Raw genomic sequence first — 487,974 nt, 5'->3', positions numbered from 1 at the left:
GAACGCACTACTAATGACATCCGCATCATTTTGACTAAAAAATCATGTGATAAATTCCGGACGAATAGTAAATATGTCACATAAATTACAAATTTCCGGTTTTTCATGTTACAAGAAAAAGCTTAGGATAAATGTATCACAGTGGATATAGTTTAGATATTTTACGTCACAAAAATTTTTAGGGCAAGTGTCCACTAACACATAGATTGGGTACGTCTTACTCTTCGTCAAATCTTGCTCTTGCCATTTCTCTGAAAATTCTGATGCTCCAATTGCAGGGTTGGACTTGAATTATAGCTCAACTTTTCATTTTTCTGTACTGATGTCTTTCTTCGTTGCCTCTGTGGAATAGGATTGTCCCCTAGCAGAAACAATTCTAAGGGGCCACTATGATTACATTTTCCCAAGGCCATTTGAGGGAATAATTTTCAGTGCATAAAGAACAATATGAAAAGTGAATGAATTCTGAGTTAGTTGACTTAGACAGACCTTTTGCTGCAATCTCCGCCGCGTTCGATCGTAGGAATTGCCATCGATGGGAAGAGAAAGAGCAAGTACGTGGTCGGGGTGGGCATTGGACAAGTTTGTCCAGCGGGGAGAGGTGCGGTTCAAGTTGCTACACGTCCCAAAGATGGTTGTGGGGCGTGAGCGTGCGACGTTAAAAGACACGTGAATTCATTGTGTAATTCTTACGGGATCGATCGGTTAATGTATCTTCGTGATCAAAATATCTCGAGAAAAATGTCAAAGATTCTCACAATGTAACCTTCCTCCCTCCGCATGACATTTGTCGCGAACATCGCACCCCATTAACAACCTATGGCATATAGCTTTGATTAGTATCCTACCACGCAAAACTTTTAGTTGATATAAGGGCACGACGAAGGATAATTTCATGAAGGATGCATAATTTGGATAAAGAGATTGGTCACAAGCTTTCAACAAGTTACCATGGCGATTAGGGTTGAGCATAATAGATCGACTAAATTAGGAACCGCCCGGACCAAAGTGGACTGGCCGATTTTGTCTGCACCGGAGGGCTCTCGAGGGGGAACTAGACCAATGAATCGTCCATCTAGACCGACAATTTTTTCGATTTTATTATTTTTTAAATACAAAACCTAAGTCCGACGTAAAAAAAAAAACAAAACCTAATATTCTAAACGCCTCAACCCTAATCGGCCCGAGCCCTCACAAGATTGAGAGCGAGCGACTAGTGAAGAGCAATTGGTAATTATCCGAGGCCCGCAACCCTAATCGCCATCTCCACTCTCAAGCCACCCTCTCGCACGACGTCCCCAAATCGCATGCCCTCGACGCCTCTCACCATTACGTATGTTGCTAGGCCGAGCTCGGGTACATTCCCAATTGCATTTTCCGTTACCGAGAGTGTCCCTAAATCTCACGACTCGATAACCGTTTATCGGTTCCACTAGACCGCCCGGGAACAAGACCAATTCGGACCATGCTTACCCCTACTATCAAAGTCATCCTGTTGTGGCTCCTCCACGGTATGCAGCTGCTCCATCACCTTGGCAAGAACCACTGCTAGGCTTTCTTGAAAGATGTCATTTCATATTTTATTTTATTTATTTCTTTGTTAACTAAGATTATAATACAATTAACTAGGGGAAACTACCAAAAAAGTCATACACTTATTTTGCGACAATTCAGGTTTAAATCTTTTAATTGTGCTGATGTAGTTTTAAACTTTATGCATTTGTGCCCATTGAGTTAATCCGACCAATTTTGAGATGAAATAAATGACGTGAACATCGATCATCTTATGTGACGTGATTGGCGCCGACGTGAATATTATTAATAATTTTTTTATAGAAAAGATTGAATTTTTATTTAATTTTTTTCTTTCATTTTAGCCGATGAGGGTAACGGCCCCACCGAGAGCTGGTGGGGCCACGGACGAGGCAGCCCCCACTGGCAAAAAAAAAAAAGTAAAGAAAATAAAAAAAAAGAAAAACTAATTAAAAATTTATTTTTTTCGAAAAAAATATATTCAAAACATCCATGTCTACGGCGGTCATGCCACATAAGACGGACGGCGCTTATGTCAGCGATTTCCGTTCTAAATTGACCGGATGGACTCAATTGGTACAAATGCAAAAGGTTTAGAACTAACTTAGCATAATTAGGAGGTTTAGAACTGAATTGTCATCAATGCAATAGGTTTAGAATTTTTTTAGTACTTTTTCCCAAATAATTATTTTCTTTAATCAGAATATTCTGTCCTTAATTTGCAGTCTTGCGGCTCTCTGCTGTTGTCGCCTCATCGACACAGTGTGGCTACGAACCATGGACATAGTTCAGCATTTGCTTGACATTCCAATGAGAATAAATTTGGGATTTTCGTGTTTTGCGAGTGACTTTATTAATCATCCATGCTTTTAATTAATCTACATTAATTAACTCGTCTTCCTGATTTACTTGCCATATCTTGGTAAAGATATCCGAAGTACATACGCGGAATCAAGAACAAATTTTGATTGTAGATGCAAAGTGGTCATTTACTGTTCCACGCTGACATAACTACGTGAGAAAGGGACCTACGGGCCCACTGTCTTTCTTCTTTCTGAAGTTTCTCATAACTAAGAGAACGCTAAAAACAAAATTTATATTTGCTTCCGACGTTTTCAAGTTGGATTTAGAAGAAAATTGAAACTTCATACGTGATTTTTCATGATGTGTTGATATTGATCCATTGATTCGGACAAGAAGCAAAAGAGAAGGCAAAATGTGCAAAATCCCAAACAATACATCAAACGGATCACCACAAAGTATGTTGAAAATGAAACACACTCAATCTAATTAGAGTATCATCAAGATTCAAGATGGAAGTCAAATGAACGAGATTAGAAAGATTACCAAATCGAGGTGATAGCCAATCGGATCACAAAACCAAAAATTGCCCCACGAAAGCATATAAAGTTGTAATGCACCTTCTTGTTTTTTTCAGTACACCGTCCAAATAGGTGTATGATCTCTACATTATCTATACTGTGGAATTAGGATTATAACAAGTTCCTAGAATCTTAAGAAAGAAAAAAAAAAATGTCCTCTCCCCTAATCAAAAACATAACTGGCTTTCATCCAACGATAAAGAGTTGTTACTTATATAATTCTTGTTCTCTGTCCTTCAAACAAGTTAAAATCCTAATTCCACACTAGCCGCATGGGATGATGTTGGCCCGCCGTGCCTCGATCGAGAATGCGGTGATTGGTTTGCTACACCTTGATTGAGAATCTTGAACACACTTGGATGACTAAACTACTCGGTTAATTAAGGTTTGGCCAGCCACCTTTGCAGCCCCTCATCCCTCTTCGAAGAAACCTCCATCACTTTTGCATGACTCTCCACATTTTCTATCCTTGCAACGCCTTATGGGGCTTGGCAATGCAAGTCTTGAATGATGTGAAAGGAAAACTGTGCTTTGAAATCCGTTTCTCCAACTTGCTATGAGATTGTCTATGAAAGTGATCCAGCAAGAGGAAGCTCCGCTAAGTCAACCGGTTTTTTATTCTACCTCTTACATATTCCAGCTTTCTTAAATACTTATTTATCAGGGATGCGTTCATTTTGTAGCTTGAAGAAGGACAGAGAGACTTTACACGGGGCCAGGAGCACAAATACTGCATGCATATGTAAGTCCTATCTGAACAACACAGAGTCACGCAGTGCACCATGGCCGACCCAAAACAGAGTTAAAAAAAAAGCCAAAACAGAGTGAAAAAAGGAAGAAAAGGACCCTGCAATAGGCATTCAGATCTCGCATCTAGGTCTAAATAGAATAGAGGATTGGCTTCTCAATTTTAAAAAACTCACCTCAAATCCTCCATCATTTGAGTTACTGGCCATCACTTTGTGGAATATATGGGTTTCCAGAAACAATGCAATCTTCCGGAGACAAAAACCAGAGACGAAGATGACAGTGGAATCTGCTGTAGCCATGCGCAAAAAGCTTCAAAACATGGAACCCAAAATGCAAAGATTTTCACTCAAAACCCACAAAGCTCACCTGCTACTTGGCAACCTCCGGAGCAGGGCAACCTCAGTTCGGTCAAGTACACTCAGGCGAAGGGTTTCTGTCTGTCTCTCAACAGTGGAAGGCCTCCACAAAGTGGACCAACGTCCGTGGCCCATAAGGAATGTGCTAGAAGATTGTTGTGAATTGTTGGCCCAACTTTAGGAAGTTCAAGTAATATATGCACTCCGTAAAGCGAATCGGTGCACGGATTGGATCGTAAAGGCCTATGGACTCGGGTCTCTTTTCCCTAACTGGCTACCCAAGCCCCCCAATCCCTTTGGGAATTGTTATATTTTGATGCTAGCAGTACTATGACCCACCAAAGTTGCAAAAATAAGTCCAACTTGCAGAGTTGAAACCCAAAACCAACAGCAGATCAAAGTCACCTCCACAGCGGTATTGACTTCAGTTAGGGCACAAACAATAACCGTTCTGTGCCCCTGTTTCTATTCCAGAAAGTTTGGAGTAAAAATCCATTTGGTAATGCAATTTCAAATTTCTATTTATGGAACAAAAATATGTTTGGAACATAAATGAGAAGTTAAAATTTTCAGCAACATAAATGAGAAATGAATTTTTTTCATCGCTCATTACCTCTCTCTAGCGTCCAGGTCACCGAATGTCGATCCGCCGGTCAACCCTTCGTGGCTCCGCCGGCCGCCGATAGCCGCTCCACCATCCGTCGTTTCATTGATCGCTGCTCCATCGTCGGCCTATCAATTGCCGATTGCCAATCTCTGGTCACCACTTCGCCTATCTCGTGGTCACCGCTCCACCATTCGCCGGTCCGCCGATCACCGATTCTTGCTCTTCCTTCTACCGGTCACTGATCACCGGTTCGCAGTCTACCGGTCCCCGATCACCGATCGCCGATCCGCTAGCCACCATCCGCGGATCGCCGGCAACCTTAATATTTTATGCTTGTTATCAAACGAATTTTTTTCCGGAAACATAAATTTTGTGTCGTTACCAAACGCGTTTATTTGCTCAAAAACTCGTCCAGAAATTAAAATCTATTTCTGGCCAAAATTTGATTTTCGAAATAGAATGGTTTTCGTTCTTGCTGAAAGAGTGCAAAAAGTAATTCTAGCAGTTCCTGGATAAATGGTATATCCAACGCACATGCAGCTTTCCTCGACTGGTTCTTGGCTGTAACTGATTTTTCCTGATAAAACCAAAACCTATGTCTGCTTGTTAAATTACAGCTGAATCTTTATAAGTTCTGAATCCGAAACCAAACTCCAAGCTTGACGGCTCTCCTTTCTCGGCCAAAGTTGGACTATCAAGGTTTGAATCTGGTCCAGCTTTGGCCAAATCAACAAATTGAAAACCAAGAACAAGACTTGATGATCCGCCTACTGGAACTTCGTTATGGTTTGTAAAGAAAGGGATGGGTTGATTAACTTTATTCATCCGAGTCTTTTCTTTTTCAAAAGATTGCCCTTTTGATTTTGAAATCTCCATTTGGCAAGTCCTTCACAGACAATACTCCGGGACATGGAGCTTTCGAAGAGTCTTCGGACCAATTGAAATTTAGGTATACTTGGAATGAATCTGCAAGTTTGATTCTTCATCTTCTTTTTTGTCCTTCAAAAGACAAGTTGGTCAGCTTTTAATAAATGAAATCGACCCACCAAGAGTCCGAATATTCCTTCCTAGAGAAATCATTAGGCAGATCAACAAGGTCAAGAAAGGGAATCGAAATCTCCCTTCCGACACTTGAACCTTATCCACCTATCTAGATGCTTCTATAAGCGAAAACTTAAGTTTGTGATTGTTGTTGTCGAGAAGTATATTCGATCCGATATGATTTACGGATAGTGAAATGCACTCACGACATAATGACAAAACCAAAACCATAAGAAAAGAAATAAGCACAACTGATCACATGGTTATGAAATTCATATCGCGGATGAAGAAGGCAATTGTGTAAGATCTCGAATTGACTTAATAGAGCATGTCAATAGAGATGGTCCAGCCTTGGCATTATAGCAAGGGGACCCTAAAGGTTGTCCTTGTCCCAACTAACAAAAGGACAAGCAAAGGTTGGAATAGGGATGGAGTTGAAATAGAGCTTTGATTAGTAAAATTTGTTTTTAATACGAGGCCCCCCCATATGTATACACGTGAATATACATATGCACACTTGTATGACGTAAAAACTTAGGGAATTGATATATAATACGAACGATTGAAGGTACGTTTTTTGAAGCTATAAAATTGCCGAGCAAATAAGGTATGAGAATGGCTAAAATATAACTTGGGTAACCAGAAAGAGGAGTGTTTTCGTGGACATTTATTCTTTTGCGAGACTCTCATTCATTTGGTGTGATCAATTTATGTATTCAGTAGCATATTACGAGTTAAAAATACCACCTAGTAATTAAGTAGGACTCATGCGTTAAGTAATGGGCATATGAACATATGTTGTGATTAATTCAAAGCAATTGTTTGAATATGAAATTTGTCAAATAGAAGTTTGGTCCGAGGTCATATTATCTGTAAATAGCTACGTCTCAAGATCTTCCATGGCAAATCTAAGACAGTTGTTAAGAAAATGACGGGACAATTGCGAGGATTGAATGAAAGATTGGCCTCGCGATGCACCGTTCAAGAGGGAAGAAGAATCAAAGAAACAAGTTTGAAAAGTCGTCTCCTCGATCCATACCTGCAACCCAAGTTGAAGCGACGTTGACGTTTGACCAAGTTTCTGCATTGACCCACACGTGTTAGGTGCCGAGCCCGAGGCCCACACCGAGAGACCCCAAAAGCCAAAACAATTTCCAATTATTCACACCAACTGTGGAGACAACGGCCGTGTTTGGGTTAGTATTGGGAATTGATATTGGGGCTCTAAAATTTCTTGGTAAAATGTAAATAGTATTTGATTCATTTTTAACTCATTTTGAAAAAATACAATTACATCTCAAATATTCTCCAAAATCCTTTAATCAAAAGTACTTCTAGAGGTACTTTTCGGCTAAAAATCTTTTACGAAATACAACTAATTTTTTTCTTTTAAATTTGTCACCTTAGCTTGCCGTCATTCGTCGCCACCGCCCCCCACAGGGCGCCGTCCGCCATCGCCGCAAACTGCCGTCCATCGCAGCCGACCGCCAACGACCATCGCTGCCCACTCGCCATCGCCCACCGCCGCCCACCACCCACCGCCAACTGCCGCCGTAGCCACCACCGATCGCCGCCGCTCGCCGCTACCACCAACCGCCGCCACCAACCACCTGCCGCCTCCCACCACCGCGGACCACCGTCGACCGCCGTCGCTCACTGCAGCCGACCGCCGCCCTCTCGCCGTCGCTTGCCGCCGCCCACCAACCGCCGCCGCCGCCGCTACAGATTGTCGCCGCCCCCCGCCGATTGTTGCTGCTTGTCGATCGTTGCCCGCCGCCGCCTCCCACCACCAATCGTCGCTAACCATCGCCTAACACCATCGTCGCCGCCGATCGCCATCGCCGATCGCTTTTTTTTTTTCAAAAAGTAAAAATACTTTACAAAGTTCATTTTTTACCAAACAACATTTACGTCAAAGTTGTTTTCCAATGTGTTTTTAAAATACACTTTACTAAACACTATTTACATTTTGGAAAAGGCCTTTAGCCCAAAAGTATTTGCATTTTTTCAAAGTCTCTTGGCCAAATCTTGAACCAAGCAAGCCCAACAACCCATTTCTACTCCCAATCACTAACAAAAAAGATCGGGTGATTGGAAAGACGAGAGCAAAAGTCAACAAAGACATCAAATTATGCCTATGGAATGATATAAAAATTTCAACCTTGTATATGTGTGACACATTTACCCTCCAAGATTCTATCAATAAGCAACGTTAAAAATCTACCTATATAAACGCTAGAAAGCAAGCAATGTCGACATAACTTAAATGAAATTAAAATGACATTATTTTGACTAAAAAATCATCCGACATAATCTTGAAGGAAAATTTCGAATAAGTGCTTGAAGTGCGCTCATTTTTTCAAATAAAAACCTAAAATGGATCTTGTTAAAAATAAGGGCTTGAAGTGTCACTCATTATTTTAAAAATAAGTGTTCTCATTATTTTAAAGAAGGATCTAACCAAATGACATTTTCATTATTTACTTTTTTTCCCTTTTCTTTTCCTCGTCTTTTTTTCTTTGTAGGTGATCAACGAGGGCCTCGCAACGACGCAACCCATCCTATATAGGGCAAGGTCGTCCCTCATGGCCATCGAGGGTGGCCTCGCCTCGGTGACCATAGGATAGGGAAGGCCTTGTCTAGGCGGGGCAAGGCCGCCCTTGCGAGTTGCCAACCGTTATTTGGGATTGACCATCGATGAAAAGGAAATAAAAAAAAAGTAAAGATAATAATAAAAAAATAAATAAAGAAAATGCTTTTGTCAAGCCTTTTTTGGAATAATAAGGACACTCCAGGCTTTTATTTGAGAAAATAATTATATTTCAGATCCTTAATTGGAATTATCCCAATAATGACGGGTGGTAAATATGTCACATAAGTACAAACTTGAGGTTTTTTATGTCACAAGAAAAGATTTATGATAAATATGTCACACTAGGTATAGTTTAAAGTTTTTTATGCTACCAAAAATTTCAGGCAAATGTGTTATAGCAAACATATATTGGGATTTTTTTGTGATTTTTTTTTAAAGATAAAAGAGAGTAAAAGAAAGAGAAGAAGCTTCCATTACTCTTAAAGTGTATTTCCCCAATCAAGAAAAGGGAAGGCATCCCAACCCTTGCACGTGCCGCACGCCGGAATTTTTTTTTTTTGGTCGGAGCCGCACGACGGATTGACTTTGGTTCTTGTTCCCACCATGGATGCGACATCTTCCTTAAATAATATGGTAATACCAAGACATAATTGAGTCTTCGGATGGAAGGTAGCTTCCTGGGTAATGTGAAAGACCAGGGCAATTTGGCCATTAATTTATCTCGAATAAACCCAGATAAAATTAGAATTTAAACTATATGTAGTTGTTCTCGTCTCCCATAATTTAATGCTTTGAAAAATCGAAATATTTTATGCACAATATGTGCTTGGACCACTCATTCATAAGATTCCTCACGAGATTTTCTTTATGGTAAAGTGAGGCGACGGGTGTTTAATGAAATATTGATTTCGTTTGTCTACACAGATGTTCAATTGAATTTGTCGCATCACGTATGATCGAGGACCATCGTTGCCATTAGCGTCTACCGAGAACAAAGCGAGGGCCACCCCCCCCCACAAGAGAAAAAACAAAACGAGGAAAAATCGTAAGACGCGACGAGGAAAGCGAAACGAACAGAACAAACCAGTCCTTAAACAACGTGAACGAACTATAACATCACACAAGTTGCCTTCCGTTCAACGACCCCGAACTGGTTTATCCTCTTTCAATTAATGGAAAGTGAAGAGGAGGGTGTGATTTTCAGAAACGAGATATTTCCTTGCGGCTCGCTTTGTTTCTGTACAAACTAACATCACTCTGCGCGTTGCGCGTTCGTCCTTTCTCTGTGCATTTTCCGCGTCCAATCGTTGCCTCCCCTTGGTTCTGGTGCATCAAACTCAGCTCGGCGACGCCGAAAGGTTGTGATCTTTCGGATGTTTGGGAGAGAAGTCTTGATGGGTTTCTTCTTCCTGTCTCCGAGGACGTGCAAAGTTTGAAGCTTTGAAGTGGTGGATTGCTGGTATGTCTTCTTCTTCGTCAAATCTTGCTCTTGCGATTTCTCTGCAACTAATGTGTGCTTAGCTGTACTGTTTGCTTCCATTTTCGTGTGGCTTGTGGAATTCCAATTTGCTCTCTGAATTTTGTTTCTGCGCTCTCTCTCTCTCTCTCTCTCTCTCTCTCTCTCTTGCATATGGTATTTTGAGTCTATATGTCTCCGTTTATGGACTCATGAAGGATCATTTTCTGTTCTCTCTGAAAATTATGATACTCCAATCGCAGGGTTGGACTTGAATTATAGCTCAATTTTTCATTTTTCTTTATTTATGCTTTTTCGTTGTCTCTGTGTACTATTTTTGTCCCCTAGCAGAAACAATTCTAAGGGGCCATTATGATTACCTTTTCCCAAGGTTACTGAGGGTATGATTCGGTGCATAAAGAACAATATGAAAAGTGAATGATTTCTGAATTAGTTGAGTTAGTTGACTCATAGAGACCTTGTTATTCACCGGCCTTTTCTACAGTGGTTATGAGAGATTTTTGTTAATATCTATTTTTCCACAGAATTTTTGCTGTTCAGAAGAGACTAAGTATATGAGAAATGGCGGGGAATGAGATCACTCGACCACAAGGCCTGCTTGTGCTGCCATCTCCACCGCGGTTGATCGTAGCAATAGCCATCGATGGGAAGAGAAAGAGCAAGTATGTGGTCAGGTGGGCATTGGACAAGTTTGTTCCGCAGGGAGTGGTGCTGTTCAAGTTGCTACATGTCCGTCCAAGGATTACAGCCGTGCCTACACCGAGTAAGTCATATCAGTCCCTTTGAATTTTCCGGCCTCGTGGATTGGTAGAAAATTTAACATACAACCTTTTCGTTTTGCCATTACAGTGGGGAACTCCCTTCCTCTTTCAGAAGTTCGAGAAGATGTAGCGGCTGCTTATAAGAAGGAAATGGAGTGGCAGGCCAATGACATGCTCCTTCCTTACAAGAAAATGTGTTCTCAGAAAAAGGTTTGCATTTTTGGCTTCTTATGCGTTTCCTACTCCATAAATGTAGTGAGCAGGAATTTGATTCCCTTTTATTTCGCGATGACAGGCACAAGTTGACGTCGTGCTGATTGAATCTGATGATGTGGAGAATGCCATTGCGGAAGAGGTCCACAAATCTGCTATTAGTAAGCTTGTTATTGGAGCTGCTTCTCGTGGAATGTTCACGAGGTACTCCCTGCTTGATAAGGTTTTAATCGAGTAGATCAAATAGTAGTCTTATTTGTCATTCTTGAGATACGTGGATAACGACCAAAATTATGCTTTGATTTCAAATGTCACATCTCTTGTTTCTCTGAGATTAATAAAGTAGTAGTTAGCAAAAAAAGATGCATAAGGTAGTGAATTCGAAGTGGTTTGGTCTTAGAATAAAATTGTGAGTTATTCCTTTTCGTCAGATTTGTTGGATAAGTACCTTAATCAATCCTTTTGCTCATTATTTTCACAGTTCTCTGAATTATTAGCTGATCTGTTCCAAGCCATGCTGATTGCCCCTGATAGAGTCAATGTAATTGCATATCTACACAGACTGGAAAAGAGAAACTGAAAAGACAAGGTTATATTTGCAGGAAACTCAAGAAACATAATCTGTCTTCAAGAATTTCAGCTCGCACCCCAAGTTTCTGCACAGTATTTGCTGTTTCGAAAGGCAAATTATCTTCAATCCGCCCATCGGACTTGGAGTCCAACGCAAGCATTAAGGATGATAGCAGCGAGACAAGTTGCTCTGCCAGGAGTTCTACATCTTATACTTCCAGCTCACGAGGAGGTAAACTTTTAGGGGAACTACAATAACATCTCTCCAATGATGACATTATGAATTATGAAATGCAATTAGACAAAGGGCAAGGATTGCAGTGATAGGATAACATGTCTGATGAATTTCGCTTAATTGTACCGATGTAGACAGCCTTTTCTGTTTTCCCTTAATTCTTCTTTCTGCAGATAAAGTAGTTGCAAGACTTTATAAAGTGGGTAGAAAAATTTTCTGTTGGCAGACAATTGAAAATATCTCAATTGCCTCTGGCGTGACCTTGAACACCTTGACTTGCCCCATTTAGTGGGGGCGACAGCTCTGCTTCACAACAATTATTCATAATGAATAGAGTGCTTATTCACCAATATACATTATCTATCTTCCCACATTTTTTTCAATGTTGACTTCAGTCTTCTTTTGTGATGCAGACACCAGCTCGGTTACTTCACACTCTCATTGCCACTCTCCTTCCTTACCCATGCAACGTTTTCAAGCTCTGTCCACTATAAACCAATCCCTACTTAACACAGCCAAGCTTTCTACTCAGACTAACCATTCTAAATGCCAATCTGTGCAAATCAAAGAAGGTGATGAAACTGATAATGGTTCTGAGGTCAAAAGTACCATGAGGCGAACATCCAGTGTCCAAAGCTTGATAACACATGCACAATCTTGGATCTCTGATCAAGCATCCACCTCAGATGTGCTCACTGATTATGCTTCATCGGAAAGTCAGGTATCTCTTCCTTCTTTTTTCTCTGTTTCTACCTAAAGTTGATTTTGCGAGTTAATATGTTCAAAAGGCCTTCCCGTTCTATCAAGGATCATGCCTGGGTTTTGTAATTATTGCTACAAGAAGATTCTTTACCTTATGTAGTGATATGTCACCAATAGTATTTTGTCTTCTTTCCCAGCCAAAAGCAAGGTTTAAGCCAGGGAATTCTTTAATGTGTGAAAATAATCATCTTTGCATTGCAGGCTAATCTCAACTTTGAGCTGGAAAAGCTGAGAATTGAACTTAGACATGCTCGTGGAATGTATGCGATGGCCCAAGGTGAAACAATGGATGCTTCCCGAAAGGTGTACCCTCATCTTCCTTTTAACTGAGTTTCAAGCTATCTCGTTCTTTCATTATAAGGTTGTCTTTGATTTTTCAATCTATTGCAAGGGCCCAGACAAAAGATTAATCCGTGCTATTATCTTTTTTGACATCATTTTTGACTGACAGTGGTATTATCTGGTTTAGTGCATTATATTCAAAAACCTTTACAGCTGCTTTCTTGAATGCAATGCGAAACTGCTAGTATCCATTTAAATATGTGAATAGCGAAGTTCATAACAAAAGCCCAATCGCGGCCTGCGCTTTTGACTATGCTGCAGTCGCACAGTTGAATGTGAAAACTTTTCTTGTCCCCTGCTTTATCGGCTGTAACATGCCTTTTTGCCTTGCTTAGCTAAACAAGCTCAAGGACAGACAGATGGACGAAGCCATGAAATTGGAGGACATAAAATCCAAGGAACACAGAGCAGAAGAATTAGCTAGACAGGAGCAGGAAAAGTATCATGCTGCAAAAAAGGAAGCCGCATATGTGAAGGATTGTGCTGAAAGAGAGGCTTCCCAAAGGAAGGAGGCTGAGTTGAAGGCTTTGCATGATGTGAAAGAGAAGGAAAAGCTGGAGAATGCTCTTTTGGACCAGGCGCTGCAATATCAGATGTTTGCATGGGAAGAGATTGTTTCTGCTACATCATCATTCTCTGAAAGTCTCAAGATAGGAATGGGAGCTTATGGAACTGTCTATAAATGCAGTTTGCATCACACAAATGTGGCAGTCAAAGTTCTTCACTCGAAAGACAGTCACAAGTCAAAACAATATCAGCAGGAGGTATGAAGTTGATGCATAGTCCGAAGCAATACTCATTTGTCGACATGCTTTGGTCTAGTAATTATGTTTCAGTTTTGCAGCATTAGTTTTTCCCATCTGTTAGAAAGTGGACTTAATAGTTCTCTTTTCTCTTCTAAATCTACTTCTCTCCACAGTAAGGATTACTGTTTTTTTCTTTGCTTTTTTACATCAAATGGCAATGATTTCATAGTGTAATATTGCTATGTACAGACCAAAATTGCTTATAGTTATTTTCAATTTTTTTCAAATGCAGATAGATATATTGAGCAAAGTGCGTCATCCACACTTGCTTCTTCTCATTGGTGCATGTCCAGATCATGGTTGCTTAATTTATGAGTACATGGAGAATGGTAGCCTGGAAGAGAGGCTTCTTCACAGAAACCACATGCCGCCAATTCCATGGGTTGCGAGATTCCGAATTGCGTGGGAAGTGGCATCTGCTCTGGTATTTCTCCACAACTCAAAGCCGAAGCCAATAGTTCATCGAGATCTAAAGCCAGCAAATATATTGCTTGACCATAACGATGTGAGCAAGATTGGAGATGTTGGTCTTTCGACCATGCTCAATGATGACCCCACTATATCCACCACATACAATGATACAGGTCCTGTGGGGACACTTTGTTATATGGATCCGGAGTACCAAAGGACTGGGAAGATTTCTCCAAAGTCCGATGTTTATGCTTTCGGGATAGTGATATTGCAGTTGCTGACTGCAAAACCAGCAATAGCATTGACTCATTCTGTGGAAAGAGCAATAGAGGAAGGATCTTTGGTTGAGATCTTGGATGAAGAGGCTGGCGATTGGCCGCTTGAAGAGACGAGAGAATTGGCCATGCTGGGTCTCAGCTGTGCTGAACTTCGGAGAAGAGACAGACCCGACTTGAAAGATGAAGTGCTTCCAAAGCTGGAGAAACTGAAAGAGACTGCTCACGAGGCCAGAGATGCTGCCTCCAATGTCAAAATGTCGCCTCCAAGTCATTTTGTCTGCCCAATACTTAAGGTTAGCTCTTCTCTCCTTAGTATCTTCGTTGAAGGCAATAAGCGTGTGGAAGATAGAATGACCTCTTCAAGCATCCCCCACCCCAACCCTGGTCCTATTTTTCTTTTCATTGAGCTGAGATGTCCATATTTATCGAGGTAAAATAATTGCATTGCACTCGCCAAGAGCCATCAAAATAGAGAAGTTTAGGAAGTTGTTGATTTGGAGAATTTAGCATAGGTTTAGGAAATTAGGGGGTGTTCCCGTTTTAGTATATCTTACTGTTCTTAAGGAAAAAAAAGGAAGAGAGTGAAAAGATGACTAACGAGTGATGAGACGGTTTTCAAAGCACGACTGTTACAAAAGCTAGATCTGTCATTGTATTTTCACCACATCTGAGAGAAACTGTCGGTCTGAAATTGCTGTCTCCTTTCACAGGATGTCATGGCCGACCCACATGTTGCTGCGGATGGATACACTTATGACCGCAGGGCAATCGAGAAATGGCTCGAAGAGAAAGACAAATCCCCGATGACTAACTTGCTGCTGCCACATAAGAATCTGTTACCGAACTACACTCTCTTATCTGCTATAATGGAGTGGAAGTCTAGGGTGCCGTAGTCGGGGAGATGGAAGTAGATGGCGCAGTTTTTCGAGTTATGGTTCGAGAATTTTGGTTTTACTGGATATAAAGATCTGGCCTCGTGTAATTAGTCAGGTGGGCAATTAGGAATAGGACCACGTGCAGCCAAAAGTCTCAGTTGCTTCCATAAGATAAAAAGAAAACGAGACTTCTTCAGCGGCATGTCATTAGCATTGTACATCTTCTTACTTGCAGTTACTGTCTGGTAATCGATGGAATGTATGTCATCCTTCTTTATTACATTGACGTGCCTCCTGGCCACAAGACATTATACGCTCACATGTCCTAGTCCAGGACTCATGTCGTCGTTGTTTGCCGGAGGTGAACTTTAGGAAGCTACAGAAAAGTCAGTACTTCACCGGTTATGGAATATTTCTCTCTGCAGGCCGGCCGACAAACCAACCGGAGGAGGTGACTCACAAGTCACGAGAACGAGATGTTCTGGCTTCAAATTCTTAGGGCTTGTGAAGACAAACCTCCAGGCCGTGAATGTGATGTCTGTTTTTGTTTCCATGGTATTATACGAAATTACGAACCCAAAAGATAATTTACGAAATAAAAAGGTATCCTGCTAACATAATGAATGTTACTGCAAAAACGAAAATGTAATTGTGGATTGACGTAACACAACTTTTGATGAATTACAAGGAGTTGCGCGAGTCATGCGATTTGAGTAATCGTCAAATTAAACAAGACTGCTACAATGATTGTACTTCAGGGTTGCTATATTTAATCCTAGGATAGAGACAATACTTTGTTATTACGAAAGAGCTTTTTCGTGAAGATATAATCATGATTGTTATTTTAAGGGAAAAATTACCAAAAATTCATAAATTCATTATTCAATTCTAAACATTTTTCATTTGGCCAATTTAGTCCTAATCTTTTTGACAATCAGCTAATGTAGTCCATCTGGATAATTTGGACCAAAAATCATTGACATTGATACTGCCTTTATTATGTGGCACTACCAACGCTAACGTGGACAATTTTTACAAATTTTTTTGTCAAGTTTTAACTAAATTTTTTTTTATTGGGCCCTCACTGGCCACTGGACGAGGGCTCCCAAGTCCTCATTGGTCTCTGGTGCCGGTCACGCTTTGGGCCCTCATCGGTTGCGAGCGAGGCTATCCTCGCCTAGATCCGACGAGGTCGACCCTCGCCTATGGCCAACTCAAGCGTATGATTTATACAATGTTGAAAGCCGAGAGATTTTTGTTGTCTCCGTTAAAGATTAGGTTATTTGTATGAGATGGAAAATAGTTCGGAGCTTTGGTGGCATTATCCTTTAGTTCAATTAGTACTGTCATTTCGACAAAAAAAAAAAAAAAATCAGTACTATCACGCATTCATTCAATCGTATGACAAGAGTAACGTGTCTCCTAATCCAATCACAATAGCTAACCATAAGCGGACCATAAACACCCCATAGTTTCCACGATTAGCATGATTCATTAATCACCCAGAAGAATTTTGAGTCAGCTCAGCCACAAACAACCGAACATTCCGGTCCGATGAGCCGCCATGGCCCACTGCTTTCTGAGCAACCTCTTTCAACGATGCTGTGTCGTTCCTAAACTCCTCAGACCGAGGGCCGGCAAGGGTGGCTTCAGTACATTTATGCAGTTCTGGAACGGATCTTGGCCTGATCCCTAATCTTGAACACATCCTCTATGAGCTTCGCATTCATCGGCAGGTCGGTCCACTGCAGATAGGCTATCAATGGCACGCCCTAGCATACGGTTTCGAGGATCGATCGAGTTCCGTCCGCGGTGAGTGACGAAGCCAGCAACGGCCGGGTGAGATAAGACACTTGGCTGTGGACACCATGGCACCACCAGACCTTGGTCTTTTGTTTCTTCTTGAAACCCTTGCGGAACTTGTCCTTCCCCATCTTTCGAAGGCCACTCCGGAGGCTTCACGACCCATGGAAATGGATGCTTAGCGTTCTTTAAATCTGTTGATAGAAAAAAAATCTTAAGATACCACATTAATTCGTTTATAAGCATGCATGCATAACAATTAACTGGAATATTGCTTGGTTGATAAACCGGGATTTTCTTTGTTTCCCCCTCATATGGAAATAACTAATAGCATTTGTCATACGATATATTAACCACACTTACGGAAAACTTTCCATTGATTGATCATTTTTCTCCAGAGTATCTATTTACCAATTACACTTTAGAGCATGATCGTCAGGACTAGTTTAGTATAATTTGTTTAACTAATGCCACAGAGTCGTGTACCTTCTAAAGACACTGAAGTTGAACAGTTAAACATGTTGATGATATTCGATACTTGATAAGAGTTTGTCACATCACTTGACATGCTAATTTCAGAAATTGGTCTTTGATTACCTAGTATTATCCAACGAGTCTATGCAATGACTTTTTAATATGCTTTTGCGGGACAACTTTCCACCCACAGGCAATCGAGATTCTCAAACCTGTGGCTACGTTCTTCATTAGCTCAGCCGGAAGGACAAGAATGCTACCAAACGGCACGTAAATCACTGAGGATTGTCTTCGTCGATCCAACCACTCGATACACCTCTCGTTGGACCTCCTCATCTCAACACCATCATCATCATCTTCTTGGTCTCGACCAAGCATCGATGGATGAACCAGCGGACCAACTGGTCGTATCGGACACAACTCGGACATGGTGCCTATAACATCTCTTTCAAGCTCGCAGAATGAATTTGCCAACACCCACTTGAACTTGTTCATGTTTAGGGCCAGAAACGACTCGTACAACGGCTTCTCAACGCGGCTGAAAGGGTTGTTCGAAAGCACAAAAGATGGAAGGTCTTGCGCTTCTGGGGGGTTCCCGTCATGTTGTTTGATCAGGATCGAGTGATTAGCGGGCCCAAACTTGGCCAGGGACTCCATGTAACGGTCAAGGTAGATCCTCCGGTCAAAGTCGATGCTGAGGCCGTCCGCGTAGTGAAGAAGCTCTATCCCGGAGGTGGAATCGGCAGAGGCTGAGGAGGATTTTAGCATGCGGTCGCGAGCTATTTCGGTTGTGGCGAGGTTCACGATAACGCCCGTGGAGAGTAGCTTGGTGCCTAGCCTGAGCATGGGGTTCATGTGGCCTTGAGATGCGATTGCAACCATTAGAACATGGTGTTGCTTCTGTGTCTCATCCATCAAAGCCACGAACACAACAATCACACAAAGGACAGAGACAGACAAACGAGAGAGTTTATTGTGTGAAACGAGCATGTGCACGTAAGGCTACTATTTATATTGCATGGCGTAGGAGATAAAACCGCACGAAATGACGCAATTGAATCAATTTGAACTATAGAAGAGAACATAAACATCAGCAAATGTGCGTCGTATTAGGTGAATCTTGTGTGTTTAGAAAAAGATAGCCTGATGAGAGAGATTTCGTATTTATATTTCATTCAACCTGCTCCCATGTCCCATTTACGGATCGATTGAAGTTTGTATGTAGACAAAATCTTTTGCAGTTATTGCATCATACATTGGTATGAGGGCATTATCGTTATTTCGTTTATAGATGCTACGTAATTTCCTTGATCATGAGTGTTAAAAAAGTTAATCCATTTGTTGTCCAAATGTTTCTTAACATCCTGCTAAACTATTTCTTACAGTGAACTAGTTAGACACGTAACAAAAGCCGCAAGCTTCTTTTAAGCTTCCAATTTTAAGTAACAAAAGCTACTTAAGTAGCAATTCCTTTAGCCTTACCAACTTTTCCTGTCGTCTTGCTTTTTGTCCTTCCTATGGCTTCTTTTCCCACCCTCCACCAATTTTAATTGATTCTAGCCATGCCGTATGAATTGTGAATCTCGAATCATTGATCCAAGAATCTACATGCCACAAAATAAAATAATAATATAAAACACACGTATAGATCGAACACGTGAGGACAAAAAGGGTTTTGCCTATATTTATTACATAAACCTTATGCAAAAAAGGAATTAATGTCATTCTACTTTAAAAAAGAAAGTAATTTCTTATGGATTGGAGGGAAAATTGTTTAAAAAGTTATAAATTTTTTTGCACTTTTACCAATTCAGTCCTAAATATTTTCACCTTTTGTCAATTCAGTTTCATTGGCTGGAAATCGCTGAATTGAACGAAGGCGGTCCTACATGGCATCGATATGGATAATTTATAATAATATTTCGTATTTTTTTTTTATATTTTTCCTTGTTCTTTATTTTTTTCCCTCCGGCCTCGACCTCCGCTTGTGTTAGACAAGGGATGACCTCGGCAAGGGTCGCAATGCTCTTCTAGTTCTGCCAAGGGCCTAGTCGGGGGCCAGGCCGATGAGTCAATCCATTTTGGGAAAGCCCTTCCTTCAAAAATTTTATTAAAGAAGCCTAGGACGGCTTTGCTCTTTATAGTGCTACACTACAAACTTTCATATAAAAAATCTTAGACTCTTTGATTCACATTTCATTTCGTTTGATGTGTTTGAAAAAAAATTAAATAAAGATATGAAATGCTTTCGTTTTCTTAAATAAAAATTTGACATGAACTTTATTTTAAATAGAAGCATGAGTTGGATACTTTTTTGAATAAGAATTTGAAGTACAAAGGCGTTATACGCCCAGGCATTGATACCTATATTTATTACATAAACCTTATGCAAAAAGGAATTAATGTCATTCTACTTTAAAAAGAAAGTAATATCTTATAGATTGGAGGGAAAATTATTAAAAAAGTTTTAAAATTTTTGCACTTTTATCAATTCAATCATAAACCTTTTCACATTTTATCAATTGAGTTTCAAATTAGAGGGAAATAGCTAAATTCAACGACGCCCGTCCTACATGGCATTGTCGGTGTTGATGTGGATATTTATAATAATATTTCATATTTTTTTAAATTTGTTTTTTTTTTCCTTTTTTTTTTTCCTCCGATCTTGACCTCCGCCTACATTAGGCAAGGGATGAACTTGACAAGGGTCGCGGCACTCTTCTAGTTCATGTAAGGGCCTGGTCGGGGGCTAGGCCGATGAGTCAATCCCTTTGGGAAAGCCCTTCCTTAAATTTTTTTTATTAAAGATGCTTGGGAGGGCTCTACTCTTTATAATGCTACACTACAAAACTTTCATATAAAAAATCTTAGACTCTTCGATTCACATTTCATTTCATTCCCGATGGTTTTAACCGGTTCATGACATTAATGGGTATCAATGTCCGGGCATATAACGCCATTTTACTTCATGCTCTTATTTAAAATAGTATCCACTTTAAGCTTCTAATTAAAATAAAATTCATGTCAGATTTTTATTTAAGAAAATGAAAGCATTTCGTATCTTTATTTAAAATTTTTTCAAAATTTGATGGCCAATTCCACTTGACTAACCTAAGCCCGACCCATTCAAACGTCGGACAAAGCAAACCGTGTTTCTTAAAACGATTTCCAAAAGGCAACCTCAACTGGTCGTTTCAACCGTCCAAACTTAGCACGCGTGGGCATATTCCACGGTCTCTCATCTCATCCCCCGGGGAATATTATATATAGGAACTTTCGACGTTCGTGGTCGTTTATCTTTTAAAATATAACTGAAAAATCACCAACAATTTCTGATTTTCGCTTTTAAAAAAATCACTTTCTCCTGGCTTCCGTCCTTCCGTCCGTCCTTGGACACATCATTCATCAGAAGCAACCACTCACGTGTTGCCACATCGGAAATTCACTCCCGCTGGACAGGAATCTTTTCCACGTCATCGCCTTCCCTCTCCTCCTCCGACTTGCCTTTTTTCAATGTCGAGCTGCAAATTCGGCCATCTCTCTCTCTCTCTCTCTCTCTCTCTCTCTCTGCCGTTTGCTTAATCCACACTCAACTCATTAGTCTCCTCTGATACCCAAACGGGGCATTCGCTCTTTTCTTTGGGCTTTCCCTACAAGAAACGCACATCTTCCTTCACATACCATCTTTGAGGCAGAGACCCAGATTGTCCTTTCGCATATCCCTCGTTCAAAGCCTCGTCCTTTCCACAAGTTCCTGTGAATTCTCCCATACCCATTATGCTTTCCTGGAGACTTTTCCTCCTCTTCCCTCTTCTTTCTCTCTCTTTCTCCGAAGAAACTCCCGCTTCTCACGTGCTTCCTCGCCCTTTGATCATCGAATACCCCGCGAGCGCGAAGGAGCTCGACGGAGAACAGGTCAGGTTGCAGTGTGATAGCTGGAGATTCGCTGTCGAGGCCAACAATGTCAATCCGTGGAAGACGATTCCGCAGGAGTGCGCGGATTATGTGAGGGCCTACCTGACGGGCAAAGCGTACGGCTTCGATCTCGATAAGGTGTCGAACGAGGCTGGAATCTACGCGGGCAGCGTGGAATTGAGTGGGGACGGGAAGGATGCGTGGATTTTCGACATTGACGAGACTCTGCTCTCCAATCTGCCTTACTACGCCGAGCACGGTTTCGGGTAACACTTTCGTCTCTGTTCTTTGCCCTTTTGTCCCCGATTCTATTAAATAATGCGGAATAATGATTACATTCATTTGCTTTCGACGAAAATGTTTGTGCCTTTCGTACGAAATACTTGCATTCAAGTGTAAATTGAATATTGAGGAGGTCTAGACCAGATTCCAGAGGCCAATAGGGTTGCATAATCGGAGTTCAACGCAGTTTCTATTCAAAAATAGAGAGCTAAACTTTGAAATAAAAAAGCTAGTGTCTTTTTGCATCTGGCGTACTATTCATCCTTGAAAATGTTTTCTTGTTTCCTGCTGAGAAGTGATTGATTCCTGATTGTGATTGTTAGTGGGAACTTGAACTTGTAGCTTGGAGGTGTTTGATCCGGTCGAGTTTGACAAGTGGGTTGACAAGGCGGAGGCCCCAGTGATACAGCCAAGTCTGAAGCTCTATGAGCAAGTGTTGGGCTTGGGTTTCAAGGTCTTCCTGCTCACTGGGCGTAGTGAAAAGCAAAGAAGTGTCACTGTTGAAAACCTGATCGATGCTGGGTTTCAGAATTGGGACAAGCTCATATTGAGGTTGGTAATATCTTCTTCTTCTCTAATGAATACTTTGACTACTGTAGTTTCATTTATGTTATTTTTCTGAAGGCAGCTACCCATTGTGCATTTATGAGAGTATATTTCTAGGTATTTTGTGCAATCGTAAATCAAGGAGAGATCCATGGAATTATGGCTTTTCCTGTAGTTGTGTGCCTTATATCTCATATGTTCAGTCTGCTCGTTATATGTTGTGTTTGGATCATTGTTGTCTATGCTATCTCTTCTTGAAGGACATGATTGCATTCATGCACACATTGGCTGTCGAGCTGCTTTTCATTCTCTAGGATTGTGATTGGACTTGTCGATAACTTGATATAGTCTTCTTAGCAATAGAAACATGCGTAGGTTCGTGCATCTGTTTCTTGCTAATTATCGATTGGTTTCCACAAACTTCTGATTACCTCTTCCTTCTGGTGGTGGATCTGCATCCAGGCAATGACTTTTTAATTACTAGTTTTGAGCGGTGAAAATAACAAACGAGTGGCTTAAGGCATAGCATTTATTTGATTATCATCAGATCCAGTGCCACTATAGAATTTATTTTATACATTCATTGTTGTATGGATTGCACATGGATGAATTCGGTTATACAACTATTTGTAAGTACATGCTTCTAGAAAAATTTTATACTGGCAGTGGGCCTAATAGTAATTCCAATTTAATCTAGTTTCACTTATGGAAAGTAGTGTATCATGCTGATAATCCAGCTCTGTGAAATGTGCGAGGTGTGGACTATTGCTTGTGTGGATATGGCTTATGGAGAATGAGCTTACTTTACACTTCAGGAAATCTAGCAACCATCATCTCGGTTCAATGGTTTGAGCAGTTGTCTAATTGTGGATCCGTGATAACATAGGAGATTCTTCTATAATTTGTTGGGTTTCCACTTGTGTCTCAGAAATTGTCTGTTTCTTTAGAAACTGTTCTGCAAGTATCCATGATGCATCTTTGTTGCCTTTTTCTTTTGATTTGGGCTTTGAACTCTAGCTTGACATCCTTTATTACTTTGCTCTGTAAACGTCGAGCTGAAGTTGTCCATGCTAAATCATCATTTTGCCCAAATTGATGCAGAGCAACTGATGATCACGCCAAACGAGCAGTGGTGTACAAGTCGGAGAGGAGGGATGAAATGGTGAGGGAGGGATACAGGATTCTTGGGAACTCTGGAGACCAATGGAGTGATCTACTGGGTTCCTCTATGTCGATTCGCTCCTTCAAGCTTCCAAATCCCATGTACTACATTCCCTAACTGTGGTTGCTCTTTACATTCTAATGATGGTGGAAGCAATCAAGCATGTTAATCTACTTCAGCCAATTGGCTTATTCCATGTAAATGCAACAAACAGATCGTAGTCACTTTCCTATGCCAAGCACTGTGCATCCTGAGCTCTGAAGTTCTGTTAAAGCCAACAAATACAAGACTGATGTACCAGTACAGCTTCTGTCAAATATTCTTACAGCACAATCAGCTTAAATTACAGATTATTTTAATATATTGAAAATGTGAATGTCGACAAAATGAAAGTTCTATTCGTCAAAAATCATCTTTTTATGCGGGCTCTGTATTTGGTCCGACAAAGCTCGAGAGAATGTGTCCCGTTCAGAGCACGAGGTTCAGAGCATGGACCGAGGCCTCTTCTACTACAACAGTAGACGCTAAAAGAAGAGAGAGTTTTGACTTTTCCACGGTCCATGTTCGCACTCTTGCTTATTATGGTTGGCGCTAATGTCGAGGAGACCCGCATGGATGCATTGTCATACTTGTTCTCATTCGAGACGTGCGCATGCAATTTTGAATGTGGTACATATGATCTTGTTAAACTGGAGTTGAAGATTTGGATCTGGGTTGTAATGACCCCGTGATTAAGATTAGAAACCTACATTTCCTAAACATTGATTCAGCCATTTTGTCTTGTTTCCAGCACTTTGGGCTTGGACAATGTACTGAAGTTGATGCGGCACATCGTACAATTTCTTTCTTTGGCAAATTTGTCCGGATTCAATTCGTAGCTGGGAAGTCTAGGCCGTCCCCCTCGAGGCGATCATTTCCAACGCAACCCAAGAAAGAAATTGGCGGCGCAAATAAATGAGCTGTTCGTAGGGCCCACATTGGGAGCAATTATGGGGACTGTAATTGGGCCTTTTCCCAGTCCAGCATGATCCCATTTGTGGGCCTCCACGTGGGCGGTCATAAAGTTGTGGCCCACTTTCCTTCCCCCATCTGAAAAAGGGCAACCTCAAAGGCTTCGAGAAGGGTGAGAGAAGTTTAAATCACTGACCGTCATTACTCCTGCCTCTCTCTCTCTCTCTCTCTCTCTCTCTCGAGCTATCTCCTCTGCTTCTTTCTCTTCTTCTTCTTCTTCTTCCTCCTTTTTTTTAGTTTGTTGTAGTGAACAGTATTAAGGCTTAAGCTATTTAAGGCGTCTTTCTCTTGAAAAAGTAGGATTACTCGGTGGAATATCATGATCAGAACCACCACGTGGCGCCCCTGAGAGAGAGCTCTTGAAATTAGAAGGTGACCAATTATTGTCATTACAGTTATGGGGGTGGAACAGGGCATGAGGTTGTTGGCCAGGCACTTGACGGGCATGTGTATGTGAAACAAAAGGTCCGGTCCGAGTTTTCTCTTCTTCACCCCCGAAATTCCATTTGCATTCTTGGCCTGAGAGGCTTTTGACCAATGCGAGAGTTATTATTGGTTTTAGGGCAGAGCGGAGAAGAGAAGAAACAGTGTGAAACACAGCAGCTGGAGATCTGTCATGGCCAAAGAAAAAGAAGCAGAGGTCTCTGTGTTTCTTTTTGTTCTGTCTCTTGCTAGTGGGTTGAGGTCCTTTTTGGTTGCCATGTCTTGTCTGAGAATGGAAGCAGCTATCTTGGGTTCTACAATCCCACACAAAGTTCTTTTCCACCTTCGTCTTTTTGTCTCCACCCATCTCTAGATTCTCTCTCTCTCTCTCTCTCCATTCCAGTTCCTGTTTTCTCAGCAGATCCAGAAACGTTTTTCCAGTCCTAGCAACTCCCAACCCGCAAATCACGCACAAAGGCCATTAGCATCGACTCAAAAGCTTTGACTTTTTTGCTTCACAGGAATACCCATCCACATCGTCCCATGAAATGAACCCCAACCACTTCCTCACCCTCATTCTCGCGCTAACCGCCGCTGCTCTCCTCATCATCCTCTCGCTTTCCGTCTGCATTTATCACAAAGTATCGTCGAGACACAGAAACACCGCCGACGTCGAGACCTCGAATCAGAAAAGCGCAGACTTGGGTCGCGAGTCGTCGTGCTCGTCGGAAGACCTGATCACGTTCCAAGGAGGCGAGGGCCTGACGATATGCGACATCTTGGAAGCCCCGGGCGAAGTGATCGGGAAATCGAGCTACGGCACTCTGTACAAGGCGATGTTGCAGAGGAGCAACTCCGTGAAGCTGCTGAGGTTCCTGAGGCCGGCCTGTGCCGTGAGGAGCGACGAATTCGGCGACGCGGTTCGCTGTTTGGGGAGAGTTAGGAGCCCTAATTTGGTGCCCCTTTTGGGGTTTTACGGAGGTCCCAGAGGCGAGAAGCTTCTCGTTCATCCTTTCTACAGGCGCGGGAATTTAGCAGATTTCGTCCGAGGTATTTAACTTCATTTTCTCTCCGACTTTCCATTTTCCTCTTTCTCTAGCTTTGTTTGGTTGGTGAGAAAATGCATGAAAAGTAAGAGCAAAGTTCCTCTCTCTCTCTCACCCGCATTCCCTCGGGTTTCTGGGTGACCATTCTGAAAGGTTGCTGGGCTTTCTTCATGAAGACTTCTTGAGATCAAGTGTTCAATCAACAAGAAAATGGACTTCAGTCGAATAATGGCAAAAAAAAAAAAATTGGAACTTTTTCTTGTGTAGTGGTCCCGGAAAGTGTTCATTGATCAATCCCTGTGGATTTGTCTTGCATAGGTTAGCCGTGTCTGGATGGTTGATCCGCCGTGTCATGTAGCGACACTGCAGGTTTTGCTTTTCCCGTTTGACACGTTGTTGCCTTCCCTTCAAGGGATTTGGTTCTGCACGTACGGTCCCATCTGTCGAGAAAATCTAATTCCAGATTGAATTATTCAGTTGGGTGATTGATTTGCTGCTTTGCTTTTGAACGAGGCCTTTGCACTCAAAAGAGAAGCTGTTACACTCTTAGTTTTAATGGAATGTTTCAAAGTATAGACAGACAATCTATAGTATTAGCTTTCTTAAAGTTGGATGTTGACAATTTGAGTGCTTACAGCTTGTTTTCTCCATGTTGGTTAGCTTTTGATTCCTGAACGTTTGTATTGAGTTGAAGCAATTTATGTTGATATGGCAGATGCAAATGTTGGGTCTCGCAATTGGGGAGTCATTTATGGAATTTCTGTTGGCTTAGCCAGAGGACTGGATCATCTTCATACAGGTTCTCAAAGACCCATGATCCACGGAAATCTGAAGTCCAAGAACATACTTTTAGATCGAAACAACCGACCATACATCTCCGATTATGGCCTCCATATACTCCTTGATCCAGCAACTGGTCAACAAATGCTCGAAATCTCAGCAGCGGAGGGATACAAAGCTCCTGAGCTTATCAAAATGAGAGATGCTAGTGAAGAAACTGATATATACAGTCTTGGGGTCATCTTTCTTGAACTAATTACAGGGAAAAGCCCGATAAATGAGAAAGCATCCCCTGATGAAGAATTACATCTCCCAAACTATCTTAGAAGGGCAGTCCTGGATCATAGGATCTCAGAACTATACCATCCAGACATCCTACTCATAGACAGCTGTGGTGAAATCAGCGCAGTCACAGAGGAACACATTCTCAAATTTTTTCAACTGGCTATGGCGTGTTGTTCTCCATCTCCTTCTTTAAGGCCGAATACGAGGCAAGTCCTGAAGAAACTCGAAGAAATCGGGAAGTAGTTGTTTGAAAGAAGTCGATCCCCCTGAACACAAAATGTTGACGTGCCTCTGATTGAAGCTGGATTGGATGTTATCAGGAATACTTTTTCCTGAATCTAGCATGCGAATGACTCCACTTTTAAGTAGCAGTGATGAGTTTGAAGACATTGACATTACTACACTTTTTAAATGGGTATCGCCAGGAAGCGATTAGTGCTGATGAACACTGAAGAAATTGGAGATATCTATCGTTGATAGCGTGGTAAATCGGCACAGAGGATCGTTACCTCGGTCTGATGTGGGTGGGATGTCCATGGTTAGGTGTTTCAGCGGTTCATTTTGAGTTATAACTGTTCTGGGATTGGTGATTCTTCCGCTAATTCTGTCGTGCTTTGGCGGTGGAAGAGCTGCAGCGGGTTATACTTTACTGTTGTGATTACAGATACAGGATATTCAGTATGTCATGCATTTTCTTTTCACTAATACTGCTCTCTCTCTCTCTGTCTCTCTCTCTCGGTATGAGAGAGGTCGTTGGGGGGTGCGGGTCACCTTTATTTTCATGAGCCCGGTCTTATCCGGATCCATAGTGATGGGCGGTATAGAATAGACACTTGTACAGTCGCGACAATTGGCGTCGTTGAACGGCCTATGAGCCAGGCCTTAATTTGTCTAAAACCAATCAGATATAATGGTTCAATCAATAGGATCGAGACCGGACAGCTAAGGTAGGTTAGGTAGATCAATGAACACCAGAGCCCATTAGCCATTGCCAGAATTTATGAGTACTTATTGTCATGATGCGTGTATGCAAACGGTCTTTCCTTATTTTGTCATTTTGATACCGTCAACGTTACCATTTCATGTTTGACTTTCCAATCTGCATACACGAGTTCACTAACAAATGATTCTACAGCCATTAGATGACGGGATCCATGTAAAATTCACTCGAACTCCACGTTATCAATCCTCATGATTGATCAGTCCATATGGTATCCCGATCCAGACAAAAATTAGAATTTTGTTACACAGAGAAATACATATCCCACTAAAAACGCAAGGTGTAATAGTATGCAGATGAAATAGTGAAACAGGGAACACTGCATCACGAACTTCCCTTGCAATCTTTTCAAACTACAACAGCCATGCAGACGGGAACTGTCCAACATCATTGAACTGTTAGTCCTGCTGACCTTCAAAATTGCAGGGGCTAGAGTAATAAACAGAATATTGACATATTAACAACCTAATCCATTACAATCTTTTTGAATCATTGGCTCAAAGACCATGCCTACAGCAACATGCATTAGCCTTTGAAAAGGCTGCCATCAAGTGAAAAGATCAATAATCATAGATATTGACGAAGGCTTTCACCACTCATAGATTCCATCTCCTTCAAAATCTCTTGCGCAAGAGATTTAACTGTTGGCTCCACATCTTCAAGCAATTCCCCTAGAAAAGGTATTGTTTCTGGCAGAAATATGAGATATTCCTCTTTCAGGTTCTCGAGAAGATACTTCACGATTCTCAGGCCCAAAATACGAGATCGGACCTTCTCGCTTCTGGTTTGCATCAGTACCTGGGAAAGAAATATTTTGGAGAACACCAAACCCGTAAGCATAAGCCACTGCAGATGTGCAGAAGAGAGATGAACATCTACACTGCTTCATTGTGTTCACTCTTCACATGGACCATAATTAAAATATGAAGATATATAGAGCATAATGGAGCACTGTGCCTTTCAGAGAAGGCAGTTTCTCTGACAAGCCTGTACTTGGATAAAATTCTAGCCATTTAAGAAGTACTTATCATCTATCCTGCTGGAGGAATCGACATTCATGTAAACGAAACAAAGAAGCCTCCATGATCTCCCCGACAAAAAAGTGTTCTCTCTAGTACCTAACAACTTAAAACCACTTACGTATCAAAACAAAAACTTGAATATTCCGAGTTGTTAAAGAAACATGCTGCAATTGGTCCAAATCAGTAAGTTATCAAGGCTTAACAAGCACAAGATGCATTTATATAGAAAGAGAGCCAGGACAACATATTTTCCGAAGGCTCACCTCATGATTCAAAGGTTTCCAGAGAAGGTCAGATCCAGCAGTAACAGCCATTTGACCAGTGCAAATAACTACTAAGTCATCAACTTCTTTCACTGACGGTACATCAGGGTGGTCTTCTACCGAATGTGGCGGTTCAGCTCCAAGCTGAGATACAATAGGTTTCAGCAAAACCTGTGGAGAACCGAGAAGCATATCCTCAGTAGACATAAGTGGCAACCCACTAAGATGTACAAGACAACAAGATGCCAATTGGAAAGGGAAACACAACTATCTCTCACCCTAACTTACAATCTCAAAGATAGAATAACATAGGAAGGTAATATGTATGTCTATAAGATACTTCATGGAATAAAAATAAACCTGAAAAGTTGAGGAGTCGAGCAACTTCAAAGACCCAGTATCATAAAGAAAACACTTGTGCAGGGCTGACAAGACTAATGCCCTTATCTGCCACTTCTGCAGTGATAGCCCACTGTTTGCCTCTTTCACCTTAACTCCAGTTTCGGAAATTTTGGATTTCTTCTTTTTTTGCTTCAAACTCAAGGAAGCTTCCTCAGCATCGGCAAGATGGCGCACACTACTCTCCAGCAAGTACTTAAAGTAAGGGACAAATAGGGATCTGTACATGAAAATCATATCTGAGTAATGAACTGTAAAAAGCATAATGAATTACTTATTAACTGTTTGCATTAGATTTCACTAAACTCTCGTGTACTTAAAACAAACTAATATTTGGTTCCCCTAAAATCTCAAAACACCAAATACCTTGCCAATATCCTCTTAACTGCAATCTTGTGGAAGTCAAAATCAAAATACTAAAGGAACATAATCAAATCTCAGAAACAGTTAAAAAGAATTTACTGAAAGGCTTATAATCTTCTAGAAAAGCTTAGAAGAATAAAGACCTCATTCAGAATTACTTAAAAAGAAAGAAAGAGAAAAGGTGCTTATCCACCAGCTATTAAGTGGACAAGAGCAGCAGTTTGGCTCTACTCTGTGCCTACAGGATTTTTCTAACCGGAACTCCAAACCTCTATCCCACAAACCCAATCACAAAATAACGATAATAGGTTTTGAGCAGGTGGACTATCCGATTTACCAACGCACTGCAATTCCTATCTGCCTTAACTATTTAGCAAGTCGAACATTCTTGAGGAACAAGGACTCCCTTTCTTAAAGAAACAAATTGAATGTGAAAAATTCACAGCTACCATCTTAAGTTAATTTTCACCAGGACAAATACCATTGAACATTTATCTGTTACTCACCGATGATTTTCAGCAAGCTTATTTACCAATCCATACATTGATATCGCCCTATCCAGATTTCTGCCTCTATTTTCACTTTCATCAACTTCCAACTCTGCCCATTCCACAGTCCGGATAAAAAGAGGCTTGAACATCGTTTCTGTGAGCTTCATTGTCAGCAAAATCATTGAATTGATTACACTTTTCTCGATTGCACTGATATTCCTGACCGAAAGAGGGCGTTGACGTCGAAGATCAAGAGCGCTCAAGCATAGATCAAAGATTCTCTTGTAATAACCAGCAACAGATGTTCTATCCATTGTAGCAACCATGTGTGAAAGCATTTCAAATATTATTGTCAAACTGAAATCACCCGCCACAACAGCACCAGAGTACAGATTCAACAAAGGCGGCAAAGCAAGGCGAACCTGGAAAATAAAGAGTTATACTGTCTGAGGCTTATCTGGAAACAACCACGGTTAAGCACGAAGTGTGATAAGAAAACTTACAGGTATTTTTTCCGCAATGAGCTTTCGAACAGTCTCACCTTTTGTTCTCAACTTGATGTCTGATCCTGATACCAAATCAGGATGCAGAACAAGAAATTTACAAATACTTTCAAGGTATGGGTTCAAGAAGCCACCAAGCTTGTCTACAACAGCCTCCACAGGAATGAGAATTGAAAGCAAGAGATCACTAGGTCTCAATGATCTATTAGAAGCATCATCACCAACTTTTCTTTCTGCATTAAAACTTGAGATGTTGTCCAAGGTCCTCATAACATTCTCCATCATGCTGGGGAGATGAATCAGTGCCTTTGCCCCAAGCACATTGATTAAAGTACCTGCAGTACGAAGGCAGCTGGAAGATACTGTGGCATCTGGTGACTTTATATTTCTGACGACAGATGCAAGGAAATGGTTGAAAATTGAATAATTCGAAGGAAATCGGTTGGCCAAAACTTCCATGGCTGAAACTGCTGCAAGTTTCAAGGATGTGTTGGAATCTCCCACTGATGCATCAAGTAACTGAATAATGTCCAAACACATCTTGTTAAGAGCTTCAAGTGCACCCTCATCAAGGTGAAGCCAACTACTTGTCAAATTTAAATAAAATTCTCTTTTCTCCTTTCGTTTTGATGGAGTTGAGCCTAGATGCTTCATACTTTTGGAGAATAGCACAAGAGCCTGCACAACAGTAGTTAGTTAATCAAAATACCAGATACAGGAAATTAATTATAAGGAAAATGTCGCTGCATATCAATGTCATACTGGAAACTGCATCACTTTATTAAACAAAATGTGCCATTTGTAAGGAGTGACAATTACCTTCCTTTTCACGCTGTGGTCTGCATTATCAAGCAATTTAATCATGCCCTTAAAGTACGATGAAGGAATCATCGCAGTTGTAGTAGTTATTATGACAGAATTCAGATGATACTTTATGCCTTCTCTGATGAAGGCAGGAGCTGCTATTTCCTTCTTAGTATCAACAAGCTGCCATAAGTAAACAACCTGCTCCATAAGTTCCTCTAGCGTTCCCTGTAAAGTCAAAGTAAATTTTCATCTAGTTGTCTATATGTCATAGAGATGTTTACAAGTGCTAGTTCATGTGCCATTTTGGCAAGTTTCAACAAACAATAGGACAAAGCAGAGAGGATATTTGCTCAGTCAAAAGAGTGAAATAGTAACATGCACTCAGTCAAAAACATGCATAGGTAACGTTTCCAGGGTCATAGTATCTGGCGGTGCTTATTGAAAAGTAGTTTCTTGAAGGCACATTTTCTAATAATTTACTGTTAGTACACCCTCTTTCCATCGGCAGATGTTCTAGCTTGTAAAACTTATGAATGTACAAATTTTATTCATGACACCCAGGTCACTGAAGAAAATTACATGGCAGACATATCAAATCATAGAAGCCCATTATAATTAAGAGAAAGCCAGGGCACCGTAAATCACAGTCACAGGGAGGAAAAAAAAATCAGAAGAAACATATCACTACCTGAATAGTCCCTAAATCATCCCTTGACTCCAGAGCAAAAGCGAGTTCCGGATCTTGCAACTTTTGTGAAATAAAAAGCATCACAAGCAGCAAATCTACAGGCCAAAAAGTGCCCGAACTTTCCCTTCCAAGTCGTCGAAGCAGAATTACGAGAGAGGGCAGCCACATCATGCACGGATAATGCTCACATAAATGCACAGCAAAAGCATACTCCCACTCCATCTGTATCATAGCCATAAAATCTGGCGAGGTATAGGCTTTATTATCTAGCTCAGTCAATCTTTTCCTGGTGATTAATGACTGGAAAAGAAGGAAAAGCAAAGAAGCCAGACTTCTTTCTCCCAAGGTCCTGTGAAGAACAAAGTTTACCATGAATCCTATATTAATCTCATGCAACTACCCAAAAAACCTGTCAATAGTACCTCATGAGATGAGTAACAATTGACAGCCTCCTCTTTTCAGCAACTTCAGGCAATATATTGACAAAAACCTGATAACCAAAGAAATCAGGACTCTAGACTGACAGCATATATAAAAAAGACTGCCACAGAAAATGCGCAAAGTGCAAGTCCACAAGGTACCTGAAGCAATTGGTCAATGTCATTTGTCTTAGACAGCCAACATGGTAAGAGAGAAGACATAAGCTCTTCAAAAACACGCAGTGAACTACTGTCAACCTGCGTATGGATAAATTTACATGACAAGCCAATCTGGGCCAAAAATAAAAAAATCATCACAGGCAAATCTATTAACAAATCAGCCATTGGAGCTCTCAAGCATCCCAACATGTCCCAACATGTTTTTCCTTCACAATATGAATTGAAGCTAAAGGCAATGCCTATACAACTGAGATGAAACATCAACAAACCTGTGTAATTGCTGATTCTCCCGCAACAGTCAGAATATCCTGTATGTGATCCAGAATTTTGTCAGGGATGAGTTTAGCAATTGTGGACAAGAGCTTGAGAATGTGGTTGTGGGTGACTCCATCTTTAGCTGAATGAGCACATCTGATCAACAACTCGACGTCAATGCTGCCAAGCATTTGAGCCTGTCACGAATAAATAGCAACAATTAAGAAAACACCATCACGACTACCACAAAATTGATCCCAGCCTGAAATCTTATACCAATCCAGAGAGGTTCTAACCTTAGACTGAATAACGCCAACTGACGATAAGATATCTTCCAGCACCAAAAGCAGATTCTGCTGAACGTAACACGCTGAGCTAGTCGTACCTTCAGAGATCCCAGAGGCAGCTTGAATGGACCTCTCATCCATGAAATGTACCCATTCGTCCGAAAATGTGTGGCCCAGAAGCTTAAACAATGGACTTATTAGACTCTCCCTACAGAGATTATGTAGGATACATTAGTCCAACAAATATGCAGGGACAAATATGAATTCTAGGGGAACAAGGTCAAAGAGTAATGCACAAATAGAAGTCTACAAGTAAAGGGAAAAGAGCTGAAACCTGTTTGTTATGTCTTTTTTCATAAGCAGAATATCAAGGAGGGAGATGAGGAAAGAGAATGCATTTTTGCCTTTACTGAGGACATCGCGATGCTTTTTCAGAATGTCATAGCGTGCTGACCTCCTTTTCTTTTTCTGAGATGTTATTGGAACTTCAAATGTGGACAAAGAGAGAAGCATTTCAGACACAGTAGAACCAACTACCTGCAGCACCCATAGAAAAATGTATATAAGTTCACATTGCTCAAAACAAGTAGAAAGAGATTCCCAAGAAACGCCATCCATAACGATTACATCCACAGAATTCAAAACAGAAAGAATACAACAGGTATTTCAACTGGTTTACCAAAGTTGTTGGAAATATCCAAGCACACTCAAATGGTATAATCAAGCTAACATCTGGAAAAGCAAATTGCAGAAGTGAACGGAATTCTGATAATTAAAAGACACTGATATAACTAGTTAGTTACTCTTCATCAGAAGCAGAATATTGGCATGGTGTTGCACCAATTTTTTCTAAAAAAAAAGTTGTGTACTGATCCTTGGAATTTTAATGATACATCAAAGACAGCATGATTTACAGATTAATAAAAAAATTCTCTTTTTGTTTCTGCCAAATATTTATTATTGAAGCTAACTGTTTTACAGAAAACTTGCTTTATTGGAACTAATATGATATCCGTAGTTCAAATCCTTCTATTTTGCAATTTTTTTTCCATTTTATTATGTGCTTGTCCCATCAGCCAGATTTCCATTTTCCTCTCAACAAATAATCTGTCCAACCCAAAAATCAAATTTGAATGGACGATACATAAATCATTTAAGCACTGATTATCCCGTCTCTTTTTTAGGTTCATTCAATTCACATATCATTCGTAACACAAATAATTGTATTAGGTTTGCCTGACTAGATTGTTGTACCTACATTGATAGTTCATCAGACAACTCACGTGCTGGTCAATGCACACAGCCAAATGCATGCTCCACAAATGCTAACGAGCAGATGCTTATACGGAAGACAACAAAAATCAGTGATAAAATCGTACTTATTCCTAAGCTTTACACTCAGAAACTTTAAATGGAGATACCAATATATTTCTGGCATCTTGCAAACACGAAGGGCAATAAGTTTACCTTCTCGCGAGTCATTTCCATGTATAGGTTCGTACATAAAACATCTTAGATATCCAAATTTAGGTTTATCCTCCTAACAAAATACAAACTACTCGACAACATAACTTATTCATACTTGCAAACTTGCATATCTATTCCAAGAAGCCACCCATCCATTCTATTAAAATAGTCAAAATATACGAGCATCATTTTGATTCACCCAAATAACATGGAGAACACACATCACACAGGAGAGAGAGAGCGCACATCTAAGCGTAAAAGGGCCTCCTTAGTTGCAATTTGGATATCACTATTTCCTTTGCGAAATAATACCACAAGCACAGAAAAGAGAGCCTCCTGCAAAGAAAAACCAAAAAAATTGAGAATCTAAGTAAATGAAATTGACCATTAAAATATACCAATCACTATTTTCTGTCATTGATGAACTCAACAAAATCTCAATGAAAGAATAAAACACAGGAACTTATGGACCTTATGATGACTAGATTCCCAAGGACAACCACCACCATATCTATGAGTTGACACAGTTCTGCCAAAAGATTGCAAGGTGCAGGCATCATTTCTTAAAACGTTAACGGTAGCTTACCTACAGAATTTGCAAGCACTTACTTATATTTTCATACTGGGACATAAAGAAACTTTCGGCAACTTGTGGGCTGTCTGTACTTGTTATATAAAAGGAAGAGGATCTCCTATGTTTTAAGAATTCTAACCATCCAATTTGCCTCTTTTACTCCTATATATATTATCTCAATCTTAAATAGTATAAATGTAAGGGTAAATTTGGTAACAAAGCACAAAAAGAAAAACCTTCTTCTATTATATACATATATTTGAATGATGAATTACATTTCAGTCAGAAGGTACCAAGGGGGTACCGCCCTATACGGGTTCAAAAAGAAGTCGCCCATATAAAAGATTATGCACAAAAGACTGTTTCTAACGTTCCAAATAAACTGTATGAAACTGAATTTTCCTAACATACCAAAAGTGAAGAGTGTAAATCTAATTATACGTTAAAAATTCCGTCAAAATACATTAATTTAAAGTACAAACAATATTAATTTCAAAATCTCCTATATTCAACGCCTATCATACATGTTAAAAATTGAATATTGAAGAGGAAAAGTATGAGCACCTATACCTATATATTTCTACGGATAACAGCATTGCTTGCAAAAATTGACACTACATAATTCTATGGATCACACCGCAAGCTTTGCATAAAAAAACGTTGATATAATAGCTAATGGCTAACAAGCACCATCAGCCAGGCCAAACAAAAAAAAAAAGCAACACCAGGACAGTCAAAGACAAGAATGCAGAAGCTTGTCTTATATGTGAGAAAACTAAGGAGGACCACCCCTTTAGAAAATCACAATTAAATCGAAACCTCTCATATCTACCACAAAGTAGTGCGAAATTTTTCTGTGGCCCAAAATTTCAAATTATAATATAGGCCAAATACCAAAAACATGCCCGAGTTTCCACCTAGATATTACTTACATATATCTGTTATCTAAAATACAAGTTACACAACACAGCTCCACTAGAATGACTAAAGTACCCCTCTTACAAACAAAGATCCAAAACACCTAACTGCCAACCACATACCCCTCCCACAACATCTCAGCTCTCAGCTCTCTCTCTCTCTCTCTCTCATGGCCGTGCAATGTGGCCCTGTGACCAAGCCCTTTCTGCTCTGAGCTAGCGGCATGGCCGCCAGAGAGAGAGAGAGAGGCGTGGCATCTTGTAGTCACCAGCTGGGTTGACAGATGAGCTGCGACAAACTGTGATGGTGTTGTGCAAAGAAGAAACGAAGAAGATGTCATGGCCGAGAGAGAGAGTGATTGATGGGAGCTGGACGCATCACTGCAAATCATGTGGGTTTTGTTGGTGAGTGTATTTTTGGAAAAGGAAATGGACAAATTGTAAATAAATGCACAATTTTGCTGAAGTAAGAGTGTAAATACATATTTTTGAAAACAGAAGTATTTAAATAATATTCAAATGAAACTGAGAGATTTTTTTTTGGTAATTTCCCTACAATACATAGAAAAGGCATCATAAACCTAGCAGCAATGACAGATCGGGGGCAGTCAATTTGAAATTTCCAACAGGCATTGCCTTCTGAAGGAAACATCAAAGGCAACTTAGGACATCTGATTCTATTGAATTTGGATAAAATGAGTAGACATCTGATTAGGGATTTTAAAGCCAAAGCGTTTGATGTGATCAACCCAAAGCATGTTATGAGCAAATAATGTAGGGCAAATGCAGCTTAGCAGCAGAAACAAACAAAATACAAATGAAACCAGTAACTTAGATATCGAAGCACTTAAAAAGTCCATTAATCCATTGTTAGGCCACATACTAAAAAGTGACCTCCACATGAGAAGCACTTTAAATAAATGACCTCTCCCAATCTAATAATGAAGAGAGAGAAGGTAACAAACCTGCATTTCCATGGTCAATCCACCATAAATCCGACTATTCAGCTTACTTAGAACAGCTATACAAGGCAGCACAACTGCAGTATCTTCAGCAAAAGACCCTTCAAACTGCATAGGACCCAAAGCAAGTTCATCAGCACTTAAGGGATGGTTTCGATATCTTAACTATATTTTTGGTCAAAGGATAAAGATCGAACAACTTTTGAAAATAGAATAGGGCCTAAAGAGTAGTGGAATAACCACTCCACAGTTTGTCTTGCATTATGCCTATTCCAGTCTATGTCCTCATTTGATTTGGTATAATGGTACAGAGAACTATTAAGGATTAGCATCACAATACAAGAAATTCCCTAATTAGCTTGTTTGCATGAAAGTGATAAATTCCAAGTAATGAATTATTAAAGTCCAGTTGGCTTCAAACATGCACATGAACATCTTGCACTGTCAACCTAACCAAGAGTTGAAATTAAAATCCATACTCTTCATCTTATCCATCAATAACATCTAAGCCTCACGGATATTACTGTAAGGTACAAGAGAGTAATAAATCTACCTGGGCATGATGCGGATACAAATTGTCTAGAACAACTAACTAAGCTTTAAACTAGAAATGAGGGTTAGCTATACGAATCTTTTTATGTCATTGAGCATGCTCTTTCAAGGAATGAATGTCATTACAAATGTGAAAATGCATGAAATTAAGTTGACTATCAATTTCTAACCAAAACGTATATGCCTATTGCAGGGACATGTACTTCCCCGTAATTAACTCCATCTACCTTCACATGGCACTACCGATAATAAGAGAGGACTTCTATTGAGGCGCATGACATTTTATTAGAATATGAAAGTGGTTCCCCCACAAATGACATCTAATGAGCGAAAGGCTGTCAGTAATTTCTCAAGTTTCACTAATCATCACAGAATAAATAAGTCTTCTAACCAGCAAAAAAGTAAACTTATGTGCATGAAAGAATAAATGACTAATTTTAAACTTAATCAGGTTAAAGAGAAATATAAACAGCTAAAGATGTGATCTATTGAAAAAAATTGACCTCATAATTCAACTTTGAAAAGTCTTAAAAATTTAAATGTTAGAAGAGATGTATACATCACAAGCCCGAACATCATCTTACATGCAAAGCCTTCAATAGATGATCCTCAAAATTGCGAATTCCGGCTGTAGAGGACATGGTACAGCTCTGATGCAAGCATATGACACAATTCTATGGTTAATTACCTAAAAAATAGATGGATAAAGAAATAAAGACAAAAGATCACGTAAAAGTATTAGTACCAGTAGAAGGCATAGGATTTCAACATCAGCCTTTGACAATCTCTGGTATGAATTATCCCTCTCAAAGTAATATCGGTCACGAGATTCCAGAAGTTTAGACAGTAAGAGCTCAACATCTTTAACCTGCATGAGTGCTTCCCCTATTCCTCTGAGCAAGGACAGTATGACAAGCTGTCAAAAACAACAAACAAGCCAATTACTCCTCTTAAAAAATATCCATTTTAAAGAAAGCAAGATAACATGTGAAGCAGATCAAACCTTCCCATGCGATGAGAGCTGCAAAGCAGACTCCAAAATGAAATCGAGGATCTCTTTTTTGGTAGATTGAGTTAACCTGAAAGATTATATCAAAGCTAACGTAGCCTTCCAGAAAAAGAATAGATAGAATTTGAATTTATAGTACTTCACTGAAGGGCAAGAATGACATCAAGAGCTGTATATTAAGGAATTGCAATTACCTATTTCCTACATCCTGTGGCACCAACAGTTGGTCAACAATGCCCAATGGGCCAAGCAAAGCTGACAAAAATGAAGCAAGGAACTTCCTGTCTGACAGGATAAGCCTTTTGTGCTGAATTATCAAACCCAAGAGCTCCTCAAGGAACCGACTCCAAATGGCAATGGTCCCTGAAATTTCATTACGAGGCGCCGCAAATAAAACTAAAGCATGCAACTTCTCCATAAAGAAAAGAGGAACAAGCGCACCAAAAGTCCCGAGACCCAAAGTGCAATCAAACCTCAACTTTCAAATAGTGCAAACAAGTCCTAAAACTAGTAAAATATGCACGATCAAGTCTCTAATTAGGTTGTAATTTCTAGGTGACTGAAAATGCTAATATTCTTTTATTATTGTTTTCTCATTCCTTTTAAGCATTTTTTTTTTTGTCGCAGTTGGCACTAATGTGGTGGCAAATAGATGCCACATCGGCCTGATAGATACCTAAAAACAGATAGAGAAATCCCTAAATTTTCAATTCTTTTTGTTTCCCTCCCCCATTTTCCATTTCCCCTTCCCCTTCCCCTCCCCTCCCCTCCCCCCCCCCTCCTCCTCCTCCTCCTTCCTCGATCCAATTGAAAAGAGGGGGCAGGGCTGCCGCCACCTGCCACTGCTGCTAGCCATCATCAACACATCTCCATCCACCACCATCATTTTCACCACTAACACTACCCTTCTCACCCATTCTAGATTCGTATGCAGAAGGTTGAACATATAAAGTACATCACAAAACCCTAAACACCGTCAATGGCAACCACTCCTACGAAATGTTGGAAATCAAAAGAGCAAAACCCTAACAATCAAATCCCCTTTGTACGTATTGAGCAACTTTGTCATCTTGCCGAAGTACCTATTAGATTGCTATGGAAACTTTTTGGGGCGATACTTGGCTTGATTCTGCGTAATATGTCAAGAAAAATAACATAGGAAAAAGGAACTTTCTTCAAAATAGGAGGAACTGTGCAATTGCCGTGAGTTCCGGTAATTCATCTAGTAGAAATGAGCTTGAGAAGGTAAACCACCGTCAATGACGAGTTTAGGTACCCACCCGGGCTATCACAAGGAGCTGCAAAAATAGCTATCCACCACACACAATATGTTCCCTTCAAATTCCCCAAATGCAGCGAGCTCTTCAGGACTATGGCTCGATATCAAGAGAAATGTCATCATTTGGAAGTTTCTAAAGTAAGACTGGTTCAAATTGATTTCTCGTGCTGGGTGTGTGAAGGTCGAGGAAGAATGGTTAAGGAACAACATTTGACTATGAGAGAGACAGTGTCTCTTTGGCATTAGAATTGGCGGTGGTGACAATGGATGGAGGCTTGTCTAGACAGTTGGAGGAGGCGACAATGGGTGGCGGTCGCCTTCCAGCCACCCATGGAAGAGGAGGAGTGAGTAGAAAAAAAAAGAAAATAGAAGAGGGAAACAAAGAAATTGGAAAAATTAGGCAATCACTCTATTTCTTTTTAATTTGCTATCAGGTTGATGTGGCACTTACTTGTTGCCATAGAAATGTCCTAAGAGTTGCACAATACAAAAGAGAAACCACTAAAAAGTGCCACAAAAGATTTTTCCTTCATTGAGAATTGGATTTGATGGAGAGACTTGGTTGCACAATTTTTACAGGTTTTAGTACTAGATTCTGCAACCTAAAGTTTTAGGACTTGATTGTAGTTCCGATACAAGTTCTTACATTTTTTTTTTGGTAAGGAAAGTTCTTACATTTTTCATATACTTATCCGGAAAAAAAACAAAGCGTAGAAGTGTGTGTGCTTGTGTGCACATTTAAGCACGTGTTTTCATTCTATTGTTCATGAGATAGAGCATAGTTTTTAGTGTTCATGTTAAAGGTCTATACCATTTTTCTTCCCAGACAAGTCAACACGAGAGCATAATGTGTATAGTCCCTCAATGCAGTTCATCGCAGCAATCCTTATATCCTGCAAGAGGGAGACAACAAATTAATGACATGAATAAATAGTCCCAATTTCGGCTCTTTTAAGACCAGAAATCTCTCTTGGAGCATATTCTAAAACCTAGCGGAGACTTAGAAACAGAGGTAAGTCTATTTCATGAAATCTCAGACATATCTAAAATTGAAAATGAAAATAAAAGTTGGAAAGAGGAGAATATGGGGAATCTCATCTCATTCGATTCCTAGCTTTCATTACCCACTGTTTGCGCCGATACTTGCTGCATATTCTTATTGTGCGGGTAAAAAAATATTGGCAACAGTACTTAAAAACACTCAAAAGACAGAGAAAGCTACCTGGCTCTCACTGGCCAATGGAACAAGAAGTGACGGAAATTTGCCTAGAAGTTGCAATGACAATGCATCCTCTGCTTGACCACAAAGATGGGCAAAACAGAGGAGACTTTCAACTTGAACTGCAACCGGATAACCTGCAGTGTAATGAACAGCATAAAGACATGCAAATGAACCTACCATGCAACTTTATAGATGGACGCATACATTTTCTCCAGACATAGTTTTGTACTTTCGTGTGGCAAAACATCTTATGACCGAGTACTAAATCTGATATCTAGCAAAGACCATTGTTACCCATGTCACACTGACTATTGAGAATCAAACCCAAAATTTCACTGTTGGATAGCTCTGATAGGCGGAAAGAAAATAGGAACACAGAAAAGCTACTAGTCAAGGATGTGGTACAACAGGAGTAGACTTTTTTTGGATGTCCATTAGCAGTAAAAATGATTATTCATTGGTATTTAAGACCACATGGGTATTAATACATTTGAAGCACGGCTTAAACACTTCATTTGTATGTAAAAACAGACCTATGATTCTCGACCATATTCCTAGATTAGAAATAACTCATTTTAATGATACATTCTATAGAACAAAGACGGGCATTTTAACATTAGTGTAACAAGCATTGAATTTAACACTCTAGATTGGTAGACAACAAAGCCTGCATGTTCCATATTATGATTTCTAAAGAAATAGTGTATTCCAGTATTTTTGGCCAAACCATGTTAATTTTGATTGTAGTTGCAAAGATAGACGGAGTAAAGACTTTCACGGATTATGTTCTTTTATCTCCATAACTTTAGCGAGTAGGTGGACATAATAAATTTGATAAAGAGGCAGAACGTGCCAAATGGAAGGAAAAAAAAACCACAAAAGGGTTAATTCATGAAACACCACAGATCCTAACTTGAGCTTCCACATCTTGACCAGCATTAATGGAGTTTAATGCCAATTTAATAAATAAAAAACAAAGAAGAGAGAGAATTTATAGAAACAGGCACGATCATTGCTACCAACGACAAAATAACAGCAACAAACTAAGCGTTATCCCATTAAGTGCTCAATAACTTTCTTATGGTCTCTTCCATGTCTTTATAGGTCTTCCCCTGCCCCATCAACTCAATTCTCTATAACCAATCACATCTCTCCACTGAAATATTTTAAGGCCTTCATTACATGAGACCTAAACCACCTTAAATGACTCTCTCATTGTATCTTCAATTGGAGTCAGACTTCCCATTTCTTTTCTCGAGTACCGCACATCTAAGGTACCTCTACTTCACTCATTTTGTGGACATGTTGATTCCCCCCACCACACCAAATATTATGTGCCATAAAGCTTCACATACCCTATTGCCATCACGCGGACTTTTCCTATGAGATTAAGTGGGCATTTTGACAATCACATGAAACAGTAAATGTTTCTTCACATCATTCATCTTGCTTGTACTTTGTAAGCAACATCTCATTGATTTCTCCATCATTTTGGCAAATAGATCCAAGATCTAGAGTCTCCAAAAGACTAAAACGGCATTTGAACTTCTATTGTCACAGAAATTATGCTCCATATATTTTGTCTTTGACCTATTTAGACAAAATTCTCAGACGCCTTGGTTTGTCTACATGTAGGTTCAAACATGACATGGTGTAGCATAAACCTAGTTCTACTCCCATTAGTACCCTGGTGGACGGCGGTGACTATGGATCAAATCGAACATTCCATCGTGGTTGTGGAATTCCAAAGGTAATGCCCAATGGGATCGCCGACGTTGCTCACCCCTGCCCACTCTTTTTTACTTATCAAAGGACCTTGACTCCAACATTTACATTAAAAGTTTGACTTAGAAATTCCAGAAACATAGTTGCATTTCCAACCAACTGCAATAACCTCATTTTTTTGCCACCCATGTAGGTTTTTTCTTTAGGTCTCACCTAGCTCATGAGTGTAGCAGAGTATTTCAATGTCTAAAAGTATATCAATTTTTTTTACCCAAAAAAAAAAAAGTACATCAATTTAAGGTGGAGTTATCAACTTAAGAGAAAGCTCCATCAACACTATAACATAACGCATCGACTAGATGGCAGAAAGATGAAAATGCAACATCCATGTTATGAATGAATAGCTTAAGAAAATAGTGAAAAGGCACAAACAAAACCTTCTTCTGTGAAAAACTGAGACAGAAAAGTGGCTGCACAAATCTTGCAATTTGTGACGAGGTAATGGAGATGCTCCCTGAGCACCTGTCTCTGATTTGAATCTGCAAGTAGGACAAATATCTCCCGAAGCTTGCCAACCCATTGTACACCTTCATGCTGCCAGGAAACAACTCATGATAATCATTGCTAGCCACTAACAAATTAAACTGTTCAAATATAGAAACCCGCATGACCTGAGGAAAACAATAAACATAAGAAATATGTAGTTACCAACCGAAAAGAGGTCAGTAGGAACTACTGAAATAAACGCCTCCAGCATTCTCCAAAATATACATATTAAGATCTTTCCATTCATTTCTTCTATATTGACATCAAAAAGCTGATCCAGGAATCCTATGCAATCTCTTCTCCATATTTCCACGTTGTCCTGTCAATTCATGAGTTACAAGTGTTTGTCAAAAGAAATGTCAAGATAGGTTCCATCATTAAGTATCATTATCTTATCTACTGTGCAGAATTCCCTCAACATCTTTTCAGGGTACTTTTGAGGAACCTAATCAGTAAAAGATGCTGAAAATTGCCAGATCATATCAGCCCGTGGGATAGATCTCATTTGAGAACCCAAACTCACATTCCCACCACTGATTCCATGAAACAATTGGCAATGCCCATAACGTGAACTACAACTGCCTAAGTTGTCGGAAATTCTACAGCACAAAACAATATTACTTAGAACATTGCTGAATCTCAATCCTAAACACACTCCCCATTTATGGTTCCCATTGCATCGTTGCCCAACCTTCCAACTCATTTCAAAGAACCCTGGAAATGGTTTGTTTATTATGGTGTGCTTACGTCCCATGACTGGAAATAGAAATATTATAATGCTACTAAAGCATTGTTTGACACACAAAAATTTTCATTTCTATCAGTGCAAACCAGAACTATTGTACTCATTGTCATGTCAACACAATCAAACTCTTGGTTGATCATATCAGGGTACTTCAACACAATCAAACTCTTGCATTAACATCTCAGGGCATTTACGACTTTTCTCGCATTAGAAGAACATATGGAAAACTTTAACTGAGTTGACATGTCAGTGAAAGGAAGTAATTTCAGCTTGAAACAAGTGACTGCTGACAGATATTAATGCTTTTTCAAAAGAAATTTAAGTGGTACAATTCCCAAAAAGGAACATTAAAATATTCTTGGCTCTAGAATTGCTCCAACAAAAAAGAATGTGAACACGACATTGATGTGAAGTGCAGATATAACCATGTCAGCTTGCAGGTAAACATTATAGTTATAGGGCAATGTACAATGAATTCACAATTGAGGTGTATTCCAACGTTTAGGATAAGATGAGAACATTTGTTGGAGGTTATAACTATAATAACGATAAAATATTGAACAATAATGCAAAATAGTCACTTCTACCTCTCCTAGATGCAGGCCTTTGGAGGATTTAAAAGCTTCCCAATTACTTTTCAGAACTGGTAAACAAGCTTCCAAGAGGTCCAAAACTCGGTTCCCATCTGACATGCACCAAAATTACAAAGTCAACTACTTAACTACAGTGACACATTTCCACCATAAGTAGATTATAGACAATCTCCAATATCACATCAAGACCTAGTTCAACATTTTATTATAAAAAATGTTCACAAACAATAGAAGGAACAAAGAATTCGCTCAAACGAACAATATAACATACACAGTGTCATAAGTAGAATTTAGAAATTTATCTCCATAATACCGGTGATACATACCTTTCCTTTTCATCTCAATTGACTGCAAGAGAACCAAAAAGAAAAGTGTTTTTGACATCATGAAATCATTACTATTTTGGACAAGGAACGGCAAAAATTCTTGAGGTTGTTTTGAGAATAAATCTGCCAAACTATCGACCATCCTCAGATTTGCAGAAGATATGCTTCCAGCTTCCAATTTCTGCATTTTTAAAAAATGCACGTTTTAATAGCCACATCTCCCAAGAAGACCAATAACAATCATGTGCTCCCTCCCCTCTCACCATTTGCAGCTGTAACAAATCCCTCCTCTCCGGTCTATCTGTATAACCTTTTTTTACTGCCACCATAAGTTAGTGATGGACATTGTCCTTTCAGGCCATCCCTATTAATCAATGCTGTAATTACAAACTTATAGTTTAAAACCTCTCCCCAGGCTACGTTTACATTCATACGGGAGAAAATGTAGAACTATGCTTAGCTCATGCCCATTAGCACGAGGGGAACATACATGCAAGAGCGTGCCCAAATGCGGATGCATGTCTTGCTAGTCTTAAAGTGTTATCTTTAGTCAAGATATTCTTGCATGGCAAATATGTCCTTTTCTCATGATTAAACTCATCTCAACCATATAAAGACAGTCATCCAATGAAAAGGTTATTGGCAAGTGTGCAATACTTTTAGACCTAATGCATGAACTATGCATACCCATCAATCAAGTCATGTATCTTCCATGAAAAACCCAAAACTACATCAATCCAGACCAAAAGGAAAAATTGCAATTGACGATGTGCCACCTCTGAGCTGGGTAGGCTGGGTAGATTTTGATACAAGGGCCACTTCACTTCCTTCGCTAATTCCAAAACCCTCAAATTGTACATCTGTGTCTGCAATTCGTAATATATTGAGAGAGGCAATACATATCTACTCACAAGGAGTAAGAATCAAACTATTAAATACAAGATGAAACATAAATATGACAAGGACTATTGATCAATTGATAAATAATAAAGATGAAAACCTTGGGCGTGATAAGGAGCAAGGGGAACATCAATGCAGCCAATTCCTTTGCCGAATCCAGTGAACCATCACACATAGTTATCAAGTGCTTCAAACATAGGATAACAATATCACCAGCTAAGGCACTGTTATTTACTGAGCCTGCAGGCGGAAACGGAGACTGTCAAGCATCAAAATTGAGCACTTTATATTCTATACCACTAATGCAGTCCATTTGGCCCATGGGTGATAGAACTAGACTTCTCCTTTTGGTGGGGTGATGATCCTGACCTAAACGGTGCCTGTCAAGCACCAATATTTTGGCTGCCAAATATACTTTAAAAAAAGAAACCCAAGACACCAGAAGAAACATCTGGGGACTCTTTATCAGCTAGAAAGTTGCTGTTCTCCCGTGTGATTATTTCCATAGCAACCAGATAAAAGGGAAGATTAGAGATTTTTTACCAAGCACCAAAATCCTACTCTCCAACATCTGGATAATGAAACTAAATGTGCACAAGCTACTGACACAGGATCAGAGTAATACTTGGAAATGATGAGCTTCATGTACCTCCAAATCCAACAAATGAAGGTCGTAGATAAACAATTCCCAGCAAATACAGACATGAAACCAACTAGAAAGGCCCTGAATCTGATAAGTAGTTGTTTTTTCTCCATACTTACTCGATACAAGAATTCCTATGCATCTCCGTGTTATAGAACACAATGCTTGAAGAAGATCAGTCCGATTTACCACATTTGGCAATTCATTAAGTAATAGAGCTGCTTGAACAATAGATAAGTCATTATCATGCAGCTGGCGCGAAATAGCATCTTGAATTGTTTCAAAACCCTGCATAATGGAGTGAGAAAAAAACATTTTTAGTCAAAGACAAAATCATATTTTCAGTGTGCAGCTCCTTTTGCAATACCAAGCACCAAAAATCACAGATCACATAGAATTGCTTTCTCCAATCGGCTCCACCAAAAAATTATCCAGACAAAGCACTTCCCTATAAAGATGCATGTCATCTATAGGAAAGCAACCTGAACCAAGAAGAATATTCTCTGACCTGGAAACTCAATGAAACTATTTCATTGATTTATGCAGAAAGTAATTTGCCAAAAATTACTGGGAACAAACTAAATTCGTGAGGATCTATGTTGCATACAACAGTGCAACTTATGAAGCCAATAAAATCATGTTTTATAATGCTGAAAGATATGTAATCATTTCTACTTTTCTTCAGTTACCTATCAAAAGCCAAGATTACCTCCATATAGTGGCTGAAATATGAATTCTCAAGTATAGCAGGGGGTGCAAACATGTACAACATTTGCAAAATGAGAAATGGAAGATGAGTAAATGGAGAAATTGGCAAGTAGGCGAAAGCTGAGCAACCCTAAACTATCATTTTCTGTTGAGGTACTGCGAAAGGTCCATGCATAGAAGACTGAGAGTCTGTTGGGTGCAATTGTAGCTCTGTTGTGGTTGTGTTGTGTTGCGCTGCGCTGTCTCCAAGCACATGCATTCAGCAACACATCTTTTAAAGGTGTTGTGCTGAGACTACGAAGTGCTTGGAAAAGCTGCTGCGAAATTGCTGTGGCTATCAAAATGGCGGAAAAGACCTATCGCATTGTTGTAGAGTTGTTACCAACGTTTATTATTAGAAATTTTTGCAGTATACCATTTTTCACCATTGATAATACTGATAATGATGATCATGTTGATATTGTTATTATAAATATTATTATAAAATCAACATAATAATGTTATTAGTGATTATTTCAAATTCCCTTCTTTGAAAATATATTAATGAAATTTTTAAATAAAAATGCCTTGGAAAGCCAAAGCACCCCATCTCACCACTGTAGCAACTGCAGAAAAGCCGTAGCAAGCACAAACAAAAAAATTGAACAGCTTTGAAAGCTCTACAACATTCAGAAGTACTAAAAGTGAATGGCCTTCAAAGCATGACAGTATATCTCTAACAGCAATCAATTAAAAATATTCCAATCTAATTGAAAATTCTGAAAGACTTACAAATGAGAGAGAGAGAGAGAGAGAGAGAGAGAGAGAGAGAGAGAGTTAATCCAAGACAATTACCAGATTGAGATGTATAAACTTATCAAGCCAAAAAAGAAAATATTCCCACTAGCCATTTTTTCAAATATCTTTGGATTGACAACTTGAGTTGCAGAAAAATAAAAATATTTACGCCTACTAGTGTACAAATGTATCCCTGTAGAACATTCAATTCATGTAAACCAGTTAAAGGGAAGACCACGACATCTTTCCGTAATTCACATAGTGGACCTGGAGGGAAATCAGAAACAGGCACCTACTCTTTCTAATTATTTCTTTCCAGCCAGTGATGATGTTCATTAACACAGGACAATGAAGCAAATTTCTCTTTGCCAGAAAAGTAAACATGATATGCCCATAAAGAATTTTCAATAATTACTACCTGTGAATTGATACTATCAGCTTTTAGGATGCCAGAAACATTCAAACTAGACAATGCAGCGCATCGGACCTCAACCTGGAAACAGTTTTATAAGAATGAGGATAGCATCGAAAGATAATATTAACTGTCAGCACATATCTCCAGGAAACAATTTCGAAACCTTAGCTTTCGGCCAAAAATTACCTTAGGATGGTACAAGGAAAACCAGATTTTTGAATCCAACATAGGCACAGACGAACTCAAATTCCCATCTAACACTTTAGACAAAACCTCAGATATCGACTTCTGTTTTCCCTGATGCAGTCTTGTATTCTATAAAAAGAAAAAAGAGAGAGATATGTAAAATACGAAAGGACAAAGTGCTGTAAAAAAAAAAAATGCAGAAAAGGGAATTTAAGCACAGACCTCGAGGAACTTTCTGATGGAATCATGCAGCTCAGATGGATAACTCTTCAAAATGACAACCAAGATTTTTTTGGCCCAAACTCCTACAAAGTGTTTTTGTAGTGCCCGTAAAACATACTGCAATAACTTGTTAAAACAAAGAATGGCGACAAAGAACAACGGAGTGACGAAGTCCTGAACATCACAGGAGATCACCTATTTCTGATGGAGAACTGTCATTTTTCTGGGATAACTTCAGGCATGAAAAGAGGACCTTGGATACAAAACAATCAACCACATTGCCTAGAGGAACTGTCTCAACTATGGATACCAGTAGGGAACAGCAGGAAGCGTCTGAGAAACTGCCAAAATCATTATGGGTTGAGTAAAGCAGCATAAAAGAGATAAACAGAAACTTGGAATGGTTTTAATACCTGTACTCGAGCAGAGACTCCAAAAACAAGACAAGAAATTTATCTATGTTGAACTCTCTGGATAATTGTGATAGAATCCCCGTAATATCCCTTCAAAAGAAAATTCCAAACAGATCTAAGATTAATGTCAATGGAAGCACTTCTGCAATGAAAGAAAGATCAAATGAGTACCTTATCTCCTTCACAATCTCCAGTGCTTTCTTCGGAAACACATCCACAGACTGTGACTGTTGAGTAACATATTATTAAGCGAGAGCAATGACACCAGCAAGCATAGTAGGAAGCAAGATGAAGTATTAAACATAATCGAACATACAATTGAGACATAACCACGATTGCATGTACAGTGTTCATCACATGCAACACAACAATCGTGCCCCCTTGCCAAGACCAACTATGCAAACATTACCTATTGTTGGTTTTTTCCCTCTTTTTTCTTTCCAGGTAGCAGTCTAAGAAGGTGTGTAAAAGGTAGAGGGGAATCAGCAATGACAGTCATGCATCTTTGTCACTTAATCACGTCTTGCTTCTACTGCTATATCGGGAGTTACTCCACGTAGTGCTTGACGTAAAACAGATAGCAGATTTCTTTCTGTCTTTTGTTGAATTTTCATGGCTCGATAGATAATTTGATAAGCTAATGATTTTTTCTGTGTTTCAGAATACGGTTAACCTACATGTTAACTAATCAATTCATAACATCCCAAACAATCGATTGAAGTGAAAATATGCACATATTGGTGTAGATGAAAGCAGGGGAACGGATGGAATTAAAACGGATATAAGTAAGAGTACATCATCATTGTGAAAGTAAATAATACCTGAAGAAGATTGATTAGAGCCATAAATGATAACCGAACCCATTGTAGCCCCATAGCATCTTTTACCTCCTCTCTAGCTATGTCGGCAATTGATCGAATCAAACTCTTCACAAGTTTTGGAGACAAAGCAGCTTTTTTTGCCAGTAAGCTAACGATCATCAGGGCACTGGCCTGTGGAGCGGGGGGAGAAAAAGTTTTTTAACTTGCAAATTAACCGCATTTTATCTAAACCGAAAACCAAAAAAATAAAATAAAAAAGGAGATTCATGTCTAATTAATCAAGTCACAGATAAAAGTCATTTGCATCTCCAAGAACATCAATCTACAAAAAGATGCTTCCTATCACCAGGCTGGACTAAAATCTCCTCTATGCACAGAAGCCCCATTAACCACAGAACTTCCTCATCATCAGTTTCTAATAGACCTTAATGACAATATATGTTATACCTGCTAATAATGTGTGGTGTTGGTTGGCACCCCTTTGGTGCCATTTTGCACTGACGTTTTATTTATTCAAAAAAAAGTATGTCACCTGCAAATGCTTTATTTAACTCTAGTGTTACCTTGTGTTCTGAACCGCCTTTCATGCCAGGCTGAATTCCAGAAATCACAAACGGGAGAATCCTTTTCACAACATCGCTCTCAACAGCTGCAAGAGAACCCACGGCCTCGATCACAACTGCAGTGCAAAAGTTCACTACAATGCTTGAAGGATGATGCTTTTTGGCGGGAGATGCCTGCAATTAGAACCAGCGATATGATTGCAACATCACCAGAGATAGTGCTGAGTTTATATGCTTGGAACCATGGGTCCACATGTTTCGATAGGAATAAAACAACTTACATAATTGCACAAAACCTCGAGAATACCCATGTCTCTTATACACTGCTGCACTACAACCTGCCTTGGTGGAGGTGCACCGGAGACTTTAACACCTTCCAGGAATTTCCATTTCGTATTCCTAAATACCATAGAGACATATGAATCCAAATTGCGAGACTTTACTTGCCTGTATAAACATTTGAGAGCATCTATTGACCTACCCCAAATTAAGCAGCTGCACTATTCGGACAAATGCATGGGTGTCGTGGTATGGCAATGCGCAAAGTATCAATTCCTCCATATTATACACGTGTATCCTACAAAGCGAAGCACAGAGCAAACACAGCACATAAACACAACAGGGAGAATAAATTCCCAACATGATCAAGCAAGCATCAGGTCACCCGTGCGTACTTATATCTTCGTATCAAATACTCAAGCGTTCTAAGGGACGAAACCAGCTGAAGATAACTGGAAAGCAGCCGCAGGAATGAAGTGATAGACACGTTTATTCGTTCATTCTCCTCAGGGTTCATCAACTCTCTGTCCAGCTCTTTACTCTTGTGGCTAAACAAATCATTCTTGTAGTTCCCAAACCGTTGGTCGGTATTTACAAGAACCTCGAGACCTGGAAAACCAACCAAACGCGTTCCAATTAGCGTAATCTTCCAACCGTCAGTCAGAAATCTCGACCGCAAACCAATAATTTAAGGTGACTGGACGAACCAGAGAGAGCTATGTCATGTATGGTGTCGATGTCGATATCCGAGGCCTCTTTGGGATTGAATAGAACGGAAGGGCGAGTGAAAGGCCTCTTGAGCGGCTCCGAATCAGCTTGTACGTAGGACTTGATCGCTTGTAGCTGGGAGGACAGTGAAGCAGCCATTGTCGTTCTCAGCAGAATTCGAGCCGCCAAAGTACGAGGAATGAGGCCAGACTTCGAGTGGTTTGGCCTGAGTTAGCAAAGAGCGAAGGAGAGGTTTCGGTTCAGCTCGGACACTTTGATGTCGGTGTCGGTCATCGCCCAGTGTTCATCACTAGGGTTTATGATACCTCAAACTATGAAGTATAAAGATAAACCCCACCGAGGTCAATGGAGCAATGGACGTGTTCGGACTGCGGTGTAATTATCAAATTTTCTCTCATTTCAATCCCTAAATTCGCGAGTGTTTACAATTTAGTCCATGAACTTTTGCTAACATTATTGGTCTTTTTTTCCTTGATGACCATCAAATGAAAAAAAAAAATGGTATATCTCATTGGAGAGAAACTATGGAAATATGACCATCAAATGAAAAAGAAAAGTGACCAATAATGTCAGCTACATAATGTGCTCTTTGGACAATTGTATCGCTAGTGTTTGAGCTAAATTTTAAAAGGGATAATGATCATGCTTCAAACCTACGAGAGAAAACTTGACATCCAATACTATGATTGGACACGACTTTTACAAGAAAAAAATATATAGTAAGTGCGGACAGTTTGTTTGCTTCTCAAAAAGCAAATGATTAGAAATATATTTTCTTAAAAATGGTAGCTTACAACTGCTTACAAAAATAATTGAAGGAAAAAATTTCCATCACCCACAAAAAAATATTTAGTTATAAATTATTGTCGATAATAAAAATAAATTTCCTTTAATTATTTTAAACGATATTAGCTATTTTAAGGAAATATTTTTTCAATTGTAGAAATAAAGGGAGCCGTAGTTTTTACATTTAATGGCAATTCCAAGTCCAGCCCAACTTTCGACCAAAAAAAGTCCACCCCAATTATTATCAACCCGAGTAATGTGGCCGGGAAGAACCCGGCCCAAACTCCGTTTCCGTTAAAAGGACCTTTTTTCCGTTTTCCCCTCTCCGTCACTTCAAATTTTCGGCTCGCGAAAACTTGCAGCTTCCGGCAAATGGAATGGCCAAATCAGCTGCGATAAAGCCAACTCTCCCGGCCACCTTCAATGCTTCAGATCGAGCCGCAGTCGCAGATCCATTTGCCTCCAAAAGCTCTCGGGCTTCTTCCACCTCCCGGCATGCCTTGACTGTCCTCGCATGGCCCCAATCCACTCCTCAGCTCGCTAATCCGTCTTGGAACTCCCTTCAAACATGAGTTTGGAGCTTGGGAACTTGCTCTTCATCTGTTACTGAGGAATTCGGGTTTCGTTTGGCGGAATGGAGTTCACGGAAGCGTACAAGCAGTCGGGTCCTTGCTGCTTCTCTCCCAACGCGCGCTTCATTGCCGTCGCTGTTGATTATCGCCTCGTTATACGTGACACATTGTCGCTCAAGGTATCGTCTTCTGGTGTGACGTCCTATAGTTTAGCTGCATTTCTGTGGGTGCTGTGAGGCTGGATCTTGTCCCAGACAGGAGTTTAACGAGCATATGAAAATTCAACTACGCGAGTGCTTTGCTTGTTTTTGGGAATTTTTTGATAGGGCAGATTTCCTATGATTCTGGAGTGGATCTCATACTCAGTCGCAGTTTCCTAGTTAGTCTCTGTTAACCATTGTTACCCGAGGTGGCTTGAGCTGAAATTAGGAACTAGCGTGGTTTAAAGAGTGATGATCTGATAAAAGGGCCAAAATCTATTCAAAATGGGGACTATCTATTGTTCAAAACCCGTGTTAGTAAGACTGCCAAATGCATTTGTTAATGACATTGGGCTGCCAAAGACATTTGGTTGTGATGACTGAATTCATGAGAGTTAAGAACGTGGCCGTTGTTATACACATCAATGTCATATGTCTGGGCGCTGTTTGACTTAAATTTTTTTAGCTGCTTTGCTCGAATTCTTATGGGGATGCTGAATATAGTCTACCCATTTAATTTGCAGGTCGTACAGTTGTTTTCATGCTTGGATAAAATAAGCTACATAGAATGGGCCCTAGATTCTGAATACATACTTTGCGGTCTCTATAAAAGACCAATGATACAGGCATGGTCGTTAATTCAACCTGAATGGACATGTAAAATAGATGAGGGTCCTGCTGGTATTGCTTATGCTAGGTGGAGCCCAGATAGTCGGCACATACTGACTACGTCTGACTTCCAACTTCGGTTGACAGTTTGGTCATTGGTCAACACAGCATGCGTACACGTGCAGTGGCCAAAGCATGCTTCCAAGGGGGTCTCTTTCACTCAAGATGGAAAATTCGCTGCAATATGCACAAGACATGATTGCAAGGACTACATCAATCTTTTATCTTGTCATAATTGGGAGATAATGGGTGTTTTTGCTGTTGATACTCTAGACTTAGCTGATATCCAGTGGTCACCAGATGATAGTGCAATTGTCATATGGGATTCACCTCTTGAATACAAGGTAACATCCAAATTACTTCATCCCTTTGTTACAGTTCGTAACTTCTGCCAGATGCATCCTTTCTTGTTAGCAGCGTTCCGCATCCATGAGGTCCCTGTTGAGTGTGAATATGCAACCAGATACTCTGGACCTAGATTTGGAATGTTGAAGCATTACATATAACCAATTTCTTCTCATCACAAACATTTGGTGGTTAACCCATAATCAACCTGTTCGAACCTCACGTGCAGGTCATTTCCATTATTGCACTGCACCCTTGACTTGTTTTCTTTGGACTTCACTGCTGATAAATAAGTGGTATCATGAATTCCTGTCCAAGAATTCTGTCTAGAGATTGATTTTGGATGAATGAATGATTTTTGTGTCATTTGTTGTGTGATGTTAAAATTCAGCTTGGGAGAGAAAAGTGCAAAGGTTAAAACTGGTGTTCTTTGAAACAGGTTTTAGTATACTCACCAGATGGGAGGTGCCTGTTTAAGTATCAAGCCTATGAAAGTGGATTGGGAGTGAAAAGCGTTTCTTGGTCTCCTTGTGGACAATTTCTAGCCATTGGTAGCTATGACCAGATGTTAAGGGTCTTGAGTTACCTCACTTGGAAAACATTTGCTGAATTCACGCATCTATCTAATGTTCGTGCTCCATGTTGTGCGGCCATCTTTAAGGTGCTTTCTTCCCGACATATTGTCAAATCTCAAATGTTGCTCATTACAACTTTGCGTCTTTGATAGACATATTGACTACATGAGGTGCACATTCTAATCTGTTACATGGGTTGGCACACTGTTGGTGCCATTTTGCCATAAAAGGATTTACTTGTAAAAAACATCCTCATTCATCTTATGTGTAACGATGTGCATACTTTATGACTCAAGTCTTTGATAATGGCAGGAGGTAGATGAGCCCTTGCAGATTGGCATGTCTGAATTGTCTTTAAGTGGTGATTATATGCAAGGCAATTCTGGTTAGTCTCTAATTAGTCTTTACAGATGCATGACTATGTATGTTATTTGCCTTCTTGATACTCCATTGTGCTCAATCAACTGTCTCATTTAGTGCATGGATGTCTCTTTATGGAAGCTTGACGAAAGCTCTTTGTTATGCATGTGAAATTAAACCAATCTGAAATTGAGATTCCCTACATTATCAATGACATGTAACTGTATCATAAGGCCAAAATGATATGTGAGCTTTGGTCATGCATACGTGCTTTTGAGCTGTGATATTAAGTTTAGACATTTAGAGTTAAATGGCATTCCATCAACCCTTGCTGGTGTTAGTGAGTTCTTTTGATTTCAAAATCAGTTGTGGTAGCTAACATTAAGAATCTGCTGTCAAATATTAAGATTTGGGGAGAGGTGATTCTTAAGTTGAACGTCTTTTGATGCTTTAGCTGCAGGGGAAAAATTACAGAGTGTAAATGATATTGATTGTGTCCTGGATTTTGTTGTAGGTAAGGAATAGTCAATTATAACGTCAAATAGGAATTAACTGGCAAGATCTCCTATTATGCAGTTGTTGCAATTCGATTTGATTCACAGTTTGAGAGCTATAGAGGACTGTCTCCTATTTTGGTTACAGACGTCTAATATACCAAATAGCCTGATAATTTTCTTTATCAATTAATCTCGTTTTTTGCTTATACATTTGGTGGATTTTATCACATATACTGAAGCACTTAGTTGATTCTTCCTTTTATTTTCAAAACTAAGGAGATGCTCCGGAGGGACATTACAGTGTCAGGTATGATGTTACAGAAGTTCCAATTACTTTGCCTTGCCAGAAGCCTCCAGCAGACAAACCGAATCCCAAACAAGGAATTGGTAAGTGTGCTCTTATTTGCTAATTGATTACATGCGAAGAAGATAATTCTTAGATCAAAGGAAAAGAACCATGATGTCTTCCATACACATACATCATGAATTTGATTGATTTTCTTCGTGGAAATCCGGCAGCAAGGTCCAAGAGTTTTAGGTGTAGGGCAATAAATTTGTAATAGGCAGACGCTATTCAGAAGGCATGAATTATGGTTGAACTATTGTCTCTTTGTGATCTAGGCCTTCGATGTATAGGCTTACTGCGAGGCTGCATCTTGTGTTAATGTACAGTCTTTTGGATTTTTTGATGAGTATAGACTGGGTAGTGTTCCGATGGTTGTTGTGTCATGAACCCTATATGACCGAGGAAGTCTTGTGGCCATGGTGGCTAATGTATGGCTCCCCTGGAATATTTATCAAACTTCATGTAGAATATCATACTTATCCATAATGCAATAGACAGGGATCTATCATGCAATGTTTTCAAGGAATAGGTTGTCAAGGGAAGAGTGCTTCTCCATCACTATAGTGAACTCCCGCAGGGATACTATTCTTTGAAGAAGAGATGCTGTCAGAGCACAAAGAGCACAAAGATCAATGGGATCAAGCCCCAAATAAAGCTGTGCATAAATTTGCCTAACTGCTCGAAACCTATTTAAGAGTGGTTTTATTGCAGGTCTTATGTCGTGGAGCAATGACAGCCAGTATGTATGCACTCGCAATGATAGTATGCCCACCATTCTTTGGATCTGGGACATGCGCCATCTTGAACTTGCTGCCATCTTGGTTCAAAAGGATCCTATCCGAGCTGCAGTTTGGGACCCTACATGCACTCGCCTCGTCCTTTGCACGGGAAGCTCACACCTGTACATGTGGACTCCTTCAGGTGCCTACTGTGTCAGCGTCCCCCTATCTCAGTTTAATGTAACAGATTTGAAGTGGAATTCGGATGGGAGCTGTCTTTTGCTCAAGGACAAGGAGTCATTTTGCTGTGCTGCAGCGCCACTGCCGCCAGATGAATCTAGTGATTATAGCTCAGACGATTGAGGCGTCAATGTGTTTTCTCCAGAGCGACATGGACTGTGCAAACTGCAGTTGTTGGTAGGACTGTATATTTAGGCATGTTAGATCTACCGGATAGAGATGACTTTCCGGCGTTGTATAATTCTTTGTAGTTGGGATGATTAGCTTATGTGAGTTAAATTAGTGACAATCGATTTGCCGATTTGAATTCTGGCCCTCGTCTTTTCCTTTTGAACTGTAGAAATGCCGACTTTTTGGTTAATGTTCAACTGTTTGCCGGTATTCGATAGAAGGGCCAAAAAATCTATATGCTGATATGAATCACGTTTTGACAGTCGTGGCACGCATTTGATATGTTAAAAGCTGAATCAGCTCCAGGCCCAATTAAACTTAGATAAAAAATTTTGTTTGAAAATTTTGTGCCGTCCACACCATGCCAACAATCGAGAATTATCGACTTCCATGACTTGACCGGGAGCCTTGTGGTCCCAAGTCCCAAGCTCTGTCAGCGTTCCCATTTATTCCCTGTGGACCACAGGACGAGCCGTGTTACACTAGGTTTTTTTTTTCTTTTGGTTTTTTTGTGTCAAATGTTACACTAGTTGAAGGCAAGTAAATTTCACATTTTATTCAAGATAATTATGTAAATGCGGTCTCACTTCATCCTATTTCATTAAATTCGGAATGTGATATGGTTTTGAAGGACTAGATATGGATAATATCCATAAGATTTCATTCTGAACAAAAATATATATTTTTTTATTTATTTGATTTATTCCAGGATCGGAATGGGAGATACACTTTGCACCATAATTTTGAATAAAAGAGATTTTTAAAAATGACATATTGATTCATTCAATCAAAACAAAGAAAAAGTAATTATCAAGTATTAATGCCAATATATATATATATATATATATATATATATATATTGTGAATCCATTTGGCTACATATCGTTTGAATAATTGGGGTCAATAAAAATAAAATAAGTTCCACCCGGAAGATGAGAAATTAGGTGAAAGTAGAGGGGCCTGAGATCAAATTGTCCAAGTCTACGTACCATCTTTCTAAATTTTCGGTCATATTTTCATTTTGGGCTCTTTTTTTTTTTTTTTGGGTGACAGAAGTTCATGTGATCAACCGATCCACGCTTCCGAGTTGGCTCCCTCCATAACAATCCCCATTAATTCATGCACGACTTCGAATTCGCTCTCGCCTTCCGTGGAAGGGAAAAGCTAGGGTCTTCTTCATCTCCTCCTTGTGTTTTTCCTCCTCTGCGTATGACTCAGGGCGTCTGGCGAGATAGCTGAAAGCTTTTGCACCGAGCCGATTATTCATGGAGCTTTCAGTTTCCTTCTTCGCTGTGAGGTCCCACAGCTGTGTTCCCGCCGTTACAGCCCACTCTAACTTGAAGTTCCAGAGAAAACCGTTGACTCTGCGCAAAAGAAGAGCGATCAGAGCTCGGGCGTCTGATCCGTCTCAGTGCCAGGAAACTGGCAACGGCTTCGTCCTCGAAGACGTTCCTCATCTGACCAATTTTCTCCCGGATTTGCCGGTAATTTTATTCTACTATTGAGGCTCTTTTTGTGTGTTGGTATCTATTTTCCAGCTCATGTTTAGCTTTTAAATATTCGTGCGGATCATTCTATCGAATTGTTAGGATGTAGGGGAAGAAACTGCTGACTACCGAGGAATTTAGCTGAATTCGATAAAAGATGAGGTACTGAGGCTCTTACAAATCTATTGTAAGGGAATTCTGTCGTCTAATTACTAATTAGAGAGTTGGCATTTGCGCAGCGGTCAGCGATTATTTTCTATTGTCTCGTAGAAGAATTCAACCTATAATATTACCAACTTGTATACTGTATTCCTTACAAGGCACTTATGATCATTTAGAATCAATCGATTATGTTTTAGCTAATTCATTTGATCTTATTTGTAAATGAGATTGCAAGAAAGTGTGCACATGTCATTTAATAGGAAGAAAAAGTTCTTAAAAAACATTACGAGGTCGGAGACCTGAAAGTTGGAAGGTCATCACTGTAAACACATTTTATAACACAAAGATAAAAATTGATATTGTAGCAATAGAAATTAAGGAGTAACTAATAATTTTATCATCTAGGTTTATGTCCAATGCAAAGAACATAATTGATATCGTAAAGGATGAAATGACCATCCAGTTCACCACCTATATTTAGTTATCATGGAATTAATGAAAATCCATGCATATCATGGGCATAATACTAGTCTCTAAAAGATAATCGTTTCTGTTTTTTAATCTTGTGCAAGCTAAGGTGTTATCACTTCAAACAATTTTGTTGATCTAATTACTGCGCATGGAATGGAACTTCATTGACTAAAATCACATATATCTTCGTGATGTCTTGTATTGTTGGTTTCAGTAACTTCCTTGTGAAAGGGTTGATTAGACTGGCTCAAATTATCTCATTTTAGTCTCCTTCGTCACTCTCTATGTTTGACATTGACAATTCATCTATGAGAAATTCTCGGTGTTTGCAGTCATACCCTAATCCACTACAAAAAAGCCAAGCTTATGCCATCGTTAAGTAAGTGAACCGCTACTTCTTGATTTTTTTTTTTTTTTAAATTTCTTGAGTTGCAAGAACCACAGTGATAATGAGAGTTTTCTTTCTGGTCATGAATAATAATATGCGCAATACTCCTTTTTGCTAGGCAAACTTTTGTCAGCTCGGAAGACGTAGTTGCTGAAAAGGTGAGCTTGTGATACTGCCCCAACTCCATCCTCCCGGTTCTATCTCAAAAACTAATTGTAAGTTCTTTCTCCAGATTGTTGTCCAGAAAGATAGTCCCAGGGGAGTGCATTTTCGACGTGCAGGGCCTCGAGAAAAGGTGTTCAATTCTCAGTGACAATTAGCATGTCCTTTTCAGCAATTGAGTTTGTTAATATTCAGATCTTTCTTTGGATGATAGGTTTATTTCAAATCAGAGGAAGTTCGTGCATGCGTCGTGACATGCGGAGGTTTATGTCCGGGTATAAATACAGTTATTCGTGAAATAGTATGTGGTTTGAACGGCATGTATGGAGTTGATGATATACTTGGCATTGAGGTCAGTCCCACATAGAGCATATTTACCGTCGTTACTCATTATAACATTCATTTGAGAATTTTATTTACATCATTGTAAAAGAGAAAACTTTAGTTCAACTCCAGAGGCATACAACGTCTATATGTGCAGTAACCTTACACAAGCAGATCAATTTAGTTGGAATAGTCATGTCCAGCAATTCCTTGACAAGTGGATCTTCCACTTTCAATCAGGTTGATTGTGTAGCCATTGGGTAGATGTGAGATTTGATTGAGAGAAGTGTCCCTAATAAAGAAGGAAAAAGAAGGACGAAATGAATTGTCTGCATTTTGTCATATGCCCATTATTGGCTTGTTGGATCTATTTGATGAATCTTGTTAGTTGAATGATTCGCAACTGTTGATGCTTGTAGGGAGGATATAGAGGATTCTACTCTAAAAATACGTTTCAGTTGACGCCTAAGTTTGTTAATGACATCCATAAACGAGGTGGCACCTTTCTTCAGACATCGCGAGGGGGTCATGACACACACAAGATAGTCGATAACATTCAGGATCGTGGAATTAATCAGGTTCATATGATTTTACAATTCCCTATGGCATTGACTGATTGTCAAGCTACTTGAACACATGTTATGGATCTCTTCCTCATTTTAGGTATACATCATTGGTGGGGATGGTACACAGAAGGGAGCGGCTCTCATTTATCAGGTGATCAGTCCTTCAATGTCAGTTACTTCTGATTTGCACTCAATTACAGCATGCCATATTATTTTTACTTGTATTTCAAGGAAGTTGAGAAACGAGGTCTTCAAGTGGCAGTTGCAGGGATTCCCAAGACTATCGACAATGACATAGCTGTAAGTACTAATGAACTCCGTTGCAATAATTGTTAAAGCACCTAAGTAAAGATTAGGTGGAAATTTAATTAGTTTTATACCCATTATAGGTTTCTTATCTCTTCTAGAATTGACAGTTGTCGGGTATTACGAATAATTTGTACTGGAACTGTATAAGGTAGTTTGTGACTTCATGGAAGTTCTTGGCAAAAGGTCGATTGCATATAACGGAATTAATGTAGAAGCGCTTTGACCCAAGTCAACTACCAATAAAGCTCAACCTCTAGTTGGTGAATAGCCAGCATGCCGCATGTACAGCAAACTTAAGGTGGTGCTTGTAAAAACTGACGATTTGGTAAATATTGCACATAGGTCATAGACAAATCCTTTGGCTTTGATACTGCTGTTGAAGAAGCCCAGAGAGCCATAAATGCAGCTCATGTTGAGGTTGAGAGTGTGGAAAATGGAGTTGGTGTCGTCAAGCTAATGGGAAGATATAGCGGTAAACATTTCTGTGATTCAAAATAAAAAGTGTTTAACATTTTTATCAGTTGTACAGGTTTCCTATCTTGTGAAGTATTGATATGGTTTCTTTTACCTTTTTAACTCCTGCAGGTTTCATTGCCATGTATGCCACTTTGGCTAGCCGAGATGTGGTATGGACTTAGTGCTAGGGCTGTTCGATTGACTAGTTGCGTGATCATTTTTGTTTGTGAAATTCTTCTGATCTTTAGCAAACTAAAGAGTCTGGAGTATAAGGGTCTGAATCTGGACAAATTGATTATGTATCATGGAAAGATGCCTCGGGTGACATAATGACTTCAGTTTTCATAGCATGAGAGATCCTATGTTCTTCAGAAAAGAGGGAGGGCTTAGGATCAGGTTCTTTCAACAAAGGGAACACCATCTAGTGGAAAAACATTTCTCCAGATGCTTGTCGGTTTTAGGTCGTGCAATATCACCCATTGGCTCCACATGCGTATTATGGTGTTTATCTTTCCTTTGGACCGGCATCAATTAGTTTGCCATATGTTCTCATGGGAAAATGTAGTATGCTTTATGGTGGTTCTAGTAATTTTATTCCTTGCACAGTGCTCTGTGAACCTTTATTGTACTTGCGATTAGAAGCTTACATGATCAGTTGATAAAGTTTGTGAGTGTAACAGGATTGTTGCTTGATTCCAGAGTCTCCATTCTATTTGGAAGGCCAAGGTGGGCTTTTTGAATTCGTTGAGCAGCGGCTCAAGGAGAATGGGCATGTGGTTATTGTATTAGCAGAAGGAGCTGGACAAGAATATGTAGCACAGAGCATGTACACAGTCGATGAGAAAGATGCATCAGGAAACAGACTGCTTCTTGACGCTGGTCTATGGTTGTCCCAACAGATCAAGGTGAAGCTGAAAAATTTCTCTCCCTCTATGAGATGTCTAATTATTAGCAAATAATGAAGTCATCTGACTGAGAAGGTCTCTGGAAAGACTTTACTGATGCAATTGGCAGAAGTTGCTAAAGATAGACATGATTTATGCTTTTTAGGAGTAGTACTTGCAATCATGGAGACTGACTTTATGTATTCTTAACTGTCATTAGAGGGTGGAGAAACGAGTAAGTTTAGCCATTAATTTCTGCTGTTCGGTTATTGAACCTATTTTCGGTTGCTTCAGGATTGTACAACTATTTGTTTGGTGCATTGAACAGTTCTTTTCACATTCTTCTTTTACTAATACTTTAATTTATACATAATAGGACCATTTTACGAAGATTCAGAAGATGGCCGTAAACATGAAGTACATAGGTACTTGTCACACTCTGTTGTGTTGTCTTCTTAGCAATTTCTGCTTAACTGCAGAACTGAGCATTCTCTGCTTCTATCTGTAATCTTAGTCTGGATACATATCAAGCCGCTCTATGCGATGGCCTGATCCTCTCATACACATCTGAGATGTTCACTTACATTTTGCCTCTGACAAGTTATGACCATCACTCTCTTGGTGGCAAACAATATATTCCATCAGATAGTTTAACATGAATTTCTTCTGAATAGTAGCTATTCATGAATTGATAGTTGACACTCCATGTTTATTATTTTAATCGCATATATGTGTCCTTGATAAGGAAATGAATAGGATAATCAATATAGAATTCTGTGGGACTATTGCCACTATGCCAAAAATGTATATTGTCAGTGAAGACATGGTTAATATTTAGATGCTTTAACACTCCTCCCTTATGCGTAGGTTGTGATTTAACCCAAAAATGAAGTCTGGAAACAAAACTAATTATTTTGGGTTAGGGGGACAAATAAGATACTTGGAGAAATTTGAACAGAGGACGTCCTACTTTTTCACCTTCGAGCAATGTCCAATCCAGAAGTGTCAGTTATCAGGTTGAAAGAGACTACATAAACATGTAGCCTAGATAAACAATTGATTTTGGATACTTCGACTATTAGTTTGATATGGTTGTCATTGTCAAATAATGATGTTCAGAAGAGTGTTCATTAGCAATTTGGTATTGTATCGTTGGCATGCGGGATTGCTTTTTTTCTCTATATTTGAATTTGTTCTTGGCATGTTGGAAATTTTAACACTGGATGAACTCTATCTAAACAGATCCAACATACATGATCCGGGCTATACCAAGTAATGCTTCAGATAATATTTACTGCACTCTTCTTGCCCATAGTGCCGTGCATGGAGCTATGGCTGGGTACACAGGATTCACGGTCGGGCCTGTAAATAGCAGACATGCCTATATTCCAATTTCAGTGAGCACCTCTTCTCCTGCATTACCCTGAAAGGTTTAAAAATTGGCCTGGAAATTCATGCATCAATTGGTTGAACATAAGCCTTGCTCGTTCAAGATGTTCAATCTTCTCTGTTTTAGATATTAAGAAGCCTTTCTAGTGATTTTAGTGTGATGACTAGAAACCTAGAGGATAGATATTAGCTGCTGGACAACTGGATGATACAAATTTCAGATGGAAAACTTATTCAAGATTTTGGATGGTGCTTGTAATGGGTAGATCAGTTGTTGATATGGACCAAAACCTCATGTTCAAAAAATAATTCCTCTTAGCATGGAAAAGATTCTTAATGGAACAGACGGAGTGAATAATGGATGTTATGCACAATAGTTCACTTCTTCCCCATCAAAGCATTTTTTTTCCTTTGATTCGACACAAATTCTGTTTGTGGGGATGTCCTTTTGTTTCTCTGCATAAAACCATGTAAATGTCATCGCAAACAGGTTATAGGTGCCATTGTTTCTTAATTTCTTCTTTATATGATCTCTTCAACAACTTGTTCATAGAAATCTTAAGGTTCGTGTTTGCTCTTTTGTCTATTGGACATGGCAAATATGCTTTCTCCATGGATTCTCACTTTTATTGAAATACTTTTCCTCATGCAATTGCTTGGTCTTGCAGCGAGTCACTGAGACTCAAAACATTGTCAAATTAACTGATAGGATGTGGGCTAGACTTCTTGCATCGACAAACCAGCCTAGTTTCTTAAACAGCGATGAGGTGATGCTGGGAAAAGTTGATAGAGCTATAATTGAGGAGATCAACAACAGGAAGATTACATCTATATAGACTTCACATCATTCACTCTCGGATCCAGTGGTCATAAGCATCTCGATTCTTCATGTGCTAAGATTTCATGCTGAAGACTTCTTAAATCAGCGAACATTTGCACTGCAGCACGTCATATTAGTTGTAGATTGTCTTCCGGTATGAAGTCTCTCTGTAAATGTGAGAACATGTATTGCAATAAGGCTAGATAAATTCGATCTGTGTAATTTCCTACTAACTAGGGCATCCACGTACAGGCCGATCTGAAGCATCACGAAGAAGAGCTTCTGATTTTTTCAGTGCATGGGGGGGTTCAAAAGAATGTACCTTCCACGCTAGATCCTATAATTTAATTGAAAGTGTGATTATTGTGCAAACTGCTCTTGGACATGCCATCAGAAATCATAATACAGAAATTTAACGTAATTCTGCTCACCTCAGTTAATGTGTCTTAATCAAGGATGCGTATATGTGATTAAAATAATAGTTACTATTCACGAATGGATAGTTGCCCTGAATCATGAAAGACTGGTTTATCATCACCGACGGTTCCGTTATTGCGGCTAAGGTTACCTCTAGGCTCTATCCCCCGCCTGCTTCCTTGCGTGTAAACGCAATCGGTGAACGGATGCACAACAAACTGTCTGGCCATTATGTTTCCGGTGTCAAGTTTCTATCGGCGCTTCTTTTATGTCTGACGATGACAAGTGCCTGAAGATATCTAAATAGGAACGCTGTCCCATCAGATGATTCGAGTTCCGACTAGATATTGGGGTGCTCCATTGTTCCTGCGTTCACTCTTCTCTGTCCGCTACGAGCGACCGACCGGTCCATCGCAAGTTGGTCAACTGAATTAAAAGCTCATGCCCTCCCGTGTTCACATCTCAGGAGTGTCCTTGTCAGATTGCGAGGTCCGGCAATGATTTTTCTCCGAACACATGGACCCCAATGATGGCTGGCGGAAGATCTTCGGCTCCCCAAAGTCGGCTCCAGACACCAGACTCCCTACGGACATCTGTTTTCCACTCGAGATACCCATGTTTTTCATATTTACTTTGGGTAAAAAATTTCCAAGCAACCGGCCTCGGGTCCCATCTTTGACAAGCAACATCCGTACTTGTTGCGTACTTGCAACTCTCGCAGTGTCCGTAGTCTCCTTCCCTTTTTTTGTTAATTGTAATCCGAGACGACTGATTCTGCAATTCCATAATGGAGTGAAGTGGACAAAGGTGAGCCATGGTGGGGCACCACGACCCCCATGCAGTCGCAACCTCTTAATTCAACCCTGCATCCTGGCTTTTTTTTTTTTTCTCCTCATTTCATTAGGTCGGGCATTTGACATTCCGAGTTTAGGCAACTGATGACATCGTTCGATTCCATGTATTTCGTGCTACAGTCGAAGCAGCCCCTCACCGATCAAGTACCTGTTCAAACCTTTCACCGACATGACGGGATATACATGCATGCATCCATCTTCAGCAGCACCAACAGAAGAATGATGCTTCGAGCAGATAGTTTCATGACCCGTGATTTAGCTTCGGCATGCCATCGGACAGTGAACAGTTGCTATAAGACCCGGATAGACGTATGACTAAATTCACCGTTCAAGTGACGTTTTGTGATACTAGCACTTTGAAAGCAAGTCGATTTATGTGCATTGGATTCATATTCAAGTGAAATGCATGACGATAATGCCGCCAATATAATAGTAAACAAGTAGAAGGAAAGTCGTCTCGGCATGTATCGATTAGCTAGAAAATTCGAGCGAAACCAATGAAAAATTTCCATCGTGCATCTAGTGCAAACGAGACTTTGATAAGAGGCGGGCACTGATTTCTCTTGATCATTTGTACAAATTGATGGGAACCTTGGAATATAAAGAATGTATCCAAAGACCAATAAGACTTGTCAAGTCACTCTCAATGTCATCCTCACCTTTTAATTTTCTTGAGAAACACAGCCATCTTGTCATCATCCTCTGGTTTGAGGCATTCAACATATACTCATCTTTCCACTTCGTTTTACTTGATTTAAAAGCTCCACCTCTCGACCTCAATCACCTTCACAACAGCAAGAAATTACTCTCGACGAAGAAATTTTTTTTTGTTCATTAATACTATTAAATTTACATGTAAAAATTTCAGCTAACAATTTAAACTTTTAGAACGTTGACAGTGATTCCACACAATTTTGCAAATACACCGATCCAATCATGCCATATCACTTTAAATTAGACATAAAATTGCGAATGAAAATTTTTCAAGGAATTCTAGTCATCCTAGATAATCTTAACAAGCTCTAAATCTCAGCGATGAATTTTTCATGGCAAACTTAGTTACTTAGTTTAAATCAGAGCTACGCCATTTCTAAGTCCGGCCCACCTTAAGTAATCATGATCACTTGACAAATCTGCATCTTAATCACGCCCGGTTCGCTGTGTACATTCATAACAGATAGGACATGATCAAGTTGAGGAATTTGGGATATTTTCTGACCAAATCGTGGATTCCATTCATCTGCACTTTGGACAGCATGACTTGGGGCAATATTTTACCACACCGAGCGTAGAAAAACCAGTATGACCCTGACCACGAGGGTCTATCGGCGACTTTGCATGATTCCGTGACAAAAAAAAAAAAAAACAAAGGAGGAAAATACCATTCGCTCTTCTAAGGTCGCTTTCAACACGAACAGCAATCGATAAAAGACAGTCGGGTCGTACGTTTGACACCATCTTTGCTATAAACTATTCAACAGCGTACTGTCACGGCTAATCCCTCGTGCTCCTTCAACGACCACCCTCGAAAGTCTGAAACGAAATGTTTCCGACTCAGTCATCACTTATTTTCACGAGTCAAGACACCAAGTCGGTTCAACCATGTTATAATCCTCCGCCTAACTTATGCTCACGAGCCCTAGGCCGAGCCAATCGTCGCTTACCCTAATAGCGACGTATTATATTATGTACATAGTCCTTATATGCATGCTCGTTGTTTCGCGGAAATTTTACTACTATACAACTCGAGACGAAATTGGAAACTACACAGATTGATAATGACTTTTAAGCTGCGTTTGATAGTCGGAATAAAATTCAGAATAGGATAAATCCTGCGTTTGGTGCTTGCCTATGACAGGATATAGTGGGATATAAGAGAGATATAGCATGGATAAAATTATCCCATGGGAATGTGAGATAAAAGTGGATATGATTTCTAATAACTCCAATGCATAAGTTTTTTTTTCGAATATCGATTTTCTCAAACTAATAAAATTAAAACAGTGTTAATATAAACAATATTTGATTTCTACTATAAAAATTTCAAAATAACAAAAAAAATAAAAATAATTTCATTATTATTTATTCCCATTTTTGTTTATGTATTAGAATTTATTTCTATCTTATAATATAAATTATGTATATACATAATTTTTTATATTAATTACGTACTTTAGTTATTTTAGTAATTTATAATATTAGTATAGTTTACTATTTATTAAAATGTTATTAGAGAATGATGGAAGGGGAAAAATAAATAAAAAGAAAATAATTGAAAAAAGAAAATGAAAAATAAAAAAAAAATTAGCGATAAAAATGATGTAGGCAAGAGTTTCACAAGGGAGTCTTATCATTTTCTTTTGTGCAATTTTTAGGTTCATTTATACTAATATGTTATTCACACCAAACAATAGATAAAATACAATGTGAAAATATCCAATTTTATTATTGTTAGTCCCCAAACAATTGATAGGATATAGCAAAATTCCTAGATTTTATATCATATCCTATCTAATCCTATCCTATCTAAAAATCCCGACGATCAAACGTAGCCTTAGGGAATAAACCCAAGCCGATCTGAAGATAGGAAAGAAGTGATCGTGTTTGTGGTGTTAGGTACGTCTTCGAAGTCTTTTGTTTGACTTTCAGTAGATATTTTGGCTATGATACTTACAGGTTCTTCATTTATTTCGTGGAGAATGATCAAAACAGGAGGTGGGAATTCCTTGTTTTGATCTGTTGTTGTCGTGGGGTACGGATGCGAAACCATAGAGTCCAGCAACATATAAGCTCATTCAGACGGAGCTACATATGTATTTTCAGCTGACAGCAAATATCGATTTGGGTGGAGGCAAATCCAAGATGTCAAAAGCTACGGCTATCTTTTTTATGAAGACATGAATTTGTTTGCATTATGCTGCCACATCAGTAAATGGAAAAATGCAGTAAAATAAGAACTTGGGAGGGACCAAATCGTGATAAGTTGAAAGAGTACAAAATAAAAATAAAAATAAAACCTTACAAAAAAAAATAAAAATAAAAATAAAAACAAAAAATCCGCGACTAAATTGAACCTTGGATTAAAGCAAAAGGATTAGATTAAATAGGATATAAAGATTAGGGATTGAATCATATTGAACATTAGACAGAAACAAATAGGGATCATTTTTTTCTAATCTTTTTTATCATTTTTTTTTTGTGAGCAATAATTGTTGCTTTTTGAGATGACACTCCTCGTGATAATTTTCTCGGATTAGCCATGCCACGTTTTGATAAAAAGTTTGAAGATCCAACCTCACTTTTGATGATGGTAAAAGGATCAAGTGTATTTTTAAGTCCATCAATATCTATATGACATGCGCGCCAGATAGAGCACATTTCAAAAAGCATCTTAGAATATTGTTCGCATTGGCGATAAAATAATAAGAGCTTTATTCTTTGACCTGAATTAGAGAATTCAAAGGGGCTAATCTCAGTAAGAAATTGCCAAAAAAGGAGAAAAGGAAAAATGGAAGCAAGGTGTTGATCATGGATGTCGGCTAATGATGAACTTGTTGGTATTAGCCCGGTAGTACCTGGACAAATCAGATTTGAAGATCTGGTGGCTGCCCACTCCTCTGACTCAATTTCACTCCTCCTCCTCCTTCTAATAATCTTCTTTATAAGCAAGCAAATGTTTAGGCAGTATTCAACCCAATTTCATGTGCAATTCAAAGTGTGTACATATGTGTTGCCACTTGCTTTATTAGGTTTTGTAAACAGACAATGTCTAGCCGTCCTCTGGCCACATCCACTGTATCTGACGTACCTTTAGCAAAAAACAAGGAAAAAAATAAAAAAGTTTGAATGGGATTGTGGTAAACAATGTCAAAACATTGACGGCGTTCTTGTAATAGAAGAAGGGAGAAAATGTCAAACTTGGACACGTTCTTTTGCTTGGGCATGCACGTTTGATGCTCATCGTCGGTTAGCGGGGGAATGTGTTTTGTTGTCAGGACATGCCTTAGATATTGCAAAACCCATTGGATCGTCAAAAAGAGAATTGGTTTCTTTAGAATTCTTGGACGCCTACCACCACGACTATTTTTCTACACACGTGCTTCTGCCTTATTTCAGAACTAGGCAGCTAATTAAAAAGCGAGAATTTTGCGAAAGCCTGAAAATTCCTCGAGTCTTTCGTAACTTGTTTTGAGTTTTCTACAGTTAATGTTGCTGAATGAGCACGGAATGGAAGCGGGTCTAAACATGTTTTCGGACCCACCCTCCAACCTGGATTAGCAGGCCGAGAGAGGTTATCGCTTTGCGAAATTACGTTTTTTGTTTGTTGTTTCCACGAGCACTGATTGGCCAAATTAAAAGGTGCGATTCATATAACTTTCGTCCATTGCAAATTTTTTTTTGGATATGATCCACTACCTTGGCTCCTCCCATCGCAAGCGTCACTTGGGTCAAGAGATTCCTTCGATAATATCAAGCTGCTGGAGATCTCTGCGGCCCAAATCGTCTCGCTTTCGCGTTATTAAATACTTGGAAATAATTAAAAGTTGCCTTGGAGTGAAGGTAAAGGACAAAATCAAATTCATCAAAATCAAATTCATTAACTCCTTTTTATATTACTCCTAGGAAATTCAATGCCCTCCTTTTTCATTCTTAAACATTGAAAAAAAGAGTCAAAGTTGCTACATTTATAACCATTTAAACAGTCCAAAGGGTGGGCTAGCTTTTGGCGGTTCATCGGTCCCCATGTCATGTACAATTACAATATACACACTAAAAGCGTTGAATGTATGTTTAAATTGCGGGCATATAAAATGACAATATGCCCCTGATACTATATAACAGAAAATGACAAAATAAGGTTATATGATCGAGGTCAGTAGGCTTGGGTTGGAGATGGAATATGCTAGACACAGCCAAAACGGTACAAACTTGACTAGATACATAGTAATTATATGATAGAAAAAAATGAGAGAATAGTACTAATTTCAGGATACTAAAATCGACAATTTGACGAACTTTAATGTGGGTGGGGCCTGAATTGAACACGAATGTGGAGCTGTCCAACATGCAGATATGGTTGGTGAAAATAGTGGATGATATGTTTACTCCATTGTGCTTTTGGTCCTACATCTCCTGCTAGCTTAGTCAATGCCTACCATTATTTGTTTATTATGTCATTACCGTCCAAGCTGTTTTTGTGGACATATAAGCAAGCATTTGTAACTTAAGAACAAAATTTTAAGCTCTTGCCTTCAAGGGGAAGGGGCGCATACAAAAAAATATGTAGTTACTTTGCACGTGCAAGCTGTATGTAGTTGCACTTTTACAATACAATATTGCTAGAAAGGACTTCATCGTGGGAAGGTGAGCACCAGTTTAGGGTTTAACTTGACCGGACCGATCCTACCCAGCCGATTTCGATACAATTTTAGGACCTACAAAATAGGTTTTAGATTTTAATAATTGAGAACTGTTCCCGACATGGTGGGTTTCAGGCTGCAGTTCTGGAATCTACCTATCTTGGAACCTACCCACTCTAAAACCACTGACCCCAAATTTACACACCTTTCATACTCGTCTACCGGAAGTTCTTGCACTTTAGGGATGATGCTTATATGTCCTACAATACTGAGAGTCGCAATCGCTTTCCCGGTTAAGTGGTTTGCTCTGCAACTTCTGGTGGTATCCGATTTGTCTCCAACTTGGTGAATGCCTGGGGACATGGATTGTTTGATCTCCACTTCCTTCAAAGAATTCATTTCGTTCAGCCGCCGATGGCTCTCAATACTCAACAATAATGTAGCAATGTAGCCGAAGATGCCTTAGTTTTTTATCTTGTATGGATTGTTACTTTTGACAGATAGGATTTTTTATTGTTGCTTTAACTTTCATTTTGCTCTACTAAGGGATGAATTGGACACTTCCCAATTGCTATATATTCCCGTTTGTTTTATACCGTGCTTCTCATCGTTTTTGTTGCTCTACTATTTTATTGTAACTACTATTTGTCTCGCTTGTAAATAAGGATATGTTTTACTAAAGTTTATCCATTTAAGAAATAAAAAAATTGAAAACAAAAAAGGAATTGACTAGTTCTCGAGTAGACCATGGAACATGAGTGGATCAACAAGAGTTGTTCCAAGGTCTATAGGGCGTGGGGAAAATTACCAAAAAATTCATAACCTATTGTAATTGTGCTAATTCAGCTATAAGTTTTTTTTTTTCCCGTGAAGTCTTAAATCTTTTGCGATTGTACCAATTCAGTCCACTTTACCGACCGGTGCCAACATGGCGTCGCCGATGCTTACGTGGACAATTTTAATAATATTTTAACATTTTCATTTTTATTTTTTCTCTTTCTTTTCTTTCCCTATCTAGTACTTATTGTACGGTGGCCGGCGAGCTCCATCAAGGGTCGCCGAGGTTGCTGACCACCGAGCAAGGCCATGGCGACCGAGGGCGAGGCCCCCTCTCTAGATCTAGGAGAGGGCAGCCTCGCCATGGCCTCGCCCATAGTCACACCCCCTCGTGAAGCGCAATCGTGGGTGACAGCGCCGACGGCCACGACCTCACCCAGCTTGGGCAAGGCTGGTAGGGGGTTGCAAAGCCCTCGTCGGTGACTCTTGCTGGAGCGTGAGGGCCATAATACATCAGGATAGGGAAAAAGGTGGGAAAAGAAAAGAAAGAGAAAAAAAATCATCATTTACATTCAGAAAGCCGTATGCTTTGGAAGAAGTGGCTCTATTTCATTATATTCCATCCATATCACCGTTTACAGAAAGTGGAAATGGAAGCGGAGCAGTTTCGAAGTTGCGGTCAATAAGGTAGGGATTATCAAAACACCAAATAAAAATATTAAAATATTATTAAAAATTATCTACGTCAACGATGGCTGTCAAAGTGGACTAAATTGGTATTATTGCAAAAATTTTAAGACTCAACTAACAAAAAGAAAAATGTTTAGAACTGAATTGACACAATTACAATAGGTTTACGACTTTTTTTATACTTCTCCCATATGGTATGTTATAGGTTCAAAATACTAGTAACTAATCTCGACAAGGTGGGCACTAGGTTCCAAATATGGAACTTACTCACCTTGAAACCGCTTCCCCCTAAACCGAGGATAGTGGCGTTGACGGGCGGGTTTTTCATAGTAGAATGCTAGACTCAGTGCATCCGCAACACGCCATTTATGCCAGATTAAGCACAGGACGCTTGTTAAATTTTCAAACTAATATTCCCTTTTTTTTTTTAATTTGGTAAAAAAAAATTCCCCCTTTAAAAGGCGAAATTTTATATATCTCTATAATCGCTTGACAATTGATTAACTACTTTTGAAGAGTGAAGAGTATCGACTAATGGTAGTATTCCAATACAGTGCCAAACCACCAAAATAGCCCACGGATTGACTTATGATTAAGATGTCATGCTTTTTATTCCTTTTTTTTTGGCATTTTTTTAAAGATAATCTACGCTTCATGAACTGCCCAAAAATAAAAAAAGGGAATAAAAAGCATTGACTCTTTATCCAATTGAAAATGAAAAAGTAAAACTAAGTTAAGAATGAGTAATGCGAGAAACCAAAAGGAGATCTCTCCCTATCTTACAAGAAAGTTTCATAAGATGAGGTGTTTAACTGCAATATTCTCCATTCAATCAAATGAAATAAAACCAGAGCCTACCAAGATTGAAAAAAAAAGGCTTTGGTGGGGGCAATTGCAAATAGGATTTCTATGCAATGTGTGGGTGTGCGAATGTCGTGGCTTATTTATGCTTCCCCATAAAGAAGCAAAACCCCAGCATGGCCACTCAGCAGCCATTCCTGAACGATATTCAAAAGTTGCTGCACTTCATTTACCACGGTATGGTCTAAACTTTAGTGATTGTGATGATTGATTCAGCCAAAGTGCCGTCTATTGAACCAGCCGAACGAGTTTTCCGCGACATCTTCGCCGACCGGTGTGCTTCGACCCTGCGGCGGCTAACCCTCTTGTTTCCATCCAAGAACGGAGGGAACTAAGTGGTGATCTTAATTGACCTCGTCCTCGTCGTATGTTTACAAACTAAACTAGGGATAGTTATTAAATTAAAAAAAAAAATCTTAAATCTATTGCAATTGTGTCAATTTAATCATAATCCTTTCTTTTTTGCTAATTGAGTCCTAAAATTTTTTTGGATTTATACCAATTCAGTCCATCCGACCAACTTTAATCGGTCGCCGCCGACCGGCAATTTTTAGTGATAATTTAATATTTTTTTTCAAATTATTTATTTATTTTTCCTTTTTTTATGCTCCTTCTTCCTCTAGCCGTTCGCCCGACCGGTGATCAGCCACCGGTGAGGGCGTGGTCGAGTCTCACCGGCCCTCGCCTGCGGCAGGCCATGTGGATCAGCAACATAAGAAGGACAAGGAGGAGAAAAAAAAGAAAAAAATTATAAAAATAAATAAATATTAGAATATTATACAAAATTGTCACGCCATCGCAGGCCCGTCAAAGTTGGCCGGATGGATCGAATTGGTACAAATGCAAAAGGTTTAGAACTCAATTGGGCACAAAAAAAAAATTAAAAATGAATTGGTAGAGTTGCAATAAGTTTGGGACTTTTTGGGGGTAATTTTGCCAACTAAAACTAAACTGAGCTGCACGTTATTATCCAAGGTCTCTCTTAGTCAGTAGCGAGACTCTTTTTAAGAGGGGTTTGGCAGTCAAGTCTTACGGATGGCGTTTAACATAACAATTATTGGGCACCTCATCATGAACCATGATGGCTCATCTGTTGAATTCTGCAACGTTTACTACTCAAAATTTCCATGATAGCATCCCCCCCCCATTTTTTTCCATGAAAATGAATGATGGAGAGAGTCCAATGTAGACGACGTCAGGAGGCAATGACGAGAGCATCGACCCTTTTGCCTTTTCTTTTTTCACACACGTTTCACGAATTCCACTTTTGCTCCCCCACCACCACCACCACCACTCGCATCCTCCTCAGTTTGAGAGACCTTTGGCTAATTTCATGGAAACTCCCTCCTCGCTTTTTTGTCCATTTTCTCCACTCGGCTCTCCACAACTTTTACTTCATGATGAGGACAAACTACTCGATTCCAATATGCCCATCAGTTGCGCATGTTGAGGCAGTGATTAAAGGACTCTTTTGAGCGAGTTTCTCGGGAAAATTATCAAAAAAGTCTTAAATCTTTTGTATTTGTGTCAATTCAATCCTAAAATCTCCCCTCCTCCTTTTTTTTTTTTTTTACAATTGAGTCCTAAACATTTTGCATTTGTGCCAATTAAGTCCATCCAGCCAATCTAGGCTCGCTGCCGCCGACGTGGATAATCATTTATAATATCTTAATATTTTTTTCGAATTATTCATTTATTTTTTTCGTTTTTTTCTTCTCCTTGTTCCTCCAGCCGGTCACTAGTTCGCCAACCAGCCAAAGGCAAGGGCCGAAGAGATCTACCTTGCCCTCGCCATGAAAAAGGAGAAAAAAAAAAGAAAAATAAATAAATAATTCAAAAGAATATTGAGATGTTACTAAAAATTATCTACATCGGCGTTGGTCGGCCATAGATGGCCACATGAACTGAATTGGCATAGATGCAAAAATTGTACGCATCAATTGTGAAAAAAAATGTTTAGGAGTAAATTGATATAATTATAATATATTTAGAATTTTTTTAATAATTTTTCCCGAGTTTCTGTGTCCTTAAATAGACCTAAATTTGATGAGCATGAACCTATGTTTTTTTTTTTTTTTTTTGGTCGAAAGCATGAACCTATGTTAAGGTGAGAGATGGCGCAAAAAATTAGATATATACTAGCAATGCTGAAAGTCTTAATCATATCTACTAAACTCAAGCAATATAACAATAGGGTATAATCTCATCAGGAATTGGCAAATAATAAGTTATGATTGGGTGTGTCTAGTAGTGTTTTCTTTTCCAATTTCGATATACTCATTTGTGTTGGATGTTGAATCCAACCCACTGGTTCAAATGTACAGTTTTCGATTTACCTTGTCACTTCACATATCGATTTTGATAAACTAATTTGAGATTTTTGTTGATACGACATACTCAACAAGCAGTGAGAGTAGGCCACATCAGTTAGTGTATCGGTCTTTCGCACCGGTTTCTCTGTCGGTATCGATATAAGCATAGTTGTATCGTTAAGGATAAAAGTTTTCTGTTACCTCGTGGGGTTCAATACCATATGTTGTGAGGTCACAATTCCTCAAAGTTAGGCAAACCATGCTTCCTGAAAGGAGAGTGATATTATCTACCGCAATTACAAGGAGTTGAGTAGATACCATGCTATATTTTTGCCTAACCAACTCCATTATTTAGTAATGTGTTGTGCACTTTTAGAATTTTACAATGAAGTGGGCCTCACTCCTGTCATGTAACTTTCTGTCCCCGTGTGTGCGTGTCATGCTTCTCTGTTCTTTCTTCTCTCTGTTTTAGAACGGTGAAGCTTCCTTGTTTGCACTTGCAAATTCTTCTCCAAAGTCCACTATATAAAGCTCCACCACCCCCAACATCCCCCATATTCTCTCATTTCCCCTCTCTCTCTCTCTCTCTCTCTCTCTCTCTCTCTCTCTTGAAAACCAGAAAAAGATGAACCAATCCGCCATGTTAGTAGCTGAAGAGACCATCTTTGCTCTGCCTCCTCTGTATCACCAGCGAAACCATCCCAACGACGGCGTCTCTGGGCTCAACCCCTGCCTCACCCAAGAGCACTGGGGCGACCTCCCTCTCCAGCTCAACGACTCCGATGACATGCTCATCTACAACTCCCTCCACGACGCCCTCCACTCCGGCTGGTCCCCTTTCGACTCTGTCATCACCACCGTCCACCCCCAGCCCCGCCCCCTCTTCCACGCCGCTTCCCTCCCCGCCTCCTTTGCCCCCGACGGCCACGCCTTGTTGCTCCACAACACTTTCGCCTCTTACAGCTCCGAGGTCGAGGTCTCCGACGGCTCGGTCAATTCGGAACGGCGCGAGGGCGACTTCACCGGAGATTACAGTCTTCATCGGAGCGCGTTTTGCAAGGGACGCCACTACAGGGGAGTGAGGCAGAGGCCGTGGGGCAAGTACGCCGCCGAGATACGCGACCCCGCTAAGAACGGCTCCCGAGTCTGGCTTGGCACCTACGAGACGGCCGAGGAAGCCGCTCTCGCTTACGACCGAGCCGCTTACCGGATGCGCGGCGCCAAGGCCTTGCTCAACTTCCCTCACCGGATCGGCTCCGGGGAGCCCCCGCCGGTCAGAGTTACCGCGAAGCGCAAGGAGTCCGAGACTAAAGGCGCCACGGTTGGCTCAGCCAAGAAGCCAAAAGGGGCACCGACGGCAGCGGCGGCAGCCAAGGCCGACGGGGAGCGATTGGATGCATTCCCCTTTGGGGTCGTGCTACTGGGCGAGGAGCTACTGGTTAGTTAGGCTCGTTGCAAAATCCAAAGGAGCGGCGAAAAAAAGAAGGCGTGAGCAAAAGGGTCGGTCTGTTTTGTAATCCAAACTACCAATTCCAAGCACCGTGTTTGGGAATGAATACTGTAACTGAGGACGAGTCTGTCGGTCGGTCGGTCGATCGGTCGTTCGTTCGTTGATGAACAGAACCGATGCCCGAGATGGCGGCCGACATAGGTGAACTCATGTTCCTATTTCTGCAGGAACAGAGGCAATGACATGAACACCAGATAGTCATCGCATCAGATTGTGTCATTGTGAAGAATCAATGCCCATCATCATCTCACTTTAAGAAGTTAGACTTTATTTTCTACTTCGTTCATTTTTTCGGAACTCCATAAGTTATATATATTCCCAATTTTGCTACAGATAAATCGAGCACAGGCCCGTGTGGAATTCGGTAGGTTATAATTCCAAACAAATTTGCTCCCTTGCACAACTGTTTTCTGTCCATGTGACCGCTGAAATGATTGATATGATCACAATGTCTTTCACGAGATCACGAGTTTGATTCATATCGTCTGTCAACCTCTGAAAAAACTCGTTTAACGTTACCTTTAAGTCGTTGTTGGTACTAAATAGCTATGGTTCTAAGCCGAACAATCCCTGGTGGATGTAGGGCCACGCCAGCACTATTTCACCCCCTCCCATGCATTTACCTTCATCACTAGAGGTACTTACACGTTACACGTCGTATCCAATGGAATAAAACTTTTATTATTGTGCATATTTTGTCTCGCCAAAAACTGACATTTACCCTTCGTTTTCGGTGTTTGGTGAGTCGAATAGAAAATGTCGGGTTTCCGAACAAAATATAATTTCATGTCAAATTTGAGATTGAGGAAAAAGCTTATTTTAATAAGCAATTGAGATTAGGGGTTCCGTACCGCACAACGGCGGTGTCTCTATCATTATCGCCAGAGAACGAAGCGAGATCGATGTATTCACCAGGTGAAGGCGATTCAAAAAGCAAAATCGCTCAAGAAGGAATGATAATCCTGGCTTAATTAGTGATAAGGATTGATTAGGAAACGAAGTGGTCCCTATTATATAATCAAACTCCACGTGCCCATTCATTCACCACCTCCAAATCATCTTACCCCCTTCCACACTGTTGTCCCAAATCGTTGCCATCGTCCACGGTCAATCTGTACACGGGCCACTGCGACTTTCTTCTGTACACATTGCTCATGTGGTTCATTTTGACTTTTAGCAAGTTAGGCATTGCTTGATAACGTTTCTAATTCTCTATTTTTTTTATTTTTTTTACTCTTCAAAAAAGAAAAGGAACAGAAATTTATCTGTGTACGTCAGTTGATTCTTTTGTTATCGAGCACATATCGGTGGTCGGGGAATAGATTTGGATCAGAAATAAGAAGTAAAAAAAAAAAAAGTAGCTTCTTTGTTTATGGGAACAAAAAAGAGAAACAATATCATTTTAGAAAAAAAAAAAAAAAAGCTCAAGGTAACTTGATGCTCGTCTTTACAATCATGAGTCCAGCCACGATCGCCAACAACCGTCGCTCAAACCGCCGGTCATCGCTGCTGTCGGTCGCCGTTGCTGATGATCGCACGTCATCGCTTTCGGTAACCAGTGTAGCCAATTGTCAACCATTGCCGCGGTCCCCACCTCTTGCCCGTCACCGCTCACCACTACCGATCACCACCGCTAGTATATTTTTTTAGGATCGTACCAAACATATTTCTTTTCTTTTTCTATTTCAGGAATATAAACTTTGTACAATTACCAAACGCGTTCTTCCGCTAAAAAACTCGTCAAGGGAATAGAAATATATATATATATATATATATATATATATAAAAACCTATTTCTGATAAAAAAAATTGTTCCCGGAACAAAAATGTTACTATACGCACCCTTATTAAACAGTTGCACATCACTATGTTATGATATCACGCTGTAAAATTTTGGAATATGCTTCTTTGATAAATTTTTTATCTACTGTAAGAATGACAGCATATTATGAACCAACAAAAAATAGATAACAAACAAGTAAAAATTGTTATGGGTCCACAATATACTGTTATTTTTACGGTCATCAAAAAATTGTTATGTTGGCAAAGTCGTAAAATCTTATAGCTTGTGATTTTGCCCGAATCTTTTGAGTCGCAGAAGATCTTTGTTTTGATCCCGACACTGGCCCCGCTGGGGACGAAGAAGTCTCCTGGGGTTTCTGTTGGATGCCGAATCAGTGCGGCTTTCCTGAGTTGAGAAGCGAGACCAATCTTCTTCGGCGTATCAGCTTAGCAGTTTCGTAATACGTGTTTTGAAGTTCCATCACTTCGAATCGAAGTTGATAAGCACTCAAATCTTTTCTTGTGGAGATTATTGAGATTTGCATAGCGAACGTCGCACCTTCTATGCCGTGAGCTCTCAAATCTTTTCATGAACGTTGTCCCGATGAAAGGGGCTGTCGACAGGGAAGGAAAGGGTAGAAACAAAGATGAGCGATGGTCTTCTGCAAACTTGTCTTTTAGTACAGGTACGGCTCCTACCATCCCACGATAGATGTGAACGATCGCCATGTTTGAAAAGAATAAAGCTGGTGGTTGGATGGCTTGATTTCACACCCATAAAGAAAGACAAATGCATAAATAAATCAAATATTATGAAAACAATGTTGTTGGTCTTCCCTTGGAAAGTTTGAAAAGTGCCGTCTTTGGCCGTTGATTTAGAGAGTGACGACTGCCGTTGACCGGCCTTTATTATCCAAAGGCATGGAAAATTTGAAAAGTGCTACTTTCTTTGTTCTTCACTAGCTATGAACAGTGTTATTCGAAGGAAATACCCAAGAACCATCCTTGACGAAATGAATTTATTTAGATGTAACCATTCTTAGAGAGTTAAAGTGGTTCTTATTACAAACTTAAGATGCTAAAGATTATCGAAGAATTTATATGCAAAGATTTCGATTAAGCTTCTTCATATAGGAAATCTTAAAATCTTGTTTTATTTTCTCGACGTCGAATGAGATGAGAGACTGTTAAATAGTTGGGATACTCGTTAATCGTGAAAACCACACGCTAAACACTTTCGAAATGTCAGACATATATAGATAGATGCATGTTGCACGTTTTTTTTTTTTCCCCTACAATATGTGAGCTTCCTACGTAAATTAAACGCAGCCTTAGGGTTTTAGCGACACACCTTTCCACGGGAAAGAAAATCAGTGAAGAATGCTTTTGAATGTAGTAACTTATAGACCTCGCCTAACCCTAAGCCAGCATATAGCATTGAAGTATCATCAGGAATTCCGCCAAGCAGACAATTTTTTTTTTTCCCAAAAATCATAATCACATGACAGTATCGTGGCGGTTCTTGACCAAATCACCGGATTAGACTAGAATCTCAGCTACGATAATGTTCAGAGGATGCATGATATATGTCTTTGTACCTTATTATAGATGGCTACGAGTTTCGCTTCTCTATTACATTCCACGACAAATGAGACATAATCAGTTTTGGCTCCATTTATTTCGCAAAAATTATATGACAAAATTATCGTCTGTATCGCTTGAAATAATTAGCCCCTGAAATATATTTTTATTATCGACAATGAATGGACATAGAACTTCTTCTAGTCAAGACTAGATTATGAGGCATAATCTATTTTAGCTGTTTCCAAATAATTCATTTTGCGCGTTTTCCAATCTCTTGTTGCCGCCCGTTAAACGTGGTTACACCGTAAGGCTTAATTTACACTCAATGTGGAAGTGTTGTATAATATGATTTATTGGCTGGCCCATTTTCAAAAAGATTTGTCAATCACAATCGATATAAGAAAAGGTAAAACTGGGAAAGGAAGACCCATAGCCATAAAGACTAGACTTTGTTTTAAAGTTGTTCATCATTGCATGCGTAAGGGAAAAGGCGTGTGGAGTTAGCCATAAACCTTTCGGTAATTCACTCAAAACCCACTAATCAACTCAATTACATAGTTCCGTCGACAGAAGATTTGGGGAGAAGTCAACGTTGGAAACTCACCAACTTTGGTCTGTTGACTTAGAACAGGAAAAGAACAGCAGGATCAGGTCGTCATTATTATATAGAGAGGAAGTAGTGTTTCGTGACATTATACAATATGACTCGAGTATTAACGAATTCATTATTCTGATTTCTTTTTCTTGCTCGAGTGTGCAACCTAGTGGATGTACAACAAATCCCTCACACAACTGGCGATTAGCGATTTGATTTCTTTATGTCTTTCGTGGAGTTGGAGGAACTTTGTCACGAAACCGTATCGGAATGGTGAAAATTGAACTGACTTAAGATGAAGGAGATGGGAAATGAGGAAAAAGCAAGAACACTGTCCATGCACAAAAGCACTATGATAACTAAACAATGTTTTGTTACTTTGTGTTTGGTAGGAACACGTGCTCGGGAAAGGAAAATAGAAGACTCGCATGGCTCTTCAAATGGGATAGTTGTTTTGGACCCAAAAAAAAAAAAAGTGGGATAGTTGTCCAAAAAGTCACAAATCTATTGTACATTGGCCAATTCAATCATAAACTTCTTATTTTATCAGTTTAATCCTAGATCTTTTGATAATTGACAGGAAAGAAAGTCGCTTGGTTGGGGCGAGGGTCGCAACACCTCGCTTGGATTTGGTTGAGGGCCACGACTCCTTTGCCCGGTTCTTAGCAAGGGCATCAGGCCTCGCCAGTTACCGGGGCATAGTGCCGGCTGGAAATCTAATAGAGGGAAAAAAAAAAAAGAGAAGGAAAAAAAAAGAAAAATGATATAAAATTTTAGATAATTTAAAAAAGAAAAGTAAAAAATTGTCCACATCAATATCGACCGTACCATGTAGAACCGCCGGTGTCCATGTCGGCGATTCTAGATATAATTGGTTAGAAGGATTCCATTGGCAAATTGTGAAAAGATTTAGGACAAAATTAGCCTCCATTAATAGACTTAGAACTTTTTGAACAATTTTCCACTCTTCGAATACATGCATGCCCTTTTTTACGCACCGACAAACCTGCTATTTGATAAAAAAAAATTTAAATCGAGGAATGAATTCAAATCAACTATAGAAAGGCCAAACAAGCTAGTCCATAGGTCCCCATACGTACAACTTACCTATTTATATATTAGATTATTCTTTGCTTTTCAGATATGAGGATTGCGTACAAATTGGACAAAATATTGAGGAGATGTTGGATAGGCAACGGCATCTGATTGTCAAAGTATAGACTTTCTTTCACCACACATGTGTTGCTTCAGGAAAATAGAAGGGAAAAAAGGCTTACAGATCTCCATCGTGGGGTTATCTCGGTAAGGTTGTTTTTGGACGTAATGCTCCCTAAAGCATAAGCTGTTCACACAACATGACTTTATTTCGGATGATACGTAATTGGATCATTAATTACTTTGAAAATGTCTAGAGGACCAACCTCTTTTTGCTAAGTGCAACTTTTTTCTTGGCAAAGAAAATCGCTTACTTTCCAGTTCTTTTTGGTGGGCCAACACGACAGAAAATACCAAGGACATGGCAAAATCAAAACAGAAAACGCAATGATACTCCCCCAAAGAAACCGAAATGGACGCCACTCTACAACCTCTTGAGATCGCTTTGACTTTCCTCTCTCATAGCTTTCCAAATGGGCCGTGGAGTGGGGGCAAAGAAGCACTTCCGAGTCAGTGCGGACTATACTTCCAATACGGACTTTCGGTATGAACCCAGTGGCCAGCTCTGTGTCTGGTCAACACGTTGACAAAAGCGTCCATACGTTTGTGTCTTCTGATCGACTCCCACAAGCTGTCGGACTGATTAATGAGCTCCATAGCTGGTGCCGGCCAAGGACGATAGAGGGCAGTCTCACCCGGCATGGCCCATTTATCGTCTCCAATTGCAGCACAGGCCGACCCAATGATCTGAATCGGGATTGCTAGAGACCATAGGGGGAGAGAGTCGTGGTATGATAAAATGATTGCTTTGTTTTTCGACAATGTGTCTGATGCTTTCCATCAAACGGATTACTTTCCATGTAGATATAACATTGATGACTTGTCAAAGTTGCACGAAGAAGGACAGAGCATACTTACAGATACAATTGGGCCCTGGGATGCCTCACACTAAATAAGAAAAGAAAACCTCCGAGAAAATGGATGCAGAGTCTCCCCAATGAGAGTTAGATAATTGTCTGCATTTCTATTATCCCTCTTGCTCCACGCTCATTGGCCATGGATGTGTCGCCATGGATTTCCTGTCTAGCTTTCCATGCGATCTGACCCTTGATTCTGGCATTGTTCTAGGGTGATATTGCAATTGTTCATGGTGCGGGCATCAAGCAAGCCATGATTCCAAAGCTTGATCATAAAGAGTCGCCAACACCTGTCATATCAGCAAGCAATGTCGTCCGCTTCAGACATCGAGTTTTTATTATACTTGGCAAGTCATGCTAAGCATTTGACAGTAGCTCATGGGACACGTTTTCTAATTAAAATGATAAGTTTCATGTTACTGCACTAAAGGAGTTCTAAGGCATACTCATTAGCAAGTGCAAACATCCTAGTATGTCTCCTGAGCAGAGAGACTACGCAACTGGAACGGCAGATCAGAGCATATCCCACCTGCCCGACTTATTGAAAATCTGACATGGTGCTAATTGGTTTTTGTTTTTTTTTTTTTTTGTTTTTTAACAAATCCATGCTTTTATTTAACAGTTTGTCCCCAACCGCAATTCATGGATACATCAATCAGTGTGAAACTCCAAAAGAAAAATCAGTATGAAACTAGCATCTCTATGCAGGCAACTACAAAGCACCACAAACTGAGCACTGTGAATCAAGAAGAGCCGGCCAAATACGACAAACTGAGTCAGCTGACTATAATTACGTAGAAGAGTTTGAGAATGCCAAAAGAAGAATATCCTCACAGAAGCTGCAGAAAAAATACTGACCAAATAAGTGCAGGTGCACGGACAAGGTCATTTCCATGCAATTTTGAAAATGCCTCACATGCCCAAGGAATATGACCATCTGCCAGCACCCTGCAATCGAGTCAAGAAGGCCGTATTAGGAATTAGGCATCCAGTACAAGAAGCATAATCATCTAAACCCAATCTGACTACTCGATGTCATATGCAGAAATGGAATCAAAAGGGTGGAGAGAATAAGGACTCGATAAGGTGAAATTAACAGATTTACTCCGTAATAATCGTTTCAGCAGTCCAACCAATGCAAAGTGTCAGTGCAGTCTGTAAGAAAGGTTTTTTTAAAACCCATGTTTTCTTTTTAATTTAATTTATTTTTATTTTTTATTTTTTATATTCTTTCATTCGATGGGTTTGTGAAGTGATTTTGATTTCAAAAAATAAAATAAAATAAAGAAGAATCCAACGCGGCCCAAAGAGTTGGGGCACATGTAATTCGGGCTCGGGCCAGGCCGAGCTCGGTACTGTTAAGTTTCGGGCCGGGCCAAGACCTGGCCCGACCCAGCCCATTGACACCCTTAACGGACATGCATTAGCATGTTTGCACTCCAAAAGACCTTATGATTACAACAAGTGTTCTAACTTCTATGGTGCAGAGGCATCACAGGAGCAAGGAAACACACAAAAGCTCCTGAATGGAGCAACGAGCGATGTAACCTTACTGAATTTTTAAGGACTGGTTAAAAGTTGCAATGGATGTAGGTTCTACCAGATGTCCCGGAGATTCTTGACTGATTCTCATTCTCTCAGAAGAAGCAACGATGCTTTAACTATTTCTAGCAAGAGATGAGCACATACTAAAATGGTGGATGTCTTAGCTAGTTGAGCCCATAAATTTCTCAACAAACATACATATGCCTTCTTTACCTGCTTATCCAGATTCAAAGGATTTTTACAATGTCTCGTGAGAGCTATTAAATCGAGAGGCGACCAGAATGTCAGAATGTTGGAGCTTACGGTTATTTGAGTTTCAAGCAGTTGTTTCCGAGAGTTAGATGATTGGAAATTATTGAAGTTGAAGACTTAAATGATCAAGAAAACTGTCACCCCATTGACATTGCACAATTAAATTTTAGCAAAATGACAAAAATAGTCCCTGGGACTAAGTTGAACATGTTCCAAAAGTTGAGGGACCATATTGGTCAAATTAAAAGTTCAGGAACCACAATGCGCATTGGGTTAAAGTTCAGGGACTATATTGCACATGAGGTCAAATCAAATTTTTATCATTATCTAAAAAGTTGAGCAATTTGTGCTGCTTTGAGCAGGAGGTAAATATGGGAATGAGGAAAATGACCCGAAACAACAAAAGATATTAAACTCAGAATAGGAGAATAACCTTTGCTTCCTCACGAATGAATTCCATAGATGCATCATTTGCTTCTCATCTTTGGTCACGTCCACAAAATCATCAAGCATCTGCATAGACATAGCAGTGTCAACTACCGAATGCTCTAGAGTCCAGTAAAGCCTGAAATAATGCCAAAAAAAGAAAAAACCGCAACAACTAAGATGCCCGAATTATATGCCGATCACAAAATCAAAGGCCAGAATTAAAAAGATTTTCATGGAAAATAAGAAGGAACAAGGACAATGTTATAGTGGGCTATAACCACTAGACACATTATGAGGCCCATTTCATGCAGCCCCCAACTGAGAGCTGTGATACATGTGAGATTTTGGTGAAACCATTGTCAACTGTTTAAAAAGCTTAAGCTATAAGATGAAGGCATGGTTTAAAATTTAATTATTTTAACACCACCCCTCACGCTTGGTCTGGGTTTTTTGCCTAGTATTAAGTGAGAAAATATTTTATTGGGGAGGCAAATAGGGGCCAGGAAGATTTGAACTAGGAACCTCCTACTCTGATACCACGTTAGATTTTGATGGGACCACTGCCAACTGTTCTAAAATCTTAAGCTGTTAGATGAAGTTAATTGTTCTATCAGTACACATATTACAACTTCACATATAAGTCAGAATTTAAACACTGAAGCAGGTCGTCCTCCTTGCTTTTGTATTTATTTAACTCTGAAGCTGCTTGACAAGAGATGCATTTCCAGGACATTGACAATGATTTTAGTTCTTCAAACCAAAAGATCATCGCAAAAGCTTCAGGACCTACTTAGAGAGCTACAACAAGAAATCCCTGTACAGCAAATTGATAAGGCAAATAATGCCACACAAATATATGGATTATGCAATGATCACATACCCTTCGATCTTCAAAGTCAGCCACATCATCATCAACTTCATCCTCACTATCTCGATCAGACATCACTTGTTCAACTGCCATAGGCTTCAAGAACCAGGAAACAGGGGTTATAAAAAATTCAAATATAAACTGATCCACATGGAATAGAATTAAAAAAAACTCATGTCTTTGGATCACCTGAGCTCGATGTGAATGAAAGAACTGCCGCTTTTGCAAGAGGAGACGGCTGCAAAGGGAAGTCCAAATTTAAAATAGCACTCAATTAACAATCAACATATGTACTATCATTCAGCACATTCCTGATGCAAAAAGTATATCTTTCATCCTTCTGATGTTAAAGTACAATCCAAACTCTAACTGAAATCACATCCTATTAACTTTAACACTTTATCTAGCAATAACAAGCTTCTTTGAGGTAAAAGATACAAATTGATTATTCATTAAGGAAACTAGTGAGCTCCATCAATAGTGTATCAAGTGGATAACAAATTCATATTTAAAGTAACAAGAAGAGAAGTAAATTCAGACTCCTCTGCTTTTAAAGGTCAACTATGTCTCCCTGTTCCAAAACAACAGCAGCATCATGTGTAATTTGGTAGGGACAATTCCACTTTTACTCAGTAAAAGTGGCAAGCGCCGGAAGAGGAGAAAAAAGTTAGTAGGGACAATTCCACTTCAGTCGGCTAATAAGTGCAGTACGTGTAATTTGGTCTTTCTTATTATTCGGCATGATGAAATCCTACCTTGCGAAATTTGTGAAGTCAAGTTCTCCCATCATTGACAGCTAATATGCTGACATGGCGTGCTAATGTGGCACTTAATAAAAATTCACAAAACTCATTTAAATAAAAGAAATCAATATAATCTAGAAAGAAAGGGTAAAAGGAAATCGAGAGAGAACCCTCCCCGTCATGCAGCCTCTCACTACTTTCAAGTTTCAAGCATTAACAGCACATAACCTTTAAACAACTCACTCAACCCTCAACACGCCCAGCCTCTCACTACTTTCAAGGTTCAAGCATTAACAGTAGACAACCTTTAAACAACTCACCCAACCCTCAACATTCCATTAACCTGTAGAAATGAAAGAACCAATTGAAGGCCAATACTCCTCCACTCTCAAGTTGCCCAAGCAATAGAGCCCCTTGCCTTTCTACCGCACTTCAGAGTCAACGTAAATAACCACCCCATTCAACTCACCAACCTAATCAATGACCCTTCATTTCACCGCCTGCCTCTTCTGCAGTCCCTCAAGAAAGCTCTGAAAGGACAACAATCTATCCCTGACCCAACTTGCAAAGAGACCGACTCCCTCCCCCCCCCCTTCCCCCCTTCCTTTTCTTTTTTCATTTTACTTTCCCTTCTAGATTTCGTTTTTACATTTTAGTTTCCCTGCTACTGAAAATTGAGTTTCTTTGGATCTTTCCAATTGTCACTCCTATTTTTTCTATATTTCTAATTATAAAATCATTGGGATGCCCCTAATGGTGGCCAATGACAAAATGACCTGATTTGGTAAAGGAGAGGACTCAATTGCATAAAAAAGAAGTGGGCCAAATTGAACAAACAACACAAGTTAGGGGACTAAAAGTGGACTAATTCCTAATATAGTACAAATGAGGGCAAGCTAGGAGGAAAATTGGGGAAGAAAAAAATACTTTCTCGGCTCAGATCGCTCAATCGATAACTTCCTCGTCTTTGCGAACTGAAGCATCGCAGGGGGTGCAAAATTGTTGGCAGACATTGATTGAACACAATCAGTGTCAGCATATGACTGTCCTGTGGCACTTGTCACTCCTGCAACATCAATGTAACACTGTAAAAACTTTTGACATTGAACAAGCAATATATCATTTCGGCAGTCATCCTAAGTTCCTAACCAACCACGTGCCTTTTCACCTCTACTGGAATAAGCATCTGTTAGATCACATAGGAAAAAGGCTTCAAGTATTCTGAAAGGGGAAAACAACACAAATAGGAAAGAACCAATAGTATAAATGTTTCTTTTCAGCAAAGGCTGATCTACATAAAAAAATTTGCACCAGAGTCCATACCACACCTACTAGAGACCTATGAATCCTATAAAGGAAAAGGGTTCTTAAGAATATAATTGAAGTAACATGAGATAGTTCTTGTTGCTTTAACCACAATAAAGTTCCTAAGTATGACAGACCATAAATTTCATGGAGTTTTCCTTTTCCACGGTATAACCCTCTCGTAGAGAAACAAGAATAAGTGCTTTCTTTGTAAAGATGCAATATGAGGGATTATAGCCCGTTCAGCAACAGAAATTTAAGATTTGTCCAATTGATGCAAACAGAAGATTAGCAGTAGGAGAGCCCAAACGTACATGGAACTTGAAAACCAGAAGAAGTGTGGTAGTGACGATACAAACACCACATGAAAGGGAATTTGCCAACATGTATATTTTGTCGAATTATACATTGTCTAGGGTTGATAATAAGAGGTGATGTTAGGTTGATTACAAAGCACAATTTCTGTCCTCTAAAATTACTAATCAACCAACGCCAGAGCAATTACTCCAAGCATTGACCAGATAATGGAGTGCCTCACACCCATGTAACGCCACAGAAATCATTGCAGATGTATAATGTATAACAACAAAGGAGAAATGAATAAAAGTGAAGTGTGGACTCTAAATTAACTAAAATAGTAGTTATCCCCATGATATTCTCTATAATAGAAAGAATGGCATCGTGAAAGTGGATATCATTCAAAATTGTGCAATATCAATCAAAGGATGATGTCCCTTACAATCCTTACAAGTTTTTAAGATGATACAATCACAAGCACAATCCTTTTGCTAAAGATTGACTCTTGACAATAATTGCTTTCCTGAACTAATGCATAAGCACCTCAGAAGTTTAATTCAATCAATTGACGAAGATCTAATGTCAAGCTGGTCAACCTTTTCATTTCTCTGGTATCGAAAGAAAATTCATGACAGGTATGGATATATGTTTACTGTAAGCTTGTTCTTTGGTCTGCAAATTGCCCATTGGTGTTGGAGCACATCAAGCCTCCTATTACAGGTTGAACTTCTCATAAAAAACGCCAAAAAAAAAAAAAAAAAAGCTACCAAAAACTTCAAACTATGCCCACTGTGACACATTTATCCCAAACTTTTTTTTGTGACACATAAAACCACTTGTATGCATGTGACACATTTACCCCATACATTTTTTTTTTTTTACCAAAAACCCCAAACTATTGGTGATGCTAAACAAGCTGAACTATCATTCCATCATAATTCTCAAGGAAGAAAAGAAAATATAGAGGAAGAAATATCAAATGCACACTTTCAGCTGCATCAAGTCTCGTGTACCTGAAGGCAACTCTGATTCCAAGATCAGTGGATAGACATGCTTGGAATTTTGAACTAGGTGGAGTGATCTTTTCCTCTTGAATGGCTTTAAGCTGTATAGATAAAGAGCTCAATAGTGATCAAAACCATGATGCATTAACTGCAAGGACAATTAGTGGGTCTCACCAGCGGAAAAACGTTTGCAGCCTTGGATCCATACCATCGGCAACAATCTAGGAAAACACACACATATAAATTCCATGGTAATGGCTTTTGCCAAACAAAATTTTAAGGAATGCCTTCAATATTTGCAAGCATTTCAATCACATAATGTAGAACTACGATAAAATGTCGTAACACGAGAAGCTAACTAAATGAAGGTCCTCCAACACGAAAGCCAACAATTTTCTACACAGGAGATTGACAATTAGTGCTGCTCATTTACATTACGAGTTCTATTTCCAAAATCTGACATTCAAGCCATTATTTATATTCCATCAACATCGACAGTTGATTATTCTGCTTTTGATGTGAATTCAATCGAAGTTGTATAAGCATCGGAGGAGATATCGTGATGAAATACACATTCACACATCTGGCTTTCCGAAAGCAAATATATGACAACAAAACTGATATTAAGGAACAACGTTCTGTCTCTATCTCTGTAAGTCAAAGGACCAGACATTGGTGTATTATCTCGTAGAGACGTATAATATGCCTTGCGCCTTTATTGGGTCCTTTTAACGATTCATTTGAAAAATGCTCCACAGAGAAGACATGTGAAAATGATTAGGCTGAGTAGCCTGCCCATTGGTAGAAGCGTATCCTTCCAGTGCCTAAATTGATCCTGGCTTATATTGTGAAAGCACATGCACACTGCTGCCTCTCAAAAAGTGACAATTAGTCTACTCAACCCTTTCCTGCGCTGCTGATATTAAATCGCAGATCTGCCATTAGGCTTATGTCCTCATATTTTGGGCTCTCTCTTGGAAGAATAACATGACCCAAGATAGTTCAGAGGACATTACAGATCCTATGAAGAAGCTTCTCACCTCAGACCTCCAAGGATCTGTTCTTACAGACACATTAACGGCCTGGTACTCTTCAGTTACCTACATCATAGATGCAATAGCTGTTTTCATAATTGCCAAAAATTCGGGAATATCAAATATTGAAAGCTGAAGTTTACCAACCCAAAACTCAAAATTGAAGAGATCATGTGATGACAACAAATGATACCTCAGACCCTGTTAAATACATAGATTTGTAAGTAACCTACCAACAAAATGACATAATTGAAAGTGTACAAGAAGACAAAAAAAAGTGTACAAGAAGTACCACCTTGAAACTTGCGCACTTGACCAAGCAGAAAGGACAGGAGAAATCTTCGGTCACTGCAATTTAGATAATGGGAAAGAGGAAAGGGACATGACGCCCATCGGAATCCAAATGAAAAACAATCACAGAAATGAGCAAGCACAAGTAGAAATGACGGTTTAAACTGAAAAGATCTAGAAAGTTATGTCACCTCCTATAGTGTCTTCTTTTTGTATTGACCCCCAAAAAACCCCTACTATAGTGACCATTCTCCTAAAGAGAACTAGCCTAATGGAACCCAGAAAACAGTCCTTAATGCTTTGAAAATATATCCTTCGGCAACCCAAAAAAAAAAGGGAAAAACCAACAAGGATGATGAAATGAAAGGAGGCTCACTGACACACATAAGTATGACTACATTCTTTAAGGAAATTAAAGTCCCAGCTAATTTTGCCAAGTAAAAACCTTCAACCATCTTTCCTTTGGCCATAAAAGATCACTAAACCAAGCTTGATGACTTCAGGAGTTTCAGCAAGCCAATTTATTGGATCAATTAACATCTTCTTCCATAGAAACCTACAGCACTAAGTTTTCTGTGAGACCTGCTTGAACGTTCCTTTTTAGCTAGATGGAATTTCATAAGGTCCTCCACCCCCCCCTTCCCCCCACAAAAAAGTCAGGGGGGCACAGTCGATACTAAATCTTAAGCGTGTATGATCAAGAGTAGTGAAATTTTAATTGCAATTATTCACAGTAAGCACAGAGCTCTAATCTTTCACCGAATAACAGGTACTGTATTTTTCCTCAAAGATACCATTTCATACAGAATTAACTGGTAGACCATATATGGAAAAATAGCAGTTGATTTTTGCAAGTATAAAGCGCACTACACTGAAAGCACTGCACATCAACATCTACTTTAGATAAACATTTACACTGATGTGCTTCCGAATATTGAATTCTAGACTTACTCATAACAAGAAAATCTCATAAATCAAGAACCTATCTAGCTAGATTAAAGGAAAAGAACAAAAATATGCTCCAATCCCTATGCTCCTGTCTGGCACCATATTAAAGACTGTATTGACAGGTATCACCACAAACATATAAATTGCATTCCCTACTAAGTTCAACAATCGTTAATTAGGCTGGACTTTGCCCACATGGCTCTTGCTAATTCCACATGGACAAAAGAGGAGAAAGAGATATATATACCTTCCGCCCTTTGCAACTTATTGTTGAAATATCTGTAGTTGAAAATAACATTGCCGGCCCTCAAGCTAGAAAATTAAAGAAGTGAGATAATTAACATAGACCTTAACAAGCAAAAACAATTTATCTCCACTCATATGTCCAACTCGAGTCTTAATTATTCTTGTTTTCACAATGCAAATGGAACAGAAAAATGATGCACATATAATTTACGCTTGATGTATCCACAAATGCACCAATTATAGCCAAATGATCTCGTGTCTTTAGAAAAATATCTCTTGGTACTGTTCAATCCATAGCAAGTGCATGAATACCTGATGCAGAAAGTTCTTACTTAAAATTGGAATTTAGATGGATCATATTGAGAAAAGATAATAAAGGTAGTTGCAGCTGCTTGAAGAATACAAAGAAATAGCCAAAATGCAGATGCCGCAGAGGAAATGGTGTATGAGTGAAGCTTTATTAACACAAGAATCCTAGAACTTCTAAGATTGGATATATAGCTTATCAATGGTGAGTTTTGTGACAAAAGGCCAAATAGACTGGCAGACTAATGGGATCATGGTGCTAATTACCAAATTAGCATGATTACCGCATTATATGAGAGAATGATGAAGAGATGACATCATTGCACATGGATGAATTATACGGTGATTTCTCCTTTGCCCCAACCTCTTCAGCAGCGACGATTACATGTAGACGCTCTCGTGCACTCTGTTCGAATCAAACCGGCAAAAGGATAAATGAGATCTACAACATCTATTTTACAGTCAGTTGAGAAAACTCCAGACAATCAAGTAGATAAAAGGGGTGGCACAAACCAGAATTTCAGAGCTATATGGAACTTGCACAGATATGTGTCTGTCCTCATTTAAGTGTCTCCACTGCAAATGGATAAAAAAAGACACTAGATGTTGTAGCTTGATGATTGTATGGTAGATGTGAAAATAGCACACTGTTTCCAAACAAAATAGGACGACTGAATATCAAGGACAGTAAAATAGCAAGAGAACTGGCAAACAATTCACCCAAATATCCTTAAAAATCTTTAGCCCGACTTATCAATCGTATGTATGAACAGGGTTGCGCAGTTTTCAGAGTCTAGCACTCAAATGTAATGCATCAACATCAAAACTCATCGTTTTCTAAGGGCTTGCAGAGGAATATTATCTAGACAAAATAATAGCCATGGTCAGATCCAAGATAATACAATAACAGCGAGTGGCATCAAAATGAAGCAGCATTTTATTGAAAAAATCCTTAACGGAAAGAGATCAATCATAGATTATTGACTCTCCATATCCCAAACCACCATTAAAAACTAAATGGAGAAGCTACAAAAATTGGAACTAAAAAGGCGGAAGTCAGCATCTAAATAACATATTTTATTCTGTCGGCTCCGAGTAGCAAATAAGTACATACCTTGACCAAGCAAGTGTGCATATCAACAGAAAAGGTAACCTCTGCTCTTTGTCCTAAACTCAGGTTCGGTGACTTCTCCCACAATAAATAAAGAGATTTCATCGGTATCTTTCCCAAAACACAGAATCCAGGAGCATTTCCTGTAAGAAAGTATAAAGCAAAACTTATACCCAGACCTAATAGAGTTGTCTTCACAAAAGAGATAACCAACTACTAAAATCAAAGATGCCCTCACTGTAAAAAATGGAGAAAATTGTTATATGATACAGTATATTGTCGAGACCAAGGAAGGTCATTGAAGATTCAGACATTCCCCTTATAAGCTACTTGATCTTATTATAAAAGAATAAGCTACATACTCAACAATATCAAGAAGCAAGTTTCATAGAAACATGCGATTGACTAGCAACTAGAGGCTACGATTATGATATTGTGTAAAGAAACTTGCACGTAACAGATAGCTTACGTTGATAAGCTGCTACATCCAGTTGAGTTTTGGTTGTATCATTTCCATAAAGAGATTTTTCAGGTCCCGCTGCAAAATAATTGCACTGAGATGGGATGACGAGTTCCGAAGGATTCATCTCTACGAGTTTCTTTTCTCAAGAGGTTATCGCATATTTACAATGTACAATTATATAACAAATGATGATATGAGATCGAATTAAATGACATCTAAGAAGACCTACCATAGCACACAAGCAAGATGAAAAGCGAGCCTAATTTGGCCTCCAATGCTAGTTTATTGATCTCGGGAAGAATAAAATTTGCCTGACTATGGGTATCATCCTCAGCTCCCATGAAACTGGTCAAGACACACGCACGGCTATAGCGATATTCTGCAGAATGCTTTAAGGTGAAAATAAAACAAAAATGCATTAGAAATAAAAACGAGAAAGCATACCAGTGCTTTCAGATGATGTAAGGCAAGACTAGTAATTAATCGGTCATAGAAAAAACAAATGAACTACCTCCAAACTGTTAACCTCTGACTCTAATCTCGCCAACAATACATACATAGGAAGCACTCTTCCTGATTGAAAACCATCAGTTGTAGTCCTTGGCAGAGAAATTGTCATTTGTACCCTACATAAAAATTAGAGCATTGTAATATAGACATAAATATGCATCTCCATGCTGAAAGTTCAACATATCAGAGAAGACCACGCCATTAGCAAACAAATATTGCCAAAATCTTTGGCAGCTCCATTAAAGCATAAGAAAGGGGCAGTTCAATGGCCAGTTATTATAGAATAAATTTCCATGCGACCAGAAGTTATGAATATCATATGGAGATTCCAAGGAAAGATAGTTGAGCTGTAAATTATTCTGCTCAGGTTATAGCTTTTTCTAATCACTGCAAAGGGAGGAAAAATTGAGAAAGGTTTGACTACGATGAAAGTTTGCAGTGCCAGGATGCACTTGAAACACGATATCAACATGCTGATACCAGATGATGTATGTTAAGTCCCAGTACGTTATGATTTTTACAAGCAAAAAGTTACTAATTGATTTTTCCACCAAAATTAATGACATTAGTTCAGCTTTAGGAAATTATGAAACACTATGACATGATTGCAAAGTCCATATGTGTAGGTTTCTAAAGGTTTGTATTGTTCAATTAAAGAAACGACAAATTTACTCGCTAAAAAGCAAAAACATTAAGAGTAAAACTCAGACCCAAGAAAGAATTATGAAAATCATGCCTAGTGTCATGCACATGTTTTCCAAAGAGATTCCTTCATGATCCAAAACGAATGGCAAGTTGTTTTTCCATCCACAAGCTAACAGTTCCGTGCATGGACAGATCTAGAACCTTTTTGCAGGTGGGGCAAACTTAGAACTGATTATAGAAACCTTGTTCATTGAGAAATAATCAATGTGGCGCATTCATGATTAAAAGATTACATTGCTGAGTATAATATTACTTCAAAGTTGTTTAAGTATAACGATAAAACATTCATAACTATCATGAATAAAACTGTCCATACAATACGCTGTATATGGAGGCAAATTGAAATAAAATGGCGGGTAATAACTTATCTAAGTCGTTTTTCACAAATTTTGCTGTAGCAATATCATAAGATGTGACAACTTAAAGTATGTTGACAACTTTTAATGAAAGTAAGTGGAAGCAGATAGGCAGTTGCCCTGGCTCTCTGTGTGAGCACGTGTGTGTCACCATAACATGGAGAGAGAGAGAGAGAGAGAGAGAGAGAGAGAGAGACTCAAGCTCACCATAACTTAGCATATATTCTTCTATAATACATAGTGTTCCCCAAAGGAAAAAAAACGTAGATGTTTCTTGTGATTGAAGAGCCGGGATGAATTAAGTCATCCACCTAATGTCCATGATAAAGGGGCATGCATCAAATAGCTTCTTGTTTTGCATTGGATGGGCATAACTGAAATTGCTGCTCTAAGACAAAGTGCCTAACATGAAGTCTTAGAACCTAAGCACTTGATGATATCATATGCCACTTATTCCACAAACACTAGAGTCTCACCAAAAGAAAAAAAGAACAGACAGTAGAAGGATGGAATTTCAATATAGAGGTAAACAACAATAATCAGACACTGCCAAAAACCTGTAAGAGGTCGTACCTCCTTCTGTGTTTCACCTGTATCTTGTAGCTCAGACATCTCTGAAGAAACAGTGGCTTTAAAAGAAGAAAAAGCCTGGTCAGAAATAGTAATAAAGCATGTGCCCAAGGGCACATTTAAGAACCAAAACCTATATACCAAGACTCTCATGATGCATTGGTCGAAGCTACACTTCCTTGGAACAATGGTAGACCCAGCATGAAAGTTAGCAGGCATGTGGGGAAATTTCAAAAAACAATTAAAGGGGTGCAAGTTTGAAAACAATCTATCGGAGTAATTATCGTGAATGTCTTGAATAAGGAGTTAGGAGGTGGCGACGGCCACTCCTTAGGGCAATTCCAATTTGAAAAATACCCTGAGAATTGTAATGTGTTAATCCCCAACATGCTTGGTATCCATCTTGCCTCAGTACGCAAAAGCATTTCATTGCTATAAAATTTAATTAGATATCCCATATCTAGTGTGGCCATAAGACATCCTATATAATACACCAACAGGAGATGATGCATCTAAGCAACTAGGTATAAGTCAATCAGCTCCATTACATTTCCGACAGCACGGCGCTGGAGAATGTTGTAGAGTTCCACAGGCTTGCAATAGATTGAGAGACTCTCTTCAGCAGAAAGTTCCTCTTCAGCAGATAAATGCACCTGGGAGTCTTGACGGCACATCTGATCTGCACTTCTTGAATATCTGCAATGCCCAAGATGGTCTTTCTCAGTAACAATGCAGATGACTACTCAACAAATTTTTGTTTAAGGGAGTGAGTGAGGTGTAAAAATCAAAGGCATCTCAGGCTTGAAAGCTTTAACGTGACAAATAAGCTGCACTTTTAATCAAAACAAGAGCTTGACAATGAGAATAGCAAAGGGCTAGAGAAAAACGATGTCATCCAAATGCTAATCTGAAGCTCAGAAAATAAATAGACGTGGATGACCAAGAACTAGGATCGGCATTTTCACCAACATAGAGTTCATGGCTGCTTAAACCGCGAACATCCGAATGCAACCATACTAAACCGGAAAAAAAAAGGAAAAAAAAAAAATAACAAACAGACAAGTGACGATGAGTGAAGAGAAGCATACGAAGTTTGACGAGCTGCTAAAGGGATGCCTGGCATTATCCAGCTACGAAATTTTCATGCATACGCTCCTCATAGCTTACTCCTATAACCTGCACTTGGGACAGCCACAACACCAGCAAACGCTTCCGTCAACTTCTTCGTTCTAAAGAACAAGTTTCGGGGATTTGAGCTGGAACCGAAACTCTGATATCCCACTGTTCCATAGCAATTTAATTCCGAATCTGCCAAGCTTAAATCGCGAGAGAGTTAAATTTCTATATCTGGTTTACCTAGTGGTTGCCCTTGCACTTGCCGCCCGGAGACCGGTGAAGCTTATCTTGCATCCAATGTCACGCCGCGCGAGGATTCTCCTTACGAAATTGAGCTCAAACTTGGTCTTCCAATGCAGAAATTCAGGCGGATTTGTCTTGTGTGGAGAGCTCTACGAAGTAACGGAGCTGAGACGAATTCCCGAGAAGAGAGCTTAGCCTATATAAGCCTAGTGAAAAAAAGAACGGAAAAGAGGAGCAATCTCTGTTTCAGCTGGAATTGGGAGTCGGAGCGGTGGAACAAAGAGATTTAGCGAAGGTCACCATCACCACAGTGGGTGGCGAGTGGGCCGTACAGCCCCCGTATCGCGGCTGGTCATGCGCTAGGCAAACGTCCCGGGTAGCCCATGCAATAATGGGCTTGGCCCATTAGCCTGACTGTCTTTGGGCCCACGATTGTGGATGAACTTTGTGGGGCTATTTTTAGCCTAGTTCTCTAACAAACCCTCGTAAGTAGGTCTAGTCCCGATCCTACTTCGAAACTTTTTTTAGTTTAACGAAGAACCCAAAACTCTAGCTCCAATCTAAACCTGTCCTGAACTTTCTCCTTGTCAAAAAAAAAAAAAAATCAAAATTTTAGGCCCAGTACCAAATTTGCTTCGAATTTTGTTTTGTCTAAAAAAAATCAATAACTTTCAATCAATCTATTCTCAATTCCAATCCCTCCTTGACGTGACACATAAGCAAAGGGGCATGGAAAATTACCTTCAAAATGAAGCCATTCTAGGATATGAAAGTTAGGGACGACTGACATTGATTTTTGAATGATGGTCAATGAGGACAAATTTGAGATTAGAGTGAAAATTGATGATTTTTCTCTTAAACAAATAAAAGTTCAAGATAGATTTGGGACTGGACCTAAAGTTATGGATGTTTTTAGACGAAGAAAAGTTCGAAACATATTTGATTGGACCTAAAGTTTGAGTTTTTTTAGCCAAAAAAAAGTTCAGGACAAATTTAAGATTGGATCTAAAGCTTGTGATTTTTTAAGGAAATAATGCTGGCTATTTGATTCTTTTAGCGTCCAAGGCTACACAATTTGGGATAAATACATGCTCTCATGTGCTCGAAATGACTTCATCTCACTGCTGAAACCTTTGAAGAAGGTTTGTCCATCTTTCAAATTATAACTATTGGATTGGGTAACATGGATTACACAGAACGCTCATTCTATAAAAACTCAAAAGAACTAGAAAATTGCTTTCGTATGAGGTGAAACCATATACAACTCATTCCTATCGCATCAAATTGATCGCAACTCCCATTGAGAGGACATTTGAATGTTTTGGCTGTAAATGTTATGATGCTCACCGTTGAGCCTTCTTAACTAAGATAAGGGATAATTGTTCAAAAGTTCTAAAACTATAGTATGGTAGTCAATTCAGTCCTAAAGTTTTTAATTATGCCAATCTGTCCTAAACATTTTTATGATCTGACAATTTAGTCCTATATTTCTTTTTCTTTTTTTGGGTCAAAAGTCATATAATTTTTTAATTGTGTCAATTTAATCTTAAGCATTGTGAAGTTTTGTCAATTTAATCATAAATCTATCATTTGAGTAATTGGTTGAAAGGACCATATTGACAAATGGTCAAAAGGTTTAAGACTAAATTAGAACAATTAAAAGGTTTAGGACTGAATTGCCATCGTACAAAAGATTTAGGACCCTTTGGACAAAATTCCCACTAAGATAATCACGAATCCTTGTTACCAGGCCGTACGAGATCAGATCGTGAAAGGAAAACTCTAAATTCGAGAAGGAAAATGGCTTTTAATTCATCAACTTTGTTAAGTCTCCTAGTTTAACCATCGCTAATTCAATGAACTAACCATGTTCCGACAAGTGCCAATCGTGCGAATATCTTCCGTGCGTCTTCCCAACAACCAACTAGGAATGCGAGGATCGCTCTTCCATAAACATACATAAAATCTCGAGCACGCAGACATCGCAACATCAAACACCAGCACTTATGCACGATGTAACTCGACTTCTTGTTGAGCCAGACACTGTTATTCCATCACCGCCAAACTGAAGCTCTCCAACAATTCAGCAAGAACACGACCCAGGACTCAGTGGTGAGGTTTCCTGGAATGCTTGTCCTGGTGGTGAACGCGATCTTGTGGATGCCTCGAGGTTGAGGCCGACCTCGAGGAGTCAGCATCTCCCAGATCGAGGAAAGGCAAAAGCCCGGATTGGGTCCCATCAACCTCTGTGTCGATGTCGCCTTCGATCGTCAACCCTTCGATCCTCGCCGCTATCGAGTCCCCTCTACTTCCCACATCCACTGCTTCTGCCCAACACATACACACACATACCAAGGAGGACAAAGAAGAGAACTGTGAAGCTAAACTTTACAGCTTCAATGGGTGTGTGAAGGTCCTAGTTTCTTGTTCGACCAAAAAAAAAAAAAAAGTTCCTAGTTTCTTGTACCTGGATTGGAAAAGAACCAGAGAATGGCCGCGCACACGAGCAGCACGAGAGGTATTATGTGGACAGCGTTCTCAGCAAGCTTGTTCCGCGTCTTCTCCTTCCTCATCATCTCCGACGCTGCGTCGTAAGCGGGCAGCTCGTTGCCCTGGAACGATCCCATCCTCAGGATCGTCGACGCCATAGGCGGCGCATGCATGTAGTCATCATCCGACACTCTGCTCCAGCTCGACGACCGGTACATCCTCGTGAAAACGAAAGCGAAACCGTGTGGATGTGGAGATGAAACCGTGGAAGCGCAAAGGCAGTGCGGAAGAGGAAGGAAGTTGGCCGGGTGAGATTTGGTTGTTTAAGATTCGGGAGAATTGGTTTCTTCTCGCTCGTTACGAGGTTGTCCTGATCTCCGGAAGCTCGTTAGATCCAACCTTTGACTTTGTCTTGGCATCGCGCGCACACTGTTGGATCTTCCACTTGCTCACTTACACGTGTTTCTTTCCTCTGCTCTCTTATGTTAGATCGTTGACATGCCGAGGATTTCAATTACGTAATCATTAACAAACGTTGAGTACGCCTGTATCTATTAGTTTTTCTTATCACATATAGTTTGTATGCAGCTCCTTGTGTTGACATGATTCGATGTTGTCATAATCTCTTGAAGATCGCATGTCGTGGATATTATTTATATTAATGTATCTAAATTAGATTTAGAAGACACTAATCCATTAACATAAGAATTATATTCTGGAAAACTGCAAAAAAAAAATCTAAATATATTACAATTGTATCAATTCAGTCATAAATTTTTTTTTTACCAATTGAGTTTTAAATCTTTTTTAATTGTCTCAATTCGATCTATTTGACCAGCCGGTATTGATGTGGCATCGCCGGCATTGACATGGCCATTTTTTCAATAATATTTTAATAATTTTTAAATTAATAGTTGTTTTTTTAACAATTAGGCGAGGGCTCGCATGCCCTTGTCTTGTGGCCGGAGGCCTCTTGTTGGCCCTAACTAAAAAAAAAGGGAAATTTTTCAAAAAAGGACCGAAATGCCCTCGTTTTCTTAAATAAGGGCCTAAAGTGCTCAAATTGTTTCAAAAAAGGCCTAGCTGAAGGGTATTTTTATCTTTTAATTTTTTGATTTTTTTTAATGTTTATCTTTTTGCCTTTTCTTTTCTGTTTTTCTTTTTTTTCCCCTTCCCTCCCCTCCTGTTCATCATCTCCCCCAGCACGTCTTCTTCATGGGGATGTCCCCGGAAGACCTGCACCAATGCCTTCAATTGTTGGAGCCTCCTTCTCCCACCGTCGATGCTGGTCACCACATCCACAAACTAGTGGCGTCGTAAATGCTACTGCCAACATCTTGATCAAATCCAGCAAGACCGACACCTCCTAGTCGCTGCCTGGGCACCGTGAAACTCTATTTTCTGCGCTGCCACTATCGTCCTCAATGTTGGGCTCTACTGGCTGCTTTGTATAAACTAAGTTGCTATGACGGATCCTGGTGACCCGTATGAGCCGCGATGCTACTTGCTGCACAGTGATGACACCACCTCCAGCCGCGTTCCTTGCATCGCAACCAACGTCGGAGCTTTTACTCTCTCTTTCATCTCACTCAACTCTACCGTCAAGCCCCATGGTTTCTTGGCTAAAAGAGACGAGAGAGGACGGGCCATATCAGCTCTACGGTGAGTGGCAACGATAGCTATAGGTCGAAACTCGAACGCGCGCGGATGAGCACTGGGACTCCCTCCAACTGCTTTTCACCAACAACGCCATTGGACTCTTTCTTCGGTCGCCGTCGTGCAGACGTTGTTGGCGCCTTCCACCAGCACACAACTTTCGTCGTCCAACCCAGTATGGTCAGGCCCGAGTCATATGGTCGACCCCTGCACGATCCATCCCCATTTTCAGACACAAAAAAGGAAAATAGATAAAGCAAAGAAGTTACAAATTCAAGCACCGAGTACAAATCCTTCTTCTCCTCTCCATCTCACGATCTCATTTCCTCGAAATCCCATCTCACCTCTATTTCACCTCACTCCACGACGCCGCATTAGCTCGAATCGCGACTGCAATCCATGGCGTCCTCCACCGCGATTCCGCGGCCTTCAGCATCCTTTGTCACCAGCAAGGTGAGTTTCAATGCCGGTGTCTTTCATCCTCACCAGCAAGGTGAGGGGACTATCGCCTAGGCGAGGGTAGCCCTACGCTGCCCAAGTAAAAGCGTTTGTGGCCGCGATGACTAGCGTTGATCGCGGGAGAAGGTGGCTCTCACAGGTAAAGGCATTGGTGTAGGTCTTTCGACATGTCCCCACCAAGAAAACGTGCGGGGGAGATGATGAACAAGAGGGGAAGGGAAAAACAAAAAAAACAAAAATAGAAAGAAAAGGTAAAAAGAAAAACATAAAAAAAATTTTAAAAAAAGTAAAAGACAAAATTGTCCTTCGATTAGGCCCTTCTTTGCAATAATTTGAGCACTTCAGGCTCTTATTTAAAACAAGATTCAATTCAAGCCCTTATTAAGAAAACGATGGCACTTTGGGCCATTTTTTAAAAAATTTCAAAAAAAAAAAAAAAAAAAAAAAAGATAGAAAAAATTATTAAAAAAATTCTAAAATTATTAAAATATTATTAAAAATTAACTACGTTAGCGCCGGCCAGCCAAATGGACTGAATTGGGACAATTCCAAAAGGTATAGGACTCAATTGACCCAAAAAAAAAAAGTTTTGGATTGAATTAGCATAATTGTAATAATTTTAGGACTTTTTTGCTAATTATCCTAATTTTATTATTTGGGCCAGAATTAACAACTATCATTGTTATTGTCATTGTTTCAAATTCCTTAAGTATGTGTCGTCTTTAAGTAGCTCTGTTTTCTATTTTTCCTAGCAAGAGATTGTCATGACACCATCCAAACTAAGCTTTCAAATAACCATGAAATCATGGTGCTAGGATTGATTCTTTGATCCAGCAATCACTTCTTTGCGCGTAAAATTAGGAATTTCATACTAGTCGGACACAAGAAAGGTATAAAGTAGAAGGTAACAAGCGAAATGTCGACAACTCCTATTCATATGCTTTATCGTGAAAAGAAAGAAAAAGCATTTGCCAATGCATTATGGATGCAGAAGCTGGGCAAAGAAAACAGAGTTCAGGATCCAGCAGCTATTGATTGATCATGAGAGTACTGATAAAGCTCTTGCCCTCTCCAAGGTCATTGCTAGCAAGAAAGTTCAGAAGATCCCTGAAGCTACTTCCCCGATACTTCTTCCCATGCACGCCGACTAGTTCCTCGGCTGGTTCCACTGTCTCGTTCATGCCGAGACTATGCAAGCTAGCAATGGAAATCCGGGTCTGCTCCGAATTGAGGACCGCTCTGTGGACGACGCTTTTGTACAGACCGTCACTCAGGACCTCCATATGGTCGCCCACATGGACTTGCAAGGCGCCAGGGGTTTTCGGGATCGACTTCCAGGTGCAGTCCTCGAGGTCCATGATCTGAAGCCCAGGGGAGCCCTGGAGAACAACGGTCAAACAAGTGTAGTCGGAGTGGGGCGGTAGTCCTAGCGCCACCTCCGGATCTGGGCACGGCGGGCAGCAGTTGACCGCCATCACTTGCATCCCCTCTTCCATTTTAGAGGTCAGATAAGAGGGTCCTAGTCCCAGACCCTCCGTGATGGCCTCCATCAGCTTCACCGTCAAGTTCCTCGCTTCAGCGCAAAATTTCCCCATCTTCTCCCTAATACAATCATGAGAAACGATATCAGCTGGATATAAACTTAGAGTCGCGGCCCGTCGACTCGACTCGAAGGCTCAAACTACATGGAACGTTTGCATTCTACTTGTCCTGATCGGCATGTCCGAAATGCGTCCAACTGTCCCACTCCTAAATGCATGCATTTTGACCACAATCGAATTCCGGGCTCTAAGCACCTCAAGATTTAGTTACATGATGTCAATAGGACTATCGTTTTAAAAAGCTTTAGTTGGAGCACCGCTCACTCCTCATTACTCTACTTTGCTTCACCTCTAACGTTATGCAAAATGGTTGGCTTTAAGATTGCGGTAGCGAGTGCGAGTGCGAGTGCGGCTATGAATATTTATGTGACGCGAGCACACTTTTTGCCTCTATGTTCTGAATCCCAAAAGGAGTCGTCCGTGACTACATTCTTCTCACCGTTTATTTAATAGTAGCGAGACAACCTCCCAGAGATACAAAATCAACATGTCAGCTGTCAAGCGGCGGCACCCTTTGTATCATTTAAGCATATGACCGAAAACCACACTGTGCCACACGACATCACCCTGGCCAACACGTGACATGTGTCCTCCTAGTCCGGTCGGTCCGAACGTATGGCCCTGTTCATTTCCATACGCAAGGAACAATTCATCCGCATTCATCGAACGGAAGGTGAAAGAGACGGTATCGATAATGAGGGGGATTCTCTGGCCAATGACCCATCCAGTGCTCCAGCGGATGCGCGTAATGCTCGAGGAAGACCCTCCAGAACTGTATTTTGTCGATCCCGTCCTTCAGACTCGTCGCGTACCTCACCGGCTCGTGCACGTTGCTCGACATGTACTTCATCTTCTCCTCGGCTGGCAGGCCTAAAAAGCTGGATGCTGCATGAAGGGCTTCGTCCATCACGGTTTGGCAGATACCGTGGTTCACAATCTCTTTCCACACGAAGCGTGCGTCGCTATTGAGGTAATTTAATGGTCAGGACACTTAGGAAAGCAAATTCTAGTATGGAACAGAATCGTAACACATCAGCTTATTAACGTCCAATAGTGGATATATTTATCAATCTTTACTATCTGCACACATCCATGCTTACCTGGAAGAAGCCGGAGCAGCGACAAGCATTCCCTATGTCCTTGAAGACTGCGGGCCGTCGCGCAGGATCCTTCCACAGCCCGCCTAGATCAATGAGAGGCACGTCGGCCGTATCAGGAAATAAGCTAGGGCGATCGCTAAGCGGAACTTGGTAAGCGTCCCGCACGTACTCAAGACCCTGCTCTTGAGCAGACTCGCTGGTCTTCCACGTGTCTTTGCTTTCTCTAGGAAAATGGAAAGCAGGAGACTTTGCTGGTTTGGACGTACGTGGGGCGGGCGGGCATTGCGAAACACAGCTAATTTAGGAGGAGTTGCATTGAATCGGTACCCGGGGGTTACCCCTGCCTTTATTATACGCCACGCCCGCAATCTGGTGTAGAGTCTTTCTCCAATCCTGAGGATGGCTTCTCTTCCCTAGTGGGAAGAGTCTTTGCATGATAAGGGACAACTGGCTGTGAGAGATGTTGGGTCTGTCATTTCAAGGGCTTTGATTGGACGAAGTGGAAAACCGGAGAGACTGCTCAAAGAAAAGAGATTCTAGTCACAAGATAAAATAGGGAAAATTGTCCAAAAAAAAATCTAAACCTATTACATTTTTATCAATTATGTTTTAAACCTTTTAATTTTGTCAATTCGATCCTAAATATTTTGTATTTGTGTCAATTCGGTCTAAGCCTTTTTTTTTTTTTTTGCTAATTAAGTCATAAACCTTCTACATTTGTGTCAATTCAGTCCATCCAACCAATTTTGACCGATCGACTCTAGCATGGACACCGGCCGGCACTAATGGGATAATGTTTGATAATATTTTAATATTTTTTTCAAGATTTTTTTTTTTGTTTATCTCTTTCCTCTAGCCAATGAAGCTTGACCTCGTTGGCCACTGGCGCCGGCATCGTTTGGCGAGCTCGGCCTCGCCCGGTGATGGCGACACCATGGCCGAGATAGTTTCGAGCTCACCTAGATTTGGCAACACCATGGCTATGCAAAGCCGAGCTTGCCCGGCGACGGCGGCAACGGCGGCGACGGCGACGGCGACGGCGACGGCGGCGGCAACACCGGTGGCCGGAGATGGCTAGAGGAAGAAGATGAACCATAAAAAAGAAAAAATAATAAAAAATAATAATTTGAAATAATATTATTAGAAATTGCCCCGTTAGCGCCAGGTGATCAAAGTTGGCCCGATGGATTAAATTGGCACAAATACAAAAGGTTCAGGGCTGAATTGACACAAAAAAAAAGGTTTTAGGATTGTATTGATATAAATAGAAAAGGTTCAAGATTGAAATAACAAAATTAAAAAGTTTAAAATTGAATTGATAAAAGTATACTTTTTTGATAATTTTTCCGAAAGTCAATTGTTTCCTGGTGGAGTTAAATTCAATCTTGTGTGTTGTTATGAGACTTGGCTGAAGTGTTTGACATTCCATGTGTGGAAGACATTTGTTAATCCGAGGGGATGGTGAGTGGTCAAGATACAAACAAAAGTGTTCCATCAAAAAGTTTATTCTCGATTTTGTGTGAAGATTGATTCCGCGGTGATTTCTGACAGGAAATGATTTGTCTTTTGAAGTAGTGATCTGAAAGTAAAAGGCTAGAAATGACAAATGTGCATGGAAGATGAAAGGACAAATTGTGAGTGTATCAATTCAAAACATCTGGGAAGTTATGCATTCATGATACCCCAATAATTAAGGAGAACTTGAATTTAGTTAGGTGTCCTCGTAAAGTAAGGAAGTTCAGGACCCATCTTAAAAGACCTAGTGCCGGAAGGCAGATGAGCTAACCGCAGCCCTCGTTTCATAAGGCCAAAAGATCTGATGTTGCCAATATTTATAGCCCAACAAGTACAACCACTCACAAATTTAACACTTTTAGGTATGATTGTAATTGCATTCTCGAGAGTCTAGCTTCGTTGCAAGGAAAATTGTTAAAAAATCCTAAACTTTCGCATTTTTGCCAATTTCAATCATAAAAATTTTAAGTTTATTAATTTAATCCTAAAAAATTTCACATTTTGTCAATTCAGTCCTATTAGTTGGAAATCACCGAAGCCGACACCGGCTCTCCTACGTGGCACTGCCACATCTGATATCGACAACTTTTAATAATATTTTAATATCATGTAGTTATTGATAATCAAGCCAAGCAGTTGTCGATCCTCTCTACATCGAGTTATCTTCCTCAACCTATCTCAAGTAACGGATCAAACTATACTATTTGTCTCTTACAAAGAGTTGGCTATACTAAACACGAAGATAAATAAAACGTGATGGATAGAAATAATTGTAAGATAGTAACCGAATGGAAATGGCTTTTTTTTTTTCCTTGTAGGGCTTGATGTGTCTCTCATTATTGTTCATGATTACTGGATTTGGTGGTTAACAATAGGATAGATCAAGGCAATAGTTTCTCGAATCCTAAGCTCTCAGGACGCCAAAGACAAAGTTTGGGCAGCCCCATTCCCAGACATCGTGAATATTCACCGTCCAACCAAGTCCCAAGGTAGTCGCCCAAAACACACGAGAAGAGATGACAGCGAACTTTTCCCGCCACTTGTGCAAGACGATATTGACTAAGAAGTGGGGAACAAGTTATTTGATGCACCCAGTTGTGAGCGATTTCAAGTTCTGTACAATCGTATAAGTTTCACCTGGAATTTAAAAACTATTCGGAACCTATCCCGTCACGGGTTCTAGGGTTGGTTCCAAGATCTAAACAGGTTCCACCTATATTCTTAATTGAACAATTGCGATCAATCATCACATTTAATGATCGTCATTTATTGCTGCAATCCTTCATCATATTTCATATTTATATATGCGAATAAATATGAAATATTAATGAAGTAAAAATTTCAATCATAAAAATCGTCGAAAATGGAAGCTCGGATTAGCGGTTCCCAATTATACAATTATCATTGGACACCGTGGAATACTTTAGAATCACGCGAAGAACTATACCAAGAAAACACAAAAACTTATTACTCGTTACATTTCAAGTTCGGGTTCCATTCCACCTATTTGGAATCTGGAATTTACTTGTCGAAATAGGTTCCCCTAGACATGGCCATATGGAACCGTAGGCCCGGAACCGCCGGTTTCGGGCCGGTTTCGACCCGTTATTTAAAAAAAAAAAGATATGGGCCGGTGGAGCAAAGAGTCGTTGGGCTATCCGCCTGCCCCACCGGGCCCCCTACCCCCCCAAACGGCTCTCCGGGCCGTTTGGCAACAGCCCAAAGAGCCGTTTGTTAAAAAAAAAATTGAATTATTTTTAATTCTTGCCTATAAATACATATCATCCCCATTTCATTTTTCTCACAAATCCTCTCAACAATTCTCTCAAATCCTCTTAATTCGCTCAATTCTTTCAATCCCACCTCAATTCTCTCAATCAGATTTCCGATCAATTCTCTCAAAAATGGCAAGTGGAAGCAGAAATGCTGGAAAGGGCAAGATGACTATGGGAGATTCCGAGTATCCCATTCCCGAATATGAGTATGCATGTTGGGAAGACAACGACGATAATATCAACATTGTCTCGATTCCGAACGTCGAGTATATCCCAACACAAGAAAGTCTTCATCCTCCTACTAGTGTCAAAGAAACGTCAACGAAAAATGAGTTGGAACGGAAGGGTCGAGATAGTACATCTGACTTGTGGCTATACTTCGACAAGATACATGATGAAAGCGAAAGTAAGTATAATATAAATTGTAAATATTGTTCGCAAACATATAAATTTACGAAAGGAGACGGTTACGGAACATTCCGTCGGCACCTGACGAAAAAACATCCAACGTAAGCGGGGATCGACAATACGCAACAACAAATTTCCGGGTACGCCAATTCTAATACTCATCCTTTATTCCGTTACACCGATGCACTTTATAAACAAACATTAGTTGAATATGTTGCCCTTGATCATGCTCCGTTTACTACTGGTGAAAATTTTAATTTGAAATATTTGATAAATACTGCGTTGGTTCCGCAAGCACCAATTATTCCAAAAAGTACTCTTAAACGTGCAGTTTTTCATCTTTATAAAAAAAGAAAAAAATCTTTAGCAATATTTTTTGCGGAATTCAATGGACGTGTGCATATAGGTAACGATATTTGGAGTGATCCTTGGTAAATTCATTATTATATGGGTGTCACGTGTCATTGGATATGTGACGATTGGACCATTCAAAAAAGACTTATTGCATTTTGAGTTTTTTATGAAAAACATTCGGCTCATAATATTTATAAAATAATTAAGCAAGTTTTAGAAGAATATAATTTGATAAATAAAGTATTTTCAATTGGTTTTGATAATGCCGTCGCAAATACCACTTCTATTCCCGACTTAGAAAATATTTGCAAACCTTCTTTTGGCGGACAATTTTTTCACATTAGATGTACTTGTCATGTTTTAAATTTATGTGTACAAGATGATTTACGAACTCTTGACACTTCTCTCGCCCTACTAAATGGTGCAATTAAATTTTTATGGAGTCGTGTCCATTTTATGAAATCATGGGAAAAATTTTGTAAACAACATGAAAGAAGGGCAAAAAGATTTCCAAAAGATATTCCAACTCGTTGGAATTCTACCTACGAGTTGCTTCGGCAAACTTTTCATTACAAAGATTTATTATCTATGTTTATTTCACAAAATATTCCCGAAATTACTTTACTTCCGCAACATTGGGACGTTTGCAAAAAAAATTTAGATTTTTTGAAAATTTTTAATGATGCTACTAATACTTTATCTAGTATTTATTATCCTACTACGCATTTATTTTTAATAGAGTGTGTTAATATTGGTAGTGTTTTTAGTAAATATGAAAATGATACTGAATTAGCTCAAACTATTTTAGTAATGCAAGAAAAATGGTTACATTATTATATTCAAATTCCTCTTGTCTATTTAGTTAGTATTGTTTTTTATCCACGTATTAAATTAGACGGTTTACTAGATTATTTGAACGTGTATTATCATGATTGTTTACATTTGGAAGATTCAATAGATATTTCAAATATACAAGGAGATGTTAAAGAATCTATAGTAGTATTATATGGAGAATTTTGTAGTAGATATGGTTTAAGTGATTCTGGATCTTTACAATCTATTGCCTCACGTAGCGAAGGTGGTAGTTCACTTAGTAGATAGTATAATATGCTCAAGAGTAGACAAAAATAAAAATAAAAATGGGCAACAGGTAGTATTTCTAAATTAGAAAAATATTTAACCACTCAATTTGAGTTTTGTAATGCAGAACATAGTACATATTTCGAAATCCTAAAGTGGTGGAAGAGTCACCAAATCGATTACCCAGTTCTCGTCCTCATTGCTCACGAGATATTAGCAACCACTTCTTCAACGGTTGCATTTGAACAAGCATTTAACGCTGGAGGATTAGTTTTGGACTCTCGCCGTTCAAGATTAAGCCCAGAGTCCGTGGAAGCTCAAGCTTGTGTTGACGATTGCACGAAGGCGAAATTTCGACACCAAGAGCTGGTCGATAACACGAATTTTTTAGCGAGAATTGTGGAGATACCACCACCACGGGTACCACAACAAGTAGCGACGATTGATGATGAGGTAAGTTGGGGTTATCAAAGGTAAAAGAACTACATGGGCTTTGATTCTTCTATCCCCAAGAAGATATGTAGGCGCGTAATGATAATTCATTAAGTTCAAGTACATTCCTCCTCTCTTTTTTTTTCCCCACATTTTATTACAATATACAATTTGATTATATTTTATAATTTATAATTTATTATGTTTATTTTATTATTTATTATTTAAAAAATTAAAATTAAAAAACGGAACCGGAAGGAATCGGTTCGGAACCGCCGGTCCCAAACCGGAACCGGAACCGTTATTTCCAAGGGCCGGTTCCGATTCCAACTTTTCGTGAAACCGGAACCGGCCATGTCTAGGTTCCCCATCGATCCTATTCCTAATTCAAGTTCTATCTTGAAATCATGCTCATCCCTAGTTGCACCCGTCATTCATCTAGTTCCCAAATTTTCAGCAAAAAACAGATGCTATGTCATCTTCCCTCCCTTCACATCTAAGCCAGTGCGGTTGTCCAGTGAATGAACGCGTTACACAAACCGTATCCTTCATTTGACTTATCATCCTCACGGTTCCCAGATTTCTATTTGAGTCCTGTGTCGTCTGTTGGAGTGAGTGGACAACGGTACATGGGAAAGCGGACTTGTGTATGTTTTTTTTTGGTAAGGAAGACTTGTGTATGTTTATGGTCGAAAACTTGAGAAACTCGACTCATCGTTGTAGCGATGCGCAAAGCGAAAACATCATTTTTTTTTTAATCTCTAGAGCCTATATAGAAATGTTGAAGCACCAATTGAGATTTGAGAAAAATTATCAAAAAATAATAAACATATTGCACGGATGTCATTTCAATTGTAAAACTTTCAATTTCGCTCATTGAATCTTAAATTTTTTAGCGACTTGCTAATGTAATTATTCACTTCCTAGAAGGGCCGAGAGGATCATCGGGGCCTTAGCTATGGCTAGCAACCATCATTTGGTGCCAGGTCTAGCTGGTGAGGGCTTCATGAGCAAGGATTGTGGCCCTTGTCAACCAGATCTAGCCGTGAAGGCTCTCGTATGTGGCCAACGATGATCACCAACCATCGTTATGGCCTCGACGACCCCTGTCGACCCTTCGGGAAGTGAAGAGTGAAAAACACAAAGGAGAAAAAAGAAAAGAAGAGAAAAAGGAATCACAAAAAATCCAAAATATTTTTAAAAAATTGTAAAGATCTTCCAATTACATAAGACAGGCTACGAACACGTCAAGGATTTCCAACTAATTTTGGCCCGGAGGCTACATTGACAAATCGTCAAAAGGCTTGGAACTAAATGGCCAAACTAAAAAAATTTAAGACTATATTGATATCCATACAATAAATTTACAATTTTTGGTAATTTTCCCAATTTTCATTTGGTGGTCTTATTTTTTAAGTGAATTTTCAGATGTTACAATTTTTGTATGCGGGCTAAAGAGAGCAATAAGGTGGGTTACGATTGATAATAAGAGAGCTCATGTGATGTTCAAGGAGCAGGTTTAGAAATGTTTCGTGGTTACTAAGATTCAGAACTAGCCCGCCTTCAAACTGATGTTAACTAAATTTCGAGGGCAGAATATAAACTTAACGTGAGGAGAATGTAACATATCATGATCAGGAAAATTATCCAATACTAGGTGGTAATCAAGGAAATGGAACGGATGTCCATTAGTAGACTATTTCCTATTTAATGATCTTAGTTTCTAAGTGGATTTTGGATGCAACAATTTTGACGACAATTTTGACGACAACCAATCATAAGAACGAACATATACAAGAGCGGATGGATACAACAGAATCAGTAAAGGAATGGCGCCAGAAAATTCCTCTTCACATTAAACCCATATTACTTTTGCAGGGACGTTACCGACAATCAAAATGTAAGAACAAGACTATCTATATCAAAGTTAAACCATACCAGAACCATGTAAAAACAGTATCCATATACTTACAGACAAGGGTTAAATTTCTCACAAGACGAACTCGAAACATCAGCCCTCTTAAGCAGTGAATTGCAGAGAAGCTTATTTAACATAAACTGCACCTCAATCGCTAACCTGTGACAACTCCAAGCCTGACGTTAATGCCAATCTCTTTCAGCCATAGCAACGAATAGGATCATTGCAACCTTTATCAGCAGATTGTTTGAAACCAAAACGGCCTCCTTTAGAGAGATACTGCTGGTGGTATTCTTCTGCACGGTAGAACTTCTTGGCAGGCAGAATTTCGGTGACAATGTTTCTATTGAGGACTTTCTGCTGCTGCTCCATGGATTCTCTAGCTGCTTTCTCCTGTTCTGGGGTGTAGTAATATATTCCTGACCTGTACTGAGTGCCCACATCATTCCCCTGCTCAATGCATCATTAAACCGTTAAAATCTGGGAGTCATACTTGTTATACATGCAAAATAGCCAGAATAAATGGTTCTAACTAGTAAATTAGCATTTCATGCCCAACATTCCTCAATGACATAGCATTAAACGGAGTGGTATGGCACCATGTGATTCATTTTGATGCGCACCAATACTAATGAAGAGATGAGTCGGTAAGAAGACCAACACTATAGGTCAGAGAATACACAGCTAAAGAAAAGACATGCAGCCTTAGAAGTGGTAAAACTTGCGGAGATAATCTGGACATCAGAGGATCACGAGCAGAACTTAGCACTAACTAATTATCAAACTCCTCAGCCATCTTCGGAGTAGCTTCCAAACATCAAACACCTTCAAGTCGGTAGCTTGTCAAAACACTTCTCTAAGTGCTCTGAATGTAATAATCGACCGCACACTTCATATCACTGTGAAACAGAGTGGGGAAAGCCTCATATGGACCCATCTAACCCACTGTCCTTAGCAAGATAACAGTAGACAGACTCATCTAACCTCCAGTTCAGCAAGTTTTCAGGTAAATCTTCTCATAAAACATCATTGCGAGCTTGCTGCCAGAAGAGTGCGAAACATGAGTTAAGTTTTATCATTGCTTTGACCAGAGAAGAAACCCGTAGAAGGGCCATGCTATTATCTTTAGTCATAACCAAAGCATAAACCAGACTCATCGAAGGAGGAGCACAAAACCTTGTAGCTGAACTGGATGAGCGATCAGGTTGGTAAAGGAAACAAAGACAATAGAGCCATCGAGAGCTGCGATGGCGAGCACAACAATTACAGCATCACTATATCATGTGTTCAGAAGTAGAACGACCGCGGGTCAACACGTCGCTGTTTTCCACAAAGCGACAAAGCAGACGACAAGCACCCTGCAAACTCACTCAGCGAGAATTCAATCACCCGACCAACCCTCGTAATCAGCGAACCAGGAACTATTCCACCTCCAATTCCATCTCAACAATCTACGAAACCTCATCGAAGACGAAAAAAACAAAGAAATTCTCGAAGCCCAATGAAATTCACCTGACGATTGAGGGTGGTGGGGTCGTGCCGAGCCCAGAAGACATCGAGAAGATTCTCGAAGCTGCACTCTTTGGGGTCATACTGGACCCTCACCACCTCCGAGTGGCTCGTCGTCCCGCTACACACGTCCTCGTAGGTCGGATTATGCAAGAACCCCTGGGTGTAACCGACCTCGGTCTTGGACACGCCGGGGACTCTCTGGAAGGCCAATTCGACGCCCCAGAAGCAACCGGCGCCGAATTGCGCGAACTGCTGGCCCGGCGCCGGGACGTCCTCGTCGGGACCCTGAGCGATGGAGGAGTCCATGGACGAGGGGTCGGGGGTCTTGGGCCCGAAGCCGAGCTTGTTGAGGATGTTCATGGGGGATTTGTAGGAGGAGACGAGCCGCGAGTTCCGGGGGCAAGCGGGCTTGGAGAGGGAGGGCGGGAGTTTGGAGAGAGAAAGGAAAGGGTTGGGGAGAGAGAGAGCGGTGGCGGGTTTAGAGAGGGAGGAAGAGACGAGAAGCAGAAGGGAAGAAGAAGAAGAAGAAGAAGAAGAAGAAGATGCTCTGCAGGCTGAGGTGAGCATTGTGGTGGTTAGAGGGTGACGTGCGGGGCTTGGTTATGCCGGGGCTGGGGATTGGAGAGAATTGCTTTCCTTACTTGTTTTGCTCTTCAATATTTACACCAATTCCCCCTTTTCCTTTCATTTTTTGTTCCATTTATCCGGTTTTGGTAATTTAGCAATTGGCCGTGCCGTGTCGTGTGTAATAATTCAATTTGTCTTTTTGGTCTGCTATATATGCTCCGACTCTTTGTAAAACACGCTAATCGATTTCTACACTTATGATACTAGCGTTTTCACCCTAAATTTCTTTACCAACAAAGTCGCATGTCTATTGACATTCGATTTGTTTTCGAAAGTGGAAAACATGATGATTGCAAGATAAAAGCAAAACTGTTTATCAATGGGAAGCGGATCAAGGTGTCAAGCTCATTTTGCTTCTTATGGGTCAATGGTACCAAAGCGTGGAATTAGGCTAATAAATCCTTTATCAATTTTAAAAAATACGGTTGTTTCCTCGCTAAGTTAACTTCTTTTCAGTTGAATAGGAAGTCAACGAGGGTAGATATTAGAGCTATAATCCAATCGCATGGTTTTTTGCCCTTTTCTTGAAAATCCTTTGGAAGCAAGGAACGGAGCCGCATGGGGAAGTTCTAAAACACGTGACGTGGCCTACGCTTTCGCCAATCAGCGCGTATTGCCTGCAGCGCAAGAGAATTGTTGGTGGGAACCCACAGCTGCGGCGTCGTTTCAAAACTAATTTTCCTTGGCATGGGCAAGAAAAGTTAGTTATCTGCATGTTATTCGCTGAAACGTTCAAACATATATCGAGCTTTAACTTCATCCGCATTCACCTCGTGAAGAGAACAGAGAGAGAGATTCTAGGGACGATCAGAGAGTCGCTAACCAGCCACCAGCCAGACATCACAACTATTTTCTGATGCTACAAACTGTTCTTGGTAACTAAGTGAAACAAACCTCACGGTACATGTTCATGAAACAGAAACAGATGTTTCTGCTGGATATCATCCTCATCTCCATATGTTTACAGACCTCTAATGCTTACAGGTCCACATGTATCAAACACAGAGTAGTAACTAAGCATCCACCAATTTGAATACCTCACTCGTAGATCCAAGGATGAAGGCTGCTTTGCCAGTTCACGGTCCCGTTGGGGAACCACAGAGCAATTTCCTTCTTAGCACTCTCGACAGAATCGCTTCCGTGGATTACATTCCTGAGGTTTAAAGGAAACACGTGAGGAATGCTCATAAATAGAAGTCAATTCCGAATACCCGTTATCCCTAGCCCTCACTCCAAATTGGTTAAAATAGAAAGAGCAACAAATGATTTCGCTACATTGGCCAGCATACAGGGTAAAGTTTCTTGATCCTGCACAATCCCTGGTAGAGCAAATGAGAAATCAATTCCACTTCACCAGGGCGCCTTACGTATGAGTGCAGATCTCCTCTATCACAAACGTAAAGAAAACTCGAATGTAGAAACATCACTTGTTAAGATCTATATTTGCATTTAGGATCACAAGCAGATCCAGAAAATCTATTATGGGACAACGAAATTTTGATTGAAGTATCTCATCCATCCATGTCATGAAAAGCAATACTGATGCCAGCTGGCACATTTGCAAAACAAACTCCATGAAAGAACTCCTCTTTTTTCCTCTCCTCTAATATAGGCAAAGTTAACAGCTGTAGAGTTGGGAATTTCCATGTCCCCCAGTTTAAAATTGCTCAATCATTCACTTGGGACCCATCACATGTGAAATGCATAAAAATTTCAAAGACCAATCTAAAAACCACCTTATAACTGAACCTTTTAAAGTCTGTCTGTCATATGCTTTGACATAGAAGATACAACGAACAGCTCGGAATGAATTTGCATCAAGAACACCAATCAAACAACTGGATCAAAATAGACAACCGGACATTAGTCCATGCAGAGGAGACATACCTGCCGATCTCCACCGCAAAACTGCCACGGATAGTACCAGGATCCGAGGCCGACGGGTTAGTAGCTCCTATGATCTTCCGACCTGTAGTAACAACATTTTTACCTTCCCATACCATAGCGACTACAGGACCAGATATTATGTACTCGACTAAGCCCTCAAAAAACGGTTTTGATGAGAGATCCTCATAGTGTTTCTCAGCAAAAGGGCGCTCCACGCTAATCAGCTTCATTCCTATAATCCATTACGCAGTCTTTAAGCATTAAAACTGGGTTCATGATAATGATGAAGAAAGTAGATTATAATACTGATAGCAGCCATTACCTTTTAAATAGAAACCTTTCTTCTCAAATGTGCTGATGATCTCACCCACCTGTACCAAGCATAAGACATCACTAAACGAGCAGGAGTGATATCCTCTGCACAATGCTAATCTCAATCTCCCGCAAGTAGAGAAAAGTTCCAAGGCAAATGAAATACATGCACCATCGAAAAACTAAAACTAGAAATCATTCACAAATTCAATGGGATATCATAAAAGCCATCTCAATAGATTTTTCACGTGCCTATGCTCAGAATAAGGAAAAGGCTCGATGTGATCATTCAACAACCTTCAATCATGTGGCGTCACCATTCCCATACGACTCTAAGCAACTTTATTAAGGCAATCGACCCAACAAAAGCATTCGTACGCCTAGAAACGACATAATACTAACATCACAGCTCAGAATGGGGAGCAACTGGTCCAACCGCGAATGTCCAAAAAAAAATTGCCACGAATTCCAACCATTCCCCGGGCCAAAATCACCCATTTGCATGATATATATAGCACATCCTAATTTGCCGATTAACTACAAGATCTCACTTTGCTTCCAAATCAGTACAGAGACTGAGTTGGGTTCGACAGGGCTCAAATTCATTGAAAGAGAGTAATTAGAACAAACCAAGCCTCGCTGAACACCGTCGGGTTTGATCATGATGAAAGTCTGCTCCATCTTCACACTTCACTGAACCAAACCCACCGAGACAGCGTGCACAGAACCCTTCGCTGTTATGTATGTCGCGCAAGCAGAAGGGGGTCGGGATTAGAGGGTGTTGTATGCATACCAGGTTCATGTACTCTGGACCAGCTTCTTTGCAAGCCAAAGTCGGGCCGTTTCTGGCTTAGACATTAGAGACGTCGTTGTGGGCTTGTGCAATGGTCATCAATGGACTGTGCTCCATCTAATCTCGTTCTCTTTGTATCTCAATGGCAGCCTACTGAAATGGTCAGAATTGGACCCCAAAAAAAAAAAAAGAAATGGTCAGAATTGAAAAATAAAAAGGGAAAATTCACAAAAAAAGAAATCCCAAAATTACATCCACTGACTGACTGACATATTACCATATATTTTCTTGTGACACCATAATTCCTAAAATTATATCAGTATGACACATTTAGCCAAAACTAAATTTGTAAATATGTGATATATTTACTCTCCGTCAAAATTCCATTCACAAACACCTCTAAAAATCTCAAATGAAACGGTAGTGATGTGGCATTCCATGGCAAAAATATGTCAACCTATAATATGTTTTTCCCCCTTGTTTTCCTTTTTTTTTTTTAACTTACACCTTCGTTATCTTTTTTGTTTTGGCCGCGGCTAGGTCGATGGCAATAACGACAGTAAGGGCAGCGGCGTCGATGATGAAGATGGAGGAAGGAAAAAAGAAGTCTTGACAGAAAATAAATATGAGGCAGAGTCTAAGTTTAGGATTTTGGTATTATAAAAAAAAATAAATCCAGGATAAATGTATCGCATTGATATAAGTTTAGAGTTTTTTGTCTCACAAAAATTTGAGGTAAATGTATCACGTGAGTACATATTTATATCAAGTACCCGATACAATTTTGAGATTTTTAGTATAAAAAAAAGTTTAAATACATGTGTCTAAGTGGGCATAATTTGGGGTCTTTAGCAACTTATACCACATAATTGTGCGCTCTGCAAGATCGACTTGAAAGGAATGGATCGATGTTATATTCTCCCCTCAAATCCTATAAGCAGTCCATCATGGGGCTTTATAAGAGAAAAATAGTCGAAAAATATGAAACATCGATTCGCTAGAAACCAATGCTTTGTGTTTCGGAACACGAAGGGAAAGTGGAGGAAAATGGAGGACGAGGGAGGAAAAGGAAGTCAATTTTGCAACTTTATGTTGAAATTGCCTTTCTTTTTCTGCACGTTGATTTATTTCTTAGTTGTCCTTGTTTTTAGGAGTTAGTGGAGTAGTTGGAGATCATGGTTGTTATGGATCCTATTTTGGTGCTATTTTTGTTATGTGCTTGCCTATTTAAAAGGCTTCAAAGATTTGAATAAGATTAAGCCTTATCTCTCCTTCCTTGAAGATATTTTTTTTTATCTCTCTATTTCTATTGCTTACGAATCTACAAGTGGTATCGAGCTGTGAGACCCTAAGAACAAAAAATAAAAAAAAAAGCGTGAGGCGGTAAATAAGTTCTTTCGTCTATTTTCTTTGTTTACCCAATGGCGACAGATTCCAATTTTGTGCAAGCAGCCATCCCACGCTTTGATGGTCACTAAGATCATTGGAGCATGCTAATGGAGAATTTTTTACGGTCAAAGGAGTATTGGCCGGTCGTTGAATCTGGAATTCAAGAGCCACCAGTAAGCACATCTTTGACAGATCCCCGAAACGTAACCGGAAGCTAGAAAGTCGAAGGATCGAAGGCAAAAAATTATCTCTTTCGGGCTATCGATCGTCCCATCTTGGAAACTATTCTTTGCAAAGAAACTTCCAAGGATATTTGGGATTCTATGAAGAAGTATCAAGGTTACGTCGGGGTGAAGCGTGCACAGCTTCAAGCCTTGAGATGGGATTTTGAGACATTAGCAATGAAGGATGGAGAATCAGTCGGTAGCTATTGTGCCAGAACAATGGAGATCAGCAACAAGATCCGATTCCATGGCGAAAAGATGGACAACGTCACCATTGTGGAGAAGATTTTGCGTTCCCCGACTCCAAAGTTTAATTATGTTGTCTGCTCAATTGAAGAGTCGAAAGACATAGATGCACTCTCTCTTGATGAATTGCAAAGCTCCTTATTGGTCCATGAGCGGAAGATGAACCGAAGTTCAACAATGGAGGAGCAAGCATTGAAGGCTTCTACTAATACTCATTCCTTCAATTTCGGAGGAAGGGGTAGAGGTAGAGGTAGAGGAAGGGGAGATAGAGGAAACAGAGATGTTGGCAAGAATTTCAAAGCCAATAATGACCAATATCAAAGCAAAGGGAGAGGACGAGATCTTGACAAATCCAAGGTAGAGTGCTTTAGAAGTCATAAATTTGGCCATTATGCATCCGAATGTTATACTAGACCGCCTCATGATAAAGAAAAGGGAGAGAGTTCAAATTTTGTTGAAAAGAAAGAAACAGAAACATTGTTGATGGCTGTTCAAGATAAAAAGAATCCCGAGTCGGATATTTGGTATGTGGATACAGTCTGTAGTAATCACATGAGTGGAAGTAAGTCTTCTTTTTCTTATCTAAATGAAGATTTTCATTCTACTATGAGTTTTGGTGATCACTCTACTGTGAAAGTGATGGGAAAAGGTGATATTAAGATAAGAACCAAGAATGGTTTTGTGGAAACGATCTACGATGTGTTGTATGTTCCTGACACGAAAAGTAACTTATTGAGTGTTGGTCAGTTACAAGAAAAGGGTTATGTTATCACTATTAAGAAGGATGCTTATGAAATTTATGATTCTGTTAGAGGTGCTATTGCAATTGTTCAGATGAGTTCAAATAGATTGTTTCCATTAAAGATTGAAAGTATTCAATCTTGTCTGGTGGCTGAAATGAAAGATCCCTCATGGTTATGGCATTTTCGTTATGGCTACTTGAGTTTTGGTGGATTGAAGACCCTCCAACAGAAAAACATGGTAACGGGTCTTCCTCAAATTACTACTCCTTGCCAAGTGTGCGAAGATTGTGTTGTTAGCAAACAACATCGTTCTCAATTTCCCAAAGGAAAGTCATGGAGAGCAAAGGATGTTTTGCAGCTAGTGCATTCGGACATTTGTGGTCCAATAAACCCATCTTCTAATGGAGGTAAAAGATACTTAATTACCTTCATTGATGATTTTTCCAGAAAAACTTGGGTTTATTTTTTACAGGAAAAATCAGAAGCATTCTCCACATTTAAAAGCTTCAAAGCTCGTGTTGAAGATGAAGCGGGAAAGGCCATTAAGACTCTTCAAACGGATCGTGGTGGCGAATATTGCTCAAAAGAATTTGAAGTTTTTTGTGCAGAGCATGGCATTTGAAGAGAGCTTACGGTCGCATATACACCACAACAAAATGGTGTATCCGAAAGGAAAAATAGAACCATTCTCAACATGGTGAGAAGCTTGTTGGCAAGAGGAAAAGTTCCAAAGACTTTTTGGCCAGAAGCGATAAATTGGAGTATTCATGTTTTGAACAGAAGTCCAACTTTTGCTGTTCAAAACATGACACCGGAAGAAGCTTGGAGTGGCAGAAGACCAACTGTAGATCACTTCAAAATCTTCGGATGCATCGCATATGCCCATGTCCCGGATGACAAAAGGAAGAAACTTGATGACAAGGCTGAAAAATGCGTCTTTCTTGGTGTAAGTGATGCATCCAAAGCATATAAATTATTCAATCTACTGATAAAGAAGATTGTGACCAGCAGAGATGTTGTTTTTGATGAAGAGAACATTTGGGATTGGAATAGGCAGCAGCCTACCCAAGTTCTTTATGACAATGATGCTGAACAGGAGCAAATTTCAGCGCCCCATATTCCCGAAATTCCATCAAATACAACTTCTACAGCTGAAACCTCACCAACAATTGTTGAAGTCAATGAAGAAGAGGGTCAATCTCTTCGACGTGTTAGAAAAAGGCCTACTTGGATGGAAGACTATGAGGTAACTGGAATTGAAGATCCAATTACTCACTTCGCTTTGTTTTCAGACCGTGACCCTACAACTTTTGAGAGTGCTTTCAAAGAAGAAAAATGGCGAAAAGCGATGGATGATGAAATCGATGCCATTGAAAGAAATGAAACTTGGGAGCTATCCGATCTTCCTAATGGTCACAAAACCATTGGTGTAAAATGGGTCTTTAAAATAAAGCTGAAAGAAAATGGTGAAGTGAACAAATACAAGGCACGCTTGGTAGCCAAGGGATACAAGCAGCAATACGGGATCGACTATACAAAAGTTTTTTCTCCGGTTGCAAGACATGACACAATCAGATTGGTGGTTGCATTGGCGGCGCAAAATTCTTGGCCTATTTTCCAACTAGATGTCAAATCGGCATTCTTGCATGGGTACTTGGAGGAGCAGGTATTTTGTCGAACAACCTCCTAGTTATGTTAAGATTGAAAATGAGCATAAAGTTTACAAATTGAAGAAAGCCCTTTTATGGGCTAAAACAAGCCCCACGAGCTTGGTATAGTCGCATCGAGACTTACTTTCTTAAAGTTGGTTTTTTGAAATATCCCTATGAGCATACACTTTTTGTTGAGATTGGAGATAAAGGAAAAATGCTCATTGTCCGCTTGTATGTTGATGATCTAATATTTACGGGAAATTGTGATGCCATGTTTGAAGAATTCAAGAAGTCTATGATGGATGAGTTTGAAATGTCTGATCTTGGTATGATGCATTACTTTCTTGGCATAGAAGTAATACAATGGAGTGATGGGATTTTTATTTCTCAAAAGAAATATGTGGGAGAAATTCTGGAAAGGTTTCGGATGAAAGATTGCAATCCCGTGAACACTCTAGTTGCATTTGCCTTAAAGCTACACAAAGATGATGAAGGGAAGAAGGTGGACAGCACACTTTACAAACAAATTGTGGGCAGCTTGATGTATCTAACCGCAACAAGACCCGACATAATGTATTCTATGAGTTTAATCGGTAGATATATGGAGAATCCCACGTAAATGCATTTGTTAGCCGCCAAGAGAATCCTTCGTTACTTGCAGGGAACTAGAGACTTTGGGCTGTTTTACAAGAAGGGTGAAAAGTCCAATTTGCTAGGGTTCACTGACCGTGATTATGCAGGAGATCAAGATGATAGGAGAAGCACTTCTGGTTATGCCTTTATGTTTGGGACGGGTGCTATCTCGTGGTCATCTAACAAGCAACCAATTGTCACCTTGTCAAGTACAGAAGCTGAATTTGTCGCTGCAACAACTTGTGCTTGTCAAGCTACTTGGCTAAGGAGAATTCTTGAGGAGCTGCAATTCAAGCAACCAAGAGCTACTAGAATTTTTTGTAACAACAACTCAGCAATCAAACTCTCGAAAAATCCCGTGCTACATGGAAGAAGAAAGCACATTGACGTGAAGTTTTATTTCTTGAGAGATCTTAGCAATGAGGGAACAATTGATTTAATCTACTGCAGGAGCGAAGATCAAGTTGCTGATGTATTTACCAAAGCCCTCAAGATGGAGTCATTCGTAAAGTTCAGAAGGTTACTAGATGTTTGCACGTTGAAAACAGTCAAGACTTTAAACTGAATGTTAGCAAACATCAATTTAAGGGAGGAATTGTTGAAGTTGTCTTTCTTTTTCTGCACGTTGATTTATTTCTTAGTTGTCCTTGTTTTTAGGAGTTAGTGGAGTAGTTGGAGATCATGGTTGTTATGGATCCTATTTTGGTACTATTTTTGTTATGCGCTTGCCTATTTAAAATGCTTCAAAGATTTGAATAAGATTAAGCCTTATCTCTCCTTCCTTGAAGATATTTTTTTTTATCTCTCTGTTTCTATTGTTTACGAATCTACACTTTAACGAGGAAAAAGGGGAACATCAAATTTTGCTTTTGTCACTTTCTTTCATCTATGTATCCAAAGCCTCAAAGTCTACTGACGCAGCCTCTTTTCCCCTCACCGTCCTCAAACTTGAATGCATATTTCGAGCATGAGCCAAAGAACCGTGACAATAAAAGAACACGCTCTTTCTTTCGACAAGAAGTGCAGATGTTCGAGGGAAGAAGAGGTTGCCAGCCAAATTAATTAACTTAAGAGGTTGCCAGCCAAATTAATTAACTTAAAAGGCATCGGTTTACTCTATTTCTAATTGTGGGTTTGTCCATAGCGTCAGCAATAGAGATTATTAGCCTCCCATCCTAATAATAGACTTCGATGTATCAAAACACATGGTCTAGACATACTTGCCATCCGCTTCAATGGTATCTCAGTTAATAGTAATTAGAGATTGGAGCTTGCAAATTCAATTTTATGAATCATTGAGAGTCCAAAACGATGAACAGAGTGCTCCGAAGTTTTCTGGCATGCAAACAAACAGTTCTCTGCATAGGAGATACGAGAAAGAAAAGACATTGCACCCGGATTTTTCCACAAATTCGAATTTAAAGCGTTAGAAGATAAGAAAATCTATAGCACTAGGAATCATTTACATCCGACTTGAAACATGCCCTACAGGGATCAAACAACTTCAATGGCGCAACTATATTTTGCCCTATTTCGTAGTAATTAGTCTCATGATGGGTAAGACAAAACCAGTCAAACCTTTTCCGAATTAAGAATTGCACCTGCAGGTGATCAGACAATAGGAATACCACCAGGTCCTCTTAGTGATGTTTACTATGAAGAACATCCTTCAATTACCTGTCTTGTCTCGTGTTCAAGATTCCAATCAAGCACAAAGTTATGCAGTTTTATTGAAGAAAAATGCCATACATCACTAAGTGGATCAATCAGACATCATCAGAATGGAAATGTTCTTCTCATCCACAGCAAATGCATGCTGTGTAGGAAGGTGTCCTAAGATTTTTCCACATTTCATCACTTGATGTTACCGACCCACGAGACGGAAGAACAAATAGCACAGGGACAGAAAAATGCGTCACCGAATCCAACTTGTCCTGTACCCTTAACCCAGAAAACAAAGCTGAAGACACATTGGACAAGGGTTCGATGGCCACATTTCAGGCGAGCAATTGAAATGCAGATTTTACTGGTATAGCTGATTTTATGACTTGGAGTATGAAAAATCATCTCAAGTCCAAACAGTTCATAAAAGAATAGCTCCTGGGGAGATGGAGATTGCAAACTAAGATGATGTTAATGTGAATTCCTAAAACGCAGTCCAAAAAAAATTTGAACTTCACATGTATCACTAGCAGATTCAGAAGCAACTTAGTTTAGCATCACTCGATAGACATTCTCAGATCAAGTGTTGGATTATTTATATTTTGCTTCATCCCCATCTCCAACAGTGAAATCATGTCGTACAAAACCAAATCAACAACACCAAAAACTCGCAAAGACAGTATTTTATCATTATGTAACCGAAAACAAGGTTGAAAATCGAAGAAACATTCATAAAAACGAGATCTTTATCGGGGAAAATAAGAGAGAGCTACTCAGTGGTGGCGATTAAAGCAATAGGTTCGATTCTGCCAGCGATCCGTCTTCAACTTGTAGGTCAGAAGAGGGAGCTTGTTATCATCATCGTAACTCCATTTTCAGTGAAAGCAAAATCAGATCAAATTGAAATAGTCTGTGCACGGAAAACTAAAACCTAATGATAATCCATTTCTACCAGTAAAAAATTTCAGCAGAGATCGAGCAGAGAGAGAGAGAGAGAGAGAGAGAGAGAGAGGAGGCTCGGTTCAGCGGGGTTGTCGACACGCAAAGCAATCTCGAGAAAGAGAAAGCCCTGCATTCCGGTCTGTTGAGCTTGAATTTATGGAGTCGTCATCGCCATCTCTCCCTTGCCTTCTCACAAAAACAAAGCAATGAAAAAGAGAACTAGCTATCAGAATTCAATGCACCAGAGGAAAAAAACCCTTGAAGCACTCAAAGACGCGACAGTAGATAGATATCCGAGAGAGGAGACTCGGAAGCAGCGATTGAAGAAGAAGGCGGCATGGTTGAGTAGTATTTATAGAACGCAGCTAGGGTTTTGAGATTCTGAAGACTCCCTGTGAGGCGGACGGAACTTCGAAGAAAATTGCTTTTTACATTTTTTTTTCTTTTTCGTTTCGTTTAATCTGAATTTCGTGGCTTACAAAAGTCGACTTTTTCGAAGTTTGAAAAAGCTTCCGACCTCCGACCCAAAAAAAAAAAGGTTCCGAGCAAAAAAATAAAAGTTTAAAAAGGGTTTTAAAAAAATTAAAAATGGTAAATCACACAAATAGTTGATAAAATTTTTACTCAATTTTCAAAGTGATCCATGAACTTTAATTTTGTTCAATATGATTTCTGAACTTTTGAACAATGAGCAACGTCATCCCAATTTTTAATTTGTTCAAAGCGGTCCATAAACCTTTATTGCATGTTCAATTTAGTCTTTTTAGAGACTAAATTGAACATGCACCAAAAATTTATGAACCGCGTTGAATAAATTTCAACTTTATGGATCACATTAAATAAATTAAAAGTTTATGGATCATATTAAATAAACTTAAAATTCGTGGACTATTTATGTCATTTATTCTATGCAAAAACTATTCACTCTCGGATTCTCATATATTACTTACGCCGTTCTTTTAAATATTTTGTAACATTTTAGACTTTGGCTAGAAGGGAACAAGTATTTTTTATTTTGTTTGAATAATTTACAAATAAAGCCGTCCCTGAATTTATGCAAATTTTCTAATCTTAAACTTGCATAATTTTTCTACTTAAATATCTTTTAGGATGCGTTTAATTCACGAAGAAAAATGAATGATTTAAAAAAAAAATTAGTACGAAAAAGATTGCTCGAATAATCTATAAAAACTAGTAAATGAATAATGTTTGCATCATCCACGAAGGTACTTAGACATAAATTATTGCTGATATTGATTAATCATTACAAATGATGTAAGCGATCATTTTTAAGAGAATATTTTTCCAATCATTATTTTTTTTTTTTGTGAAATAAACTGAGCTTTAGTATAAAAGTGATTTTTTTCCTAAAAATTATTTTGTCTTGCTTATGAAAAAAAGTTATACAAGATTAAAACTAATCGAAATCTTATATTTCGATCTTAATACATTAAGAAAAAAAATACATGCACTTTTCATATGAATATCCACATGACTGCGATTTGTTTAAGTGTTTCGAGTAAAATAATGAGTCGAGTTATTATAGTCGAGATATTTTAAAAGGATGAAAATAAGAGTCACTTTAAAAAGGACCCTACATTCTGTTCCTTTCTTATTAGGGAAAAAGCCACCAAAAACCTCAAATTATATCCCTTGTGACACATTTATTCCAAATTTTTTTTTGTACCACTAAAAATCCCAAACTTTTATTCATGCGATACATTTACCCCCAAATTTACACTAATGTTACGCATTTACCCTAAACTTTTATTTGTGACACTAAAAATTCTAAACTTGTATTCGTGTGACACATTTACCTTAAAATTTAGAGCAAATATGTCACAACCCTACAATTTTGGGATTTTTTGTGTTACAAAGAGATAATTTGAGGTAAATATGTCACATTGACATAAGTTTGAAATTTTTTGTGTCATAAAAAAATGTTTGGGGTAAATATGTCACACGAATACAAGTTTAGAGTTTTTGGTGTCACAAGAAAAAATTTAGGGTAAATGTGTCACGGTGAATATAGTTTATGATTTTTTGTGGTGTTTTCCCTTTTTATTGAGCATGCTATTTACGGAACCAGATTATAGAGGAGGTGATATATTATTTTTAGACCAAATAACATAAATAGTCATTACAACTCCATTCCATTACAATTTAATAACTGTTGTATTAGGTCTTATTATATTACTACAATTAGACGGGTTAGAAGTGTCCTCTTGACCACAATATAATCTATCAAGATCGCTGTGCATAATTACCATTACAAGGATACACTAGAAGTCGAGAGGATCATAATTGATTAGGACAAACGTAGGAATCACTTATATAACGTGCCGTGAGAATATGGGTTTATGGCCCATTGACCCGTGCCATTAGGATGCAAAAAAATTATAATTTGGCCCTTTGAGATTGGGGTTGGGATTTAATTCTCCCGATTCAGGAGTGCATGCGCGTATTATGTCATTTTCTTTGCATCTAATATTGTTTTTTTTTTTTTTCGATTTTAGCCTCACGACAACACAACACAATACAAATGAAGCGTGGCCTGTTTTTTCGTTTTCCTTCCCAATAACTGTTTCGGATTAAATGTTTTATTCCATGTAAAGATCACATGACATCTAAACTAGGCCTTATAATGGCTAACTTAATTTCCAACAAATTCTAAAGCACCATTACAATCGTGGACCAAAACTAGCGTAGCTTTCTCGTCATTCTCTAATTGTCGGGGAAGGTTGCTGGTCACTTTCTTCAAGTGGTGGATAATTCGTAAGTGGATATTGCGCGATGGCTCAATTTGTGGCGTCCGCTAAATAAAAGCAACAAAATTTCTTTTGCTTACGTGGCAGGCACCAAATTTTCAACGTCACACCACCACCAAAAATAAAAAATAAAAAACATAAAACATAAAATATAAAAGAAAAAAAAAAAAAGAGATATCCACCCCCACAAAAACCAACTGCAACTCCGTTTTGTGCTCTCTCTCGTCTCTGTCTTGCAGTGAAGCCATGGCGATTTCGTCAACGTGAGGACGGCGAGAGAGAAAGAGAGAGGTGGACTGTTTCTGGTTCACTCATGATCTGCTCCGGTCGTCTTTTGGCCGGTTCCTTTCCGGCGAAACCTCTCTGTCCCTGCAGTTCGTCGTTTCCCAGCTCCAGAGTCAGAGGACTGAAGCCCGGCTACTGCTCCAGATGGCGATCCATGGCCGCCGATCCCGACTCTTCTTCCTTCGCCCCTCCCGTCGAGTCCGATTCTCCTGATAAAACCGCCGCCGGGTATGCCTCCCTCCTGCTCCTCCATGTGTCCATCATGTGTATGTCAGTTAGCTACGCAATAGCAATGGCTATGGAACCCAATCATCGTGTCCATCATATGTATGTCAGTTAGCTACGCAATAGCAATAGCTGTGGAACCCAATCATCTGGTCAGTTCATGTTCGTATTGAGTCCGAGCTGAGGCATGAGCTTTGTAGGCAAAGGTTCGAACCTGGTGGATTGATGAGATTGAGATTCGATGAAGATTCCGATGCAGTCCATAGATCATCTGTCCGAGAGTGACGTAACCTACTTGTTTTACTCTCACCGGGCAATGAAAGGAGCTTCAACTTTCCATTTAGCAAGCAGAGTTAGCTCGATTCGGCTCACGTTATGCTATTTATTACCTGCTGCCAGCTTCCAGGTTCCTACCTTTGAATAAGCTGAGCTATGCGACCAAAAGAAAAAGAAAAGAGAGAGAGCTCAGCTCAAGCGAGTTTCGGGCGGGGCAGTTTCCATCCACACTCTATTTTCTTTACCTGCAATTTTATGGAGGAGACATTGGTTTCTTCTGCGGAAGTCATACTCAAACTCTTCGCACATGATGATACTTAGGCAACAAATTGATTGCTGCAATTGGATATTAGGTTCCATGACTTGCCTGTGCAGATTTTGTATCATAGAAGGGCCCGAGACAGTGCAGGACTTTGCTAAGATGGAACTGCAAGAAATCCAAGACAATATCCGAAGTCGGCGGAATAAGATCTTTCTACACATGGAGGAGGTAAATGGGACAATGCTGCTTTCATGGGGGAGATACTTTGGTTATTGATTTATAGTTCCGGTCTTGGACATGTGCATGTGCTGCTAATGTTTGTTCATTTTCCATGTGCCGACCTGCTTTAATTGATGTCTTGTATTTAAATCTTTCAGGTGCGTCGGCTCCGGATACAGCAGAGAATTAAAAATGCCGAACTTGGTGTATTACAGGATGAGCAGGAAAATGAGCTCCCAAACTTCCCATCATTCATCCCTTTCTTGCCCCCTCTAGTGAGTTCTTCATGTCTGTAGTAGCAAGTTTTTTCTCCCCTTCTCCTTCTATTTTCCATATGCGGGAAACAGTCGGGATGCTTATCAAAATATTGCATTGTTTATGGATGCTTGATTACAGAGTTCAGCAAATCTCAAACAGTACTACGCCAGTTGCTTTTCTCTCATTGCCGGGATTATTATCTTTGGTGGGCTTCTAGCACCCATTGTAAGTTTTTCTTTTTCCTCGAAGCACCCACAGTAAGTTTGTTGAATTAAATCCCAAGAATCTGCGCTTGAGCTAGCTGCCAGGAGTTGGATGATTCTCATTCATGGCTCTAGTTTTCTCTTTAGTTTTTATTGTCTGTCCATGACCATGACCCATTGACTGTGTCTGCTTTGACCAAATAGCTGGAACTTAAGCTGGGACTGGGGGGTACCTCTTATGAAGACTTCATTCGAAGCATGCATCTGCCTATGCAGTTGAGGTACTAATTAATGTCTTTGTCACTCTTCTGATGCCAAATTTCTTTGTCACTTTACCACCTTCATCTCTGTACACAACTGTAGAACCACAAGTTCTGATTGGCTTTCAGAGGTTAGATGGAGCTGAGTGTTCTAATGCTCAGTGATGTAACACGAGTTTGTATAACTTTGCAATTTGAAAGTTTAATAAGCATGTCAGGCTAGTTTCCAAGAGTTATTGTAGTTCCTGACATGTTACAAGTATCCATTTAGATCTTTGTGGTTAAGGAATTGGTGTTTCTCAAATAAAAAAAACTGGTCGAAGAATATTGATTTGCGGATGAAGAATTTATTGATCTCTTGAAGGTTGTGATAGAATGACAGGAGCAGATATCTTTTAGTTGTGTCAGTTAAATGCTTTGGTTCGCTTGTGCTTTTTCACTTTCTGTGCTCACCTGCATCAGCTGCAAATTTCAGTGAGGTTGATCCTATAGTAGCATCCTTCTCTGGAGGAGCTGTTGGGGTGATCTCAGCTCTGATGGTTGTTGAGATAAACAATGTAAAACAGCAAGAGGATAAAAGATGCAAATACTGTCTTGGGACTGGTATAGTTGTGATCTGATCTCCTTCTACGTGTCGTTTTTTATCTCCTTTTTCACATGATTTGTGATTCTTGATCTGCTACTGGAAGCAAATCGAAGCATGGAAGTCATGCCTAAATTTGCCTTTAGATGGATGACTTTTTGGTACTCAAGAGGCTCAGTCTAGTGGGATGACTTCATTGTTTTCTCTCACGTGCTTGGTAAATGCAGGATATCTTGCCTGTGCTCGTTGTTCAAGCACAGGGGCCCTTGTTCTTATCGAGCCAGTCTCATCAGTCAATGGTAGCGATCAACCTCTGTCAGCTCCTAAGACAGAGAGATGTTCAAACTGTTCAGGATCCGGAAAGGTTAGCCTTCTACGATTTGTGACATGATGGTTCCAGTATGAGATGTGCTGTGTCATTTAGAAAACGGACAAGCCAGAGTTTCAGCTGAGCATAAAAGGCTTGCTCTGATATCACATGATTGCTGCTCATGTTATATGTTGAATAAACCGCCAATAAAAGCCTTGTTTGTACTTGTCGCAGGTTATGTGTCCGACCTGCCTCTGCACTGGAATGGCTATGGCCAGTGAGCATGACCCAAGAATAGATCCCTTCGATTAAGGATAAACTGCATTTTCATATGGGAAGTTGAATTGTGTGTACACGAAAGTGATGTCTGTAACACTTGTAAGCTGTATCATATGTGATATTAGACTATTCCTTAAAGAAAGGGTAAGGAAGATTGCAGATGTAGCCTTTAGCTTGAATCTTATTTAACAGACTCGTGAGGGTCTTCTCACATTTTCAATTTGCCTTGGAACATTGTACTCAGTAACTCTAAGCAGCCTTGCTCTTCTATAAATATAGTCAAAGGATGCGTTTGGGCGTTTGGATTTCTAATCAAGATAAAACTGGATGGAATAGATACAAAATCAATGAAGTTAGATTTTGGTGATTTCTTGTGAATCGCAATAATAAAGTCGGATATTTTTTTTTTATTATATCTTGTCCATTATTTGGCGTGAATAACGTATCAGTATAAATGAATCTGAAAATGCATGAATAGAGATTTAAAAATCTCCCGTGATTTGTTGCTAAAAAGCCACATATGCACAAACAAGGACAACCACCATTAGTCAAATCATGAGTATTGTACGGTCTCAATCACAAAAAACAAAAAAGATAATTGAAGCTATTAAAAGCCACAAGTTTGACTATGGCAAGAAATGCAAACAAGTTATGGCAAGATCAACGGGATGGATTAGCTATCATATGCCAATTCTAGTAGAAGAGAGAAAACATGATCACTTATTACTGCTTTCGTGGAATTTTAACGTAAATCAGAAAAAACGAGCTTTAACTTTCTCACTGTTTTCGTGAAGAACTGAAGAACTAAAGAACTATGGAGTAATCAACATAAATCAACGGTGCAGAGGGGAAGGAGATGAAAAGGCTATTTTTTTGCTTTTTTTAGAAATTTGCGAAAAAGAAATATTCATTCATATCAACAGGAGTCCAACTCATTCCCAGAATTCATGCTATGTATTATACTTGAAAGAAAGAGGTTGATCTCTTGCTTCTCTCATTATACCATCATCTTCTAACTGAGCCCATTTCTCTTCAATTCATAGAGATAAATGTGGGATTAGTGTCAAGTTGTCAATAGTGAATCAAGGAAGAAACGACTCACTAAGCTGGGATCACTAACTAACAATAACATAAAACTACTAGGATAGAAAATACTAATAGAATAGCAAAAATTTGTCTTTTCTAGTGCCCCTTGTTCTTTGAGAATTAGTAAGATTAGTTTTAAGTTTGAATTTATTCATTTAAAATCTAGGTCCATCTACTTCTTTTTTTATTATTTTTCCTCTCTTTTTTCATTTAATTTATTTTTATTTCTCTTTTATTCCCTTCCATTGTTCCTCAACAATTTTTTTATTAAACAATAAACTATACTAATAAACCCGAAATATGTAATAAATAATATATTACAGAATAGAACTAAATTCAAATATATAAATAGAAGGAAAAAATTTAAAAGGAAATTGTTGTTATTTTTTCCTTTTGATATTTGAATCTTTTTATTTTATAATTCAGATATTACTTATATTTGATTATATTTTAATTTTGAGTAATTTAATAATTTTGCTATTCGAGGAAAAATAATTTTTCTATTACAAATGCAGGAAATTTATCTTCCTTCATAGGATATTTTTATTCAGGTTATATTCAATATTATTTTGTCTTAGGCACCAAATATTTTATACTGCCTAGCAAATGTAAGAATAGAGATAATGGGGGCTTTTCAGGGGCTAATCAATTCGATCATTTTGATAACTGAAGTTAATACGAAAGAGACGGACAAACTAGAACACAAAAACACAAAACACATGATGAGAGAGTGCTAAATCAATTTCAGTTTGGAGAAGTGAGCAAAGCCGCCATTGCTTTTGGTGTTTGGAGGCCGCGAGAGAGAGTGAGAGAGAGGGAGAGGGTCTCAGCACCGGCATCGCCAACAGAAAATGGACGCACTGAGAGACACTTACGGAGACGACTCCGACTCCGGCTCCTGCTCCGGCTCCCGCTCCCGCTCCCGCTCCGGCGCCTGCCCCGCGCCTCCGCTTCTGCCTCTACCTTCTCCTGGTCTACCCCCGCCCCCTCTCTCCCTCCTCACCCCTCCCAATTCCCTCGGTACGTCGATCTCATCTTCTTTCTCCATTCCATTTTTGCCCACCACCTGTTTGATAATATGATTCTTTGGCTCATCTCACCTCAGATTCCTACCCAACCGGCCCGCCGAGTCGAGTCCGGAGCTTCCCGCACGTCGAAGGCAATTACGCCCTCCACGTTTATATCCCCGGTCATTCTCCATTCCCTCTCTCTCTCTCTCTCTCTCTGTGGGGTTGCTGCATATTTTCCTTTAGCTGAGTTGTTTTCCTTTTCTTGTTTTCGAATCAAATGATGGCAGTTCATATATCGGGTCCGCAAAGAAAGGAAATCGCCCTCTTCTTGAAGAAAGTTGCGTCTGTGGTTCCTGGTCTTTTTGTGGTTGATGCAGACGTGCCACTTGAGCCTCTGTGCCGAGATGATCAGAAGCTCGAGCAAGTTGCTGTGGGCAGGGAATTCCACATCAGTTTGGGCAGGACTGTGCCTATCCGAGTCCACCAGATCGACTCCATGGTTTCCATGCTTCGCCAGAAGCTCCAGTTTCACAAACCGTACGCCCTTTTCTCTTTTGTCCCACCCTCTTCTGCTGATTTCTTCTTACATTCTTTGAGGTGATTCCGGGATTCTTACTTGATAGTTCTCTTTTGTTCCGAGTTTATATGAGACTTCCCTTTTCTTGTGAAGCAGGTATTGGATTGATTTTGATAAATGGGAAGTATTCGTCAACGATGACAGCACGAGATCTTTCCTTTCGCTCGAAGTCATGAGCCGAGGATTAGCTGAGGTATGTTGGTCAGCGTTCCCAGCAGATTGTTTCTCTGTGTCTAGCACCAAATCTTCTTGCGACTCCAGAAAATCTGAGGTTCCTGTGCTTTTGAGTTTTGAGTACGCTACCGGTGCATTTAGTCTTGAATGCTAGGACGCTACTTCCAAGAGTTCCTGCTGGCCCCTGATTAATACATTCTACGGTATTTAGCATCAATGGTCGCGTATAACTTCATATGCTACAGGTACGAACGCTCGCAAATGTGCTGACAGGTGCCATGAGTACGAGCATGAGCTTCTTTAGCTCTCAAGTAGCTTTGTTTCATCGAGTAAACTCTGCTGGCCAAGTGCTTGAATCGGGAACGTGTTCGTTCCACTTGTCCTCTCAATGCAAACGCTATATTACCTTACCTTTCTATATGTTTTTGTACTGGATTTTCTTGCTCTGCACTTTCTTCTAACAAGAGATGTATATGGCATGTCTTTTGCTGATACTCCTTCAGTTGTGTTTCTTCTTCCGACACGAGTTCTAGTTTTCCATGCAGAAATGATGGCTGAATGCGTGCGTAAGATGAATTTATAACCATCTACTAAAGTTGTACTTTTGTCGGTTGTGCAATGAGGTCTCAACTTTGTTACTAGCTTTGCATCTTTGGAAGCATCGCAGGCAGTTCTGCAGCTGAGCATTCTCAAAAACCTGTCTTCCTGACTAGCTTTCCTCTTCATCATTGTGTTTATGGAGTGAGATTCATAAGTAGCAGAGAATGTTACGTTCGCTGATTGTACGCTTCCTTTGACGTGCATTTCAGATTACAAAGCAAATACGAGTTGTCAATGACGTTTACAGGCGACACCATCTTCCTGAGTTTTACAAGGTTAGGTTAATTCCGATTTGTCTTTTCAGTCTTTTTCCGTTCTTTTAAAGTTGCAATGCCGTGCTTATATAGAGATGGCTTGAATTGATGTGTGATTGCGACAATCGAACAGGATCCTCGCCCTCATATATCTTTAGCTTGGGCCTTGGGCAACGTCAGTGGGTCGTTGCAGAAAGCAGTTGAAGCGATGAAGAGGAGCGCAAACTTTGGAAAACTATCTCCGAAATGTATCTTCACCAGTAAATTTAGCGGGATAGAGTGCAAGATTGGTCACAAAACATACAAAATATGTAAGCTTCCAGACGAGTGAAGCAATATCGACTTGGACATGCTACTTCATGAAAAAGCAGTGCCATGGATGTACTGGCTGCACTAAGTTATGATAAATGGTTTACGAAGATAAATCTAGTTGCCCCTTTTTCGGCTCACAGAAAGCTAACTTTTATTAGCTCGTGAGTAAGATACAACAATGTCAGAAGTCTTCTGACCCAAAGAAAACATCATTCGAGAAGCATAGGCTGCTACATCAGCAAAGAATAGTTAGAAGAGCCTACTTGTATTGATCTGAAAAAGAGAACCAGCTCCGGCAAAGCGTGGCGACATTATTCCTTTGAACGTCTCTTCCAGGGATGGATTGCTTGCTTTAATATAATACTAAAATTGTCCAATGAGTATCCCAAATCAGAGGAACTAGAACTCCAACATAATGAGCCCCAAGATCAGGGAAACAATATTCGGTCACCGTTCTTCCTGCTTGACTGTGTTATGCAAATTTCAGAGCCAGGTGAACCAAACCGAATGATTTATGATTCAATAAAAATGGGCAAAGGACCAAAAAATGAGGTTTATAGCCCTGGAATGGATTCGAGATTGTATTTCTCGGAAGATGAAACTTCAGCCTCTCGAATTTCTAGCAATTTCGGCTTCTGGATTGCATCAAGAGTTTGCAAATAAGTGTAGGAAGCACTCCGACTCGATGAGGGGCCTGGATTACTAATTCTGCTAGCCAGAAAACGGCGAATGAGGCCCCTAAGGAATGGAGCCATGGTATCTGGCTCATGTTCCAAGTAGTACATTACTCCTCCCATACAAGCACAGAACAAAGCCACCTGCAGAAGTTGTGAAACGGGCATCAATTCGTAACGATTTCCTTCCAAAGATTCATAAGAAGTAGAAGGAGAAAGCAGAAATGCAAAACTCTCTAAATAATGGGACATTAGCGCATTCCAGTTTCATATCAAGCACTGTCAGATACTCTTCTGCACCTGATAAGTTTATGTTGACACCTGCTAAGAAGTACTACATACAGCTTAGATAAACAGGAGATACCTCAGCATTCTTGATATGAGGAACCAGATGGCGGTTTATTAAGATATACCATAAAGAATCTCCAGCGCGTGGCAATACATACAAAGCAAGTTCACTACGCCTAGCTTTTTTCTCCAGCAGGACAGAAAGAGCAGAAGCTCCACCAGCAAGCCAATACACAAGCTTGTGGTCCTTTGATGCGATCTTCCTATGTAAACATATGACTCCCTTGCACCATCAAACATTTATTAGAACATTCTCCCCAAGTTAGAAAAATATTGCAAATTAAATAAGTGAAAACCTACCTGAAAAATTCCAACAAAAGCAGACAAAAAAGCCGTTGACCGAACAGCACCTTTAAGAGCCAGCCAACAGGTACGAGCAGGTGAATCCATGAACTAGAATTTGTTTGAAAAAAAACAAAAAATTTAGAAGAAACATAATGTTGGTCCTAAAATGTCACATAAACCTTTGCTGATAAAGAAATACAGAATAAACAATTTTAACTTCCAAAAGCTGCATGACATTATCATGTTAAGGCCAAGGAAACAGTAACCAGCCTAATCATCTTGATGATGATAACCATCAGATTCATCCAAATTTTGGATAATGTTAGAGTACTAAATTTTGATCACATACGTCACATAAAAAGTTGCTCGTATGGAAACACAGAACAAACAATTTTACCTTCCAAAACTTGCATCTCAATATCATGTTAAGGCCAAGGAAACAGTAACCTAACCATTCCGATGATGACAAGCATTAAACTAATAGATCAGAGGAAAAAGGGATAGAAATAAGAGTACTATATTGTGCCTTCATTTTTTAGTTTGAACTGTTTAATGAGTTGGAAATGGTTCCAGACATTCAACAAGTAACAAGAATCGGAGTAAAGAAGTAATGACCGAATCAGCTTGGAGAGGAAGTTGTACCTTTTGCAGGTGGAGGACGACAAATGGCACGAATGTTAATGAGAAGTAAAGCGGAAACGTCTTCCTAAAAGTAGCTGAACTTGCATTCGCATTGTGAACCAAACAGGAGTTTGTGTGTGGATGAATTATGGAGCATGGAATTATTGAGGGGAACTCTTCCAACTTTACATGATTGGACACTCCCTTTTTAGCCAAGTATGTCGACAATGAGGCAATGTCCAATGGCGAACCCCTACAATTATCCCTTACAGCTCTGTACACAGGCTGTGCAACTGGCCCGGTCTTCTGAATAAAATCTTGATATGATTTCGGCAAGCTTTCTGGGTGCATTATGAAGGCATACATTACCTAAAATAAGTTATAAAAAGTCAATAAAAAAGGAGAAACAAACCAAGAATGAAGTCCAACACCATGACAGAACCTTGAAAAGTAGTTAAGGAATGGAAGCTGCTTGTATAAGAAAACCGTTTTGTTGATTCCATGTGCTTATTCTTTAACAAGTGAAATCTATCGGCACAAATGTTTAGTATTGGATAATGGGAACTTCTTGAAGTACGTAGTCACTTATTATTGAAGGTAATTAAAAGACACTAACAAGATCGGCCATTCATAATGAAGATATATCATAAATCACGATCATATCCAATCAGGATTTTAAGGGTTTTGGCCAGTTTGAGACAACTGTATTTGACGAGTTGTGCATGTTAGAACTCATCGAGATTCTTCAGCAATTGGCATTGAATCAATAAATTGTAAAAAAAAACAAATCATCATGGATCAGACAAAGCTTCAGGAAGCTTACATCCTGATTACACCACGAGTCGCATCGTTTTGCATATTAATGAAACTAAATTCAATATAATTATGCGATTTCAACAGCGTCATTTTTCAATGAAAATGACAGGAAAAGCATAACACACTATACATACTAAGATGTACCGCATTCATTTCATCGTGGTACAAGTAACAATATGATGAAAAACTTGACATTTTATTACCTGGGCGCATGCTAGGGAGAAAAGCAAAGAATCTCCATGTCTCCAGTGGCTTCCCCAGAAATGGAACTTGTTCTTAGACTTTGCAGAATTATAAGCACACTGATGTGGAATTTAAACATCAGATATTCTATCAAACTTAAAAGACGAAAGAATGAACGGCTAACACCAAAAGAATTCTAAGGCATAGACAGTATACTAATCTATTACGTACTTGGGCAACCCTGGCCAGAAGATAGAGAGCAAGTGTACGCCTGCGGTTTGAATCATCCAATGCTAAGATAGACAAACCCGCAATTGAACCTGATAAAACTCTGTTCCATCATGCCCTCAAACAATGTTACAAATAAGGAATTGGCTCTCAACATCAACATCAATATCAACATCACCTTTATCCCAGACTATTTGGGGTCGGCAATCGATGAAGCCAGAAATAAATAAAATAGAAGCAAAACCGATTGAGGAAAAAGAAATAATTATATAAAAATAGAAATAAATATATAAAAATAAAAATATATAAATATATATGGGGAAAAAGGACTAAATAGCTTCAAATCTTAAAGAAACAATAGTAGATAAATTGCAAACTTACACGTTCAGGGGTGTCTCTTTCCTTCTCAACTTTCTAAACAGACACCGAAGAGCGTGATAAGAACCGGTAAACCCACCAAACAGCAGACCCACTCGACATGCTTCTTCTCTTACTATCAGATCTTTCTCGGAAACAAGTTGCTGCCAAAAAGTACATAAACCAACAGAGAGTCTGTAAGCACGTAAAAAATATTGGTACCATCACATGGATATGTCAAAGAGACAAAACTAGTGCAAATAGTAGATAAGGGAGGAGAGGAGACTCTCCAAGAGACTGGATAAAGAAAGAAAAGTTTCAGCCAGGTGGCAGTGTGGCATAAAAATAACCCAGAAGTTACAGCTAGCAGATGATGATAACAAACAACAGTGTCAAAGTTCTCATGTCAAGATTTACGGATAATAGTCCTGATCTTGCCATAAAAAAAGCAATACCAGTGTAAACTCAAGTTTTGCAACAAAAGACCGAAATAAATTTACCACTGCGGAAGGTACTTCAATCCGAATTAAGCAAGAGGGGTACCAACTGTTTATACATCACCAAGTTGCCTAGAATCCCCTAATGGGTATATGCCAGTCATCCAGAATGCTGATACTGCTGAGGTCAATGTTTTGGAAATTGCTTGATGTAGTCCAAACGAAATATATGTACCTAAAAAGCACCTTGATTTAACCAGTGGATCAAATATAACATGCCAATGCTCAAGTTGGATTTCTCTGCGCCATTCAGTATGCCATGTTCTTGTCTCTCAGAAGACAAGATTCTGTAAACTCAGCACCAATTCACAGAAATTGGATTGGGTCCTAAGAAGAGTAATGGCTCACATCCAGAAAACAATATTACCATATAACTCAAGTAGACTTCGACTACAGTTAGCACAATGATACTATGACAACAGACTGCATCAGTTTTGGATGCCTAAATAAGAAATGGAGGCTTCTTCATGTTTCGATGGGAAAGAGATTTTAGCCATCGTCTCGGCCGACTAGGCAGTAGTACATACTTGCATGGTGCTATCCTCCGGATCTAAAACCAGTAGCTCTAGTAGAAGCACATTCCCGAATGTAATTAACGAGATCCCTTAATAAAAACGAAAACAAAAACACATGATCAAGTATTAGTAATCCGAACAACCATTTCCTGTCAAAAGTAAGCCGGAACTGAATCCTAGTAGCCACGGGAAACTATGTTCTAGGCAGGCGGTGACGACTTAACCAGGCGGAGAAAAGGAATCGGATCCTAACCTTGAGATCGAGGAGCGAGGAATAGGACTGTCCCTTGGCGAGCTTGAAAGCGCGAAGCAGGATGCCGATCCCAACCCTAACGCCGTAGGAGAGGAGGAAGCTCTGGCAGAGGTTGCCGATCGCGTTGGCGACGCAGGACTCGTCGGGAGAATGGTGGCAGGGAGGGTGGGAAGGGAGGAGGGCGCTGCCATCGACGCAGCCGCCGCAAGCGGCGGCCCTGCGCTGGCGGCGCTGGAGCTCCTGGATGGCCTCGCGGAGGCGGTCCTCGGCCTCCCGGAGGCGGCGCTCGGCGTGGGAGCTGTCGCCGGGAGGGGGAGGAGAAGGCGGAGAGGGGAAGGTGTCCGAGAGGGAGTGCATTGGGGTTTAGCAGGGGAGGGGAGGCAAGGATTTGGCATCTGCAAATCGGAAGTGCAACGAGTCGAGTCCACCCAATGCGAATGCGGTCATGCTTTTATCGCGCACTCAGAGAGAGAGAGAGAGAGAGAGAGGGACGATGAAATGAATGCCCATTTTGCGTCCGCTTTCGGAGTTTTCCTTTCTGTTTCGTTTTAAAATCAATTGGTGATTCGGTTTTGCTTAGAGATGAGGGGTTATTTATCCGCTGCGACGCGCCGGCGGCATCTTTCATTGGCTGAGCAGGAACGACTGATGATCATCACCGTCCGTTGCATCGATACTAAAACTCGAGCCCCGACGATCAAATGTTTTCTCTCCATTGCTATATTCTTAATTCTTATAATTATTATTCTGCGGCCATGCCATGTATTGTTGTTGGATCCTTCGGTGAACCCATTAATATAAATCACAACTCATATTATCGACATTATTTAATATCGTTAATACTTTTCGAAGGAATCGTTATTCAAATAATGGATGAAATCAGCATGAACCGTCAATATCGTTTCATTTTATGATTACAATAATTATGTACTCGAGCCTAGAGAGTTACCGGGGCATCATTCTTTAGAAGTTTTAATTCTCGTCGTTGATATTTTTGCATGCCATGATGTGCGGCATTTTCTTGCTGGATTCTTCGATCAATCCATTAATATAAATCACAGCTTATGTTACCGGCGTTATTTAGTACCGTTAATATTTTTAAATTTACTCGTGTAAAAAGAAGAATCATTATTCAAATAATTGGTGGCATCAGCATCAACCATAAATGTCGTTTCATTTGATTACCCTTAGGCTGCGTTTGGTCGTCCGTATAAAACTCGGGATATGATATGTTTTATCCTATCCCGTGTTTGATAGGTGTCCCGGATAGTATAATGTCGGATATAGGGGGGATATAACCCGGATAAAAAAATCCTAGGGGAGGGGGTAGGATAAGGTCGAATAGGATTTCTCTTATCCGTCATATAAAAGCTAACTTTCTTGTCTCATTTGTTTTTATTTTCATTTTATTTATTTTTTTTGCAAAGAGGTTTGAAAATCTAATAACATGTGTATATTTTCAAGTTTTTTTTTTGTATGAGAACATTATTTTTATAATAATAAGATCGGAATATTTCATGAGCATCACGTAGGGCATATATGTCCTTTATATTGATATACAATTTTTACCAAATGCGGGATAGGATAGGATATGAGAATATCCGACTTTAAATCCGTAGTTCACCAAATGATGGATAGGATATGGCCAAATCCCTAGATTTATTATCCTATCCTATCCAATCCTATCCCGACCAGAAATCCCGACGACCAAACGCAGCCTTATTGTATACTCTGCCAAAGAGGTCTGAAACGCTAGTCCAAACGTCTGCAAACCCCGCCATCACATCTTCTCTGCTGAAGAATCTGACGCGCTGACACTTCCAGCTTGATCTTCCCATGAAGCTTGCCGTTGCTTGTCGTAGAAAGTGGCCTCATCTGCGAGCTTCCTCAACATTTGGATGTCTTGGTTTCGCCTGAAGAACAGCACGGAAACCACAGTTGCAAACAGTCCTGCCTTGCACAGGACATCGCCCGTCTGGCCTACCACCCCCATCCCCGTCAAGGCGTCCACCATGTATGCTGTGAAAAACCCGAGCATCGCAGCTCGACCTGTGTAGAGCGGGAGACAATTCACAAGCATAAGACAGCCTATAGGAACTCAGGAGAGAATCGCAATTGATCATTTGTTGTGACAGGCAGTCATTCCAACCATTCAAAAGCTCAGCTTCGGGGAGATGGGACCACCGGATCCATGCCCACCATGGTATTATGGAGCTCCTGAACACCACAGGATCTTCATTCGTCGCGGCTTCTGGATACACTTCAATAAACCTCCTCCTCGCTTCTGTGAAGGGAAACATGAACATCCAATTATGCAGGAAATGCACAGGTAGCTGAACAGTGACTGCTTTTCTAACGAGTACGCCCAATCTTGACGAGCTCAGTACTTTGTTAACTAGCATTCTGACCCAAGGAAAAAGTAGACTGGATTCAATTATCTCTCACCAGCAACGATGACTCCGTCCCAATCCATCTTTCTGGCCTTGACAAACATGTTCAGATCCTAGGAACCGTTCTTCCATCGCTCATCCTTGAATTTGACGGCGAAGGATTCTAAAGACTGAACCTCCTCTGATTTATCCCCAGCAACCTTGAATATATCTTCTCCTAAAGCTGCATTATCCTCATGTTCAGCAATATTGAGCATGAGCCCTTTTCGCTGGACCTTCCACATCCACGATAACGTGCAGTGATGCAGAAATGGCAATGGAAGAAGCCATGGCTATCAGGAGCTAAGATGGTTGTTCCTTCATTTTTGTCTCTTGTTTCGTTAACTCTCTTTTACCGCTTCACTGGATAGGAAGCATGTAGTGAAGGCCCATGCTGAAAATAAACAAGATTATCTTCAAACCGCTGCTTGTGTCAGCAAAGCTATACAATCCTGATCTCCCCTGCCTTTTCTTTTCTTCTCTTTCCCTTTAACCTTCTTATCCCAACTTTGTTAGGTATTGTCTCCCCGGCTGCCAAGACAAGAAACTATAGATAGCACCATAATCAGTAGCCAAGACATTATAGAGGAGTTTGATAGCAACTGGTATCTTTGGGGATATTATGGTCCACTGATTTGAAAATCAGTACGTCTCACCATAGCTCAAGCAGAACGATCGAGATCGGCAGGAATGCTGAGTCTCGTGGATCTTCAAACTTGTCAAGCAAGTCGATGTGCATAAACGGTTTTTGTTTGAATGAAAATGGTGCCACTCTGATATCAGCTCATGCTCATACTCTTCTTATTTCTCGAACAAAATGTAGCGGGCATCCCATGGAGTGATGCCCGCCAGCGAATACAAAAGGTTCTGAGGGGGAAAAAAGGAAAGCTATATGAAAATAGAGAAAAAAATGGCCCTTCTTGGGTGGTGAAAATGACTCCGGTCAGCTGTGATTTCCAGATGCTTCCATTGCTGGGATATCTCCACAAAATGTTACTGAAGAACAGAGATGCGAACAAACAAGGACGAAAACTATGCTTCCCAACCCCTTAAAAGGGTGGCTCGGGCAACCCTGTTCACCCCAAGTGTGAAGGCACCCATCCTCAAGTTGCAGTCGTGAGTCTGGCACATGTTCTTGATGTTGTAGAAAGCTCGAGTCATGTATCTCTGAAGCTCGCTGTTCACCTTATCTTCATCCCACATGAAACCTTGGATGTTCTGCAAAGAAAATAAGCTACTCAAAGTGACCCGGAATTCATCAAAACTTAAAAGTCTGTGTTCAAGCATGCAAGCAGTGCAAGAAATTTGCACAAATTGAAATAACAATCTATTAGAGTTCCCACTTCCAAACCTAGGAAATAAGGCGAAACAAGTTAAATGCAGTGAGCAGCACTTTTATTCTATTGCCATCCTTTAAAATGAGAAAAGGTTGACAAAGTACTTGCTAATCTAATTTTAGGTTTCAGAGGAGATCTAACTACTTAGCTAGGGAGGTTGGAACATAAAAGATGAAAATGATCCAGAATTATCCTTTACCTGAACCCACTCAAAATAGCTAACAGTCACTCCCCCAGCATTTGCATATATATCAGGGAGAATCACAACTCCTTTCTTCGATAATATCTGCATTGATAAGTAGCAATACAATCAAACTCATTAGAGATCTCCCACACCGAAATCTTAAAGCGAAGAACGAACTAAATTGTACCTCATCTGCTTCTGGATCAGTAGGATGGTTGGCCGCCTCGATTATGAACTTGGCCTTTACATCTGCTGCGTTATTCCTACAGATTGAATTAATACACAAGGAAACAGGTCAGAGTTTGTCGAAACACTACCTGCACTTAACTAAAAGCCAAATCAACAGCATCTGACAAACCATTTTAATTTGCAAAAATCACTGTAGAGTACAGAACAGTTTCACTAAGAGAAGTAGCACACCTGTTCAGAACTCCCCCTAAAGCACAAGGGATAAGAACATCACACTCATGTACAAGCAGTTCATCAGGATTCATGAAGTCTCCACCTTGGAAACCTTTCAGACTGCCAGTGGTTTCTTTGTGCTGGAGCAATTCAGGAATATCGATACCCTTTGGATTTCTAATTGCACCGGTGATGTCACTGACTGCTATAACCTTACCACCTCTCTCATGAATCAGCTTTGCTGCCCAGGACCCCACATTTCCAAATCCCTAGAAATTTAGTGTGCAAAGGAGACATCAATATCTGAAGTAGAGACCAAGGATATTTTAAGAACATTCAGGGAAGTAAATGAATAATGGCTAATCACCTGAATAACAAATGTCATATTTTTGATGGACTTCCCATGCTCAGCAAGCAAAGCTTCCGTACCAAAAACAACGCCACGGCCAGTAGCAGCCTCCCGGCCTAGCGATCCACCAAGATCCTGAGAACCAAACTCGGATGGGTGAGAAAGAGTTCTGCTGTAAAGTTCTTCCTCATCAAGAAATAATCAATCTCGAATTAATTGTCAACAAATTCCATCAGTTTCCAATTCTTACAATTGGTTTTCCTGTCACGACAGCCGGTGAGTGACCGTGAAATTTTGAGTACTCATCCAAAATCCACGCCATAGTCTGCATGTTCTCATATGTCATTACCTTAAACCAACTAAATTAAAGATGGTATAATGACATAAGCAGAGAAGTGATGACGCATGAACAAGGAGCCAAACCTGAGCATTCGTTCCCATGTCAGGAGCGGGAACATCAGTGTGAATTCCAATGAGGTCATGAATCTTCTGAGTGAATACACGGGTTAGGCGTTCCAGCTCACTCTTAGTTAAATCCTTAGGATTGCATCCAATCCCACCCTTTGCACCTCCATATGGAATATCTGCTACAGCCGTCTTCCAAGTCATCAACTGGGCCAGGGCATTTACTTCATCCGGGTCAACCTTTCAAAGAATATCAAGAAACCGTTAACTACAGGTTTCAAATCTATTAAGATCGGCATTGCACAATGCGACAAGCTGGAGATGGCTCGCATCCGGCACAAGAGAGCTAGTTAACTGTGGAGCGCATTCGTGAAGTAAGCCGTGAGGGTAGTTGTAGAAATCTCTTGGATAAACATTTCATTGGCTGCCAAGGTTTCTCCAATTAAGTAATAAACCTAATGAAGATGGATGACGGGCATCTGAAAAGTTACCTAAGTGGGGCATTTAGAAACAGATGGATTCAGACTATATGCAAATCAAAGTACAGGAAGAAGAAACAAGTAATTAGAAGCTGTTATGTTTCTTTAAAATAGCATGAAAATCCAAATGAAGCCACCGCCAAAAGATACATAAGCAAGGCTGTCCTCTTTTAAAAAAGAGAGTATCAAAATTCTCGATGCTGCTTGATCACTCATGAATGCAGCTGTTCTTCCTTCTCACAGCTTATTGAGTACCATTCTCGATTAACCCTCTCTTAAATGATTAAAGACTTCCACAATTAGGATAAGGTTAGGCCACATTTCTATGATAACCCGGAGAAGTCCTGATTACGATGCCTAATTGCCATGAAATGACCGCAAACGACCGGAAAACTTCAACCAGGAGAACACATTTGATGGGGCCCTACAACGAAAAAGGGCTGGACCTAACTAACTTTCAGAAGAAAAGACGAACAGGCAACGCCAGCAACGAGACAAACGATCATCGAGCTCAACCTGAAATCCAATTGACTACACAGACAAATAGGCAAGAAAAAGAGCCAACACTCCATCACAGAGTCACAATCTCCGGCGAAACAAACAAACAAACTCGCGAGAGCGAGAGGGAACGAGAAAGTCAAAAAGTCAACGAAAAGCGGAGACTCTCCATTTGGGCGGTACCTCACGATGATATCTGATCCCGCCCTTCATGGGACCGCGCGAATTGTCGTGTTGTACCCTGAACCCGACGTACGACACCAGGCTCCCGTCGTCCTTGGGAATCGTGCACTCCACCTGATCAGAACCCGACGCATTCCCACTTAGTCGCATTCTCAAGAACACCCACAAAAAGAAAAAACGAAAAGGAACCCGTGAACTGGGCAACAAAAAAAGAAAGGAAAGAGAGAGAGGCAGAAGAGAAAAGAAGGAACCTTGATCTCCCTAAACGGGATCAAGAGACTTTGCTCGAGCTTAGAATCGAGCCCGAGAATGCGAGCCGCGTGGCGGAAGTTGCGGTTCGTCGCGGCGAGGGCGTTCATGGTCGGTTCAAGTCAAAGAACAAGAAGGACGGGGAAAACGGGAAGAGAGCGCAAACAATGGAGCAAGAAGAAGGACCCAACAGAGAGAGCAAGAGAGAGAAAGAAATCTCAAGATTGAAGGAGAACGCAACCGGCTTTGGCGAGAGGAAAGAGGTGGGGGAGAGACGGTTTATATAGGGAACCGGAGAAGGAGTGAATGGGACGGTAGCGTGAGAGAGAGAGAGAGAGAGAATCTTGGAAATGGCAGGTTAATGACTATTAGATAAGCTTCCCATTACGAGCGAGCAAAGCCCTCGGCAAACAAGCTATCTGTCTCAGTCCTCGGATTTACGGGATTGCCCCTGCCAAGTGCCATGCCCTTTCAGAGTTTTGATTCAATAATCCCAATCCCCACACGGCTAATCACTTTTTGCTAAATCAACACATCTTGCCTTCATATTTCGTCTTGGTTCCACCTTACGGGCATTCTTGCACATTTAATGCGTTCCTGAGGTTCTAATACGTAATACCATCAAAGCACAATTTTTCCAAGGTTGGGGGCTCGGCAAGGAATTTGTAATAATGGCAAAGCCGTTGTTGCTAATGGCGTTCGGCTACATGTTTCCTCTTGAAACAATTCCTCGCGTGGCGCAAAAGTCGGGTTAGCAAATCAGGTGCACACACTGTCAAATCACGGAAGTTGTACCCAATGTGAAGGCTAGGAAGAATAGTCAAAATGCACTGTCTTAAGAAGGAAAGCTAAAGTAATGTTCTTCGGATTTAGGTATCTTGCGAATGAGATGTATGCACTTGAAATGCACGCATTTTTGGAAATTACATGTTTAACCTGCTACATTAGATGTTACCATCTAAAGTCACGCTGATTATATGATAAGACAAAGTTAAAGGAAAAAAGAAAGAAGAGAAGAAATAAGTTACGCCTCCTTGCTGGTTGGGAGACTCGGAAAGGGCAGAAACACGGGGGACAACAGATGCGTGGAGAGATTGGTTTGGGGGCATCCTAGCTGGTTGGAAAAATCGGGACCGTTGACATCTGGGGGAGGTTCTCATCGATTCAATGTCATTACCGCATTAATTTTGATTGGTTTGGACAGCAGGTGCCACGTCAGATTACTAATCCTATTTATTATTATGCGGCTTGCGCGGGGAATGGAGGGCGGGCAAAGGCAAACCTGAATTTAACTTCACTGTCGCCGCGTCCGGGATGTATCAGCGTCACGTGGACCTGACCGAGTCAAAAGTGAGGGGCTTTACTGGCTCTCTCTCCCTCAGTTTTGACTCAGGTAAAGGTCATTACTATGATCCGAGGTGGCAGCCTCATACATTGCCACGTCACTCTTGATGTTCTCATCCAAAATTCCTAGGATGGATTGAATACGTTTCCCCCGAATAAATTGTTTTAATGTGGCATTGGCATTGGCATTAGCGCAGAGCTTATTCGCATAAACTCACGCGAGTCAAACAGAACATGAGAACGTGCACGATTCACAACAGCCTCTGCTTCATTTAAAAAACAAAGAGAGAAAGAAACGTGCATCTGCATTTCAACATGTCTATTGTGAATTGTCTTATCTCTTGGCTTACACTCCTCTAGAGAAGTGGAGATGCATCCACCCACCGGCCACGTGATGCCATGCGTACTTAGCCAGGGAAACGCTACATTGTCATCTCTGCTTTGATCCTATCCAATAATGTCGATTGCTTACGATTGCTTCTTTCTAATTTGGCTGTTAGGTTGAGATGCTCTTTCCTCGTAGATAACGAGAATTGTAAACAAAAGTAAGGCAGCCCGCTTTGCTGATTCAAGACAAAAAGGGAAGAAGCTCTATGCTATGACATTCGTAACATGTTCAGAAAACGCATTCACCCAACTGCACGTGACTAGGGAAGTGAGCGCCCATCAAATCGAACATCGATCATGTAAAATATCAACTGGGCATTTGCGGTTGATCTATTCGAGCGGATTCATTTCATCAAACACGAGATGAATGACTTACAATAGCGAGTCTGTACCAAAGTTAGACCAACAATTTTGAGGACAGCTCATAAATTTCCTCTCAAAGAGAGTGAAAATCACAGGTGAGGGGTACCATCAAGCAAGCAACGCCAGCTCCAGAAGTTTAAATCACGATCTGAGCAACTAAAATGCTATCACCTCTTCAATGCAAGACCACAATGCTGTTTATCAACAAGGTCAGCCCCACTGCAGAATGTGCATCGTCACAAACTGCTCCACCCAACACTCCCATAGTCACCTTTGACCCACAAAACAAAAAGTCTCATTCCGGGGAACAGCCTGAAAAATAAGTCAAGCAAAACACTATCTAATGTCCTTGATACGATAAATTTGGAGCCAAAAACTGGGGCAGGAACCAGAATTTGGGACTGCACAGAAATTAGGAGACGGATTATCCTAGAAAATTCAGTTCAGAACTCCCTTTGGAGCGCAGACACATGTGAAGACAGATGGCTGAAATACATAGCTTGATCCATCCAAAGTATCAGAGAGATTTCTAACAAGACCCCAAAAATTATGAAAATAGGCTAAAGCACACTACAAGTGCCAAAACTTGCATACAACGCTCAAGCTCAAATATTCATTAAAAAATAGGTCACGTCGGATTTCTAACGAGCCACGTCAGCTCAAATCGGAGTTGGCACTGAAATGAGCATTTTTCAAAAAATTGGGCACTTAAGTAATCATTTTAAAAGTTTTGGCACTGTAGTGATCGTTTTTAAAAAACTTTAACACTTAAGTGATCGTTTTGAGAGATTTGGCATTAAAATAAGCGCCGTACACAAGTTTTGACACTTGTAATGTACTTAAACCTATGAAAATACTACTTTCTATAGGTAATTGTGGAGGCAAGAGTAGATTCTGTCTAAGTCCGGAAGGCATTAAAAACATTGAACGCAGTATACAGCTAGGACTTTTGCGCATGCATAGAAAGGAAAATATCCACGTCTTCAACCAGACCACACGGTAGTAATTCAGATAGCCAAAAAACGGTTCATTCCCTAAAATTTTCCAATGAGAAATAATCAGAGAAATATTTTTATGATTAACTGTGATTTCAGGAAAGCAAACTCCTCAAATTCTTTAAAGCAGCCCTGGTAGAAAGAGTAAGCCACCTCCTTGATGCGTGGTTCACAACCTAAAGACCGTCCGCTACAAAAGTCCAAAAGGTCCAGAATGACTCTTACAATATCTAAAACTGGAGCTACATTCTAATGCCAATGTTTATAACTTCAATCATTGAAACTAAGACAATAAATAAAATTTGACAAATATATAACATATATTTGCACCGTTCCTTGATCACGTGGCAACACTAGATGGGAAAAAGGGGGCCATTTTGACCCCAAAACTGCAGCCCTAAGCCTTTCACACTAAGTGGGTACATCTCAGATCGGCTTATGCCATCTCACTTTATCTATTGTCATATCCTCTGAAAAACACCCCCCTTTTGCAACAAAAAACAAAGAGAAATGCACAAAATGAAAAAAACCCAATACTTGCACGCTTTTATGGTCACGGCCAGGAATGTGGAGACCCAGATACTATTAAAGCTCATCGAAACTATACTGCTTAAGTTGAGAAATTTCCAGTCATGCGGCGTCACACTAGGTTGGCCTTAAATAAAAGTGACGTTATTGGCTCTTAGAATCTTTTTTATTAAATATTCATGGCCATAATGGCACATTTCTTTGATAGGCCAGACACCATAGGACATCTAGCTGAAAAGTACCATGATGTTATATCAATAAGGATTAATCAACTGCCTGACAAAGAAAACTTGCAATCAAGTGAACGTTATAGAACTACCGAAAACATTCAATTCCCCGTATTTACTCTACTTGATGATGGCTTCCTGAAACCTATGGAACTGGGCAGAGTAATAACACCTGTTGTTGCGACTAACAACCATACCATGCAAAATCATAGGAGTGAGCAGATAAAGGACAAATATGTGTTACCTTCAGATTTTTGACCAAAAAAGATTACAGATTACACTCATCCAACAGATTCAGATCATAATTTTAGCTCAAGAAAAGAAGTGTGGCACTTAAAAGATGCAACTTCACTATATTTCAAGAAACAAGCACTGCACAATAAGCCCAGTGAGCGCTACACTGGGAAGTTATAGAGTCAAGCTTAAATTACAGCAAGGGGACGTAAAATTGATGGTCACCATTTAATTGAACTCTGAAAGGTAAAAATGAACACTATGATGTGATTTACCTCGATGAGCGCCTACCCGTCTCTTAAAATCTATACAAGTTTAAGCTTCCTTCCTGCACATATGATACCACACACATCAGCATTCAAAGCATTCATTATTTGAAGATTCAAGGGGGGGAAAAATGCATAAACTGCTAAGATAGAGGCTGAGAATCACGGGTGCATACTTTCTCTTCCTCCGATCCACTGCAGTATTCCTCATGTCATTTTTGGCAAGAGATGATCCAGGCAGAACTCCGTACGGCATGGGAGAAAGGGCTGGAGGGGGAGGAGCAGTAGCTGCAATTGTAGCTGACATGGGAGGTGTAGGTGCCTGTGGTGGAGCTGGAGCAGGGGTTACAGCTGGAGGTTCTGGAAGAGGCCTAGGCATTATGTGCTTCAAACGGTTGTTTCTGTAGTTCTTCCAGAAAAAGAATTGCTGCCGATGCGCCAATTCCTAAGTACGTTAAACGAGCCAGAATAAGTCAGAATCCATCAAACATGGAAAGATTTTCATATCCACCTCCTTTTACAGTTATCAATTTGCCCGATAAGGACATGACCTATTCTAACGGATTAGAAAAAGAAAGTGACGGTAAACCAATGTGATGCAGCATTTAGCAGATGCGGTTGAGATATTTTGTTTTTCTTTTTTCCTCACGGAGCATTGCAACCGTTTGCATTGCCAATTATAAAGGTTTAATACTAAAATCATACGAAAATGATGCATACATAAATGCTTGTGCTCTTTATTCAAATGAACTGTCAACGGAGAGCTATAACAATGAAAATAGACAGAAGCAGTTGCTGAATGAGAAGTATCACAAACCTTGTTGCCAGGGTGTGCCATCGCATTGCGGAAGTTTGCCTTCTGGAGAAGCTCCAGAAAAAACAAGCAATGGGGGTACCTGAGAATCGTCAACTATCAATTCGACAACACAGTCCAGGAAAATAGCAAATAGCCTGTCTCTCTCTCTTAAGCTCACATTATAAACTTGATGTACTCGGGGCGTTGCCAGTACTGAAGATACTTCAAGTAACCAATAAAAGCCTCATCTTCAAAGTATCGGTTCTGAGCCAAATCTGCAGTTTCTAAAACCCTAGTCAAAAGCGCAAATTCGGCCGCCAAAACTCATATTGCACAAGAACCAAACAGCTAAGGAGAACTGAAAAAATTGAGCCTCGAAGGAAAGCAGGTGAAGCACCATTACATACAGTGAATATAGGTGGGATTCGCCAGGCACTGCACGAATTCGAGCTCAAGCAAAAACCGTCGTTGCCCACCATCTGGATCCTTGAACACGTTCTTGGGTCTACAAAATCAAATCGAAAAAGGCTCAGCCTTTGCTCTTCTGTTGTCATCTAAACAAGAACACGAGCTCGTGCCCTCGAGAGACCGTAGACGAGAAGAATCACGGCTTACGAGGATGGAGAAGTGGATGAGTCGTCACTGTTCTTGCGGGAAGTCATCGGATTGAACCGCCTGAGATGAGAAAGGTGACCGTGAGGAACGACTTTGCATAGCTGTATAGGGGTCGGGCCTTGGGGTGGCTTTGCCGGGTATAAAGAACGGTTCAGTCCAGGCCCATGGAGCGCCCAATACTTTTTCCTGCTTTATTTTGCATTATATTGGAGGGTAAATGATTTATTTTTCCATGACCTGCGAACTCATTTTAAATAAGTAAACCTAAACCATAAATCCTTGATATTAGAGTAAAAAGTGACCAGTAATTTTTTTTTATTTTATATGGAGAGGCATGATAGATAGATTCACTCTTTTCACTCAAACATTTGATTTTAACATTTTAAATTTATTTATGTCCTCGCGTGATCAATAATATCAAAAATTTTCTATTTTTCCAATCTTTACAACAATACGTGAGAGAAGTTGTTTTCACTCATTATATCACTAAGTCTCCATTCATTTCGCTAAAAGTGTTTTCCAAGAAATCAATTTTTCAAGAAAATGAGGAAATGATATTTGATTGAAACCCGAAAATGTCTTGAAAAATATTTTTTGCCATTTGATAAAGAAAAATAAATTTCCACCGTACATGCCTTTTAATATATTTTTATTTATAAAGAATTAAATCTTTTAATTATTTTATTTTATCGTTTTTCTCTTTTATTTTCCTTTCATTTCTTGTTCTGGCAATCGGGTAAGGCCTAGCTTGAGACCGATGAGGCGAGCCTCGGCCTTGCCGAGTCCGGCAAGCAGCCTCAAGTGAGCATCGTCTTGCCGGATCTAACTAGGATGGTGATGTTTGACCTTGCTCACGCCGATCGCCGATCATGGCCACGATTGGCAACCAACCTAAGAAGAAGGGAAAAGAAAAAAGTAAATCAATCAAATTTTGAAAAAATAAATAAAAAATGAAAAAAAAAATAAAAAAAAAATAGAAGAATGAAGATGTGCAAGAGAAAAAATGAAAGATGATGAAAATATTTTTCTTTTTTCAAAAAGAGAAAAATATTTTCCTCACTTTTAAATGATTTTTTCCATGGATTAAAAAATATTTCCTTTGACTAGTTTATTTTTTGCAAACCAAATGCCCAAAAACAAATTTCTGAAAGTGATTTTTTGTAAAACAAACAGAGCATAAATTAATCACACTTACTAATAAATAGGCAAAATTATTGTTAATTATTCAATTGCGATTTAAAGTGGTATCTCCAAATTTGTTTGCTTTCTTTTCTTTTCTTTTTTAGTCAAGAAATTTATTTTAATTAGGAAAGTAATGACGTTTGCTAATTGTCAATTTCTCCTATTTACCAAAAAAGCAACTTCTCAGTCGGTTCAACCATTTGTCCCAAGCGTCTGGGATCTTGATCCGGAAGCCGCTCAAGTCGTCTTCATCCTCATCCTCATCCTCATCCTCATCCTAATCACCTCTGTCGGAAGGAACAGGAAAGCACAACATGAAGGGCTTTGGTCTTTTGGAATCACTGATTCCTGAGACACCGACCGACCGAATTAGTTGTATTCTACGTATTCAGTTCTCTTTTGTCTGGGACAATAATAGGTTCCCAAAGGATGGGAATTTGCTCAGATGACATGGCGTTATCTACTCAAAGAACAACTCAGAGAAGAGATTATTCTCAGTCTGAGAGGTGTAGAAGAAGCATATGCATCATCACTGCTGAATTAGGAAAGCCAACCAGAGTCAAGCAAGCACCGTCTTAAGGAAAGTATTGCAACCGTGAACTCAAACCGAAATTCAATGCCAAATCAATAAACCTTGGAAGAAAGGAAATCAAGAGTATGAAATGGGGGCTCAGATGGTTTTTGCTCACTCCGCGAAGAGAATTCAAACGAACCCTCTTCTCGTATGTCAGAGGTGTAGAAGCCAAAGCTCATCATTGCCCATCGTTCATTCAATTCAATTCCCACCTACCATCTTTCTTCTCACAAATCAGATCCGATTGTAAATATCTGCTGGGCAAAACATAACACCATCATTGAAGGACAGCTTGCCCTAAGACTGACTGAAAGTAAAGGAAAATCTTTCACAAAGCCCCATAAGTAAAAAAAAAAAAAAAAAACAATTGTTGAAGACAAAACTGCGAGGTTCTAACTTAACACCATAGCATTTGAGTAAATCGAAGGACGGCTTCAAACCATTCAGTTTTTTAAGGTTCATCAGCAACAGAAATGCCTCAAAACATCAGTCAAAATCCCAGGACAAGCAAAATTCAAAGGACCACCCTCCATCCATCATCGTCCGAACAACAGCGAAACAATCATCGAACCCGTTCTCCAATCTCGCACATACTAACCACTCTATTTTACGCGCATGGGAAAGCTTGGAAGTAAATAAATAGCATGTGAAAATGGAACATGCAGTACAAAGAGGACACCTTTCGATCATCTCGCCATCTTTTGTGGAGCTCTCGGGGCGATTTCATTCGTCACAACCCTTTTTATCGACATTGGAATCTGATCTGCAGAAGTCAAGTCTCTCCTGGTGGGTCTGCATTTATCGTCGCCCAAGTCGCCGGTTGTTTTTCCAGATTCATCCACCAAACCTCTTCTCCGCTCATGAAAAGCCATGTGGCAGCATGCCACTGGCCTCGTACAGTACCAGTGTCAAGTGACTAATGGCGGATATCAGCGCCAGAGACGTCTACTACTACAGAGATGTTTACGAGATCAGAGTCAGACACAACATAATCAACGAGGCTGATTCCAGCCATCTAAAGAGTTTCCACTTTGATTTTATAAATGAATTTTCTATTATCTTTTGTCCTATTGGCATGTGAGGGTACTCAAACTTGTGCATAAGATCAGTAAACACCAATCGCTGTAAATACGTTCCATTTGTTCCATTGAAGGATTTTCTTTCGACGCGTTAAATTCAAGGTAGAAAATGACGAGAGCATGCAAAACACACCATCAACCGTAGCATTTACCATCTGTAGGACCGATCTCACTGTGTGTTTAGAGGATGGTGATGAGACCCTTTATTGAAAAGGATGATTGCAGTACTTAACACCGAGCACGGCGCAACCCGAGGGGTAAACACGTGTAGCATCAGGATTCCGCGAATAATTGTAAACCTCCCATGACAAATAAGCCCCTAACACGCTGCACACTTCCAGCACGGAATCGTCGCTCTGGATCATACGCGAAGAAGCATTTTTTATCTTCAGAATGCTAGGTAAAAGTAACCGACAATCCATTTGGAAATTAGAACGTTCTTCTCTAATGTAAAACAGTCCCTGTAGCTTGCTATCTTTTCTCTGAAATGTAAATAAACAGTTCCTCCATGGGCCACAAATTAGAGAGAAAAATTCGAGGACCTTATCCAGGCAAATCGCCACATGAATGGTTTGGTTCACACATAGTACAATAACTGCTACAATTTCGGAGCCCACGGTCGTTGATGCCCTCTTAGCCACCACAAACAAGATCAGTATGGCCTATATCTCACTGGCCGCCGAAACCTTGGTACCCTCCTGCCCAAAGCATAAATTAGTCACTGCATTCAGCAGAAGTAACATTCTCTTTACGTACCACGGATGTGAATTTCCTTACCCATAGCTATAAGGAGAGTAAACCGGAGCACCCGGGACAAATGGCCTCCGAGATCGAAAACCAAATGGATTGGGTCGCCTTCCTCGGTATTGTTTCATTCCAGGAATGTTAGTTCGCTTAGCAGAGACCTGTCAACGATTGAAACCATCAAAAGTGACCAACCAAATTGATCTTAGTGCAATTTTATATCCACACGATCTATTTCAAATACCTTTAACTGGCGACCATGCAATTCAGATTCATTGAGTAAGAGAGCATTTTGAACAGCATCAATTTCAACAAACTCGACGTAAGCAAATCCTTTGGGCTGACCGAACTTGTCTGTTAAGATTGTAACTCTGTTAACCGTTCCACAGGATTGGAAGTGCTGCTGAACTTCCTCAGGAGTACATGCATAGTCTACCTGAAGACGCAAGGCATAAGATACTAATAATTGCATAGGAAAGTACCAAAGAGTCATCCATAAATCCATCCCGCGCATCTAGTTCAGAAGACATCCAGACGTAAAAACAGACACAAAAAGGTATGCCCTTCCAATAAATGGATACATTCAATGACGGACATGGCAACTTAATAATTAAGCCTGCATGTATTATTATGCAAAAGTTTGACATCTCTCACAATCCAAACAATCGCAGCAATAGAGACAATTCCAGAACCAAAACGCTGAAAAGGTCATAACCTAGCAATTCAACTTTTATCAAAAGAGTCATATATAACAACAATTGAGAAGTAACCCATTAATGTTTAAACTAGTTACAAGGTGGTTAGACGTATTCCCCATCAGCCATAGAAAGCTCTCGCCAACATGAAAAACCAATGGCATAGCATTGCATAGATAAAAGTGATCAAAGGGCCAAAAGGAAGTACTAGATTTCCATCACTGATTTTCTTATTTTCAGCACTGCTATCCCTAGAAATATACACTCCATAAATGAGCATTTCAATCAAAAGGTGGAGCGTTACTAACATGCATTGCATAGATAAGAGTGATCAAAGGGCCAAAAGTCAGTACTAGATTTCCATCTCTGATTTTCTTATTTTCAGCAGTGCTATCCCTAGAAATATACACTCCATAAATGAGCATTTCAATCAAGAGGTGGGGCGTTACTAACATACGACTAGACACATGATAAATCGAAGAGCATAAATAACAAAAAAGAGACGAGACTTGGAAAAGCATTTGTAGATGGTGAGCAACTCACATTGCCAACATAAATTGAGCGTGAATCAACCTCCTCCTTCTCAGCCATAGTCGCAGAGGTGCTAGAGGAATCTTCACATATGCCGAAACAAAAGCATTAAGTTCAGAAACACTCCAAAATCCTTAACTGATAATAAAAGGCACATCAAACCAAAGGAAATCTATTGATCCGCACAAAAGCAATCATTTCATGGGCCATCCTAATCCTAAGGAGATAAAACCAAGTAGGATCACATCAGTTTCAGCAAAGGCATAGATCTTAAATAAGTTGGTGGTGCATTCCATATTTACACTTTGCAAAAGAAAGCTATGTGGACATGACAGTTTGGTATCAAGGGCATGGAGACTAGAGGAGAATTAAACATCTACCATTTCCCTATAAACTGTCTTACTCTCCATTATTAAATAGCCTTCTGCTTATGAGACTCTATATTTACCGTGTAAGCATTAGATAATGCTAAAGAAGAATATTATGTAGGAATTGTTCAATTTTTTTTTTTGGTCGAAGGAATTGTTCAATTTCAGCATCATAACTTCCACAACTATTGCAAATGGCAGCATCTACAAACTCCACATGTGTGAAGAACACGAGACTCTTTCACATTTACAAAGATGCACTCGATGGCTTTATAGTTCCTAAGCTCTATTATTTCTATGTGGCAGAAAATAGCGAACACCATGGCGTGAATGAACCTTCTAAATTTTAAGTCATACGCAGGATTCATGACCACTAATTCAAGTTAAGGCCTCCCGTAAAGTTAAGAACAATTAACACGAAATGGGACGTGCGTCCCGTATTTTTCTCGCTTAGTCACAGAAACATGCAAACTAGCGAAAGTAAAGGCTGTTAAGCAAGTTAACGTAATGAACTATTGATTGAACAGCCTGTGGAGTCACATTTTGCATGCCTTTGGCATTCTATTACGGGATAAATCAAGACAAATTTGGCATACGCTGAGCTGAACAATCTAGAAAAAGCACAAATGGTAACTTATCATTAATGTCGATTCATTCCGGTCACAGGTAATTCAATGCAAAACGGGAACAAGCGACAACAAAAGGAGGGAAAAAGTATCTAAATAGGAGCAGTGTTTCCAACTAAGCAAAGCAAACCCGACATACTGCAGCGCATTTACTTGGTTGGGAAACCTTTCTAGGGACGACCAGCCTAACACGGAAACCTTAACAGCTTTACATAATCCCTTAAACCTACTTGCTCATTATATTTCTTGGTTCTTTGTGGCTGAGTTTTGCTTGTGACATGATTAAGCAGAAGGCGATGCAGACATTAAACAGCTAAAAATATAATATTGAGCCCAAAAAGACTTGCATAGCCAAACGCACAAATCTGAGACTAGTATTGCAAGCAGCCTGATGAATAATGAAACAACGGTCTTCCAGCTCCATAAAGTGAGGCATGGAAGAAGCCTACTTTCGTAGACACGCACGCACATAGAGATAAAGAGGAAAGACAAAGGGTTAAAAAAGAGACCTTGGACAGCTCCCATCTCCTTCTCGACTTTAGCCTGCAATTCGCGGAGAGCGCCAGCCTCTTCATCGATCTCCTTGAGCCTCTTCTTCATGTCCTCCAAGTCCTGAGTCAAGCGCCAAGAAAAATCAGTCAATCTGGAGACAAAGCATCACACACACACACAGGGGGTTGAACGGATACCTTAGAGCTGGAATTGGGGGCAGAGTCATCTTCATAGTAATCAGCATCACCACCGGAAGTCATGTCGACATCGCCTTCTATCTCTCCTTCGTCTGGGATTTCGCCGCCGTAGTCTTCGTGCTCGTCTGCTTCGTGCTCGCGATCCATCTCTCTCTCTCTCTCTATCTCTCTAGCTCGGAGTGTTGTTGAGCTCGCGTTTCTTCACAAGCTTTTGGGGTGATGGTGGGTTCTGTTCTCTAGCTCATTTGTATTGAGCAGCGACGAGTCTCTGCTCTCCGAGTTGCGTTTCGCAGCGAAGCGATTGCGGGATTAGGGATCGAGATGGCCGAATCGCAATTTTCAGGACACCCCGCGGGCAAATCCGGTCGCCCACCCTAGTTTGACCTTTTTGACCGGACATGTATATCTCGCTCCGGTACGATTTATTTGCAGGAAAAATCCAAAAACAAGGCCCGAAATCTTCTTATTTTCTCAAATAAGGGTCCCAAATGATTTCTATTTCAAATAAGGGCCTAAAGTACCCTCATTTTTTCAAATAAGGGCATGAAGTGAATATTATTTCAAATAAGGGCTTGAAGTCACCATAAAATTTCAAAAAATGGCCTGATTTTAAGAGCATTTTCGTCTTTTTATTTATTTGATTTTTTTTATTTTTTTATCCTGTTTTACACTTTTTTTTCCCTTCACTCTCTCTCTCTTTCCCGATGCGACCAGGCCCTCCCCTACTCTTTCTTTTCTTTCTTCTCCTTCGTCTTCGTCTTCTCCTTCTCCTTCTCCTTCGGGAAAAGTACACTAGAAGTGTCATAACTTTTGTACGGCGTTCACTTGAATGCCATAACTTTCAAAACGTTCACTTAAGTGCCATAACTTTTAAAAATCGTTCACTTGAGTGCCATGTTGACGTGGCAGCCGGAAAAGCAGACGTGACAAATGGAAAAGTTCTTGTAGAAGCCGGAAAAGTTACCGTAGCACGTCGGAAAAGTTACTGAAGGTGCTGGAAAGATGACGTGGCACTCCGCAAAGCTGACGTGACACGCCGGAAAAGTTACTGTAGCACTCAAGTAAACGATTTTGCTCCGACGTAGCACTCAAGTGAACGATTTTTGAAAGTTATGGCACTTAAGTGAACGTTTTGAAAGTTATGGCACTCAAGTGAACGCCGTACACAAGTTATGGCACTTCTAGTGTACTTTTCCCTTTTCCTTCATTCTGTTGCTCACGACCACCCCTCCATCTATAGATGTTAGCCACCCGTCCACCTCAACCCACCTACGGCCGCGCCGCTCGACCGTCGGGCTAAGCCTCTCGCCGCCGCCGCCACCATTCCGAGCCCCCGCACCCGAGGCCGAGAGACCCATGTACCCACGAGCTCGGTGAGGTTCGACCCCTATCTCCTTCTCTGCTCACCGCCACCAATCGCCCACTCAACCGCCCACTCAACCGGCGGCTCCACCTCGTGCCACCAGCCATATGTTCAATCGCCGCCCCGCCTTCCCCTCGCCACCGGAGCCGAGCTCGAGAAGCTTAGATCTGCACTCGACCTAGTACCTTGAGCCGTCGCGCCACCGAGAGGACCCCGCACTGCCCTCTACGAGACTCGACACCACCCTCAACCTTCGTAGTTGCGACCCACTGCTGCCCCGAGGCCATGCCGTTGCTTAGGTGACCCCCGCCCGGGCCCGGGCGACCACCCGCGGCCCCCGATCCGGGCGGGGGCGGCCGATCCCACACAGATCTAGGAGAGGGCCCGACCTTCTCTCGGTGACCCTTGCTTTTGGCTAGTGACGCCGGCCTTCGCTGCCCTCGCCGACCCCCTATAAGCAATGCGTCGGCGGCCACACAGGCGTGAGGGGGAGCCCTCCCGCTTGTGCGGCTTTTTTTCCTTTTTTTTTTAAATTATAAATAAAAAAGGAAAAAAAGAGAGGAAAATGATAAAAAAAAAATTAAAATGTGAAATGACGAAAGTGCCATTCAAGGCAGACCCTTTTTTGAAATACTGCGGCTACTTCGGGCCATTAATTGAAACAGACCATGTCACTTGGACCCTTATTTGCAACATAGTTCACTTTGGGCCCTAATTTGAAAAAACAAGAGAACTTCAGGCCCTTTTTTGGATTTTTCCTTTTATTTGCATGATTGCACTGAAAATTAAAAAACTTTTAAAAAATAAAATAAAAAAGAAGTAATGAAATGCTCTTACTTTTTTCAATAAGAATCCGAAGTGATTTTTATCTTGAATAAAGACTTCAAGTGCGATTATTGTCTAAAATGGAAGTCTAAAGTGGTCATAACAGTTTTAAATAAGGTCCGACCTCGTCGACCCGCTAAAATTCCAACCGATCAAGGGTATTTTAGTCAAAATAAAAATATAACCTAATTTTTATTAAATTAAATGAAAAATTAAAAAAACTAAAACTAGGGAAAAAAAAAAAGAAACACAATCGGGGAGGGTTGCCTTCCCTACTCTAGCAAGGACCTACCGGCCCTCGCCTCCGGTTGTTAAGGTCGCCGGTGCCACCGGCATTGGGGCGGCGACCACACATTAGAGGGGTTTTTTTGTTATTTTTTTTTAATTTTAAGTTTTTCTTTAATTTCTGAAAAATTGAAAATAGGAAAAATAAGTAAAAAATCAAAAATACAAAATGATCGAAATGCCCCTATTAACTAGTGAGTCGGGCTTTTTTTTAAGACTGATAAGGTTACTTCAGGCCTCATTTGAAATAACGAAAGTATTACAAGCTCTTATTTGAAACAGGGTCAATTTCGGATCATTATTTGAGAAAATGAAGGCACTTCAAGTCTTTTTTTTAAAATTTCGCTTGAAAATTTTAAAGCTTATTACGAAAGTTTAATTAATTCTAAAACTTTTAAAAAGTATAATTAAGTCCTAAAACTTATCATGAAAATACAATAGAGTCTTGAAATTTTTAAAAAAATGCAATCAAGTCCTAAAACTTATCAAATTAGTTCAATCAAGTTCTTCCAATGACTGTATTTTTTGAAAATTTTAGGATTCGATTGCACTTTCGTGATAAGTATTAGGACTTAATTACACTTTTTAAAAGTGTTAGGACCCGATTGTATTTTTGTGACAAGTTTTATAAATTAATTGCACTTTTTGAAAATTTTAGAACTCGATTGTACTTTCTTGATAAGTTTTAGGATTTCTAATGCCATTATCCCGATTTATTTATTTGAGTTCGATCACACCATTAACCATATTTCCCTTTGATGAATTGATTTTTCTTGATAATTTTCTCAGGAACTATTATGATATTAGCTTATAATTCGCGTAGTAGCGGATGAATTAATCATATTACACCATATAATGTAAACAAATAATTCAATCTCTTTATTTATATATTTGATTTCCATTTTTATAAGAGGGTCCATCCTTACGAAGTAACACGGGAGTATAATCAAATTAGTAAAATTTTTATTGGTAAAATCTCTATGTTAAGTCGAGTAAGGAGAAAAAGGATAGTGAATATTTTTCAAACATGTCACAATTTGTTCATGAAAATTGTCCAAAAAATCTTAAACCTATTGACGTTCAATTCAGTTTTAAACATTTTCAATAGTGCCAATTTAGTTTTGAACAATCCGACAATTTGCCAATTTAATCTTTCCAGTCAATTTTGATTGGAAATTGCTGACATGGATACCGACCATCTTATGTGGCACAACCGTCACGAATGTGGAAAATTTTTATATTTTTGATTTTTTTTTCGAATTTTTCTTTTCTTTCTTTGTTTCTCTTTCTTCCTTCACTAGCGCCGACCACTACATAGAACGAAATGAAAAGGGAAAAGGGACAAAAAGAAAACGAAGGACAAAGAAAAATTCATAAAATTAAAAAATTATCCACGTTAGCACAGTTCACGCCGCGTAAAATGGACAAGTGCTAACTAAACCGAACGTCAGTAATTCCCGACTAAAATTGGTCGAAAGGACTACTTTGACAAAATTTCAAAAGGTTTAACACTAAATGGGCACAATTGAAAAGTTTAAGACTAAATCGAAAAATTATCAAAAGGTTTATGATTAAATTACCACAATTGAAATGTTTGTAACTAATTTGACCGCTATATAATAGATTTTTTTAACTTTTTGGACAATTTTCACTAATTTGTTCAATGCTACGTAAGAATGAGTGAAGGAGGTATGATCTTGTAAGGTCTGAGTTCTAAGAGTCGAGAAAATATCTTGTAGTACAAAATACACCACGTCAAAGTGGTAATGTAACTAATCAATCACTGTCGCTGCTGTCACTATGGTGTGATATATCCAACGATGACTAAATGCCCTTTAAATCATTAGCCTTAGCTTGGTCCCAATTTTGACCCAACCTTTTTTTCTTCGTAAAAAGTACAAACTTTCGGCCTATATCCAAATTTTGCTCTCTCTAAGTTTTTGTTTAATGATCATGTCCTTGAAGGTGCGATGTGTCATTCCACGTGCACTTGGCGACTCACGGTTGTGCCTATGCGAAAAGATCGCACATAGCTCGAGTGTTTCCCCTATTGTCGGATGCCATGACTGCGAGTTCAAAGTTCCATTTTTCTCGGTTTCTACTTCTAGACATGTTGGATAAAGGCGAGTTGCTCATTCATGCCTCAGTTTGTCCTGACTTGGTCATATCTTTAGTTCACTTCGATTTTTATCGTCTAAATCCAAACTTAAATGTTCGCGTTTCCTTCTCTTCATGAAACTGGGGATCGAAACCTCATGTTTTTCCATCACAAATTTTGCAACGCAGGTAGAAAAACGAAAGCTTTGTGAATTACAAAATGAGAGAACGTGCAACGGCAGATAATTGGGTCAACGCCCAAATAAACTTTGGATGGACAACATGAATAAATATCAGACCCGACATATACACCCCTTGGATTTTCCTCAGAAACACTCGGTTGTATCTAGAACGAAGATCATCCTAACTCCATCAGAAGCAGGGAGCTAGTTGAATTGCACTTTGGCGGATCCGATGTAATATTTAGTCTGACCGTCCGAGCCACACGCGCAGGCACTCCACATGCTTCGACCACTGAAAGGCCGACGTGCCATTGGTGGAGGTTGAAGAGGGGCTCCCAGTGAACCTCTTCCAGTCGTGGAGGACTGTCGTCAGATCGGCAAGTTTGGCTGCAATCGTGCGGCAGCAATTGGCGTGGACCGTGATCACGGCCCCGATGTCTCGGCTGCTCTCGCAGAACCCGCTAAAATACAGAGTCTCCAAGTACCTGACACCGAATCCCAACCTCCGAAACATGCCTTCCTTCCTGATCTGCCTCAAAACATCTTGTTCCTTGATTCCTGAGGAAGCATTTCTCCTGGCGTACCAAGCGTCGAATATGGCGATGCTCCCGTTATTGGATCTGACCATGTAGAACCCGGTGTTTATGGGGTTGCCCTCGGACCAGGGGTCATTGAACACATCGACGCTGACCTGGAAATCCACGCTCGGGTTCTGGTTCAGCAGCGGGAACGGATCTCTTAGCCACATAATGTCAGTGTCCTGCAAAGAATAGTCCCGTGTTATGATATTGGCTTTGCACTACAATGAGTTATAGAAGTTTTAGCTTCATTCTTTCTTGATTAATGATGCTCGGCTGCTCGTCTCCACAAAACGTGAAGGAAACTGCACTTTCTTTTTCTCTAAAAAAAAGCAAACTAAAACCAAAACTTCATTTATTTCATGCTTGTGCGGCCAGTGTTGCCTCTGGTGCCGGAAGGCGGAAAAGGGTACCAGAGGTTTTCGAGAGGAATACTATACCGAGTCCATGAATATTTCCCATGAAATGGTTGGTTTTATCCTTGATTTAGGTGCTCAGCTAATCAAAGTACTTCAATACAGAACCTTTCGTGATTAAAGGTTGAGAAAACTGATTAGCTGCCAATATAAAATGTGTACAGAGAGAATGTAACATGGATCGTTTTCAATTGGTGGATCAAATCAGGAGAGAGAAGGGAAGAAGGCCAATTACAGACCAATTTTCATTTTTCAAGCAGGAAAAGTGTTAAAAGATCAGGAGGAGAGCAGAAAAATGCTTCTCCTAATGACTCAAGGAAACAAGATTCATGTTCATGATCGGGTGAGCGAGGGTCGCATATGTACCGTGAATATGAAGCTGTAGCCTCGTTTCAGCACATTCCCAAGGAACTGTGTCCGAATCCACATCATCCTCAGAAAACCTGGGGACATGTCCACGTTCTCTCCATCCAACCCATCTTCTGTTTTGAGTTGGTAGCAGTGAAGTCCTAGAAACTTGCACCTATCGAAGGACGTACTGTCTGTGGCCACGATCAAGAGGCGGCGGATTAAGGGCCGAGTCCCCTCGCCCAGCCAAAACCCGTCCAGGAACAGATCGAGCATCGACTTGTCGCCTTCGACGTAAGCTTTGTTCACCACTGTTATGATGACTGTCTTGTTGTTTCCCGCTGATGCGTCGGCCAAGACTTTCCCCAGCTCATCCTTGTATCCTCCCGCCTGAATATTCCAAGAATTCAAACAAAATCATTCATTTGGCAATTATCTAGGTACATTCTATGTACGTGTACTTATCTATTTGTTAGGATATAAAATACATTTGGCCTCTACGTAACGGACTGGACTCTAATACGATCTCAACAAAAGATTTTTCGAGATGCATTTGCAACTTTTTTGTCAAGCAGACGAACACACGAGAAAGTGAGAAGAGAATACAACAAGTGAAAAATGAACAGGAAGAAGAAGTTGACAGATGGAAATGGAAGAATTATAAATTTTTACTGATTTGGAGAGAGGGAATTGCTGCTCTTGGAATGGTAAGAGAAGGCCAGAAGGAGTCCAGTTGATGAGCAAATATAATGTTCCGACCAACAAACCACAGATAAGAGCACACTGGTTGATCCGATCCTTCATGAACTCCATGGCTGATCTAAATCGCCTCGTGCTGGCGAGAAAGCTAACCCTAATATCAGTCGCCTTTCAATAGCTCCCTCGTCCTCGTCGACACATATCAACTTTGCGTAGAAGATAAAATATGGAGGGTACCTCGCAGACTCGTATGCATGGAGCGCCTGATTCATTGGATGATAACTAATACTCAAATGAAGCCCTGCCAATGAGGTACAATCTTAATCTTGTGTGTGAACTTGAAGCAAAGTCACATGTATCGCTCCATCCTAGGAAGCCCCAAACACGCCTGTCTTGATTTCTCAGTTTCCGTTTGCTTTTTGCTCTCCTCGTTTGTTTTTGTCTTATTTTGTCAACTGGTTCTCGAGAAGTCTCTTGAATTTCTAATTGCTTGTTTGACGGTGAAAATTTAATCCCAAAAAAGAGATTAAGCAACGTTCCCTATAAGATCGGATCAGCGCGATGATGAATAGATACATAGATTAAACTTGTCAACTCCAGTTTATCTCTTTCCTTCCACTAATTAAGCAGCTCATGACTGCCGATTTTGATGGTTTCTAAGGTTATTATACACATCGTATTGCTTCCAGGTTTGTCAACCATGCATTTTCCTAGCTTTTCTAGATTAAAAAAAGATGGGTTCTCTGCAAAAAGACAAACTCTATTCTATAAATTTATTACAAGTGATCGGAGTTTTTTTTTATTATGTCGAACTCAAACTGCTTCCCAAACGGGCATTCTGCGTAAAATAGCTATTCAATTCGAACTTTGCTTACAAAAGGTCTGCTTCGCCAGCACTCAAAGTAGGGCTACAACTCCCAAAGTAAGGAGCTCTCATAACTCATAAGCAAGTTGAATCGGTAAGATCGCATGGAACATCATTAATGTAATCTTGTTTAACCAACCAAAAAAGAAGAAGAAAAGCTTAATTGATTTACTTGATTAGGATTTGCCTGCCGAAGATGAGGAAGCTGTCTCCAAGACTTCTACTTACGTAAAGGGCGTTGTTTATATGTAGTGTTTTTTTCACCTAGGATACTTGTCAAGCCGACTAGACATGTTATAAAAGTTAACATTTTTAAGATAATGCCAATGATCCAGTGCAATAAACCTACACAACGATCGAAACCTGTAAATATTGTCATTTCATATTCACAAAAGAAAAAAATAGGTACAGTTTAATAATTTTCGTTTTCCTTACCAAAATACTGTTATTAATTCCAATAAAACGGATAAGTCGGGATGTCAAAGTACTAAAATTTTCTTGTTATTCAAACTTGGATAGGGAGTGGTCGTCATAACTAGGGGAGGCAGCTAAAGCGTATGACTCATATAGACAATAGAACCTACAGACCAAGAATAATACTTATCATATTGAGATTAGTTGACTAACGAAATGACGAGATACAATCTTGTCGAGTATTGAGCTATGATCAATGTCAATCTATCATTTGCCACGTCGTTTAATGTCCATTTACAATTTATTAAATTGCCTATTTTAAATTATGTCCCGAACAATTCAAAATAAAACTTGTCTCAGATAATGACATGAGATGTTCACTTAGTTTCATATAAGGGCTTGGCTCACCGGCAAGCAAGCATTTGCCTCTGACATGCTACTTTCTATACCATGATCGTGGGAATTTTCGTTCCGATCACATTTTTTTTTTTTTCTGTTCATCTTCTTCTTGTTTTGGTTCCAGGCCATGGCACAGCTGGTGCTTCATCTTCTTCCTCCTCACTTCTGCTTCACGATGGTACAGTCAGAGGCATTCAAAACCACCATCCTGGTCTCCTCTGCTGGCTCAGCCTCACACAACCCCCCTATCCGATCAGATTGCGCTGATTGTCGGCTGCCCACCGGGGCACCCCTGCACCTGTGCAAATCCATCACGGCACTAGAGAAATAGCGGAACTGATGATGGACCTATTTACATTGTAAGCATCAACAAAAATTGCTGTTTCGGTATGCCGAACGGAACCATTTGAAGCCCGCACGCAGTACACGCACTCCAATTCTTCGCGGTGTCGGACTCTGCTGAACACGAGAAGCAACATATGGTTGGGGAACAGAACCCTATCCTCGACCCTCGGTGCCGACGAGAGCGAACGATGATGGCAATCGAAAATGGGGTTGCTGGCAGAAGAAGACAAATGCGCTAAGGTGGAGGCAGCGAAAGGATGTCGAGGAGATGCCGAGGCAGTGATTGGAGGACAAACAAATGAGGACTCGGAGAAGATACAATCATAGGGGAATACAGTGCAATTGAGTCGTGATGACCTTAAATTCACTAGTAGTTCTAAAACTTATAATCAAAGTGTAATTGAGTCTTAAAACTTTCAAAAAGTGTAATCAAGTCATCAAACTTATCAAATTAGTACAATCAAAATCCTTTCGTTAACACCATTAATTTATCTAACGGAAATGCTGATATGTCAATTTAAAATTATTTTCTCTCTCTTAGGTGGCTTTTTCTAAATTATTCTCTTTTCTTAAGTGGCATTTCTTATTATTTCCTTCTTTAAATTTTATTCAAATTTGATTAAATAAATATAAAAGGCTAAATTTCTATTTTAAAAAACAAAATTGGAAAAGAAAAGAAGAAAAAACAGAGAATGGCAAGGATCGTGGGTGTTGCTGCCGCCGCCACTCCTCATCGATGGAGGGGCTGGTTGAGGGTGGCCGGCTTGCCTACCCAGTTTTGCCTCACCCATATCTCGGCACATAGCGAGATGTTGCGGTGCATATTTCTCTAGTCGGATTTCGGGTATGAAACATCAATCGATCAAGTGTCGATACATTTCTTGCGATGAAAATTTCTTGCTTTCTTCTTCTTCTTCTTCTTCTTCTATTTGTTATGCTGCATTCTTGTTACTGGCGAGACCTACCTAAGTTTGTCTTACCCAGATCTCAGCACATATCGAGTTGATGCAGTGCATATTTCTCATGTTGGATTCCGGATATGAAACATCAATCGATCCTATGCTGATACATTTCTTGTGATGAAAATTTTTTGCTTTCTTCTTCTTCTGTTTTTTATGCTGCATTCTCGGAACTGAAATAAAATCGATGATCTTCAACGGAATGTAATTCTAGGTATTTGAACATGGATTCGTCATAGAGAAGTGACGCTGGAGAAACAGCTCACTTTGCATCGTGTAGATTGGTCCATATGCGCTTGGTATTGGGATCACACCATTTCTCAAGAAGGCCAGGTTCTTCCTCGCATATTATCACAAGCGCATTTCCTCTCATGTATTTGTAACGGTACAGATGCACTACTTCTTTTGGGTAAATTACTTGATTCCATTTCTCCGAGTACTCCTTTCTCTTATGGATTTTACATTTCCTTTTACGGGTGATCGCCGACGAGGCTCGCCCGGCCGGCGTTGCCTAAGTCCGGGCTATGTACCCAGATTTTTGGTAGGCCTCGCTAGCCCTACCGGATGCCCGAGAGGCCCCAACCGGGGCTGGCGATTCGACCACCCTTGCTGTTTTTTTTTTTTTTTTTGTCTTTTCCATTTTTGTTTTGTAAATAAAATTTTAGCTTTTTATATCTTAATAGATTTTAAATAAAATTTAAAGAAGGAAATAATTAAAAATGTTGCATAAGAAAATAAAATAATTTAAAAAGTCAACTAGGAGAGAGGATATAATTTCAAAAATACCACGTTAACATTTTTCGTTAGGCAAATTGACGGAATTAAGGAAGAATTCGATTATAGTAATTTGATGAATTATAAATTTTAATTATATCTTTTGAGGTAAATTTTATGACTTCAAATGGACATGTCCCCGTAAATTTCCTACTCCAAAATTTAACCTCAAAATGACATCAACAAAACCCTCGATTAAAGATTCGCTTGAGGAGGGGGTAAGTACAGTACAAGTGCCATAACTTTTGTACAGCGATCACTTGAGTGCCACAACTTTTTTTTCAATCACCCGAGTACCATAACTTTTCAATATGAACCACTTAAGTGCCATCGGCGATTTGGGTCACCGGAAAATCCTACGTGGCATTAAAATAATGTAAATCCAACCTACGTGGACTGCCGGAAAGTTGAATAAGCAAATAAAATGGAAACGACGTCGTATGCTTCAGATTGAACGAGACAAATCAATTGCTTCAACAATTGGGGCAAAATCACTTGAGCCCTAACCCTACCGAGATCTTTCAACAAATGGGGGAAAATCAAATTCTCGCAAAAGGAATTCATAACCCTAACCCTATCAAGCCGAACTCAACAAAATCGAAATCTTCAAATTGCCCAAAATCAAATCGTCAAAGTCGCGATGGGAAGTAGAAGCACGGCAAGTGGCTTTCGAGTGTACAAGCAAAGCCAGGATGCAGCTCTATACTTTTGCTATTGTGGGCTGCGAAGTCCAACAAGAACGGCTTGGACGAGAGATAATCATGGGAGAAGATTCCATGGATGCGCCAATTATAGTGCAGACTTCAATTGTGGATATTTTAGGTCCATAATCTCTATTTTGCTGATCTATCAAGTTTTTCGATGTCTTTAGCATTAACATGCTTTGGATTTAGGGTTTATTTGCTCGATTTTGAGGGGATATGTTACTGTGCTTTACCCCGCTAATGCAACAAGCATAAATGAAATTGTGTACTGACTTTCTTGTAGGTGGGTTGACTCGAAATTCTCAAACCGAGCAACGGAGGTTATCTTGGAGCTACTTCAAAAACAAGATGAAGGTCGACATGTATTGACAAATGAGTTAGACGATGGGGACTCAATGGAAGCAGAGATAAAGGGTCTGCAATATTTGCTAAACCACTGGAAGAAGGAATTTTCAAAGATGAAAAATCAAAGAGATATTTATCGAATGATTGTTATGGTGTTGTTGTTGGTGGGTTTGTTTTGGTTTATGGGCATATGTAACCCTACTAAAGAGAAGGTTTTTTTGAGTCTATCGTAGTTGAGGAACAATTATATGATGATGTCGTATATGAACGTGATATTGTTCTTGTGCCAAGAATTGTTGTTACAATTATGTGAGTTTTGAGGATGCCAACATGAATGCAATAATGCAAATGCAATGTCAAAATAATGTGCAGTAAGATTAGAAGCATCGTCCTCATTTTTTTTGTAAAGGTGTTCGAGATGGAATGAGCTCCAACAAGGCATTGAATGATCGTTTGAATGCCATAGATTTAGTTAAATCGACCACTTAGGTTAGTAAACTTTCACAAAGTGGCCACTTAAGTACCATATCTTTTTAAAAGTGGCCACTTAGGTTCCTCAATTTTCGAAAAGTGACCACTTAAGTTCCTCAATTTTTGAAAAGTGGTCACTTAAGTTCCTCAAATTTTAAAAAGTGATCACTTAGGTTCACTTTTTTTTATATTGCTGCTTCACCCGTATCAACTATAAAATACTATTTTTCTTGATACAACAAGCTAATCCAACTACAAATACTATTGCACCATTACATAATCATTGCTACTCAATGGTACCGCATATTCTTTAGGGGTGAGCGGTTCCAGGTTCCGGGTAGGTTCCACCTAGAACCCGGAACCTACCCGCTAGTACAAGTTCCCGATTTTTTGGAACCTAGAACCTACCCTTTATACCCTGGAACCTGGAACCTACCCCGTCACAGGTTCCGGATCCGGTTCCAAGGTACCCTAGAACCTGTCAATACGATTCCTTTTGCATCAAAATAGAAGAAAGTCTGAATATTTGGACTGAAAACAAGCATAAAGTCTTCCCACAAAAGTTTTACAAGAATATTCTCAACAAGAGTCCTTTGACAGCAATGAACAAAGCTCACTTCGACAAAATACTTGAAAATATTGAGATGACAAACTATTACTATCACAAGAAAAGAGCTTAAACACAGTATGCTTTGAGACATAATTTCCACTCTCCGACCCGAAAGATGATCAACATTCAAACTTGCAAGACAAAAGTAAAACACCCCACTTGGATGCATTCTGTAATGGCCAAAAGAAACATTCTTTAAACGCACAAAAGAATGCGGCTCAATCTTCAATAGAGGAAACATAAGGTTTTCTTTCGGCTCAAAGGTTGTGAAACAAGTCAAGGAAAAATGGCCTAAGCATCCAAAACATCCACTCCGAAGGAAATTGCCAAAACATCCAAAAGGCCCAAAACATCGATATGCAAATAGCTTATCACGAGCCTCCCTTTCGATCACATGAGACCCGAAATCTAACTACCCGAAACCAAACAAAACAACAAACTAATATTAGTTTTAAAGTAAAATTACTGTTAACTAAACTGAAACGATTAATAGGAAGCTTCACCACATATGGCAATTTCACTTCAACTCGTAAGCTTTAATTACCGAGGATAATGTCATCATTAAGACAATCCATATCTAAAAAAAGAAAAAGAGAGATTAAATAGAACATTCATTCGAAATATATATAAAAGAATTACAATATATAAACATATAAACATCACTTACCCGGCTCAAACATTTCAGCATTCTCAATGCACTCTTCAATGTTAATCGGCATACGAGCAGCTCTTAACTAATCTTGAGTGCAAAGCAAAGCTTCCACAACTTTAGGAGTCAATGAACTCCGAAAGCCATCAAGCACACGACCCGATGTACTAAAAGTCGACTCCGAAGCAACGGTAGTGACGGGAATAGACAAAACATCTCGAGCCATAAAAGATAGAATTTTATATTTTGAGCCGGTAGTCTTCCACCACATTAAAAGATCAAGATCAAGTCTCTTCATCTTTATCTTGAAGATACTGGTCAAGCTTAGATTTGTTGACATCGTGTGCTTTTTTCTTTGAGAGCATATAGGTTCTTCGCCAAACTTGGATGTCATACTTGTTACTAGCTTCATTACCAACGAAATTGGAACTACTACTACTAGCACTTGGACTTTGGCCACCACAGTTTTGCTTGCTTGAAGTAAAAGATTGCTCATAAAATTCATATAACTGCTCCAATGCTTTTTGCACCTTATCATACATCTCATTGATTCTCGACTCATCATCATAAATTTGTCGATAACAGAAACTCACATAATTCAACTTCTTTGTAGGATCCAACACAATGGCAATCAACACCAACATATTCACCTTATCTAAATTCCCATAATATTTGTCAAATTTCTCTTTCATTGTCTTTCCCATAGGTCCAAGCTTAGGAACTAAAGAATCCGATGCATCTTTCAAATATTTGTACAAAGCGGCTATCCCCTCGAAATAACCATTTGAAGTAACATATGAACTCCCCGACATCACTTTGGTGGCTTTATAAAATTGTTCTAGAAAATCGGAAAGAACAATGGCATTTTTCGAATCATCATCTTTGGGAAGATCATGGTTAAGCTCACCTACAAAAGACAAATTCTCTTCTTCCATCCTTTCAAAGGCTTTTCTGAATTTTATGGCGGTGTTTAACATGAGGTAAGTGGAGTTCCATCGAGTGGCGACGTCAAGACAAACCGAACCTTTATAAGTGATCCTTTCACTCTCAATGCAAGATTGAAATGATTTGGCTCTCATGGGAGAGCTCATCACATATTTAATCACATTTCGGATACGTTCAATAGATGCAGCCACTTTAGACAAGACATCTCTAACAATCAAATTCAATATATGAGCAGTGCACCTCATGTGCAAGACTTTGCCATCTAAGATCAATGACCCTTCTTTTGAAAGTTTATCCTTCAAATAACCAATTGCAACATCATTTGAACTTGCATTATCTACGGTGATTGTGGACACCTTTTTTTCTATTCCCCACTCGTAAATGCATTTCTCCACCATTTTCCCAATCTCCCTACCCCCGTGACTATGCAACACCACAAAATTGATGATCCTCTTATGCAACTTCCAATTTTCATCAATAAAATGTGCAGTGAGACACAAATAATTCATGTTTTGAATAGAAGTCCATGTATCGGTGGTGAGTGCGATCCTCGAATTATACTTACCAAAGTAAGTCTTCAAGCAAGTTCTTTCATTAAAATATAACTTCATGCAATCTCTAGCCACCGTAAATCGTGATATATGCTTGAAAAGAGGTTGTAACTCACCGATATACTCACGAAATGCAACACGCTCCACCAACGAAAAGGGATGTTCATCAACTATGATGAACCGAGCAAGCTTTTGCCTACAACGATCTTGATCAAACGTCCAAGTCGATAAGACACTACCAGTACCAGGATCTCCCCCTACCTTGCCATTTACGTTGTTATTACGTGGTGCAAAGAATTTCTGCCTCTTATCTACATTGCGAGGAAACTTCTTGCGTGTTACCAAATGCTTCCTCATCGAAGAAGTACCATTAGAAACACTGTACTTTAACCGAACCCCACAATGCATGCACCTCACGTTATTTGCTTTTCTAGTCTCCTCATTTATGATTTTCGCAAAATGATCCCGGACATCAGACGTATTTTTCTTATCACGAGGAGGAAGACCAGCACCAAGTACCTTGTTTGTTGCACTCGCACCCATGGTCGAGGATGGCTCTTCTCCACCTTCATTGGTTGACAATCCCAATTCGGTGTCCGGAGTCATCTCCTCAAGTCCATCCACTTCCATCGACAAGTTATCTTGATACATTAACTTCACACATAAAAGAATAAAACTAGTGAATTGGGATTTTCCATAAATGCAATGCCCAATTACAACCAATAAAATACTTTCTCCTTACCAAAAAAAAAAAAAAATTACAACCAATAAAATAGGAACACTAGAAAAATCATGATGTAAATGCAAAAATCTGCGCCTCACCACTTATTACTTCTCCGTCGGTTGGCAAGCGTGATGAGAAGTGCACATGCAATCTCTGCATACGCTTCAAACCATAATACAATATAGACTGCAAATTTTTCTTATAGGTTCCATGCACGCAACCTGCATGTGAGAGACGAAGAGACAAAGACACAGAGCAGTAAGCATCATTTAAATCACGCATTCACATACACCGCAAAACTCAGCTTAAATCACTAAGATGAAAATCAAGTGACATAACCCATGTCCTGTCTTTCCCAAATAAACTTCTATTCTTAATCACTAAAAGATGTTACTGTGCATCCACAACTCACGGCTTAAGAGAAAAGGCAACCCAAAAGCCATTCATTACATGCATCAATTCTTTGAAATATTAAAAGTACTGCCTTCTTTGGCTTGCAATGACTAAAATTTCCCTAAAATGTTTCAAAAAGAAGAAGAAAATAACCCCTCCTTGAATCCCCATGAAAACAAATTACTCTAGAATAATGTAGAAATATCCTTTCTCTTCTCTCCATCAACTCATGTTGCAAGAACCACACGGGAATATGATACATCGGTCTCATTCCCCATCATCGCCTAAACGGATATATCTTTAATTGACCTATTATATTTACATCTTTTGCTGGAAAGAGTCAACAGAAAGAGCAAAATTTTCAAATCTGATATAATGATTGACATAGTAACTCAAGAAAATTAATCTAAGAAATTGAATAAGTAAAGCAAATGACTGGTTTGCAGTCATGGGTTTCTTCAAAAGAAAGTCTTCAGATTGACGGTGGGAGTGCACGTAAAGTCCGCACTCCTTATTCATACGATAAGTGCATACGATGCTAATCACTAAAGAAATACACATTATGGACCAATTGGGAAAAAAAATTGTTTCATATCCAACAAGTGTACCTATAATAAAGTAGCAATTCAAAAAGAAATGGAAGAGATGTGTGAAAATTTCAATTTACTAACTTCTGCACATTAATTATTAAACAAGCCACTCAAACCTGTAGACGTAGGAAATGTCACGCCATCATGGTAAATGGCAATGAGATTAATTCTGGGAGAAGATAAGTACACTATCAATTGCAACCAAATTAAGTTTAGATGCATGGTTAATAACAACAGCCATATTACATTTTGACAGAGCATGAGTGCGAAGTTGTTCATGTCGTGGAAGAAACCGACTAGTGGAAGCTGAAATGAGTAATTATCCTACAGAAAGCAAAAATATATGCTATTCTATAAAGATGATAAATGGAATGTTACCTTAGCTGGAGAAGAAGGCACTAAAGCATCCAAAGCATGACCTTTTGATTTGGAAGTAAAACTTCTAAGGAGGAGATTGTCCACCATATTCCCCATTATTCTAAAACAATAGACCAGTAAAACAATCGGATGCAGCAACATGATTAAAGTGCGGTTCATTACCATCAGATGCAGCAACATGAAACATACTAAAACAATCGACCGAGAAACTATATAACTTACCTTCACCGTCATAACCATCCAAGTTAGAAGGAGATGGCAATTCTTGATGGTGATTCGGATACGCGCTTGTGCTCTTTGGAGCTACATCATTGACATCCAATTGATGATCATATACTTCGCCATTGTCTAGAGTCCGTGGTGAGGCAACATCCCCCGTATTAACCTCTGATTCCTTGGTCAATGTTGTGGGGTTTTTCGGGTTCTCAAATCCCAATGCATTGAGAAGTTCAAGAGGTTGCGTTGCATATGTAGCATCTCTATCAGTCGAAATCAATATGAACAGAAGACAATTGAGTTGTGCATGTATTAGATCGGAAAAACAGGAGAAAATTGTGCCAATGAATTACGAAAGTCTAAAGCACCTAAACTTCGAAAAGTCGGAGGAGTAAAGGACAAAATTGAAGAACAAGCCACCGAGTTTGTTATCCATTCGGATCGAAGCACCCAAAAAAAGAAGATTGTTTAACAACCTTCTACAGCTTCCCCTATTCATCCAAGCTTTTTTTTTTCCTCATTTCAAAAGAAGAATGCCCTTTGCGTCAGTCATAAGGAAGGTATTTTATGCCTAGAAAGAGGTAGAAGTCGCATTCACTATGTGAAGAAAAATGTCGATCGTAGAAAAACGTTGACCTAGAAAATGTAGACTGTAATTTCAGAAGTGTGGTACCGAGAAGATGCAATTGATGTTGAGGGAAGGGTCGTCGTCGACTCGTCAAAGGGATGGGGAGGGAGTCGAGCGCGAGCCCGGTAGATGGTGAGCGATGGCCTCTCGAGGGATAGCGGGCGAAGGGTCGTCGTCCGGGGAAGGCAACGAGAGACCGTCGGAGGGAGGACGTCGTCGGAGGGGTGGGTGCCGAGGAATGATGAGGCGATGGACAGAGAGGCAAGGGTCGTCGGCGTCGAGGACTCGAGGAAAGGGGTGGGGAGTGAGAGGACGAAGTGAGAAAGAGGCGTGCGTCACCGCGTCCGGTCTCCAAGTCTCGTTCGTGCAATTCAAAGAAGAGGAGTAGAAATTAGAAATAAGAAAGTAAAAAGCTAGGGTTTACCTTTTGTACATTTCAGTTCCGGTTCCGATTCGGTTCCGGGGTAGAATCGGGAACCGGAACCGGAACCGACGGTTCCTAGAAAGGCGTAACCGGGAACCGGATCCAGACATGTCAGAACCGAGAACCGGACCGGAACCGTCGGTTCGATTCTCCGGTCTCGGTTCTACCCTGGAACCATGCTCACCCATAATATTCTTATATCATCAACAATAATAACAGCCAACCAAGTTCAATTACATAATGTTACCGATAAACACACCAGCAAAAAATGCAACAGATTGCTGCTAAACACATGTTCCAAACCAAAATGCAACATATTGCTGCTTGACCAAAATGCAGCAATATCACAACTTAACCACATTGCTGCATAACATACATCAAATCAAGTTGCAGCATCAAACACAATTCTAGCAACTTCAAATTTCTAAAAGAAACATCAACAGCAGACATCATCTCAAATCCTCCCATCGGTCAAGTCGAACAACTTCATCACTTCCTTTTTTTCTCTTTAAAAGGCTTCACTTGATGCATGATCCTAGCACTCTTCCGAATTGGAATTATATTCACACGCTGTATTGTCATCTCCTTTTCCACTGTTTTATCTTTTGGAGAAGCCACCTCGCTTGGATGTTCGGGTACATTTGTATTGTCTCTCGTTGAACTCACCGTCCGTGTTGGCACCGTGGTAGCAGGCCGTGCATTGACATTTGTAAAATCATTTGACTGCCATGGAACTAAGCTTGGGGCGGGAGCTTCTTTTGCAACTGCCCTTTTTAACCCTTTGTTTTGGAGGTGGCATTGATTGTTTTTTTTTCGCTTGTGCTCGAGTAACCATTGGTTGGTTTATCGGTGCCTCTTCTTGGCTTCTTTGTATCGGTGCGATCGATTCTTGAGTTGGTCCTCCTTCAGATATCAAGACCTCTGAATTTCTTGAGTTAGTCATGCCGGGATTCATATCTGTCAACCCACGTCTTGTCCTTTTTGCAATTGCACCATCTATATGTTGTGATGCATAAGTTTGAGGAACATTTTCAGCTGGTCTCTTTTTAACTCGCGAAAAGACAGAAAGCAATGAAGTTAATGCCTCAAGGATTTCTAGTCAAAAGTAAAGACAATAACAAATAGCTTACCGGATATTTCCTCCTCGGTTGTACACTATTGGACCGAGTTTGCCCTGGAATTGGAACCGCATGGCTGCTTGTGTCGCCCTGTGGTGCCCCCGCAATGCTTTCACGAATGTCTTCAGCCGGTCTCCTTCTAACCCGCAAAAAAAAGAGAAAGCAATGAAGTCATTGCTCCAAGGATTTATAGTAAAAATAAAGGACAATAACAAACAGCTTACCGGATATTTCTTTCTCTGCTGTACACTTGTGGACCGAGTTGGGTTTGGAGTTGGAACCGCATGGCTACTTGTGTTGTCTCGCGATGCTCCCGCATAATTGGCTTGTGTTGTCTCCGATTGTTGTTGTTGGTGGTGCTGTTTTTTAGCTCGACAACCAGCCTTATTGTGCCCTTCTCCATGGCAAAATGAGCATCGAATTATTCCACCAGCCGTGCTCATTTTGTTACCACTTTTCTCAATTTCCTCCAATCTCCTTTTCTTTTTAGGCCTGCTAATTTGCTTCTTCAATGGTAGAGGTTTTGGGGGTAGATGGTTTGTTTCCTTCCAGAATTTGCTACTCCTCGGAGGCTGCATCATGAACCGATATGCAGCCGGATACTAATTTTTCTTATAACGATCATCAACATAATCCTCCGCATTGAGGCTCTTCAACTGAATGGCACATATAGCATGTGAACATGGTATTCCGGTCAATTGCCATGCTCGGCAAGAGCATTTTTTCCTCTCCAAGTGGACAACATAATTGTCACCATTATTCTTAATCTCGAAGCCATCGTCCCCATTCCAAATCGGCTCGCAAAACCTACTACCCCGTACACTCTCCTCCAATTTCTTTACAATTCTAGGCCCACATTGTGTAGGCTACTTTGTACATCCATCTCTCTGCCTATGTAGCCTAGTCATGACCATCACTCTGATGTCTTCCAGCATACTAATTATTGATTTGCACCTGGCTCCTATAATCGTGCCGTTGAATGCTTCACAAAGATTGTTATCAACGATGTCGCACTTGAATTCTTCGCTAAAAAAGGCCTTACACCAATGTTTTGCTTCGGTGCGAAACAAGGCTTCAAAGGCTTTAGCAGGCAACTTATATAGGGCTTGCTTGTGAGCTCTAAAGTTTGTCATGTTAGTGCTTTTTGCAATCAACCAAAATTGCTTCCGTAGCTCATCGCCTCTATACTTCTTCGCCCAATTTGCATATATGTGCTGAGCACACATTCCGTGCTCAGCATATTTCATCAATTCAGCTATAGCTGGAATAAGCCCCTAGAAAACCAGCAAACATTAATAGCATACATAAAATGAGTATCATTAGAAAGACGACAGTTCAATCACAGTCTCACCTTTTGTTGATCGCTCATAAATGCCCAACCACTTCCGTTGGTTATGTCAAGATCAGCCATTAGATTTTTCAAAAACCAAGACCAAGTGTCCTTGTTCTCCGACTTCACAACAGCCCAAGCTATTGGAAACATTTGGTTGTTTCCATATCTTCCAATTGCTGCCAATATCTCTCCTTTGCATAAACCCTTCAAAAAACAATCATCTAACCCAATCACTCTTCTGCAGCCAGCTAAAAACCCTCTTCTGCATGCCTCAAAACATATGTACATCCTGTGAAATCGTGTCTCATGCTCATCTAGTGATGGCTCCTCAACCTCGACATGAATTCTACTTGGTGGATTTTGAAACCGACACTCCCCGGCATAGTTCCAAATCTGTGCATACTCTTGCTTGTACATGCCCATCAATTCACCCATCACCTTGTGCTTAGCTCTTTTACACCGATTTTTAGACACGTTCACTCATACTTCCTCTCTGACTAGTTGCTTCAATCGAGTACTGTTTAGCTCTGGCATGGCCTTAATGATATTGAAAAAGTGCTTGGCTAACCACACACTTGTCACTCTATTATTACGAAAATCGATACCACGCTTATGCTCTTCCTAGAGTGACCGGATTTGAAATGAGCCAGTTCTTCTATCCAATGCAGCATATATCATCCATGGACAATTATCTTGTGCACACTTCACCATAATATAGTTCTTCGTATTTCTAATGAACTTTAGATTCCTCTGCTGAGTGATTGAATACTTTATGATAGTCTCTCTCAATTGTTTTGCATTATCAAATCTCATTGATAAGCAAAACAAAGGGCTTGCAGAATTTGAATCTTAAGAAGGGTACTTACTTGACCTTTTCTCACTTTGAAGCGCACCATCTTCATTGTCGTCTAAGCTGCCACAATCATTCTCACTACTTTCCTCATTTTCTGTATCATCAGCATCATTGACAGCAGCTCCATCTTCCCCGCCTGCAGAAGTACCCTCATCAACCACCCCAACTTGTCCTTCTTTCCTTTGTCGAAATGCTCTTACTTCTTCTCTTGCTTGTGCAATGTCTACATCATCAGCATCACTTGGGCATTGTGTATGCAGCAAGATTTCCTCATCTTCATCACTGGACAATGCAACTTCCCAAGAGTTCACATTTATTCGAGTCGATTCTTCAGCTCTTGTGTTTTCATCATCAGATATGCCACCAATTCTTTCAAGTTGCTGACACAGCTCTAACACGCGAGCCGTATGGAAAGCCCGATTGTCCTCTGCTTGTAGATTTTTTTCTAAAACAGATGCATCCCCATCCTAGGTTTCCACATGAGCTTCCAAAATTGCTTCCTCACCTCTATTGCCATCAACATACACAGACACCTCTTGACCATGAAGAAATTAGTAAACAACATCCCTAACACCACTATCATCATGTAAGAATCTCATTCCATCCTTCAGACTTTGACCAGGTATTGCATAATATAGCTTAGTAATTTTGCATCGCAACCGTTGCACTATATCCTTCTTAAACTCTTTATAAGACAATCGACTCACATTGATGAGGACAAAAGCCACATCTCCACCGACATATTTAGTCTCATTATCTCCAATTACAAACTTCCCACCATAGAAAACTTTGACCGGCGCAATCGTATCGCTCATGGTAACATTGTTGATTCAAAAAATAATTATTTCTATAACGGACACCACAATGCAAGCTATGTTGACACTGCATGAAAGATAAAATATATTTTTTATATAACAAGGACCACAACACGTACCATGTTAATAGTGCAATATAAAAGAAATAATTTTTATAGCATTCTCTATCATCTGCTAACAATTTTGCTAGCCTTTACAGCCAATTACAATCGGTTTTTTCCCCATCACAGGGACCACAACAACAGAAATCTTTAACAATGCAGTTATAGAAAAACAATCTTTTTTTTTATAATGGGGACCACAACCCTCGACACTGCATAAAAGAAAGAATAATTTTTTCCATGACAGACAAGGACCACAACAAAGCAAAGACACGACAACTTCAGCACTTGGTCCCCACTACCCCATCACAATCAGTAAACAACAATCTCGTTGTCGGCCAGTGGACACAAAACGACATAAGGTACAACTCAGAAAATGAAACTCACCTTTATACTATGCCAGCGAGACCCTAATTTTTCCCTCCAATGGATCGCCTTTCTCACCTTTTCTTTCGCTTTCACTCACTATCAATAACGCCAAAATGAATAAACATGTGTGTCGTTTATTAATCTCTTCACACAAACAAAAAATCACTTACCTTTGCTTGTGTCGATCCCGGTTCGTCATGCGACAAACACTTCCTCTGCCTTCAGAGACTCCGACATGAATCACAAGAATAGAGTAGGGCCTTCGATCGATTTGCTTGAGACACTAAAGATTGATGAAGATCGGAGCCCTAATTTGATTTGGCGAGCGTCGAATCTATCGGACAGAAATCGATTTGCGAGAAGGAAGGTTTGGAGCCCTAATTTTCCTCGAGCCAATTTTGATCGTTCTCTCTCTCGATCTCGAAGGTAGGTTGAAGAGTTGATCGTGCGGCATCGTTTTCTCTTTAAGAGGGACACGTTGGAGAAGAATTTGCACGGTGGACTTGTAACTCTTTTTTTAATTTCCACGTCACAATAAAACATTAAGTAAAAAGTCCATGTAGGATGCTTTGCCGGAGATGGCACTCAAGTGATCCCTTTTGCTCCGATTTGGTACTTAGGTGATCGAAAAAAAAGTTGTGGCACTCAAGTGATCTCCGTACAAAAGTTATGGCACTTGTACTATACTTACCCCCTTGAGGAGAGTCATGGGGTAGGAATGGGGATGGTCGGAGAGAAGAAGCCATGCCGAATCTCGGCGAAGACATCGAAACCTTAATCCTCCTGCGGCTTCCCGTGAAATCTCTGCTCAGATTCAAGTGCGTGTGCAAGCGATGGAGCCCACTGATCTCCACTCCCCAATTCGCCATGACCCATAAGCAGATCGCCGCTTCTTCCCCAAGAATCCTCCTCGCCACCAACCCGCCTCAGTCCGTGAACTGCGAATCACTCCGTGATGATGCTCGCGCTGGTCATGAAGGTATGCCTCTAACCCAGCTTCAGTCTCCGATTGAAGCTCCCCACGGTTGTCGCGCCCACATCGTCGGATACTGCAACGGTTTGGTTTGCTTAGAGTACGACGATCATCGAATTGTTGCCTTGTGGAACCCGGCAACAGGAGAGTCTAGAAACATCCCAAACGGTAGTTACAGGAATCACCGAGCGACTATTTGTGGACTTGGCTATGATCTGTCCACCGATGATTACAAAATATTGCGGCGTTGTGGCATTACAGAGATGCATATGGGCTTCCGGAATATAACGTGTTTGATGTTTTCGACCCAAAAACTGGTTCCTGGAGGAGAGCTCATAACAAGCATGATGACCTTACGTATGGCGCGGGAGTGGGGACCTCTGCGAATGGTTTCCTTCATTGTCTAGCCACGAAGAAATATTCTTTTGAACACAAGAAGATTGTTTCCTTCAGCATGAGCAGAGAGAAGTTTGAAGAGTTGCCGCTGCAGGAGGCCGATGAAGCACGGTGAAGGTGGTCATGTTAACGGAACGGATGAGGAGTGAATATATTTTAGGATTGTCATCGTAGTTGTCTTGGAAGAATATATGTAGTGTCACTCCCTGGAATCAGACATCAAAAACTTATTTCTATATGAGGACAAAGTACGGAGCAGGAAAGTTTGCATTCAGTTCGATCGGCTAGAAATGCTTATGTGAAATCGTGGCCAATGTCATCACAAAGAGTTTCGTGAAGAAGGATAAATTAACCTTCAGAATGTATGTTGAGAGTCTAGTTTCACCTCATGGAGCAAAGCTGCAGGATCAATATAGCTCTCGGGGTGGAAGAGCCTACGGAGAAAAGTGACTTCACCGGCGATCATTCAACATGTAAAGAAGGGGAAACTTCAATTATCAGTAAAAGGTACTGTCTATCTCATTATGACATTTGTTTCAGATGGACAATATAACATAAAGCATGCTACTGAAAGTAGGTTTCAAGTTTAAGTTTGTATCTTGTCCTGCAGGAGAAAAGCTTCCTAGAGGGCTAGACATGATGTGGATGCCAAGGTCGATGTATTGCGAAGTCAAGGGCACCTGAGTAACTACTTTAGGCATTTTGTTCGAATCTCAATGATGTCTTTTATGTGGGTTTCCATGTCTGCAATACCCCCAACCAATCTTGGGTTCCCGTTTTGCGATTTCGCAAGATTGGTGTTGGCCAAGATCCACAGATCGTCTTGGTGGAACAACCAATGCCGCAGCAGGAGCGAAGAAAAGGAGGGAGACCATAGCAATCCTCCAAATATGGAGTTATGAAACACTCTTCTTTCGATAGGTTTAAATCGAAGCGGGCTTACCAACTTATGATAGTAGTTTACATAGACATTAAGGGAGAGACAAAGTCGGCAAGGCAGTTTACCACCGCCACGTGGGCGACTGGCCACCAGGTCCTTGCTATGTTTTAGCACGCATCGTCAAATCCATGTTAGGGGCAAGCAGGGGAGTCTTGCTACCGACATATTCATCAGGAGAGAGATATGAAAAGCCAAGAAGGAGAAAGGGCGGAGAAGAAAAATAAATGATGCCAACAATAAGAAGAAGAAAAGTGGGACCCACAAAGGAAAAAAGAAGAAATAAAATAAAAAATATTAGACCAAATAAAATAAGGGGTTCACGTTTCTTAAATTATAATTGAAGTGGTGGGTCACACAAGAGATAATATCCTCAAAACATTAAAATAAGGAGTGTTATAGCCAAAAAAGGAATGGAAAAAGCATCGCCCTTTGTCAATTTAGTCATCTCGGCTAGTTTTGATTGGACATCGCGAACCATAATGTCAACCATCTTACGTGGCACAATCGGAGCGAACGTGGACAATTTTTACACATGACAAGGGAAAAGGGGAAAAAAAGAAAATGAATACAAAGAAAAATTCATAAAATTACAAAAGTTGTTCACGCTAGCAATGACTATGTCGCGTAAGATGAACGGTGCTAACTAGATCACCACGTCAGTAATTTTTGACTAAAATTGGCTGGAATGACTAATTTGACAAATTTTCAAAAGATTTAGAACTAAATTGGCACAATTGAAAATTTTAAAATTAAACCGACAAATCGTCAAAATGTTTATCATTAAATTATCATAATTGAAAGGTCGTAACTAAATTGGCTGCCGTGTAATAGATTTTTTTAACTTTTTGGACATTTTTCACTAATTTGGTCAGTGCTATGTAACATTGGGTGAAGAGGCATGATCTTGTAAGGTCTGAGTGCCAAGAGTTGAGAAAATATCTTATAGTACAAATGCACCATGTGAAAGTGGTAATGTAACTAATCAATCGCTGTTGCTCGTGTGCTATGAATCTCATTCGACTTAACATCTTGCATACATGCATCTCATGTTTTATTGGTTTGTACGCTGCCACTATAGTACGATACATCCGACGATGGCTAAATGTCCTTTAAATAATTAGCCTTAGCTTGGGTTCCAATTTTGACCGAACCTTTTTTTCTTGGTAAAAAGTAGAGACTTTCGGTCTATATCCAAATTTGGCTCTCTCTTAAGCTTTTGCTTAATGATCATGTCCTTGCAGGTGCGACGTGTCATTCCACTTGCACTTGGCGACTCACGGCTAGGTCCATGCGAAAAGATCGCATATAACTCGAGAGTTTCCCCTATTGTCGGATGCCACGATTGCGAGTTCAAAGTTCCATTTTTCTGGGTTTCTACTTCTAGGCATGTTGGATAAGGCGAATTGCTCATTCATGCCTCAGTTTGTATTGAATATGTCATATCTTTAGTTCATTTCGATTTTTATCGACTAAATCCAAATTTAAATGTTCATGTTTCCTTATCTTTATGAAATTGGGGATCGAAACCTCATGTTTTTCCATCACAAATTTTGCAATGCAGGTAGAAAAACGAAATCGAAGCAATATCTTTGTGAATTACAAAATGAGAGAAGGGCAGATAATTGGGTCAACGCCCAAATAAACTTTGGATCGAAAACATGAAGTAATATCAGACCCAACATATACAGTCCTTAGATTTTCCTCAGAAAAACTCGGTTGTATCTTAAATGAAGATCATCCTAACTCCGTCAGAAGCAGGGAGCAATTTGAATTGAACTTTGGCCGATCCGATATAATATTTAGTCCAACCGTCAGTGCCACGAGCGCCGGCACGCGACATGTTTCGACCACCGGAAGGCCGATGTGCCATTGGTGGAGGTGGAAGAGGGGCTCCTGGCGAACCTCTTCCAGTCGTGGAGGACTGCCGTCAGATCGGCGACTTTGGCTGCGATCGTGCGGCAGCAATTGGCGTGGACTGTGATCACGGCCCCAACGTCTCGGCTGCTCTCGCAGAACCCGCTAAAATACACGGTCTCCAAGTACCTGACACCGAATCCCAACCTCCGAAACATGCCTTCCTTCCTGATCTGCCTCAACACATCTTGTTCCTTGATTCCTGAGGAAGCATTTCTCCTGGCGTACCACGCGTCGAATATGGCGATGCTCCGGTTGTTGGACCTGACCATGTAGAACCCCGTGTTCATGGGGTTGCCCTGGGACCAGGGGTCGCCGTTGAACACGTCGACGCTGATCTGGAAATCCACGCCCCGGTTCTGGTTCAACCGAGGGAATGGATCTCTTAGCCACATAATGTCAGTGTCCTGCAACGAATAGTCCGGTGTTATGAGATTGTCTTTGCACTACAATGAGTTATAGAAGTTTTAGATTCGCTCTTTCTAGATCAATAATGCTCGGCTGCTCGTTTTCCACATAATGTGAAGGAAACTGCATTTTCTTTTTCTCTACACAAAGCAAACTAAAACAAAAAATTCATTTACTTCATGCTTGCGTGGGCAGTGTTGCCTCCGATGCCGGAAGGCGGAAAAGGGTAACGGAGGTTTTTGAGCGGAAAACTTTGCCGAGATCGTAAAGATTTCCCATGAAATGGTTGGTTTTATCCTTGATTTAGGTGCTCAGCTTATCAAAGTACTTCAATACAGAACCTTTCGTGAATAAAGGTTGAGAAAACTGATTAGCTGCCAATATAGAACTTATTATTATTTCTTGTTTTTGTCCTCTTTCCTCTTGTGGCCAACACAGTTATGACTGGCAAGGGTGTCCCTTGTTGCCATAGGCAAAGGCCGGCGAGGCTAGGCGTTGCTCACCTTGGCCCAAGTGACGCCCGGCGACCCCGCACCGGCCTAGGCGACGCCTGCCCTCACTAGCCTCCGCCCTTGCCTCGGCATTAGCATGTGGCGGTGAGGCCATCCCTCGCCAATCATAGGAGGAAGGAGAAGGAAAACAGGAAAAAAAAAATCATTAGAATACTATTAAAAATATCCACATCAGCAGCGGCCATGCCACGTAGGTCGGTTGGCGTCCATGTCAGCAATATTCATTCAAAACTAGTTGGAAGGACTGAATTGGCTCCAAGTCAAAAGGTTTAGGACGAAATCGGCACAATTAAAAGATTCAAGACTAAATTGGCGCTAATGTAATAGGTTTAGGTCTTTTCTGAACTTTTCCCTTTTTCAAGTATGTGAAGTATTAAGGGAGACATTATAATTTAGCAAAATTGAGAGATCAAATACCTATTGAATTAGGATTTAGCAAAATCATTCAAGAAGCCATTTATCCTTTTTGGTTGAAACCATGATCAAGAAAAATCTTTGGAGATCATGTGAAATATATTTTTCTTGATGCCAAGTTCTAATTTTGAAATTGTCGTTTGCTATATGAATCTAAGTAAATTCAGGAATGAGTGATGCACGATATCTTTCGCCTAATAATCGATGTAATATTTTGGAGGAGAGCAGAAAAATGTTTCTCCTAATGACTCAAGGAAACAAGATTCATGTTCATGATCGGGTGAGCGAGGGTCACATTTGTACCGTGAATATGAAGCTGTAGCCTCGTTTCAGCACATTCCCAAGGAACTGTGTCCGAATCCACATCATCCTCAGAAAACCTGGTGACATGTACACCTTCTCTCCATCCAACCCATCTTCTGTTTTGAGTTGGTAGCAGTGAAGTCCTAGAAACTTGCACCTATCGAAGGACGTACCGTCCGTGGCCACGATCAAGAGGCGGCGGATTAAGGGCCGAGTCCCCTCGCCCAGCCAAAACCCTTCCAGGAACAGATCGAGCATCGACTTGTCGCCCTCGACATAAGCTTTGTTCACCACTGTCATGATGACTGTCTTGTTGTTTCCCGTCGATGCGTCGGCCAAGACTTTCCCGAGCTCATCCTTGTATCCTCCCGCCTGAATATTCCAAGAATTCAAACAAAATCATTCATTTGGCAATTATCTAGGAACATTCTATGTACTTGTACTTATCTATTTGTTAGGATATAAAATACATTTGGCCTCTACGTAACGGACTGGACTCTAATATGATCTCAACAAAAGATTGTTCAAAATGCCTTTGCAACTTTTTTGTCAAGCAGACGAACACACGAGAATGCGAGAAGAGAATACAACAAGTGAAAAATGAACAGGAAGAAGAAGTTGACAGATGGAAATGGAAGAATTATAAATTTTTACTGATTTGGAGCGAGGGAATCGCTCCTCTCGGAATGGCAAGAGAAGGCCAGAAGGAGTCCAGTTGATGAGCAAATATAATGTTCCGACCAACAAACCACAGATCAGAGCCCACTGGTTGATCCGATCCTTCATGAACTCCATGGCCGACCTAAAATTGCCTTGTGCTCGCAAGAAAGCTAACCCTAATATCAGTCGCCTTTCAATAGCTCCCTCGTCCTCGTTGACGCATATCGGCTTTGCGTAGAAGATGAACTATGGAGGACACCTCATAGACTCGTATGCATGGAGGGCGTGATTCATTTTATGATAACTAATACTAAAATGAAGCCCTGCTAATAAGGTACGTTATCTTCATCTTGTGGGTGAACTTGAAGCAAAGTCACATGTATCGCTCCATCCTAGGACGCCACAAACACGCCTGTCTTGAATTCTCAGTTTCCGCTTGCTTTTTGTTCTTTTCGTTTGTTCTTGTCTTATTTCGTGAACTGGGTCTCGAGAAGTTTCTTGATTTTCTAATTGCTTGTTTTCCGGGGAAGATTTAACCCACAAAAGAGAATAACAGACATTCCCTATAAGATTATATAGATTAAACTTATCAACCCCAGAGTTTATCTCTTTCCTTCTACTATTTAAGTAGCTCATGACTACTGAGCTCGTGAACCCCAGAGTTTATCTCTTTCCTTCCACTAATTAGGCGAATGAGCTGATTATATGGGCCAACCGAGGAATATCTGCTTGGAAAATTCTTGCCATGTTGCTTGCTTCTCGAGCAAAGGCTCTACATAGTGCTTTCTCGGCTGGACAAATTGTTTTAGTTTTGCCAATGCTTTGCGGAAAGTACACCAGATACAAGTCTGCAGCTTAAGAGGTTCGCTCGATTATAGCTGACTTGTTCTCGGTCTGTTGGCGAACTGCCTGGACCCCTAGAAAGCACATCGATGGTAAATGGACTTTATCTCTACGCAAGGGAATTCGGGAGACTCAGCAAGTGGTGTGCCTTTCAGTAGTTACTGATGCAAATCATTGGATTGTGGTGCTGGAATGTTGTGCTCTGATGTTGCTAAGAGGATAGCTAGCCTGAACATAGGTGATTGCTGTGAACTCAAAATGCCTCATTCCTCACCCAATCAGTTAGAAGAAGAAGCCAGCTGAATACGAACAGCTGCGTATTATTGCCATTTATACGCATGGAATGTATGAATACGATACAAGGCAAAGCAGAATTTGGCAAATGCGAGAAAAACCTAATGAATGCACAACATTTGTTTCTTCAACCCTCCTGTCGATACATCGGACCTTGTATGAGCAAGCAAATGCTGATCATTGGAATGAGGGGTCTCGGTTGCAGTCGCTGGTGTTGTTCTTGCGGCACCCTTCTTTTCCTCCACAACACGATTAAATCCATGCGTGTATCCATCGGCTGACGAAAGGTTTGTCTCGTCCCAATCTCCGAGTTTAGGAATGGTTGTACAGTGATTAGGCTGATAAAACAGAACACGAGAATCAGAACCAATTGGTTCAAGCCACATAGCAACAAAATGCAGGAACGTTCTGACTTCTAGAGGGCAACTGTTAGTCTCTTTTTAATTTCCTCGGATTCATCAGATACTCTCCATTAAGAAAAGCAAACATAGTTGAGAGATTACTGTTTTATCTCCTCGGGCAACTGTTTTGAGACGAGCTCTTCTCGGAGTCATGGGAGCTGCGCTATGTCCGCTACTTGTGGATGGGTACCTCTTCTCTCGCACTGGAGAAGACATTCGACCTCCTCCGCCCCCAACACTGGTCTAATGTTGTGTGAAGTGAGAAGAGGACTGGATGCACTCCGACCGTGGATTTTTCCACACCGATCTGTTTGGGGAACTCATTCCACCATGGTGATGAACAGGCGATTCAGCACCCTTTCATACCTAGGGTCTTGATGCAGGGTAGTCACTGAGCCTTCTTCGCTCAGCTTCATCTCCACTTCGGTAGTGCTTGTGCTTTGGCATTGCTGTCTCTGGCTCTGCAACTTTCTGTGAATCCCGGGCAACCTCCTCCTGGATAGAACAGGTTTTAGTACTAGGTTCACTAGTTGTATACGTTTCGTAATCGCTATGAGCACCATTTGGGTTTTCCTTTTCTTGCTCTCTCAAAGTAGGTTGTATAAGGAACGGTATCTGTGTCTTCCCAGTTTCCAAATGTCAGCAACTGTGAGCCGCAAGAACACCAGATCAACGCACGGGTAAACATACAACCAAAAACCCATAATCATTTCGAGCAAGAAAACAGAGGACTGTTCAGAAGCACATAAGGGAGAAAGAAAGCACTGACCGCCATTAGTTCTGCTCAGAGAAGCTTCGTTTTTGAAGGGAAGAGACTCGAGCGAACGAGGAGGAGGTGGTGGTTCGACAAATAAAGAGTGAACATGACAGGGAAAGTCTTCTTCTTCAGATCAGTGAACGACATGAAATGGTGATCCGGGTTACAGACCACGTAGAGAATCACGGCGGATCTCATGCGCCCCGGTCTTCGTTGACTTCCTCCTCCTCCTCCTTTGCGCTGGAGGTACACGTCAGCATTCCGCGGAGATTCCATAAAGGTGCATCACTTGATGATGTCATCATAATCCTATTGTCCGAGAAAAGTTGAAAGGGAAAATATGCTCGGTTTGCTTCGCGGAAACTATATGGTTAGAAAAATATTATTCAAAAAATAACTATTTATATCATTTCAAATGATTGATCACTACAAAATACTTACACTATCGATAACAACTTATCTCTTATGCATTTTCGATGAAAATACTTTTCGTTAATTCAATTTTCGTGGCGATACAAGCGATTATGTTTAGAAAAATACATTCATTTTCCACTAAACCAATGCAAGTAGCCTCGTGATTGGTTGAGGGAAATTCTTTATAATGTATAGAGCCAACCAATGTCTGTATTGTGAGGGAGAATCATAGAAGAAGAGGGAAATTCTTTATGATGTACAGAGCCAACAAGTGTCTATATTGCGAGGGGGAATCGTAGAAGAAGAGGAGGGAAAAAAGGAAGGAGAAAATAGCCAGAGGTTCCACTTTCAATCACATGCTCTATAGAACCATTTAAGGGTGGGTTTGGTTCGACATTTGGAAAGAGCTTTGGGGGAATGCAAATGCTGAAAGCTAATCTTGGGGCTTCTAGCATTGGGCTTTCAGCCTTCCTAAGAGGAATATTTGGCCAAATGCTCCTTCGAAATGCTTGCCAAACGGTTCAACATTTTTCAAAGGAGCATTCGGGGCCAAATGCTACTTCTAAATGTCGAACCAAACTCACCCTAAATTTGGGAGATTTACATTGAATCATATGCTGATAACTCTACTTGTCCGACCAATCTTCCTTATATTTTCAATTAGTCTTCCCAAGTTCTTCGATAAAGATCCCTCCGGGCCAACACTACCTGAACTCAATGCGGAAATCCTAGCCGTCAGACTTCATAATCTCCCCATTCTTGTCTCCATCAATGTCCTTACCATGGTCTCGACCATCGATCTGTCGCAAATATCCTTCATGTCAATCCCCATTTTCCATACTTCACTCACCCACCTACTATTAATTTGTTTGATCTCCGATTTGAGGCCAGCAAATCATGGGGATTCCTTCCTGCCGCCATGCTCTCTAAGGTCGAGTCCCACCCGCCGTGCGTCAAGAAAGCCCTCATCGCGGGGTGGGGGGAACCTCTTCTTACAGCGCCCAATCTACAATGCATCGTCTTTCGCTTGGGACTTTCAGTTCGGAAAGTAGGGATTTCGCATTCTCCTCATGCTCTCCTGAGGTTGCGTCCTCCCTTAAGACCCACAACAAGGGTCTGCCGCAATCGACCAGGCTGCGTCGAAGTTCCATCAACTGGTCGATCATGATCTTCGCCAAGCTCCCTGAACGACGCATAGGCAACCGATCTCGATGCTTGCGAGTCGAGCCACATCATGCAAATTTTGTCTTCGATCCGAAGGCTGCCTATGGATTCAGAGAGCGAAACTGACGAATGCCCGACGTTGGATCTGACGGCTAGGGCATGGAGGGGCCCGATCGCATGGACATCGGCGAAAACAATGGCGAGACGAGAGAGCATCTGGGCTTCGAGGGGATTGAATGGGTCGAGTATGAGAGCAGAAGCTCGGGTCATGGCAGTGGCTTCATCTAGGAAATAGCGATGTAAGTTGATCTCAATCTGTGATTTGCATATACTTGGTAGGTCTCTCCGTCGCAGGAGGCCTTCGGCTCCCGGCGCGCCATGGAACTCCTTGTCCAGATCATCATCTGCCCACAGTAAAGCAATAGATTCACCTCATTTTGGAAATTTCCTATCTTGATACTTCAAATACATAAAAAACGCAGTGAGGTTTGAGATCGATGCACAATTGGTAGCTCCAATGGGCAGCAAAGCACGGAGTCATAATTGGCGGGGCGAACGGGTCGTCATCGAAAGTAACGGCGGCTGCTGCTGCTAAGGTGAAGTGTAGCCATGACAAAGTGCCTGAGCATGTTAGGGGAAAATGGCAAGTTGGTCAAAACAGGTTTGTCGTGTGATGGATTGTGGGGCAAATGCACAAAAATTAATTCATTAGTTAATTAATTAAGGAACTAAATGCGTAGAACTGATCAGAAAAAAAAAAAAAAAACATGTCCTTATATTCACTATTCTGTATTGAGACATAGTCTTAATCGATCTTCAAGGAAGTTGCACGATCCGCTAGGCAAAGGGTGATGCACACGTGACTTGACTATAACAACATATACACGATCCGCTATGAATGATCATCAATAGCTATCTTCTACAAGGATCATCACTCCCTTATTTCGAATTATCCCTTAATTTAATAAGTCATTCTTTAATTTAACTAGCCTAGCATTATTTGTAGGCTGATGGTATTAGAGAAGATCTTGTTGAAGGCTAGAGATGTTCTTATCCAAATCTTTCGTAGGATCCTCAGTTTAGTGCTTCTTTCTTCTTCTCTTCAATTGCGATTTCTCATTTAAATCCTTTCACTTGTATGTATCGTCCTCTCGCTCGTCGGAAAAGATTACGTGGCACCACGTAAGAGTGACTTTATCATTAAAAAGAAGCGTCCCATTATTGGCGATCCAACTAATTGGAGCAACTTGAACGACGAACTAGATGTGGCGAAGGGCTGTAGTTTTGATGTGAAGAATGGGGCATGTGCTCCTTTCGTCTATGTTAGGAACGCAAAGGATATCAATCTTTCTGCTAAAACCACTTGTTGAAGCAGGCGTGGATGGACCGCGCGTGTTGAGAGAAAGGGAAAGACGCTTTGGCAATGAACGGGAAAGGAGCTTCGTGTGTCGTTTTTTTTGGCTTCTCTTGTTGGCTCTCCACTTGACGATCGTCCAAGAGTTAACGCTCCAAGATTCGATTGGATACACGTCTCCTGTCGGATGTTGCATCAAAACCTTCGATCTTTCCTTACATTTGCTTTCTCGGACTAGGTGTTGGTCCGAGAAAACGACTTAAAACCAAGATTTCCATCTATTGGTTAACTGGGTTTGGTCTTAACTCGGCATTTTTCTCACATAATATTTTAAGTAATGACATAGGCATACTTTATTGCAACTATGTCCAGTTTGGTATGGGTTTTTATCACACTGGACGACTCATTCACACTGGCTTTTGTTTAGGTCTGTTGGAGATATGGTTATCTCTGATTGATATGATGAAGATACCTTGATATTGATTGATATCGTATATTTGATACGATTGGACTTAATTGATTCACTGGAATATTGTATATCAAGGAATTGATTTTTTCCTTTTTCTGTATATTTCTTAACTAGATTAATTAGACTCCTTGTACTAAAAAGAGGGTTGTATTCATAATTTTCAATGTGTGAAAGCAATACAAATCTTCCTCCCTTTAGCTTTCCATCGATACTCATATTGTGACATGGTATCAGAGCCATCCTTCACTACCTAGCTTCTGCGCCACCATTTCCATTTCTTGTTCCTTCAAAAAAAAAAATTTCACGCCAAACCTTTGAAGGAAGATTTTCTTTTTTCCACAATTCGCTTGATCATGCCAAAAAATCAAGCCACAAAATCTGGAGACTCCCAGGATCCAGAAGCTCTTTCCAACGTCCAAAGAGTGGATGATTTGTCTTCGGATCAACATCCAACCATGGTGGGAGAAAACGAGACACAGTCCAATGAAGGCCGACAAGATCCTATTATGCCCGGTACAGGGCAATTTTATCCAGGTCCATATGTTCAATGGCCTTTTGCAAATCAAAATTTTTCGGGTCCTTCTGGTTTTGGGACGAATCCATACCCGACCTATGGACCCGGGTATTTTCCTTTCACAGGCATCCCGGCGGGCGACCTGAGCCGGGAGATCCCCTGTACACATCCACGGTTGATGGACCTGAGCTTCGTCTCATCTCACAGCTGCTCTCGGGGCCAGAGAACTACTCCGTCTGGTCGCGAGAGCTTCGGCGAGCCCTAATTACGAAAGAGAAGGAGGGGTTCATCGACGGAACTGTCCTCGTACCATCCGACAAGCGATTAGCACGACAATGGAGGAAGTGTAATCAGCTCGTTCGGACATGGATCGGTAATTGTCTTACCCCGGAGGTTGCCGCCGGACTACCTCCAACCGAAGACGCGAAGGCTATTTGGGAAAACATACGAGAAATGTATGGAAAGCTTGATAGGGCCAAGATTTTTGGCTTAACTCAGGCCCTATCGGAGTTGAAACAAGGAAATCTTTTGATTTCCATGGTTTTCAACAAACTTTCAGGGCTTTGGAATGAGCTAGAAATGGCTGAAGAGAAATTAGAGGGACCAGATGCGACTTTAGCACAATATCAAGCAATCAAGGAAAGGGAGAAGGTAACTCGTTTTTTGCTTATATTAAATGAGAGTTACTTACCATTTCGCAGCCAAATCCTCGCCATGGAGCCCATCCCCTCACTCGGCCGAATATATCAGCTCGCGGTCTAGGAAGAATCGCAATGCTTAGCCTCCTCGGAATATCTAAAAATCGGAGACCGCGTTATCCTCGCAGCCAAGGCCACGCCTGAACAACGGCTGCTTGCGGTGAGGTCCGGCAATGGCGGATTCAGCGGATCGCCCACGACTCTAGGGCTCTTAGGTGAAGAAGACAACCTAATGTCTTCTAAATGGAGTGGCCCTAACATGTTTGCTCAAACTGACGGCCCTGGACTCGTGAGATCTGACAACTCTAACAACACCTCACGATCAGACAATGGAGGACTCATCTTCGCCGCACCCAAGTCAGATGGTGCATATCACCCCACATCAACACCCATGGGGAAGGGATCTAGCGGTCATAATTACGCCTCAAATAAATCATATGCCCAAAATTCCAACAAAGGCAAAGGTAAATTTTGTGATTTTTGCAAGCGTCCTTATCACACTAGGGAGACTTGTTGGAAGTTGCATGGAAAGCCAATAGACAAAGAAAGAAAGGAACGAGATATCTCCATCACAGCACATACCAAAGTTCATCAGCCTATCAATGAAGATCAATTCCAAAAAATTATGAGAGCTTTAAGACAATTGGGAACGCAGGATAAGACGAACAGTTATGCAGGTATTTCTCATTGCTTAAGCTCCATTTCAAATAAAGCATGGATTATTGATTCAGGTGCTAGTGACCACATAGTTTGCGATGAACGTGTCCTTTCTGATATTCATGATTCATCCCCTCATAGCTCAGTACGTCTCCCAAATGGAAACAATATTTTCGTCACAAAAATTGGCGATGTTTCACTCAACCTGTCCATCATGTTGAGAAATGTTCTACTTGTTCCCGAATTCCAATTTAATCTCATTTCGGTTTCCAAACTCTGTGAAGACAATTCCTATCGAGTTATCTTCGATTCTGATGTCCGCTTCTTTTAGGCCCTTTCGATTGGGAAACCGATGAGCTTGGGTAAAATTCACGAGGGACTCTATTTTTGGGCCACACTTAGTAGAAATCTTGATGTTTCACTTTTTCCCTTGAATAAGGGCATCTTGTGTAATGCCAACATCAATACAAATGTTATTCTGTCTCATCAGCGTTTAGGCCATAGCGCCTCTTTTCCTCATCCAAAATGTCCGATTTGTCCTCTAGCAAAACAATCAAGATTACCTTTTTCGAAGAGCACTTCACGTGCCTATACATCTTTTTCTCTCTTACATATGGACATTTGGGGACCATATCACACACCACACCGTGATGGATCTCGATTTTTCCTCACAATTGTGGATGACTATACACGTGCGACTTGGATTTTCCTAATGCAATCCAAGGGTCAAGTCATTTCCCATGTTAAGAATTTTCTTGCCTTAATTAAAAATCAGTTCCATAAATCAGTGCAAAAGGTTCGAACCGATAATGCACGTGAATTCTTTAATCTTGAGTGTTCCTCTCTATTTGTTTCAAATGGCATCGTCCATGAAAGTTCATGTGTCTACACACCCCAACAAAATGGGGTGGTCGAGAGAAAGCATCGTCATCTCTTAGAGGTTGCTCGTGCCATCAAATACCAAGCTTCCATTCCCGAAACGTTCTGGGGAGACCGTGTGGTCACAACAGCATACTTAATCAATCGAATGCCAACTCGGATCCTAAATGGACGAACTCCTTTCGAGCTACTCTTTGGCAAAAAACTAGATATACATCACCTCCATGTTTTTGGCTGCTTATGTTATGTATCTACTGTGGGCTCTCGGGACAAATTGAGTCCGCGTGCCCTTAAGTGCATATTTATGGGATACCCTACTCTTCAGAAGGGATATTGGGTTCTTGATCCTTCGACCGGACGATTCTTTGTTAGTAGAGATGTTATTTTTCATGAAGATATTTTTCCTTTCCAAAATGAAAAATCTTTAGAGGAAAAACAGGAACAAACTATCAATCATCGTCAGTTCTTGAGTGAAGAAGATTTATCACCTTCACAGATGGTTATGGTTCCTCAAATGTTGTCTCCCATGGGATCCGTAGCACCTAATCCAGGTTTGTCGGTAGAAATGGACAACGAGACACCAATATCAGAGGATTCTATAACTCATTCATCACAATCTTCGGATCATAACCCTCCAAGACCGCTCGATGCTAATCCATTTGATCATGTTCCTCTTCGACGTTCAAGCCGCGCAACGCGACCACCGACATGGACGAAGGACTATGTTTGTTCTACCTTGAACTCAACCGGTACATACTATCCAATCTCTTCATATGTTAGCTATGCTCGTTTATCACCGGAACATATGTGCTGCATTAGTAGAATATCCGAGGAACAGGAACCATCCACGTACAACGAGGCTACCAAAGATCTCCGTTGGCAACAAGCAATGAAAGATGAGCTACAAGCTCTAATGGAGAATAAAACATGGGATGTCGTCCCTTTACCACCTCATCGCCGGCCCATTGGGTGTAAGTGGGTGTATAAAATCAAATATAAAGCAGATGGTTCCATTGAGCGGTATAAGGCCAGACTAGTAGCCAAGGGGTTTACACAGTGAGAAGGTTTTGATTATCAAGAGACATTTTCCCCAGTAGCAAAAGAAGTCATTGTTCGCTCTTTTCTCTCAATTGCTGCCCTTCGTGATTGGCCTTTACATCGGATGGATGTTCACAATGCATTTCTTCATGGAGATTTAGATGAGGAAATTTATATGGATCTTCCACTGGGTTTACGCAGACGGGGGGAGGATCGAGTATGTCGTCTCCGCAAATCCCTATATGGACTCAAACAGGCTTCTCGTCGGTGGTATGCTAAATTTACAAATGCACTCACAACTGCAAAATTCAAGCAATCAAAACACGATTATGCCTTATTCACATGGAGTCGAGGTACATCATCCATTTACTTGCAAATATATGTTGATGATATACTCATTATGGGGAATGATGAATCTGCCATCAAGGAATTCAAGAAGTACATGCATTCCACTTTCCATATTAAAGATTTGGGACCCCCCAAATATTTTCTCGGGATTGAAATTGCACGATCGGATAAAGGAATTTGTCTTAGTCGGCGCAAATTTGTCCTAGAAATCATATCCGAAGCAAGACTATCAAGCTCCAAACCAGGTGTCATTCCTATTGAGCAGAATGCTAAATTAACGACGACCGAATATGATAAGGGATTGTCACCAATGAATGAAGATCCTTTACTCAAGGATCCTTCTACATTTCAGAGACTTGTTGGGAAGCTTATCTACCTCACTATGATCGGGCACGATATATGCTATGCTGTACAAATTCTCAGTCAATTCATGCATGACCCAAAACAGTCCCACATGAATGCTGCATTGAAAGTAGTAAAGTACTTAAAAGGATGTCCGAGATTAGGTATACTACTGTCTCGAGATAACAGCATGGAGATGACGGCATATTGTGACACAGATTATGCTACTTGTCCCTTGAGTAGAAAATCGATTACGGGATTCTGCATCAAATTAGGAAGCTCACTACTCTCATGGAAAACGAAGAAACAATCGACCGTTTCATTATCATCTGCTGAGGCAGAATATCGAGCAATGGCAAAAACTAGCAGTGAGATTGTCTGGATAAGAGGATTGCTTGGAGATCTTGGTGTATGGGTAAGGGAACCAACAATTCTATTTTGTGACAACGATGCCGCTCTTAAACTTGCAAGAACTCCGAGTTTTCATGAAAGAACGAAGCATATAGAAGTAGATTGTCATTTCATCGGAGATAAAATCCAAGATGGGGTGATCAAGACAAAAGGCATCGGGACAACCGAGCAACCTGCGGACATCTTCACCAAACCTCTTTGTCAGAGACAACATGCATATCTACTAAGCAAGCTAGGCGTTCTCGATGTGTATAGACCGCCGGCTTGAGGGGGAGTGTTGGAGATATGGTTATCTCTGATTGATATGATGAAGATACCTTGATATCGATTGATATCGTATATTTGATACGATTGGACTTAATTGATTCACTGGAATATTGTATATCAAGGAATTGATTTTTTCCTTTTTCTGTATATTTCTTAACTAGATTAATTAGACTCCTTGTACTATAAATAGGGTTGTATTCATAATTTTCAATGTGTGAAAGCAATACAAATCTTCCTCCCTTTAGCTTTCCATCGATACTCATATTGTGACAAGGTCTGATACACGATGGGAATTAGACTAATAATGCAGGTTTTGATTGCGTAGCATACTGGGTCTTCGACAGCTCATTCCCTTCTTCTTCATACCTAATAAATGGAGCTTCCCATCCACCAGTTAACATCCATGCGATCTCTTCTCTATTCCAGTCACGTGAATGGCATCGAGTGCTGATCCGGGGAGAGCGAATAGAAACTATCAAGTAACACGTGTCGCGCTCTGAGTGGACTATTTAGCTTAAAAATCACACGAAAGCTACTTTTATAGCCAATATAGCTTTTATTGCATCAATCACGGATCGATCATACCACTTACATCAGTTACTTAAGGAGTTCAATTCCTATTGAGGAAGATCTGTCATTGGTCTCAAAAGAAATTCATTTGGCACTCTTTTCCGATTTAGATGAATATGGGAAAGTGATTCTAAATAGGGTCTAACCAGAATTATTACAATTTGGCTCAATGACATTCAAAAATTTCTGATGGATGGGCCCGTGTAGACACGTGTCGTGCTTTGAATAGACTGTCTCATTGCTGACTTGACAAGTTTGGCTTGTCTAATATTTCCTCGAAAAAAGCGACATCCGCCGCGACCAGCGGTTGGGAAAACCGCATGCGAGTTGCTTTCGGAGGACAAATCCAGCATTAAATTTTAGAAGAGCTCCACGTCATTTAGTTCTTAGATATGACATAACGTTTCACAAGCAATACAAAAAATACAAGGAGTTATAGAAAGCATTGAGTGTAATTTGAGTTCTTAGCCTGGCTAGCTTAGACACCAATTCAGAAGGTTAAACAAGTAGAGGATAATTGCTACGCCCTTCATATAAGAGATGGTAATTTCAGCTGTTGTGCATTAAGTGTGATCCCACATCGCTTAAATACGCACTTATGACGTGTCTTGCATATACGCGATCGTACTTCAATCCTAGATTTAGTCCTAGATACGGCTCGTATGCCCGGATGAAATTCGAGGATCGATTACAATACCAGAGGAGAAATTAATTTGTTAAGTGGTGTAACGAAGAAGCTTATGTTAATGGTCAGAAATTGAGAATGTACTTGTTATAATATTAACGAGCGGAAACTAATCGGGATCTTGCAAATAAGTCAATGCGAAAAGCCTAGAGAAATAACGATGAACGATAAAGACATTAGAGATTACGTGATTCGATCCGAGTATCGATACCTACATCTACGGGAGAGCCAATAAGAATAATTCATTGTAATAGAAAAATTAGAAGCAGTAGCTCGCGCCCGATCGAAATACCAGAACGTCCCTTACGTTCTTTTCTCTTTCTCGTGCGGTTGCTCTTCGCCTTTTTTTTCTCTTGTGCGGCTTCGGTGTTGTATCGTGCGGCGTCACTCTGCACACACTTTTTCTTTTGTCCAGAGAAAAAAAGTAACCTAGAAGCAACTCACGCCCTTTTATTTTGCTTCTCTCTCTCTCTCTCTCTCTGACAAAACTTGGCCCCACAATTTCATATATGGGGCCCACAATAACATCATAACAATAATACATGTGTGCCCCCTTTTCCGTCCTGTGGCGCCCAATATCAAGAAGCCGTCAAGAAGCATATCTTGATCGATCAAACCGGTCAAAAATTAATAATGCTTATCTTCTCCAACAGAATATAAATAAATTCCTTTTTTTTTTAGTGAGATTTTGGGGCTGAAACTCGAAATATAATTTAACAGTACGTTTAAGTGATGAAATGTCTTATTTTTTCAATTTGTATATATGGCAAATTATTTTTATTTTTAAATATTTTGCACTCGTGTTAAGTTTGTCGCAATAACTAAAGACGCGTTTCGATGCCATCGAGGGAGTCAAAAGTAGGAAAGTCTGTGTCTTTTTTCTGCAAATCCGTGGCCTTTTCCGTTTTCCCTCCTCCCCTCTCCTTCCGATGAGCTTCCCAGCAAGGACATGACTCGTTCTCTTTTAAAATAATAATAATAACAATAATAATCGAAGACTTTGACTAACCAAAACCACTTCCTCTTCATCATCTCCTCCCTCCTCCTTGTTCTCCTCGTCGAGCTTCTCTGAGATTTTGGTTTGACAAGGCTCATTCCTTCCGCCGTCTCCCTCCATTGCAGAACACCATCTTCACCTCTCTCTCTCTCTCTCTCTCTCTCCCTCCCTCTGGGCCAGTCGTAATGTTGCTGGTCGACTGCTCCAACTGCCACACGCCATTGCAGTTGCCACCAGGTGCTCCCTCCATCCGCTGCGCCCTCTGTCACGCCGTCACCCTCGTCGCCGATCCTCGCTCCCTGCCTCCCTCCTCCTCCCACTCGTCCTCCTTCCACCACCACCACCACGGTCACCACTATCCTCCTCCTCCTCCTCCTCCTCCTCCGCACGGTGGTCACCGCTATCCTCCTCCTCCTCCGCACGCTCCGCCGGGCCCCCCTCCCCCGGCTCACGGCGGGAAGCGAGCTCTGATATGTGGCATCTCGTACAGGAACACCCGGGACGAGCTCAAGGGCTGCGTCAACGACGCCAAGTGCATGAAGTTCTTGTTGATCAATCGCTTCAAGTTCCCCGAGTCCTCCATCCTCGTGCTCACCGGTGCGTTCACCCCTCCTTTTTTTTTTTGGCTTTTGTCTCTCCTTCGATAAGAATATGATCGTCTCCGCGTTCAATTGCTCCGCTCTGTCGGTGATGCTTCTGAATGCATTACTAATCCGCGTTGACCGTCTGCTTCCCAGTTTCTTCTCTCTTCAATAATTTCTCATTGAGTTTGACCTGGTATAGCACTGCAATGTCGATCGATAGAATATTTGTTGTAAGAAGATATGTGATAACAAGCTAAACGAATTACAGATTCGCTTCGGATTCTAGTAGCTTTCCAAATTTCTGGCTCCTTATTGATCTTCATCCCTTTGGATTCTCGACTATGAATGTATGAAGCAGGGTTAATCTTCTCTTTGTCTTAGTCATGTTGCATGATGATCGAAAAAGATTTGCAGTCAGTCGAAACTATAGGAATAAATTCCCGAAAGATAGTCCGAGTCTATGTGCTCTGTTAACAGCCGCTTATTGTTTCGAGTTGTCTATTGCTTAATCTGGAATGGCCAAGTGGGGCCTCATTAATCTGTGGAACTAAACTTTGCAGAAGATGAGCGTGATCCTTTGAGGCGTCCGACCAAGCAGAACATGAGAATGGCGTTCCATTGGCTTGTCCAAGGTTGCAGGCCTGGGGATTCTTTGGTATTCCATTTCTCTGGTCATGGATCCCAGCAGAGGGACCGTGACGGCGACGAGGTGGATGGTTTCGATGAAACGCTCTGCCCTTCAGATTTTAGGACCCAAGGCATGATCGTCGATGATGAGATCAATGCAACAATCGTCAGGCCTCTTCCTCGTGGGGTTAAGCTTCATGCCATCATTGATTCTTGTCACAGTGGCACTGTGTTAGATTTACCCTTTCTCTGTCGAATGGACAGGTTTGTTTGTCCTTCGCATGGTTCTTTCCACAAAGTCTGTAGATTTAGCCATCCAGAGACGAACTTTGTTTGTTTTCTCTTGTAATGCAGAAGAGGTCAGTATATCTGGGAGGACCATAGGCCTCGTTCAGGAGTATGGAAAGGGACAAGTGGGGGAGAAGTGATTTCTTTTAGCGGCTGTGATGACAATCAAACTTCTGCCGATACTTCGGTAAAACTTTTGGAGTTTGGCACTTTAATGGCTTTCTAGGAATGCTGAAAAATCCTTGATGATTTTGTAACTAAGTAAAAGGGATCGCAAACTTAGTCAGGCCAATTCTCTGTGCCAACAGGCTCTTTCCCAGGTTACATCAACGGGTGCTATGACTTATTCCTTCATCCAAGCCATTGAGCGTGGACATGCCGCCACATATGGGAGCATGCTGACTGCGATGCGGTCTACCATTCGGAACACCGGCGATGAACTTGAGGGTGGACTTGTAACTTCTCTCATCACGATGCTTTTGACTGGTGGGAACCTCAGCACACGACTAAGACAGGTATGTTATACTACAGCAGCATCAGCTGTTTCTTTGTGAAAAAAGTTGCTCTGGGGCCTCTTGCTTTGCACCAAAATGAAGTGCTGGAACAATACAAAAGAGAAGCTGTCTCTGATAATTGAACCAACTGAACTTAAAATGGACAGGTGAATTTTGCTCTAGAATGTGCCTGAGGTTTTCTGATTCCATTTTGAAACCAGGCATCTCATGGCGAGTAGGACTAAGATTACTTGTATAGCTTTGGTTGTCAGATTCAAAATTCGCTCTTGTGAGATGGTAGTTGATCTAAATCACTTTTATATAAGTCATTCGAAAACATAACATGAAGCGCGTTGGTGCATATTTCGTTTTATTTTATTTGGTTGAAGCATCTTCAATGTACTAATATTGTCATGGAAAGATGAGGGAGATCCTTAAAGCTGGTTACAATATGTGGAAAGGGCTAGAGAAGTTATTTCATATGCACACGAAATGCTCAATAATTCAGTTGAAACGTGAGATTACATTATGGAAATGGAATCATTCAGAATCGTATGGAGAGTTTTCTCCTGTTCTGGAAAGGGTAAGGCGGTTGGATGGTCTTCCTCGGTAACTCATGATTCCTACTAGGTAAATTGGCTTCTTTGCCAAAAGACCTTTATCTGTAAGAGGTTCTGCTTGATGAACTTGTTCACAGTTGTGAATGGTTGTTGAAAAACCTATATCATCTACCAGCAAAAGGTTAGCGATGCTTTGACCACTAAAGCATCCTCTTATCATCAGAGCACAAACAAAGTGCTGTCTGAACTTGTTTTTTTTAACATATAGGCTTCTCCATAATTCTTGCTTCCACCATGCCTGAATCGACGAATCAAAGTAGTGGACTTTGTTAAATTCCTGTTGCCTAGTTCTTCTGCATGAATCTCACAATCTCGGAGGCTAGACGCTCCTGTGCTGTGTTATACCCATTACTACCACCATTGCACCCTCTTAATATTACCCCTCCAATTTTGCAGGAACCTCAATTAACTGCGAATGAGCGATTCGATGTGTACACAAAGCCCTTCTCTTTGTAGCGTGGCGGACAGAAGGCTTTATCAAGCTGAATCAGTTCTTATTCATCGTCATCAGCTTGATGGCATTACGGCTAACTTGGTTCCCACCTAGACTGAAATTTGTCTTTCAGTTGTTCTGGATGAACGAGCTGAGCGTTTTCTAGCTTGTACTTAGTGACTGAATCTCAACGTGTGTTTCACGTGAAGTGGATGGCTGTTGTGGGATTTGAGTAACAGGAAAGGGTCTAATACCTTCTCCTAAAAGTCTTAGTTGAGGTGAAATTTCGCAGTGCCAACAGGAGGAGCAATGCCGTGCATATCATCAGCTCGAGATGTTTACAATGCTCTAAAGGCAAAGAGATAAGAAGAGGAAAAGGGGGAGGGCAGAAAAATTTGAAGCTCGAGATGAAGGTGTTCTCTTCAACCCCATGATGTTTGTGGCAGCTCCCCTCATAATCACTCGCTTGTTCAATAGTGCACCTACTTAGTAGTTTGAATTTAGGGGGCATTGGCTACCATGTTGCATTTGCTTTCCCCTCAAATTTATGAAGAAACCTTTTACGTATTGGAAAGTTGTTTGATAAAAAAAAGGTCCGACTTTGCTTTCGCATTCGTATTACCATTCCTATGCTTTTGACTTTCGAATATCTGACATAAAATTGAAGTGGCTTGTGAATAGTTACGAAGTAAGCAAAAAAAATATCATTTCAAATAAATTCTTTATTAGAGTATCGAGTGACCAAAAAAGTGGCTAAAGTATTAGCCACTTGCGAAGGCCGTGTCCCCTTTTTTCGAAATGCCTCGAATGATTTTTACTTATAATAAATTTTCAGGTTTTAGGATTCAATTTTTTTCTTTTTTTAACACGGAATCTCCAAGACTTACCATAATTAACTGGGAAAATTTCAAAAAAGGGCCTGAAGTGGTCTCATTTTCTCAAATAAGGGTCTAGAGTGAACATCGTTTCAAATAAGGGTCCGAAGTGCTTTAATCGTTTCAAATAAGGACCTAGTTGAAGGACATTTTTGTCTTTTTAATCTTTTAGCCTTTTCTTTTCTATTTTCTTTTTTTTTTCTCCTCCCCTGCCCTCCCCTCCCGTTCATCATGTCCTCCAGCATGTCTTCTTCGACAAGTCTTCCATCTCGCACGAACGGGAACTCCTACTTGTTGTGCAGCACGTGCGTGATCGCCGCGCCGCGAGGTTGCTCATCGCCAACGTCCCTCCCACCACCATGCACCGCGTCCGCCCGTCCACCGACAGCATATGCACCGGCTCCCGGATGCCAGGCTCCGCCGACGTGGCCCGACACACCTCCCGCAGCTGGAAGTCGGTCGAACCTATCCATTTCCGGCGCGTCCGCACGCGAGAACAGGAGTGGTGCCGAGCTTGTCAAGTCGTAGCACGGCACCCGAACCGGCTTCGGCGTGTCCCTCGATGTCGGCTCCCTCCCCGCCCCGTCGCCGAAGGACTCCCTCACGAGCCTCTCCGGTGCGGCCGTCGCCGACGACGTGGAGCGGAGCCCCCCCCGGGCAAGAACCCGCCCGAGCCGGAGACGGGCCGTGAGCGGTAGAACTTCCGACCGCGGACGGCGAGATACTTCCACATGTCGTCTTCCCAGAAAATCGGGCGGGTGTAGTCCTTTGTGGCGAAGAGCATGGCGGTAAGGATGCCACCTACACCGGTGCCCGCGGCGACGTCAAAGTAGTCAACGATGCTAGCGTCCGGGTTGTCGGACTTCGACTTGAGGGCGTGCTACGGATAGGCGAGGGCTTTGCCGGGGAGCATGCCTCGCATGCCGCTGCGATCAACGGCAAGGGTGCGGATATTGCCTCGTTGGTTCTTGACGGCGGAGGGGTTGTTATTGTCTGCGTCGGCGTCGGCGGGTGGTTTTTGGGTTCATTTGCTTGGGGACCCAGAGCTTGGGGTCGTCGTAACCGAAGAGGAACTTGCTCTCGAGGATTGAGAAGATCTCGTAGGCGAGCTTTGTCGGTGTCGATGCTCGGCTCTTCCGGCATCTCCGATGCGTTATTGTTATTGGTCGCCATCGGAGCGCCTCGTTTTTACGGTTTCTTTATCGCTGGTCCACAAAATCTCTCCACCATTCGGAAACACCCGACGAAATCCCTCCGCAAGACCGGCTCAAAGCTTCACTTCCGCAAGACCGGCTCAAAGCCTCACTTCCGATCAAGCCATTCGTCATGAGGGAAAGAAATGAAGGAACGACCCAACCCTCGGTCTCTCTCTCTCTCTCTCTTTCCCCGAGTGCGTCAGTAGATGGAAGACGAAGACCACCGTGCATTCAAGTCGGAAGAGATGATGAAGGGGAGGGGAGGGGAGGGGAGGAGAAAAAAAGGAAAACAGAAAAGAAAAGGCTAGAAGTTTAAAAGACAAAAATACCCTTCAGTTAGGCTCTTATTTGAAATGATTTGAGACTTTCAGCTCTTTATTTGAAACAACATTCATTCTAGGCCCTTATTTGAGAAAAAGAGGCCACTTCATGCCCTTTTTTGAAATTTTCCCTAATTAACTGCATGCGATTCTTTTATTGTTTTGTATATTCGACTAACATACTTTTTTAACTTTTAAAGTTTGAAGGGAAAGTCATTAGAAAGCAATTTAACCTCGGGCCTAAAAAATTTTGGAAAAGAAATGGAAAAAAAAAAACAAAAAAGAACAGGAAAGAGGAAAATTTGGGTGGCATGAGATGAGATGAACGACAGACGGTCTTGTCATGATGACGTGGCAGTTGCCCCAGCCAGTCAGCCGGAGCCACTATTCCTATCCTTCTTTTTGAGTCTCCCTTTGCTTTTCACACCAATTGAGTTCAAGTCCAGCCACACTCTCTCCTCCTCTCTGCTTCATCCACTGACTGGAATACAATTTTCGCAAGCCATGGCCGCCACCACCCCAACCCACCTCTCATTCTGTCTGCATCGCCCTACTCTTTCTTCTCCTTCTCATCCCCGTCTTCTTCGGCGCCCTCATCTCCTTGAGCTCCGACCCCCGACCCCGGGCCGCCTCGCCGTGAGGACGCACGCTACGGGATCGGACTTGCTGGGCGATTTCGGGGCGAGGGACCCTTTCCCGGCGGAGCTAGAGAGCGGTTTCGGAGATAAGGTCCTGGGTAACCTCAACACCGAGCACAAGATCTTGATCCCCGTTGCCTCCGCTCTCTCTCTTGCCGAGCAGGATTTTTCCCCTGTTTCCCCTCTCCAGTCCCCCATGTCCCTCGACGACGCCCAGAAGCTCCTCAAGAAGGTTGAATTTTCCCCTTTGTGATTTTTGTGTTAATTGCTTCTCCTGAGCTACTGCTGCTACATGCTCATATCAAGTTCCAATTTTCACAAATGGAAGAACATTTTTGAAGTGTCGGTGTATCTGTTGACACTGTGGTTTCTCCCATTAGGTTGTTGGGTGGAGACTGTTGGAAGAAGAAAGCGGGCTTAAACTACAGTGCTTGTGGAAGCTGAGGGATTTTAAATGTGGGGTTGAGCTGATTAACCGGATTTATAACGTGGTCGAACCTGCTGGTCACTTCCCAAGTTTGCACTTGGAGCAACCCAATCAAGTTAGAGCTGAATTGTGGACTTCTTCCATTGGTATGACCGTTATTGTTTCTATATTCTTATGGCCAACGGCCTGCTTCGGCATTGTGCAATGAGATGGCTACATGTGATGATCGTAAATATACCCTACTGTGGTGGCCGCAAGATGCGAAACATGGTGTAAGTAGCTGTAGAGCAGTTATTCAAGCACTTTGCAAATTGGGACGTACATAAGAATTATATAGTGATGGATGAGGCACTTTTTTTAAGCTACTGTATCATTTTAGAGGGGAGCTTGAGAAGCATAGTCACTTGATAGGGAGCTATCGACTTATTTTTTGCATGCATGACTGCTTGGGCGACGGGATAAGAAAAACATGATGCTTCTAGTTCTTACTGTGAAGATTGGATTGATGCCACTCCATATGAAATGCACAAGGTTTTCATAGTTAATCCTCCTAGTTTCCGTTTTAGATCGTTTCTCCTGTTGTTTAATCGCTGTATGTTTCCCAATTGCATGGGCAAAATGCGATGCTTGTCTTCACCTTTCGAGGTTGTCGAACTTAATAAAGTTGGTTTTATCGTATACCTCATTTAATAGGTTTTGCACTTGACAATGCAGGGGGTTTGAGCATGAATGATTTCATCGTAGCTGCTAAAATTGACAAGATCAAAACATCAGATCTGGCACCTAAGAAGAGAGTATGGGCATAAGTCAAGAAATTTTTGCACTATAGGAGAAGCGAAATGCTCAAGATAAAGTTTTGCGCCATCCAGTTGATGAGGGGCGGTTCTCCATTGTAAATTGATTCGCGGACTGCTGATCCATTCAATGCTCAATCAGCAGATAAACATTGTGATTCCCCATTATTATTCTTAGATTGGTGGAAACATTGACAAATTTCTTTTCGTTTTGAATGTCTATTCTTAACCATGTTTATTTTTCCTTCTTTCCCTCCAATCCTTTTGATATTTTGTCCAAATTAATCGGCAAATCCTGTTTCTGCCTGGTGAATACTTGAAATGGTTGTCCTGGACCAAGGGAAGTTGTCTGTTCATACCTATTCAGGTTGTAAGAAGTTTGTCATTCAAATGCAGTATGGGAATGAACACAGATGTTGCTTGGATTGCACTCTGCTCATGCAATAGCAGTAGGAAATCCTACTCCTGTGTTGGTACAGGCTTCATGTACGATTACAGCGGATGGAGAACTTATGTTGTTGTTCTTGTTGGAGATGCTCAATGAACTTGTCATTTTTCAGCTTCAGTCTGACCTTTTGGAGATGTTCTATGGTAATGCAACATTGCTTGTCTAAGGAACAAACCCAAACGCAGCGTTTAAGTCGACATATTTGAAGTTAAGTAAGATATTCTATTTATATCGACTCAGGTTCTGTCTTAGTTCGACGAGAAGCAATATTCAAGAGGTAGAAAACCCAACGTACAATGTTTGGATGGAAAAATACATTGGAAAAAGTTTAAGTAAAGGTTTGAAGTGTTCTCTTTATTTCAAAGAAGGGCATTTTTATCATTTCATATTTTAAAATTTCTTTTTCCTTTTCTTTTTGCCCATTTGTTTTTCCTGTGTTTCGGCCGCTGGGACACTCTGCCTCTTCCTCTTCCTCTGTCTCTGTCTCCTCTTCTTGCTTCCATTTTAGGCCTCGCCATCACCGACTAGGTAGGCACAAGCTCTTGTTAAATGGAAGAACTCTCTCTTCCCTTGGTCATTTCAATAAAATATTTTCATCTTTTTTTCCTTTTTTCTTCTTTCTTTTCCTTTTTCCCATTTTTTCATCTTTGTTTCGGCCGGCCACTGAGGGAGGCCTGCGAGGGCTCGCCGGCCGCGGCGAGGCGTCCCTCGCGGCTGTCAAGGGGAGCCCTCGCCCGATCGGCCCGTGAAGCGTATTCGCTGTGAGGTTGAGGGTATTCAAGGTTCACTGGGTTGGCGTACATATACTCAGGAATTTAGCTGGTCAATGTGTTTTGCAACAGGTCGAGGTATGTCAGGTTCTCGAAATCGGCCATGAAGCTCGGGAATTCTCTGTCGAGCAAATGGAGGAAGAGATTGCTCCCCAAGTCCAACAACCTGAGCTTGGAGAGATTGTCGATGGAGGACGGTATCGGGCCCTCGAGATTGCTGTTGCTAACTTCAAAGCTGGTCAGGTTCGGGAACAAAGCGAAGTCAAGCGCATCGAGCGTGCCTCTAAGGCTTGAGCCGAAGAGGCTGATCGCCGAGACTGACCCGCCATTGTTGGAGGCAACGCCAGTCCAGTTGCAGAGATGGGTCAGGTTGGAGAGTGACCATGAGCTCAGAGAAGGTGGAGGAGGGGAGAGAGAGTTCTTCCATTTGACAAGAGCATGTGCCTCTGTGGTCGGTGATGGTGACGCCTGAAATGGAAGCAAGAAGAGGAGATAGGGGAAGGGGAAGAGGAAGATGAAGAGGAAGAGAGTGCCACAGCGGCCGAAACAAAAGAAAAACAAATGGAAAATAGAAAAGAAAAAAGAAATAAAAAAATATAAAATGACGGAAGTGGCCTTGATTAGGACCTTTTGTGAAATAAAGAGGATAATTCGGATCTTTATTTGAAATAAAGTACATTTGAAGTCCTTATTTGAAAGAATAAAAACACTCGGAATTCTTATTTGAAATTTTCTCAGGACATATGCACTGCAGTTCATGGCTCATCATTGTTACAGCAACTGGCTTCATAAGCCCATTTTCCTCAACGCTCGTGTTCTATCGTTTAACCCAAAAAGTAAAAAGACCTCGCGTCGATATAAATTGGTGAAACTATATCGCGTAGGCTTCGATCTTCGACTTTACGACGCTAGGAGAAAGAGACGGGAGCGATGGCCGCAACTGCAGCTGTTTCACCGCCATGCGCCCTCGTACCTTGCCAAGGTGGCTTTTTGTAGCGCGCACGACTTTCTCTAGCGAACCACCGCTGCTCTAGTGCTTCGAGTTCAATCAGTTTTTTGCTTCACTCGGTGTGATGGGACTGATGACGGTTGAATTGTAGGACTTCGTGGAGCTCTGGTTTCAACCCGTAACTTCCATGCCACAAAGAACCAGGTCTGCGTCTGCTTGCTCCCAATGTCTCCGCTTTCGACTTTGACGCGCTGATGTGCGAACCAACAAGTTACTCGCTTAAAAATGAAACAGAGTACATACGAAACTTGATAGGTGAAGGAACTGAGTATTCTTTTGTTCGCCTTCTTATTTGGCCTGCCCAACCTCAAGGACCCAGAAGGTTCATTCAATGCAAATCTTTGTCACGCCCCTGCCCGCGAATAGAATTTTGCTTGGGGAAACCAAATGGGCGAAATAAAGTCGTACTCATTATGTTCGACGAAATGCTTTTTTGGTGACAGCTCTTTACGCACTCGGTGCTAACTGAGCTCGTGCCCGACGGTTTTTTTCTTGAGGGATTTGGGGTTTTCTTTTGCTTGTCCTCTGTATTTCAACTGGAGTATACCCTGGCAGAATAAAGAAAGAGGAGGAAAAAAGAAGCTGGAGTCATTGCAGGATTTACCCCAATAACCATGTTTTGTGCTGCAGAGACAACGTGGAAGGGCTGTTGCTGCTCCAATTTCTGCTAAATTTGACCTGAAGCCTCCACCTTATCCGCTGGTATGGTTTGAACACATCTCTCTTTTGTTCTTATTTTTTTTTTTGGTAAGGTAACTCTTTTGTTCTTATTTAGTCCCCATGGCTTGCATAAACCAGTAGCACTTCCTGCCTTTTGCCTTGTGTTGTTGTGTTAATGGGATCGGTTTGCTGATTTGACGGAATTTATATATGTATTGTCAGTTGGTCCTTTGTAACTAAGCTTATAAATGTCGCACAATCTGTTGCACCAGTGTGCTCTAATCATGGTGATGGCGTTGTTGCTTGGCTTCACAGTCGTTGTGGCTGAATATACTTTCAAACAGTGCATATAACTGAGCTTGACTTAGAGCCTTGGGGTGCCGCCAGTTTGTGTTTGTCAATGTTAAGGCTTCAGATGTCAATATCTCTGCCTCAGGATGCTCTGGAGCCACACATGAGCCAGGACACGATCTCATATCATTGGGGAAAGCACCACCGGGGATATGTTGAAAATCTAAACATGCAAATAGTCGGGACTGACCTAGACGGGATGTCATTGGAGGACATTATCATTCTTTCATACAACAAGGGTGACATTCTTCCTGCTTTCAATAATGCCGCACAGGTAGTAGATTTTAAGTGGTCCTTAAATTGTTTACTTTGTGATGTATCATCATATTAATTGGAACTCCTCATGTATAGTTAATCCTTCCACATGCTTGTGTCCTCAGCTGGGTCCATAGTACTTACAATAGGAGAAGGTAATTATCTCTCAATCTCGTGAGGGGCAAAAGCTAGGACACATTGGGGTTTCATTTTTTAAAGTAGGATCAGTACTTCAAAATTCTTGAAAGAGAATGCGGCTACCAAAATTGCTCAAGATAGGATCTTCCTGTTGCCTAATGGTGAATAAATCCCTTGCAGGACAGCTAGCTTGCCCAATTAGGTATTTCGTATACTAGAACTTTCATATTCACTCTATGGAATAAAGCTGGAGAATGAATTTACATTACCAGAATAGTTTTCTCCTCCTCCCTTTGCCCCTTGAAATGCATTCACCAGTCGCACCTTCTGAGGACTTCAACTTGATTATTTTCTTGCATAATCTGCAGATATGGAATCATGACTTCTTTTGGGAATCAATGGTACCAAATGGTGGAGGAAAGCCATCTGGTGACCTTCTAGGACTGATTGAGAGAGATTTTGGTTCTTTTGAAAATTTTAGTGTGAAATTCAGGTCAGCTGCATCTACACAATTTGGCTCAGGTTGGGTGTGGCTTGCATGTGAGTGGAATTTTTTCTTTTACCTGCCTTAGCTGGTGTGCTCCTGTAACTTTCACCTCCAAATCCCTATTTATCTAAAAATCATGTTGGGTTTTGGTTACTGTGTAGACAAAGCAAATAGGCTCAATGTCGGTAATGCTTCTAATCCACGCCCTTCCGATGAGGACAAGAAGCTAGTGGTGGTGAAGAGTCCCAATGCTGTGAATCCCCTTGTCTGGGATTATTTGGTAAGAACGGTCCGTAAATTTGGTGTCTGTTATTATTCATTGCACTACCATAGATTAATATAATTCAAATGTCATGCATTTATAGATCTCATTCTTTATTTCCTGTAATTTGTTGTGTATAGTATCGCTGCTCTTCTTACACACGTTAATTTCTGTTCTGGCAGCCTGTTCTAACTATTGATGTCTGGGAGGTAATCATGTTTAATCTTACTTACTTTCTTCGTTGGAAGTAATTTATAGATTTCTTTCCCAGCTGTGAGAGCAATTTTCTATTCGAATACTAATCCTGGTATGAAATTCTCTCAACAGCATGCCTACGACCTTGATTATCAGGTACCATAAATCCGCATTTTGGAAGTGGCTTATTTGTGTTGATCTTGTAATGCATCTCTGGGGCCTAAGTGCATCAGTTTCATCTTTTCACAGAGTCGTCGAGCTGATTACGTATCAATGTTCATGGAGAAGCTAGTGTCATGGGAAACTGTGAGTGCCAGACTAGAGATGGCAAAGGCTCAAGTTGCTGAAAGAGAACGGGAGGAGGAGAAGAGGAAATATGGGGAAGACAATGTAAACTCCAGCAATGAAGCTGTTGAGATGTATCTGGATAGCAACATCGAGGATCCAGCGGAATGACGCCATGTTATCGTTTTGGCTGCAATTGTATCATTATGGTCATCAATCGCTTGCAGATTGGGAAGAAAATAGATCAGTCTGAGCAAGCAGAGGGCCCCTAGATATATCAGAATCAGCCTGTATGGATACCTTGTGCCCACCTTGAAACCTCGCAAGAGAAGCACAGAGACGATAAGCCTGCAAGGCGCTCGTGAAGGTTGACGTGGATTGGTTTTGTTCTCTTTGAGATCCGAAGATGGAAAATGCCCAACAGCACTTGATTTTGAATGTTCCTATGGGAGTTGTGACAAGCCTAGGCTAAACTGTATGACTGTTCATCTTACCAGTTCCGATTGTTACACGGGTTAATAACTGTTGCACTCGACCATTTGTTCAAGATGCTGCTATTAGGAATCACGTTTTAAGCAAGTAATTGACAGACAAAGGACTAGGGACTAAACAGTTCACTACTCACGTTTCTTTTCAAGGGACGTTGAAGCATGAAATCAGGATTATCGTAGAAATGACTGAAACTAATTGAAGGTTACAATGACGAAATGCCATCCAAATCCGAGTGACACACTTCCTGAATTACTAATTAGATAACAAGAGGAAGACCTTACACAATGAGGGACAATCATTATCAATGTGGGGAATTTTTACCCTGGATCCAGATTCGCTGGTTGGGTGCTCCACCACCACTGATTTTCTGGCTTCCTATGTACCGAGTCTAGGAAAGTATTTCCCATCTGTGGTTTATCAGGAGGACGCCTCCTGAAATGACATATACACGTGCATCATGAATAAAAGGGTGTCTGAGTATCAAGTCCAAAAGCTGCAGTGGATTTGCAACAATATTCAGCACACGACATCTCATCCTCTTCGAAGTCAAAAAACACTAGTTCCATCCGCCAAGTACATCCAAAAGAAAAGGCCATCTCGTAAGTAGTTCAAAGTATGGACTTGCCATTGAAATGTCCAGAAACATCATCGTGCAAGAATCTATGATCTATTTAGAACTTCCGAGAGGCCGCTCCTACATCCCTCAACTCCCATGATGGTCTAGCCTCTTTAGCAATATCACTCTTGATTGCCCCTTGAATTGGCTTGATGATGAAGAAATACTGTCAACACCCCAGGCAAAAACAATGAACACATTCAGATGTCACGAATTAAGTACACAAGCAAAATGAAAACTGAGAATTGCATCCAAAATCCAGGAATTGATGAACAGGTAAGAAAAGAAAACAAATTAATAATGTACTTGAAAGACCTACTTGGAGTGCAAAAATCAAAGGGATAAATTCTTTCCATCTTCTATTGGGATTCGGCCCTTCAATCAATTTCTTGTCCACCAATATAGCCTTGCTTCCATTCAACGCAACATCTGTCATCTTTTTCACAAGGTTAGGAATCCAAGCAGTTCCATCTGGAAGTATCTGCAGCAATTTACACGACAGTACTATGAACTCAAAGAAAATGATAAACCCAAATACAACAGAGAAGCAAAATAACAGGATAATAGAATTCCAGGAGGCAAGTACTACCTTTTCATCATCCTCATTTTTGTTGCATCTCCCACTGTTCTCAACCAAAACAACAGGAACAGAAGACCCCTACAAGAAAACAAGGAAAATACAAAATGAAAAATACAAAATCTCCACCAACCAATTGATAATTCATTAAACTGTGAATTCTGGCAAATTTACCATTTCCACAAGTAATCCATAGCCAGACACATCATGATTGAGTTGACCAGATTTGGAAGCAAATTTTACTATCCAACAGCAGTCACTCATGGTCCATAAAGTTCAATTTCCCCAGAAGCAAACATAAATGAGCATTCGTTTTAAAACTTTCACGTGTAAGAGACTCCTTATCCTAGAACCCATGGTTATAAGTCCATCAATCAGAGTTCTCTATTAAGAATCATGAATCGTCAAGCCTGATGACCACCCCATCAGCATCATACATGTAAGCCGTGAAACGACCCAGTAAAAGTGATCAAAGTAAAAAGATCCAGTACAACAGTGAGTAGAGGGTACAAATCACAAAGGAAAATTAAGGTCGACAAAGGAAGGCATAACTAGAAAAACCAATATAAGGATAAAAAGAAAGATGATAGAATAGAAAGCAAAAGTACCCATGTGTCTTGCTTCCTAATCCGGGCGCCCAACTTAACAATCTTCATAAGAGCCTCCGATCTTTTATAGAAGAATAAATCATATTCCAAACCATCCGGTGGAGAAAGTTGGGCATGCGTAAGAACAACCAGCGCTCTGCGCCAAATTTCTTTACCAAAGCTATCAGTGATGGCTTTAATGACCTGCTTGTCCAAGTTATCCACCCGGTAAGCATCCAAACGGTCCACATAGAGGAGGATATCAATCGTTCTGTCCAAAAGGAAGCTGCTCGACATACCCAACCAGGAAAAATTACCATTGCAAACATGAAATTATATGAACCCCATAGAGGTTAGTGAGACGAAGCAAGGTGCAACCAACCGTTTTATGATTTCAAGGGTTTGATCGTTGACATATCCTCCTTCAATGAGCCCAGGAGTGTCGATGATGTTCAATGTAAACCCAGCCCTCGAGCGTGAGATCATTACGGGTCTTGGCCCCTCCGACTGTACATAAAAGCAACCAAAAGTGGTCACAAGATTCAAGTGTTTGTATGGAGCGAAATGGTTAGAATGCAGGGAACTACCTGGAAAGCACTAACAGCAACAACTCTTTCGCCGATTATGGAATTAACGGTGGAGGACTTCCCAACCCCTCCTTTCCCCATGACAAGAATCGTCAAGGTGCTCACGTTCTGCAACAGAGTCATACATAAGCAGATAAGCTAACTCCGAGTCAGAGAACTAGGAAAAAAAAAAAAAACAAACACAGAGGAACTTGCGCATTAGGTCGTCCACTACTAGACCAGGTAACTAGGAAAAAGGGACAAAAGGGACTACGAGCCGATTGCTGTCCAGAAACGAAACCTCTGATAGCTGGACATTCGAGTTCAGCACATGAGGAGGAAAAAAAATCAACAAAGAACATGGCAAAAAGATGAAGGGGGACCTCGTGCTTGAGTTTGCCGAGCAAGTCGAGCAATTTCGTCTGCGTGGAAGCCGGGAATTGCTGAATTCCGACCCATTCGCGGATCAATTGAGACGCCATCTCCAACAACTACTCCAGACCTCGTCCTCTGATGCTCAAAGACACAATAAGAGATGCAAGTTTCAGAAAGGAGAAAGTGACGCCAGAATCGAGAACCATTATTCATAAACCCTAAACCCCGAGAAAACAACAAACAAGAGAAATCCGAAGGCGAGTGAAAACGAGAGAGAGAGAGAGAGAGAGAGAGAGAGAAAGGTACCTGAAACCGAAAGCCAGGGATTGGGATTGGGATTGGGATAAGGAAGGCTTTTGGCTTCGCCTGCTCTCCTTCCTCCTTGTAGAACCCACCCAACAACGCTTGCTCCGACTTCTTTCTCACTGGCCGCACCCCAGGGCTACATTCGTCATTTCAGGCTCGTAACGGGCTTCTGTCAATTCGGTTTTGCTTCTCTCCTCCTACCCGAAATTGAAGCGGGTCGGGCAATCCTCTTTATTAGGCCCGATTGCGTGACATCCTCTTCGTTAAAATGGGTCCAAAATTCTTCTCGGTTTTTTTATTTTTATTTTTTTTGGTGAGCTAGGAAACTACTGAACAAATAACACAAGCTATATAAGCATATTCATTAGCTGTTTGCGTCTACTCTACTGTGTAGGATAAATTTAAAATTAAATTCGCTAGTCTTGTATCATTTTTTGTGGTTAAAACAGTTGCGTAGTTCAATACATGGATTTTTTTTATCTTTTTCATCGAGTTTTTATTTTTACCCACTATCTTTATTTAGTTGACATACCATCCTATAGCCGACACGCGGTATCCAAGATTCTATTTTTTCAACTATGATATTTCTCATGTGTTCAGCCTCATAGTTCAATCATCGATAGCGATTTATAGGCTGCAATTAAATTTCGATTAAATTTTGCATTTTGAGTTATCGAATAGATTTATTATTCCTTACTCAATAAATCTAAAAGGTTTCGATCGGAATTAGTCTTTGGATTACGGTACTTCAAAATTCAAAACAACATGAATTATATCTTTCAAAAACCATATATTGTCTAATTTTCATTAAGCCCCTAATTATATGCTTTTGCAAAATTGCTGAAATTACAACAATGTAAGAGTTGAGTTTAGCCTTGTGGATTCCCGGACCCGAATCGCTTGGGCCCCGATGACTTGGGCCCCTCGAATATTTCCAACTTTTTCCTTTTTTTTTTATTATGGTCAGAACTTTTTTCTGTTGATTGACAGAGAATCCGTCGTTTTTTCGTTTTCGTCTTCTTTCTCCTGCCGTGGAAGTTCCATGGGCAAGAAGGAGAATGCTCAGGTAGTGCTGGAATTCATTGACGCTGAGTGAAATGGACAAGAGTAATGCAACATGCTCGGAACATGAAGCTGGTCTCAAAATGGAAGGTTTTATCAGCTGAATGATCACTTGTTTTCTGTTGACAGGGCAGAATTCGTATGCAACCGCATAATTCCTTCCTCGCTGTTCACGCACAGGTGAAGGATGTTTTCCTGTCTAATTTCTGCTGTGCAGTCCAATCCAAGCTCGTGTCCTAAATCCTCAATTTCTCGAACGACGGATCCCATGATTCGCATGGTTGTTCTGTTTTGCTTCCACTGTTGGTGTAGCTCATCATGACCGACACTCAAGTTCATATTCAACTGTGCTTGTTGATCTGTTGTTGTTCAAGACAGCGACTGCTCTATTTTGTCATCACCACCCCAATTTATTTGTCCAGTTATTCAGGTTGTGGACGTCATATTTCAATGTGTTAAATTTTTTGGCTTTTTAACAGGTTGGTCAGGTTTTTTGTTCACCTATGGAACGACCACTATGCCAGCCGCCGATTCAGTGGCAGCTCAAACGGTAGAGCTTCCGAGTTGATTCGTTGGTAGGTAGATATGTTCATTATTCATCTAAATCCAAGACCAAACTGGTAATTTATTTCTGATGGAATTCTCTGATGCCAAAAAAAGAAGAAGAAAGATTGCTCAGTCATTCGTGCTTATTGCTTGTGACTTTTAATGGATGACGGCACAAATAAGAGTTTTCCGTTAATGTTCCCCTGGTGATTTCATATTATGCTCACTACATTCTTCATTGTTTGGCTTGAGGTTCCATTGCCTGAATCATAGTCTATGTAGAATTCGATGATTTTGCAAGTGTAGCATGGAAGGTTAGGTGACTCAATAAGTACGTGGCATTCTATGCTTTTAAGTTTAGTCTACACCGTTTGTTCTTCGTAAAAAAACGAGCTGAGACATCATGAATCATCTTCTAGTTTGACATTTGTTGTTGTTGGGGGAACAGACATGCAGGCAATTAGATATGGATGATATCCACACGATTGCTTGATCCTCATTGCGGAACAACAGCTTGATATCGCCTCCTTTGGTTTGTAAGCTGAGCAAGAAGTAGCCACGGGCTTCATGAGCTTCTTCCAACATATCCAAAATTCTGTCTGTAAAATCCAAGAGCATCAGGGGACAGAGTAACCAATAGTTCTGTAATTGCCAGGAATTTTAAGGTAAATTGTTGAACTGAATACTTAATCATACACTCTTTTGATGTGAGAACCGCTCCCAAATACTTCCTTTTGAGACTCAATAACAGCTGCCTGTGTTTCAGATGGACTGATACTAATCTTTGCCTCTTTTGCCCTGAGTGAACACTTGGACATTGGTCATAGTACTACATATATGGCACGGAAGACAAACAATAGGGAACCACAGTACAGGCATTCTACCAGAAGGAGTGATTACTGGCATTGCAGTCCCGGAATTCAGCAGTTCTTCAGTCTCTTCCAGATAGGAATTTACAATGGTTCTTGTTCTTGATCTGAGTATTGCAGCTCCTCTTAAACCTGGAAAGGATCAATTGCATAAATACATCTGTTGCTGGGTGTCAAAGGAGCTGAACATGTTTCCATGTATAACATTTGTGAGGATATGGTGGTTATGGAATCATTACACGTTGCAGCTGTGGCTGTTAGTGTGATCATGTCAGCTGGTGTTTGGTTCGCAAAACCAGAGTTGATGGCAGAGGCAACCTGGTCTCTGGGTGCCCCTGCTGACTCCGCTGCTTCTGCACAGACAGCAGCCACCAGACTTGTGGCAAAAGAAAGGACATTTCCCATGTCATTGTCATAAGCCACCGTGCTCCTATTATTGTGGCAGTTGATATCATCTACGCCTGTGATGCTGCTGCTGGTGATGCCAGCGATTGCTGCAGCCAAGCGTGCAACAGATAGAACGGCATCTACTTTGGCTGTGTGCAGTCGAAGCTCCTCTTTCTTCCTGTCGTTGTACCACTTGAGTAGGCTGGCCAAAGGTTTTCTTTTTATCCATCCCTTTACATCCTTCAAGTTTAGCCGAATTAAAAGCAAAACGTTTAATGCAGTAACCTAATGTAACTCTGAAAAGATATAGAAGTGCTTCACCATCATTACCCTGCTCAGATCAACTGTTGGATGCTTCTTATGGACAGCTGGGTGGGGCCTCTCAATTGCAAATAATGTCTGTGAAATATTCATGTGCGACAAAAGAGAAAAAAAGAACGTTAGTTGTTCACTTCAATTTCCCATGCATCTAACATGAACATTAAATGTCACTCAAGCCTATCATTGTAGTCTACCCAAGAACGTGGATTAACGTTTGAAAGTGAACAAAGGACTGTAAAAGGCTCAAATTAATCAGTTGATTGTTGATATTATCGGCTAGAGCCTGATGATTTTGCGAAACTGCTGCTTGGAGGCTTGTTCATGTCCTAGTTAAGATTTCTTATTAGGAAATCTGACCCCTCGAGTCCATGGTTGGTGCTAACCATAGTTCAAGTGAGCCAAATAGTAGCAATATGTCATGATAGAGTTTTGCTATTGCGGTTGCATGCAAAAGAAAGTGTTTCAAGTGTGTAAAAGTTCATCACTGGTGCGACAATTAACTCATACATATGCCCTAAACTTTTGGCGAAGTTAAAGTTGTTCGGGATTGTGAATAGTACATGTTGACGGGATTTCGTAATATGAATGAACTGACATAGGATTATATGTTACCTGTAGGCTATCCATTCTACTGACAGTACTTTGTTTGCTTTGACTCCAATTGTTTCTGTTGCTTTCAGAGTTTTGTGCGTGCTTCCTCGTAGTATGAACATCACAGAGAAAGGTACTTTCTTTTGTTTCCGCTGTTTCTGATTCTCCATCATGATCTCCTGTTCTATAACCCTCATTTAGCTCCTCATCAGGCTTTCTTTGAAAGCTGCTATCCTCTAGAGGAATTAACAGATTCTGTGAAGAGAAATCAGTGAAATCATTTACGTGATAAGAATGACTATATTTTGAATTTTTTCCCGGCTGGATGCCAAAATAGTAGAGCAATGCTGAAACATTTTCTGAATGAGAAGGACTAGCCCCACCCGGAATGATTTTGGTGCTCTCTTTCATGTATCTGTACTCATGTCTCGTTGGAAATGGCTGAGAATTGTTTCGAATGAGCGTAACATGGGAAGATTTCTTACATTTGACAAGAAAATGCTTAGGAAGTCAGAGGCTGCTGGGCTCCATGAGCGAGACAGATACTCCATGGTACTAATTGGACTGCCAAGGACGTCCAGAGACTGGCAACAGAATGAAGGTGGCTCTCTCCTCGCGTATTGATTTCTTCCTGTCCAGAAAGCATCTGGCAACTCCCGTTGCTGAAAAATTTCATGGAAGACAAAGAAAAATAAGGAAATGTTGAAATGACTATGCTGTCTGAGTGAAACAAGCTGCCATCAATTGTCAATCTCTGCACTTAACTTACCGTATAAGTTGGCAATTGGTGCTGAGTTTTGAATGCAACCCTTCCGAGCCTATTGCTTCCTCGTACTTCCTCCATTTCAAGGTTAAACTTCTACCATCAATAAGATTCCATCATTCTTTGCTTACTAAACTCTAAGGTCTGCAACAGGCAATGTCTACCACTTCTTAACAACAGTGAAGGTCTATATGCAAGAGGACTTGCATTTCCACCATGCCCATCTCATGCACCTCCACACGAAAGTTGCATTACCATCGGGAAAAAATAGAAAGAAACCCACAAAAGAGAAAATGATAGGTGCTGTACCAGATGAGGACTGCATGTGAATTCTAGAGTGTCGGGCCTGAGATGATTTAGTCAAGGGGTTGATGTAGAGCATGGGCAACCTGACAAAGATGTACTCTGCACCAGTTGAACTTCTGTATAGTTAACTATAGCACAGGGTAAGGTGCATCTCAACTCTCAGCTGCCCAAAGTTATTGTGCAGAACCAGTTTTCACCTGATTAATTACGCTATTTACAAGTTTAAAATGTTGCCATTAAGGAGGAGGATTTGTTATAATATATGAGTGCATACACTAGAGCCTATTCCCACTTTACAGGAGGCATGAAAAAATGGGTCTGATACTGACTAGTCTATCTGCTTCTGATTTCAGATTTAGTCACGCAGAGTATTAATGAACAATTGCTACAGAATTGGAAGTAAAGAAATAAAGGATCAAACAAGTGAGGGTAAACTTCTCACAGTGACAGAGCCGAAAAATGCAAGGTGAAGAACTATGATGCTAGCACTATTCCACAGGAGTCGTCAAGTCGGAGAAGTACAACGGAGACATGCTGTAAGTGGAATGTCTTGTGCCTAGAAATCCTGCTTAAAGCTCCAGCATTCTTTTATAACTGTGCTTAGGCGTTCCAATTGGGGAAGGCGTTCCATTTACGTCGAAAACCTAACCACGAGAAGATTAATAATTGGTAGTGAGGATTAGCATTTGGAAAAGAAGATCATGACATTTTTAGAAGGACTCACAATGTCAACGTTGCACAGTTTTCCATCTAAGAGAGAACTTCAGCTTAATGTGGAAAGTGTATTTTCCTGCTTCAAGAAATGCTTGGGACCACCTCAAGAATGGAGATTTGCACCCTAAACTGACGGCCACCTTGTCTATAATATTGTATTGACTGTTTTTAGCAACTACCACCAATCTTCGAAGTTGTACGTGACCAACATGCCAACTTGTTCAAGCATCGGGATCCATCCAATAGACATGGACCGGGGATCTATGCACTGGCTAGTGCAGGCGTTTTCCCTGTGACTGATTAGCTTCTTCTGGCGCTCCAATACCCAGCATCCTCCTCCATTTGAGGTTTAGACTGTTACTGTACTACATACTCTTTTGCAAAGTGCGATCAAACTAGGAGCTGTAAAGATTGGAGAGAAAGGCATGGCTGAGCTCTTTTCCCTTGGCAACAAAGAAAACGAGATTGATCGATATCAAAACGTGTATTGAGTACGTAATTGGTTAGCTTGTGAATCATCTTTTGTAGGGGAGAACACGATCATGTCAGTAAGACTTGATAGACTCCTCGGGGGTCTCTCTCTGTCTGGCTAAGTGCATGATCCTAAAAGATAAATGGCTGATATATGGTGCAGAAGAGATTAGCATAGGCCGAGCACCTCACAAGCCCACATGTCTCCCACACCCGACGGAAGATTGCCCTCTTTAGTCAACCTTAAACCCCGAAGAATTATCTCCTCCTGCAAAGAAAGCATTCTAAATTGCCAGTGTTCCCATCCACTGGGCCATGGGGCGGATGCTAGCTCATGCCTTCATGATCTTCCTCCTCTCAACTGCTAGTTCTTTTCATTTTGAACTTTTCTCCTGGTTTGTCATTTGCTTAGCCTAATTACACAACCCATCACATAAAAGAACGGGTAGATCGGCTCCTTTTCACCTAATAGAATCCAACTTGTAAGGTACTGGTAACAAAAGACACAACTTCTCTTCTCCAGTTATCCGTAGTAAGGAAGGGAGAAGGATCGTACTAGGTTGAACTGTACTGATCTGTCTGAACTTACCAAGATTATTTTTTTGTCCATGTAATCAGTTCAACAAAATTGCATGACAGCCTTCAAGGTTACATATTTTGTCCAGCTTAGGTTCCGGTCAAATTCAACATTGAAGTATGGTGAAGTGCACGCTTTGATAAAATGTCCAAGTGGGATTAAAGAGTACGTTCTCAAACTCAGTGGCTTAACTCAACTTCTGTCGGAGCAGCTTCACATTAGCGAATAACCAAACGGGATCAACTACAAAACTTATTTCATATTCTCCATCTTTGACGCACCAAAAACGATTTCAGAGCATACAGGACCAAGAACAGTACAAGGTGCAAACTACATAAACGTTTCATAAATCGGTTCACTCTGATGAATGTCCGGATAATCTACTTTTTCTATACATCCGCAGCTTTCCTCACTTTGAAATAAGCAAGAAATTAATGTTCCCAGCTACATTTGGAACTTACACCGCAAATCATGAACGCTATCAAAAGTTTCATTTACATCACCAGGGCTATACATCTGCGGACAGATCTTATGTCCATTGAGGCAACAATAGTGCTCTTGAAGGTTTTCCTTGTATTACATCCGAAGAGAGTCCCTTGGGCAAGACTAATGCACAAGAAGTTTGCTTTCTTTGACACCCAGCAATTGCCAAGTCCTCGACATCAGATCTCTTTTTTCATGCAGTTTGTCCAAACGATTCCTCTGGAAAAAGAAGCCTTTCCAAGCACCCATTTCATCTGTTCTCAGCATTGGATACACTTCGTATACTGGAATTGTGGAGTTTCCAGCCAGAGGCAAATTATTGTCCAAGGCTTGAGACATATACACAGATGAATGCTTCTTGACTTCAGAAGACAACTGTGGTCCTTACGGGATGGTGACTTAAGTCTCCTCCAGCAGTTGACACTTCTTGGATTTGATCACTCACGTTTGGAGTTGCAACAAATTCACGCGAAAAAGAGGTCCTAAACATGCACGAAAAAAATGTTCATTAACCAGATGAATTCTTCGCCTTGCATTCTTCACATCCTGATCTCTGTTCATATTAAAGATGTTCATTAACCTTAGTAGCAAGAGTTGGACATAGACAATGGAACATCACTCTCCAGGAGTCTGGAGGATAGAAAGAGTCCTAAGGAACATGAGTCAGACAATGGAACTCCTCCTCCAATAAGAGAACATGTGTAAATGATCCATTTTCCCACAGAGATGTATCAGGACATATTGAAACCGGCTATATATTTCTCCTCAATCTTACGCATGACCTTCCTAACAATTTTTCTTTTGCAGCCTCTCATTATTTTCTGTCCTCCTAAGCTCAACGATTTTCATCTTGTTCAGTTTCTCTTTTGCCCCTTCTATATCAGCTCGAATGGCTTTGTCCCTCCTATCATCCGACAACAAAGCCAACCTAGAAAATTTCTTGGGGCTAATCACTCCAAGCCTCTCAGTTATGTCCTTAAATGCAGGAACAATGCCACGCCTTATGAAACATCCATCAATAAGTTGCATAGAATTGAACTCGGGAAGAGAAGGAGCGTCTCTTAACTCCAGGTCCAAGCAAAATGGGGATTCCTTCAACCACATCCTCAGAGAGTGGGCCTTAGCTACAAGAAGGCCGGACCTGGTCTTACATGGCAGGAATGGAGATCCCATCTCCCACAGAAAAGCCTTGAGAGTGCTGTTAAGAGAAACCAGGTTGTACTCTGCGGTGCCTGTTATCAAAACTACAGATTTTGGGGATTCAGGGTTTCCCTGCAGAGATGCATCCTGCAATAGAAAGCTCTCAACACTTATTTGAATAGGCAAAGGAAACTTCATAAACACCATAGCAAAAATTGGCAATTGAAACTAGTCTATAACACATCGCCCCCCCAAAAAAAATAGTCTATAACACTATCCCACATATTATTAGACAGCAACTTCACCGCAACAACAGATATGGTGAGTCTTCCACGGCCTTTAGAGGCGTTGAAGATAACAGATACTCTCAACCTACAGAGAGTTTAGTTCTTCTATGACTTTAGTTTTATGTGTATCTACAAAACTTCTGTGCAAAGTGCAGTCTTGTGTCAGATCAGTTTCTGATACTAAAAACATTGAAACAAAAAATGTCAGCAATAATACATGTATAGATAGGCTATGCAAAGCTATACGTGACAAACTTCAAGTATCTTCAACTATCAATGCGAAGCTATAAGCGATAAGTTTCAAGTATCTTTAACTATCATTAACTGTATTTCAAGCAGGCGTCAGCAATCTTCTGAAATTTACAATATATATTCAACAAAGCAGGTATATATATGTTTAGTATAGATAATAGTTCCCTGGAAGAAGCAAAGAATGACAGAGATTCATATCTACATCCGCACACACTGTTCGATTTTGTAGAATGTGAGCTATTTAGCAAAAAGCAATAAGAGAGAGAGAGAGAGAGAGAATGTGCCTGCATGTTGTCAAGCCATAAAGTAAGACCAACAAGAGCTGAACCAGCAGACAGCTTTCTAAAATCGGCCCCCCAATCCTTTTCAGCTACCCTGCATCAAGTAGACAATACGGCAAACTGCTATCAGCAGAAAGAAATTCAACCAAGTCCAGACCTGTTATTGTGGGAGATATTCAATCAATCAATCAGTTCAGCCACAAGTTTTAACCCCCATAACCCGTCCGGTGTCAAAACTTAAAACTACATGAACCAAAATACTGGCAACACCCAGCAACTAGTTTTATTCCTTGGAAGAAATCTGCTTGACCTATATGTTTAATGAAAAAGGAGATTCTAGAAAAGGTGATGACAGTACAAAGCACCTGAACACATCCTTCCGGTAGATACTTTTCTTCATCGCCAACTGAAAGACCCAGGAAGCAGTGGCACGAAGCTCAAATGCCCACAGAAGATCCTCTAAAGCGTTGACAAAATTAAAAGCAGCATTGTCTTCCAAAGGATGTAACTTCTCCAGAAAAAAGTCTACCTCTGAAACTAGTGACTCGCCCTTTCCTGTGAGAAGCCTTTGAAACAAACGCAGCCAAAGCATAACATTCTTAAGTTCATAAAAGGGGAGAGTGAAACCTAGCATTGTCATTTCTCATATCTGAGCAGCAATTAAGTAATGATTACCTGATGGGAAGATTGAATCCAGCACATTTCAATGCATTCAAGAGATTAATGGCCTCGCATGCATGCTGGGACAAACTTGCAGCCCTCACGAAGCATGTCCATATCCTGTGGTCGGGTTCCACCCCCTCACTCTTCATTTCATCAAGCTTTTGAATGGCAATGCTATAGTCACCATTTTTCAGGTAAGCATCAATAACTGAACTGTATGGTAATGTACTCAGATTTATTCCTGTTACTTTCAAGTTTTCAAGGACTCTTTCAGATTCCTGAGGATGTCCAGAGCTTCCATAAGAAACCATAAGCAAGTGCATTGTGGCGATTGTCGGCTCTACCCCAGCCTCTTTCATCACTAACAGCAAATTTTCAGCTTTAGAATGATCTCCCAAGTCTCTGTAGAGTTTCAACATAATGTGGTAAAAGGAACGATCTAATTTGTACCCTTTCGAATGCAACTCCGTGAAAAGTTCTTCGGCTTGTTCCAAGTTATGCTGCTTGGCAAAGGAAGAAATCAAGCTCTTGTACGTGGATAGCTTAGGTTCCAAGCTGAGCCTTCTCATTTCATGCATCAACACTATACCTTCTTCAGCCCGACGGTCTCTGCAGTACATTACAATCAAAGTATTATATGTCTCTTCATCTGGCTTAAGGCCAGCTTCTTGAATTTTCTGGTACACTTGAACTGTCTTTCTGAAGTCCTCAATCCCTGTGTACAATTTAAGCATAGAATTCCATATTGAAAGATCAGGTTTAAACCCTGTATCTACCATCTCGGACACCATGGCTTCAACATCCCTTACTCTTCTCCCTTTGCACAACAATCCGATCATGATCCTGTAAAGATGCATGGTAGGAACATAACCCGCTGCCTTCATTCCAGCATATATCTTCTTCACTTCAAATATGTTTCCAGATTGAGCAAAAGCATCAAGCATCAAAATAATAGAACTCTTGCTTATCTTGAAACCCATATCTTGCAACTCCTCGATCACCACGTAAAGTTCATCCAACCGCCCATCAGTGATTAAAGCTTGCAAGAGACCATTGATGGACTCCAGTGTAGGAGCAGGGCCATCTCTCATTAACGTATTGAAAATAGCCCTCGCGTGCTCGTAACAACCACTGGCAGCATAAGCGTGTATCAGTGCATTCCAAACCTTACGATCTACCGAACGTCTCATTCTAAGACCTCCCACCAAACTTTCTGCTTTCTGCCACAGCTTCACAACACCATATGCCTCGATGATACTAACATATATTGAGTTATCATCAAACAAAATACCTTTTCTTTCTGCCTCATCAACAAAACAATGGGCTGTCTCGGGGAAGCCCATTCTACAATATACAAGTGCCATGATCTCGTACAGCCGCTTTGACGGTGCAATGCAGTAGAACCTCATGTCCGAAATGACCTGAGAAGCTTCAATAAAAAGTTCATTGTCTAAACAGCATTGAACCAAGGACTCATAAAAGATATAACTTCCACTGAATGAACCATATGCACTAGTTTCACTATACTCTTCCAGGGCAGCATCTATTTTGCCTGCCTTGCAAAGCATAATCACCAGTGCTTCACTAATCAGTGCATTGGATCCGGCATGCTCCCTCAAAAACTCAAGCAAGTTTAATCCCTCTGCATGCCTGCCTGATGAGCTATATGAACTCAATATAGATAACAGATCTGTGCGATCCAATTCATGCCCATCGCTGATTGCTAATCGTAACATCGTAGCAGCAAGATCATAGCATTCCCCCCTCACGAGAGCTGAACAAATGACTGATGGGTTCATACAACACAAGTCTCCCATATCTTTGACCAACTTGTCAATATTGTCCACATCGTTCTCCCTCCTAAGACCATGCAGCATGACCTCATAAAGGGCACGATCAGGCCTGAAATTGCTAGATAGCATTTCCTGGTATAATACCATTGCCTTCTTCGTCTCATTGAACCTGAAAAGTATGTCCAACATAACTGAATAAGCGAGATAATCGGGTTTTATCCCCGCCCTACACATGCAGTTGAAGGTCTCTTCAGCCTCGACACGCTTCCCTGCCTTAGCATAGGCACAGATTAGGGCACTATACGTGCGCAGCGTGGGTTTAATCCCCGCGTCCAACATCTGTGACATAACATTTGCAGCTTGCGCTATTTTATTTGCTTTTCCAAGTGAATCAATCAGAACAGTGAAAGTAACAGCATCAGGGTTCCGGCCAAGCAATTTCATGTCTTCATAAATTTGCAAGGCCAGATCAGTCTTGCCCTGCTTACCATACATGTGGATAATAGTGTTGTACGTCATCTCATCTCTCCCAAACCCTTTCTTCACCATTTCCTCACAAATCTCCTTGACCTTCTCTACTTTCCCTTCTCTTGCAAATGCATACAACAAAGAGTTATACGTCACTGCATCAGGGAAAAATCCCTTGGACTCCAGTTCCTTAAACAACTGTTCAGCCTTACTTGATTGTCCACATCGACCATACACTGATATCATGGCATTGTAAGTCCACAAATCAGGTTGACAGTTATGTGCCTCCATGTCATCATATACTTTCATTGCCTCCTCCAAATTAGACCCACGAGAACACGAACTTATAAGAGTGTTGTAAGTTATTATGTCAGGCCTAAGACCGGACCTCCTCACCTCACCTAAAAGCTCAGCAGCTAAACCAGGCACCATAGAATTTGACTTCAAGCGGGCATTCACCAGAGTATTGAAGCTCACGAGATCTGGCTCGCAACCACGTTCGTGCATTAAATCGAGCAGTTCTTGGGCCTTACCAAACCTCCCGGTCCGAGCATAAACACCCATCATTGCATTATAAACCTGAACAGTATCACCCACGGAATTCTCGGCCCTGGTGAAAATCTCGACAGCTAACGCCTCTTGATTAGCCTTTCCCAGCACCGACAAGATGGTGGCGAGCATTCGAGCGTTGGGCGAATACCAATGCCGCAAATTCAGCCATTCATAGACCTCCAACGCACGTTGCCAGCTGCATTGGCCGACCCATTTGACCACAAAGCAAAAGTCAGTGGGGGTCATCTGAACCGGCCGATCATCCAACACATCGGCCACGAACTCCTCGGGCTTCAAAGCAAGTATTCGATCAGTGTAGAATTTGACCCTCTCTCTCCAGTCTTTGGCCCTCTTGAGAGCCAACTTGTTCATCTTCTTGATCTTGTTCCTGCTGGGATGGCCTAACCCGTCCTGCGAGAGCGACTCTTCATTCACGTCCAATGGCTCCACCATATCCAAACTTCGCCTCTCCTCCTCACTCTCGCCACCCGGAACATGTTCGAAATTGGGTTTGTCAGTAGCATGATAGAGCGAAGGTGGAGCGACCAAGAATTGAGAGCGAGGAGTTAAACTCTCGGGGAGCTTAAGGTGGGGCCATCTGACGGACGGGGAAGCTCGGCTGTAGGTGAACTTGGAAGGGTTGTCGTCGGCTTGGTCAGGGTCAGTAGTGAAGGAGGAGGTTGAAGAAGAGCAAGAAACAAATTGGGTCATGGAAGCCGAATCGAAGTGGGCTGTGGAGGATGAAGGTGATGCGAAAATCAGACGGCCAGTGCAAGCAGCTGCAGTGCCCATCAATGGATGCTGCAACTGCTTACAATCCGGGGTTGGTGAATTCAATTCCCCCGCTCTAGTTTCTTCTCAAGTAACGGGACGCTGCGTTATCCATCCAGACGAAAACTAAGCTAAAGATAAAATCTTTTGGGTTTTGGAATCATGGGTCGCTGGAATCTGTGAACATCTCTCGAGATATTTATGCCCCGAAACTTTCCGGGTACCCAAAGAGAAATCAGGCCCATTGTTTATGGCCTGATACTCTGTCCTGTGAAGGGAAGTGAGCAACTGAATTGGCTTTGCAATTTGCATATAAACCATCTCGAATCCTGATGCTTCCATGTGATATTTAAAGAAAGTTGTCTCTACCTTGCTGGTTCCTTAATTTATCCATAAAGCCGCATCATTTGTCCTTACGTCCTCCAATAATTGTGCCTTATTGGTCGTCCTTCGAGAAACAACGCTATAGGAAACGCGAGAATATTAGATGGCGAATTAAATATAAAGGAGGCACATCCCAACATTTCATACAGGGATTCAGGGGGAAAACAACAATCACATAGGTCCGATACGTAGCTCCTACTTCGACAGGTAAGAAGGAGTACTCGCATGCTAGCAAAGCTCAAATCCACAGCTTCAGTACTTGACAATATATTACAGCTGCAAACAAGTTATTTTTCTTAAGGATGCCACCGAGGTGGGTTACATAGGATAGCTAGTGGTTGAACTCGCTTTCGATGTTAATGGTGAGGAGGCTTCTCAAGATCCTCGAGGCTAGTGGGGCGGAACCAGGCTGTGTGCTCCAGCACCGAGCTCTCGGCATCCCCAGGATTGGGAAGCTCGCCGTGGGCTCGGAGGTGATCGTCAGTCGCAGGGCCAAACACCCCAGTCTTGGGGTGTGGAGCCCAGTACTTGTCAGACGGAGCCTCGATCACTTCATCGGGGACCACGCTCGGCGCGACTTGATCCTCGGGGTTCTTGTCATACACGGACGTGTGAGCAGCTCTCCTGCAACCAGGACACAGATCCCCGTGAGTTATCGGCTTAATTAACATGCACCGACGTTTACATGCCATAAACAACACAAATGGATGCTTTGAATGGCAAAATGAAAGTTCAGGAATTAGTCGATAGTATAAGTTCTTGTTTCTTTAGCGGGCAAGTCTGGTAGGTATGAGATTAGACCGAGAAAGAAGGCTCGTCAACATTCCAGGAAAACAGAAAAGGGGACGAGAAAAACTAAGAGAAGAGTCCAAAAACCAATCCAGAGCACGCGGAGTGCCCGAGGCAGGCCACATTCGCATTTAGAAATTAGGATATAAACTTATACGCCCCCACCATCTTTACTTCCTCGCCTCCTCCGTTTGAAGCTGTGAAACGTAGACAAGCCTTCATCCTCAAGTTTGTCTGTAGCCTCTTCAAATATTTCTGCTGTTAAAGTGGGGACAGTGTGCCGCATGGGCCGATTAGGATGTTGATATTATGTTATATAAAATAATCAGATGGTGAGTCACGACCAACTACCATTCTTTCTAATTATTGGTTGATCTGCAATAAAATAAGGGGGAGTCCTTTTTAAGGAGCCGAGCCCATAAGTGAAGGAGAAGCTCACCGTCGCTACATGTGGATAGATATCCAGTCTCATCTTGCGGATGCTGACATTGCCCACCTCCTATGGTTTCTTGCTCTTTTTTTTTTTATATTGTTTTGGAGTTTCCCATTCCGGTATACCAATTTTGACCCTCCAACATTAGAAAATGACAGATTTGACCCCTCGTAGATTTAAGCCATCCATTCGGCAATAGCCAGACAGAACACATCTTAATTGACTTGTGTGGCGAGACTATGAAGAGGGTTCTCCACGCAGGAAACACGGGATTGAAGGTTGAAAAAACTCCGAGTCAGGACAGAGGAAAGATGTCCTCCACATCGGAGGTTACTAAAAGCAGCAATCATCAGACCTTACTCCTCCTCAACTGTATTGTACAGGGCCAAAACGGGAAAGAGGACTTTTAATTGCTTTTGTCCAACAAGCAATTGAGCAGAAGAATCAGTTGAAGAACACTAAAATCCACGAGCCATGCGTTTCTTAAACCAGAAATTTATTTTTCTTTTTCTTTTTTTTTTTTCAAACATGGAACGAGAATTAGAAAAATCGATTCACTGGGAGATGCTCAAGAAATCAACAGGCGATTTGATAGGTTCAGCAGACTCTAAGCAAAGACAAGACCTCGCTTTTCCCAGGTCAGTGAGTAATGATAAGCTAAAGAATTTAGGCTCCATGAAGGGAAGACTGTAAGAGCATGAGAGAATAACAGGCCAGCTAGATACAAACCCCGAATCTAACGGAACCAGCAGACACTCGAAGCTACTTACTACGTCGCAAGATGAAGAAGATGGAGAGAAGTGGATACGACGGAGAACATGAGAGAGAGAGAGAGAGAGAGAGAGAGACCTGAGAGCAGGAGAGGAAGGATGTGGGCTGGGGGAGATGGGGCTCCAGATCCGAGAGACGACTCGCTTGCCGATTGCCGCGATCCCAGAACTCCTCGAGATGGCGGCCATACAAAAAGCTCTCTTCTCTGCGTGCTGAAGAAGAAGAAGAGGAAGAGGAGGAGGAGGAGGAGGAGGAGGAGTGACCGAGCAGTTTGATACCCCACTCAGGAAGCAGGCCCCTCGCTTTATATTAGATAAAAACCCAACCGCCGTGCCATCCAAAGGTTGCCAGATCCACCTACCCCAGTCCCCGTACTACGGGCCACGGCCATGTGTTGGCCGGCCTAGTACCCTTCAAAAAATTCTATCGCAACCTTATCCATCCGAAATTGCCCTTGGTGATTTTACGTGGCATTTTCACTTCCTTTACTTTTTCCTCAAATTTTAGACCCAAAAAAAAAAAAGTTTTTTCCAGGTGAATTTTCATTTCAGCCCAAACAATATTTTCTCAAGTTTGAAATTTGGATAAAAGCTAGAGCGATCAAGGTTGACTTTCTTCAATTACTTTACTTTTAAGAGTTTTCCTTCCTTGTCACTCTGGAATTTTCTATTTTTTTTGCTCGATATTCAACATGCTTGAAGTATTCCTTCGCTCGCCGTCAAAAAGCTAGCGCTCGAGGCAAGTTGAAATACTCGAACAGCTCGTGTTTGAAAGTTTTCCATCTCTTAGTTGTCAAGGAGAAATTTTGGATAGATGATTAACGAGAGCAAATTTGCGACTCAAGTAAAAGCTGATTATTTTTTATGAGACTAAAAATAATTTTGGTGAAAATCAAGACTGAACGGTAGAATTGGTATATGATCTAAAGTTTAGGATTTTTTACGGGAACAAAAAAAAATTTAAGGTAGGATTCGGACTAAATCTATAGTTAAATATTTTTTAATGGACAAGAAAAAATTTAAGATGGAATTGAAATTGGATCTCTAGTTGAGGCTTATTTAGGGTAGTGAGCCTTAAAAAAAGGCCCAAGTATTCTTAATTTCTTAAATAATGATCCGAAGTGGATATTATTTTAAATAAGGACGTGAAGTGCTTAAATCGTTTCAAAAAAGGCATGAACCAAGGACAATTTAGCCATTTAATTATTTTTTATTTTTTCACTTTTCCTTTTCTTTTTCTTCTCTCTTTCCTCTTCTCTCCCCTCTCCATCTCCTTCGCCACCGCCGTATGCACTGTCATTGCGGAACCAAAAAAAAAAGAGGAAGAAAAAAAAAAGGGAACTTCCAAGGAGTGGAAGGATCCTCGACGCCCCTCAAGCTTTGTCGTTCGATGACCTTCACCGAAACCGATCCTTCTCGGACCGGTGACGCCTTTTTGCTGCCCTGTTTCTAGACATGGGGGTCGTTTTGAGCGAACCAACGCGGAAAGAGCTCATAAAGGCGGGGCGGGTTCGGTTGAGAGGCCGAGAAGACTCAAGAAGAAGGAGACAGAGAGAGCTCGCTCCAGGATGGAGTTTTGAAAAAGAAGAGAAAGGAAACAAGGCTCCCGCTCTTTCTGGTTCGGCTTCGCATGCCCCGTCTTACCTCCACACTCCCATGCTTCAAACTTCACATAGTGAAGGATACATAATCCGATCTAATACATACTCAACAAACAATGGAAACATGCCCAATAGATCACCGGATTCACCGATCGACGAAGATACATCACGAGGACATACCTTATTGATCACCGATTAGATGCCCTTTGCAATCTCGGAGTTTTCCTCTGTCAAACGAGAATCGACGATGGGAGGAGCGTTCTGCGTTTTCTATTTTCTTGAAGTGACAGAATGAAGTAACTGGGGGGAGAATGAAGGAGAGTACGTCGCTTATTAACGTAAAACCAACCAACGTGATTCTTCACGTTTGAGCAAATAATCGCTCACTGGGGTGTGGTTGCCCGCATGGGCGCACACCGTATCTCCCGTAGACCCCACTTTAATATATTCAATCTAATATCTCTCACTCGCCCATGTAGGACAAACAACTCCTATTTGTCCACGGAGGACTAATAACTAAACTTTTTATCTTCGCAAAGTTCATATTGGCAAATAACCCGTGCGACCAAGATACACTGAGAGCTCGTTGTCATATATCCGTTGGGAGTATATGACAACTCTAAAATTGGACATAAAAAGAAATGAATTATATGTTGTACCCTAGATCGATCAGTCACATATAAATTTCTCACTAGATCTCATTTTAAAATTGACATATTATATTCACAATTATGATCACACCAAATAATCATAATTGACCGGTCTGTGAATATAATCCATAATGTGACTTAAAACTTCAAATCAATCTTCCTCGTTCATTAGATCTCTCAATCTCGGTTCGGCTTGCTTTTCTAGAAATGTCCCTTTAGATCGAATCAATTTCATGACCATAGGCAACACTCTAAGATAGCAAACACTAAATAGAGACCTTGAGAATAATGAAAAGTCATGAGGGTACTAAAAATGAGGAATTTTATCCTCGAGAGTCTCACACGGCACAGAGAAGTTGAGATCAAAACTCTTGCCTACTCTCATTGGTCGATAGTGCATACGTAATATGAAATACGTATTACGGTATGTTCTCCTTCCCTATGGAGCGTATGTCTTTCTATTTTAATACCGTACGGATGCTCATCTTGACACACTCGGTGTCCAACTTGAGTTCACGTAACAACTCCAGCCAAGAGTTTTCCATCGAAACTCTCATCCGGCATTTAAGACAGATAAAGCGAAATGTGTGGGTTATTTCACTTCCGGACATTGTAAGTAATAAGTCCTCATCTTAACATCGTGTTAAAGCGGTATTAGTATTTTAAGCTTGAGCTCTCAATTATCACCTAGATAATAAGCTTAAAATTACCTCATCTCTATTTACTACATAATAAATAGAGGCGATTACCCGTGTGAGTGGGCTAACCTCTCATATGTCCGACATACCTTTTCAACGTATAGTGCACCAAGCATTAATATGCATGAATATCAAATAAACTTATAGACTTTAATATTGATAAACAACATCATCAATTATTGACGTTCGGGGAAAAAATACAAATATTCAATACATTAATCTCTACGCAATCCTAGAGTCTTTATATGACCAAAGAAAGCATCTCTAGGAATTGGCTTTGTCATGGGATCTGCTAACATTCTATGCGTAGATATATACCGTAGGTTCACCTCTTTTCGTGCTTCCATGTCCTTGACATAGTTATACTTAATGTCTATGTGTTTGGTCTTACTATGAAACTTGGGATCCTTAGTATAAGCCATTGCTGCTTGACTATCACAATAAACCTTCACAGGTTTTGCAGCATCTCCCGTAACACCCAAATGATCCATAAATCTTCTAAGCCAAACACCTTCTTGTGCTGCCGCCGATAATGCCACGAACTCGGCTTCCATGGTGGATAAGGCTATACACCGTTGTTTCTTACTACTCCACGATATGACGCCATTATTCGGTAAGAATACATTTCCGTAAGTGGATTTTCTCTCATCCAAATCTCCTCCCCGGCCAGCATCGGTGTAGCCCTCTAGGTGCAGATCACTTCCTTGATAAGTTAGCGAGTAATCGGCGGTTCCTTTCGAATACCTCAAAATTCTCTTAACGGCAATCCAATGTGCTTGACATGGATTGGATTGATATCTACTGACCAATCCAACTGCATAACAAATATCGGGTTTTGTACACATCATAGCGTACATGAGACTTCCAATAGCACCGGCATATGGAACATTTTTCATACATTCTTGCTCTTGTGGAGTCTTAGGACACATTCTTCGGCTCAACCCATTACCTTTCGCAATAGGAGTATCAATGGGTTTGCAATCTTGCATACAAAATCGTTCGAGAATTTTATTGACGCACGTCTCTTGCGAAAGAGATAATGACTTTTTCGAACGATCTCTCGAAATCTTAACTCCGAGAATGTATGTAGCTTCACCCATATCTTTCATTTCAAAATTAGAAGATAGCCAACTTTTGACCGTCTTCACAAACTCCATATTATTTCCAAAGAATCAATATATCATCAACATATAATGATAAAATTACAAAGTGACCTTTGGACCTTTTGATATAGACGCAATTATCTTCATTAATTATTTCAAAATCATATGCCACTATGGCATTATTGAAGCGTATATACCATTGTCTTGAAGATCGCTTAAGGCCATATATCGATCTCAAAAGTCGACATACCTTTTGTTCTTGGCCCTTTTTAACAAACCCAACAGATTGTTCTATGTAAATCTCTTCATCTAATTCTCCATTGAGAAAAGCGGTCTTTACATCCATCCGATGTAATTCAAGATCCAAACTAGCCACTATTGCTAGAATGAGGCGAATCGAGGTAAATCTTACCACGGGAGAAAAAGTATCTTCATAGTCGATTCCTTCCCGTTGGTTATATCCTTTCGCCACAAGGCGTGCCTTATATTTCTCAATTGAGCCATCAGCCTTACGCTTTATTTTGAGAACCCATTTGTTCCCAATGGCTTTGCGTCCTTTCGGAAGATCAACTTGTTCCCAAACTTGGTTTGATTTCATTGACTCCATCTCTTCTTTCATTGCTTTCATCCATTTTTCCTTATCGGGGCAAGATAGAGCCTCATTAACATTTCTTGGCTCATCTTCATCCAATAGAGCGATCATGAAAGCTTCCCCTTCAATTTCAAAGCGTCGTCGAGGAATGCTTTTGCGACCGGTTCGTCGTGGAGAAGATTGTACCAAGGGTACTTCTTCCTCCAATACGCTCCCACTCGGACCAGATAATGGCATTGATTCATCAAGTGATTGCAATGGAGATCGGTTTGTATTCAACTCCCCACCTCTCACATTGCTTCCACTTGGATCATTATGTCCAACGATCTCATTATCTTGATCTAATGTCTCAAATAGGGAACAATCTTCACCTATTTCGCCCTTTCTTGGAAATTCATTCTCTAAGAATGTGACATCTCGTGATTCAAATTCAGTCACATTTCCACTTTCTTGCTCACCTATGAACACATATCCTTTTGAGTGTTCCGAGTATCTTATGAAGATACTCTTTTTGCCTCTTGGTCCTAATTTTCCATATTTATGTGAGGACTCATGAGTATAGGCAAGACAACCCGAAGGTTTGAGAAAGCTTAAATCGGGTTTTCGACATGTCCACAATTCATATGGGGTAGAAGTGAGCGATTTGGAAGGCACTCGGTTAAGTACATAGGCAGCGGTTAATAAAGCATCGCCCCAAAAGGCAATCGGTAAATTAGCTTGTACCATCATGGACCTAACCATTTCAAGTAGGGTTCTGTTTCGTCTTTCGGCAACACTATTTTGTTGCGGAGTGTATGGAATAGATAACTGTCTATCTATTCCCTTTTCATCACATAGAATTCTGAACTCATCGGATAAATATTCTCGACCTCGATCGGATCTCAAAGCTTTTATTTTCTTATCTAACCGATTTTCCACTAAGGTCATAAATTTCTTGAAGCAACTAAATGCTTCTGATTTATGAGATATCAGATAGACATATCCATATCGAGTATAATCATCAATAAATGTGATGAAATAAACAGCACCATGCGTTGCCCTAACATTCATCGGGCCACAGATGTCGGTATGGATTAATTGCAATGGAAATTCAGCTCTTGTCCCTTTTCCAAATGGCTTTCTAGTTGTTTTTCCCATTAGGCAATGCTCATAGGTAGGCAATTCAACTTTCTCAATGTTGCCTAATAAGCCATCTTTGGCTAATCTATTCATTCTTTGTTGGCCAATATGACCAAGTCTAGCATGCCATGTATTCACATCATTCTCATTAGAATTAGAATATGCAAACAGGGAATAACATACATTCACACTAGTATGTTCAATATCCAATACAATAAAGCCATCCGTGAAATAACCAGAACCATAAAAGGTCGTTCCTAACAGCAAATCCACACCATTGTTGTGAAAATTCATACTAAAACCAAGTTTGACTAATACTAACACGGAGACGAGATTTCGACGAATCTCCCGAGCGTACGAAACATCATGTAGAAATAAAGTGCGTCCACCACGCATGATAAGTTGGCAAGTGCCAATTCCTTTTACTTCTACTCTGGAATTGTTTCCTACATAAATCCATCTCGCTCCACTTGGAATTCGTCGAAATTCCACGAACGTATTTCGATCTCCGATGGTCCGTGGCTCCCGAGTCTACAATCCACAAAGGATGAGATTCGATTAAAAATACAGAACTTGATACGTAACAAACACTTTTAAGTGTGTTTAGGGTTTCTACTTTCTTCGGCTCGCCACGATCGCGAGCGAAGTGACCCTTCTTGCCACGCTTGTAACATTTCATCCTCGAAATGTTCTTCTTCATGGGACGTTTCCCTTTTCCATGCTTCTCAAACTTTGGTTTCTTGCCGGATGGTTCAACTCTTTTGCTCGTCCACTTCTTGAACTTTCCAGGATGCTTGCGCTTGAAGCCCGAAGCTCCATGTGAGCTAGATCCAGAAACATATACATCGGATTGTATCTTAGCCGCCGGAAGGCGGTCCTCCTCTAGCTCCAAATGGCGCACAACATCCTCAAAGGTTGTGACGTTCACATTGTGGGTCGGGTTCACCTACATGTGTTCCCAATTGTGAGGCAAAGAGCGAATTACAGCCTGCACTTGTTGTTCATCGGACAACACATGTCCAGCATCCTTTAGCTCACTAATCATGTTCGACATCTTCCTCAAATGTTGCTTTATATTCCGCCCATGTGGCATCTTATAAGTGTCGAACCCGATTGTAAGTCGCCTCGGCTTGGTGACGATGAAGTCCGACCAAATCTAGCCTTCAATGCATCCCACATGTCTTTAGCATTTTCATGCTGCCCGAACTCCCTCATGATGTCATTATCCATATTACTCAACAACGTAATGCGAGCAGTTGAGTTCTTTTTCTTCCAGGCGAAAAGGCTTCTTTGTCTCTTCAGTCGTGTGCGGTATTACCATCCTCCGGCTCTGTCATGGTCGGGTTAAGAGCTTCTAGTGCCTCTAGTTCTTCAAGCACATACTGGATTTTCATACTCCGGATTTCATAATTTTCGCCATTCAATTTCTCACCCTTGTTGAGCTCAGCAACAATATTCTTAGATGCCGTTGCCATAGTATCTGAGTATAACATTTAGCACATATTTAAAGTCTATTTGTATGCAACAAATGCAATCATATTCATGCATCTCGATTATACTGGTATATAGTTTCAAAAAAAAGAATTCTAAAATCAACAGTTCACTAAGTTCCCCATCATCATCCAGATTTTCTTATCTAAAACCAATACCAATACAATCATCACTTTGTGTTCGTCATACGATTACTAAAACTTGTGAACACTCCCACTCGAAATATATACACATAACATAATGCATATACAAAAATTATCAATACAACAATCACAAGTCCCTAAAAGTCTCCTAAGACATACAAGAAAGGAACTAGCTAAAAATAAAAGTCTAAATATAATAACGTGTGATCCTCCTAGCTCCGGTTACAACATGAGCATATGTAATTTCCTTGGTACAAGGAAAAGAATAATTAAGGTCTCGAGGAGGATTATGAATTAAATCGGGGGCCAAAATCAGCTCCTTTGGACAAAACCTTTGCGGACCCTTGCCTTTTCGCTAAGGTGCATTACGTCCGCGCCAAGACATATTCATTGCAAGCGATGACGTCTTCATCGCTCCGATCCTTATAAAATCGTGTAAGAAATGTAGCACGGATTTCTTATATGTGGCAGCATCATTCCACCACGCGCTATTCATCAAATCATGCCATTCTACGGGTATAATGTTACGTAGTGCATAAAATGCATCTACTAGGGTCATTTCTTGTCCGACCCATACGATTTCTTGGATCATTTCGTTGACCTTAATAACATTGGTTATAATGTCAGAAGCATTATCCCATTTATAAAGACCCAATTTTGTAATCTTTTCCCTTAGAGCTTGCTGAGCTTGAGCTCTCCTTGGCCTTTGGGGTGTTCTTGCATTTCGTCTTACCCATTGCATTGTTCCCGCAACGAATGCAGAACACAAATGGATTACGAAATATCCAATTATTGTGTAACTATTATGAACATATCATAATAAATAAAATAATAGGTAAAACAAGACCCCTTAATATTGACCAACCAGACTTTTTTTTTTTTTTTTTTTTTTTTGGTCAACGGTCAACGGGTCAACGGTCAACAGGTCAACGGGTCGCGGGTCAAAGTCAGACCGGGTTGCGGGTCACGGGCCGGTCCAGCAAAAAGGAAATGGGCCGGCCCACCCTTTTTTTTAAAAAAAAACACAAAAGTGAGATCAGGCCGGGTGTTGGGCCGGATCTGGCCCAACACACCGCGGCCCCGCCCCCCGTGCGCCGCACGTGCGGCGCGTGGCCGCCGCGCAGCGGCGGCGCCCGGCGCGTGACCGGCCGTCCGGCCTCCTCCGGCGACCAAATTTTCGCCAAATTTTTCGTCTTTTCGAGACGAACACGATGGTATATTCATAATTCAAAAATGGCGAACAAAAATGGCATAAAAAGGGACGAAACGCCACGGCCCCGCGACACTCCGCCCCGTCGCGGAGCGTGGCGCGCGTGCGGCGGCGTCCGGTGGACTCTCGGGGCCGGCGACCACTCAAAACGATCGTCTCGACGAGCCCGTTCTAATGGTATGTTCAATTTACTATTTTGACGAACAAATCATAATCAAAACGCTATGAACAATAACTTCGCGATTATGGTTAAAAAACTTCAAAACACACCATATCAACACAAAACAATCGGGAATCAAGTAACACATTGCTCTGATACCAATGAAGGATACATAATCCGATCTAATACATACTCAACAAACAACGGAAACATGCCCAATAGATCACTAGATTCACCGATCGACGAAGATACATCACGAGGACATACCTTATTGATCACCGATTAGATGCCCTTTGCAATCTCGGAGTTTTCTTCCGTCAAACGAGAATCGACGATGGGAGGAGCGTTCTGCGTTTTCTATTTTCTTGAAGTGACAGAATGAAGTAATCGGGGGGAGAATGAATGAGAGTACGTCGGTTATTGATGTAAAACCAACCAACGTGATTCTTCACGTTTGAGCAAATAATCGCTCACTGGGGTGTGGTTGCTCGCATGGGCGCACACCGTATCTCCCGTAGACCCCACTTTAATATATTCAATCTAATACATAGCAACAACAAAAAATGAGAGTGAGAGAAAATGAGCAGTCCCAAGCATCCCGACGCAAGCCCGGCTAGCCGATCCTTTGCGGCCGTCCACCGATGCTGCCCAAACGACCTCCATCGCCTCCATGAACCACTGTGAACGAGCGAGTCAGAGTCCTCTCTTCGGCCGACGCCTATGAGAAGCGCTTTTGCGTACGAGATGGGAACTCGTGAGCATTCCATACCGGAATCCGCGTAATAAAATGCAGCAACAAGGGTGCTATGAACGGCTAACGAAAGAATTTCCATGATGCTATCATGAAGTCTTATAATGTAGTGTAATTATCTTATGGCTTGACTAGCTCCCAGCTCAAGCTGTAATGATCCACACGTCAAGTCAACCTAAGGATGAAAATGCTTAGAAAATTATGGCCCAACCTGCAACTGCGACCGGGCCTGCCGTGGTTGCAGGACGTGATGTTTATGATAGCAACTACGGCCCTCTTTATCTTATACCAGTTTGGTCCTCCATGTTGTCCGCTCATCATGGACAGCTCTAAAGACTTCACTGTGACGAGATTCTTGCAGCCGCTTTTACCAACTTTTCAATTTCCTATGAGAAAAAAAGGCCACAGAGGGCCTCTCCGCCGCCTCTTGTTCGATGCATCGAGCTTGGACGCCCCGTCTTGTCCCTTCTCTTACCTCCAGCTCCGGCCCTGTCTCACGCCCTCAGAAGCGAGAAAAGGCGAAGATCGGTGGGAAGCAGTTGGGCAGAGAGGGGTTCTAGGGCAAGCTGTGATGGTGGTGGCGAGGGCGAATGGAAGAGGCGAGGTGCTGGAGGAGGGAGCTTTAGGGTTTCTTTTCTTTTTAGTATTCACTCACTGTGTTTCGGTTCGGTTCGGGTATATAGATATTTTCATGTACTCCCGGGACGGTGAGTCTTGTGTGTATAAAGTCTGCGAATTAATGAAGTCCCAGCATTGCAATTTCCAGGCGTGTGGCATCCAGTCTGTATATGGCAAACTAACCAAACTGTTTTGAATTAGTTTTGCAATTTGCAAATAATCCATCTCGACAGACGGTGCTCCCAAGGGATAAAAAATGAAGTCATCTCTCCCTCGGACATACCGCATCATTTGTCCTTACATCCTCCAAATGATCGGGTCTCATTAGCCGTCCTTCCAAAGACAATTCTACAGAGGAAACACGAAAACATACAGATGGCAAATGAAATATAAAGTAGGCACATCCCAACATTTCATACAAAAGTCCAGGGGCAGTACAACGATCCCATAGGTACAATCCGTAGCTCTTACCTCGACAGTTTAGTAGTAGTACTTGCATGCTAACAAAGCTTAAAGCCACAGCTTCAGTACTTAATATATATTACGGTACCAGACAAGTTATTCTTCTTAAGGAAGCCACCGAGTTGGCTTACATATGATAGCTAGTGGTCGAACTTGAACACTGCAAAGGCTAGTGTTCGACGTTAATGGTGGGAAGGCTTCTCAAGATCCTCGAGGCTTGTGGGGCGAAACCAGGCTGTGTGCTCCAGCACCGAGCTCTCAGCATTCCCGGGCTTGGGAAGCTCGCCGTGGGCTCGAAGGTGAAGGTCAGTCGCAGGCCCAAACACCCCAGTCTTGGGGTGCGGAGCCCAGTACTTGTCGGATGGAGCCTCGATCACTTCATCGGGGACCGCGCTCGGTGCAACTTGATCCTCGGGGTTCTTGTCATACACGGAAGTGTGAGCAGCTCTCCTGCAACCAACACACGGATCCCCGTGAGTTATTCGTTTAATTAACGTGCACTGATATTTACAAGCCATAGTCAACACAAACGCAAGCTTTGAATGGCAAAATCAAATTTCAGGAATTGTTGGATTATACATGCAGGTGAATTGGCTGAATTTTCTTGTTATAGGGAAAAGTGTCATCTGCCTCCCTGAATAGAAAGATAAGTTCTTGTTTCTTTCACGAGCAAGTCTGGTTGGTATGAGTTTAGACCGAGAAAGAAGGCACGTCAACATTCCAGGAAAACAAAAGGGGACCAGCAAAGCTAAAAGAAAAGTCCAAAAACTATCCAAAGCACGCGGAGTGCTCGAGGATCGTCGCATTCGCATTTAGAATTAATCCCTACTTCCTTGCCTCCTCCATTTGAAGCTGTAACACGTAAACAACCCTTCATCGCCAAGTGTCTCTGCAACCCAGAAATGCACCCTCTTTAACACAATTGTCGTTAGGTAGGGACAGCGTGCCGCGTGCGTCGATTAGGATGTTGATATTATGTTACATATAAATAATCAGATGGTGAGTCACGACCAACTACTATTCTTTCTAATTACTGGTTGATCAGCATTAAAAAAAGGGGGAGTCCCTTTTAAGGAAGCCAAGCCCATAGGTGAAGGAGAAGCTCACTGTCGCTACATGTAGATAGATATCCAGTCTCATCATAAGGATGCTGACATTCACCACCAACTATTGATTTCTTGCTTTTTGGTACCATTCTTTTTTACCTGTCCTGAGAGCGAGCTTTTCGCCTTTTTCAACGCTAGAAAACAGCAGATTTGACCCCTCATAGAATTAAACCATCCATCCCGCAATAGCCAGAAGGAACATCTTAACTGACTTCTATGGTGAGATTATGAAGAGGGTTTTTCCACACACAGGAAACAGGCGATTTAAGTTTGACGAGCCCAAACAGAAATCACGACACCGTCGCTATAACTATACAGGGCCAAATTGGAAAGGGGGAAAAAGGCACCCCGATATAAACCGACAAACCCCTTGGAGGACTTCAACTGCTTATGTCCGTAAGCAAATCCAGCAGAAGAAGTATCTGAAGAACAATAAGATCATGGAGCCATGCCTTTCTTACTTTAGAATTTCTCTGTTTCGGTTTTGAATCGCGGAACCAGAATTCGAAAAAACCATTTCACCGGGTCATAGTCTGACATCGACAAGCAATTTGACAATCTGAGCAGACGCTTTAGCTAGACTGGACCTCGCTTTTGCCAGGTCATTACTAATGAGCTAAAAAATTTGGATTCCATACAATTCATGTTCTATTCCAGATGTTCCACGATGAATTGGCTAAGAGCAAGAGCAAGAACAAGACCAAGGAAAGCTTATAAGAGAGTGCAGGAATAACAGGCCAGCTAAACACGCCCCTGAATCAAGCGGAACGAGCAGAACTCTCGAAGCTACTCACCACGTCGGAATATGAAGAAGATGAAACCAGCTACAAGTCTACGACGGATAATATATGAGGAAGGGGGAGAGAGAGAGAGAGAGACCTGAGAGCAAGAGAGGAAGGAGCAGGGTTGGGGGAGATGGGGCTCCAGATCTGAGAGACGACTCGCTTGCCGATTCCCGCGATCCCAGAACTCCTCGAGGCGGCGGCCATACAAAAGCTATCTTCTCTGCGTGCCGAAGAAGATGAAGAAGATGAAGAAGTAATGGATCGAAGAGGGAAGATGAGTGACCGTCCAGTCAGGAAGCAGCCCCCTCGCTTTATAGAGAGAGAGAGCGAGAGAGAGACGGGTGGGTGAAGCCCGATCCAAAACCCAACTGCCACTGCCATTACAATGCAAAAGGTCGCTAGGTCCTCCTACCCCAGTCCCCGTAGTACGGCTCTGTTTTCCCCGGGTACCGTCCCCACTTTCCCCCTTTCGATCGCCGCCGTTACTTGACGAGATTTCCCGCCACGTACATCATTGAATTGACTAACGGAGGAGGCGATACAAGGGCAACAAAAAAACAATAAAAAATTTCGTGTTTCTTGATAAAGAAGAACAACGCGGAGTGTGTTTCCGGGAGGCAATTGTAGGGAATCGAGAATGTGGAACGGAATATGCTGGGACGACGTCCCTCATCTTTAACGGCGTTACTTTTGGGCGGGAGTCGCTGTCGCTGTCTCTGTCTCTGTCGCTGTCTCTGTCTCCTGGTGGGTCAATTGCATTATTATAAAATAAAATAAAAAAAGTGTTTTTTTTGGGGGTTTCAAGTCATGGCCACCTATGACCAAAAAAAAAAAAAAAGTCATGGCCACCGTATTTAATTGACCAGGGGCAGCGATGGAATTGGCAATAGGGCATGCCCCCAACCTTTCCGTTCCCATTTTCATATCATATCACATCATGCCTCCTGAATTTAGACAGCGACATTGCAATTCTATTTTTCCAACCACACTTGATATTATCCACCGACTTTTTTTTATTTTTCATCTTTCATCTTTCATGACCATAGTACCTTCTTGAATTCTGGACACGTGCCACCGCCAAGAGAGATGCTTGGCTTAATTTGATGGGGCACCTTGAATTGGTCACCTTCACCTTGAATTGGTCCCCAATATTATGACAATAGCATCTCCCTTTATCTTTGTAGATCTTGCTTTCCAATTTCATATTAAATTTTTTTAAGATGTGATATTTTACCAATATATAACGGTAGCGGAACGGAGAGTTAAATCTGTTGAGATGCACGAAACTTACTTAAGATAGCCTGTGATAACACTTAAAATGGTAAAAGCAATTGCATCACCTAACTTCCGATCAAAAAATAAAACTACATCGCCTAACTTCCAACCCAAAAAAAATAAAAAAAATAAAAAAATACATCACCTAACTATTATGGGATTGATTTTATAGACATCGAAGTACCGCGGATAAAGTTACTATTCTAGTGACCCATTTTTCACAAGGTAATGAATAAAGTAGGCGGATGTAGGGGGAGTTAGGAAAATTCTTGAAAAGCAACGTTGCATCTCAAAATCCTTTGACCGAAATAAATGTTATCGTGATAAAATTCCAAAATTTCGCCTACTCAAAATCCGAAGCTGCTTTATATATATGGTTCCGAACTCGCTCCGAATAAGAAGTAGCAAGCTTATGAGACTCACATCCCCAAATGGAGAGATCGTTCCTTTCCCTGAAGACACGAAAAGGTGAAAAGACGGAAAAGAAAAGCAATTAACGGAAGCATGCTGACTTTACCAGTTCAAGATAGCTTTTCCCCCAAATGTTATTGCATCGCAGTTCCTTCCACGGCCTAACAACTTCCATAGTTGCCTAACAAAATCACTCGTCGAGGAGTGCGGTGCCGTGCTGGCGAGGAAGGGTGGAGGGGCAAGTTGTAGACGCAATTCAAATCAAGCTCTGAACTCGTTACTACCGGATTGGTCCTCGACTAGCCCAAGGTTTGAGAAATCGGTAATTTCCGTGTTCGACTTGAACTCGCGGAATCGCACGGAATTGCATGAAACGAGACTTGCTTCGTGCGGAAGAAAAAGGTTCGATTCTGTAGCTCAAGGCATCCGATGCTGTCTTACTAGATAAAAAAAAAAGGAGTATCTGATTAGTTTGGGCTTGATTTGACGTTTGACTTTTGTGATATGTGCACTTTATTGGTTGATTGGAGGGAATGAGACGATGATGAGGTTGGGCCAAATTTAAGTTGATGGGCTCGGGTTAAGAAGCTGCCTAGGCCCTCGAGTCTCGCTGATTTGGAAAGATTGGGCCTCATGATTTGGTTGCTATAAGATCGCAGGTAGATGTGGAAGTATAGTATCGTAAAGTAATAAGAAATTGACTTCGCGAGACCGCAGGAACAGCTCACATGTTTCCATATATGTCCGGTTAATAGATTTTAGATTCATTACGGTAATCCAAAATCACTTTAAAGGGAGTATAAAGGGAAATGCTTCCCGACAAGTCTGTCAGTGACAATACAATCTCAACCGTAGATTTACACATCATTGTCGCCTATCTTACATAAACCACTCATTGATTGAGAGATGGCGCAAACAGAAATACTGATAGCGTTGTCAGACCGTGAGGCTAGCAATTCTCGTGTGTAAGTATATGGAACAAAATCACCATTCTTTTCTTATATAGATAGTGAGGTTATTAGTGGTTCCATTGCCATTTTATAAATTGGACGTCCTGATGGGAGATTGTTCGGCGACCAAACACAGACCTACTTCGAGAATCTGGTGCTCCCTTCATCAACATTACTTAGAAAACTGAAGCAAGTCCAATGGCGATGAAGAAGCTCTCTTCCCCTTGCCTACTCCTCATCTGTTTCGCTCTACTCATCACATCCTTCTGCGCCACCGTGAGGTCCTCTTCGTCGAGACAGGGTTTCACTGCCCATCTCATCCACCGCGACCACATCCACCACCCCGGCAAACCTCCTTCGCAGCGCTATGCCGATGCGTTCCGACGCTCCTTTGCTAGGGTCCAACGCCGTTTCGACATGTACGTTCCTATCCCGCCTTCATTCCATCTCGACATGGCTCAGTCCGAAATTCTCCCGGATAACGGCGAATATGTCCTCAAGGTGTCGATAGGGACCCCGCCCTTCGATGTCTATGCCATCGCCGATACCGGCAGCGACCTCTTCTGGGCTCAGTGCCTCCCTTGCGATCAGTGTTACCCTCAGAAAAAGCCCAAGTACAACCCGCAATCGTCCTCCACATACCGCGACGTCGCTTGCCCATCCCAGCAGTGCCACCTCCTGGACACCACCTCCTGCGCTCCTCCCTCCAATACGTGCAACTACACCTACGGATACGCTAGTACGTCCCTGACGAAGGGCGTCCTCGCGACAGAGACGCTGACCTTCGCATCCACCGTGGGGCCGCCAGTGAAGCTCCCAAACGTAGTGTTTGGCTGCGGCCACAACAACACCGGCGTCTTCAACGACAACGAGATGGGGATTGTCGGGCTCGGGAAAGGCCCCGTCTCGCTCATCTCACAGATAGGCACGTCGTTCGGGGGCAGGCGGTTCTCTCAGTGCCTAGTCCCCTTCCACACCCCGCCAACCGTCACGAGCAAGATGAGCTTCGGCAGCGGCAGCGAGGTCTCAGGGTCCGGCACAGTCACGACCAGCCTCGTGGCCTTGCAAGACCCGACCTACTACTTCGTGACTCTGGACGGGATCACCGTTGGGAGCACCTACCTGCCTTTTAACTCTTCTGGGGCGGGCGCCATCACGAAGGGGAACATGTTCCTTGACTCAGGGACGCCTCCGACGATCGTGCCGAGGGATTTCTACAACAGGTTGGAAGCAGAGGTGAAGAGAGTGGTGAAGTTGCCACCCATCGACGATCCTCAGCTAAGGCCGCAGCTGTGCTACGGGAGCGACGTGCTGGCGAAGGGGCCGGTGCTAACGGCGCATTTCGACGGCAAAGCGGACGTGGAGTTGAAGCAGACGAGCACGTTCATAGAGGCTAAGGATGGCATATTTTGCTTCGCCATGACTCCCACTGACAGCCCAGGTGGGATATTCGGCAACTTCGCTCAGACTGATTATTTGATCGGGTTCGACCTCGATAGGAATACTGTTTCTTTCAAGCCAACAGACTGCACCAAGCTTTGAACCCTCTTCTTTTCATTTCGTCATTATTTGGGTGAATAAATTTACTAAAAAAAGATTTATTTCTCAACCTGAAATCTTTCTCCCATGCGGAAAAGGCCATGATGTGATATGGTCAAACAATTGACAGATGCCCCAATGTGGACACGGTCGGCACACTCTCACCCAACTCCCTGTCTGAACTGATTTGTTGCTCTTGATCTAGAAAATCGTAACGGACTCTACAGAATCTCAAGCACTTGATTCCTATTCGTCAATTCCTGGATTGTAGGCCCATCTTCATAGAAATTTGTTTCGCAATCAGTGTTACCATCCAGCTTTGAATCTCTGAGGGGGGGAAAAAAGACTGTCAACTCAAAAACAGCAAATCCATGCAAATTACCTCTGTTGATATTATAAAACACGCGAACAAAACAAACTTACTTAATCAAAATGAAATCTAGAGATGATTAGCGAATCAAATCGAACAATTAATACTGACCTTGATTTGGAATTCATTGATGGAGGAACGTGCAGTGAATAATCGAGCTTGTCGTGGCAATTGACGATTATGTTTTGCATTTTAGAGTTGACAGAGACAAGAAGTGCTTTCGCGTTCAAGATGGAATTTTGTCGGCATAACCGTACCGCGAGTCGTAACTAATACAGCAACATGTATCGTGGTACTATCACGAACTCCTTTTTATGGAATGTGAAAAGGCTAGTGGCATCACTTGCTCCGGGCTCAAGTTATAGTGGTCTTCGACCGAAAAAAAGAAGAAGAAGGAAATCCACTCGTCAAGTGCACCTCAGGACGGCAATGCTTAGAGAATGATGGCCCAAGCTCCGACTGCGGCTGGGCCGAGAGGAGGGTGGTGATGAATCGTGGTCGACCCAGACACTGCATTGTCAAACCACCAGACGGTGGCGGCCGATCCGCCGTCGCAGCACTCCTGCTTCCAATTTGGGCTAAATCAGTACGCTATTACGAGCTTGCAACCTCGTGCACTTGTTACAGCTCCTCCTCTTGCGGGGCTGCGTGAAGATCCACGTGCTCCGGTGGATGAATAAATATTACAGCTGCAAAAAAGACTGGGTCAGTTACTGGCTTAATTAACATGCACCGATGTTTCATACCAGAAAACACAAATGCAAGCTTTGAATTGCAAATGAACCTAGATTAACACCATCCCAAAATGAACCTTAGGATTTTGTCCATAATATATGATCTGCTTCCATCAATAGTTAGATAAGCTCTTGTTATTTCTGGCTACACAATCTCCCAATCAATGAATGCTTTATGTAAAACAAGCAAAGATTGTATGTGAATCTATGGTTGAGATTGTACCGTTCTTGACAGAGTTTTTCTTGAGCTCGAAAACTCCTAATTGTTGAGACAATGGGCAGATGTGGAAAGATTGGCCATGTGTAGCCATTGAAAAGAAGTATAATTACTCACAAATTAAAATTGGAAAGATCATGCACAGCGGCAGCTCACATATATTTCCATATGTGTCGATGGATGAATTTCACACTCCTTACCTTAACCCGAAACCACTTTTAAGGGGGTATATTCATTGAAAATGTACGTACATGGAACAAAATCACCGTTCATTCCCTTATGTGGATCGAACCACATCACATTGGCATTAGCACTTTATAAATTGGACAAATCTGATGAAGACTCTATTGTCGGTCGACCAAACACAGACCTCATCCGAGAATCTGGTGCTGCCTTCATCAGACATTATTTAGAAAACAGAAGCAAGCACCATGGCAATGAAGAAGCTCTCTTTCCCTTGTCTACTTCTCATCTCTTTCGCTCTACTCATAACGACCTTCTGCGCCACCGCAAGGTCACCGTCTTCGAGACAGGGTTTCACTGCTCATCTCATCCACCGCGACCACATCCACCACCCTGGCAAACATCCTGCACAGCGTTACACCGATGCGTTCCGACGCGCCTTTGCCAGGGTCCAACGCCATTTCGAGATGAATGTTCCTATCCCGCCTTCGTTCCATCTCGATACAGTTCAGTCCGAAATCCTCCCGGACAACGGGGAATATCTCCTGAAGTTGTCGATAGGTACCCCACCTTTCGACGTCTACGCCATCGCCGATACCGGTAGCGACCTCTTCTGGACTCACTGCCTCCCCTGCGATCGGTGCTACCCTCAGAAAAAGCCCAAGTACAACCCGAAATCGTCATCCACATACCGCGACGTCGCTTGCCCGTCCCAACAGTGCCACCTTGTGGACAACACCGTGTGCGCTTCTCCCTCCAACACGTGCAACTACACCTACGGATACGCCGGTGGCCTGACAAAGGGCATCCTCGGGACGGAGACACTGACCTTCGCATCCACCATGGGGCCGCCAGTTACGCTGCCGAACGTAGTGTTCGGCTGCGGCCGCAACAACACTGGGGCCTTCAGCGACACCGAGATGGGACTCGTCGGGCTCGGGAAGGGCCCCGTCTCACTCATCTCACAGATGGGCACGTCGTTCGGGGGCAGGCGGTTCTCTCAGTGCCTGGTCCCCTTCCACACCCCGCCGACCATCACGAGCAAGATGAGCTTCGGCAGCGGCAGCGAGGTCTCAGGGCCCGGCACCATCACGACCAGCCTTGTAGCCTTGCAAGACCCGACCTGCTATGGTGTGACCCTATACGGGATAAGCGTCGGGAGCACCTACCTGCCTTTTAGCTCTTCTGGGGCGAGCACGAAGGGGAACATGTTCCTCGACTCGGGGACACCTCCGACGATCGTGCCGAGAGATTTCTACAACAGGTTGGAAGCGGAAGTGAAGAGAGTGGTGAAATTGCCGCCCATCGACGACCCTCAGCTAAGGCCACAACTATGCTACGGGAGGGACGTGCTGGCGAAGGGGCCGGTGCTGACGGCGCATTTCGACGGCAAAGCGGACGTGGAGTTGAAGCAAACGAGCACGTTCATAGAGGCTAAGGATGGCATATTTTGCTTCGCCATGACTCCCACTGACAGTCCTGGTGGGATATTCGGCAACTTTGCTCAGGCTGATTATTTGATCGGTTTTGACCTCGATAAGAATACTATTTCTTTCAAGTCAACCGACTGCACCAAGCTGTGAAACCCCTTCTTTTCATTTTGTCATTATTTGGATGAATAAATTCACTAAAAAAGATTTATTTATCAACCTTTAATATTTCTCCCATGCGAAGAGTGTCGTGATATTGTATAACGATTGGCAAATGCTATGATGCCTTCCTAGTCATTAATTACTGGATTGTAGGCCCTTCTTCAGAAGTTTATGTTTCGCAATCTACCTCCGTTGCTATCACAAGACACGTGAACAAAGCAAACTTATTCATTCAAAATGAAATTCCGAAAATGATTAGTGAATCCAATCAAACAATTAAGACTATCTCGATTTAAATCTCATTTACAGAGGACGATGTTGCTATGCCATTGTGCCATCGGTAGTTCTTTCTTAACGATCATAGATAGCCAAGCTTGATTGGCAATTATGTTATGCATTTTGAAGTTGACAAAGACGACAATTGCTTTTGTAATTCGACACGAGAATTTGTCGGCATACTATACACATGTATTGTGGTACTATTAATGGCTAAAGAAAAAATAACTAGGATACTATTGTTGAGATAATAACATGGAAACATTAACGGATCTTGTAAATAAGTCAATGCGAAATTACTAGAGAAATTATATGGAACAATAAAAGACGCTAGATATTTACGTGGTTCGGTCCGAAAGTCTGTACCTACGTCCACGAGGAAACCCAAGAATATAATCTATTATGCTCGGAGAATTAGATTTATAATCGCTCATGCATTCGAGTGTTTCCCGCACCTAAATTAAGTCCAAATTAAATTCATAAGTATCATCTCGCAATCTCTCGCAGAGAATTCACTCAAAAAACTCACTGAAAAAAATGATACTCATCTTTTTTACTTTACGTACGGTGGAACCAAAAACGCCATTGTCGTTCTTTTCTTCGTTCTACGAGTGGCTTCAAGAAATGCTCTGTACGGCTTCCTTTTTTTCCTTCGTGCGGCTCGGAGCCACTAACTTATTTATTCTCTTTCATGCGACTTTAACCCACGGAACCGTCCACCGCAAGATTTGGTGAAGAAAACCAAATCTTGGTCAATGGGTCAAATCGCATATTCTTCTTTCCTGTTTTTTTTTTTATCATTCTTGGGCCCACAAGATTCCTTTTCATACGGCTACCTTGTTGCCCTTGCGTGGCTTCAAGAAGTCAAAGGAACAATTCCTTTGTTGACCGACCAATCACAGGACAAGGCAATCAAGAGACTAAGTCTACTCAACAGAAAACAAAACTCCGCATAAATATATTGATATGACTTCAAAAGCAATTCTAATTTAATCGGAGTACTTTGGATTTCGTTCCTATCAGTTAATAAAACCGATATATATCCTTCAATCACATTAAATTCCGTAAACGATTCAAATTCGAGATATTAATTTAATAATTATAACGAACTCTTTTTATGTTATGTGAAAATCCAGTGGCATAACTTGCTCCAGCCTCAAGCTACGGTGGTCTAACTCGTCCAGTCAACCTAAGGACGTAAATGCTCAACCTGCGACTGGGACGACCGCGATAGCAGCACGTGATATTAACAGTAGCAACTACGACCCTCTTTTCTTGTTCCAGTTTTGTCCTGGATTTTGTACAGCTCCGAAGATTTCACTGTGACGAGATTCCTCCAGCCACTTTAACCAACTTTACAAGTTCCTCGAGAAAAAGATAATACAGAGAGAGAGAGATTGTTCTTGCGTGGATGTAGCGCTAGAGAGAGAGAGAGAGAGAGAGAGAGATAGATGGAGAGGAAGGTGATGGTGATATGTAGCGTCGTGGGTTTCTTGGGGCTCCTCTCAGCTGCCACGGGTTTTGGCGCAGAAGCCACTCGGATTAAGGTACTGCTAATCCATCGCTCATTGCTCTGAGCTTCTTTATCTTTCTGTTTTTGTTTCAACAGGGTTCTGTTCTGGATGCTTAATTACTCTTCTTCCTCGGCATCGGTTTGATCATTAATGTTAATGCGTTTCTCAACGGGTAAGCAAGGTGTTTATGGTCCTTCATAGAAAATCTCAGGAACATGTGCGATGCACTCGAGATTTTTGAGATTATTAAGCGATTATTGTTTCTACGACAGTTTTAACTGATCTTTCATGCGCACACACGTTTTAAGTGTTTAAAGATTTCAACTTTGGAATTCTATTTGTTTGCCCATGTGTTCTTTCGATTTACCTGATCCTTTTCTTTGTCATTACTTCAACTTTTTTTCCTGATTTCTTTGTTTCCTTGGGTTTTTTCTTTGGCTGTACTCTTTCGTTATTTAATACGACTCCTTTCTGGGTGGGTTTGTTTCTCAATTCTGTTCCCCGTGAGTATGAACAACTCAAGAAAACACCTTAGAAGATCTTGTTATCGATTAGTGTTATAAATGTACTATTTCACTACAGATTGCAATTTTTTTAATTCCCATTTTCCTGGAGTTCTCAGAAAGGAAAATGTAGATGCAAGTACTATTGTCCTGTTCAGTCTCTTCAATCAAATACTGGAGTCTCTCAACTCTTTTGATCCAAGTAATTTCAAGTTTTACGTCACACTCTGCCTGGATTAATTTTTAAGTTGTGTTTTGCAACTGCTGGGGGTCCTGATGAGACATTTGGACAAAAAAAAAATGAGAATATTTGCTGGAACACCTTGGTAGTTCTGTTTTAATTTTTGCAGAGCCTTCTTTTATCATGAAAACAAAATTTCTGCTGTCGAGGAAAATGCCTTTTTTGAAAGCATATTACAGTACATTGTGAATTTGTTCATTCACTGAGCAAAAGACAGTAATCCGTGAAACAGCAAATGCTTAATTGTTATCAAAGGAGGTTAATTGGGGCAAAGGGAATGCTTACAGCTGCTAAATAGGAGTGAAGTCTTACAATCTTTGAGAAAATGCAGCCTAGAAAATACAGCAGCTAAATACAGCATGACTATCTAGTTTGTTTTAATTAGTGCTATATTGTCAGATTTATCCCGTAAAAGAGAGTTCTACTTGCTAACTTGTAGTTTTAAAAGTTGCACATTGTCCACCGGTATCTTATGGCAACAACTATCGTAAGAAATTTATGATACTTTTTAAGTTGATCTTATGAGCTCTAGAAGTCGGAGAGACGTGAAATTGGCATATTTTAAGATCTAATTGAACCTTACAACCTTGATCTTCCCAAGAATCAAAACTGTAGTTTGTTGGTTATTGAAGGTCTGATAATTGGAATTTCGCGCATTTTTCAAGTATGCTAATTAGATAAAGTTCCTGGAGGTGTTAAGCTTCTGGGCCACACGATAAGCACATCTAAGCCGAAAATTACTACTTGCTTAACCAAGACGAGAAGCCTTGAATAATGTGAAAAAAGAATCACCTACAAGTAGCCTTTACCTTTGCGATGGAGGAAGAACATATCTTATGGTTTGGATCGAATGAAATTTGTGCTTCTATTGCTTGGTATCAGGCGCTGAGCCAAAACAAACTTCCGATTTTTGTCTTGATTGCTGAAGTTTGGAATTGATTGGAAAGCACAAGTTGAAGGATCTTCAAAGAGTGTTCCGATGTTATTAGAGGAGCTCGGGTTTGCAGAGATAACTTGTTGCACAATTGTTAACAAAGACGGATGATTTAGGTGCTCGTAGCGCAACTTTATAACTACAGGGTGGCGACTAGAATCTAGGTCCGACCAGGGGCATGTGCTCTGGACAAGTTTGGACCATTCATTGCAGTTTCCCCTAGTTTAATTTAGAAATCCATGGCTTCTATCAATTGTGATTGGCTTGAGGACACGTGATATAAAGTATATTGAATAATGGAATGTGAAGTGCCACCTGTACAGTAAAGTTTAACCTTTTATGCGACCAAAATTTGTTGATCAATGGATCTTCTACACCATTGTTCTCTGTGATTCTTTGTCCATTCTGCCCACTTAACACAGATCAGAATCCTAATATCTTATCAGCGGACAATGAGTCTTGTGTGTATAAAGTCTGCGAATGAATGAAGTCCCAGCATTGCAATTTTTATGCATGTGGAATTTGGTCTGTATGCATACACATGCATGGAACATGTTGTCTTTATTCGTATTTCTCAAATAATTGATGGTTGCTTACCAAAAGAGAGAAAATGATCAATAGTTTTTCCATTGATCAGGGTTCTGAAGTGCATTCCACGGCTCCTACGCAATGTGTGTATCCCTGGAGTCCAGCTCTGCCACTTGGGTTAACTGCCGCTGTGGCTCTTATGATAGCTCAAGTAATAATCAATGTGGCAACCGGTTGTATTTGCTGCGGAAAGCACCCGAATCCATCAAATTCTTACTGGACAATGGCATTGGTCTTCTTTGTTGTTTCCTGGTAATTTTCACTGGAAATTCAGGGATTCAAATCTGTTCCGTATTCCTTCATTGCCTTTGCATGAGTTTACTTTCAAGAGCGGTATGGGAAATCCAAGCATGATGTCATGGATTGGCTTCTCACTTTGCGGAGTATTGAAGTGTTTTAGAGTCTATTCAATCGTATCTACTACGGAAAACAATGACTTCATGTGATTTTGGTGCAGCTTGCGACATTCTACTTTTTCCTTCAATCTATTGACAATCATTTGCCCTAGATGGATGTTCCTAAGCAGTGGCATAACTGCAATTTCCCGGTTAATTAATAGTTTAATTACATTAAACATGCTTAGAAGGTAATGATACTGATTCCTCGACAAAATTCTCAGATCTTTAAGCTGACTAGATAATCCTTTCTGTGGCTCAGCTAACTGGACCAGGCACTGGTCTTCTTCGTTTTTTGCTGGCATCACTCACTGGAAAATCCAGGGATCCAAATCCATCTAGTACTCCTTTATTGCCTTTGCACGAGTTTTCTTGCAATATTGATATGTGGAATTCGAAACACTATGTCATCAATTGGCTTCTCGCTTTGTGGAGTATTGAAGTGTTCTACAGTCTATTTCATCTTATCTGATGTGGAAAGCGATAACTTCATGTGATCTTTTGTTGTGGCTCAGTAGTACTACCGGATATCCCTAAGTAGTGGTATGACAGCAATTGCCTTGCTAATTTATAGTTTAATGACATTAATCATGCTTAGAAGGTATTGAAACTGATTCCTTAACAAAATTCTCCGAGCTTTAAGCTGGCTAGATAATCCTTGGTGTGGTTCAGCTATTAGCTATAAGAATAGTTTGAAGGTGTATATAGAAAGTGATCACTGGAGGATAGAGTGTTCTGAAGAATATTTTTAAGTTATTAAGGATGCATCAGGTGAAGCAGATTTTTTTTTCTTATAATACATCTCTATCCTCTGAAGTCCTCCATCAAACGTAGATATTTTTCTGTTCCTGTTTCTCTTTGGAGGGAAAGGAGGCCAGGATAGATTTTCTTCCTGAGTTCACGGTAGATAATCACTGGATAGATGTGGGGAAGATCATATTTTTATGCATAAATTAGATGAAGTCTAGTATTTTTCATGGTCATGGCCAGATTCATTTTGAAGTAAAGGCCAAACAGACCACACTCCTCCTGGATGCCGCTCCCACGGGTCTTTTTCTCGATGTAAATGACTAATGACGCCATGCATCTACCAGTCTACTTTAATTGAAGTTTGGACATATCTTGCAAATTTGGAAGGTGTGTTTGGACATGCTGCCATTGGACTTCGTGTGTTTGCATTCACGGTACACAAATCACATTGACTGAAGAGCTGATTGATGTATTATGTACTAATGTAATGCAGGTTCACATTTATCATAGCGTTTCTTCTGCTGCTCACGGGTGCTGCACTCAATGATCAACACGGTGAAGATAGCATCTATTTTGGTAACTACTACTGCTATGTTGTCAAACCAGGTGTCTTTGCCGGAGGTGCTATCCTATCACTTGCTAGTGTTTCCCTTGGGATTTTATATTATCTCTCCCTAACGCGGGCAAAGGATGATGGGCGGCTGTGGGGTACCTCTGCTTCTAACCAAGGTGTTGGAGGTATTGCTTTGGGACGACCCCAGTTTCCACCACAGAGCAGCACTCAGGGACCCGTTTTTGTACACGAAGATACATACATTCGACGGCAATTCACTTGATCTGCAATTATTCATATTAAGTTCTCCGTTGGGTGATGGTGATGCAATTATTTGTATTAAGTTCTCTGTTGGGGTGATGGTGATGTTATTCGCAAGTCACTGTAAATATTTTCTTGGTGATATAAATCTTGCTGGTTTTGTGTTTGCGGGTGACGTTATTCACGAGCTAGTGTGCAAATATATTCTTGGTGTATGAATCTTGCTGGTTCTGTGTTTGGTGGGTGGCTTTGGAAGTTCATAATGCAATCGTTAGGGAACAAAAAAATTGAACATGACGAGTAGCTGTGATTCTAAGAAGAAGAACGACAACTGTCAAAACTTGAATTCACAAAAACTAATACATGAAATGTCACGCGTCAGTGACTATATCCATTGGAAAAAAAATTATGGTTGACATCATTTTGACTATAAAATATACAAATATACACTGGGAACACTCAAGGCGACTGCTACTGAATATTCTATTCTTGAGCACCCATCGCTATGTTTGGTCTTTAACCATTCACAATACGTGGACAATGCAATGGGCTTCTCGTCTCGTGAAATCCCGTTGTCTGGCATCTTGAAGTGCTTGTAAGTTAATCACACCAGCAGTGGTGACTTTTCATTTAGCGAATGCGATTCAAGTGAGCAAAAGGCTCGGGATTAGCTTTTGGAGCTGGTTTAGCCACTTCCGGAACACCAAACACATTCCAAAACCTGAGTGTTTCATCCCCTGCAGCCGATGCTACAGTGCAACCATCCGGACTCTGACAGGAAAGAGACAATGTTACCACTCGAGGATCTAAATCTTATCAGAAAGTAGTGAGTGCAGAAACGCAATTTCTTGAACCAGAGAGTAGAATTTGCAAAGGTACCTGAGCCATGAAAAGCACTCTAGAAGTATGACCAGTCAGCTCTGCCATCTTTACCATTGAAGGGTACTTCCAAAGAGTGAGCTGATTATGAGTAAATCCATGAGAGCTAAGCAACTCTCTCTCATTCTTGTTCCATAGCAGAGCACAGACCTGGGAACCGGTATCCAGAGAGTTTAAGCACGCGCCAGTGTGGGTGTTCCAAAACTTTATGGTTCGATCACCTCCACCTCCACCAGAAGCCAGCAAATTCCCCTGGAAGGGACACCAGGCAAGGGCTTTAACAGCGGCCGTGTGTTCTTCGAGCCGGTGAAGCCATTGGGTGGGTGAATTGGAAGATGCCATGGACTTGTCCCAAATGTGGAGGACGTTATCATTCCCTCCACTAGCTAATTGCTGTCCTGATGCTGACCATTTCAACCCACAAACCTCCTGGGTGTGACCCCTGTAGGTCTCAACAATGTGAGATCTCACTCTCACATCATTATTGACGATCTGTCCATCCATTCCTCCTGTTGTAAGGATGTGATTGTTCCATGCCAGAGACCCAACCCGAGATCTGTGGCCACCTCTCAAAGTCCTTAGCTGCAATGAAATTCAACCAAATTGGGACACAACTTATCAGGCAGGTTTCATGAGATGATTCTACAAACAAAATTTCATAGTGAGAAAAACACTGACCAGTCTATTATCACTAGAATCCCATAGCTGTACTTCAGAATTGTTCAACCCGACAGCAATGTGGCGACCATCTGGGGCCCAGCTGACACTGGTAACTGGGCCGTTTTCTTCGTCGATGGTTACAAGTTCTGAGGTAGAGCTATCTGAAGCATTCCAGAGATAAACTGTATTCCCCAGGGCAATTGAAAGTTTATTGCTGCTTCCCCAGTCCAACAAATTCAGGTAGTAGTCATCCACAAGGTCGGGAGCATCCAATGTCCTTTCTGAGGTCTGTTAATAAGATCAACGATTTTAAGCTTAAGGGTTACTTCATGAGAAACAGATAACAAAAAAACGAAAGAAAGAATTATTCTTACCTGAGGAATGTATCGGCGGGGTTTTGTTGGCTTGGCAGGCTGGGCAGAAGCGAGTTCATGTGGGATCAACTCTATGGGGGTTGGGGGCTTGTTCTTGAAAGCAAGGATTCGAGTCCGGTTCATGTTGAGTGTTTCTGCCAGTAGCTTCTGGTAGGCCTCTCTAGACGGGGAACTCACCGCTGGATTCTCCTTCCCCTTCCTCCCTTCAGTCAGCATGTAGTGCGCATAATCGAAATCCATGGCCGATCGATTAGGTATAAATCTGTCCAGCTGGTGTCACAATGAACAGACAAAACTTTATTAAAGGATTCCTAATCAAATACGTAGACTTATAATGAAAAGTCATTCCCAAAATTGATTACTCCAACGCCCACCCAACCCAATACCGAGACAAAGAACCGCATGAAGATGAATGTTTCGTTTCCTTACGTTTTCTCGAGAATTCCTCCTCTGCAGAAACTGTTCTTGAAGCGGGCAACGAGTCATATTCGATGAAGAGTGGGCAGATCCTGCATCCATACAAACACGAACACCAAAAAAAGGAAGCACAAGAAAGGTGATATACAGAAAATCAAAAGGAAAAACGAAAACGGAAATCCTGTTGTTCGGATTACGCAAGGGGGGCGAAGGGGAAGTTCTTGCGGAATGGAGCGAGTGATAAAGACCTCACAGAAGAAAATAACAAAACCTGCAACACAAAAAGGTGATTGAATACAACAACCAGATCTTTAAGTATGTGTATGCAGATGTGAATCGTTTTGCAAGAGCCCTAGAAAATGCAGAGTAATTGGAAACTAGGGTTTTCCTAGAGAGTTTCCCGCAGCCTGCGCTTCACAATTCAAGAGCCCGCAGAGAGAGCTGATCCGTGGCGTCTTCACAGAGAGAGAGAGAGAGATGATTTTGGTGAATTGTGGGGAAGATGATAGGGGCTCTATATACGAATTGATCGGTGAAGATGGAGACGACTAGGGTTTGCTTTCTTTCGATCCTCGTCCAAACCCAGAAGGCCAACAACGGCTACATTATTGTCTAATAGCCGTTGAGTTGTTCAATTGACGAAAATGACCTCCCCTCGTAATGTCGTATTGTCCCCGCCCCGGTACGCTGGGCTTTATCTTGTTACTCCTCCACAAACAATAGAAGCAGGACAAGTCAACACGAAAAAGGTGGTTGAAAATCGATTCGATAATGTCAGTTAATTCTTTACGGTTAGCATATCGTCATGATAAATTTTTTCTTTGAATAACTTTTCTTTTCGAATTTATATCAGAGATTTCATTTCAATGCCTCCTCAATTATTTTAATTTCTTTTTTTTTTTTTTTTGAGAAGTGCTTTCTATCGAGATAAAATAATTCTTCTAGAAAAAATGTCTTATTCTCCACTGCCTTGATAAGGAGGAGGGTCTTATATGACTAGAATAAAAAGACCTAGTTCTCATAATTAAGTGCAATTTTTTTCCCTCATGCTTTATCGATTCGTGAAAAAGTTGTAAATTTAGACTACGAAATCACCCGATAAGTCAATTAAGCAGAGATCGAATCAAATGTAATCGTTCAATCTTTATGTAATCAGATGCGCAAAGAGACGTGCTTTGGGCAAATCTAATTTCAACAATCAAAAAGTTACCGGAGATTCGGGATGTCCCACAATTAATTCACTTGCAAATTGACTGACTTTTCAGTTCAATATAAACCTCCTTACAGTCCTTGAAGAGATTAAAAAACAGTGCTGAAGCAAAGACGATGTGGAGACAGGATACGAACCAGGAAGCTTATATACATAAGGAATTATGTCACAAACGTATTACACATAACAGGTTGGTGTTGCTGACATAGCAAACCACCGTAATCCCACCCTTCATCAAAACTGCCAAAATAACTTTCAAGAAAGAAAGAGAGACGAAACCATTACATTTCAGAGGGGGGCGTCTCTCAACTATTATTATTGTAGCTTGAAGTTTCAAGCGTTGGCAACTTTGCTCATGATATTGGATGCATAAGTGGCAATCGTGGATTCTGGGGAATGGCGTAGCCTTCCGATCACTGCGAAAAGCTCCGAAGAAACGAGATGTTGTCTGCACGGCAGGTGCACACACATTTTCGCTAATGAGAAAAGAGCTATTTTTAAAGGCGACTCGTTGACAGCATCTTTTTTACTTGGATTCATGGCCGCAGCTGAGCAGTCCGCCACCAACTTCAGCAAAGCCTACAGTATGGAAAACAGTATTAAAAGTTCTATTTGCTCAGGAAACAAACATCGTCATACAGCAATAGGAAAGGACCACATAAAGGTTCTATGCAAATTTCCACTGCATTGCGTTATATCTAATAAAGGAACAGATGTTGCTGGGCTGCAGAGAACACCTTTCTATTAATGGCATCGGATCACGATTCTGGTGCTATTTAAGCAAACCAATGCTTTTGTTATTTCTATCCATGTCAAGCCATAACGGATAGAACAAAACCAAACAACAGAGAAGCAGGTTTTTTTCAAAACATTTCTGCAATTACTATTTGACAACTGTAGTACTGAAAGAAATCTTCCGCTACAATTGTTTCATTAATATTCATGCCAATAGAAGCAAAGGATGTGCGTACCTGCATGGCTCCCTTATCCACTATGTCTTCACATAGTTTGTTTGAGTTGCGAACGAGGTTGCTTAAGGCACCGGCAGCATTTGCTTTGGTCTTGTCCTCATCTGCTGAAAGCAACACAGCTGCTAGCTGAGGTATGGACCTCCTGAGTTCTTCATACAACATATCATTGTGATATGCTGCATTTCCAATCTAGAAGGAGAACATTCAAGACAATCAGTGGGGCAAGCAGATTAAGCATTTGACAAAGAAACAAATTCTCTTACAGCAAAGCAAGCAAATTTTCTTGTTCGTCTGTCTGGATCAGAGCAGCGGTCAATGAGGAGATCAACTATATTGTGTCTTGCCTACTCAAAAGTACCGAGCAGTGATTCAGTTGGCATTGCATTGAGAGCTCACAAAGAGAAACTTGTACAGAAGTCAGAGAAAACTAGATCTCATTTGTTAGTTCATCATAAACCACCCAAAAGACACTACTTACTAGCACATTATAGAAGTAGGCGCTGTGGCGACACATGTTACCGATAGCACAACAAGCCTTTGCACGAATATTTGAATCTTCATGTATAAGAAATTCCTTCATAGTTTCCAGGATACCAGCTCCATTGATGTACTCATAGAAAGCCTGCAAAGTCTCGGTTGTGAAAAGGCGAACAAGATCAATGTGCTTGTAGCTCGTACGCTAGTGCTTGAGATTTGCGAGAAAAGAACCATGTAGTAATGAATTGGTCGTTCTTCTTTCTTATGTTATGTTAGACAAATTGAGATTTTGAATTGAGCGAAAATAGTATTGATAAGTCGAAGATATCCCTCAAAATAAATTATAATTAATCAAAAAATAAGATATGCTTAGAAATGAAATATTTTTTACTATTCTACTGGGTGACTGCCAATGCTTCGCTTCCTGTGGTGACACCAAGCAAAAGGAATCAGACACAGAAGGGTATTCCAATCCAAGCCTATTTTTTCCAACCAAACAGAACCCCTGTTCCATCATGAACACAGAATTCCACTTTCTTTATGGCTATATATTACCAAAGAGTTATTGCGTTGGAAGAAAATTAGAGTATACAAAACTGCAGTTAAATCTACAGGAGCAATAATATTCGAGCATATGGTATAGATGGAAGTGTGTTGGAAGACACAAGGAAGAATGAGCATGGCTTGAGACAGAATGGCGATTGATTGACATCCTTCGGGATGACAATGACAACTCTCGACACTAGAGTCCAAATAGGATCATATATAAAGAGTTTGGGTACTCTTGCAACTACCGGGTCGGGTTTAATTCGATCATTGAATTTCTATACTGTCTTCACCCTCCTGAATGATCAAATTTGGCACCAACCTAATCCACTAGCATAGGTTACCCCAGGTAATATATTTTTCCTTACACTTCTGCCAACTAACATGTATCTGGAGATATTCACAGTCCAAAGGACTTGTGCAAAAATTTGCTAGGCCAGAAAATTAAAGGGGCATGACTACACATCTTTAGATCAGGACTAAAACAATGTCCATCGCTGAGAGAAATGGAAAGCATAATAAATTAAAACAGCCAATTTAGAGATATGTTAACTTTTTATGCTGGGACTGGCGGAAGAACCAAGCAGGCATCAGGCATTTCTGCAGGGAATTGATCCCTAAGCATACATAGACATATCATGTAATGACATGCTAATGTACTCTGCAGAGACAAAGGCAATTCTGTGTACTTGTGTGGAGCAACTAATCCTAATATGTGGAGAAGTTATGATTTAGGTGCAAAAGTGGGCATCAAGATTTCCTTGTGGCAGCAGAGTCAACCCCTAGCATAGAAAGCTTTTGCGTGTCACGACAGGATAACCACTATGATGAAATCCGTGTTCAAATTACAAGTGAACTTGCAGCAATTGCACGATAAGGAATCAGAATCTGACCTTATCCATCCGCGCTAAATCAGATAATATCATCAAAACATCCAGTATGACCTCTTTTGGACTTGACGCACTGAGTAATATTCTCATCCTGTTTGGATGTAGCAAGCCCTTGCCCACAAACTGGATAGCAAGAGATCTATGACCTATCATTTTAGCAATAAAGGCAACTGGTTTTCCAGAATCTTTCAGCCCAAGATGCTCCAAGCAACGCAGGATGATACCAGGCACACCAACCTGTGACACAGAAGAATGTGTATTGTCACAGGTCTTTCTCATACTTTTAGTATTCTACAAACACGACAACAAAATATAATTTCGCTTAATTATATAGCTATCCAGACGTAAGAAAGCAATATTACAGAAAATGCCACTCTGTACTTCATGACAAAAATACTTAAGCGTATATGAAACGCCATAGACAGAGAATCTAATTTCATAAGAAAAACTTCCTCGTCTTTTTCACAGTGTAGAGGATAAAATATTTCCTTTGTGCGTGGATGTAAGTCAGAGAGAGAGAGAGAGAGAGAGAGAGAGAGTGACCTCTAGAAGGATCTTAATATACTTTCCCATGTCCTCTTCTATCGCCTTCGCCATGTCTCTGTCTTCTGTGTATTTTCTCCCCCCAGGTAACCCCATATTGAGGAGGGATCCACTGTTTATGGAAGCAGTGGCTGATGCCAATGTGGGAGTATATTGAACAACAACAAAAGGGAATGCTAATAGATCAATTACTGCATTAATTAAATCTCTCACGCCCTCCTTCCCTCCCCCAGGCCCACTCCAACACCTCACAAGCTGAACATGTGCATCAAGTACCAAATACAAGATTACATTGACGAACTCGGATCTAAGCAAAATCTGACGAAATACGGGCGCTCCACCCCAAAGACAATGAAATATTGAGGAAACTGTCCATAAAACTCCCATCGGGGACAACCCAACTTCATTGTTTGCATTATCAACTTTTCCATCAGGTGCATCTGACAATTTACCTAACAAATTGAGTAGAAGCATGTGAATACCATCTGAACACAAATGGCGAGCAGATAATTGCTCACCCCTCTTTAGCGTCATTTCCAGCAGACCAACAAATCCATCTCTGATCCCATGCCAATATGATAGAGTTTCATCAACCCCTCCATGTTTATTCATCCGGGATGTGTTGAGGTAGTCACACAGTACAGATGTCTGAGGGATCAAAGGTGAAGCAATCCTGAAGACCAAGGAGTCAGAATTTGCATTTTCAAGAGATAGGATGGAAGCAAAAGCCAACATGGCTGATGCAGAATGCGGTTGGCATTTACTTCTCACTCCTTCATCAGAAGAGAAATAACTCGCAAGAACTGTGAGTCGAGAAGCTTGCTTTGTGGAAGATGATGTCAGAATAGACACTGCAGAATTTCTTCCAGACATCTTCAAACATTGTGCTGCCATGGCCAAGACAAGGGATGCCTGCTGAACCATAGCAGTAGGATTATGTAATTTGCTCTTCAAATTCTTTGTTTCCCCTGTTTGGTCATTTTTGCTTGAGCATGAAGCACAAAGGCCTAAGAGGGAGAATATCTCCGAAATAATGGTACCATCTTCACCACCACTAACAACAGTGGTGACTGGTAAGGAGCTGGGCAAGCCACATAGAAGATTTGGAATGATTCTACTCTGCAGGCAACACCTTGATAACAGCTGAAACACAATTAACACAAGATGACCTCTTACCTACACAATCTTTGAGAGAGAATAAGAGCTAAAAGTTTCAAACAATTCATAAAGGCCTAAAAATCTCATATAAGCAACTTTCCTCAATTAATCATTGAGAAAGAAAAAACCATTTTCAAAGAAGGGCATCTATACCACTATTTAAGAAAATATACTTTAGGTCAGGAGACAAGCACCTGAATAACAGCCAAAGCTGCAGTCTCAAGACGCTGATGAAGTGAATGATATATCGCTATCTGTACAGACTTTGACTTGAGGAATGCCTTTGTCACTATATCGATCATTCTTGTAGATTCCTTCCCAACCAACAAACCTTGTTCACTCTCTTTGATGTCAAGCCGGAGCAAAGGACTCTGTACAGCATCCAAAGGATACAAATAAGCATGTTCCTTTGTAAAGAGGGTTTCGAGGGCATCAATCAACAACCACAGTGCTCTGCTTCCTTCAGAAACAGCTCGCAGTAAATTTGGGGAGCCCGAGGATAGACTTGAACCAGCAATTTCTAAGCACAGACAGAGCTTTTCCACCAGTCCAGATGCTTTGGCATGATCCGCTATATCTTTCACAGTTTCAAACACCACAGAGGGCACATATTCTGCATCATTGTTGATATCTGAAGATGCTTTAAGAGAATGGGCCACCCTAGATAACACAACTGTAATGCAACCTATAGACTCATTCAAAATTCTTCCAGATGCATCTTCATTGCATCTAATAACCTGCATATTCAACACCATCATATGGCAGCTTGCAGCTTGCGCACTGGTTACAATTCAGAAATGCCAATAAGAAAAGTACCTGTGAGAAGATATTAACTAAGGTGACCCAGTGCTTGAAGTATGAATTTGAAACTGCATTTCCAGATTGGTCAACCAATACTTTGATAATTGCCAAACCCTGAAAGGTAAGACACAGTAGTGAATACTCTGCATTTAACTAAATTACTCAGAAGACAAATAACAGACAGAAAAGGGATACTCACGTGTAATTGATGAATTTAGCAAAAGGAAAATGTAACAGAAGCATTGCTGCTCACTCAGGACCAAAACAAAAAGACCAAACTGAATTGTTGAAGAATTTAACCAAACCATTAGAATAACAAAGCAGGAACGCAGGAAAAGAAATTGAAGACGAACAATAGAAGTATATAAATTGTGCATCTAATAGCACTAATTACAACATCTAAGATAAAATCATCGAGCCAAGCTCTGATACTTGAATGGCATTTGAGAGCTGAACTCTCTCTCTCTCTCTCTCTCTCTCTCTCTCTCTCTCTCTCTCTCTCTCTCTCTCTCATATATATATATATATATGTTAGTTCAATATGTTGCTTCTTATTCGTTTCGGAGGATTTTCTTTCTGTTTCTTTTTTTGTTTCAGAGAGGGGGGATGGGCAGCTGGGGGGCTGTATGAGGTTCAGTCAGAATGGAGCGACTACTTTTGACATCACTTCATTTATGGTAACCATTTTCATCATGAGACAACATGTTGAACTAACATGAAAGTGTGGCACAAAATCAAGATAAAGTTTAGCACTGATCAACCTTTGTTACTAAATCATTAAGCTCAACTGACGTCAAGCAAACTACTGTTGCCGTGAATTCAAGAACTTCAGTAAGTAGTTCATCATTTAGCCCCTTGGAATGGATGGCTCCAGCTGCAACTAAGTTAGAGATAATCCTCAGTGCCTGGTTGGACCTTACAATGTCTTGATCGCTGCAAAATTTGGGCAACTAAATCAGCATATTGTAAGAAAAATATCACATGCTGAAACATTATCAAAATGCAGTAATTGAGCTATGCAGTGACTTAACCTGCAAAATCTTGCATGACGGAGCAGCAGGATACCAGAGCAGTAATCACAATAAAAGTTTCACAAGACACAAGCTAACAAACATATCAGCCGTTAACTTTTATTTATGTAAGCATCAGAACGGTGCATTGCGAATGTGAGATCGCTCAAGCTGAAGAAGAGCAATTCAATCTGTTTTTCATTGTTCAGGTAGTAAGTTCACATTTTTCCAAAAAAAAAAAAAAAAAGAGACTTACATAAGCGGCACAGAATAAAGAACACAAGATATAGTAAATTCGCAAGAACCAGACGATCAAGATATTTCCACATTTAATCATACAAAGGCTCTATTGAGATGATGACTCTAGGTTGCATTATTGACATCAAATAATAAGTATCAACATGAAACTCCACCATCTAAAAGAAGAAAAAATCAGCATCCAGGATGGAAGATCTTGAACAGAAGCTGGTATTGGCATCTTGTACGATTGGAACGTCATCCTACTTCCTATATAGGAAATTTGTACTCATACAGAAAAAAGCTTGTAGTTTACTTCATGAAAGAACAGAATTTCTGTTTTCCAGATTGGACATTGTCAATGACAATCCATGGACCGTCAGTGTTTGTCACTAAGTACATGCATGAATTTAATATAAATTGCGATCACTCCTTTGTGGCAACATGCCTGTGACATACGCTTCTGGGTATGGAACAAGAGAAGTAATATCAAAAAATAAGAAGTCCTTATGGATTGACTTTCTTGCCAGTTAACATTTAAACAATCATGACTACAATTACAGCAGAAATCCCCATTATCCATGCACATTTCCTAGAAAATATGCAAATCTAACATGCATCAGCATGTGCTATTGGATGCATGAATAAACTCGGATATCACAAAGGTTACAGATGAAGTACCTCTGAGAACTTAATTCTTTGGACCATCTCTTTAGAGGTAGCAAAATAACAGCTAATGCTTCACTATCTTGACCAATTACTTTTGCACCTTTGACTGTACGGGAGTTGTTCTCTAGCTTGTCCAGTGCTTGACAACCTGAACATCAAAATACTGTTGCAATCAGATGGCTGAAGTAGTTGCTAATGAAAAGCTAGTTGAAATATTAATTCAGTTGCCAAAAATTTTAACCAATATAAATCGTAAAGGTAGCTTCTCAAAATTCTAAGCCTAAGTCGCACAAAAAAATAGCCATAAATAAATAATGGCCTTAGATGATTATTTGGACCCTCAAACAAATGACATATAGCTGACAGTGAACACACCATGCAAAGTTGAAGAGCATATGCTTGATGAGAGCAACAAGTATTTTTCAAGCAAATTTTAACTCTGTGCCTGTTGCCTAGGCCTTCAAGCGACTATGTCGAAATACATTTAACTCATTCGGCTACTACAAGCAAGCTTTTTATGTACAGAAAGGGTACAATTTCAGGTAACTCTTCTCTAGGGTAAGTATTACATAGCCATTTTCAAATGTTTTCCTTTTGTTTTCTTTTTGTGTTTTTTTTTTTTTTCCAAAAGCAATGCTCCACCGTCGTGTCATATGTAGTTTACCTTCACTGAGTTTTTTCACTTATCACTCAATTTATCGTCTTAGTTACTTCCACAATGTGATGTAATTTAGATATGTACGTTGAGAACAAAATCTCAGACTCTACTCATTAGTATCTTAGAATTTCAAAATTGAGCAGACAAATTGCAGGAAGACGTGAAATTATTGTGTTGCTTCTCTTAGCTGGCACAAGAGCAACTATGGTAAAGTGTGCTTTACCTTTCTTTTCAGTATCGTTGGGACTTGCAAAGCCAGGGAACTCCTCTGTAGGAGAGCAAATGCGCGTTGCTGAATTAGGAGCATGTATCTCCTAGAGTAATACAGAAACTCAGCAGCCAATCAAAGATGATAAGAATGACAATGCCCAATTACTTTCATGGGTCCACAATGGAATATGCTTCTTGACAGGGTGGGACCTAACTATTAAACATGGATTTTCATAGAATTTTTAACAGTTGGGTATATTTATACTAATAGAGGAGGGCACTAAAAATTTCTTTTGTGAGATGAAAATACTGCAGCCTTACAACTTCAAAAGAGATAGCAAAATACCGTGGCTTCTTCTTCAACGGAGCAGTCTTTGACAAATGGATGCTCAAGGAGAGCAGGCCAAGTCAACCGATTCTGAGGTGCCTACATTCCAAGGCCGAATAGTAAGGCTAGAGTTTGTAAAATCGAAATGTCTCACCAACCATAATGTCATAGTCAATATCCAGCCCAACATCAGACTACCTTACAGAGCAAACCTTTCAAGAAGCTCTTGAAATTTGCACCCATGTTGTCAGGATATTTTACTGGATCCTGGCATGTAACATGGATTCAAGCATTAGGGTAAGTCTTTCACAAATACTAACATGATTTGATAGGACAAAAGAATCACCTTAACAATGTGTCGAATGAGAGCATATACTGAATTAGTATAAAATGGAGGTTGGCCAACAAACAACTCATACCTGTTACAAGGAAAATTCCAATCATTTAATTAAAATTAATTATATTTCATTTTCCGTTATGACAAGAAAGCCAACCTTAGATAAATAAAACCTGAGCCTGAGAAGTATACACTAACTCATCAAATAAATAAGACGTGACCGAGACCCGGTGGATGCCAAATAGGACATTAGTTACTCTTGATGATTTGAAAATCAAACACATCATGTGCAAAACCACACGTGTCCATCCTCAACACTAAGCCAATCCCACATGGCTAAAGTACCTCAAAGACAGAACTATTTGTTGTAAGGATGTTAATAGAAAAGAAATTCATCAAAGACTGAAAGCTAAAGGAGTTGAGCACAAGGAACACGTACAGTATAACTCCAAGGGACCACAAATCTGCAGTGTGATTATAGGGCTGCTCCCTCACTAGTTCAGGAGCCATGTACAATGGAGTACCTGAAATGCAACATGCTCATTTAATTGCCCCCTGCACCAATGATCAAGCTAGTTGTGCAGTATTGTACTAGAGGACAGACCAACCTTTTATTGATCTTAAGACAACAGTATTCATAGACATTGCTCGAGCAAAACCAAAATCGCAGAGCTGTGGCAAGGAAAAAAAATCACATGAGAGGTATGGAATCGGCAAATTGATAAGCCATCATCAAGAATAGTCTGAAATTCCATGCGAGTACATATTTGAGCTGATAAAGGTTTATGGACTTTACGAAATAAATAGATTTTTAGGCAGTTATATGATCACTACCAGTTGGATCCTTGTCTGGAAACAAACTAAAAGCTGATGGGAACCCTAAAAAATGAGTGCAAGGAAACCACAGGACTAAGCTATATCAAAGCCCCTTTTAATGTCAGCATCAGCACATTATTTGTGCCTGTTATATGTTTAACTGGCCAACTCAAAATGAAATTGCAGAGTTGAGAATCAGATTATGTTCCTCGTTCCCTTGCATCTTGTTAGATAATGAGGCAGGTAATCACTTTGCTCCGGTTAGCACGGTAAAAGGCATAGTAAGGAAAACTCCAGATAAAAGCTTTAGCGATAAGAGATTTGTCAACCTTAACAACAGAACCAGCACCGATCAATATATTTTGCGGCTTCATGTCACGATGGATAATACGGTTGGAATGCAAGTAGTGCAAGGCTCTAACCTGAATCAAAGGTATAGAAAATTTTACATCAAATTAAGGGGAAAATTATAATAGTATAGAGCCACATAAGTAGAGCCCCTTGATAAGTACCAACTGCTTTGCAATTGCTTGAACTTGCTCTTCTGGAAGACATTTATCATCCTCGAGAATCTCAAATAATTCACCCTGCAAAGTAATTCCCACGATCATGTCTTTGACATTGTTATACAATCTCTTGTCGATACTGCCGTGGATATGAATCATGTGAACACAAGATAGAGGAAGGAGGAAGAGTGTATGTTTACCTGTGCAAATTCGGTAACAACGCAAAACTCTTGTGGACTCTCAAAAGCATCGAGCATTTCAATGATATTTTCATGCTTCAACTTCCTCAGAATCTACAAGGATGTGCACAAATATATACAGATAAACGGATAGAGGACAAAGGGGAGAAAAAGGGAGAGTAATTCAACTTTGTTTAAAGAGATAGTGCTTGCTATGAAGTACCATGCTATTTCATATGTTCGTATTGTGTTTTATGTGATTAACTAGGTCTCTGTATTGGTGACACCTGAAATTCAAAGGCCATAGTTGCATTTCCGTCACCCATAAAAAAGCGTTGCTTCTTTTGAGCCGTGATTCCAGAACGAACCAACCAAAAGTTCCGTCTTTCCTATCTACACTCCACGACATTAGTCAAGTTTTAGTCAAGTTTCAAGAGTTTCGGGAGTTAAATTCACTGGAATGACATTATAAAATGCCGTATCTTGAGAATGAGTAAGAATCCAGGGGGACAAAAATTGAGGCCCCCAGTTTAGCAGGTACAAGAGAGAACAATAGTTCTCCATGTTGGACTCATCTGTGGTATCTTGTAACCAACATCTAAATGATGTTACTCAATTAAGAAGTTGATAATACCCAATAAGGACAAGAAGGACAGACTTGCAAAATGCATATTATTTTCCATGGGAACATGTTTATGTGGACTGGGATCAGACTGCCAATCCAAACTTCCTATTGATCCTCTTTGGTACAACATCAGCAACGAGAGCATTTATATTAGTACCTATGTAATGCCTGCTAACTCTAAACACAAACTCCATCCAGCTAAACTAACACTTTGGCGTCAACCTGTAGTGAAACGCAGATTCAACATTAGCCTAGCAAATCCATTACCTCAATTTCTTGCCTTAAATTGTGGATATCTTTTTCACTTTTCCCGTGCTTCATGATGAATTTCATAGCAACAGTCTGCAATCATTTACCACGAGATGTCAAGGAGGGCTCCAGCTGGGTAAATTAATTGGGGAAAAAAAAAGAAAGAGGAAAAATGGCACGATGAGGTGAACATCCGACCAGTACCTGGCTCGTGTATTTCTTCCGTCCCTTGTATACCTTGCCAAAAGAACCTTCTCCCACGAGCTCAATAACGTGGTAGTCTTCAATACCCATCTGGCGTAGTACCTGCGCACGTCATCGGATGCAGTAGCATGTTAGCATCTATTCATCGAGGCTAAAAGGCAGACACATGCCGCATTGAGCTTACTAGCAGCAGCTGCAACTACTCTGGGTGGAACTAAGCAGGGTTTAAAATAGAGAATGCTAGATTGGGAGGACCCTTTTCCTAAAACTGAGGACTGGAACGTCGCTATGCAGACTCTACCAATGGAAAGCCGCAATGGCACGAGACCGAAGGAGCGGGACGAATTTGAACTGGGATTTACCTAATTTTGGTAGGATCCTGCACCAAATCGCTGGACGACCTCGACGAGGATCCAAAGCCTCGCAAGCGGTAAATTGAGGTCGAGTGTGCCGAGAGAATACCTGAACGAGAGCCCAAATGACGAAGCTTGTTGTTGATCTTGCTAGTTTCCTTTCGAAATGACGGGAGAGAAAGCTGTCGTTACTCCTCGTCGGGTTAGAGAGAGAGAGAGAGAGAGAGAGAGAGAGATGAGGTTTTGAAAGTCGATGTGGGGCTCGTCGCCTGCAAAATTTCCCGCCCATTTGAATTTCCTATACTGGTGGGTGGTGGCGGTGGGTGAAATTGTGTCATCGTGTGAGAAATTACGCAAGAAAAGTGAGTGAATTACTCGATAGAGTAGTGCAGGTATCGATAGGATTTAAGTGTTTTGACCGTTGGTTGATTGGTGATTTAATATTTTATTTTTATCTTTGGGAACTTAAAATTTAAAAAAAAAAAACCAACATACAAATCTAGTGCTCGCCGTTGGAAAATTTAGACGGCGCAAATGTGATATGACGAATGAACAAATATTCTACAAGGAAGATACGTCGAATTTTTGACATCCGAATTCTATCGATAATGGGCTCGAGACTATTGGGACAATTTTAAACGTTGAAGTCTTTAAATGATTAAAATAAAATTTCGAGCCCTAATGGTAGCCAGTTACCAAAATTGAAATTTGTTTCTGCACTTACTTCTCTAATATATAAATCACTTATCAATTGCAACATATGCGCATAGCACATAGCATACACGATAGCGTTGAAAATAAAAATATGATAGAATCAGACAACAACAACAAAACCAATTGTAACTTATAGAACACATGTTACAATAACTTGTATATGAAGCTCTACTTTTTAAAATGAGAAGGTACTCCCAATAACGAGCAAGTATACTTATCGATATTTCATACAACCTCTCAATAATTTATTACTTTTCCTTTTTATTAATATTTTTCTAAATGACTTAAACTGAGCATCGACATATATAAAATAATTAAAACAACTTGTTGATTGATCAGAAATGTTATTCAATTTTTACTATTACAAAGAAAAATTATGAAAAAAATAGCTAAAAACATTTAGTGAATCTCTGAATCTCGGATCCCTCCACATAGTATCTTCCCATCGGGGAAGGAGGAGAATAGATAACTTTGCAAATCTTATTTTTCCCAACAAATATTTTATAAATATAATTAATGTCACTAAGTGCTTTTAGTACTTGCAACAAATTATAGGCGAAATATCACAAAACACAAGAGTTAAAGAATAGAGAAGTTCCAAACTACTACTGATTGTTAGGTTGAACGTATCTATACGTCTCAGCCATAAGTGTCATTTGGCTCCTATATTTTTGGGAAATTTTCAAAAAAGAGCTCGAAGTGCTATCATTTTCTCAAATAAAGGCCCGAAGTGAACTTTGCTTCAATTAAGGACTTGGAGTGTCTAAATTGTTTCAAAGAAGGGCATAGCCGAAGGGCATTTTCGCCATTTACTCTTTTCATGTTTTTGTTTTTTGCCTTTTCTTATATGTTTTTTCGTTTTTCTTTTTCCCCACCCCTCCCCTCCCCTCCTCAGGCCATCACCTTCCGCGAGACCTCCTCCCTCCTTGAGAACTCCATTAGCGACACCTCCGCGTCTACGCCCCCATCGACGAATGCGCCGATGGTGCCTACCTCGGCCTCCCCTCCATTGCCGCCGACAAGCCCATCCTTTGCCTCATTTAGGAGCAGATCGCCATCCTCCACACCCGTGGCTCTTACGAGCATTCCGACGCTGCCTCCCTCATCTCCCTCGCCCGGGACAACGACCGCCGGGGCAAGTTCATCCTCGAGGAAGGCGCAGTCGGCCCCCTCCTACGGCTCCTTAAGGAGGGCAAGTCCGAGGGCTAGGAGAAAGTCGCGCGCCATCGGCCTCCTCGCCCACGATCCCAAGAGTGTCGAGCACATGATCCACGCCGACGTCTATCAAGTCTTCGCCAAAATCCTCAATGAGGGACCCATGAAGGTCCAGTCCATCACTGCTCGGGCCGTCTCCGAGCTCGCCGCCCACTAACCTAAGTGCCGGGACCTCTTCGTCCCGCAAAACATCATTCGCCGCCTCGTTAGCCACCTCACTTTTGAGACCGTCCGGGAGCACAGCAAGTACTCCATGCCGTTGTTACGTGAAGAGAGTTCTACATGCGTTCGGTGGCCACGTGAGTTACAATAAAAAAAGGGTTAATACCATGGAAAACCCCAAACCGGTACACTTGTGACAAATTTACCCCAAATTATTTTTTTGATCACAAAAAATCCTAAACCTGTACACCCGTGACAAATTTACCCTAAACTGGTACACATGTGATAAATTTACCCTCCGTTAATTTTCATTAAATTTAACTATCAAATTGTTGATTTAGTGACATGTGATAGTTGACGGGTATACCAATATGGGGTTTTAACCCTCTATTTGTTACGGGTTTATCAATTTGAGATAGGCGATCTTCGGATCCGACAGGTACGGTCTCGTGGAAGGCAAAAGTATTAGAGACGAGGTCTTCGAGCCATCGCATTTCTTTGTAAGATCGAAGACTTGCTTTACGTATCATTGTTACCGAGGTTATCCCCATGGTCCCATGGTCGGGATCTTCGCCATTGGCTGCCCTAAGGCTTATCTATTTATGTCAAATCGCGAACCTCCTTCCTTCGGTAGTCTCTTCTTGTACGATGACACCATCCATAGCGCACGGATGGGTGGAGCACCAAGGGTTGTGTCCTCCCATACCGTAGCGGACCAAAAGCCAAAACAAAGTGACGATTTAACGGGGGTGAATTTGTCACATGTGTACCCGTTTAGGGTATTTCGTGGTCAAAATAATTAATTTAGGGTAAATTTGTCACAAATATACCGGTTTAGGATTTTTGGTGGTAAAAAAAATAGTTTGGGATAAATTTGTCACATATGTACCGGTTTGGGGTTTTTCGTGGTCAAAAAAATAGTTTGGGGTAAATTTGTCACGGGTGTACAAGTTTAGGGTTTTTCATGGTATTAACCCATAAAAAAACAACGGTGTGTAAACAAAGAATTCAAACATAACTTTAGTTCCTTTAGATGGTTGAAGAAACATGGATACAGATGTAACAAAGGGAATTGGCCTTGAGTGTGGCGATGGTATACTTGTGCTGTGGAGGCATGTGAAACGATCCGATCTTGTCAAGTCCGGTATATACTGTGCAAGTGCGTACAGTTGCTTCGACCTCGTGAAGTTTGCCGTCGCCACCGCGGCCTTCTTCCCAAAGCGATCGTGGCAACGTCGTTCGGGTTTTCTAGAGAAGTTGCATGGACCGGTTTGGGTTGGTGACATTCTCGACATCGAACCATATCAAATTATGGCAGAGGATGGGCTCGTTGGCGACGATGGGGAGAGGCCGAGGTAGGTGCCATCGGCGCAATCGTTGGCGGGGGTGGAGGAGCCCATGGAGTTCTCGAGGGGGGAGGTGGTCTTGCGAAAGGCGATGGCCCGGGGAGGGGAGGCGATGGGAAAAAGAAAAAAAAAGAAAAACTAACCGAGAAGGAAAAAAAAATCAAAATAGTAAAGGGCGAAAATACCCTTCGGCTAGTCCATTCTTTGAAACAATTTAAGCACTTCAGACTTCTATTTGAAACAAAGTTCACTTTAAGCTCTTATTTGAGAAAATGATAGGTCTTTTTTTGAAATTTATCCTTTATTTTTTAAACAATAAATCTCAAATTTATCCTTTATTTTTAAACAAAATAAATAATGAATTTAAATAGCTGAGAGAAAAGAGAGGGAGAAAGGGAATCATTAGAATTTAGATAAGTTTGAGGGGTAGGTCGGTCTTTTTGCACTTGAAGATTTTTCATTTACATCCCTCAGCACGATTCCAACCGGGTCATCATCTAAATTACGATTACGAGTAGGGGTGATCGGTTCCCGGTCCGGTCCGGTTCCCTTCAAGAACCGAGAACCGGATCGGTGGTTCCGATTCTCAATTTTCCGGAACCGGGAACCGGACCACCGGTCCAGGTCTGGTCCGAGCGGTCCCGGTTCGGGCGGTCCGATTTGCTCACCCCTAATTAGGAGGTGGTTTGCAATTCACTTTTTTTTTTTTAATGAAAAGGCGCGTAGAAGTTAATGTATATTTCCCGGAATATCTCCCATTGGCATTAATTCGCCCTAAGGAGCAAAATCACCCATCCCTCGCTCCGCTACCATCGCCGACCGCACGCCGACCAGCCACCCCGCCTCCACCGGCAGCCACCACGCAAGCTCTTCCACCGCCGAATATCAGCGAGGTAGCGCCGCCTCTTTCGCCGGAGTCCTCTTGCTCCTTTAGCTCACACTCATGCCATTGGCTGGGTTTCCATGTGTTCGAGAATGTTCTTGTGTGTTGTGATGCAGACCATACATGCGACTGATTCTGATGATGCGTTCTTTCCACCTTCAAGTTCAGTTTCTGATACTCTTTTTTCCCCGCCTATTAGTTCTCCGATTTCCTCTGGGTTCAGGCTGTTGTAGGTGTCGCTACTTCATCCTTTCAAGAGTTTCGTTCTTCTTCCGTTCAGGTTTCCACGTGTGAAAGGGGATCCACAAATCAAGAAGCAAAATGATAACGAGAAGAGTGCTTGTTTTTTCCCCTTACATCTGCTCATTTACATGGGTTCTTGCTTGTACATCCCAATGTACCGATCTGAAATTGAACGCTGCTTCGTGAAAAGGCTAATGGTTTTATCTTCTTGTACTTAATGCTTGTGTGCTTGTACACAATGGGCCACACACCGACAATCATGGTCGTATGCTTTTGGTCTCGTCGGCCGGATATGTACCTCAATTCATAGTGTCAAGGTGTCTCATGTTCTCACCTTCTCACCATGAACCTCAGCATCTGTATCCGCCGACACCCTCCTCTTTTAGTTAGAGATCAAAGGAGGTTCTAGTATAGCGTTATCCCCATTAGACCCTGCAAACTCCTATCGATCATCAAGCATTGATACTTAGCAATGGAACCGAAGTGCCTTCTCATCAGCCAAGAAGTACCACAACATGCTAGATTGTCAATGTTCTTTGTCAAACAACCACGGTCAAGTTGATATTATTTGTCCTATATCTTACAGATGCAGCATGCTCTTAAATTTTATGGACGAGATTGGGATTCTCTCCACTTTAAGCACCTTGTTATGTATTCACTTGCATCGATGTTATTGCAAGTGTATATATCCCATGAGTTTTGCATGAAGCTGGACATTTTGTGTCCAAGATGCTTACTTGGCTCTAATGTTTGTCAGCGTGTGTCGTCTACAGACATTTAGAAGCATGGTGCGGGCGCTTGATCTTCCTGAGGAAGAAGCTAGAAGAGTTATAGAAACAATTGCATCCTCTGGGACATTCTGGTATGCAAGTGTCTTGGCACAATTTTCCTTTGAACGATCCTGTTTCTCATTGCACACATGATCCTACCTTTTCACATAACTGACCACAGTCACCATTCTTATCTCTCTCTTGTCAATGCTACTTTATTAAATTGTTAATCAAGTCATTATGATTGTTTGATGCATGTTCAGCTTGGCATGTTTTCTTGTAGATGAAATGTCTTGTCTTAGTGTTTGGATGACAATAGAAAAGGTTGTCTTGTTCCCTGTTACGCTGTTGCTATTCTTCTGGTTCTGCATATTTTGCGTCACCTCCATCTACGGTACATAAGAGATTCTTGTTTCTCGTTTTGCTCCCCTTTTGATGTTCTTCTAATTTTGTCATCACTGGGTTGGTTGTCGTCATTCACTAAAAGGGTAGGAGATAACAGATAAAGTTTCTCAATTTCTTCAACAACGTAACCATTCTCTGCAGAATAAAGAAAAATCAGAATAATTCATTTAAGAAGCTGATCACGAAACTGACCACAATCGATGAACCTTATTGGTAAATTTAAGTATAGATGTAGGAGATTTGCTGTCCTCTCCTCCTCCAACACGTCAAAAGTTAATTGAACTTATAAATGTTTAGCTTCTTCAGAATGAATGTTGCCTTGACTTCTGTGGAACTTTTCACTAATCTCTCAGGATTGAATGGGATCAAGTGAAGACTATTCTATCTGTTAAACTGAAGCAGGTATGGGGAGGTATGTGAGCGTCGAAGATTGCAGTACTTATCGGCCTAGGTTTGAATTTTTAGGCTTTAGTTTCAGTTTATGATTAATACTTTGATGTACTACGAAGGTCCTGTCAGATTATCCGGAAGCAAAGATGACCACTGAACAGCAAAGTGCTTCTTTGGGAGAGACTCACCAAGAGTTGGTAGAAAGGTTGGGTGAAGGTAAATTTTAAACATCGATAATTTACTTGGCAAATATGGAAATGCATCAGCTCTTCATCTGCTGTTGATGTGAATTCTCAGCTACTCTTGCGGTTGAGTTAGTTGATGGTTCTTTCGATATAGGCAGAACATAGTTAGGATTTCTTTCTCAGAGCTTTCTCTCAAGTGTTTGCACTTGATATTGAGGTTGTTCTGGGATTTCTTTTTTAGCTTGGAAATGCCTTTTTCTTCTTATAATTTGACAATATATTCCCTTGCTGCTGGTCTTCTGAACTGGCTTGTTTGAGAAGAATACACTGTAATGGTATGATGCTATGCACTCCAGTTACCAGTGTAAATAGCCTTTTTGTTTTTTGGGTTGTTTTGTTTTGGGGAGGGGGGGGGGTGTTCTTAGGTGGTTGATTCAGCATGTTGGCCTGGAATATCCTTCAATTGACTGATATGACTCAGTACTTCCTGAAAATCTTGAGTGGTATAGTATTTCGGTTTAGTGCTTCTCTATCATGGTTAGATATCATTTCTCTCATCAGAGATTGTCGTGATGTCATCTTTTAGTATGTCGTGCATCTGAGATTTAACACTTTATTCTGTAACAAGGTGTCTCTCCTGTAAAGTAACTAGAGCTTTTTGGGTGCTTATACTTTTGCTAGGTAACAAGCCTCCATTGTTCTTTGGCTCTGCCTTTAGTGATGGAAGCAAGTTTGTCACTTTAATTGGATTTTTGTATAATTACTGTGCGATTGAGCCCTTAAGGTGTATTTAGTATCTGATGCTAGTATGTGCTTTACTCTCCAGCTCTTCTAAGCTTTGACGAGGGTCCACCTTTCACCCTTCAAAGGCTATGCGAGGTATCACCTATTTTTTTTTTTTTTACCTTATTTGTTTGCTATTGCTGGTAGCCAATATATATGATTCTACTCTTCCGATTCTTTGGTGTATATGGTGTAATTTTTTTATAACTTTTGTGGTTCTCGCTTAAGGCAGAGGGTTAGTAGGTGAACGGCTGTGTTTGTCATGATTTTTTACTGGTTTTTGTTGTTTCCTGTGCTACAATTAATTAGCCTTGCAGGAATTAATTTCAAATCTATGTAATGTACTTTTTATTGCCACCTTTTTACAGATACTTCTGTCTGCACGGAGCATATATCCGAAACTCTCAAAGCTTGCTTTAGCACTTGAAAAGGTTTGTCATCAATCATGCTAAAAGCTGCAGGCTACTTCTGCATATACTATCTATGGGATCATCTCATTTTGAACGACTGTTGTGGAAACCCCAATCCTCTTCCTCCAGGGATGAAGCTTCATCTGAGATGAAATGTTGGTTAGCGAATACTTTATTTGATTTGCAACTGTGAGAGTCTTTGATTGGTTTCAATAAGGATATCTTCACTGCTCAGCTAATCTGTCATGGCCATGCTCCATCTCTTATTTAATTGGCCTCTAGAAAGATATTTTTGTGATGCTAAAGTTATGTTTTGGTATAGAGACTATTAGATGAAGCAAAATGCTTTACAATTTGATACTTCTATGCTTTAGAGGTTGATTTTGATATTTCATCTCCCTTAAAAGCTCAGGCTGTTCTACTTTCTGGCTTTTGTTTTTCCATTGGCCTTGTTCTTTTTGCTGGTTCTGCTTTAACCCTTATCTCTGTAAACAATTTAATGCATGAGCCACCTAAGAGGTGGGGCAGAGCCTATAGCATCTCCTTAAAACAATTTGGTTGAACTGCAGATATGAGTGGCGCATTGGAGGATATCTTTTGAATGACTATGACATTGTTTAGAAAACAATAAAGCTTTTTCACGAGAAATATACTCTTCTCTACTTTTTAGACTCCAAAGCACCTTGGTCATTGATTGGGGTAAGAGACGTAATCAGATGTCCACTTCCCCTAGAACTTTGCCTTTCACTGGTGTTGCTTGTTCTTTATATCATCAACTCTCAAGTTGCTTTCCATTTTCGTATTGCTAGGTGTAGGAATGAGTATTCCATTCACAACTCCAGTCTGTATCTCATCATATATTAACGTCTTACTGACCTGTGCTTACTGCTTCTGCATGCAGAATCTTTTGGTCACATCTATGTTGACAAGCGGTTCCAACCAGCAAATGATGATACAGGACTCTGATAACATACAGGACTCTGATAACCCAGAGAAAGCCAGTGAAGAGGGGAAGTTGCAATCTAATCTAGAGCAAGATGGAATTGATGTCGTCATGCGGGACACAGGTGAAACAATGGCTGCAGTGGAGGAGGCTCATGTTGATGAGGGTATATCTGCTGATATGGATACCTTGGGAGAAATAGGAGGCCCGTCAGAAACTAGTTCTTCCCCGCCCATTAGCTCCTAGTCAATTTGTGGTTTCAACCCGGTTCATTTCTTCTTTCTGCACAGTAAGTGCTGAGGCTTGGCCAATATCATGGCTTGGTGAGAGTGGGCTTTGATTATGGATGGCATCTTTTCTTCCGTGTTGCTGCGGTGAGGGAAACCACACAGTGCGTTCTAAGACATTGTAGATGATGCTGCTGACGGTTCTATTTGAAGGAGGATCCCCATGCTTTAGCTTACATTAGTCGTACTTGTAATCTTACCAATTTAATGAATTATGAAAATGGCAATGTTGGTACATATGGAGATGCTCTATGCTTATCTGACCTTTTTGTTGTGTGGGGACAGTGGAGGCAGTTGTGATTTTAACTATTAGAATTCATTTTTGGCATTACATATCTTGTTCTTATCGAGGGGCTTTTTCTGTCTATATGATGCAACTTTTGATAATTTTGGCGGAACATAGTATGTCAGCTTGCAGTGCGAGTAGCTGACTATCACCCGATTTGGATTGAAAAACTGAAATTTCACATTGAATAGTGTGGTGAGGAGTAACCCATTGAATGTTTGGGTATAAATACGGAGGTCAATTACTGTCTGTTGGGTTAAAATTGAGCGGCACCATCGTTTTTGGTTCGCAATTTGAAGTTGTTATTGATAGCAGTGGCCTCAGGGTGTCATGGTCGAGCTCCCGCTTACCAAACGGGTGTTTAAACCAAGCTGAGGAACGACACTTCCATTTAGGTTTAGTCTAACATAAATTAACCAATCCAAAAGAGTCTTTGATGACTATCCGTAAAGACACTATCTTACTCTGGTCAATGTGATTGTCTCTGAAGCTACTAAAACCTTGTTTGCTTTTCAGCTTCATCTTCCATTCTTACATTCTAGCTCGGTGTAGAAATCCTCGCAGTTTTTGTCAATGATTCTTTGTTGAAACGGATTAGCTTTTCTAATTCCTTGGTTATCCAACTCCAATGGCAAGGAACTCATGACACCATGAACCAATTACCCACCCAGCAATACCAGACTAAAAATACCAAAAAATCAAGGAGAAACGCTAGAGAAATCTGGTTCATTCATATTTGATTGTCAATATATATTACTTCTGATGTGATCAACCTAAAATATTAAGAAGCCATGAGCAGGGAGTTGCCTACATGCTAAATGACAAGCTAATTCTTTTATACAAAAGTGGGGTCAAACAACACATTGCTACTTCCAACCCTTGTGAGAACTGCAACTTGGTCAGCATCACCACCGGTGGGAAGGTAATATATTGAAGACTACTTCAGACTTTCAAATATCTCGGACACACATCACGAACATTTTTTTGTTAGAGAGAGAGAGAGAGAGAGAGAGAGAGAGAGAGTTTATACAAAATATACACAGTAAAAAGCATCTACGGTATGTCCAAATCCCTGATTAGTCAAGGGTATACAATTCAGCAACCTGATAGTGGCTTTGCATATGAGAAGTACACGGGACTACTGAATTCCAACAATACACGAGGCGAGGAATAAGCAAGCTTCATTCACCTTTTAATGACCGAAAAAATTCAGAGAAAGCTCTTCAGTGACTTCCAATGAGCAACTACAGGAATGTCAGATTATCATTTTGCAGACCTGAGACAAACCAGCAGAAAGCTCTAAAATATCATCTAGGAGCAAAGTAAGGAATTTCAATTAATGGCAGGAAGCAGGCAAGAATTTCGACCTTAACTACTAGAAGGATGAGGTTCCAACAGAAGAGAACCCAGCCGCTCTCATCTCCTTTAGGGTTCCTGATAACCAGTCCAAGCCCTCATAAAGCCCGTCTCCCCTGAGTGCACAAGTCCCCTGTATGTGCCATTTTCTGTTCTTAAGATCAAAGAGACCCAAGCCTTCACACACTTCCATTGGTGCCATGGCTCCTTTCTAGAAATCAAAGATAGATCATAAGCCTAATATCACATCTTAAACACTTTAAAACAATCTAAGCTTATTGCCAGAATAACACGAAAAATCACGAGGCGGATTTAACATAACTCGTTGTTTGCCCGTTCAGATCAATCACCTAAAAGGATATACTCTAGCAGCTAATTCAGCAAACAATTCATTTATGTGCAGACCAATGTGAACTTGCTTCCCTTAACTTGTTAAATCCGCCTAAGGAATTTGCAAAAGGCATATATTACAGAACTTGAACAGTTATTTAACGTCTCATTAGCAAAGCAAAGTTCCTTCTCCAACCCTCAGAAATCTTGCAGTTTAAACACTGGTTCTCCATTCCCCGCATCTCTTCCAAAAATAGGCAGATTAGACTTACCGTATCCATCATTTATGCACTGATTTTTCCCAGAGATCTCCCAGTACAAGGATAGAGGTCTACGAAGTCATTGGTGAGAACTCGAAAAAAGGACCTTGAATACGGATGTGTCAGAGGACTTGATACCAAATAAGGTAAGTCTAAAAGGGTAATCACACATATCCCCCTCAATGAAAATATACAAATGTTACTATTACAGTATCAATTCAGCATCAATTAATATATTTGCAAGAAGCAATGATAAACAAGGAGATTGTATGTAACTTCACCCACTAAAGAAGAAATGCTACTTGATTTGAAATGAAACCCAAGAAGACAAAATCGCATGATTTATTTTCAGATGACGCATATCTATTCGACATACACAAATAGATTGTTTCAACTGAATTCGGAATATACGTAACTCTAATTATTAGTATTAAGGAGAAACCTAATCAGAGTCTAAGCATGAAAAGACAGTTATAGAATGCACCATGAAAACATTAAGTAAACAGCATTTCCTAGTCGAGTAAGTTACAGCCCAAGGATAGCTAACTAAATGCTAATTCTCATGCAGGCAACAACATAGTACACATTTATCTCCCAGCAACTTTGCTTCACCGAGTTTCAGGGCCAAATTTCAAGCCCATTTTAATGTAGACTGATTTTCTTTTACATTAACTTCTAATGAATCCACCAACAGATGACTACAAAAAATAGAGAGAAGACATTACAAAACCAAACCGGCCTAACTAAAAATTCAAAGTGGAACAAGATACCCTGGCCTCTTGCAATGAAGAGGTTCATGAATGCTTGATAAGAATATGAAAACACTAATGGAACATACCATGTCTTGTTTATTCGCAAACACCAGGATGGCACTGTTGAGCATGAAAGGATCATTGATAATAGCCTACAGGAAAAGCAGAAGCTTAAAAAAAAAAGGCATTAATCATGTAAAGCAACAGTCAATATGTCAGCCATCTCAACAAAACCTGAAATTCTGCTTTGGCCCTTCCAATTCTCTCCCTATCCAGTGAATCAACAACATAGATCTGCAACAAAGCATTTAACAGTTGTCTCAACACATTTCTCATCCACATGCACACTGCAAAACTTGCCCCCATTAAGTTCTATATTACGATTATATAACAGAAAATACCTTCCATAGAATAAATTGTTAGGACAATCAGCCAATAAAAAACACCTTGGAAGTAAAAAGGCCAATATGCAGCTAAAAGAGCGCAGATTTACCAGCCCATCCGTATTATTAAAGTAGTGCCTCCACAAAGGTCTGAGTTTCTCTTGCCCACCAACGTCCCAAACTGTGAATATGACATTCTTATACTGTACTTTCTCCACATTGAAACCTAAGAATAGAAAAGACGATCAGCAGTTTTCCAGTTCCATCCAGAACAGTATCAATATGTCGATGATGTAACATGGCATGGTGGAAACCCTCAGCATGCCAGAACAGAGGGCACTTTTGTAAGTCCTAGAAACTAAATAGGCAAGTTAGCGACGATGAAAGTTCCAAAGGAGCGGATATGTAGTGTATCAATGGAACAGTTAAGGGGCATACTCAATGAAACCAGTAAATTTATCTAGATGGCAACAAAGCGGTTGGCATTTTTGCTACTTCATATAGACATCTCAGGTGCCAAAACAACAGAAATAAGAGTTTTCATTCCGTAAAACAACTTGGAGGATATGTTCTCCTTATTTCAAAGGGATGTCATAGTGACATCCTCAAGAACAGCGAGATCAGGTTAAAGAGTAAAACCTATTTTGAGAGCAAGCTAAGCTGGTTCATAAATGACGTGATTGCAAACACGATTTCTGCTCTAATTGGAAAAATGCCAAAAGGTGCAAATATTGGAAACATGAAATCCCAAGTGTAGGGACTTGTGCATGTCCAGGAAAATTTTATTTCTAAGCAAAGGTGGAAGACTCAGATTCAATTGATGAAAGAGGTAAAAGTCGTAACATTTTGGTAAAAGTCTGTTGTGAACAGTTAACACCGGTTTTCAAACTAAAAGGTCACTTCTCTGACGAAATAGAAGTGAGGTCTCAAGCACAACAAACAGATCAGATGGAAGAAAATTCCTGCCCTTTCATGCACCGGAAGATGGATGAGTCTTTAAGAAATGAAGTACACGGTCCAAACTATGCGTGAAGAAAGTCTTAGCAAAAATAAGCACCGCCTGCCAACAATCCTAAAGGGTAATTCCGAGGCTAATTCCAAATGAAACGACCATCCTAATGTATGAACAAAGAAGATGGACCTACCGATGGTAGGGACAGTTGATAATACTTCTCCAATGTGCAATTTGTAGAGTATGGTGGTTTTACCAGCTGCATCCAGGCCAAGCATCACAACCTAAGCCACCTCAAAGAAAAAGGCTATTACCCAACAAACTTATCGCGAAATGCAGGAAAAGGAACAAAAACACGACATCCCCCACCCAGTAGCACGATTATCAATCTAAAACTAAGATGGCAAACAACCGGGAATATGCGTTCAGAAAGAAACGATAAACAACCCAATTTCACAAAAGAGGAGCTGGCATTAAAGCCCAACCAACATTCCAAAATATCTCTAGTACCCGAGCTGATACTTGATCAATCGAAACTTGTGCAACTAAAAATTTGTCATCACCACAAAAGCATAATTCCTCTCTAATCATGTCCATGTTAGGTAAATTCGAGATGCGAGAAAAACAGGGAGATTCTGCAGATTCCGTGCTTGCAGACTACATCTATGGTAGAAACAGAAGTTAGAATTCCCGTCTCCTAATACGCAGAGAAAAGGATCGGTAGAACAATCATTCGGGACGACAGGTGCAGAGATGAGCACAGAAGACAAATAAAGAAGAAGCGGGTAAGAGAGTACCCGCATCTCGGTGTTGCCGAAGAAACTATCGAAGAGCTTGCGAAAGGCTTGACCCATAGTATTTGCCTCCTCCGGTCAAGGTCGATCAGGTCGGCGTTCGGAGACGGCAACGAGTCGATGGTTCCGAAGAGCCGCAGCAAGCTTGCGAAATCCGAATTCGCGATGATAGATCGACTCGGACCGCCGGAACCTGAGGCACGCAGACCCAGCTCGTCTTTCTCTCTCTCTTTTCTCTTTTTTTCCTTTCCCCGAGTTCTTTCCGGGAAAAAGAGATGCTCTCTCTTCCGGGAATTATTTTATCTTTTTTTTTTTTTTGGGCTCTTTTGAAATGGAAATATGCATTTTCCTTTCAAACTTAAAACCTCTTCTTAATTAAAACTATTAAGGTTGAAAACAATCGTTGTTGTCGGTCATGTAATGAATACTGGAATGGACTGTTGAGATAATTTACGGCGGTGCTTTCTATAGATTGCAATTCAACTCCAAGTATTTATACACTATTGTTATCGGGGAAGATGGATGGAGGTCGACAATAGAACATGTTTCGGTGTCTTGCCTTTGTCTCCTTTGTCGGAAAACTGCAATAGAAGAGATATATAGGCATAGCCTCTCAACAACATTTACTAAGGAAACTACACAAGCGATATATGATTTCCACAATCATGCACAAACTAATTTGCAATCTACAAATCATCAACTCTGTTGCCTAACGGCTGTGGCCTCCACTTCTCTCCAGTCATCTTTTCGGCAGCTGCGTCCGAGATTCTCAGCACCATTACGATGGTTGCATTGCTTCCAACTCCATCGCAATTATCATCGCTAGCTGTACCCACATTTATAGGCAACCGCGACCAAAATAGCAGGTTTCGTGTCCTGACAATTACCTCACTCTCACTTCCTCGACAGTTATATTTAGGGGGCGAGCATGATTCCAAGATAGAATCGAAAATTGAAGAACCGGACTGATGGTGGAACTTGGAACAAGTGCTTGTGTTTTTCTTGTTCTATATTTTCACGCGATCCTATAGTATTCCATGACATCCGATGATGAGTGTGTAATCTAAAATCACTTATCCGAACTTCCATTTCCGGCGATATTTATAACCGAGGATTTTACTTTATCAATGTTTCATATTCTTCGTATGTATAAATACGAGTTGAGGTTAATAGAATTGTGGGAGCAAATGAATGATTCACTGCAACTATTCAATTAATAATATAAGTAGAACCCGAGTGGATTGTGAAACCGATCTTCGAACTTGTAACAGTGTAGGTTATTGATTTCGGGACATGGAGGAGGGTAAGTTTCAGGTTTCAAAAATTGAAGAGCCGATTCCGATGGGTAAGTACTAGGTAGAATCCGGATCGACGTGGAGCCGCTTGCCCCTAAAATATATAGGTTGTGATGAATCATCTAGGCTTGTCAACTAAGGGCTTCCAACACCTTGCCGCGTTGGAACTGAATTGTCTCATCAAAGGATTGCACTTTACCGGACTCAACGACGGTAGTTTGTCTACTCTGCTGATGGGCAAAATGGATTTGTCCATCTGCCTTTGATTCAAGTTGAGAAGGCGGTTAGCACGGGATGGATCCTCCAGTCGCAACTTTCAAGCTCCTGTTGGGACCTTGTATCAAAGCCCTAACATGTTCTCCCATCCAATCTAGTTTTCACACCCGCGCCGACTGAATTTGGAACTTCCTTCATCCGTAGCTACCATGATTTCTTTCATTTGTTAAAAGCTGGGTTTCAATGAGAAATGGATTGCTTGGGTTAAAATACAACATGTTTCAGTGAGAAATGGATTGCCTAGTGGAACTTCTGAGACTTCTTTTTATGTTTCTCATGTCTCTCCTTAAGACAAATGAAACGGACTTGAGTCTAACGACCAAAGAAAAAAAATTTGTTTAAGGTAATGGAAAAGTCATTTGTCTTCTGAAATGTTTTGGTTCACGAACTCTTATGGTATGGTCTCGTAAGATTGTCGCTGTCCGATATGCGTCCGACTGGAAAATTTTCCTTTTTGCTGGCTCAGTGATGCCCATGAAGCTTTGACTGGGGATTCAACCTCCAATCAGGCGGTGGCTATGGGGGTTACCACGTTCCGTGTAAGATTATTCCAACAACCGTTCTTTCGCTCATCTCCACCTAAGCTTAGCTTATTACATTTTGATTCCTGAACTTGGTGTGCTACTGCTCTCAAAGAACATCACTTTCTAAGCCATTGTTGCTGCGGTAGTCACTTGACAACGTGGTAACCCCCATCTGGATCCCCTCTACTCTCCTTGGCTTTATAATCGGCTTCGTTTTGCTCATGTCTCATCCCTCACCCTTTCGGACACGCTCAAGAGTTTTTCACAACAAACTCGTAAGATGAGCACCACAGGCAGCCCCCACGTTGCCGTCCTGGCCTTCCCATTTTCGACCCACGCGGCTCCCCTCCTTGCTGTGATCCGCCACCTGGCGACTGCCACCCCGGACACACTCTACTCTTTCTTCAGCACTGCCGATTCCATAGCCACCATCTTCTCGGCTTCCAACAACTTACCCAACGTGAGAGCGTACGACGTGGGAGACGGGGTGCCGGAGGGCTATGTGCGGGTTGGAAAGCCACAGGAGGATATCGAGCTGTTCCTGAAGGCAGCCCAGGCCAACTTCAAGAAGGGGATGGAGGAGGCGGTGGCCAAGACTGGGAGCGGGGTGAGCTGCTTGGTCACTGATGCCTTCTTCTGGTTCTGTGCGGATATGGCAGCGGAGATGGAATTGCCGTGGGTGGCCTTCTGGGCCGCTGGCCCTGCCTCTCTCTCTGCCCATCTCTACACCGAGCACGTCAGGCATACTCTTGGCACCGGCAAAGGTATTTAAGTGAATTTATGGGGTGAGAACTATATTCTAGTTCACTAATTCTTACGTGGTATCATGACATGATGTGCGATATCTTCCCCGTCACATGCCATTGTCCGTTGGTTCATTCCTGCAGGCATTGAAGGGCGAGAAGATGAGACCCTGCAATTCATCCCAGGAATGTCGAAGGTGCGCATCAGGGACTTGCCGGAAGGAGTCGTGTTCGGGAACTTGGACTCGCTCTTCTCCCGCATGCTCTGCGACATGGGCAGAGCCTTGCCAAGAGCAGCTGCGGTGTTCTTGAACAGCTTCGAGGAATTGGATCCAACCATAACCGCTGATCTCAAGTCCAAGCTCAACAACTTCCTCAACGTTGGCCCCTTCAATCTCATAGCCACTCAACCACGTGCTTCCGACGAAAGCAGGTGCATATCATGGTTGGCCGGACAAGAAAGGGCCTCCGTTGCCTACATTGGCTTTGGGTCAGTGGCAGTGCCTCCTCGGGAGGAGATTGTGGAACTAGCAGAGGCCTTGGAAGCGAGCCGGGTATCATTCATATGGTCTCTCAAGGACCATTTAAGAGAGAATCTGCCAGAGGGGTTTCTCAAGAGGACTGACACAAGAGGGATGATGGTGGCATGGGCACCACAGGAAGAGATACTGAAGCATGATGCGGTTGGTGCATTCATAACGCACTGCGGTTGGAACTCACTCCTAGACAGCATAGTGGGGGGAGGAGTGGCCATGATATGTAGGCCGTTCTTCGGAGACCAGAGGTTGAACGGCCGGATGATGGAGATGTGGGGGCTTGGGGTCCAAGTTGAGGGGGCTGTGTTGTCTAAGAAGGCCGTGTTGAGTTGCTTGCAGCTTCTTCTGTCCCAAGAAAGGGGGGAAATTATGAGGGACAACATGAGAGCCCTCCGACAACAGGCTGAGAAGGAGGCAGGACCAGATGGGTCCTCCACTCGCAACTTCAAGCTCCTTTTGAAGCTTGTATCAAACCCCTAACATGTTTCCCGGCCCTACCTATTTTGCACCCACAGCAACTCAATCTGAATTTCCCTTTGTTTCCGCCACCGATAGTTCCATGTAGGGAAATCAAGAGTTTCCAGCATCATTTTCATTTGTAAGTCGGGCACCCGCTCTCTTAATATGAACCAACATGAACATATATGAACCACCATGAGCATAAATGGGAGATGAAGCTGGAACTGAAAATACCAGGTCTATGTATTAATTAATGTCAAGGTACAACCACTCCCCAAAAATTGACAGGGTGATCAAGTCAATTCCCTCAAAACCCAAACATTCTACAAATTATAAACCAAAAAGAAAGAAAAAGGATATAGCTGCACAACCCGTTACCACAGTTCTTTTACCACGAATTATCACTATAATAGAAAATGAGAAATTTCCGGTCTGCCTCTCCTCCTATTCAGAGACACAATCTAAGTCCAGGACTAAAAACCCCTAAATCAGTACCTAACTAATCTACACAGCCGCCACGAGGTGAACAAGGCAATGTCATCACCAGCACCTATGACTTTGCACACCCACTACCTTTCCCTTGCCAGTTCAATTAGCGGAAAACTTCGGGCGGACAAAAGAGAAACAATCCATAGAGTGAAAAAGAACGCTAAAACCGTTGGCCTCCTTGTTTTTGGTAAGTTGGTGAAGGTGCCTCAGCCAAACTCGAAATTCAAAACATCTGAAATCATGTGCAACCTATGAGTCCAACATCTCGTCCTGTATCTCATTTGGGGCAATGAGCCCTGGAATAGAAAGCATCCTTTGTCGCTCTCTTTCCCTCTGAGCAGCGGCCTCTTCCGCGTAGAGGTCCTTGTTATCCTGTGGAAAGCGCAGGCTTTACAAGCAGGAAGAAAATATAACCATTCGTGATATAACACAGCCAATGGATAGTACTGACTACCTGAGCCGAAAATTCTTTTGATTGGACAAGAAAGTCTCTGATGTGATTCTTGAATGTGGAGAGGTCATTTGTCGACTCCAGGAGACCGTTCACAAATTGAGTGACCTGAAAGATAATTCCATCAATATCCTAATATCTGACAAGATTCATCAAAGCAGAAATTGACTGCAAAGGTCCATCCCATAACATTCCAACATCAGCCCCCTGATCCACTATTTTCTAGGATGGTGATGCCAAGCGACAGACAACCAAACTCTTGCTTGTCAATATCCAAGCCCGAACTTTTTGACGTCATCAACAACATTCCTTGTTGATGTACTTCAATGAACTTTTTCTTTCCAATATTCGAGTTTTGATAGTACAATAGTGGATAGAAAGATCATGACTCCCTCATAACTGTTCCATCCACGATAATTTATTGCAGTCAGAAGAGTCGGCAACCTCATACCTCTGCTACAGTCATGTTAGGAAATGAAGTGTCCAACAGCTTTATGGTGTATTCACGAACAAAGACTGCATTATTTGGATAGGGATAAGGAACTGTTGAGGCATCCCATAGAGGTTCTGTCAATGCACCACTCTCCACCTGCAAAAAAATCTCTTAGCCAAGCCATAATTCATTTATCTTCGATTGAGTGAAGGCTATAAAGCATCATTTACCAGACAAAACAGGTGTTGCAGGACTAAAACGTGTAACTTGAACCCTGGTTTATGAAAAGTGTCCGTTAAAACAGCAAAAATCTCTTGCTCTATCGTCAGAAAGTACGTCCTGTAGAACTGATTACAGAACTCAGAAGCCTGCCACATCGCAAAAAAGTACAACATCAACATCAACATCAATATCACCTTTATCCCAAACTAGTTGGGGTCGGTGGTTGATGAACCTAAAACCGCATCGCAAAAAAATAAAGAAAGAAAAAAAAATCAGCAGTCTGCATGATGCAAAAACACTGCATAATAAAGGACGTCGCTCGGATAGACCCAATTGTAACCAAAATCACATCATATATGCTATTTAGCAGAAGGAAGATGCAGTCCAAACATCAACAGATTAAAAGTCCAGACATCTCATGATAAAGCATCCAGGCACTTCATAAGGTGCCATAATTCAAGAAAAAGACCAGCAAACCTGAAAGTTCTTCAGCATCTCCAACAACAAGTTTAGCCCAGTTTCAGCAATATTTCTCTCCGTGTGCCGAAAAGCCCAGATGATAGAATCCATTACCAGCTTAAGTTGCTAAAGCAAACCAAAGGCAATTCACATCAATCATCAGTCCGTCAATAGAGCAAACAGGATATTCTCAGAACACTTGAGAAAAAGGAAGCGAAATAGATTAGTTTCATAGATCCACCTGACTTGACAGTCTAATTAATGCAGGGAAACAGTGTGCAGCAATGGCACGGAGTAAAGAAAAAAACTTCAGCCGATGCTCAGGGTAATCTTCAAAATTTTTGGTAATCATCTGCAACAACAAAAAAGTTGAGTAATCAAACAAACAAATAACCAAGGTAAAATTTCGATCTAAGCTAAATCGCGCTCGACTTTAAAATGCAGAAATGAAAGTCCACAGCATTAGGTACAATTCCCAAACGCACTAACCATAATTACAATTTCCAATTTAAACATACATAATTTGCAGCATTATTTAATCCTTCAAGGAGATTGACCTGCTTTAGAAAACTCATGGGACTCACAATTGCTAGTGAGAATTGCCCTCTCAGTCGTGAAAGGCGCCCGCAATACGGCTTTTGGCATATTCGTTCTGGCTTGGTAATGACAACTATACAAACTCACACATTGGTCCAAAACAAAAATTCCTATACATTATTCACCGAATTATATAATCCTTTAAGGAGATTGACCTGCTTTTATTTATTCCCAGCTAATGTTCGTCTGTTACCATAGATCCATGGCACATGACTCAAGCGGCACAAATTTTACTTAGAAATTGCACCTTGCATGAGCTTCATTACAAGTAAAAAAGGCATCAACACACAAACAAGCACCAAATTGGAGCATATCCCACCTCTAAAGTGCATTGGAAAACAGCCTCAAAAATGCGAGGCACATCCTCTATCATGACACCCTTGTACCTATATGAAGAAAAAAAGGTCATCAGAAAAAGGAGAATAGATAAGTCCCTGCAAAAATCCATAAAATGGGTGGAATTTATCTACCACACCATCACCATTATTTCAACAATAAGAAATTCCATAAGCAAGACCAGTGATGTTGATGAGATTAACAAACTGCAGTAGACCACATGGGAATCAAATGAGACATTGAAAACAGCAGAAACTATTGAAAGCTTAATACAGCAAAAGACAGAAAGAAACAGTAGTCGATTACACAACAAGCAGAACTATTAATCTATCTGGGAACAAACAATTTTAAGAAAGATCAGCCAGGTATACTCATTTTCTTCGAGGAAAATACATTCCAATGTGTAAACATCTATATTGACTATCACCCAAAATTCTAAGACCTCAATGGTGTGTAGTCAATATATATACATAGCCTCCAACTCAAGAAGTCAAGTCATGCAAATGATTATTCAAAACCTGGTCTTTCTTTGTTGCTGAACCATTTGTCAAGTGATTCACCACCCAATGCTAGACACAACATAAAAAAACACACTATTTGCTTTTCTCAAGAAAAGGACAAAGCCCAAAATGCGCAATCCGTACACCCCATTTGCTTTCTATTGCACAAGGTGTGAAAAAAAATCATTAAAACCTCTGCTTGTTCTCTTTCTTTCCGAAGAATTACAAATAAAAGTACTAGTTTGTGCAATTAACAGTCATGTGATGCAGTTTCAAGCAGTCAAAAGAATTTTGCTTGGATGCTATCAATAACACAAGTGATGAAGAATGAAACTGTACTTATTTATGATAGTCGCAAAAAGTGATAAAACTTCGGATTCTCTAGCATCAGGCACATTCCTCGCGTAGTCCCCGAGAATAGGATCCATCATTGGAGGGACAAACTGCTTTCCTATTTGTGGTTGATCCTCAGCCTTGTCCAGAAATGTCTCGATCAGCTTTAGAGTTTCCCTCTTGACCGATCTATTTCCAGAAGCACAACATAACAAACCAACCCCAAATGTCTGTTGTAACTTAAAAACTGGTGCATAGATGACCTTACCGTAGAAGTTTGACAAATGATGATTTGGAAACAAAGGGCCCTCCCCCTGCAATGGTACTCGATATAAGCTCACTGTACATTCTGTAGCAACAGTGAGCAATGGATGAGTACCAAGCATCAGTCTCAAAAAACAAAAGTGGATACTGCAAATAAAGCCAAACTTTTATTCTCTCCAAACTTTAAAGATATACCTATAAACATTAAGCATGTCCAAAAAGATCAATGAAATCTGTGACAGGAAGAATGTTCCAAGAGAACTTGCAACACTTGTATTTGTCTGCAAAACCAAAATAGAAAAGGTAAACAAGGGTGGCTTAAAATATAAGGAAACACTAGCAAAAAAAAAAATGAGCATAAACAGTGGCCATCCAACTTTTAAAATAACGTTTTTATTTTTTATTTTTAAAATAACGTATTGACTATAAAAAATCTTTTAAAATAAAGTACTCCAGAAAAGGACCAGAGTATTTCATTCTATCTTCGAATATTCACAAGTAAATCCTAATGGCGCAACTTCTACTCCAACAGAGCAAGTTAACTTTTGAATTCAATGCTTAGCCAACTTCCGTAAAAGATATACTCCGAAAATACTTTTCATGCAATCTCACATAACACTGATCATGTATTTAATTTACAGTCTTTAACCGGGACACTGGATCAAAATTGCACATGATAGAAGTACCAGATGATAAGATACGTAAGTTGCTTAAGTATTTCAGAAATCCTCAACCTCTATAAGTAAAATGTTACAGTAGAGTTGCAGAAAGAGGAGAAATTAGATAACGTTTGTGCAATGACCAGTGAAAGTGCATTTATAATTGAGAAAACAAATCAGCTATATGAAGATACAAAATGCCATATAGATAGACGTAAGCATCCCATGAAGGATTTTGTCAGCCTTGCCAAAGTAACTCCATAAATGTCCAATAGGTCTGGAAAACTATAACCACTCTATCCAACCAAGTAACTTCCCATTAATATCTTTAACCAGATTAAAGAGACCAAAAGGCTCGTATGCAAAATGAAAAACACTACAAGGGACACTAGCCATTATCCTCCTTTTCTCATTGCCAAATCTTGCCACAGCAGCAAGGCTAAGATGCCCACAGCACTAGTTTAATAAGTATGTCATCAAATACCGATCAAGTACATTGGTCGCTGGTGAAATACATCAATGCATCAATTGGCTAGAACTTTATAAACTAATAAGAGCTTTCTCTAAGACAAGGCACCTGCAATATATTGAGCACAGTCCTTATAACATCTGGATCCTTTAGAAAGTCTACACTTTGACGCGCCTGGCTTATAATCTCATTCCATTTCTGCATACAAACCTATTAGTTATCAGAATGCCAAAAAATAACGAAAGAAGAAAATTGTGTCAAAGTCCCTTAGACAAACCCGATTGGGGAGGTCCATCAACCTCTGGAGATACTCATCCCTCTTCTGGGGATCAGGTTCGGCTTGAATCATATGTCCGACCTGAAGTTAATAAGATTAGTACAGAAAAGCAGCTGACCGAAAAGGTCAATTAACACAGAGATAAGGGATGCTTACTGATTCATAAAATGAGTGGATCTGGTGGGGCTCAAGATCTGCAATTGTTGTTGCAAGGCCTGTTAAAAGCTCAGATACAAAGGGTTCGTTTTCTCCAACCTGAAATGCAAACTTCATGTCCATCAAACCATTCTACCATGCGAAAGAGACGAATTGCACAAAATATCAAAGCCTCTAACCTGTATAATAACAAATTTCCGCTTGCATTTCTGAACAATCTTTAAGAAAGTATCACAGGCCATATCCTGAGCAAAGAACAAGATTTTTTAGCATATGCAAGAGGCCATAGAATATCCACTATCAGCATATATCATTGATTCACAATTCCAACTACATCTCCGAAACAACTCAAAAAACTGTTTTATCTCGTTTGAATGGCATATTGCCATATCATAATCAACAAAAACATAACCTGCACTCCAGGATGGGTCTCATGCATGAACTCGAACAACTTATTTACAACAGTCTTCAAGAACTTCCAGTGGGCTCTTAGGAATCTGGGATACTGTCCAACAACATACCTGAAACCCGAAAAAGAGCATAAATATGGCTATTGAGGAACCCCAGCTTTTGTTTTGAACCGCACCCCCCCCCCCACCAAAAAAAAAAAAAAAAAATTTGTATCTGCACGAATGACATATTCTTCTAACAGTCAGTTTACCTCATTAATCACTGATGACAAGAAATAAGAGCTCCCTTCCAACTCCACAACCCCCCCACCCCCCAAAAAAAAAAAAAAAAAAAAAAACCCTCAACGTATGAAACCCACTTGGCACATATATTAACTGGTAATTGGAGAGGTTATATAGTGAATAACGAGTACGGGAACAAATTAATGTCATGAACTCATACATGATATTACTGGCGATAACAGCTTTGTTGTCCTTCCCTTTCGTGATTTCACACAAATTCAGCAAATCACGGATGACCATCACCAAGAATCTATTTTCCTGCCAACAGCCAAAAAGGAGTTGAAACAAAAAATGCACACACATGTATCGTAGCAAATACTAGCATTAAAGACTACAACTTCCAAGAAAGAGCAAAGTTTTCATGAATACTTCTCTGAACAAACTTTCTCAAAAGAATAACTAAAACAGGAGAGTGAAATAGATATTAGCCCGACGAGAAACAACTCTCTCTTCTATTTATCTAAACCTTTCAGCATCTTCTCATAGTCATATCCTCATCTGATAATTTCCCTAGATCGCATGGAACGTAAAATGCCATCGATACATCTCTTTACTGAAGATCCTTACTGGCAATTCCATTATTCTACATTGTATCATCAAGTTGGCACACTTGCTCAAGCAAGACGCCAAAGATCCAATTTGACATCCAGATTCAGAAATTACGCACCGACAAGAAAAGGCATAATGCCTCCTAAATGACGAGTCGTATAATACCTTATAAGAGGAAGGAGACGATGAAAGCACACAAGAGAAAGTGAGACATGAGATTACAGCCTTTCAAATTATTTTATACTCTGTTGCTTTTTTCACAACAATATGCTGACCGATGCAACATTCAAAAAACTCAAGATCATGTGAAACCCCAACCTAGCAAAAGATGAAAAATCTTCCAAGACAGGAACTAAGAGGGGATTTGGCATTATCATGGATACGAATGCTGCAAAAATCTGTGACTTAAAAAGGTTAAGCTACATAAGAAACCATAAGATAGAGATGTCTTTAACTAGAAGGCAGCAAATACTTCGTTTTTTCCCCACTTCAAGAAGAGTTCAAGTAATACCTGTTCTTCCATCATGGACCCAGAAATAGAGCCGATTGCCCAGCACAGCGTGTTTAAGTTATTCCATGACCAATCCTCACCACTCAGCTGTTTACTTAATTTCTTCAGCATCTATAGCCACCAGAAAAGTAAGAGTTGATTAGGACGAGACGCACCAGCAAAGGTGAAAATTACAAGCATATCGTCATTGAATGAAGATGTATCAACTGCACGTATAAGTCACATAAAACAATACCTGCTTTTCAGTGTCCTCGTGATCAAGGTGTGACAAGTAGATCAAGGTCTCTCTCATTATCTACAAGCAACAAACAACTCATTAAAGCTTGATATATTGAGTAATCATGCACGATCATCTTAGTTAAAGTAATACTCAACAGCCCACAGCCGAAAACTTAGACTATACAAACAACCATCGGTCGAAGCAGTTTCTCCCATAAAACCTAAAAGATTCTAGGCATCAATCAAGATCTAGGGAATCAAGAGGAGTACAATATTCGGAAAAGTGAAGCCAGTGGCTTGACTTCTGCAGGGAATAAATATACATCACCTTGTACTGGACGAGAACATCATTGTCTTTCATTGTCTCACGAACAATGTTACCATTTTCATCTTCAACAATGAGAACTTCTTCAGGCTTGGCCATACGAGAGATCATGAGCATTCTAAGCTTGGACATAGGGGCAGCATATAGCTGCCGCCGCTGCAGCAGTTGGGAACCTAGGCCATCAACCATGCCAGGAATCAAAGGCATCTGCCAAATACAGATGAAGTCATGATCTGACATGACTAACCACTCATTGCAATTTAAGCTGAACAAATGTGATTTGCAACCTCAGTCCACAAATTATAATTTTTTCAATGCACCACCAATGACATTATGCTGATGTCTAATCACAAAATTTCAAATGTTAACCTGCAATCCCATCATATTCGCCGTCACAGCGGGATTGTCCAGATTATTGTGTGCCTCAAAAAGCTCCAGGACCAAGGCATTCCAGTAATCCAGGCAAACCTGTTAAATCAAATGGTGGGCAAACATCTGAAAACACAATTTACCTAAAAATTGAATTTTCAAGAATGCTACCCAATGCAATATAGAGCACACCTTGAAGACTTCAGTGTCATCCACATATGAGATGTTTATAAGGTACTCTAGACCCAGAAGCAAGGATGCCATATTATCCTGAGTAGACTCCAATATCCTAATGTGAACCTGCAAGACGAGTGCAAAGTAAGGCATAAACATATCATAATTCGTAATTGAGAAGCTATTCCCACATTGTCCTATAACGAGCGAAAGAGAGGACAGAGACTTGAAAAATAAGGGACCAGAACGATAATTAACTGAAGAACAATTGCCTGGCCTAACCACATCTCATGCAAGTCACTGCCGCAATTAAATATTTAGACATCTCCACATGGCATGGAAAAGAACCTACCTTGTAGAATGAGGTGAAAAACAAAGCCAAGTTTTGGATAAATGCCTGAGAAATTGAACATCAAAATTGAATAAGTTGCAACAAAACATAATACACCAATCAATGATAACCTTTTAACCTCACACAAAGAATATTCACACCTGCTCCTCACTAGAACCATGCGCATAAGCCTCTGGGATGTTTGTAGTAGGAGGAAGAATAGCCTGGTAACATTAAAAAAAATCACCATAGAAGGTCAAGTAGTAAAAAAAAAATGAAAAGTTCTACTTTTCATCCCTGAATTTTCACGCTTTTTCTTATCAAATACTGTAGTTCTAATCTGTCAAAGTAAATCCTTCTAATTTCACAAATTTTCTAGTTAAGTGCTCCAATGCTAAATCACGCCAAATCCAGTTGACATGGCCGTAAGACGACGTTGTAGTGTGACGTGAATGAAATTTTTTTGATGTTTACATCCAAATGGGGTGTCCGCATTATTTAATCCATCATCTTACTCCAATGTTGTCTGTATTGGCTAAGTTTTTCCACAAACGTCCATGTGGGCATCCGCATATATTATCTTCATTATACTTTGGCATTGTCCAATGGCCACATCAGCTAAAATGGGTATGAATCGGTATTAGAGGAACTTAATTAGAGAACTTGCGGAAGTCGAAGGACATGATTAGACAAATTAGAAGTACAGGGACACGATTAAAAAAAGCAAGAAATTTCAAAGGACGAAAAGTAGAATTGATCCCAAAAGAGGAAGCTGAGGACCATGTATATGAGATGTTTGTATGAGAAGTCCAATAGGTAACTTCCATGGATCAAACACTGGAAAGTATGCTCACCTGTAACTGCACCATGAATATATTATACATATTCACATATTGCACGTTATAGAAATCTCCAAAATTGAGGGCGGCCACCTGCATAAAACCCATAAAACAATAAAACAAGCAAGCATATCAATTTTAAAGCCAGGCAAAGTGAAAATTTAATCACAACAAGCATACTATACCTCTGTAAGGCATTGAATTGTGAGATTCCGATACGATGGCACAGGAAAAAACTTTAGGAGCGTTTCCAGCTTCAGATGAACAGCAAATTAATCAAACAGATTAGGCAAAGTGTATATTAAAGTCTGGTGGCTGCAAGAATGGCATGCTCCAGGCTATCACCCTCCAGAGAAACAAAATCACTGAGAAGACATACCAATGGAGATTCAAAAATGTAACCCAAAGGAATCCATGAGAGGAAAGCATGCAACGTCGACAGTGTGGCCCTTATGAGCTCAGTTCTTTGAGATGCGGATAGTACATACAAACACAGCTCATGGATGAGTTGGAACTCACTGTGAACAACCAAAAGTAACCCTCAGCAAATTATCCCGCCAAAAAATTAGATATAATGCTTTAAATAGAATTAAATTGTCAAAAAAAAAAATGTAAGTCAGCTAACCTAGCCAATCTGCAAAAAATTAATGTGCGATGACAGAAAACTCTAGTATCATAATTACGATGTTGGATACAGCTAAAGGGGATAATACAATAAAACAGATCCTGAGTACAATCCGTCCACAGCTCAGCAAAAGTCAATCTCTCATCTCTGTACCTTTTTTGGCCTCCATATTTTACTTTCCTCAAGAGTTACAGAACAAACCAAGTAAAGCATTAGGCCAAAGTACACTTACATGATAAGTACCCACTAGTTTGTCTATCAACAATCATTAAATAGACATTCATGGACCCTCTAGCAATCTGATGTCAAATGTTAAACCCTCAAGTAGAACCAAAATTTATAGTCATGAGTCTACACTGAGGAAGGTATGCCTGTTCATTGTATAGAGCAACATAGGACATCAATCCAGCAAACTTGGACCGACATAAAAGCTACATGAGATATCACACTGGGATTTACTAACAAGATCACTGTCCATAGGAGCTGAATTGACTGCTGAAACACCCGAGTATGAAGAGAATTACACATTTTATTTCTAGCAACAGTTGTAGCATTTTTCCCTAAAAAGAAGTTAATCACAAGTTTCTGACATCATATCGGAACTATAACTATGAGCATCATCATGGCAGCACTCAAGAGCAGTATTGACTACAGAGGCATGTAAACAGAAGATAAAAGACAAACGGCTGCAAGTACAGCTCATCAGATGCCTTGCCTGTTCAGCGACTGTTTGAGCTCCTTGATCTTTTGCTGCGTCATTTCACCTCTCGAGAAGTCAAAAACCTCTTCACTCAGAAGCTGCAGTATTACAGTCTGTTACCAACACCCTCCAAGCCAAATTCAACTGAAGAAGATTGCAAAGAAAAACTTACTTTCAAAATGGCCATACAATTTTCACAGATTGTTTCACTAGTTTTTGCGGCTGAAACAAGATCAGGAATAAAGCTTCTCCATCTGCCGGGCCACTCATGCTTCAAGATCTGCAACATACGCAAACAGGTGAAGAAGATGCAAGGCCTTCTGAGATTTAAACCTAGTACCCAAACATAAAAGATCCCACCTGTACTAATATGATGTTCAGCTTGTTGATATACAGCTTTTCCATTCGAAGTGAAGCTTCATTACTCGAGAGCTATGGGAAGAAACAGAAAACAGACCGATAAGGAATCAAAAGTTTGTAGGCAAGGAAACAATAATGTTCTATAGACTTGCAAACTTATACCTGCACAATGACTTCAGAAATGTAATTCTTCATCCCATCTCTTTGTTCAACGGGCAATGCGTTCCATCTGTACTTTATGACACCTTCTAAGACCTGAAGATTAATGTCGGCAGGACAAGGGTCTTAACTTATTTAGAGAGATCTACTCGAGCTGTACAGAGACTGATCTTCTAAAAGAGGATGAAAGCATCACATAATTACAGCTTTATCGGAGGGGGAGGGAGGGGGAGAACTAGATCTACTCCCCTTTTCTAGGTCAGGGCCAACCTCAGAACTTTAGCTTCCTATGAAGAGATCAACCTCAGTCTAGGCCTTAACCTTGCAGGGGATCTGAATTTCATTCTATCTAGCCCACAAACCCTAAATAGATAAACCGAAATCTATGTGACAACCCAACTGCATCTAGACTATATTCACTATGCAAGGTTTTAGATCAACAATTTGCAGGATAAAATATTTGTTTGGTTCTCAGTGCCACTTCCCCGAGATCAGAAAATGCATTTTGTACTTTGTCATAAAGCAACCTCAGAGGCAGTAATCCAGAACAGAAGGGCTGATGGAAGAAAATTCTAGTGACAGCCAGCCTTACAGAATAGATTCTTGCTGAATTTTCAAGGGCATAAATAAGGTAGGCTATTTGGTCTAGCCCAGTAGTACCAATCCACTCAAGCTAGACAGGACATGCCCTTTGCCACTAAAATTAGCAAAGAGAGAGAGAGAGAGAGAGAAGAAATTGTAGATTCTGCCAGAAATCACATCTGACCTGTAAGGCAAAGAACTTAGTATTTAAGTTCTTCGTACTTTGTAGAATGTGCACGACTTGCAGCCATGTATCCGGATTGTTCTGCATTTCCCGCAAGATCTGGTCTGCCGCTGTTCTCTATTGCAACCACAATGAAAAAACAATTACAACAAAAAAAGGAAAAGATGAAATTAGTGGAAAGAGCTGAACAAGGTAAACAGTTTTGCTCCTCCAGAGCAAATGGTGCTTTTCATAGCCCAATCATAGCAATGCCCTGTCTTTCCACGTAATGAACTAGGAGCATGGAGTTTAATGATCCAAGCAGGAAAGCAGAGGAAACGATCTAATGACACTTGACAGATGGCATGCAAGAACATTCACCATTACTACGCAGGTACGTGACACGTCAATCTTCTGACTCGTACCATGCAATCCTAATTGATAAATCGTAGAGGAAAAAGATGCAAGCCGATTAAAAGAGGGAAAGAAAGCCCCCGGGGGGGTTGGGGAGTGGACTTTAGTATCTTTTCTATGACAGAAAGCTGAGGAAAACTGTCAGCATAGCCTATCATGATGAGCAGTAGAACGTACTACTCAGGCTACAGTCACGGAGAACAAGGGCCCAAACGGGAGGGCAGGAAGACCTTCATTTCAAATAGCAAAGTCAGGGGAGATGGAATTCCTAATGTACGGGACTTGTGGCGCACTCGCTCGAATCCCTGCTTCCCTTAATTACAGAGTAACGGCCGGAGAATGAATGATAGTATCACAGGAAATCCTCGTCCATCGAATACCTTAAGACCGTAGGCTCAACGCCTCCGCGTCCCCCAAGGTCCAGCATACCGTGAGCTTCACCAAGAGTAAGAGAGAGAGAGAGACAATTCCCGGGAGCCTTAAACCCTAAAAACCTAAGTCTCGCGGATTTTGCTGGACTCGTGCAAAGCCGAGAAGGCGCAGAGCGTCGCACGACGGCGAGCAAGCGAGCATTAAGGGCACCGAAACAAAGCACGGCGCAGGAAATAGGGTCGAGAAGTGGGAGAGCAGGGGGAAGAGGAGGGGAAGGAGCGAACCTCTTCTTTAGATCCGGTGCCGTAGAAGGCAGAGACGGTGGCATCGAGCAATGCGACGTCGATCGGTTGACTCAAATCCCGGAGCTTCTCGGCCGCCATGGTAGAGAAGCCAGCTGAGTCGGTCGGTAATAGTTAAACCCTAGCACAGTACGGAAGGGGGGCGGGGGCGGAGAGTGGAGAAGCCGAGAGACGGAGGCGGAGAGAGGGAGAGTGGGAGGGGAGAGGAAAAGGCGAGCGTGGGTATAAATACGAAAGGAGAGAAGACGGAGGAGGAGGTCGGGGGGAGGAGGAGGAGGAGAGAGTAGGGATAATAGAGTTGGGGGGGGGAGAGCAAAAGAGACAGCTTAAAATTGAAGCAGAAGAAGAGGGGGGAAGCCCAGCCGGAAGTGGGAAGACCCGGGGGCAGAGCCTTTTTTTTTTTTTTTTTGGCCTTGCGTGTTATTCTTCCTTTTTCTTTTTCCTTTTCTTTTTTTCCCCTTTTTTGAATATTCAGCGACTTATTAGTGTTTTTTTTTAAATCGAATATTCAGCAAATTATAAGCGCACTCCTTTTTCTTTTCTTTTTGCCCTTTTCTTGTGACTTTGGATAAATTATCCCAATTTCCCCTCCTTGAGAATATATACCGAGTTTGAATTCATTCATTTCATTGATTGAGTACAAACCACTGTACATCAATAGCTCTCGAGGAAAAAGTTGCTAATCCTTGACCCGTAAAAAAGTTAGCTCGCTTGTCTTAAGAAGGCATTGAACAATGAACAGGGTAAGATCCATATAATTAGGGATATTTATTACCTTGCTTCCCGATATGAAGTAACTAGTAACCATATTGAAATAATTACTATAGTTTCTGTTAAATTTGCAAGCGAATCATTGGCTTAATAAGAAAATACTTTGCGATAGAGACACGTAATATTTTTAAAAACCTTTTATTTTCCTATATCACATCGTTATTTAATTGTCTATGACGATTAGGGCAATTTTTGTGAGGATGGTAATTGCATCCCTAATATTTTAGGAAAATACAATCGAATTCTACGTCCCTTAAAATTCATACAATAAAGGCTTAATTAATAGGGGTGAGGTTCGTCGATTAAAAAAAAATTTGCCAAAATCGAAATAATCTAATCCGATCCAAGCCTATTCAAACGTAAGCTTGAATCACTTTTTTAAATTTCTCAATAAAAAAGATATGTGGAAGTAATTATCATAGTTAAACCATTACCAAGATATTACTAGTTTAGAATCCACAAATTGCATCTAGATAAATGAATTTCGCACGCCTGGACTTCAACGACCGTAGCTTTTTTATCTTAGCAGAGTTAGGGAGCCTACGAATACAATTCCGAAAGAGCTCATTTGAAAAGCATGCTCGATGCCTTGGTCTTTTTGCCTGATCTCCCTGCTCTTTCTGGTCAAAAAGATTGAAATGCGGAAATGACAGCGGTTTTGGTCTATGCTAACGTAGGGCGTTCGACCATTCTGGAGAGTACTTTGCTGGTAAACTTGACTTTAAAGCCACTGGGGATCTCAAGGAAACAATGCGAGATTTTTCCACCGAGGATTGCGAGGGCATTTTCCAAAGGAGTAGGAGCAAATTTACGGCCTAAGCTACACCAAACTGGAGAAAAGAAGAGGATGCTGCGATTTCGATTCGAGTGCTCGATCAATTTCTCGTCGTGGTGGTACCTTTATCATTGTATTAGCTCATATTGGCTCTCAAGAAATAATTACACTAAACTTTCGATTGCAGCATCTTTTAAATAGCTATAGTAAATTCAAAGTGATTAGTAGATCTGAAAGTGGGATTTGTATACTCTAGATAACTTTTTTAATCAAATAATAGATTTAAATAAGCGTCTTTTACATTTCCATTCTTCTGTTTACATAATTGGAACCGGAAAAGTTAGATCCTAATATGCTTGGAAGAATTTGTTCTGAACGCGAACGCTCTGTTTTGACTTTTGAGAGAGGAGAAAGGAAAGAAGGGGGCAATTGTTCCGGCCAGAGACCCGGTCGCGCGGTCGGTGGAGGAGGAGGAATTCGGTAGCCATTAAAAACTCACTCCCGTCAAACTCATCTCATTATCCTATTCAGACTCAGAACAAGCGCGATCGAGAGAGAGAGAAAGAGAGAGAGAGAGAGAGAGAACTCAATCAAGCAATCATGAACGTATTCAGGTTAGCAGGAGACATGACCCACCTCCTCAGCATAGTGGTGCTTCTTCTCAAGATTCGCACCACCAAGTCCTGTGCCGGTATATGTTTCTTCTCTCCCTCCGCACCATTAGTCTGTTTCTTCCTCTCGTTCGAGCTGGAATAGAAGCATAGCGCCTTCCGTTGCTTCGCCTTCTCGAACAGTCTAACACAAACCATCAGTTTCTTCTTCCCCTCTCCCCATCAAGCTGAGTTCCTTCTATTTCTCGGGGTGATGTTTTCGAAACCCATCTCCGCATTCTCCCTCGATTAATTTTAAGAGGGTGCTGCTTGTTTTTTCATTTTTTTGGTCTGGTGTTTGGGGTGGGGGGCCTTTCTATGGGTGCTGCTAGTTTGCGTCCTGGGATTTTCATTACCTTCGCTAAGAAAAAGTTGACTAAGCTTTTGATTGGCTGCTTGTACTGTAGCCTTCTTCATGTGCATTTTTATCCCCCTGTCAAGGAAGATCGTCCCTCCGTCAGTCAGGAAACCGGCCATTCATCCGTTTCCATTGAATGATAGCTATGTATTTCCAGTACCATTTGTTGTGTAAACTTCACAACTTCACTTTTTGGCACAGGTATTTCACTCAAGACTCAAGAACTGTATGTCATCGTCTTCTTGGCACGCTACCTCGATTTGTTCACGAGGTACGTCTCTTTCTACAACACAGCAATGAAGCTCTTCTTTATCGGGACTTCAGTTGCCATAGTCTGGTACATGAGGTACCATAAAGTAGTGAAGCAGACTTATTCCCGGGAAGAAGACACATTCAAACATTATGTTCTGGTTCTCGTGTGCTTCATTTTGGCAATCTTGATTCCCCTTGCTTTCACCGTGACTGAGGTACGAGATTCCAACACATCTTGCGTTACGTATTTCTTTTGTATTGCTAGCTTTCCTTCATATATGATGGTTGCTGTTACCATATAAGGCAGGCTATAAATAGATTGCTTTCCATTCAGTATTCTTTGAATTCCCAAGCCCCAACTCCCAGAACCAATTGCTATTATAAAATCGACGATTTGAATGGACACATCTCATGCCCGCAACTTGCATCATTCGCATGGCAAAACTGCTCGTAGAATGAAGTCACACCCTGCAAGCTAACTGCCGAACAGTGTGAACTCTATTGCACATGTTGCCATTTGGTTCAAATTGGGTTGGGGTGACGTCGGCATTTCACACTAATGTCATGTTTCTGGACAATAAACCAGTGTTGTGGCGTTGCCTTCCTCTTATGAAATAATCTTGGGCTCTGTATGATGGGAACCTCACCTTTCCCTACAGATTCTCTGGACATATTCAATATATCTTGAAGCAGTGGCAATCTTGCCGCAACTGGTGTTACTGCAGAGGTCAAGCAACATCGACAACTTAACAGGAAGCTATGTCTTTCTTCTTGGGTATGTCCAATTTATTTTTTCCCATAAATTCTTTTCCTTTCCAGTAAAGTTATAATCCCTGGGCTTTGTAACTGAGAAGGTAGCTACTTTTCTTTGTTTGGGAAGCTATAACTATTTGCATCCACGACCGTGTTTCCTGATTTGCTTACATTTTATTAGCCAAGGAAATCGTCTTTCTCTGCCGCCATAGTGCTTGCAATTTTACTACGCATTCCACCTGTTGATTTGTATGGGGTTTACTCATCTTCATATAAAGGCGGGACTAGTTTGCATGTTCTATGAAGGCTGTGGAAAATTTTAAACCCCAAAGCAATGTCAGTGCTGTAAAGCCTTCTCCTTAGGTGTAAAACTTTTGAATCTAAAGACGGCAGTTTCATCTTTGATTCGTCTCTAGGTTCTATGAAAAGTATGGCGATGCTGAAAGGAAATTAGTAGCTTCCATCCTTTGACTTTTCCTCTTTTTTATTGGTAGTTGAATTGAGGACTCTTCTTGGAAACAGATGGTCGGACCTCGTAAGACCACAGTGAAATTGGTTGAGCATATGTAATCTTTATATACAGTCTTTTGAGTCTTGACTTGGAAATGCTGTATGAAGTACAAATGTTGTAAAATTGTTCAAGCTAAGACCTGTTTTGGTTTGACGGAATAGAAATGTTGGCCTGGTTAGTTGATAATCAGGCAAATCTCTTTCTTTCAATCAATGGTAAGAGGGAACTACTTGATGATTGGAGTAATGAAGATGGCTAATCTCCACCTAACAACATTAGCTATTTATTCGGTCTGTATGCTCATTTGATTCTGTGAAATCATATGCTACAATGCTACCAAGCTGTGGAGCAGATAATATAGAGCTTCTTATTGTTGGAAATTAAACCAAATTCATGAATGCTAGACTATTGATCGACTTCCAACGTATCAACTTAATGTTGATTCAGTGAATGTGGTGTCGGTTGTCAGTGAATGGTGGACTTCCAAGATGCATGCACGAACCAAGACTTGTTTTTCGAGAGTTGTTATTAGTTGAGTCTTTTAAGAGTCTGTTCTTATTCTGATGTGTAGTAAATGCTATGTATGTACATGCGTCTGTTCATGTAACTAGAGTATATTAAGAGTCATGTTTCAAACCTATAAATAGGTGTGTCTTGTAACTATTTCAGCATGGGTGAGTCGATTGTGAATATAGAATATTGAAAAGCCATCTTCGGTCTCCTCCGCCTTCGCAAGTAAAGTTGAGTTGTGAGTGTTTGTTGGGAGCCCACGTTCGATTATCCCATCACTTATGAACCGTGTTATCGCTGACCTCCAAATCCAAAACGAGTCAAAATTTGGCATTTAGTGATGTATGAGAGCTGTATTTGTATATCATCATTCTACCCCCTTCTGGTGTGGAATCTAATGCATCTTTTAGTAAGGCAACTATTATTGCAGAAATACAACTTTGTTTTTATGGGCCTTCCCCTGACGTTACTGTTATGTTGCTTGTGAACATTAGTGGTGAGGCAGTGGAAGCATAAAAGAGAGAATTTAGGATCCGACTTAACAAGAAAGGCAAACAATTACAAAAAGTACGAGATATATGTGGGGAATCTGCCTACATAGGGAGGTATCCTACATTGCAAGGCTTGATTACTCCCCTCGAGTTAACCCAAATCCTGGAGTCCATATACTCTTATTAAGATCCCTTATCCAACAGAGATATATATACTAAATCTGACGTAATATATTGTCTTTATCACATACTGTAAAATATCAGATCACCATAAATACAAGTTGAACCCCAAAAACCGAGAATTACGTAGGAAATTTGATTGAACCAGGGAAGATATTTCTGCTGTAGCCATTCATTTAAGTACGACCGCCATTTTTGCCTTTTTAGTATCAGCTGAATGATATGTTTCAAATCTCTGGTATTATTACCCAGTTCTACAATTACTATTAGGACTTTTCGGATGGATATATTTCTTCGAAGCCAGTTGGGGATGACAAAGGTGCACCTTTTCAACAAATCTTGCTTTGACTGTCTGGCACACTCTCGATTAACCTGTTGAGCTGATGCTTGGGCACTGAAGTTACATTTTTGACGGTGCGCCAAGTTCCAAGAACCGCTTAAAAGATTTACCATTAAGAGACTTGTCAAGACGAAATTTTTTTGTAATGTAAATGACCACTTCTGCATAGAGTTGTAGCCTCCTTCCTTAAAAGAAAATAATGCTTCCTTTTACGTGAGTCGGTGGCATTCAATGCCGATTTGAATTGTCCTGTTTAAGTGCATATTCTCTTGAAATTAGCAGCAAAGTTGGCACTTGTCCGGGTGGTTTTGGTCCAGTTTGTCACGTGGTGGTGAGACTGAGGCACATTGTCTAAGCGCTCGTCTTGTCCATATCGAAATGACTCAGAGCAATGGCTTGTTGGCTGCTTTTGCAAGATGACTGCCACCATACCCTCTTTCTGGTGTTCACTAGAATATTCTCCTGGCACGGACGGAAATAATTGTTTCAATGGGAGATTGGAGTCCTTTCTTCAAACTCTTTTATTGTTTTTCCTGTGCTAGGAGTGTGTAAAATTTTCCGTTCGGTTTTTTCCAAGGCATAATGTCTGCTCTGGCTAGTCATGAGATTGAATTTTTGAGCTCTGGGTTTATAAAGGCATTTACAAACTTTTCTGTTTTGTTCAATTGCAGTGCCTATCGAGCCTTGTATCTTGTTAACTGGGTATATCGGTTCTTCACGGAGACGCACAAAATACGCTGGATTCGTATGTTCTTCTGCTTTTCTGTTGAGTATCAGTCCACTTGATTTGTTTGAAAGCTAACAGGGGTTTGCTTCTTACTGTAAACACAGCTTGGGTATCGGGGCTTGTCCAGACAGCCCTTTATGCAGATTTCTTTTACTTTTACATTAAAAGGTAACATGCTCTTTGGACTTGCTTGTAGAAGCCGATTCAGTCAGCTTTCCATGGATCACTAATCTAAATTATTTTTCTGCTTGGTGTTCAGTTGGAAAAATCATGAGAAGTTGAAGCTTCCCTCATGAAGCTCACCTTCCTTGGATCAAAGGGGACAGAGGAAGCCAATACTAATCATGGAGGCAAGGCATTTTAAGCTGGGCAGGACACAAAACCTTCTCTCTTACAAGCAGCTCTATGTTATCGCTCCAATGGATGATAAGCTGTCTTCACCTTGATGATGTGTTTTCCTAGTCTTTAGTCATAGTTATGGAGTTGTAGGACTAACTATGTAGAAATCTTCTCTCTTAAATTAAGTGAAGTTTCGTCCTTAGTGTCCCTCCCAGCTATACATTGAGGAGGCTTCTGTTACCGACTGATTTTACCTGGCGAATTGCTCTTTGATATCATTCCAGTTTGCAAATCCTTCTGATTATACTGACCCTGGACCGTTTTAGTTTACCGGAAGACATTAGAAGAAGAAGAGGCAAAAATCACGTTGGCAGCTTTTCTGGACAGTTGATCATAGCTCAGAGAGAGCATCATAATGCTAAATTAGAAATTGCTTAAAGAAGGGGCTTTGTTGATTAAGGTGGAATACAAAGTCACAGTATTCAGTAGGCATTTCCAGTTTATACACGGCTTTGCCTTGAAAGTCTCAGGATTGATCTCTAATCTGAAGATGTTAAAGAAAGGAATGGGATTATTATGAAAATAAAAAAAACATGAAATATGAAAACTGCCTGTGCCTGGCCAAAAGCAACAAAACAAAGAAAAAGAAAGAGTTAAGTATAGACTGAGTCTTCCAAGTTTAAGAATTTGTGAAATTTGATTATTTTCATTTTATGCAATCGAGTCCTAAATTTATGAATTTGTGCAATTTGATCCTCTTAGTTTTTGTTTCACGCACTCGAATCCTCCAACTTTCTTGATCCATGCAATCAAAGACTCTGTTTACCCAGTCTAAGAAGTACTATCAAATTAGGCTTTCTGTTTTTCCTTTTTCCCCGTGTGTGTTTTGCTCATTCGGCGTTAAAAATTAGCATTGCGTGTTATATTCCGTCACATAAGTAATGCCACGCCGTTCATTAATTTGACGGTTTTAGTTAGCCTTGTTGACCGAAGCATTTAAAATAAAAATTCAGAGTACCAAATTGCACAAATTCAAAAGTTAAGAGGGCTATGTCTGAATAACATAGAAGTTAAAGGACCACTTCACAGTAAAGAACACAGAATGTTGAAGTTCACACAAGCATTGAAATTTAAAGGACTAAATCCGTACATAACCCGTAATAGAAGCGCACAATGTTGCTCAGTTCGTTTGAGGGACTCTCGAGACCTCGGAGGATTTGGATTCTGGAAATGGGTGGGCCCAGGCCCATCCAACGGTCTGAAGTGAAGAAGGAAGGGTGCAGAAGAGGGAAGAAGACCGTATGGTACGATGATGTTGCGGTTGTGGACAGCACAGCAACAGTCGCATGTATCCCAGTCCACATCATTCGGGAGGGTTGAAGATGGAGCACGCTGGTGGGTGCTTTGTACTCATCGAACGTACTCAATTCAGATGGAGATCGCTGGTTTGTATTTGTACACATCAGATGTGATGAATGATGTGAGGACGAGGAGGGACATGTGGACCGTTGCCTTTTAAGGGTTGGCGTGGCAAAAGTGGGGGGGGGGAGGGAATGGATTGGACACCAAGGCTTACGGTTACCAAGCGAATCTAGTGATGGGAAGAGCGACCAAGTAAGTTTGCATTTCTGGACAACCCCCACGTTCTCCCAAAATCCTCTACCCTTTTCTTGTTTTGTTATAAAGATCGAGTCTTGAACATCATCGACTCGACAAATCCCGCGGACATGAAACCATGAACGTGTGCCCGGACAATCTATCTTAACTTCATCTCTCCCTAATCCAGGATTAACAGTCGGTCCCAGTACAAAACGTAGATTACACGCGTCGTGTGGAATTCGAGTCCCTCCGAACCCTGTGTTTGTCAACGAAGAAGAAGAGGAGGGGGGTAGGAGGGAGGAACTTCGGCTTTACCGGTCAGCTCGTCTAACGTCCATTCCAGGGGAGATTGAATTCGAATCCCAACACGCCGACCGACATCTCCTCCTCCTCCATTTCTTCATTTAACTCTCTCTCTCTCTCTCTCTCTCTCTCTCTCTAATACTCCGTTTTTTATCCCAACATCCCCGAGGTCTGGCGGTAGATTTCCTTTCCTCTGCTTCTGACTAGTTGCAAACATGGAGTCTGATCCTGAGCGGCCCACTCTATCCTCTCTCGGAAAGGTCCTTCCTTTATCTCCCACTTACCTTCTTCTTTTTGTGGCTGCTCACCTCACTTCTCTGGTTTCCCATTTCGCTGTTGATGTGGATACGCCTCCTGTCGCTTGTTTTCGTTTTTGGGCATACTTTCAGCTTTCTCGTCTTCTTCTTTCTCCCCTTGTCGTGGGGGGTGCGAGCCATTTCACTTTCTCTATCTTCTTTCTTTTTGAGCTTCCTTAGCTTAGACCCAGTCAAATGAAATTGCCTTTTGAGGTTCATTTCTTGCCGAACGGGAATTTCGGGATGCTTCTACTTCGTCACCAACCTTGGTTTGCTTGCCCTTGATTAGTTGGCGGCTAACTACTTGGTTGATCTTATATCAGTTGCTGATTGTGGTGGATCCTCTGTATGTTAGGAGGGGAAGTCGTCGGGCGAGATTGGTGAAGCTCAGGAGCCTCTGATCAATGGCACTCACGGGATTCCAGAAAACTACTCTGTTGCTGCTGCAGTTCTCCCGTGAGTGCTCGCCATCTTTAATTGATTGTTCCATCATTATTCTATCCTGTAAAAGCTGCATTGACAATGTTGCGACTGGTTACTTGTAGATTTCTATTCCCTGCTCTTGGAGGACTGCTGTATGGTTATGATATCGGTGCCACTTCTTGTGCGACCATTTCTGTCGAGGTATCATCTCATCCTCACACGGCGATTGCAGAGATGTTGCGTTTTCTTTTGTTAGCACCCATATTTTTCAGTAAGGTGTTTATTGGCAAAAGCAAACATCAGGGCTGCACCACTCAGTGATGTTGATTTAATTCTAATGTTTCTTTCCCATTTTATATTGACATCGGTTTTCTGTGTTGCAGTCAGCCACATTGAGTGGGATAACATGGTATGACTTGTCTTCTGTACAGATTGGTCTCATTGTAAGTTTCTAGCCAACTTTCACGGTTCAAATTTGCACCAATTGGCATGAAATTCATTTTTTGCTGCTTCTCTGTACTTTAACTTTTCATTTCTCAACCGCAGAGATTGTTTGTTAATTTGTAAACTGTGCCTCATGAATATTCCTTTGCAGACTAGTGGCTCTCTATATGGGGCTTTGATTGGCTCTGTTGTGGCCTTCAATATCGCCGACTTTCTAGGTAATGTCATTTCCCATGTACATTTCACTCCGAATTTAAGCTTTTCTTGTTTGTTCTTGGGCATGAAGTTTGGATGGTGCATTTGTATTCCAGGGAGAAGAAGGGAACTTATTCTGGCTTCAGTCCTGTATCTCGTTGGAGCTCTTGTAACAGCATTAGCGCCGGATTTCGCTGTTATGGTGGTTGGGCGCTTTGTGTTCGGTATAGGAATTGGACTGGTAACAAATTTTTGCTGCGTATGGTTAGACACGGGTGCTGTCTGCTTTGACTTTTGTAAACATGTTCTCTGTCTTGGTTCCAATTACGAATTCTTTGATATTTTTCCTGTCAAAATGACTCACCCATTGAGGACCTGTTTTAACCAACCCTAAGTGGGAAGCCGGGGCCAAAAACTGGTGGCAAGTCAGTCATTGGGCTTAGGTAATCTGGATGCACATGAAAGAGACATACTTAAAGATCCCTACCCTGCCTGTTAATTAGGCAGCCCAAATAGCCAGAAGAAGCATCAACATGATCCTCATCGCTAATACACTCCTTAGTAATAGGAAAAAATATCATTATTCTACAAAGCAAAAAAGTAATCTTACCTATGCTCTTCCTAATTTGTTAGCATATTCCGCCAAAAGAAATTAGCAGTTACCTATTGTTTTAGTTGCATCCTGGGGTAACAAACACAGAAAATGGAGGGTGGCATGAGGGTAGGGATGGGGGAGATAACCCCAGAATCATCACTGCCCAATTGCCCCTACACCCCCCAAAAAAAAGGAGGAAGATAGCAAATATTATGTTACTCTTGGTTTCGATATATCCTAGGGTTTTCTCTTATGACTTTTGTCTATTCTAGTCGCTCAATTATTTTGCTTATTCGGCAATTGCCAGGCTCTGTTCTATGGATGCTGAAACAGCTATTGATGCCTAGTGGTAAACATCTAGAAGATATACTCTGTACATACTTAAACTTTCAACCTTTTGCTTTCAGGCTATGCACGCTGCTCCTATGTACATTGCTGAGACAGCTCCAACTCCGATACGTGGTCGGCTTATATCTCTCAAGGAGTTCTTTATTGTTCTTGGGATGGTTGTAAGTCCTCGAAAATTTCTTGACTACTCTGACTTGGATTTGCGGTTAATGGCAGAATCAAGACTTTCTTCTTTTATTAGTTGGCTATTGTCCTGTACAACTATAGTCAAATGTCTAAATTTTGTGCAGGCAGGATATGGGATCGGTTCCCTCTTAGTTGATATTGTTGCCGGGTGGCGTTACATGTATGGAGCTAGCACTCCTTTGGCAGTTATAATGGGAATAGGAATGTGGTGGCTGCCATCATCACCTAGATGGCTACTATTGCGCGCCATACAGGGCAAAGGCAACATGCAGGAACTGAAAGAAAATGCCATAAATTGTTTGCGCCGGCTTAGGGGCCCAGTTATTGGTGATTCTGCCCCAGAGCAAGTTAATGAGGTCATGGAAGAGCTTGCGTACGTTGGAGAAGAAAAACAAGTTACGTTCAGTGAAATGTTCCGGGGGAAATGCTTGAAAGCTCTTACCATTGGTGCTGGAGTTGTCTTGTTCCAGCAGGTGCCATATTATTTTGGCCTTCATAATGCAATATGAGCATATACATAATATTGCAGCTCAAACTTGTCATCTTTTGGTTCAGATTACAGGGCAACCTAGTGTGCTTTATTATGCAGCGTCGATCCTTCAGGTATGTTTTCCTCTAATATGCTGCCAGTCCTGTGGGTTTGAAGTATTTCCGATTCCATAAATCTTAATTTACTAAAGTAAAGTCAAATTAAGTTGGGAAGATGAACATTAGAGCTGCTTTGGCCCATTTTCTGGCTTCAAAGTGGAAAAGTTCAATATCACTGTAATAAAAAAATTCTGGAGTAATTACTTAATTCCAGAGTGAATTTTATCATATATTTGGTCTTGGCCATGCCTGAAGTACAAGGAAAGGACATTCAAAAGCCACAACTGTGGGACCAGAAGAGTACTTTGCAGAAAATAGAACTGTCTCAAAACAGGCCCTTGTCATTGAATATAGTGGAACCTGCTTGTTGACTTATGTTTCACATTTAATTTGTTCTTGAAGAAAAATGTACTAGCTTCGTAACTTGACTTAATATGGTGTAATAGAGTGCAGGGTTCTCTGCTGCATCTGATGCAACACGGGTGTCCATTCTTTTAGGACTCTTGAAGGTATTTTCCTTTCCCCCCTTAAGGTGAATGCAGTAAGCAATAGTTTGGCATAAGTAGCATGCCCTCAGGACTCTAGTTTGATGAAATAGAAGTCCTTTCAAGTGAAGGACCACCACATGTCTCTCTTGTGTTTAACTGTTGGTATGGTGTTTCGTGATTGTAGCTCATAATGACGGGTGTAGCTGTTCTTGTTGTTGATAGAGTCGGAAGGAGACCCTTACTGCTTGGGGGCGTTTCAGGGATGGTAAGACACTATTCTTCCTCCAGTGGGCATGGCATTCTGGTGATATGCGACCATAGGAGAATAGTTGACTTTCAAAAATTTTGTATAGCTTTCTTCTTCAGGCTGAGTTCTATTTTAAATTAGGTTGCATTTGAATTTTCTTCTTCCAGCCTGCTTAACTCATGCTCAGCTTTGTGTTTACATACAACCATACATGGCATTTTTCTACTTAATTGGTTTCTGCAACAGTTTGTCTCTTTATTCCTTCTTGGATCATACTACCTTTTCCTGGATGATGTACCGGCCGCTGCTGTTGTCGGTTTGCTCTTATATGTTGGTTGTTATCAGGTATCCCCACGAGACTTTTCCTTTTCATGTGATGTATTTTCCCCATCGAGTAATAATGGTTGAAGCATGTGATATCATGTTACAAGAAGCCCACTTCTTGACTGTCCAATTTGTCTCTCCTACAATCTCCATGCAAAATGGAGTTAATATATTGTGATGGCCGTTTGTTTCGTTCTGTGGTTTCTGAACAAGATCCATGCTGCTCAAATTCTAGATGACTCCTTGTGAAAATAAGTAAGACGGTCCTCATTACTTCTCTCCATGGGAGGCAATGAGCGGAGATGTTGTGCCCTTGGTTTAAGTTGTTCATACTATTCTAACTTTTTTTTTTATTTTAATTTTGTTAGTATTTTAGTGATTTTGCCAACCTGTTTGCAGAGTACACGGGATATCCTAACTCTTTTCCCATGTCTTGGAGAGTTTAGTTTGAGCATGACCTCTTGGTTAGTTTTCATGTTCTTACATATTCCCTGTAAACTGAGAAAAGGATCAAATTGGTTTTGCAGTTATCTTTTGGACCTATAGGTTGGCTGTTGATTTCGGAGATTTTCCCTTTGCGCCTAAGAGGGCGAGGACTCAGCATTGCCGTGCTCGTGAATTTTGGTGCAAATGCATTGGTGACTTTTGCATTTTCTCCTTTAGTGGTAAGTAAGCTTCCAGCTTCTGCTTTCCGTGTGCATCACTTGTCTGTCTAGGTTTATACCACTTTTGGCACATGCGATGGAACTGACTTCCTGGACATGATTCTAAAAATTTGGGAGCTATTGACGACTCCTCTGTTCTGTTATGTTTCTGATTAGTGCTTTTCAGGTATAATTTTGTTTTGGGAAAATGTCAAGTACCACCTCCAAGTTTAGTGCCCATATCGATTTGCATCGTCATGTTTCATAATCTGCATTTTGCATCTCACATAAAATCTATAAGCTCAGAAGACCAATTTACCCCTCTCAAAGAAGAAAGGCCAAGGAAAAACACTAGCCTCCAACCTCTCATCAACCCAAACACCCAACAGCCACCACCTGCATGCCACCACCCGATGCCGACCTCCAAAGCCCTGCTGTCCGACCTCCATCACTCTCCCATGCTAGCCGGAGCTTTGAACAGAGCTCGTGGGCTAGAGCAAGCAAGCAAGCTCTGTTCCAAGCTTGGGCAATTTAGTAAGTAGATAGTGGGAGATGTAGCTTGAAATTTAGTCCAAAAACATAAGGAGCCAAGTGTAGGTTTGAGAAGGTGAAGATGCAAACTGATATGAGGGCTAAATTCGTAAATGATATTTGGATTGTTTTAACATTTTGTGCTCTTAACTTCCTATGGTTACAAAGGCTCTCTACTGCTTCCTTTCTCTGCCGTATAAAGTTATGTAGAGATTGTTGCTGGTATTGAGTTGTGACTTGTATTGCAGGAATTGCTGGGATCTGGAATCTTGTTCTATGGATTTGGAGTGATAACTCTGGTGGCCCTACTGTTCATATTCTTCATCGTGCCGGAGACCAAGGGGCTCACTCTTGAGGAAATCGAGGCAAAATGCTTATAGAATCTTTCTGGGAGATCTATCTATATCTAAGTGTTCCTACCAGATATTGTTTATGCAGGGAAGGAGCGTTGGAGTGTGACCCGAAATTGGTTGTATATTTTGGGGAAGTTTCTTTTCTTCTTTTGAACGTTAAAACGTCCATCTGCACTTTTTCAGGATGCAGTCACACTTGCTATTAAGCCGGTGTTAGGCACAGTTTCCATATCAAAAGTAGATGTACTAAAACTCTTGGGGTCATTGTATAATTGATTAGGTGATAACGCCAAGTTCTTCGCGCGCTCCGCGTGCTGCGCTGCGCTGTGTGCAGCAGGATATTTTACATTCCGGCTTTCTGGTCTTTGGAGATTAATTTACGTTAGTCCATACTGCACATTCCTAATCTTTCGCTCACAATAGCTGCCTACATGCAGCAGTATAAAGTGTAATGTGAGTCCAGTAATTTAAACTCAAAACCCGTTGCTTGTGGCGCAAGAACAGAGCTTCACCTCTATGACAGCAGATGACACGGCTTCAGTTATTTCTCACGAAAGTTTATATGCGTTTTGCTCATACTGCATTGCTGTCGTCAGCTCATGTCGTGAGATATTTGGTCAAGTCCTATAACGAGCGAAACCCTTTGTTTTTTGTTGCTAAGACTGAACTGCCACATCTGCTTAAGCCCTGTCGTCTGGCTAGGAAATGTAGCCATTATTCTCGCTTGAAAGGGTTAGGTTACCCATGCTGCTTTCGGTTAAACAACATATCCATTCCTTGGGTTTAGCACCCAGACATGCTCTTTTGGAATCCTAGGGCCGACCGCATTGTTGATTTAACTATGCATTCATCTGTCTTCGTTTCTTCTCTCTTTCCATGATCGAGCTAGAAAATTGCCCAAAAGAGTCCCAACTTCAATGAAACTTGGGTAACTATGCATGAGCCTGTCAATTCTTTTCTTCATTTATGAAAAGTCCATTTCTATGGACAAGGCATGCCGCGTGAAAAGAGTGTTTTTTCTTTTTGGTTTTTAAGACTTACTCTAAGTTGTACCGACACGCAATAATGACACAACATGCCAGCTCAAAAAAAAAAAAAGAATTTTGCACGTATATTAAGTATATATATATTTGATAAATTAATTTGATTCAAATTTACACATAAATAAATAATAAGAAAAGAGATTAGAATAAATTTATACTAGAAATATTAATCCATCATTTGTTAATATCATTTATTATTTTTTCGAAACACTAATCACTTGTCGGATGTCACTTGTCGCGTGGCGGAGCGTGTGTTCGACACGCGTCAACAACGCGAAGGTCCTAGATAATGTCGGTGCTTTCTAGGACTTACTCGCATTTTTTTTTTTTTTGGTCGGAGGACTTACTCACATTTCACTAATAGCAGAAAAGTGTAACTTTTGTATATCCGCCGCGGTTAAGTAGTTTTAGACCTATTAATTTTCTTAATAATGTAGATTTGAGTATTGACGGAAAGTATTATTACCAAAATCTTAAAGAAAGGCGCCTGAAGCCACCAGCGGGAAGCGAAGGAGAAGTGGATGAATGGAGTGGGCGAGGTCGAGCTTCTTCTCCGGCAATTGCCTCCTTCCTCTGCTTCCGGCGACCCCCAAGTCCTCTAAACCAAGCCCCCTTCGCTCCTCTGTCAGCCCAGACCCCTGGTCCCTCAGCGACGGCCTCAACAAACCCAAACCCAGATCCAAGAACCCCAAGAACCCCCTCTCCGACGACAACGCCCGTCGCATCATCAAAGCCAAGGCTCGTTACCTCAGCGCCTTGCGCCGGAACCAGGGGTCGCGCGTCCAGACGACTAAATGGATCAAGCGTACCCCTGAGCAGATGGTCCGGTACTTGCAGGATGACCGGGATGGGCACCTCTACGGCAAGCACGTCGTCGCCGCTATCAAGACGGTCAGGGCCTTGGCGGAGAAGCGAGAAGGCGAGTACGACATGAGGATGGTGATGAGCGGGTTCGTGAGCAAGCTGACTTTTAGGGAGATGTGCGTGGTCTTGAAGGAGCAGAAGGGTTGGAGACAGGTCAGGGACTTCTTTGCTTGGATGAAGCTTCAGGTGGGTCTTGTCCTGTCTTCTCTTGCTCATTACATGTTGTCACTTCGGATGCGCGTTTTAGTTGTTCGAGTGTTCTTTCAGTGAGTATCGTCTCATGCACCCTTTCCCAACACACTGTAGTCATTTCCACGCCAAAGTGAACTTTTTGTTTGGTTCCCTGATATTGTCATTCTTTCGATGCTTCAATTTCATTAATTTCATGCTATCACATCAAACTGTGGGATATTAATGCCGTCTAGTGATAGACTTGTGCTTGAGCAGTTCAGTTACCGTCCCAGCGTGATCGTCTACACGATCGTTTTGCGCATGTATGGACAAGTCGGGAAAATCAAACTCGCCGAGCAGACCTTCCTGGAGATGCTTGAAGCAGGTTGTGAACCTGACGAAGTTGCTTGCGGCACTTTGCTATGTACTTATGCACGATGGGGACGCCACAAGGCTATGCTGTCATTTTATTCTGCTGTGGAGGAGAGGGGAGTCATGCCTTCTGTTGCAGTTTTCAACTTTATGCTGTCCTCCCTGCAGAAGAAGTCACTCCACCAAAATGTCGTAGACTTGTGGAGGAAAATGGTGGATAAAAGGGTGGCTCCAAACGGCTTCACTTATACAGTCGTAATCAGTTCTCTCATCAAAGAAGGTTGCGGTGATGAAGCTTTGCAAACTTTTTATGAGATGAAGAATGCTGGTTTTCTCCCTGAGGAAGTTACCTATAGCCTGCTCATAAACCTTTGTGCCAAAAATGGCAGTTGGGATGAAGCAATCAATCTTTATGAAGACATGAGATTTCTGAAAATTATCCCGAGTAATTATACTCGTGCTTCACTTCTCACTCTATGTTATAGAAAAGGAGACTACTCCAGGGCACTTGCACTGTTCTCGGAAATGGGAAGGCATAAAGTTGGTCCTGATGAAGTGATCTATGGGTTGCTCATTAGAATATATGGAAAACTTGGACTCTATGAGGATGCTGAGAATACTTTTAAAGAAATTGAGCATCTGGGCCTACTTACGGATGAAAAAACGTATTTAGCTATGGCGCAGGTCCATCTTAGTTCGGGAAATGCTGAGAAAGCTCTGAATGTCATTGAACTGATGAAGTCTAAGGAGATTTGGTTCTCCAGATATGCTTACATTGTGTTGTTGCAATGTTATGTCAAAAGACGAAATTTAGATTCTGCCGAAGGTGCCTTTCTAGCTTTATCGAAAACTGGATTACCCGATGCAGGTTCTTTTAACGACATGCTCAATTTGTATATAAATTTGGACCAGACAGAAAAGGCCAAGGAGTTCACCTTCCAGATAAGAGAAGACCTAGTCAAATTTGACGAGGAACTTTTCAAGACCATTATTAGATTCTATTGCAAAAATGGAATGATAAGCGAGGCTGAGCAGTTTGCTCAAGAAATAGGTGGAGTTGGATCTTTTGCAGATAACAAATTTGTGCAAACATTTTACCGGATCATTCATGGACTATATAAAGGACAGGAGAAACATGCGAAAAGTACTGTGATTCCTGATCTTTTTGACTCGATGGCTCTAGGGCTGATGCTTACTCTGTACTTAGCTGATGGTAGTTTGAGGAACACGGAGTACATCTTGAAGCTGTTGCTTGAAACTGCTGATGGACTGTCAATAGCCAGTAAACTCATTGGAAACTTTGTAAGAGAAGGCAAGTCATTACATCAATGCATTATTCTTCATCCTTGAAGCTAGCTAGATAGCTTACACGTGCTGATATTAATACAGTTTGGTTAGTTTGAGTAGCAAGTCATTGTTGCTTAGCCTGGCTATCATTTAGCATCTTCGCTGGTGTTGCGTTCTTACATATCAAGGCAATTAAATGTATGGAAAACCTTGCATATAATAAGATGGTACACATGTGGTGCCTCCAACCTGAGAATAGCGATTTGTTGTTTGATGGAGAGTATTCTTCTTCACCCTGTGATTTTTGAGGTTAGACTGTTTTGGTTTGTGGTTGATTACTTAAACTGAGTTTGCTTTTCTTGATTTCCATTTCAGGTGACATTTCTAAAGCAGAAGCTTTAAACAGTCACTTGATAAGGCTGGGTTGTAGAGCAGAGGATGAAGCAGTTGCTTCAATGATTAGCTGGTACGCAAAAGGAGAAAAGCTGGACAAGGCTGAAGCTATATTTTTGAAAGCGGATTCTCCTTTGTCTGGGAAACTAGTATTTAAGTGTATGATTGATGCATATGCCAAATCTGGTAGACCAGAGGATGCATATTTGCTATACAGAAAAGCAACTGAGAAAGGCCATGATCTTGGTCCTGTTACAATCAGCATCATTGTGAATGCTTTGACTAATGTTGGTATGTTTTTCAGCGAAGTTGTCTTACCATGTCACCATTCTTAATGGTCATCTAAGGGTAGAATATGGATTCTATATGGATTAATAATTAGGAATCAACTGGCATAAGTCCTGACTTATCTAAGCTATATGGATTCTAATATGAAAAATGGAAATTGCTTGTAGGGCTTGAATTAAAGTATAATGAGAAATTAGGTTGTTTGTGCTTAGTGATTTTCTTTTTGTGTGCTGTTTGCTCCACCATTGATGAGTATGAAAGTTATTTCCAGGAAAGCACCAAGAAGCAGAGGATATAGTTCGGAAGAATTTGCAGGAGAGTCCAGAACTTGATACTGTGTTGTTCAATACATTTATCAAGGCGATGCTGGAAGCTGGTACTGTCTTCTGAGATGTACACATAGAAGGCTCACAGTTAAACTATTAGGTATTAACTGAGCCTTTTTTTGGCAGGAAAACTTAACTTTGCAGAAAGCATATATGAGCAAATGCTTTCTCTCGGGGTTGCTCCATCAATTCGAACCTTTAACACCATGATCAGGTAAGGCTTTGATTCTTCTGCTAATTAACTGTTCAAGAAATGTCTGACCAAAAAAAGAAAAACTGTTCAAGAAATGCTACATTAAGGCTGTTGGAGAGTTCTGTTGTGGTTTATCACAGTTATGAATGTTGCAGTGTTTACGGACGAGGTGGCAAGTTGAATAAAGCTGCAGAGATGTTTGGCACAGCACGCGGCTTGTCTTTGCCTCTGGATGAGAAGGCATATATGAATCTGATTGGCTTTTACTGCAAGGCTGGTATGGATGCGGGGCCATGTTTTTTGGACCACTGGTACTTGAATAGTTTCAAAAAGGGTGTGTTGCCGTTAAGCCGCACAATGACATTGGAATCATGAATTTGTCGAAATGCTAAGAGCATGTTGGCTGCTCGAAAATATGTTTTCATTACATACAAATCCAATGGCTTTGCGAAATGAATTAACCAGTGAAGCATATGTTTCTATCTAGTTCTCCACATATTGTGGCTAAACAATTAATTTTCTTGGCCCACTTGTTGTCTTCTTTGTTGAAAAATGGAAAGAAAATTAAGTTCTTCAAGTTCACTGTATCATCTTATGTTCCAGGTGGAAGACAAGAAGCTTCCCTTCTATTTGCCAAAATGAAGGATGAAGGTATTAAACCGGGAAAGGTGGGCATGCTATTCATTCTTATTAGAGTAGATTTTAACACTTTGTAGACATCAAAGTAGGTTGTTTCGGGGGAATATCTCCATATTAAATCATGAGAGGACTTCTTGTCGAATCCCTGGCTCCTAATGCATTGAAATATCCATCCTGATCACTCCATTTTCTTTCTTTGAACTGAGTAAGATGATTATGTGCTGAACATATATAAGCCAGCCCAAATTATATGGAGCAGCTTGTCTTCATTACTGTGTAGAGTAGTACTTTGTTTCCTACCAAGTGTCTCAGGCACGTCATTACCTTGTGCAGGTTACCTACAATGCCTTGATAAACTCATGTGCATCTGCTGGATGGTATGAAGAAGCAGAGGAACACTTCCAGGCCATGCAGAGGGATTGTGTTCTACCTGATTCTTTCACGTACCTGTCCCTTATTCGAGCCTATGCAGGGAGTGCGAAGTTCATCGAAGCAGAGGAAACCCTAAAGTCTATGCAGAGAGAAGGAATTTCCCCCTCTTGCGCTCATTACAACCAATTGGTGTCTGCATTGGCAAAGGCAGGTATGATTAGAGAAGCGGAAAGAGTGTACGAAGAAATGCTGGAGAATACTGGCTTAAGCCCCGATCTCGCATGTCACCGCACCATGTTAAGGGGTTATTTGGACTGTGGATGTGTCGAGAAAGCAATCACTCTTTTTGAAAAGATACGGGAGCATGTTGAAGCGGACAGGTTTATGTGGAGTGCAGCTGTTCATTGTTATCGGTCTGCAGGAATGACGGAAAAAGCGGAAGCTACATTGAAGACAATGAAGAACATGGGGATCACATTCTGGTCTTTAAAGTGGGGTCACAGTTAAAAAGTATTGAGAGAGGACGCAGATTCTATTATGGAGAGGGGGAGGGAGAGAACTAAGTATTTTCCGACATGCCTAATGATGGCAGCCATCCACCGCGATCGGGATTATGGATGATATGTTGACTACCAAACACGTGAGCTGGAATCTTGAGGAGGAGGATGAGCAACAAGTGCTCAAGAACCATTACAATTCCCGTCCCGTCTTGTTTTATCCTATCTAGTTAAATGGAGAAGAGGTGATCCGAAGTGGACTGGGCACCTTATGAATCTCGATATATGATGAGTTGGGCTGTCATGTTTCTCCCCTTCTTTTTCTCGAGGAGATGTTCCTCTCTCTTCATTCCTCCCTCCCTCCATGTAAATTCCATTCAATGTCGAGAAGAAACACACGACAATCCATCACTTTTGACCAACCGGCATTACTGCTCTATACTCTCTCTCTCCCTCCCTCCCTCTCTATCTCCCCACCACCCACCCCTCCCCCCCCCCAAACACACACACAAAAAAACTACCCTATTGGTGATTAAGCCATGTATTGTGGCTGCCAGTAAAACAATGCTTCGCGAAAGTGTTGATCCTTCCAATTCCAATTCCAAATCAGTAATGAACTCCAAGAAGAAATTGTTCCAGTACCACACGAAGGTGGGATGAGTTGTTGGGCTCTGAAGGTATAATGAGTTGTTGGGCCGTATCGTCTCAACGGCCCATCTGTGCATTCTCCAAAACCCAAACAGATGCCCCCTTTTTCCTTTTTTCTTGAATGTTTTTCTGTAATTTGCTCGCTCTCTCCGGATCTCTCTCTCTCTCTCTCTCTCGGGCGTCGCCTTGTTCTTCTGGGGCATTCCTTGTTCCTCTCATCGGCGTTCTTGAAAGGAATCGAATCAATCAATGGCGTCCAATCTGTGTAGGGCGGTGATCAGATCGTCAAAATTGGCCCATACCGTTGTTGGTAGAAGCTTCAGTAGCGTAGTTGCCCAACCCTCTTCCAAATTCCCTCTCATCAGCGAACACACTGCCAAATGGATGCAGGTTCTTCTTCTTCTTCTTCCTCCTCCTCATACTCATCTTTCCGTTGGTCGTTTCTCTGTATTAACTCCTTCGATTCTTTGCTTTTCAGCTTCTCTCTGCTCCTGCTTCATTAGTTTGTATGAACTGCCACTATGTTTGTGATGTTGCGACCCACATAGCTTCCTTTCTCTTGCAAGAATTAGGGTTTATTTGGCGAACGAAGGGTGGGTTATGGTACTTCGGATTTGTTCGAGATTTTGGTTGTGTATACAGCCAAAAAAAAAAGAAAGAAAAGTATGCCGAGGACGAGTATAGCACCAATCGGTCTTTAGCATTCGGATGCCTTGTGTGGCTTTCACAAAACCGATGAAGTTTTAGCTTGGCATACTTCCAATAGGAACCCTGGGTGGTCTTAATCCAATACGAGCTTATCATTTTTGTTTAGTCTTTTAGTCTTCGATCTTTGGAAGAGTCGGTTGGTTGGGGGTATTTTCCATTGGAATGACATGGGGCAAAAGTTTTCTCCCGGCCTTAGTAATATTACCGAGGCTCGATCGGAGGATTTCCTCATCATGCCTTGGCTCCACTTTCTGGTTCTTCACATGATACATAATGAGCGTCATCCTAAGCGGTCACTCCTTCGGCTCTTATTATAAGGGGCTTCTTCTTCATAACATATCAAGACTTCAGAAACTGAAGAAATAGAGAAAAGGGAAGCTTGTTAGCTACTATGTAGATCAGAGACTAGATTTTTGAAATTCTTCCCAGATGCATTAGAGATGGCGATTTTGCAGGTTTTGAACCTAAAGATCGGTCTGAGAAAGTGCAGCCAACTTAATGTTCCCTTTCTTTTCTTTTCTTTTCTTTTCTTTTCGAATTTTGCTTTCCAGGAATGTGCTAACCTCTCCCTCGCTGGAGCTGGCTTGGTTACGTCTTTCTGTCTTCGATGAAGTGTGTTTAGCTTTGACCTGGGAATCTTTAACCTAAATATACTGTTAGTTTCTTCAAAAACCAAATAATTTGGAAGGAATTTTACGGACCGGAAGGTTCAGGAGATTTGTGTTCAACTCCTTTCTAGTAATAAATGTTGTGGTTTGTTAGATCAGAGTCCCTCCTTTCTTTGGTTCTGATATTTGTGGGTGAATACGAGAAGATAGGATTCCTCATCATTCCTAATAGGTCTTCTTTGACCATAACCTTGTTATGAAGGCAAATGAGGCGTGACTGACATATTGGATGGGTGGAGCAATCTGGTGTTAGATGTAGTTAAATGGAACTAGAGAGAGGTTACCTACCTCTGTTTGAGCTCCCCTGTCTGCAACGTCCTTGTGTACATCCCGTATTCATGTGATCATTTGGCTCTTTTTGTACATGTGTTTAAACACGTGTAGGGTCTAGCATTTTCTCCCACCCATGTTTCTCGCTGCAGCTTCAATGCGCGCATTGTTGTGTTTGGACCTTCCTGGTCATTTTAAATTTTTTCTTTTTCGTAGGATACTAGCAAGAAATCTCCAATGGAGTTGATCAATGAGGTTCCTCCCATTAAAGTCGAAGGCAGGATAGTTGCTTGTGAAGGAGGTTAGTCATGGACGGTGCCTTATTTATTTGTTCTGAGTCGCATGATGTGAAGTCAATTCATCTAAATCCATCATTTGTTTGTTCTCCATTACAGACAACAATCCTGCGCTGGGGCACCCGATTGAGTTTATCTGCCTTGACTTGGATGAGCCTGCTATCTGCAAGTATTGCGGGCTGCGCTACATTCAGGAGCATCATCATTAGCAACCCTTTCTTTCCTTAGTTTTTTTTACAGCCAAAACAATATCTCTGTATGGATATATGGTGTCATTGGATGGTGTGACATTGCCTTCTGCGGAGCGAACTAGTGCATTTGTATTGACAATAAGGGTTAAATCCCAGGGACCAAATCTTTTAATATGCATCTGTGAACGGGATTGTCTCGTTATTTGCTTATTAAGTATCAGTAATCTTCAGATACAACAGGAGGACCACCTCCTCCAGCATGAATCTTTTACATTGCTAATGTAACCAGAAATCCAGGGGGCAAAAAAAATGAAGACGGATGCAAAAACAATGGCCAAAATAAACGAGTGCCAACAATCGCTCGCTACTGACAACTAAAGTCCTTATCAAAACTCCCCCACTTACAAGGGAAAATGGGAATAATAATAATCTCAGCCCCCTGAAAAAATTACATAATGTAGGGCTCCTCATAAGTTAGCCATGTAACTCCAACGTGACTAAAGGGGGCGTCCCCGAGTTTTCTCGCAGTGATCCAAAAACCGCTGTAAGTGGTCAGAGCTCTAAGTGGTGCTCTCACCAGCCGTATCAACTGTTGCCTAGACTGAAGCTCTGCAACTCCGACCCGATAATTGATAAAGCATATCACGCGCCATTTGTCTCTTCACCAGCTAGCTTTCTTCTCTGTTGATGTTCTGCAACCTTATAATCCACTACTTCTCGGAACAAGGCAGGGTCAAGCACACATTGCTCGCTCCCATAAACAGCAGCTTGGACACCAGCCATTAACTTGGCTATTTCTCTACCTGAGAATCCTTCTGTTTTAGCTGCGGCTTCCCTTATCACATCATCAGTCAATCCTTTAATCTCTATCGTCTGTTGTTGTTTCTTGAACAAATTCTTAAACCATCCAGATTTTCTTGACCCAGCTTGAACAATATACTTATCCAGATATAGCTTTAGAAGCTTAAACCGTTCCTCCTCCCCCGGTAGAGGGAACTCGAGGACTTCATCAATCCGGTCTGCTACAGCTGAATCGAGATCCCCAGGACGGTTTGTGGCAAGAACAAGAACAATGTCCTTGGACTGATCGCCTGTTCGATATAGCATCGCATTGAGTGCACTTCTTTGTGCTTCACTCATGTAAGTTTTATTCCTCCTGCAATTATCATTTTGAGATCAACACAATGATGCAACAAATAAATGTCAATTCTTGGCATGAGCAATACTTCAAGATGCAGAAGTAATTATTGCATAGGTTGAGTTTGAAATAAGAAATGCATAGAATGCACATGAAAAGCACTATGTAGATCAGCAAAAAAAGCATAACAAAAATTTACAACACCAAAAATGAGGTCGCTAATATAAACACCAACAAAGAAGTATCGAAAGTTCCATTTTTCCTCAGTTAAAAGACAGGAAGAATATACTACCAGAGCAACCCAAAGAAATCTTGTTCCTCGTTTCTGACTCATTGGGGAAATATTGCTTACTGCAACTTGAGTGCTGATAAAATCTAGCCGAGTAATGTCCTGAATCCTAGAATTGCTAATGTGTAATTTAACCCTTATCAATACATTAACTTCGATCAAATTGCCAAGCTTGAGAGAATACTGAAGCACCACCTTAAGCATTTAGTCATCAGTACCCCATAACATAGCAGAGATAGTTATAAGTCAGTCTTTAATCACACGAAGACATTTATAGGCAGTTAAGTCATCAGTAGCTGTCACTCACTCGCACAAAAATGCATCTGCTTCGTCGATGAAAAGCAATAGGCCCCTCTGAGATTTCTTGGCCCAATCAAACAACTGATGTATCTTTGTCACAGCCTGCGGTCCCAATGGAGCAACATCTCCACCAGTCATCAAGGCATAATCCAATCCCTGGAACAAATACAGACGCCATAAGAGAGCAGAAGACAATGACTAGTATAATGTGACACGGAAACAAAAGTAAGGAATTAGAAGAACATTCCTAGCAATGGCTAACAAACATTATTTCTAAATTTAACTTTACTCATCACACAGCTCTGTGCTAGAAAAATAAAGTCAGTCAAACGAAGTACTAAGGAATATATCTGCAACTTTCAAGGTAACAAGTCTACTACAAAATTATGATGCTAAAATTCCAATTGTTGCAGTTCAATACAAAGCGTAAGCCGTGCACAAACAAAACTACATATGCCTTGGCAACCAGCATAACCAATTAAATCAGGGAAATAAAGAGCACAACCAACATACAGATTTCTGGGCCAATTCTCTGGCAGCCATTGTTTTTCCAGTTCCTGGAGGGCCATAAAAGAGCACATTGCGATATGGGGCCTGATGGGATTTTGTATTGGCAGTAGCACTGGCAAGCTGCTGGATTCTTTTATCAAGCGAAGAGTTCAGAATCACATCGCCAAAACCCTTCCTATTATTTGATGAGGATCCTTTATCAGATACATGAGCTAGACTCCTCATGGATCGAGGAATCACACCCGACCATGGGTACTTCCCTCGAGAGGATTCTCTGATTAGTGATGGCTGTCCCAAAATTCTATCGACGTAACTCCATATAACCCTTGCACCTTCCCTATATTTTAATTAAAAACAAAAAAAGAGAAACCGCATTAGATGATGCACATGAAGTGCGGCATATAGCATTAGTATCTCAAACTCATTCACTATTTTTGTGGATGAGTGAGGCAATTTCATTATCCATATACCAACAAAGAAGGTTCAATGTCGGTTACAGTACAGTATTGTATTTGAAATCAAACCATATTCTCCTTACAACTTAATTCCAAATATAAACCAAACTTTTGTTAAGATGTCTTGCAAATTTGAAGCAGCAAAAAGTAGAGGATATCCTGACAAGACAGGAAAGAAGCTCTTCTTTTACTCCAAATGTACAAATTATCTACGATGAAGAAAGTGAATGTACGTGATTTCAGCCGGCAAATCAGCAGATTGGATAGAAACCTCATGGTACAGCCAAGAACAGAAGTAATGACCATATCATACAAGTACGATAACAAATGGCCAAGGAGATATTCTTTACACACCTTGTCGTATAGATCCCTGCTGCAAGAGCTGTGACTCCCCCAACTGCTACTACCAACTTATTTTGATCTGTCAAAATGGCCCGCAAACCACCTACAGAAGAAAAGGTTGTCATCTATAATCCACACTTCGCAAGAAACAAGAACCATCTGCGTCACACAGGATAAATAAGCAAAGAAAAGCAGAGATGAAAGTCGCAGGTTTGATAGCCATGTTCCTAATATGCCCCATATAAATACAGAAAGCAGAACAGCAACATCTACAGTATCAAAACAAATGGATGTTTTCGGATTGACACTTAGGGCAATTTACTGATATATACCTCCAATATGGTCAAAAGTTGCATTTATAGCAGCAACCCATTTCTCTCTTTCTGCATTGGCACGATCTACTAGAATGCGCCTGTTAACCTCTTCAGCTAGCTTTGCCTCATGAGCTCTACCTTCTGCTTCAGCCATGGCCCTCACTTTGATTGTTTCCCTCTCGATTTCAGCCTTTTCCCTCTCTGTTTGGCGTCGTTGTGCCTGAATCTGCTCTTCCGTTGCTCGTCGAGCTTGCTCCTGCCTAATTGATGATTCTTCTTGTAGCTTCACAAGCTCCTGATTCCTAGCTCTATGGTACTCATTTTCACCCTGTAATTGGAATCAACACTCAAACCTCCGTGTAACAATTATTCCAACACTACCATCAAGAACCTATTCACTTGCCTGCATTCTCTTCCTTGCCAATTCGTCCTCATAGCGGGCCATTTGAGACTTCGTCTGTGCTTGAAATTGTGCTAACTTTTTCTGCTCGTCATACACCACCCTTTGTCTCTCCTGCAAATGGAAAAGGAACAATATCGCTAGAAGAAACAATGAATATTTTCCAATCAGAAGAAGAAAACAAAGACGAATGCTTCCCACAATATCTGTGATTGATATGCCCATTGAAAAGCAGCAGACAGTCTTCTTACATACTAATTAAAAAACTGCCAAGATAAGGACCGAAATCCAGAAAAAGAAATCCTTTTAACTAAAGTAGTGAAAAAGAGCATATAATTTAAACGCGTCAGCTTGTTCATTTCATAGTCCAGATTTCACTAAAAATGAGAAGAACCACAGACTATTTCTATTGTCATGGAATATATGGAATCGGGAAACTCGCTTACAGTTTCAGCTTGAGCTTGCATTGCCTTAAACTCAGCAGTCTTTGAAGACAACTCAGCTTGCCTTGTTTCCTCTTGCTTCTTCATTAATTCAAACGCCTATGTCACAGAAGCAAAGCCACCCATTAGAAAACCCACAAAAAGTCCGACACAAAGGAGCAATGCGATACGAAAATCAAAACATGCACTCTCTACCCAAGTAGCATACTCTCGATAGTCAAGTGCTCATTTGAATATATCAAGAATCTATCACAGCAGCACACGGAAGAGAAAGTAGAAAGCAGAGAAGTTTCCCGACACAACAAAACTGGCCAGCAAAGTTCCAACCTTTTTAGCATGAGAAGAGCTATTGATCTCCTTGATAGCCTTGGCACCTCGCTCAAGGGCCTCGGGATCAAACCCGGCGGATGAGGTCCTCGGCTGATCATTTCTAACCCTAATGGGAGGAGGCTCATTCGGCGCCGTAGATCCCACTTCAGAGGTTGGAGACTGTTTATCGGCAGAAGTTGGAGGAGGAGCTCCGGCAGGAGGAGCGGAGAAAGGGTTGAAGCTGAAGGGGCCGTCGGCGTATGCGACGCTAGCAGAGGCGGAAGCAGAGGCAGCCAGGGCTGAGATTAGCCCAATTGGGCGCGCTTTCGCCATTCTTGTAACGAGCTACAAACAATTCTGTGTGGGGGGACAAGTGAATGATGAAAGAGAAGGTTTACGGATGCTGGAGTGAAAATGGGGAGGATACAGGAGAGGGAGAAATGGGTTGTTTATTGACTTGAGGGGCAAGGAAGCAAAAGAAGCTGATGCTCACGCTCCCATCTTCTTCTTCTTCTTCTGCGAGGGGGAGAGAGAGAGGAGGAGGAGGGTTTTGTAGGGTTTTTGTCTTTTGATATGAATTGATGCTGTCTTATGGCGGTTCCCTCAAACCAAATTCTGAACCGGTTTTTTTTTTTCCCTTTGAACCGGTTTTCCTTTTTTAGACTGAATTAAGGAGTTTGTTTTGGCCCAAAATTAAATTAAGCAGTTATATTATATCGCCCTTCTTCATGGTTTATCGTTCCTTTTATTACATTATAATTGCACATATTGCCGGTTTCCAATCATAGATGAAATCAGGCAATGTGAATACACACGCGAAATTTGTCCCCTTTTCTTTTTTTTTTTTTACTTTTTTAGTAGGATTTTGTAGAGTTTTTTTTTTTAATATATGAATTGACAATCGTCATTGGACGCTCGCTGCATGTTACGACGGTTCTCCCCAAACAAAACTCTGAATTGATTTTGTCCCTTTGAACCGGTTTTTCCTTTTTTTTTTTAATTATATTGAATTGGGCAGTTTTTTTATCCAAAAAATATATATTAAGCAATCACAACGCTTTTCATCGTGTTTTTCGTTTCTACTACTACGTTACAATTGCACAAATTGCCGGTTTTCAATCATAGTTGAAGTCGGGCAATGTGAATATGCTCGAACTTTCTTCTACTGTGTATCTAGAGGGTGCTATTTGGGCCCGTGGGCCCGGAACCGGCCCGTTGACCGGGCCCACGGTTCCGGAACAATGGGAACCGTGAAAGAAAAAAAATAAAAAAAAATAAAGGCGGGGCACGGGGGCAGAGAGTCGTTGGGCTCTCTGCCTCGGGCCCGCCACTGCCCCCCCATTTGGGCCGTTGGGAAAAAAAAGAATTAAAAATAATTATTGCCTATAAATACATATGCTCCCCCTTTCATTTTTATCACAAATTCTCTGAACAATCTCTCGAATTCTCTCCGAAATCCTCTCAAATCGCTCAAATTCTCCCAATCCTCTCAAATCGCTCAAATTCTCCCAATTCTCTCAATCCCGACTCAATTCTCTCAATCGGATTTCCGATCAATTCTCTCAAAAATGGCAAGTGGAAGCGGAAATGCTGACAAGGGCAAGATGACTATGGGAGATTCCGAGTATCCCATTCCCGAATATGATCCTCGTGAGTATGCAAGTTGGAAAGACGACGACGATAATATCAACTATGTCCCGATTCCGAATGTCGAGCACATCCCAACACTAGAAAGTCTTCATCCTCCCACTGGTGTCGAAGAAACGTCAACGGCAAATGAGCCGGAACGGAAGGGCCGAGATAATACATCCGACTTGTGGCTACACTTCGACAAGGTACGTGATGAAGGCGAATGTAAGTATAATATGAAATGTAAATATTGTTCGCAAACATATAAATTTACGAAAGGAGACGGCTACGGAACATTCCGTCGGCATTTGACGAAAAAACATCCAACGCAAGCGGGGATCGACAATACGCAACAACAAATTTCCGGGTACGCCACTTCTAATCCTCATCCTATATTTCGTTTCACTAAAGCACTTTATAAACAAACATTAGGTGAATATGTTACCCTTGATCATGCTCCGTTTAATACTGGTGAAAATTTTAATATGAAATATTTGATAAATACTGCGTTGGTTCCGTAAGCGCCAACTATTCCAAAAAATACTCTTAAACGCGAAGTTTTTCATTTTTATAAAAAAGGAAAAAAATCTTTAGCAAAATTTTTTGCTGAATTCAATGGACGTGTGCATATAGGTAGCGATATTTGGAGTGATCCTTGGCAAATTCATTCTTATACGGGTGTCACGTGTCATTGGATATGTGACGATTGGACGATTCAAAAAAGACTTATTACATTTCGAGTTTTTTATGAAAGACATTCGGCTCATAATATTTATAGAATAATTAGGCAAGTTTTAGAAGAATATAATTTAATAAATAAAGTATTTTCAATTAGTTTTGATAATGCCGCCGCAAATATCGCTTCTATTCCCGAATTAGAAAATATTTGCAAACCCACTTTTGGCGGACAATGTTTTCACATTAGATGTGCTTGTCATGTTTTAAATTTATGTGTACAAGATGGTTTACGAACTCTTGACACTTCTCTCTTCCCAATAAAGAGTGCAATTAAATTTTTATGAAGTCGTCCCCATTGTATGAAATCATGGGGAAAATTTTGTAAACAAAATGGGAGAAAGGCAAGAAGATTTCCAAAAGATATTTCGACTCGTTGGAATTCTACGTACGAGTTGTTTCGGCAAACTTTTGAATATAAAGATTTATTATGTATGTTTATTTCACAAAATATTCCCGAAATTACTTTACTTCCTCAACATTGGGACGTTTGCAAGAAAATTTTAGATATTTTGAAAATTTTTAATGATGCTACTAAGACTTTATCTGGTATTCATTATCCTACAACGCATTTATTTTTAATAGAGTGTGTTAATATTGGTAGTGTTTTTAGTGAATATGAAAATGATACCGAATTAGGTCGAACTATTTTAGTAATGCGAGAAAAATGATTGCATTATTATTTGCAAATTCCTCTTGTCTATTTAGTTGTTATTGTTTTTGATCGACGATTAAATTAGACGGTTTACAAGATTATTTGAATGTGTATTATCATGATTGTTTACATTTGGAAGATTCAATAGATATTTCAAATATACTAGGAGATGTTAAAGAATCTATAGTAGCATTATATGAAAAATTTTGTAGTAGATATGGTTTAAGTGATTCCGGATCTTTACAATCTACTGCTTCACGTAGCGAAGATGGTAGTTCACTTAGTAGAGGGTATAATATGCTTAAGAGTAGGAAAAAAAAAAAAAAAAGGGGCAACAGGTAGTATTTCTGAATTAGAAAAATATTTAACCACTCAATTTGAGTTTCGTGATGCAAAACATAGTACAGATTTCGAAATCTTGAAATGGTGGAAGAGTCAGCAAATCGATTATCCAGTTCTCGCCCTCATCGCTCATTAGATATTAGCAACTCCTTCTTCAACGGTTGCGGTTGAACAAGTATTTAGTGCTGGAGGATTAATTTTGGACTCTCGCCGTTCAAGATTAAGCCTGGACTCTGTGGAAGCTCAAGCTTGTGTCGGCGATTGGACGATGGCGAAATATCGACACCAAGAGTTAGATCGTGAGCACGGATTTTTTAGCGATGATGTTGGAGATACCACCGCCACGAGTACCACAACGGGTAGCGATGATTGACGATGAGGTAAGTTGGGGTTCTCAAAGGTAAAAGAACTACATGGACTTTGATTCTTCTATCCCCAAGAAGATATGTAGGCGCTTAATGATAATTCATTAAGTTCAAGCCCATTCCTTCTCTTTTTTTTTTTCCCATATTTTATTACAATGTACAATTTAATTGTATTTTATAATTTATAATTTATTATGTTTATTTTATTATTTATTATTTTAAAAATTAATATTAAAAAATGAATCGGAATGAACCGCCGGTTCCGGTTCGAAACCGGAAGTATAAACGGGCGGTTCCACCGAACCGGCCGTGTCTGTGTGTATCACAATGATAGTACAAGTGAGACCTAAAAAGTGACCCCGACTATAGAAAATCAAAATCTTCCGACCATTTCCAATTCATTGGACTTACGTACAAGGGCTTTTGCTAGCATTAACGGGAATTGCCAAAAAAAAAAAAAGTTTAAACCTATTTTGATGTAGGGATCTATTCCGTGGCCCAGACCGTGCGGTCTAAGTCTAACCTACTTTCAGACCGGGCACAAGAAGTCGGCCCCGTGTTCTCTTTTAAAGAAGGAAAGGAATTTTCAAATTCAATCAATAAATAAATAGAGACAATATTTAATAAATAAATAAATAAGAAGAAAAAGAATAAGAGGATAATGAAATGGGCCTAATTAAAAAGAATAAGAGAATAGCAAAATGGTTATCGGCCGGAGGCTAGGCCGGTGAGGCGCGACCTCGCCCATATCCGGCTTGAGCAAGGTCGGCCAGCCATAGCGAGGCCAGATTTCGGCGGGCAGCAACCAATGAACGTAGCAGAGGACAAAAACTTGCAAAAATAAGGGTGAATATCTGGGCGAGATCACTTGCAGACGAGCCTCACCCAATCTTGAGGACAAAGCAATGACCTCAAATCTTTGCGGATCCAATCCTTGCTTCCAATCTTTTACCACAAGAGGCTCCATTTTTACGCAGGATTTGTACTTATTTGAAGTGGATAGCGAACAAGCATCGCACAATTACTACCATTTTGACCTTAGTCAAAGCATGCGGTTTACAAAATAAAGTTTAAAGTTGAATTTGGAAGCATAGCATTTGTGGTTGTCCTCTTTTTTTTTTTTTTATCGAAAAAGGCGTAATTCATTAAACTAACTCAAAGAATTTGAGTACAAAAAACTTGATTCATAAACAAGTAAGGCCCATAGGACTTCAGGTGGGCTAGCGAGCCAATTTTGACGTAGGGATCTATTTCATCGGGCTTTAGCAATCCTATCCGCTACCTTATTGGACTCTCTGCTACAGTGGGGCAATCTCAAATTTGGAAGGCCCACAATCAGAGTTTTGGTATCGGTGATAAGTACATTCGCTTCTTACGTGAAGTGATCTGCTCCTTAAAGGTTTTCACAAAATTTAAATTGTCTGACTCAACCAGAAGACTCATTTGAACATGTCTTACCCAAAAATCTTAGGGTTTCCACCAACGCTAGAGCCTCCGTTTGCGCGGCTGAACTCGACCTCGCCTCCGTTGTGAAACCATCAATTAATTCTCCATGGCAATTCCGGCTGACACAGCTGATGGCCCCAGCCGTCAATCCTGCAACGAAGGAGGCATCAACATTGAATTTGAGGGTTCCCTTGCTAGGATGTTTCCAGATTTGAGGTAAGCTATCTTCGTATGCTCTTGATTTGCGCTTGGTCTTGGCCCACTGAGTAAAGCACTGGTAATCGCCCGTGGCAGAACTAGCAAGCGACTGTGGGTCAGGAGCTTTCTTGCGGGAAATGAAGTTGTTCCTTTCTTTCCATATACGCTGGAGAACAGCAACAACGAGGTCGAAGCTCAACGATGTACGTTGAAAACTTAGAATCCATTTTTTCAATTCGAGTGAGACCCAGTGTTGAAATAGTGATTTGTAATGCAGGGGTCCGACCCAACACTACGCGTCCAGGCACATAGTAAAAAGAGTGTGTTCCAAGGTCTCTGGGTTCTGCTCACACAGTTCACAAGGTATCTTCTTCACAGATTCCTCTTCTAGCCAGGTTTTCCTTTCGTGGGTAGAGCATTTTGGCAAATTCCCCATAAGAAAAACATAGTCTTTGGGCTTGTATTAGTCCCCGAGATTTTTTGTCCATAGCGCACGGGGGGTCTGGAATGATGTTGAGGCCGGGATTGCGGATTCCAATTCGACATTTTCTCTGATTTTGTTGTAGCCACTTTGTAGTGTGTACTCCCCACCCTTGGTTTTAGTCCAGACCAGCTTATCCTCTCTTCCCTGTAAGTATTTCATTTGTTGTTTGCTCATCAAACAGGCTTGCTATAAGCTCTTCATTCCAAATAGATGCCCCTGGGATCATCGACTCAGAAACTTTCTTTGGCTCACCCCTGTTTGGAGGTCCTCCAATCGCTCCTCTCGGGAGCCATTTCGCTTCTCTAACAATGATATTTTCCCCATCCCCTTCTGCCCAACGCACTGAAGAATGAATTGCTTCTCTTCCGCGAGAAGACTTTGCCACCCCCCAACGATGGACGGCTGCCCTTACCAGCTGTCTAGAAATCACAGTGGGGAAAGTAAAGGCCTTTTAATATTTGACACCTTAAAGAAGAAGGAGATTGGATCATACGCCATGCTTGTTTACCCAACATTGCTTTGTTCACCCTTGTTTTCTCCACCAGAAATTTGCAATCCTCTTTTCAATGGTCCTACATATTGAAACGGGAATTTTAAAAACCGACATGGCATATTGCGGTAGAGCTTGAAACGACTGCTTTAGTGAGGACTTCTTTACCAGCTCTTGATATCAACTTCTCCTTCCACCCTTCTAACTTCATGTGGACTCTTCCTAGTACCCATGCGAACATTCCTCTTTTACTATTGCCCCGGTCAGACAGAATACCCAAACACTTCCCAGTTTCCTCTATTTCCGGGACACGCAACTCAGTTAACACATTCTCCCGTAACCTGTGAGGGCAATTCTTGCTAAAGGGCATTCCTAACTTATTTAGATTTAGGGACTATTTGGTTCATTATTTGCAAAAGACTTTGGGGCTCTAAAGTCTCTTGGCCAAATGCAAATAGCGTTTGGTTCGTTTTTTGCTCAACTTTGGAGGTACTTTGGAAAGTTGCATTTTCGAAATGTACTTAATTTTTTTTTCTTTTAACTTTGTCACTCCGCCTGTCGCCACGCGCCGTCGTCGCCGTCACCAACCACCATCGCGATCGCCGCAGTCGGTGTCGGCGCCACCAATCGTCGCCGTCGCCGACCGCCGCGGTTGACCGTTGCCACCACCGACCATCGCCGATGCCGCCGTCGACCACCGCCACCGCCGCTGTTGCCGACCACTGCCGACCACCGCAACCGCCACCGCCGCCCACCGCCGCCTGTTGACCGCCACTTTTTTTTTTTTTTCAAAAGTAAAAATACTTTACAAAGTGTATTTTTCACCAAATGACATTTACGTCAAAGTTGTTTTTCAATATTTTTTAAAAATACACTTTACCAAGTGCTACTTGCATTTTGAAAAAAACCTTTTCTCCAAAGATATTTGCATTTTCTCAAAATCCCTTCGCCAAATGCTGAACCAAACAGGCCCAAAATCAACATGCGGGATTATAAGTTACTCATAACCGCACATTTGAGGGGATCCATGAACTTATACTGAAGGAGGTAGTACATGCACATAAGTAATATGCAAGATACAAGCATTGTAATATTTGTAAAAGTTATTCCAAAAGGCATAGATCCACTTTAGTACAACTATCTAGCTAAGCCTAAACCAATGTGCCACAATTTCGCTGTGTCGTTACGGTCATTCCATAGTCCATACTTCATGACGTAAGGCATATCCAAAGTTATGCACTCAAATTAAACGAATATATATTTGTATTATATAAGAGAATTGGTCCGGTTAGGCCGGCTAGATGGTTCCCACTAGAAATCGAGAACCGAACCGGTATTCGTCGGTTTTAGAAAATTGAAATTGGGAACCGGACCATACTCGCCAGTTACCATCTAAAATCAGCTAGTTAGGTATGGCCCGGTCCGGTTTGGTGGATTATGGTTTTTTTTCTCACCCCTACGAGTCATGGAGTCGTCGATAGACCATGTTCTAGATTTGGTCCAATTTTGAACCGAAGCGAAGGGGTTTTGGTACTTTGACTTGCACGTTCTAGATTTTATTCCGTTCCATGTTATAAATGTGGACGCCAACCCGAAGAAATACCACGGCACGGGCAACAAAGTTGAGACTCAGACCAAATAATAATGGTTCCACGGACGGCGTCATGCACAAGACTTAAGCAAAACGTCATCTTTCCTGCTTTAAAAATATCAAGAAAAAAGATTGCATCTCATAATGGTTTAATTAGGATAAATTAGAAGATTATGCTTCCAACTAAAGATAGGATTTAACTTAGTTTATTTCTTAGTTTGAATTGCATAATCTCTCATTTTTTTTTGGTAATTTCTTTTAATTATTTATTTAATTAGAATTTTAATAAAAATCCCAAAAAAAGACATGTGCATATCATATAGGATAGGTGGCATCCATCTCAATATGCCATGTCATTATGCCGCATCATTATGTTTGCCACGTCATCATCATGTCACTGCCTGCTTGGTTCATTTAATTAAAATTGCATGCTATGTTAGAATACTGTTATTTTATTCGCATGTCAATAGGATAAGGCCATAATTTAGAATTAAGCTTACATTTTTTTTGTCAAATTAAGCTTACATTACACGCACTGCACATAGGTTAATTAGTTTTCTATTCAAGCTAAATAGAAAACCGAAAGAAAAATTAATCGGTTGGCTTGATTGAGTGTTTTGAATTATTATTCTTTTTGCAATTTATTTAAATGCTTTGATCATTGAGTGTTATATTATTGATTGCGCATTGCAGGATCACCCCTCACATGTTAGTGATTGTGTTTAAAATTAATGCAAGCGGCTTGCCAATATATTCTTTGAAAATAAAAGTACTAAAAGGGCGTTAGAATAAGCTGGCATAATTAAGTTCTCGAATCCATTAAATCTCTAATTCATGGAAATAATGTATAGTCAAGCACTTTACTTGGGTTTCTTAGACCCAGAAAAACTTGATTGGTGGTGACTGCAAAATAATTGCATGTTAAGGATTGAAATAAAAGTTGAGAATTGGTAAGAGCTTGGTAGAGCTCAAATTAAGTGTAAGCTTAGTAATCCAATAGCCAAACCTTAGGTGGTTCACTAGAGAGAAAGGTTTCGACATTGATATGTTACTTCATTAATTGATCAAAGAAAAGACATCAAATAAGATCAAAGTTGAAGTATTTATGCCCAAGTATTATCAACATGGGTGTTATACGAGTATAATTCGGTACACTCTAAAGGACGGTTATATTTCCATAAGCTCATCAAACGTGCAATAGATAAAAGTTTATAATAATACGGGGTAATCCAATTAGTCCTAAATCTATTTTACGGATACCAATTCCGTCCAATTTTATTTTTTAATTTTTTCAATTTGGTCCTAAGCTTTTGTGTAAAATTTCAATGGAGTTCTTTGATGTAGCGGTCTAGTAATTTGATGGCTATCCTACATAGTACGCCGCTACGTCAATGGTTTTTGGTGAAAATTAATCGAAAAGACTACAATGGAATTTCACGCGAATGTTTATGACTAAATTAACAAGATTAAAAACATACGATTGAGTAGGCATCTGCGCGATAAGTTTAGGATTGATCGGACATTTCTCGAGTATTCCACGAATAGAGGCAAGGACATGCTCGTGACACGAAAACAAAACCATGACACCACAAGTTCACACTAGCACATCAAGGGTCCTCAAAGACACATCGTGAGCCGAGAGCATAAGATGGAGCAAAGGGATCCATCTAGCTCTTAAGGACTGCAAGTATCACATCTCTGCCGGTGGTAGCACGAAGATGATATTACTTTGGACAGAAACCACTCTTCTCCATATCTAGGTTAATAGATTCCGAGTGGCATCCCCTTCCTCCTATCATTTGTACCTGGAGGAAAATGGATCACAACTAGCAATTCTTGACAGGAGAAAGGATCGCAGAGTTCTGAAAAAGGACAAAAGAATGTGACAGCTTTTACCTTAAAATATAAGAAGTGGCTTGAACAGGCTTTCTTTAGTTGGTGAGACGGAGGATGAGCTGTTTCTTGGATCCTCCTGGGGGTGGTGGGTGTCCCTTGACTAATTGGCTCAAAACCTTGGCACAACGACTGACCATTCCCTTGAGATTCATCCCTTGGGCACCCCCACCTTGTCTCTGCTTCGCCCTCACCATGACCATTTGATGAAGCTGCGTTACTTCTTCGGTGACGGTCAAGTGGTGGCCAAGCGAACTCCTCCGTCGTCTCTCCTCACCCAATTCAAGCAGCGGGTTTCCCTCGCTATTAATGAGTTGCTTCAAGCTTTGACGGTCGCTAGCCAGTTCTTCTCCGGCCATCCCTTTCTCCTGGTCAAGGAAAGCTTCCGAGCCTGTAACTGAAACATCGCTGCTGAGGGTCTCTTCGAGTTTCAATGGCTTTCTGGTTCTCTTCGACATGGTCAGATCATAAGGACGTCCACCCAGATTGAATTTGCTTCCCATTTGCGAAGCCATTGGAACTTTACTCTACTGTCTGTTGCTGTTGCTCTCTATGAACTAGGAAGGCAGGCAGGAAGGAAGGAAGGGGTGGGTAATATGATAGTTTTCCCAAGAGAAGAGAGTCCGCAGTCTTTGCTTGGTGAAGAATCAAAAGTATGTTTGATTGACTCGGAAGAGGTGGGCGGTCCCTTTTGCGGATTCTCCATCCCTCTCAGTAGTGAAATTCTTCTCTTCACTCAATCTAACACGAAGCGACCTCAATGGCGTGGGTGCACCTGTGATTCTCACCTTTCAGTAATACCGTTTCTTCGTCGAAAAATGGGGGACGCCACATGCTTGAGATAAAAGTATACTACAAGTATTAAGTAAAGCACACAAAAATTCACAGTTCATATTAAATAAAACTACTTTCATACTTTCTATGACAAAGTAAAGTGCGATGTCTTTTTCACTTCACATGCTTAGACATTCACAAACAACTTCGAAGAAAGCCGATAGATGCAAATTGAGAGGAGAATTGTTCAAAAAGTCCTAAACCTATTGTACTTTTGCAAATCTAGTTATAAACTTTTTTAATTTTGTCAATTGAGTCTTAAATCTTTTCACATTTTGCAATTGAGTCGGTTCGGTCAATTTTGGTCAAAAAATACTGATGTGATGCCAACCGTAGTACGTGGCGCGACCGACAACGACGTTGATAAATTTTTTAAACTTTTTGATATTTTTGATATTTTTTTTTTTTGTTGTCTTTTCTTTGTTTTTCTTTCCATAATGTCACTAGCGAGGGTTGTGCGGCTTGCCACCACTTGGGCAAGTAGGACGGTCGGCATTCATGTCGGTCATTTTTTACCAGATTGACTTAATTGATAAAATGTAAAAATGTTTATAACCCTATTGGCACAATTAAAAGGTTTAGGACTGAATTGGCAAAAGAAGAATATGTTTAAGACTTTTTGAACAATTTTTCCAAATTGAGTGTTGTATGAATGAACATTTTATGTATTTTATAAATTATAACATCTTCACCTAAAATAAATACATTCATCAATTTTTTAGGTTATATGGGTTCAATCAGATTGGGTTGTAATTGCATCGAGTGAGCTTATACAATTGAAATACAGACACTTTTTAAATAGGCCAAACTTCACTAGTTACATGCTAAGTCAATAACGTGGGTGGCGCTATTTTTACTCCTATATGATTAAATCCACTCAATTTTTTCAATAGGACAAAATCGCCCTAACCAATTAATTGCAATTTAAAGTGAAGTCCATTGCCATAACTTTTGTACGGTGCTTACTTAAGTGTCATAATTTTTTTTTTGCTAAATCGACCGTTACATTTTTTAAAATTGTTCACTTACATGCCATCGGCAATTTGTCTCGCCGAAAATTCCAACGCGGCATTAATTTATTATATAAGATCTGACGTGACTTGCCAACAAGATAATCAACAAGTGAGGAGTTAAAATGACGTTGTTTAGATACGTATTTCAAGAACCATAACCCAATTTAAAGAAATTGGGACAAAAGTTTGTCAAAATCAACAAAGTTGTTCAAAGATAGGGTCAAAATTCTGTGAAAGCCAAAAATTGAAGTTCTCAGAGCAAGCGAGGGAAAGGAAGAGGGTTCGTCTTCGTGCCATCCGTTGGTGAAGAACCCTAACTAAAAATGAGATTCTCTCACATGCTCTCTCAGTGGTTGTCATCGCCATTTTCTTTATTTCCTCCATGGATTTTGGGATCCCAGAGTAACCGTTGGAAAGACAATGAACAACGGAAGAAAGCGGTGTCGTTGTCGTCGAATTTGCCGAACTATCCTCCCAAGCTGAAGTAGACGATAGAGAGAGAGAGAGAGAGAGAGAGAGAGAGCCAGGTTTGTAAGTAAACCATTTTCCGAGAGAAAGAAGTGAGAGAGAAAGCTTCTTGGCTAAACACCTAAACCACAAACCTTCAACTCCAAAACCAAACCCTAAAGCCGAAAAAAGTGAAAAAAAAAAAATCTTAAGCATATTGTATTGATGCCAATTTAGTCATAAGCTCTTTAATCGTGTCAATTTAGCCTCAAATATTTTGTATTTACACCAATTGAGTCCATTTAGTCAATTTTGGCCGGAAATGGGCGACGTAGATGCCGATCATCCTACGTGTCACATCCGACACTCGCGTGAACATCTTTATACATATATATATATATACACATATTATTTTTGACATTTTTTTTCTTGTATTCTATTTCCTCATCTCTTTTAAGATTGAGGGCCCGCAAGGGTCGTTGACCGACCCCTGCCGGCTGCTAGGCGAGGGATCACCATCTCTTATTGTGATCGTTTTTTTCTTCAATTTGACACTTAAGTGAGCCAATGAAATTTTTTGACGTTAAAGTATGTGCCATACGTAATTTTTGGCACTTCTAGTGTTCCTTTGCCATTATAAGACTCCTACATATTATTTTATGCGGAAATGTCAAGAGTCCATAGCACTCACATGTGGACAAAAATCATTGAATTGTGATTTGTAAAAGCATTTGAATGGGAAAGTGAAAAATATCAAATGAGAGAATGACAATCTAAGGGCATGAAAAGGCAGTGCCATGTAAGAGCAAGGCATATACCCAGAAATGTGAAGACTGTTCATTCGAACAAAGTATTTTGCAAAGAGCGAAGCTCTTACATGTTCAAATCAATGTTATTGTTAAATAGAGCCACGTCAAGATGAAATTTTCGAGGTCGATGCCAAAGAATTGAATAACCTTGAATTGAGTGAAGGTGGCAATCATGCTCAGATGATCACCAACTTTGAAACCCTATGAAATACTTTTTGAGCCTAATGAGCCTTTCATTTCTTAACCTCAATCCCTAGCCTACGTCACATCCCTTAATCAGGCTTGGGATTCGGGTTAAGAATGATTTCATGGGAGTTGTAGTGAGATATTAAACATGCAAGTTCAATTCATTTACGAGTTGCCATTAATCTATTAAATCCAAATAAAGTGTGATAGAGTATTTTACTTCTACGAACCAGATATTATGAGCACATGGACCTAATTACGCTAGAAATTTCTAACACCCTTTCAATAACTTTTCTCTTCTATCTTCAAAAAAATGTTTTGCAAGTAACTCGGATTGATTTTTAGCCCTAGACCACTAACATGCAAGGGGTGATCATGTAGGTGCACAATATTAAAGTAACTATCAATAATCAAACTAAATAAATATGTAAATTGCTAAGAAATACGAATCAAGCACGCCCAAAGCAGAAATAATTTTTTTTGGGGTTTTTGTTTATCTCAAAACAAAGCTTAACTTATAGGCAATGCATTTAATGCAACCTATAATTCTAATTATTTACCTAACCCTAAGGACATGCAAAATGAAATAAACCTATTCTAACATAGCATGCAATTTCAACTAAACGAACTGAACACACAATCCCAATATGACATGCAAGCAATGACATGGCATTGATGATGCGGTATTGATGACGTGGCCAAATGACATGGCATATATGAGTGGCTTGGCATATGTGAATGACATGGCATATAACATAGCGTGGCAGCAATATGACATGGCATTGATGATGTGGCATTGATGACGTTCAATCTAAGTTTAAATCATTTTATTTAAGCTTGGAAACCTACCTTAAACATGCAATATTCTCTAGAACATGCAATGCTATCTAACAATCTATTCTACTCTAACATTCAATCTTTTTGTACCTTTTCAGATAAGGAAAGCAAATAGAAAGATAAGCACTCAATCAAACTAGATGAGCTCAAATGTTGCAACGAACATCCACTCAATCCAAACTTGGAAGCAAAAATTGACAACTTGATCTTAGGGCTTAAAGATCAAACTACTGATTTTCCGCGCACTTCAAAACCCTATCTCAATGCTTAGAGATTGAGGTATTGATTTTATGCACATTATGGACTAGGAAATTTTCTTAATTGGGATGTATGCAAATTAGATCACAAGTTTATCAAAATAGGCAATAAAATCAAATATCCAAATGCAGAGATTAGACTATCACCTAATTTGATGATATGGCTTCCAAATCGGACCGGCTTGGGCTTGTGGATGGTGTCCGAAGGCAGTGGACTTACACGGTGAGGCTCTCGGCAGGGTCTATGCCTCGATCATGTGGTGACTTGAATCTGCGACGGGGAGCTCTCGATGTTGCAGGGCGGCAGCTGCAGTGTGGCTCGGTGATCATTAGGCAAAGTCCAGTAAAGGCAGTAGCTTCAGTGACTTGCCGAGAAGACTTGGAAATAGCCTGGAAAACAGAGGAAAGCTGGGAAGCTTTGGTGCAAGTGCAGCGATCACCGCGGCGGCGGCCTCTTCGTCAGGGACTCGCGGTGGAGCAGGCAGGCAGGGCGGTGATACAGCGGGCTTCTTGTCGTTGGGATATGCAGGCACAGCTGATAGTCGCTGGAGACGGGGCACTTAATTCGTATGGGGTTTATTTCAATTAAACTCAAAGCCTTTGTTCTCTAATGGACCAAACCCAACTAATTAAATTCAAAACCCCTCTTTTTCTTATGTGAATTTCGGCCACAAATGTCCCCCTAGCCCAGCCGAATTTCGCATATATTTGTGATTTAGGCTCTGTTTATTTTTTGAAAAATAAATAATTTACAAAATATTTTCCTAAAAATGATTCCTTATATAGCTTAAAATTAATTAGCAATGAAAAATGTTTTATTACACAAGATCATTTATGTTCAAACATTTTCATGGACAATGAAAATACTTTTTTTTGTTCGTTCATTTTTTTATGAGCGATATAAACAATCACTTTTTAAGAAAATATTTTTCGAAAATCGCTCATTTTTTCGCGAAATAAACGTAGCCTAAAACACATGCCAAATTTTTGGCACCACACGTGGAGTTTATCCAAACCCCAACCAGAAGAATACCTTGCCGCGTCCCGACTCTCCGGGGGCAGCTATCATCTATTTGTATCGTACCTTGGTGATTTGGACAATTTCTAATACCGAGAAGACAACAACAACATATTTTGCTGACCGAAGACATTGGCAACGTGCGAGTTGCTAGGAATGCAATAAAATGAGGGTCAAGCAAACAAACGGTAAAAGAAGCGTGGATGGGGGCCCCTTCCTGGTTCCGACAGTTTCGACGGGCAGTTTCGTACCAAGAATAGGCAAGAGTCGTTTAAGATATCCAATGCCAAAGCCCACCAAGTCAGGGGACAAAGAACACGTGTCACTTTTGACCAACTGCCAATTACTGTTTCTTATTGCTCGCTCTACCATTTGCAGACAAGAGGAACCAAAAAAAGAACGACAAGAAGAAGAAGAAAGAATAAGAAACTCACAACACCACCTGAAGGTGAAGAAGGCAACGCATATCAGCTGATAAAACTGAAAATGGCTAGCCCCACAGCTGTAAACGGCATGTCAGAAGCTCCCGATCGGACATTCCCGGCTGCGGACGTCGAGAATGAAATGAACCCCGGTATGAACACAAAAGTTGAAGTTGATCCTGTATCCTCCGCCGTGGCTGCTTCCTTGGAGGCTAAGGTAATTAATTCCAATTATATATGGAGAAAGTACGGATTCATTGCACTCTAACCTCATGCTATGCCGCAACAAGATCTTCGTGAATCCTTCTTCTAATCGTCGAATATTCTTGGGAAAAAGGATTTGACTTCTGCTATTTAATCCGTCCCATCTTGTCGACTGATCCTATTTGCTATTCGGTCACTCAAGGAGCAAGCTGAAGCGGCTCGACAGCAAAAGGAAAGAGAGAAGGACGCCATGCAATCGCTCAAATCGGCCATCTTAATTTCCGCAGCGGTGGTTGCGGTGGCAGGAGCAATCTTCGCCATAAGCAAGAAGTTGAGAGAGAAATGAGTGCTTGAAGAAGCTTGAGAGTTTGCAATACCAGCAAGCTCGCTCACTCACTCACTCTTTGCTTTAGTTATTCCCTGTTCTTGTTTATTTTTTTTGGCTTTCAAAACACGGGACTTTTCGTGTGCTTTTTTATATTCTTTTCTTTGTAGCTCTCTACTGCATGCGAGAGGATTATTCTTGGGGAAGCAGCGGATTTGGACGATGGAACTATACATTATATCTTAGATATATGCCAACTGTTGCATTTACGATATGTTACAAATTTTTATACAAACTGTCAAAGAAATGAATTCTTCGTAAAACATTCTTTTTTATGTTCTTATTGTCGCGGGTCAAAGAGCAGTATGATGGACTTCATTACATTATGAAGTCTGGTTTGGTATCGATAGTAACTAGTTATATTTAAAAAAGAATCGCCTTCCCAGGTTCTAAACCGCAATGACGCCTCTCTTTACAAACTTAAATTCACACTGTACTCTCTCCCCCCTGAATTGCTTTTATTCCCAATGCTAAATTAATCATAAGGCCAATAACCGGGTTAGCTCTACCGTATCTTTAGTTTCATTCCTTCTGGAGCAATCATCTCCTCATCGAACGATTGCTTCTAGCGCTGGTTGAGACTCGATCTCTCAACCCCTCCTCCTCCTCCTCCTCCTGAAGTTGTCTTCCCATTGATGGGTCATCAGATTGTATTGTACGGGTGGCGGTCTACGGATAACAAGAGGTGAAAGAGCGTAACAAATGGCATCTCTACTGTTTTAGGATCAATGCATGTCCAACTTTACATAGTGATAGCATCTGTGCGTGCCCTGACCAAATAACAGTAAAGTGGTACGTTTTTCTTCGTATCTCAAAGAGCGAGAGCTTGAACCATTGGCACCCCCATTTTTGAAACTTGTTATGTAATTCTCGAAGAAATTCGTTTTCTCCGTAAGAAAATGTTTTTTTTTTCTCTTTTGCTTAAAAAAACTTGGTTTGGTCAGATCATTCTGTTGCCGGTAAGAAATCCCTACAAAACGTTCGGGGTGGCATCGACGACGTTAATTGCCTATTTCTCTCGTTCTTTTTTCTTGGGGTACTCCTCCCCCTGCACTTTAACCTTTTTTTGTGCACTTTACGTGTGTACATCTATTTGATTTAATAACTAAATTTGGTTTTGTTTAATTTCACCTAACCGAATTCACACTATAAACTTGAGATCTTTTGATGAAACTGAAAATAAGTGCTGAGAATTTGAGCAAGTATTGTCGATGTTAACTGCTGATAATAAAAACGCTAATTGACTAGTTGTTTGAGAATAGTTAAAACCTAATTACAGGATACTATTAATTTCTTACCATACATGAATTTATTATCTTTAGGTATTTTTAGCAAGATAATTGGCAAAAGTTGATTGTAATCAATACTTTTCTACTTATTGAGATTTAACTAATCCCTTCGTTTTTTTCTCTGTTTTTTTTTTTTTTTGAGCGGGCGGGAAGTAATCCCTACCTTACTCATCCAGATAAGTGATTTTTTTTTTTAAATTTAATTGAATCTATCAAATCAATGTAATTGTTATAGTTGTGTTACAAACAGACTGTTAAGTTCATTTTCGCATTTCATGCTGGTGTTAGGAGAGAGGGAGGGGGACGAACGGAGGATGACGATGGCGCATTGGCGAGGGGAGCTGAAGTGGACGGTGAGAGGGGTGGAGACAGGCTGGCAATGGACGGTGGCTTGGCGGTGCTAGAGCGGCCATGGCCGGTGGCGTGAACTCACTTTGTAACAAGGTTAATTTCCGCATCATTGCATGTGATCGTATCGAGTTTTTCTTGCCAGCCAATTCAAAAAGTCTCACAAAAACTTAATCCATGGTCTCTCCATTTTTAGTTTTTAATGTCCTCCCCCATTCTAGCCACCAAACCATTCAACCGAAGAATGATACGTTGATATCCAATGTTCTAGTTGGTGTTACTCTAAAGAATAAAGAATATAACATATGTTCAACGGGGTTTTTATTTCCCTAATCACGCCCTGCTCTATTAAACTTTATATCTACCGATTTTTCTCCACAGATTGCGCATGCTCTTTTCATTAGTACTATCATGCCACCATAAATGCCGCAAGTCAAGGAATTGTATTCAAACAAGCTGAGTCATCGACAACTCCACAGAATTTGATTCATTGACAACTCATTACGGTCCTTTTCAATTCGTCATTACTTAAAGTCAGTCTTGTTCCAACAACCAACTTTTTTTTTTTTTTTGGGTTAGTGTTTTTGATAAGTTGTTTCCACTGTTAAAACTTGAAAAAGCCAAAAGTTGTGACCATCCAAGACCAAGATATTCTATTCTTCCGATTGTCGTGGGTTAAAGCTGTATGACGGACTTCATTAAATCAAGAAGCCTGGTTTGCTACTAATCAGATTGTGATTTACGGGTGGCGGTCTGTGGATGGCAATAGGTGAAAGTGTGTGATAAATGCAGACTCTACCGTTTTAGGACCAATGCATGTCCAACTCTACATAGTGACAGCACCGGTGCGCGCCTCAATCAAATGAATTATATGTCTCTCTCGGTTAAAATGCTCGACACTCGTCTGTCTGTGGATGTTACATGTTCCCATTGGGGTAAGTATGACACGTGTTGAAAGTTGATAGGTTTATCAATCACCCTCATCATGCGTCAGCTCCTCTGAGCCGTCTTCTTCCTCTCGACCAAAATGTCGGTAAATAAAAGTGGCAATTCAACGAAAATGTTGTTAAGTTTAAAGAAAGAAGTGTGAATAAATATTGCAAGCAACTCAAATGCGAGCAGGTAAGCCAAAATTAGCTGGTTAATAGATAAAAGTTGGTTAGTCAGACAAATAAAGGTTGGTAAATTTATACAATAGTTGATAAATTTAAGCCCTCAATAAGAAAGGTAAATGAAAGTCACTAAAAGATAAGAAAATATGTATTTTTATTAGAGATAAGAGAAATTATGAATCATAATGAAAAAGAACCAAATAAACAATGACAACTAACTTAAATAAGAGTTTGTAACGCAAAACTATTGCATCAATATTTTACCACCCGTCTTCTAGTTGGTACACCAATTGCCCGTGCCCTTCGTTCTCAATAAGCTCACCTTTCAATATTGGTGGTCTAAATGATTCATTATAAAAAAAAAAATCATAGTATACATATGTATTTGTAAATCGATTTTTTACCATCCCTCTCATGGCCCTCCGATCGATTTGATCCACGATTTTTTTTTTAAATTTATCCACATCTCTCTTGTTTTTTTTTTTAAAAAATTATAAAAAGGCTATTACATCCAATCTTCCAAAGTTCACCATATCAAAAAATATGCTAATTGGACATATTTTATTGCCCATCACTTGACGTGGGGATTAGTGCTAATAGCAATAGGAAATCATGTTGGCCAACAGAGAGCCGGCCAATGAACCTTGTTGGCACGACCCACTCCTTTAAAATTAGCAAGTTACATTCGAAAGGGTCTTCAAGGCAAGCCAAGAAAAACTATCTTGGGTAAAAACAGGTACATTCATTCAAAAATTTTCTGAAACCAAAAATGTAGCATTTCGCTATAATTCACACCCAGATGTGGCATTTCTTATCATTCGAACCGTCCAAGCTCAATCACAACATTGCACCATCTCTATGAATTATCATAACTAATCACGATAGAGTTACCTTGTGCTTTCAGTTCACAATCAAATTCCATCCTCTGGAAGACAAATAGTGGTTGACCTCAAGGAAAAAAAAAGGGTATTTCGCGACAACGAAAGGCGGGATTGAATTCCTATATAAGGTGGAGTGAAGCTCCATCCCTGGTCAAAAGCATCATCTAATAGCTAGCAATAGCAACTACAGATAGTTAAGTTAACCACGAGAAACATGGTTGCCCACAGATCCTGCTTCCTTGTCTTCCTCCTCCTCCTCCTGTTCGCCAGCCAATTGGCATCGGCAGACAGAAAACCCTCAACAAGAAACACCCATCCATGAGGTTCGTCCTCTACTACCACGACATCCTCTTCGACAGCGGAGACGTGGCAAACGCAAAGTCCGCGGTGGTCACTAACAGGACCGAGCTGGGCAACTTCAACTTTGGGAAGCTGATCGTGTTCAACGACCCGATGACGATAGATAACCATCTCCTCTCCCCGGCGGTCGCTCGAGCGCAAGGCTTCTATTTCTACGACATGAAGACCGACTACAACGCGTGGTTCGCCTTCACTCTCTGGTGTTCAATTCGACAGAACATAAGGGCACGTTGAACATAATGGGAGCGGATATAGTGGCGGCTAAAACTAGGGATCTTTCCGTCGTGGGGGGGACGGGGGATTTCTTCATGACGAGAGGGATCGTGACCGTCGAGACCGATACGTTTGAAGGATTCAAGTATGTTCGCCTGAAGATGGACATCAAATTATACGAGTGTTATTAGACAAGCTTCGAACCTCAGGGAATAAGTTCTTGCAACGGCTTTTTTATTTACCATTGTCTATTAGCAACATAAAAGAAAATAAGAATCGCCGTCGACTTTGTTCGAAGTAACATGTAAGACCTAGTGAATAAGAGAAGCGTACGTTGACTATAAGCATTTTTTCATTACGTTCTTGTCTGCTACCGGCATTTGTGAGAGCCAACTATGACAGGTAGAAATGTAATTCGTTAAGCCAAAAATTGGACATTTCTAGAAAATATTAAAAAAAAAAATGATAATATTTTCGGTGAAAATAACCCGGAAAATATTTTCTGTCATTCGGCAAAGAAAAACACCTAAATACACATACGTTTGCTAGTGTCTTGTGCATAGGTAGCCAAAGGACCTGGAATGGATATTGGGGGCCTAAACCCCGAATCCCCAACTTACGAGCACAAGCACCGGTCTTGAATCCATCGGAACCAGCCTGAGAATTCGGTGCACGTGCCGGGCTCCCTAGCGCCTTGGCATTGGTGTGCAAAGGCGGGGTCTAGGTCTCCGGTGCTCGGGCCAATCATCGATGGACTGGGGCACGGGCGCAAGGGATTCGAGCAAGAGAGTCTCGAGCTCGGCCTCATGGGCCCGGGTATGGGCGCTGGGGTCCGAGGCTCGGCCTCGATGGACGCGGAGGACCCGAGCATCGCCTCAATATTACTAGGCTTGGCGTGCGGGGCGCAACAACCGGGGTCTTAGGGGCGGTCTAGATGGACAAGGACTAGGGCATCGGGGTCTCGATGGATCTAGGCCTAGGCGTTGGGGACCCGACCCACTTTTGAAGGGCTAGGGAATGAACTTCGGGATTCGATGTTCAAGCGTAGAATTTTCTAGTTCAAGTGCTGCCATATTCTAGAGAATTAAAAGATATCATCATCCTCAATATAAGTTTTGATAGGAAAACTTTTATCTTTAACTTAAATATTTAAACGATCCAAATACCGAAAAATATTTTTTTTTTTGCAATTCCCCTGACTTGAATGTGAAATGATTCCAAAAAAAAAAAAAAAAGGCAGTCAAAAAATAGGGGGGATGATGTAAGCAAGAATGGATGGGGGAAGCAAAGGCTTGATGAAATTCCAAGAGGAGGATGTAAAAAGGACAGGGGCAGAGAGTATCCACGTCAACCAACGATCCGGGGGCAAACGAAGCACCACACGATCAGGAGGGGCCAATCAGGGAACGTGGGTGGGTTGGGATCCTGTCAAACCAAGATGACACACATAGTCATACATGCAACTAAAATATTTGGTTGGCTTTTCTCGGGCTACTGCTTTATTATGTCTGATTTCTGAGTGCAGAGGGCAGTTGCATCGCTTTGCAGGTGTGTGGGAGGGAGGGAGGGAGGGAGCCTTGATTTGATGATGATTTAGCCGGGGATTATTATTATTAATGGAGGCAGCAGCAGCGCCTTGCTTCTTCTGCGGCACTGTGTCTGTATCGGCGACCTTGCAATCCCTCCCCCTCCGATCTGCCCCCATTAATAATGTTCAGCTTCACCCTCCTTCCACATGCCTCCAGATGCCGCACAAGGCCCGCCTCCCTATCAGTATCATCCACTGCCGGATGAACGATGCCGCCAGCGGTCCTAGCATCGCCCACCGGACGACCAGGAGCCGGAAGAAGAAGCCCACCCTTCACCCCACTCCAACTTCTGGGGAGGGACACAATCCCAACAAGAAGATGAAGGATGCTGAGGCGGCGGCGGCGGCTGCAGGGACCGGGAGTGTTGGGGCGCTGCACCAGAATGGGGACCCCCTGGGGCGGAGAGACCTGGGCAAGAGCGTCGTCAAGTGGATAGGCCAGGCCATGCGTGCCATGGCCTCCGATTTCGCTGCTGCCGAGGTGCAGGGCGAGTTCTCGGAGGTGAGGCAGCGGATGGGACCTGGCCTCACTTTCGTCATTCAGGCCCAGCCTTACCTCAATGCCATTCCCATGCCCCTTGGACTCGAAGCCATCTGCCTCAAGGCTTGTACTCACTACCCCACTCTCTTCGATCACTTCCAGCGGGAGCTCCGCGATGTTCTCCAAGCCCAGCAGCGCCGGTCCCTCGCCCCTAATTGGCGGGACACCGAGTCCTGGAAGCTGCTCAAGGAGCTAGCTTCTTCTGGTCGCTCTCTTAAACTCTCTCCTTATCTGCCTCTCCCCCCCTTCTTTTACCGTGTCCCTTTTTCTGTTGTCATTGTCGATTCTCCACCATTATGACCCCTCGCCGACCCTAACTCTTTCAGCTCAGCACAAGGCGATTGCCCGCAAGGCATCCCAGCCGAAGCCCCTGCAAGGTGTTCTGGGCTTGGACCCGGAGAAGGTCAGGTCAATACAGAAGAGAATAGACGACTTCACCGAGAATATGTCCGAGCTCCTCCGCATTGAACGGGACGCCGAACTTGAGTTCACACAGGAGGAGTTGGATGCAGTCCCCATGCCTGATGCTAACTCCGACACCTCAAAACCGATTGAGTTCCTTGTCAGCCATGGCCAGGCTCAGCAAGAACTCTGCGACACCATCTGCAATTTGTATGCATTTAGCACATCTACCGGTGCGTTCCCTTTTCTATGATCAGATCCAATTTAATCCCTCAGCTGTCCTGTCTGTACTATTGTATTGTCACATTCTTTTTGCTTCCTGTCTTACTGGTCTTATATGCTGCTGAGCTACTGCTCCTGGTATGTGCTGAACAAACAGGATTAGGTGGGATGCATCTGGTGCTGTTTAGAGTAGAAGGGAATCACCGGTTGCCGCCGACGACATTGTCTCCTGGCGACATGGTCTGCGTGAGGACGTGCGATAGTCGGGGTGCAAGCCCAACGTCTTGCCTGCAAGGCTTCATACACAACCTTGGCGAGGATGGTAGCAGCATCAGTGTTGCTTTAGAGTCTCGCCACGGTGATCCTACTTTCTCCAAGCTTTTTGGGAAGACAATACGAATTGATCGCATACAAGGATTAGCAGATGTGCTGACATATGAGGTACTCCAGAAGATTTAGTCCTCGATAGCTATCTGAATTTCCATTTCCACCATATAGATGCCAAAAGTTCATTTTTTCTCATATAGATTTAAACTGGGGTTTTTGTCTCCCTTTTCCAGTGTAGGCACCATGCTAATCTAACTTCATCACTCGGTCAAACTAAATGGCTCCGTAGCAGGGATATAGAAAAAATCCTGAAAGCCCTGGTGGACCGCTCCCGAGAGTTCTCTTTCTAATGTTTAGACTATAAGAGGTTTAGCAACTTTTACCCAACAACCCAAATCACTAGTGATGAAAAGAATCGTGATTCCATCTTAATCGCCACAGGAATCTTTTAGCTGCTTGTTTCCACCAAGGGAAAATCTCTTCCTTCTTCGGAGTATTTATATTCATCCCTGCATTCTTCCACATCTTGGTTATAGTAGGACTGAACAATTCTGTAATGATATCTTGCAGCGCAACTGCGAAGCACTTATGCTACTCCAGAAAAATGGCCTACGTAAGAAAAATCCTTCCATTGATGTAGTAGCTACTCTATTTGGAGATGAGGAGGATGTAGCCAGCCTAGAGTTTAATCAGTTGGTGGATTGGGCTGAAGCAGAGCTGGAAGGATTGTCGAGTATTGGGACGTTTGATGATTCCCAGAGAAAAGCAATCGCCTTGGGTTTGAATAAGAGGCGGCCTCTATTGATAATCCAAGGGCCTCCTGGGACTGGGAAAACATGTTTGCTTAAAGAGCTTACTCTCCATGCAGTTCAACAAGGTGAAAGGGTGCTGATGACAGCACCAACAAATGCAGCCGTTGATAACATGGTTGAAAAACTTTCAGATATTGGGCTTGACATTGTTCGAGTGGGCAATCCGGCACGTATATCTGAATCGGTAGCCTCCAAATCATTAGGAGAAATAGTAAGTGCAAGGCTTGAAAGTTTCCGAACAGAATTTGAAAGGAAGAAAGCAGATCTGAGGAAAGACCTTAGACACTGCCTTAAGGATGATTCTTTGGCTGCTGGTATCCGTCAACTTCTGAAGCAGCTAGCTAAGACTTTTAAAAAGAAGGAGAAAGAGACTGTAAAAGAGGTACTCTCAAGTGCTCAAGTTGTGCTTGCTACAAACACTGGAGCAGCTGATCCTTTGATTCGCAGACTGGATTTTTTTGACCTGGTTGTTATAGATGAAGCTGGTCAGGCAATTGAACCATCATGCTGGATACCTATATTGCAGGGAAAGCGCTCTATACTTGCTGGTGATCAGTGCCAGCTTGCCCCGGTGGTTTTATCAAGGAAAGCCCTAGAAGGAGGCCTTGACGTATCACTAATGGAGAGAGCTGCCAATTTGCATGAAGGAATTCTGGGAACCTTATTGACAACACAATACCGTATGAATGATGCAATTGCAAGTTGGGCCTCTAAGGAGATGTATGAAGGATTATTAAAATCCTCTTCTACTGTTTCTTCGCATCTTCTTGTTGATTCCCCGTTTGTGAAGGTAAGACTTTTCTTTTTGATTTTTACATTCTTTTTCATTCTAGCACAGGCTTGTAGTCATGTTTCCGAGAGTAGGTGTCTGAACTCGGTTCTCCCACCTCCCGGGAGAAAACTGACTTTTTCACCAGGAATCTTTTGGCTCTTGGTTTTTTTTATGTCCATGTTTAAATTGTGATCTGATTGATTTTAGAGGCTGAAGGGACCATGCTATCACAATAGCACTTAATGTATCATATTCATCCCAGAATAATAGTTGTGATCTATCGTTTTGCTGTACTGGATCTTAAATAAAAAATTGATAGCAGAAATCTTGTCAACTGCATTAAATGGAGAACTGAGTTATCAAAATGCTATGAGAACCTTATTCTACTCACTGGCTTGGACTCTGGCTCTAGCATCCTTTAAACTTACACAAGCCAGCATGCCTTATCTCATAGGGCAGATGTACACATCCAAGACAATTCTGTGTCTTTCTTGTTAAAGAACGATGAAATGCACTTCACTATCTGTATGAGAGTAGTGGAACTCCTGTTCTGCATTTCCTGAGTAGGTTACGATCACCAACTTATAAAACTGAATGTTCAATTAAGGATATATATCATTTTAAAAGGTGGTGGACTAGCCTAAACTTACTGTCAAAGACTTTTTAATAACATTCTTGCAAACGTAATGTTGACCAAAAGCATCAATTAAACCCTCTGCGTTACTGCAGCCAACATGGATGACACAGTGCCCATTGCTGTTGCTTGATACTAGAAGGCCATATGGAAGTCTTTCAGCTGGTTGTGAAGAGCATTTGGACCCAACTGGAACGGGCTCATTTTACAATGAGGGGGAAGCAGATATTGTTGTACAGCATGTGTTTTCCTTGATTTATGCTGGTAAGTCTTATGTTCCTCTAGATTATCAGAGTTGGACGCACAGGTTCTTCTTTTATATTCCATTGAAGCTGGACTACATCCTATCTTCTCTTTCTTTCTCATTGCTGAGTTTATCTTCTGCAAGTATCGTCTTACTCTATATGTCCGTATGCCAAGTCACTACACGTTCAATGTCCTGAATTTATGTTCTTAGGCAAATTGCAATGCTCCCTGTTAATCTAGAAGAGCTACACTTCTCCCTCTCTAAAGGTTGACGTGGTTTAAACACAGTGCATTTCTCTCTTTGTGCATTTGGGCAGATACTATCCAAGCATGTGCATTTTTTTTACGACCAACTATTTTAAGCTAGTCGATGTTTTACCCACAACCATCTGTCATGGGCAATGGTTACGTGTACAGTGATACAACTCGGGATTTTGACTGGCAAAATTTTGACAAAGCCATGAATTCCTCCCAACGTCTTGTGTGCACCTCTTGGCGATTTGGACTAGTTCTATAACTTCCTAGCTGCCCTTTTTCACAGGTGTGAGCCCAAGAGCAATTGCTGTGCAATCTCCTTATGTTGCTCAAGTACAACTTTTGAGAGACAGGCTTGAAGAGCTTCCAGAGGCAGCAGGTGTTGAGGTTGCAACCATTGATAGTTTTCAAGGTCGGGAAGCTGATGCAGTCATTATATCTATGGTATGATCTGTACCAAAGCTGTGCATTTCAGCTACCTTTGATTGCATGTATTTTTAGCTATGATATGTACCTCTGTCACGCAAGATGCTATGAAATTCTGGTCAAGCTGCCTCCGTAAATCCATCAGCATCCCTGTCACAAGTTAGAGCTTGCTTTGCATGGCTCCATTCTGGGGCTTTCTAGATTTTTGCTGTGGGGGGACTTCAATTCAGTTAGCTGTAGAAACTTCTACTAAAGAAAATGTAAAAGAATGAAGACAGACACGATATTTAATCCTTTGAGAGATTAGGCATTTTTCACACCTGTTTTCCTTAAGACCATAAGAAACTTCCGCTCTGCATCAATCCATTTTAGTCATTACCCTTTTGTGTTTATTGCCTATCCTTTTGTGCTTATCACCTATTAAGGGTAGAGACAGGAGATGTCTTCCATTTCCCTCCAACAAAGGAACCATTTCTATAAGTTATTTTTCCTTTTGACTTCTTTCTTTCCACTTCTTTTGTAGAGCCTGTTTGAATAGAGAAGCATGATGAGATTTGAGCTTCTGTTTGTTCTATTTTAAGTGTTCTCTACTCTGCTAGTTAATGATCAACAGTCTGCGGAGAGTAGGTCTCCTGTTACTCTTGTATTTGACGCTTGCTTGCCATCTTCTCTCCCTCAGGTCCGCTCAAACACTTTAGGAGCAGTGGGATTCCTCGGGGATAGCAGGCGCATGAATGTTGCCATAACGAGGGCTCGGAAGCATGTCACCATTGTGTGTGATAGTTCGACAATATGCCATAACACATTCCTGGCCAGGCTATTGCGTCATATCCGCTACTTTGGTAGAGTGAAGCATGCTGAGCCTGGTAGTTTCGGGGGATCTGGACTCGGGTTGGATCCTATGCTCCCATCAATTAATTAAAATCTGAAAGACCAACCGGAGGGGTGGAGTGGGTATTACAGTGTTCATGTTGAAGGTGCTCCTATCTCCATCTTTGCCAATTGTATATGCAGCACAATACACATTTTTTTACATCATTCCACAATGAAGTTCTTCACTTGTACAGATTATTCAAACGTCCCTTCCATTTCTTTTTTCAGGATATATAAAACATTTTAAATACTTGAAATATGGTGTATTATGCTAAGGCATGTCATCAAATGTCGAAAATCCTAATTGGTTGCTCTTCAATATGTTTGGCCAAGGAGAATTTGGTTTATAATATTGATGAGACCAACCTTTTCAATGCATCTTAGATAAGGCAAAAAGTTTCAGAGCCGGACTTTTCTGGTACATGTACACCATAGCTGCGATGCTTGACCAGTTAGTCGTTGCAATTGCATAACTGCATGTTGCTTCATCGTGCTCGTTCTGATTAGTTTGGTTTGTCTATTCATTTGATTTATCAATCTGTTCGGTAATACTGGTTGACTAGTTTGCCTATTAGACCTTACTTTCGCGTTGAAATAAACAAATGGACACAACACAGTGGAACCAAACTGTCAGAGACCATTTTGCCTCGAGCGATTTCCAAATGTTAGAACAGTCCTGCGAAGGGGCAGCTCAGCAATGCACCCTTCATCTCAGTCATGCATAGTGTAATACCGCTTATGATTTCAGTTATGACATTTTCTTTTCTTGTAAGATCACAAGCACAATTGTTACAAAGGTGGAAGCACTTAACTCAATGGTTGAACCAAAAGCGGATCTGAGTAAAAAAATTCTTTGCCGTGATAAACTTCTTTAGAAAGCAAAAGGAAATCCAGAGAAAGGACAACCACAAGAACACAAGAAGCTGAACTTACAATTTTCAAAATGGAAAACATAACTCGCAGAGTTGCATAATGAAAAAGTCTGAAGTTCAAGCCAAGCATCACTTTCTTTCACCACAACTCATCTCCCACCCCGACACACCCCAAACCCAAAACATACATACGTACATACATATATATATATATATATATATATACGTATATATAGATATAAGAAAGATATAAGAAAAGGTAGCACTGGTAATTGGTAAGATAGAGAAATGAAATGAAATGCCAAAGTGAGCTTATTATTTCCCACGCAGTTCCCACCTGTTAAGCATGTACAAGTTACAACCACCCAATTTTCATGACATTTCCAGCATAGGACTCTAAACCAAAATGCCCCATCTTGTTGTCAATCCAGTGTACTCATTCCAACTTTGCAATGTCATGAAATAGCTCATCAGCCAAAAAAGGAAAAAAATTCAAACACCTCATAACGCGTACAACCATAAATCTTTTCTGCGAATAAACCAACTCGTCTTGAGATTACTCCAAATAATGCCTTTTCAGTTAGCGTGCTATGTCACATGCGCCTTTATCTTCTCTAAACTTTGCATCAAAGAACGCAGTGTATATTTGACCAAACAATTGAAACTTAATTGTCATCGATACTAGATTACACTTGCCCGGCCATAGACTAAAGAAAGTGCCAGAATGGAGAAACCAAGTACTGACATTTGATCAGGATAGACCAACTTCAACTCAAGTCTTCACCTGCATCGCTGTCGATGCATTATTTTAGTCTGATGCAGCCTCAGCAGGGGTACGTGTAGTCATCTGGTCCACAGCATGCACTGTACTTTGAAGCTCCTCCCATATGGCTTTATAAACCATCCTCTGCCGATTTACGGCTGATTGACCCTCAAATGATGAAGCTATGACATCAATGCTACAAAAAAGGCCAACGAATGATTATGCACATGGAGAGGAACACAATTGGAAACAGTGGAACTAATGTGTCCTCTCAAGCAATTGCAAAGGGGATGGCAAGCACCAATCAAGAAAAGCACGTAATAGTCATATGATAACAGCATTTGACTTCTGAAATGTCTGTGCTGTCACTGCATACGCAAAATAAGCGTTAAACAGAAATGGACAAAAGAGGGAGCAGCTTTAGCGAAGATATGTCTCATAACAGTTGCTAACTTCATAGAACACCATCACAGCCAGTTAGAATGCTAAGAAGATCATTCCCAACTTTATGCAACAATAAGATCGCATCACCAACCTTGTCCTGAATGCCCAAATAGGTATATCAGTGGTTTCTAACAATCTTGGTTTGACGCGGCCAACATGTTTCTATACATATATTCTGTAAACCCTCAGCACTCAGACCTTCAATGCATCATATAAACCACTCAACCTTAATTGTGACTTTTGGATGACACCAGGTCATAATTGAGATGTGGATGAGACATATTATGGAACGAAGAGCGTACAACAACTTTAGGATGAAGATGCTTACATGTACAGAGAATATAAATATTGGCTACATGCTATACCTGCTCGATCTAATATAACAATCCAACATGTCATCCTAAAATATAGATAAGAAATTTGACCAATGCACCAAAGCCAAGCCACATGTAACAAATACTTTGGTGCATTGGTCAAATTTCAAATAACAGGAAATTTCTGAAAATAGCATGGCAGGCAATGCAATAAGGCAGAACATTCACCTAGAGTATGGGAGAGCACAGCCAAATCAAAACCAAGTGATTCCATAAATGCTAGAAACAGGTTCACCATATGCCTTCAGTAGCACAATCAAGCAGCATAGCTTTGAAAGTAAGTCAAGCCAATATCTTCAGATAGCAAGCTACTGATTTTAAGTCTACCTCACATGCCGACCATCCCCATAAGCATCTTTCACGACAACCGATTCCGCTTTGAGATGCTCCTTGATCTAAGAAAGCCATGAAATGAAAGAGGACAGGTCATGCCCCAGAATGAGTAGCTTGTTACCAAATAGAGGTGATGGGAACAGTGTTGACGAGCTACAGGCATTAGCGCTTGGGGGGTTACAACTTCATCCCGTTTTGTTCAATTTATTTTGTTAAATTGAACTAAAAACTTGGAAAAGCGAAAAGAAGTTTTTTTTTTTCCTAGTTATTGCTTTGTGCGGAGTAACAGGGTATATGGCAAGATCAAGATATGTGTCTAAGCAATCGAAAGAATAAAACAGGGTGTGCATTTCTGCAGAAACAGACTATCCAATTGAACTAGAAAAACTGAAACGCATCCCAGTCTGAGAGGTTTATGAGTAGTGGGTCCTTGAGCATTTCTGCAGAAACTCAATATGATCAAACACTCAACAGGGTGTGCATGGTACACTTGGTGCCATTTTCCAGAGAGTAAAGGCGAGAATTGCATTGAGACGGGCACCAGCAAATAGCCTCGGTGGTTTATAACAAATCTCAGGATACATGGAGATTGAGGAGGAAAGGGGGGAGGGGGGGGTGACGGTACCTTGTTCTGCATGGACTGCATCAGAGGGGAGTCGATGGAACCGGCATCGTTCACGTGCGCGGCGCGGATGCAGAACCTGAGCATGGGAGCGCCGCCAGCGAGACCTAAACCCAACCCACCGTTGCTTAAGGCGTTGGTGGTGATGTTGTGAAATCCGCGGAGGGCAGAGGAGCCATTGGATAGGCATGAAGGGGGCTTGGGGGATGGGAGAAGCAAAAGGCGCGAGACAGAGAGCACGGAAGTCCTCACCAACACATTGGCCATGGCCGCTTCTGCCTCTGCAAATGTGCAAAAACGCCCTGTGTTTTGTGTTTCGTGCACTGCACACCCCCCCACCCAAGTGAATAAAAAGGTCAAATGCTCGGACGAGGAGGGCAAACGTAAAACGTGAAAACCATTTACTTTTTAACAACTACGGCAGGATTAATTTTGGGCGGCACTATTTCCACCCCATTTTGACTAAGGCACTCTTCTTTTTAATCAATAGACCGAAATACCCTTCTCTCTCTTCAAGTTATTGTTTCTTTTTTATGAACCGACTTTATTTCTCTTTTTCCTTTTAAATATTAAATTCACAACATAAATGTCAAATTACACCCAATCAAATATCATTCTATAATGCATAATGTTAATTGCTTTTCCTAGAGAAGTTGGTTATTCTTAATTTGTGATCTCATGCTTTTAATTAGAAAAGCTATATAAAATGATAGAAATTCTTAGTTATAACGGCTTATGAACACACAACTAACTATCTATTTTTTATGAAATAGTTTGAGGGAAACTTTATTACAAAGTTAAAATTTAAAATCCAATATAATTATCGCTTATTTGTGCTTTTTTTCACATTTTTTTAATATGAATTGTAAGATAGGGTTGAAAATTTATTCTGCACTTTCAAACTCATGTAAGTTGATTCACTTGCTATGAGATTGAATTTACAATCAATATTAATTCCTTTCTTTATATCAATAGTTGAACATCACAAAATTTCATGTTTTTTCCTTTATGTGTTTATCCTCTGTTCGACATTTTATTATGCTTTTAACAAATTAATCTTTTTCATTTTGTGATCAATTTTAAATTTTCCGTTTTTATCAAGATCGACTAAAAATAAAGGTAGATTGTGCCCGATACAAAAAGAAACATTGAATTGAAGAAAGAGGATGGTATTTTAATAAGTTAACTAGCAAAAATGAGTGTTTTAATCAAAATGGGAGTGGAAATAGTGCCGCCCTTAATTTTTAACTCAAACTTCTTAGGAGAAAAGAACAACAATTGACTGAATTTGAGAATTCCATTCAATCGATTAAATTGCCAATTAGGTCATAAGCAAATGACAATTGTTCCACAAAGCTCGCTTGGGACGTTCTTGATGGCTTCAACTATTTGGGAAACTAAGTAGATATCATATGGATGTGATGGCTCTTGGAAAGTAGAGGAGCGGGGCAGCAAAGGAATGGACAGTGCTCGAAACCCAAATTCTCAAACACTGGTTTGGGTTCCAAAAGTTACGACAATCGCGAGATCTAACTATGTAATCGTCACCGTCATTTCAGTTTCAACAACAACAATAACAACAACAATATCAATCGGGTCTAAGATGTCGCCGCCACCGTACAGCTACACCTCTGCTGCCACCCCACCACCATCTCACCTTCAAAGTACTATCATTAGTGTGTTTGATTTGGTTTGGCTTTTCCAAAGTCGTTTGGGGCTTAAAAGTCCCTTGAGAAAATATAAATGGCACTCGGTGAATTTTTTGGAGAGTTTTGAATAAATGCAATTACATTTCTAGCCTTAGGTCCAAGGCAAGTTTGGAGGTGCTTTAAGCCTTGAGTATTTTCGGAATACAAATACATTTTTTTTTCCAACTTTGCTCTCGCTCAACTTTCGTAATTCCGAAAATGTCCACACCTCACACCACCTCATTGGCGAGGGTTCAAGCCGTCGATGGACCTCCAACAAGGCCAAATTTGATTCCCAGCAAGCTAGTCCGACGTTGACTAGCCATGCTTTTGATCGCACGACCCGGCTAGCGGCCGAGTTCCGTCAACAAATAGTTTGAGAGGCTTTTATTTTTTATAATAAAAAAGCTAGTAAAAATCCTTTACAAAATGTAATTTCTCCTAAACGACATCTTACGTCAAAGTTGCTTCCCAAAAATACTTTCCCAAATACTATTTTCATTTCGAAAAACTTTTCTAACTCAATGGCCTTTGATTTTCCCTACAATTTTTCCCCCAAAGCCAAACTAAACGCACCCTACATCTAAGATCTTAAAATCATAATCTCTTTTTGTGCATGAATAAGTTTGTTGAGTTGTTGATATGGCGCCTACTTGGCACACAAAAGTTTCGAATATGAATCTTATATTTAAAGATAACACGGGCAGGAAAGAGGGTGGTTGACAATCGACATAGCTAACTCCTTTGGACTAACTATAATGATCTCACATCTATTATGGAATGTTCAGTTTGAATCATAATCATGCAATTCACTTACGATTGAGCAAATAAGACACTAAGCGGATAGAGACATAACAAATGATGAATTTTTATGATATACGTATAAAGTTTTTGTACTAACCGGAACCACCGACAACGTCGGTTGGGTAGTCCCTACAAATATAATCATACTAGGGATTACACTATAATTACCTATTAGTGCTAGAGAATGTTATGGCAGACTCTGCAACCAAATATAAATTGGATTGAAGTTTAAATATTAACCCGCGAGACTATTGACTCAACTTAAGTAGTGAGATTGACGATAACTTTCTCACTTCCATAATCGCGAGTAATAAGGGTGCGCATGATAACACTTCTAAAAGTGAATTTATGCTTCAAAAGTGCTTCTAGAGCAAAAATTCATTTGATAATGTAACTTCCGAAACAGAAACCTGTTTGGTAAAAATTTTTACTTCTGAAGTGAATTTTTACTTCTGAAGTTATTTTCCTCTCAATTTGAGAAGTTAAAAAAAGTTGCTTCTCAACTTAAGAAATACTTCTTGGACTCACAAAAAAAAAATCAAGAGGTAATTCTCCCCTCACCCTCTTTTCGACCACGCCCGCCTTCGCCGACCTTTGTCGCCGCCCACCGCCGACCACCACCCACCGCCGGCCTCGACCACCGCCACTCGCCACCAACCACCGACCATTGCCGGCGGCCACCCACCGCCGACCTCCATCGGCCACCCACCACCGACCTCCATCGGCCACCACCAACGACAACAACCAACTACCAACTATCGCGCGCTGCCGACCATCGCATACCTCCGCCGGTTGCCACATAGGCGCTCGCAATCGCCGTCACCCGCCTTCGGCCACCAACCACCGGCCATGACCTCCGCTCCCCGCTACCAACCACCGGCCATCACTGTTCCCGACTTCCAACCATCAACCATCATGTTGCTCACCACCACAGTATATTGTTGACCTCCGCCGCTACCACCGTCGAGTTATCGTCTTCGGCGACCGGAGAAAAAAATAAATATATTTTTTATTTTTAAAAAGGAAAAGTATTTTTTAATAATAAAAAGTATTTTTTAAAGAAATTTAAAAAATTTTTAAAATCAAGTAGGAATTTTTCAGCTGTCGATAATAATTGTTCATAAAAAATTTTATGTTAATAATATTTTAAAATTAAAATTTTTTAATAGTTGTCAAATGAATTTCTTTGATTAGGAATCAATTTCTAAAATAGAAGTAGAAAAATAAACGTGTTATCATGGGCCCATGAGAGTCTGCGTCGAGCTAGCAGCCTACTTCTCCTTCTTCGGAGGAAGGGTAATGGCCGAGAGTGAGAGGGAGACAGCGGCCAAATGGAGGATCGAGCACCACTGAAAGCGGGACCCAATATCCTGTTCCACCAATGGCAGGCCCTCCTGCCATATCTTTAAACTCCCCTCGCTGTTTTTTTTTTCTCCTTTCGTTGGGTGTTTCCGTTTTCATCGTTCCGTTCTTTTCGAGAATATCTTCGCTTTTCCTCTTCTTCATCCACACCTTCGCGAATTCACAACGCACTCTCTCTGTTTTCCTGTTCTTTTCCTGCTTTAAGGAAAGAGTATAAACAATTGGACAGGAGAAAGCTGACGTAGGAGAGTGTAGAGGAGGGATTTGTTTTGGTAGCAAACCGGTGGAACAGTTGGGAAACCTCGACTTCTTCACCATTCGATTCAAGGTAAAGCGCTTCCCCCACCTCCCCACCTCCCCACCTCCATTTAATTTTCTGTGATTCCCACTCCTTTCTGAAATTTTGGACTTGGGTTCGTTTCGTTCCGGTCAAAGTTGGAAACTTGCAAGCGTGGGGGGTGGTCATCGGAGATCGCCCTCTTCAAGAGCCTCTTGTCTCGTTGATGATGGCCACCGCCGCAGTCATCGGGCTGAGCGCTGGGAAGAGGCTGTTGAGCTCCTCCTCCTCCTCCTCCTCTTCGTCGGCGTCCTCCCCCTCCCCCTCCTCCTCCGATATCCCCGACAACTACAAGCTCTTCTACGTCAGTGCCAGTGCCAGTGCCAGTGCCAGCGATCGTGTCTCCTCCACCAAGAATGCCGTCGTCCCCAAGCGCCCTCCCTACTCCAACCCCTGCTTCCCTCCTTCCCATCGGCTCCCTCCTCCCGCCAAAGCTGTCACCCAACGTCTCCACCCCTCCTCGTTCCCCATCTCTCTCGACTCCCTTGAAGAAGATGAAGATGGAAATGAAGAAGATGGACGTCCTGTCCCTGAGCCCGACTATTCAGTGGAGGCTCTTCTCCTGCTGCAGAAGTCCATGCTGGAGACTCACTGGAATCTCTGCTTTGAGCGCACCGTGCTCGCTGATTTCGCTAAAGACAAGCCCACCAAGAAGATCCCCGTCACTTGCTCTGGCATTTCTGCTCGCCAACGCCGATTGGGCTCCAGGCGCAAAATCTGTTCCTCCGGCGTGGGCCGTCCGTTAAGATCGCCTATTAGCCCTGACCTCCTGCAAAACCGTCTCCACGGTTATGTTAAGGGCGTTGTCAGTGATGACTTGCTCACCCACGGAGAGGTCGTTGCCCTCTCCAAAAAAATCAAGGCTGGCCTTTTCTTGGAGGAGCGCAAATCCAGGTACCCTTTTCTCTTTGCTACTTGCCTGTTGGTTAACTAAGTGCAAAGTTGTCTGAATTTTTCTCATCGATGTTACAGACTCAAAGAAAGACTGGGTTGGGAGCCGTCTGATGAGCAGCTTGCTACCTCCTTGAGAATTTCTCGTGCCGAGTTGCGGTCGCGATTGATTGAGTGTTCCTTGGCAAGAGAGAAGCTCGCGATGAGCAATGTTCGTCTTGTCTTGTCCATAGCTCAGAGATATGATAACATGGGTGCTGAAATGTCCGACCTTGTTCAGGTATCCACTCTCTCCTTTATCCGATCTGCGCTTCCTTAGGGCAATTGATTGTGATTATGATCCGTTTCACTCTGTTACCACTTTATAATACAGGGTGGTTTAATTGGGCTACTTCGTGGGATAGAGAAATTTGACTCCTCCAAGGGTTTCAAGATTTCAACCTATGTTTACTGGTGGATACGTCAGGTAAATCTCAACTTCCTCCTACTGATTTGTAGATTGAAACTTGACAATGAAAAGGTTCTCGGTTGAGACTATTGTCATTATTTATGTCTGAAAACTGTTCCAAAAGCTTCGGGGTTGGGTAGACGGGATGGGGTTTCTACGTCAGTGTATTGTGGAAATTCTAAGTTTTATCTGTGGACAATAACCTAACCTTTCCTTCTGATGACTGAGCTTGTTCTAGTTTTTGCGGTTTTGCTGTCAAGAGGTATAACTATGTGCAGAAGCTGATGTATGGATCCATATAACCAGTCCCCTGTAATTGGAATGAGGCTTCTTCTTGTTTGTGATCCCATTGAGGCATCAGATTCCTCCTTATCCTGAATTTCCACTAATCCATTAAATTATGCACATTTTTGTTCATTTTTGTTTTTATTTCAATTTGTCCGTTGGTTCCAATCTTCGAGGCTTTTGTATGATGATGGTTCCCCATATTAGTTTGGCTTAAAACTTTATAGAAAAACATGCATTGAAGGAGCTCCCATGAACATTATGTTGATGATTTGCGTGATAAGGGAATGGCAGTAATTTTGTGAGGAAAGGTCACTGACTACAAAATATAGCACTGTGGATTTCTGTGAATATCCTGTTTTTTTAAGAGTTACTGGAGACCATTTGCTCAAGTTGCAACTCTTTTAACTCTTAGTATCGAACAACTTCTGTCATAAGTTTGCTCTTGGATGCTTTAAAAGTATTGCTTAAATCCGATAGTGATTGTACTTTCCTGAATTCAGGGTGTTTCAAGAGCATTAGTGGAGAACTCTAGAACCTTGAGATTGCCGGCTCATTTGCATGAAAGGTTAGGTTTAATTCGCAATGCAAAGGTTAGACTGGAAGAAAAAGGAATCACTCCCTCAATAGATGTAAGTTGACTGTCATATGGCTTTCAAATGGAATTTCAGTCCTCTTTGCTTTGCTCATCTCATCCTCTTTCCTTTGTCTTTCTTTTCTGCTTCCAGAGGATTGCAGAATGTCTGAACATGTCTCAGAAGAAAGTCAGGAATGCCACAGAGGTAACAAATATGATAGAGATTACTTGGTTTCACACATGGACACATGGTTTCGGTTGATTTCATGCGTAATCACCGATGGCAATTATGCAGGCAATTGGTAAAGTTTTCTCTCTTGACAGGGATGCATTCCCTTCCTTGAACGGTCTACCAGGAGAAACTCACCATAGTGTAAGTGTCGCTGCAGTAACTTATCCTCTGACATCACATTTTACTTGTGTTGCACAGCTGACGCCGCTCTGACACCAATGTTTTGTCTTCGATTTTTTTGTTTTTGGTATCTTTTAGTACATTGCAGATATTCACATCGAGAATAACCCGTGGCATGGAGTGGATGAATGGGCACTCAAGGTAAAGTTGCAGCCTTGTGGGCTTTAAATTTATCTACCAAGTACAAACTAAAGGCCTTCAAAATGCTAGAAAGTATCAATCAATTGAAATTTTGAAGGCATCCTGGTGAAACAATCAGTCTGTTGCAAAGTTTAGTATGACTAGAAGGAGGGTTTTGGTTTTCAGGCAAATTTTGTCGGATAAGAATTCTTCTATTCCTTGTCCACAAAAGAATTCATGGTCTGTTTTGGGCTCAGTTAACTCCCATGCTTTCGGTTGGTCAACAACCAACTAAAGCTCTATCTAATTCTTCATGACTCGTACAGGAAGGACTCTCTTTCTGTCTATTGGGAATTGGATTAGTTTTTTATTCTGGTATTTAGTTTTGCACTGCAAATGGTGGAGAGCAAGTCTTGAAACCTTAGGTTTGCTTTCAGTTGCATTGAGAAAAATTGGTCTTATTAAACTGCTTACGCTATTTTACTGTAAAATTAGCTTTGGGTACTTTTGGAAACTCTGCACATTACCAAATAAGAAGGTCGCAACTTTGACGTGGCAAGTGTAAAAACTGCCACCAAATGATATACTACATAGATTGTCGACTTGGAACGATCTGCCTCATGACTGGATTAGTAAACTTAACCAAAACGAGATTACATCAAGAGAATTTAAATTATGCTAAGCGATGGTTTTACTACAAGGTTGGTGAATATATGAGGAAGTAATATTGGCTGAACCACATGCAGGATGAAGTAAACAAGCTCATGAGCATGACCCTGAGCAAAAGGGAGAGAGAAATCATACGCCTTTACTATGGCTTGGATAATGAATGTCTTACATGGGAGGACATAAGTAAACGGTGAGCATCTTCTGCTGATCAACGCACATGTGCATTTGGTGCAAGATTGTAAGTTCTACCTAGCATTAGCTTGGATCTATATGATTCAATGTTTGGATCTTTTAAGAATGTGACTATGTTATTAAGATGGAAAGATGGTATCGCTCGGGCAGTCAACCGGTATAGGCATTAGAATTTCCCCCCCCCCAAAAAAAAAACATCTTTATTATAGATGGCCTTTTACTCTTGCTACGTTTGCGATGTTTTGACGTTGGTTGATCCCTTTGCAGTATAGGTTTGTCTCGGGAAAGGGTAAGGCAGGTTGGGCTAGTGGCGCTAGAGAAACTAAAAAACATGGCGAGGAAGAGAAAGATGGAGGCCATGCTGCTGAAACATTGAATTCTTTATTGTTTTCCTTTCACTTTCCGGCTTTAGACAGCACAGGAATTGGATGGTGTATATATTATTGGGAAAGAGAGGATTTTTCTTTACTTTACGTTTGTGACCTGCTATGGTGATGAAGTATTAATGTAAAGTAAAAGGCCTGACCTGTAAACTCGGGGGCATTTTGTAACTAAAGCTGAACGACCGATCAGTATCCTGTAAGTTGCAAGCGATTGCAGGAACAATGTATTGTCCGTTGTGAAGCTTCGCGAGTGGATCACCACTACAGTTGCGATATCTGACGGACACTGTTTGGAGAGTCCCCTACCCCATCACGTCACTTAGATTCAAGGTCAATAAAAACATACATGAACAGAGCAGAACAGAACAGTCGAGATGAGAGCAGTATATAACTTTTGTTATTACACGGTACAATGAAGTGGGGGGGTTCGAAAAGTCGAGTCCTTTGCACGCATTTCGTCTCGTTGTCGGGCGGAGGTGATGGAGATCTGGATCTTCATCGGGCTTTTGTTTTGTCCTTCCCCAGGCCCAGAGCGGGCAAAATATCGCCCCACCGCGCGTGTCACGTGACCATTTTTTCCCACATCCCCACACCAGCAAAGCGAAGGAGCGGAGGTGGGCGGTATTGGGATTTGCCAAGAATTCTAAGATTCATCGTAGCGATAAAAATATCGATTGGAGAAAGAATCCCACCGCCGCCGCGAGGGACGGACAGGACCCAGCACCCTTTTTTTCTGATCCCCTTGACCACCTTCTATTTCTGTGTCCTAAGGCTGTTACATTTACATGTATGGTTGAGTGAGCGGGTCACGGCTCAGAAGAGTTCACAGTTCATCCTTGTGGAGGTATGGCGGAGCCTGTGGTTGCTTCTTCTGCTTCTTCTTGTTTTTGCGGAAGCAGAAGCAGAAGCCGGGTTCCTCCTCCTCCTCATTCTCGCTCCCTCACCCTCAGAATCACCCCCACGTTCTCCTCTCCGATCCACCACCGCCCCCACAAAGCCCCCTCCCTTTTCCCTCGCAATCCTCCCCTGTTCCTTCTTTTTCAATCTCCTGCCACTCCCACCGCCGCTTCTGCTCTCGACTCCGACGTGCCTCGTCCCCAGGTTGGTACATTGCATGCCGGCATTCTCCTTCCTCCTGGGTGTCTTGTTTTGAATTTTGCTTCTTTTTTTCTTTCTTGACAGGGATCGTCGCCTTCTGCGGAGAGGAGCCCCCTGTTCCGGCAATGGGATTCTCTCACTGCCCAGTTCTCGGCTTCCTCAAACATCCCCTTCTTGTTGCTGCAGCTCCCTCAGATCATCCTCAACGCCCGCAACCTCTTATCCGGCAATCGCTCCGCCCTCCTCGCCGTCCCCTGGCTGGTACGTTCAAACAAGACCGCCCCCTTTCCTTCTCTCCTCTTAAGCCCAAACTCTGTTTGAGTTAGCAAATCACATTTACAATTGCAGGGCATGCTCACTGGCCTGCTGGGCAACCTTTCCCTTCTTTCTTACTTCATAAAGAAGAGAGAAAAGGAGGCGGTCGTGGTTCAGACGCTGGGCGTGGTCTCCATCTACGTCGTTGTCTCCCAACTCGCCATCGGACGCGCCATGCCCCTCCCCATCTTCCTCGTCACTTCCCTGGTCGTTGCCACCGGCCTCCTTCTCAACTTCTCCAACTACTTCCACGTGCTCCCTCCCTCCCTTTGGTCCTTCTGGGAAGACTTCATCACCATTGGCGGCCTCTCCGCTCTCCCTCAAGTTCATCAATTTAACTCTGCAACCTACTTTGCTTCTTTTTCTTCATTTTGCTTCCTCTGAATATCACATGTCTTCTATTTTTTTCGTAGGTCATGTGGTCTACTTTTGTCCCTTACATTCCACATAGCATCTTGCCCGGATCAATTGCTTGTTTCATTGCTTTTGTGGCTGTTCTCATGGTATATTCTCTCTCTTCTTTCCCTTTCCTGTTCCTGGCATCTTCGAGTTTCATTAATCCGATGATAGATGCCTCTAAGTTGTCATATAGCTAATATTATACCATACAATGAACAAAGTTTGCTCATCCCCGGGGTTTCTCACTTGCTTATTACACTGCCTTCTATTGTGAATTTTTGCCCAGAAAATATTGAAGGTCTGGTTTTTTCTTTTGCCAACTGACTGTGCCTGCCTCTTTCTTATCTGTGGATATCAATGCATCTCCTATAATCGAACATTTAGCCTAACTTTGCCGGATGTATGCTGTTGCTGGCTACTAAGTAAAACCAAAGGTCATCTAAAAAACTGAGGACTCTAATGTGGTTATTTCCTCGATGCTGCTTTACAAGACTCGCTTAGAAATTTTGAGCTCCAGATATTTCGCTAATCAAGCTCTTGCTTTTCTCAATATAATCTCTGCATCCTGTAGTCCATGTCTCCCTGCCCCCGGACACCACTTATAACTCTGAATTGTTTGATCCCCATTATGTCTACTCCTAAGATGGTTGCTGCAACTCGCCCAATTTCTCTGTGTGCTTGAGGTCTGTCATCAGAACTTTGTCACTTTATTCTTTCTACTGGGTTTTGTCCTCGTAAAGAGAACCTTTTGTGCAGCAATGAAAAAAAGGAATCTACATTTTTGCCTCAGATAGACTAAGACTAACTTAACTTCTGTCCTTGTTCTCTCTCGATGAACTGGAATGTGCCATGTTCTAGGGAATCATCTTATGTTACCGCTATATCCACAGTTCAATCTGTATGTATACTGTGCAAGTAGTGACAAATACAAAGAGCTCTGATACAGGGTTACTCCTCAAGAGGGCTTTGTGGTCTGCTTTGAACTCTTGCATGGATTAACTGCAGATATCCCTGCTATTCAAATTATTAAGCAAAAATATCTATGTGCAGTGCACCAATAATTCTAGTAAGTCTTTTTCGCCAGCGAAAGTTTCTAAGTACTTGACAATAGTATGCTTGCTCCCCTCTGACATGGAGCTTATGAGTCCCAGTCAGCCTCTTCCTGTGCAGCGATAAGGAAGCATCCTTGTCCAACCCACACCAACCCCAGAGGAATAACATTATTTTATGCCAAAAATAGAAAAAGATAATCGAATAAATCATAAAAACCTAAATATCATGGAAGCCTTGAGCATAGAGGGGCATCCTTGGCGAGACCCTTTTTCAAGCTGTTTGTGGTTCTTAATCCATGTGACAAATTATAGTATTCTTCTCGTCATTTTTCTTCCCATTTGATGTGCTGCAGCCTATCGTAACTGAAGTTGCTGAGTTTTGCAGGCAAGAACGGGGAAACTTTCAGAGAAAGGTGTCAGATTTGTGGGAGCAATATCTGGATGGACAGCTACACTTCTCTTCATGTGGATGCCAGTCTCACAAATGGTGATCTAAGACCGCCTTGCTTGTGAAAATATAAATTGATGCTGCTTCTCTAATTTTTGGTTCTTCCTGACCAAGCTCATTGTTCTATTTAGTGGACAAATTTTCTGAATCCTGATAACATCAAGGGCTTATCTGCATCATCAATGTTGCTTGCCATGATTGGAAATGGACTCATGATCCCACGGGCACTCTTTATTCGTGATTTCATGTGGTAACTTTCTTCACAACTGTCTACGGTCCTGTTAAATCACCATCTCTTACAGTTGCCTTCTGCGTCACTAGATTGACTAATATGCTCTCAGAACTGACCTTTTTTTTCTCTGGTGATTGTAGCCCTTTCCAGATAGTTGTCCCAGAATAGTTCCCACCGTACAAAAGCAGAAAACTTATTGTTTGATTGATAATTGTAGGTTCACGGGGTCAGCCTGGGCTGCTCTTTTCTACGGGTATGGGAACATTGCATGCCTGTACAGGTAGGATAATACTATTTTGTTGTTCTCCATAACTTCCATCTTTTTCGTGCAACTTGGACCAAGTAACAATCTCTCTCGTTCCAGTTTCAATTGTATCAGTAGGGAGTTCTTCTTGGGAGCAACAGCTGGATTGGTTTCATGGATAGGTATGTGTTGTATACCATCAGTTGGAGGAGTCTGAACTTTCACGGAGAAACACGAAATTTCCTCCTTTCCTTTGGATTTCCAGTATTTCTTCAAGGGATTTTGGCCCGACTTCAGATTTCTTTTTAGCTCTCGTGGGAGAGATAGAAATTAGTAGAGTGCTGACTCCATTTTTTTCCTCCAAATAGGAATAGCCTTATGGAGGGACATGGTGGCATATGGATACAACACACCATCGCGATCCATAAAAGAGCTGGTTTTTGGACCTTGATGAAAGATTGGGGCAACACTGGCAGCTGGATGAAATTGTATTGGCACAGACTGACCCGGTCGAAGAACACGGTTGCAGTGTCACATTATCCTCGTTTTGATTCTCAAACAGGCACGCAGAATGCTCATTGATTATGTAAGTATGAGAAAAAGGTGATCAACTTTCTTGTGCTCAAGTCAAATGGCAAAAAGGACGGGCAAATACAGCTGGAAAAACTAAATGATGATTGATGATATCTCTTACTTTGAGCCTCAAAAGGAGGTTCCATCCCGAGTATGGTTCTTGCTTGACACGATATCCTGGTTCTTAACAACAAAGCAATTCTAATCTGGACGACAGAGGAAGGAGATGCAGTCAATGCTCCAATTATAAAAGGAGATCGGCTTGGTGTAATGTATGAAGGATACCACTGGGCTTCCTTTTGGTCGTAACTGCCACTTGGCCACAACACAACAGAAACGTGTTTAACCGTGAAAGTTACATTGAATGTCAATACATCGTTGTAAACGATGACCTTAAAGTTGCAACGTAAATAAACAATCATTACAGATGAATGACCACGAGACAATAAAATTATGGCCAGAACATTCCAAATTCTTTCAAAAGGTTTTTTTTTTTTTTTGTTTGAACGATGATGATTAGGAAGCCCCCTCTAGATAATAAGTAAAGGTTAGTCGTTGGGAAAAAATTGAGGGCTTTCCAAATGGGGGTCGAGGGCAAATCTGTGCTGGACACTCTTTTAATTATCAAATGCTAGTAGTTACACCTTCGTAGGTTTGTCTGAGGAAGCCACAGTGGAACAATGATAAAGCCTATAGGTGTAAGCATGGACTGTTTCCATCGTTGGGAAAAAATTGAGAGCTTTCCAAATGGGGGTCGAGGGCAAATCTGTGCTGGACACTCTTTTAATTATCAAATGCTAGTAGTTACACCTTCTTAAGTTTGTCTGAGGAAGCCACAGTGGAACAATGATATAGGTGTAAGCATGGACTGTTTCCATCGAATAAACTGCTGACTGAAAATAATCGGTGACAGTTCAGTTTCGGAAAATCAGAATTCAGAATTGAAATGGCTGGTTTATGAATTGCTGGCTTGCTTTAGATTTTGCAATGCCAAGTAACATCAATACCAGTTCGATAGAAAAGCCAATTAAACGGCCAATGACTTGGTGCCAGTGGGAAACATGCGAATATATGGAGCTCAGGTGAAAATAGGCTCGATTGCTTTAAGATATAAATAAGACAACATGGTGCGAAGATCCAGAGAAGATTTAACCAACGAGCACCTACGGTTGTAGTAACTTTATGCGATTGCTTTCATAAAGGTTATGGCCATCATAATTTTGAGTCAATGAATTCTAGCAGCAGGCTTAACTATTTCATTCATGCTTATTGCACATCTCCAAAAGTTCTTTAGAAGCGACTTTCACATCTATAACACATCAAGTGGTCCTGATTAAGTTGCCGTGTGTGAGAATTTTCAAAACAAGATTCAACTTTAATCTCATCTATTTTGACTAAGAACCGGTTCCACGCCAATCCAGCCTCAAACCTGATCTCAAAACTAGAAGGCAGCCTTTCTCTGACATTATCAATAATCGTACAAATGCTTCTCATTTGTGATTTCCCCCACAAATAGGTAAATTGGGAAATTTGATTATCAACTGAGAAGCACACCAAACAGGAACAGACAAACAGCAAATATCAAAGTCCGAATGCCACTCTCTGCACAAAATCCGGTCTTCTTTTACTTTGCATCCGGAGCAACCCAGCAATCTGAAGTTCTGTAACTCCCCTGCAAAACCTTGACCTGAATTTACTGTGTTAAGGCATGAATTTTCTAGTAGACGCAATCCAACAAAAGTACCCACACTCCCAGTCAAATGCTCAAGCAACCTTGTACTCAGATGGGTACATGGATAGAACAAAGCTGACATTCTTTTTTAAAGTCTCATGAAAGGCAAGATAAAATTCGCTCATAAACTGATAAATTTTAAATTCTAATCATTGCTAAATAAGCAATGTCTGAGAGAGCACGTGTGCCTGAAATGTTATTAGAATTAGTATATGCACACAAATAAACAAGTCAATATACTTCAAACATTTACCCTATGCCGTATTTGCCCCATCATATGAAACAATGGAACTATTTGGGGAATTTCAAATTGAAAGAAAACTAAGAATCTTGTGATAATCCTTTATGACCCAGACTGCAGTGGCCCTTACTATGTGAGAAGTGGAGTAGCATATTACAAACCACTCTTTTCAAAACTCAGTTCCTCAAAACAAAGAGGTTCCATTAAAATGACCCTAAGAAAAAGGCCTTGGTTATCAAGTCCAATCCAAACGAATAAAGGAACAAAATATCCCTTTGTGGCATCACTAAACTATTTCAGGATCCTCACCAGGTGAGGAAAGGTCATAATACCAACTGCAGGGGACTGGTAAAAACCATGATCATCCATTTCTTGTTTTCCTTCTGCCTTATCTTTTGACAAATAGTTGGACAAGAAGAAAGGAGGGGAAGCTTGGTATGGATGCAGAATAACAAGTTGCTCCAGAAGAAGGCATCAAGTATCATCAGAAACTACCAAGTGCCCCATAATACACAATGAATGCCGCAGGGGTAGATCTATAAGTACGGATAATGGCTATGAAATTTAAAATAAGTGGAAGAAAGAGTTCATATACCTGTCACACACGCAGAGCCAAGGTCATGTTGAGGTATCTAACTATGAAAAATAGTAAACTTGACAAAGAAACATACTCAGAAAACAAACATAAAGGATACTGTATCGCCACTTCACTCAGCTTTTCAGAATCATCAGTAAACTTTTGTTTCTTCGAGAGAGGGGACTGCTTCAATTTGTGCCTCCTTTTACTGTTTGGGAATAGAAGAATCCTTTTGAAAGAATGGTACCAATCGTGGAGATTGACGAGATCGCCATGCTCCTGGCATGAACTATACCTGGGACAGCAAATGCACATATTCTAATCTTTGATGAATGGAAGCTGCAAAAGTGACTTGGAGAAAAGTTCGGTGTCTGTCATTGCTGCAATTACGTAGAGCAATAGACATAGAGGACCTTCTCAATATCCTCTCATCAATGGTCGCAGTCACCTAAAGAAGATTGATTTTTCCATTTAACTAGATAAATTTGAGAAATTCTCCCCTAGGCATTAATAAATTGAGGTTTTGCAATTGACATTCATCAAGGGCATAGCCTTCTTCACACAAATGATAAGGATGGAAAATCAAGTCTAACGCTCTAAGAAAACACCTTTCGCTTACACACACTCATCCATATTCCAAACTTGTGAAGTCCATCACTGTGCTTGCAATGAGGTAAGACACATTCACCGAAAAATTTCATGGGTCTTTTGCAGGGGTGAAAAAACTAAGAACTGATAAAGCTCAAAATAATTAGCAAGAGAAGGCAGCAAATCGTTTAAAACTCAAGCCTGCACTCTATGTCTCAAGAGGCTCATGAGAAAGGAGAGATACATAATAGAAGCATGTTCTTCATTGGAGAAGCCAACAACTGAGAGAAAAGAACAATGTAGGAGCATATTCACTTTTGGTATTTGGACAGGTTATTCAATTATTCTTAATAAAAAACTTTGCAAAGAACTATACTTTCCAAAGCATAGATTGTGTCTATAGGATGACAGTAAGTAATAAAACTAGTAAGTCCACAATTCCTTTCAAAATTATCAACAAAAGATTGCTTACATGATTGATGTATCATGCATGGATGGCAATAGGATATTATTGTTCCTGCAGCAACTACAACTGAGAATTTTGTGGGATTCCAAAAGATCAACCTGAATCCGTCTTCTTGAGTCTCCAACTAAAGCCTGATATTATTAGAGAACAACATATCAAAATGAACATCCTTTTATGTTATTATCGCCAAACCAAGATGAACATCCCACTTTCTGTTATTATCATCTGAAACATGTATTCCAAGTTGCGCCGTCCAGAGTGGTTGTCCACTAAGCCAATGTTGCATAAAGTCAAATTAAATCTACCTAACTTCCAACAAAATTTCATCAACTCCTGGGAAAATTCCAAAAAAGGACCTAAATAAGGGCTTGAAGCGAATTTTGTTTCAAATAAGATCTGCAGTGCCCTCATTTTCTCAAATAAGAGCTTAAAGTGGACCTTGTTTCAAAAAACGACCTGAAGTAGCCATGTCATTCTCAAAGAAGGGCTTGACCTCACCGGCTAGTCAAGGGCATTTTTGTCTTGCGTTTTTTTTATTTGTTTTTCATTTTTTTCTTTTTTCTTTTCCCATTTCTCTTTTTTTCTTTGTTGCGGCAGGCAAGGGCCTAGTGACCATTGCCTAGATCTGGCGAGGGCTAGCCTTGCGAAATCAGGCAAAGGCGACCCTAGCCTAGCTCTCTCCGGCCATTGCCTTAGACCGGCCAAGGGCGAAAAGGGCGAAAATGCCCTTGACTGGCTGGAAAATTTGGCCGACTAGAGAGGTTAGGCCTATCTTTGAAATTGACATGCTCACTTCAAGCCCTTATTTGAGAAAATAAGCGCACTTCAGGTCCTTATTTGAAATTTTCTGTTAACTCCCACAGAAAGACATAAACCTAATCAATGCTTCAACTATTGAAGAGTACAACTGGCATTATCACATGCTAAACTTGTGCAAGATCAATTATGAATGGTAACAAGGCAGAATTTTTTAAGAAATAGACTGCAGCAACTACAAACAGCAAGCATACCTCAATGGCCAGAAACATAGTCCTATAGCAACAGAAAAGCTAATAATAGAGACAGGCGCAATAAGCGGAGTCTTTTACCATTTGAAGTTTCTTGACATTCTTAAAGCAAACAATCTCATGAAAAGGCACGCATTCAATGGGCTGCATATACTTCCTGTCAATAAGAGAACTCAAATTAGTATTCTTTGACAGTTTATGTAGCAAAAGATGTTCAAGCATGTATTGCTCGCGTGTCAACAGCAAGAAAGAACTAACAAGGTAATTTGCTATAAGATGTTTGTGGTCAGATCATATTGTTAATCAATGCTCAAGACTACATAACAAGAGAAAAAGTTAATGTAAATAAACTCAAATTAAGGGGATGCTAGAAAGATACATAATTAAGTGAGAGAAGTTATCTCAAGAAACTATGTCGCCCGAGAGAGCTTCTTGCTTCGTGTAAATTTATGTGATTTTGCTTCCATTATAATATTTCCAGGTATGCGTATGTAAGTTCGTTACTATTACCAGAGCGATGTAAAAGTCAATTAAGAACAAGTTTCAAGACCAATCCCACAATAACAGAAGAATATTTGTGAGGCAACAAGCACCTCCAATAAACATAGCAGCCAAAGGATTGCTGCCATCTTTTATTGAAGATATGCGCTCAGAAATATAAAAGTAATATTCTTTTTTTTTTTTTTTGGACTTCTGTATGGTGGAGATGACGAGTAACTTGGTAGGAAATTTCATATTGCACTGTGTTTGCAAGTTTTCACTTAGGCAATTTCCAATGGTAAAATAATCTCTGATTTATAAGCTTAAAGCATGTTTAATGATGGTAATAGTCAATTCATAGATTAAGGAAGCATCAGGTCATTTGCATGTTTAATTCGTTTTGTCTTTGTATCTACATCTTGGACATTACTCCACATAGTAATGCCCCATGTGATTGGATGATCAAAAGTGCTACTGGCAGCTTGTGGATGTGTCAATCTGGCAACCGTTTGACGAAAATTACCAATAAAATTGCAAAAGAAGAACAAAAAGTTTAGGCAACAATTGGACATGATAGCACATGCAATATGTGAAGTTACAAAATAAATAAAAACATATAAGTTTGCATCATAAGCTCGACTTGTTTATATATTCTTTATACAAACCCATATCACTGTTGTTGAAATGTCCCCTTAGGGAACTTGATAAGGTTTATCAACTACAACTTGCAAATTTGCCTGTTGTTTTACGCATTTTGAGAAAAAAATGTGATTTCCACATCCATGTATTTTAATGAGAATTGAAAACTGTTCCTACTATGTTTAGGGGCCTTAGCAAGTGCCCTTAGGCACTTCTTAACAAGAGAAATTTGTAATAGCATTGCAAATATGGAAGGGAGGATGCTCCTGAACCGCTTGCAATTATGTGAAGTCAAGCATATGTTGAAAGCTAATAAGGGAGTGGGCTATACAGCCAGGTAAGGCAGGCAGCAGTAGGACTGTAAATGGACTCAAGCTCTTGAAGCATTGGGTATCTTGCAGAAGGATAAACTTGCAGAGAAGTTTCCTACATTTGTCCCTGATCCTTGTATTTCTGTTTTTATATCAGATTTGAGGAATCAGGACTCCTTTAACTTAATTCTGGACCTTATAACTTGGTTGCTTTCTCCTAAAAATGTTGTACATATATTTCTACAGGAAAAAGCGATAGATGAGCATTGCAAAAATATATTAAAGCCAAAAAACATGTTGCCAATGAGAACTGTTCCAGTAAAAAAGATATCAAAGTAACAGGACAGACTAATCATCATAAAGAAAAGTCTGATAGTGGCAGATGGTGCACCTACTCGATCAGGTATGCAAGAAAGCTGGCAGCTTTATCATTGACTCTTTTCGTAACTCTTCCCAGATTTGATTTGCTTTGCAGTCCATGTATCCTGTCAAATTTGAACAAAGCCACTGTGACGACTTGTCATGCATCAAAAAAATTTGAAGAGGTAAAGAGGTAAATCTGTACGAAGAATGAGATTGAATTCATCTGCCAGAAAGAAATCAATAAGGGAAACTTACTTGGCAATCTCCATAGAATCTTTTTTAAGCTGCTGGCAATCCTCAAATTTCAACATATGTTGCAACTCCTTCACCTTTTCATGGATCTGCAAAAGCGACCTCTAGTTGGAAAGGAGTTTGATCCAATTATGGGACTAGATCAGAACAGAAACGCACAGTTTTTCTAGTAATGGACTGGGCAATCTTCAGGTAATACTAATACATTGAACCTGGTAACTATGATACGTATGAGAAATTTTTCAGACATAAAATATGGGCTCTCAAAAGAATCCTATGCCACAAGGAATTCACCTACATGACTTACATGAAAGTTGGATGCTTCTAATAGACCAAGCCACATAAATGTCACCTGTTATTCTGGTGACTCATAGTGTTCATAAAGCTATATTTACTAATAATCAAAGCTAGTGGAATATTCAAGCTAACAAGGTAATCGAATCACCAGCAAAGACTGAATATGAAGAGATATAGGGGAACAGATCTAGGTTCCATATCCCCAAATTAGTAAAATTAAATGCTTAACAGACCAGTGCAAGCAATTCATAATAGATAACCACCAGAAGTACACAAAGACATGGCTGTGTAAAAACTGAGGACCAAACCACCCAGTATATCAAGTCAATTGTACTCGGATAGGTCATGCGTACTTATAACATGCTTATCCACTTATGTTCAATAATTTCTTAGTCAACAAAAAGCACAATTAGTTGATGATAATGACCCTTTCAGGTGAACATGGGCAAGCTAGACAAACATAATGAGGTTGAGAACAAGAAGATTTTAAGACTGTATAGTCTAGACAAAAAACTCCTCAGCAAGCAGGAAACCGCAAGCCCAAGCAAATCTCTTATGTTAATACCTCACTAATATCTGCAGTATGTCTTTCCCACTTCTTAAGCAATGAAAGAAGGTGTGATTCAGCAAGATCCCTGAGTCAAATTGAACTAACAAATGTCATCAACGAGGAAAAGTAGAATTGGTCTGTCATACAAGGATAGGAATAAGATAGCTAACATCTCATATACGACCCTACAAGAGCAAGATCTGATGTACCAAAAAACAAAAGTAGCAAAATTCCACTCCCCCATCTGAATTTGACAGATACCTTGAAACATATGCTAGATTCCCATCATGAGGATGGCACAGGGTGAATCAACAAAATGCACATATCACATGGAAAAATTAACATAGTTGTGGATGCAAAATTAGGAATTAATTGCTTGTTACTCCCTTTAACTTCAAGGTTGTGCAATTTCAATCCTGGATCTGTTTTAGCAATCATGAAGCAAGAATTCTTTTGCACTGGTTTTTCCATCACGTCCTGGCTTAATTACTTAAAATCCTAGGGAAAGTATGAAATTTATAGAGTAAGCTAAATTTAATTATTTTAAGCAGAAAATACATCGAGGTGGAAGCCTGGAGGAAAAGCTTTAAAAATGAAAATAACCACACAAATTTTCATCTTCTGGCTCCTCGGCTTGAAATGGAAAAAGGTCAATGCAGGCTTTATCAAAGTGGATATTAATTATAAGAGCTCAGAGAATATTCCAATGATATGAAAAGCAGCTTAGAACAGACAAACAACAACAGCAATGACTATGCTTCTTCAGGCAGGTGGGGATGTGGATCCTCATATGAGAATGCACATGCTTAATGTCGATTCATTAATAAGATTCAAGTACTAGAGATTTTTTTATCAGAGTCTTTGTGCATGTCTTAAATAGTTTAGAACAGACAAAATGCCAAAAATTCAAAGTGGGAACAGACATTATAGCTGGACAAAAGGGATAGGTGTAAGAGGTAATTAAATTCAGAAAATAGTTCCAGCTACAGAACCATATGCATACACGACTCCTCAAGATGATCTAGAAATGCATGTTTCCAGCTGATGGAAAAACATGCTTGAGTCACAAGTATAAGATTACCACATCTGTGCTTTATAGAGCAAAATATTAGTTAATGAAAAGATCACGAGAGAATTTGATCAGCAGCTGTATACTTCCATACCGCACTTAATTACAAAGCCGTAGAAAGCATAGAAGAACACAGAAGCTAAAGACAAAAAATGGAAGAACTGACAGAGATTTAGATCTCTCCCCTCTGAAGACCTCTATATTGTTTCAGGATTAATAGTTTTGAAAAACACCCACTTACCTCACTTTCCGCATTGCTCGAGAGATAAATCCACCCTTTCTCATGGTAAAATTATGCTGATGTGTAAAACAATCATTTGGAGATGATGCTTTTGTATGTCTAGTCTCTTGAGTAAAAGAACCTGGAACCCTTGATGCATAAACCTCCGGATCGAGTGCCTCGCACAGTAAGTCTAGCAGGTGGAGCTTATCATACTTTCCAGCTTCATATAGACACTGAAGTTCACATATATTGACAAACAGTAAGGATAGATCAACCATTTCGTTATGAGTATAACCCACTTTAAAAGTTTTACAGTGATATCAATGAGCTCCCAGTAGTACATGTTTTAGAAGTAATGATACCATGCCCTCAAATTTATTAAGTAAAATATTTACCCACTTGAGTTTATGAAAGTAAACAGGAAAACTAAGCTTCAATATTCTCTTCAGCCGAGGAAAACTAAATGGTGATTAAAACTTAAGTGCACAATAGATGAACTCAAATATAGAATACGACATTAAATTCTCGCGTTTAGATTGCTCATGTAGAACTCTCGGTTTCGTTTATACTAGCATGAACCAAAACATATTTAAAATCTTTCTACATACTCTATGATTGTGAAATTGCTTTACAATTAGCATCTAGGCTTGCAATGACTAACTTATCAAGAAGGAATAATACACACAGAAAATTTTGCAGCACTAGTCGAGTTGCTGATTGCTTTACTTGTGAATCGAGAGACTATAATATAACAATGGAAAGAGAGTCTCTACATCGAAGTAAATAGGAACTGGCTTCAGGTCTTGAACAGGGCATTTACTATTGATCTAAGCACGACGAAAAGCTCTTCAATCTAATGTCAGCAACAGCTGCAGAAAAAAGCAACCCCAAATATCCTTTTTCTTTTTTTCCCCCTTTTTTCTCAAGTAATCTTTAACATGAAAGTCTATTAAAAGCACCAAATAAAGCCCTCACCAGTACCACAATGCTCCACAAAAAATGCAGTCTCTTAAGTTGTATGATTTCAGGAACCAGTTTTTGAACAGCTTCTTCATCCATTTTATTCCTAGTGATAATTCTGCAAGCATAAAGTCAGCATACCACTTTTTATGTTACTCTATCAAGATAATGCTGACTTCCTTAAGCACATACCTGTCACAAGGTGAAATATTAGAAGCACAATTGTAGATGGCTTTCGGCAACAAACCCTGCTTGCTGCGCTATAACCAATTGGATTGTCAGACAAGAACTAAATTGCAAAATATAAAAACAAGGAAAAAGGAAAACCCATGATGCCCATAAAATAAGTGAGACGGGATACATACGCATTTCAAGGCTCAAAGAAGAATGCTTTGAAGAAAATTATAGTTAAGCCTAACAAATAAAATCTGACATCATGCATCAGAAATTTCTGAGCATAAGAATGGAAAGTATAAAAGTTTAGCAATGCAAAAGGGGGTGTAGACACATGATGGAAAAAAGACACCACATCAAGCATGATAGGTCGTAGAGAGAAAATTTAAACTACAAAGTGGCATTACGCTTTCATCAAAATCAGGCTTTTTCGTCCTCTTTGCCGAGAAATGGACAAACATATTGGGCATCATCAACATACTGCTCACTTGGGTATGACTTCACAATACTCACTGGTATAATATCAAAAGATTCTGTCAGAACTGGGATGCCGCCTGGACTTTCAGTTACGTTGTCTAGATCATCTTGATACACAAACTCATAAGTACAGTTTGGCAGATGTTAGTGGATGACAAACGAAGAAAAAATATTTTTCTTTCACCACACTTGATAAGGACGTGAAAATAGATGAGCTTAACATTATGTTATGTATTACTGAAAAAGGAGTTGTAGCCACATCATCAATGTGTTCAAAAGAATATTGCACTAAAGAGGGGGAACAACGCAATCAAAGGAGACAAAGATGGGGAGAGAGGAAGTTACGATATCCATCATCTAGGAGAAGAATAAATGAATGGAATGAAAAGGGGTGAAGTTGATTCCCCTGGAAAAAATTAAAGCCTAGTAAATTAACATGATATCAATTTAAACTCATTACAACATAAAAGGAAAGGTTATCTTTCAAATTTGAAGCATAAGACCTTTTCCCTACAATATGTGGAAAATGATTTTGTAGATCCAAGCTAAAATGACTTTCCATTTCCTACAATCTTCCTATGAAAAACGTATTTCTTGGTCTCTGTTTCTGCTCTCTCCTTTACGACCCAGATATCTCCTCCCAAATATTGTATGAGAAATGCTCATAAATTGCAGTTGCATTAGAATCAATCAAGTAATACAAAAGCAAACCTGTATATCTTCTTCAATAAGCCCTCTGAGCACAAAGCTAAAAGGCTCCATAGAAAAATGTTGGACACATGCTATCTGAAAAATACTACGTGAAACGTGATGTCAACAGGTTGTGAGCAAATTTTACTGTTAGAAGAAAATTGTAACATAATAGACAATCATTCAATATTCATCTAAAGTACCGACCTTAAGAGCTCTAATAAAAGAACTCATTGTTCCCCCATGGTTAGCAAAATGATTCCTCATAAAAACTGCCACCTTATGGCTAATAAAGAAACCAGGACACTGCTTCACCAGAATAGCCTCAACAACTGCATCCATCCTCTCTGCCAGAGTCCCCAAATTGAACTTGAAAGGACACAAGCACTGCAGCGCCTCAGACTGAATTATGCTTCTCAATCGATCTGGCGTTGTTGCCACTCCTATGATTAGGACGACCGGAATCTTCATTACCCACTCACTGAAAGAATATTATCATGAGGATGGCTTAACAGAGTATAATATAAGGGAAATAAGCACGTAATAAATAGGGGCATTGACATCAACCTATAAATAGGTTAAATGGGCAAAAGGCCAACCTTGGGTGTCCATAGCACAACATGGTGGCTTAACAGCCGCCGTGGTGAAAACTAATCAGTACAGAGTTGTTTATTCGAACTCCAAAACACTTTAGAAGTGATCAAATGGATGCCTTTGCGACATTAATAGGTCCTAGACCTAGGTGCGCAACTGCATATAGCCCCTTAATTTTGAAATTACATTGTAGATTGCAGACATAAGTATGATATCCCTCCGATTAAACAGCAAACAAGTTAGACTACCTCTTTTTGTAGGAAGAATTCCACCACTTTTCATGTTTAACCTCTTGTGTACAGTGGATTTAAAGAAATTTTACGGAAACATGTAAAAGTCACTGAAAGAATGAGCTTTGACATGTGCATGTGAAGAATAAGTCCGTCCCCTAATTTAAGTATGCAAAGAATAACGTGCATATATTAGGTGGCTCGAGGTGTCAAACCTTAACAAAAGGATGAAATCCGATAGGACAGACCCGCAACAACGCTCCAAATCATCTATGATCAAAATAATAGGGGTATCGTTGTTCACTTGGTCGTTGTACCATGATGACAAAGTAAGCATGTCAGGTGCCTGCTTAGATCAGCATTGCAAGTGTGAACAGTACAATTAGTTCTTGAATCAGATGCACTTTTATAAAGAACGAGTAAGCGCAACACCTACATCCACACTAGCAGCTAAAAACTGTCTGAGTAAGCTTGTGATACAACCACCAATCCCATTCTTGGCCAGGAAATCCAATGAAGAAAGATTAGCGACGTGACATCCATGGGATCTCAAAAATCGGCCAAGCTCTTCAAATGTCCTGAGATCGTCAAACAGCTCCATGTTCTCTGTTGGTTATCAACTTATTTGAGAAGGTTGTATGATGAAGAAAAGAGATAGGTTAAATCTTTAATCGCGGTAATGCTGCCGAAGGTGAAATGCAGATGCAGAACAAGCCAGCAGTTATGATCCCGGTCAAACTAGAACTTTTAGAACGTAAAACTGAAACAACAGCAGGTTGGCATCAACGCTAGTGGTCATGTAAACAGTGGAAACACAAATTTTTTTTTTTCCAAACATCAGAAAGACCTATAGCAAATAGATTGAGGGAAGCTACCCAAAAGTATATCAGGAATCTCGACTACAAACTTACTGGTGAGGACGAGGCCGGTAAAAAGTCTTCTGGAGACAGACTCTACTGCAGCCGGGAAAGACCGCGAAATTTCAGAAAAACCAGAAGAAACATGCGTCCTGATAATGCTGAAGGACTCACTGATCCAGGAATATATAGCCTCGAATGTACCAGAGTCGATACTCCGGAGGACACCCTGCAATGGAAATAGAATTGAAACAAATATAACAGAAAGGACATCTGGTAGACAGGCGCGGAAGTTAAAAACGAGAGATACAAAATGTGAAGCTGGAAGTGATGGGTAACGGTAGTGACAAACAAGAGGGGAAGAGAGAAACCTCGATTGTAGCCTCGACATCAGACCAGGCATGTTGGAAAGCCTCCATTCGCAAGTGCTCGTGAGAATGATCCCCGGAGTAATCGTCGTCAACCGACTTGGCGGCGCCGGGTTTATTAGGGGATGGTGGAGACGAGGTGATCCTTCTCCGGGATGGTTTCCGGTCGGATTTGTCGGGGGCGGCTTTATGGAGAAGGAAAAATGGCTGTTGGATCCGACGGAACAACCCCAATCAGTACCGGAACATAACAACGAAAACCGAGATCTTCTCTGAAAGAATGTTGGGGATTGGGAGTGATGAGAAAAGGAAGGAACCTGCAGACTGTTGTCGCCGTTCTCTTGATCGGACGAGGGTTCAACACGAGAGGGTGCAGAGGCCGCCATCTTCATCTTGATCGTGGCCAGCGAGTTGCGATCTTCTTCTTCTTCTTCTTCTTCAAGCTCAGCCGCTCTTTGTTGCTCCCACCCCTCAGCGCCCACTTTTTCCTCGCTCTTCCTTTTTGGCGGGAAGGCGAATGATGCTCGGCTCTGCCCTGCCCCGTAGCCGTAGGGTTACATCACATCTTGTCCACCCTCACTCGAGAAAATAAAAAGCAAAATCGATTCCGACAAACAAGATTCTTAGAACGGGGCAGCCTTTACTTAATCTCAACGGTTGAATCGTATGGGCCCCCCCACCCACGTCTCGATTCAAAGCGACCAAAACTCTCGTGTACACTTTTAAGAACGTCCAAAAATTCTCTCATCTTTCTACGCACAAAACAAATTTTAATTTTCGAATACTGTAATTAAGCATTAGAATTTATCAAATTTCTACAAAGAAATATAAGCTCTATCCGTTGCATGATATATATAGAGAAATATCAAACTTGAGTAAGTTCTTAAAAGGCAAACTTAACAGGAAAGTATGAACAAAATTACTTCCTATTCGATATGTTTTCTTTCTCTCCCTAAAGAAAGAAAACATAATATAAAGAGAGTGGAGGATTATAAAGCATGCGGGCATGGACACGTCAAAATATGGATCGCATTTAGATAAAGACGCCGCCTCGAATCATTACGCAATATATACATGTGTATAAAAAGAAATATTCTCACGTTACTTTTCTTAAATATTCCTCTCCGTTCACGTGGTCACGAGAAAAAATTAAGGAATAGCAAGACAAAAGTCATTTTCACCAAGACTTCTTACATAGCAACGCACAAAATGGGGATTGCACGATTCCGTTGTGAAACACGGTCGAAGAAGATAAGGCGATAATAATAGTGGCAGCTATTAAATAAATAAAAAAAAATCCCGTTAAAATTCGGGAATTTTCACGTCATGGATTAAATCATTAACATTTAAGTAAATAAAAAAGAAAAGAAAAGAAAAGTCGATGGATATTGGTGAGGGGATTTGATATAAAAGAAAGAGCGAGCTTGGGGCACGCCGCACGCCCCCGCTGCGCTCCCCCCTCACTCGCTCCCCCGTCGTCGCCTTCGTAAACACGCACGTCCATAACACAGAGAGAGAGAGAGAGACCCACCTTCGCCTTCACCTGCACCTTCACCTTCACCTTCACCTTCCTCCGCTCTGATTTTTTTCTCGCACATGCGATTGATTGGGCGGATTCACAATCGATTCTCGAATTCGTATTTTACTAGTTACTCTTTTAATAATTTGCGTGCGCGTCTCTCGCTCCCACGTTCCCATTACGCCCACCCTCCCCAGTTTGAGCTTTGTACCTCCTCGTGAGTTCATGTTGGGCTTTGGGCGCACCGCAATCGCAACCGCCAGCGATCGTTCCTCCCGGCGATGGCAGAGCGGAAGCAGCGGGATGTGGAGGAGCTCTATAGCGCCACGGACCTGATTCAGCAACCTGAGGCATGTAATTCCATTCCCCCATTCCCTTCCATCTCCCGATCAGGTCCCTAATTACTTCCATTCCCCGTCCCGCTCCTCCGACGTATTTTCTCCTCTTTACCTCGATTCCCCTCTTCCATTCCTCTTAAATCTTTGAAAAAAACTTCTGCTTTGGGTCGATTGGTTTTTTTTTTGGGTGCCACGGCAATTAGGGTTTCGCCTCAATAGTTCTGTTTCCTCCCTTCCTCCCTACCTTCGGGTTTCGCTTTTTTCTTTCTTTCTTTTCATTTTCTCTTTTAAAAAGTCCGCGTTTCTACTTCTTTTGTCCTCGCTGATATTGGTGCTCACGAGCTCCTGATGCTCTGATTCTACCAAAGATTGAACAGTATCGAGCTTATTCTTGGAAAATCCTTCAATTGATCTGGATGCTGTCCTTTTTAGATCACACCAGTGTTGAAAGGGCGCTGTCGCATGCAAGGGCCTGGGGACGAGGCCGACACTAATTCTAAAGAGAATTCGGTGGTTAATCAGGTGATTTGCGTTTCGTGTCTTACTTTTGCACCTCCAATTTCGTATTGTGTGTTGCATATTCATGTATTTGTTGAGGTCCAGCGTGGTCCATATGAAATTTGACGCAAATAAATTAGCATCAGCAAGCAAACTAGCTTGAACATATATTCATGGAGGGTATATGTAAGTTCTGGGTATAGGTAACAGGTGGTTTCTCTTCCCTGGACTCTTTTTGAGTCGGCTGAACACTCCGAAGTCCCGTATTAGTTTGAGGACCGCTTTTGAAGTGATGGAGACCCGTCCATAAATGTTCATCACTTGAGTTATCCTGGTGCTTGGCTCACGTGCATCATTTGGGTGGTTATGGTTAGTTGTGGAATCCCCAGTGTAGCCCCTCTAAACTTCCCCAGTATTTTCTTTTCTGCTGCTATACAAGTCGAAAGGGCTTTTGTGTTTCTATGGTGTCTGGTGTGCTAAGTGTGTTAATAATGTGAACCAACCATTAATGGCCATACGTTCAATGGACTGCCTCTCGTCTAGTTCTACCATATTTTGTCCTGGCTTTCAATTCCCCCAATGATGGAAATCGATCGCTTGTAAAGTTCTGTCTACTTTGGGATACACTTCACCTTTCAAGCAAGAAATATGGCATTTCCATGGGAAGTCATGCATAGATTTCTTAAAAAAAGGAGCTTCGCTTGATAAAAGAAAATACTGGATCCAGGAATGGCCATTGATAATAACAGTATACTTATGATTGTATTGTCACGTGTTGTTTTTTTTTGGGTCTTGAAAAATGACTTGTTATTGTTTTGTATGTCTTGTTGAGATGCTGCTTCCTTTGTGGTCTGCCTTTTGTTGTCTATATACAGTTTTACTGATTTAGTGGTTGCAGCAACCCTGAAAATTTAAGTTACTGGTCCCTTCTTGATCTTTGATGGCTCATGCATAGAGTCCTGCCTTTATCTTAATTCTTTTGGTTTGAATTGTAAGGTACCATCTCCAGATGTCCAAGGATTTGGTGGGCCTTCCATGAGTCAGAAGAAAGTCAATACTATAGCAGAGTCTGGTACCTGTAATGTGTGCTCTGCTCCTTGCACATCTTGTATGCATCTTAATCAAGTCCTTATGGGATCCAAAAGGAAGGAATATTCTGATGAAACCTGTCTCGATGGCATAGCCAGCCAGTATTCTGCTAATGACTGTGATGTTTCACGGCCTTTTAGTGGCGCATCAGAACACAGCCCACAAGGCACTGCTGATGAAACAAGTCATCCACAGGGGTTCAATTCTGGGTATTCTTGTGATGATACTAAAAGCAAACCTGCTTCAACTGATGCTTCTGGCGCTTTAGAAGATGTTTTGACAGTACGCAAGTTATTTGACAGGGCAAAGCTTTCTGAAATTTATCTGCCTCCTAAACCATGGTCTAGTTCCGTTGAGATAAATACTGTAAACGAGGATTCCAAGCCAGTGGAAGGCCAAGATGATAATATATCCTGTGTTAGCAGCGGCAACGATCTAAACTCCAGGGTTAATAATGATGATTCCTATCTAGACAGAAAAGTTGCTCCCGCTAGTTCGGTTTCAAGTGGCAATTTGTATCCAGAAGGAACTAGAGTATCAATTCAAGGAGCTGGAAGTGAAAGAGATGATCATGAAATTCCATTAGGAGATGTAAAATCTCTTAATGAAGATAACCAGGTCAAAAAGTTAACTGAAACACTTGAGACCCCTGATGTGCCGGGCCCTTCACCACGACCTCTGCCTGAGGATGAGAGTGAAGGATCGGATATTCTGGAGCAGGATGTAAGCAATACCACTTCTTTTCTTTTTAAGCAGTGTATTTGAAGTACTAAGCTACTGAGACAATCTTTTCTGTTGTTTGAGTGATATCACCAGAACAAACTTTACTCTGAGCTGTTGGAATCATTTGCTCCTTGTTATGTTATGACTAATTTAGATAATTAGTGGGATGCGAAAATTGTATAACTGGGCTTTCAAATATTTAATGGAGTTGATATGTCTATTGGGTGATAACACAAGGCTTGTGGACACGGCATCCTTATAACTATAATCATGTCACTTTTGTTATTGCTGCCGAATGTGCTGCACTCCTCTCTCTCTCTCTTTCTCTCTCAACCTTTTTTTAGGTGTATGTGGTTGAGAAGTCTGACTGGTTTTCTCTGGGCCCCTTGTGAGTAGGAAAGGGAGAACAAATATAGTTTAGTCATAACTTAGTTTCAAGTAAACTTGTCCTATCAAATGCAAGGAAACAGCTGTAATGTGATTTGGTGCGTCTTCACATGGGAATTGGGAATTTCGTATAAATGCGTTACGAGGACTTATTTTCTGTAAAGAGCACAAAGGATGATGATCATTTTCAAAAGTTTTCTGCTTCCTTCTTCTGTTTTCCTGAACTGATCTTTTTACAATACAGAACCTTCCTTTCTGTCTTTTTATATGAACTTGTGCACGTGTACACACATTTGAAATATAGTTCAAAATTCTCTTTTGGTGGAAATGGCATCTTGTTCATTTTTCTCTCTCTGAAACAGGTCAAAGTTTGCGATATCTGCGGGGATGCAGGTCGGGAGGATCTACTTGCTATATGTAGTAGGTGTAGTGATGGTGCAGAACACACGTAAGTAGTAATAAGTCATTTATAAAGGTTTGGCAGGTTTTGCTTGGTTGTTATGTTTTATTTAATTATGCCACCCTCCAACAACACCAATTTATGAGATTGCTGTTGCATCACTCAGCTATTGCATGCGAGAAATGCTTCAAAAGGTCCCAGAAAGTGACTGGGTGTGTGAAGAATGCAAGTCAGCTGATGAGACTGAAAACCAGAAGCCAGGTAAGGAAAAGTAATGATGAGATAATGAAGTTGAGTGTCTGAAGTGTGAGCAATTCACATTGAGGCTTTGAGCCCAAGAGCTCCTAAAGTTACTCTATTTAAATTTGAATAACTGGTGCAGGTATTGAGGGGAAAACATCGTCTAGAGTCACTTCTGCTTCACAAGTCCCTGATAAAAGTTTTGGTGAAAATATTGAAGTCTCTCCAACTGTTAAAGGACCAGGATCATCAAAGTTGTGTGGCTCTACTAGAAGAGTCACATCATCGCGCGATTCTTGCTTCAAGAATATTGACAAGGGAAAAGCGAAGCTAGCTCGTCAAATGTCATGCATGAATTCTGTTCAAGACTTCCCAGAGGGTGCACGCTCCCCCCTGCCTTCCAACCTTCAATCGAAAGGTACTTTTCATGAAGATGTTTGGACACTTGAGGAGGTGCTTCTTCTGCATCAATCACGATGCTTATTTCTGGCCTTGTTGTTTTCTTTTTCCTAGGTACTTTATTGAAGTCCAAATCATTTAATGCCTTCATTTCGAAGCCAAAAGTTAAAGTAATCGACGAAGGAATGATTCAGAAGCACAAAGGCATAAGGGAGAATGCTTCATTCATTTCAAAGGAAGGGCCTACCAAACCAATAAGCAAATCAATGTCATTCAAACACGCAAATCCAGGCCGCTCAGTTGCTGTTGATGCCAAAGTTAAAATGCTTCCAACTAAACTCACTCATGCTCAGAACCCAAAAGGATCTAAGAATCTCAAAGAAGGGAGCGTGTTTGACAGGACGAGTTTACGTAAGTTAGACCGGAATTCCTCAAGTCTAACAAGGGACAGTTGTACTCCCTCTACACCTAATTCTGATCACAAGCTTACATCTTGTGGGGAACCTTTACAAGGCACACTTCTGAGCAATAACCGAGATCCAAAGCTTGAACAGTCTGATGTTAAATCGGCTATTTTGGTTAAGACTGCTGGTAAGTGCTTAGAAGTTGGTATGTTACAGTATGGAGGAGAGAATTCACTGACTATTTTCTTATTGCATAACTTATTTCTTACTTTGTTGTATAAAGTTGGTTTTGTCTTCAGCAACCTTATTTCTTAAAATTTCACGACTGACTCTTGGTGAAGAAATTATCTGACCCTTCTTTGGTTAGTTGCTGTCGGATCTTCTTCCTCTGATGGAATATAAAATTTTTCTGCAGAGTACAAGTCAAATCAGCTTGATCAGAAGGAAGAACCCTTGACTAGTTCTTCTCGGACTGTCGAGAAACATTGTATTGAAGGCCATGGGCTTCGACAAGATGGGTTATCTCGCTCAAAGGGCTTGACAAATCACACCGACAAAGCCCGGGATTGTACTGTTAGTCGCCCGAAGCAGCCAGTTATAAGTGGCTCAAGAAGCATTTTCTGTCAAAAATGTAAAGAAGTTGGTCATGATACAGAGTCTTGCCCTTGTAGTAGCTTGCAGGTTGGAATGGACGTTTCAATGACCAGAAGCACGAAAGAGGAGATGTACAACAGTAGTAAGATTAAAACTCCCATAACATCTGCTATGCTGAAAAAGCCTGGAATATATAGAAGAAACAAAGGACCTGAGAAATCTGAGGATTTGTCTGTGTCTAACCCCACCCACGTGGATCCCTTATCATTTCCAGACGTCTCTAGGAAAGTTATGTCTGCTGACGGGCCATGTGAAGGGCAGGCAATTCGTCAAAGCTGTACTTCTGATTCCCGCTTGCAGATGATTGGCAATAATGCGATGCAGCTGACTGGGCCACAAATAGGAGCTACTTCCTTAAAAGGAGCGAATTTAGATTTTACTAGGGACTCTGAGGGGAGTTCTTCAAGCAAATTTCCTTGTGCTTCGTTTCTGCAGTCTGCTATTTGCAGGATATCAGTTATTCCAGAGCATGAGTGTATCTGGAAGTATGATGCCTCGAACTTTATCAAATTTGTTATCATTGTCCAAAAGTTAACCTGATATATTTTTTAATTATTTATTTTGTTTTACAGAGGGAGTTTTGAGGTGTGCAGAGGCAGTCAGCAGCCAGATTTTTGTGGAGGACTTCAAGCACATCTGTCTACTTTGGCTTCACCTAGGGTTCTTGAAATGGTGAAGAAGTTCTCAAATAAAATTTTATTGAGCGAAGTACCTCGAATGTGTACCTGGCCAACCCAATTTTATGATTGTGGTGCTCAAGATGATAATATTGCGCTTTACTTTTTTGCTGAGGATCCTGAGAGGTATGCCGCTGACTACCTATTTTTTCGGCTTATGAAATTCTGACGTGATGTACATGTTTTGTTGTCACTGCATGTTTTTCTTATTTGCTTATTGGTGACGACACAGTTATGAGAGGAGCTACAAAGGTCTTTTGGAGAAGATGATCAAGAGTGATTTAGCTTTGAAAGGAAATTTTGATGGTGTTGAACTGCTGATTTTCCCATCCAACCAGCTACCAGAGAAATCCCAGCGTAAGAATCAATTGCTGAGACTCCTATCTCTTAATACTGAGAAAGTTCCAAGTTTACATTTTCTTCCTTTTGCCTGTACCGAAGCGTTTATCCATTAAAAACTGCTATTTTCCGTTTCTTCATCTGTGCTTCCGTGAAGGGTTCCTCTGTTTTTCCTGATCAGCACTGGGAACTTTAATAGTCAGGTTGTTCTGATTTTTGTTCAAGGTTCCGGCGGGAGTATGGGGATTATCTATAGTAGGGCTGGTAATTCGTATTAGTAAGATGTTGGCCTGTTTAATTAAGCTTGTCTAATAATGTCATAGACAGGTTGAAAGGATCGATCCTTGAACAGTTGTTTATAATCCATTTAAAAACGGATTGACCCATCTGTGACAGAGACAATTAAGCTGAATCCGAACATGCTTAACAGGTCATGTAAAAAATTGCCAGCTGTACTGTATGGGATGAAGTTAAAACGAATCTTTATACATGTCATTACATTCAAGTAACACATGGTTTTATTATTGCCAATACTTATGCCACCTACAGCCATTTGGGGGGTGGTAGGGGGAGGCAAAAGAAGGCGCCGGTTCCCTTTTAGCCCACAAAACTCATGGTTGTGTGAATTCAACTATCCCAAACAGAAATGATGGCCCTCCTCTTCCTCATTCACTCCCTAGTCCCTGAGAAAGCCAAAGTGTTATCTTAGGTTCTTTGCATCAACTGGAAAAAAAACTTTTTCAGTTATGCTAGCAACTTTCTTTGAACCGATACGTTTTCCAAATAATTTCGAAATTTTAATCATCAGAGTGAAGTCATGGGAAACAAAATAAGATTGTCCTGAATGAGAAAAATTCTGTAATCGACTGTGCTACTCTTATCATCAACTAGGTTGAGTATTGCACATTCTAGAATGATATCCCATTAGTAGGGGAGGCTTCATCATTACTGCTGTTGAAGTGGCATTTCTTGAATTTTCATAGTTGAGTATGGATAGAAAGTTTAAGCTTTCAGTGTTATGTAATACCCTTAATGTAATGCAGAGATGACCAAAGACTTCTTGTTGACAGGCTGGAACACGTTGTTTTATCTATGGGGTGTTTTCCGGGGAAGAAGTGTTAGTGGTTTAGATCAAGATTCCGTTTTTTCACTGAAGTCAAGTACATCCACTTCGAATGTGGTGCTTCCAGAGAAAGACATTCCTCCTCCCGTTGTATCAACAACTAATAAGCTATCTCTTCCTAAATGTAACGGTGGGAATCTGCCTCCATGTGGTAAATCCTGCAAACTGAGTTCACCCTCTAGAATTCCTTCACTGACGAGTTCTCAAATCACACAATCATCCATGGCCGTGAACGGAATCTGCCGTGCAAAAGACTGTTCAGTTGATAACATGTGTACATGTTTGAAAGAAGTCTCGATTCGGGAAGACAGTGGACACGATTCCTGTAACTTGCATGGCTCTTTTACAAGCAGTGACTGGTCAAAGCAGCAAAAGAAATGTCCTCAAATCTCCCAGGCATGAATCTTCCTTAGAATTTTTTCAGTGCATAACTTTTTATAGGGTTCCTCTGTGTATGCTGCTTTGTGACTAGTCTAGGAGGTTTCTTCTACTCAATAAGATGTTTGATTGCAATCCATGGTTAGTGTTTCCCATAAGAGTTGAATTTGATATTAACTGAGATATTAGTAGGGTAATATAACTAATGGAGTGCATTCGTGAAGAAAATTGGAATCTTGATGGTCCTTTTCGGTATAGGGTTTGCACCTTTTGCTTTGAGTCCTTGTGATCCAAGAGATTCTGAGCCTTTGTCACAAGTAGCATATTTATTGTTTTTTTTGGTCAAAGAATATTTATTATTGACTTGCTTTGTTTTCTGTAAAAAATTGTTACAGCATTTTGTTCCTAGCTTTGTTGCGTTTATTGATATACATGATGTCATCTATGTGAAGTACTGAAATAGCTCTTTTCTTGTTTCTGTTGTTCCATTGCACGGAATAGGTTATGTTGTCGATAATCTTTAATGCTTTTGCAACTATGTTAAAACTGACACTCTGGTGTGAAACTCGTGATATTCAAGTTTAATTGTTTATGCTTTAGAATTTGTAATTGTGAGAGTGTTGACCATTCTCTGGTGATCTTGAGTTTTTTCTCATGGTGCAAATGACATCTGCAACACTTCCTGTAGAATGAGGTTTGTGGTTCAGATGCCGTAGTGCCCATGGAGCTTCAGCATTATGTGAAAACGGGTGCCCATAGTTGTACCAAAGATGATAACATGTTGATGCAGCGGGATACCTCCCTGAACAGACAAGGTTCTTTGTCCCGTTCTTTGCTTGGAGGAATCAGGAATAGCAGGGAGCAAGAAATGCATGGCACAGGAAATGAAGTGAAGCTCGACAAGGTCTTGAAGGAAGAAGACAGGCTCATGGACAGAGGTGCTGCATTAGAGGTAGAACCTATGGCTTTAGATGTGCTCAAGGATCTGCAGCATGAAAAGAAGCGGCGACATTCAGATCTTGTTGAGACAGCCTCACAAACTTCTTCTGGCACTAGTGCAACAGTGGCATGGAATAATGTTATTAGTGAAAATGTTAAAGTAGAGTGTGTGAATAAGAAGCAGAAGACTGATTGTAGTGAAATATACGAGGCTAGTAGGTCTATAGATGCAAATTTGGTAGATGGTTTTGCATCACAGAAAAGTGCGCAGGATTCCAATCTGGCAGTTGTGAAGAAGGTGCATGATGAAGTCTGTGATGAGTCAATCAATTTGGAAAACATTGGAACTGCTGAGAGGTTCTTCTTTCCTGTCGTTGCCAGTCATGCAAAGGACCTGACCTCAGGGGAGAGCTCCATGCCTTGGAAAACACTGCCGTCACCATTTCCGGCTCGATCTCATGATGGGGTACCAAATCTTGACCTTGCTTTGGGAGCAAAAGCAAAATCGTCAAACAAAGGACTTCTGCCCCTTTGGGTTGGTGTGGCAGACAAAAGCGATAGTCATCCAGAGGCGGTGGCTGCCCAGGAAGAGGACCCTGTTTCTGGTTCTCTTTCCTTGTCGCTTTCTTTCCCTTTCCCAGACAGTGACAAAGGATTTAAACCTGTTCCTGAGGCGGAGCAACTGTTGCCTGAATCCCATCATGTGAATACATCCTTGCTCCTTTTTGGGGACTTTTCAGATAAATAACCTTTGGTCCATGCTCATATGGTGTACATTGAATTTTACCCGATGGATGTGCTGGGATTTCATCCATCGTCTGTTGGCTCTCTGAGGAGAAGACCTTATACCATCTGTTGATAACCCACATAGGAGTCACCAATAGCTTTTTCCAAATACTTGCTCTGGTTTTTTTATTTTTATTTTTCAATGTTTCTAGTTTTTACGTTATAGCCTCTCCTCTCCACTGTTTGAGTGCACAGGCACTGCTGTATGTATATAAGGAGTTGAAAGCCGAGACTTGAAGATACTGAGAAATTTTCGGGCTGTAAGTTGGTAATCTTTATTGCCCCTTACTTTCTTTCTCTGATGCTGTCCGGGTTCTCTGAAAACGACAAAGGCACAGCTCGGAAGACGCGTTGGGTTTTTGTTGATCTGGGAATGTTGAAGGTGAGTACCAGTCGGTGAGCTTACTCACCAGGGGGGTCGGCGGGAAACCGTGTCTGCTCTTGGGGTTCCCGTGGGTACCATTTGAGGGGCTTGTACCTTTTCAGCCGCTTCATCAGTTGCGTTTATAAAATAGAATATGGTGGTATCTATGGAGTGCGATTACTACTTGTAACAGAAAACGAAAGAAGGGGAAAAGATGAGGGGGGAGGGTAGGATGAATTTGAACATTCCTTTTTTATGAATCTAAGAAAGTAATCTCATCTGTTGTTTGGAGGAACGGAAGTTATCTACGCTCTCACATCATGATGTCCATATTGACGGGCAAAATGCCTGATGGCTTCAGTGTCAGGTCTCCAATCGGCTATCTGCTAGTATGTTGCTTTGCGCGGCAACGTACATAATTAGTTGTTGCCGTCAGCAATTATGCGGAGAGTTGTTCATAGCCATTGCTGTATACGTTCACTCCCTCTCTCTCTCTCTCTCTCTCGTCCTCCTTTCCTACTTTGTTGTGAGTGTGACCATTGCGGCTTTTGCGCCTGCATCCCTGCCCATGGGAGCTGCCAACAGGGAAAAGTCAAATGTGTGAATGGGCCCCTCCCCTTCTCCAACATGGGCTTGGCTTGATTTGGGATGGGCCTCTAACCAGGCCTTTTGGCCTGTGTTTTTAAATTATTCTTTTTGCTTTCTAACCCACCCTGGTTAGGTTCAGGGTCCTCTGGGAGCTTTTGTGTTACGTTAGTAGTTGGATGGATTGTCAAATATGACCACAAAACAAATTAACAAGTGGTAGGAAAATTACGTGAAACTCAACACCACTCAACTCACGGTGATTACCAAAACGGGAACGGACAAATGAGATGATTTGCCATTATTAATATTATTTATTTATTATGCTGGTCAAACCACAAAATCCCAATGGCAATCTCCGTAAATGTTAAGGATTAGAGAGGGTAATTAAAAATTCCGCTCCCCCTCTCCATCAACAGCCAAAATGCCCTTTCGATATTTCCGCTCCATTTTATCCTCCCTCTTGCTTCCTTCCTTCCTTCCATCTCTCTTCTCTCTCTTCCCTCCCTCTTCTCTGCCTGTGTCGTGGAAATGGCGACCTGTTTCTCTCCACTATCGATCCCCTCCTCCACCTCCTCCGGTAAGCCCTCCTCCTCCTCCTGCTTTTGTTCTTTTTGCCTCTGGTCCTCTTTAACTGCTGCTCCTTTCCTTCACCCTGGTGTAGTGTACAAATTCATCATCACTGATTTCACCTTCACCGAATCGTATCCTCTTCCACCTCCCCCCTTTCTGTTGTATTTCACTCCCCTTTTGCTATATACCTCGTTGCAAATGAAGTATGATCCCGAATTCCTTCTCTTGCTCTCGCCACCGTACGACACTTCGTTTCCTGCTATACACACATCGTTCCTTGTTTCCATCTCAATTTCCTTCCAGCTTCTGTCGGTCGAGTTCCTACTCAACCCTACTGTGGGAAGCCAACGCTTATGTTACATCCCGTCCACGTTTGGCTTATGATTATACAGGTTCATGAAGAATGATCCTCAAGCTCTTGTCCACCGCTTTTTTCCTCCCCACTTACTTTTGGGCCTTATATGATTTGGCCCCCCTGCTTTGTTGCGACTTTTAACGCTGGGAACCGCTCGTGAGAGCCCCATTAATAAGCGTTGCATGCGGACCATCGCTCAACCCTTATGCCTCTAAATGTCCTGGACAGGAAACTTGCGATAACTTAGGAATACACACGACCAGATACTTGGCGTTAGATCCTCTCGACAAATGCCTTGGCTCGTGAGTTTAGATTCCTGCTGCTATTGGAGATAACTCTATGGCCTTTTGGGTAGTGACTGGTCAGAGAATAACTCATTCAGGCAGCTTGGGCAATTTATATGGTTTAGTCTTCCTTAACAAGTATAGCCTGTAGGTCGGTGTTATTTGCAAAGCTAGCCCAATCCCAGCTGAAGTTTGACTGAAAGTCACTAAAGATCATTAAAATGCTGGTTTTAGGCATGGATTCAGCTGGTCGGGGGCCTATTAGGTTGTCGGAAATGTTACTTGAATGAGATTTTGTTGAGAAAAGGATAGTTAATCTTTAGGCATCAGCTCGAGTGCTTCTTAAACAACAGATGATTTTTCCTAGCCCTCAGGACTAAGAGTTGCGCACTGATTGCATCAGCAATTGGTGGCTGAAATAGTGTATGAACTTTCCTCCACTCGTGAATAGGAAAGTTTCAAGTATGTATAGTCCCAGCCTGCGAGAGATAATACTTCGAAAACAACGAAAGGGATGTCTTCGGCGTAAGTGGAGGATCACTAGTTCTACTAGAAAGGATTCCATAGGGAAATTATTCCTTTGACTATGTTTCTACTCCTAAATTATGAGATGAGGAACGGTTGAACTTTTTATAAGTCTTGGTAGGTTCGAGAATCCTCAATCATATAGCTGCCTATTAAATCTTGATAAGAATGCTATTAGTTTGAACATTGTCACATTGCCTGCATGCTGGCTGGTTATAAGTGCAGTTGATCCTGGGTATCGTGTGTAAATTTCATGTGATGTTGCTTCAGTTAATATTGCTCTGCTTCATAATGTAATTTTAGATTAGATTGAGCTTCTTCCTTTTGTGCTTTTGTCAAATTAGGTTTTCTGAGGATATCATGGTTATTTCTTCACCGGCTCATTAATTGAGTTCTTTTGTTCCTTTCATCTTATGCTGTTATGTTAACAATGTCGAAGGTGGGTCTCATATGAAGGCTCGTGACCTTGGCTTTCTCAAGTCAACTTCATTGCAGACTGGACCGAGGCTGAATATCCAGAAGAAGTCAAACGAAATTGAAGATAAGAGGCGCTTTTCAGTTCATGCTGAATACCAGTATGTTATCTGAATCGTACAACAATGTGATGGGCACTTGGACGAGTTTTGTGTGATTTATGTGTGGAAAATTATGTGACACAATGCATTTTTACCTTCCTGACAGTGGTACTTACTGGGGTTGTCCTTTTTCTTTAGGGTTAATTCCACGGAAAACCCCAAACCGGTACATCTGTGACAAATTTACCCTGGACTATTTTTTTTATCGCGAAAAACTCCAAACTGGTACACTTGTGACAAATTTACCATTTGTTAAATTGAGTTAATACCATGAAAAATCCCAAATTGGTATACTTATGACAAACAGAGGGTAAAAACCCTAAACCGGTATACTTATGAACTGCCACGTGCCATCAAACTCATCAATTTGATAGTTAAATTTAACGAAAATTAATGTACGGTAAATTTGTCACGGGTGTACTAGTTTGGGGTAAATTTGTCACAAGTGTACTAGCTTGGGGTTTTTTGTGGTCGAAAAAATAGTTTGGGATAAATTTGTCGCAGGTGTACCGGTTTAGGATTTTCCGTGGTATTAATCCTTTTCTTTATAGTGGCATAGTCTTATGATCCTGGTAATTGTCTGATTTTCATGTGCTTAGATTGTCCGTGACTTGTGCTTGTGACTTTTGTGAGTGTCTTTCTTTTTCTTGTCCATTTGAATTATTCTAAGTGATCTGTTACTTTATTTATCTGGTAAACATGCAAAGAATTCTATGAAATCCATGTTCATGGTAACGTGTGTTTGAAGGATGCTTAATTCTTCCAATTTCTTAGGTAGTCTAGACTCTAGAGTATGGACTATCTCAAATATTTAATTGTCATAAGTACTATTAAAATCAACAGGAGTTGCATATTTCAGGCATATAGTATTTATTTCTGAAATTGCTGCAATTATTTAGTAGTTGGCCATGCTCTTCAAGTATACTTTTGTTCTGTCCCCATAAAAAGAAAGCTCTTGCTGAAAGTAGTCTGTGATGGTAGAAACTTTAGGGTTACTTTTTCGGTCTACAAACAATGCAAATTGTGGGTCTTGTTAACGAGTGCCCCATTGCAATTGTTTTCCATACTTGATAAAGGGTGATTTTCATTTTCAATACACGGTGTGCAAATCAGTGTTGCAGGATGTTGCACGAATGTGCAGGATATTGTGCCTCATAATTGTCAGCTCATGAAGTTTGATATAACAGGTTCTGGTTTCTTATGTGATGGGGCCTCCTTTTTCTTAGCGAGGGGAAGTCCCTGTCCTGGACATTATTTGCTTCTAAGCAAGTGATAACAGGCAACAAAATAAGAATAATTTAGACTGTTTAATTCGAACTCGCTTTCTGTGTGCTTTTGCAAGTACGTTGTCACATGAGAATCTCTTCTCGTTAAGCTGGTTCTTAACACGTCCAGTGGCACCCAAAAATTCCCTTTATGCAGAAGTTAAGATATGGGACACCTTTTTAGAGTGGCCTCTGATTCAGTGTTGAATACCATGACACCTTCTAAGTTTGAAGTCTTCATGAACAGAATTCAGCTGTTACGGTTGAGTGACAAACACCATTTTTAGTTTATTCATTTGTTTGTTTGATATTGTTGAGTAGTTTTGTCGACTTTCTCTCTGACATTATCACAACTATGCCTCTTGTTGCGAACATTTGTTTTCCTGATTTATATCATAGTTCCTCTAATGATGCTTTGTGCCCTTTCCTTGTTTTGGCTTGCCATATGGATACTTCCTTTAACATTTCGTCCAAAGAGCTGTATGGAGCTGATCTAGTATGTTCTACTCAAATTTCATGGTGTGCAGTGATGGTGGTAGGGGTGGAGGCAGTGACTTTGTCGCCGGTTTTCTTCTGGGTGGTGCTATTTTCGGAACGTTAGCTTACATTTTTGCTCCGCAGGTAATTAATTCATACTTATCCGGTGCAGTGACTGTAAGTAGTCTTCCAATTTATTCGGGGAGATGAGTTTGACAGCACTGTTCATGAGGAAACCATTGCGGTGCAAAATTTGCCAAATTCTGTGCGATCTGTTCTGCGATATTTATACATAAGCACAAAAAGAGAAACACATGCAGATAATTAGGTTCTGGTTCGAGTATCCTGATTGATAAGATCAAAGTGAAGTCGAGGAACGTGGTGTTTTTTGTCTCTATTTGGTCGTAAGAGAAAAAAGTGAGGTTCTGGAAAGGATGAGTTTGGATGGCAACTACTAATAGTGAGATTTTACCTCATGTCTATTTAGATTAGAAGATCTCTGCTAAATGAAGATGAGTATGGGTTTCGGAGGGCAAAGAGGCCAATATATTATGATGAAGGCTTGGAGGTAATTGTTACAGGGTAACTCCTTAAGGAATATTTTGTACCCCAGATAGGGACATGATAACACTATCTGATTCTGAATGTCCTCTTTCTTGCAAGCAGAAGACCAGGCAGACTCTGAATGCCAAGATCAGCCAACTCAACTCTGCCATTGACAATGTTTCTACTCGTCTGAGGGGTGGGAAGGGTGCGAATAATGCGCCTAATGTCCCAATGGAGACCCATCCAGAAGTTGAAGCTACCCTGTAGATGAATATGCCTCGTCCTTGGACAAGCTTGGTGGATGCGGTGGATGCTTATTTTGGACAAACGAAAGTGGAGAGGAGGTGGGGGTTACGCATGTGGGGCGTTGCTCTGAAGAAGAGCATCTGATCCTACCCGATTTCTGTTAGCCCATTTGGGTATTTGATTTTTCTTGTGGTGAGCCGAGAAAAGAAATAACTGACACGGCCAGCATCTTTGAGTTAGCCAAGACGCGTTGGACCAATACTTGATATGTTTTCTTTTCTTTTCAGCTCGTGGGACTAAAGTAAGAGGTTTGAGTACAAATATCGTTTCTACGTTTCAATAAATAATGTTACAGGCCAGCTGAGTTGCTCTCGTTCGTAACTATGAATCAACAACAATGTTTGTTACAAGCGAGGGAAAAGGCAAATACAAAATTTGCCGGTTGGAGCCCAATGGTTGTTCCACGAAGAAGATAAGATAAGAATGGAAAATGAAAACAGTGCACGTCTGAAAAAATAAAGACTGAATGGTAATTTTCCTTCTTTTATTTTCCGCCGACTAGTTTGGAAAAAGCTTCCACCTTTGGGTAGAGCAGATCGTTGGGTACGAGACTAATAAGGAGGGAGACAAAAGTGGCGGTGAATGCAATCAGGAGGAGGAGGAGGAGAGGAAGAAGCGAATGTGATCGAGGAAGGAGAGGTGGGGAGGCCTGTCCCCACGCTTCACGTACCCACGCGCCACCTCCTCCGTGTAGCTCTCGTACCCTTCCTTCCCACACTTGTTCCACATCTCCATCGCGTACCTGCTGTCCGCGTAGTACGCTTCCGCTCTCCTCCTCGTCTTCCTCCTCCTTTTCCTCTCCTCTTCCTCTCCCTCTCCCTCTCCCTCTCCCTCTCCCTCTCCCTCCCCTTCCTCCTCCGCCGGCTCCACCACCTCCACCTCGATGGGACGCCTCTGGTAATGACCGCGAGATGTGCCCTCCAGCTCGTCCAGCAGGGAGAGGGCGCGCCCCGACGAAACCGAGTAGAGCTCGCCGGACACGCGGCGCCCGCAGCCGGGGAGGTCGAGGAGGAAGGGGACTCTGTAGGGCCCGCAAACTAGAGGGTACCTGATGGAGGTGCGGCACCTCCCCAGGAACGCAGCCTCCCCGGTGGCCACCAGCTCCTCCAGCACCCGGTGATTGTGGAATCCTTTCTTCAGCGTGCCGTAGGTGAACACCATCGCCACCTCCTCCTTCACTTCCGACCCCATCCCCCTCCGATCGATCGATCGGTCCTAATTATTTCTTGGACGAGAGAGAGAGAGAGATGGATGGATTGACGAATGATTCTGCAATCTGCTTCGGTTTTTCGAGGAGTTTCTTTGGGTTTGTTTGTTGTCTGTCTTGTCTTGTCTTGTCTTGTCTTGTGGTGGCTGGCCTGGGCTGAGAATGCGAGGGTTGGATTTGACCACCTTTTCCCCCTTTTCTTAATTAATGATAGTCAATGTCTTCGGCCCGTCCCCTCTTTTTTCACGGAAGTTTCTAATTTGTACTTGCCCTTAATTTGTTTGACGAATTTATGAATGTACCGAGAATCCACGGGGACACCACTGAGCAGGGAGAGTTTTGAACCAGTGACCTGACGAGAGATAGCACGCCCCTCAACCAACCCTTATTTATGAATGTTTGAATATGAATCAACGAAAAAATTATATTTAAATTCGTAAAAGGATATTCATTTTTAAAAAATTGAAAATTACTTTTATAAATATAACCAGCTTTCGACGCTTAAACCGGAAACTCTATATCCAACGCTCATTCTTGGGTCCTTGAAAATGTGGTTGGATCTAGCGGTCGGGGTTGGGTCTACCGAGGTCCACCGAGGGCCATGTCCCTCGAGACAAGGCTCGGGACCTCGAGACAAGGCTTGGGACCTCAAGACTCGGTTTGGGTCCATTAAGGCCGGGCTCGAGACTTCCGTGCCCATGCTTGTGCTCGGAATTCCGGCGCCTTCGCTTGAGTCCATTCGGTGCCTTCGCTTGAGTCCATCCGGCCCCCTCTCATGGTATGATGATCTAAGTTTTCGCCAATTGAATTAATGAGCGGATTAGTACCTATTGGGCTGGTTTAGTAACGTTAGTGACGTTGGGGGATTTTATTTGACGAGTGATTAAATTCTAAAGTTTGATGTTGTAGTTGGGCACAGCTATTTGATGAAAACCGTTTGTGAATTATTTGGTTAAGCATTAGTGTTTGATATCGGTCCGACACGGAATTGGTTCAGAATTAGAGCGTAAAGGCCCCAATCAACCAGTCCCACCGGTCTTAATCTCTCACCTCTCTATTTAAGCCTCTCTCTCTCTCTCTCTCTCTCTCTCTTGGAAGTGCCCCCCTACCGAACTCTCTCCCTCATTTCCCTCATCCGCTTCGCCCAAGAGACGTCCCATGCTCTGACGTCGCCGTTCCATGCTCGATTCAAGGCCGGCGACAACCCGACCACCCTCAACCTCAACTCCTTCTCTGCTCATCTCGTCACTCGCCTCCTCTCTCTTGCTCGTGATGACCCGCGCGGCCAAAGAGGAAGAATGGACGAATCGAGCTCGTTTCAACGGTGATTTGACATCTGTTTTCTCTAAGAGTTAATCACGGGCAAGTAGATATTTATCCTTACTACTAGATTGCCTATTTATCGTTTGGTTAGATGCGGATTGTCGATTTCATGAATGGGTGTGCCGAATGACGATCGAGCTTGCATGGTGGGGAAATTGGAGTTTTTTTGTACGATTCATTGCTTGAATTAACATCTTTGGGTCATGTGTCAGCCAATTACACAAGCCAATCGTCCTGATTGTCGTATGTTTGAGTTGAATTGAAGTGGGATTGTGTAGGGGGAGTTTCGGCCCTATGTTTTGGAGGAAAGGGGATTCAATACTTGCTTGGTTTATCTGCCGGTTATGTGGTTGATATCTAGCTTGGAAAGATGGAAATCAAAGTTGGTTTGCTTGAATGGTCCTCGGTTTGATGCGGATTGGAATCGAGACTATATGAACGTTCGGTTCGATATGGTTTTGCAGCCTTTATATGTTCACTTTAGCTACTAGACCTTTGATTGTCTTGTGACCCATTCACGTTGATGTTCTGTAGCGACTTCTGGTTGGTATCCTATTGATTTCTTGCTTGTAAGTTGTCCTCGAATAAATTGTAAATGGATTGCCTAGTTGTTCACCTAGATCTCTTACTTTCTAAGCTTTAGCTCACTCCACGATTATTCCCTCTTTTCGAGATACCCAGGTTCCTGTGACTTCGGACGATAGACCGCCAACGAAGATGGAGACAATACTCTGGAGTAGACATCACCCTTTTAATCCTCCCAGTGTATTTTATTTTAATTGAGTAAAGAGAGATGTAAACAAACAGTTATCTATTACATATTAAAACAGTCGGTTGGTATGTGTGGATTTGTGATTGCGTGCTATACGGGTTAGGAAACCCTATGAGTAAGGCCATACCCTTTAGATGTCATGTCTGCGTAGCGTGTACATGCACTTGAATGTTCTGTATGGCCGCTATTCTTTTTTAGTATATCTAGTTTTTACGTGCGCCTTCTATTACGTATAATATGATATTAAAGCATAGCCTGTTAGGAATAAGGACGGGAGGAAACCTTGGGACGTCTCGATTCGTTACACTTGGGTCCATCGAGATCGGGCATGGGTTCATTGACGCCGAGCTTGGAACTTCCTATGCTCGAACTAGGTCGATGAGGAACCCCACCAACCTTAATAAACATGGGCCTCGACGCTAGGGACTCGGGCTCGACTTCGACAAACCCAGGCCCGAGCATGAGCTCTAGGGGCGAGCCTAGCCTTGATGGACTTGGGACTTGGTGTTGATATCTAGAACGGACTTAACCTGGATAGACAAGGACCGGGATGCCCAGGACCCCAACTTGGCCTTGATAGACCATATAGCACAAGCATTGTAGCTCCGAGCCCGGCCTTAATGGATATGAATCGGGGCATTGGGGACCTAGTCTCGGGCGCCAAAGACTTGAGCGTCGGCATTGATATCGATATCGGGATCCCGAGCTTAGTCTCGATGGACCCAAGTCAAAGAATCGGTGTGACATCTCGGAATTTAGAAGTCCGTTAGAAAAATTATGAATTCCAGCATGGAAAATAAATTTGGATTTTGAGTATTAAGATATGCTAATTGAATCCTTTCGAGACGTCAGCTAGAAAAAAAGTTAAGTTAGACTAGTCAAATGTCGACTTGTGCTACCGAGACCCTTCGCATTTGAACCTAGCCTTGACCGAATCCTAAATGTGAAAATCTTAATTTTGCCCTCGGTTGATTGAGCCAAATGACTATCGATACCCATTTTATCAAATTACCAGTCTGTCCCTAGATTTTATTTTGTAAAACAAGAAAATTGAATTTTTAAAAGACCCGCAGGCCCTAGCCCCCTCCTTGCTGACGTCAACCGCCATCATCCCCCCAACAAACCCACGTGATCGGTCCCACGGTTGATGGAGATTCAAGTTGAGATATGTTGATACAGAAGGATACTTGAATTAATGGGGAGCAAACCTAATCTTGGAGCACACACGTGAGGAGGAGATTGTTAGAATGCATGTGTGAGTTGTGTTAGAGAAGTCCCACATTGGAGAATTAATGTGATGTGGGGTAGTTAATATATCCAAATTGGTCTGCAACTCATTGATTTAAGCTTTTGAGTAAATGTGGGTTCAACTGGATATATTGACGGATTTGAACTTGTCTTGGGTGGTAATTATGTCTCGAGTTTGAACTCATATACGAAATGAGATATTTATAGGAGTCTTGCAGAATGGTGGCAATTTTGTGAATACCAAATGTGACCAAGATGAAGACATGACTAGTCGTTTTCTTTTGGCAAACAAGAAAAGAAAATAAGGTGGGGCCTCGAAAAGTAATTAAAAAAAAAGCAAATAAAGAAAAATGAGGGTTTTGCTTTATTCCTGCAGTAGCCGTACAAAACAAAAGGTACGGACTTTTTTTTTTGTGGTTTCTGGTTCTTGAGCCGTATAAAAGAAAAGCAAAGGAGCCGTACAAAAGTGACTTGAGCGGCATACAAAAAAGAAGAAGAAGACTCTAACATCGTGAAACAGCAAGGAGTCTTGAAGCTGCATAAAGAGGTTCGCACGAAGGAATTTTGGGAACACGGTGATTTTGTGTTTCGTGAGTTTTTATTATATCTAATTGTACGTTGTTTTATCCGTAAACACTTCGGGTTTAGGTATAATCTAGGTGCGGGAAACACAAGCATATTGAGCGATTGTAATTTCGATTCTCCGATTATAGTAGATTATTCATGCTAGCTCTCCCCGTGAATACAAGTACCGATATTCGAACCAAACCACGTTATCTCTTATGTTCTTTATCGTTTCTCGTTATTTCTCTAAGCTTTTTACATTGACTTATTTGCAAGATCCTGGTTAGTTTCCGCGCATTAATATTACAACACCCCTTGGTGCCACCGCGACCCACGATGTCGACCCGACGGCCGCTAGCCACCACCTAGCCGAGCTCGTCGTCAATAACCCCCAAAACCCAAGACCCCAACAGACTGCGCAATCGAACCCCATGAACCAAAACCACCTTGGACCCGAACTCGCGACCCCGATCCCAAACCCAAGCCCTAGCCGCGCCGACCCACTGTTCTCTGTGGACCCCCACACCGTGAGCCACCCTCGTCAATCCGACCATTTGCCACCGTCCTCGGACATTCCGGCTAGCCGTCCGAACCCGAACTCGTGTCGTTGCCGTTCCGCGAACGTAGTTCTTTGTCGCCACCGAGCCTAAACCATCATCGATTGCCGGAGTTCATGAGTTAACCCCTAAACTCCGATTAGGGCATTAACTACGTTTAAGGATTAGATTAATATTCGTTAATTGCCGATTAGTGTAATTAATTGAGGTCGAGTTAAATTAGTTATTGCGGTTAAATTAGATTAACCATGGTTAAGTTACGGTAATTGTAATTACTTTAATTTAATCATGGTTATTCATTTAACCGCGGTTAGGTTAAATTAATCATAATAACTTTAATTTAACTATAGTTATTTTAATTTAACCGTAGTTACTTTTTAGCTAACTGCATCTAGTTTAAATAACTCAAGTTAAATTAATTAATCATTATAAGATTAATTGCCTGAAGTTGGATTAGTTAAATATTGTGGTATTATTTAAATAGAGTTGGGATTAATTAATTGAGATAAGTTAATTGATTAAGGCTGGATTAATTAATTAAGATTAACTTAATTAATTTTAATTGAATTAAATAATTAAATAATTAAATTTTTTTGGCCGGGATAATTAATTTTTAATTGATTATCATTGGGTGATTATTATTAGATGTTTATCCGCTGATTGTTGTATACCATGATTGTGTGGTGATTGATCATCCTATTGATAGATGCAAAGTCTAGTGAATAATAAGTGTGATCATGTTGTCATGTATGGATTGAATTTTAAGCATGAAAAGTGGTCTTGAGCCAAATTTTGAGCATGACTATGTATGCATTGAAATTTTAATGCAAAGATATAAACTGTCTTGATTGTTTGGCGTGCTTGTGTGATAATAAAATGAATACTTGGTATATTCGTGCCGTCTTGCCTAGGTTAACACGATTTATCAAATACACGATAGTCCGTGACGTCAGGCTGATCGGATGTCGATCGCAGCTTGTGATGGACCGATGCTCCCCATAGAATGCCCGTTAGTCGTGTCGTGTCAATCGGAATCATGCGACTTAACGGTTGCCATTGCCAAAGGAATGGAACGGTCCTTGGCTTTGCCAGAAAAGCACAAACTGTCTAGTGTGCCAAGCACCAACAATCTAGTGTGTCGAGTCGAGTGACATTTACTAACTGGAACACGTGTGATACATTGTGTGTGGAATTGTGATGAGTATTCTGGTTGTATGCCTTAATTTGTGTGCAATTGATGGTCGTGATATGAACTGTTAAATATGTAGACCAAGGTGGGGTAAGCTTGCATGTGTTTAATGATTGACTATTGGGTTGTGCCTAATCATGTGATAGATAGAGCGTCGCGAGAGTCGCACACTATTGAACTGCTATTGACATTGTCCTACGTGTTTAGACCACCCCGAGCAAGTCAATGTCCCGCTTAGACTTAGGTGTTGACTCATTGATATTTATTTCTCACCCCGTTGTTGTTGACCACATTTCAAGACCAAGGGAATGGAGCAGCGCCGGGTGAGGTTCGGAGTTCCTATTCACCAATCATTCGATATCGAATACCATCTCGTTCTAGGTCCGGTCCGGGTCCGGGAACGTTATGTGACGACATTGTGGGTAGAGAAGGGGTTGGGGTACCTAGTGCTCCACCGCTTCGTAGCCCGGCATGTGCGTTAAGGCGACTGTTTCTACTGCCCGATCTAGGGGATTCGAAGGGCCGCCTACTACGGCCCCTAGATTCCATGCCTAGGACTTGATGGATATCGATATGCCCGACGGAAAGGTAGTGGACCCGACTTAGACTCGGATTGCGACCTGGTTACATCGCCCGACTTCCACCCTTCGGTAGTTGTAGGAGAAGTGGCTTTTTGTAAGACTCGCGATGGTAGATGTTGAGGTTGACATAGCCCCCCTTTTTGGACTCGATGTGATTTTAACTCTGCCCTGACTCGCCTATCTTTTGTTGGTCTTAGGGAACCATCCCGAAGTATAAGTTAATGTGTGTATTGCTCTGTAGGGTTAAAGGTTATTTGCTAAGGGACTGAATATTTTTCTGTTGAGCCATGGTTGTGTATCCCGCTTTCTTGTCCCCGTTTATTGTGTTGTCCGGGAGTAAATCGTTTCCGCATGCGTAATTAAAAATAAGAAAAAATAAATAAATGGGTCGATAATGTGCTTGGAATGTTATCTTTATGACCCGAGGTGATTTGGTAGGGTTGTTGCCGGTCTGGGGATCGAGGCGTGATAACCCCACCCAAGGTGGTATCATAGCAAGGCTAGCCCGATCCATTTGGTCTTCGCCCGAAGTGATAAGAAGCGTTGGGTTTTTGGGATAGCTAGTAGTATTGAAATACTGTGTATGTGTTTGTTATTTAAGCTTTTAAGATTGTATGCATGAATTCTCATTACGTGTTGTTTGGGATGAACATGGCTCCATAACCTACCCGTAAGATGAGCAATCGTAATGCCGGAGCTCCTAGAGGAGGAGTAGCTCAAGAAGATCCCTAAGTGGATGGAATTCTACGGGCACTAAAGCCCTAGGTAATATAGTTGGTCAGCAAGTGAGAAATCAAACCGCTATTGCTGTCGCTCCATAGGAAGACCCGTTGGCTGGAAACGGGAATGGAGGGATGTACAAGCTGGTAGAGCAATTTTTGAAGCTTAGACCGCTAAAGTTTTCTAGAGTTGATGATCCCGAAGCGGCCACCCTATGGATTAAGGAATTAGAAATAGCTTTTGCACTACTGAGGTGCAACGAGGAGGATAAGGTGACTTTGGCGGTTTATCGCTTATAAGGAAATGCCAGCACATGGTGGGAAGCCTCCCGAGGAAGGATCTTTCTCGAGGATACTGTCCCGGTATGGGATGCCTTCATATAAGCTTTTTATGGCAAGTATTTCTCCGATTGTGCTAGGGAGCAGAAGATGACAGAGTTTATAAGTCGGTGACGTAACCGGAAGTCGGTAGATCGGTACGAGGCTAAGTTTTCCGAGTTGTTGAGGTATGCATCCGGAATGGTTGCGGACTACGTTGACAGCGCAAGAAGATTTAGAGATGGGCTGAAACTCGAGTTGAAGGATTAGCTGGTACCGTTGAATCTAAAAGATTACAATGAGCTTTATGAAAGGACTCAGCTGATAGAGAGAAATATAACCGAAAGGGTTGCCGTATTAGGATCGCGGATTGTGCCCTCCGATAGAAATGAATGTCAATTTGGCGGAAGCTAATGTCGGGAGGAAGGGCGACCATGCCACCTAACCGGAGAAATGCTGTGGGAAAACCAGCACCCAACCTCAATGGAGTTTGTTAATTATGTAACCGAAGGCATGAGAATGCCCCTTTATCCTTTCCGAGGAGGAGCCTGTTTTGGATGTACTCGGATGGGCCACCCGGTTAGAGACTGTCCACAGAGAAGAGCAGGAGCTTTGGTGCTGCCGCAACATGGATGGTAGCTACGTGGAAAAGCGCCACAGAGTAGCCATAACCAACCTCTAGCACAAGGAATGGTTTTTGCGGTAACCGGGGAAGAGGCGAATGATTCGGCGACCGTTACGTGTATGGTCTTCTTGCATGATCATGTTGCTTATGCGTTGTTTGACCCTAGAGCCATGTACTCCTTTGTTGCTGAGTAGTTTGTCAAATTAGTTTAGATGAGTCCGGAACCACCGGAAACCGTTTTCAAGATTTCTACGCCGCTAAAAAATAGTGTAGTGTCGGTGGTAGGTTGTCCTGGTTGTAAGTTGATGATAGGTAGTTATGAAAGAAGAATAGATTTGATCGTGTTGGAAATGTATGAATTCAATGTTAATGTTGGTATGGATTGGCTTATAAGGCAGAGAGCCACAATGGATTGTTATCGTAAGATAATTCGGTTTAACCCGGTAGATGGGATTAGTTTTGAGTTTGTCAAGAATTGAGGTGGAACATCAACCTTATCGATCTCGTCATTGGAAGCGACTCGTTTGTTGGAAAGGGGTTGTGAAGGATATCTGGTGACTGTAGATAATACATATGTTGAAGAGCTAAGGATGGAAGACATCGCGGTTGTGTGCGAGTTTCCTAATGTATTTCCACGGGAGTTGCCGTGTCTGCCACTAGATAGGGAGATTGAGTTTGTGATTGAGCTAATCCCTAGAGCGGAGCCGATTTCTAAAGTCTCATATAGGATGGCGTTGTTGGAACTTAAGGAGTTGAAGGTGCGATTACATGAGTTATTGGACAAAGGATTTGTCCGCCCTAGCACATCACCTTGAGAAGTGCCTATGTTGTTTGTCGGGAAAAAGGATGGATCGTTACGCCCGTGTATAGATTACGGACTACTCAATCGAGTGACAATTAAGAATAGGTACCCGTTGCCAAGAATTGACGATTTGTTCGACCCGCTTCAAGGAGTTTCGGTATTTTTCAAAATCGACTTATGGACGGGATACCATCGTTTGAGGATTCGGAAGGAGGATATACGGAAAATGGCATTTAGGACGCGTTGTGGTCACTATGTATTTACTGTAAAGCCATTTAGTCTAACAAATATACATGCTGCTTTTATGGATTTGATGAACAGGGTGTTCAAGGAGTATTTGGATAGATTTGTCATAGTATTTATTAACGATATCTTAGTGTATTCGAGAAGTTATAAGGACCATGACCAACATCTAAGGACGATATTATAAACCCTTCGAAAACATCGGTTATACGCCAAGTTTTGTAAGTATGAGTTTTGGCTGACTCGTGTAGCATTCTTAGGCCATGTGATTTCTAGTGAAGGAATTCAATGGATCCAACTAATATCGAAGTAGTCATGGATTGGCTAAGACCGACGACGATGAATGAGATTCAAAGTTTCTTGGGACTGGCGGGTTACTACGGACGATTCGTGGAAAGGTTCTCTGCTATATCCATGCCACTTACGCTAGTGTTGAAAAATGATGTGAAGTTTGAGTGGACGGATAAGTGCGAGCGTAGTTTCCAAGAGCTAAAGCATGAGTTGACTACGGCTCCTGTCTTGACGATACCGTCCGGTCATGGATGATTCGAGATCTACAGTGATGCGTCACATAAATGATTAGGCTGTGTTCTTATACAACACGGAAGGGTAGTGGCATATGCATCTCGTCGCTTAAGGCCTCATGAGTTCAATTGTCCGACGCATGATCTAGAGTTAGCAACTGTCGATTTTTCCCTTAAGATCCGGAGGCATTACTTGATTGGCGAAAGGTTTTAGGTGTATACCGATCATCAGAGTCTAAAGTATTTATTCTTCCAAAAGGAGTTGAACATGAGGCAGCGTCGTTAGATGGAGCTGCTTAAGGATTATGACTGCGAGATTTTGCATTATCCGGGTAAGGCTAATAAGGTTGCAGATGCTCTAAATTGAAAATCGTTGATTGCTCAATTACTAGTCAAAGAATGGTGTCTTCTTGAAGAAGTGTGAGATTTAGATTTTAAAATGGAAGTAAATTGCCTGTCGAGCCTCGTAGCTACGTTGAGAATTGAGCCGGAAGTGCGGGCAAGAGTTAAGGCCTTGAGTCGATGAACCCCGCCATTCAGAAGATCCTACAAGAGGGTGCGGCTAAGCGAAAAATTGACTTCCAAGTAGCCGATGATGAGATACTAAGGTTTCGAGGACGATTATGTGTGCTTGATGATAAAAGTCTAAGAGAGGAAATCTTGTTTGGAGCACATCGCAATAATTACAGCATTCATCCGGGTAATATGAAGATGTATTAGAATCTGAAACAACATTTTTTGTGGAATGGTATGAAGGCCGACATAGCCAAGCATGTGGCGAAATGTTTAACGTGCCCGCAAGTCAAGGCATAATATTGTAAGCCTAGTGGATTGTTACAGCCTCTTGAAATTTCGGAGTGAAAGTGGGAGCATATCACAATGAACTTTGTAATGGGACCGCCAAGGAGTCAGAGAGGCAATGATTCCATTTGGGTTGTGGTAGACAGGTTGACGAAGTTTGCTCATTTTATTGCCATGCAAAAAGATTTTACTTTAAACAGGTATGCCGACTTGTATGTGCAATAAATAGTAGATTGCATGGAGTGCTAGTGACGATCACTTTGGATCATGATCCCAAGTTCACTTTCACATTTTGAAAAAGTTTACAAACCGTGTTAAGAACGAAATCATAGTTTAGTATGGCCTATCATCCACACACGAATGGCCGATCTGAAAGGACGATTCAAATACTTGAAGATATGTTAAGAGCATGTATTTTGGATTTTAAAGGCAGTTGGGAGGAATAGCTTCATTTGGTCGAGTTTGCCTACAATAATAGCTTTCAAAGAGTATTCGAGATGGTACCATTTGAGGCATTATATGGTACAGCTTGCAAGACGCCAGTGTGTTAGAACGAAGTTGGTGAGAGAAGTATCATTGGCACCGAGTTGGTGCAACAGTCCTTAAAAGCTATCAAGGTCATTAGAAAAAAACTCAAGACTGCTCAAAACTGTTAGAAAAGTTATGCGGACAAGAGGCGCGGACCTTTGGAGTTTCGGGTGGGAGATCATGCATTCCTGAAGTTGTCGCCTATGCGTGGGATATCTCGATTTGGCTAGAAAGGAAAGCTAAGTCTAAGATTTGTGGGATCGTTTGAAATTTTGGAGCGGATTGGAAATTTGGTGTATTGTTTTATGTTGCCATCGAAACTTGCTCAAGTGCATAACGTTTTCCATGTATCGATGCTGAGAAAGTATGAGCCCGATCCAGCTCATGTGTTGAGTTTTGAGGAAATTGAAGTGGATGAACGAGTCTCGTACGTGGAACGTCCGGTGAAGATTGTGGATAGGATAAAGCAAGTGCTTCGGAAAAAGATAATTCTGTTGGTCAAAGTGATTTGGCAACACCATGGAATTGAGGGTGCAACGTGGGAAAGCGAAGAAGTGATGAGGAATTTGTACTCTTTTCTTTTTGAGGAAATGTAACAGTGGTTCGATTTCGAGGACGAAATTTCCTAAGGAGGGAAGAGTTATGACGTCCCGGAATTTAGACGTCTGTTAGAAAAATTGTGAATTCCAGTGTGGAAAATAAATTTGAGTTTTGAGTATTTAAGAGACGATAATTGGATCGTTACGAGGCGTCAGCAAGAAAAAAGTTAAGTTAGACTAGTCAAACGTCAACTTGTGTTACCGAGACCCTTTGCATTTGAACCTAGCCTTGACCGAACCCTAAATGTGAAAATCTCAATTTTGCTCTCAATTGATTGAGCCAAATGATTACCGATACCCATTTTACCAAATTACCGATCTGCCCCTATATTTTATTAGTGTAAAATAAGAAAATTGAATTTTTAAAACACCCGCGAGCTCCACCTATTAGAGGTATAGCGATCCGCCCTAAGAACCAATCAAGGTTGATACTCTAACATTAGTTGTAGATTAAGTTGTGTCGAAAAACGACCTTCGCTATACTTAGGTAGTCATAATATGTTACTAGAGACCGCTTATAACTTGTGAGCCAAAAGAGTTTTAAGCACACTGCTAATGTTTAGTGAACCCACTTGGTTGCACACAATAGTGAACTGAGTTTATATTTTCTCTGTGCCTTGATCTACTTAAGACGTAGATTTTAATTTATTTTCCTATTATAAATATCTACGCGATTGTGTATGTTATGAGATAACGATGAAATGCACGATTGGAGATAAATAGTTTGGCGGACCCGAATCGCCCGGCCCCACTTCTTTTATTACGCGTAAATATTGAGGCTATATATATAGACGTAGAAAAACCTTAGAGACGTCTATGAGAATAAAAAGAAAACACAGAGAGTCGTTCTCTGTTTTTGAGATCTTTGAGAGAGTCTCGAAGATCAAAAAGGCAATCAAAGAGGAGGAGCTCCAAGATCTATAAGCTAGCACTTGGATTGTTGGAGACTTCGGTTCGTGTGTGTGGATACCGGTAGAGGCGCAACACTTGGGGCTCTAATCCGGACGCAACCGATCGTTAATTTAACTTTGATCTGCAAAAGGTACGTCTTGAGCTTCTATTGATTTCAATATACACATGGATCCTGTCTAGGGTTTCGGTTTAGATTTATATTCCGCTGCGTTTTGACAATCCCGATACCCCATCACCACCCCCCCTCTTTTTTGACTTTCGATTGCCCCCTCCTTGTTGACGTTAGCAGCTATCATCCCCCAAATAAACCCACGTGACCGGCCCCACCTTCTCTCTCTCTCTCTCTCTCTCTCTCTCTCTCCGTACTACCGTGCGGACCCATACCCCTCACTATCATTTTCTTCTTCATTTTTCCTCTTCTTCATTGTTTTTCTTCTACGACTTGCCCCTCCCCCGGTTCACCTTGCCCGACCACCACCGCCACCTGCATCACCACCACCCACACCACCTCCATTTGATGCCTCTACCTGTCGAGCTCTAGCCGCCGCTAAGCCTCGGCTAACCCAATACCCCTCTCGGCCTCCTTTGTCCGACTCTGCTAACCAGCCCGTAACCCGACGACCGGCCCGTAAGCCGTCATTATATCTAGCCCGCATTCGCCCGCTGTGCTCTATTTTGTCCCCCCCTCTCGTGCTGTCGCGACGCATGACGCCTACCCCCTTCCCTCCTTTGCTCATGCTTGACGGCCGATAACCACTACCCAACCGAGCTCGTCGCCGGTAACCCCCACAACCCGCCAATCAAACCCCGTGAGCCAAAACCACCTTGGACCTAAACTCGCGACCACGATCCCAAACTCGAGCCCTAGCTGCGTCGACCCACCGTTCTCTGTGGACCCCCGCACCGTGAGCCACCCTTACCGATCCGACCCTCTACCGCCGTCCTCGGACATTCCGGCCAGCGGGCCGAACCCGAACTCGAGTCGCCGCCGTTTCGTGAACGTAGTTCTTTGTCGCTACCGCACCCGAACCGTCGTCGACCGCCGGAGTTTTTGAGTTAACCCCTAAACTCCGATTAGGGCGTTAACCGAGTTTAAGGATTAGATTAATAGTCGTTAATTGTTGATGAGTGTAATTAATCGAGGTCGAGTTAAATTGGTGATTATGGTTAAATTAGATTGACCATGGTTAGGTTACGATAATCGTAGTTACTTTAATTTAATCCCGATTATTCATTTAACCGCGATTAGGTTAAATTAATCATAGTTACTTTAATTTAACTATGGTTACTTTAATTTAATTGCAGTTAATTTTTAGCTAACTATAGTTGGTTTAAATAACTCAAGTTAAATTAATTAATCATGATAAGATTAATTGCGTGAAGTCGGATTAGTTCAATATTGTGGTATTATTTAACTAGAGTTGGGATTAATTAATTGAGATAAGTTAATTAATTAAGGCTGGATTAATTAATTAAATAAACATTTTTGGTTGGGATAATTAATTGTTAATTGATTATCATTAGGTGATTATTATTGGATGTTTATCCGCTGATTGTTGTATACCATGATTGTGTGATGATTGATCATCTTGTTGATAGATAAAAAGCCTGGTGAATAATAAGTGTGATCATGTGGTCATGTATGGACTGAATTTTGAGCATGACTATATATGTATTGAAATTTTGAGCACGACTATGTTTGTATTGAAATTTTAATGCAAATATATAAACCGGCTTGATTGTTTAGCATGCTCGTGTGGTCATAAAATGAATACCTGGTATATTCGTGTCGTGTCGTTCGGGTTAACACGACTTATCGGATGCACGATAGTCCGTGACGTTGGGGCTGATTGGATGTCCATCGCAACTTGTGATGGACCGATGCTCCCTACAAGAATGCCCGTTAGTCATGTCGTGTCAATCAGAATCACGTGACTTAACGATTACCGTTACCGAAGTAATGGAACAATTAATGGCCTTGCTAAAAGAGCACCAACTGTCTAATGTGCCGGGTCGAGTGGCCTTTAATAACCGCAATACATATGATGCATTGTGTATGAAATTGTGATGAGTGTTCTGGTTGTGTGCTTTGATTTGTGTGCAATTGATAGTCGTGATATGAACTATTAAATGTGTGGATTAAGGTGGGATAAGCTTGCATGTGTTTGATGATTGATTGTTGGGTTGTGCCTAATCATGTGATAGATAGAGCGTCGCGAGAGTCGCACTCTATTGAACTGCTATTGACATTATCCTACGTGTTTAGACCGCCATGAGCGAGTCAATGTCTTGCTTAGACTTAGGCGTTGACTCACCGAGATTTATTTCTCACCTCGTTATTGTTGACCCCATTTCAAGACTAAGGCAATGGAGCAATGCCCGGTTAGGTTCGGAGTTCCTATTCACGGTCGGTCGATATCGAATACCATCCTGTTCTAGGTCCGGACATGATTTGGAAACATTACGTGACAACATTGTGGGTAGTGGAGGGGTTGGGGTACCTAGTGCCCCATCGCTTTGCAGCCTGGCATGCGCTTGTGATGTTATCCTTTATAACCCGATGCGATTTGGTAGGATTGTCGCGGGCTTGGAGATTGGGGCACAACAATCAAGGACTTAAGCACATGTGCCAATGCCCGAGATTCGAGGCCCGGCCTCGATGGACTTGGGCCCAGCTTCTTGGACCCGGTATTGGTGCCCGTGCCTAATTCCAAGTTGCCCATGCACAAGTCACTAGCGGCCAAATAGTATATGTTTATTTAGGAAATTCAAATCAGATTTTCTTTACCATACAACGAAAAATATTTTCCAATCCAATTTAAGGTTTCTGCCAAACACTAAAAAATACTATCATATTAATGAAAAATATTTGTCAAAAATATTATATTATCTGCAGAACAACGTAGCCTTTTTGTACACCTCCTCTTTTCTTGTTTTGTAATGCCTTTTTAATCCTTTGGGTAATGTTGTAAAGAGCGTTGTAAAACGGTATACGACATTTATTTACTTAATTACCACTACACGTACTAATGTTGCACGGTGCATTTTCTTTTTGTACATGGTGCATCGAAAGCACCATAATCATCTATCATACGACTTTCTTTTTGTACATCTTTAGTTCAATTATAACGTACTGATCCTTAACTGCGATTCCTCGTCCTGGTCCTGGTGCTGCAATTGAACCATAGAAATGCCCGATATTTTGGTGAAGCCTTTGGATTACCAATACCCATTTCCCGTTTCACCTTCAATTTTTTACTCCCCTATTCCTTTTTTCTTTTTTGGTTGACAACACGTGTCACATGGTGAATGGTATAAGAATGTATACACGAGGTACATTTGGATGGACACGGTATTTTCTGCTCTCCTACCAAGTCAATTACGTGTAATCATTAAAAACAGAACCCTTCTTCTTTTTGGCTACCGATTGCCGTCCGGTCAAAAGTTCATCAACGTCGTAAGCACATGTTCCAAAGCCGAGAGGAAACCATCCTAAAAGATCAACTGAATGCGCAGCATGCTTGGAATAAATCCACTCCATGCACTGCAGCCATACTCGCCTTCCACGCTCAGTTCCATTGAGCCTGGACGGTCTATATGACCCCCGGAAACAGAAGCCGGACCGGACCACTGCCCTCTCTATCAATTACAAGGTGATACTTCAAAAGCAAGTTAAATATTTAACTAGGATGGCCAAATGCACAACTTAGATAAACTCGTTTAAGAACATGATATAACAAAATCTACACTTATATATATATCAAAAGAATGTCCTAATCCACGTGAATACATTGCTATCGACAATGACAGATCCCATTGACATTGGGAAAGATGATCAAGAAAATGGGACTCAGGCACCAGGTTACAAGCTAGAAACATGATCAGAACCAACATCCGACAGGATCCCAGAATTCTCGACATTAAACGCAAAAGAATCCGCCAACTCAGCAGCATCTTGGACCCTAAGCCGGGTGCCCTGTTGCCCGATGACTGTCGATGCAACCCTAGCAGCTAAGGCGCCAATACCTTTCAGATCACATGCACCCCGCAAAATCCCATACAAGACGCCCGAGGCGTATGCGTCCCCAGCTCCACAAGTATCCACCGGGATGCACGGTGAAGGAGGGATATAGATAGCTTCTCCCTTCACACCGAAATAAGAGCCCCGGGGGCCGTCTGTAACCGAGACTAGTCGGACAAAATGGCTCAGGTACCGCGTAGCTGAGACAGGACTTTCCTTTGAGGAAAAGTGACAAAAAGCTCGAGCTTCTTCACTATTTGCAAACACGATATCTGCATACTCTCCAACAACTTCCCTGCATGAATATGTCCACATCTATATCAGGCACTATGGATCGAACGTGCTAAACAAAGAAACCATATAGCCAGTTTACCCAACCACCATGACCACTGATGATTAATTTTCATATACAACACTACTTAAATGGAAACAAGCTGAAAATGAGAGAGAAGGGAAGAGACCGGGGTGTGGGGGGGGGGGTGTGCAGCTGCTCTGACAGTTCTGCAGTTGTTAGTTGTTGGAAAAGAAAGGTTCCTCTAACTCCCTCAAGAAGAATGCGAAACTGTCTGTGTGGAAAACCCAAATGACAACTAAAAGGATGCGCAAATACGAACAGCTTTCATGGGTGCACTCTTCAAACACGGGATGCCAGATATATCCATGTCCAAGAGGAAATTTTCGAGACAGCAAATAGAAGGTCAATAAAGCAAGTGAACTTACCAGAAATCATCGTAGTGATTCTCGATGCATGATACATCAGAGGCAGTTATCGCAACTAAAGCACCACTCCTGCGTGCTTCTTCACATGCTTTTACTATGGTTTTGATGGTATCAGGAAATTCAAATAAATAACCTTCAACAATGAGGACATTTGTTTTGGAAACCATGCCAGCCAGGGATGAATCATAGTTAACAGAGGACGACATGCCCTGACCACATAGAAAGGAAGGCAATAGTACATGAGTCATTTAACATCAGCAGCATCGAAAACGACATCCAATCCAGGAAATAGCTCTAAACAGTATATGATAAACTATGCAGGATGAATAAGCCAACTTTACAAGGCCCTCTCGGAGCTCATACAAGTTAAGATTTCTGCCAGCTGAAAACCTTAACTCAAAAAACCATCTTCCGATGATTCAACGGCAAAAGAAAATTACCTTGCACAAAAAGAATAGCACTCTACTTTGGATGCTCATGGTCTTGCCCAGTTCCAACTATCTCCAGAACAACAAAAAGGCTATTCCCTAATAAATCATATAACTAAGAGTCGATCCATCAAATATTTTGGTACTTTGCCTATGTTTCCTGCACACACTCAATTTTTTCCATGTGTAATCCCAATACCATTTTGCATTTTAACTTTTCTATCTTGTTTCACTGAACTATTAGAAGAAGCCTACCCCTGATTACTCTCAGTAAAGTGACCTCCATGCTCTCAGTTTCATCAGAGTGTTAGAAGTGATCCGAGTTAAAGGTAACACCTAGTTCTGCCAATTTTCCTTTTCACTTCATGTTGCTTGAGAACAACAGGTTTTGGCTTTTGTCTACCTATGCCAAGCAAAACGAGATAAGGTTAGACTAAATTGGATGATGAGGCTTGGCTAATTGAAGGAAAGAGAACAGTCGTAGGAAAGAATATTTTATCAGAAGAATTACCACAAAATGACAAATCACAATTAAGTCCTTAAATATTTATATGCATCTCTTAAGCAACCATCAGTTTTCACCGGTCCTTTTACATGGATTTTCATTATTGGGTCAGGGACAGAGTGAGACCAGATATAAAAGAGAATATAAGCAAACCATTATGGGAACAAAGCATGATTCCTCCGTCAAAAGAAATTTAGATTTTGCAATCCATCAACATCTCTGACCGATATCTCCAAGTTTAGGCCAAAAACTGCAAGATATTGAACCGCTCTAAAGAGACGTAGACTTTTTGGCTGGACGGCTAAAAATGCAAAACTAGACATTAGATTCTCTTGGAGAAGCATCAATCATGAATTTGCACAAATACATCAGCGAGGAACGTGGCAACAATCATATTATTCTCAGAAGTTGGCAAAAGAGGGGCAACAGAATCATGTCTTACTTGATATGCAAGCATAGTCCGCTGAGCATCGGGAGTTGTGAGAACGATCACTGTCCCTGTTGTCCCATCATTTACAGGTGCAGATAGAAAGTTAACATTTGCGCGACGCAATTTTGCCCTGGTTACAAATAAAAAGGAACATTCAAATTAACAGGGACTTCATTTGAAGCCACTCTGCGAGTAAAGAAAGGTGAGAAGGATTGTCGTTTGAATTTTGAAAGAGATAAGGGCCAGACCTGTAAAATCCACCCAAAGGGTCACCCCCCACACTACCGGCCATAGCAATGCTCAAGGGAGGACCTCCAATGGGCCGAGTGCCGAGCCTCGAGAGTGCGACCAAACTATTGGAGAGAGAGCCACCGGCGGCGGCTTTGTAAGTGCAGCCATCCATGGCGCGCAACACTCCGCCTCGCTCCTCGTGGTTCACCAGCTTTCGGGTACCCTTTACCAATCCTAATCTCTCTAAGAAATCATCATCCACCATTCCCGAAAAATCCACCTAACGACGCAATAGAAAAGAGTATTAAGCAAAGAGAAGAGTGGGAAAAGTTGAGGGGGGAAGCAGAGAGGGAACCAACCATGGCTTGGCCAAGGCCCAGGACATCCCATCTGTCGGGCAGGGCAGAGGGAGCCGCGCTGGTGCTGCCGTCCCTGACATGGAAAGCCAAGTCTCCTTCCTCTTCATCGTCGTCTTCATCTCCGTCGCCGTCTTCAGCAGCGAAATCCGATGGGCGTTCTCTGTCGGCGCGAAAGCAAGAGCAGGAGGATGGGGAAAACCCATGTGGCGGGGGGGCGTTAAAAGCGGACATGAAAGCAACCTGAAGATGTTTGTCGGGTGGGCGAGTAATAGTGGCGGCAGAGCGAAGGGAAGGAGGACGAGGGAATAAAGGCAAAGGGGAAGGGAGCAGGAGAGAGGAGAGAGGAGGAAACGAATGGAGAGGAGGAGGGGGAGGGGGAGGGGGAGGGGGAGGAGAGAGGAGAGAGAGATGCTTCGTCATCGTAGCGGGCATCATCGTTAATTCAATGAAACGAGAAGGAGCCATGGAATTTCAGGGGAAGGCTGAGGGTGAAGACGGGGATGGAGAAGCAACCATCTCCATCCATCCACCCACCAAGCCTGCGCCTCTCTCCCTGCTCTTTGATTTTGGGTGGATAGAAAAATGGGGGAAGGGGGGCGACTGCGAACGACAAAACAGTTACCGACCGACTTTTATATTCATGTTCGTAGTATAAAAAGAGAAAGGGCAGACACAGTGGGCTTTCCTTTCATTGTAATAGCATTACGGCCCATTAATCCATCACAACAACAGAAACAGATTCACCCTCTCTCAACTCCATCCGGAGCCCCAGCGCAGATTTGGATCCATGGCGGAGATTCAGAAGCACCACAAGCCACAGAAAGACGAAGACGAAGACAAAGACAAGGCCAAGACGTGCAAGAGGTGCAAACTCAGCTACGCTCCTTCCTCTAACCATTCCTCCGCCTGCCGCTTTCACCCTTCCTTCTTCGTCTCCCGTCGCCACGACGACCAACGCAGGTCCCTCCCCTTCTTCTTTTCTTTCGGTCCTCCGCTAGGGTTCCAAGTTGCTACGTAGTTGTCGGATGAGATGGATCATCGTCGACTTTATTAATAATCTGCGTTGTGGATATTCGCATATTCATGTTTCTGTGACTGTGATAGCAATTGATTTGATTGGATGATCGGGCGTCTCCCCCTATTCATTATCTCATCGTTCCATCCCATCATTTGCCATTTGATTTCAGTAGGGTAGTCTCTCCAAGCTGGGGTTAATAGTTTCTGCATCCTCTGCTCTTGAAGGTACTATGAGTTGGGACCTGATGATCCCCCTTATGCTGCCAAGTTCTACGACTGTTGTGGTGCAGAGGACCCCGAAGCTCCTGGCTGCACAACTAGCACCCACGTCTCTTATGATGACGATTAGGACGGCCAATCACATATGGGCGTGGTAGGATTGCGTTAAGCATGGTCGGAAGCCACTATATCTTCATCCACCGCACTTCCTCTTCTGTTCCGCACATCATTGAAGGAGTTTTTAGATACCTAAACATGCTTCCTATCTGTGTACGTTCAACATCTGCGAAGCTCCACAGGCCAAAGAAAGTGGCTAGTTGTGCTTCTTTTGACAGTCCATGGATCTCCTTTCCTTTTTCACATGCACACATACGCCGATATTTATTTTGCGATGGTCTTTCTAGCATCAAACTTTTGAATTTCCCTCCCAGCGAAATTGATGGTTTGGGGTAGCTTAGATTTGGAACGGCTGTTTTGTTGCCTATTCCACTCTTAGACTAACAGCCCATCAAGTGGCTTGGGTTATGGGGAGACCATGGTGCAACAATCGCATGTCATCTGCCATTCTCATAATTCGAAGGTGTCAGACCAGTGGAACATGGTGTTTTCATCTGCTATATGCATGCTTGTGCAACACGTCTATGTAATGGTTGCAAGAGTGTCCTCTGATGAAAGATTGTGGGGGAATCGCTTGAGGGTGTTAAAGGACGTGATCAAGTGAGCATGCAAACCAGTGTCACCTGGGAGAGATAAGGCAGGGGTCTTCCTGTAGGCGTAGGGTTCGTCCATGGTCAAATGACAGTCTGCTCAATTTCTCAGATGGTCGTGAATCCTCTTTTAATTGATTTCAGCATGAATGTGTGAGGCAAACTTTGAGGACGGGAATATCTGTTGGACTGTTTTTGTGCTGTGTCTGGCTTGACAAATTTTTAATTCCACTTGGCCGAACTGGCTGGAGTGAGATTCCTCGTGCCTTTCTTTTCATGTCTTTTCTAGTTTTTGGTATGGTGCACTTACGCCGATGAAAATCACCTACATTTCAAGAGGCAGGCATCTTCGCCTAAATTGTCTTTTTTTTCTTTTTCAATATTTGGTTAACCAGAAGCCGCGAAATGGGACTCTGAAGTGAATGTTGGATGTTCATCCGATTGTGCAAGAGGGTCAATTCCTAGTACGCTTGCTTGATGAGGAAAAAGGGGCAACAACAAGATGGATGATGGATGGTCCCTTACCTTCTGCTTTAGTAGATTGATGGCGATTATTGGGGTGTTGGGTGATGTTAGCTCGTATTTGAAGCTAACTGGTGTCATCCCTTTGGGTTTACTTGCTTTGGATCAAAGCAAACATGAATTGTTGGAAATGAAGGCTTCGGATCTATAGCTGCATCTTCCTGTCCGCGATGACCATAGTTGTTTTCCGAATGGACTGATGATTGCTCCTCGACGTGTCTGATTGCCACGAATTCTCCACGTGAATCTCTGTTTAGCCTTTTTTACCTTTCTAGTGGATCAAGTCCCGTGGAAATGGTAATACACAGACCCGATGCCATGAATGAGGTGTAGGCTGGTGGGATGCACAAAGTACAGTTGTACGAAAGAAAGAGGGGGCGCATTGAAATTGGGTTTCAGTTGTTGTAGTGTGGAAGCTGGGCACACGATGGATCTGAAGTCTGCAGTGGACAGCTCGGACCAGAGTTGTCAACTGCTATTGCACATTAAATATCGACTACGTTCATAATTGCACGTTGTCATTATTCTTCTTCTACTTGTTTTCTACCTGTCATCTCAGAAGAGTAATCCCAGTGCGGTGCAGCGGATGTCGTAAAAACAAAGAGGAACATCTAAATTACCAAATGTAAAAGGTTCAGTTCTTGAATAATGCGAATGACAAGGTGCGACGTTCATTTCTTCACATTTTCAGGTCGTGTTTGTTGTCCGTAACTCAGCTATCACAGATGTTCTGAGAACCAGCGATGGAGGGTTTCCGCCACAAAACATGATAGCAATGTTCCTGCGGAAGACCTGCTACATATTTGTTGGAGAGGAATGTTGATAGAATGTCGGTAGCTTGGTACGGTCATGTGAAATTTGGTGGCTAACTATGCAAAAAGACAACTAACTTCAAAGGTCAAAAGTAGAAATTTGTTGAGGCAAAAGATCGTAATTATGTTGTGGGTCGTATTTTCCTACGAGCTTTGTCCGGAGAAACTCCCTTTTGGTACCTCTTATTCATCTCTAATTTAATTTGGATTAGCATGTGAGTGATGTCGCTAACACGTGATTCACCAATCCACGTTTAACATTACACAAGTTATAGAGATGGAGTCAAAAGACCACCGGCTGAAGAGCGTCAATTTTTCTTCTATCTTTCTTCCTGCAAAGTTAGTCAAGTAATACCAATGAAAGAAACCGAGAAACTGGTGGAAGATTGTCGGATTAACCGTGGTTCTATCCGACGAGAAACTCCGGGTAAGTTTATGAAAAAAACGCACCGTTTTGTCCGCGGAACAAGGAAGATGAGTAAGGAAACCGGTAAAATTTGAATTGGAAAGGAAAAGGAGAAAATGGAAGGCAGGGGGGGGCGGCGAGAAAATCATGGGAAGGAGGGAGACCCGGCATGACTCTTGTCTGCTTTTGCAGAAAAGAAGTCGACAGAGGAGAAGGACCTTTATCTTTCTCTCTTTTTAAGCTGTGTCTATGAGAAACAGAGTCGGTGACCCTCTCTTTAGCTTGGGGACAAGCATGATGCATAGGAAAGGAGGGGCAGTTACGTCCATTCCAGAAGCTGCGTGAGGTGACAGTGTAAGTTGCATTGCATGTGGTGTATGTATGAGTATGAGCGTCTGTATCTTGGGCTTTTATTCTTAAGGGGTCCGCAGACACTCCCCGAGATGAGATATTATTATTATGATTTAACTGAAAAAGCAGAGGAGGAGGAGAAGTTAGCATCAAGCCAACACATTTTTGGTGTCAAGTCGTTCGTCTGTAAATTCTTGCTCTCCCTTTCCTCCTCCACCTCCTTCGTCATCGGATGCCCACGCCCGCTGTAAAAAGAGTCGCTTGCATCTCCTGATCTGGGAACTGCCCCGCATCTCATTTCTAATTTGAAACACCAGACAGAAGAAAGACGCGAGCTTTGCAATGTGGGCATTTTCAACGCTCGGACAAGAGTAACGCCTCCTTTCTTGGTTTTGACAGCAACATCCTCTGCCTACTCTCCCCGCCACTTCTACTTTCTCTCTCCTCAGCTATGTCTTCCAAGTCCAAGTAAGTTCCCTCTCTCTCTTTGATCTATCTCTGTGACTAGATCTGGAATTGTGCTCTCCATTTTCCGGCCTCACTTCTTGGCGAGTTCCTTCGTTTTCCCTTTTGTTTAGCGATTAGTATGCTGGTCTAAGACTCCCGGTTGGGTCTGGATCATGGTTTCCAAATGCCGATCTTGTGAAAGTTTGCTTCTTTTGGGTTCTCTTCATCTACCGTTTACTTGGGCTGCTTCGTTCAATTGGTGCTTCAAGTTATCATAGCTGGTTGCAACTAGATCCATACGCTACTACTGTGCTGCATTCTCATTTGCACAGTTAAATTCGTGATGCTGTTCTGTATTTAGTTTTGATGAATTTTCGGCAGATCCACTTCGTCGGAAACTCCCAATAGCAAAGCTTCCCCCGCAACTCCAAGAGTCAGCAAATTGGGTCGTGGGTTGACGAAAGCGGAGCCTGATGCATCCGCTCCATCCCCCAATCCGCGCCTCTCGGTTGATCGCTCCCCGCGCTCTGTCGCCTCTAGACCCACAGTTGATCGCCGCTCCCCCAAGCTCACTACTCCACCTGATGTAAGTCAACAAGTCCTTTAGTTTGAATGTTGTGTTTAATGTCCACGGATGCCTACTCCTTCACTTCCAAATGCGCGGCACCATGTACAGTTTCTGCAAAGTAGCATTCGCAACTGTTTCAAACTTGTTTCCTATATTACTCTCAAAGAGCAGCAAAGACCATCTGATGATTCTGAACAAATGGCTGCTTCTGGAACAATGTGCAACTACTATAAATCATGCTGTAAATATTGTAAAATGGCAGCGCACCTGCCCAAGGTCTACTCTTTGGTGCAAATGCTCCAAGTTTGCAGTTAAATTGTTTGGAAGACACTGAACATGGCTTAACCATTCCTTCTTTAGGAACCAAGCTAATATAACAAGCCCTTTTTCTGTATGTACTTCCAGAAGCCGGTCTCGAGGGCGTTGAAGAGCTCTGACTTGCAAACACAATTAAATCTTGCTCAAGATGAACTTAAGAAAGCAAAGGAACACGTGGCTTTGATTGAGAAGGAGAAGGCAAAAGCTCTTGAGGAACTCAAGGAAACGCAAAAGGCTGCTGAAGATGCTAACGAAAAGCTTAGGGATGCTATGGTGGCACAGAAGCGAGCCGAGGAGAGTTCAGAAATTGAAAAGTTCAGGGCTATTGAGTTGGAGCAGTCAGGGATCGAGGCTGCTCAAAAGAAGGAAGAAGAATGGGAGAGAGAGCTTGAAGCTGTGAGAAGCCAACATGCCTTGGATGTGGCTGCTCTTCTCTCCACTTCTCAGGAGCTCCAAAGGATTCAACATGAGCTGGCCATGGCTTGTGATGCCAAGAATCAGGCGCTGAACCATGCTGACGATGCGACTAAAATTGCCGAGATACATGCAGAGAAGGTGCAGATTCTCTCGGCCGAGCTGACCAGATTGAAAACTTTGCTTGATTCAAAGCTTGAAACAGAGGCCAGTGAAAACAACAAAATGGTGTCGCAGCTCAAGGTAGAAATTGGCTCTCTGAGAGAAGAACTTGAGAAGGCCAAAGGCTTTGAAGAGAAGTTGGCGGAAAGAGAAGCTTCTATTGAGCAACTTAATGTTGAGCTAGAAGCTGCAAAGATGGCCGAGTCTTATGCACACAGTCTAGTGGAAGAATGGAAAAACAAGGTCCAGGACTTGGAGATTAGTGTAGAGGAGGCTAATAAGTTGGAGAAATCAGCATCAGAATCTTTGACTTCTGTGATGAAACAGTTAGAGAGAAGCAATGATTTGCTTCATGATGCTGAATCCGAAGTTGCTGCTCTTAAAGAGAAGGTGGGTTTGCTGGAACTGACGACTGGAAAGCAAACAGGAGATCTGCAGGCGTCAGAACATCGCCTTGATGAGGTGAAGGAAGAAAACTTGGAAATGGGAAAAATGATCGAGTCTCTTAGAACTGAGCTCAATACTGTGAGGGAAGAGAAAACTCGAGCTGTGAACAATGAGAAACTTGCAGCTTCTGATGTTAAAAGTCTGTTGGAAGAGAAAACCAAACTTGTCAGTGATTTGAAAATTTCCAAGGAGGAAGAAGAGAAGAGCAAAAAGGCAATGGAGAGTTTAGCTTCAGCCTTGCATGAAGTTTCTGCTGAAGCAAGGGATACGAAAGAGAAGCTTGTGTGCATTCAAATTGAGCATGAAAACTGTGAGTCCCAGATGGAGGATCTTGAATTGGTCTTGAAAGCGACAAATGAGAAATGTGAAACTATGCTTGATGATGCAAAACATGAAATGGATATTCTTGCAGCTGCTGTTGAACAATCCAAGAATGAATACGAGAACTCCAAGGCAGAGTGGGAGCAAAAGGAACTTCATCTGGTTGACTGTGTGAAGCAGTCAGAAGAAGAAAAGAATGGCTTGCAAAAAGAGAGAGAGAGGCTGTTAAATTTGCTCAAACAGGCTGAAGAAAATGCTGGTGCTGCAAACCAAGAAGAAGCTCTGTTAAAGGATAGTCTGAACAAAGCCGAAGCTGAGGTCACTTACTTACAGGAAGCTCTTGGAGGAGCAAAGGCTGAGAGCATGAAATTCAAGGAAAGCTTACTGGACAAAGAAAATGAGTTGCAGGGTATTCTTCAAGAAAATGAGGAGCTTCGGACAAGGGAAGCTGCTTCTCTTGCGAAGGCTGACGAATTATCTAAGCTTCTTGAAGAAGCTAGGGTGAAACTTCACAGCGAGGAAAATGGTGAGCTCTCGGATACTGAAAAGGATTATGATTTGCTTCCAAAGGTGGTTGAATTCTCTGAGGAGAATGGACATGGAAGAGAAGAAAAGCACATGGTGGAGACTCCACCAAAAGATGAAGAATCTAGGGTGGAAAATTTCCCAGAACAGAATAATGTGTCAGAGGATGTGTCTGATCCAATGGTTGTGGCCAAAAGTGAGTGTATGAATGGGAAAACAGAGGATGAGAGCAAAGGAAAAGAAGAAAAGTCAGTAGAGGTCGAATACAAGATGTGGGAGAGTTGCAAAATCGAGAAGAAAGAGTTTTCACCAGAGAGAGAACCAGAGCAGGAATCAGTTGAAGAGGAAGCGGACTTAAAGGCTGATGGTGGTGGGAGCTGCGATCAGATAAACGGGACAAACTCATCAGAGAACATTAATGACGGTGGAAGCTCACCATCCAAGCAGCAAAATCCAAAGAAAAAGAAACCGTTGCTCCGCAAGTTCGGAAGTTTACTAAAAAAGAAGGGTGCAAGCAATCCGAAATGAACGAATTACATTCTCTTAGTTTCCATTGTCAGGTTAGCTAAGCATCCAAGAGGTGTGTAATTGCAGGTTTTGTTATTTGTTTCCTTTTTGCTTCACTTTGGTCGGGGGAATCGCGTATGTCCTGATTGATTCTAGTCTTCCCTCAATTGTCCTGTTCCTGCTGAAAAAAACGGAGCCTGCTGGAGTGGTAAACTACATTTTGAACTTTACTGTGCTTGTCTACCCTATCACAAGATAAAATCATTTGTTGTGTTTGTAGAGTCGCAGATTGTACTTGCTGTGTGCTTTCCACTGTTCTACATAGGTGAAAACATGTTAAAATGTCAGAGAGAACTCAAAAGGTTCTATTCATGGTGGTGTATAAATTTTTTTTTTTTTTTGTTCCTGTTTGCATGGAACTTTTGTTGTTACCCACATGTGGTTTTCTTTTCGTTTTCCCTCCTCGAGCCTCTGTTTGTTCACAGGTCCAAGAATACTGTGAGAAACCTAAACCGTTCGCCGGTTGCTGTTTATATTCTAGTCTTGTGAGGATTGCCCTTTAAGAAAACAGTGGACCAGAAAGGCACATTTGGAAAAAGAGATGAAGGTCGTGACACTCTGGTTGCTGCTGCAGAGTATCGTTTTGAGTTTTGGAGACTAATGCACGGACAAGAAGAGTATCCTAACGAAATTCGTATTGCCAACCAGTCAATTCCACCAGACATTGTTCAGTTTTTGTTCTTTTACCTGTTATCGTGATTGCTTTGAGATTTTGGTTTCCTGCTGACCAGGAGTTGTTACAGGGCAAATTGTTCTTTACTAGATTCACGTAACCTGTTATTGATGCATAGATGGATGGCATGGTAAGTTGGTGACCCCTGTTTTTGGACCATTCTCATTCAGTGTCCGTGCGAGCTGAGTGATTGACCACTTTTAACATGATTTGCAGCTCTCAAGTTCTTTAGTTTTCCTGCCAATTTACCTAACCAACTACTTTGCCTAAACAAATGATTATGATTTGTAATTCCTTGAATTTCAAGCAAACACTTTGTTAGGGGGAGGGTCCTACTCTGATCAATCATTTTATCTTCACACATGCTCTGCCCACCTCAATATCACCGTTTGGTACAACTACTTGCGGTTTTTCGGCTATGATATCGTCCCACCTCACCTCACCCATATCGGCAGATTTGTGGTGATGTAACCTGTCCACACAAACGAATCTTTTCTCCCCTTGAAAATATAAAAGGGGATATCCTTGCATCTTCAAAAATTTTAAAGAGTAAATGAAAAGATTATTCAATACAAAATTATTGCTTTATTTAATTAGGCCTAATATCCAAAAAAATCTTCAACTTTAGCATTTGTGACAATTATATTCAAAATTTTATTTGTCTAAGAAAAAATCTTCAATTTTTACTTTTGTCCCAATTCTATCGGTCTAATGCAAAAAAAAAAAAAAAAATCCATCAACTTTAGCATATGTCTTAATTATATCCAAATTTTTTTATCTCATAAAAAACCCTAAACTTTTACTTTTATCCCAATTTTATCGCCGTCGGTCTTCCGTCTATAGTCACACTTGGTTAATCCTACATGACTCAAGTTTTCTCGCGGAACTTACTAATGAATCTTCGAAATTTAGAAACAAGAGGTTTTAGGGACAACTAGGTTTTAGATTGTTAGTCCAAATATCTTCATGTCTAGCCGTTTTTTGGGTTGTTGAGTGTCGAAAAGAATACGAAATGGTCCATCTTGAGTGAGTCTATATCTCCCGGTTATAAGTAGGGGAAGCAAACTATAGAAGAAAAGTTCAAGATTTTTTTATGTCGGTTTTACTGAGGTATAATTCATCAACAACATGAAAATGCCAACGGTGGTAAAATTGGGACAAAAGTAGCAGTTGGAGATTTTTTGTGAGACAAAAAAAAAAGAATTTTGGATATAATTGGGACATATGCTATAATTGAGGGTTTTTTTTATACTAGAGCAGTATAATTGGGACAAAAGCAAAAATTCGGGATAGAATTGGAACAGATGTAAAAGTTAGAGGTTTTTTATGAGACAAAAAAAATTGGGTAAAATTATCACAAATGCTAAAGTTGAAGGTTTTTTTTTTTTGTATTGGGCCTATTTAATTAAGAACTTGTTCCATATTATCTTCCCAACTGCAATATGAAATTACTCATCGATTGTCAATGTACTCACGCAAATAGCACCTGCTTCGACTGGGAATGATGTAAAGATGCAAAAGCCGACCCTTTAACTTCAACAGCTAGCCAGAGGGAAAAAAGAAAAACTTCAACAGCTAGCGATTCAACTGTTGCTATTAAATAGAGGCCGCAACACGATCGATCCTTTATTTATCTTCTCGACCGTCTATTTTAATGTGTAAAATTGTTTCAGACCTATTTTTCCAATTTGCTGAACTTTTCAGAATTATTCTTCTTTAAATCTGCTCGAGATGGCAGCAATAGAGGTGATGGTAGCAAGAGAGTACTTTACAAATCGCAATTAACTCGTTAAAAGCAAAAGAAGATGCATCAAACTCCCTTGCTAGGCCCGGAGGAAAGAAACATGGGCATATACATGTACATGAATCCCGTTTGATGCTACATTTTGACAGGGTCTTCGCTCTCTTAGAAGCAAAATTCCACGGGTATCTCCGGAAACTTGGCTGACAAGAAGCTCTGGTATCTTGTTTTCAAATATCCCACCGCAAAAACTACCAGATAAGTCTCCGGGCCAGATAAACAAGTGTTTCAAAGATCAATTGACCGCTGGCATACCATTAGGTTCAAAGGGTGGAACTTTCTTCAATAGAGTTGACTGCACCAACTTCATGAATTCGTTACCTAGAATTAAACAGTGTGATTCCAAAAAAGCAATCCCCCCCGTTGGGTCAATTGCTTAAGGAAAATTGCTGACCATAAACAGTAAACACAACGAACCGCCCTCTACTTAGGCTAAATAAAACGTCCACCCCTCACTATTTCAAATAACGACCCGTGAAAGGGGACAGTAATATTTCTGTGTTCTTTCATTGCGTGCATTATTCACTCAGTTAATCATAAGAATTATTAACATATGTACTATACAGACTAAATCTACAAATAAACAAGACAAAGAATGGAGAGATAAAGGCCTTTCAAATTGGACAATACTATTGGTTCTTCCACAGTGGGTAAACTTAATTGGACACACACAACAAAGCAGATGTTTCCTTAGTTTAGATATCTTTCCTCAGCCATTTCGAATATTTCTTGGTTCATCCCTACCTATTGGAGCCTTCTCTCCTGCACTGACATTAACCAGAAAACATGAGATCTGGTTGTCTCTCAGCTGCAATGGAAGTTAAATTCTGGAATAAATTAGCCATTTGGATGAGAGAGAGAGAGAGAGAGAGACTGGTATGCGACCTTGGATAGAAGAGCCTTTGCAAGTTCTAATGCATTGACAGATGAACCTTTGCTGTAGACAGGTGTAAAAGTCCCATTTTGATAGCCAGTTAAGAAATGATAACCCGCTTGCTCAGGGGTCAGCTCGGACAAAGGAGGGAGAGTGCCAGTACTGGGAAGCAAAAAAAAACCAATGGCAACACATTTAGGCGCATCTACGGTAGAGAAATCAAAATGCGGCAGAGGCAATAATAAATAAATGCAACCACATGGATCGTCTGCACATAAAAGTTGAAAAAGCAAGAGTGGAGGTCACGAGGCATATGCTGTGAGTGTAGTTCAACATTGAACTTTCAATGAAGGCATATGGGAGAAAATCATAAAAAAAGAAAGTTTTCATCAAGTACGTAAAATCACGGAGTATGCATTTTTGAACAATTGATACAAGGATTAGATGGAACAATCATTTGACAATTATAGTCCGGTAAAAAAGGAAAAGGAAAATAGGAATAGCAAACAACTAATTAAGGAACTATAATATGTACATGGCCAACTAGGTAGAAAATTAAGAGAAAAAAAGCCACAAAGCATAGCTTTTGCATATCAGGAACACAAAGAAATGATTTAATGGCAACATACTTTTTCAAAGGGCTCTTTGTAGTCATTAATTTGGTGGGGGGGAGTGGAAGGGAGGGAGCAAAAGTCATTTGTAGCAGACCAAAAGTAACTCTAGCAGTTCTGTGTGCCGGAGGCCATCCTAAGCCTTCAACACCACTCCCACCCCCACCCCCACCCCCTCCCTCTCGGGGTCCGCCATGGGCAGATTTTTGCAGATCACACACAAACTACCAATTGATTTTGATGAACAAATTAATTTAATTTTCCAAAGACGCCTGCAGAAAATGCAGTGGTGGTGAAAAGCACTATGTTACTATACTCGTCTTATGCAGGTGACCTGTCTTACCCGTCAGCAGATGCCAGGACAATGGCAGCTGGTATCTTGTATACATAGGGGCCATCAGAATATCCAGTTGGAAAGAGTAGTGCAGTGCCTTCAGAAGAGACAATAGGCCAGCATCTGCAGACACTAACTGGTCTTTCCAGCTCTGGATAGCAGCCTCAGGGGCAAATAGGAGAACCACATTATACCCATGCACTAGAAGCCTGCAATTCATGGACTTCAGATGCAAATCTTACAGCAGAACAAACATCAATAATTTAAGCTCTACAGTAAATGAAAATTTTTACCTTGCCGATAGAGGAAGGCCTCCGCTTGTGCATATGATAGGTTCAGATACAGCAGTTAATGCCTTCCTAACTCCAACTATATCGGCAAAGGCTTTACCAGTTAGAACAACTGATGACCTCTCAACATCAGCTGCTATAAATCCATCACGGCGATTAGGATCAAGACTGATATTGGAGGCCACGCTCAAACTGCACGGTTAGAGGGATCATTAGAAGAGCTCACCAGGTGCACAAAAAGCTGATATAGGTTTTAGAGATACAACGAAAGGAAAATAAAAGATGCAGTAATTCATTTTTAATTAGCTTACAATTTGCAAATGAAGTTCCCTGGAAAGGATCCAGCACAGAAGCTACACCGATAGGGAAACCTAGTAAAGATTTCCATTAAACTTACACAATGAACTAAGGTAGAAAGAGCATATTTGGAACTCCTAGTTATCGGTTATTCTGGAATCTTAGAGTCCCCTTAGATTAGCTTGATGCTTTAAATTGTAATTTCAACATTTTGAACTTCCGTTCTGTCTAGAAGCCGAATATCTCTTTTACGTGAACCAACAAATTTGCTGATGGTCAACCAGCCTTTTGGGCCAACATGTCAAAAGGAACCTAGGAGTGGATAGTTAATTCTGATATCTTAAGAAAATAATTTTAATTGATTGACCTAGATAATTTTAATTGATTAACCCTCCATGGTATATTGTAGTGCACCTCCTAAATTTCATCTATGAATCTAGTAAACATATAACCATATGAACCTTAGACTATCCAATGCTGATTGACCATAGTTTATAACAAATAGAACCACCACTTCCCACCAAAGAAGAGGAGAAAATTCCAGCGCAATTGATGCCTGTCACTTAAATATAAACGTGAGGAAGATCCAAATGCTACTAAACGACCAGACTCTTAATTCTTATAGGAATTCAAAGAATTCAAAACTACAGAGAAATCACTACATATTGAGAAAGCTTTCTGCCTTGAACTTCAAATTGTGCATACCTCATGGACGTGGCAACATAAATTGTCAAAGGACAAGAATCATGGGAAACTGCACGTATGGGAGTCTCCCATAGGACACAGGATAAAGATAGTATAGCAGAGGAAAGATCACTTATGACACGGACTTTTGCATCGCAATTGGGCGAGGAACCAATGGGCCCATCATAGACATAAATGTTGGAGATTGACGAGATGTGAGAACAGATCTGATAACATCAATACAAGTAATTGTTAGACCACAAACACGAATAATCGCAGAATGTGAAATTTTGCGGCATTCATACTAATCTAAGAAAACTAATCTATGCCTATGGCCCATTCATGGTTTCACATTTGAATGAATATGAAGAACTGCTACCCCAACCAAGAAATGATAATGGATGAAGCCAATTGAACAATAAAAGACCAAAATGCCGGCGAAGAAGATTGGATCAAATCTGCTGGCTCCTATTTCAAAAAGCTCCAATGAGCCAAAAAAAGGACAGAATGATTATAAGATTCGTAAGCTACAAAGTCTCACAAAAATCCAGTGGCAAGAACAGCATTTGCCTGAAAATGAGCAGAAAAATACTACATTTGCTACTTTACTTACATCTGAAAATACAGTCTGAAAAATAGAATCCTCTTGTTGACACTCCCATGGCTACATTTCATCCACCAATACAACCCCTTTGCAGCAGCTAAGAGACCAATCACGATTTTGCAAATAAAGTCACTTGCTTCCTACTCATTGTACTATTGGTCCTTGCCATAAATAACACTGTTCATATAAAACTCCAATTTCGACAGAAAAATAAATAAATATAAAACTCCAATTCAGCATCTGAATGAAAAAAACACCAAAAGATATGTACTGACATGACGAGAACAGGTTTGTGGTAACAACCACATAATTGGACTACGAAGAAAGGTCAGAGAGAGAGAAGCATTAGGGGGACAGAAAGGGAGTGATCATCAAGACAAAACACAAGAGCTAAAATCTCACTTGCCTGCTTCAAAAGCTTACTGGACTGAGCCTTTGAAAACTCTGAAGCTCCTCTGCTCTTTCCTCCAACAAGAACTGGAAGCCCAGATACGGACTCTTGACGGAGATAAAAGAATATATGAGGATGACAACATATGAGGCAAAAAAAGAACGAAAAGGTACTAATGCAATAGATGCCACCGGTTTACCCACAACTGTTGCACCTTTCGGATGCAGCTCAGAAACCATCAAATTATAAAAAGCTTTATCCTTCACAATTATACCTTTTTGAGCCAAAGCCCAGTTAAGACCATAAGAGAATCCCTGGCCCTCCCTTCAAAAGAGGGAGAAATTGATACATCAGGACACGAACTCCAGCGCTAAAGAATGGCAGCTGCAAGGTTCTTCATCTTGTATTTGTGATGCCATGGATTTCCAAGGAAGCCAATTACTAGATATTCACGTTAGCCAAAAGGATGACGCATTCACTAGAAATGCCAGACAAGAGAGTAACATATTCTCGAAAACATCCCCACGAACAAAAAGTCCATCGATCATGCACGACAAATCTTTAGCCTAGAGTCACAAGCTGCGCCACAGCAACAAGGAAGCACGGGAAGAGAAGAACTCGTAATGTCAGGATAGGAGATATTCGAATACCAAAATGTTAAACAGCCCACTTGCAGACGGTAAAATCCTAAGATAGGTTGAGAAGCTGACATAGCAGCAGAACAACTGCGACACTCCATCTCTCCATTGGAGAGACTCGTTCAGGGATGATCACCTGGGAGACGTAACTGTTTCAGCTTCTCTTGCTGAGGCGGGACCGAGGGGGTGGACCTAGCATTCTGCACAGCACAAGACAAATGAACATGAGATAGACACAGAAGATGTTCAACTGCAATATGCATCCTACGAACGATAATCTGCCTACATCGGAGATGTAAGAGCGACTACAGCTATTCTATTCCATCTATCGCATAGGAGCGCAGCTAGAAAACAAGCGAAGCAATCACACAAGATCAAGAGTTGAAAGTTGTAAGTTCCGTACGCGGCGAGAGGAGAGAAGAGTGGAGGAGCTGGGAAAGCATCGCCCCGACCTCAACGCGTCAACCAACCTCCTTCTCATATTCCCTCTTCTCCTCGTTGGCACAGTCCCACCCATTGCAGTCCGCGCAAATGAAGAAGAAGAAGAAGAAGAAGAAGAAGGCATCGAGCCATGATTCTGCGACGCCGCCACTCATCTGTGACGTTTCGATTCACTTGAGGCCAGGCCCATCTTATCTGGGCCGTGAAAATTAACAAAAGCCATTCCCCAGACTCTGTAATGCATAAATGGGTTGATCCAAAACCAAAAGTAGCGAGCAGATCGAGTAAAACTCAGTAAAGGGAAGTTGATGGCGGAGGTGATTGATGGGAGACAAATAATCACGCAATTCCTTTCCCAATGTAACAAAGGAGCTGATGAAGGAGGGAACTCTCCCATCACATTCTAGGTGTGATCAGATGCCCTTGAAGCAAGATCTTGCACCAGCTAAGCAGAAGGAAGGAGACCCAAATGGATCATCGGATGCTCATGCTTTCTTGGTTTTTGTTCTTAATCTTAGCCATACGTTTGATATGTAATCGGGACTTTGGTAGGGAAAATCTATGGATTTGCCATCACGTTTTTGGATCTAGGTATGTATTTTGATTTTTCATAGGCAATTTGGTTTCATGCAGAACGATTGAAGGTGCCTGAACTGCTGCACTAAATATATCGAGTAGTAATACTTTTTCCTCCATGTTTTAGACACGAGTAACAACATCCAAGCTTTAGTTTGTTTATTCAAATTGCTCATGTTACTAAAAAGATAAAGACAAAGCTTGGAAAATGCTTAATCATAAGTGGCGCATGTGTCGTGTCAAAAACTCTCAATTTGGTGAACAAGTGCCGTGTCACGAGAATATTATTGGGTAGGCCTTACTTATCGAGTCAGAGATGATAAAGTCACTCATTGTGTTCATCGATTTGGATTTCATTTCTTCGAGAAGTCCATTTCTCACTCGCATTCTCTCTTCCATAAACGACCCCCCGGCCTTGTCTCTCTCCTCCGTCACTCTTGCCTTGTCGCATCTTCAGAAACACGAGACGATTTGGGATTTGCCTTTTTTTTTTTGGTTCTGGAGCTTGGATGGAGGCGGCTATGGTGACGATGATGAGTATCGTTGATGATGAGGTAAATGTACGGAGTCTCGAGCCACAAGAGAGAGAGAGAGAGAGAGAGAGAGAGAGAGATCTGAACCTTCACGAGCTCAGAGGTCAACGAGGTAGAGAGCTTGAGGGCTAGTAGAGCCGCTGAGAGTATGGCGGTCGACGCGGCCAATAACATTAGCCGAGAGCATCCAAGCGCTAGAGGAAACCGCCATTATTGGTGCTGTTTCGAGATTTAATGAGGGGGTGAAGATGGAAATGCCATTATTGGTGCTCTTTTTTGTCTCTTGCTATTGAAAAGGAAAGAATGATGGAGAAGAGAGACGAGGAGAAAGACAGAGTGGGGGTGACTATGGAAGAGAGAAGATGAATGAGGAAGGGATTTCGATGGACGAATGAAGTGGTTTATTGCCGATTTGATTAGTAAGGCCAAAGGCGGCATCGTCGGTCGTGTTAGAAGAAAGGCCTGCTGGCCCCATAGATAGATTCCCTCCCACGCATAACACATTCAAACGACAAGACCCTCCCCTTATTAACAATGTCTCTGTAGCTGCAAAAGCAACGGGTTCCTTCCTTCCTTGGCCTGGCCTGGAGAGTTGAACTTAGAAAAAGACAGCGGAACAACTTCTCCGACTGTTGTATAAATACTGGTGCCGTCCTCCCATCCTCCACTACAACAGACACATAAACACGTAGGCATCGGTGAGAGAGAGATGTTTGGGCAGTTGTCGCACGAGACACAAGTGAAGGTGGGAGCAGGCAAAGCATGGGAGCTGTATGGCACCATCAACCTGGCCCTGCTCGCCAAGGAGGAGCTCTCTCACACCATTCTCCAACTCGACATCTTGGAAGGCGATGGCGGCGTCGGCACCACCATCAAGCTCACTTTTGCCGGAGGTATGTGATTGTGGTCTCGTCTCTGTGTGTCCGCGTCTAAGTGACGCGATGATCATCGACTGCACGCATCCATGACCCGATCTTCCTTTGGTTGCGACAGGTTTCTCCTATAAAGAGAAGTTCACAAAAGTGGACAACGAACGCCGTGTGAAAGAAACCGAGGCGGTGGAAGGCGGGTTCCTAGACATGGGGCTCTCCCTGTACCGAGTGCGATTCGAAGTGGTAGGCGGGGACGAGGAGGAGTCGTGCGTTATCAAGTCCACCGTCGAGTATGAAGTCGCGGATGGGGCTTCCTTCGATGTCTCCATCATCTCGGTCAAGCCCTTTGCGGATCTCGCAGAAGCTGCCAAGAAGCAGCTCACCACCTCGGCCGGCGCCGACTGAAAAGAATATCTCTCTCTCTCTCTCTCTATTCGAGGGTTGGCGGAACGGAAAATAATATAAAAATCAAATAACTTCTCGTTGCATTGCTCTTTCATCTTTCATGTATGACCGGAGAGTTGCTCCAAATGATTTTCAACTAAGGGCGAAGCTGTACTGATTACCATACCAAGTTTTTACATTGGCTTCTGCATCGTTGTCAACCGACAAAGATATATGCTTCCAAATTCTAACCGGGGAAATTACTGGACGGTAGACCGGAATGGCAAGTTGGGGAGCAGTCCCAGAAAAAGGGAAGTAATTGCATTCTGTGCGAATGTCGTACCCAAGTCCTTCTAATTCGGGGCCCATCGTTATTTGCCGTTCGTCCGATGGCAATCATGATTTCCCTCCGATACGGCTTCACATCACGTCAAAATGTCTTGACTTGATGGTGACATTTGTTTCTTTTTCTTTCTCTCTACATATCCAAGAGAGATGGAAACACGATCCCACGTACCTCTTAGTATCCGACTTTGAGAAGCCGGACAGGCGGTTTTGTCGTTTAATTTAATGCCATGTAACACGAACCCGGTGGGGTTTTGTCGTTTCTACCTAGAAAGTGGTTGGGACCGGTCTATCAGGAATATTCCCCAAGGAGCGACCAAGTCATGCTAATGCTATCCTCTTTAACTTTAAACTACGTAAAAAGGGAAAATTTAGACGAGCTTAGTGTCGATATAGCCTTTCCTTTATACTAAAAGAATACGTTAGTCTTTTTAAAGTCTATTCCTGCATTTTGTTCTCATCTGAATATAGGTTGTTATGGCGATTAAAACCTCCGTTTCTCCCTCTAATTATGACTAGGGTTTTAGGAATAAGTGGTGGTTAACACCGAATAAGTGTTGGCACAAACTACAAGGTGCCTTGTCCCATTTCGAAAAGATGTGAGTACGCACATGGACTAGATTTGACACTAATCAACAATTACCATTGTTTTCTAGTGAAATAATGCGATGCTCACAAAGGTGCTTACAACCTTTGAAGAGGTGTGTTCGATTTGTGTCTGTTCGGACATAACTTCTTAACCTTTGAAAGGTCATGTCTGTTCGGACATAAGTCCTTAGCCTTTGAAAGGTCATGTCTGTTCGGACATAAGTCCTTAGCCTTTGAAAGGTCATGTCTATTCAAACATTTTGTCTATATATTACTTCTTATTCTTCCATTATTGTTTCTTTCCAAATGAGAAATACAGCTATTGTTTTTTCAATTGTTTCTCTAGTAAGATCCTATAGAAATATCAAAATTGCTATATGTTATTCTCACCGAGACTTTATTATATCCTAGAGGAAATTTGTCGGAAATTATTAGCAATGTTGTGGGGTAAATAAATCCTTAAAGAGAGTATTATCACACCTCAAAATTTGATTCCATTGTTCATCTTATTTCCGACGATATTTTTCCAACAATTTTATGGATTTATTTATGCAATAATGGAGTCAGACTTTGATTATGCAATCGCATTCCATGGCGATTTGTGGAGTTAGACAGTGGTGGCCAATTAATTGACGATAAGAAGATTTTGGGTATTTGAGTAATGCCAACAATGGACCCCAAGTGGAAGCACGATATGCAAATCGACTTGGTAGAGATCTCTCTTCGAGACTTCGACCATGTCTTCATGCACGTCAATTTGTTCCATGAGGCCGTTATGTTCAGCAACGAGCACATCCGTTGAGTTTGCACCAGTTTGGAGGACAGGATTGTGATAACTATCTATATGATGACTATGGCCGTAGGCCACGAACTTCACAGCATAGAGAGGATATCCATGAAAAGGATTATGGCCATGGTCGACATAGTTATGACTCTGATTGTGATAGAAGCAGTAGGAGAGACGTGACATGATGAGACGTGATTATTGTAACTGTGAACATGACAAAAGAAGTTCATATCGGGAAAGGGATTCCAGTCCATAAGGAAGATTTTTTGTCCTCTTTTGGCAGAGAATGAAATCTCTCTCTCTTGATGATCGAAGGGATAATTACTAGCCTCCATTCTCTATGATTATAACTCTCTATTTTCGCTATTGGTCATGGGGAGAATTTTCATTAGACTGCTGCTCTTTCTCTTTTCCATGAAAACATTTTTTTTAAGACTGATTGACGAGATCAAGCTCAAGGGCCAACAAGTGCATTCTCCCATGTGGATATGGGAATGGATTCACTTGCACATCGCAATAATTCGTACGTATGCGAAGATTGGGGACATGAATAGCGTAGAAATGTTATTCTGCTAACTACAGAAGGGAAAGCGGCATATCAGAACTGGCAAAGATGAGGACACTAAAGACGAGTCTGAATGGTTGTAATGGTTCCATTCTCCAGTTCGATAATCCGTCTCGGCCTAGATACCATTCACAAACCAGACGAGAAACGATTTCGATTTTGGCCTAACGCATCAGCATGAACCGGAGGTAGTGCACGCTCGCGGTGGCTCACGATCGGGCTGTGCTCGAGATGTTATCCATGGATCCAGGATCTTCCTTTTCTCTGACCCATCGCGACATGCCTCCAGAGCATGTTGAGTGCTTGTGCTGGTGCGGCTCATTGGAATGGCTGAGTAGTTTTTTCCGAGGATTCAAAACCTCTCACCTTCGTGCCCGACGTCGAGGATGCTGGCTGAGACTCCGATCCATGAGATCATCCACAAGTTATGGCTCTAATTACACCTTTCAGAAGGTTTCGGCTTCTACGATGACAATTCCAATTTATGCGCACTTGATACATCGATCCTCGATTCGCTTGCATGTAATGGATTGTTAGAGAATGTTGCTACATGGTTGAGCTGATATGTAGTGCTATATGGATGCGATTTGGAGATATGGGCACAATGATAATTTATTTTGTGTAACCTTTTTGAGATTTATTTTTCCCAAAGTAAAAAAAGGGTTATAAACTTGTACCTATCAGACCTTCATTTGGTGGGATACTGATGCATGCATGAAAAACATCGAATAAATAAAGGGACGGCGAGTTCATAATATTTGAAGTGCTCTCCTTTTAATGGTCTTGGCATCCTCTTCCATGTGATTCGGCAAGACAACAGGATAGCATATTGAAAAGATTCTGGAAGTTATTGTAGTTTGTAAATAGAATGAAATTTAGGTGTTTTCCAGAGAACAAGATGTGCTTGTCTGCTTCCTTTGCTCTATAGGAGCATAAAATTTGAGTGTGTTCATGAGTCTCTTAGACTACGCATCACTGAGATCATATATTATGCACATTCATGTATGGAGAGAGGCATTAATTAATATATCTCACTCATATGAAAAACAAAATAGTCTTATGAATTGTGGAAAGATAGAAAACCAAACCTATCATATCTTAAAGTGTGGGGGAGTTTGGCATACTACTGAGTACCTGATCCTAAGAGGACGAAACTTAATCTTGGAGCTATCAAAAGTGTCTGTATTAGATATGCTGAAAACACTAAAGCTTATAAGTTTCTTGATTTAGAGTCAAACGTCATTGTAGAATTAAGAGATGTTGAATTCTTTGAAAATTTGTTCTATGGATTCTGAAATTATTGAGAATAATGTTTAATTGCAACATACGGATAATTCAAAATCCATAGAAACACACGTAGATTCTCATGAGAAAAAAAATGATTCGGAAGACATGATTGAGCCTAGGGTAAGCACTAGAGCAAGAAAAACGAAGGATTTAGGTCCATACTTCATTACTCATGTTTTTTTGTTGTTGAAGGAGACGGAGATAATAACGTGGTAAATAAATATCCATTAGTATTAAATTTAGAATAGGATCCTAAAAGTTTTAGTGATGCTATGTCTTCTAGAATGTGTTTTTTTTTTTTTTTTGTGGAAAAAAAGCAATAGATGATGAAATGAACTCAATTATGTCCAATAGTACTTGGGTATCAATAGACTTATCAAAAGGATCTAAACATATGGGGTGCAAATGGGTTTTTAGAGGAAAATACAATTTTGATGGTTTCATATAAGTTTTTAAGGCTAGATTAGTAGCCAAGGGTTATAGACAAAAAAAAGAAAAAGGAATAGATTATTTTGATACATAAGCTCGATATCACCTATAACATCTATTCGAATCCTTTTTTCTTTAGCATCAATTTATGACCTTTGTGTTCATTAAATGGATGTTAAGACTGCTTTCTTAAATGGAGATTTAAATGAGAAAATTTACATGAAACAATTAGAGGTTTTGTTCTTCCTGAAAATGATAGGAAAATATATAAATTAGTTAAATCACTTTATGGGCTTAAGCAAGCACTGAAGCGGTGGCATGAGAAATACGATTCAATCATATTGTCCAATGATTTCAAGCATAATAGTGTTGATAAGTGTGTTTACTCTAAGTTCACTAAATATTATGGTGTTTTAGTCTGCTTATATGTTCATGATATATATATATATATTTTTTTTGAACTAATATGACTGGAGTCATTGAGGCTAAGAAATATCTAACTTTAAACTTTAAAATGAAAGATTTGGATGAAGTAGATACTATCTTAGGTATTAAAGTTAAAAGGCATAGTGAAGGTTATTCTTTGAGTCAATGTAACTACGTTGAAAAAATATTAAGTAAATTTGAACATCTTGGTTTCAAATAAATGAGTACTCCTTTTGATATCGGTGTCAAATTAAATTATAATACTGGTAAAGCAACAATACAACTTGAATATGTGAATGCTATAAGGTCTTTAATGTATGCAATGTATTGTACTATACCTGATATTACTTTTTTGTATGCAAGCTGAGTAGATACACTAGTAATCCAAATATAGAACATTGAATGTTGTCACGAGAATTTTTTGTTATCTTAAGAGAACTAAAATTTTGTGATTATGTTATAATAATTATCCAATTGTATTAGAAGGATATACCGAAGCTAGTTGAATTTCTAGTGTGGGAGATAAACATTTCACAATTTTTCAAGTTACGTGGATGTGCTATATCTTGGACGAGCAAAAAACAAACATGCACAACTCACTTAACAATGGAATCCCAATTTATTGCTTTCGTAGCAAGTGGGAAAGAGGCTGAATGAACTATAAATTTATTGTTGGACATCAAATTACGTTATAGTCCAATGCCTCCTATTTGTACTCACTGTGACGGTTAGGCCACTTTGCCAAGAGCTTATAGCAGCACTTATAATAGAAAGTATAGACATATTAGCCTAAGGCATGAGTGCGCGAGATAATTAATTCAAGATGGTATCATAATAATTATTTACGTGAGGTCAAGCAAGAATTTGGCCAATCCCTTTATAAAGGCTACGCCAAAAGATGTGGTAAAGGTAACCTTAAAAGAAACGGGGCTGAAACCATTTACTTAAAATCACTAGTAATGGTACCGAACCTAAATTTACTATATCACTAGTTATAAGATTTAATGAGTAAAAACAAATTACTGATAGTGACTGTTTGATGCTGACATTAGCCCGGGCATAAGAAGTCGGTATCGTCAGTTACGTTTAGAGGTTGAGTTATACTATTAATGCAGTATAATACGATTTAGTAACGTATTTATTAGTAACTAAAACACGTGATAATACTTCACCTATATGAGCTTAGAAGTGGTGTTGCCTTTTACAAAAGTTTGGGCTACTTTTTAGAGAGCTTATGAAACGGGTACAAGCATAAGGCCATAATAGAGCTAAGTAAATATCAACTTCTAGCTAAAACAAAATGTGAATATATATGTGGTATGTCCAATTCTATTATATAGAATAACAAGTTTAAAGTTACGACTACTTGTAGCTTTGATAGAGTTTTGAGATATTTGCACTAAATAAAGGTTTAACTCGAAAGAGACCTTTATGTGGATATTTTAATCTCATGAAAATGTTGGCTGTATTTTTTGAGAAATTTTATTTTGTAATTTTGTTTTGCAAACAAAGTGAGGGGTTGTTGTTAGTTTGTTTGTAAAACAAACTAAGAGATGCTTTATCCCACATCGAAAAAGTGTGAGTGCGCACATGGACTAAATATAGCACTAATCAACAATTATCATTGTTTCTAGTAAAACAATGCGATGTTCACAAAGGCTCTTAACCTTTGAAGAGGTGTGTTTCGATTTGTGTCTATTCGGACATGACTTCTTAACCTTTGAAAGGTCATGTCTGTTCGGACATAAGTCATTAGCCGTTGAAATGTCGTGTCTGTTCAAATATTTTCTCTATACATTACTTCTTCTTCTTCCATTGTTGTTTCCTTCCAAACGAGAAATACAGCCATTGTTTTTTTAATTGTTTCCCTAGATAGATCATGAAAAAATGTCAGAATTGCTATCTGTCATTCTCATCGAGACCTTATTATATCATGGAGAAAATTTGCGAGAAACCATTAGCAACATTGTTGGGTAAAATCCTTAAAGAGAGTTATCACATCTCAAAGTATGATTCCATTATTCATCCTATTCCCAACGATATTTTTCCTACAATAAGAATTTCCGTTCGGGGCTTCGAATAAAACAACATTCCATGTTCATTATCCATCCCACCACCATGGGGAGAAAAACCTATACACTTGGGCTAGTTTGGCACGAGCTGCAAAGCCAATTCCATTAATAAAGGACAAGCCGTGTTCTCCAATCAAATCTCGGGTTGATGGTTGGTATTATAATTAATGTGTTTCATTGTACTTAGTCAGTGTTGTGCCCTATTATGTCGTCATTGCTACTTTGGGTCTTGTAATGTGGCAATGATAGTGTATGAAATGTTAGCATTGGTCGTGTAACGTTTTGGATTCGATGATTGGATGAGTTTGGCCAGGGCTGAAACTGGACATCACAGAGAATAGTGCAAGCTGGATGCGATTTGGCTGTGACCCCATGACAACATCGACCATATTGTTAGTTATTACACAGGATTAAGCCTGACATAACAATAGTCTTGCATGTCTTGAATATTATTGGAAAAATTAGAGAACGAGACTTTGAAATGACGCCCTTGAGTTTTCTCTGAATACATCCAAATAGACTTATTGCTAAAAGAAAAAAAGGATTCGCATAGATTATAGTTTCTGGTGAACTGGACATTCAAACACAATTAACATATTCAAAATTTATCTATCTTTTGCAACAGACCATGCAAAGTGTACGGTAGTACCAATACTCGAACGAATGTGACTTCAAGACATTTAGTGTGATCAATTAAGTCCTACCAAGTCTTAAACATGTCTGAAAGTAATTATGGAAGTGTTATAAACCAAATTCCAAAGTACTAAATATACGTAAGTGATGGTTGATCATATAATCGCCAACGATAGGGAATTATTCTTGAAGGCATTGTGTAGTCAATGCAAAGATCTAATGTTTATCGTTTCAATAGCTTAGTTCAAAAAGTTATAAACCTATTATACGGCATCCAATTTTTTTTTTTGGTCGAAACTGCTCATGCTTCTTTAATTCAAAACAAGTTCGTTAACATCCAAACATAAGATATCTAACATAGATTGCGGGGGGTAAAGCAACCAATTAAAAAGGAGTTCATTTTTCCTCTTAGCTTTCACCACCCAATCAGCGAGCCTATTAGCTTCTCTTGGACAAAATTGCAGCCGCACAAAGTAGAGTCGGCCCAACAGATCCTTGCACTTGTCGATCCAAGGCTTTATATTCCATGGGCTTTCGTCCCCATTCAACAAGCAGCAGACTACGTCGCTATTATCACTCTCCAGAGTCCAGAAGTACATTTCCTGCACGAGTGACACTGCAGTCAACCACTTCCTCTATTAGTTACGGACCACCCAAGATTGCTAAGGTTTCACACGCTACTATTGTTTCTGCCTGAACCGACCTCGCGAACCCCTATATCAGTGTTCCCCTATATTCGCGTATTGCTCCGGCTACTGCACAGCCCGGCGAGCCCTCCTCCTTTGATCCATCGACGTTGATTTTAAGGATACCTCTGGCCGGTTGCTGCCATATGGGAGGTAAGACTTTTTGTTGTTTAATTTTCCTTCTTTGTTCTGGGTTCCACCTCTAGAAGCATGTGGTTTCTACAATTGCACTGTCCACGATCAGTCCTGGGTTTGACCGGCGTGCTTGGAATATGTAACTATTCCGCTCCTTCCAGATTAACTACAAAACAGCTTCGAGAACTTCATTTGGTTGCATTTTTGTGTTTGAATCAAAGTGTTGTGAGACCCATTTATCCATTCGTGTGATGGGTTGGTTCAAATTTTGCAGGCTAAGTCGCGGATCCTGCCAAATTGTTGTTGTCCAACTGCAGATCGGGAAAATATATTCGATTGTCTCTGGCACCTGGATGCATAGAGGACACATGGGGCCAGGCACAATATTTCTCTTGTGGAGGTTCTCTCTAGTGGGTAAAGTGTTTTGGCACGCTCTCCATAGGAACACTCGGATTTTAGGGAGAGTGTTTAGATTCCATAACTTGTTCCAGAAGGATCCGAGCATTTGGAAAGATGTTGATGCAGTGGCTGTTTACTGTTGTAGGCTTGGTTGGTTTGGCTTGTTGTAGGCACTCTTGACTATATACCTTCCATTCCTGTTTCCAATCCACACTAGTCGGTCCTGTGATGCAGTTTTGCTGAGAGGAATGGCCAGAATTTCACTGGTTGTGTCCCTATCAAATGGAGTCCTTAGCTTGTTTTCATTCCAAGTTCTGGTTTCCTCGTTAATTAGATCTTCCACTTTTTAAGGCTTCTGTCGGTTGGCTGGACCTCCAATGATGCCTCTGTTTAGCCATCTATCCTCCCGAATCACTATCGATTTTCCATTTCCCACTGCCCATCTTACGCCTCCACTAATAGAGTTCCTGCCAAAAAGTAAACTTTACCACCCCCACGAGGGCCTTGAACCCTTCCCTGCATGCCAGAATTCTCCAATAGGGAAATATAATCCTTTGAAGGGTTGGCTCCAAAGAGTTGATGGTGCCTATGATAATCTCTATGCTTGTTTACCCAACATTGCCTTATTGAACAAGATGAGGTCACGAAAGCCTATCCCTCCACTATTTTTCCTCTGTTTCATAACTTCCCATTTTTTTCCAATGCATCCCCATTTTCCCATCATTTTTCTTCCACCAGAAAGAGACTATCCTCTGTTTAATTGCTTTGCACATTGAAACTGGTATCTTGAAAATGGACATTGCATAATGAGGTAATGCTTGCACAACAGTCTTGATCAAAGTTTCTTTGCCTGCTTTAGAAATTAGTTTCATGTTTACTCTAGCCAAAATCCATGCAAACATGTCATTTTTCATTTGTCCCCAGTCCGATGAAATTCCCAAATATTTTCCTATTTTTTGAATCATTAGAACTCGAAGCTCAGATGCCATAGTCATGCTTAAGTCATTCAGACATCCCTTGCTAAAGAAAATCCTTGATTTGTTCAAATTTATGGCTCACCCCGAAGCGAAATAATATTGGTTCAACACTGCTGCTAAGTTTTGGCACTCCTTAATCTTCCCATCCAGAAAGAATATAGCATCATCCGCAAATAACCAGTGAGATAAAGTTGGGAAGAACCTGTAATGCTACCTTCTCCCATAGCTTTGTTCATGAGGTGAGAGAGAACATTAGCCAAAATAATAAATAGATAGGGAGAGAGTGGGTCACCTTGTCTAATGTCTCTTGAGGGTTGGAATTAATCTAATGGCTCGCCATTGAATTTTACACTGAAAGACACCGATGTAATACATGCTATGATCAAAGACACCCATTTCTCACAAGATCCCATTTTCTTCATCTAAGCTTCCATGAAATCCCACTTCACCCGGTCATACGCCTTTTGCATATCAAGTTTTAAAATTGCCTCGAATCTTTCTTTTCGCTTTCCAACCCTTAGTTGGTGCAACACTTCCTGGACAACCATGATATTGTATTGAATTTGTCTTCTACTTATAAAAGCACTTTTCTCTATTGCAATAATCCTGAGAAGACAAGGCTTAAGGAAGTTAGCTAAGACCTTAGAAATGATTTTGTATGCAAAGTTGCACAATCTTATGGGTCTGAATTGGGATAAACATTCTGGGTTTGGAACCTTGGGAATTAGGGATATATAGGTCCTGTTTAGTTCAGAATTAAGAATACTTGAATCGAAGAATCGTTGGACCTCCTGGAGCACATCCTGTTTCATAACCTTCCAGTGGTGGTGGTGGAAGAATTGGCCATTAAGACCGTCGGGGCTTGGTGCCTTCGTCGCTCCCAACTGTAAAACTGCAAGTTCAACTTCTTCCCTTATGACTGGACTCACTAGACTTTCATTCATATGCCCCCCTACAAAGCAAGGACATTGGTCTAGAATTGGTTAGAAGTCTCTTGATCCCCCAGACGTATATAGATTCTGGAAGAATTGGGTTGTTTGTTGTTTCAGAAGGGATGGGTCGTGACACCAATTTTGATCATTAATTTTCAGCATGGAAATTTTTTTCCTTTGTCTTCTCTGTATAGTGGTGGCATGAAAGAATTTCGTGTTCCTATCCCCCCATTTTAACCACTGAATCTGTGATCTCATACCCTAATACAGCTCTTCTTGTCTCCATAGCTTCTCAAATTCCCATTTAAGTTGTTGCTCTGTTTCACTGCTCGAGTTTTCCAGGCTTCGGTTCACATGTTTAGTCAATTCTTCTTTAACACTTCGATTTTTGCGATGGGCATTAGAGAATTTCCTCTTGCTCCAGGTCTGACGTTTCCATCTAACCTCTTCAAGTTTTCGCAGCAAGCCCACATTTTGCAGCAACGGATTATGCCACACCCTGTCTACTATCTCCATATACTCCTCGTCTTCCAACCAAAATGCCTCAAATTTAAAGGCTTTCCTCCTTCTCATTACTGCTGGTTCTAAAGCAAGAATAATTGGACTATGGTCGGAGCCTATGGCCGACAAAGCAAACGCTTCAGCATTTGGGAAAAGGACCTTCCATTCTATATTGCAAAGTGCTCTACCAAGTCTTTTTTTTTTCGCTAGGGCATTCCCTTCTCTATTGTTAGCCCATGTAAAAGCGCATCCCTTGCTCTCAATGTCCATCAGGGAACAATCATTCAAAACGTCTTGAAAAGCAGTTAACCTGTAGTGATCAGCCTCTCTTCGCCCAACTTTCTCCCAATTATATAATATTTCGTTGAAGTCTCCTATACAAACCCACGGGAGGCTGTTTGATGCATGAATGCTGCGCATTTGCTCCCGTAACATCTTCCTCTCTTGAAAATCCGTTGGGCCATGTAGGAAGGTGAGCCTCATGACTGTACCGTTACTCTGGTAGGTTCTGATAAGATCAATAAAGGAGCTACTTGTGGAAACTACTTCCATTTTCAACTCCCCGTTCCAAAAGGCAGCCAACCCCCCAGCAATTGCTACTGGATTCACCACTATTGAGTGTGAGAATTGGAGACGATGTCTCATTATGTTCACTACTTCCTCTTTATTTTTCGTTTCCATAAGAAACATCACGCTGGGCATTTCATTAGCCACAAGGGCTCTCAACGCTTGGAATGTCCGGGGTGTGCCCAACCCCTTACAATTCCAGCTCATGATATTCATTTATCCAAAAGCTAACTACCAAGATTTCGAACAAACAGTTGGTGTGCGCTCACTCATTCTTCAGAGTATAGATAGGACCACTCGAGCCCTAGCATCATCTAGCAGCAACAAGTAGTAGCTTAATGGAGCAATTCGTTCGTAGACACACAACCAGCAGAGAACGCTTCATTGCGGACAGGAGGGAGTCAGCGACCTTGGATGAAAGATGGATGAAGAATGAAGGGAACAAGTGAAATTAATGCGAAGAAGAAGAGGGAACTCCAACCAAGTGGAGAGGTAAAACTCTTACTAGAGAGAGGAAGGCTCCCAATGAAGAAGAGGAAAGTTCTCATGAAGGAGAGAGATTCATATGCTCTCACGAAGGAGAGACAAACAAGTTCACTATCTCATTAATGACGATTCCCGTAAAAATTCGGCAGCCAATTCAATTCTAAACTTTTTTATTGTGCCAATTTAATCATGAATCTTCTGATAACTTGACAATTCAATTTTAAACATTTTAATTGTGTCACTTTAATCCCGAACCTTTTGAAAACATGCTTATTCAATCTCAAACCAATTAATGATTTGCCAATTTAGTCATTTCGACGAAATTTTGGCTAAGAGTCGTTGATGTGGCAATCTAGTCAACACCAATCGGCCAAAGGAAGAATGAAAAAATAAAAGAAAAAAGAAAAATTATTACAAAAAAAGTAAGAAAAGATGTATAATTCTTTTTTCACATTAGCTTACTAGTTCGCCACATTAACGATTTCTAATCAAAATTGCCAAAAGGATTAAATTGAAAAATCGTTAAGAGGTTTAAGACTAAATTGATAAATCATCAAAGGATTTAGGACCATAGAATTGAATTGGCAAGTTGTTAAAATGTTAGAGCTTAATTGTCACAATCGAAAAAGTTTATCATTGAATTGATTGTTGTTCAATGGGTTCTTAGACTTTTTGGATAATTTTCTTATATAGTACTAGGGATGTCAATGGTTCGGTTCAGTTATTTGAATAACCGAATTGAATTGAACTATTAAGGAATATGCTTGAACCGAACCGAAAATCGAGCCGAACGAACCGAACAACTTAGTTCGGTTTTCGATTCGATTTTTTATTTTTTTGATTTTTTTTTAAATTTTTGCTCTTACGCCATATCTAACCCTTCACAACCTATTTGCTATTAAAACTCAATTATTAATTAATTACTGAATGTTTCATGGATGTGAATGCCAATCAGATTTCTCCAAGTCCCAGAATACTCCTCAATAAACGAAGTTCTGTTTCTTGATAAATCGAGCCACATCATCCAATATGACTTCAACTCCTCCAATATGCAAACTAACTTAAAAACTACACATCCTTAGAATTCGTATTGTCGCATCTGATTCCAATAGGCACAAGTTTGAAAAAGTAGAGAGTAGATTCTCATATCCGCCCAACCCCTAGAAAATTTGAAAAAGAAAATAAACCCAGACGACCAAACCCCTAACAAATTTGAAAAAGAAAAGAAACCCAAAAGGCCAAACCTATGCCAACCTTTTTCCCTATTTGAGACTTTGTTTCGAAGACTGGAACTTTTCTCTATGGCCAAAGCAGAGGGACACGACTCCCCCTCTCCGCAAGGTATCGTCAAACCTGTCTCGTGGTGGAACTTGAATTGTTCCTCGGCTTACTGGAGAAGGCTCTGGAAGTCGGGTCTAGTCAAGAAATTGATGGGGATGACGTGCCTGCTCGATACATGCCTAATCAAAGAGTAAATCAAACCAATGAGAGAGAATCTATGGCCACAAAGAGGAAATCCCAAGCTTGCCTAATGGTGAAGCCCCACGAGATGGTTTGGAAGGCAACTAGCTAAAAAACCCTAGAAAATTGCCGAGAAACGAGAGGCGCCGACAACTATAGTTCAAATTCCCACATATTGGACGAAGCTAGAGAATTGGAGATTGGAGAGCCGAGAAACAAGAGAGACAATGCACACGATGGAGTGGAGAGTTGGAGACTAAAGAGCCGAAGCGTGTTTTAGAATTTTGCGTGATTGAACCCCGAATAACTTTATATTTAAGCGGTTTGGTTCGGTTAACGGAACCGAACAAAAAAAAAAAAAATACTGAACTAATAAAAAAATTGTGATTCTTTTTAGTATCCGAGGCGAGAACCGAATCGAATTGAAAATTCACGAAATTTCAGTTCGGTTCGGTTCAGTTTAGTGATTCTAACACCCCTAATAAAAAAATTGTGATTCTAACACCCCTATATGGTGCATGTGATAGATACTTCTTCTTTTCGTCTGAGAAAGAAAACACGAACAGGACAAGGTGATGCGAAACTCGCATATCATGCAATATAAACTGTGAATACTCTCCTCCGTTCCTAATATCCAGATTGTTTGTTCACGGGAGACAAAGGAAGTATGGGTTAATGGGATAAGGAGATATCTAATTTTTAACGGACCTGATCATGAATTTGATGGTCCGTTGAGGTCGGCCCAAGTGACCAAAGCGCAAAGCACAATGTGGATGAGTTTGGATAAACAGATTCTTCCTTTCGGCTCTGGCTTTGGGCTTGAATGCGAAGAACCCAGCAGAAACAAACCCCCTACCATGTGTACACCTAAATTGCAAGCTAGCTCCCAACGGCTTTTCAAGAGAAGTAGGAGCGAAGGAAGGAGACGAGGCTGACCCATAACTCTAGTGCTTTTCATAATATGCACAGCAAGGAAGCAGATCCATCGTTCAATTGGTACGACAAATGCTTTTGCACTTCAATGTTCTTGCTTTTATTTTTCCACTTGTTGAGTAATTAGACAAGTCATATAAAAATGCACATATGATGTCATAAATCGATGCCTCGTTCCAGCCCTCCCGCGACGATGTTTCCGGTTCCGGGCACTCTTTCTTGTATCGGGTCCGGGACCCACCCAACCGGGCAAGTCGAAGTCTATCATCTCCTTTTTCTTTCTGCCACGTGTCACCTGCGTGTTGTGCTTTGCAAAGCACGTGTCACTTGCTTTGAGTTGCTTCCTTCGTCGTCCTGAGCTGAAAGCGCAGAAACGAAACACCTACGCGATTCCAAAAACCCCCAATTTTCCTAATCTCAGTCGCCGTATTGCGCTCTCCCCACCCAGTCCACACTTCTTCTGAACACCTCCGCCTTCGATGCGATCCCTTCTTGATTGGCGTCTCCTCCATCTCCATCTCGGTTGATTCCGATTTCCTCACTCTCCGTATGTACTCTCTCTCTCTCTCTCTCTCTCTCTCTCTCTCTCTCTCGATGATCTCTCTTCTTGACTCGATTCTCGCATGAACTCACTGCGATCGCATTCGCATGCTCGCTCGTTCAGCACTCGCCGATGGAGGCCGTTCAGGATGCTGCCTCGGTCACCACCACCACCAACGGTGCGGCGAGCGCCAATTCCCCGCCGCCATTCCTCAGCAAGACCTACGACATGGTCGACGATCCCTCCACCGACTCCGTCGTCTCTTGGAGCCGCGGCAACAACAGTTTCGTCGTCTGGAATGTGCCCGAGTTCTCCCGCGACCTCTTGCCCAAGTATTTCAAGCACAACAACTTCTCCAGCTTCGTCCGCCAGCTCAACACCTACGTGCGTTCTCTCCCCCCTCCCTTTTCTCTTTGGCACCCGCTCCGAAAAGTCGCATCTTTTTGGTGCATTCATAGCTGCTTAGCTACTGGGTTTCTGCTTAGCTAGGGTTGGCATGATATCGATCATCTTTACGCAGTCACGAGTGTTTGGTCGAATGAATTTTGCAACTGAATTTCGCGTCTCATTGGTTCAACACCACAGGGTGGATGTTTCCTGGCCATCACCCGCAATAGCTTAGCATAACTCAGTTTTCCCCTTGCTTGCAAGTAACCGTCTATAACTGCTGCGTAACAAAACAAATAGCTATGCTAAAGGATGCAAACTGAATTCATGGAGGGGTGCTGCATCTGTCTTCGTTAGCTTTCCTGTCGTTATTTGGAGTGAGCCTCTGCTCACTAAATTCAGTCCCCTTATCTTATCCTGTCTTGTGTTAGCCACTTATGCCAAACTTAAGAGGATATTGAGACAAACACGAGATTGTGTGCGCCTTTGGCACAGAGCCACTCCTGTCTTCCCAAGTTCCATCTAGACTAACCCCTTACCCGACCCAAGAGTTAAAAAAACTAACCCCTTGGATTTGGGACACTATTTGAAACGTGGTAACATTTGGATACCACGATGTCTAGTTGCAACAATGATGGCGACAAATTTATTCTATCCACATAGTCGAGGAAATAGGACTATCTTTTGGCATTTATCTTCACTTTCAAAACTTAAGATGATGTCACCTTTCACGATACGTGATCTTCTCTAAATTCTTTCTTGTGATGCACCTGACCCTTTTCTCTTGTTGGTTGATTGACAACAAAATTCTCCTCAAACAATCATTATGTCAGGGCTCTCTATTTTTCACAGACCTTTTTCTTTTAAAGAAATCTTCTGAAACTTGTCTTGAAGCAGGGGTTTAGGAAGGTTGACCCTGATCGCTTCGAATTTGCAAATGAGGGTTTCCTTAGAGGTCAGAGGCACCTCCTCAAGAGTATCAGCAGGCGGAGACCCGCTCACATCCATAATAATCAGCAACCACCTCAAGTCCAAGGCTCGTCTGTTGGAGCTTGTGTCGAGGTGGGAAAGTTCGGGCTTGACGAAGAGGTTGAAAGACTAAAGAGGGACAAAAATGTCCTTATGCAGGAACTTGTTAGGTTGAGGCAACAGCAGCAAGCAACGGATAACCAGCTGCAAAATGTCGGACAGCGTGTTCAGGTAATGGAGCAGAGGCAGCAGCAAATGATGTCATTCCTCGCAAAGGCCATGCAGAGTCCTGGGTTCTTTTCTCAATTCGTAAAGCAACAGAATGATACCAACAGGCGCATTGGTGAAGTTAACAAGAAAAGGAGACTCCCCAGAGAGGAAGAAGAAAATTCATCTGTTTGCCACAAGTTAAATGCCCCAGGTGGGCAGATTGTGAAGTATCAACCTTCCATGAATGAAGCAGCCAAAGCAATGCTACGTCAAATCTTGAAAATGAATGCGTCCGGGCTTGAACAATCATTAACCAATAATGAGGCATTTTTGATTGATAACGTTCCTTCTTCCAGTGCTCTGGAAAGCAGGAGCTCCTCAAACCGTACTTCTGGGGTGACCTTAGCAGAGGTTCTATCGACACCTGGGCAGTCTAAAAGTTCGGCTGATTCAGGCTTTTATGGCAGTCATCCTGCTGGGATTCCTGATTCACATTCTTCTTCATATGCAGCAGAGCATGTCAACGCACATCAGACTCAAGAGATACATGTTCAGGATTCTCAGCGAGGGACCATTTCACCTGGCTTAGCTGAAATGCCAGTGTCACAGGACACTGCAGATATCCCTAATGCAAACTTCTTGGTTTCTGAAACTGCAAGTCCTGGCTATCTTGAAACTCTGTCGGCAGCTTTAGATGGGACCATGGATGTCGAGTCAGACGCTTTGTCTTCTGGGCAAGATGTGGATATTATGCTGGATGATGTAACTCAGCTTCCAGCGATCAGTGATGTTTTCTGGGAACAGTTTCTTGCGGCAAGTCCACTCACTGCAGACACAGAGGAGACTAGTTCGAGCTCTCATGAAACTGGCATCACAAATGAGCAAGAGTTGCATGCTAAGTCGGAGAATGGGTTTGACAAGGCTTATTACATGGATCATCTTACCACACAGATGGGTCATCTCACCTCCGACAACAGAACAGGATGATAGGGTCTTATACGCTGTGTATACAGGATACTCTTTTCCAGACTAGAGGTGAATGTTAATGCAGGACGTGAATAACAAATGATGCCACCACTGACTTTCTTCACTCTACACGAGCTGAGGTCGCCTGTACTAAACCTACTAACCTGAATTGCAAGTAAACAATTTTGTGGGCTGCTGGTTGCGAGCAGCTTTCGCAAGCGTGCCCATTAATAATCTAACAGTAGCGTATTCTTGACTTGTGGAGCAACTGCTTTCTGGCAAAAAATATGTGAATTGAGCTTTTGATTTCATTAAGCAATACTTAGTGAACAACGTATCTTGGAGAAGACTTTGGGTCTCCAAGTTAGTGAAGGCGAGGAATTGTTACCCCTGTGACCGGTTTCCAATTTGTGGATCGTTGCCTCACATAACACTTTCAGACTCGGACATTGCCCAGAATTGTTATGCTTCGGGGTGTGATGTCCTCTTATTGTTTTGCCACCTCCAAATAATCTGGGGTATCCTCTTCGGCGAATAGAGCGATGGAGAAATCTAAAGACCATTTTTAGTTGGATCGGATGCAGATCTAGAGCGGCCAGACTCTGACATCGAATTGAACTTAATAAATGCGAGCTCCTTCTGTAGAGCTGCTAAGCGAAATTTTGACCTAATCAAGTTCCCTGCAGGTAAATTTGATTTTGGCTAAGACCACGTCTCCAGATACATGGTTGTGCAAGCTTGGTCCTATCAGGGTAACTGTTCTCTTGGTTTTTTTTTTTTTTTTGGTCCAACTGTTCTCTTGGTTGGTTGGTGCAGTTTTGGCAAAAACGAGTTGCACGGGGATGAACATTATGCTGTGAAGGAAGATACGTCAAGAAATGCATATTCGTTGTATGCTAGAAAGCTGTAAATCATCTCGTGAGAATGGGAATGTGGCACTGATGTTTATGCTGACAAAATGAAGTACGCTATATCTGGCTGTTCCCACTTCCAGCATGAACGATGGCCTCCTCTATGAGATATTAGAATAGCGATACTGGTCTATTATAACATCAAAACGGAGAGAGAGATGCTCCAACTTATGTGCTCCCCTATAGAGCATACGCAGCTTAAAGGTCAAGCACGTGCATGCTACTGGACTCATGCTGCAGCAGATTAAAATAAGCTTAAATCATGAAAACCCCGGCACGTCCCTTCAGCAAGATCGGTGCATGTCAAATTGTAAGGTCCCTCTTTATGCCCATTTTCAGTCTCCAATAGATACATTAGTCCCACTTTTCAACCTGCTCTACATTGACAAGCATCATGTACACTGTATACTGTTGCGGTGCAATGGGCAATGCCCTCACACGGTGAAACGGATGACTGGACAATTCAGAATTTCATGCCACGACTATTATGACAACAATCAGTAGAACGATTCCAAAAATCACCAGGAGTAGACAGCCCTGCATAATTAGAAATTCCGCTCAATCTGCATTCTAGATAAAATTAAAAGGATCAACTGAATTTTGGCCAAACAAATTAAAAGGACAAAGAATATCCATCATAATCACATGCCAAATCAGACTAGCCGAGTCGTGTGATTCACTAATTGTGTTCCACAGCACCAGAGACCACAGAAAACTTAGGCATGCTGATGCCCCGCTTGAGTTTCTCACTCAGTGCACCAAGAAGTGTTGCAACCAAGACAATCGGATGATTATACACCCAAACAAATTTAGTAGGACCCCACTGTTTTGGCTTAAGCAACAGAAAGCAGTTTGGAAACTGGAGGGGACAAAGGAAAAGTAAATCTTAGTTATTGATGTTTGTCAAGAATATTCACGTTTGTATCAAGATATCAGGCAAGGGGGAGTGGCGAAAAGTCCTTGTCAAGAGGAAGCCAACCAAATCCATGGATAAGGAGCTAAAGACTTGTCCAGAGCTAGATGTTATGCCCATATCTGAAAAAATGTCTGCGTAGATAGTAAACACCATAACTCGAGGTAGAGACAAATGGATAGTTTACCAGAGACGAAGTAGATTTGTGAAGTTTAGTTGCCTTGACAAGTTGAGAAGTGCCTAGTGTTGTCGCAGCATGGGAGCTCTCTATATTGGCACTGATGTCATCTATAGGGGATAAATTTTCAGCATTATGCATGATTATTCAACAGAACTTGAAAGTTATATCCTGGAAAATTCATGAGAAGGGTCTTTACCAATAACAACTCCTTGCTCACGGACTAGCACAGCAAGATCCTCAAAAATCTCATGCACCTCGTTAATTTGCTGTTGAATTTCTTGGATCCCTTGTTCCCTTTCTTCAATAATGGTTTCATTGAATACAATCTCGTTGTCCAATTGTATAACATCTTGCCTGAAATCATCATATGTTACTCATGTATCAGAGCAGGGATAATCCACCAACTGATCCATATTAATCAAAACTAAAGGAGACATTGAGATTTCTCCGTGAGAGAACCTATCAGACAAGTTGCTTAAACCTGTAGCGAAACCCAAATGAAAAGCTAGATTCCGCGCAATGCATTAAATCTAAGTGCTTGTATCTGTCTGCTGGTTCTATCCTAAATCAAAGCCTCTTCCAGGAAATGCAGTGCTGAATAACATATTACTCAAACATGCCAAAACAACAAACCTCTATAGTTCTTCATAGTAGAAGAGTCGGCATTTCATTTGAAGAAGGCAGTGCAGTACATAACTTTGCTAACCTTTTTTTTTTGGGTAAGGAAACTTTGCTAACCTTTTCGACTCTAGAAGAAGAGATTGCTGTTCAGAATCCCTTGATGGGCTTATTTCCACCTCTTGAGCACTGTAACTGTTTTTGGAAAGTATGCAATTGAGTTCAAATTACAAGTACATATGCAACTGAGTTCAAATTACAAGTAGCCAGGCCATCACTAACTGCATAAAAGTATGTCATATTTTTCCAATAATATTCCAAAACCCGAGGATGACGAGAGGCAACTTGAGCCAAACATACCAAAAAGCAAACATCATTCCCCAACTTAAGGATCATTTAACATTTGAACAAAGTAGACATTTGAAAACAAATACCACATAGTGGTATCAGGGGAAAATTTAAGGAGCATCTGCACTGGCTCGTTTCAATTCTCACTAAGAAAAGTTTTGGTTTGGTTAGACTCGCAAATTAACCTAGAAGAGGGGTTTTCTTTTGAACAAACAATGCGGGTAACAAGGACCTGGAAGGAACAAATTCTCTAGGAACAAAAGGAGCAAATGTTGATTCCCTCTCGGCAGCGAGTCTTTGTGCTTTCTGGAATTCCTTCAAGACTGATTGGAAATCTTTTGCAAGCTTTGCATCGGCTATTTTCTTTGCAGGCTGCAGTTAAAGAAAGCGGTCAGTGCCACCTCCAACTACAGCAAAAAGGTTTTCTCCTCTGTATTACTCCCTTTAACAGGATCCACATACATAACGTCTAAACAAGTCTCCAGAAGCATTAGAGGCAGACAGACTGCTGGCAAGCAGAGGACGAGCGCGCGAGGGATGGAAATGCCAAAGAGAGACAGAGAGTATGGGAGGTGATGTGTCCAAGGAGACATACGCTGATTTCGGCACCGTGATCAGCTAGGCTAGCTTCCTTGAGTTTAGCCGAAGTATCCTTCACCAGCTGGCTAATTCGCAGTCTTGTTTTGTGCCTGTAATCGAGGTCAATGGAGTCTAGTCAAGAAGATTTGCGATAAAAATTGCAAAAAAAAAACAATACCAGGATTACAAGGAGAAAAGGGAGTGATCAGGAGGATGGTCCTCCTTCCTGGGAATAAATGATTTATCACAACAAACTAGCACAAGCCAAAAAGGAGTTGATTTGAGTATTAGGCGTTGGAGTGTGTGGGCATGCAGCAGAATAAGGAGGATGATGAGGGAGAGCACAGAAGAAAAAACAGACAGCTTGTCCCGCAAGAGGAGAGTGTCCTTGGGAGTGCCGAGGGAGTTGGAGAGGCGGTAGAAGGAAGCGACGGCCGTGTTGATCTGGAATATCCCGGAGGCGATGGCCTGAGTGGTGGCAGCAGAGGGAGAAGGAGGAGGCGAGGAGTCGAATTGCAGGCTGCTTCCTCCTCCGTATCGGGATTCAACGTCGTCCTGGAAACTCATGTTCACCAAGAAGATCAAAAGAAGCAACAAAGGCCCCAGATAAAGAGAGGAATCGACGGGAGGGAGGAGGAAAAGTCAAATTCTTTTTTTTGTTTCAAAAAATGGAGGGTACTGGTAGCGTCGTCGGAGGGAGGGTGAACGGAGAAGCAACTGCTGCCACACACTGCAAGTCCAACCACCACCCACCCGCCCGCAGGAAGGGAGGGAAGAAGCTTCGTTGGGAATGTGCCGTGGTTACAATGTCAATTGTCAATTACAAAGCCTCTCTTTTTGTTTCTTCTTCCATACGACTGAGTGGCTGACCGGACGGAGCTGACTGCTGAGCCCCCTCCCTCCCTCCCTCATGTACCAACATGTAAAAAGACAATGGGCTTTCCTCTCGTTGGGTTGGGCCTGGCCTACCTACTCGAATTAAATCAAAATCAAAGCTTGATTTGCTCCTGCACATCTTCCCTGTTTTCTTGTCAATCCATCTGCCGTCCCGTCTGAAATTTACTAAAATGCAAGCTTTGTCCTTTGATCTCCATTTGACTCACTCATAAGAAAACATATGTTGCATCCTCTTTAATATTACTATGTATGAGCTAGGACAGCCCTGCACCGTCGTCTGTTTTTGTATTGAAATTTTGAAGTTTGAGGAAACAGAGTTTTGGTCTCGGTGGGCCAACCCCGACGCAATATTTCTTTTTAGCCATGAGAAGGCGTGCGAGGGCCGTTACCACCACCCAGGATTCATTTGCTAGTCAAAGCCCGACTTAACTTACACGCGGAGCTCAAAACAAGACAAAGACGAAGGAAGAAAACCGCTCTCCAATTCCATCTCCATAAAGCACGTCGAGCAGAGCACCCTATCGTCTGTGCATCGTAACACATCTAATCACGCCACGACCCCGCCTTCCATTTTGCTTAGTTCTTATCTCTCGGATTTTTGTGATATTCCATCGCGGTCCCCAACCCCCACCCCCAGAATTCATTCATACTGACCGGCAAACAGGATCGTCTCCTCTCTCTCTCTCTCTGTTGCTTCCTGCTTGGCCCCTTCAGCCGTTGCCACGCCATGTCGGTGAGTCCCCCCCCCATCTCTCCTCTCTCTACATCATCTCTTTCTCAAGTTCTCATCTTTCGTTCATGTGTCTCGCTCGAAGTCGAATTTGAATCAGGGTCTCAACCTGACTTAGCTCCCTCGAGGTTCAGTTTGATTGAGCTGTTTCTTCAACTTGCCGTCTATTCTGCTCTTGCTTGCGCGCTTACTGTATTGGAATGAATGGCACGGCCCCTGGTTCCTTGAAAATTCTAAATCGACTGCGTGCTAGAGGAGAGGGTCCCGTATTCGAATTCCAAGATTTCAGTAGTAGGTTGTACTTGACTGATTAAGATCGGTCCTCTTACACTTTCCTCATATTTCATTTCTTGATTCCCCCCCAAGCCCTCCTCTCAGGCGGACGAGGTCTGATTGTACACATTCTTAGGTAGGAATCTTTGAGATTTTCACTCACGCTCTTCTGTTGGTGGCACATGAATAAATTTAGAGCTCGACAAATGTAATTAATGTTGCAAAATTGTCTTATGCATGGACTCGTGTTTTAAACGTGCGACCTTCCCAACTGAAAAAGAGGTTGTTGTTTTCCTTTCTGCCACTTCTTCCCAGATAAGGACCGTGAAAGTCAGCAATCTTTCTCTCGGTGCATCCGAGAGGGATATAAAGGAGTTCTTTTCGTTTTCCGGTGAAATCGAACACGTCGAAATGCAAAGGTTAGCTTTCATTTTCGAGATGCTGTTATCTGATGTTACCTTCTTTCTATATTTGTTGTGGCCATTTGCAGGATATTAGACAAGGGACTGTAAAACCGTTGCTTTTTCTAGTTTTTTGTTTCATTGCATATCGGTCTCCCTTTTGATGGTAGTGAAGACTTTTTGCAATTTTAGCACATAATGGATTCCCACGGAGATTCATGCTACCTTTTTTTCCCTTTCAGTGGTGACGAGCGTTCTCAAGTTGCATATGTTACCTTCAAGGATCCCCAAGGAGCAGAGACTGCTGTTCTTCTGTCGGTATGCAGCGTGTTTGCACACATTCGGCTTAATTTTTCTGTTGCTCTGCTCTTCATATATTAGAGGCAAAAATCAAAGCACTGTCCTTTAGTAAGTGTTTGCAGTTTACACTTGACAGCCAACTCTGCTGTGAAGAGTTCTACTAGTTCTTTCAATCACTCTTGCTTTTTGGTAGATATTGAGTCTACGTGGTAATATGTGGCCATGTGGGCGAGGAAAGTGCAACGGTGAAACTTAAATATTTAAGGCCAGCATGCACTTCTGAGTGCGGAACACCTAATGCAGTGGGTGATGAGTTTGAAAACTTCAAATCAATTTGGTTTATACTTCATATTTTTTGCAACACCTGTTTGCTGCATCTTGAAATTCGTGCCTGCAAAGCATAGCTCTGATTTAGGTGCTTTAATAGAGTAGAATATATTATTATATGAAAGGGTGTTTGATGTGATTGTTTCCTGATGAAAGCTTTTTAAATGCATCCACTGATTGTGTAATCCCCTTTTTGGTTGCATTCGACCTTCACATATATTTTGGATCTGATGCAGGGAGCAACAATAGTTGACCAGTCTGTTACTATTGCTCAGGCTCCAGATTACAAGCTGCCAGCTTCTGTTCCCATCCTGCCAGCTGTAATATCTGTCTGTGAAGATCAATGTCTCATTATTGGTATTGTGAGTGGTTATTGACCGGAAAAGGATTTAATTTTTCTCAGGCTGTGGGAAACAGGAGAACAGGTGAATCTGGAACCGCTGTTAAAAAAGCGGAGGATGTTGTCACAAGCATGTTGGCCAAGGGTTTCATTTTGGGCAAAGATGCTGTTAACCAAGCGAGGGCCTTGGATGAGAAGCACCAGTTCACTTCAACTGCCGCCGCCAAAGTTGCTTCTCTCGACCAAAAGATTGGTATCAGTGAGAAGATTAATGCTGGCACAACCATGGTGAATGACAAAGTAAGGGAAATGGACCAAAAGTTCCAAGTTTCTGAGAAGACCAAGTCTGCATTTGCCACTGCAGAGCAGACTGTTAGCAGTGCTGGATCTGCGATAATGAAGAATCCTTATGTTCTGACTGGGGTTTCATGGGTCACTGGTGCATTCAGTAGAGTTACCAAGGCAGCAGGGGATGTTGGGCAGAAGACAAAAGATAAGGTTCTGGCCGAGGAAGAGCAGGCAAGAAGATTGGAAGGTTATGATCAGATTCATGGGTCCGAGTCCCCAGAAGCTACTGGTGGTGATCAATCTTCCAAGCCCCCACCTGCTCGGGGCTTGATCCTTTGATTTGTTAGAATTTATGTAATGTGAATATTTGGCAATGGAGTTTGAATTGAAATAGGTCTTTCGTATTCGCGAGATGCATGTAATAGCTTGTACAAGCGTTCACCGCACAACTGTAGTTTGGTTCAACTGTTTGCGGTTTTGCAATGTTGATATGTTACTTCAATTGTCTTTCAGATGTTCATCGAAAACCCCCACCCCCACTCCCTCAAAATAAATAAATAAAGAAAAGGAAAGGAAAACCCCGATCTATGAGATATTTTTGGTGTTCTTTCCCGTGGCTTACGGAAGACATGGAGGAACTTTCAGCTCCTAGAAGTACAGATGATTGTGCAATTCACTTGAGGGCTGGTTGGAGAATGGAGTTTGCAGCGTTACAACTTCAGGGGCGATCGAAACTGTCATATGGCATATGCATGGATTTTCTTTTGTCCAAATGGCATATGCATAGCATATGAGGTGAACTGGCTCAGTGTCTTTCCGTATTAACTGCTGTTGATTCTCTTGTTTTTCAAAGCTTATGCATGGCTTCGGAGTCAAGATGTCCCTCTATTACTATACTTTTTCTTTCACTTTGTCCAAGGGTGTCGAGAGGGCACGTAGAACTATGAACTCTGTCTATTGTAGATCACCAGTCTTGAAAGGATTAAAGAGCGCAGTTATCTGTTTCACTAGAATTCGAATACATGCGGAAGCATGCACGGAGAGAGACAGTAGCTAATGGAAACTAGTTGCTGATTGATTGAATTTGCTATGATCAAGTTCCTTGCTATGATAAATCACACAAAAACAAGACTTCATACCGGCCACGGAGTGTTATTTCTGCAACTGCCCCTATGAGATTCAGCAAGAGCATCATTGACTAGCAAACGAGACATAAAAAATTTTTATCAAGAGGAATAACCCAAAAACCAGTACTCCAGAATCGTTCATCAGGTATCGCTTTCTCTTAATACATTCTGGTTCCCTTCATGACAAGGTTATCGCTAATGGAACGAGATTAGACACAATCCAAAGGCAAAGAAAAAGGTATTATGGAATCTAGAAATGGTGTGATGAGGCATTGGAGGGTCCGATGAATATGTTCATTGATTCTAGTTGTTGGAACGCTAACCCCAGGAATTGTCGAAGGCAGCAGAAGTGATGGCCTGGACAAACTCCTGAAAATTGATGCATCCGTCGCCGTCTGTGTCAGCCTCCTTGATCATCCCCGTCAGCTCCTCAGCGGTGAGGGCATGCCCCAACTTGGCCATGGAGTGAGCGAGCTCGGCGGCTGTGATGTATCCGTTGCCGTCCCTGTCAAACATGCGGAAGATCTTCTTGAGCTGATCCTCGGTGTAGGGGCACTTGGCAGGAATGAGATCAGGCTCTACCAGGGCCACAAACTCGGAGAACTCGACAAGGCCGTTGCTGTTCCGGTCGGCCTTCTGGATGAGAGCCTCCAGCTGGTCGGGGCTTGGCTTCAGCCCCATCGACCGGAGGAGCGACCCCAGCTCTAGCTGCGTCAGGCTGCCATCGTTGTTCCGGTCGAACGACCTGAATATCTCCCTCAGCTCAGCCAGCTGCTCGTCGTCCAGCTTCATCGCATCCTTTCCCTTTCCCAGACCACTGCTCATCCTCCCACTCCCTAGTAATCTATTTGCGGATTTGTTCTCTCTGTCAACAAAAACGCTGATAGGACTGAGTCTGCATGAATCCTAGATGATCATCACCCATCTCCAGGAGCTCCGCCTCCCCAACGATCCTTTCATGTCTCCATCAGTGAACGTTTTCCGTTCTGGATTTCACGACAGAATCAGATCTTCTCCAATCCTCTCTCTTTTGCTCCTTGTCTAACATCAATCCTTATGGTATTGTCTCGGTGACGAAAGCTGGTAGGAAAAAGCTTCACTGGGATAGACTCGATTACGGAATATAGTTATTGAATTTTCAAGAGAATAATGATAATTAAGAGCTTACTTGACCTATTCAACCCCTCATTTAGCTAGATGATCGGATCTCTGAATAAAAACCAACTTCCAAAAGCTTGACTACGACAGCAAGAGAATAATCAATAACATAAATAGAAGTTGCATAACGTATGTTACTCTGTATGTCAACGCATGCTCTTCTTGATTATAGAATTGAAGTTAGATGTGATGACAGGATACAATACGGAGTCATTGCTACGTGCCCTGATTAAACCATATTTGATCAACGCCAAAACTGCCGTCTGTATGGAAGAAACGTCGTCATGAGAGGGGCATCACAATTTGGAGGTAGTGTAAAGAAAGATGGTTCGCCTGACCACAGATTTTGCCATTTCGCAAACCTATCTCTACAATTATTGGACAGCGAGGAAGCCAACTCCTTACTAGTGTGGCTTATATCGATCCCAAACAATATATTAAGAAATGCTTCACTGGGACAACCCCATTTTGGTGAAGGCCATATCAACCGGCCAAAAAAAAAAAAAAAAAACAAAACAAAAACAAAAACAGAAGATCATATGTGTCTTGCTTCCCTTCCCTCCTTTGATCATTCGGGGTTGGCTAGTAGCAGCTCTTGCAAACTCCTTTCTTTCTTCATGAGTTTTCCATCAGCACAAACAAGAATCATACAATTCGGTTTAGAGGCCTTACAAGATCTCTTGAAGGATAACTGCAACTCAGTCCATGTATTCAAGGTCTTCTAAATTCATCAATATACTATGGATAAAGTTTTCAACAAAGTGCATTGCTGAATCCAGATCAAGGTAAAGAAATCAAGTTTCAAGAGCATATTTTCTTTTTTCAATGCACATCACCTGGCATTTAGCAAAATCATAATATTTAGCTCCCAAGTGCATCCAAAAATTAATTTGGACCTAGAACTTTCCCGTCGTCATTGCTAATAATTTGTGCCTGTGCCTGCCAAAAGACAGATTTCAAGGGAGAACCATGGAGGACTCATATTGCATATCTCGTCAATTCATACTCAATCCTTCCTATTATTATATCAGTTCGTCTTTCCTGTTGCAAAACATGTGGCCACTTTGGACAAGAACATGCTACAAAAGTTTCAGTCCACCAGTCACATCATCGACGACTTCAATGGGTCCTGCAAAAATTGCATGAGAATATGTCAACACTAGTCTGGCGCTCAAGGACTAGATGTTGAAAATTCTTATCAGTTTGACATCACAAGGGAAATCAAGGACTTCCAACACTTTGTTCAAAGAGCAAGCAGACTGCATGTGACTGGAAGGAAAATCTTACCAAGAATAGCCATCACGGTCCTTGAATCTGCATTGAAAAGAACAAAACATCCAGAAAAGAGTGTAAATCATCAATTGGAACAAGTCATCATAGCAGGATTTGTAAAGTGTGTAGTAGGAAAAAGAAAGAAGATTAGGCGTTATGATTGACTTCTTTGCGATTGCCAGTAGTGATAATGTTCAACCCATGCAAGCCTAAAAAATAAGCCTTTTAAAACACCATCTATAGGCCCCTACATTGGGATTCATTAAGATGGCCTTTACGCAAACCCCTGAAGTCCAGTATCAACCACAACGTAAAGCTTAGATCCACCATGGCAAAACTCATCAAATTGACATATTTCTTAAAGGAGTTCGAGTTTGATGCAATTAAGCTTTCTTCATGGAGTGACTACTGCAGTCCCATCAGAAACTACAATGACTTCAAATTGCTGGTTCCCCCCATTAGCCTTTCTGATTTCACTTATCAAGTTTTGATCCTCCATCCTACCTCTCCTTTCATCATGTTCATGCTGCCTTCACATAAGGGCTACTTCAAGGTCCGACACCCATTCTCCTATCTGAGTTACTACTCAATGCATATGGATGAACCAATTACAGAAACTCGCTTCCATCAGTCACAACATAACGTTCCTTCAAGCAATTCTTTATACTGCTTAAGAAATTTCCAAACCAATATCACCTTAACCCAAACATATTTTAAAGTTCTACAAAATTCACCGCATATAAAAATAAAAAACACTGTATATATCATTTAAGAAATTACATTGGCAGGGTGTTATTCCACATTGTCATGACAACAGAACTGTAAAACCATACGAGTCAAGAAATTTGACTTTTCAACTCACTTGGTGCAATTTGTGTCCTCCCTGCATCAATTGTAATATGGGTTGGTAATTTAAGTGATTTCGCCCTTTCCTGTCAGTATAATACAAGAGTAGTAAAATTACAGCATGTGGGTGGTTTGGGGGAAGGGATGGCAGCCATAGGGCCAAGCAGAAACATCCGACAGAGAAATTCTCCAAGAGCTGCTTATTGATGACAAAATGCACAACAAACTAGAAACTCTATATTGTGAGATATCTATTACTCTAATTCCAAAGTTTCTTCAGCCTGTGACCTACGCTAGTAGAGCATAATATAGGAAATATCGACCTAAAAATTTATGAACCCAATCACTAGTTTGATCTTTGTAGATAAAGTGCAGCCAGCAGCAGCTTTCACTGTATAATAGTATAGCTAACTCAAATGCTTTTTGCATTCTACAAAAATAATAAACAAGCGTGCACACAAGAATAATAAGTGAGGATAGAGTATATATGGACAGTACTAACTTGCAAAGCAAGCATATCTTCCTCACTCTCAATTTTGACAACCACCTTAGGCTGTGCACACGTCTCCCACCTGCAAGTTTGGCAATATCTCTTGATAACTTAAGAGGATGAATGCTTTAATCATATGATCAGAGAAATGGTAAGTTACTCGGAGGAAACAGCACCTGTTTAAAGCTTTTGGTGCACGTTGAAGGAGCTTTTTATAGAGACCCAAAGTTGCATGACTGTCAATGGACACAAAAGAAACACATAAGTAAGGCATGGCAGTCCATCCAAGTAAATCGGCCACTCTTTTGAGGAAACCTAGTAAACAAGTAATAACACAGAAGCTCTCCAAAATATCCTGGTGAAGTCCAACCGCTTATGATAAGCCAAAAAGGTGGATGTTAGCCAGTTTTTACATACCTACACTGGGCGGCAATCTTCCCTTTTCCCATCTTTAGATCATTCCTCACAACCAAAACCTGGAGATAGACAGACATACATCTTGTACAAATGAAAATCTTCAATGTTTTATGCAAATGCAAATGCAAAGGAGAGGTAATACCATTTTAAAATCTTCTAAGATTTCAGCCAAGTCTTCAATCTCTAGGGGATCTTTTGGCTTATTCTTCTTGCTCCCAGTAGCAACAGTTGGCCCTTTGGATGCTCTAGCGGGGATCAAGAAGCGAGAAGGATGATATGCACCAATATAGTATCCCAGAGCAAGGCATCCCGCCCCAAGTATAATGGCACTTAGCCATGTTAAATCCATCATGTGCGATCAAACTCTCTGTGCTACACTCACGTCCCAACCAAAAGAGAAACCAAAAGGCAAATTGAAATCCCCATATACAATATCCTAATCGAAGAACAACTATGCAACTTCAAAACGACGAGGTGATAGATGACTACCGAGAGTGCCACTTCAAGGTATAAATACACATTTAGGTGATTGACACCTGATTGACTAATAAGATAAATCCAATACAGCCAGGCGACCATGAACCTATTCCAATGACGACATTCGGTAACTCAGCTCCATATTGCGAATCTAGATATAACTAGAGCTACCCGATGTAATTAAGCTGCATTTTTTTGGGAATCTCGAGGAAAGGAGCGATTGATTCTTAAGATGAATTCAGCAAACAAGTCCAGACAATTGAAGCAGCATGCATAATCATTCGCATAAGATTAAGCACGGGAGGGGAGTGGGACCTGGTATAGAGGAGGGACGATCCGATCCGCATCCAAGAAACCCTAGACCAAACGGGCGAGAACCGGAGAAAACACCTAGACTCCCACTGACATCGCAATGCCAAAGTCAAACAGTGGAGGAATGGAGTCCACGCCACGGAGATCAACAGCAGCGTGTCGAATCACAACAACGAGAGGAAGGCTGGAAGAGGAAGCCTTGCACCTTCTCTACTCTACTTGGAGCAAAATGCAAACGCAGCATGCTGAAGATCGGGTGGGTGGGTCGGCCCGGTTTTACATTTTCGGAATAGCCCGAAAACGAAATCGGCCTTTCTACAATAATGTCGGCGAGCATGTCGGGCACTTAACGATTATGGCCGTTAGCCGTCAATTGTTGATCGTCGGCGATCTGATTGGACCCGACAGCTTGGCCGTGTCTTAGCATTACGCACCAAATTATCTCATATACTTGTGAGCTGAGAAGTGGAACCTTGAACTTATATGTACTCAGAATTCTAAAATAGAGCAGGCTATTCTGCAGCCAAGAATATATCAACCCGTGACATTAAACCGTACCGAGAATATTTTCATTTTGGCGCCAATCCAATTTGTTTATATTTGTTCGACAGAGATAATTTTAAACTTGGGACATTGGACAATGTTAATGAATTGGGTGGATTTTTTTTTTTTTTTGGTCAGTGAATTGGGTGGATTGAATGCATTTTTATGACTGGGAATGGTTTTGCCGAAGCCATTCTTTAGCACTTGAACACAGTCCACTCAAAATAGTTTATTGTTGCCGAATCAAACCTCAAATGATCTCAATCTTTTGATTGAGTCGATAATGTCCGATAGATGGGGCACACTAAACCGAACATATGAGATGAGCCCCCGACCCCGTAGAATCACCTCGATAATTAATTTTGTGCATCCTCAACCTTAGATGGACGTGAAAAATTCCCTCGAGAGACAAAGACCGAGATATTCAATTTACTTTTTTCTATTTTTGTTCAAACGAAACAAGGTCGCCCATTGAGATATAAATACATTTCTAAAATCAACGATTATTTCAGCCATAAACCTATTGCAATTGTTTAATTTAGTTCTAAACCTTTTTTTTTCTATTGAAACTTAACCCTTTTTCAATTTTTTTCAATTGAGTTTATCCGACCAATTTTTGCCGGAAATTAATGACATAGCCATCTTACGCGATACTCGCTGGCTGACTTGAATTTTTTTATTAATTTTTTCTATCTTTTTTGTTTTTTTTATTGTTAAGGGCGCCCTTAACAATAAAAAAGAAAAAAAAAACAGACTCATTCAAAACAAAATAAAAAAAATATTAAAAATTCCACGTTAATGCGACAATACCATGTAAGAAGCAGGCGTCAATGTGATTAATTTTCGATCAAAATTGACTGGATGGACCTAACCGACAAAATTTAAAAAGGTTTGTGATCAATTGAAAAAGAAAGATGTTTAGAACTGAATTGATATAATTACAATATGTTTAGGTCTTTTTGTTTAATTCTTCCCACTGAATTGCTCACTCGAGGAGATGCAAAGAGCATCTTTCATTTACCCAATGCAGATTTACGCCAAAACAAGAGTGCCCGGAAAGAAATGCGAAATATAGTGCCATCTTGTTTGGGTGATCCAAGGGTGGAGACCTCCTCATCTGCTTGGAAGTAGTCTCTACTTTGGGAAGCCTTTAGTAGAATTCTATGCAATGAAGTCAGTCCAATCTGAAAGGTCCTGTGAGCGCAACAACACTATTGAAAGACAATTCACAGAAACCAAACTGGACCATGCAAGAGAGAAACACAATCCCAACGGTAAAACTCCTCCTCCCTTTGGTAAGTAGCGACTTTAGCAAGAAGCACGTTCGTGGCAACTAGAACAAAGTCATTATTCCCAAATTTCGAATTTAATAGCTTGCAAATCGGCTATGTGATCGGAGACAACGACAATTATCTTGAAAGCATTTTTCATCCTCAGTTGTCAGAACACAATCAATTGGCCAACAATGATGACCGAGTGTTGCCGAAGACGACAACGATCGCATGGATGGTTGCAAGTGACGATAATTGGCTATCATGGTGGTGGTCCTCGTGCAGTGAACAGTGATGCAATTTTCGGATGCATTACTCTATCACCTCCATTGTTGGAAGGTAACATAGTTTTTTTTTTTTGGGTCAAAAGATAACATAGTTTGTTAAGTTATTTATTTATTATTTATATATTTTCTATCTAATCTAAGTTTATCATACCCGTTGTCACGTATTACATGTGTGTACACATCGCTAAACACCAATTATCCTATCCGAACTCAAATATGAACTATCAAACATAGATATACAGTTATCATTGAAGGTGCTCACAACTACTCTCACTCTTTCCTTTTTTTTTTCTTATTCTATATGGACTCAAATTTGAACAACCAAACAAACTAAAAGGGCAAAAATTTGGTTGTATTCAATATTTGTTGGCATTGTTCGGGGGTCAAGTACCGAGAAGAAAAAAAAAGGAGGAAAGAGTGAGAGTAGCGATTACCACCTTGAATGAATTATAAATGAATTTAGACATAATACGTGTGTTAAATGGGTCATAAATGAGTTCATAACTGGCTTGACCCAACTCATATCTATGGCTCTTTCTTTATTTTCTCTCGCTCTTATTCGATTTTCAGTTCATTCACGCCGTACTCTCACCTTAGTTTGAGTGTGAGTTTCGCCTAAATTGAATTAAATATGAAAGTGTTTTAAGAATATACATATAAAACTGTATATGGATCACTAGATTTTCATTACAATAAATGAATCTAAAACGGATTAAATTAATCTATTTGAATCGGGCCATTTATAATCAGGCCTACCTATTTAATGTCTAGGTAACTGCCGCTCTCGTTTCTCCGATCTTTCTTCAGCCCTCTCCAACCCCAATCGTGGCACCAAATATCGAGTAAAAGCAATTTAATCCTTTTTCAGAACCACCAAACAGCACCCAAAGAGGCACTTAGGAAGGGGTAGGGTAGAGGACCGCTTGAACCGAATCCACGTGGACATAGTCAATTGCAAAAATAGCTGATAACGCGAGTTCAACGTAAAACCCATAAAAATCAACTATCATGGCTACCCGTGATTCGAACCAAATTCCATAAATTACAAGTATTTTCCATCCAGGAGTCGGAAGCGAGGAAATTCTGTCCCAAACCCAAGTCCAATGGAACAAGATTGTGGGACCAATATATGGAACACTCGATGGAATCTATAAAAACAATAAAACCGTTGTGGCGTTTGGCGAGGGAGTCGGGAATGAATAATAGAGGGATTCTCGTCAAGCGATATCAGAGTGTTAATTGCTTAAACAAGCAAGTTTGTAACATTTGCAACTCATTTCACCCCCATACAGCTTCTTAAATTACTGGTTTTGAGCTTGATCCATATAGAACTGACCGGGTCATTACGATGCGGTCGATAGAGTGGCCTTCGGGTCGGGGCAAAATTCGACATAAAGCAAGGGTACGTTCACTATTCTGAGGTTTGACGCAATTGCGTGAGAGCAGGACAAAGAGGATGCAAATCGGACGGTGGCTAACGAAAGGAGTCGGGACCCAGCGACTTTGACTTGGACAGCAGAAGAGATCCCCTGCATTGACGCTCACTTTTCTCGCGAGAGCATTAATAATCAGGACCGTCGAATGGCCGGAAAACTAGATCGAAAGGGTCGATGATTGGCCAATCTCCGTAGTAAGGACGTGCTGCCCGCTCGCACAGAAGCTCTGCCTCTCCGTTTTGTATATTTGTATTAGAAATACTAATGCCTCGGTGAACCGAACGTACTATTATAGAGAGAGGGAGAGAAAACTCGAGGGAAAAAAAAGGCACAGAGAAGAAAAGAGGGGACTCGACTCAACCTCTCCTCTCCTCTCCTCTCCAGTCGCAGCTCGCGTTCGAATTGACCTTTCAATTCAGCTTCCTTTTTCCTCCCAACTCTTTTTCTCACAGGTAGGTAACAAGCTTAACTCCGATCCGGTCCCGTTTCCTTGATCGTGTCGGTTACAGCTCTCCGTAAGTGTAGAGGCGGCAGGTTGCTGAAAATTTTGGAGGGTCTGATTTTGATTTCTTCGTGTAGTTAATGGTTTTTGGGGTTTTCTTCCCCCCCTCCTCATTTCATATCAAGAACACGGGAACCGATTACTATTCCCGAGTCTTTCTCGCTCTATCCTCGTTTTAGGATCAGTAGGGTTTTGAATGCTTTGAGTCTGTTTCTATGCCTGGTTTAGCTGTTCGAAAAATCGTTCCTTCAGACTTTTTCCCTTTGTTTGGTTGCTGACCTGACGTCTGTTGTCTTTGGATACTGCGGATCGAGACAGCCCTTTTTCTGATCCTCGTTTACCCGCAAACATGAGTGACAATTTGATGGAGAAAGTGACTGCCCTTGGGGAGCGTCTCAAGATCGGTGGGGCTGAGGTCACTCGGAAGATGAGTGCTGGCATGAGCTCCGTGAGCTTCAAGGTCAAGGAGCTTTTCCAGGGACCTAACCAAGCTGACAAGTTTGTGGAGGAGGCCACTTCGGAAAATCTCGATGAGCCTGACTGGGCCATGAATCTGGAGCTTTGTGACATGATTAATCATGAAAAGATTAACAGCGTTGAATTGGTTCGGGGTATAAAGAAGAGGATCATGATGAAGAGTCCCAGGATTCAGTTCTTGGCCTTGGTTTTGCTAGAAACTTGTGTCAAGAATTGCGAGAAAGCGTTCTCAGAGGTTGCGGCTGAGAGGGTTCTTGATGAGATGGTGAAGCTTATTGATGATCCTCAGACTGTGGTTAACAATCGGAACAAAGCTTTGACCTTGATTGAAGCATGGGGAGAATCAACCAGTGAACTCCGGTATCTTCCTGTTTATGAGGAGACATACAAGGTATACGCCTCATTTTTTTAGAGTATTTACTGCAGGCTAGTGTCAATGGCTGATTACACTACCGAGTTCTGCTAATTGGCTGAGGATAACTAATTTTACCCGGGGAAGTGTTGTTCTTTAGCAAGAGGAAGAATGAATTAAAAGTTATATGGGACTTTGTCAATTTTGATTAGAAGTTCATTTTTTTTTATTTTCCATTAATCGCACTGTTTTGATAATGACTTCCTGGGTAATTGTAGATAGTATCATATATTATGATAATCCTACTATGTTCTTTAGTCTGCAATACTTCACTCAGTTTGATTTCCTTACTCTGGGGTGGTTTTAATTTTCATGTTGTTTTCGGGCATTGTGTACCACTATGGTAGTTTTCGTCTTGTGACTTAATTTAAATCAGACACAACTTACTTTGCACCAAGTCACTTGAGATTTCTGAGAAGTACAATTCATAATGAGTTGGGGATTCCTTTGTTCGGTGAAGGGAAGGATGTCATGCAAATCGAAGACTGGATAAATTTGCAATGAGTCTTGTAATTCTGTTTAAGGAAACATTCCTGATCATTATCTTCTGTAGTAAGGGAGAGGATGGAGAAGGTCGAAGTACGCAGATGTTTTGGAACTCTTGTTATAGTTAAGCGAAAGTTAATTTTTTTTTTTCTATTGTTGTGGAGTCATGTCACTCATGATTGAATAGGACGGGTTTCATTAAGTTATTTGACAGCATTTTGCCTAAGTGGCTAAGAGCAGGAGACAACACTGCCTGCTTAATTCAGTGTTTCTTCTGACTGTTTGCTCTTCTACTTTGTTTCCTGTCCTTCAGCTTCATTGTTTTCTTAGTCAGTCTGTGGAGCTGTATTTCCTCAGATCACTCATGGAGGTTTAGCATGCCTATCATTAGCATCTGTGCCCCTTTATTCTTCACGTTTCAATGAAAAAACCTGTGGATTTGTTTACTTATCCCTACTGGTGTTGATGTGCATATCAGAGTTTAAAATCAAGGGGCATCCGTTTCCCTGGTCGTGACAACGAGAGTCTGGCACCTATCTTTACCCCTCCTCGGTCGGCCACGGCTCCAGAAGCAGATGTTAATCTTGCTCAACAGCTGGAGCATGATGTCCCTGTCCAGACCTTTTCTGCAGAACAGACAAAGGAAGCATTTGATGTTGCAAGAAACAGCATAGAGCTTCTCACGACAGTTTTGTCCTCTTCACCTGAACAAGATGCTTTGAAGGTACTTAATTTTTCAATTTCCTGGTTTTCTCTTTCTTGTGAATGGGTCTAAACTTAGTAAGAGTTTTTTAAGATCTTGATTATCATTGATTAAAGTGGATTTTGAAAACCATTTCACAGGCTGTCTCTGGCGTTGGCAGAGTTATTATGTTAGAGGCCTTGAACTACATGCTGACTCTTCGTACAATTCCACTTTGCTAGTAAAGTTCTATGGCAAATTTTGTTGATGCTGGGGCACTTAGGATGCTTGTTGCTTTAGGCATTTCTAGTTCCAATTCACTAGTAAAGTCTTGTGGCAAATTTTGCTAATACGGGGTGTTTGAATACTTGTTGTATTAGGCCTTTTTAGTACGCCTCATGCTTCTTCCCATAGGAGCAGTAGTCTACATTTAATGTTAATTTGGCTATGCAAAATTATGTTAGGTCGTATTTTCTGGTGCTCCTGTTGTTTATAGGAATAAATTGCGCAAAGAGGAGACAGAAAACTGTACTTAACCCTTTATCACAATTTGACATCGCATTTCATATGTAATAGAAATAGTAAACGGTCAAAGGTCAGCTGGTCACTGAAACATAGTCTACTGTAAAATAGAAGATATTCCTGCCTCTAAAGTCTAAAGTTGTATAGTACCAAAATTAAAATGCCGTGGCATTATGAAGTTTACTAATTTTTTTTCCTGCTGATGTGGAAATTTTGTTATTCCTTGTGCTGGAAAGAAGGAATCAAAAGTTGATAGCGATCTTTTTGTCTTTCCTGGACCATTTATGTTCTCCTCATACTTTTTTTTAACCAGCTTGATTCATACTTGTTTTGACCCTGAGCTGTTGATTTGCAATTGATCAATTGCAGTCGGGCCCACTCGTAAATTGACATTTTTGTCGATAAGGTGAAAACTTCCAAATAAATTAACTTTCAAGAGTGCAGTATGATTGATTGATGAAGAGATAGGTGGCTAAGGACTGCTTTTGGCCGCATGTGCTCGCCACCAGTTGCAGGTGTGGCTGCGGCAGCACTAATGCTGGCGGCGGAATAAGCCGACATGCCCAATGTCTCTCCACCACCTGAATAACTATCTGTGCTGTACAACAAGCAATTTCTCGTGGATGCTTAACTCAAAGACAATGCCATATATTAAGTATACTGATCATCCATGGGTGCACAGACAAACAAGTCCATATCTATCCAAAAAATTCTATCACAGTAACTCATGAATCCACTCTAGAAAACGATTCTATTTTATTACCTTTTCTAATTTTTTCTGGATCTATTGTCATTAGGTTGGTTGATCCTTGCTCTCTCATTTGCACCTCAAATTACATTATTTATATTTCCCTCTTGGGTTGCTTAGAAGACCAAACTTTCTGACTCTTGGGGAGCCATTTATTTCATTTTGACTGGAAAAGTTCATTTTGTATCTACACCTTCAATATGCGAAACATGCAATTGCTTGATTTGTATTTAGCCCAAATTCCTAAAGAAAGATTGTGAATCCTGTTGCTTGTTTTTGAAGGTAGATATCGTGGTAGCCTCTTTGCATGGGAAGTGCTGTGTGGATGTTTCTTGAAGCCTAACTTGCGAAAATATATGCCCTCATCTTGATTTTGTCTCATATAACTGTATCTAGACCACTGACTTCATCTTTGCTGCACTCTGCAAATAAGGTTTTCACATCCCAGGTGGTGCATCGTTAGAGAATTCAGTTTTCAAGAAAATTTCTGTTGTGTTGGCCATACCTTTGCACTTGTCTAGAGAAAATTCCGTTGTAGTGGCTTTCTTTTACTTGTGAGCTTTTTATATGAGTTGGACAGATCTTTGGGAAATCCCCATGAGTTGTAGAGTGAGCCTCACTATTCAATATGTTGGCAGGATGACTTGATGATCACGCTCGTACAACAGTGTCGTCAGTCACAATATGCTGTCCAGAGGATCATTGAGACTGCTGGAGATAATGAGGCCCTTCTTTTTGAAGCCTTGAACGTGAATGATGAGATACAGAAAGTGCTCCTCAAGTATGAAGAGCTGCAGAAACCTGCAGTTGCCCTGGCTGAACCTCAGCCCGCGACGATTCCGGTTTCCGTTGAGCCTGATGAGTCTCCGGCCCTTGCAAAAGAAGATGCCCTGATTAGAAAGCCGGCTGGATTTCGAGGTGGGGCCCACGGAGGAAGCAATGACGACATGATGGACGATCTTGATGAGATGATCTTTGGGAAGAAGACCGGTGGGTCATCAGAAGGAGCGCAAGATTCAAAGAAACCCCAATCGAAAAAGGACGACCTTATCACCTTATGAGATGGTTTTATACGGACAGTAGGCCTTTTGATTATTGTCGATATTTGTTTATGTAGCTATTCTGGAAGACCGAGTTCGCTCAAACGGTCGTTGCCTTTCATATACAGGATGGTCACATGTGTTTACAGTTGGATTACTTTTGCATGTTATGTGATTCCTCTGTGTAGCCGAGTGCATAGGTGTTTGCCTTTTGATTTCTGGACGATGTGAAGGTTCTTACATTGTGAGATGGTTGCATGGAATCCATAAAATAAAACCCCGGGCAGATTGTCATTTCCAAGTGGGATTAGTGACTGGCATTGCTTTTCCTGACCAGGGTGACCGGCCTAGTTATCTGGTTGCATGTCTTGCAAATCCTGAATTTCCAAATAAATTCAGCGGAACTTTGTTGCGGTTTTGGATGCAGATGTGATTCCACTTCCAAGGGGATGTTGAATGTGTAATCGAGCCACAGTTTATTGGCAGAAATCAATTTCCATCGTTGACTAGTAAGATCCTAGTAGGCGTTGCCTACTCACTCGGATAATGTCCAGAACACGATCATTATTAAGCAACAATCGGGGTATTCCCCTTGTTGCCACTAGGGCCTTTGCCTAATGGAATAGTTCTTCACTCTCAATAGTTACCGATCTATCAATGACATTTTCCGTTTTCGAATGGAGTATCAAGCAACGCAACCCGGTTCTACTTGACTGAGCCCCGTGCTGGTCCAAGGCAGGAGATGGATCGCCCTTACGTGATCAACGAACTCATACTCATGCTAGGACTTGGAGTTGTGGGTCATAGGACGCGCTTCAGGCGGGCAGCTTTATCTGATCGGGGTGGAGGCACAAGGGTCCTGGAACTATCCAGGTGCGAAGAACCTTGGAGGTGACTGCAATGAGCAGAAAGATGCCTGCCCCACTAGTCTGATTTTATTGAACCGGTGAACCACGCGAGCAGCTTAGATGCGTGGGGCAAATGGCTCGTAGTGGAGTCCTAGTTCGCTTCCTATGTTTGTACATGTTATGTATTGTGTTTTCATTGTTTCACATAACTATAAACTGAATTCCACATAACGTAAAAAAGTCGGTAATTTATGATAAAGTTCAATAACTTCAATAAAAGTTAGCTTTCAGGGACCTTGAGATGCTCTTAAATAAGTCGCCTTATTCTATATATACTGTGATAATTGAAGTATGAATAGGCAAATGATGTGGCCTTGTTAGGAAATTTTGTTCATTTTTCCTTTTCTTTCCAAGTCCATAGAGTAGGTAGGAAAATTCATTTCTCCTTTTCAAGCTAGGTTAATTAATAGAGTTTTGATTAGAGATGTTCTATAGGAGTCTTTATAGATTTGTCCATCGAATCTTCTCTCTTGTCCAATTTGAAAATTGATCGCGGGGTTTCAAAAGTCCAAGTTTGAAAAATTGAGGAGGACGCTGAAGGGAGTAAATTCGATCAAGGATTTTGAGGTTGGAGAGAGTTTTCTTCGTGGAATGGTCAAAGGAGGAGATCACTGGGTGAACATGGAAGTATCACGGGCTGGATGTTCTTGGGCCACCATCCATGCGCGTGTACGATGTGATGGACTGGAAGTCTTGTGTCCTGACTCCTCCCACTCTCATCAACCTTTGGAGTGAAGTTTGTTGGTGTCATCATGGTGAGTGAGCGATGCAGAAGGGAAGAAGCAACCGAGTCCGTGAGAGTGGTGTTAAGGCGGTTTATACTAGGAGTTATAGGTTAGATAGAATATACCCTTAGGAGTTCCGAAAGTGGGGTTGACCTCCCATGTACAAACCGGTCGAAAGTTAATACCGCTCTCCTATTGAGATCATGGCAGGTCGAAACCAGTTGTGATGCTTAAAGTAATTTGCTCTCGCTCGATATAACGGATGCCCGAGCTAAGTTGTGGGTGATATGATTCAATACGGGAAAGTTATTCGCCTAAGTGTTCTATGGGACAACAAGAGAAACAAGACCGGCCTGACGTGAATGACTCGTCGGGCGCCGCATGGGCTATTCCGTGAGTAGAAAAACATCGGCTTGTGATAAATGGTATCAGAGCGGGACTCCTTTCGGTAAGTGAGTGTGTCAAAAGAAAACCTGTCATCCACCCGGTTCTACGAGGGCGGAGAGTGAGTCGTTGGGGCAACCATGCTCGAACAATGCACGACTCTCGACTAGCTTCTGAGATGCTAATGGGGGCATAGGCTAGAAGTCGATTCCTCACCGAAATGGGATAATGTTCCTAGATCATGGCGGTGAATCTCAAGATGGGGTTTGCTACCACGTTTCCAATAAGGGGGAAACCTCCATTGGTCCGCTAGATGTAAGAAGTGCTTAGTAGGTGAGAGAAGGTGCTGTCGGCGGGCGCAGTTGGCCCAAGTGCCACACTTGACACGCAAGTGACCGAAGAAGCCCGAATGGCCGTTGATCCAAGAGAAGCCACCGATGGAGAGCCATTTTTCTGTTGGGTAAGCACCCACCATTCATGTAAGGCCCCATAGCGGTGTTGATGGCGCAGCATCGCACGAAAACAACGGAACAGCCCGCAATAGGGACGTTGTGGATTGAGTTGGGGAGAATATCACGAGCCGAATGTTCATGGGCATCCATCCATGCGCATGTACGATGGGACAGACCGGAAGTCTCGTGTCTTGACTCCTCCCACTCTCATCAACCCTTGGAGTGAAGCTTGTTGGTGTCATCATAGTGAGTGAGCGATGTAGAGGCAAAGAATCAACTGGATCCATGGGAGCGATGTTAGGGTGGTTTGTACTAGGAGTTCTAGGTTAGATAGAATATACCTTTATAAGCTCCGAAGGCTGGGTTGGCCTCTCGTGTACAAACCGGTCGAGAGTTGATGCCACTTTTTGATGAAGCCATGATAGGCCGAAATCGGTTGTGGTGCCTAAAGTAATATGCTCTTACTCTATATAACGGATGACCGAGCTAAGTCGGGCGTGGTATGATCCGATATGAGAAAGTTATTTGCCTAAGTATTCTACGGGATAATAAGAGAAACAAGGTTGGCCTGGCGTGAACGACTCGTGGTCGTATTGCTATGCAACCAAAAATAAATCCTAATTACTACTTAGAAGATAGCGGTAAACAGGGATTGAATCCACACAAAAACTAAAATGAATTCCAGGATTAGGTTGAAAAAGATGATAAATTTCATTTTCGAAGGACTAAATATTATAAATTGAATTCCTAATTAAAAGCAAGATAAAATTAATTTAACAGGAAAATTTATGGAGAAAACTATCACCTTTAAGTGTCGAATCCACGATACCTTATTTGATTAGCCTCTTTGTTCACACTATCAAACCTAACGAGCTATAAGCTTGCTATATTTGCGAAGATAATCTACAACCTATCCTAGTTATAACCTATTTTGTCGATCACTATTGTCTTTTACTTTCCAAGCTTAACACGCTTAGTTTGATCGGATATAGATTATCATCGACCTTGATCGTAAACTGCAATTAAAATTAGTGCCTGGGTATGAATTAGAATTATATAAACTAAAATCATAAACTTGATTTAACAGTAAAATTTTTTAATAGAATAGATGAAAACGTAGTCTCTCCCAAACAATCAAGTGCAATACCAAACACTAAATAGAAAGTTTGGAATTCAAACATGCATTATCGTTTCATCTAAACTCAAAGACGATAGAATAAATTTAGCTACTCATGGAGATGAATCACAGAGAAGAAATTGAAGAAGAACTCAAAGAAGAAGCCATGGCCCAAGTGAATTTTCTGCACGTTTCTTCCTTTTCTTCCCACCTCCTACCTTTTCTCTCATTCATCGTTCATCCAATCTCCAGTAGTCTCCTCTTTTTCTTTTTATCAGGATCTCTTTGTGATTGTATTTGATTTTCGGAATATGCTATCAATCAAGAACTCATGGAAATTCAAACCTGCTAAAGATAAGATTTTGCAACATTCATTAAGGATCTTGGATTTTAAAAAATATTAGGTTTAACAAAATCTTTGCAGCTAGATAATATTCCAAATTTAGTCTCTCATAAAACTCCTCCGATAATCAAAATATTAGCTAAATGAACTAATTTAATTATTAATATTTATTTGAAACCCATAAATTAGATACACTTTTTAGGCATAAATATCGACCAATCACACTCCCCACCTTAGACTTTTGCTCGTCCTCGAGTAAAAAGGAAAAATTACACCATACTAAAAAACTCAATCAAAGCAAGGAAAACGTCTTCTACCCTTCTTTAGCTAAGCACATTAGTAAAGTCTATCCATAAGTCAAATGGCAAGTGACAAATCAACTATTAATCAAACCATGTCATACTAAGCTCAGAACAACAAATTCCTCCCGCCCCCCAATAAGTTATCATTGACATTCAACATCCCCATTGAGAATTACACAAGCCACGAGATTATATAAACATCATCCTAAAATATTTTTTTTTCCTTCTTCTCTTTTTTTTTTTTGGCACCTAATTGCATAGATTCTCTAGTCCGTGCAGTGTTTTGACCCCTTAAGCTTTCTAGATGGTCCATGTAACGAGCTTTAGGTCGGCTACTCTAAAACTGCAAAAGGGCTTTAAGGAACTAGGTGAAACACCCTTTGGACTTACTTGCTCAAACCAAAAAGGCTTCGAGTCAAAACAGGACCAAAGAGTTCATAGCATCATTAGGAATTTATTCAGCTAAGCTTACAACCGTTTGACGCGAAACTTCATGCTTGCAACACAAAGCTCCGGTTACTAGGAAGAAACCACTATCACTTAAGCTGTACAACACCTTATCTGTTTGACGCGAAACTTCATGCTTATGACACAAGGTCTTGGTTACTAGGCAAAGGTATCTATCAATCAAGGCTTGCAAAGATTCCCAGACATACTAGTGTTTACCAATAATGAGGATGCTTACAATGCGAATAAAAACCTATTAGTAGAGAATGTACTAAAGCTTGTACAAAGCTTAACACAATATAATCCAATTAATAACTAACTTGTATCCAGCCT

The 487,974-nt window shown here is 41.1% G+C and overlaps 63 protein-coding genes, 2 long non-coding RNA genes, 4 other non-coding genes and 6 pseudogenes across 126 annotated transcripts; 36 read left to right on the top strand and 39 right to left on the bottom strand.

Annotated features, from left to right (window-relative positions):
- The first annotated feature begins 9,402 nt into the window (after positions 1 to 9,402).
- LOC115742706 (U-box domain-containing protein 35-like) lies at positions 9,403 to 15,272 on the top strand. The gene is made up of 10 exons (XM_030677148.2): positions 9,403 to 9,721; positions 10,264 to 10,502; positions 10,589 to 10,710; positions 10,796 to 10,917; positions 11,316 to 11,515; positions 11,932 to 12,239; positions 12,482 to 12,583; positions 12,958 to 13,386; positions 13,661 to 14,410; positions 14,828 to 15,272. The coding sequence occupies exons 2-10, from the start codon at positions 10,301 to 10,303 to the stop codon at positions 15,008 to 15,010; spliced, it is 2,418 nt and encodes an 805-aa protein (XP_030533008.1). The 5' UTR covers positions 9,403 to 9,721; positions 10,264 to 10,300; the 3' UTR covers positions 15,011 to 15,272.
- Positions 15,273 to 16,490: 1,218 nt separating this feature from the next.
- On the bottom strand, positions 16,491 to 18,351 carry LOC115742794 (annotated as a pseudogene).
- A 2,444-nt stretch (positions 18,352 to 20,795) lies between these two features.
- On the top strand, positions 20,796 to 23,520 carry LOC115742810 (acid phosphatase 1). The gene is made up of 3 exons (XM_030677306.2): positions 20,796 to 21,450; positions 21,809 to 22,018; positions 23,114 to 23,520. The coding sequence occupies exons 1-3, from the start codon at positions 21,047 to 21,049 to the stop codon at positions 23,289 to 23,291; spliced, it is 792 nt and encodes a 263-aa protein (XP_030533166.1). The 5' UTR covers positions 20,796 to 21,046; the 3' UTR covers positions 23,292 to 23,520.
- Positions 23,521 to 24,859: 1,339 nt separating this feature from the next.
- Positions 24,860 to 27,420, top strand: LOC115742809 (putative kinase-like protein TMKL1). The gene is made up of 2 exons (XM_030677305.2): positions 24,860 to 25,658; positions 26,370 to 27,420. The coding sequence occupies exons 1-2, from the start codon at positions 25,157 to 25,159 to the stop codon at positions 26,960 to 26,962; spliced, it is 1,095 nt and encodes a 364-aa protein (XP_030533165.1). The 5' UTR covers positions 24,860 to 25,156; the 3' UTR covers positions 26,963 to 27,420.
- A 590-nt stretch (positions 27,421 to 28,010) lies between these two features.
- Positions 28,011 to 52,299, bottom strand: LOC115742807 (uncharacterized protein At3g06530). Of its 2 annotated transcripts, XM_030677300.2 has the most exons (39): positions 51,948 to 52,299; positions 51,636 to 51,849; positions 51,443 to 51,538; positions 51,243 to 51,360; positions 50,962 to 51,135; positions 50,399 to 50,569; positions 49,749 to 49,804; positions 49,578 to 49,667; positions 49,360 to 49,505; positions 49,165 to 49,247; positions 48,943 to 49,071; positions 48,760 to 48,834; positions 46,976 to 47,144; positions 46,314 to 46,453; positions 46,090 to 46,179; positions 45,314 to 45,494; positions 44,982 to 45,079; positions 43,816 to 43,968; positions 43,541 to 43,697; positions 41,379 to 41,512; positions 40,968 to 41,049; positions 39,072 to 39,240; positions 38,872 to 38,947; positions 38,614 to 38,784; positions 38,453 to 38,518; positions 37,320 to 37,424; positions 35,110 to 35,199; positions 33,731 to 33,933; positions 33,406 to 33,604; positions 33,124 to 33,306; positions 32,837 to 32,932; positions 32,678 to 32,745; positions 32,256 to 32,604; positions 31,580 to 31,792; positions 30,761 to 31,438; positions 30,273 to 30,679; positions 29,365 to 29,623; positions 29,005 to 29,175; positions 28,011 to 28,517 (listed from the first exon to the last, which is right to left on the bottom strand). In XM_030677300.2, exons 1-39 carry the CDS (start codon positions 52,105 to 52,107, stop codon positions 28,287 to 28,289), a joined length of 6,450 nt encoding a protein of 2,149 aa, XP_030533160.1. In that variant the 5' UTR covers positions 52,108 to 52,299; the 3' UTR covers positions 28,011 to 28,286. The 2 variants fall into 2 exon arrangements, with proteins under 2 accessions (XP_030533160.1, XP_048141869.1); XM_048285912.1 differs by lacking the exons at positions 51,443 to 51,538; positions 51,636 to 51,849; positions 51,948 to 52,299 and having other exon boundaries at positions 50,962 to 51,047.
- Positions 52,300 to 53,088: 789 nt separating this feature from the next.
- LOC115742808 (WD repeat-containing protein WRAP73) lies at positions 53,089 to 57,587 on the top strand. 3 transcript variants are annotated; one of them, XM_030677303.2, is made up of 6 exons: positions 53,089 to 53,506; positions 54,052 to 54,540; positions 54,981 to 55,202; positions 55,429 to 55,501; positions 56,262 to 56,360; positions 57,031 to 57,587. In XM_030677303.2, the coding sequence occupies exons 1-6, from the start codon at positions 53,390 to 53,392 to the stop codon at positions 57,399 to 57,401; spliced, it is 1,371 nt and encodes a 456-aa protein (XP_030533163.1). In that variant the 5' UTR covers positions 53,089 to 53,389; the 3' UTR covers positions 57,402 to 57,587. The 3 variants fall into 3 exon arrangements, with proteins under 3 accessions (XP_030533163.1, XP_030533162.1, XP_030533161.1); XM_030677302.2 differs by having other exon boundaries at positions 56,253 to 56,360; XM_030677301.2 differs by having other exon boundaries at positions 56,250 to 56,360.
- Positions 57,588 to 58,513: 926 nt separating this feature from the next.
- On the top strand, positions 58,514 to 65,182 carry LOC115742695 (ATP-dependent 6-phosphofructokinase 4, chloroplastic). 2 transcript variants are annotated; one of them, XM_048271285.1, is made up of 14 exons: positions 58,514 to 58,933; positions 59,902 to 59,948; positions 60,076 to 60,115; positions 60,190 to 60,252; positions 60,334 to 60,471; positions 60,902 to 61,021; positions 61,107 to 61,160; positions 61,241 to 61,309; positions 61,661 to 61,790; positions 61,904 to 61,944; positions 62,455 to 62,679; positions 63,035 to 63,083; positions 63,901 to 64,055; positions 64,716 to 65,182. In XM_048271285.1, the coding sequence occupies exons 1-14, from the start codon at positions 58,715 to 58,717 to the stop codon at positions 64,881 to 64,883; spliced, it is 1,518 nt and encodes a 505-aa protein (XP_048127242.1). In that variant the 5' UTR covers positions 58,514 to 58,714; the 3' UTR covers positions 64,884 to 65,182. The 2 variants fall into 2 exon arrangements, with proteins under 2 accessions (XP_048127242.1, XP_030532996.1); XM_030677136.2 differs by having other exon boundaries at positions 58,516 to 58,933; positions 60,863 to 61,021.
- An 11,383-nt stretch (positions 65,183 to 76,565) lies between these two features.
- Positions 76,566 to 77,911, top strand: LOC115742821 (ethylene-responsive transcription factor 2-like). The gene is made up of 2 exons (XM_048271290.1): positions 76,566 to 77,659; positions 77,701 to 77,911. Exon 1 carries the CDS (start codon positions 76,764 to 76,766, stop codon positions 77,583 to 77,585), a length of 822 nt encoding a protein of 273 aa, XP_048127247.1. The 5' UTR covers positions 76,566 to 76,763; the 3' UTR covers positions 77,586 to 77,659; positions 77,701 to 77,911.
- A 5,642-nt stretch (positions 77,912 to 83,553) lies between these two features.
- On the bottom strand, positions 83,554 to 98,295 carry LOC115742818 (polycomb group protein EMBRYONIC FLOWER 2). 7 transcript variants are annotated; one of them, XM_030677324.2, is made up of 22 exons: positions 98,021 to 98,291; positions 97,753 to 97,840; positions 97,213 to 97,360; positions 96,668 to 96,723; positions 95,035 to 95,149; positions 94,753 to 94,912; positions 94,530 to 94,598; positions 94,064 to 94,203; positions 93,463 to 93,525; positions 93,234 to 93,355; positions 92,645 to 92,709; positions 91,454 to 91,506; positions 91,306 to 91,359; positions 91,165 to 91,224; positions 90,299 to 90,345; positions 90,134 to 90,225; positions 88,446 to 88,584; positions 86,965 to 87,013; positions 86,788 to 86,871; positions 85,912 to 85,991; positions 84,540 to 84,629; positions 83,554 to 83,971 (listed from the first exon to the last, which is right to left on the bottom strand). In XM_030677324.2, the coding sequence occupies exons 2-22, from the start codon at positions 97,785 to 97,787 to the stop codon at positions 83,848 to 83,850; spliced, it is 1,845 nt and encodes a 614-aa protein (XP_030533184.1). In that variant the 5' UTR covers positions 97,788 to 97,840; positions 98,021 to 98,291; the 3' UTR covers positions 83,554 to 83,847. The 7 variants fall into 7 exon arrangements, with proteins under 7 accessions (XP_030533184.1, XP_030533181.1, XP_030533188.1 ...); XM_030677321.2 differs by having other exon boundaries at positions 86,788 to 87,013; positions 98,021 to 98,294; XM_030677328.2 differs by lacking the exon at positions 94,530 to 94,598 and having other exon boundaries at positions 98,021 to 98,292.
- Positions 98,296 to 99,813: 1,518 nt separating this feature from the next.
- Positions 99,814 to 100,870, bottom strand: LOC115742795. 2 transcript variants are annotated; one of them, XM_048271292.1, is made up of 2 exons: positions 100,491 to 100,870; positions 99,814 to 100,344 (listed from the first exon to the last, which is right to left on the bottom strand). In XM_048271292.1, exons 1-2 carry the CDS (start codon positions 100,729 to 100,731, stop codon positions 100,130 to 100,132), a joined length of 456 nt encoding a protein of 151 aa, XP_048127249.1. In that variant the 5' UTR covers positions 100,732 to 100,870; the 3' UTR covers positions 99,814 to 100,129. The 2 variants fall into 2 exon arrangements, with proteins under 2 accessions (XP_048127249.1, XP_048127248.1); XM_048271291.1 differs by having other exon boundaries at positions 99,814 to 100,350; positions 100,491 to 100,866.
- Positions 100,871 to 103,511: 2,641 nt separating this feature from the next.
- Positions 103,512 to 105,612, bottom strand: LOC115742796 (2-oxoglutarate-dependent dioxygenase 21, chloroplastic). Its single transcript, XM_048271806.1, has 4 exons — positions 105,596 to 105,612; positions 105,330 to 105,552; positions 104,898 to 105,166; positions 103,512 to 104,230 (listed from the first exon to the last, which is right to left on the bottom strand). The coding sequence occupies exons 1-4, from the start codon at positions 105,610 to 105,612 to the stop codon at positions 103,657 to 103,659; spliced, it is 1,083 nt and encodes a 360-aa protein (XP_048127763.1). The 3' UTR covers positions 103,512 to 103,656.
- Positions 105,613 to 112,713: 7,101 nt separating this feature from the next.
- Positions 112,714 to 114,956, bottom strand: LOC115742822 (peptide methionine sulfoxide reductase A1-like). The gene is made up of 2 exons (XM_030677331.2): positions 114,324 to 114,956; positions 112,714 to 113,261 (listed from the first exon to the last, which is right to left on the bottom strand). The coding sequence occupies exons 1-2, from the start codon at positions 114,888 to 114,890 to the stop codon at positions 113,010 to 113,012; spliced, it is 819 nt and encodes a 272-aa protein (XP_030533191.1). The 5' UTR covers positions 114,891 to 114,956; the 3' UTR covers positions 112,714 to 113,009.
- A 792-nt stretch (positions 114,957 to 115,748) lies between these two features.
- LOC115742823 (nucleoside diphosphate kinase 1-like) lies at positions 115,749 to 117,974 on the bottom strand. The gene is made up of 4 exons (XM_030677332.2): positions 117,780 to 117,974; positions 117,160 to 117,208; positions 116,838 to 117,069; positions 115,749 to 116,103 (listed from the first exon to the last, which is right to left on the bottom strand). The coding sequence occupies exons 1-4, from the start codon at positions 117,828 to 117,830 to the stop codon at positions 115,989 to 115,991; spliced, it is 447 nt and encodes a 148-aa protein (XP_030533192.1). The 5' UTR covers positions 117,831 to 117,974; the 3' UTR covers positions 115,749 to 115,988.
- Positions 117,975 to 124,598: 6,624 nt separating this feature from the next.
- LOC115742841 lies at positions 124,599 to 124,695 on the bottom strand. The gene has a single exon (XR_004015608.1). It is a non-coding gene; the product is annotated as a small nucleolar RNA snoR31/Z110/Z27 (small nucleolar RNA).
- A 325-nt stretch (positions 124,696 to 125,020) lies between these two features.
- On the bottom strand, positions 125,021 to 125,111 carry LOC115742843. The gene has a single exon (XR_004015610.1). It is a non-coding gene; the product is annotated as a small nucleolar RNA snoR31 (small nucleolar RNA).
- Positions 125,112 to 125,260: 149 nt separating this feature from the next.
- LOC115742840 lies at positions 125,261 to 125,363 on the bottom strand. The gene has a single exon (XR_004015607.1). It is a non-coding gene; the product is annotated as a small nucleolar RNA R30/Z108 (small nucleolar RNA).
- A 98-nt stretch (positions 125,364 to 125,461) lies between these two features.
- LOC115742820 (protein ORANGE-GREEN, chloroplastic) lies at positions 125,462 to 131,662 on the top strand. Of its 4 annotated transcripts, none has more exons than XM_048271287.1 (9): positions 125,462 to 125,503; positions 128,485 to 128,714; positions 129,363 to 129,477; positions 129,627 to 129,743; positions 129,865 to 129,951; positions 130,134 to 130,210; positions 130,665 to 130,792; positions 131,000 to 131,136; positions 131,317 to 131,662. In XM_048271287.1, the coding sequence occupies exons 2-9, from the start codon at positions 128,515 to 128,517 to the stop codon at positions 131,392 to 131,394; spliced, it is 939 nt and encodes a 312-aa protein (XP_048127244.1). In that variant the 5' UTR covers positions 125,462 to 125,503; positions 128,485 to 128,514; the 3' UTR covers positions 131,395 to 131,662. The 4 variants fall into 4 exon arrangements, with proteins under 4 accessions (XP_048127244.1, XP_048127243.1, XP_048127246.1 ...); XM_048271286.1 differs by having other exon boundaries at positions 125,467 to 125,503; positions 128,479 to 128,714; XM_048271289.1 differs by having other exon boundaries at positions 125,476 to 125,493.
- Positions 125,503 to 125,609, bottom strand: LOC115742842. The gene has a single exon (XR_004015609.2). It is a non-coding gene; the product is annotated as a small nucleolar RNA Z107/R87 (small nucleolar RNA).
- Positions 131,663 to 133,177: 1,515 nt separating the features above from the next.
- On the top strand, positions 133,178 to 135,491 carry LOC115742833 (U6 snRNA phosphodiesterase 1). Of its 3 annotated transcripts, none has more exons than XM_048271391.1 (6): positions 133,178 to 133,419; positions 133,553 to 133,636; positions 133,745 to 133,994; positions 134,131 to 134,227; positions 135,018 to 135,083; positions 135,196 to 135,491. In XM_048271391.1, exons 1-6 carry the CDS (start codon positions 133,299 to 133,301, stop codon positions 135,391 to 135,393), a joined length of 816 nt encoding a protein of 271 aa, XP_048127348.1. In that variant the 5' UTR covers positions 133,178 to 133,298; the 3' UTR covers positions 135,394 to 135,491. The 3 variants fall into 3 exon arrangements, with proteins under 3 accessions (XP_048127348.1, XP_048127349.1, XP_048127347.1); XM_048271392.1 differs by having other exon boundaries at positions 133,178 to 133,467; positions 135,171 to 135,491; XM_048271390.1 differs by having other exon boundaries at positions 133,180 to 133,467.
- A 129-nt stretch (positions 135,492 to 135,620) lies between these two features.
- Positions 135,621 to 140,700, bottom strand: LOC115742831. The gene is made up of 8 exons (XM_030677340.2): positions 140,152 to 140,700; positions 138,911 to 139,050; positions 138,533 to 138,632; positions 138,322 to 138,420; positions 137,324 to 137,671; positions 136,697 to 136,789; positions 136,413 to 136,619; positions 135,621 to 136,192 (listed from the first exon to the last, which is right to left on the bottom strand). The coding sequence occupies exons 1-8, from the start codon at positions 140,506 to 140,508 to the stop codon at positions 135,929 to 135,931; spliced, it is 1,608 nt and encodes a 535-aa protein (XP_030533200.1). The 5' UTR covers positions 140,509 to 140,700; the 3' UTR covers positions 135,621 to 135,928.
- A 1,190-nt stretch (positions 140,701 to 141,890) lies between these two features.
- On the bottom strand, positions 141,891 to 142,829 carry LOC115742838 (annotated as a pseudogene).
- Positions 142,830 to 143,331: 502 nt separating this feature from the next.
- LOC115742832 (glutamate dehydrogenase 2) lies at positions 143,332 to 147,005 on the bottom strand. Its single transcript, XM_048271523.1, has 10 exons — positions 146,989 to 147,005; positions 146,669 to 146,865; positions 146,418 to 146,531; positions 145,276 to 145,497; positions 145,103 to 145,177; positions 144,871 to 144,987; positions 144,522 to 144,772; positions 144,289 to 144,364; positions 144,117 to 144,203; positions 143,332 to 143,798 (listed from the first exon to the last, which is right to left on the bottom strand). Exons 2-10 carry the CDS (start codon positions 146,774 to 146,776, stop codon positions 143,613 to 143,615), a joined length of 1,236 nt encoding a protein of 411 aa, XP_048127480.1. The 5' UTR covers positions 146,777 to 146,865; positions 146,989 to 147,005; the 3' UTR covers positions 143,332 to 143,612.
- A 1,710-nt stretch (positions 147,006 to 148,715) lies between these two features.
- On the bottom strand, positions 148,716 to 155,123 carry LOC115742835 (mediator of RNA polymerase II transcription subunit 31). 3 transcript variants are annotated; one of them, XM_030677348.2, is made up of 8 exons: positions 154,857 to 155,123; positions 152,422 to 152,658; positions 152,214 to 152,311; positions 151,985 to 152,081; positions 151,828 to 151,906; positions 151,187 to 151,455; positions 151,036 to 151,072; positions 148,716 to 149,031 (listed from the first exon to the last, which is right to left on the bottom strand). In XM_030677348.2, exons 2-7 carry the CDS (start codon positions 152,466 to 152,468, stop codon positions 151,060 to 151,062), a joined length of 603 nt encoding a protein of 200 aa, XP_030533208.1. In that variant the 5' UTR covers positions 152,469 to 152,658; positions 154,857 to 155,123; the 3' UTR covers positions 148,716 to 149,031; positions 151,036 to 151,059. The 3 variants fall into 3 exon arrangements, with proteins under 3 accessions (XP_030533208.1, XP_030533205.1, XP_030533206.1); XM_030677345.2 differs by having other exon boundaries at positions 148,716 to 149,072; positions 151,020 to 151,072; positions 154,857 to 155,122; XM_030677346.2 differs by having other exon boundaries at positions 151,020 to 151,072; positions 154,857 to 155,122.
- Positions 155,124 to 155,677: 554 nt separating this feature from the next.
- LOC115742834 (polyadenylate-binding protein 1) lies at positions 155,678 to 159,256 on the bottom strand. The gene is made up of 6 exons (XM_030677343.2): positions 158,910 to 159,256; positions 158,730 to 158,832; positions 157,239 to 157,309; positions 156,245 to 156,436; positions 156,034 to 156,161; positions 155,678 to 155,954 (listed from the first exon to the last, which is right to left on the bottom strand). Exons 1-6 carry the CDS (start codon positions 159,054 to 159,056, stop codon positions 155,909 to 155,911), a joined length of 687 nt encoding a protein of 228 aa, XP_030533203.1. The 5' UTR covers positions 159,057 to 159,256; the 3' UTR covers positions 155,678 to 155,908.
- Positions 159,257 to 163,902: 4,646 nt separating this feature from the next.
- LOC115742797 (uncharacterized protein At1g28695-like) lies at positions 163,903 to 165,844 on the bottom strand. The gene is made up of 3 exons (XM_030677291.2): positions 165,676 to 165,844; positions 165,022 to 165,393; positions 163,903 to 164,421 (listed from the first exon to the last, which is right to left on the bottom strand). Exons 1-3 carry the CDS (start codon positions 165,814 to 165,816, stop codon positions 163,903 to 163,905), a joined length of 1,032 nt encoding a protein of 343 aa, XP_030533151.1. The 5' UTR covers positions 165,817 to 165,844.
- A 3,773-nt stretch (positions 165,845 to 169,617) lies between these two features.
- LOC115742798 lies at positions 169,618 to 183,670 on the top strand (annotated as a pseudogene).
- Positions 183,671 to 185,795: 2,125 nt separating this feature from the next.
- Positions 185,796 to 188,330, bottom strand: LOC115742799 (uncharacterized protein At1g28695-like). The gene is made up of 3 exons (XM_030677293.1): positions 188,190 to 188,330; positions 187,536 to 187,907; positions 185,796 to 186,305 (listed from the first exon to the last, which is right to left on the bottom strand). Exons 1-3 carry the CDS (start codon positions 188,328 to 188,330, stop codon positions 185,796 to 185,798), a joined length of 1,023 nt encoding a protein of 340 aa, XP_030533153.1.
- A 564-nt stretch (positions 188,331 to 188,894) lies between these two features.
- On the bottom strand, positions 188,895 to 190,508 carry LOC115742800 (RPM1-interacting protein 4-like). The gene is made up of 4 exons (XM_048271805.1): positions 190,503 to 190,508; positions 190,294 to 190,379; positions 190,100 to 190,228; positions 188,895 to 189,758 (listed from the first exon to the last, which is right to left on the bottom strand). Exons 1-4 carry the CDS (start codon positions 190,506 to 190,508, stop codon positions 189,434 to 189,436), a joined length of 546 nt encoding a protein of 181 aa, XP_048127762.1. The 3' UTR covers positions 188,895 to 189,433.
- Positions 190,509 to 191,500: 992 nt separating this feature from the next.
- On the bottom strand, positions 191,501 to 194,166 carry LOC125312696 (annotated as a pseudogene).
- Positions 194,167 to 201,295: 7,129 nt separating this feature from the next.
- Positions 201,296 to 204,524, top strand: LOC115742747 (metacaspase-1-like). Of its 3 annotated transcripts, none has more exons than XM_048271318.1 (6): positions 201,296 to 201,641; positions 201,690 to 201,894; positions 202,442 to 202,772; positions 202,863 to 202,983; positions 203,105 to 203,311; positions 204,307 to 204,524. In XM_048271318.1, exons 1-6 carry the CDS (start codon positions 201,483 to 201,485, stop codon positions 204,364 to 204,366), a joined length of 1,083 nt encoding a protein of 360 aa, XP_048127275.1. In that variant the 5' UTR covers positions 201,296 to 201,482; the 3' UTR covers positions 204,367 to 204,524. The 3 variants fall into 3 exon arrangements, with proteins under 3 accessions (XP_048127275.1, XP_030533082.1, XP_030533080.1); XM_030677222.2 differs by having other exon boundaries at positions 201,296 to 201,644; positions 201,684 to 201,894; XM_030677220.2 differs by having other exon boundaries at positions 201,296 to 201,894.
- LOC115742644 lies at positions 204,398 to 206,486 on the bottom strand (annotated as a pseudogene).
- A 698-nt stretch (positions 206,487 to 207,184) lies between these two features.
- On the top strand, positions 207,185 to 209,005 carry LOC125312484 (probable pterin-4-alpha-carbinolamine dehydratase, chloroplastic). Its single transcript, XM_048271320.1, has 3 exons — positions 207,185 to 207,604; positions 207,753 to 207,945; positions 208,514 to 209,005. The coding sequence occupies exons 1-3, from the start codon at positions 207,239 to 207,241 to the stop codon at positions 208,603 to 208,605; spliced, it is 651 nt and encodes a 216-aa protein (XP_048127277.1). The 5' UTR covers positions 207,185 to 207,238; the 3' UTR covers positions 208,606 to 209,005.
- Positions 209,006 to 210,666: 1,661 nt separating this feature from the next.
- Positions 210,667 to 214,029, top strand: LOC115742750 (superoxide dismutase [Fe], chloroplastic). 4 transcript variants are annotated; one of them, XM_030677228.2, is made up of 9 exons: positions 210,667 to 210,793; positions 210,912 to 210,964; positions 211,451 to 211,522; positions 211,917 to 212,105; positions 212,593 to 212,764; positions 212,873 to 212,991; positions 213,156 to 213,182; positions 213,301 to 213,324; positions 213,418 to 214,029. In XM_030677228.2, the coding sequence occupies exons 1-9, from the start codon at positions 210,742 to 210,744 to the stop codon at positions 213,622 to 213,624; spliced, it is 915 nt and encodes a 304-aa protein (XP_030533088.1). In that variant the 5' UTR covers positions 210,667 to 210,741; the 3' UTR covers positions 213,625 to 214,029. The 4 variants fall into 4 exon arrangements, with proteins under 4 accessions (XP_030533088.1, XP_048127276.1, XP_030533087.1 ...); XM_048271319.1 differs by lacking the exon at positions 213,301 to 213,324; XM_030677227.2 differs by lacking the exon at positions 213,301 to 213,324 and having other exon boundaries at positions 213,385 to 214,029.
- A 390-nt stretch (positions 214,030 to 214,419) lies between these two features.
- LOC115742749 (translocase of chloroplast 34, chloroplastic-like) lies at positions 214,420 to 217,139 on the bottom strand. The gene is made up of 8 exons (XM_030677226.2): positions 216,973 to 217,139; positions 216,675 to 216,801; positions 216,313 to 216,420; positions 216,108 to 216,232; positions 215,747 to 216,011; positions 215,151 to 215,219; positions 214,881 to 215,042; positions 214,420 to 214,727 (listed from the first exon to the last, which is right to left on the bottom strand). Exons 2-8 carry the CDS (start codon positions 216,771 to 216,773, stop codon positions 214,617 to 214,619), a joined length of 939 nt encoding a protein of 312 aa, XP_030533086.1. The 5' UTR covers positions 216,774 to 216,801; positions 216,973 to 217,139; the 3' UTR covers positions 214,420 to 214,616.
- Positions 217,140 to 218,025: 886 nt separating this feature from the next.
- On the top strand, positions 218,026 to 221,856 carry LOC115742758. 2 transcript variants are annotated; one of them, XR_004015603.2, is made up of 5 exons: positions 218,026 to 218,214; positions 218,514 to 218,609; positions 219,029 to 219,245; positions 219,347 to 220,048; positions 220,838 to 221,856. It is a non-coding gene; the product is annotated as an uncharacterized LOC115742758 (long non-coding RNA). The 2 variants fall into 2 exon arrangements; XR_007196699.1 differs by lacking the exon at positions 220,838 to 221,856 and adding an exon at positions 220,585 to 220,769 and having other exon boundaries at positions 218,026 to 218,173; positions 219,347 to 220,550.
- A 2,030-nt stretch (positions 221,857 to 223,886) lies between these two features.
- Positions 223,887 to 230,635, bottom strand: LOC115742739 (pentatricopeptide repeat-containing protein At3g18110, chloroplastic). The gene is made up of 4 exons (XM_030677200.2): positions 226,698 to 230,635; positions 226,388 to 226,588; positions 226,026 to 226,116; positions 223,887 to 225,349 (listed from the first exon to the last, which is right to left on the bottom strand). The coding sequence occupies exons 1-4, from the start codon at positions 230,288 to 230,290 to the stop codon at positions 224,849 to 224,851; spliced, it is 4,386 nt and encodes a 1,461-aa protein (XP_030533060.1). The 5' UTR covers positions 230,291 to 230,635; the 3' UTR covers positions 223,887 to 224,848.
- Positions 230,636 to 230,766: 131 nt separating this feature from the next.
- On the bottom strand, positions 230,767 to 232,928 carry LOC115742756 (late embryogenesis abundant protein At5g17165-like). The gene is made up of 2 exons (XM_030677240.2): positions 232,725 to 232,928; positions 230,767 to 231,277 (listed from the first exon to the last, which is right to left on the bottom strand). The coding sequence occupies exons 1-2, from the start codon at positions 232,832 to 232,834 to the stop codon at positions 231,010 to 231,012; spliced, it is 378 nt and encodes a 125-aa protein (XP_030533100.1). The 5' UTR covers positions 232,835 to 232,928; the 3' UTR covers positions 230,767 to 231,009.
- Positions 232,695 to 258,450, top strand: LOC115742753. Of its 2 annotated transcripts, XM_048271322.1 has the most exons (4): positions 232,695 to 232,716; positions 254,103 to 254,228; positions 256,511 to 256,713; positions 258,100 to 258,450. In XM_048271322.1, the coding sequence occupies exons 2-4, from the start codon at positions 254,133 to 254,135 to the stop codon at positions 258,440 to 258,442; spliced, it is 642 nt and encodes a 213-aa protein (XP_048127279.1). In that variant the 5' UTR covers positions 232,695 to 232,716; positions 254,103 to 254,132; the 3' UTR covers positions 258,443 to 258,450. The 2 variants fall into 2 exon arrangements, with proteins under 2 accessions (XP_048127279.1, XP_030533096.1); XM_030677236.2 differs by lacking the exon at positions 232,695 to 232,716 and having other exon boundaries at positions 253,987 to 254,228.
- Positions 243,172 to 245,530, bottom strand: LOC115742755 (late embryogenesis abundant protein At5g17165-like). The gene is made up of 2 exons (XM_030677239.2): positions 245,229 to 245,530; positions 243,172 to 243,693 (listed from the first exon to the last, which is right to left on the bottom strand). Exons 1-2 carry the CDS (start codon positions 245,513 to 245,515, stop codon positions 243,426 to 243,428), a joined length of 555 nt encoding a protein of 184 aa, XP_030533099.2. The 5' UTR covers positions 245,516 to 245,530; the 3' UTR covers positions 243,172 to 243,425.
- On the top strand, positions 247,832 to 249,379 carry LOC115742748 (aspartic proteinase CDR1-like). The gene has a single exon (XM_030677224.2). It carries the CDS (start codon positions 247,969 to 247,971, stop codon positions 249,310 to 249,312), a length of 1,344 nt encoding a protein of 447 aa, XP_030533084.2. The 5' UTR covers positions 247,832 to 247,968; the 3' UTR covers positions 249,313 to 249,379.
- Positions 251,032 to 252,396, top strand: LOC115742802 (aspartic proteinase CDR1-like). Its single transcript, XM_030677295.2, has one exon. The coding sequence runs from the start codon at positions 251,062 to 251,064 to the stop codon at positions 252,394 to 252,396; it is 1,335 nt and encodes a 444-aa protein (XP_030533155.1). The 5' UTR covers positions 251,032 to 251,061.
- A 296-nt stretch (positions 258,451 to 258,746) lies between the features above and the next one.
- LOC115742746 (cell division cycle 20.2, cofactor of APC complex-like) lies at positions 258,747 to 261,336 on the bottom strand. Of its 3 annotated transcripts, none has more exons than XM_030677215.2 (6): positions 260,763 to 261,336; positions 260,334 to 260,603; positions 259,978 to 260,247; positions 259,300 to 259,881; positions 259,029 to 259,191; positions 258,747 to 258,903 (listed from the first exon to the last, which is right to left on the bottom strand). In XM_030677215.2, the coding sequence occupies exons 1-5, from the start codon at positions 260,850 to 260,852 to the stop codon at positions 259,051 to 259,053; spliced, it is 1,353 nt and encodes a 450-aa protein (XP_030533075.1). In that variant the 5' UTR covers positions 260,853 to 261,336; the 3' UTR covers positions 258,747 to 258,903; positions 259,029 to 259,050. The 3 variants fall into 3 exon arrangements, with proteins under 3 accessions (XP_030533075.1, XP_030533079.1, XP_048127182.1); XM_030677219.2 differs by having other exon boundaries at positions 258,747 to 259,013; positions 259,047 to 259,191; XM_048271225.1 differs by having other exon boundaries at positions 258,747 to 259,017; positions 259,051 to 259,191; positions 260,763 to 261,335.
- Positions 261,337 to 261,971: 635 nt separating this feature from the next.
- On the bottom strand, positions 261,972 to 274,014 carry LOC115742740 (serine/threonine-protein kinase TIO). 2 transcript variants are annotated; one of them, XM_030677203.2, is made up of 22 exons: positions 273,737 to 274,014; positions 273,375 to 273,476; positions 273,189 to 273,263; positions 272,318 to 272,410; positions 272,124 to 272,198; positions 271,941 to 272,033; positions 271,404 to 271,467; positions 271,235 to 271,319; positions 270,805 to 270,877; positions 270,657 to 270,725; positions 270,477 to 270,557; positions 270,144 to 270,234; positions 269,275 to 269,410; positions 268,108 to 268,279; positions 267,362 to 267,460; positions 266,740 to 267,282; positions 265,388 to 266,530; positions 264,848 to 265,081; positions 263,410 to 263,553; positions 263,195 to 263,275; positions 262,932 to 263,120; positions 261,972 to 262,539 (listed from the first exon to the last, which is right to left on the bottom strand). In XM_030677203.2, the coding sequence occupies exons 2-22, from the start codon at positions 273,462 to 273,464 to the stop codon at positions 262,294 to 262,296; spliced, it is 3,876 nt and encodes a 1,291-aa protein (XP_030533063.1). In that variant the 5' UTR covers positions 273,465 to 273,476; positions 273,737 to 274,014; the 3' UTR covers positions 261,972 to 262,293. The 2 variants fall into 2 exon arrangements, with proteins under 2 accessions (XP_030533063.1, XP_030533064.1); XM_030677204.2 differs by having other exon boundaries at positions 268,174 to 268,279.
- A 3,885-nt stretch (positions 274,015 to 277,899) lies between these two features.
- Positions 277,900 to 282,796, top strand: LOC115742751 (serine/threonine-protein phosphatase 4 regulatory subunit 2-B). 4 transcript variants are annotated; one of them, XM_030677230.2, is made up of 8 exons: positions 277,900 to 278,057; positions 278,328 to 278,444; positions 279,048 to 279,152; positions 279,819 to 279,867; positions 279,975 to 280,071; positions 280,867 to 280,919; positions 281,192 to 281,254; positions 282,135 to 282,796. In XM_030677230.2, the coding sequence occupies exons 2-8, from the start codon at positions 278,419 to 278,421 to the stop codon at positions 282,420 to 282,422; spliced, it is 681 nt and encodes a 226-aa protein (XP_030533090.1). In that variant the 5' UTR covers positions 277,900 to 278,057; positions 278,328 to 278,418; the 3' UTR covers positions 282,423 to 282,796. The 4 variants fall into 4 exon arrangements, with proteins under 4 accessions (XP_030533090.1, XP_048127460.1, XP_030533092.1 ...); XM_048271503.1 differs by lacking the exon at positions 278,328 to 278,444 and adding an exon at positions 278,164 to 278,209 and having other exon boundaries at positions 277,901 to 278,057; XM_048271502.1 differs by lacking the exons at positions 277,900 to 278,057; positions 278,328 to 278,444 and adding exons at positions 278,093 to 278,147; positions 278,247 to 278,280.
- A 960-nt stretch (positions 282,797 to 283,756) lies between these two features.
- On the bottom strand, positions 283,757 to 287,718 carry LOC115742754 (ADP-ribosylation factor 1-like 2). Its single transcript, XM_030677238.2, has 7 exons — positions 287,580 to 287,718; positions 286,976 to 287,066; positions 285,941 to 286,056; positions 285,682 to 285,741; positions 285,534 to 285,599; positions 284,117 to 284,316; positions 283,757 to 284,025 (listed from the first exon to the last, which is right to left on the bottom strand). The coding sequence occupies exons 1-6, from the start codon at positions 287,634 to 287,636 to the stop codon at positions 284,125 to 284,127; spliced, it is 582 nt and encodes a 193-aa protein (XP_030533098.1). The 5' UTR covers positions 287,637 to 287,718; the 3' UTR covers positions 283,757 to 284,025; positions 284,117 to 284,124.
- A 2,153-nt stretch (positions 287,719 to 289,871) lies between these two features.
- LOC115742745 (anthocyanidin 3-O-glucosyltransferase UFGT-like) lies at positions 289,872 to 291,564 on the top strand. Its single transcript, XM_030677214.2, has 2 exons — positions 289,872 to 290,435; positions 290,559 to 291,564. The coding sequence occupies exons 1-2, from the start codon at positions 289,952 to 289,954 to the stop codon at positions 291,428 to 291,430; spliced, it is 1,356 nt and encodes a 451-aa protein (XP_030533074.1). The 5' UTR covers positions 289,872 to 289,951; the 3' UTR covers positions 291,431 to 291,564.
- Positions 291,565 to 291,634: 70 nt separating this feature from the next.
- LOC115742741 (protein EXPORTIN 1A) lies at positions 291,635 to 304,858 on the bottom strand. The gene is made up of 32 exons (XM_030677205.2): positions 304,723 to 304,858; positions 303,674 to 303,790; positions 302,911 to 303,003; positions 302,749 to 302,820; positions 302,561 to 302,668; positions 302,404 to 302,486; positions 301,443 to 301,581; positions 301,249 to 301,317; positions 301,079 to 301,156; positions 300,386 to 300,448; positions 300,246 to 300,290; positions 299,912 to 300,019; positions 299,720 to 299,818; positions 299,354 to 299,557; positions 299,042 to 299,101; positions 298,807 to 298,917; positions 297,907 to 298,004; positions 297,467 to 297,575; positions 297,234 to 297,299; positions 297,055 to 297,153; positions 296,899 to 296,979; positions 296,730 to 296,819; positions 295,689 to 295,774; positions 295,498 to 295,578; positions 295,236 to 295,418; positions 294,380 to 294,446; positions 293,705 to 293,815; positions 293,482 to 293,589; positions 293,013 to 293,150; positions 292,801 to 292,938; positions 292,353 to 292,457; positions 291,635 to 292,270 (listed from the first exon to the last, which is right to left on the bottom strand). The coding sequence occupies exons 1-32, from the start codon at positions 304,819 to 304,821 to the stop codon at positions 292,148 to 292,150; spliced, it is 3,231 nt and encodes a 1,076-aa protein (XP_030533065.1). The 5' UTR covers positions 304,822 to 304,858; the 3' UTR covers positions 291,635 to 292,147.
- Positions 304,859 to 306,740: 1,882 nt separating this feature from the next.
- LOC115742752 (ER lumen protein-retaining receptor B-like) lies at positions 306,741 to 311,604 on the top strand. The gene is made up of 6 exons (XM_030677234.2): positions 306,741 to 306,977; positions 307,496 to 307,761; positions 308,206 to 308,321; positions 311,003 to 311,076; positions 311,163 to 311,226; positions 311,318 to 311,604. The coding sequence occupies exons 1-6, from the start codon at positions 306,887 to 306,889 to the stop codon at positions 311,352 to 311,354; spliced, it is 648 nt and encodes a 215-aa protein (XP_030533094.1). The 5' UTR covers positions 306,741 to 306,886; the 3' UTR covers positions 311,355 to 311,604.
- Positions 311,605 to 313,139: 1,535 nt separating this feature from the next.
- On the top strand, positions 313,140 to 319,261 carry LOC115742744 (D-xylose-proton symporter-like 2). 2 transcript variants are annotated; one of them, XM_030677213.2, is made up of 16 exons: positions 313,140 to 313,340; positions 313,459 to 313,476; positions 313,515 to 313,559; positions 313,951 to 314,051; positions 314,141 to 314,219; positions 314,402 to 314,461; positions 314,614 to 314,680; positions 314,774 to 314,898; positions 315,660 to 315,761; positions 315,891 to 316,259; positions 316,342 to 316,389; positions 316,821 to 316,883; positions 317,047 to 317,127; positions 317,356 to 317,454; positions 317,961 to 318,098; positions 318,857 to 319,261. In XM_030677213.2, exons 3-16 carry the CDS (start codon positions 313,515 to 313,517, stop codon positions 318,986 to 318,988), a joined length of 1,509 nt encoding a protein of 502 aa, XP_030533073.1. In that variant the 5' UTR covers positions 313,140 to 313,340; positions 313,459 to 313,476; the 3' UTR covers positions 318,989 to 319,261. The 2 variants fall into 2 exon arrangements, with proteins under 2 accessions (XP_030533073.1, XP_030533072.1); XM_030677212.2 differs by having other exon boundaries at positions 313,140 to 313,383.
- Positions 319,262 to 320,477: 1,216 nt separating this feature from the next.
- Positions 320,478 to 325,811, top strand: LOC115742742 (pentatricopeptide repeat-containing protein At5g27270). Of its 5 annotated transcripts, none has more exons than XM_030677206.2 (8): positions 320,478 to 321,054; positions 321,316 to 322,723; positions 323,074 to 323,382; positions 323,651 to 323,755; positions 323,832 to 323,919; positions 324,054 to 324,175; positions 324,502 to 324,566; positions 324,871 to 325,811. In XM_030677206.2, exons 1-8 carry the CDS (start codon positions 320,530 to 320,532, stop codon positions 325,414 to 325,416), a joined length of 3,168 nt encoding a protein of 1,055 aa, XP_030533066.1. In that variant the 5' UTR covers positions 320,478 to 320,529; the 3' UTR covers positions 325,417 to 325,811. The 5 variants fall into 5 exon arrangements, with proteins under 5 accessions (XP_030533066.1, XP_048127301.1, XP_048127302.1 ...); XM_048271344.1 differs by having other exon boundaries at positions 324,502 to 324,549; positions 324,871 to 325,052; XM_030677208.2 differs by having other exon boundaries at positions 320,913 to 321,054; positions 321,300 to 322,723.
- A 385-nt stretch (positions 325,812 to 326,196) lies between these two features.
- On the top strand, positions 326,197 to 328,389 carry LOC115742757 (NADH dehydrogenase [ubiquinone] iron-sulfur protein 6, mitochondrial). The gene is made up of 3 exons (XM_030677241.2): positions 326,197 to 326,444; positions 327,917 to 328,001; positions 328,096 to 328,389. Exons 1-3 carry the CDS (start codon positions 326,304 to 326,306, stop codon positions 328,203 to 328,205), a joined length of 336 nt encoding a protein of 111 aa, XP_030533101.1. The 5' UTR covers positions 326,197 to 326,303; the 3' UTR covers positions 328,206 to 328,389.
- A 148-nt stretch (positions 328,390 to 328,537) lies between these two features.
- Positions 328,538 to 333,238, bottom strand: LOC115742743 (ATPase family AAA domain-containing protein 3). Its single transcript, XM_030677210.2, has 8 exons — positions 332,706 to 333,238; positions 332,382 to 332,477; positions 331,939 to 332,049; positions 331,554 to 331,863; positions 331,234 to 331,324; positions 330,428 to 330,761; positions 329,922 to 330,070; positions 328,538 to 329,343 (listed from the first exon to the last, which is right to left on the bottom strand). Exons 1-8 carry the CDS (start codon positions 333,018 to 333,020, stop codon positions 328,830 to 328,832), a joined length of 1,920 nt encoding a protein of 639 aa, XP_030533070.1. The 5' UTR covers positions 333,021 to 333,238; the 3' UTR covers positions 328,538 to 328,829.
- A 9,299-nt stretch (positions 333,239 to 342,537) lies between these two features.
- Positions 342,538 to 343,075, bottom strand: LOC115742702. The gene has a single exon (XM_030677143.2). The coding sequence runs from the start codon at positions 343,028 to 343,030 to the stop codon at positions 342,554 to 342,556; it is 477 nt and encodes a 158-aa protein (XP_030533003.1). The 5' UTR covers positions 343,031 to 343,075; the 3' UTR covers positions 342,538 to 342,553.
- Positions 343,076 to 348,348: 5,273 nt separating this feature from the next.
- On the top strand, positions 348,349 to 349,211 carry LOC115742803. Its single transcript, XM_030677296.2, has 2 exons — positions 348,349 to 348,555; positions 348,745 to 349,211. Exons 1-2 carry the CDS (start codon positions 348,403 to 348,405, stop codon positions 348,886 to 348,888), a joined length of 297 nt encoding a protein of 98 aa, XP_030533156.1. The 5' UTR covers positions 348,349 to 348,402; the 3' UTR covers positions 348,889 to 349,211.
- Positions 349,212 to 350,536: 1,325 nt separating this feature from the next.
- Positions 350,537 to 353,321, top strand: LOC115742804 (annotated as a pseudogene).
- A 1,377-nt stretch (positions 353,322 to 354,698) lies between these two features.
- Positions 354,699 to 360,480, top strand: LOC115742696 (DNA-binding protein SMUBP-2). The gene is made up of 7 exons (XM_030677137.2): positions 354,699 to 355,464; positions 355,586 to 355,894; positions 356,041 to 356,324; positions 356,781 to 357,812; positions 358,524 to 358,692; positions 359,216 to 359,373; positions 360,035 to 360,480. The coding sequence occupies exons 1-7, from the start codon at positions 354,747 to 354,749 to the stop codon at positions 360,275 to 360,277; spliced, it is 2,913 nt and encodes a 970-aa protein (XP_030532997.1). The 5' UTR covers positions 354,699 to 354,746; the 3' UTR covers positions 360,278 to 360,480.
- A 1,148-nt stretch (positions 360,481 to 361,628) lies between these two features.
- LOC115742767 (protein BOLA4, chloroplastic/mitochondrial) lies at positions 361,629 to 363,944 on the bottom strand. Its single transcript, XM_030677255.2, has 3 exons — positions 363,640 to 363,944; positions 363,009 to 363,076; positions 361,629 to 362,059 (listed from the first exon to the last, which is right to left on the bottom strand). Exons 1-3 carry the CDS (start codon positions 363,901 to 363,903, stop codon positions 361,909 to 361,911), a joined length of 483 nt encoding a protein of 160 aa, XP_030533115.1. The 5' UTR covers positions 363,904 to 363,944; the 3' UTR covers positions 361,629 to 361,908.
- Positions 363,945 to 367,598: 3,654 nt separating this feature from the next.
- LOC115742734 (RNA polymerase sigma factor sigA) lies at positions 367,599 to 372,045 on the top strand. 3 transcript variants are annotated; one of them, XM_030677192.2, is made up of 10 exons: positions 367,602 to 367,818; positions 367,947 to 368,721; positions 368,800 to 368,998; positions 369,092 to 369,184; positions 369,955 to 370,083; positions 370,180 to 370,233; positions 370,324 to 370,401; positions 370,519 to 370,581; positions 371,307 to 371,419; positions 371,689 to 372,045. In XM_030677192.2, exons 2-10 carry the CDS (start codon positions 367,994 to 367,996, stop codon positions 371,795 to 371,797), a joined length of 1,566 nt encoding a protein of 521 aa, XP_030533052.1. In that variant the 5' UTR covers positions 367,602 to 367,818; positions 367,947 to 367,993; the 3' UTR covers positions 371,798 to 372,045. The 3 variants fall into 3 exon arrangements, with proteins under 3 accessions (XP_048127520.1, XP_030533052.1, XP_030533051.1); XM_030677191.2 differs by having other exon boundaries at positions 367,926 to 368,721; XM_048271563.1 differs by lacking the exons at positions 371,307 to 371,419; positions 371,689 to 372,045 and adding an exon at positions 370,651 to 370,812 and having other exon boundaries at positions 367,599 to 367,818; positions 367,926 to 368,721.
- A 133-nt stretch (positions 372,046 to 372,178) lies between these two features.
- Positions 372,179 to 376,141, top strand: LOC115742735 (maltose excess protein 1-like, chloroplastic). Its single transcript, XM_030677194.2, has 9 exons — positions 372,179 to 372,905; positions 372,987 to 373,163; positions 373,251 to 373,541; positions 373,631 to 373,720; positions 375,054 to 375,155; positions 375,248 to 375,366; positions 375,566 to 375,628; positions 375,713 to 375,774; positions 375,961 to 376,141. The coding sequence occupies exons 1-9, from the start codon at positions 372,651 to 372,653 to the stop codon at positions 376,041 to 376,043; spliced, it is 1,242 nt and encodes a 413-aa protein (XP_030533054.1). The 5' UTR covers positions 372,179 to 372,650; the 3' UTR covers positions 376,044 to 376,141.
- Positions 376,142 to 377,523: 1,382 nt separating this feature from the next.
- Positions 377,524 to 389,742, bottom strand: LOC115742733 (origin of replication complex subunit 3). Of its 2 annotated transcripts, none has more exons than XR_007196751.1 (17): positions 389,628 to 389,742; positions 389,314 to 389,526; positions 388,997 to 389,171; positions 388,522 to 388,691; positions 388,301 to 388,431; positions 387,469 to 387,742; positions 387,283 to 387,357; positions 386,113 to 386,180; positions 385,936 to 386,026; positions 384,979 to 385,193; positions 383,684 to 383,753; positions 382,825 to 382,910; positions 382,602 to 382,691; positions 380,858 to 380,933; positions 379,776 to 379,900; positions 378,834 to 379,054; positions 377,524 to 377,852 (listed from the first exon to the last, which is right to left on the bottom strand). XR_007196751.1 is itself a non-coding variant. In XM_030677188.2 (17 exons), exons 1-17 carry the CDS (start codon positions 389,700 to 389,702, stop codon positions 377,747 to 377,749), a joined length of 2,217 nt encoding a protein of 738 aa, XP_030533048.1. In that variant the 5' UTR covers positions 389,703 to 389,742; the 3' UTR covers positions 377,524 to 377,746. The 2 variants fall into 2 exon arrangements, 1 of the variants encoding a protein (XP_030533048.1); XM_030677188.2 differs by having other exon boundaries at positions 378,834 to 379,010.
- Positions 389,743 to 390,980: 1,238 nt separating this feature from the next.
- LOC115742732 lies at positions 390,981 to 400,505 on the top strand. Of its 2 annotated transcripts, none has more exons than XM_030677185.2 (12): positions 390,981 to 391,179; positions 391,600 to 391,689; positions 392,662 to 393,477; positions 394,227 to 394,312; positions 394,431 to 394,525; positions 394,647 to 394,922; positions 395,018 to 395,494; positions 395,723 to 396,446; positions 396,534 to 396,764; positions 396,871 to 396,995; positions 398,048 to 398,496; positions 399,167 to 400,505. In XM_030677185.2, the coding sequence occupies exons 1-12, from the start codon at positions 391,111 to 391,113 to the stop codon at positions 400,163 to 400,165; spliced, it is 4,437 nt and encodes a 1,478-aa protein (XP_030533045.1). In that variant the 5' UTR covers positions 390,981 to 391,110; the 3' UTR covers positions 400,166 to 400,505. The 2 variants fall into 2 exon arrangements, with proteins under 2 accessions (XP_030533045.1, XP_048127519.1); XM_048271562.1 differs by having other exon boundaries at positions 391,059 to 391,222.
- Positions 400,506 to 401,045: 540 nt separating this feature from the next.
- On the top strand, positions 401,046 to 406,199 carry LOC115742764. Of its 5 annotated transcripts, XM_048271605.1 has the most exons (6): positions 401,046 to 401,071; positions 401,656 to 401,722; positions 403,328 to 403,464; positions 405,257 to 405,350; positions 405,694 to 405,774; positions 405,873 to 406,199. In XM_048271605.1, exons 2-6 carry the CDS (start codon positions 401,684 to 401,686, stop codon positions 406,017 to 406,019), a joined length of 498 nt encoding a protein of 165 aa, XP_048127562.1. In that variant the 5' UTR covers positions 401,046 to 401,071; positions 401,656 to 401,683; the 3' UTR covers positions 406,020 to 406,199. The 5 variants fall into 5 exon arrangements, with proteins under 5 accessions (XP_048127562.1, XP_030533111.1, XP_030533110.1 ...); XM_030677251.2 differs by lacking the exon at positions 401,046 to 401,071 and having other exon boundaries at positions 401,620 to 401,722; XM_030677250.2 differs by lacking the exon at positions 401,046 to 401,071 and having other exon boundaries at positions 401,620 to 401,732; positions 403,329 to 403,464.
- Positions 406,200 to 406,585: 386 nt separating this feature from the next.
- LOC125312671 (putative gamma-glutamylcyclotransferase At3g02910) lies at positions 406,586 to 407,383 on the bottom strand. Its single transcript, XM_048271604.1, has 2 exons — positions 407,300 to 407,383; positions 406,586 to 407,265 (listed from the first exon to the last, which is right to left on the bottom strand). The coding sequence occupies exon 2, from the start codon at positions 407,247 to 407,249 to the stop codon at positions 406,647 to 406,649; it is 603 nt and encodes a 200-aa protein (XP_048127561.1). The 5' UTR covers positions 407,250 to 407,265; positions 407,300 to 407,383; the 3' UTR covers positions 406,586 to 406,646.
- A 15,922-nt stretch (positions 407,384 to 423,305) lies between these two features.
- LOC115742601 (uncharacterized sugar kinase slr0537) lies at positions 423,306 to 426,883 on the bottom strand. Its single transcript, XM_030676989.2, has 5 exons — positions 426,265 to 426,883; positions 425,923 to 426,185; positions 425,687 to 425,804; positions 424,312 to 424,520; positions 423,306 to 423,886 (listed from the first exon to the last, which is right to left on the bottom strand). Exons 1-5 carry the CDS (start codon positions 426,727 to 426,729, stop codon positions 423,433 to 423,435), a joined length of 1,509 nt encoding a protein of 502 aa, XP_030532849.1. The 5' UTR covers positions 426,730 to 426,883; the 3' UTR covers positions 423,306 to 423,432.
- A 93-nt stretch (positions 426,884 to 426,976) lies between these two features.
- On the top strand, positions 426,977 to 429,102 carry LOC115742609. 3 transcript variants are annotated; one of them, XM_048271742.1, is made up of 3 exons: positions 426,977 to 427,224; positions 427,507 to 427,655; positions 428,610 to 429,102. In XM_048271742.1, exons 1-2 carry the CDS (start codon positions 427,052 to 427,054, stop codon positions 427,628 to 427,630), a joined length of 297 nt encoding a protein of 98 aa, XP_048127699.1. In that variant the 5' UTR covers positions 426,977 to 427,051; the 3' UTR covers positions 427,631 to 427,655; positions 428,610 to 429,102. The 3 variants fall into 3 exon arrangements, with proteins under 3 accessions (XP_048127699.1, XP_048127698.1, XP_030532861.1); XM_048271741.1 differs by having other exon boundaries at positions 427,507 to 427,675; XM_030677001.2 differs by lacking the exon at positions 428,610 to 429,102 and having other exon boundaries at positions 426,978 to 427,224; positions 427,507 to 427,837.
- Positions 429,103 to 430,345: 1,243 nt separating this feature from the next.
- On the top strand, positions 430,346 to 434,033 carry LOC115742598 (WEB family protein At5g16730, chloroplastic-like). Of its 2 annotated transcripts, none has more exons than XM_030676983.2 (3): positions 430,346 to 430,766; positions 431,127 to 431,329; positions 431,690 to 434,033. In XM_030676983.2, the coding sequence occupies exons 1-3, from the start codon at positions 430,750 to 430,752 to the stop codon at positions 434,026 to 434,028; spliced, it is 2,559 nt and encodes an 852-aa protein (XP_030532843.1). In that variant the 5' UTR covers positions 430,346 to 430,749; the 3' UTR covers positions 434,029 to 434,033. The 2 variants fall into 2 exon arrangements, with proteins under 2 accessions (XP_030532843.1, XP_030532844.1); XM_030676984.2 differs by having other exon boundaries at positions 430,349 to 430,766; positions 431,127 to 431,331; positions 431,719 to 434,033.
- Positions 434,034 to 436,613: 2,580 nt separating this feature from the next.
- LOC115742602 lies at positions 436,614 to 439,852 on the bottom strand. Of its 4 annotated transcripts, XM_030676990.2 has the most exons (6): positions 439,653 to 439,852; positions 438,654 to 438,842; positions 438,370 to 438,569; positions 437,427 to 437,577; positions 437,286 to 437,349; positions 436,614 to 436,862 (listed from the first exon to the last, which is right to left on the bottom strand). In XM_030676990.2, the coding sequence occupies exons 1-4, from the start codon at positions 439,655 to 439,657 to the stop codon at positions 437,546 to 437,548; spliced, it is 426 nt and encodes a 141-aa protein (XP_030532850.2). In that variant the 5' UTR covers positions 439,658 to 439,852; the 3' UTR covers positions 436,614 to 436,862; positions 437,286 to 437,349; positions 437,427 to 437,545. The 4 variants fall into 4 exon arrangements, with proteins under 4 accessions (XP_030532850.2, XP_048127862.1, XP_030532851.2 ...); XM_048271905.1 differs by having other exon boundaries at positions 436,614 to 437,349; XM_030676991.2 differs by lacking the exon at positions 437,286 to 437,349.
- Positions 437,392 to 444,254, top strand: LOC115742607 (norbelladine synthase-like). Of its 4 annotated transcripts, none has more exons than XM_048271903.1 (3): positions 437,392 to 437,414; positions 443,515 to 443,707; positions 443,808 to 444,254. In XM_048271903.1, exons 2-3 carry the CDS (start codon positions 443,524 to 443,526, stop codon positions 444,089 to 444,091), a joined length of 468 nt encoding a protein of 155 aa, XP_048127860.1. In that variant the 5' UTR covers positions 437,392 to 437,414; positions 443,515 to 443,523; the 3' UTR covers positions 444,092 to 444,254. The 4 variants fall into 4 exon arrangements, with proteins under 4 accessions (XP_048127860.1, XP_048127859.1, XP_030532860.1 ...); XM_048271902.1 differs by having other exon boundaries at positions 437,398 to 437,410; XM_030677000.2 differs by lacking the exon at positions 437,392 to 437,414 and adding an exon at positions 442,866 to 442,892.
- A 14,469-nt stretch (positions 444,255 to 458,723) lies between these two features.
- Positions 458,724 to 461,620, top strand: LOC115742599 (heat stress transcription factor A-1e-like). Of its 2 annotated transcripts, XM_030676985.2 has the most exons (3): positions 458,724 to 458,826; positions 458,944 to 459,204; positions 460,105 to 461,620. In XM_030676985.2, exons 2-3 carry the CDS (start codon positions 458,953 to 458,955, stop codon positions 461,371 to 461,373), a joined length of 1,521 nt encoding a protein of 506 aa, XP_030532845.1. In that variant the 5' UTR covers positions 458,724 to 458,826; positions 458,944 to 458,952; the 3' UTR covers positions 461,374 to 461,620. The 2 variants fall into 2 exon arrangements, with proteins under 2 accessions (XP_030532845.1, XP_030532846.1); XM_030676986.2 differs by lacking the exon at positions 458,724 to 458,826 and having other exon boundaries at positions 458,833 to 459,204.
- Positions 461,621 to 462,595: 975 nt separating this feature from the next.
- Positions 462,596 to 465,715, bottom strand: LOC115742603 (syntaxin-22-like). The gene is made up of 7 exons (XM_030676993.2): positions 465,264 to 465,715; positions 464,919 to 465,012; positions 464,556 to 464,695; positions 464,096 to 464,170; positions 463,554 to 463,711; positions 463,364 to 463,464; positions 462,596 to 462,800 (listed from the first exon to the last, which is right to left on the bottom strand). Exons 1-7 carry the CDS (start codon positions 465,467 to 465,469, stop codon positions 462,735 to 462,737), a joined length of 840 nt encoding a protein of 279 aa, XP_030532853.1. The 5' UTR covers positions 465,470 to 465,715; the 3' UTR covers positions 462,596 to 462,734.
- On the top strand, positions 463,124 to 463,452 carry LOC125312746. The gene is made up of 2 exons (XR_007196793.1): positions 463,124 to 463,285; positions 463,345 to 463,452. It is a non-coding gene; the product is annotated as an uncharacterized LOC125312746 (long non-coding RNA).
- A 386-nt stretch (positions 465,716 to 466,101) lies between the features above and the next one.
- On the top strand, positions 466,102 to 468,970 carry LOC115742604 (binding partner of ACD11 1-like). Its single transcript, XM_030676994.2, has 5 exons — positions 466,102 to 466,532; positions 467,118 to 467,221; positions 467,446 to 467,521; positions 468,067 to 468,150; positions 468,234 to 468,970. Exons 1-5 carry the CDS (start codon positions 466,527 to 466,529, stop codon positions 468,795 to 468,797), a joined length of 834 nt encoding a protein of 277 aa, XP_030532854.1. The 5' UTR covers positions 466,102 to 466,526; the 3' UTR covers positions 468,798 to 468,970.
- A 533-nt stretch (positions 468,971 to 469,503) lies between these two features.
- On the bottom strand, positions 469,504 to 471,230 carry LOC115742606 (probable calcium-binding protein CML18). Its single transcript, XM_030676999.2, has one exon. It carries the CDS (start codon positions 470,408 to 470,410, stop codon positions 469,904 to 469,906), a length of 507 nt encoding a protein of 168 aa, XP_030532859.1. The 5' UTR covers positions 470,411 to 471,230; the 3' UTR covers positions 469,504 to 469,903.
- A 221-nt stretch (positions 471,231 to 471,451) lies between these two features.
- On the bottom strand, positions 471,452 to 475,027 carry LOC115742605 (peptidyl-tRNA hydrolase 2, mitochondrial). Of its 4 annotated transcripts, none has more exons than XM_030676997.2 (8): positions 474,561 to 475,024; positions 473,911 to 474,135; positions 473,769 to 473,827; positions 473,528 to 473,587; positions 473,364 to 473,433; positions 472,878 to 472,947; positions 472,031 to 472,057; positions 471,452 to 471,872 (listed from the first exon to the last, which is right to left on the bottom strand). In XM_030676997.2, exons 2-8 carry the CDS (start codon positions 474,118 to 474,120, stop codon positions 471,823 to 471,825), a joined length of 546 nt encoding a protein of 181 aa, XP_030532857.1. In that variant the 5' UTR covers positions 474,121 to 474,135; positions 474,561 to 475,024; the 3' UTR covers positions 471,452 to 471,822. The 4 variants fall into 4 exon arrangements, with proteins under 4 accessions (XP_030532857.1, XP_030532856.1, XP_048127857.1 ...); XM_030676996.2 differs by having other exon boundaries at positions 473,911 to 474,140; positions 474,561 to 475,023; XM_048271900.1 differs by lacking the exon at positions 474,561 to 475,024 and adding an exon at positions 474,258 to 474,345 and having other exon boundaries at positions 473,911 to 474,140.
- A 3,364-nt stretch (positions 475,028 to 478,391) lies between these two features.
- Positions 478,392 to 483,264, top strand: LOC115742648 (TOM1-like protein 1). The gene is made up of 4 exons (XM_030677062.2): positions 478,392 to 478,546; positions 478,915 to 479,464; positions 480,450 to 480,695; positions 482,562 to 483,264. Exons 2-4 carry the CDS (start codon positions 478,946 to 478,948, stop codon positions 482,982 to 482,984), a joined length of 1,188 nt encoding a protein of 395 aa, XP_030532922.1. The 5' UTR covers positions 478,392 to 478,546; positions 478,915 to 478,945; the 3' UTR covers positions 482,985 to 483,264.
- Positions 483,265 to 487,974: the final 4,710 nt, after the last annotated feature.

The sequence above is a fragment of the Rhodamnia argentea genome, chromosome 10 (genome assembly GCF_020921035.1).
Source record: "Rhodamnia argentea isolate NSW1041297 chromosome 10, ASM2092103v1, whole genome shotgun sequence".
In the NCBI taxonomy this organism is placed as follows: Eukaryota; Viridiplantae; Streptophyta; class Magnoliopsida; order Myrtales; family Myrtaceae; genus Rhodamnia; species Rhodamnia argentea.
This window is presented reverse-complemented; position numbering and strand designations above follow the sequence as displayed.

What these genes read in the sequence shown, in the direction of transcription:
- LOC115742756 (XM_030677240.2), bottom strand. Translation starts at nt 232,834, where the DNA reads ATGGCCGCCATCTCGAGGAGTTCTGGGATCGCGGCAATCGGCAAGCGA. An exon ending in CCTTCCTCTCCTGCTCTCAG is followed by an intron (nt 231,278 to 232,724) that starts GTCTCTCTCTCT and finishes TCCTGGTTGCAG; the next exon opens with GAGAGCTGCTCACACGTCCG.
- LOC115742598 (XM_030676983.2), top strand. An exon ending in CAAGCTCACTACTCCACCTG is followed by an intron (nt 431,330 to 431,689) that starts ATGTAAGTCAAC and finishes CAAGCTAATATA; the next exon opens with ACAAGCCCTTTTTCTGTATG.
- LOC115742741 (XM_030677205.2), bottom strand. Translation starts at nt 304,821, where the DNA reads ATGGCGGCCGAGAAGCTCCGGGATTTGAGTCAACCGATCGACGTCGCA. An exon ending in TTTCTGAAGTCATTGTGCAG is followed by an intron (nt 302,821 to 302,910) that starts GTATAAGTTTGC and finishes TTCTTCCCATAG; the next exon opens with CTCTCGAGTAATGAAGCTTC. An exon ending in TGCAACACCTGTTTTGTCTG is followed by an intron (nt 292,939 to 293,012) that starts GTAAATGATGCT and finishes ATTTTTTTGCAG; the next exon opens with GTGGAGAGTGGTGCATTGAC.
- LOC115742823 (XM_030677332.2), bottom strand. Translation starts at nt 117,830, where the DNA reads ATGGAGCAGACTTTCATCATGATCAAACCCGACGGTGTTCAGCGAGGC. An exon ending in GAAAGGTTTCTATTTAAAAG is followed by an intron (nt 117,070 to 117,159) that starts GTAATGGCTGCT and finishes AATGGATTATAG; the next exon opens with GAATGAAGCTGATTAGCGTG. An exon ending in TTTGCGGTGGAGATCGGCAG is followed by an intron (nt 116,104 to 116,837) that starts GTATGTCTCCTC and finishes TTTAAACCTCAG; the next exon opens with GAATGTAATCCACGGAAGCG.
- LOC115742754 (XM_030677238.2), bottom strand. Translation starts at nt 287,636, where the DNA reads ATGGGTCAAGCCTTTCGCAAGCTCTTCGATAGTTTCTTCGGCAACACC. An exon ending in TCGGCAACACCGAGATGCGG is followed by an intron (nt 287,067 to 287,579) that starts GTACTCTCTTAC and finishes GAGGTGGCTTAG; the next exon opens with GTTGTGATGCTTGGCCTGGA. An exon ending in GGGCCAAAGCAGAATTTCAG is followed by an intron (nt 285,600 to 285,681) that starts GTTTTGTTGAGA and finishes CTTTTCCTGTAG; the next exon opens with GCTATTATCAATGATCCTTT.
- LOC125312671 (XM_048271604.1), bottom strand. Translation starts at nt 407,249, where the DNA reads ATGGGGTCGGAAGTGAAGGAGGAGGTGGCGATGGTGTTCACCTACGGC.
- LOC115742742 (XM_030677206.2), top strand. Translation starts at nt 320,530, where the DNA reads ATGGAGTGGGCGAGGTCGAGCTTCTTCTCCGGCAATTGCCTCCTTCCT. An exon ending in TTGCTTGGATGAAGCTTCAG is followed by an intron (nt 321,055 to 321,315) that starts GTGGGTCTTGTC and finishes GTGCTTGAGCAG; the next exon opens with TTCAGTTACCGTCCCAGCGT. An exon ending in GAATGCTTTGACTAATGTTG is followed by an intron (nt 323,383 to 323,650) that starts GTATGTTTTTCA and finishes AGTTATTTCCAG; the next exon opens with GAAAGCACCAAGAAGCAGAG.
- LOC115742745 (XM_030677214.2), top strand. Translation starts at nt 289,952, where the DNA reads ATGAGCACCACAGGCAGCCCCCACGTTGCCGTCCTGGCCTTCCCATTT. An exon ending in TACTCTTGGCACCGGCAAAG is followed by an intron (nt 290,436 to 290,558) that starts GTATTTAAGTGA and finishes TCATTCCTGCAG; the next exon opens with GCATTGAAGGGCGAGAAGAT.
- LOC115742702 (XM_030677143.2), bottom strand. Translation starts at nt 343,030, where the DNA reads ATGGCTTCGCAAATGGGAAGCAAATTCAATCTGGGTGGACGTCCTTAT.
- LOC115742740 (XM_030677203.2), bottom strand. Translation starts at nt 273,464, where the DNA reads ATGGGTATTGAAGACTACCACGTTATTGAGCTCGTGGGAGAAGGTTCT. An exon ending in AAAGAATTAAGTTCTCAGAG is followed by an intron (nt 268,280 to 269,274) that starts GTACTTCATCTG and finishes CAAATTTTGCAG; the next exon opens with CGATCAAGACATTGTAAGGT. An exon ending in TTAATGATTTAGTAACAAAG is followed by an intron (nt 267,461 to 268,107) that starts GTTGATCAGTGC and finishes CTTACCTTTCAG; the next exon opens with GGTTTGGCAATTATCAAAGT.
- LOC115742601 (XM_030676989.2), bottom strand. Translation starts at nt 426,729, where the DNA reads ATGGCTCCTTCTCGTTTCATTGAATTAACGATGATGCCCGCTACGATG. An exon ending in CCTTTGGGTGGATTTTACAG is followed by an intron (nt 425,805 to 425,922) that starts GTCTGGCCCTTA and finishes ATTTGTAACCAG; the next exon opens with GGCAAAATTGCGTCGCGCAA. An exon ending in AATCACTACGATGATTTCTG is followed by an intron (nt 423,887 to 424,311) that starts GTAAGTTCACTT and finishes ATATTCATGCAG; the next exon opens with GGAAGTTGTTGGAGAGTATG.
- LOC115742739 (XM_030677200.2), bottom strand. Translation starts at nt 230,290, where the DNA reads ATGGGCACTGCAGCTGCTTGCACTGGCCGTCTGATTTTCGCATCACCT. An exon ending in GGATTCAATCTTCCCATCAG is followed by an intron (nt 226,589 to 226,697) that starts GTAATCATTACT and finishes TTTGTTTCAAAG; the next exon opens with GCTTCTCACAGGAAAGGGCG. An exon ending in TACCGGAAGGATGTGTTCAG is followed by an intron (nt 226,117 to 226,387) that starts GTGCTTTGTACT and finishes TACTTGATGCAG; the next exon opens with GGTAGCTGAAAAGGATTGGG.
- LOC115742752 (XM_030677234.2), top strand. Translation starts at nt 306,887, where the DNA reads ATGAACGTATTCAGGTTAGCAGGAGACATGACCCACCTCCTCAGCATA. An exon ending in TTGCTTTCACCGTGACTGAG is followed by an intron (nt 307,762 to 308,205) that starts GTACGAGATTCC and finishes CTTTCCCTACAG; the next exon opens with ATTCTCTGGACATATTCAAT. An exon ending in GCACAAAATACGCTGGATTC is followed by an intron (nt 311,077 to 311,162) that starts GTATGTTCTTCT and finishes CTGTAAACACAG; the next exon opens with CTTGGGTATCGGGGCTTGTC.
- LOC115742605 (XM_030676997.2), bottom strand. Translation starts at nt 474,120, where the DNA reads ATGATGGATTTAACATGGCTAAGTGCCATTATACTTGGGGCGGGATGC. An exon ending in TCTTAGAAGATTTTAAAATG is followed by an intron (nt 473,828 to 473,910) that starts GTATTACCTCTC and finishes GTCTATCTCCAG; the next exon opens with GTTTTGGTTGTGAGGAATGA. An exon ending in GCACCAAAAGCTTTAAACAG is followed by an intron (nt 473,434 to 473,527) that starts GTGCTGTTTCCT and finishes CCAAACTTGCAG; the next exon opens with GTGGGAGACGTGTGCACAGC.
- LOC115742802 (XM_030677295.2), top strand. Translation starts at nt 251,062, where the DNA reads ATGGCAATGAAGAAGCTCTCTTTCCCTTGTCTACTTCTCATCTCTTTC.
- LOC115742820 (XM_048271287.1), top strand. Translation starts at nt 128,515, where the DNA reads ATGATCTGCTCCGGTCGTCTTTTGGCCGGTTCCTTTCCGGCGAAACCT. An exon ending in CAAATACTGTCTTGGGACTG is followed by an intron (nt 130,793 to 130,999) that starts GTATAGTTGTGA and finishes TGGTAAATGCAG; the next exon opens with GATATCTTGCCTGTGCTCGT. An exon ending in ACTGTTCAGGATCCGGAAAG is followed by an intron (nt 131,137 to 131,316) that starts GTTAGCCTTCTA and finishes TACTTGTCGCAG; the next exon opens with GTTATGTGTCCGACCTGCCT.
- LOC115742751 (XM_048271502.1), top strand. Translation starts at nt 278,108, where the DNA reads ATGCCATTGGCTGGGTTTCCATGTGTTCGAGAATGTTCTT. An exon ending in ATGTGTTCGAGAATGTTCTT is followed by an intron (nt 278,148 to 278,246) that starts GTGTGTTGTGAT and finishes CCCGCCTATTAG; the next exon opens with TTCTCCGATTTCCTCTGGGT. An exon ending in CTGGGTTCAGGCTGTTGTAG is followed by an intron (nt 278,281 to 279,047) that starts GTGTCGCTACTT and finishes AATGTTTGTCAG; the next exon opens with CGTGTGTCGTCTACAGACAT.
- LOC115742749 (XM_030677226.2), bottom strand. Translation starts at nt 216,773, where the DNA reads ATGGCGTCTCAATTGATCCGCGAATGGGTCGGAATTCAGCAATTCCCG. An exon ending in ACCCTTGAAATCATAAAACG is followed by an intron (nt 216,012 to 216,107) that starts GTTGGTTGCACC and finishes TATGTCGAGCAG; the next exon opens with CTTCCTTTTGGACAGAACGA. An exon ending in TTAGGAAGCAAGACACATGG is followed by an intron (nt 215,220 to 215,746) that starts GTACTTTTGCTT and finishes GTTTTCTTGTAG; the next exon opens with GGGTCTTCTGTTCCTGTTGT.
- LOC115742743 (XM_030677210.2), bottom strand. Translation starts at nt 333,020, where the DNA reads ATGGCGAAAGCGCGCCCAATTGGGCTAATCTCAGCCCTGGCTGCCTCT. An exon ending in TGCAAGCTCAAGCTGAAACT is followed by an intron (nt 332,050 to 332,381) that starts GTAAGCGAGTTT and finishes TTCCATTTGCAG; the next exon opens with GAGAGACAAAGGGTGGTGTA. An exon ending in GAGAATTGGCCCAGAAATCT is followed by an intron (nt 330,071 to 330,427) that starts GTATGTTGGTTG and finishes TATTTGTTCCAG; the next exon opens with GGATTGGATTATGCCTTGAT.
- LOC115742831 (XM_030677340.2), bottom strand. Translation starts at nt 140,508, where the DNA reads ATGCACTCCCTCTCGGACACCTTCCCCTCTCCGCCTTCTCCTCCCCCT. An exon ending in TCGTCCTCCACCTGCAAAAG is followed by an intron (nt 136,790 to 137,323) that starts GTACAACTTCCT and finishes AACAAATTCTAG; the next exon opens with TTCATGGATTCACCTGCTCG. An exon ending in CTCATATCAAGAATGCTGAG is followed by an intron (nt 136,193 to 136,412) that starts GTATCTCCTGTT and finishes CAACTTCTGCAG; the next exon opens with GTGGCTTTGTTCTGTGCTTG.
- LOC115742748 (XM_030677224.2), top strand. Translation starts at nt 247,969, where the DNA reads ATGGCGATGAAGAAGCTCTCTTCCCCTTGCCTACTCCTCATCTGTTTC.
- LOC115742695 (XM_030677136.2), top strand. Translation starts at nt 58,715, where the DNA reads ATGGAGCTTTCAGTTTCCTTCTTCGCTGTGAGGTCCCACAGCTGTGTT. An exon ending in ATTTTCTCCCGGATTTGCCG is followed by an intron (nt 58,934 to 59,901) that starts GTAATTTTATTC and finishes CGGTGTTTGCAG; the next exon opens with TCATACCCTAATCCACTACA. An exon ending in ATGATATACTTGGCATTGAG is followed by an intron (nt 60,472 to 60,862) that starts GTCAGTCCCACA and finishes TGATGCTTGTAG; the next exon opens with GGAGGATATAGAGGATTCTA.
- LOC115742822 (XM_030677331.2), bottom strand. Translation starts at nt 114,890, where the DNA reads ATGCTCACCTCAGCCTGCAGAGCATCTTCTTCTTCTTCTTCTTCTTCT. An exon ending in CCACCACCCTCAATCGTCAG is followed by an intron (nt 113,262 to 114,323) that starts GTGAATTTCATT and finishes TGCATTGAGCAG; the next exon opens with GGGAATGATGTGGGCACTCA.
- LOC125312484 (XM_048271320.1), top strand. Translation starts at nt 207,239, where the DNA reads ATGGCCGCCACCACCCCAACCCACCTCTCATTCTGTCTGCATCGCCCT. An exon ending in CCCAGAAGCTCCTCAAGAAG is followed by an intron (nt 207,605 to 207,752) that starts GTTGAATTTTCC and finishes TTCTCCCATTAG; the next exon opens with GTTGTTGGGTGGAGACTGTT. An exon ending in ATTGTGGACTTCTTCCATTG is followed by an intron (nt 207,946 to 208,513) that starts GTATGACCGTTA and finishes TTGACAATGCAG; the next exon opens with GGGGTTTGAGCATGAATGAT.
- LOC115742799 (XM_030677293.1), bottom strand. Translation starts at nt 188,330, where the DNA reads ATGGAGTTCATGAAGGATCGGATCAACCAGTGGGCTCTGATCTGTGGT. An exon ending in GATTCCCTCGCTCCAAATCA is followed by an intron (nt 187,908 to 188,189) that starts GTAAAAATTTAT and finishes TGGAATATTCAG; the next exon opens with GCGGGAGGATACAAGGATGA. An exon ending in GCTACAGCTTCATATTCACG is followed by an intron (nt 186,306 to 187,535) that starts GTACAAATGTGA and finishes TATTCGTTGCAG; the next exon opens with GACACTGACATTATGTGGCT.
- LOC115742755 (XM_030677239.2), bottom strand. Translation starts at nt 245,515, where the DNA reads ATGGCAGTGGCAGTTGGGTTTTGGATCGGGCTTCACCCACCCGTCTCT. An exon ending in CCTTCCTCTCTTGCTCTCAG is followed by an intron (nt 243,694 to 245,228) that starts GTCTCTCTCTCT and finishes TGTTGGTTGCAG; the next exon opens with GAGAGCTGCTCACACTTCCG.
- LOC115742810 (XM_030677306.2), top strand. Translation starts at nt 21,047, where the DNA reads ATGCTTTCCTGGAGACTTTTCCTCCTCTTCCCTCTTCTTTCTCTCTCT. An exon ending in TACGCCGAGCACGGTTTCGG is followed by an intron (nt 21,451 to 21,808) that starts GTAACACTTTCG and finishes TTGAACTTGTAG; the next exon opens with CTTGGAGGTGTTTGATCCGG. An exon ending in TGGGACAAGCTCATATTGAG is followed by an intron (nt 22,019 to 23,113) that starts GTTGGTAATATC and finishes AAATTGATGCAG; the next exon opens with AGCAACTGATGATCACGCCA.
- LOC115742833 (XM_048271390.1), top strand. Translation starts at nt 133,299, where the DNA reads ATGGACGCACTGAGAGACACTTACGGAGACGACTCCGACTCCGGCTCC. An exon ending in CACCCCTCCCAATTCCCTCG is followed by an intron (nt 133,468 to 133,552) that starts GTACGTCGATCT and finishes ATCTCACCTCAG; the next exon opens with ATTCCTACCCAACCGGCCCG. An exon ending in AAGCTCCAGTTTCACAAACC is followed by an intron (nt 133,995 to 134,130) that starts GTACGCCCTTTT and finishes CTTGTGAAGCAG; the next exon opens with GTATTGGATTGATTTTGATA.
- LOC115742796 (XM_048271806.1), bottom strand. An exon ending in GCTGCTCCGGCTTCTTCCAG is followed by an intron (nt 105,167 to 105,329) that starts GTAAGCATGGAT and finishes GTGTGGAAAGAG; the next exon opens with ATTGTGAACCACGGTATCTG. An exon ending in TACCGTCTCTTTCACCTTCC is followed by an intron (nt 104,231 to 104,897) that starts GTTCGATGAATG and finishes TGATTGTATTAG; the next exon opens with GGAGAAGATGGGGAAATTTT.
- LOC115742744 (XM_030677213.2), top strand. Translation starts at nt 313,515, where the DNA reads ATGGAGTCTGATCCTGAGCGGCCCACTCTATCCTCTCTCGGAAAG. An exon ending in ATGCAGCGTCGATCCTTCAG is followed by an intron (nt 316,390 to 316,820) that starts GTATGTTTTCCT and finishes ATGGTGTAATAG; the next exon opens with AGTGCAGGGTTCTCTGCTGC. An exon ending in TTCTTTTAGGACTCTTGAAG is followed by an intron (nt 316,884 to 317,046) that starts GTATTTTCCTTT and finishes TCGTGATTGTAG; the next exon opens with CTCATAATGACGGGTGTAGC.
- LOC115742609 (XM_048271742.1), top strand. Translation starts at nt 427,052, where the DNA reads ATGGCGGAGATTCAGAAGCACCACAAGCCACAGAAAGACGAAGACGAA. An exon ending in CGCCACGACGACCAACGCAG is followed by an intron (nt 427,225 to 427,506) that starts GTCCCTCCCCTT and finishes CTGCTCTTGAAG; the next exon opens with GTACTATGAGTTGGGACCTG.
- LOC115742746 (XM_030677215.2), bottom strand. Translation starts at nt 260,852, where the DNA reads ATGGATGCAGGATCTGCCCACTCTTCATCGAATATGACTCGTTGCCCG. An exon ending in ATTCTAGTGATAATAGACTG is followed by an intron (nt 259,882 to 259,977) that starts GTCAGTGTTTTT and finishes ATTTCATTGCAG; the next exon opens with CTAAGGACTTTGAGAGGTGG. An exon ending in GAGTGCTTTTCATGGCTCAG is followed by an intron (nt 259,192 to 259,299) that starts GTACCTTTGCAA and finishes CTTTCCTGTCAG; the next exon opens with AGTCCGGATGGTTGCACTGT.
- LOC115742734 (XM_030677192.2), top strand. Translation starts at nt 367,994, where the DNA reads ATGATGGCCACCGCCGCAGTCATCGGGCTGAGCGCTGGGAAGAGGCTG. An exon ending in TTGGAGGAGCGCAAATCCAG is followed by an intron (nt 368,722 to 368,799) that starts GTACCCTTTTCT and finishes TCGATGTTACAG; the next exon opens with ACTCAAAGAAAGACTGGGTT. An exon ending in AAGTCAGGAATGCCACAGAG is followed by an intron (nt 370,234 to 370,323) that starts GTAACAAATATG and finishes GCAATTATGCAG; the next exon opens with GCAATTGGTAAAGTTTTCTC.
- LOC115742809 (XM_030677305.2), top strand. Translation starts at nt 25,157, where the DNA reads ATGAACCCCAACCACTTCCTCACCCTCATTCTCGCGCTAACCGCCGCT. An exon ending in TTTAGCAGATTTCGTCCGAG is followed by an intron (nt 25,659 to 26,369) that starts GTATTTAACTTC and finishes TTGATATGGCAG; the next exon opens with ATGCAAATGTTGGGTCTCGC.
- LOC115742599 (XM_030676985.2), top strand. Translation starts at nt 458,953, where the DNA reads ATGGAGGCCGTTCAGGATGCTGCCTCGGTCACCACCACCACCAACGGT. An exon ending in TCCGCCAGCTCAACACCTAC is followed by an intron (nt 459,205 to 460,104) that starts GTGCGTTCTCTC and finishes GTCTTGAAGCAG; the next exon opens with GGGTTTAGGAAGGTTGACCC.
- LOC115742834 (XM_030677343.2), bottom strand. Translation starts at nt 159,056, where the DNA reads ATGGATCGCGAGCACGAAGCAGACGAGCACGAAGACTACGGCGGCGAA. An exon ending in GCTCAATTTATGTTGGCAAT is followed by an intron (nt 156,437 to 157,238) that starts GTGAGTTGCTCA and finishes TTGCGTCTTCAG; the next exon opens with GTAGACTATGCATGTACTCC. An exon ending in TGCATGGTCGCCAGTTAAAG is followed by an intron (nt 156,162 to 156,244) that starts GTATTTGAAATA and finishes AATCGTTGACAG; the next exon opens with GTCTCTGCTAAGCGAACTAA.
- LOC115742808 (XM_030677301.2), top strand. Translation starts at nt 53,390, where the DNA reads ATGGAGTTCACGGAAGCGTACAAGCAGTCGGGTCCTTGCTGCTTCTCT. An exon ending in ATTCACCTCTTGAATACAAG is followed by an intron (nt 54,541 to 54,980) that starts GTAACATCCAAA and finishes TCTTTGAAACAG; the next exon opens with GTTTTAGTATACTCACCAGA. An exon ending in GTTGTGCGGCCATCTTTAAG is followed by an intron (nt 55,203 to 55,428) that starts GTGCTTTCTTCC and finishes TGATAATGGCAG; the next exon opens with GAGGTAGATGAGCCCTTGCA.
- LOC115742604 (XM_030676994.2), top strand. An exon ending in GAACACGTCGAAATGCAAAG is followed by an intron (nt 467,222 to 467,445) that starts GTTAGCTTTCAT and finishes TTTCCCTTTCAG; the next exon opens with TGGTGACGAGCGTTCTCAAG. An exon ending in CTGTTCCCATCCTGCCAGCT is followed by an intron (nt 468,151 to 468,233) that starts GTAATATCTGTC and finishes AATTTTTCTCAG; the next exon opens with GCTGTGGGAAACAGGAGAAC.
- LOC115742648 (XM_030677062.2), top strand. Translation starts at nt 478,946, where the DNA reads ATGAGTGACAATTTGATGGAGAAAGTGACTGCCCTTGGGGAGCGTCTC. An exon ending in TTTATGAGGAGACATACAAG is followed by an intron (nt 479,465 to 480,449) that starts GTATACGCCTCA and finishes TGTGCATATCAG; the next exon opens with AGTTTAAAATCAAGGGGCAT. An exon ending in CTGAACAAGATGCTTTGAAG is followed by an intron (nt 480,696 to 482,561) that starts GTACTTAATTTT and finishes ATATGTTGGCAG; the next exon opens with GATGACTTGATGATCACGCT.
- LOC115742696 (XM_030677137.2), top strand. Translation starts at nt 354,747, where the DNA reads ATGGAGGCAGCAGCAGCGCCTTGCTTCTTCTGCGGCACTGTGTCTGTA. An exon ending in TTGATTCCCCGTTTGTGAAG is followed by an intron (nt 357,813 to 358,523) that starts GTAAGACTTTTC and finishes GCGTTACTGCAG; the next exon opens with CCAACATGGATGACACAGTG. An exon ending in GTTTTCCTTGATTTATGCTG is followed by an intron (nt 358,693 to 359,215) that starts GTAAGTCTTATG and finishes CCTTTTTCACAG; the next exon opens with GTGTGAGCCCAAGAGCAATT.
- LOC115742735 (XM_030677194.2), top strand. Translation starts at nt 372,651, where the DNA reads ATGGCGGAGCCTGTGGTTGCTTCTTCTGCTTCTTCTTGTTTTTGCGGA. An exon ending in CCGACGTGCCTCGTCCCCAG is followed by an intron (nt 372,906 to 372,986) that starts GTTGGTACATTG and finishes CTTTCTTGACAG; the next exon opens with GGATCGTCGCCTTCTGCGGA. An exon ending in TCCTCGCCGTCCCCTGGCTG is followed by an intron (nt 373,164 to 373,250) that starts GTACGTTCAAAC and finishes TTACAATTGCAG; the next exon opens with GGCATGCTCACTGGCCTGCT.
- LOC115742750 (XM_030677227.2), top strand. Translation starts at nt 210,742, where the DNA reads ATGGCCGCAACTGCAGCTGTTTCACCGCCATGCGCCCTCGTACCTTGC. An exon ending in AGGTTGGGTGTGGCTTGCAT is followed by an intron (nt 212,765 to 212,872) that starts GTGAGTGGAATT and finishes GTTACTGTGTAG; the next exon opens with ACAAAGCAAATAGGCTCAAT. An exon ending in CCCTTGTCTGGGATTATTTG is followed by an intron (nt 212,992 to 213,155) that starts GTAAGAACGGTC and finishes CTGTTCTGGCAG; the next exon opens with CCTGTTCTAACTATTGATGT.
- LOC115742607 (XM_048271903.1), top strand. Translation starts at nt 443,524, where the DNA reads ATGTTTGGGCAGTTGTCGCACGAGACACAAGTGAAGGTGGGAGCAGGC. An exon ending in CAAGCTCACTTTTGCCGGAG is followed by an intron (nt 443,708 to 443,807) that starts GTATGTGATTGT and finishes TGGTTGCGACAG; the next exon opens with GTTTCTCCTATAAAGAGAAG.
- LOC115742835 (XM_030677348.2), bottom strand. Translation starts at nt 152,468, where the DNA reads ATGACTTCCCGCAAGAACAGTGACGACTCATCCACTTCTCCATCCTC. An exon ending in TCATCCACTTCTCCATCCTC is followed by an intron (nt 152,312 to 152,421) that starts GTAAGCCGTGAT and finishes TTGATTTTGTAG; the next exon opens with ACCCAAGAACGTGTTCAAGG. An exon ending in GAGTACATCAAGTTTATAAT is followed by an intron (nt 151,907 to 151,984) that starts GTGAGCTTAAGA and finishes GACGATTCTCAG; the next exon opens with GTACCCCCATTGCTTGTTTT.
- LOC115742602 (XM_048271904.1), bottom strand. An exon ending in GGCCTTCCTCTATCGGCAAG is followed by an intron (nt 438,570 to 438,653) that starts GTAAAAATTTTC and finishes CATGAATTGCAG; the next exon opens with GCTTCTAGTGCATGGGTATA.
- LOC115742747 (XM_030677220.2), top strand. Translation starts at nt 201,483, where the DNA reads ATGTTGCTGGTCGACTGCTCCAACTGCCACACGCCATTGCAGTTGCCA. An exon ending in TTTCTCTGTCGAATGGACAG is followed by an intron (nt 202,773 to 202,862) that starts GTTTGTTTGTCC and finishes CTTGTAATGCAG; the next exon opens with AAGAGGTCAGTATATCTGGG. An exon ending in AAACTTCTGCCGATACTTCG is followed by an intron (nt 202,984 to 203,104) that starts GTAAAACTTTTG and finishes CTGTGCCAACAG; the next exon opens with GCTCTTTCCCAGGTTACATC.
- LOC115742757 (XM_030677241.2), top strand. Translation starts at nt 326,304, where the DNA reads ATGGCGTCCAATCTGTGTAGGGCGGTGATCAGATCGTCAAAATTGGCC. An exon ending in ACACTGCCAAATGGATGCAG is followed by an intron (nt 326,445 to 327,916) that starts GTTCTTCTTCTT and finishes TCTTTTTCGTAG; the next exon opens with GATACTAGCAAGAAATCTCC. An exon ending in GATAGTTGCTTGTGAAGGAG is followed by an intron (nt 328,002 to 328,095) that starts GTTAGTCATGGA and finishes TCTCCATTACAG; the next exon opens with ACAACAATCCTGCGCTGGGG.
- LOC115742732 (XM_030677185.2), top strand. Translation starts at nt 391,111, where the DNA reads ATGGCAGAGCGGAAGCAGCGGGATGTGGAGGAGCTCTATAGCGCCACG. An exon ending in GACTGAAAACCAGAAGCCAG is followed by an intron (nt 394,526 to 394,646) that starts GTAAGGAAAAGT and finishes TAACTGGTGCAG; the next exon opens with GTATTGAGGGGAAAACATCG. An exon ending in TTTGCTGAGGATCCTGAGAG is followed by an intron (nt 396,765 to 396,870) that starts GTATGCCGCTGA and finishes GTGACGACACAG; the next exon opens with TTATGAGAGGAGCTACAAAG.
- LOC115742800 (XM_048271805.1), bottom strand. An exon ending in AGAAAAGGAAAACCCAAATG is followed by an intron (nt 190,229 to 190,293) that starts GTGCTCATAGCG and finishes TGTTCTATCCAG; the next exon opens with GAGGAGGTTGCCCGGGATTC. An exon ending in ACCCTGCATCAAGACCCTAG is followed by an intron (nt 189,759 to 190,099) that starts GTATGAAAGGGT and finishes AGAGACTAACAG; the next exon opens with TTGCCCTCTAGAAGTCAGAA.
- LOC115742807 (XM_030677300.2), bottom strand. Translation starts at nt 52,107, where the DNA reads ATGGCTGCTTCACTGTCCTCCCAGCTACAAGCGATCAAGTCCTACGTA. An exon ending in CATAGGAATTCTTGTATCGA is followed by an intron (nt 46,454 to 46,975) that starts GTAAGTATGGAG and finishes TTCCGCCTGCAG; the next exon opens with GCTCAGTAAATAACAGTGCC. An exon ending in AAAAAAGACATAACAAACAG is followed by an intron (nt 33,605 to 33,730) that starts GTTTCAGCTCTT and finishes TAATCTCTGTAG; the next exon opens with GGAGAGTCTAATAAGTCCAT.
- LOC115742832 (XM_048271523.1), bottom strand. Translation starts at nt 146,776, where the DNA reads ATGAACGCCCTCGCCGCGACGAACCGCAACTTCCGCCACGCGGCTCGC. An exon ending in TTAGGGGGAGTTCTGAACAG is followed by an intron (nt 144,365 to 144,521) that starts GTGTGCTACTTC and finishes TTCAATCTGTAG; the next exon opens with GAATAACGCAGCAGATGTAA. An exon ending in CTGATCCAGAAGCAGATGAG is followed by an intron (nt 144,204 to 144,288) that starts GTACAATTTAGT and finishes TTATCAATGCAG; the next exon opens with ATATTATCGAAGAAAGGAGT.
- LOC115742706 (XM_030677148.2), top strand. Translation starts at nt 10,301, where the DNA reads ATGGCGGGGAATGAGATCACTCGACCACAAGGCCTGCTTGTGCTGCCA. An exon ending in TACAGCCGTGCCTACACCGA is followed by an intron (nt 10,503 to 10,588) that starts GTAAGTCATATC and finishes TTGCCATTACAG; the next exon opens with TGGGGAACTCCCTTCCTCTT. An exon ending in AAATGTGTTCTCAGAAAAAG is followed by an intron (nt 10,711 to 10,795) that starts GTTTGCATTTTT and finishes TCGCGATGACAG; the next exon opens with GCACAAGTTGACGTCGTGCT.
- LOC115742767 (XM_030677255.2), bottom strand. Translation starts at nt 363,903, where the DNA reads ATGGCCAATGTGTTGGTGAGGACTTCCGTGCTCTCTGTCTCGCGCCTT. An exon ending in TGCAGTCCATGCAGAACAAG is followed by an intron (nt 363,077 to 363,639) that starts GTACCGTCACCC and finishes TGGCTTTCTTAG; the next exon opens with ATCAAGGAGCATCTCAAAGC. An exon ending in GGGGATGGTCGGCATGTGAG is followed by an intron (nt 362,060 to 363,008) that starts GTAGACTTAAAA and finishes CCTTTTTTGTAG; the next exon opens with CATTGATGTCATAGCTTCAT.
- LOC115742733 (XM_030677188.2), bottom strand. Translation starts at nt 389,702, where the DNA reads ATGAAGATGGCGGCCTCTGCACCCTCTCGTGTTGAACCCTCGTCCGAT. An exon ending in CTTTTATTAGAGCTCTTAAG is followed by an intron (nt 387,358 to 387,468) that starts GTCGGTACTTTA and finishes AGTATTTTTCAG; the next exon opens with ATAGCATGTGTCCAACATTT. An exon ending in ATGTCAAGAAACTTCAAATG is followed by an intron (nt 379,901 to 380,857) that starts GTAAAAGACTCC and finishes TAATAATATCAG; the next exon opens with GCTTTAGTTGGAGACTCAAG.
- LOC115742795 (XM_048271291.1), bottom strand. Translation starts at nt 100,731, where the DNA reads ATGTACCGGTCGTCGAGCTGGAGCAGAGTGTCGGATGATGACTACATG. An exon ending in CTGGTTCTTTTCCAATCCAG is followed by an intron (nt 100,351 to 100,490) that starts GTACAAGAAACT and finishes TGTGTTGGGCAG; the next exon opens with AAGCAGTGGATGTGGGAAGT.
- LOC115742606 (XM_030676999.2), bottom strand. Translation starts at nt 470,410, where the DNA reads ATGAGCAGTGGTCTGGGAAAGGGAAAGGATGCGATGAAGCTGGACGAC.
- LOC115742797 (XM_030677291.2), bottom strand. Translation starts at nt 165,816, where the DNA reads ATGGAGTTCATGAAGGATCGGATCAACCAGTGTGCTCTTATCTGTGGT. An exon ending in AATTCCCTCTCTCCAAATCA is followed by an intron (nt 165,394 to 165,675) that starts GTAAAAATTTAT and finishes TGGAATATTCAG; the next exon opens with GCGGGAGGATACAAGGATGA. An exon ending in GCTACAGCTTCATATTCACG is followed by an intron (nt 164,422 to 165,021) that starts GTACATATGCGA and finishes TATTCTTTGCAG; the next exon opens with GACACTGACATTATGTGGCT.
- LOC115742821 (XM_048271290.1), top strand. Translation starts at nt 76,764, where the DNA reads ATGAACCAATCCGCCATGTTAGTAGCTGAAGAGACCATCTTTGCTCTG.
- LOC115742603 (XM_030676993.2), bottom strand. Translation starts at nt 465,469, where the DNA reads ATGAGTTTCCAGGACGACGTTGAATCCCGATACGGAGGAGGAAGCAGC. An exon ending in AGAGAATTTGTTCCTTCCAG is followed by an intron (nt 464,171 to 464,555) that starts GTCCTTGTTACC and finishes TTCCAAAAACAG; the next exon opens with TTACAGTGCTCAAGAGGTGG. An exon ending in CTTCTTCTAGAGTCGAAAAG is followed by an intron (nt 463,712 to 464,095) that starts GTTAGCAAAGTT and finishes TGATGATTTCAG; the next exon opens with GCAAGATGTTATACAATTGG.
- LOC115742803 (XM_030677296.2), top strand. Translation starts at nt 348,403, where the DNA reads ATGGCTAGCCCCACAGCTGTAAACGGCATGTCAGAAGCTCCCGATCGG. An exon ending in CTGCTTCCTTGGAGGCTAAG is followed by an intron (nt 348,556 to 348,744) that starts GTAATTAATTCC and finishes CGGTCACTCAAG; the next exon opens with GAGCAAGCTGAAGCGGCTCG.
- LOC115742753 (XM_048271322.1), top strand. Translation starts at nt 254,133, where the DNA reads ATGGAGAGGAAGGTGATGGTGATATGTAGCGTCGTGGGTTTCTTGGGG. An exon ending in CAGAAGCCACTCGGATTAAG is followed by an intron (nt 254,229 to 256,510) that starts GTACTGCTAATC and finishes TCCATTGATCAG; the next exon opens with GGTTCTGAAGTGCATTCCAC. An exon ending in GTCTTCTTTGTTGTTTCCTG is followed by an intron (nt 256,714 to 258,099) that starts GTAATTTTCACT and finishes AATGTAATGCAG; the next exon opens with GTTCACATTTATCATAGCGT.
- LOC115742818 (XM_030677321.2), bottom strand. Translation starts at nt 97,787, where the DNA reads ATGCCAGGCATCCCTTTAGCAGCTCGTCAAACTTC. An exon ending in TCAAGTGCGCAAGTTTCAAG is followed by an intron (nt 91,360 to 91,453) that starts GTGGTACTTCTT and finishes TGTATTTAACAG; the next exon opens with GGTCTGAGGTATCATTTGTT. An exon ending in GGAATCAGAGTTGCCTTCAG is followed by an intron (nt 88,585 to 90,133) that starts GTACACGAGACT and finishes TTGATGTTGCAG; the next exon opens with GAGTGACAAGTGCCACAGGA.
- LOC115742764 (XM_030677249.2), top strand. Translation starts at nt 401,684, where the DNA reads ATGGCGACCTGTTTCTCTCCACTATCGATCCCCTCCTCCACCTCCTCC. An exon ending in CTTACATTTTTGCTCCGCAG is followed by an intron (nt 405,351 to 405,693) that starts GTAATTAATTCA and finishes ATGTCTATTTAG; the next exon opens with ATTAGAAGATCTCTGCTAAA. An exon ending in ATTATGATGAAGGCTTGGAG is followed by an intron (nt 405,775 to 405,872) that starts GTAATTGTTACA and finishes TCTTGCAAGCAG; the next exon opens with AAGACCAGGCAGACTCTGAA.